Source organism: Drosophila albomicans, chromosome X (genome assembly GCF_009650485.2).
Source record: "Drosophila albomicans strain 15112-1751.03 chromosome X, ASM965048v2, whole genome shotgun sequence".
In the NCBI taxonomy this organism is placed as follows: Eukaryota; Metazoa; Arthropoda; class Insecta; order Diptera; family Drosophilidae; genus Drosophila; species Drosophila albomicans.
The window spans coordinates 32,901,509-33,478,224 of NC_047627.2; the positions used below are offsets into that span (position 1 = coordinate 32,901,509).

The 576,716-nt window shown below is 38.3% G+C and overlaps 40 protein-coding genes and 4 long non-coding RNA genes across 84 annotated transcripts; 22 read left to right on the forward strand and 22 right to left on the reverse strand.

The window, feature by feature from the left end:
• The first annotated feature begins 6,162 nt into the window (after positions 1–6,162).
• LOC117578219 (dihydropyrimidine dehydrogenase [NADP(+)]) lies at positions 6,163–12,923 on the forward strand. Its single transcript, XM_034263593.2, has 6 exons — positions 6,163–6,352; positions 8,726–8,843; positions 9,576–10,331; positions 10,393–12,450; positions 12,532–12,689; positions 12,757–12,923. The coding sequence occupies exons 2-6, from the start codon at positions 8,799–8,801 to the stop codon at positions 12,845–12,847; spliced, it is 3,108 nt and encodes a 1,035-aa protein (XP_034119484.1). The 5' UTR covers positions 6,163–6,352; positions 8,726–8,798; the 3' UTR covers positions 12,848–12,923.
• A 434-nt stretch (positions 12,924–13,357) lies between these two features.
• Positions 13,358–14,379, forward strand: LOC117578223 (COMM domain-containing protein 3). The gene is made up of 2 exons (XM_034263596.2): positions 13,358–13,639; positions 13,696–14,379. The coding sequence occupies exons 1-2, from the start codon at positions 13,462–13,464 to the stop codon at positions 14,157–14,159; spliced, it is 642 nt and encodes a 213-aa protein (XP_034119487.1). The 5' UTR covers positions 13,358–13,461; the 3' UTR covers positions 14,160–14,379.
• On the reverse strand, positions 14,263–15,848 carry LOC117578221 (cobalamin trafficking protein CblD). The gene is made up of 4 exons (XM_034263595.2): positions 15,621–15,848; positions 15,297–15,532; positions 14,907–15,235; positions 14,263–14,835 (listed from the first exon to the last, which is right to left on the reverse strand). Exons 2-4 carry the CDS (start codon positions 15,508–15,510, stop codon positions 14,518–14,520), a joined length of 861 nt encoding a protein of 286 aa, XP_034119486.1. The 5' UTR covers positions 15,511–15,532; positions 15,621–15,848; the 3' UTR covers positions 14,263–14,517.
• A 312-nt stretch (positions 15,849–16,160) lies between these two features.
• LOC117566850 (neuferricin homolog) lies at positions 16,161–17,127 on the reverse strand. The gene has a single exon (XM_034246445.2). The coding sequence runs from the start codon at positions 17,070–17,072 to the stop codon at positions 16,248–16,250; it is 825 nt and encodes a 274-aa protein (XP_034102336.1). The 5' UTR covers positions 17,073–17,127; the 3' UTR covers positions 16,161–16,247.
• Positions 17,128–17,385: 258 nt separating this feature from the next.
• On the forward strand, positions 17,386–18,393 carry LOC117576602 (RING finger protein vilya). Its single transcript, XM_034261502.2, has 3 exons — positions 17,386–17,887; positions 17,938–18,104; positions 18,185–18,393. The coding sequence occupies exons 1-3, from the start codon at positions 17,495–17,497 to the stop codon at positions 18,372–18,374; spliced, it is 750 nt and encodes a 249-aa protein (XP_034117393.1). The 5' UTR covers positions 17,386–17,494; the 3' UTR covers positions 18,375–18,393.
• Positions 18,394–18,688: 295 nt separating this feature from the next.
• On the forward strand, positions 18,689–21,061 carry LOC117576590 (zinc finger protein 436). Its single transcript, XM_034261480.2, has 2 exons — positions 18,689–19,830; positions 19,886–21,061. The coding sequence occupies exons 1-2, from the start codon at positions 18,946–18,948 to the stop codon at positions 20,903–20,905; spliced, it is 1,905 nt and encodes a 634-aa protein (XP_034117371.1). The 5' UTR covers positions 18,689–18,945; the 3' UTR covers positions 20,906–21,061.
• A 240-nt stretch (positions 21,062–21,301) lies between these two features.
• LOC117570309 (histone-lysine N-methyltransferase PRDM9) lies at positions 21,302–22,953 on the reverse strand. The gene is made up of 2 exons (XM_052003964.1): positions 22,260–22,953; positions 21,302–22,195 (listed from the first exon to the last, which is right to left on the reverse strand). Exons 1-2 carry the CDS (start codon positions 22,893–22,895, stop codon positions 21,755–21,757), a joined length of 1,077 nt encoding a protein of 358 aa, XP_051859924.1. The 5' UTR covers positions 22,896–22,953; the 3' UTR covers positions 21,302–21,754.
• A 1,238-nt stretch (positions 22,954–24,191) lies between these two features.
• LOC117577590 (mitochondrial import inner membrane translocase subunit TIM50-C) lies at positions 24,192–26,385 on the forward strand. Its single transcript, XM_034262436.2, has 5 exons — positions 24,192–24,566; positions 24,641–24,806; positions 24,872–25,400; positions 25,462–25,585; positions 25,655–26,385. Exons 1-5 carry the CDS (start codon positions 24,329–24,331, stop codon positions 25,843–25,845), a joined length of 1,248 nt encoding a protein of 415 aa, XP_034118327.1. The 5' UTR covers positions 24,192–24,328; the 3' UTR covers positions 25,846–26,385.
• A 183-nt stretch (positions 26,386–26,568) lies between these two features.
• LOC117570124 (uncharacterized) lies at positions 26,569–29,100 on the reverse strand. Its single transcript, XM_034251592.2, has 3 exons — positions 28,983–29,100; positions 28,321–28,921; positions 26,569–27,532 (listed from the first exon to the last, which is right to left on the reverse strand). The coding sequence occupies exons 2-3, from the start codon at positions 28,900–28,902 to the stop codon at positions 26,810–26,812; spliced, it is 1,305 nt and encodes a 434-aa protein (XP_034107483.1). The 5' UTR covers positions 28,903–28,921; positions 28,983–29,100; the 3' UTR covers positions 26,569–26,809.
• Positions 29,101–29,381: 281 nt separating this feature from the next.
• Positions 29,382–31,313, forward strand: LOC117570249 (BLOC-1-related complex subunit 5). The gene has a single exon (XM_034251762.2). The coding sequence runs from the start codon at positions 29,742–29,744 to the stop codon at positions 30,819–30,821; it is 1,080 nt and encodes a 359-aa protein (XP_034107653.1). The 5' UTR covers positions 29,382–29,741; the 3' UTR covers positions 30,822–31,313.
• A 1,515-nt stretch (positions 31,314–32,828) lies between these two features.
• LOC117570258 (AH receptor-interacting protein) lies at positions 32,829–34,478 on the reverse strand. The gene is made up of 3 exons (XM_034251773.2): positions 33,887–34,478; positions 33,591–33,767; positions 32,829–33,529 (listed from the first exon to the last, which is right to left on the reverse strand). Exons 1-3 carry the CDS (start codon positions 34,007–34,009, stop codon positions 32,837–32,839), a joined length of 993 nt encoding a protein of 330 aa, XP_034107664.1. The 5' UTR covers positions 34,010–34,478; the 3' UTR covers positions 32,829–32,836.
• Positions 34,479–35,511: 1,033 nt separating this feature from the next.
• Positions 35,512–79,367, forward strand: LOC117568070 (integrin alpha-PS2). Of its 5 annotated transcripts, none has more exons than XM_052008612.1 (13): positions 35,512–35,698; positions 39,146–39,555; positions 55,099–55,223; positions 58,580–58,677; positions 65,865–65,991; positions 70,515–70,576; positions 71,602–71,650; positions 73,561–73,635; positions 75,320–75,714; positions 76,036–76,919; positions 76,985–77,228; positions 77,297–78,949; positions 79,020–79,367. In XM_052008612.1, exons 2-13 carry the CDS (start codon positions 39,365–39,367, stop codon positions 79,107–79,109), a joined length of 3,993 nt encoding a protein of 1,330 aa, XP_051864572.1. In that variant the 5' UTR covers positions 35,512–35,698; positions 39,146–39,364; the 3' UTR covers positions 79,110–79,367. The 5 variants fall into 5 exon arrangements, with proteins under 5 accessions (XP_051864572.1, XP_051864568.1, XP_051864574.1 ...); XM_052008608.1 differs by having other exon boundaries at positions 35,512–35,691; XM_052008614.1 differs by lacking the exon at positions 73,561–73,635 and having other exon boundaries at positions 35,512–35,691.
• A 1,681-nt stretch (positions 79,368–81,048) lies between these two features.
• Positions 81,049–117,149, forward strand: LOC117571650 (protein gone early). Of its 2 annotated transcripts, XM_052005506.1 has the most exons (12): positions 81,114–81,128; positions 81,248–81,487; positions 90,192–90,605; positions 91,765–92,115; positions 92,188–92,352; positions 113,942–114,205; positions 114,263–114,414; positions 115,306–115,433; positions 115,493–116,062; positions 116,126–116,248; positions 116,311–116,814; positions 116,886–117,149. In XM_052005506.1, exons 3-12 carry the CDS (start codon positions 90,290–90,292, stop codon positions 116,971–116,973), a joined length of 2,661 nt encoding a protein of 886 aa, XP_051861466.1. In that variant the 5' UTR covers positions 81,114–81,128; positions 81,248–81,487; positions 90,192–90,289; the 3' UTR covers positions 116,974–117,149. The 2 variants fall into 2 exon arrangements, with proteins under 2 accessions (XP_034109794.1, XP_051861466.1); XM_034253903.2 differs by having other exon boundaries at positions 81,049–81,487; positions 91,780–92,115.
• Positions 93,280–94,700, reverse strand: LOC117564372 (secreted protein C). The gene is made up of 3 exons (XM_034243093.2): positions 94,643–94,700; positions 93,737–94,559; positions 93,280–93,665 (listed from the first exon to the last, which is right to left on the reverse strand). The coding sequence occupies exons 1-3, from the start codon at positions 94,655–94,657 to the stop codon at positions 93,364–93,366; spliced, it is 1,140 nt and encodes a 379-aa protein (XP_034098984.2). The 5' UTR covers positions 94,658–94,700; the 3' UTR covers positions 93,280–93,363.
• LOC117564362 (uncharacterized) lies at positions 99,691–100,338 on the reverse strand. The gene has a single exon (XM_034243080.1). It carries the CDS (start codon positions 100,336–100,338, stop codon positions 99,691–99,693), a length of 648 nt encoding a protein of 215 aa, XP_034098971.1.
• LOC117578075 (uncharacterized) lies at positions 103,569–104,336 on the reverse strand. The gene has a single exon (XM_034263220.1). The coding sequence runs from the start codon at positions 104,334–104,336 to the stop codon at positions 103,569–103,571; it is 768 nt and encodes a 255-aa protein (XP_034119111.1).
• Positions 110,561–112,210, reverse strand: LOC117571671 (uncharacterized). The gene is made up of 3 exons (XM_034253915.2): positions 112,099–112,210; positions 111,197–112,031; positions 110,561–111,128 (listed from the first exon to the last, which is right to left on the reverse strand). Exons 1-3 carry the CDS (start codon positions 112,111–112,113, stop codon positions 110,800–110,802), a joined length of 1,179 nt encoding a protein of 392 aa, XP_034109806.1. The 5' UTR covers positions 112,114–112,210; the 3' UTR covers positions 110,561–110,799.
• A 1,679-nt stretch (positions 117,150–118,828) lies between the features above and the next one.
• On the reverse strand, positions 118,829–126,229 carry LOC117577715 (putative mediator of RNA polymerase II transcription subunit 26). Its single transcript, XM_034262618.2, has 3 exons — positions 125,550–126,229; positions 119,230–119,850; positions 118,829–119,156 (listed from the first exon to the last, which is right to left on the reverse strand). Exons 1-3 carry the CDS (start codon positions 126,227–126,229, stop codon positions 119,030–119,032), a joined length of 1,428 nt encoding a protein of 475 aa, XP_034118509.1. The 3' UTR covers positions 118,829–119,029.
• Positions 126,230–126,332: 103 nt separating this feature from the next.
• On the forward strand, positions 126,333–139,221 carry LOC117577749 (transforming growth factor beta-1-induced transcript 1 protein). Of its 2 annotated transcripts, none has more exons than XM_052005575.1 (5): positions 126,333–126,380; positions 127,982–128,091; positions 134,856–135,080; positions 137,430–137,663; positions 138,461–139,221. In XM_052005575.1, exons 2-5 carry the CDS (start codon positions 128,089–128,091, stop codon positions 138,536–138,538), a joined length of 540 nt encoding a protein of 179 aa, XP_051861535.1. In that variant the 5' UTR covers positions 126,333–126,380; positions 127,982–128,088; the 3' UTR covers positions 138,539–139,221. The 2 variants fall into 2 exon arrangements, with proteins under 2 accessions (XP_051861535.1, XP_034118552.1); XM_034262661.2 differs by lacking the exon at positions 126,333–126,380 and adding an exon at positions 126,502–126,595.
• Positions 139,222–141,405: 2,184 nt separating this feature from the next.
• On the reverse strand, positions 141,406–144,451 carry LOC117577557 (uncharacterized). The gene is made up of 3 exons (XM_034262392.2): positions 144,435–144,451; positions 144,186–144,319; positions 141,406–144,112 (listed from the first exon to the last, which is right to left on the reverse strand). The coding sequence occupies exons 2-3, from the start codon at positions 144,234–144,236 to the stop codon at positions 141,575–141,577; spliced, it is 2,589 nt and encodes an 862-aa protein (XP_034118283.1). The 5' UTR covers positions 144,237–144,319; positions 144,435–144,451; the 3' UTR covers positions 141,406–141,574.
• A 2,067-nt stretch (positions 144,452–146,518) lies between these two features.
• On the forward strand, positions 146,519–148,399 carry LOC117571400 (tetratricopeptide repeat protein 17). The gene has a single exon (XM_034253530.2). It carries the CDS (start codon positions 146,637–146,639, stop codon positions 148,032–148,034), a length of 1,398 nt encoding a protein of 465 aa, XP_034109421.1. The 5' UTR covers positions 146,519–146,636; the 3' UTR covers positions 148,035–148,399.
• A 253-nt stretch (positions 148,400–148,652) lies between these two features.
• On the reverse strand, positions 148,653–149,659 carry LOC117571413 (rhythmically expressed gene 2 protein). Its single transcript, XM_034253554.2, has one exon. The coding sequence runs from the start codon at positions 149,532–149,534 to the stop codon at positions 148,761–148,763; it is 774 nt and encodes a 257-aa protein (XP_034109445.1). The 5' UTR covers positions 149,535–149,659; the 3' UTR covers positions 148,653–148,760.
• A 337-nt stretch (positions 149,660–149,996) lies between these two features.
• On the reverse strand, positions 149,997–150,809 carry LOC117571422 (uncharacterized). Its single transcript, XM_034253565.2, has one exon. The coding sequence runs from the start codon at positions 150,679–150,681 to the stop codon at positions 150,115–150,117; it is 567 nt and encodes a 188-aa protein (XP_034109456.1). The 5' UTR covers positions 150,682–150,809; the 3' UTR covers positions 149,997–150,114.
• A 105-nt stretch (positions 150,810–150,914) lies between these two features.
• Positions 150,915–152,205, forward strand: LOC117571405 (cell cycle negative regulator roughex). The gene is made up of 2 exons (XM_034253543.2): positions 150,915–151,070; positions 151,130–152,205. The coding sequence occupies exons 1-2, from the start codon at positions 151,040–151,042 to the stop codon at positions 151,948–151,950; spliced, it is 852 nt and encodes a 283-aa protein (XP_034109434.1). The 5' UTR covers positions 150,915–151,039; the 3' UTR covers positions 151,951–152,205.
• A 232-nt stretch (positions 152,206–152,437) lies between these two features.
• On the forward strand, positions 152,438–156,507 carry LOC117570351 (pleckstrin homology domain-containing family F member 1 homolog). 4 transcript variants are annotated; one of them, XM_052005529.1, is made up of 4 exons: positions 152,438–152,597; positions 152,655–153,121; positions 153,183–153,347; positions 156,290–156,507. In XM_052005529.1, the coding sequence occupies exons 1-4, from the start codon at positions 152,516–152,518 to the stop codon at positions 156,380–156,382; spliced, it is 807 nt and encodes a 268-aa protein (XP_051861489.1). In that variant the 5' UTR covers positions 152,438–152,515; the 3' UTR covers positions 156,383–156,507. The 4 variants fall into 4 exon arrangements, 3 of the variants coding, with proteins under 3 accessions (XP_051861489.1, XP_051861490.1, XP_034107804.1); XM_052005530.1 differs by having other exon boundaries at positions 152,446–152,597; positions 152,664–153,121; XR_007955033.1 differs by lacking the exons at positions 152,438–152,597; positions 152,655–153,121; positions 153,183–153,347 and adding an exon at positions 153,533–155,530 and having other exon boundaries at positions 156,290–156,462.
• Positions 156,508–157,915: 1,408 nt separating this feature from the next.
• Positions 157,916–159,451, reverse strand: LOC117574702 (40S ribosomal protein SA). The gene is made up of 3 exons (XM_034258618.2): positions 159,356–159,451; positions 158,843–159,085; positions 157,916–158,621 (listed from the first exon to the last, which is right to left on the reverse strand). Exons 2-3 carry the CDS (start codon positions 159,059–159,061, stop codon positions 158,025–158,027), a joined length of 816 nt encoding a protein of 271 aa, XP_034114509.1. The 5' UTR covers positions 159,062–159,085; positions 159,356–159,451; the 3' UTR covers positions 157,916–158,024.
• Positions 159,452–163,327: 3,876 nt separating this feature from the next.
• LOC117576494 (glutamate receptor ionotropic, NMDA 2B) lies at positions 163,328–200,469 on the reverse strand. 4 transcript variants are annotated; one of them, XM_052005502.1, is made up of 11 exons: positions 200,032–200,469; positions 193,360–194,639; positions 170,323–171,094; positions 169,595–169,745; positions 168,723–169,316; positions 168,266–168,555; positions 168,030–168,182; positions 167,794–167,945; positions 167,228–167,735; positions 167,056–167,160; positions 163,328–163,856 (listed from the first exon to the last, which is right to left on the reverse strand). In XM_052005502.1, the coding sequence occupies exons 2-11, from the start codon at positions 194,213–194,215 to the stop codon at positions 163,814–163,816; spliced, it is 3,624 nt and encodes a 1,207-aa protein (XP_051861462.1). In that variant the 5' UTR covers positions 194,216–194,639; positions 200,032–200,469; the 3' UTR covers positions 163,328–163,813. The 4 variants fall into 4 exon arrangements, with proteins under 4 accessions (XP_051861462.1, XP_034117174.1, XP_034117185.1 ...); XM_034261283.2 differs by having other exon boundaries at positions 193,360–194,816; XM_034261294.2 differs by having other exon boundaries at positions 167,059–167,160; positions 193,360–194,836.
• Positions 200,470–211,291: 10,822 nt separating this feature from the next.
• On the reverse strand, positions 211,292–213,522 carry LOC117572250 (uncharacterized). Its single transcript, XM_034254941.2, has 3 exons — positions 213,206–213,522; positions 212,918–213,133; positions 211,292–211,874 (listed from the first exon to the last, which is right to left on the reverse strand). Exons 1-3 carry the CDS (start codon positions 213,345–213,347, stop codon positions 211,834–211,836), a joined length of 399 nt encoding a protein of 132 aa, XP_034110832.1. The 5' UTR covers positions 213,348–213,522; the 3' UTR covers positions 211,292–211,833.
• Positions 213,523–214,284: 762 nt separating this feature from the next.
• On the forward strand, positions 214,285–284,025 carry LOC117566000 (BTB/POZ domain-containing protein KCTD5). 5 transcript variants are annotated; one of them, XR_007955037.1, is made up of 12 exons: positions 214,285–215,482; positions 218,508–218,693; positions 218,764–218,829; positions 218,893–219,083; positions 220,066–220,559; positions 230,954–231,016; positions 245,036–245,270; positions 246,092–246,122; positions 246,187–246,271; positions 259,466–259,542; positions 270,185–270,259; positions 283,793–284,025. XR_007955037.1 is itself a non-coding variant. In XM_034245425.2 (5 exons), the coding sequence occupies exons 1-5, from the start codon at positions 215,297–215,299 to the stop codon at positions 220,076–220,078; spliced, it is 642 nt and encodes a 213-aa protein (XP_034101316.1). In that variant the 5' UTR covers positions 214,285–215,296; the 3' UTR covers positions 220,079–223,068. The 5 variants fall into 5 exon arrangements, 1 of the variants encoding a protein (XP_034101316.1); XR_004571952.2 differs by having other exon boundaries at positions 245,213–245,270; XR_007955040.1 differs by lacking the exon at positions 270,185–270,259 and having other exon boundaries at positions 245,213–245,270.
• A 2,722-nt stretch (positions 284,026–286,747) lies between these two features.
• LOC117576619 (uncharacterized) lies at positions 286,748–377,895 on the reverse strand. Of its 5 annotated transcripts, XR_004572960.2 has the most exons (9): positions 377,349–377,890; positions 367,007–367,092; positions 356,521–356,549; positions 343,621–343,675; positions 327,622–327,693; positions 320,598–320,714; positions 314,873–315,020; positions 301,273–301,534; positions 286,748–286,873 (listed from the first exon to the last, which is right to left on the reverse strand). It is a non-coding gene; the product is annotated as an uncharacterized LOC117576619 (long non-coding RNA). The 5 variants fall into 5 exon arrangements; XR_004572970.2 differs by lacking the exon at positions 314,873–315,020 and having other exon boundaries at positions 377,349–377,895; XR_007954889.1 differs by lacking the exon at positions 301,273–301,534 and having other exon boundaries at positions 377,349–377,895.
• Positions 371,241–373,614, forward strand: LOC127565559 (uncharacterized). Of its 4 annotated transcripts, none has more exons than XR_007954892.1 (2): positions 371,241–372,174; positions 372,243–373,614. It is a non-coding gene; the product is annotated as an uncharacterized LOC127565559 (long non-coding RNA). The 4 variants fall into 4 exon arrangements; XR_007954891.1 differs by having other exon boundaries at positions 372,280–373,614; XR_007954890.1 differs by having other exon boundaries at positions 372,290–373,614.
• Positions 377,896–383,964: 6,069 nt separating the features above from the next.
• LOC117576610 (broad-complex core protein) lies at positions 383,965–426,972 on the forward strand. 4 transcript variants are annotated; one of them, XM_034261515.2, is made up of 8 exons: positions 383,965–384,478; positions 385,861–386,481; positions 393,344–393,532; positions 393,600–394,020; positions 394,100–394,430; positions 394,502–394,647; positions 395,266–395,316; positions 408,754–412,170. In XM_034261515.2, the coding sequence occupies exons 2-8, from the start codon at positions 386,296–386,298 to the stop codon at positions 410,223–410,225; spliced, it is 2,796 nt and encodes a 931-aa protein (XP_034117406.2). In that variant the 5' UTR covers positions 383,965–384,478; positions 385,861–386,295; the 3' UTR covers positions 410,226–412,170. The 4 variants fall into 4 exon arrangements, with proteins under 4 accessions (XP_034117406.2, XP_051860560.1, XP_051860557.1 ...); XM_052004600.1 differs by having other exon boundaries at positions 383,972–384,478; positions 402,661–408,836; XM_052004597.1 differs by lacking the exon at positions 408,754–412,170 and adding an exon at positions 423,869–426,972 and having other exon boundaries at positions 383,978–384,478.
• A 3,606-nt stretch (positions 426,973–430,578) lies between these two features.
• LOC117576617 (uncharacterized) lies at positions 430,579–432,594 on the forward strand. The gene is made up of 6 exons (XM_034261527.2): positions 430,579–431,019; positions 431,081–431,187; positions 431,248–431,405; positions 431,459–431,587; positions 431,646–431,977; positions 432,040–432,594. Exons 1-5 carry the CDS (start codon positions 430,814–430,816, stop codon positions 431,829–431,831), a joined length of 786 nt encoding a protein of 261 aa, XP_034117418.1. The 5' UTR covers positions 430,579–430,813; the 3' UTR covers positions 431,832–431,977; positions 432,040–432,594.
• A 567-nt stretch (positions 432,595–433,161) lies between these two features.
• Positions 433,162–436,588, forward strand: LOC117563376 (vacuolar protein sorting-associated protein 18 homolog). The gene is made up of 5 exons (XM_034241684.2): positions 433,162–433,577; positions 433,645–434,288; positions 434,369–435,779; positions 435,842–435,993; positions 436,060–436,588. The coding sequence occupies exons 1-5, from the start codon at positions 433,289–433,291 to the stop codon at positions 436,522–436,524; spliced, it is 2,961 nt and encodes a 986-aa protein (XP_034097575.1). The 5' UTR covers positions 433,162–433,288; the 3' UTR covers positions 436,525–436,588.
• On the reverse strand, positions 436,536–437,360 carry LOC117563386 (protein C19orf12 homolog). The gene is made up of 2 exons (XM_034241713.2): positions 436,987–437,360; positions 436,536–436,893 (listed from the first exon to the last, which is right to left on the reverse strand). The coding sequence occupies exons 1-2, from the start codon at positions 437,186–437,188 to the stop codon at positions 436,673–436,675; spliced, it is 423 nt and encodes a 140-aa protein (XP_034097604.1). The 5' UTR covers positions 437,189–437,360; the 3' UTR covers positions 436,536–436,672.
• A 156-nt stretch (positions 437,361–437,516) lies between these two features.
• On the forward strand, positions 437,517–440,798 carry LOC117563383 (protein halfway). The gene is made up of 4 exons (XM_034241698.2): positions 437,517–437,863; positions 438,684–439,603; positions 439,664–440,159; positions 440,223–440,798. The coding sequence occupies exons 1-4, from the start codon at positions 437,846–437,848 to the stop codon at positions 440,610–440,612; spliced, it is 1,824 nt and encodes a 607-aa protein (XP_034097589.1). The 5' UTR covers positions 437,517–437,845; the 3' UTR covers positions 440,613–440,798.
• A 6,133-nt stretch (positions 440,799–446,931) lies between these two features.
• On the reverse strand, positions 446,932–447,435 carry LOC117574072 (uncharacterized). Its single transcript, XM_034257706.2, has 2 exons — positions 447,195–447,435; positions 446,932–447,141 (listed from the first exon to the last, which is right to left on the reverse strand). Exons 1-2 carry the CDS (start codon positions 447,381–447,383, stop codon positions 447,028–447,030), a joined length of 303 nt encoding a protein of 100 aa, XP_034113597.2. The 5' UTR covers positions 447,384–447,435; the 3' UTR covers positions 446,932–447,027.
• A 1,229-nt stretch (positions 447,436–448,664) lies between these two features.
• On the reverse strand, positions 448,665–449,329 carry LOC127565557 (uncharacterized). The gene is made up of 2 exons (XM_052004612.1): positions 448,931–449,329; positions 448,665–448,871 (listed from the first exon to the last, which is right to left on the reverse strand). The coding sequence occupies exons 1-2, from the start codon at positions 449,264–449,266 to the stop codon at positions 448,761–448,763; spliced, it is 447 nt and encodes a 148-aa protein (XP_051860572.1). The 5' UTR covers positions 449,267–449,329; the 3' UTR covers positions 448,665–448,760.
• A 19,136-nt stretch (positions 449,330–468,465) lies between these two features.
• Positions 468,466–471,117, forward strand: LOC117575606 (uncharacterized). The gene is made up of 3 exons (XR_004572888.2): positions 468,466–469,199; positions 469,268–469,349; positions 469,418–471,117. It is a non-coding gene; the product is annotated as an uncharacterized LOC117575606 (long non-coding RNA).
• A 30,357-nt stretch (positions 471,118–501,474) lies between these two features.
• LOC117577094 (double-stranded RNA-specific editase Adar) lies at positions 501,475–515,257 on the forward strand. Of its 14 annotated transcripts, none has more exons than XM_052003953.1 (12): positions 501,475–501,597; positions 503,778–503,895; positions 507,052–507,139; positions 507,265–507,413; positions 508,286–508,583; positions 509,061–509,243; positions 509,300–509,580; positions 509,635–509,785; positions 510,772–510,937; positions 511,963–512,062; positions 512,126–512,605; positions 512,669–515,203. In XM_052003953.1, the coding sequence occupies exons 2-12, from the start codon at positions 503,860–503,862 to the stop codon at positions 512,765–512,767; spliced, it is 2,031 nt and encodes a 676-aa protein (XP_051859913.1). In that variant the 5' UTR covers positions 501,475–501,597; positions 503,778–503,859; the 3' UTR covers positions 512,768–515,203. The 14 variants fall into 14 exon arrangements, with proteins under 14 accessions (XP_051859913.1, XP_051860060.1, XP_051860105.1 ...); XM_052003938.1 differs by lacking the exon at positions 501,475–501,597 and adding an exon at positions 502,010–502,340; XM_052004162.1 differs by lacking the exon at positions 501,475–501,597 and adding an exon at positions 502,012–502,340 and having other exon boundaries at positions 508,286–508,454.
• A 3,219-nt stretch (positions 515,258–518,476) lies between these two features.
• On the reverse strand, positions 518,477–523,543 carry LOC117577099 (proton channel OtopLc). 2 transcript variants are annotated; one of them, XM_034262202.2, is made up of 6 exons: positions 522,834–523,104; positions 520,875–521,330; positions 520,616–520,768; positions 520,334–520,551; positions 519,127–520,101; positions 518,477–519,064 (listed from the first exon to the last, which is right to left on the reverse strand). In XM_034262202.2, the coding sequence occupies exons 1-6, from the start codon at positions 522,941–522,943 to the stop codon at positions 518,547–518,549; spliced, it is 2,430 nt and encodes an 809-aa protein (XP_034118093.1). In that variant the 5' UTR covers positions 522,944–523,104; the 3' UTR covers positions 518,477–518,546. The 2 variants fall into 2 exon arrangements, with proteins under 2 accessions (XP_034118093.1, XP_034118094.1); XM_034262203.2 differs by lacking the exons at positions 520,875–521,330; positions 522,834–523,104 and adding an exon at positions 523,422–523,543.
• Positions 523,544–524,862: 1,319 nt separating this feature from the next.
• LOC127565222 (uncharacterized) lies at positions 524,863–525,809 on the forward strand. Its single transcript, XR_007954603.1, has 2 exons — positions 524,863–524,986; positions 525,047–525,809. It is a non-coding gene; the product is annotated as an uncharacterized LOC127565222 (long non-coding RNA).
• A 19,237-nt stretch (positions 525,810–545,046) lies between these two features.
• On the reverse strand, positions 545,047–546,805 carry LOC117577090 (uncharacterized). Its single transcript, XM_034262191.2, has 4 exons — positions 546,221–546,805; positions 545,891–546,166; positions 545,649–545,834; positions 545,047–545,527 (listed from the first exon to the last, which is right to left on the reverse strand). Exons 1-4 carry the CDS (start codon positions 546,680–546,682, stop codon positions 545,171–545,173), a joined length of 1,281 nt encoding a protein of 426 aa, XP_034118082.1. The 5' UTR covers positions 546,683–546,805; the 3' UTR covers positions 545,047–545,170.
• A 17,009-nt stretch (positions 546,806–563,814) lies between these two features.
• LOC117577100 (delta-sarcoglycan) lies at positions 563,815–574,737 on the forward strand. The gene is made up of 6 exons (XM_034262205.2): positions 563,815–564,288; positions 568,320–569,066; positions 569,126–569,246; positions 570,212–570,473; positions 572,216–572,339; positions 572,514–574,737. The coding sequence occupies exons 2-6, from the start codon at positions 568,593–568,595 to the stop codon at positions 572,700–572,702; spliced, it is 1,170 nt and encodes a 389-aa protein (XP_034118096.2). The 5' UTR covers positions 563,815–564,288; positions 568,320–568,592; the 3' UTR covers positions 572,703–574,737.
• Positions 574,738–576,716: the final 1,979 nt, after the last annotated feature.

The window sequence follows — 576,716 nt, forward strand, 5'->3', positions numbered from 1 at the left end:
CTATGGAAAACTCATTTTAAGTAAATGTACAAGAATATTAAAAATGGTGGCACTAAATTGTATTACAAGTTAAATCCGTACTATCGATTAATACTATCGATATTTTCTAAGATTTGTAATTGGTGCTACTATGGAAAACTTATTAAAAATGGTGGCACTACATTGTATCACAAGTTAAAGTCGTACTATCGATTAATACTATCGATATTTTCTAAGAGTTGTAATTGGTTTTATTGAATGGAAAATTTAGTTTGTGTGTTTATATAGAAGTAATTTAAAAACGGTGGAAACAGGAACTAAATTGTAACGATCATATGTTTAAAAATCCTGCTATCGATGAATACTTTCGATATTTTGGAAAAGTCAATATGAAAAGAGTATAAATCATAGGTTGTGTAAAAGTAAATTAAAGACTGAAAACGCTCAATTGAACAAGAGTAAGGTTTAAAATCATACTATCATTATTTTGGAAAAGTCAGTTTAAATAAATATATAAATCGTAGCAATGTTTAAATTATTAGTTGTTTTGTATATTTGTTGTTTACCGATGAAAATAGCGTTATTTCTTGAGTCAGTAAATGCTTTCGACTTCCACTTCAGTATTCAGATTTCAAAATATTTGTCATTTCTGAATATCAAGTGCTTTCGTTTTGTTCTACATAAAATATAATGATAATCTCATGTGACTAAACATATCAATTGCAGGGCATTTCCTCGTCGATAGTTTGTGAAATCGCGAAAAAAATGAGAAATTTTCAAGTTTTCAGAAATTCATTTCTCGCATTTAGATTTTCATTTGATTTGTTAACATTTGTTTTATTTGCCATAAAAAGTTGCAGGCCGTTAAAAAGTTGGCGGCCGCATCTATTTTCGGGTCGCCAACGACGACGACGACGGCCCCCGTTTATAATGCGGTATACTGTACTACTATACTATATTTATACCTCTGTGCATCATACACAATCTGCGGCTAAGCCAACCGACAACAACAACACACACACGCACACCCACACAAAATATTACAAACACACACACACACACAGAGTACACTTTGGTTGCAACGTGTAATAAATATTTGCTACGCTGGCTTAAATATTATTTTTGTTTTTAGTTCATCTTGCTCGACTAAATTGCCCATTAAAATGAAATTTCTTTTTGGCGAGAATTAAAATATGGGAATTACACGATTATTTTATGCTAAATCTGGCAGCTTTATGGCTAAATTAATTCGTAATCACATTAAGATCACACACAATATCCTTGCAGCAGATGCAATGATCAAAAGTTCAATAATGGAATGAAATTTCTGAAACAATTAAGATTCATCTTGAAGCAGTTAGTTGTAATACATTTATGTACTACACCAAACAAGCAAAATATATAATTAAATACTTTCGTATTTTAGTTTTATAAGTTCTTCTTTAGATCAGAATATGTGGAGCCGAACTTCTTAACTTTAAAGTCGATAACAGTTCGAATCGATATTTATATATTAAATGCTTATTACATAAAGGAATTTCCAAAATTAAGATTAGGCAATAAATCGAGTAATAAATTTAAATATAATGAAGAATGGAATTTATACTAATAATAAAATTCCTTATTCACAGAGCTACTAAGAATATTGAATCGACGATTGATTGCAATTTTAAATGATGTTTAAGAAGAAAACTCGAAATGTTTAATTGTCTACAATATTGAATTGCAAAAACATTCGAAAGATAAGAGGTAGATAGTACATAAAACACACTATCACACATATATGTAGAAGCGATTATATTTATAGCTCTGCCTTGTTGAACACGACTATTTACAGCCCATTGTAATAGATTTCGCCCTACATTACGCAGTGATAAAATGATAATGTTCGTACTTGAGCTGTCATATCAAAGCTCGTTGTGGATTAGTCTTGGTAAAGCGATGGCTTCTCATTAATCAACTGCCCGAAGAGCAATGTGAACCAATTTGCTCGGCCTTCCCCCTCAACACATTTGCTGTTTAGGCTAAAAGCAATTTGTGATTAGGCAGCATGTGCGACAATGTTCTGGAGGAGACGCGCAGGCGGGCAGAAGATGGAGAACAGAGGACAGTGGACAGTGGACAGACATGCCTTAGAAGATGACGATGATGATCAGAATGTTGGTTGATGATCAAAAAGATTGGCGCGATGCGTGTACACACAGGTTGATAGATATTGTATCTATGAAGAGATCTAAATACATATAGTAATATAGATAGATAGATACACGCACACAATTCTAGATTGTGCAGATCGTCATTCTATATGTGGCATAATTTATTGCAATTTTTATTATAGTTTTATTTACGATTTCGAAGCTCTCAAATTTGTTTGGCGGCTGCTCTGATTTTCGTCCTGTTGTTGTTGATGTTATTGCTTTTGTTATAGCAAATATTTATGGCAGTTTATTGTTTTTTGGTGCCTGCGCAGATTTTGATGTGATTATAAGGCATACGAGTATATCTCTTCGCATATTTTAATTGCCCACGGCAATATATTATAGTACTTCAAGAACTGTTGACACAATCTTTTCGTTTTTTTCTTCACGTTTTTTTTTTATGCATATTTGAGTCGCCTTTTTATGTGCTCGACTCATCGGCAATCGTATTTTGATTTTCAGCATGTATTTATTTATAAATATACCTACAGATTATAAAGGAACATTCCAATCCCCATCTCGAGACTAATGAAGCACCACAAATTTAGCACAAATATTACAAATTGCGATGCCACTTTTTGTAAAAAAAAAAAGCTGAGAAGTCTCTAAATTTGTTTACCCGCTACTCATTGGGTAGAAGGGTATTATAACTTTGTGCCACCATGAAACAGGCAGAGGGAGGTATCTCCTATATATATAATATATTCTTGATCAGCGTCCGTCTGACCGTCTGTCTGTCCGTATGAACAACCAGATCTCAGAGACTATAAAAGATAGAGCTATAATTTTTGTTGACAGCACTTTTTATGTTTGCTGGTAGATCTAGTTTGTTTCATACTTCGCCACGCCCACTTTCGCTTGAGCACATCGATAAAAATCGAGTACAAATTGTAGAAGTTAGTTAAGAAATACGCCTACTTACTACGGACTTTATTGTGGTATATTATGCTATTCTACGATACTATATTTTGAATGTAACAGTATGTCAATATACCAAATATAATACATGATATATTTTAAGTATGTTTGCAGTATACTCAACTCTGGTATACTTTCCACGTCATGGTATACTTGAATGTTACACTATATCAAAACACCAAATATAACTAATGGTATATTTTTAGTATTTTTGTGTTTTGCTTTAATCAAAATGAGCAGCGGGTATGTCACAGTCGAGCACACTCAATTTTACCTTTCTTACCAGGTAATTTAAATAAACTTAGGTAGGTATATTCTGCACTCTATAATATATTTTGAATGTAACAGTATGTCAATATACCAAATATAGTACATGATATATTTTAAGTATGTTTGCGGTATATTTTGCACGTCATGGTATACTATATATCAAAACACCAAATATAACTAATGGTATATTTTTAGTATTTTTGTGTTTTGCTTTAATCAAAATGAGCAGCGGGTATGTCACAGTCGAGCACACTCAATTTTACCTTTGTTACCATGTAATTTCAATAAACTTAGGTAGGTATATTCTGCACTCTATAATATATTTTGAATGTAACAGTATGTCAATATACCAAATATAGTACATGATATATTTTAAGTATGTTTGCGGTATATTTTGCACGTCATGGTATACTATATATCAAAACACCAAATATAACTAATGGTATATTTTTAGTATTTTTGTGTTTTGCTTTAATCAAAATGAGCAGCGGGTATGTCACAGTCGAGCACACTCAATTTTACCTTTGTTACCATGTAATTTCAATAAACTTAGGTAGGTATATTCTGCACTCTATAATATATTTTGAATGCAACACTATGTCAATATACCAAATATAATGCATGATATATTTTAAGTATGTTTGCAGTATACTCAACTCTGGTATATTTCGCACTTGAATGTCACACTATATCAAAACACCAAATATAACTAATGGTATATTTTTAGTTTTACCTTTCTTACCAGGTAATTTAAATAAACTTAGGTTTTTGAAAAATGAATTTGCACGTCTTCAATCGGTAAACTTAACTGCCGACTACAATTTGAATTTAATAATAATAAATAGCTTGCTTATTTGGACAACGCCTTCCTCCAAAGTAAAGTAGCCAAAAGTAATGGCATACTTTGACCACTAATAACGAGAAACAGATGGCGCCACTGAGCACTGAGCAGGTTATATGCTTTATTTAATTATGTGCTAAGCCATTAAAGCACAAATGATAATTAATGTGATGGTCTGCATTGTATAGTTGCTGTGACATAGGATCGACGTTCGGATCGATCGATCGACCGGCAAAAGGGAAACGGAAATCATTGTTGAAATATTCATGAAGCGAAACATTTTGTTTATTATTGTTTGAATTTCTGTTGTAATTTATTTTCGACACGGTTGCATGCTAACTAATCGCAAGCGTTAAGTACGCGTAGTATGTACATACATACATATGTACAATATACATACATAATAATGAAATGCGCATTTTACGGTTTGATTTACTTCTCATGGCCGAACCGCATGTAATTTATGCCTTCTTAATGAACATGGCCAATACCAATACCACCGAGAAAGTGCCCATAAATTTTTGGCATTAGCTGTTGCTGTTGCTGCTGTTGCCGGTGGGTGGGCCACAATTTCACATTCCAGTGCAGTGTACTTAAAAACTGCAACGATCTCTGCATGATCTACATTAAATACTATATGTATGTGTGCATACACATACTAACATATATGATACATACATTGTTTGTCCTCTAAATTGACATTTGAAATGGGCAATTTTTCACATTAAGCTTTCAGTAGTGCTTCCTTCCGCTGACATTCGAATTTTGGGTAATTCCGTAAATTATATTGCAAGTACAATTTGATTTTGAAAACGTATCAATAATCGGATTTATCTCAGCCACATTGTAAATGTAATAAAAGCAAACTGTTCTTAGAATTTTGTCAAATGCATCATTTTCTTTTTCGTAAAAATTATTTTCTTGTGAAACAAAGTTGTTATGGCTACAATTTCTATCAATTCACATATACACAATAGTTTTATAACATATCACTCTCTACTCTGCGATTCTCCAATTGTTCATTTGACGAATTCAATTGAAATTTACTTCTTCTTTTTTTTTGCTCGTTATGAGCTTTTCCTAGATAAGATATAAGACAAGCTATATAGTATTCATCACTATCAATCGTAAAATATCTGTATTCGAACAAGAAATATAAAACTTTAACTTCAACTTCAACTTTATCTTTAAATTTAACTTTAACTGAAATATTTAAATTAACTAGTGCATATGCAACTCCTTCTCAGAGATTCTCAAATTGTAAAAGTAATAAATGACAGATAATTATGGCTGCTGCATTTCATAGTAACAAATGCACATGATATAAGATTTTAATCCAATGCCGCCAGTGCTTTAGTAATAGTGTTAGTGTTAATTTTAGGAATAGTTAATCTTTGTAAATAAATATGATTTTTATTGAAAATATAACTTAAAAATATAAATAAATTGCGACCGTGAATCAAATTAAATTTTGATTTGAATTAAAGTTTCAACGAAAAACAATGTAAATTTAACAGTCTGGTCACACTACTTTTGCAATTAAGCGTTAAGCGCTACCGGACCAGCAGAAAATTTCTTCGTTGAATAGAAAAAACTTGACGAATCTTTTCAAAATGATCTCTACGCTATTTGAACGAAAGATTGGCGCGCATTGCAAGCTTAAGCAAATGCATAGCAAAAGCTTTGAAGCATTGCAAAGCTTTGCAGCATTATCGATATTGCGATCATTTACGATCACAAATACAAATACAAATACTAAGACCAGAGCAAATATTTTGCTCCATATTTGTTTGTCTAGGGCTGTATGTGTATCTAATGTATGTGTGTGTGTGCGTAGATAACCGTATATTGAATGCCGACGTCGACGTTGACGTCGACGTTGACGGCGACGCCCAATCAACATCAACGTTTCCATAGTTTTCAACAAAGCGTTTCTAACGCAAAAATCATTTGGAATTGTGCGTTTCCAGTGTGAAGACCGATTTCTGTTTTCCGTTTGAATTCGTGCAAAATAATCGTAATCAAAACAACGACACAAAACTAGTTTTTTTCTGTTACAACTACTTTGGACTTTTTTTTTTTTTGATTTTCCGAGTGCACAAGTGCAAAGAATCGCTAAAAAGAAAAAATCGAATCTAGCATAAAGGTTTGTTCTTTCAACTAATCAATTAAAATTGACCGCAACCCAGAAAAATTAAACGAAATTGTTCAATCAATTAACATGAATCTATTTTATGTTCGTTAAGTGTTAGACCAGAATTGTTGAACATTTTTCAACCGGTGGCCGCAAAACATAAAAATAAAATGAATATGAATATGAATTTTGAATTCATAATCGTATTATTATCATATTAGCATACTAGTTCTGTGATACTTTGTGTGAGGTACGAGAGACTCTCGATGTCGCAACACAACAATCGCATCGCATCGCAATCGAGAACTAGCAACGAAATCGAAAATGAAACTTGAAATTCGAATATTGATAGAGCTGATGCTGATAATGGGCGTCTTTGCTAAAAGTTTAAATGTTCAGCTGATGTTGATAATGATGCTGCTGCTGCTGGCTGTTGTTTTCAAATACAGTGAAGCATCGCAAAAGAGTACACGAAGCTTAAAGCTTTCATAATTTAGTGTCAAAAGCTTTATTCTAAATTAATCCTATCGAAGCTTTCGCGATGTTGCCAATCTTCATTGTGTATCAGTTATCTATTTATTATATTAAATCTAGTATTGAATACTAAATTTAATAGAAAAGAGAGTACTGGCTGCTGGGGCCTTCGACTCAATTATGTATCAGTTGCTGTTAATAGCTCTTCCAAATTAATCCTATTGAAACTTTCGCAATGTTGCCACTCTTCACTGTAGTTAGTGATGTGAAATGACGTCGCACTATAGCGCACCTCCTCAATCCCCTTTAATCTATCTATCTAGTCGTAACAAACAATAATATGTTTTGATTCATGAGCTGCTAAGTCTCTTAATTTATTTATTTTTTTTTTATTTATGGGGGCTGCACGTGGAGCATTACGATTACAAAATCAACAATGAAAGCAAGCAAGTGTCTGTTAACATTCTGATGTGATAATATTCCTGGTACTTGCATTATACACTTCAAATTGCATTCTACTTAAATGGAAAGGTATTGCACACAAGTCGTCTATCCATACACTTAGTGTGTCTTATCAATTGAGGAAGTTTTGCTTTTCATGACCTATCCAAAAAAAGAGCACCCATCATATAAAGAAAACAAAGAAAATTCTAAAAAAAAAAATAATAAATGATTCATGCAAACATAAGCAACATTTAGGGGTAAACATCATTAATTGATCTTTATAGAAAGCGAGTTATCTATATTCGACACTAGATTAAAAAGAGTTTGCAAAACAGTTCTCAGAATAAGAAAGTAATTAAAGATAAGCGCAAATATTTAAATTTTGATAAAGTGTATCACAATAGCATATAAATTGCTAATGCAATTTAGTCCAATGAAATGCTACACACAAATTGAACAATCTTAAATAAAGATCAAGATAAGATATTTAGTTTGGAATAGAGAAAACCAATAACAAGTTAAGAGATGCATATTTGAAGATGTTTGATTGAAAATAAAAAAGGAAAAAACTGAGTTAGAAATAAATTAAATTAGCAAAACAATAGGATTAAAAGAAATGAAGTAAAGTAGAACAAATAATAAGAATAAAAGCAATAAAGTAAAGTAGTAAAATAATAAGAATAGAATAAATTAAGTAAACTAATAAAGCAATAAGAATTAAAGAACTAAAGTAAAGCAGCAAAACAATAAGAATAAAAGAAAGTAAATAAGCAAAACAATAGGAATACAAAAAATACTATAAATTAACAATGAAAGTATTCGCGATAAGAGAAGAGTATTCGCAGTTCGTTGCGAAGGCAATTGCAGGTGGCGCTATTATTTATGGGGGGTTTGGTGGACACACACACACAGTAGAAGGAGGCATAAAAAGTTTATTAAAAGACGTGGCACACACACACACACACACACACACACACAGACAGAAAACACACAATCTTTATTAACCTTGACAGTTAAATGATAAGACGACGCTTCAAAAACATATGGGCACAGCTAACATATGCGTATGCCTTACCCTCAACCCAAAAAAATGAGAAAAAAAAACAAACTATATACGCAATAAATACATACACACATATTTAGTCTCGTAAACTTATATGTATTAAGTATTTGTGGTGTCTATATATGCACATAGATACAACAAATAATTGGTTGGCAAGCGCCGCCACAGGGCGAACTCTAGAAACGCGTTAATCTTTCAAGTGTTCCGAGCATCGGACCACGCCAGTTCGATGATAACACAACTGAATACATACTGTACTATAAGACCCCTGGCCGCGATTAGATCTGCTCCATATACACATTATATACTACATCGCACATCAGCAACTGTGAAACTGTGACGACCAACCAACTATCAGTCGCATTTAATAATCGAAATCTCTTAATACTCGTACTCGTCAACAGATCGCATTCAAGAAAATAAAATAAGGAAGCCAAGTCCAGTCAATCACCCCAAACATCCCAAAACAGCCTGAAGATGAGTCCACCGGCCTTGCTGAGCAAAGACACGCCCGACATTGAGGTAGGTCCAATTGCCATTAACTACACTGCGCAAAATGAATGCTCTACAAGTACAGACAACATTTTCAAATAAATATAAGAACCGAACTAAACTGACAGAAGAGAATGAAAGCTTATTGAATGTTGTAAATAACTTTAAAGTGGAAACTTTGCTATAGTAGCTGATAATACTATTTGATTATTATCCAAATACCAAATACCAATTGCCATTAACTACACTGTGCAAAATTATTGTCATTTTAACATAAATAAAAGAAGTGAACTAAACTGACAAAAGAGAAAGAAAGATTATTGAAAGTGGCAAACAACATACAATAAATGAAAGTGAAAAAAAAGTAAAGAAAAGTGCTATGATAATACTCTTTGATTACTATGAAAACCCAAACTATATCTAAATATTTACACAGATGTTTAGATATTAATACCTCTATAATTATGAAATACAAGTAATTAGCAGCTGTTTAAACGATCAACTTTTCATGTAATGAATTCTATAAACATGGAAAGAGTTTCTTACAAACTTAATTTCCGATTTGCGAATTTCTATGGAATATAGTAAACCGATCTTACTAGAATTCACATATATATTAGCTGTAGTAAAATGCAACATCGGCTTAAAGTTTTGTAAATTTAGCTTTAATATTGAGGAAATAATTACAAACGCAATAAGCGGACAGACGGAACGACGGAATTAATTGAATGCAAATTTACCTTTTCGTCTTTCCTTGTGCAGGATCTGTTGGCACTGAATCCTCGCGTGAAGACGCATTGCAGTGTGGTGCCCACGAAGCAGACGAAGGAGAACAAGAAGCACTGGAAGCGCAATGCGGATCATATGGCTGCGCCCTGCACCACGTTGGCCAACAACTTTGAGGACATTAAGCACACAACGTTGTCGGAACGCGGCGCTCTCGAGGAGGCGTCCCGTTGCCTCAAGTGCGCGGACGCACCGTGCCAGAAATCGTGTCCCACTCAGCTGGACATTAAGCACTTCATTTCGTGCATTGCCAACAAGAATTTCTATGGCGCCGCCAAGGCCATCTTCTCGGACAATCCGCTCGGTTTGACCTGCGGTATGGTTTGTCCCACCTCCGATCTGTGCGTGGGCGGCTGCAATTTGCAGGCATCCGAGGCGGGACCGATTAATATCGGAGGACTGCAGCAATTTGCCACCGATGTGTTCAAGCAGATGGGCGTCCATCAACGGCGGTCGCCTCATCAGCCAAAGCTCGCGCAGCCCAACAAGAAGATCGCCCTGCTGGGCGGCGGACCGGCATCGTTGTCCTGCGCCACATTCCTGGCGCGTTTGGGCTACGAGGACATCACGATCTATGAGCGACGCAGCTATTTGGGTGGCCTCAGCGCCGCTGAGATTCCGCAGTATCGTCTGCCCATCGATGTGGTCAACTTTGAGATTGATCTCGTCAAGGATTTGGGTGTGAAGTTCGAACTGAATCGTGCACTCAGCACCAAGGATTTGACCATCAATGTGAGTGATAATATTGCGAATCCTTCTCTTGCAATCAATCATATTCCATTCTTTTGTTTAGGGTTTGCTGTCGTCGGGACATGATGCTGTCTATGTGGGCATTGGTCTGCCCGAACCCAAGCTGGAACCGATGTTCAATGGTCTGGACATTGCCGCGGGCTTCTACAGCTCCAAGAACTTTTTGCCGCTGGTCTCCGATGGCTCAAAGCCTGGACTTTGCGCCTGCAAATCCGGCCAGGCTCTGCCCAAGTTCTATGGCAATGTGATTGTCCTCGGCGCCGGTGACACCGCCTTCGATTGCGCCACCTCGGCGCTGCGTTGCGGCGCTCGACGTGTCTTTGTCGTCTTCCGCAAGGGCACAACGGGTGTGCGTGCCGTGCCCGAGGAGGTGGATTTGGCACGCGAAGAACGCTGCGAATTGATGCCTTACTTGAGTCCGCGCAAGGTGATTGTCAAGGATGGACAGATAACGGCCATGGAGTTCTGTCGCACCGAGCAGAACGATCAGGACGAATGGGTGGAGGATGAGGAGCAAACGGTGCGTTTGAAGGCTAACTTTGTCATCTCTGCCTTCGGTTCGGGACTGCAGGATGTCGAGGTGCGTGATGCCTTGGCTCCTTTGCAATTCCGTTCCGGTTTGCCGGTGGTCGATCGCCAGACCATGCAGAGCAGTGTGCCACAAGTGTTCCTGGGCGGCGATTTGGCTGGCGTGGCCAACACGACCGTCGAGTCGGTCAACGATGGCAAGGTGGCTGCCTGGAGCATTCACTGTCAGCTGCAGGGTTTGCCCCTCGATACGCCAGCGGCTTTGCCCCTGTTCTACACCGACATTGATGCCGTCGATATATCTGTGGAGATGTGCGGCCTGAAATTCGAGAATCCCTTCGGCTTGGCCTCTGCACCGCCCACCACAAGTGCGGCTATGATTAGACGCGCCTTCGAGCAGGGCTGGGGATTTGTGGTCACCAAGACATTTGGTCTCGACAAGGATCTGGTGACGAATGTCTCGCCGCGTATTGTGCGCGGCACCACGTCCGGTTATCGTTATGGGCCACAGCAGGGCTGCTTCCTCAACATTGAGCTGATTTCGGAGAAACGTGCTGAGTACTGGTTGCGCTCCATTGGCGAGCTGAAGCGCGACTTTCCCGAGAAGATCATCATTGCCAGCATCATGTGCAGCTACAACGAGGCTGACTGGACGGAGCTGGCCACCGCAGCGGAGAAATCCGGTGCCGATGCGCTCGAGCTGAATTTATCGTGTCCCCATGGCATGGGTGAGAGTGGCATGGGATTGGCTTGCGGCCAGGAGCCGAAGCTTGTCGAGGACATTTCGCGCTGGGTGCGCCGTGCCGTCAAGGTGCCGTTCTTCATCAAACTAACGCCCAACATCACAGACATCACCTCGATTGCGGCGGCCGCTCAGCGCGGTGGTGCCGATGGCGGTTCCGCCATCAATACGGTGCAGGGTCTGATGAGTCTGAAGGCGGATGCCACCGCTTGGCCAGCCATCGGCAAGGAGCAACGTACCACATATGGCGGCGTCTCGGGCAATGCCACGCGTCCCATTGGTTTGCGTGCCGTCTCCGAGATCGCGCGCAAGTTGCCAGGATTCGCTATTCTGGGCATTGGCGGCATCGATTCCGGTGAGGTGGCATTGCAATTTTTGCAGGCGGGCGCCACAGTGTTGCAGATCTGTTCGTCGGTGCAGAATCAAGATTTCACCGTCATCGATGACTATTGCAGCAGCCTGCGGGCGCTGCTCTACCTTAAGGCGAATCCGGCACCAGTGAATGGCGCCTTCTGGGATGGCCAATCGCCGCCAACGCCAGTGCATCAGAAGGGCAAGCCGGTGGTGCATTTGACGGGCGAGGGCAGCAACAAAACATTGGGCTTCTTTGGTCCATATCAAAAGCAGCGCGACATCAAATTGTCGGACTTGCGCAAAAAGCAGGGCGCCTTCTGGGATGCCGAGCAGGCAGCTCAAACAAATGGCGACATCGCTGACAAGCCCAGCAAGGCGGCGCCCAAGGTGGCGGACGTTGTGGGCGCTGCACTGCCACGCATTGGCGCCTATAAGAGTTTGGACAATAAGCAACAGAAGGTGGCGCTCATTAATGACGTGAGTAGTTGTTGTCTCTTTCTTGTACTTACTCTTTTAATTCGTGCAACTGTTGTTGTTCTCTTCTTCGTTCATATGCAGGACATGTGCATCAACTGCGGCAAGTGCTATATGACGTGCGCTGATTCCGGCTATCAAGCCATTGAGTTCGACAAGGACACACACTTGCCACACGTCAACGACGACTGCACCGGCTGCACACTGTGCGTCTCTGTCTGTCCCATCATCGATTGCATACGGTAAAGCAACTTGAAATTGTACCGTTACGATTTGTTAATGAAAAAAAAAAAACTTTTTTTCTTGTAGTATGGAGCCCAAGCAAATTCCTCATGTCATCAAGCGCGGATTGGAGCAGAAGACAACATACTACACACATGCCCTTAGCCCAAGTCAATAGATATTGTTGTTTGTACACGTAAAAGCACTCCGAGGTTAATAACTAATAAACAATTTTAGAAGCATTACAAAATACATATGTATATGCCGTTCTTTCTTTCTTCCGTTGTTGTTTTTTAAATCACTTCAAATGTCCTCGATTTGTTATACGAGGAAAATCAATATTTTTGCAGGCAAGTAATGAATTTATGCAATTTAAACTACAAATTAATGAATCACTTTTTTCTTTAACGCGTTTTTTTTCCGAAAGAACTTTTTCGAACTAACTGTTTTTTCTAGCCGGGTGTGACCAAAAACGCTTTATCGCCGATAATATATACTAGCCCTATTGTATGCTGAAATCTAGATCTCATTTAAAACATTTTTTTGCCATATTCAACTATTATGCTCCCATTGATTAAACTTCCATGAAAAACTAAAAAATTGCGATATTTTACCCCATAACTATGTTGAGCTGATTATGATTTTCAAACTATATTTGCCGATAACTTATCGAATCGCACTACTCTGTTGATGTGCTAGCGTGCAGTGCGAATGACAAATAATCAGCTGTTTGTTATTATTATTTGGAATATTTTCATTTACCGCGGCTGCAAAATTTTGTAATTTGTTCATATGGCCACCGCAACGCAGTCTTCCACATCTAACGCAAACTCAGAAGATGCCAACAACAGTGGCCTGCTCTCCGCCACAGTTGTGGCCGGTCTACAGAATCTGGGCACCACACTAAACGCAGCCATCAGCAAAACACTTATTGCCAATTCAATGAAATTGACGCTCCATCCAGATGCAAGTAAGCAACATACACACCCACTCTGAAACAATGATTGTAATATCTGCTGCTCGTAGTTATTGCACCAGTGCCAGAAATATACGCAACGAATGCTGCCAGCGCCAAACAGAGTGAATATGCTGTAGTCACGCTCTATGCGGTAGCCACCAAACATGGATGGGACAGTGGAACGCTGCGCCAGCAGCTTGAAGCTCATGGGCTACATGCCAGCGCACTGGATGAGCTGACACGCGTCTATGAGGACAATCGCAAGGAGCTGGTGCTGCGTCAACTGCAGTTGGGTCACAATTTTCCACACATCACCGATGTGCAGTGGCGCATCGTTTGCGATGTGAAATCCTCGACTTCCGGCAGTAGCAGTGGTGCCCCGCATTTCCACATCAATCTGGGGCAGTATCGCCAGAGTAGCGGCGAGCGTGTCACCATTGTGGAGTTCATGTGCAATGCCGAGGAGCTACATTCGCTGATTAATCGGCTAAAGGACATTGAAAGACACTGCAATCAGGTGGCCATCACTTAAATCTCAAATTGACTTGAATAGATCACAAAATTGCATGTTTATATATACAATATTATACATACATACATATATATAGTACTACTGTTTACTAGATTAGATCATGTATTATGCGTACGCAAAATGTCTCAATTTTAATGTTGTGTGTACACAGTCCAAAAGAAAACAAATAACTTGACAATTAACACAGTTGTCAATCACTAAACGGCTACGGCTACGTCAACGTCTTCGTCTTTCAATTAGTTTATCGTCTCTTGCTGCTCATGCTGCTGTTGATTGATGATAATTCTCACTAGGTGTGTTGAATTTGAAATTATACTACTAAAAACTATGTAGTCGCCTTGCTTGTTGCAGTGTTGTGTCATTCGGGATCGGGTGCCACGCGCATTTGAAACTCTGTGGGCGCTAGCAGCTCCACCAGCATGGGATAATTGTTGGGCGCTGTGCAAAAGATGGTGCCCGAGAAACATGTCTTGTCATTCTCCTCGGGCGCAATAAGGACGCAGTCATTATAATTAGATAATCGCATATTGACGCCACGAAAGCGTGAGTCTTGTTTGTACAATATGGAGGCATCTCGTGGCAGAAAATATGGTCGTCCGCTGAACGGATTCAAAAAGTCCGACCAGTAGCCCAATGACATTAAGCGATCACTTATTTCTCTAGCGGCCAGCACAAACTGTTAAAACATTAAGAAAGAGGCGTTAATGAGCGTGATAAATAAGTGGGTAAAGATAGTTTGAAATTTGCCTTGGCTGCGCCTTGTTCAATGTCGCCCTCGTAGCTGAGTGTGAGCAGTGTGATGGCATAATCGCGCTGTCCAATTGCACGCACTGGAAACAGCTCAAAGATTGAGTCGCGTATCAATGTTGGACACTGACAGCACGAAAACTCTAGGCGTGATCGATCCACATTGTCGTCCTTGAAAAAATTGACTAGTTGGGCTAGTGGCTCCATCAAACCGACGGTCGATGTGTCGCCCTGCCAGGCGGGTCCAATGGCATTTGGTAAATAAAAGCGATTGTGACGCTTCGATGTCAGCTCCCAATTAGGTTCGCCCTCCAAGATGTTCGTGTCATCTGCATGCCAAATTTGTCAGTATATTACGTCTAACATATATGTAGATACTTGATTGCCTACCATTATCGACTCTGCGCGACTTGGTCACAGTTTTAAATGACTCGCCCGCGTCGGACGGCGGACCGTTGCGCTTTGAGTAGAAGACGATGGAGGAGCAGGCGATTTGTATTGGCTTAACGCTGAGCACGGTGCGCATCGTGTTATCCTGCAGGGGCTTCGCATGTGCATTGCTTATTAAACAGCGTCCAAATAAACGACTCAGTGTACGCGACATTATATCACACAAGGCTTCTCTTCTGTTGGGTAAACGCGCAATAATTTGCATTAGATTGACCTCGGCGCTCTCTGGTCACACTTCGTACGTCGTATGTTATCAATACTTACTGTTATTGTTATTGTTGGTTGTTTGTTTTTGGTGCTGGCATCCAAATCAGTCGAATTGTGAGCAGAAGAAGAGAAGAGCGAAAATCTGTATATTACTATAATTTTACGTTCAATTTTGTTTGCTTGATTTGAAATTCCTTTTGGTTAAGTGTCGAAAATTAAATAATTTGTTTTTGTTTTTGCTCTCGCTCTAGCCTTCAGTCTTTATTGTCGTGTATTTGTTGTTGTTCTGTTAATTGCCAGCGTGACCACAGGTGCGAGTTTTAAATATGTCGAAAAATGTGACAAATATACTACTTTCAAATTAATTGCCTGATAATATATTTATTTAGCAATTTTTATGTTTTTTTTTTTAACGAATTCTACAATTAAATTTTCATCTAAAAATGAGAATTTGTTTTTAAAATAAATTTGCTATTAAGAAGAAAAAGCACTTCTTATCATCATTCCCAGTATTAATATACCAATAAGCTTATTTTCGATTTTAAGTTAGTTAACGTTGCCAGATATCTCAATCACTATTTAAAGCCAAAATAGAAATGAATGAGATATTTTTAACTTAATTTTATTGGTCATCATTTACAAAAAAAACCTACACTACTACCTTACAATTATTAAGTTAAGGCATTACACACGATAAAAACATTCGTCAGCACTTGGATCACAGTTGTCGTACGATTTGAACATGGGGTCATCTAACTCCGCTTCGGGGACGCAAGCGCAGTGGAAATTCTTATTGTCGCGGTTATATAGTTTCCTTGGGAATCCGCTCCACTCCCTTGGCTTGCCATCGCCACTCGTTGGTGTGCACCAGACGCGGGTGCCCTTCGCTTCCGACCATTCGATATTACAGCCAGGATATTTGTTGCGCAGCTCATCGATTTCGGCCTTTGCCCGTTCAGCTTGATCCAAGAGTGCCAGATACTTTTGATGATATGTTGTTTCCTTGCCATTCTTGTCATAGAAACGTCCAATCAGCTTGCCCTTGTACTCATAGTCCTTTTCATAGAACTGCTGCCATTTTGCCAGCTCAAGAAGACTGCTTCCCTTCAAGCTGAGCACATCATCCGCCGTTTCGGGATCATAATTCTCGAATTCGCCAGTTACAAACGATACGGATGCATCGCGACCTACGAAGAAATTATAGCTACAGCCGGGTCCATAGTGCTTAATGCCGCGTGACACATCAAATACGGCGCCGAGCAGTGCCAAATAGATGGGACGACCTTGCTCCCCGTTATACGTGGCCAACTCTTCGGGTGTTAGGAGGAGAACGGAGCCGCGTGTTTCTGTAAACTCAACTGCGACACTTTCGCCATCCTTTGTGGTGGCGTAGTCTAAATACCGCGCAGCTGCAATTTCAAATATCTCGACAATTTGTCGCTGGTAAACTTTCGCCAGCACAGCCACAATTATTAATATTAAAGCTAATCGATAACTTAAACCAAACATTTTACTGCAAAATGCTATTTACTAATGTATACGTCTCTAATACATACTTTACGAACATTAACTGTGCCAAGGCTAGTACGCTGTTCATTTAATGAGCAAGCACACACACATTTTTTTGTGTTAAGCAATTTAAGTTAAATATTGTAAATATATATTTGGTCATTTATTGTGGTTAACTTTTTAAGTTTGTAATTAGATTTAAATAAACCTATTTGCTGACTTAATATATGAACAGCATACCAAAATAAAACTATTTTATGGGGTTTTAGGTTGCCACACCGCGTAAAATCGGAAATTTGTTTGTTGTGACAGACAAACCAGCTGTTGTGCAGCAATCGCGGTTACCTTATATCAAAATTGTGAATGACACTTACGAACCGTTATGAAGATGGCGGATCTTGGAAAAAGATGTTTGTAAACTGATGAAATTGGAAAGCATAAATGTTAATATGGAAAAGGATAAGGAAAATAAACCGGTTGATATGGATAGGGCAATGCGCATGTGGATACACTGCAATTGTTGTTTTGTGCACTTCGTGGATCGCGAGAATACATTATTGTTATTGGCTTGCAATCATTTCATCTGTAATAAATGTGTAACCGCGAAATTGGGACGCACTCCCGCAGATGCTGCTACATACACTTGCCCCATCTGCAAAAGATTGGTGCGAGCACGCGTGGTGAACAATGCGTTGCCTAGAAATATCAAGGACTTATTGCATCCTTCACCATGGAACGATGGTTTGCAGCATGAACAAATTGATAATTTTCAGAAAGCACATCAAAAAAGTCTCGAACAGCAAATAGTGAGAAAGGTAAAGAAAATATGTGGATCTGTATCGTTATTACAACAACCTTTTTGCAGGAAAGGGAAGTTATTAAATTGGATAAGGATTTGGAGTTGGCGCAGAAAATCATTCGTAAGCATTACTTTGATCACCAGCAGCTGCGTATGGAACGCAAGCAGCTCGAGTTCCAGGTACAAAAAGTGCAACGTCAGGCTCAACTTCGCAAAGAGGAGGCAAAGCAGCGGTTAGTTTATTGCCCACATTAATCGATATTTATATATGTACATACATATATGATGAAAATAAATGCTCTTTCTTTTTTAGCATAATACGTCAAAGAACGACTTCGCCAAATGATAGGTTGGCGGCATCCAGAAGAACAACAACAAGAACAAACAACAGTATGCAGCAAATAAAGAGAAAACGATCAGAATCCGTTGAGCCGGAAAAGCATCAAGAATCAAACGGCATTACCAGTTTTGTACATTATAATGATCATTCATTTGAATTGTAATTCTTAATAATACCAATACATTGTAATTGAGTGTTTGTTAATTTATGTGGCTTACATTCGAAAATGTTTCTGTTTTGCAGCACTGTTATTTGGTGCTGCTGTTTCTGTTTCTTGGACTCCGCCAAGCGAATCTAAAAAGTTTACTGCTCCCATAATTATTTTTAATTACTTTCAATTTTTATTTACAATACTCCAATTGTAAATACAGTATAATTTGGAAAGTATTATTTTTGCGTGGGTCACATTTAAAAATATTGCGGTTATGCAGCACTGTTTGTCATGTGCTGTTGCGGCTGCTGCTTCTTCTTCGTTTGGTCACTTGCCACGCCATTTTGAAGCGAACGCTAGCGACGAGTGTGTGTGACTGACTGTTTTAATACTGCAATACAATTTTGGTGTGTGTGTTTTCAATTTACTCACACAGCACACGTGAATGGCAAATAGCAAAGAAGTTGCGCATTAAAATCGGCGCTTTGGCACAAATTGCACTAGTTATTGTTTGTAAACAAACTTCAAAACCCAAACGTCATTTCGCAATAAGTACGCAACATATACAACATATGCAATCAAGATGAGCGGCAACAAAGCGGGCGTGGTGTTAAATTGCCGCACATGCACCCGGGCATGTAAACAATTCAAATCGCTGCAGGATGAATTCGAGATTGGGCCCGAGGGCAGCACAACGCTGGCGAATATGCTCAACTATTGCTCCAGCTTATCGTTTGAGCCGGAAGATGGCGCCGCAATGCCACAGCACATTTGCATGCATTGTTTGCAATTGTTGGAGCAAGCTTTCAATTTCAAGCGCATGGTCATCGATTCTGACGAACTTTTGCGTTTGGGCCTCGAAGAGATGGACAACAACAATGCCAATAGCAGCCACAACAACAATAACAGCAACAGTGCTGCCGCTGCCGCCGCCAATCAGGAATATGTTGTGATCGAGCTGCTGGGCGGCAACGGCGCCAATGAGGCTGAAGCAGTGGCCTCAGCGAAAGGCAGCAACTCGGGCCCACATCATGTGACCGCTCTTGTGGAGGCATACAACCAACAGCCGGAGCCGGGACAGAAATACTTGGTCGAGGAGGTCACCGAGACGGAGGTGGATGAGTTGGACACAGAAACTGATGATGCCATCGAATCATTGGGAGACTTTCAACCTGCTGACATTGAGTATGTGACCATTAAAAGTGAATACGATTCCCAGGTGGAGGAGGAGGAGATTGAGGCCGAGGCCGAACCCGAGGAAGAGGAGCTACTGGAGGCCGAGGAGGACATTGAGGATGACATTGAGGTAATGGATGAGACGCCACAACTAGAAATGGTCAGCGAGCAAATGCAGCTGCAGATGCTCGACGATCAGATGGTCATCATATCGGGCGAAGAGCAAATCGATGAGGTAATTGGAGAAGTTGATGCCGATGACATCCTGGACATTGAGCGCGAGGAGCACTTGGTAAGTAAGAACTACAGCCCGCCAATTGAAATTGCTAATAGGTTGCGCTTTTTAGTTGACTGGCGATAGCGAGGAGGGTGAAGATTACCTTGACGATTCGATGGATGAAACGTCCGGCAATATCGTTGTCTCCGCCTCCCAGCAGCAGCAGCAGGCAACCACTGGCAATGCTGGCGGTGAAGTACTGCCCCATGTGTGTCATGTGTGCAACAAAGCGTTCCGCCAACAGTGTCGCCTCAATCAGCATCTGCGCTCCCACGTCGACGAGAAGCTCTACACGTGCGAAGTGTGCGGCAAGAAGCTGAAGCATCTGCGCAACTATAAGGAGCACATGATGACGCATACGAATGTGAAGCCCCATCAGTGCAACATCTGTGAACGCTTCTATAGGACCACCTCTAGCCTGGCGGCACACATGCGCACCCATGCCGAGGACAAGCCGTATAAATGCGATCAATGCGGACGCAGCTATGCGGCCTTCGATCATCTGCGTCGCCACAAACTGACGCACACCGGGGAGCGGCCGTATGCGTGTGATTTGTGCGACAAGGCGTACTATGATTCATCCTCGTTGCGGCAACATAAGATCAGTCATACGGGCGAGAAGGCGTTCACCTGTGAGATTTGCGGCGTTGGCCTATCCCAGAAGTCTGGCTACAAGAAGCACATGCTTGTGCATTCCGGCGAAAAGCCGCACAAATGTCCGATCTGTGGACGCGCCTTTACCTTCACCAGCAATCTGAATGCCCATGTGCGATTGCATTCGGGCGAAAAGCCCTTCAAGTGCGACAAATGCATGAAGGCATTCCCAACGAAGAAGCGCCTCAATAGCCACATGCGTGTCCACAATAAGGAGGCGCCCGTCACTGCCACCATCAGCAGCAGCGTCGGAGGCGGCGGCTGCGGCACAACCACCAGCTCAGCACAGTCCCAAGCGCAATTGTCGCCGTCGCAGCAACAGCAGTCGGAACGTTTAACAACGGTCGCTGGACGTCGCACCGTGATGAGCGCAAGTGCAATGCCCGATGTAAGCGATCAGCAGGTGTCCACATCCAAGGTTGTTGTAGTGCTCTAAACACACTCACACACACACACACAACACACTCTCCTAGTCACTAAGCTTAGTTTTAGAATAAAAAAAAACAGACAACAGAAGCGCACACATAACAACATTCAAGGTTTTAATTAAATTTGAAATCATACAAATTACTGCTGACCAATTTCATTTTTTTTTAATTTTCACTTGTAATATTGATATTAAAACGGCAATATGCAAGTAAATAGTTTTTTGCTTTTGTTTTTTGTGTGTTTCACATTTTAGTATGTATAATTAAACAAAATCAAAGGGCTGTAATTAGTTGTACAATGTAAAAACGCAATAAAAACAACATGTGAAATTCAATGGGAATATTTCAATTAAATGTTAAAGTATTTGGGGTAAAAGTAGAAATAAATTTCAATAGCTTACATAAACATTTGAATTTAAATGTAGCGGAAATATGTAAAATTCTAAAGAGACTTCAATCAAAAAAGTATAAATTGAAATATTCATAGAATAATTAACAAGATTTATATTAGTAGCAAATGTCAATTAAAGTACAACTCTTTCAAAATTAAAAGATAAAATAATTTCAACAATAATAAGTGAAATTACAAGGAAAACTTTCGCTGTCAAATCTTTCGAATTTCTACATTTAAAAAATATTAAAATGTACCTTACTTATTCTATGTTAATATTAAATTTGCCGCAGGGCATGAATATCCAAAATGGAAAATGCGGTGCCAGCCGAATTCTAATCTTAATCACTTGTACATAAGGTTTTCATAAGGTGGAAGAGTTTTGGCTTCGTGGTGGCTTCTTCTACTATATATATATATATATATATATATATATATATATATATATATAGTCGTATATATAGCATTATTCGAGCTGCTCCTTTTGTTGATCGACGGCACCAACTTTGCGGGAATGCGAACGTTTGTGGGCAATCAAATTGCTGGAGTAGCGGAAGCTGCGTCCACAGCTGTCGCAGGTGTGCGGCTTTTCGCCCGTGTGCGTCAGCATGTGCTTCTTGTAGCCGGACTTCTGTGTTAAACCCTTTCCGCATATGTCGCAGGTGAAGGGCTTGACACCGGTGTGGCTCAACAGATGGGAGCGCAGCGAAGAGGCCTGACGATACGTTTTGCCGCATGTGCGACATTTGTTGGGATTGTTGGGATTGTGGAGCGTTGCATGGCCATCGTATGCGTTGCGTGTCTTGAATGAATCGCCGCAAATGTTGCACACATAGGGACGATCCTCGCCATGCAATTGCATGTGATATTTAAAGGAGTTACTCGTGCTCAGCTGCTTGCTGCACATCTACAAATAAAACAAAATTTGAGTTAGATATACATACATATAAAAGTTGAGCTTAAAGTCTAACCGGGCATTGTAGAGCGGGATTATAGGATTTGCGTCGATGCTGGGAGCGTTGTTTGATATTGCTTTCCTCTGTCTTCACTGTTGCTATTGAAGTTTCTTCCTCCTCTTGTTCGTGCTGTTCCTCTACATACTTCTCTTCGGGCTCAAAGTCAACCTCAAACAGTTCCACTTTGGGCGACGAGCTATCGAGACGCTGCTCGGACACTATGCTGTCGACGGTCTCCTCCAGCACATACACATATTCATCCGCAGTAGCAGCCACATCCTCCTCTATTTGCTGCTCTGTCAAACCCTTGGACAACTGCGGCGCATTCACTTTTCTCTGGGTATGCGCATGACGTTTGCGTAGCTTGAAATCTGTGCGCAATACCATGCGTTGGAAGTCGCAGAACTGCAGTAGCAGCTCCACACATTGCTCGCACATGTGCCTGGGCAGAAAGCGCTCCGATTGTAAAATCTCCAAGTTGGCGCAGTTGCTCAGCAGCGCTGCCAGCGTTGTCAGTTCGCCGGCATGGGTGTAGGGCTCGTATAGCGATAAGTAGCGGGTGGTTAATACATTGCAGGTTCGACAATTGCGTGGATCCGGTTCGTCGTCATTCATAATGTCCTGATGTGACAAAGTTGTTGTTGTTGACATTGTTTGCAGCAAACCAAATTTTGTCTTGTGTTTACAGACACAGCTCTAAGTGGCAGCGTTGCCATCAGTGCTGCCAGATTCTCCGGAGTAAAAGTTGCTAGATTTAAGAAAAAAATGCTAAAAATTGCTAAAAATTATAAAAAAAATTGTCAAAAAAATTGCTAAATCTTTTAAATGTTCTTTTTCAAATAGTATGTACATTTTTAAATAATTTGACAATAAAAAATTGAAATTAAAAATAAAAAAATTTAAATAAACAGGATTTAATATCTTCTTTTGTTAACATTACAAAATACTTAGAATTTCGTCCAATTCTTCTGCTTCCTTACAATCCGTGTACTTTACGTTTCGTGAAATTTTAACTAAGTACTCGTAGGGAAGTACATAATTATGGCAATATTTGTCATGCCTATGTAGTCCAATACACATATAAATTTTTTTTTTTAATTATTTTTTTTTTTTTCATATAACTAGCTTCTTTATTAAGTATCGAACCAGTACAGCAGGAAGAAAATAGTACTATAACAACACAGGTAAAAAATGTATTTTTTTGAACCAAACCTCATATTAGTTTAAGGAGATTATGTGAAGTTTACGATTGGGTTAACGTTTTGGCGAAACCTTGACGCTTCAATCGCCTCAACGGTCTAGCTGTTAGGAGTCTCCTAGCGAGACTAGCAACCTGCCGCTATATCGGCTCGTATTTTCAATTGTTTAAACTCAAAACTAACCTTATAAGCAATATCGCATTAAATGTTATAAGGCTCATACAGTTACGTAATTTATGTTTTGCTATATTCATTTGTGAGAATATACGCTCAACTTCAGTTGCTAGATTTGTAGCTAATAGCATTTTCAAAAAAAAAATTGCAAACTTTTTGAAAAGTTGCTAGATCTAGCAACTAAATTGCTAAGCTGGCAGCACTGGTTGCCATACGATGGCTTTGTTAGCGTTGGTCAGCTGACAGCTGATTTGCGATAGCGTTGCCTGACCGCTACACTTGACAGTTGAGATTGTTATTGGCAATGTAGACAGCCATAAAGCATTTATTTATTTATTTATTAAAGGCATAGACTATAAATGAATTTATAAGCTAGCGTAAATTTACTAGCGCTGGCTGCTTTGGCCTTTGGCTAGGACATAAAGCATTTAGCGTTTATAAAAACATCAATTGCACAAGTTTACTAGCTTTGGTCAGCTGCTATGTGATAGTGCTGCCAGACCTCTCAATAAAAGCTTGGGTCAGCTGATGATAATTGCAGGGCAGACAGTGTGACCATATTGTCCCGTAGGCATATTCACAGAATTTTCGCTGCCATGCCGGTTGGATGTTCTTCGAACTGGCAAAGAAAATAGGACGTTTTTTTTTGTTGGAGATTGTTGTGTTTTTTTTCAGTGAAAAAGCAAAGGAATTTGTGCAACGGCCGCAAAGATGAGCATGGCACCAGCAAAGCCAGTGATACAGCTAATGCGTTTAAATGCTCCACGTGCTTCCCTTCACACATTCGCCAACCGCTTTCGGCGCACATTCGCATTGAATAATCAGTCGTCGTCGTCGCCGTTGCCTTCGCCGTTGTTGTTGTCGCAGTCAACGTCTGGCGCAACACACACATACAAGGCGAAGCAGTCCAACAGCTGGTTGAACAGCAGCCGTGCCTACAGCAAGGCAAGTAAGTATAAACACCTCACTCAACTCCTCACTTAACCCCAATTCGATTACTCAACACACTTTTCGCTTACGCAGAGGATCAAGCTGCAACACCAGAGACTGCAGCAGCGGCACCATTGCTCTCGAAGCTTTTCCCACAAACGGCACCCGATGCAGACGGGGGTGCAGAGCAGGAGCGCAAGAAGCGCGAGGAGGATGAGGCTAAGGAAAATGAACGTGCCTGGAAGCGCATGAAATTGGGGTAAAATTGTGAAACTTCAACAACTCCCGTTATTATTATTATCAGTCTCTCGCTTTTATTTGTAGTTTTGCCATTTTTGGTGGCGGCGGCTTTGCGGCCGCCCTGTGGGGCATCTATGAGTTTGGCAAGCCGGAGGTGGATGCCGAGGGCCAGACAATTGAGGATGAGTTCACAAATAAGCCGCTGGTGCAGCAATATTTGCAGCGTATGTGGAAATCATTGCATTACTATCAGAAGATGATACAGGAGCCGTCGCGTGAAAAGCTCTTGCCCGATCCCCTCAAGCATCCGTATGTGCAGCCACGCTACACATTGGTGCTGGAGATGAAGGATGTGCTGGTGCATCCGGATTGGACATATCAGACTGGCTGGCGTTTCAAGAAGCGTCCGGGCGTTGATCACTTTTTGCAGGAGTGTGCCAAAGATTTTGAAATTGTTGTCTTTACCGCCGAGCAGGGCATGACCGTGTTTCCCATATTGGATGCCCTCGATCCCAATGGTTTCATCATGTATCGTCTGGTGCGAGATGCTACGCATTTCGTTGATGGACATCACGTCAAGAATTTGGACAATTTGAATCGTGATTTGCGTCGTGTAAGTGCAAAATTTCGATTTTATTTTCTGCTACAAATTTAATCATTTCTTTTTCGAAAAGGTTATTGTTGTGGATTGGGATAACAATGCCACCAAGATGCATCCGGATAACACATTCGGCATTGCACGCTGGCATGGCAATGACGACGATGCCCAGCTGCTCGACTTGATTGCCTTCTTAAAGAGTGAGTTTGCATTTTGATGAATGAATTTGTGCGACATACTTGAATAATTGCTGACTTAATGTGTTGCAGTCATTGCCCAAAACGATGTGGATGATGTGCGTGAGGTGTTGCACTATTATCGCCAGTTTGAGGATCCCATCAGTCAGTTCCGGGAGAATCAACGCAAGCTCGCCGAGCAAATGCAGGAGGCTGAGCGCATCGAGCAGACGAAAACCAAGCCGATGGTTAAACAATGGTCACGCAACATCATGGGACGCTAACCCCACACACACACACACACACACACACAAAAGCCATAGTCTTATAATTATATTATATATACACACACACACATGCATATATCGACAGTAGTCGTCGTAGCCAGTTGTAAACTGCAAAATGCGAAAACTGTCACCTCGTTCCCTCCTCCGATAAGCATTTCATTTAGGAGGACAAAATGCGTTACGCATCAAAAGGAAAATCAAATACAAAATTCATTCAACTCCGCCACGTACAAAAAATGATATAACTGATGATAAAAATGATGTAATGAGAATGATTATGATAATGAAATGTTGTTGTGCAAGTACTTGGAAGCAAAGCACGCTTTTCTTTTCTTTTCCTCCTGTTTCTTTTTTTTTTTTTTAAATAGAAGACAATAGACTACGCTTTTCGCAAGCACTTTTCTTTTTGTTTTTCTACACTTTTCTCAAAAGCCAGTTTTGCTTGTTTGTTTCTATCTTCTTTTTTCTTGTATCTTGGAAATGTAATTATTCTAACGCTTATTGATTAAATAAAAACAAATCAAAACCAAAACAATATTTGCTGTCTGCATATTTATTTATTTTTGAAGAAAAATACAAAATGTTATAAAAAATGTTTCTTTTTTAGTTTTTCATATTTTTGGAAAAAAAAAATACAAAATGTTATCAAAAATGTTTTTTCTTCTATCAATAAGAGATGCTTCTTTTTTTTAGTTTCTCAGTTTATGTTTTTTTTTTCTTTGTATTTGGTTTCTCATTTTATCAAAAACTTTTGTATACAAGTTAATCACACATTGTCTTTCAACAATGTTTAATTGTATACAACATGTATAACGATTTTCAGGAGAGGATTATATTGAAGTATAGTATTGTTTGGCCTTTTTTTATGTTTGATTTTCGTGTTTTGGGTTTCTGCCTTTCTGATCTTGGTTTGGGTTTTCTCTCTTTTTGAAGCTGTATAGTTTTATATAGAAGCTTTAGTTTAAGTTGACTTCATATTCCCTTCTGAACGATTCGGGATGAAGAGCAGCGGCCACTCGCCTTGCTTCTCCTCCGGCAGTCCATTGTTCGGATTGACCTCAGCAGCAGCAGCTGGCAGCATCTTCTCGTCGACTGGCTTGGCATCGAACAAGGACATCACATCGTTGACAGCCTGCATGTTGTTGTTGTTGCTGCGATTGCCCGAGATGTCGGGTAAGACGGGCGCCACAATGCCAAAGGATTGGGTTAGGCCACGGCAGCGATTGCGTCTTTGGCGACGTGAACGTGCCGCAGCAGCATTGTTGCCTCCTGGAAACTGCATTGCTTCGAATGCGGCTGTTGTCGCATCCAGCTCCAGTTGATCCAGTTGTTGACGCTTCGCCTCTTCCTGCTGCATGCGCTCTCCATCGATCTCCAATAGATTGGTGTGCCATTGCTCTCCCTCTGACCCGGTCCGGTCCCGGGGAGTCATCGAGGGACCATGACCATTGACATCGTTGGCATTGGTCAAGCGATGCAGCGATGCCAGCTGCGAGTGCGAGTGCGAGTGAGATGGCGATGGCGAAGGGAAGTGCGGCAATCCTTTGGCCAGTGCTGCCGGTGGCTTGGTGTACGGCACCGGGTTCGGACGATGTTGGCGATGGTGTCTCGGTTTCTCCGGTGCCTTGGGTTGAGTGCTATAGAACGGATTGAGGAAACACACTCCCTCGATTGGTGGAGTCGTCTGTTATTGGCGGGATTCGAGCAAAGAAATTGATTTCAATTCAGAAATTAGAAATTTGATTATCCAACAGCATTTTTAGCATTTCAAATATTTATACATATTTAAGAAAAATCAATTCTATATACAAAATAATAATAAACATGTCTAAAAGTTTCTACATTTTTCAGTTTTAAAATATGTATACTTAATGAAAATGTTTACATACATAAAAAAAATATTCATATTAATTTTTTTATAAAATATATAAAATTTTAATTTCGAAAAAAAAACTCTAAGCATAAGTTAAGGTTTCTAAAGAGTTTTTTACTTTTAAGAAAAATGAATAAAAAATAAAATAAAATAAATATATCTAAAAGTTTCTGAAGCTTTTTTTTATAGTTTTAAATTACTTATATTAATGAAAAATAATAACAAAAAAAATAAAATATCAAAATTTACATAAAAAAAAAAATTGTTTAACACAAAATAATGAATTAAAACTTTACATTACTACTTTGTATACTTTTTATATATGTATATTTACTATATCAACTACTATATAATAATAATAAATTTTGAATTATTTTAGTATCAAGATTTGAAATATGTATTTCGCAATTTTTTAAGTAGAAAGAAAACTTATTGAATAGTAAAAATATTAACCGATTTGAAATTTACGTAATAAATTGCAGTAAGAAGTTTAAAATATTTCGATATCAATCTTAAAAAAAAGTTCAGCGATTATTTGACGTAATTTGAAATAAAACTAAGATTGCTTTATAAGTTTGCTTTGCTGTCAATTTACTTACGTCTCGCATATGATCATAATCATCATACCAGATGCCTGCCATCAGGTAATTGTTGGCCTCCAATTGTGCAGCGTCCAGGAAATCGGGATCATAAAGCAAACCCTCGACGGGCTTATTTTTCGGTACCACACAATTCGCAGTTAGCTCCAAGAGCAACTTTCGCTTTGCCTTTGGCGTCGGCATCGGCATCGGCTCTGGCTTTTTCGGTTCCGGCTTCATCTTTGGCATTGACTGCTCTGGAGGCGACGTGATTGTCTCGTTCTGAAGTTGGAAGTTCATCTGAGCAGCGCTTGTGGCATGAACATGATTGCCGTTGTTGTTGTTGTATGGCAACGGATAGTGGGGCATGTTTTGCATTGCTGCTGGTGGCAGTGGCACCATCACATGTGGCACCGGTACAGGTTGTGGGGCCATGAGAACGGGCATATTGGCTGGGAACGGCATGGCCAGCGGTTGGATGTATTGTGGATACGGTTGTGGATGCATATTTGCCGGTTGCATCGGTTGATACATATTATACCCGGGATTGAATCCCATTTGCTGTTGCCCATGCGGTGGCATTGGTTGCTGTTCATAACTCATCTTTTTTTTTTAGACTGGCCTAGATTGTGCAAACTTATTAAGAATAGTGTGTGATATTTGCCTAAACTTTACCACTTTACCTTTCTTTTCAATATGCAATAAGTATGTTTTTACATGAAAGAAAATGTTCAACTGCGTTTTGACACAAGCAACGTGCAAGACTTAAAAGAATAAAAGAAAACAATATGTCTGTAATGTAACGATTCTTAGCTGTATGACGTTAGTGAATTTTTGAATCGAAAAGTAATCGATATCAATGCAACACTGCAATAAATTGCATTAAAAATACTAATATTTTATTATATTGAACATTTCAATCAAATAAAGGTCTATGTAATAACTAAAATCCATAATACGAGTTGACATATATTGTAAACTAAGAATTTTACAATTACAAAGTGATCACAAAAACAAAAAATACTTTAAAATTAACAGCCATTTTGGAAAGCTTAGCGTATAAAATACTAGTTTTCGTTTACAAGCGAATGACACATGCAGTGACGAGAGACCAATTGAAAAATACCAGCTACTTAGCGTTGCCAGTTTTTATGCGCAGGAACAGTTTTTGTGGCAGCCCCGTTTTTTATCGGTCTATCGATTTAACTGCTATCGTTGAAGAAATATCAAAACAAGAATAACAAAAAAAATAACAAAAACCAGCAGAAAAGCCTAAATTACAGCGAAACAAGAAAGGAAGTGTCGATAAATATACAAGTTAATAGCAACATCCAGCCAAAGAGGCAGCGAAGACGCAGCGCTGCCGCTGTAGCAGCAGCAGCAACAGCAGCAGTAGCAGAAACGGCTGCTGTTGGCACAAACAAATTAATCAATAATTAATAATGGGCGCCGAGCATTCGCAGCAACGCATCGAGGCCGATGGCCATGAGATCTTCGAGCGTCGTGATGGCGCGCTCGGCGGAGGCGGCAGCAGCGCATCGCAAGCAACTGGGATGCGTCTCAGCGATGGCAGCGCCATGGCACTAACAGCAGCTGCCGCAGCGGCCACAAACAAACGTCGTGGCGGTGGCATGCAACATCAGCAGCAGCAGCAGCTGCAGCGACAACAACAGCAACAGCTGGCCAACGGACCCGCCAGCATTGTGATTGCCAGCAAACAAATCATCTCGGAGACAGCATCGCCCACCAGCTCCGAACTAAGTCGCCCCCCATCGCCGCCTTTGAGTGTTTGCTCCGATCTTCCGTATGTTTCCTACACGGATCGCCCGATTGGGGATTCACCGAAAATACGCAATCGTCCCGCACATATGCTGCAACAGAGCAGCGCCAGTCGTGCAGCAGCACGTAAATCGCACCCAGGCGGCATAACCACAACGATCAAGCCAAAGCGTCCCCAATCGACGGCCTCCAGTCACAACATTGTGATCGTTAAGCCTGGGGCACGGGATACACACGACGATATCGATCCGGATTTGGCCCGTCTGCGAAATATACCACAATTTCTGCCCGTGCTGAGGGAATCGATCAGTTCGGCGACCTATACGCGAGATGCCGAGATCTTGGAGCGTCTGCATTCGCAGCACTTGCTCAACATTTGCGGACGCATGCAGACGCATTTGAATCTGTGCGCCAATCATGTGGCCAGCGAACAGAATCATTTGGTGGAGCGCACCAAGGTTGTGAGCAATTCGATAACAACGCTCTTTGCCAAGTTCGTCGACATGCAGAAGACGTATGCTTCGTATGCGGAGCAATTTGCAAAGATTCGCAGTGTTTCACAGCAGCTGAGTCGCTGCAATTCGCTGTTGCATGAGAACATCGCCAGCTTGGAGGCGATCAACAACTTTCTGGACGACGAGGATCGCCTGGAGCCCTTCGTTTGGCGCACCGATGACAATAAGCTGCGTGGCGAGGCTGAGGGAGCTGCTGGTGGCAATAGCAATCGCTTGTGGCGCCTCTAATGCTGTTAAATCATTCTAATTATTGTATTTATTGTGTATATTAACTTATATCTTCTTATCTATATATATATATATACGTATCTGTATAATAATCTTAGCTCAATTGAGTGTTAAAATTCTGCTGAATGTTGTAGCTAGGAATTGTCCGAGTGATTTCGTTTAATGAATATTTAATGGCTAAGCAGGAATTTGCTATTTGTTAAGTCTCTAGCAGAGATGGCAAATATTTGCATAATATTTCTAAGCATCAACTTTAATAACCCTCAGTATTAATGCTTGCAAAGACTTTTGCCATTGAGTTATACAGAAATCTCATTTAACGGCCTCAACTGGTTACCAAATTAAAGGTCATTACGCAAAATTAAATATTCGCAAAGTTGGTGGCAATTCACACGCATATTCCACTTAGCGACCGTCAAATCGTATGCTTGGAAACCCAATTAGTTACAACCAAATCTCACTTAACGGCCACAGCTGACATTTACATTAAGCAAAATTCAAGCAAATTATCATGTTTTCTATTTTATTTTTTGCAAGCTACTCGAGGACAAAATATGCCGTTAAGTGAATCTTAGTATTAATGTGCAAAATACACTGGTGCCATTAAGTGCAAATTAAGAAAAAGCAGCGACTGTTAAGTGAAAAGCAAGTGCGGCGCATTTTCGATACGATTTTCAACCCTTTTGTAAGCTACAGCGAAATCTCACTTAGCGGCCTCAGCTGACATTATGCAAAAATCAACCAAATCATCAAGCAAATAGATTAAAATTTGCCGTTAAGTGAATCTTAGAATCAATAAGCTAAATACCCTGGCCAAAAGTGTTTTTGAACCCTGTTATACTCGAATTTTCAACAAATACACAACTAATGCCATGTTAATCTTAACTGCAACAACACACTTAAGATATTCTAAATGTTTCATTAAGATTGGTTAATAAATAGATATGATAAACAAGGTTAAGCTATCGACTTTGTTGCGACTATTTTCAGTTTCTATAGGTGACATTTTAATGCTGCCTTGAATCCAATTTAATTGCCAAAATGATGCAACTGAATAATGAAAAATACTCGTTGGATTTGTTTGTTGCAATATTAATACCATTTTAATGAACAATTTGCAATGACCCAGATAATTAATATGCTATTAACAGAGAGTTAAATCATATAGTATATGCCACAATGTGAGTATAATCTATAATAGATGTTCCAGTTTTTTCTTTTTATTGATTATTGTGTGAATGTTCTTAGCATTATTTCAGCAAATTTTGTTTTGTTTGTTGACGACTGAAGAGTTTTGCGACAATAAAACAAAGCACATTAATGCTGGACACAATTCGCTAGAGTCTTACGATTCTACATGCTATATATCTCGATAAATATATATCATCTGTATAGGTAGGTATATGTTGTATATATATATATAGTACACTTTGACAAAAACTTTTACGATCGATTAATGGAGGAGCTACAAATTGATTACATCTAATATACACATATCTATATAGTATACTATATAAAGGGTGGGAATATACATACATACATTTATCGGACTACACAAAGAAAGAGAGGGGAGTGGAAACCGTGAGTGAGAGAGAGAAAGAGATAGGTAGAGGGAGGCTCTTGCTCTAATGCTGTTTTCTTTTGCGCCATGTGGCACGTACTCTGCTCCTGCCACGCTGTTGTGGTTGCTGATGATGCTGGTGCTGCTGCTGATGATGTTGCTGACGATGATGCTGCTGCTGCTGATGTCGCTGCCTCTGGCGTTGCGTCTCAATGATGTGGATGAGCAGACGCTGGCGTTTCGCCACCAACAGCGTCTTGTAGAGCGTCCAGCAGCAGAGGACCTGATTCAGGAGCAAACAGATCATTATGAACACCTTGGAACAGTGGGTGGCCATCGAATAGGCGACGTTATCCTTCAGCCAATAGAGCAGAGCGTTGGTTAACTGCTAACGCTGCGCATAGCTGGTCCAATAGACCAGCAGCATGAGCAACACGTTCGCACAACTTATGTTCTAGAACAGCTTCTGCATGTGGATGCGATCCTGCACGTTGCGCTCATGTTGCTGCTCCTCGATCGCCTTCAATTCCCTGGCCACGGTCGCCCGCAATGTGCTGTCCAAGCCGAGGGCTTCAATGAAATCGCGTCGTGCCTGTGCCGGATTCCAGGCGCCAGCATGCGCCCGAGCACGTCTAAAGAGCGCCTTCACATTGCATGGATCGAGGGTGAGCACTTCGCTGCAATGCTCAATGACCGCATAATAATCGCCAGCAATCAAACGGCACTGGGCATAGTTCAGCAGCAGCGGTGCCTTCACGTTCGCCAGCTCCTGCCACTCGGGATCGTGGGGTTTCTCCTTCAGCATTAGCTGCTCAATCATGCCAACTGCTTCGCGATAGCAAACCTCCGCCTGATCGTACTCCTGGGCCTTGTAATGACGATTGCCACGTTCGCGTAACGTATGCGTGGCCAGCATTTTCTCATCGTCGCTCATTTGCCAGCGCTCCTTTTCGTACTGCTCGGGCAGCTCGATGGAGATCAGCTCAATGATGAACTCCAGATCGAGCGGATGTTGGAGCAGCTCATCAAGATCCTCGTAGCCCATGCCTTCGTTCTGTAGCGTCATGCCGCAGCAGTGGCGACGTTCCTCGGGTTTTTTGCCAATGTCGCGCAGTGTCTTCGATATGAACGGATATTGTGCGCAAAGCTGGCGAGGATTTGGCATTAATATTGTATAAATTATGGATATACTTCGTAATAACTCTTACCGATTTGTGCACCGTGAATTTGGCGACCTCGTTGAGCGACATTTGCTGCACAATCAGCTCCCAGACCTCCAGTTTGAATTTCTTGCCCAGCACCAGTTCCATGGGCTTATCCATTTTCCTGCTGTCGTCCACAATTCGCACATCGTTGGCGCGTCGCGTTTGGAAATGGAATTTCACCTACACACCCACACACACACACACAGACATACATCAATATTGTCCTTGGCCTAGTTTAGTTTTAGGGGCAACAGCAGCTGCACAACTGTTGCCCACTATTATATCGCATTTCAACTTACTCTGGTGCCTGGCTTGAGCTCAATATATTTGTTGCCCGGATTGAGAATCTCTTTGCGTATTGGTTTCACATTATTATCTGCTGTTGCTTCTGCTGCTGCTGCTGCTGCTATTTGTTCCATCATGTGTGTGTATGTTGTGTTTTTTCTTTATTTGTTTGCTCGCTGCACGAAAAGGACTACAAAATGAATGTATGTGCGTTTATCTATGTGTTTATGAGTACTTTAAACAAACGTCTTGGAACAACTGACTATCGCAAACAGCTGAGTGCTGAATAACACTCACACACACACACACACACACACCGACGACAATTAACAGTCTGTTAAAGACAAGAACATTTCTTCTGCTGGAAATGCCTAGAACTTTTTGATAATTTTAAGTTCAACGCACAATTCAATTTTGGTACTTTTTCCTTATTTATTTTGTGTTATCTTAATTTTGTGCAGTATGAACTCGACACTTGATGATAGCGGAAAATCCAACTGGATTCGAATTCGAATTGTACAGCGGCTAGCGTTTAACAGCACCAAACGAGCTTAACAGCATGCGCGAACTGAATCACAACGAACACGAACAGCAGTGGCGCATGTGTTAATGAAAATTTAAATTAAAACACATATTCAAAAAACGATGTTTTTGTCATAAGCAACTAGCACTAGATTTTGTAAGACAAACATTGATATGTTTTCGAAGCTAAATAATAATTCTAAATTCATTAAATTATATTTTAATATTTTTATATGTACATAACTCAAAATCGCATTTAAAAAAATAACTTTCTTGAAGTTGCGTTTTGTCGCTGTGTGTGACCATAATTAAAGTTTCTAGTGAAAAGTATTTTTGCGCCGATGGAATATACCAAAATACAAAAAGTCCAAGGATTGCAATCTGGTTACACTTGCATAAAAGTTGCACAAATTTGTGAAAACGTGAGTAGCGTCTTCCGCGGTTTTTACTCAGCTTGTTATTATTATCGTGTTTTAAGCAAATGTGAAGTGGTGTTAAGCATTTGTTTCATATCGATGAAGTGACCTCCGCGCATTGGTTAAAAGGTTTTCGTCAAAAACATTTTACATTAAAAATGCGCTGTGGACAAAAAGAAGTAACGGCGCTTTTTGCTCAAACGAATGGAGGAAAAGCAAAGATTGGTAAGTGGTAGCATTTTTATGTTTGAAAAATACCAAAAAGCCCATTTTGAGGCATTTTACATCAAAAGTATATTCATAAATAGCTGTAATATTTAAATTGTTTTATTTGTATATAACACTACCATGAAATTAATTCCGTTGATTGCTGGTCCGTTATCAAATGGGCAAGTGTGGCAACGCTTGGGCTAACAGCTACCTGCTAGGCTATCGATAGTTGCATATTTTAAAGTACTTAGTTTTCGAGATATTGAAAAATATAAAAAGTGATATGGAATAATATTAATGACAAAATTTACTGGAAAAATCTAATTTGTATATGCATGTAGTCTTATCGATTATTTGCTCTAAGTGGCAACGGAGCTTGTGGTGCTGCCAGACCAGTAGATTGTATTGGTGCTGCCGTATGTACGGAATGCAGTGAAATGACAAGCCTGCCAGCTGACCGCGCCAACTATGAACTCAGTCACTTCAGTCAGTTGCCCCTTATTCGGTCGCGTCAAGCGAAACCTAACAGTTGTGTGCGCGCGCTCTGGTTGTTTTTTGTTTGTGCTGCGGCGACCGTTCAGCTTCCATTTAACCACATTGACCGTTACGAACAGTTTTTCAAGTTATTTTTGAAAAATTCGAAAAGTGGTTTTTGCACAATTGTTTAAATTGTTAGTGGTAATGAAAAAGAAGAAGAAAAGCAAATATATACGAGTATTGTTTTATTTTTTGTTCAGTGTGCGTGTTATGTGTGAAGAATATTATTGATGTTGATAATAAATAACAACAGCGAAGGAATAGTGCATCTAAATTACAATCTCAACGACCGCATTACAATCAATTACACATTACATGCAACAGCTGCCGCAAATTTTCATATATTTATATTATTTTTGCTTCGCAAATTGAACTGTCCAGCGCGAGCGCGTTTGTAGTTAATAAAGATCGCCGATCCAGCCGATTATGCACACTAAAAACATATCGCATTCCTACGCTCCGCTTCGTTGTGCTATCTCTTTCTCTCTGACTGTCTCTCGCTCTCGCTCTCGATGTCTATGTAAACTATTTGCGAGTGTTTAGAATTGAAGCTGAAGAAGAAGCTGATCGTGATCGTTCGAATACATTTGAGAGCTGCACAACGCGGCGTATGCATAATATTTCAAATTGTTCAATGTAAACTGAACTTGAAATAGAATTCTCAACGATTTCACCTGAGAAACTGCCTCTCGTTCAACGCTCAACGCTCAACGTCGTGGGCGTTGTTTGCTCTGCTCTATATACACAGAATATATATAGAGCTTATATAGGTTGATTCTGCATAATTTTCGACAGCTATGACACATCAAGCAAAGCTAAAGGAAATCAAAACTTTTGCTAACGTAAATTACATACAAATATGTTGGCTGCCTACTCACAGCAACAAACTTATACGATATGCAACCCACACAGATCAAAACCAAAACACAAAATCTAACGAAACGAGCAGAAACAACAACAACAACAACAGCAACAACAATCTACCAATCGGCTAGTTAATAAAATTTTGGCTCTTGCTATCAATGCTGTTGTGCTTTCAATACCCGACCTAAATGGCCTTAAGAGGGTAACATGGTTGAAAGGTATTTTATATACCATATTTGTGCTTCATTTTAGCACTTTACAATGCTCAAAATGTATATATTTACATATTTGTTTTATTTATGCAATTTTCGCATACAAATTCTTCCGTCTTTCTGTCCGTCCGTCTATTCAAGCACATAGATCTCAAAGACTATCAATGCTAGAGTTATGAAATTCGCTAAACACTCTTCTCGGTGCTAAATATATGTTGAAAAATTGTTAGAACTTGGCCAAGTCTGCTTTTGCACCATCAAAATGCAATAATTAAATTGAATAATTAAAAGCAAATTTCATAGTTGATGCTGCAATTGTCTAACGGGTATCTTCAAGTCAAGCACAGTTCGATTGCAGCTTTGCTGCTTGTGTTTTTTCTTCTATCTGTGTTGTGTTTAATTTTGTTTTTTTTTTCGAGATCGTTTGCTCTCTCAGCGTTTTGTGAGTAGGCGACTACGACGACGACTACGACGCTGGCAGCGTGAGCGTTCTACAGGTACGAAGTACGGCAAAAAGAAAACTACAGCATTGGCAATAGCTAGAGATACATAACATCGATAGAGAGATACAGATACATTGAGACGTATCTAATAGATACAATACGATTCGTACTCAAGTTTTCGTGTGCCAAATGAATAACAAATAAAAAAAGAAAAAAAAGCAAATAAATCAAAATATTAAAAACTATTATTTATAAAAAAAAAACTAAATTAAACGCAAAACGCGGCGCGCAACATTTTAATTTTTTCTTTTTTTTTTACGTAACTGCTCTCATTATAGTTTTTTGTATTATTATTTTCAATTTAATGAAAATAAAAAAAAAATTGAACAATTTGTGTTTTTCGGTAGTGTGGCAAAAAAGTGACGTAAAAAATTGCATGAGCAGCAAAAATTGATGAATTGAACAATAAAACATTGACTGGAAATAAAGTTGCTGTCAAGCTTTAACCTTCACACACGCACACACACACATACACACACATACATGTAGAGCTGTTAATTATGAGCACGTCGTTGTTGTCTCAGCTGTTTGTTTTGTTGTTGGCAGCATTTTGGGGGCTGCAATTTTTCTTGCGATGGCAGCCCAAAGGAAGATGCTGTTTTTTTTTTGTTTTAGTATTTTTTGTCTACTTTTATTTGATGTGTGTGTGTGTGTGTGTGTGTTTTAAAATAGTATCGCTGACTAATGCATACACACATACAGAGTGATTTGTATATCTATGGAATATCTTTGGGATCAGCGCGCTTCTAGCATCTGGCATCGACACGAGAGCATACATATGCATGTATTGCACATACTTGTATGTGTGTATGTGTGTGTGTGCTCTCTCGCAGTCACATTTATTTTTAGACAAACGATCGCGTGTATTAACTCTCTCTCCCTACACATGTGTGTGTGTTTGTGTGTGTGCTTGTCTACTCTGACTGCTGCACAGTCTTCTTCGTTCAGTTTTCGGCAAAAAGAAAGAACAAGAAGAAGAAGAAAAAGCAAAGCAGCAGCAGCAGCAGCAGAGGGCAGAATGTACTTGCAATTCTAGCACAGTCGCCAAACCTTCTTCGCATATTAATGTCGCCCACACAAACACACACACATATATATTAACATGCTCAATTGTATATCGTTTGGCCATATGGCGCATTCACCGCAATTTAATTTTGTTTTTTATTTCACAAAAACTTGTCGCTATTATGACTGTGCACCACACTCAATGAATGGCAGCCATCAATGAGCTCGTATTTGTAGCGCCCACACACACACACATACATACATACACGCATGCAAAATGTGCATGCTGCCCACTTGTCAAATGTTACCTGCACGTAAAACTTAAAAGTCAGCGTCAGCAGCGACATCGACGTAGGCGTCGACGCCTACAATCAATAAGCATGCAATTTCGATCTGCAGCTTTGACGGTTGTTGTCTCGGCTAAAGGGCGCGCACATGTCAAAAATTTTTGATTTCGATTTTGGCAACCTGTTTGTGTGTGTGTGTGTGTTGACGTTACGTCAGCACGAAAGAATCGAAATAAAAACGTACAAAAAAGAAATCAACAAAATGCTAAGCACAGAAATAAACAAGAAAACAGCGACAACCAACAAAATGCCAAAACAAAAAAAAAACAAATGTCCAAAAAAAAAAAAACTTGATTTTCATATCTCGCGAGAGTGTTCGTCATGCGTATGTGTGTGTGTGTGTGTGTGTGCGCATTAGTTCTTGGCGGCTGCTGCTGGTGCTTTTTAATTTCGCTTAGCTGAGCGGTTTTCTCAAAAAATGTGTTGTTGCTTTTTTCGTTTCGTCGTTTCATTTGTTTTGAAGTCATTTCGGCCAAGGTTGCAGACAGCGACAACTTGAGATCATAAAATAAATAAAAACTTGCCTATTGTGTGTACATGTGAATACGAGCGAGTGTGTGTGTGTGTGGGTGTGCGTAAATGTATGTGTGTGTGGGTGTCTACTATATTGACCATATGCGAGATTTGCAACGTTTAATCCTCAATCAATTGCAACAGTTTTAATCAAATTCAACGCCAACAATCATAACATCAACGAAAATGCAATAAAAGTGCCAAAGAAACGAAAAAGAACCGCAGCAAACAAAATCAAAAGCGAGCAACAACAACAACATTAACAGTTAAACGGCTGTAAAAGAAGCAGCAGCACCAGCAATAACAACAATAACAACAACAACGAGAGGAAAAGTGACAGCAACAATAACAACAACAACAACAATGAACAGCAGATGGCGCTTTGCGCCACTGGCGCTGCTCCTGACTGCGCTGCTACTGATGCTGCTGCAGGTCACGCACGCCTACAACATCGATCTGCCGAGCTACGTGCGCCATCGTCACCCGAGCAACTCGATGTTCGGCTTCAGCATTGCACTGCATACGCAACGAGGCAGCTACGCCAACTTCAATTCGTAAGTTCACCACCCACTTACATACATATGTATATACTTACACACATTACACACATATGTACATAACCCACCCCATAAACTTCACCTTAGCTCACTTCGTGTGAGCACACACACACTCACACAATCGAAGGTGGCTACTTATCTACATACATACATGTTTGTCTATGCGCACTGAGCTTACACTTTAACAGTTGCTATGTAGTACAGTCAGACTTGGCTATAGCGCCAATGATTACTTATTTTATTGTAAATTCTTTTAATTCTCTTTTTTTGTATACAACTTTTTTTGTCTTATCAAGTTTTCTTTTTTTTTTCTGTATGCTATTTTTATATGCCTGCATTTTATTTAATTCTGTTTCATTCATAAATATGTCATTTATCTCAGTTTTGTGCCAATCGTAATATTTCATTCTTATTTTCATCATTTACAAAATGTTTCCTTAAGTTTAATTGCTATTCCTTTTATTTATGTAATTCGTTTATTTGCTGAATATTGTTTTGTTCATTCGCTAATATTATTTTGACAACCCAGAATGTTACTTATTTTGTTCTTACAATTTTCTATACTGCTTTATATTTCTTGCGAAACATTTGTTTCCTTAATAGAAATCGTCAAATATGAACTTTAATCACAGTTTTGCATTTCCCAAGGGTCCTCGAAGAATTCGTCCATTAAAAATGTGCGAATTTCGCGCATTACCAACGAAAGTCTTATCACCTTTGTTTTCGAATTTTAAAACTTCTTGAATTTGAGTTATTTTTGTGAGAAAGCGATAGCAAAATTCTTGGGTTGCCAGCAGCCAGTTATCACTGTAGAAAGGCGAAAAAAAAAGAAAAGAAAAAAGAAACGAAACGAAACAAAAGTACTTATGTAAATGAAGCGAACGACCTTCTGACACCCGATACAGACAGCGCCAACAGCGACAGACAGTGACATATGCACACCGACACACACACACACACACATATGTATATGTAATGTAGGTATGTCTCAAAGGCAAGTTTCAATGCCACAGTGCGCATGCGCGCCGGAAACAATGAGCCATGAAATAAAAAACTATCTTCAAGATGCAGTGAACAAGAACATTTCGAAACCATTTTCCTTCAATATTTTTTTGGGCTACGCTAAAGAGAGCAAGCGATTGTGGGAGAGAGAGGGAGAGGGAGGTAGAGAGAAAAGAGTCTGCGCCTTGTGATAACACTGCAGATGAGTGCTTAAGCGACTTTGTGTTTTTATCATTGACTGAGCTAATGATGTGCTGCAAGTGTGGCAGTAATAAAACACACACTCAAACACACACTCACACACAGAAGCTCAGCCGAATCTTGCACTGATAACTGGACTCTCAAGTTGAATATGGGTTCATGGAGATGGAAAAATAAAGAGCTGCAGGCTTAAGTGCATGCCATAAGTTGATATATATGAATATATGTTATTATAACTAAATACCAACAATCAGCACAACATTCGTTTCAAATGTTTATATCAAGAGGGGAATTTGGATGACAACTTCAACGTTAATTTTGTTTATACGATGATTAATATGATTGTTAATGTCATTAAAAATTCGGCAGAAACTTACATTTCAGAACAGTCATAGGATATGAATAACGAAATTAAAGCAGAAAGATGATAATATGTAAAAATACATTTATTAATAGAATGTATTATAAGCTTCAACATATAATGATATAAATGAAATTCACTTAAGAAATTCATTATTAATATAATGTATAATACGCTTTATCATATAATTTTGAGAAGCAATGGAATAATAATTTCAATTAAATTCACTTAAATTCAAATCATATAAGAAAAATGATTTTTTGGTTCATAACCAAATTCAAATTTTAAATACAGGGAATTCCTTTTTTTTAAGAAACAAGAACCAAATTATTTTCTCTTTTTAAGATCGAAAAAATCTTCAATCTCAAATAAAACATTCTTGACTTAAGATTTTAATCTTATTTTAAGATGATTAATCGCAAATTTAGCATTATAATCTTGATTTAAGATTGTTTCAATCTAAAATTATTGTTTCTAGATTGGTTTTTTTAAGATCGAACAAATCTTAAATGAGAAATTGCAATCTACTTTTTGATTTAAATTTATTTCTTTCTAAAGAAGTTCTTTTGTCAGTAATTTGATATTTTTTATCATGAAAACTTGTATTTCATTCAGTATTTATATTGAGTGTTGAGTATATTTGAATAGTTTAGGATAATCTTTATATAAATGCAAGTTATCCAAGCGTATATAATTTGTTCAACTCTTAACTTTCTGCTCGATAATATTTTTGTTAAGGCATCGATATAAAAATATATATACCATACGATCAAATATAATTATAAAGTGTTCTAAAGGCGCAACCCTAACAAAGTGATCTAGTTTTACGATTAGAATGCAGTCCGTCCCCCTGTTTTGTACTATATCTATATCTTTGTGTATTTGTATGGACTTGTGTGTGAATGAATGCGATGTTGTTCCATTTAAAGCCATAACTGTCTGGTGTCTTGTGTCAACACCATAAAAACTCCTAAATGCCATTAATTTCAATCAGAGCAGCGACCAATTTCGATTTCCAAGGCAAAAGCAAAACAGAAGACACAAGACACAATATAGAAGAGAGAAGAGATCGACTGAGAGACTGAGATCGAATGCGAATGCGAGGTGAGGCGAGTGGGGCAGATGCAAAGCCCAATCAAAATTTATGGTCGACAGCGTGTCCTATTGCACTAAATGAACATAAATATGTGTGCATATGAATACACTGAGAGAAAAGAAGGCTTGAATATAGAAGATCCATTGTGAAATGCGTAAATTTATAATATTGCATTTTAGGGGATCTATAAATGTAATTCTAAATAATTACAGAAAAATAGGAAAAGATGAAATAAAATAATTGAAAATTTAGTAATATAAAATAATAAAATAAAATACAAAATATAATATAATAACCGAAATAACATAAAATAAAATATACCATCAAATAAAATATTATGAAATTAAATAAAACAAAATAATATAACAAAAAAATAATTAAAATAAAAGCAACGGTCAATATGAAATATTAAATTTATAGAAACAATAAAATAAAATATAAATGACATAAAATAAATTCAAAATAAAAAAATTAAAAAGAATATAAAATTATATAACAGATAATAATAAAGAAATGAGATAAAAGAAACAAACAATTAAAATAAAAAACAAAACTAACTTTCAGACAATATGATATGCTAAAATTAAAGAAATAACACTGAATATATTATAGCTGAAAATAAAATAAAATAAAATAAAAGTAAAACCTCGAGACAATATGAAATATTAAATCTAAAGAAATAACACTTTTTAAATGGAATTTGTGTATTTATAAAAAGTGAGAAAATAAGTGAAGTTCTGTGTTTTATGTTGACACATTAAACTAAAATCCAGTTTAACGATTTAAAGTTGTCGCTTGTTTTTTAATGATCTCAACTACAAATTGTAAATGTATTTTTTTCGCTCAGTGTTTTTGCATTTGCTCAATGTGGCGTTGTGTTAAATGTTCCATTTCGAGATTGAACCGCAACCATTATTAGCCGAATGCAGTTGACCCATGGCAAATGGGTTCTGAGATTGAAGACTCCCTCTCCCTCTCTCCCACTCTTTCTCCACGTTAGCCCTCTCTCTCTCTCTCTCACTGTCTCTGTTTAGCGTAGTTTCGCTACGTTTCCTCTACAAAATTCGCATGCTTCATGCATGTGGCCGATAGCCTATTGAACTTTGAAAGTTCGTCAACGGGAACCATTCGCTTGGACTGAGCGTGTTAATCAGCCACACACTCACACACAGACATACACAGTCATACACTCGAGAGTGTTCATAGTTGCATGCAGCATCCAGATGGTAAGATGACTATGCCAGACATTTGACTTTTCGCACGTTCACTTGCCGAAGAATGAAGACCGAGAAAGAGAGATACGAACCATTGATAGAATTGCCGGAGAAGCGTGAGAGAAAATGGGAAAGAGTGTGTGTGAAAAAGATAGAGAAAGACAAGAGAGAGAGAGAGAGAGAGAGAGCGTGTTAGTAGATAGACAGACATTGAGATTGGTAAAGCTGGAGTTATCATCACATTGAACGTGTCTGTGTCTTAAGTCAAGTTTTCTTTATATACCCTATAAACCAGTGAAAGAGAGAGGGAGTTTTAAATGCTTGTCAAGTTTTCTTTATATACCCTATAAACCAGAGAAAGAGAGAGAGAGACAGTATTAAATCAGAGTTTTTATTTCCTTTTATACCCTATAAACCAGAGAAAGAAAGAGAGACGAAGAGTTTTAAATGCTCAGTTTTCCGTTTTAACGAGCATTTACTGTAGCCAAATCATTTCCACACCTATGCCTCATTTGCTGCTTTTTTATATTTTTTATGACGTCAGCCTTGAGTCTAAAAATAAAACAAATCGAATTGAAAGCTCGCGATGTTCACCCACAAAAGAGCAAAAAAAAAAAAAAATGAAAAAACCAAAATCCCAAGTAAACAATTTTAAAACATTTCTGTTATCGTCTGAAATGTTGACCCCAAAATTGTATTTTGAGAAAGTTTGCAAATGAAATAATGCTTTTGTTTTGGGAGGTTTCATTTGCTAAAGTTTTCTTCTTTGTTTTAGTTTCTTTAAGTATTATAAATGTTTGATTTATTGCAATCTTAAAATATAATTTCATTATAAAAGTTTATAAAAGTGTTTTATGTGCGTGTCGAAAGACTTCATTATAAATCACTGGGTATCTATGGATGAGCTTAAGTTTACTTTACGATGTTTGTGGCTCATTTTATGCTCGTAATTCATGTGCATTTTAGCCGATCGTCTGTGACTTTAAAGTGCACTTAAATGCTACCAATGCTTTCACACCAACAACAACAGCATCAACAACAACATCAACAACAACATCGAGAAGAGGAGCATTATTTAAATGCAGCGTTAAAATGTTTACAATTCAATAAACAGACGCTGATAAACAGAGAGCACAAAATGCGCATTGCGTGCGTGAACTGCCGAGACCTCCAAGACTTAAGATGCAGATGCAGATACGGCTACAACAGATACAGATACAATAGTATCTGAGTATCTCGAATCACTGGCCAGAATATACCCTGTAAAGTTACAACCAGTTACAACCTTTGATTCCAATGACGAACTGCGGTTTCACATTGAAATATCGCGATTATAACTTTCCTCAACTCCTTCGCTTCATTATGAGCTTTGTTAGAAATTAATCAGTTTTTTGTTATTATTTATATATTTGCTTCAAGGTTAATTTATATAAATAATGCTGGTTCACAACATTGTAAACACATTTAGCTGTAACAGATTTTTTAAATAATATTTTTCTTGCCTTAAAGAGAGCATTCTTCCGCAGTTTCTATGAAAACAAACCATTACGGTATTATTCTTAAAATATACTGAAATACCATGTGCTATATTTTGTATATATGTATATGCAATAGAAATGCATTCTGCCATATTTATGTATGTTTGATTCAAGTTTGAATCATATCATCTCGGTATAAAATATACTGAAAAAAAAACACTAAAATATACCAAGAGCTATATTTGCTTTCTACCCTATTTATATATGTTTCTTCCGTGGCTATAAATATTCTTCACACATTTAACATTAATTGATTTAAATAATTATTCTTAAAATATACTAAAATATACCATGAGCTATATTTGGTATATCGATAAGTAATAGAAATGCCTTCTACCCTAAATATTCTTCACACATTTAATATTAATTCATTTAAATAATTATTCTTAAAATATACTAAAATATACCATGAGCTATATTTGGTATATCGATGTATAATAGAAATGCATTCTACCCTATTTATATATGTTTGTTTAGTGGCTATAAATATTCTACGCACATTTAAATAATTATTCATAAAATATACTAAAATAAACCATGGTATATATTTGGTATATCGATGTATAATAGAAATGCATTCTACCCTATGGACAGCGAGTAGAAAAAAACAGAAACTATAACAAGAATTGTTCTCTCTAGGCTTTTGGGTTTGTCTTCTAATTAACACATACATACTATATGTGTTTGCTTGAGCTTAAGTCTCGGTTTGTTGAGTGATATTCCCCACTTGTGTGCGAGTTTGCTGCCCCCGCAGCAGGCGGCATTAAAGGCAACGACTAAATGCCTGAAAATTACCTGTGCTGGATGCTGCTAAAGACGACTGCGAAGTGAGCAAGAAGTAGTGAGGCGGCATCTTGTGGTTATTGTCTGTGTAACTAGTTGTGGTTATTGTCAATACTCGTAAGGCAAGCAAGCCATTGACCAATGTGGTTTGCCCTGAAGCAATTAATACCGATACAAATGTGTATCTGTATCTGTAGCTCCACAAGTATCTGCGCTGTGACATAGTTAATGCTCCGACTTCAATTGCGACTCCGATTACGACTCCGATTGCGATTGCTGGCGTGTGCTATTTACGGTCAAGTGTTTGGCACAAGGTTGGTCCGCTTCACCCAATTGGCCAAATAAGTCATGAAGCCCGTTAGAAGCCCGCTGAATTGCTGCTGCAGGTGGCTACCAGACAGTCAGGCAGTCAGACTCTCTGACCGATCATCAAACTGCTTCAGGTTTCCTTATAGAAGACGCAGCATCAGGTTGATCGTCTGCTCATTAGCCTGGCCTCGTTCACATTGCGGCGCCAAATCTGGGTTATGCTCGCCATGCATATAGGGTCGATCATCCACAATCCACAATCCACACGGATCACGAATCACAGATCCGTTTTCTCTGAGAAGTGCTTTTAACAGTGATTTGCTTTTCACAGTTAAGTTGCAGTCAATTGTAAATATTGAAAAGTGAAACTTTAATAGCATTTAACACTTGGAATTAAACTCTTTTCAAATGTATTTCCAAAGGGAAACAAGTACTTAGTTTTAATAAAAGAAAAACAGTGTGGTATTAATCTTTAAATACTAAATATACCAAGTACTAAATATACCTAAAAATATGAAAATATACCATTTGGTAAATATACCATTTTAATTAAAAGCAAAACAGTGCGGAATTATTCTTAAAATACGAAATATACTAAAGATTAAATATTCCACACAAATACTGAAAATATTATAAACACCACATTCGAAATAACAATAAAATTTCAAAATAAATAAATAAATAACATTCACTTGATATATTCAGCTATTTCTCTTTTGTTTGAAAGTGTTATTTGACATTCAAATTCAAACATAACTTTTTGCAATTCATATTTCATGTATATTTTTTGTTTTAAATTAAAATTCACTTTATATATTCAGTTATTTCTCTGTTTTCAATTATTTCAATTATTGTCTAAATAGATTGAAAGTGTTATTTTGACATTAAAATTCAAACAGAACTTTTTGCAGTCCATAAAATGTTAATGATACTTTGGCAAACAGAATTTAAAATGCTTTCAATAGACGGAGTTGATTTGGCAATCAATTTTGAAGTGGGTCAGTTATGCGAGTGGCATACAAAAACGTTTTGATCACTTGAGGAACTGCACAAATTTCCTATCCGCCTGCCCGTCTGTCCGTCCGTCCGTCTGTCCGTCCGTCTGCCCATTAACCTCATTCTCCACGTTGGGCTGTCTGTCCTATAAATGGATGCCCGGTTCCAGCTGCTGGCAAATGATCAATCGATCTCTTCGGTCGGTCGTTTGTCTTTGTTGTGGTTATGAAATTGCAAACAGCAGCAGCAGCAGCCGAAGTCGCAGTCGCAGTTGTTGTAGACAATGAAATGTAATTGATTTCAAATATTTACTGTACTTTTCTATACACTTTGGCATTTGGCTGGCTGGCAACTAAAACCTCCCCAGTCTCTCTCTCTCTTCGCTTTATTTAATTGCCGCTTGATTGCGGAGTCGAGTGGCGGCGATAAAGATAAAGATCGCTTGGGATCAGGCTTAGACGATCAGATGTGGGCAGGAGAGAGTATTTAATGTTGTTGCTACTTCTACGACTCGACCGCATATCCTGTCTACGGAAGTGTCAATGTGTAAAAAAGGTGTTGGAAAAACACACACACACACACACACACAAATATCTTTCTTTTTTTGAGTAAATGACTCAATGAATGGTCGAAAGAAACAATAAAGCCCACGGGGCACGTTGCATGTGGCACGGTGAGCGCCGGCGCAGCGCATCGTCACGTGTGAACAGTTAGTTTTTGTTTCCCAGACCCGACTCGAAGTTAGAGGCGCACTCACACACACACACACACACACACACACACACACACACACACACACACACACACACACACACACACACACATGTTTAGCGCCCCGAAAAACGCCCTCGACAGCAGGGATAAACCCACTGTGCCTCATTCCACAAATAAGCGAAGGCAAACACTATGGACCCTCGAGTAATGACTTTGCGATTTCATTGCTACACAATAATACCCCTTTTACAGTGCGTGCTAAAAGTCTAGCTAGATAAACAGCAGATGCTGTTTGATAAGCAGATTGCGTGACATTTGTGTATTGCCACATCTTCGTATCTATCTAAAGACAAAGCGATATCTTAACGTTACGTTATTCCACTTACAATCTACTGAAAATTTTAAGAATTTATGCTACTGATGAATTATGGCTTTAGATAACTAAAAAATGTAAATATTTAATGAACTACTAAACTATAACTTGCACTTAAATATGCAATGTATTTATTACTAATTGTTTAATTTGATGAAATGAAAAGTTTGCTACGTAATGAGATTACACTGACAAAAAAAACTCGAAAATTAGTAATCTTTAATCTTAATGTTGATTGTTGTTGAAGTGGGAAAACAAATCTTGATTTCAAGAAAATTTCGTATAAGACCAAGCTTTTATTAATATGAGAAAAAATCGTATATAGTTCATTAAAGAGCACAAATCTTTCTATTAGACTAAAAACTAATTAATTAGAGAAAAAACAAATCGTTTTTATTTGAGTTGCAAATATAAGATTAAGAAATATGAATTTATAAGCAAATTTTAATTCAACAATTTATTATCTTAAATCTACTATTTTGGATCTTACTTTAAGAACATGACATATATGTATATAATTATAAGATTGTTCCAACCTTTTTTATTGCATTTTTTTCTTTTTATTGTAACACTAAGAATAAACTAAGTTAAGTTCATAAATTTGACAGTTTCTCTTTAAATGAAATTTTCTATACAATTCCCATCGAGTGTCTCCAATCAATTTCCTAAGTACTTCCTTTGAATTTATAGTGTTCTATAAAAGATATTGCATTTCTCGAGTCCTTAGAGATCAACAGATGGTGACTTTATTTTTAAATTTCTTCATCATTTCTCTCACTCTCTCACTTTCTCTGTATTTATCTCACTTTTAAGTCAATTTCGATTGACAGCTGGTTTGACTGTGGTGTGAGCATACATTTCGTACCCACTGTGCACGTGGTTTTCATTCACAGTTGCATTTGCATGACAAGCAGACGAAATGCCTGACTGACTGACTGACTGTTTGGCTGACTGAGGGCAAAGAGTCAGGCAGGCAGGAAGCATGCGCAGCTTCACACACGCACACACATGCACCCACATAACAACACACACACACACACACATAGAGAGAGACCCGTGCTATCCTGCGAAACGGATGTTGTGCATGTGTTGCGCACAGTCAAAGGTACAAACAGCGAGAGGAAAGACACAGAAAGAGAGATAGAAAGAGAGAGAGAGACGACAACAACAACTTGGTTTATTTTTAACATAATTTTTATTGCGGCTGCTGCACGCGACGCACAACAACAACAACAACAACTTCGATTTGGAATTCAATGCGCGATGCGGCAAAAAGAAAAAAAAAAGGTACGAGGAGCGTATTGAGAAGTCGTTGTCTTCTGTTTTCGGTCTTCGGTCTCCTTTTGCCCAATTCCAGTTAAATTGCTTTTCCTTATGGCTTCGCCTTAAATACTTTTCCCCCTCACCCCACAAAAAGAATTCTTCAATTTGAAATGCATTGCGGGTTTCGCTTTTCACTTGCGACGGCCTTGCTGAGCATTTTTTTCATTCGTGTTGCTTTTTGTTTTTTTTTTTTTTGTGTGCTGGCCATTTGTTAATGTAATTGAGACATTGCCCAAAACGTACAATTGAAACAATTTTCCAATTTCCAATTTTCACGGCGCGCCAGACACGCGCATCTTTCCATCTCTCTCACACCTCTCTTACTGTCTCCTTCTCTAGCTGTCTCTAGTTTTTTGTTATTTGGCGCCTTTCATGATGTTCCGCTATTCATCACGTTGCTTTATTCTAATCAATGCTCGGTGCACATTACAGGGTATCTAACAGCATTTATTAGATAAGAAACTAACTATTTGCTATCTCTGAATATTTTCATCTAACTTCGAAAACAGTTGAAGATGAGTTTAAACATAAATTCTAAAAACACTTAGAGCTAAGTTCGTTTTGCAAAGTTTTTCATATATATATATATATATATATATGCATTCCACACTTTTTATCAATAATATTTTATCACTGCTTAGAAATTAGTTTCGTATTAGTCCTTTTTTTAATTCCGAAAATCACAAATTTGTAAAAATTTCTTTTGTAATTATCCCAAAAATGTTTTTTGGACTTTTCACTTTGTAGATATTGTATTTTCATAAGGTTTTAAATATTTGTTTCAATATTTATTTTTGTATTTTATAATATTTTCGATTATTACACTTATTACACATTTTTATTTTAAATATGTATTTCAATATTTATTTTGTATTTCATAATATTTTCGATAAGAATATTGCAGAATATTTATTTTGCAATTATCCCAAATATGTTTTTTTTTGCATTTTTTTGGTTAGTAGATTTTTTGTTTTGATATTATATTTTAAATATTCGTTTCAATACTTATTTTTGTATTTAATAATATTTTCGATTTTATCTATTATTAGGTAAAAATCAGTTTAGATCGGAGCTTTTTTACCTACTTACATTACAGGGTATTTTGAATGCATTCACTATGAAATGGAGCTCAAGTTTGTTTTTCTCTTCTTTTGTTTATGTTTCGTGTGTTGCCCATTTTTAATTGAAGCGCATTGATTTTGATTGCTTGTTGTGCATTCAGCTCTATAATGCTCATTGTGCGTGAGCGTGTGTGTGTGTGTGAGTCTGTGTTCTTGTTGTTGTGTCTCTGGTTCAGTGCACACACACACACATACACACAAACACATACACAACTGACGCGTGCTGCTTTATTTGAAAATTACGCCAGCCTCAGGCGATCTTGTGGCCCCCTAGACGATCTCATTGAAAGTGTTTAACGAGTGCCGAGAATTAAACGAACTGCAATTTTTAGCAACAATTTTGTGCGCTTGTTTAACAAACTATTTAAATATTCTCAGAGCAGTTTGTTGTTAAACGAATCTGAGTAAATCAACAAGATCAGTTTGAGAATGTGTGAACAAAGCTTGTTATTTCTATTCCAACAAAACTGTTTCATTTTTCCTTCAATATAGTATTTTGAATATATTTATTTTCTTAAAAGTTATTTACAACTCATTTCGCAACTGTAAAAATAGGTTTTTAAAAGCAGCCAATATTCCAGATGGTCTTTTGTAATACTTTTTGGGGGAATTATTCATAAATTTTGTGTATTCAGTTCGCTGCTGTGTGTTATTGATCACATATTAACGGAATGCCAAAATGATTTGCATGATTAATAAATCAATTGAATCAACTTTCTTTGCAAGTCAAGTGACGCATGCTTTGTTTTTATTTTTTGACACGATAAATTGTCGAATATATATGTATATATAGAGTACGATCTATAGAATATATAGATTATATAGAAAGAGATCTGTCTCGCTCTCTCGCCTCATCTCGATGATATGCAAATGAGTTTCGAAATCTGCTTGAGGCATGCAATTGTATTTGTGCTTGTTTCGATCTCAAATTTGAAGGAAAGAGAGTGAGAGAGTGAGGAAAAGATGATGGAACTGGGAAGGGAGAAGAGAAGTAGTTGAATGGGTGTTGCTTTGGGGTGGGGGAACCTGTTGCGTTCTCTCTGCTGCTGCTGCTCTGTGTATTTACAAATTGCTATTAATTATATTCGGCGAGAATGATCAAATGGTGATTCAATGGTTTGCCATGATGTCAGCAATAGATCGAAGAGCAAACGAGAGCGACAGAGAGGGAATTATAGAACGAGAGAGAGAAAGAGAGAGAGAGAGAGAGAGATAAAACAGATACTTGCGTGATAAGAGCTTGTTTTTGTATAATAATTAACCAACAATTTGTTGAGGCTAGCATTGAAAATTTGAACTGGTTTTCCTTACAGTTTGTATTACTTAACAAGCTGCCAAAGCGAGAAACATGAAAAAGGGTTTTCAACTCTGAAATTTGGCTAATTTCAAAAAAGTTTACACAGTTGTTGAGCAAAGTTGTAAATATACTTCAGATGATATCATTCAGAGAGGGGAATAAAAGAAACATTTTAAATGTCAATTCTTTTGGACAACACTGTATTAAATATGGAGATGAATATTCACAAAGTATTACAAATACTTTGAAATGAAATGTAGTGGAATCAAAAATTAATTATTTTAGAAATACTTTACTATGTTATTTGTCAGTTGGAATAGTTATTCATTATATTAATATTATTATTATATATGAATGGTTTTTATAAATAATTAGTAGAGCTTTTTTCAATGAAAGCAAAATCGTATGAATGCCACAAAACCACAAAATACTCAACTATACCAAAATCTTTACTTCGTATATTAAAAACTATACTTTGAATATAAACTTTTATCAATTAAAGCAAGACTTAAGTTATTATTATGTCTTTTCGAGAGTATGTAAGATTGATCTATTAAATTCTAGTTACATTTTTGAAGCAGAAATTGAGATCTTTTATATTATATGGAGAGGCCAACTGAAGCGTAGTAAAAGGTGCCTTGAAATATTGTTGATTGTTTTGAAGGGTTTAATAATATACAAATCTTCTTTCGAAATTAAGTGTTACCTTTAAAATATACCACAAAATATGAAAATAAACCAAACGTTATATACTAAGTATTACGTTTGGTTTATTTTCATATTTTGTGGTATATTTTAAAGTAAATATCTAAAATGTTATTATGTCAATCTGAGAGAATGAAAATTGTTCTACTCAATTTGAGTTACATTTCTGAACTGATTGATTATTTTGAAGGGTTTAATAATATACAAATCTTCTTTCGAAATTAAGTGTTACCTTTAAAATATACCACAAATAATACTTAGTATATTTGTACATAAATTTAAACACTTAAAGCAAATACCTAAGATGTTATTATGTCATTCTGAGAGAATGAAAATTGTTCCACTCACTTTGAGTTACATTTCTAAAGTGGAAATTGAGCTCTTTAATATTATATTATGGAGAGGCCAGCTGAAGCGTAGCAAAAGGTGCCTTGAATTATAGTTTATTGTTTTCAAGGGCTTAATTCAATTTTGAAAAGTGAAGAGTGATCCTTTTACGACTCTGTGGCTTCTTAATATATGCTGGCAGCAGACATGAAGGTGGTTGCCATGGACAATAGAAGCACCGTCGACTATCCAGAGGGGGAGAGAAGGAGAGGAGGAGGGAGAAAGATCTGCCCGTAAGTTGTGAGTACCGAATACCGAAGACCGAGTACCGAATACCGAATAGTAGTACATCATGGCACGCACATTGACAGCTGTCATTAGCATTCATTGCGGAAGCGCGGCAAAAACTCATTGAAGGGCCGCTGCCTGGACGGAGACTGCGATAGAGGTTGAGACTGTGACTGAGACTGGGGTGCAGTAAATGGGCCTTCATTAAAATTGAAAATAATAAAACTCAACTCTCTCTAAATAAATATACGACGCGAGTTGAGTTGAGTTGAGTTGGCAACGGCAAATCAAACACTTGAGAGTTGATTAAAAACGGCCCTCGGCAAAAAGGGTCTGCCCCCGATGCTTGCCACACACTGCCGCATGCCGCATGCTGCATGCCACATAGCCCACATGCAACAATTTGACGTTTGACTAAAGCGCAGAAAGCATAAGAGAGCGTGAAAAGAGATGAGCCAAAATCCGCACAGATGCGTGCAACAAGCATCAAAACGCTTGGGCACAAAAGTATTCAATTTCTAAGCGCACATGAATGAATGAATGAATGAAAGAATGATGTTGCACTCAATCAAAGTGAATGCGGAGTGAATAAAGTCTTGTTAATGGGCATCGAATGGGTCAGCATTTAGTGACTTGGGTTACAAAAGCATTTAGCAATCGATTGTTGTATTTTCAACTAAGGTTTAGAAAACTTTACTTAAAGAGGTTGAGGTAGAAAGGAAGAATATATTGATATTATATTTTAATATTTTTGCTATGAAGCTGTATTTCTATGCTTACAAATTTGCTACTATTTTATCTCCATTTTTCACTTTACTTATATTTGCATAACTTAGTATTAAAATGTTTAAGAATACTGAATTTCCTTCACATATTTCTGTTTGCAACAGCATCTAGATATATTCTAAAGTGTCCTTAACTATTGAGACAGTCAGAATAAATTGATTACTGCAATTAATTTAAATAAACTATTGTTTCACTGAACATTTAAACAATTCAGTATATTTTTTATACTAAATCTAATATTTTTTATGTTATATTTTCTATTTTTCATGATTACTTCAATTAACTAAAATAGAATATTGTTGAATTTAACATTTAAACAATTCAGTATATTTTAAATACTAAATCTAATATTTTTTATGTTATATTTTCTATATTTCATGATTACGACAATTAACTAAAATACAATATTGTTAAATTTAACATTTAAGCAATTCAGTATATTTTTAATACTAAATCTAATATTTTTTATGTTATATTTTCTATATTTCATGATTACGACAATTAACTAAAATACAATATTGTTAAATTTAACATTTAAGCAATTCAGTATATTTTTAATACTAAATCTAATATTTTTTATGTTATATTTTCTATATTTCATGATTACTGCCATTAACTAAAATAGAATATTGTTGAATTTAACATTTAAACAATTCAGTATATTTTAAATACTAAATCTAATATTTTTTATGTTATATTTTCTATATTTATAAAATAGAATATTGTTGAATTTAACAATTAAACAATTCAGTATATATTATACATTTGTTTAATGTTGTATTTACTTCATTTGTTTTATGTTTGTCATAATAATTCTGCTTTTGAAACTTCATAAAATACTCAAATTTCAAAATGAAGGATTTGCATTACGAGCTGCATATATTTAGCACATAATTATGTTATTTCAATTTAGTATTTCATTCAATTCTTTAATTCTACATTTTTAATTTCGAGTATTTTGTTGACACACAATTGTAGAAATACTCTTGTTTTATTTGGTATTTCATTTGCTTTCTATGCTTTACATATAGTAGTTATATCAATCATATATTTTTATCGACATTCGGACATGTATCTAATGCATTTCTTCATTTGTATCTTTGCAGCTTGATTGTGGGTGCACCCAAGTACGATACATCGACGTATCAGGAGAATGTGAAGGAGGCTGGCGCCGTCTTCAAGTGCACGATGCAGGACGATGATTGTCAGCTGGTCGCATTCGATTCGAAAGGTGCGTATTTACTTTTGTTTCGTAATGACTGCGAACTAAGAGAATGTTGAAGAAGAAGAACGGGGAGGAGGGAAGGGAGGGGAAACTGGCGCCAGTTTAGGGCGAGTTCTCAATGAACTTTTGCGCTTCAGTCGACGGCGGCTTTCGCTTTTGGCGCCAGTGACAACAGCAGCGTAAAATGCAATTAGTTATTTATGGCTCACACGCATGCGCAGCGATTTTGTTTTTAGTATGCAAAATGCGAAAATGCAAAATAGCATTAAGGAAACAGAGTGCGAAAAATAAAGAGATGCAGTGAGGAAGGGAGAGGGGAAGGGGAGTTGTTGTGCTTGGCTGCCGTTTATGAGTATTATTTTTATTATTTTTAGACGTAGTGTTGCATATTGCTGTTGCATTTCTTTGGCATCGCAACTTCCTTAAGCGCAAACGGAAATGATAAACAGGCGGCCTCGAAAATAAACAGACGCCCATTTTCAAGGTTCACCCGTCTGGCACCTTCATTAACAAACTCTTCTCGCGTCGCCTTGCCACCAACTTTTTCCATCCTTTACTTCCTCTCTCTTTCTCTTTAATATGCTGCCTCCCGCTCACTCTCCTTTGTACACTTCCTCTTTCGCTCCTCCTCTCGACAATTTGCTGCAACGGATGCGCAAATAAAAATTATTCGCTTTGTCGACAATGACGATGACGATGACGATGATGTTGATGGCGTTGCAGAGTGCAGAGAGTGCTGTGGCATGCTACATTCTGCGCTGTGGCGTGTGCTGTGCTCCACTGCATTTCCACTTACAATGCCAGAGACTGTGATACCCAGCAAAAAGTTGTGCAACAAACTTAGCTTGCATTATGTGACTTCACTTGAATTGATTTCTTCTGCATTTCTAGAAATTATTCTATATTTCCATCTATGAAAAATTAAAATATAGTTAGGTAAAGCTAATCCTTACTTTTTCTAAAAAAAATTTAATATTCTTCAATTTTAATTTCGATAGAGACAATATATTCTCGAATACTTTCAATTTTGTTACCATTTCAATAAAGTTCTATTATAATAAATTCTGTAATACTCTTAAAAATAGTTTTCACGATAGAAGAAAGTTTTTGAAATTATTGTATATTTCGATCTTTGAAAAATGAAAACATTTTTATCAATCATTATTCTTATATTTTTAATACATTTTTAAATACTCTTCAGAGAAAAGTTATTCTAATAAATTTTCTAATATGCTTCAAATTTCCATATAGAATAGTTATTATAATATTTTCTCCAATACTTTAAATATACTTTTCCTTTGATTTTCCATATAGGAAAGTAAACTTTTTATCTATTCACAATTGTGTTGCCCAACTCTCTCTTAGCATATTATCGTAATATTCTCAGAGTTTCATGAATATTATTGCTACAATATAATAGTTGACCATTAGATGAGCTCGTTCTTCTCTCAAACTATATGAATGCTTGAAAGATTATTCAATTCAGCTTTTGACTTTTTCATTACACTCCCTAAAAATAGTTGTATACTATCCATAATTCCATTTCTTTGCCATGCTAGTCATAAAATTCTCCCTTTCTTTATGCTATGCTAGTGACTTTTTTCATTCTTCATTTAAAATTGCATTTTACAAGCTTTAATCTTGCTGCTTTGCTCAGCTCGAGTTGAAGCTGTAAATTTGATATTCTGAATATTTCAAGAGCCAGCATTTAAAGGGTATCTAGTAAGTCGAACAACGATCAACGATTATTGTGTAGGGCGCCTTTTTTGCATATGGTTGACTGGCTTGTAACCTGCATCTGAACCAGTCATAAATATGCAATTTCATTTTGTGGCTGCTGCTGTTGTTGCTGTTGCTGTTGCTGTGACTGGCGGCTGAGGCTGCCAACACCTCAAAAACTCAAATTGCTGACGCGTGCCGAATGCGGGGTTAGCTGGGGCGAAAGAGGCAGGACAATGATGATGATGATGGTGATGACGACGATGGTGATGGGGGCAAGCCCAAAGTGAGATGCATAAATTGTGATCGGGGTTCTAAGTGTTCGCTTAGTAATATTACCTTTTAAGCCTTCTCTTTCTCTTATCAACAATCAAATGTTTCTATCGTATGCTTGCTAAAAACACCACACTAAAATCTTACAACATATATCACACACAAAAAGGAGTCAACAGGTGCTTCATTCAGCTCGCAGGTTGGTTCATCAATCAAGAAAAGATACACTAATCGTTGTGCTAGAATTAGTCAAGCGTATATGCAAATGATCTCAGCACTGATTCATCGCAAATGTATTGATTACTCATGCGCATTTTTATATATGAGTGTATTCATCTATTCATTCACATTCACATTCACAAATGCACAACTTGAACTCTCACCCACAAGCAACAAAAAAAAAATAAACATCATTCATTCATGAATTCGCTTGAATTCAGTCTTTAATCATTTTGCAGATTTGCAACTCATTCAATCGCAAGATATCTTTTGCAAGTTCTCGGGAATTATTTATCAATCTGGAGAAGTTTAGTAACTTTTTCTCGGTATTATATTTGCTACAAATCATTTCAATTTGATATTATCTTTATTACATCTCAAATGGTTTCATAATTGTTGGCAAATTAAGCATTATTTTTATTTTTAAAATGTGATAAAATTTAAGCAGCAATCGTTGTTTAATTATTGCTGTCAGTCAGCTTTCAATCAATGTCAATCAAAGTATTCAATTAGTGTTTCGTCTGCTTTGCAAATTGTTTTCGCATTTAAAAACCTATTCATAAATTTTCATCTCTAAGTACTCTTCAGTTATTGCAATTCGTTTCATAATATTTTTCTCATATTCATCATATCTCATTAAAAACTCATTTCATCATCCCTTAATCTTACGCGACATTCAATCAAATGCTGTAAGCACTTCAATCAACACCTCACCCTGTACATAGGCAAGTCCACTTATAGCACAGCACTACCCCTAGCATATATATAGCTGTATATGGCATATATAGTCCCGTCATAAATCATTGCCAAACATGAACGGAAGTGGCCATTATGCCATTATTTGCCCAAGTGCCTTGTTTCTCGACCAACTTAATTAGTTTGCTTTTTATTATTTTTCACATATTATTTTCTTCGCTCTTCGCTTCGTTTGTGGTTTTTTCTTAGACCCCTCTCTTGGTTTTGACCTCTCCTCCACTTTAGAATAACATATTAATTTCAGCAAAATTTTCATTTCCGTCCAATTTCGTGTTCGTTACTTTGCGTGCAACATTTCGTTTATATGTGTGCTTCTCTTATTTTTTGTCTTCTGTCGTTTGATAAATGTCATTTGAATTTCTTATACTAATTGCTATGCTTTCCTCTTCCCATAGGCAACAATCGCAATAACAAACACGAAATCATCGATCGCAAGTCGTATCAATGGCTTGGCGCAACAGTTGCTACAGGCAGACACAGTGATTTGGTTGTGGTAAGTATTCCAATTATAACTAGCTTTCAAAATGTAGCTTTAATGATACAAAATACTACTACTACTGTTATAGATATAATAATAGTTGAGCTGGTTTCAAAAAGTCCATCATTATATTCATAACATTACTTTTATTGAAGAGTTTAAGTAAAACTCAGAGCTTAGATCAGGTTTTGTTTTACATTTCTTTAAAAATCTTAGAAGTTAGTCAGAAACAATATTGTTGGGCATATTTTGGTATTTTGTAAATGTGGTAATAATTCAATATACCAAATGTACATTTCAGTATATTCAATATTTGTTTGGTATATAAATTTGGTATATTTGAACGACAATACAGATATATGGCAATAAAAATCTGCTGCTTTGACTGCGAAATCGGTATATTTTTAATATAGAAGTATATCAATATACTAAATATACATAAATATATATAGAGTATTTTTCGATATATTGTTTTGATATATTTTAGAAATAATAATGATATATGACAAGAAAAATCTACTGCTTTGGTTGAGAATTCAGTAAATTTTGAGTGTAGGAATATATTATTATACGAAATATAAACTTTAGTATATTAGTATTTTTTCGGTACATAAAAAGCTACTGATTTGGCCGAGAACTTGGTATATTTTTCATGTAGTAATATATCAATATACCAAATATACATTTCGGTATATTATTTTGATATATTTTCACAATACACACTGAAAATATTTTTTTGTGATATTGTTCTACTTTTTACATAATTGACCCAGTTTATAGCTCTAATATATACTATACCTATAACAAGCCAGCGGGCAGACAAATTAACACATCAATAACTGCTTAGATAAATCGCTATAGCTTTAGTTCAACACCTACAAGAATTATTTAAAATACCTCAAGATAAGATGTGCCCGCTTTAAGCATGCTAAGTAATACGCTCTCTCTTTCCCTCACTCTGTCTATCTCTATCTATCTGTAGTTAGTCTAGTTTGTTGTGGCGTGTCGTTTAGCTTTGAACTAGTTGCGCAGCATACATTGTTAGGAAATTACGACCACAAAGGCAAAAGCCGCAGAATATCCAATTGAATGGTTACTTTATCGCTGTCCATGTTAATGTGATACCATAATGAGACTCTCGCTTTCAACGACCGCCCAGTCAGCTGACCCACTGACTGACTGACTGACTGCACCTCCTTTACCTACAGTTTTGTCCAGGCTGATTGTTTGATTTTTAATGCGCATTCGATGGCATCATCGAAGAACGCAACGATAGCAGCGCTCGTTAAATGACATCGTCTGAGGTTCTCTTTCGCGCTCCCCTGGGATTGAAAGTGCAAGCAGCCAGACAACAGATTGGGAGAGCTGTGTGGGGCAACTGTGAAATGAGAGATGGGAAATGGGGAAATGGAGCTCACAATACCAAACAGGTGGGCGATGGCGCATAAAAGCTGAAACTGAAAATGAAACTTGGAAAAGAAACACAAATCCGAAATGACATTTTGTTTTTTTTTTTTTATGACAATGTCGTACGCAAGTTTTAGTCTTTTTTCTTCTTCTACTGCTCGGTTTTTTTTCTTATTTTTTGTGTCAGCTGCGGTGGGTGTGCAATGCCGTTACATGTGTCTGTGCATGTCGAGCTACACGTTGATACCCTGTAATGGAATATAACAAGAAACAGTTGTTATGAATTTAATGCTTTTTAATATACGAACTCTTTAGACAATTTTAGTAAACCTCTCAAAAAATGCAATTCTAATGTTAAAGCTTTACAACTTGTTTTAAATGTATATTATAATTTTTCTTAAATATTCTGAAAATTTTAACACTATATCAACACTCTAGCTAGTTTTTCTAAAGCTCTTAAAAAATGCAATTCGGTCGCTAAAGTTTTACAACTTGGCTTACTTAAAGATAACAAATTTAAATAAATATTCTGAAAATTTCAGCAGCTTCCATAGCAAAGAATATAAGTTTTAATGGTTCATAGTTAATTTGCAGCTCTTTCAGGTTTCTAGGGTATTTGGTAGTCACACTTGTTGCTCTCACGCAGTGTTCAGCTGTGTTTTGTTGCTGTCTTAGGTTGATTTGTTGTTTGGTGCTGGGCGACAGTGAAATATTCTGAATGCGTTTTGATTTTGTTGTCATCTTTTGTGGTCGCATTAAACGTGGTCGTTTCTTTCGATTGCGTCAAGTAAACCACACACACACACACACATCGAGTGTATGTGTGTGTGCTCTGTTTAAGGTGCGCCACAGTCGCAACTTTGGTTAATTGCGTTGGCGTCGTTGGCCAAGCCAAAAGCCACAAACCATCCACCCACAGAGAGCGAAAGAGAGAGCGAGAGAGAGAGTGAGAGGAGCATTTGATTTTCACTTTAGTTCTCAATTAACTTTGATTTGGCCCATTTGATTTGGCAAAAGCACATAGCAAAACCGTTAACATTGATGGCCTAAACAACAACAGCAACGTCCTTTTGTTGTTACCTTCCTTCATTTCTACTTTTTTTTTTTGTTGCTTTGTTGCTTTGTTGACCATCGATGTCCAGGTCACTTCCGCCACGTGCGGCACCCACTGCTGACCTGATCCGCTTCGCTCCGTTCCACTCTGGTCTAGTCTCTTCTCGCTTGGCCTTCAAATGCCCATTAAGAGGCCATCGATTTATGTGTGCACCAAGTGCGCCCAATTGCCGACTCGAACTCGAACTACATCATCCACAGCTAACAATGGCAACACAACCTGAGCAGTTTTCACAATTATGAAATGGTAGTTAAAGCTACACATGCTTATGCTTGTGCTGATATAAAATATGATATGATAGGATCTATTTTGTTACGTTCTCAAACTTTTATTTTTAAAAAGTAGCCAACTTCTAGCTTAATTCATAAATGAACTACTTCGAAAACAGTTTATCTAATAGACATTTTCTTTAAATTGGAAAACAATTTCTCATCAACTTAATGTATAGTAAAACTTTAGATTCAATTATAAAATATATATGTAGTATATACACAGAATGAAATACGTGCTAAAATCTAGAAAAAAAAGTGTTGAATCAAGGTTGTTTGATGCGAAAATGAAAGCAAGAAGGTTTATTTTTAAATCAATATCAAAATTCCACAAATAACTAGATTGTCCAATCTTCCCAATTATAATCTTGTTTTAAGAATAGAAAAATCTAAAAATTGAACCAAGAAGGCAATATCTGAAATCAAATTAATCGACAATGATTTACGGCATCTCAACTTACTGAGCAACAACACCAGAAATTCTGTAATTCTAATTTGAAAGGAATTCAAACATTTTAATAATCAAGATATTTTTTTTTTAAGATCGAAAAGTTTTGAAATCTAGAATTGCAATATTATTTTTATTCCATCACTTTTCAATCTAATAAGATATCTACTATTTAAATACAATTTTTATTTGTATATTTGTTTTATTATTTAGTTACGTAGCTATTTAGAGATCAGCATCAATAAGATGAACAATCTATAGCAATTCAGCAAAGTCTTCATGCTCTCTTCGAAAGGGAATGCTGGCAAAGTAGATTAATTTATTAGATTTTTCTTTAAATGGAAACCATGCGAATGATGAACAAATTAACAGCATTTTTGTTGTTGCTGTTCTGTATTTGTTGCGAACTGAACTAAATGTGAACTGCGATGCCAAGGTGACATCACTTTGAACCCGAGATCGACAATTGCCGATTGTCGGTTTGGTTTGGTGATTGGATTGGATTGTGGTTGGTGGTTGCTGGTTGGTGCTATTGCTATTCTTATTGCTATTGGTATTGGTATTGGTATTGGTATTGGGAGTGGTGCATTCGGACGTTGCCTTGGGCAGCCGTGTTGCAGCTTTGCTGTTGGGGCATGTGCCGCATGTCGTGCGGTCTCGTTTCGCGTTTTGTTTGTTGTTGTTGTTGCTTTTTGCTGCGATTGCGACATGATCATCGACACGATCTCTGTAAAATTGCCAAAGCGCTATTGAACTCAAATATGGACAGGCAGCAACACAACAAAAAACAAAAAATAAAAGGCGGAGGGTCCGTTCGCATCCTTGCGCAGAACTTTTAACTTTGCATTCGCAATGGTAACGTCTGCATGTCGGCCATGTCAAGCGTGTTGACTTTTGACTTTTTGCCAGTTTGTTGTTGCTGCAGCTCAACAACAACAGCACTACGTTCTCCCCGAAAGTGCAGTTTAATGTCTCAAAAATTTATCGCTGGCATTTCGGTATGCACTCTGCTTGCCCAACATGGGCAATAAACCAACAAACCGCAGAACCAACGAAAAAAAGATACTCATACAAAAAATAGGGGGAAAAAATGAAAACCGATTGAAAATATGTTTGCAAGCACCGTTAATGCCCCTTTGAGAGATCAAACAATCCAAGTAATAGGCTTTCAAATTGCAGCTTAGCGCATTAATTGAGTGAGTTTCGCTTCAAGGCGCCCAACGTAGGGCGACCTTACGGCAAAGCTTCAAAGCACAATTTTATTTACATGCACATGTAAGCTAACAAGATGACTTGCGGGTGGCGTAAGCTATGAGTTATGAGTTCATCTATTAGAATTGTGGCGCACACACAAAGAGAGCATTATGTAAATGCGGTAAAGCCAAGCTCTGCGTATTCAATGTTGATCTAACCCAGTCTCTAATGAAGATGAAGTTATGGCATGATCTTCACTAACTGGAGTAGCTAATCCAAGCATACAAACACACATATGCAGTTATGGCTGAAGTTATGAGGAACTGGAAATGGCCAAATGGCGCTCAACGTGAGGCAGCTGGGCACTTCACGGCGACTGCCTGGCCATTTGCATATCTAACTATCTTTACCGCGAACAGCGAGGCAAAAGCAAACAACTTGCAGTCTTTTGGGCTCTCTACACTCCTCGGACTGATAATAAAGTTTTTAATAGGAAAATGCTATTAACTTATTGGCCGCGCTCGGTGGGCCAAGACCAAGCTGCTGCTGCTGCTGCTGCGGGTCGTTGCTGGACTTGGACCAAATAAAGATACGACGCTGAAGTCGCATTATGAATTCAATTGAATTGTTCAATGGGTCCCAAACGTGAAGAGACTGGAGACCAGAGACCGGAGACTGCAGACTAAGGACTTCTTTGCCTGCGGCGAACTGATTGTCTTTATTTTGATTTTATGGGTGCATTGAGTGCACCTGAGACGACAGCGATATGAATGCAGACTATGCAGATCTTCAGGCCAGCAGCCAGGGCTGCAATAAATATTTAACAGTCAACAGCGATGAGCAATTGGATTGCCTCACTCCCTGGTCGTTGCTGTGATTTGGCAGCGACTTGCCTTGCATAATGCGACTGCATAGATTCATGCCTGATTCAGTGGGGGCAGCATTTGAATGAGCTGGGCGTAGCCCAGAGAGAACAACAGAAAGAGAGATAGAGAGAGAGAGAGAGAGACATCGTCTTGGCAATGTGATGTGATCAGCATGCATTTTTGGCGATAGCGCGTCATTTTGGAGTTTATGTCAGCGACACAGTCGCAACACAGGTAGAGGCGGTAAAGCTGGAGAGGCTCAAGATTGCTGGCAAGTCAATAGAGCTGCTGCTGCTGTTGGGCTGGCTTTGCAATCCTGCCACTGGCGAATGCCATAAATGGCACAATATGTATAAATTTGTAAAAGTAATTGCAGGCATATGTGCCACAGAGCGGGCATCAAACAATGCCACTACGATTCCGATCCGCAGCCGGACCGAAGCTGCGAGCTTCGAGCTGTAGCTGTAGCTGCATGCCAGCCATATTTGGCATGGGCCATAGGCCCAAGTATTGCGCCCGTCGTTGTCGCTGAGCGTGCGTGTTTTATGTCCAACTGCCAGCCATTTATACATTATAAAACTATATATATATAACATATGTATGTATATACACACAAGCGGTAGAGACCGGGAGGCTGAGGGACAAACGGTCAGACGCAACGACAGCTAGGCAGACAGCGAGACAGACAGAAGAACAGAGAGACAGGCAAACAGAGAGTCAGTCAGACAGACAGGCGAGCGAACAAGACAGACAAGGCACAGTTGTAGCTGAAGCTGAAGCTTGGAGTTGAAGATGGAGATGGAGGCTCCAGGGTCGCCTCGCCTCGCCTTGCAACGTAGCGTAGCGTACCATAACGTACCTCAGCTTACCTCATCGCACACAGCTCGGCTTACCTCATCTCAACTCAACTCAACTCGACTTAATTCACCTCCTCCTCCTCCTCCTCCTCTCTGTCTGCTCTTCTTGCCTCGCTTCGTGTCGACTCGGTCCTCATCTTGTAATTCGCCTTGGCCATTTTAGGCTTTGCAGCATTTTCATGATCTGTTTGATGCTATTGTTTCACATTTTCACAACTTCACAACGTGGCATTTGCTGACCGCAAAGCTAAATAATTCTCATGTTGTTTATGTATACCCTGTAAGCTATATGACAATTGGGTATAAGCGAAGATCATGAAATATGTTTGAATTAAACTTATGATGATACGAACACTATTTGTGTTGAAGTTATGCAAATTGGATGGATTAGAGGCTCTACGTAATACATTAATGATTCAGTAGAGCTACTTATAATGAAAAGCCTCATTATGTACTAAATATTGATAAATACCGTATAATTATATTCATATTTTAAACAAGAGTGAAACCTAAATTAGAATTTTATTATACATATTTAATCTTAATGAAAATTCTCTTAAATTCAATATAAATCAATAAACTATAAATATATTCATATTTTGAGGAAAAAGTGGGACCTAAACTACAATCTGCTTATTTAATTTTAAGGAGTTCGGTTACTGTTTGAGCTAAAGCTATACAATTTGGTGTGTGTCAAGTATGCCACATAATCATAATAATTATTGCTAGATCATATTTGGAGTTATAAACAATTTTGTTTATCCTTTAAGGGCTGTTCCCAGATGAACGAAATCGTCATTTCCGTGCTAAATTTAGGCACATAAAGGTGGACAAAAACGGTCACTCTAAAATTTGTGGAACTTGCGAAAGCTTTTCGCAGGTCTTTCGTTCATCTGGGAACAGCACTTTAACTCTAAAACTTTACCAAACCAACAAATAATATGCCGACAAATCAAGAAAATATCACGCTTACTGCAGAGTATCTTTGCTACCAGTTTTCACAGATGTTTTCATTTATGAACTGTATTTGTATTTGTTTTTTTGCAGGCCTGCGCACCGCGCTATGTCTTCCACACGATGACGCCATCGAGGGCGCTGCGCTATGATCCGGTCGGCACCTGCTTCACCTCGCACAACTTCAAGCAGTTTAATGAGATATCGCCGTGTCGCACAAGTAAGTAGGTCGCCCCGAATTAGATCCACGCACCACTCGAAATCAAAGACAGACAGACAGAAGATACGCAGACTGCATAAACCAAAACGAAACGAAAGGAACGAAAAACGAAACATATTCAACTGCAACTCATGTGATTTGCACTCTATACGTAATTTGAGCTCAGTGCGAGCAGGGAATCCCTTTAAACGCAAATTACACAACCAGCCAGCAGCTAAAAAAAAAACACTTCTTTAAAAATATCCGAGGGAAGCGCAAAAATTGTATTATAAAGCCAAGGCCAGGACTTGAGGCGGAGGTGTCGAATGACCATAAAAGAGAACCACAGTCAGAAAGAACCACAGTCAGTCACAGGCCGTGTGAACTTCAAGTATCAAGTGTCTGTAAGCCATAAGCTGCGGCTAATATTTGGCAATAATCGATGGTACTGTACAATTTGAGAGCCATTTCACTGTTTATTAGTGGGTGTGGTTGCTTAGCCTGTGTTTATCGATAGTAGTGTAGTAGTAAATGAATAATTCACAATTATATTTTGACGGCTTTCAACATGTTATTTACCCTCCTATCTAAACTTGGGTTTATTGATTTTAGAATGAATGAAAATGTGGTCCATTCTTTTTGGTTTTAAAAAGAGCAAATGGTGAATCATTAATAATATTTTGTGGGGCTTCGATTGTAAAATCTTACTTTTATTAACCCTCTTTTCATAAGTTGCCTTTATCGATAGTATCGATAGTATTGATTTTTTGAGACAATAAATTGTTGTCTACTCTCCTTAGTTATATAAAGAGTAAATAATCATTTGTAATTGAATGTTTTATGGCTTCGATTCTATAATCGCACTTTTATTCAGTCTCCTTTCAAACGTTGCCTTTATCGATAGTATTGATCGATATTTTAATCAATTTTCGAAGAGTTTAAATATTTAATCTTACTTTTCTGCGACTCAGTAATATAGGAGTTGGAGGGAAGAATAATTAGCTGTTAGTCGATTTATTTGTTTGTTAGAAAACTTGCATGAATTTAAGACGAGTAATTTATTACTAACGATAGTAACGCTCGATCAATCGAAACGCTGCTCAGCTTTGTTATTCTCCAGCATTTTGTAATATGCCTGACAGTTCCTTTTGCTTCCGAAGATAGATTTATAGCACTCAACGGACCGTGACTTGCGACAAATATGCTATACACACATACGTATATGTATACTAGATGCTCTACTAATGTTGTTTCGTGTCGTGAAAGTAGCAACATAAAATAATATTCTATATAGATATCAGAGAGATATCATTTTGTGCTGCATTAGGGATGATATTTTTGGTTAATGCCCAACTCACTGCCAATTTGTTTGCTTAGTCATCACATTAGATGTGGCTGCTATATACGCATGTTGTATATACAAACATATATTTATATATATATGTGTATATATAGTAGCTATATCTCTGTATGTGCTGGACATGAAGACACACATGTGGCACGGTCGCTGGCGTTGTTGCTGCTCTTGATTATTTTTAGCATCGACAGCAGATGCAGAGCATATAGAGACACACATCGTCTTGATTATACACACGATTACGCGTATATATGTACAATATAGTATCTATGCACCTAGCGTCTACTCTCTCCACTTTCCACTCTTCATTTCTAATCTGCCAACCGCTTTATCAGCTGACTTTATTTTATAATTTGCAAGATGATCTCCTCATTTAGTGAACCATTTCTTCTTGACACTGAAAAAGATAATCCCAATTGAAAGTGATTTGGAATTTGGCATTGAGCAGGGACGACAGTTTTTTTATTTTTAAGTTTAAATTTTATTGAGCAATTGGAATTATTGTACTCGTGGATGTTATTTATGAATTTTGTTGTATGGCAAAATAGTACTCTATGGAATATTTTTAATGTAGTATAATAGTAATATACCAAATATAGGTATTGGTATATTTTAGTATATTAATTCGGTATATTTTTAGAGTAATACTGCACTGTTTTGCTCTGTACTCTATGGAATATTTTGAATGTAGTATAATAGCAATATACCAAATATAGGCATTTGTATATTTTAGTATATTAATTCGGTATATTTTTTGAGTAATACTGCACTGTTTTGCTCTTATTCAAAAAAGGCCTGTAGCTTCTTTACTTGTTTTACTTATTTATATCAATTCCTTAATTCCTTAAATCTCCAATCGAATATTTGCTTATTTAAATATGTATTTAACACTGAAAAAAAGCAATCAAAATTCGCAGAACTAGTTTAACACTCGCGCAGCGATTGCTCAATTGACTGCAATCGAAGCCCAATTCGAATTCCCATTCTTCGATTGAGGGCCAATTTAATGATTCTAAACGCATTTTCCTGACGCTGCTCGACTCAATGTCCACAATACTCAATACCCAGTGGTGTTGTTGCGTTATTAATGTTGTCGTGTTGTCGCTGTCGATGTTGATGTTGTTGTTGTGAAATGATTAGCAGCGACAACAGCAGCAACAACAGCAGCAACAGCAGCTACTCATCACATGACAGTTGGGCCAGCACATTCCGACATTACTGAAAGCAATAAATACCAACTTAACGCACAAAATACCAAACTAATAGTTAAGGCGAATAACATACACAAAAAAAAAACAACAATATAAATAAAATGAAAAGAGCAGAAATCAGAATTAAAGAATGGAGAAAAAAGGGTTAAGAAGAGGGAGCAACAAAAAAAATCAAGTAAGAAAGCGACAGTCGAGTGTGCTTGACTGTGAGATACCCGCTACCCATTATAAAAAATATACCAAATATACCATAAAAATACTAAAATGTCACATTTGGTATACAGATGAACTAAATTCAAAATATACCATAGAGGCCAAAATATACCAGATCGTCTTATAATACTAAAATATACCAAAGGCCATATTTAGTATATCGTTGAAGTGGCACATTGCCATAATAAGTGAGGTTTTCTATTAAAAAAATATACCAAATTATATATTGCAATATACTAAAATATGCTGAAGTCCATATTTGGTATATCGTTGAAGTATTACATTTGAAATATACCATAGAGGGTCAAATATACCAGATTGTCATACACCGCAAAAATACTAAAATACACCAAAGGTCATATAATATACCATATAGATCAATCAACTTCTTCTAGCTTGTGAGATCTACGAACGTATACGGACAGACAGGCAGACGGATGGATAGACATGGTTATGTGGTCTCGGCTGATCAAGAACATATGTACTTTATACAAAGTTAAAATACCCTTTTACCCTTTGAGTAGCGGGTATAAAAAGAAGAAAGCAACAACAACAAAAAAACTGCCCAAGAGAGCGACAATCGTTGAGAAGGAACCGCCGCCAAGTGGCGCGTCGCTTTAGAGTCTTCTTCTTCAGTCTTGTGGAGTCTCTTCAGTCTTCTTCAGTTCAAGTCCGATTCCGCAGTTGTCCAACTGCTGTTGCTGTTGCTGCCCTTGCTAAGACTAATTGTAATTCAAGACGGGGGCGATTTTATTATGGGAATTACTACAACTGCACACACACAACGCACAATGCGTTGTTGTCCGGTGTGTGAGAGAGAGACTCAATGCTGTTGTTGTTGTTGTTGCTGTTGTTGTTGCTGTTGTGTCTCAACTGTGTGCCTTAAAAGTTGACTTATGGCGAGAAGGCAGCCAGCAACATGTTGTTGTTGCTGTTGCAGTTGTTGAACGTTCAAATTGAAACACTTCGGAGACAAATTGTTATCGTTTAATTTGATCAAACGCACGATCTGCCTGTTGATTTTCTGCCCGAGGCAAAAAGCTGGAAAAAAAAAGCGCGACATGTTGCTGCTGCCAGTGGTTGCTGCTGCCGCAAGCATTGCGTGATTTTTATTTGGTAGCAAAGGCAAACAGCAGGCACAAAAAGGCACAGCGACAAAAGGATGTGGAGGCTTGCTTTTGTGGTCAACAGTTTTGGATGCGGACGCCAACTCAATGAATGTGGTTGCTGCTGTTGCTGTTGTTGTTGCTGTTGCTGTTGCTGTTTGTTGGCCTTTGGGGCTGGGCCTGTCTGCAGCCTTTTGTTCTGGCAATCTGCCGCTGTAGTTTATTGTATTTTCATTTCAATGTCCATTCTCTGGCTGTTCGCAGTTCGCAGTTCTGTTCAATGTTGCTGTTGTGCCCATTGTTGTTGCCTTGAGGATCATACTCTCAGACGCGCTCTCTAATCCTTTTATGTTGTTCGTGTGGCTGTCCTATTTTTTTTTGTTCTTTGCCTGACAAATCACTGGCTCAATTTATTGCATTGCTCTGGTAATTATTTGCAATTTATTGCCGCTTTCCCTTCGCTTCGTCTTTTAACAACTGCATTTGCTCTTGACGAAATTACAATACAAAAGTAAACAGACACAGAGAAGATAATAAGCATTTGCTGTAATCTCAATTCTGAAATTGTAACTGACATCCTATCTTCATCGTTTCCTCTTCTCTCTTCTCTCTTTATCATCATTCTCTCTTCTTTTTTTTTTTTTGTTTTTTTTGCAGACCTCTGGGGATATCATCGACAGGGCTCGTGTCAAGCTGGCTTCAGTGCGGCTGTCAACAGTGTAAGTACACATTATGAGCAGGCGGGTCCATCAGCTATGAGTGTCACTTTGGCATTATTTAGAAATATAGAAATTATTTCAAATTATTTCGAGCTATTTGCATATAGTATTTTGTCATTTCTCATTAATAGTGATTTGATACTTCAAAACAGTACTAGAAAATATACAAAAATGGGTTGAAGATATTTTATCACTATAAGTGAAGTTCTAGAAAATTATTGAGTGAGCTTAAATTATTGAAAAGAATTTACAGTATTTCATTTCACTAAAAGGAAGTTCTAAAAAACTATTGAGTCTAGAGAAATTTGTTGATGTACGACATATAATAGACACTTCAAATTACAATTACGAGAAGTAATAAAATATATACAAATATTTAAATTAAAATGTTCAAATACATTTAAATTTTTTTATATTATTATATATTTGGTATATGCGGTATATTAATTTTGTATATTTTAAAATACACCAAGCTAATATGTTGTATTTTAATTTAGAATTTTTATCAAGTGTGGTATAAATGTTTAAATATACCGAATTAATATACCCACAAATACTAAGAATATACCAAATGCTATTTTAGGTATATTGATATAGTACTGCATTCGAAATATGGATAGCGTGCTTAAAAAAAATAATAGTTATCCACCAAAAATGTAGAGTATTTATCAGTCTGGCATGCCGTGCATTTCGTTGGCTTCTTTGAATACTTTCCAGTTATTATGTGCATGCCATTGCCATTGGGGATAGGTTTTGGGCTTGAATTCTTTGGGTTTGGGGAGTTTCTTTGATTTTTTTTTTTTTTTTTTTTTTTTGGGGATTGGTTGCAAGTGTGTTGCATTAGGTGTAAAGCGTGAGGCGTGAGGCATGCGGCATGTGGCGTGGGCACGTTTAGTTGGCACCTTGTTGCAATCGTGGCATAGCATTTGCATAAGCAATCACAATCGCAATCGAAATCAGCATCGAAAACTGCAAAAGATTTACAAGAGATTCTCTTATACGTTGCATCTTTTTTTTTTTTGCAGAATGGTTCACGTTTGTTCATTGGCGCACCCGGCAGTTGGTACTGGCAAGGTAAGTGCACGACATGCTAAATACCCGATAGTTACGCTCAAGTATGAATTAAGCCTAGCGAAAAAGTAAAGAAGCAGCTGTCAAGTTGAATATAAATCAAGATTACCTTTGTACTTTGTATGTATTTTGTAATATTTGATATTCGATACTTTCGATATTTGTTGTATTTGTACTATCGTATCGGTACCTTCTAAGTACAACGGCTACTGTATCCATTGTATCTAGTTATAGTTTTTTTTCTAGAACTTTAAGCATCATTACCAACTCAATCCCCCCAACCCAAGCCCAGCTACGAAACCTTTTTGAGCCCCTTTCCTATAAAACAAACAAACACAAACACACAAATAAACACAGACAAAGTGCCGTAGTCCCGTAGTTTCTGGTTTGATATACACATTTTTATACTTTCCCCCTTTAAAAGGAAAAACTTTCTTTAATTTGTCTTGTTATTTTTGCATTCGAACTTTATGTCCTATGTCCCTCAATTGTCCACTGATTTCCAAGTTAAATTTACGTTTTTTGAACTTTGTGTTAATTTTAGTTTTCAGTTGTGTTTAATTTTTTGAACCCCCAGCATCTTTAGAATTTAGAACGTCCCTAACCTCACAAACAAACACACAATACACACTGGGATAATTGCAATTGTTAATGATGAAACTATCGAGTCGACCTATCGATTACCCGATGTATGTCTCTAACCTAAAACTTTAGATTTAGTTTCCTATTTTCCCAAATATAATATTTCCCTCACACACATTTCGAATAGTGTAAGATGCCCATTTTTAGTTTAGTTTGTAGTCCTAATTGCGATGCGTTGTCTCGTGCATGTTTGGCTAGAGGAACACAACCTTGGCCAGCTGGACGATAGTATCGTTACTATCGTTTACTATCGCCTGACTGCCACTTAAGTTTGTCATAATGAGTTTTTAAGTGTTGTCGAGTGTTGTTGTCGTCATCCAAAGTTCATTACACAATTGGGCTTAATGTGCGTTCAATGTCGTCGCCGCCGCTAAAAAAAAAAAAAAAAAACAGTACAAAGAAATGAAACCTATTCGAAAAAAGCAATAAGAAACGCAGATTAAATAAGCAAAAACCACATTCATAATGCATTTGTGCAGCTCGACAACGCTCGACGCGCCGAGGAACTAACCACATATTAAGTTTATCGTGTAGTCAGCTCCATAAAATTAATGATAATTTGTTAAATTGATTTATTGACTATTGTAATTGTATCGTAACTTAACCCCAAATCGAGTTATAGCTGCATTTCCTTTGACAATGTATACATCTCTCAATCGCTCTCGACTATAATATATATATACTGTATATCGATATTATCGTAAATTGTAATCGTATTTTGTAATCGTAATTGTAAACTGTAATCGTAACTTTATAACTTTATAACGATAACTGTAATTGTACGCGTCATGTTTTCTCCTAATTGATGACGTTTTTTTACCTTGTTTTTTTTTTGTCTCCATTTGATTAATATTGTATTATGTATTCTCTCTTTTTCTCTCTCTCTCTCTCCTCTCTATTTATATTTCTGTATTTGCTCCTCTATTCACACTCTGTCTGCCTGTCGGCGCAAAATGCATGCACTACAACAACAAAATTTTTCAAATGTTTCGATCAAACCCAAATACGAAATTGAAATGAACTGAAAAATGCGATCATCCTCTCCTAATCGACCAAATCGATCTAATCGTATGCATTCTGTACCGAACGCCATGACCTGTGTCTGTTGTTCAACCCAACCAACCAAAAAACAAAAAACCAAACAACCAATCACCAAACAAAAATAAACCAAAAACCGTATCAAAACTTCTGCTATATTAAAACCAAATAAATCCAACAATATAAAACCTTAAATCTATCAAATATTAAACCACGAAAACAAACAAAAAAAGGACAAACCTACTCAATACCGCCCGATGCCGAGTTTCCATTTAAGCCGCCTTTTTATCAGCCCTTCGGCACTGGAGGTAATAATAAATAATAAACGCAAATTACGCTTCTCTCACCGCAAAAAGAAATACCTTATGTAGAACATTTATTATTGATCGATCAACATTAACCACACCACACTATGAAATCGATAAAGTGCCTAAAAATAAACCAAAACCAAACAAACAATTTAAATAATTCAAATTGTAAAAAAGAAAATATATAAATAATAATTGACGAATGGCCTTAAACCCTTTGCCCGCTTCCCTGCTCCTTCCCTCCCCCTACTACCCCCACATAAACAATGGTGTGTGATAATATTATAATCAAATTCGAATTCGAACTCGAATTCGAACTCGAACTCATCATCTATCTCTGCGAGGGGCTGTCAAGTCGGTGCAGAAAACTATCGTTACGAGTGGTCATTCCCCTGTCCACGATTTGACAGCGATCGCTAAATTCGCCTACGCCACGCCCCCACGCTCCACGCCCACTCATCGAACGCTTCGCTAACCCACCAATGAAACGAGTGCGGCAAAGCTCGATAAAGCATCCAAGCACCACACGAGGAATACGCAAAAAAACGCGCCAAAATGTCATGTCTGCCTGTCTCTCGTCTCGTCTCGTCTCGTCTAGGTGCACATCAACTGCAGCTCTGGTTGTTGTCTCCACTAAGCATCGCTCACACATACATATTTAGTACACATACACACATCCATACGTATTACGTATACGTATCATATCATTTAGTATATAATATCAGAGTCTTAATCTGCGCACGCCGCTCAAGCTAGATTTAAGGGCTGCCCACTTGCTACTCTGGTGCTGCCACTTAGCAAGGTATCGAAATTCCTTACAACCTCTTGTGTTCATGTTAACTTTCAGCGTAACTGATAAAATATGTTTTTTAAATTGTAAAAACTTGAATAATCAAAAAAAAAATATTGAATTTAAGAAGAGTTTCTGAGATTAAGCATTAACGTAGAATCTAGTAAGTCTCAATTTGGCACTTAGTGCTGCCCACTTGCCAAGAAATTGTCAACTTTTATTGAATATAATGTTGCCACGCGAATTTGACATTACAACGCAAAAATAAAGCCTCAATTAACGTGATAGTTGACATGAACATGAACCTAATTTGTCTACAATTAAACTATTTAATTGAGAGCGAGCAATATTCGCACTCTCTCGCTTGAGCCGCGTACGTCATTAAGTATACTAAGAAAATAAGTTGTAAGCGAACTTTAAGCTCCTTTAAGCTGTGCGCATGAGCTTTCGTTATGGGTTCGGGTCTTGGCTATTAAGTTGTGTTACTAACCGCGGTCGAGGATCGCAGCGTAGTGTGATCCTCAGGGTGTTTTGTTGCATGTATCACCTAGCGCATGCCTCATTTTGGGTCTAAAGACTAATAATATCTTCAATTCGTAGTACAACAAATCGTAGCTCGTAGTTTGTATCGTAGAACTTGTAGTACAATTATTTAGAACTATTGATTGACTTGTTTACAATTACAATTGTTGCTGTTCTTGTTGTTGTTATTGTTATTGTTGTCGTTGATATTGTTGATGTTGTTGTTATCATCCAGCATGCCGCAATAATCGTAGCTAAACACAATGGAAACACAAACACATCTCACACCAATAAAAACAATCAAAAACAACAATGTGAATAAATCGCACAACATTTTGGAGCCACTTAATCATTGTACCACAATATTCACAGGTACAGCGATTTCACAGGATGTGACCAAGCCGGAGAATCAAGTATTCTCCACCGCTGAGTCCACATCGGCTAACGATGATTCATATTTGGGTTACTCGATGATCACCGGTGATTTTGATGCCGATCGCAGCGAAGATGTTGCTATTGGCATGCCGCGTGGTGCCAATTTGTTGGGCAAGATCGTTGTCAATCGCTGGAACATGGCTAACATCTTCAACATCACCGGTCGCCAGATTGGCGAGTACTTTGGTTATGCCTTGGCCACCAGCGATGTGGATGGCGATGGTCTCGACGATCTGATCATTGGTGCACCGATGTATACCGAACCGGGCAAAGTTGAGGGCGAGTACGATGTGGGACGTGTCTATATTCTGCTGCAAGGCGGCAACACACCGGTAAGTCCTGCGGAGTTATGTAATTTAATTTGAAGTTCTTCAAAGTTTAAGGAACTTCCTTGTCGTTCTGAAGATATTCCTTAATTACTCCTGAGGTACTGAAGAGGATCATTACTTCTTCTAAAGTCATTTTTCCAAAAGTCCTCTTTTCCTTGAAACGTACCTTTACTTTCGCTTATGGTAAATCTTTATGTGCTTTCTAAATTATTTTTAAGTCCTAGAAGCTGTTTGCCCGCTTTAAGTGCTTCCTAAGTTATTTTCCCTAAAGCTCGGGGTTCTCTTAATATCCCTAAATTTATTTAACCGCTTTACACCTGGCAGGCCGAACACTGGACTAGGGAACACATACGCGATGGCTTCCATACCAAGGGTCGCTTCGGTCTGGCGCTCTCCACGTTGGGTGACGTGAATGGCGATGGCTACGGTGACTTTGCTGTGGGCGCACCCTATGACGGTCCCGAGGGTCGCGGTGTCGTGTACATCTATCATGGTTCAGAGACGGGTCCGCTGGCGAAACCTTCGCAAATCATCCGGGCCGAACAGCTGGTGGAGTCCGCTCCCTATCCGCACACATTTGGCTTTTCGCTGTCCGGCGGCGTTGACATGGACAACAACACATATCCCGATCTTGCTGTTGGCGCTTATGCCTCCGATCAGGTTTATATCTTCAGGTCGCGTCCCGTGGCCGCTGTCAATGCTGAGACGTTGTTCTCGAGTACCTCGAAATTGATCAGTTTGGATGAGCGCACGTGTCAATTGCAACGCGATCACAAGTGGGTGCCCTGCATGCCGCTCAGCACCTGCTGGAGTTATACCGGACGTTATCTGCCCATGCAATTGGACTTTGATGTGTCCTGGCTGCTCGATGCGAAGAAGACACGCAATCCCCGCATGTTCTTCCTCCGTGACGAGGGCAAAAACATACGTAACCAGACCATTCGCCTCAACTATGGCCAGCGGTATTGCCTCAATGAAACCGTCTATCTCATGGATGGCGTGCAGGACAAACTGACGCCGTTGGAAGTCGAAGCGCGCTACAATCTGCGCAGCAATCGACCCGCTGAATCGTTAGTGCGACGTCGTCGCGATGTTCTGGAGCCGGTCATCGATCAGAATCGTGAGATTGTGCTACGCGATGCGATCAACATTCAGAAGAATTGCGGAGACGACAACATTTGTGAGCCCGATCTGCATGTGGATGTCAAGTGAGTGCCAGAGATGTCAACTATAGTGTCAAATGCTAATTTGTGTTCCTCTCTAACCTTAATAGAACAATCGACAAATACTACTTTGGCTCACCGGAGCCTTTGACCCTGGAGGTCTTGATTAAAAACAAGTACGAGGATGCCTTCGAGGCGGCCTTTTACATGATGACGCCACGTGATTTGCAGTTCACCAAGCTGCAACAGTTGGGCGACAAAATCGACATGCCCATCACCTGTTCGGCTCCCGATGGCAACAACAACTTTACCATCAAATGCGACATCGGAAATCCGCTGGAACGCAACCAAGTGGTAAGTGCTTGCATTGTATTTTCCCTATTTTTATTCAGTTCTAAACTTATTGCTTGCACTTTGCACAGACACACTTTGCCATCAGCTTTGTGCCCGCCGAGAAACACACGAAGGCCAACAGCTACAACTTCTACTGGGAGGCGAACTCCACGAATCCCGACAGGGCAAACTCCAAGCTGGATAACTATGGCAGCAAGAGCATTGTGATCGATGTGAGGACCGATCTAACCATCAAGGGCACATCGTTGCCCGACTATCAGGTGTACAAGGCCGCTGACTACAAGACACCGGAGAATGCCACCACCGAGGAGGAGCTTGGGCCGCAAGTTGTGCACATCTATGAGCTGCGCAACAATCAGAGTTCGTTCATCAAAGGCGCCGTTGTTGAAATTTATTACCCATACAAGACGCTCGCCGGCGATCATCTAATGTACGTACTCGATCAGCCCGAAACGGGGGGCAAAATCCGTTGCGACCGCATCGAGGCCAACGAACTGAACCTCAAGCTCAACGAGAAACAACGCAGCAAATCGTATCTGCATGCCCAAGGTGCCATCAGCAATTCGGTGACGCAGGAGAGCGAAACGAGCGGAGGGCATCTGGAGATCTCGGATGGCAGCAATGTGGGCGTCGCCGTGAGCAGGAATATACAGCTCAATATCACCGAAAGACAGAAGGAGGTGCTGGAGCGTGAGGATGCCCAGGATGCGGCTGGCGATGCTTCGTATGTGCACTTGGATCGCGCCAATCAAGCGGACGTCAAACAGGAGGCAAGCAACAACATTAATCGCACAAGTGCCACCTTCACCCACACAAGCTTCGGTGGTGGTGCACCCAGCGCAGAGTTGATGGGACACAGCACACACGGACACATTCAGATGGCTTCGCCACAAGTCTACACCAGCTCTAGCTCTAGCAGTTCCAGCTCCAACTACCAGATGCCTTCACAGCAGCAGCAGCAACAGCAGCAGCAGAAGATCTACTTGGCTGGCGGTGGCGGAGGTTATGGCGGTGCGTTGGACAAGTCCATTTATGGCGGACGCAATGGCAACTTCCGTACAGGCGGACTCGATATGGGCATCAATCGGGGCAACGTGGACAACGAGCTGCACAACAGCCACAACGTGCAGTACGCTCAACAGCAGCAACAGCAACAACAGCCGGTGGTGCATCATCGTGTCACCTACAGCTCGAGTGGCAACAGACCGTATTTCGGACGTGAGAACGAGGGCATTTACGATGGTAACAATCAACAGCAGAATGCTCAGGACTGGAGCACGAGCTCAAGCTCGAGTTCGAGCTCGTCGCATCGCTTTAGACGCGAACTTCCAACGCCGGAGGAGCTGCGTCTGGATGAATCGAACAATACGGCACCGTGTCAGGGCATCAATTGTCGTGTACTGCGTTGTTATGTGGAGAATCTCGGTTATGAGGATGCGGATGCTGCTTTTGTGGCCATTCGCGCTCGTATGGTGGCCAAGACCATGGAGAAGGTGGCCTTCAATGCGCCACTGAATGTATCTACACAGGCCATTGCCAAGGTCACGCAATTGCCGTTCATCGGTCAGCCCAAGCTGGAGATAAAGAAGTCCCACGAGATCTTCTACAAGGCGCAACCGGAACCGTTGCAGGTGCCGGATGTGGTGCCACTTTGGGCTGTCGTATTGTCCGCCTGTGCGGGTGCACTCATCTTCCTGCTGCTCGTGCTGCTACTCTACAAAGTGAGTTAAGCTTTGGCATATCACAAAGTGCTCTGAATTAACATTTTCATTTAACATTTTGTGTTTTCAGTGCGGCTTCTTCAAGCGCAATCGGCCCACGGATCATTCGCAGGAGCGTCAACCGTTGCGCAACGGTTACCATGGCGATGAGCATCTGTAAAGCGCTTACGTTACGTAACGGCTGAGATGCCCGAGTTACGTAGCGGCTAACATGAACACCCGCCTAACATGAATACGAACAATTCTAACATCGCACTAAAAACAATGTACTAAAAAACATGAAACGGTTCTAAAACAATTTCACCTACTAAACAAATCCAATCAACCAACGAACGCTTAGCCAAGTTTCAAACCCATGCGCGCGCGCCTTTTCAAAAAGCGCGCTACGACAAGCTAAACAAAGAATTATTTGAATGAATGAATGAAAAAAAGAGAAATCAAAAACAATAGGAATCGATGTTGCGATGAGTTTTTTAGTTTTTTTTTTTTTTTTAACAAAGAAAGAAAAAACACGTAAAACTTGCCTAGTCACGAAATTAAGAACTTTCGAAAGCGAAAAGGTTTATTTCATTTTTGTTTATGTTCTTTTATATAATTATGATTACAATTTTTGTTCGATGGAACTTGCAAATTTGATTGAGCAGTTACAAGTGCTATATTAATCTGTACTAAAGAAGTTAACTATGCTAAGTTGTTGTGAATGCGAGTGCAAATGAGTGTGTGCGAATGATTGAATGCATGAATCGAATGCCTGTTTGTGTGTTAGTTAATATACATATATAATTGAAAACGAGAGACCACAAAACAAAAACAAACATAATAATGATGAAATGAAATGATGATAATAATAGAAATCAATTATTATTTTTAAACACGAATCTATGCTGCCCGCAGAGAAGCTTTCAATGGAGGTGTCGTCTTTACTGCCACGCCCATGGGCGCCAGCGGCCCAAAGGTAGCATACAAATATATAGCATAAAGCAAATAATAGGTGCTACTTTAGGATGTTTTTTTTTTCTATATCATTAATAACTTACCTAATTATTATGATTATTGAGAATGTTCGATTTTTTTTCTTTTTAATTTTGTTTATTATTTTTGATTTCTTTGAAATTGTTTGACAAACTCAAAGTTTGCCAAGTTGCAACGCCAAAATGTGTTAATGCAAAACTATTAATTAAATCAATGTGTAATTTTTTTTCGTAATTGTAAAACTATTTGTGTATATACTAAAAAACAAACCAACCAACAAACAAAAAAAAAAACATATATAAAAACATTTAAGGCGTTTATTACAATTAATATGCATTTATTTCCAAACTACACCGCAAGAAGCGCAGACCGACTTCTTTTGGTGTACTCTCGAAATAAATTATGGGTAGAAAATGTAGCCATGAACCCATTGTCGTCTCTACCTATTATTTAAACACAACTCGCTATTGTTTAATTTATTAACTGTACTTATAAATGCGTGTGTTTTACTTTTTCGCTAATTTTGTATTAAATTTAATTTTCTTATTATAAAAACTACAAATAAAATGACGGTCGAATTGTAAAAAATAAACGAAGCATACTTTCCTTATTAAAATTCAAGCAGTTGACGCTGCAAGCAGTGCATCGACAATGCGCTTACAGCGGTTCGTGTACTGACTAGCAGTGTGACCAACAATATTTCGATTTTCCACTGCACATGTAAATTGCAAGGGGATTCGAAAGGGCTCTGGTGTATTTGGTATATACTTCTATATTAAATAGTATTTTTTGGAAATTCCATATGCGGTCACACACTCTTGAGTGCGCGCGCCCACAAGCAAACAACAACAACGACAATTTGTAATTCGAAAGTTGTTTTAATTGTTATTTCCATGGTTAAATCGGTGTTTTTAAACTGCTAAACTAATTGTAAAGTTGACGGTAACATTTTCGGTGTACCCACGCACACATTGGTCGCCTGTGGGCGACGTCAGCAGCGCGTAAACTGCATTCGAAACTGGAATACGACGGCAACGGCGACAACGACGTCACACATAGAACGGTAATTGTCGCGTTCAGTTGAGTTGTTGTGTTCTACTTTTCTCTTTCTTTCTCGTTTAGTAGTCATTGAGAAAGCAACGTTGCGCGACGTCGACGATGCCAACGTGTGTTGCGTAGTTTTCATTCGGACGGCGTTTTTGTTATTGTGCGCGTAAAACTGCATTTGTTCTTTTTGTTTGTTTGAAACAAACATATATTAAAATTGAAAAAAATTTGTAATTAATTATTTATTTTTTTTGCTGTGAGTGTGTTTTTGTTTCATAGAAAGTGCATGAGCCGCAAGTGAGGCTAAAGAGCGAAGAGCTCAGATACAAAAAAAAGGTGTGCGAAAATTTAACGACGCAACAATAAAAACGAATTTTTAGCGTGTATTTAAGTGCGTCGTCGCGTTAATATGTTAATTAAATGTTGCTAAGTGATCGCTGATATCTTTTTTATAACAATAAACACGATTAAGCAGAGTGCGAGGGAGAGAGAGCAGCAACCAACAACCACGGCAAATAGGTAAAAATCAAACATTTGTTTAAGCTGCGCTTTCAGGTGCCCGCTTGTGTGTGTGTGTGTTATGTATAATGCGAGTGAGACTGTGTGTGTAATGGAATGCAAGACAGACAGCAAGAGCAAGAGATCTCTAAATGTGGAGCGAGTTGAGTACATTGGGAGAGCGAGCGCACTTTAAAGCCGTAGTTAAAAAACTTAAAAGTGTCGCAGTATGTGTGTGTGTGTGATTTTTTGTGAGAAATGCCGGCACAACCGGTTCGGCAAGTCACCAAACCAAGACAAGCAACAACAAAAAGCAGGAGAGGGCGATGGAGAAGTGGAAGAAGAAGCAACAGCAGAGTAAGCGAGAGCCAATGTCAATGCTATGCTGCGCTGCTCTGTTGTTAGGGCAGCAACGTTGTTTTTTTTTTATTACTTTGCAGAGGATGCTGTGATTTCTGTATTACGCTTTTTCTTCCTTCATTATCGTTCTGTTTTGTTGTTATTCACACCCACAACCACATTTAGTGCACACACATGTGTGTTGTTTCCGAAAAAGAAATTCCCATAATTAATGCACTGCGTCGCAGCTGGCAGCGATGCCAGCGATCAGGGATGAACAATAACCATAAAATTGATATGTGCGCACACACATTCAAAGAACAGCTATGCGTGCGCGTGTTTGTGTGTGTGTGTGTGAGTGCTTTGCACGACATCATCAGTTAGTTTGGCGCATCTCTAACAACGTTTTTGTTTCTTTCGCTCTGCTGCTGGGGCTGCTTGCTGCCTTTTGCTTTTGAGCATGTGCAAGTGCTGTTTTGCCTTTTTTGCTTTTTTGCTTTTGCTGTTGTTCTTGTCTTTTCCGCCTTGCTTTTACTTTTGCATTTGCAATTGCGCATTGTGGCGCTCACGCACGACTTGAACTCGCCGACTCCACGTTTCCCCCTCTTTAGACTTCTCCACCCCCTTCCCTATCTCTTTCAATGCGGACACTGTTACCGAGCACTCAGCAACATTTTATTGCCTTACCTTTTTGCCCGCATCATCGCATCGCATCGCATCACATTGCATTGCATCCTCCGTCCGCTATCGAACTATGTCTCTTTTTTTTTGTCGTACGCGTATCGATACTTACAAAGGAATTGATGGAAGGGTATAACAAATTTAGTGGCAGGGGAAGTGTCTCATATTTTAGCTTTTTTATGTCTTTGTTAGATCTCCGTGGCTAGCAAAGATTAGATTTCCAAATTTACATAATCGGTTTGAAGAACTTAGACAATATGTCTAAGAAAATGTAATAATATTAAGACTAAACATGGAAGTAAAAGACCAAATAAATATGTATATAGAGCATTTCGTTGTCGAGTTGCCTTTTCGACTTTAGCATTTTTCATGTTATATTTTTTGCCATTGTTCTAAAACGAGCTTCATACGGGGATTAATGCCAGTGTGTGCACACACCCATCAACAACACAAATAAGTGTGTACACACGTGTAAAAGCATTATTATACAAGGTAACCGCACCTTTTCCGTTAAACGCTTGAACTTCTGATTTACGCTTGAGCTAACAGCGAAAACGCTGTCAACACTGAGCTGAGAGTCGCAGCTTACCAAATATGTATGTGTGTGAGTGTATATATGGCTAAATTGATTTTGCAGATCAAGAACTTTTATTGAACTTCGGAAATTGACACAGAATTGGCATAATGCGAATCCAGCTGAAGCGGTTCATTGGCTGCTTAAATTGGGGGAAATGCAATGCGCAATTTGTAAAGAAAGAAGATCAATTTACAAGAGTTTACGTGAGGCAGTTACATTTTGAGGTTTGTTGAGTAAAGAAAAAAAGATATTGGCTTTCTCAAAAGAATGAAAAAACAGTTGAAATTAGTGTAAGTAAAGAAAAATTTTGTATTTTGAATAGAGTTGCATATTGTCTGGTTCATCAGAGGCGACACGCACTGTAGTTTATTTCTAAGCAGTGTTCAAATTGTGTTTTAAAACAATTTTCATTGCGCTTCCATTCTTATCACTTTGTGCCGATCAAACATTATTTGCATTGCCTTGTGCACAGCTGAGCGTAAACAGCGCCGCCGTCGCTGTCGCAGTCGCAGTTGACGTCGCTGCTTAGTAACTACAACTAGGCTGACAAATTGTTGACACATTTATTTCAACAACTGCAACAACAACAACAATGTTTGCTGCTATTGTTGTTAGTGTTTTGGGTTGTGCAAGCACAAGCACCTAGTTGAGACAAGGTTATCAGAGAGAGAGAGAGAGAGAGAGAGCGAGAGAGCTGCCCAACACGATCGATGATACCCTGTAAGCAGTCGATCGCAGTGATCGAAGTTCAGAGTCAAAGCGAATTGTAACAAGGTTAAGGTAAAGGACAAATCTTGTATACAAAATACTTATGAGATGTGCCAACAAATATATACTATATACTATATATACTTTACATTATTAATGAATTTTACTTTTTATCATTATTTGTTGACAGTATTTATTATGTTTGCACACAGATCAAATTTGTTTTAAATTGTTGCCCACTTGCAAATCGACAAACGTCGAATAACTAGCGTAATAATAATCGCTGACAATCTGGTATATTTGGCACTCTATGGTATATTTAGAATGTAGTGCTAAAAATAGTATTTGGTATATTTTAGTATTTTACGGTATATTATCAATATATAACACTAAAAATATTATTTGGTATATTTTTAGTATTTGCGGTATATTAATTCAGTATATCTTAAAATTAAAACCGCACTTTTTTGCTTTTCTTTCAAATAGCTAGCAAATATAGTATCTCAAAGTTGAGCACACTCGACTCTTAACTGTTTTTATATACCCTGTAATCAGTTCAACATATTATTTATGTAGTCATTAATCTAGATGATTTGTCTTTGCAACTATTGTTGATATTATCATTGAGTGCAAGTGTAGGGTATCTAGTTATCGTCTACTTTTGTTGTCGCAATTTCAGTGCCTGATGCTTGAAGTATCTGGCGACAATTTCTGATAATGGACGACGATGTTTTGGTGCGCCACTAAAGCAAATTAAAAGTCAATAGTACAACACCAACAATAACAATTAGCGGAACAAGCTAATAGTGGAGCAACAAACTGAAATTTATATGAAAAAAAAAGCGGAAAATAAAATGTGAGCTCGTCAATTTGTCAATTTGTCAATTCGACAGCAGTTTGACAGGTGCGCAAATCCAACAGTTAATTACGCATGCCGTCAAATTGAATTTCCATGCGTTAAATTATTTGAATGTTTACTTTTGAAATTGTTGTTAATCAATGCGTAGGCAGCAGTATTATTAACTTTAATGTGTGTCAAATTTGGCGTCTCTTTTGACGGTTTATTTTCATTTTTACGATTGTTATGGTGTTTCTCCGTTTTTTTTTCTCTCTTTGTTTTTTATTGTTGTATTTCATTTTGGTAGTTTGACATAATTAAACGAATTGTGCTCGGTTGCGTATACGTCGTAATCCCATTTTTGGTCTGCGAAAGCAAATGCCGCTCGCCTGAGTTCTTCACGAATGTGCGTGAGTCGACGCCATGAAGAAGGTGTTGAAGTTTTGCCGGGAAATCATATCTAATATTCAGCATGATTAACAAATAAACACGTTCTCTTTAGTCGGTAAAATTGCGTCAGGCCATGAAAAGCTTAAATATGTCGTGATTATGATTATTATTTGGTAAACTAACGTTGAATAATTCTTTACTTTATCTAAAAAATACAAGATTAAAAATGCCAATATACTATTCCATTTATTTTATTTGGTTTTTTACTTATTTCATTTAATTTAATTTATTAATTTATAGAAATGTTGAAAAAATTCTCTATATAAACACATAATTACTTTTTGCACTGAGAAAAAGTTCTAAAATTAAGATTTTGTTCTTAGTTCTAAGAATTTTTGTTTAAAAAGTGTGTCAAAAACATGAAAATCTTGATGTTAGAAAACGCATCTTGATTTCAAGAACAGTTGATGTAAGAGCCAAAGTTTTAGAAAGTGGAACAAATCTAAAATCTCAAACCTAGATACAAACTTTAAAGGAATTTCGATGGGTTAGTAGTAGTAGTTGTTTTTGGTCTTATTTTGAGAATTCGGCGTTTCAGATTAATGTTTTTAGTTTTAAGAATTTGTTCTTAAGTGGTCTTATTTTAAGAACACAAATTTTAAGACGAATGTTCTAGATTTGAAGAATCAGTCTTCCTATCAGTTTACTTTATGTAAAGAGTAAAAAATGATAAACTATTTTTATGAAATTACAACTTATTTTGTCAAAAAAAATTCAAGAATATTCTCAATTGATATGTGCCAAACAAAGGTATAAGTATCGCTTTTTATACCCTCTACCCATAGGGTAGAATGGTATTATAACTTTGTGCCGACAGGAAATGTATGTAGGGTAGGTAGAAGGAGGCATCTCCGACCCTATAAAGTATATATATTCTTGATCAGCGTAAACAGCCGAGACGATATAGCCATGTCCGTCTGTCCGTCTGTGTGTCTGTCCGTCTGTCCGTATGAAACACTGGATCTCAGAGACTATAAGAGATAGAGCTATAATTGTTTTTCGACAGCATTTGTTATATTTGCACGCAGATCGAGTTTTGTTTCAAATTGTTGCCACGCCCACTTCCGCCCCCGCAAATCAAAAAAATCGAATAAGAAGCCTAATTTTAAAGCTAGAGTTGCGAATTTTTGTATATACAATAATTACTATAGTAGTTATGATTCCTGAAAATTTGGTTGCGATCAGAAATTGTCGAAGTTATTAAAGAAATACTTTTGTACTAGGGGTCTGAGTTGCTTTGGCCGACAGTCTGGTATATTGTGCTGTCTATGGTATATTTTGAATGCGGTACTATATCGATATTCCACATATACCATTTGTTATTTTTTTAGTATATTTGCAGTATATTCGGTATATTTTGAGAATAATACCGCAAAATATATTGCTTTTAATCAAATTGGGTAGTGGGTATCTCACAGTCGAGTACACTCCACTGTAGCTTTCTTACTTGTTTCTCATCGGATAGGAATCAATAAATAAGAAATGCCTAATCATGTTTATTATATTGCAGCCTCAAGTCAAACAAACAAAATAGAATCGCTGTAAACAACGTAATTTTTGCTGCATTCAAAAAATCTCTCAACTCAAATTGCGTCTTACAGCAATATTTGTTGTTGTGGCAAGTGTCATCATCATCATCTCATTCCACTAATCTCAGTTCCACCCTCGTGCAATATGCGCAGCAGCAGCTGAGCTGAAAGTGTGGCAAGTGTGGCCATAAGCGTAACAGGAAAGTCGTCTTCGTCTTCGTCTTCGTTGTTGCCCCCTCCCAGTTCCTACGACTATTCCAAATTGGGGGTCTAACCCGTTTGCATAATGCGAATTAAGCGTTTTTGATGAAATGCTTTTTGGTCAGTTTATCATTCCGAGACTTCGATACAAGCCATAAACAATAATGCAGCGGCTTCTTCTCTATTTCCTCATAAACACATGTGCACATATGCATGTGTGTGTGTGTGTATTTGTTGTGCGTGTGTGCACTCGTATTGGAGCGTGTGCTCATTTTGAAAAGTGCCGCCGCGGCACAAAGGCTTTGATGAACGACACCGCGTCTCATCGTCATCGTCATCGTGATCGCCGAGCGACCTATTAAAAATCATCTGACATTTGCATTTTTCTTCTTTTATTTTCATTCCATTTCATTTCATTTATATACATTTTTTTCGGTCATACAATAAATGCAAATTTTTTGCGGAAATTTTTGCAGTATTTCAAATGAGTTATGATAATTTGTCAGTGATTTGTCAGGCGAGAAGAATTGTAATTAGAAATGATTTATGCAGCGTTGTTTTGTATACAATTGGCTGCAGTTTTATAGCACATTACTTTTGTGGGTCAGCTGATAAATTATTGCGAATGCGAATACAGAATATAGTTGATAAATATAGACAAACAAATGGTGTTAAAGATTTGTGTTTGCTTCAAGCTGAATTTATGTGAAATGAATCAATAACTTTATTAGCTATCATAATCTATAGCGAATATGCTGATCAAGTTGATTTATGGCATTCAGCTACAATATGCACAGTTTCATAGCAAGCATCTGTACTTCGTAGCAAGCAGCTGAGTGTCGTAGCAAGCAACTGCGTTTCGTAGCAGGCAGCTGGAAATCTCAACGTCTCACACTGACTGATAACAAGTGACACATGAGGAAGATCTAACAGACGGCGAAGATGATGATCTCATATCCAAAAGGCGAATGTGTGTCTGTGATTTATCTCCATACAGATATAGACATGTGTGTGTGTGTGTGTGTGCGTGTTTTTGATATGCATATTTACTTTAGACTTTTGACTCGAAACTCGAGTTATCTGATTATTGCTCAAGTGCCTCGCGTCGTCTTTCAGGCCAGGGCTCTTGAAGTGGCCCTTGGATCGAGAAATACAGATTGTCAGGGTAGTTTCTGTTTGTTGTCTTTATTGTACTAAATGAATTGCTGAAAAATCGTACGTATGCAATATTTTTAATTAAATAAATACAATAGGCTTAGAAATACCAACTACAAATTTAGCAATCGACTTCTTGTTGTGCACGGTTTAAAGAATTTGTTTTTTTTTTTCATTTATTTGGCTAGTCCCAAAAACAAAAAGCAAAGAAGTTATCTCAAATTGTTGGCACACACACATCATATACAATGCTGAGATAGGAGACATTCTTTATTGCTTAGTGCCAATGACTAAAAAGTGGACGTGAATAAGGCAATAATCGCGCTATGCCGATAAGATACGACGACGAGGCAGCGTTTAAAGCGTTTCCCTTAGGTTATCATTTAAGTAACCTGGGCTAAATTGCCTGTCCCCGTTGCTTGCTTGCCTTCTTGTCTTCTTGCCTTCTGCATCGCTGGCCAGTCCGTAATCTGGCCAAACTGACCAACGCATATCATAATCCCGCAGGCTTTCGATGATGTTTTTCTTTTTAATACTGCGATAAATCATCCGAGTCAGTGACAGTCCCAAAGTCATATACAGTCATAGGTCATTTGTAGTCTAAATAGATATGTCCGGCAAGTGAAACTATATTGTCAGGGGCGTAGGTAGAGCTCTTCAGATGGGGAATAATGCTGAATATTGTTTTATAGTTTTTAATAGAGGAAAAAGTAATCGAGTCTTTAAATTGCACTCTTATCTTTATAAGCACTAGCTTTAGTTTTTTTTTCTAAAGCTTCGTTGTCTGTATTTCGGTATATTTCAGTATATTTTATATTCATTATATTTATATTCATTTGATATATTTAAATGACGATATTTTTTTTTAGCAGTATTTCAGTATATTTCAATATTTTTTCGGTATATTCATTTAGTAAATTTAAATGGCGTTAGTTTTTTCTAAAACTTTGTTGTCGGTATATTATATTTTTGGTATATTAATTTGGTATATCTAAATGACGATAAACTTTTTTCGAAAGCTTTGATTATTGTATTTTCGGTGTATTAATTTTGTTATTTAAATAGAAATCGATTTTTTCCTAAAGCTTTATTTTTAGTATTTCGGTATATTTAAATATATTTTCGGTATATTAATTTGAAATATTTAAGTGCTACCGCACTATTTTCTTCTATTGAGAAAGGGTATTCCATAGTCGAGTACTCTTGAGTGTAACTTTCTTATGTCTATGTTTATGGAACTCTTTCTAGCTGCAAACTATGCAGTTAATGAACTTTTATGGTCTTTTCCACTTAATTAACCAAATCCTTAGAGCTGCTTAAGATTTTTTCTGCTTATCTGGAAGATTATAAGAATATGTGAAGCTGGAAATAAACTTGCTAATTGCAAAGGCAACGCAACGATGCGTAATGCAGGAACATGAAGTTGATTAGACGTTTGATCAATCAATCAAGCCATCACGAAAGATAGATGAACAAATAATGGAGTCAATCGACTTTGTCGCCAGAGTTGCGTGCACTTTTAATTAGTTGCACTTTAGCATTATCTTTGGCTAATTTCGTCAATTAAAATTTATGCACAATTTGCCAATTTGCCACCGAATCGGCGATAGATCTTCGGCTCTACATACAGAACATCAGAACATAAGAACTGTATACAGACAAACAGCAAGCATATCAAAATGCAGTTGATATGAGAGAGAGACATTTTTTGCGAGTGGGAATCTCGTCGTGAGTTGGCTTCGCAAATTGGCAGCAATTGTTGTCAATTTAAAATTGAAAAGAAGTCAAATGTTGACAGGAATGCACACACGCTACAGCTACTGTACAAGTTATATATATGTATATATTTTTAGTGTACATCTTTATAGCTCATACATTGTGTATACATATATAGGAGAGCTATCGTTGTGGTGCGTTATCTCGACGCGATTTCAACTTATCTGTGATGCTCCATATACCAAGAAGAGTCTATTGCGCAAGTGTTGTGTTGTGCTGTGTTGTGTGTGACGACTGACTGTGGGTGACTGTGTCTCAATCGTATATCATGTCTCAAGGTAATCTTTTGTGATAATCAGCACGTTACGTTAAAGCTTCCCACCCTGATAGCGGGCAACTCATGACTATCAATTGCCTTGTAGTATTCACCCAAGACATTCATGAATTGGCCAGTTTGGCCAATTGACATGCCCGGCTGTGATTTTAAATGATTTATTACCCCGAACTTGCCTTTTTTTCACTTTTTTGCAGTTACGCGACTTAAAATGCGCTTAAATTAGCACACAATTAAGAGCAACATACACAAACACCGTCTCAGGCGAGATCTTTTGATTTAGACAGCAGCAAGCATGGCCCTGAATCAGGGCAAATATAAGCCAACAATTTGTGCCATCGATGAGGTGGACGATCGCAGCTATAAACTGCACACGGGCCAGGATGATGAGCGCATTGGTCATGTGAATAGCAAGCAACAGATCGAGGGAAGCGAAACGGCGCCGTTGACCACGAATCAACAGAAGTTGCACATCGATGATGCGGGTCTCACGCCCAAGGAGTTGGAGGCTGCTCGCAAGGAGGCGCTTAGCGAGGCTCGAGCTGTGGGCGGGGTGACGCCCACTGCAAATACGCCCAACTCGACGCATGCCTCTGCAAATGGACTGAGAGGTAAGAAGGAGGAGAAGGAGGAGGCAGAGAAGTCATTTCGTTATCACTTCAGCCCATATTCATAAAATACTATAGTTAGCTACCAACTTGATAGATTATCGTAAAGTATTTTGAGTGTGTATTTCTGCGATAAGTTTAGTTGAGACACAAACCATTGATTGTGTATTTCAACTGGTGCATAGCGAAGACACTAACCAATTTTAAGCAGAAACCATAAATAATAGCAAATTACACTTTGATTTCATTTTAGAATATTTAATTTCTTAAAATTAAAATTTCATTCGTAGCTCCAAAATAAGCTGCTAATCGGTTTTTACTAAATGTAATTTCTTTGAAAAGTTTAGTTCTAATACTTAGCCAAGACACTAAGTTTATTTAATTTCATGCGCATAATTTCGTTAAAGTTTAAATTTCATTCGTTATTCTAATACAAGCAAGCATTGAGTTTAGTTAGTTGCCAATTTTATTTTCATTCAATCTAATTTCTTTGATAATTTTAGTTGAAATGCAAACCTTAGCTTGTATTTCAACCAATGCTTAGCGAGGACACTAACTAATTCCACTTTTTAAGCAACTATAGAAAATTGCACATCAATTTAATTTCCGAATATTTATTATTATTAAATAAATTCATAACTTAACATAAATGTATCATACTAACGCTAGCTGCTTTGGCCTTTGGCTAAATTCTGAATATTTAATTGTATGCACTTAATTGTGGCTAAATATTAAACTAATAAATATTAAACCACGATAACTTATAAAGTGATAATAGAACCATTGAATTCACAGTCATAAAGTTTAATTAGTCGGCAACTTGAGCGAACTTGAAGTGTGCACTCCTACGATAAGTTTAATTGAGATATAAAGCAGAGCTTGTATTTCAACCAGTGCTTAGCGAAGACATTAACCAATTTAAGCGACTATCACTTATTGAGCGATTAAAGCATATTTCTACTTTGATTTGATGTCGTTTATTATTAAATTGAATTGATATTATTATGCAACACTAAACTGTGATAATTGATGAATAGGTAGTTGATAGTTTTGATTTGTAGTTGTAATATTAAGAGAATCCATTATCTCATAATCACGCTTTCATTTCATGTTCATCTGTTCATTTCTTGTGATTGTTGCCGTGCTTTGCTGTGTGCTATAGCCTTGCTGCTTCCAGGACGTCGCTCGTTCGATGCTTTAATGAGTCTGTCGCGTAAGCGTCGCATCCTCTATGTGGCCACCGCCTGCTTGTGCGCCGTGCTGTTGGTGATCATCATCCTGCTGCTGGCCTTTTGGCCCGAGGTGCCCTTCTACATGCGTGCCCCGCTCTGCCTGGAACGCGAGTGCGTCGAGAGCAGTCGTCAACTGCTGCTGTGGGCCAACACATCGAAGAGTCCGTGCAAGGAGACTTACGAGTGGGCGTGCGGCAAGTTTGCTCGCGAATATGCCGAAGGCGATTACTTTGTGATCAAGCGCGGCGAATGGAACTACAAGACTTACAATGAGTATCAGGGTAAGTTTATTGAGTGACTTTACTCATTTGCTTGGCATTTACTAATATTCATTAATAAATTATTGCTTGCAGAGCTCAATGAACTGAATCGCTTCATATCCATGCTGCCCAATTCCGCCGAAGGCTCGTTTCCCGTTGAGTCCACAATAAGCAGTCTTTATCGCAATTGCCGCGACATCGATGCGCTCGACAAAAGCCAATCGGATTTGTTACTCAGGCAGGCCATCAAACCCGTGGGTAAGTGAGCCATTCAAGGCATGTTTATGTTAATGTTCAATATATTATTGCTGGGATAGTTCAGTTTAATGCAAGAGCGATTTTCATAGTTTAGTTGAGATATAAACCATAGTGTGTACTTCAACCAGTGCTTAGTGAAGACACTAACCACGTCTCAAGCATCAATTATAGCTTATTTCCGATTCGTTTTGATGTCCCTTCATATTAAATAGAATTGATCTTATTATTCAACACTAAATGGTGATAAATGTTGTTGTAAAAATTGTATTTTTAGCAAATAAGGTTACACATTTCAGCTGGCATAGTTCAGTTTAATGCAAGAGCGATTTTCATAGTTTAGTTGAGATATAAACCATAGTGTGTACTTCAACCAGTGCTTAGTGAAGACACTAACCACGTCTCAAGCATCAACCACTTATTGATCGAATACGGCTTATTTCCGATTCGTTTTGATGTCGCTTCACATTAAATAGAATTGATCTTATTATTCAACACTAAATAGTGATAACTGTTGTTGTAAAAATTGTATTTTTAGCAAATAAGGCTGCACATTCCAGCTTTCAATATTTTGTCTCATTGAACAATTGTTTTCAATTTGTTTTAATGTTTTTCTTTTAAATGAAAGTATACCTGTATGTCATTTAACAAATTGTAGCATATGTATTTAGCATATGTCTTTTAACAAATTTGCATTTTAAAAGCGACTACAGACTTCTCTCCGCTCGAGATTTTTTAGTTGCAACTTTCATTCTTCACTGTACAATGTTTTCTCACTTTAACTTTAACAAAAACTGAAAAAAAATTGTCGAATTTCATTTGTATTTCTGCATTTTACAACACTTGTTTCACACTTTTTGTGGCTTAAGTAAGAACAGCATTGTTATATTCGATTTTTAATCATTTTATTGGGGAGCAATTTGAGTTAGAGCACACAAAAAAAAAATTGGGGATATTGGAGAAAAAAGGTTGTTGTTTGGTTAGTTTGGCTACTGCTGCTGGAGTGCGGCGCATTTACTTGCTGGGAGGCAAGTAAGTGGCGCTCTGAGCAGCGCTGTGGGTGCCACCGGAGCTGCTGATGATGTGGCTGCCCGAGCTGCCGCTGCTGCCACCGCTAACGATGCTGCCACCGATGCTGCCACCTGAGCTGCTGATGATGCCGCTGCCAGTGCTGGCCGAGCTGATGATGCCGCCAGCAGAGCCGCTGCTGCCGCTGCTGCTGCTGTGACCAGCATCCAGAATGCCAACAACAGACTGAGCAGGTGCAACACCGCCATCGGTGTGCTCTGAGGTGCCCTCAATGCGATCGTATTCAGCTGAAGAAAGAAGAGTGAGAGAGAGAAAGGATTTGAGAATGGTTTGATTGCTTTTCACTGGCTGGACTCACCCTGAATCTGCTGCTGGGCGTGGCTGGCCTCCGCATCGGTCTTGTACTTGATGAAGAAGACCTCGGGCTTGCTGGGAATGGTTGGTGCGGGCGTTGCAATATCGTTGACCTCCAGCGACGAATCCTTCTTGCTGAGCACATAGATGACGGTCTTCTCCTCCTTGGGGGCATACTCAGCGGACAGCTTGACGTTGGCGCTGCTCGACGATGGCGCCTTGATGAACACCACGCGGTAGTTCTTCTGCGGACGTCCAATCACCAAATGCTTCACACGCTCCAGATTCTCATGCTCATCGGGTGCGGCCACCGTGAAGAATTGCTTGTGCACAATCGCTGACTCGAAGGCGGCGCGTTGCTCCTCCTGCTGCTGTTGCTGATAGGTGGGTGCCTGATAGCCGGCGAGACCGCCGAAGCCAATGTTGGGCGAGGGACCGAATCCGGCGAAGCCAGAGCTGCCTGAGTTGCCAAAGTTGCTGCTCGAAGAGGAACCGCTGCTGTAGCTTGGAGCGCTGCTGTAGCTGGGTCCGCTGTTGTAGGTGCTGCCACCGCCTTGGGTGTAGGTGCTGCCTCCTCCCTGAGTGTAGGTGCTGCCACCATGTCCAGAGCCGGAACCGGATCCCGAACCAGAGCTCAGCAGCGAGCCAACGCTGGCACCTTGGAAGGCTCCGAGTGGGCCATAGGTGGCCACGCCCTGGGAGTTGCTTGGCGCAGCAATGAAGGAGGAGCTGCTGCCGCCGCCGCCAGTCAAGGTGCCCGAGACACCGCTGCCGTAGTTGTAGCCTTGTGGCTTGGCTTGGGCCAAGACCAGAAGTGAGCACAGAGTCTGTGTGAGAGAATTGCAATTGAGAGTTGAAGCTGTACTCGTATAATCCTTGTTGTTAATCCTTTGGATCCATTGATTCTTACCACAAAGAGACGCATGTTTGATAGGATTTAGGGAAGTGGAGTTGATTTCAGTTGCCGTTGAACTGTTGCTGCTCCTCGATTGGGTTTGGGCTTTTATAGTCGGATATTTAGGCCCCAGAGCGATCCGGCGATCCATCCTCACAAAAATATTCACTCAATATTCATATTTGTTTTTTCTCTTCTATAATGTCGTGTTTAATTAATTGCTCAATTATTTGGCTACGCGAAACCTCTGACATTTGACTCGATCGTCATCTCTCTCTCTCTCCCTCTCACTCGCACTCGCAGTCTCGCCCTCTCTTGATCACTTTCGATCTCTGTCTGTCTCTCGTGTCGAACTCGTAATTCGTATGTTTGGATTTCCTTTTAATGTGACCTGTTGTTTGATTGCTGTTGGCCATAAATCATGCCTTCAAGTGATCACTTTGCAAGTCTTCACCGCTCAGCGATCAACGGTCAAGCGATCAACAGTCAGCGATCAGCATTGACAACGCATGCCGGCAAATCAACAGCGGCAGCGGCATTCATTCAATATCAATAACTATTCGATTAGTTTCCGTTGCAACTTCTGAGTTCATTATTCGGCGTTGGCTAATTTGCATTTTTGCAGTTAAATGCAAATACCTTGAGACCGCCAAAAGTGATCGATTGATCAATTAATTTATCTACAAATCGCCGCACTCCAAAGCTGCTGTCGATTCTCGCACAAAAGCGGTGACAATGCTATTAAGGAATGCCACAAAAGAATCGCATTTTTCACACCATTCTGTCAGCTGTCGCGAAGTATCTGCATTTTAAGACTTCGCTATTAAGTGTAACTGTTATTGTCATGGAATAAAAAAAAAATATAAATTGAAATTTACCTTTTAATGTTTTTGGTCCTGAAAATGTTGCGATCAAATAAAAATTCTAGAAAGTTTTTGAGTAATAATTCATAGAGGGTTCCTAATTGCTATTTTTCTGGTATATTTTGCGTTCTGCAGTGGTATATTGCTATACCAAAAATTGCCGTCAGTATATTTTTGAATTTTTTAGGCATATTAATTGAGCACATTTTTAGAATATTAAAACACTATTTTGCACTTATTGAAAGTGGGCAGCGGGTATCGCACAGTCGAGCACACTCCACAAGTAGCTTTCTCGCTTGTTTTCTGGTATATTTTAAACATTTTACATTACATTTTGTACTCTATAGTATATTTTGAATATAATAGTATATCAATATACCAAATTGGTTGAACCTTAATTTTTTGAAGTTTTCTAGATTTGACTTCTGTTTGATTTTTTTCAAAAATAAAAATTTTTTGTATTTAGAATGAAGTTCTTTCTTTAGACAACTGTTAGTTAATTATGCGATCGAGTCTTGTGTTTTATTTTACATCATTAATAATCAAAAATTCGTCTCTCATTTTTATTTTCATCATTACAAGATTAAGCATCACAAAATTCGGCTCTCTTGATTTTTTCTTAGTTCCATATTTTCACACTCTTTACGAAATATTCCTGCTCTTGATCGTTCCCAACTCTCTTTGGAGATTATTTTCTTAAAATATTCATTTGTTGAATTCTTGTTTTCTAATGGATTTTTATTAATGTACTCAATTTGTCTGCTGTCTGGCTGCGCTATCAACTTTATCTTTGGATCGCCTCCTCCTGAAAACGTTTCTTGATACTTCCGCAATGGGATTTTTGTTTGACGTATTCTATTGCCATTATTGAATTATGTGTGTGTAAGCCAACGAACGAGAGTTTAACTAATTCTTTTTTGGGATTGCTTTTAGCTTGTTTCTTGCCTGTTGGCGCCAAAAATACAATTTTAATGACAATGCCAAGCTCTGATGTAGATAAAGTTGAAATGACTTGACTGGTAGTTAGAAGCATGCGATTTATTGGTTAACTAGCAGAGAATTTATTTATTAGAAATTAAGGGTCTAAATTGAGAAGACTGCTGAAAATGTTGAGAAATAATGTTATATGACAAAACCAAATGCTGCTACATATATATTTATATTTTTTGTAGTATTTCTTCGGTATAAAAATATACACACATGTTTAATGTTTAATAAATTAAGCAATTTTCGTATTTTTTCGGTATATAAATTTGACATTATTAGTTGTATATTTTATATTTATGAAATTCATCATTTTTTAGTATTTTTTCGGTATACAAATTAAGTATATTTTAACAATAATGTTGTATTATTTGGTATATTTTAAGAGGAGAGCGGTATTACTTATAAAGTATACCAAATGATACCACACTATTCATAAAGTATACCAATTTTGTAAAGCGGTAGTGCGATATTATTTGGTATATTTTAAGAATAGTGCGGTACTATTTTTAGACTGTACTGAAATAAAATATTAATACTACTATTACAATACATCAAATTAATATACCGAAAATTGTAAAAAGCTGCATTTATTAAGCATGTGTGTAAATTAATATACCAAAAATGATTGACCTATTAAACGTGGATTGTGGTTAGCTCACTTTCATTGGCTAAAAGAAATGCTTGGCAAAGCCTAAATTGCTCTTGTAATAAATGACAAAATAATTAACAAAATAAAATCTTGTCAAAGAATCAGTTCACCTTACTTCTTCCACATTTATAGTAAAAGATAACTCTTAAGAGAATTCTTTGCACAAGAAACATGTATTCCAATTGTGTCTAGTCCACAGATTAAGTGTCAACTTGTGAGTTACCTCACTGCAAACACTTGTCGCCGGACTTAAGTCGGATATTTCCAAATTCCGCAGGTGGCAACAATTCATAGGCTCTTCTCTCTGATTGTCTTGTCTGTCTATAAATTAAAGCATTTCCATTTGATAAGCGAGATGGTCTGAGTTAAAGTCTGAGTCTCAGACCTAGACTCAGTCTCAGTCGGCATCTAAACAAAAAGATGACTCGATTATGTTGTGTCATTTGTATTTTTGGATAGCGGCTAAAAGCAAAAATTCCACGCCGTGTTGTTTTCTTAATATTTATTTTGTATTTATTTATTTGATATTGTGTGTATTTGAAAAATTTCATTATAATTGGCATAATTTGAATGCGCTTTGGGGCGAGCTTTGTCGGTGGTTCAATTTGTGTGTGGTGTAGGCAGCAGCCGCAGTTAGGTTAAGGTTCAGCCTCCGTTTCGATTTCAGTTTCAGTTTTAGTTTTAGTTTCAGTTTCGGGCCTCTCTTAAGACCACATTTTATTTGGCCGAAAATGTTATGATTTATGCGCACCTTGAAATAAGCCGATTGTAGATTGAAAACCAAACCAAAAAAATATAAAAAAAATGTATGTATATAAAAAAAAATACTTTGGGAAGTCAGTTCGTAATTTAAATACTTGCTCGAATCGTATCAATCGAATATCGTTGTGGGTCAAGTGCAGGTGCGAACGAATGACTTAGAACACAAACTTGATTGCATCTTTTTGCTAGCCTTGTATTTAGCATCGCGCTTGCATAACTTCTTTTCCTCTTTTGTGTTTTGCGTTTTTTTCGTTTTTTTCGATTTGGTTTTTGCTTATTGCGAAGATTAATAGCTGCCAAATTGTGTGGTTTGGCTGCCAATCACAAAAAGGTCGCCCAGTTGATATGTCCAGATATGGCTGCTGCTGCTTCCAAATCCCATTAATTAAATGCAAATGCAAATAAATCTACACGAGCTCAAGCCAACAATATATATAAATATATATATATATACTATAACACTAACAAACATTGGCAAAACAAGATGCATTGCCGTCGCGTTTTGGTTTTCTTTTAGTTGTTTTATTTTTTTTTTTTTGTCAATCTTCATCTTTCTGTGTTTTAACTATTTGCAAAATTTATGTAAATTAAACTAAAATCGTTTTCGCACAAATCATAGACGAATTGCAAAGCCTCTGAAAATTCAGGTTGGCAAAATTTGTTGAATATTTTTTTTTACTTTCGGCTGATTTTAAGAATACAAATTTTTAAATTTTGAAATTCGTGCTCAATTTTCAAAATAAATTTGTACAATCGATTTAAAACAAAACAAAAATTTTCATCATGAAACTTAAAAATACTATTTAGTTTATAACATAGTATTTAAAAGTGTAAATTTTTGCTTAATTTTTGCTGTCCAAAGTTTGCATTCATATTGTAAAAGTTGTAGAACTTTTGTTCTTAATTTGATATTATTACTGAAAGCATTATAAAATTTCATTTTATAACAAAAATGGGAATTTATTAAGTAAATAAAGCTTGACAAAATTTAACACTTAATTGATGAAGGAATAGTTCTTGATAATTTCTTTAAGCTTTACAAATGTTCAAAACAAAATAGTTATGTTTTATTCAGTTGTAAGAATAATAGGAATTTATTTAATTAAAAACAAATTAAATTTGACAAATCTTAATACTTAAATGATGATAAAATAATGAAGGAATAGCTTGCGAAAGTTTCTTCTTTAAATGATTTCATTTTTATCTGAATATTGTATACTTTTTCTATGCTAAATTATAATATTTTCATTCAGCTAATGTTGCAGTTATTTGCTAATCTAGTGCAAAGCTTACTTCTTATCCTTTGCTCTCTTGATTGCGAATATGCTCGCCGTGTTTAGTTGTGTCGTAGTTAATCCGCCTCTCGTTTGGCACAGGGTCAAAGCACTTTGCAAAAAAAAGGCAGCAACAACATTTTGTTAAATAATAAAAATTGAAATAAAATACATAAAACACAAAACTTTGCAATAAGAAAAAAAATACAAAAAAAATAATGATGAGGAGAAAAAAAAAACACTGCGCGACGAACTTTTTTATTTACGCGTTCGCTATCTTTTATGACGACGACGATATTGTTGTTACTCTGCTTGCTGTGGATGATGATCATGTTGATGATGATCGTTGGGGGTTTTTATTTTCTACTTTTTTTTTTTGTTTATCTACTTGCGTTATCTATATTGTATTCTTCTTGAACGCTTATCAGTTTGTATGCAAATACAGCTACCCGGCAATATTAATTAGCTGAATGCGCGTGGGTCGAAGATCGTCGATCGTCAATCGTCGATCGTTAAATTGACACACCATTAAAAAGGGCGTGCCAACGGTCGTTGATAATCGTAACCCTCATTCGCTGGCAACGGAGGCGGAGGCGGCATCAATGGCTGCCCCGATGGTGTTGCATCGAGGGCGCCCACCACCGATTGCACGGGTGCCACAAAGGGTGCCGCATGCTCGGTGTTGCCACCAAGCTCGTCGTATTGCGTCTGAATCTCACGCTGTGCAGCCGCCGCCTCTTCGTTCGTTTTGTAGCGTATGAAGAAGATCTCGGGCTTTGCCGATTGCTGTGATTGCTGCTTCGCTGGCTGTATGTCCTCTGCCTGCAACTCCTGCGGCTTGCGACTCAGCACATAGATAACGGTGCGTTCCTCCTGTGGCGCCAATTCGGCGGTGTATTTGATCGCATCGCTTTGGGCACTCGGTGCACGAATGAAGATCACTCGATAGTTTCGCGTGGCGCGGCCAATCAGCAAATGTTTGCTGCGTGGCTGTGCGTCCTGTGCATCCTCCGCTGCTGACACGCTGAAGAATTGCTTGGTGATAAGTGGAGGAGGGGGCGCGATGCTTTCTTCGCTTGCCACCGGTGGCAAATAGTAACGCGACGGCGACGAGGCAAACTGAGCCTGAGCTGAACCAAGGAGAGCGAAAAGTGCGACAGCGACTAAGTTCAACATGTTGTGGATGCCACCGATTGAGTGATGCAGCTACGAATTTGTTTTCCCTTTTTTATATCAACTTTCGAGTGAGAACAGCTCTCTTTTGCACACCCAATTAGTGTGCAAAAACAAAAGACTTAGGCAACGAACTTGCCACAAATTAATTGTGCGTTTAAACGGAAACGCAAAACACAACGCAACTTAGTTACAACATCGCCTTATCACATCGCAGATCTTAAAGATTAAACATTTTTGTGTCATCGGCGAAATTAGCGATAAAGCACTTTAATTATTGTTTGTTATACTCGCTAGCAGAAGGAATTTAGTAAAATTTCGACAGAAGGAATTTAGAATTTCGATATACCAAGCGTAGGCTATGGTATATTATTTCAGTAGTATATTATAAGTATATTTTTAGTATTTAGTTTTATTGCAAATGGGTCTGTACTCTATAGTAAATTTTGTACAATATCAATATACCAAATATAAGCTTTAGTAAATTTTTGGTATGTTATTAGAATATATTTAGTTTGTACTCTATATGGTATATTTTGAATTTAGTACAATATAGATATATCAAGTGTATGCTGTGGTATATTTTAGTATTTTTATAGTATATTTTTGGTATGTTATTAGAATATATTTAGTTTGTACTCTATGTGGTATATTTTGAATTTAGTACAATATCGATATATCAAGTGTATACTTTGGTATATTTTAGTATTTTTACAGTATATTTTTGGTATGTTGCTAGAATACGGTTAGGTAGCTCACAGTCGAATGTTCTCGACTTGTTTTTGATATGAGCCATGTCAAAGAAACACATTCTTCTTCTCATATTTTGATAGATTTGTTGCTTCATTAATTACGCATTACTTTTGCAACTTTTTTCTATATTTGCTGTAATTTTATAGCTGCATTTTATTATGCATCAAATCTCATTAGCTGCGCCACAGAACGAACACCATTATTCGCATTCGTTAATTAGATCTCGTTATGGGCTGAGGCTCATTTTAGTAGGCTCATTTATCATTTATCGCCGTCGTCCACATCTTTTGTCTACATCATTCAACGCCCGCGCTTGGTTTTTAGTATATTTGTTTCTTATTGTTTGCTTCTCTGCTCTTTTTTTTCCTCTTTTTTTTTTTGACTAATGAGTTGCGCTTAACTCTGATCTAATCTGCGCCTTTTGCATTGAATAATGTTTTTTTTTTTGGCTCTTCAACTTCCATTGTGGCTGGGAGTTGCGTTGCGCAGCCTCGTGGCTGATTAGTAGATTAATTCGTTTGGCTTGGCTTGGCTGCTGCGATGTTGTCAACAAGTCGGCAGACAATTAAAATATCAAGCTCAAGCCAACCGATAACTATTTTTTTTTTTCTTCGTTTTTTTGTTGAGAATTCAACAGCATCAACATCAGCTTGACATCAATTTTGATTTGGATTTAGATTTGGATTTGGATTTGGATTTCAGGTCGATTCAGGTCTCGCATGCGCGCATCGATTAGCATAAATTGACGCGTAATTCCCACACTTTCATGTCGCATTTGCTCAAAATGGTGCAGCTAATTTGATTTATGTTCACTTTTATTAAGAAAAATTGCTTCCATCGATTGTGCCCTATGAAGATGTTCGCTCGCTCTGCGAAGGTTGCTCGACGTCCGATTTCAGTTGCAGAGTTCACTTCTTTTTTTTTTGTTGTATATTTTGCTCTACATAACTTTTTTTATTTTTATTATGTAATTTACCCTTAGGCTGCTTTTTTAGTTTTATTATTTTGGTATTAATTTCAATTCTTTCCTTTTGCAAATAATTTATATTTTACTCCTATATTATAATTTTATTTTTCTTTATTCTTCATTTTTCGTTAATTTAAATTCTAGCTATTTCGTTTTTATTATTATTTATTTTTTCGTATTTTATTTTTAATATTATTTTCAATTAATTATTTAAAAATTTAAAATTTTAATTTAAAATTAATTATTTAAAATTTCTAAATTTTTTTTATTCTTTTTAAATTTATCTTTGCTTCTCAAATAATTCGAATTCATCAAATAATTAAAATTTTTCGTTCTTATTACTATTTATTTTTTTAATTTTTATATTATTTTAAGTTATTTTTATTCTTTTCAATTCGCTGTTTTATATTATTATTTAAAATTTGCGTATTCTTTTTATTTTTTAAATTTTAATTTGTTTCCCAAATTTTTTAAATAATTTATATTAATTATTTGTATTGTATAAAATTGTTGTTTATTTTCTTTAGATGTTTTATTTATTTTTTTTTTTAAATTTAAATTTTGCTCTTTAAATAATTGATATTTTACCGTTTGTTATTATTATTTTGTTGTGTACTTTTAATTTTTTAATATTATAAATTTTTACTCAACATTTTATTTTCATCTTTTAGTTCCTTAAAAACAACCTCCTCAGATTTTTCTCTTCAAATTAATTTTGTATTGAAACCTTAAATTTTGTAGTATTTTTAGTAAAGTCTTAAATCTTGTATTTGAATTCATTATTTATCAACGCTAATGAATTTCCCAAATCATCTCAATAAATACATAATTATGTATCTCTTCTCTCTATGTGTGTGTGTTTTTTTATGGTTCCTCCTTTTTGGCTCTTGGTTTTTTGGCATCTCTCTCTCTCTCTCTCTCGCTCTCTCGCACTTTGGTTCATATTTTGTCATGCAGCGTCAGTTTAACGATCGGCCGAAGAAAAGATGCGCTGTTTGATTCAATTATAATTAAATTTGATGAGCTTATTTTGATTTCTCACTTCATTTAAGCTAATTTTGAGCTATTTCAGGCGCCGGACGCTTTGTTGAGTGTCGAATTTTTGGACACATTTGAATTGATTTGAATTTCGGTATAAGGTTTCTTCTTCGTATGTGTGTAGACCTTTTTTTAGTTTGAGTAGTTTGAGTTTTGCTCGCTCTTCTTTATTGGGTTTTCGCTTGATTTGAGCAACATTTCAATTTATTTATGGCATTTTTATTAATTTTTTAAATGGCATTTTATGGCGCGGAAACTACGCGACCTTATAGCCAGAGCCAGAGCCAGAGCCCCCCCCAAAAAAGACGTTGCGTACTTTTTAAATATACAATTTATTTATTAACACAAACAAAAAAAAAAAATTCCAAAAAATATATACTTAAAACTAAACAACACAACAAAGTGGGGGAGAGGAAGGGAATGGATTGGTATGGACTGGTATGCAGGAGTTGAAGAGGGAGACTTGGAAGGATTTCTAATGCTTGAGTCCACTGGGCAGATACTGAGCACTGGGATGTCCGTTATTGCCAGGACGATTGATCTGACGATAGTTGTAGCTGCCATCGGGATTGAGGCCATCGAGACTGCCAATGACCGAAGTGATGGGCGCATTGTTATCCTCCTGATACTCATTTGTGCCACCGAGCTTATCGTATTGTCCCTGGATCTCCTTCTGTGCCTGATTCGCCTCATCGTCAGTCTTGTACTTGATGAAGAAGACCTCCGGCTTGCTGGGCTGTGTGGGCGCTGGCGTCGCAATATCACCGGCATCGAGATCGTTATCCTTCTTGCTCAGCACATAGATCACGGTCTTCTCCTCTTGCGGGGCAAATTCAGCCGAATACTTCACATTGGCATTATCGCCAGCTGGGGCCTTGATGAAGACGACACGATAGTTCTTCTGCGGTCTGCCCAACACCAGATGCTTCACTTTGCCATCGTTGCTGTGATCCTCGGGTGCCGAGACCAAATAGAATTTCTTATTGATGATCGGTGCCTGAGTGGTGCTTGCTGGGGGCAGATATTTATCGCCACCGCGATGTGACGACGACAACGATGACGAGGGCAAAAACTGTAGACCACCGGGATTGCCGCCGCCGCCGCCGCCGCCGAGTCCAACGCCTCCGAGCAGCAAATCGCTGGCCTGAGGCTGCTCGTAGCCGTATTGAGGACGTGCCTGGATCATCGTGACCAGCAGCACAGAAGCCATGACGATGGCGAGCAAAAACTGTTGACACTTCATCACGATGTTTATGTTGTACTATATTTTTGTGTTATCCTGAATGCCGATACGAATGTTGCTGCGTCGCGTTTGTCGTTTGTCGTTTGTCGAGTGAAGTTGGATTGAATCGCTTTGGGGTAATGGTTGCATTTCTTGTCGCTCCACTTGACTTATATGCGAGATGTTTCCCTCACGGGGCGCAGTCGACGTCGCAGTTGCCACTCGATTTGTTGTTGTAACTTTATGTAAATCGCATCTGCGAACTCTCAGCTATATTTAAAGCTCTTCTCTTCTCTTCGCGTCGCGTCGCGCTCTTCTTCAACTTTGGACCAACAAAACAAAATCAAACCAAACCAAAAAAGCATTCAACTTTCAAAGATTCAAGATGTTTGAACATTCATGAATCAACACATTCGAGACACAAAGATTCATAGGCGCGCGAGTTCGTCGCGGAGCGCTCAATGTGACCTAAAATTTATTCAAATCTTCGAATGCACAAATGTATCTCGATGCTGCGATGCGTCAACTGATGGGCACTGGACTGCTTTGCATACCCTATAACAAAATTGGGTGAAAGGGTATAATGAGCTGGTGAGAATTGAGAACATGTAGGAAAGCTATATTTTCAATAAAGGCACAAAATGTACCAAATTAATATAACAAAAATACTAAAAATATACCGACGACTATATTTGGTATATTGATATACTACTACACTCGAAATATACCATATATTAAAAAGCATAGAGTGCACCAAACTGATATACCAAAAAATACTAAATATACTAATGCATTGAAAATATACCATAGTGTACAAAATATACCAAGCAAACCAAAGAACAAGTAGGAAAGCCATATTTTTAATAAAGGCGACAAAGTGCTGTATTATTATTAAAATGTACCAAATTAATATACCAACAAAATACTAAAAATATACCGACGACTATATTTGGTATATTGATATACTACTACACTCGAAATATACCATATATTACAAAGCATAGAATGCACCAAACTGATATACCAAAAAATACTAAATATACTAATGCATTGAAAATATACCATAGTGTACAAAATATACTAAACAAACCGTTCTTTCTCATATAAAATCAATATCTGCTGATGTAGTCGCGACGCTTTGGTTGGTTTGGTATATTTTCATACCATAGTGTAGAATGTAATACTATATCGATATACCAAATATCGACATATTTTAGAATTTTTCAGCCGAGTCCTAGTTGCTTTGGTTGATCTGGTACACTATGTACACTATGTTGTATTTTTAGTATATCGATATACCAAATATAGTCTTTAGCATGTGTATTTGTTGGAAAATTAATTCGTTATATTTTAAAAATAATACTGCACTGTTTTATTATTGACAATGTGGAGCGGATATCACCTCTCTACTGGAGTAGAAAAGTAAGAGTTAAAGATAAACAAATCATTTTTTTTTTCTGGCTGTACTTCCATTCCAATTAAACAGGTATCTAAAAGTCGAGCAGATTCAACTGCAGTTAATGTGCTTGTTGCTTTTTCACTTTAGCTTTAGAGTCGGGGCGTGGTTCAGTTCTTGAGTGTTGTGTAGCCATGGTTTACATTTCAACAAAAGCCGCTTATCTCTTTTGCCCTCCTGCCTCTTCTCCCTTTTGCCCTCCTGCCTCTTCTCCCTCCCCCTGGCACCTTACCTCTCTGCTTGATGTCATGTATCTCACAATCGCTTCTTTTGGCAGCTTTGGCATTGAACTTGACTGTTGCTTTGGCCTCAGCAAACCAGCAAAAACCAAACACATTATAAATAGATATTCATCGAGCATATCTGCTGTCGCTAATATACTAAAAAAAAAAATTGGCAACGTTTTTTTTTTTTCATTTTTTTTTTTTTTTGTAGGCTTGTTGACGGCTCCGCTGTGCATCTCATTAAACGGCACCTTTTTTCCAGTCTCCGAAACAAGTTTGATTTGGGTTTTTCATATGCTGCTTCTGTTGCCTCTCTGATCAAATTTGATCAAAAACTGTTCAAGTTGATCGATTAACTTGCAAATTTGCAAACAGTTAAAAGATGATTTCATACAGCGTCCCCTATATGAATGACAAGATCTCTGATTGAATGCGAATCAAATGTTGACTTACATAAAGCCAAAAGTGTTTATGCTTCTTCATATGCAAAAGAAGTATTTGAGCCTCGAAAATTTGATTGATGCTTAGAATGCATAATAACGGATTGTTCAAAGTTATTAAATTCGTAAAGAAAAACTGAGTGATTTATTATTTTCATATTTTTCATTGTTCTTTTATTGGAGGAAACTTCCTTAAGCCATTCATGTATGTGCAGCTGTGAACTTTGAAATAGCATACATAACGAATTATTGGCATTTTCCTTTTTGGTTTGTCGATACCTGTATGTATACTATATGTGATTTTATGGTATAGCTTTATGGAAAATAAACAATTTTAGGGACAGGAAGCATTTTCATAAATTCAATTAGCACAATTTATTTTACAAATATTTTACGAAAAACTGTAATTTCAATTCAGTCTAATTGCTTCTTTGTTTATTCAATTACTCTTTGATATGTGAGGAGCAATTGTTATTTAATAACTTTAACTACAGTTATATTGTTTTTCTTCAGCATTTTCATTAGCTTCAGCAATTCTTTGACAATCCGGTGAGTTTATTTATTGAGTTCTCAATGAAATCAGTTTATGAGAAAATTGATTTAAGATCTTGGATAGATTTTATTGTTCATTTCAATTAAAAAAAAAAAAAACAGTTTAAAGGATTTAAGGATCAATTCTATATCTATCAAATATTATTACTAATAACTTAAAAAGTACATAAACTAAGTAAATTTTATGAGGAAACATATTCAAATAATAATTACTTAAAAATTATACTAAACAAATTTAATGGGTTTCTAATTCGAAGAAAAGAACATCAGATAGTTTATGCAAAAATGTGTTTTTTTTTTGCTGCTGACATCTTCCGCATGCCAAAATTTCGTAATACAAATATGATTATAATATTTGTAAACTGTGTTTCCCATGCCAAAGACAATGGCTTCATGAGGTGGCCTCCTAAACCACTCAGCATCAGCAGCAGTAGCAATAAATATATCACTAAAGCTGATGATGAGTCAGTTTTGTGGTCTTAGCGAATGCACAAACCCAAACCCAAGCGACAAATTGAATTGAGACTGCGACACATTCACCTGAAGATGAGGCGCTTTGGAGTTGAGTTGGAGGTCGCCACAAAAGAGCGCCATATAAACTCATAAAACATAATTTGACCAAATGTGGAAGCAGTTTTGTATCTATAGATAGATATAGATAGTATATGTGTTATGAATATATATGGTTATAGATTAGCATATGGTGCTGTCATCGGGTGAATCGATTTATGAGCTTACTCATTCAATCCGATCGTTCGTTCGATCGATAGTTTATAATTCCACATGATTCCATTTCGCTGGCTGATTGAATACTTTTATGTAATTGCAGAAATAGTATTTTATTATAGCGTATGCAAAAAAATAGGATATACTGAGAATAGTATATATATTCTCCCACAAAATACTAAATATTCAATATTCGAATTTATAAATTATAAATGTTCGTCATTAACACATTTAAAGTTTATCTTCGATTTATTCAATTTTATTACTTTTTGAATTTTATTCTAGCGTATAAAGAAATTCCGATATACTGAAAATATACATACTCATTCAAAAAATACTAAATGTTAAATATGATAATTTTAGTTAGATTTATTCAATTCCATAACTTTCAGTATTTTATTTTGTGCGAAAGATGAAATTAGGAAGACTAAATATATTCTCTCATAAAATACTAAATATTCAAATTAGTAAATTTGAAATGTTTTTCATCACATTCAAAGTTGTAAGCTCGATCCTCGATTAATGACAGCTTTACAAATTGAAACAAGCAAACGTTTAGTTGAACAAGCAAAACATTTCACAGATGGAATCAATCATTTATCATTTTATTTTTATTACTTTTGTTAACAAATTTATACTAACAACGGTGTAGATCAAAATTCATCATTCTATATCGATCATTATGCATATAATTGATTTGTCAATTTGGTGATCGACTATTTAATACAATAATTAAATCAAATCGATCGTCGCCTAATAATTCCCCCCACCCAATGCGTTGATGGTAGTGAGGATCGTTTAACAAAACAGCTGATTGAAAAAAGAAAAAAAAAACGAAAAAAAAGAAACAGCTGATCGCGACTAATTCAGTTATTAGCAGCTCGCTGCTGAATTGAATTGAAAGCGAACAAAACGATAATTATCAATTAGGCATTCCATATCGTATATCCAAATGCATATCTATATCCATATCAATAATTTTCATGTTCCCCTCGAACCCTCCTCCCACAAATCACTGAGCAAGAAACCACACACAATATGAAAATTTATGGAAGTTTTTATGAACGTTGACAGTAAAAACCGAGGGACAAATGTTTTTTTCTTTTTTTTTTGCTTTTCTTGTTGCTTTTTGGGTATCAATTGGATCGATCGACTGAAGCCACACAGAGATCAGAGATCGTATCATTTATTTAGTAGGTGTGATTATCTTTATGCAAAGATCGACAAAAACCATTAATATGCAGATGCAAGAGATACGATATCATCATCATCATCATCGTTATTATCATCCTCAGCAGCAGCAGCGAAAAATACCAAAAAAATAAATACCAAATTGAGGTATCTAAATAATATATTTGTATCTATCGGACACAGCAAAATAGTAATGCATAAATTTGTCGTGCTGCGGGGCGTGGCAACTTGGGCCAGATTTACCCCATCAGATATCAGCTATACAATATAAATATATGTAGTATATGTGTGTTTATTTCTCTATATTTCTCTCTTAATACTTTCTGGTATTTTAATGAGTTGCATTGGCGCGAATTGACCTTGCAGCTAGTGAGCTCGCTCTCTGTCTGGTTGTCTGGCTCTCCGATTTGATTTTGATTTTGATTCCAGTTGGTTTTTGGCTTTTGTTTTTCTACTCTCGACTGCCTTTGCTTGCTTTTTATATGTATTTCTTCTTGTCGTTGTCTTTTATTTTTAAGACGCTAATTTATTTGCCAACGTTTTTCGGTGATCGCGCTTCAATTGTTGTTGCCGCTTCAACAATTATGAAGAGCTTGCCAAATACTTGGCTTGGCCAGGCAGAAGATCAACCAGTTGGAGGAGGTGGAGGTGGAGGTGCAGGGCGAGGGCTAGATATCTGCTTGTGCAAGGCACCATTTGAAACTTTCCATTTAAATTTCTTTTCGATCTACTATTATACTATATATGATCGTATTTCAGTCTTGTCTTCATACATCTTTTATAAACAATGCCAATCATTTAATTCACAATTGCATTATAGAAATTATCAAGTTGTTTTCTGATTTGATGTCAATTTAGAATTTTAAATAAAAGTACAGTGATATATTGCATTTTGTATGCACTTCACTTATGATTTCAGTCATCATTTGATTTTTCAATTCTTTTTGAAATTCTCTTCTATTTATCTATAGGGTAGAAACACTTTATAACTTCAAATAATAAGCCCAATTTTTATTCTAGAGTCAGATAAATATTGTAGATTTTTAGGAAAAAACAAAAAACGCCTACTGTAATCGGGTCTTAGTTGCTTTGACCTAAACTATGGTGTATTTCGGTATATTTATGGTATATTTTGAATGTAGTACTATGACAATATACCAAATATAGTCTTTGGTTTATTTTAGTATTTTTGCGGCATATTAATTTGTTATATTTTAATAATAATACCACGCTGTTGTGCTCTCTATCTCACAGTCAAGCACGCTCGACTCAATATTCCATATATAGACTTTTTTTATTTTTGCGGTATATTAATTTGGTATATTTTAAGATTAATACCGAACTATTTTGCTGTCTGTCGACCACACACAACTGCAGCTTTCTTCTTTTTATCTTCACTTATGAAAAAAACATTTTAATATGAAGCTTCGTACAAGTTTTTAAAAATAGTCGATTTTATTATTTAGTTTTGCATTTGGCTTGCTTTGTCTTGTCTTCCAATTTGTTGTCTTAAAATTCTTGTGTAATTTTATTGAAATTTGTTATGCAAACTGTTGCTTAAGTGTAATCTTTCATCTATTTTGAAGCCCTTGCATATGATATGTGATTTAATTGAAAACATATTTCATCAATCATCAATCCCATTTGAAACACCTGTTTTGTATTATTTTTTGAATGCCTTAAGAGTTGCTTAATTTTTATTAAAAAAAAATAGTTGAAAAAAAAATGATTTAAGAAATATATCGCAAAAGTTACATGAACAAATTCTAGAAGAACGATTCTTCGCGATCATTCAGTTAGAAGCAATCGAGTCGAGCACGTAGTTGGTGGTTGGCAGGGATAAAGGGCTGGTTAAAGGACAAGGACAAGGAAGTGTTGTGTGTTGTCTCTCGCGTTTAGTACTTGACCGAACGGATGGGCTTGGCGGGCAGATAGGTGGTCTGGATGACATTGTTGCCCACCAGCGAGCCGCTGCTAACGCCTCCGCCGATCTGTGTGGCCGATGACTGAGTGTTGCTGCTGCTGCCGGTGACATCGAGCTGCAGATTGCTGGCACCGGACTCCACGACTGGAACACCGCCAGTGCCGACAATGTTGACGGCGCCATTGGCATCGGAGAGCACACCGGAGGCGCCGTTGTCGCCCAGGCTGTTGATGACTGAGGAGACGGGCACAATACCCTCATCGCTGGTCTGAGAGCTGCCGCCAAGAGCATCATAGTTGGCTACGATCATCATCATCAGAAGAGAAAAAGGTTAAACCATGAAACCAGTAATCGCTTCTAAAACTTACCCTGAATGGTCTGCTGAGCGTGAGCAGCCTCCTCGGGTGTCTTGTACTTGATGAAGTAGACCTCGGGCTTGTTGTTGACGGGACGCTGTGTGACCACCTCGGCGCTGACATCGAGAGCATTCGATTTCTTGGACAGCACGTAGACGGCGGTCTTCTCCTCGACGGGCGCAATGTTGGCAATGATCTTGGCCTTGCTGGTGGTCGATGCGGGCGCATTGATGAACACCACACGATAGTTCTTCTGGGGCCTGCCCACATTCACGTAGCGGACAATTTGCTGCTCATCATGATCCTCGGGTGCGGTGTGCAGATAGAAGTGCTTTGTCACCTGCGCTGGCTGGAAGTTGGCCAAGTGGCTGATGTACGCCTCCTGTTCCTTGTAGTTGATCTCGGGTCCCGGGTGAATGCCAGTCAGACCGATCACATCGTTGACAACGCCGCCAGTGGAGTAGCTGCCAAAGTTCGAGCTGCCGCCGGTGGTGTAGGAAACGCCAGCGCCGTTGTTGCTGCCACCCGAGGTGTAAGAGACGCCGCCACCGTTGTTGCTGCCACCCGTAGTATAGGAAACACCGCCACCGCCACCGCTGTTGCTGCCACCCGAGGTGTAGGCAATGCCATCGGAGCTGCCACCCGAGCTGTAGAAGACGCCGTTGCTGCCGCCGCCGCCGCTGCTCAATTGTCCGACCGTTGGGCCCGAACTGCTGAAGTAGGTGGTGCCCGAGGCGGTGGGTTGATAGGAAGTGGTCACCACATTATCGTTTTGTCCGACTTCATAGCGATACGCCTGACGACTGAGATCAGGACGTGCCGCAGCCACAGCCAGGCAGGCCAAAAACTAAGGAAAAGAAACAAAGGGAATATCAAAAGATGATTCTCTCAAGAGAAGATCATAATCCTCTTACCACAAGTTTGTTCATACTGAGAACGTGGACGTGGGGAATGCGACAAAGATGATGCTTTGCTCGGGGAGCTGCTGCACTGGATTGATGCGTCGCTTGGTGGCCGCGTTCAGTTTTTATACCTGGCTCGAAATACCTGGCAGATGCTTTTAATTGAAGTTAATTAAAGTGCTCCGCATTGATTTGCAATAAATTGTTAAAATTGTTCAAATAAAATATAACTATAACACAACACGGCGAACACTAAATCCGGCTAGCTGCCTAGTTTTTTTTTTCTTCTCTTTCTCGATTCGCAGGCGCTAATTGTTATCGCAAACACAGCTGACACAATCAATATTCCCCCAAAAAAGTTGTACCCATATGTGTCGCCCATCAGCTTGCGGATAACACTTGGCTCCAGTTCACATTCAGTTTCAGTTTCCCCAAAATACCAAAATACCAAAATACCCCAGAAACACACACTCTTAACTTTATCACGATGTCAAAGTCATCTTCCACTTGGCTGCGATTCGATTTTTAGGGCCATGCAAAGTGCTTCAATTGGGATACTAATGCTTTAGCTGCTATAAAAACTGAACTAAGCATTTCTTAATTGCATCAAACAATGCGCAAGACCTTGCTGTGAAGTTGGGGTTAAGCAGAGTGCTGTAAACATCAATAGCTCTTGATTTCTCCCACTATCAGGACCTACTCTTAAGTGCTTCTTATAGATATGATGACTACTATTGCGACATTATTTGTTTTTCTTTTAATGGTTCACATTTTCTCAGATTTTCTTAAGCATTTTCTATGAAGTGATAGGTTTATAATCATTTTAAAAACAGTGATGCAATAATTTTCTTTTATTTATTCTATTTATTCATTATATTTTATATCAACTACAATTCTACTAAGTTCCTGCTCAACATACACAATTTTTTGTTTATCGAATGTGGAATATGCTTCAGATTGATTTATGTAAAGTTTTCTAAGCAATTTTAAAAACTATGAAACAATTATATTCTTAAATTGTATTTTATTGTTTTGTATATTTCATCTTTATTTGAAATCTCTACAACATTGTTGTTCATTTGTTGGTTACATAATTCTGTTCAGTTCTTTCTCATATTACACAATTTTTTGTTTATCGATTCTGATTAACTTTCTAAGCAATTTTAAATCCTGTGATACAATAATTGTCTTAATATTTATATTATTAAATCTTTGAAATTTCAACAACATTTTGGTTGGTTAAATTCTTTTGTTAAGTTCTTTTAGTAATCATTAATGATTATGCTTCCGATTATATTTGTTAATGATTTTCTGAGCAATTTGGGTTAAAGTTATTTTAGAGCATTCACAGTGCGGTGCGATTAGATTACGATGCTTTTCTTTTCTTGTTTTTTTCTTTTTCATTTTTGGCTTTGTTTATGGCTGCAATACGGTTGTCGCTCCGAAATTTCCGAAGACATTGCAGGCAAACATTTTAGCGCTTTTAATTGGTATAACATAAAATCGGGAGATAGCAAAAAAAAAAAAAAAAAAAAAAATAGACAAAAGCAGCGACATAGACATAGAGAGACATTTATAGATTTATAGTATATGCAGCTCTACTATCTGGTTTTTTTTTTACTATATTTGCCAAAAACAATAATAATAATCATAATAATTTCTCATGCCTTTGCTCTTCTGGGGAATTTGATTAGCGCCGCCCGATATTGCGGCTACTAACGAACTGATCCAACTGATCGCCAGTGTCTGGGTCTGCTGGGTCATTCCCCGGCAATCCGGAATATTAGATTACCGCATGATATTTGATTAAGATTTGTTGTTGATTACTTAACCGAATCTCCTTTCTCTCACTCAGGTGACTGGCAGGCAGTTTCGGCCTCGAATCGTTTACAGAATTGGGATTACAAGAATGCGCTGAAATTATTGCATGCCAAATACGGCATCTTTCCCTATTATCGTGTCAGCGTGGAGAACAGCTATACGATACCCTATGACTACATCATTACCCTCGACGAAGGCGAATTGGGTCTCCCCGACAAGTATTTCTATGGCCCCGATGCGGACATCGACGTTGTCAATGGCTACAAATTGCTCTTACGTGATTTTGCCATCAACATGGGTAAGTCGATGGAATAACTATCAATAAAATCGATTTAAAGAATCTCCTTTATTGCAGGAATGGTTGCGCGAGAGGCGAATCTATTTGCCGATGACATTTTCCACTACGAGCAACGCATTGTCAATCACATTGAGTCCGCCAAGGCAACGGGAGAACGTCAGCTAAACAAATTGCTGCGTCTGGCGGAGCTCAAAAGTATTGCGCCATCGGTAAGCAAATACGAAACTAAGCTCCAGCGAATGCAGTTAGTGATTGAGAATCCCTGTGAGAACGAGTTGGTAATCAAGCTTGGCAGTCAAATTATCTCCAAATCGAAATACCAACTCGTTTCTAATCACTTGCATATGTGAAAGTCCGCTCTGAATCAGACCGTAAAAGAAAAAGCTGAAGGACAGTTGATGAAAAAAGGGGTTTTAGATTTAATGTGTTTGAGATCAGAAATAGTTACGACAAAAATCGATGTAATGCAATTAGAGATTCAAATTGTTACTTGAAAACTATAAATTGAGCTGTACAAAGGATAGACTGAAACTAAGAAAAAGCTTAAGGGCAGATCGAAGAAAGCTAAAGAAGGAGAAGTTCAGATTTAATGCGATTGAAAGACTGCTTGGCTTTATTCAAATATTCAAATTGATTTGTTGCAATTAGACGAAAACAAGAGAAGTTGTTTTAGAAAGCTTTAAATTTAATTTAAAATCATAAACAAAAGCTATACAGAAATAGAAATTTTGTTTAGCACTTTCATCAACATTGCAAGACATTGTTCAGTATTCAATTTAAGGCAGCAACTAAATACGATTACGAAACAGAAGATTATAAAACAAAAAAGTGTTTAGCACTTTAGAAATCAATTCAAGGCAGCAACTAAATACGATTACGAAACAGTAAAATATTAAAAAAAAAAACACATTTTTCAACTTTGCAAGACAACGTTAAGAACTCAATTTGTTTATTTATTTAAAAAGGTTCGATTTAATTAAAATTACACCTAAATTATTTCTAAAGCACTGGCTGCAAAGTCCATTGGTTAGAACTCAATTTGAAACATCAACAACCAACAACCAATAACTTCTTTCAACTTCTTCGATTACACTTTATAGCTGCCCATTTTGGAGTCACTGAAGGCGATCTTTCCCAACACACACATTACCGAGGACACCGAAGTCCTGGTGCGCAATGTCGAAGTCTTTCACGAGCTGTCCACGCTAATCTCCACATCGGACAAGAAGTAAGTTTCAGTCATCCACAATCTTTTGAAAATGTATTAACAATCCATTTACGTTGCAGACCAATTCACAACTTTATCGTGTGGTCGCTGGTGCGTCAAATGCTGCCTCATTTGTCCAAGGAATATCGCACGCTGGCCGAGAACTTTGATCATGGCATCTACGGACGCACGGCGAGCTATCCGCGTTGGCTCTTCTGCAGCAAAGTGGTGCGCGATTGGCTGCCCTTTGCCGTTGATGCACTCCAGCAGAAGCCACCGAAGCAGCAATTCGAGGCAGCTGACAATCGCGTGCGCAACGGCATCGATCCGCATGCTCTAAACAAGACGCTGGGCAATGAAAAGTTCTTGCAATTGATGTTCTACAGTCTGCGAAATCAACTGCAGGAGTCACTTAGTCAAGCGAGTTGGTTGGAGCCAACGGCACGACAATTTCTGCACAAGAAACTAAACGAGATGCGTTTGCAGTTTGGCATACCGGGTGAGGTGCTGGATCAGCCGCAATATATTAGCGACTACTACAACGAGCTGTTGCTCAGCAATTTGAATTTCGTGGAGCACCTCGAGTCGATTTGGACATTCCGCCGAGCTCGCATGGAGGATAAATTGAAGACTCTCAATATGCTGGATGTGTGAGTAGTAAAAATAAGTTTACTTGTGATCAGTTTAATCATTTAATTCACTTTACTTGGCAGCATTGTGTCCGAGATGTATACAAGGGATCATCCGCAGCCCATTGCGTACTCCAACAAGCTGAACATGCTGCTCATTTCGCGTGTGCTCGTCAACAACAACTACTACGACTATCGCTACCCGGTGTAAGCTGAAATTGTTTCTATTTATGTTAAACTCCCTAATTAATAATCCTTCTTCCCTTTAGTGCCATCAATTTTGCTCGAATTGGCACCGACATCCTCGAGACCTTGATCAACAATTTGTCCGTCTTTCTGCTGCAATTCAATGCCCAGGGAACGGACATCAGCGATGCGGTGCCAGAAATCGAATACGCTCAGCCCGATGTGAACTGTTTGGCCGCCGGACAGCCGCCGCATTTGGCCTGGGAGCTGCGTCAAATGTCACAGGAGGCGCTGAAGAGTTTCCATGTCACGCTGAGTGCTGCACGCACTGCGGCACGTGCTCTGAGCAGCTTTGTCTCGGCCATCGATGCAGGCAATGCCATCCAAGGAGCGGGCATCGATCAGGTGGTCACCTACGATGCACTCGGACTAACACAGCGATTGCGTGTGCCCGGACTGCGTTCGTACAATGAGAACGAGCTCTTCACGCTCGCCTACATGCAACAGCATTGCAGCACCTCGATTGCGGACAAGGATTATGCACGCATCAAGCCGCACGTTGAGCGTCAGCTGGCCGAACGCTATCTGTGAGTCGGAGTCAACTTTCTCTTTACACCAAACTAACCTCTATCTTTCTGTCTCTTTCGTTGCGGTGCAGCTTCAATGCCACCTGGCAGCATATACAGTTCCTGCCACGCTCAACGGATTGCGCCGCCTCCGAGGTCAGCTGCTCCAACTTGCTGTGAGGAGGAAGTGGACGAGGAGGAGGAGGAGGAGGAGGCGAATGGACATGCAACAATTGTACAATTCCTTAGTTCGGCCACACATATTTATTGTACTTTTTTTTAACATCCAAGCACACACACACACAAACTCACAGATACTGATGGAGATATGGAGATATGCCAGACACAACACACAACAGACAACACACACAAAACAAATCGCGCTAATAAATCTAGTTTGTAAGACTTAAGCTATAATAATTAGTATATGTTGAATAATTTAGCTGTAGTTCTCTGACCACGAATTGCAACAAATTAACAAAACGAAGCCACTGTTGACATCACACACACAATTTTACGATCTTTTGCGACAATTTTGAATGCATTTGTCGAAAATGTACAAGTATCGTAATTAATTAACATGCTTAAGTAGAATGCCTGAAATGACCACATAATAATTCCATAGTTCTATAGTGCGTAGTAATCTATAATCTTAGGTAGCTGCTAAGTTCCTGTATAAATTGAATTTACTGTATCGATGATGCGTTCGTTCTTCACGGCGTAAAATCACCCATTAAAAAGAGAAGACGAATTTTTTTTCACCAGAAACACAGATTACAAAACGTGTACACTGTTTTTTTTTTGCTGTAACTTGGTCATGTGCTAAAGGATATGTCTTTTTGTAATAAGAAACAGCTTAGTCATCGAATTGCATTCAAGAATTTCGAGATTTTCAACAAAAATTTTTTTCAAAAATTTTACAAGGGGGGAGCATGCAAAAATTGTGTAAAAACCCAAAAATCCGCTGTATCTCGGCTATTTGAAGGACTACAGGGATGTCCTTTGGTACGTAGATAGTCCTTAGTGGGTAATGTCTGAAATTGCAAAGAAAAGGACGAAAGTCCTTTAAAATGTCGAGTTACAAGGACTTTTTTGTTAACCGAAAATACTCAATAACTCAGCTATATCCTGATGGATCCTGACAAATCCTGTGTCAACCAATTTGTATTAGTGAGATCTAGCAACTGGCCAAAGGACATGCAAATCGTCCTTGTAGTTTCCGAGATATCCTGGATTTTGCGGTTTCGACCAATTTTTTGCAGGCCTTGAACTGCAATTTTTCAAGTGTTGGATTCCTAGATGACCCCCCAATTTTTTGATGCCGATCGATAGAACTCATCCTTACGAGTTGATTGCACATAGTCCGGACGAAATGTGACAGGATATGGCCAAGTTATGAGCCTTTTTCCATGAAGATAATTCTCTTGCAGGCCCATAAAAGTATGCAATGTTTCAGTAATTTTCGCGTACTTGGCTCATCCTAAAAGTATGCAACATAAATATTACCTATCAAATATGCAGCTTTATTTGACTGACCCTGAAAGTATGCAACATAATTTTTATGTAGCAGGTGACTTTTTGTGTTTCTGCTTGCTGCTGATTTCTGTTCGCCTGGTATTTCACCTGCTGATTTGACAATTTTTAGCTGTTCGCGATTCGAGTGGCCAACGACAAAGCCACCCACCAACAACTGCTGAACTAATCCAACTACAACAACAGCAACAACAACATCGTGTACAACAACAACCACTTGATTTTGTAGCATACTTTTGGTGCATGCAAAATATTTTTTCAGGAAAAATGAGAAAATAGAGTATAACTGGAAAACTAAAAGGACGATTCGAATGATTTTTGGCATGCAGATAGTGCGCATTGAGACAAGTTAAATTAGGTTTTTTTCCCAATTTGAGAATTTGTTTTCAATGTACATATGTGAACCGTTAAATGTTATTCATATGTATATTATATAGACTTATAAGATTGTGAGAGAGATTTTCCTTGTCTGTTCCCAATGTAATTCTCATGTCTGCTTATTTCAAACATTTCGCTTTTTATTAAATTCCGTTTTAAAATTTGTGCTAAGGTCATATCGAAATGAATGTACATTGAATTTGTTCGTACGCTGCATAATAATTTGATGTGCCCTTTGCGGACAGAGGAAGACAAACGTTTAAGGGACAGTCCAAAAAAGAATTGAGAAAGATTCAAATCACGGGAATGGATTGAGATTCCAAGCTTAACCTTCGCTTTGATTGCCAAAACGCGCTTCGGTTGCCACGAAATCCTTGAGGTAATTTGCAATGCTGCGATGCAGTTCATCATCGGCTTGCGACGTCAGCTGAGCGCTCAGATTGCTGGCAACGCTGTGTGGCAGAAGAACGAAGAAAAAGAAGAGGCTAGTAAGGAAGAATAGATAAGGAAAGGTGCATAGAATACTTGACAAAGAGTTTCCAGGGCGCTGCGCAATTGGGATTGTTGTAGAGATTGCTCTGTTGACACTGCTGCTGGAACTGTTGGCGTTGCAGATACAGTTGCTTAAGCTCCTCCGGCATAGCCAATTGTCCAGCTGAGGGACGTGGCGTCTCCTCTCCATCCAGGTGCACCTCCTCCGGAATAACTTGCAGTTGCCGTTGAACTGGTTTCTCACGCATTTGCTTGGCCAACAACTTATTGGCCTCGATCTTAGCCCTCTTCAGCTCGTGTTGCTGATGACGTCGACGCCACTCGCTCACCTGTTGCTTTTGCCGATCGAGCTCGGCACGTTCGTCCAGCGCCTGCTGTTGCCTCTCCCGCTGCTCGGGAGTCAACGCTTTTTGTTGACTTTGATACAATTGCGAGTCAATAAAATCCAGCACCTGCTTCTCGTCTTTCAACTCTTCCTCAAGCGTCTGCGAGAGAAAGAATTTGCCGTTGGAGGATCGCAAGATTTTCACCTCTTTGTAGCGCATATCGTTCGGCTCGAGTTGTTGATGCAGCTTCTGGCGTTCCTTGAGATACCGATGACCTGCCCAGAAGCGTTTGCAATACGGTGAGTTTCCGGGCTTTAGCGCCAGCGGACTGCAATGAGAGAGATAGAGAAGGAGAGAGAAAGAAGAAGAGAATGGTTACGTGAGGTTACTTTGGGATAAACATCAAAATTGGCGCTAATAAATCAAAAGCAAAATGTTCCAAGTCGAAGTTGCTGTTTGCCATTTGGATGATTAGCACACACACACACACAGAGAAAGAGAGAGAGAGAGAGAGAGAGAGAGGGAGAGAGAGAGAGAGAAGTCAGGCCGGCTAATTGCATCAGCCTCGCACGCCGATAGCGTCATAGTATCGCATGGCCGCTCCACCCAACCGCCCCCTTGAGAGTCCCGAAGCGTGTCTCCATTTTGGGGTTTCATATGGCCTGTCGACACGCAATTCCCCACAGTGGAAAACGGAGAGAGAGGGAGAGGAAGGGAGGAGAGAGTAAGAGAGAATGCTCATCAAAACAAAGCGAGGAGAAAAGGCACAAAAGGTGCAAAGGCGTCTCAAGGCCAATGTCAAAAATAGCTAACTGTTTGTATACCCTGCAAATTCGAGTGAGGTCAGTTCACTTGCCAGCCGAGAAGCATTTCATTAGCTTCAATTTGCAGTGCAATTAATTAATTTGCCACAGTCTCAACTGACTTTAAAGTACAAAATGTAAACTGATAAACAAGCAAATTTTAGTGAGATAGTGACTTTCGATAAATTGTTAAATCTGTTTTAGATATTCAGAAGACAATCGATAAATTGTTAATCTTACAGTATTGGTAAGTCTATTTGGATATTCATCTGGCAATTGACAAATTGTCGAGTCTATTTTGGATATTCAGTTGGCAAACGATAAATTGTTGATTCTAACAGCTTTCAGCTGGCAATCGATCAATTGTTAAATCTCTTTTGGATACTCATCGATAAATTTTTATTTCCTACAGATCTCATCTAGTAGTCGATAAATTTTTAAATCTTACAGAACTTATTAATTGATAATTTTTTAAATCTAATGAAGATATTTAGCTATCAATCGATAAATTGTTAAACTTTGCATCTCTCATCTAGTTATCGATCATTTTTTTTATTCTTACAGCTTTCATCTAGCATTCGATCAATCGTTAAATCTATTTTGGATATTCAGCTTACAATCAGTAAATTATTATATCTTTGAACTATTTTCTAGTATTCAATAAATAGTTAAGTTCACAGTGATCGATAACTCGTCAAATCTATTTTGGATATTTAGCTAGCAAACGTTAACTAAGCTACTTTAGATATTTCTAAAGTCCAATCTGGAATTATCAATACTAATTGTCAAATTGCTGCAGCGAAGTTCGACTGTAAACTGCGGATAAGATATAAACTTGGCACATTCTTCAGTTTCTCGGTTAATGCAGTCAAAAGTTCGATATTTTGTGTACATTCTTTGTCTGAAATGTTGCAAACTTTCTGTAAGTTAGCGTATTGTTGTCTCTACGTCTCGGGTTCGGGTTGGGGTTCGGGTCTGGGTCATCAGGGTTAAGGTTGCTATGTTAATCGTCATCTATGGACGTCTCTATCCCTTTTGCCCTTTCGCGGGTTTTTCGCACTCCAGTTCTTTTTGCAGCTGAGCAAATAATATGACACAATCAAAGTGGGCAAAATGGAAATGGCAAACGCTAAAGACAAAAAACCAACACAAAAAAAAACAAAAAAGGTGAATGGAGAGAGGAGAACATTGAAATAGCAGTTTCATTAATAAACCGCACCGCGATGAGGCAAGCTCTGACATATCCAACGATTCTTACATAGCTTAGCAGAGGGGTGGGGGGGAGGTGAACGTAGGAGGGGGGAACGCGCAAATTTATTGATCAAACAAATAAAGCGCAGCAAATAGCAACAACAAAAACAATAAGTGGAAGGAGCGCTCGATTGAAATATGACAAAGAGCAAAATAGAGTTTAGTCATCGAGACCTCGTTTCTAGCATTTTAAGCTCAAGTTGATTGCGAAAGGAGAGGGAAGAAGAGAGAGAGGGACAGAGAGAGAGAGAAAGAGCTGTCCCTTTACCCCTCCCTCCTCGGCACAACTATTTTTCACAGAATGTGCAAATTTTATCTCAAAAGTCAGCGCGAATTTCAATTGCAAACAGTTGTCGATTATTTGGCTTTTGCTCGTAGTATTTGATTACGAGAATTCCTCATATCAGCGGAGCGCAAAAAAAAAAACTGCAAAAAAAAACATAACGAAACAACACAGTTGCCAAATAGCTCTGCTTCAGGTGCTACCGCTGAGAGAGGGAAAAATTAAAGAGAATATAACGCGGGGTATTCTACATATCTATCTCTCTCTCTCTCTCTAGCTTTCCTCTCTCTCTCACTTGCTTTCAAGTACAAACTAAGTACGAATTTTTTGGAAATACGTAAACTCGTCAGCATAATATCATTTGTATGCATATAAATAGTGAGTCTTCCTATAGACGAGAAGAGTTGAAGCATTGTTCCAGGCGATAAGGGGAATTAGGGGCTGACGGGTTAAATAACAAGATCTGAATGAGAGAATGTATTCTAAAATAGAGTTCACTTAAAGAATTGATAACATTAATCATAGATCTTTTTGCTAGTTTCTGTAACGTAATAAATAGATGATTTAAAAATATTATAATACTCATATTATGGTAAATAATCTTAATAATAAGCATCTAGGTTACTCTTTCAGCATCGAATTAAGAAATCTATGAATCTTGATATGTGTGATAAAACTAAAATTATTATGATATTAAATATAATTCTAATACTATACTACAAACCTTTGTCTATGCTAAAATGCAGGTTCACTAAACTACAAAAAACAAGTAAAACAGCTACTGTCGAGTGTGCTAGACTATGAGATACCCACTACCCATTTTGGGTAAGAGTAGAACAATTCGGTATTATTCTTAAAATATACCAAATTAATATACCACAAAAATACTACATAGCGTACAAAATATTCCAGATTGTCAGCCAAAGCAACTAACACCCGTTGTAAGAAGGAAAGAACTTATTAAATTACTTATACAATTTGTATCCGATCGCAACGACATCGGATACGGATACGCTCCCTTCTACTTATTACTATGGAGGCACAAAATTATACCTTATGTAGAACGAAAAACAAATAATTATAAGATATCAAAAAATATAATAGCGACTTGGTTTTTGTGTTGTAACTACAATTTTGCCTTTAATCAACTTTGGTGCCAAAAAGGGTTAAGTTTTACCCCGCATAAAAATTCCCTAAAAGGAATATGCCATAAAAAATAAAACTATAAAATCATTCTGAAAGAATCTCTACAATCACTTAAGTTGCCAATTCAGACATGAAATGAGCTTAAACGAAAATGATATTAAAGAATCATAGATCCATATATCATAAGAAAACTATGAAAAATTCGAAATTTTGGTAAAAGAACCAACTTTAACGAAGCCATATATGTATAATAATAGATCAAGATTTATTTAAATATAACAAAATTTATAAAGAAACTTTACAATAAGAAACATTTTAAGCTCTTCATAATGCTGAATTTATCTATAAATAAATGTTCATTTCAATAACAAACAAACAGCATCAACATCAACACTAATGTAAGCAAATTGATCTACAAAGCAAGTCAAATATTGAAAACAAACTTGGTCTTCATTCAGTAACTGTTGAAAATAGAAACATGAAGAAAAGATCTGTGAATAACACGAACAACACGAATTCCAAGTGGAAAACGATGACTTAAAAGTTGCTAATAAATGCTTAAGCATAATTTAAATGACAAGTGGAACGAATGTTTGTAACTTGTCACAATGTTAATGTGACAGGCTGAGAAGTGTTAACATTGCGATGTTAACACGCCAAGAGCTGTAATTAAAATGTAATGTGAACTGAAACTGAAACTGAAGCTTGACCGACTAGCAGATGCCCTAGACTATGGTATACATAACTCAACATTATTTGTGGGATCGTTGCTTATCAATTCATTACTCATTTCCTAATGTCTGCCCTGCTGTCCGTCGTCTAGTTAACGTTGAACTAGCAAAATGTATGTAAAGCCCATGTTGATGATGATTGATAGCGGAGTATAGATAGCGACGAGACATCAATTGTGATTATGAAGTCAACTAGTTTTGAACTAGGAAATGGCATAAGTATCATAATAACAATAGTCGCGAGTTGCGTCTCTTTAGCGGGTCAAGTTCAACTTTAAGGTTCGACACCGAATGATGACGCTTGTCAATGGGCGCTGTTGATAAGCCAGGTGAACAGCAGCACCAAATATGTGTGCTCTATTATGTATGTGTGTGTGTGTGTGTGTGTAGAGGTAGCAGTCGGTAGTAAATATTTCTAATCACAACGCTGCGCGACAAACAAAAACGAAAATACAACACGTCAACACAATAAACTGTTAATGCACAACTATGAGATACCCTTTAAAAAAAAAAAAACTCTTTTGGAATATCGACAATTCAAAAATGTTGTTGAAGATTCGAGATTAAGAAGAATTGCAAACCAAATAAAGTAATGTTTAAAATTTGCCATATTTTTTAATCCCTTAAAATTATAGTAGAATCTTTATTCCGTCAAGCAAACATTTCGTATAAAAGGGAAAGATTCGCATATTTTTCATTTTTTATTTCTTTTAGCAAAAGTATTTTTAATTTTGTATTCCTTTCGTTAAAAATTACGGACATAAAGGAAAGATTCCTTTGTTTTTAATTTTCTAATTCTTCAAGCAAAATTTACAGACAAAAGGGAAAGATTCCCACATTTTTAATATTAATATGTTATAGGTGACGTTGGTTCCGAAAGACTTTAAAGAACAGTGTAAAATCAGATGTCATATTTAAAAGCCCAAGTTTTCATAGAGTCAGAGATATGCGTTCTAACATAGGCCAGACAAACGTGGCAAAAAATACAAAGAATTTAAACAAAAAGGAAATGAACTATATTGCAAATTTAAGTATTTAGCTCTCATAGACTTTTGATATTTATATACGAATAGACTTGTTGCTTGTAATAATTTGATTTTGAAATATGAGGTACCAAATTTTAACACTTTAGCTATAATAGCTGCAGTCTTTTTTTGTATTATTACATATATTAAATATAGTATGAAATACTGAATTCAATTATCGAGTAAAGCAAGTACTTGTTGCTGTAGTCTTCGACAAGAGCCGAGCTAAGAGGCTTAGGCTTAGGATGTTTAGATAGGCAGCAGCAACTTGCAAATGTTGTTCACAGCACCAGCATTCCTCATTTTATCACCCTTACTAAAAGGGGTATAGCAACAACAACAGCAACTACAACAAGAGGAGCCGAAAACTTTGGCACTGTTGTTGTTGTTGTTGTTGTTGCTGCTTTATTTGCAAACGTTCGCGCGGAACATTGAAGTCGACTTCGCTGCTCTTGGGTGAGTAACTCCACCAAAGCAGCGACGTCGTCGTCGATGGCGTCAGCTGCGCAAAGCGTATGTGTGCGTGTGTGTGTGTGTGTGTGTAAGCACACTGGCAAAATCAAAGAGAGCGAGAGAGTGTGGAGAGAGAGGCGCGTTCGCTGCTTCGCGTTGCTCTCTACGAAGGCGAATGGTGGAGACCGATGACATCATTTGCGAACACACGAAATGAACACCGACGCCAGCTGCGACTGCGAGACGTCGACAGCGCAGCAGAATTTGTTATTGTTATTGTTATTGGGGGGCGCAGATTAATATTTAGCATACATATTGTTCAATTGTGTACTTACAGCATCTGCAGCGTGAGGCGCATGGCATTGCGCGATGGATCCCCGGCAACATCACCATTAGCGTCGACATCGACGTCGACGTCGACGTCGCCATGGCCATGGCCAGTCGTCAGCATATGGACGATGTGCTGGTCATGCGGCTGCTCCGTATGCGACAGCAGCTCGAGCAGCGCACGCCGCTGTGCCGGCAACAGCAGCTGCGGATTGTGGGCGAGCGGCACCACTTGTTGTTGTTGTTGTTGTTGCTCTTGCTGTTGTTGTTGACTGCACTCTGATGGCTGCAGCTCCTTCTGCTTGTAACGGGCGCTGCTCAGCGGCGTTGCATTTGGCACCGGTGGCGGAAGCGCCATCTGGCGGCGCACGGCACGCGCTGGCGGCTTGTTCCCACGACGTCGCTGTCCCAGCTGACTGGTGTCGTCGCTGCCGCGTTCAATGCGCGTGAGCAGCAGCTCGAGCTGTTCGTGCGCCGCCGCCAAAGGTTTGCCCATTGGCCTGGGCGTGTCCAGATGTGGGCGTGAGCAAGTGTGTCCTGGGGCGACATTGTTGTTGCGACTTTGCCGACTCGTCACTGTTACGCACCTTTGCCTAATGCTGCTAGCGCCACCTGGCGTTCGTGGTGCTGTTGCGCTGCTGCGGCGCCTGCGCGCGTTGCCTTCTGTCAGCAATTTGCTGGCGTCCATCGCTGCTGCTGCCGCGCTGCTTACAGCTGCTGCTGCTGCTGTCGCTGCTTGCTGCTTCGTCGGCGTCGGCGTTTTCGGTTTCGGTTTCAGTTTCTTGGTCGACGCTCGCCGGTTCGGTTCGGTTTACGGTTTCTGCGATTTGCAAACACGAGTAAAAACGGTTTTCGTTTGTTATTCTTTTTTAGTTGTTGTTGTTGTTGTTGTTTTCGTTTTTGGCTTAACGGTTTCTTCCTGCTGTCCTGCTCTCTTTCCGTTATTTTTTCGAATTCGATTTCTTCTTGTTGATTTCCAGTCAATTTATCGTTTTCCTCACTTTTTTTGTGTTTGTTGTTGTTGCTGCCCGAAGGAAAATCTCAACTGAAATTTGTACGAAATTTTGTATTTTTTGATGTTTATTAATTTCATATGAATTTATTTTTCCCCCATTTATTGTTGTTATTCTCATTTCTGCCTATTTCGTTGCGCGACTGTCTGTGTGTGTGTGTGTTTGTGTGTGTGTATTTTGTTTTGACTTTGACTTTTGAGCTGCCGCCTCATTTGTTGTCATTGCTGACTGTCTGTCAACCTCTTCACTACACACTTCACTCCCCACCAACCCCCCACGGTGTCAACAGATTGCGCCTAACTAGGTTGCCCTCCAATGCATCGTCGTTCTCATTGTTATGTTGAAAAAAAAAAAGAAAAAAAAAAAGCAGTAGCTCAACTGAACAACTCAGCGAGGGCTGCTAGAACAATAATTAACTCTGTGATGAATACATTTATTTATATATTTATAATCCCAAGACATGCCAATACTATTCAATACTATCACAAGATCGTAGCTGAATAAATGTTGAGCTTAACTCAGCGAGGGCTGCCAGAACAATAATTAACTCTGTGATGATCACATTTATATCGAAATATATTAATATTTATAATCCCAAGACTTGCCAATACTATTCAATAATATCGCAAGATCGTAGCTGTATAAATGTTGAGCTTAACTCAGCGAGGGCTGCTAAAACAATAATTGACTCTGTGATGAATCCATTTATATATCAAGATATATTTATATTTATAATCCCAAGACTTGCTATTCAATACTATCACAAGATCGTAGCTGTATAAATGTTGAGCTTTATTTGATCGCCAATTTATGGCAGTACTTTTGCTTTAATGAACAATCAGATTAAGAAATTGTCATTCATCCCTCAGTCAACCTATTATTAAAGTTTTCATTGTTTGCAGTGAAATCTTCAGAAAGATCAGTGTCATAAAAAAGTAGAATTCTCTCTACAAATGATCATGTTATTATAGTTATTATAGTTGAAGTGCGATTTTTAATATCTTGCACTTGGATTTATAAAATTCATGAATTTGAACAATCTACTTAGTTCTTAGAAATTACAATTTAAAATCTTGATTTCATTAAATGCTGTTTCACTACTAAATTCATTTGATGCCCCTTTCCAACCTAATGAGATTCAATTATACTCATATAAATCAATAATATTTTAGGTTTGCTGTAGCGAAGCTTCACTGCTTTGTCTCATGGCAACAGCGTTGATTTTTTATTTATTTCTCTCACTATTTTTGCTTTCATTGTTGTTTTTTATTTATTTAATTTTTGTTTTTTTTTTGTTTTTTTTTTATCATTTAGAGTTAATTTTTGTTCGTTTCACTCGTTGCGTCAAGCGTCGTCTAATTGTCAATACATTAAATAAACCAAGTTAATTACTTGTATTTTTTTTTTTTTTGTTGTTGTTGTTAAAGTTTTACACTCGCTGGTGCAAAAAAAAAAGAGCGCAAAAAAAATAATAAAACAAATTGAAAGTCAAGCGGCTAAAAGCGAAAAACAAAACGAAGAAGAAGCAACAAAAATGGTGAGTAAAAAACTGAAATAAATCTATGCAAATCCCTTTGGGACAATCATAAATAACGCATCAGTCAAAACAAATCATCTAACGAAGGAGATGGAGATGGAGAAGGGGCAGGGGAAGGGGAAGGAGACGGGGAAGGGGAATGCGATCGATGGCGAGTCTCGATGATAATCTTTCGACTCGAATCGTTTGTCATCTGTTTCTCGTTGTTTTCGTTGTTGTTGTTGCCCCAACCACATGCAACACACACACACACACTTGGAGAGTTTGGAGATCTCCATTCATAGAGTCTGTGTGTCTGTGTGTGTTTGTGGCACGTGGGCGGTCGCTCGCTTCACTTGGCTTGCAAACAGGTTGCCGCATTACGTATACGCCACACATGCCACGTCCGTTTACTGCTGCTGCTGCTTTGAAGTGTCTGTGTCTGTGTCTGTGTCTATCTATGTGTGTGTGTCGCTCGACGCCAAAGTTGGTGTAAGATTCATAGCGTGTGGAATTTTCGAGTGTTACAAACTAAAAAACAGAAAACAAACTCAAAACTGTCGTTTTCTTGAGCTTTTTACGAGCTGCCTACCCAAAAAGCACGCACACAAACAACAGTACCTCCTCCTCCTCCTCCCCTCTTCCTCTGCTCTTCCTCTGCTTCGTCTCTTCATTTGGCCCCGACTTTGCCATATTAGTATTTATGTTAATTATCAATACTAAACGTAAGAAAAGAGCCACAGCATACAAATAAAAGACGCACACCACACACCATTGAAAAACAATTCCAAAAAAACAAAAAAAAAAAACAATTTCCAATAGTTGAAGTTTTGGGCCTGGGCCACCTTCAGTGGGCGAACACGAAAACTTTCCCAAACAAAAATGAAATACAATAAAATAAAATAAATAATAATGTTTTGCAAGTGTCGACAACAAACACTTGAGCTAACGTCCCACGTCCGCCAGCTGGGAAAGCCAAAAAGTGACACTCCAAAGAAAAAACAAAAAAAAAATGAAAACAGTTCCAAGTCGAATTCGAATTCGAATTCGAGTCGAATTGAGTTGAACTAAGAGATCACAGATCCAGATCTAACGATGATCGCATAGAACTCGATAATCGAATTGTTTTTGTTATTTCGTTTTCTTTTTCTTTTTTGGAGCTCTGCTCTCTGACATCATTTAGCTGTCTTCTTCTTTTTCTTACATTCCAATACTTAATTTGGCAATCAATCGATCTGAATGATTCATTTTCACTTTCCTTAACAAAAACCGAAATGAGTTTGCTTTAAATATCATATTGATTAATTTCTCCATTAAGTACGCTCAGTTTCAGGTTCGGTTTCCAAGTAAATCTTTAAATACTTTAATTAACTTGTTTCGGTAATGTCTCTATAATAAATTTTTACAATTTATTTATTAAACCAGTATCATAAAATTGTAAAATATTTGAATTTTTGAAAACGAGAACCATAAAATGCTACACCCAAAAACTTTGCTTCCTTTCGAATGTTTTTTGTTTTTTGCATCATTAAAGTAAAAGTTTTGAACGCAGTTTTAAATCTTACTTTTTATATTTCTGAATATAAAATTGGATTAATTAAGCAAAAAATTGAAGAAAGTTTTCTTTACTGTCATAATCCTATTTGAAGCTGTAATTTTTTGTGCTCTCAAATTGAAAAGATTTGTGATAGTCATTTTATGCGATCTTAATACAAAGTGAATAGATTATTACTATTATTGTTTTCGAGTAGTAAAAATACCATAAAATACACTAAAGAGTAGCAAATATATTTAAAAAATAATATTTCATATCAGTTCTGGAGTTTTCAATTTGCTTCCTTTCGAATGTTGCATTTTATATTTCTGAATATCAAATTGTATCATTACATTAAAAGTTGTGACAAAGCTTTCTCAACTATCATAATCTTATGTAAAACTGGAATTGTTTGAATAGATTTGTGAAAGTCATTTTGTGCAAACTTAATACTAAGTAAATATACTATTATTATTATTTTCAATGCACTGTAAAAGTGCTATAAAAATAAAAATAAATATTGTAATCGTTGAGCTATTAAAATACACTTAAGAGCACAACATACATACAAAATAAACTTTTAATATCAGTTTTAAAGACTTCAATTTGCAATCGATTGACTTTGCATTCAGTTGAAAAAATAATTGCTGATCGATCTGCAATCTATTCATAGATTTCGCCCTATCAAATTTCAGCAGTGAAATAAATGAATTATCTATCGATCGATATTGATTCTATGTACAATATGCTGCCTGATTTTCCTACGCTTTCCATCCAATTTTCTTTCTTCTGTTGTATGCCAAATGTTAAGTGATCTTTTTTATGTTTTGGCCAATCCGTTGATTGACAGCTCTGATTGATGGCACTACAACAATTGCCTTTGTTTTTGTTTTTGTTTTTTGTTTTTTATGCCCAACACCTACACATAGATAGATAGACATAGATTCTGCTTTGAGTATGATTCATTTGTGCAATATTTTAATTATCGCATTTGAATAAGCAACAAATACAAATCGAAATGAATTGTTTTGACTTATTATTGCGGTTTCCTCGCAGCGCCTCATTATGGTTGTTAGTGTTTGCCTGCTTCGTTCGATTGTTGTTGTTGTTGTTCGATTTTGAAGGGGAAAACTATGCCGGCATAAATTGTTTACGCTTATTATTAATTGCTGTTGTTGTTGTTGTTCTGTTTGTTGTTGTTGCCGCTTCACTTGGCAACTTGGCAACAGCGCCGTCGGCTCTCTGATTGTTGCAATTAACTGATAACAGCTCGCAGAATTCTATGAAAATATGAAAATGAACTGCACTTCAGGTGCGTTGAGAAACTTTTCCTCCAAACAAATTTCTGATTCAACTTTTTCGAAATTATTTCAATTGCTTTTCTTTGCTATTATTAAATGTTGTTTAGTTTTGTAATATTCCAAATGTGCATTTAGTTTCGGTTTATTTATAATTCACGTATCCTGCTTCTTAGCATTTGTTTTTATATTCGGGTAAAAGGGCTGACAATCTGGTATATTTTAGTATTTTTATGTATATTATTTGGTTGACAAGCTGGCATATTTCGACCCTTTGGTATATTTTAGTATTTTTTAGGTATATTCTTCGGTTGACAATCTGGCATATTTCGACCCTTTGGTACATTTTAGTATTTTTAGGTTTATTATTTGGTTGACAATCTGGTATATTTCGACCACGATATACCAAATATGGCATTCTGTATATTTTAGTATGTTTCTGGTATATTATTCGGTTGACAATCTGGCATATTTCGACCATTTGGTATATTTTAGTATTTTTTAGGTATATTCTTCGGTTGACAATGTGGCATATTTCGACCCTTTGGTACATTTTAGTATTTTTAGGTTTATTATTTGGTTGACAATCTGGTATATTTCGACCACGATATACCAAATATGGCATTCTGTATATTTTAGTATGTTTCTGGTATATTATTCGGTTGACAATCTGGCATATTTCGACCCTTTGGTATATTTTAGTATTTTTAGGTATATTATTTGGTTGACAATCTGGTATATTTCGACCATGATATACCAAATATGGCATTGTGTATATTTTAGTATGTTTGTGGCATATTCCGACCCTTTAGTATATTTTAGTATTTTTAGGCATATTATTCGGTTGACAATCTGGTACATTTTGATGTTGATATACCAATTATGACTTTCGGTATGTTTTAGTAATTTTGTGGTATACTATTTGGTATATTTTAAGAATAATACCGCACTGTTTAGCTTTTATTTTAAATGAGTAGCGGGTATCTCAAAGTCGAGCAGATTTCTTGTTATATTTAATTTGCTATACAGAACGGCGTTCAGTAAACTTGCAAGTTTTAAGAGAGAAATGATGACGACATTCACATTTAACATTATCAAATGTTATGAACACTTCTAATTAATTTAAAAATAATATTCGCATCAAAAAAAAAACCTGACAGGGTAATTTCACGTCGCCTACGCTCGCTTTGTGAGGCATCGTGCTGAGTAAATGGTTCTTAGAATCATTAGAAGAGTTTATTGCCTTTGTTAATGAATTAGCTTAGCAGGTGAAATCCCGCGAGTTAAACAAATTGAAAACCACTAAAGCATTAAACAAATAAATAGGAAAACTAAAAACAAAAGCTAAGAATGTGAGCAATAATAAAATTAAATGGTTTTTTCTTGTACAATAAAATAAGTGTGACCAATGTACAGTCAAATTGGAGCTGTCAACTCTGCGTGAAATTGGAGATGCCAACTCTTTGCGAAAATTGAAAGCAAAAGCTAAATAATACTTTAGAGAGTGAGCAATAATAAAATTAAAGTGTGACCAATACGCTTGCAAATTGGAGCGGCCAACTCTGCGAGGAATTGGAGCTGCCAACTCAGATGTTTTCCATTGTTCTTTGTCTAAGCAGCGTATTTGCACTTCGGTGTGTAAAGGTTCAATGTACGTTTATCGTTTGTTGTTTATTCATGTCTTTAGCTTCTTGTTTTTATTGTGTTCTTTTTTTTTTTTGTGTGTGTTTTGTTTGCTCGTTTTTAAGCGCCAAATTGTTCATTAAATTTAACGCTGTCGTTTAGCTGCCTCTTGCCTTTTGTTGTTGTTGTGTAGGGCAAACTTCGCTCTCTTACTCGCAATTTGCGGCTCTCTTGGCTGCTGCTGTTTCAGTGTTTGAGTGTTTCATTTGTTTAATTCAATTCTAACTCTAGCGATGATCTAAGTGAGACGTCGTCGTCGTCGTCGTCGTCTTTGCCTTTTCTATGCAAAATGTTGATGTTGTTGCTGCTACACATCTGGCATAAAACAACAACTATAGCGAGTGCGCTGCCCACAATTTGCCAGTCGAGAAATTAATGTGCGTTTAATTCGTGCAAATTAAATTTGGAGAACACACACACACACTCATTGAATTACCCCGACAAAAGTGCAGTCGACGGGGCAATTGCCTTTAATTTACGAGCTGCTACGATTTTTCATTTTAATATTCGAAATTGTGCATTTTGATTTCAAATTGCGTTATCACATCCAAACGGAGAACTCAACAAATTCGCACTGTTTGTTGCAACATTGACACCATTTGCCATTTGCCTTAAATCGCCGTCGTGGGTGGCCCGAAAGAAAAAATAAATGGCAGACATTGCGACTTGCGACTTGCGACTTGTAAGGCTTTGGCCACGGACAAAAAAAAAAAGAAAAAAACACCTCAACTCAATTGAATTCACCTCCATTGTGATGGATCGGCATTGCCAAAATTGTTTATTATTGCCGCTGTTAATGTTTATTGCCTTCTAACTGTAATAACAATAATTCATTCACTTCAACTTTTAAGACTTGGCGAACACACTAAAGAAAAAAAACAAAAAAACAAAAACGATTAAACTTATCGCTGCATATCGATTAACTCGCGTTTCTGGAATTGGGAATGCCCCCCAAATTTGGCATAGGCACAACATTTATTATTGCAATTCAACTGCTGCTGCACTTTTTGGGCCGTAATTCATTTTAATATTTATGAATGTTTTCTTTGCACTTAATTGCTGCGAATTTGCAATTTTTCTTTAATTTCGCCATAAATTAACGTTGCCTACTTTTTGGCGTTGCAAACTTAACTCTGCCGATTAAAGTTGTTTTATGCTTTCTTCTCATTTTTGTTTTTGGAGAAAGGAATTCAAAATGATTCACAAATGATATAATCATCCCATTTCGATGACACATGGTCATCAGGTTAATGTTGGAAAACTCGTCAGCGTTTTAATCACCCAACTTTAATCTTTAACATAAATTTACACGTTTAATTCTTGCAAATAGGAACTCAATTAGATTTGATTTATCATTAGAACAGGTAGGAGAGCTACAGTCGAGATTTTGAAGCGCTGTTAATTTTAAAATATACCAAATAAATATTCCGCAAAAATGCAAAAGTTATACCAAAGGCATTATTTGGTATATTGTATAGTTCCACATTCAAATTACAAATCCACATTACATACCATTAAGTTAAAAATATACAAAGAAGTTGACGCTGATCAAGTATATATATATTCAAAAATATACCAAATGAATATACCAGACCAAAGTTATAATACCATTCTACTCTATGAGAAGCGGGTATACTAAATACATATACAAATAATGAGTTACTTGCGCTGCTTATACAACAACGATTTCCAGATTAATTGCTAGAAAACACACCTCAAAAACAAATACGAAATCAGGCAAGTTCATCGTATAAACGCGCTGGCAATCTTTTGATATGAACCCCGGACAACAACAACACACACATTACTTTATAATGTGCAATAAAAATGATTTAATGCTGATGCTCATCATTTTAGTATTAAATACATATTATATATTATTATTATTATTATTGTTCTTTGTGTTGCGGTCTGAGTTATGAGCTTTCGAGGGGTCTAGGGGTCTAGGGGAATCCACATTGGGGTCTCTCGACTCTGGAATTTGCATTGAGTTACGCAAATCTTTCTGTGTTGTTGCGGTTTATGAACTCAAGGCATGCCAATAACTGTGTGAGTGTGTGTACGTCGAGTCTTTAGATCAGACAAAAAAAAAATAAAAACAGTACTCCCAACATTCACTCACATTCAGGGGGCATTCATTCAGTCATTTAGTTATTCATTTAAGAAGCATTATGAAATATTTGAACGCCTTTCCCACGTGATTTTCATATTAATTACTCCATTTTCAATTCAATGTTTGTTTCCCTCTTTCTCTCTTCCCAAAATCTCAGTCGGAGCCGGCATCGATTTGTCACAAGTGCAATGAGGTCATACAGCAACGCATCATTACGGCCCTGGGCAAGACCTGGCATCCGGAGCACTTTGCCTGCAAGGACTGCAATCGCCCCATCACCGAGGCCACCTTCCACATACAGAGCGATGAGCCCGTCTGCTCCGATTGCTTTGTGAGCAACTATTCGGGCACTTGCTTTGGCTGCAAGCAGCCCATCTTGGAGGTGAGTTCTATACACTAGTCTATTGGTATTCAACACAGCGCAGCTTTTGTCCAGATATTCTGTAATCACTGTGAAATCTTTGCACCAGCCCACTCTACACTTAAGGGCTACAACCTTACACAACTCAACATTATCACACTCTTCAGTAGCCTACTTTCCAACTCTACTTTCCCTACTCTACTCTTCACTGCTCCTACTTTGCACTTGCAAACTCTCCACTCCACTAATACTCCAATGTCCAAATTCTCCACTACTCAACTATCCATTGACCAATACTCCGCTAATCCACTCTCCACTACCCTCCACCACTCAACTCTCCACTATCAATGATCTTCACTATCCAACTCTTCATTGTCGAACTCTCCACTACCAAACTATCTACTGCACGACTCTCCACTACCCAAATTCTGTACACTGCTCCGCTCCCCAACTCTCCATTAACGCTTACTCTTCCCTTTTCTACTATCCTCTCTCTTTGTCACCACACATATGCTCTCCACTGCCAGTTTATATTGCTGAATTCTCCACTACCCGAATCTCCAAAAGACTGTTATTTATTGCCCTTACCCCCACCACCATTCTCTACTACCTTGAATTCAATATAACCAAACTCTCCACTATCCAAATTCTTCACTATTCAACTATCCACTAATCAAATCTCCACTACCTCTGCGTTACCGAACTACCATTACCAAACTCTCCACTACCTATTTATGCTACTATGCGAATTCTTGGCTATTGAAATTATCCACCATTCAACTAGACTGCTCTCCATTACCCTCGACTTCTTCACTACCCAAATCTCCACTAGACTGCTCTTACATCCAATACTATCTCTACTACCTTTAATTCTATATAACCAAACTCTCCGCTATTCTATATTTATTTACCCTACATCGATATACTTAACAACCACATAACTTCACCGCAAATCACTCTGTGAAATCGTTTCTATTAAACACTAGCTCTCCAACAGTGTAAAGTCTACACCAGCCCAAGCTCAAACTGCATGGCAGACTTCTCTGCCCTCTCCGGATCGAAATACGCAATTGCATGGGGCACAGTCATCAAGATCAACATTGATGACATCGTCTGTCAAGGCGTCGTCTGTTTGCCATAAACTTTGGCGTTTTATGAACAGCAATTGTTATATGGTCAAATTGTCAACATTTCCTCATATGCTTCATCTGCTTCTTCTCTGTGTACGAGTATATACACCCAATAAACTTGTAATGCATAGCGTATATGAGAACAGCAAATGATATTATAATAATATCTATTTATATGATGACTCGCACAGCTTGTTTATCCAGCTACAAGCTAGTCAAGCAATCAGTTCTCTATCTCTATCTCTATCTGAATTTATCTAACTCTCTATCGCTATCTCTATCGCAATAACTGATACAATCAGTTTATTCATTGGGCAATTAGTGAACAGCTGTACATGATTCTAAATTTGTTCGTCGTCTCATGCTGAGCAAAAATTGTACAAGCAAAAATTAATGATGCTCATTTTATCATGTGAATTATTTTGGGTTAGGTCAGGATTGAACTTGAAGCGTGTGCAATATGATTCACAGATTAAATCTACCTATCTACATTTATATAATTTAACTGCATCTGCTTGCGATCAATGTCAAATAAGTCAAGTTTTCACATTGCGTATTATTATGCTAATCAATGATCATATATCAATTCAAATTATTGTTTTATAACTCAATTATAAATCCTACTTCAATATTATCTTAATGATAAAGCAGCAAATTGTTTTCCATTTCAAAGAAATTCATTAATCTATTCTATTGTGACTGCATTTATTGCTTCTTATAAAAGAATCATACAAGATGACGACTGAACACAATTGCCAGGGCTGCAGCAATGACAGGGAGTCAATAAATGAAAATTCAATTCTTGCATTGGTCGAATAAAAATGGAAAATGTTTATATATCAATTGAAATTATTGTTTTATAACTCAATTATAAATGATACTTCAATGTTATCAAAATGATAATGCAAAAATACATTCATTCATCTATTCTATTATGGATTCTTATAAAAGAGTTATACAAGATGTCGACAGAATATAATTGCCAGGGCTGCAGCAATCTCAGGGAGTCAATAAATAAATATAAATAGAATAGAGCATTCATAGTGCGATTATCACAACCTAAACATTGACTTGACGCCCACACACAATTCTATATATAAATATATATGCCACAAGGTCGTCGGCTGATTGGATGTGATGGGTGTGTCTGAGTGTGTATGTTCGATTGATTGGCTCTGATTAAACGCTTATCGAAAACTGATCAACAAATAATGTTCGATATATATTTTAATCTTTTCAGCGCACGATCAAGGCGATGGAACAGACGTGGCACGAGGAGTGCTTCGTCTGTGGCGGACCATGCAAGAAGCCTTTGGTGGGCACCTCGTTCTATGAGCGCGAGGGTCGTCCCTACTGTCGCATCGACTTTGAGCAACTGTTTGCGGCACGATGCGCCGGCTGCAGTCAGCCCATCACGGAGAATGCCATTGTTGCATTGAATGCCAAATGGCATCGCGATTGCTTCAAGTGCAAGGTGAGCAAAATCAACACAGAGAATGAGAGAAACGTTGAAGAGCTTATACTTTAAATAACTGATTCGTGTATATCGATCACCAATTGTCCGAATTTATGAGCCGACAATATAGAGATATATTTCAGAATCGAATATTAATATAATGCTTATACTATGCAACAATATTGGAAATGTTAAATTGCAGTTGACTAAATTAAAGAAAAATCAAGTAAGAAAGCTACAGAGAAGAGAGCTCGACGTTGAGATATAATCAATATATACAAAAAAAAAAATAATTAAAATATACCAAATAAATATACCGTAAATATATTAGAAATATACTAAATGCTATATTTGGTATTTGGCTAGAGTACTACATTAGAAATATACCATAGAGTGAAAAATATACCAGATTGTCAGCTAAAACTTGTCAGATAAAACTAAAAACCGTATTCAAAAGTATTTCCTAAAGAACTTCTACAATATTTATCCGATCGCAACCAAAATTTCAGCAATCACAAATACTGTAGTTATTATAGTCTGACCCAAAAATAAAACTTTAAAATTACACTTACTTATTATTTGATTTTTATCGGTTTGGGCACGCAGTCGAAATTTTTATCAATCAGCCTAGAAGTAGATTCTGTTCTTTAACTATCGCACAGCAATGAATAATGAAGCGTCTTGTGTTTAATATAAATTTAAAATGAAATTTGTTTGCTCAAACTTAAATAGTAACCTTGAAATGCTTTTCTCTCTGTGTAAATAATAGAATCTCAAACAATTTCTAATATCTTGCTTTCTAATTTCTGTTGCAGAAATGCGCCTCGCCCATTACGGCGAGCACGTTTGCCGTGGAGGATAATTTGCCGCTGTGCACGGCTTGCTCTGGCTAAGGAATGCTCTTACCTCCCACACACACACAAACACACACACACAAAGAAATACACCCACAAACAAACACGCACACAAGCACACACACACATCGATGTATATTATAGATGTTTATGGTATTTTGTAGAATTCGCAAATTGTTGAACAAACTTTAAAAACATAACACAAAATGAAATGAAATGAAATGAAAAGAAATGAACGGAAAGGTCAGGCAAGAATATAGATATATGGTATTCCCTCCTTTCTCTTGCTCTCTCTTTCACTCTCTCCCCTCTCCGTCTGGCAGACCACGCACTAAGCTATATACATATATAATATAATTTATGAAATGCAACAATTTGTACACGAGAAATGCATTTACTGAAGACACCTGCCACACAGAAAACTGTCAGAGTAGAAGAGTAAAAGAGAGGTGGGATAAAGAGACACAGAGAGGGGGAAGGAGGAAAGAGAGGAGGCCGCCTGTGCATTATTCAAATATTAAACTATATAATTGTATTTAGTTGTTATACACGCATGAACAAGAAACCTTTGACTAGCTCATCACGCCTTTCTTTCTCTTTTCTTACTCTCGATATATCTGTCTCGCTCGATCATGTTATCTCTTTCTAAATCGCATTGTTATTCTCAAAACAATCTTATTAAAATATAATACAAAATATATATTTGACAAATTAATCAATAATGATCACCGAGTCTTATTTCATTTTAAATGTGAGATCAGTGCTCTGTTGCTTTCTCGCTCTAGTTCGCAGCAATGCTATTGCGCTCTCTTTTTAAAGTGTGTAGAAAAAAGCATTCAAACGATCTAAACATACATCGATTATAGGAATTAATCACCCGATTGTTCAAATCTCAGATGGTATCAAAAGTAGTTATGTATTCTGAATTTTCACTAAGCATTTTGATAGGTCGAGAACGAAGTTAAGTTGTAGCAACATTCCATTACCCTACTCTCCACTATCCTACTCTCTAGTATCCTACTCTCCACTATCCTACTTTCCATCTTCACACTCTCCTTTTTTAGCCTCCACTTTCCTACTCTGCACCATTCTACTCTCCACTTTCCTGCTAAGGATTCTACGCTACACTTTCCTCCTCACCATTCTTCTACTCTCCACAATTCTACTCTTCATATCCCTACTCTCCACTATCCTACTTTCCATCTTCACACTCTCCTTTTTTAGCCTCCACTTTCCTGTTAAGGATTCTACGCTACACTTTCCTACTCACCATTCTTCTACTCTTCACTTCCCTACTCTCCACTATCCTACTCTCCACTATCCTACTCTCCACTATCCTACTCTTCACTATCCTACTCTCTAGTATCCTACTCTGCACTACCCCACTCTCTAGTATCCTACTCTCCGCTCTCCTACTTTCCATCTTCACACTCAACTTTTTTAGCCTCCACTTTCCTACTCTGCACCATTATACTCTTCACTTTCCTGCTAAGGATTCTACGCTACACTTTCCTCCTCACCATTCTTCTACTCTCCACAATTCTATCACTTCACTTCCTTACTCTGCACTATCCTACTTTCTAGTATCCTACTCTCCACTATCCTACTCTCCACTATCCTACTCTCCACTATCCTACTCTCCACTATCCTACTCTTCACTATCTTACTTCCACCTTCATACCATCCTTTTTTAGCCTCCACTTTCCTACTCTACACTATTCTACTCTCCACTTTCCTGGTGAGGATTCTACGCTACACTTTCCTCCTCACCATTCTTCTACTTTCCACAATTCTACTCTTCACTTCCCTACTCTCCACTATCCTACTTTCTAGTATCCTACTCTCCACTATCCTACTCTCTAGTATCCTACTCTGCACTATCCCACTCTCTAGCATCCTACTCTCCACTATCCTACTTTCCATCTTCACACTCTCCTTTTTTAGCCTCCACTTTCCTACCTTGCACCATTCTACTCTCCACTTTCCTGCTGAGGATTCGACGCTACACTTTCCTCCTCACCATTCTTCTACTCTCCACAATTCTACTCTTCACTTCCCTACTCTCCACTATCCTACTTTCTAGTATCCTACTCTCCACTATCCTACTCTCCACTATCCTACTGTCCACTATCCTACTCTGCACTATCCTACTTTCTAGTATCCTACTCTCCACTATCCTACTCTCCAGTATCCTACTCTCCACTATCCTACTCTCTAGTATCCTACTCTCCACTATCCTACTCTCTAGTATCCTATTTTCCATCTTCACACTCTCCTTTTTTAGCCTCCACTTTCCTACTCTGCACCATTCTACTCTCCACTTTCCTGCTGAGGATTCTACGCTACACTTTCCTCCTCACCATTCTTCTACTCTCCACAATTCTACTCTTCACTTCCCTACTCTCCACTATCCTACTTTCTAGTATCCTACTCTCCACTATCCTACTCTCCACTATCCTACTCTCTCGTATCCTACTCTCCACTATCCTACTCTCTAGTATCCTACTCCCCACTATCCTACTTTCCATCTTCACACTCTCCTTTTTTAGCCTCCACTTTCCTACTCTGCACCATTCTACTCTCCACTTTCCTGCTGAGGATTCTACGCTACACTTTCCTCCTCACCATTCTTCTACTCTCCACAATTCTATCACTTCACTTCCCTACTCTGCACTATCCTACTCGTAACTCCCCTTTTCTCCACTTCCCCACTCATCTTCATCTTCATATTCTCCCTTATCTTAGCATCCACTCACCTACTCTGTACTATTTTACTCTACACTTTCGTGCACACCATTTTCCTACTCTCAACTTTTCTATTCTCTTTTTCTCTAATCTCTATTTCCTCACTCTCCGCTGTTGACAGCTTTCATAAACTTATATCGATTATAGGAGTTAATAATAGATTGTTGCTTAAACCGCGAATCAAAACAAACATAGTTGTTATATATTCAATAGTTTCACTAAACAATTTGGTGGGTCGAAAACAAAGTTGGCCAAATATTTGAGGATTGTATCAACGATTGGGAATGGGAATGGGAAATGGAATAGCCGTTGGTGGTGAAGCGTGCCTCACTAGTGATACTTCTTGTCAAGGATGGCGCCCAGGGAGCGTACAAGTGGATCGAGAACTTCGCGCACCTGCGACTTGGTCACATGCTCCATGGCCTGCAGCAGCTTCTGATGCAGTTCGTGCTTCTCGTAGTGCGGCTGTTGCAACAGCGCCAGAATGTTGGACAACTGCAGCTTTTGCTCCTCGCTGGGCTCATAGCAATCACTACTGGCATCACGACAATCACCGCAATGGACGCACTCAATATGCGTTGGCACCTCGACAACACCATCACGTTTCACCGATTGCTGCTGCTGTTCATGAGGGGAGTTCGCCTCATTCCCCGACTGAGCATTCGATTGAACTTGGCCATTGGCATGCGCCATGTGCTTGCAATGTCTCCGCAACCAACCGCGCGGACGTCGTTTCTCCGGGCTCTTCTCCTTGGGCACCAGACGGGGCTCATACAACTTGAGGTCGTTGAGGAACATCTTGAGATCGTAGCGTTCGTGCATGCCACTTCCACGTCCACCTGCTGACCGAACTCCAGCACGCTGATGCTTTTGCATGCGGCGATAGGTTTCGCGTGCCAGCTGAAAACGCTCCTGCTGCATGTCCTCGATGAAGGTAATGAAGCTGGTGCAACGCTGTTGCAAGCACTCCACCACCGGATCCTGACGATCGAGCACACCCTTATCCAAACAGACGTTCGTCAGCGTGTACATCATCTCGATGAGGGCGCTCAACTTTTGCGGCACCTTGTCGAGCAGAAAGTACCGCAACTTGCGCCTATAGCTGCGTATCGAGTTGTGCATCAGCGCATAGACACACACCACACGCTGGCTGGCCTCATTCGAGTTGGCACTGTGGAAACTCCCGACCGGAGTGCAACGCACATCCTCGATCAGGCCGCGCAACGGATACAGAAAGTTGCGAGAGAAGCGCACACAGAACTCGAATGCATTGCGTTCGCGTCGCTGTTTCTCCTGGTTGCTGCACGTCGGCATCTGCAACTGAAGCAGTTTCCCCTGCAACCGATCGAGCGCCGTGATGATGCGTTCCTGCATCAACGAGATGCGATTGTAGATGGCCATCTTCTGGTACTTGAGATTCTCCAGCGACCGAGTGCAGATCACATTGCGTTGCTTGCGTCGCTTCGGCTGCAGCTGCTGATGCTGTTGCGGTGGGATTTGCTGTGACAAGGCTGCTGTGCTCGGTAGGAGACTAATCGCTGCTGTTGTCGGTTTTTCACGACCACCAGGCTGACGTCGCACTGTCGTCTGCTGCTCCGTTGCTGGCTTGCGCTTCACCAATGGGCGACGCTTTGATGCCACACTCTTTCGTTCAGTTTTGGGAACTACTTTGGGTTGCGGTTGCGGAGGTTGCTCCTCCGGCACTTCGCACAACGTCAGCGTATCTGTGTCTGATCTCTGCGAAGTATAACGCATCGGTTTCAGACTGCGCTGCAAGCGTATCCAATGCGGATGTGGTTCGAGTTCCACAAAGCACGGCAACTTGTGCAAACTAGGCGCAGCACTAACATTGCTCGCATATGGCAAGCGTTCGATGTATCGCATATATCCCGGACGATCGGCGTACTCTTGCTCCAGATCACTGTCCTCCGCATAGGGCGGCATCTGTGGCGGCATCTGTGGCGGTGGCGGTGGTGGCTCCGTCATCCCAATGCCATGCTCCTGCATAAAGAGACACGCCAGCGATGGCGTCGTGTCCAATGCGCGACAAAAGTGCTCATTCATTGCATCCAACTGTGGGCCGTCGGGTATAATGTCCATCCATTGGGACATGGGTGCGGTGTAGTTTGCGTAGCAAACTTGTTGCACATGCTGTGGCGGTGGCGGTGGCGGTGGCGGGTGGTCATTGATGCTCAGCACTTGCTTAAGGCGTGCCATAATCTGCTCATGCTGCGCGTTCTCATCGAACTGTTCCACTTTTGGTAGCAGCTTAGGATGCAGCTTCGCTTTTTGCTGATACTGTTGTGGCTGTTTCTGTTGCTGTTGGGGTCGTTGCTTTTGGGGTGTCTGCTGTTGTGCTTGCTGTTTTCTATTGCCTCGTTGTTTTGCTTTGCTCCTCTTTTCGTTCAGCTTCATTGTGGAAGGCGCAATCGCCTCCAGCTCCGCGCAGAGTTCGCGATGCAGTCCTGCAATATGCGCTCCATACGCGTCATCGAACGTGGGCGACTTGCGACTTTGTTTCGGCTTGCGCGGCGAATTGCGGAGCTTCTTGGTGTTTGCCCTGCAACGTGGTGACTTCTCTGCACCGCCCGTTAAACGTTGCAAGTATGGCGGATCACAAGCCAAGTTGTTAGCACCGCAGCTAGAGCTGCTGCTGCAACTTTTGAGTTGCAGCGACATTTGGGTCTCCACATCGAGATCCCGGGACGTAACCATGCCGAGCACATCGTTTCCACTGCTGCGCATCTTACAGAAACGCATTTTGCTCAACTTGTGCGGCTCCTTGTCCTTTCTGCACTCCTCTCGCTCCGCTGCCCGCTGCATGTTGTAGCGTTTAACGGCATTCTTAATGGAGTCCGGATTCGAAAACTAATTCAAAGGGAAATGAAATCGTGGAATAGTGTGGGGAAAAGTGGAGAACGGAAGCGAGCCTCGCTCTTACCTGAAACTCGTGGGCAAATGTTTGGCCATAAAGATCGTGAATTTTCAACATTTTCGAAAATAATTGAGTTCAATTATTTTTTCTAATTGCTAATGGAATTGAGTGTAATGCAAGTAACTTGCAGTTTTTAGGGGCTATAAGACAGTGAGGATCAGATTAAATTTAGTTTTGTATAGAGTTCCAAAAAGAAAAAAGGAAATTCAGTTGAAATATTGTTTTTGCATAGGCAAGTAAATTCTGATCTCTTACCTACGACCTACTTTATAAGCAAAGCAAACAAAAAAACCGACACAAAGTTTACGTTCCTGATATATTATTTAAGTGCTTATATAGAAAAAGCTATTGACAATTGCATTTAAAATGGCTGCGAGGTGAAGATTCTGCAGGGTTGCATTGAAAACTGTGTGGCCAGATTTGAAAAAAATTAGATCTTTAAAATAGAATATATTAAATTTCAACTCATGTGGACCACTTGAATGTACTGTGTACATCAACGTCCAAGACCTACTTCAAATTTCGACCAGGACTTCACTTGAACTTATTATGTATATACATATATTTTTATATATTTTTCAATTATAGACAAATATTTCGAAAACAAAAATGTTATTTGTTTTTTTCATTCTTAATGGTATTGAGTTAAATTTCTTATATGTGTATGTATGTAAATGCAGAAGAGATGCAGTAATAATATAGCTCTTCAATTATGCTCTAATATACATACATATGTTCATGGTTTTATAATTATTCAAAATGATTGCCAGTGTTGCCACCAAGCTTCAAAAAGCGTGGCCCAACTTTCGGCCGTTACATGTGTTGCCACCATGGTAATATTAGTTTGGCAATAATCACTAATTTTTAATTTAAACGGCTTTACCGATTTGAATAAAACAAAAAGCAAAATATTTGTCTATTTGGCCTACAAGTTCTGAAAATATGAAGAATAATTTGATGATAGCGTTAACATAGTGTTTTGCCGCTAACAGTGGTCAAGTAAACTGCAAAATTACGATTTAAATCAGAATATAAAATTTCGTATTAATTAATTATAATAAATTAATATATATGTAAATAGAGCATTTAAATGTAATATTAAATTATAATTGTAGTTATTTATTTAGTTATTTTCTGCAAGTATTTAAAGTCCCGCCAAAGTCCAAAGGGTGTTATTTAACACTGAAGTCTTCCGATTTGAGTCGGCTCTGGCCGATTATTAATCGGCAACATTAATCGGCAACACTGATTTTTTGTGCTCATTTTGCATGGGGCTGCAGCCGAGGTTATTGTACTTTTCCCAAAATATCTCGAAAACGGCCTAAAATAATTTTATGATTTTTAGAGTGTATATTCATAAAACAATACTGTATAAGTTGTCATAAGCCGATTTGGCCGACAACTCGTCAAAGCCGAGATATTGGCAAAAATGTTGCTACCTCAATTTTTCATTCACGATTTTAATGCATAAATACTGCATGAAATTTGACGAACATGGATTTCATAGAAAGATAATTTCGTTTTCTAGAGTTTTGCATTTAAACTTTTTTAATTTAAGTTTAAATATCACGAGACGAAAATAAAAAGTTTTTTTATCCGATATTTTTTGCGGAGCTATCATAACGTACATTTAGGAAGAAAGGCATGCATATCGATGGTTATTGATGATATATTAATATAAATAATAAAATGATATAGAATTATTTACTATAAAATATATTAGATGTTTTTAAATATGCATGCCAAATTTCAAAAACTTTGCGTTACAATTTAATGATAATTAATGACTGCTGTTTGCTGTTAAAAAAACAAAATCAAGGTGACCATATACTGCAATATGAGAGATAATTATTTATTTACATTTTATTTTAAAAATATGAACATTGTAACATAATACAATAGATACATATAGGGCAGAATTAAATTCTGTCTTTATTTATATTAAGCATTTAATTTAGCTAATTTAATGTTCGCCTGCATTTTTAATATGGATTTTTACATGTTTTTGGGAACAATTAGGAAAAATAAACGTTGGAAATCTAGTATATTTGAGTTTGAATGTGGCATTTGGCATAATTTGCGCGCTCGAGTTGCGGTCACACTACAACTGCCGTCCCTTATTAATTTTATTTTAAAAATATGAACATTGTAACAAAATACAATTATTAAATAGAGGGCAGAATTAAATTTTGTCTTTATTTATATTAAGCATTTAATTTAGCTAATTTAATGTTCGCTTACATTTTTAATATGTATTTTTACATATTTTTGGGAAATCTAGTATATTTGAGTTTGAATGTGGCATTTGGCATAATTTGCGCGCTCGAGTTGCGGTCACACTGCAACTGCCGTCCCTGTTTATTTACATTGCACACACGAAATTGCAGTTGGATTGTTTTCGTTTGTTTACAATAAAAATAAAGCCGTGCGATAGGGTGAACTCCAGCCAAATGCACGATGCGACGAGTGTGGTGTCAGTTTGTAGTTGCCGTCTGTTGCTGCGTCCACGTGCTCATCGCCAGCAGCAATCATTGGGTGCTTAAGGACGAGCACATTGTGCAAAAGTTGGATTCGCCGTTTTTTATGCGCGAGCCGCACAATTTGATTGCATTCCTCGAGCAGATACGCTACAACGATTACGTGGAGCGTAGCTATCTGGAGCTGCTGCGCAAGCGCGAACAGATTGCCGAGCACCTGCGCTTCTCGATGCGCTTTGGCGAAGATCTGGCGGAGCAGGCAAAATGTGCCATGGACTTTTATGTGCTGGAGAAGAGCATGTCGTATCTGAAGATAACACCCGATCAATTCCGACGCATCAATTTGCCCGAGCATCGGGTGCTGCGACAGGCGACGCCGCTAAAAGCGCCGCCAACCGATGGCGATGTCGCTTTGGAGCCGATTTGTGGCGATTATCATGAGCTGGGCGTGGGTCCCGCCACCTACGATCATCTGGAGAGCTTCCAGCCCGAGGTGCTCGCCACGGCGTACGTGGACAGGGAGCACGACTCGAACATTGGCACCGCCAACGCGGAGCTAATGCGTCGCTTTGCCCTGGACGGACTGCAAAGGCAACCGGATTCGTGGAAGTTTCACACACTCAGCTCGTACTATTGGCGCATTCGTGGCAACGCCTTGCAGGCGCTGCCTTGTGCCCGGTTGGCCACTATGCTGGCGCCACCCGAGCACAAGGACATTCCACTCTTGAGCCTGGGCACAATTCTGTTTCGCATGGGACGCCTGGCGGATGCGGATCTGATATTGAGCGCTGCGGTGGAGCATGCACCGCAGGTAGCCGAGAATCATGTGGTGTTAGCCTCGGCGCTGGCATTGAAGCATGACTTTAATCGATCGCAGCAGCATTTCGATGAGGCCGAACGTTTGGATCCCAGCACTTTGCCGCACACGCAGCAGGTGAGGAATTTCATCAGCTGCCTGGAGAATCTGACTAAGAAGAGCTCCAAGATTGACAGCTATGTGAAGTACATGAAAAACGAGCTGAAGGAGTTCAAGCAGCTCAAATATCACATCTCGCAGCATCATGAGCGCTTGGTGCAACAACAGTTGCCACTTGGGGCACGGCGTTTTCTCGATTCACGTGCCAACAGCGAGGATCTGCATCGACGTGGACAATACTGCAGCACACGGACGCCAAGTGGCTCCGATGAGCCGATACTCTTCTGTGACTTTTACTCCGACATGCAGATGCGGCTCGAGAGCAAGGACATTGACATCGATGTCCTCGAAAGGGATTTGATGGCCAACACGGAGAGCGTGATACGCCAGGTCTCGACGGAGATACGCAAACAGTTCAATCTGGAGCAGCTCAAGGCGGCTAAGGCCACCAAGGCCACGTAGTCGTCGTCGAAGTTCACTCAATGCATTCCTCCCTTGGAAACCATTTTAGATTCGGGTCACAAATTAGATTTTAATTCTTTTGTAACATATAATTTAAGTGAGCGACTTTTGATGCCCGGTAGGAAACGGACTATACAGGAGATGCCAACTGCATGGGAATCGCGTCACAAATTTGCTTGTAGCTAGGAGTAAACATTTAGTGTAAGTTGTCTTTTGTACCCTGAAATTAAGATATCTGTCTGTCTGTCCGTCGTTGTATGTATTAACATTTAGTGTAAGCTGTGTTTAATACCCTGCAATTAGAGAATCTAAAGTATGTTTTCGAAATTCAAATGTAAACTACAAATAAGCTACCGGGTAGCAACGAGTCGAGCACACTCGACTGTCTTTCGTGTTGCTAATGTGTTAAATTTGTGTACAATAAGTTCTATTTGTTTAGCCTACTCGTAATCTATGCATTAACATTAACTATAAGCTTCTTTTTATACCCTGTAATCCTCATCTCGAGCATCTTCGTCATCCGACTAGCTGGAGCTTTAAGATTTATACTTCAAGTTCTTTCTTGGCTACCGGGTAGCTGCGAGTCGGATGCTCACGCTAATTCCGAGTACAGTATGGAATAAGTTTTTTTTTTTATTTAGTCGTTAACTATTACTCTGTGAGAATCCTCTAGAGAATTCATCATCCAATAAAATACAACAGCGTAAAAATAACACATGTCCGTGGTCACCAGCGTATCTCCTGTGTTTCCAGCGCCTCCAGCATCTCCGCCAGACTTCCAAATGTGTGATGCGCCGCTGCCTCGAGCTGAGCATCGAGATGGGGCTGGACCAGCAAACTGCTCCAGCCACTTTGACGTGCGCCCGCATAGTCCATGTCGTACTTGTTGCCAATATGCAGCGCCTGATTGGCCGATGAGATCTTCGCCTGCCGCAGTGCCAGCTGAAAGATGCCCGGATCTGGCTTCATGACGCCCGCTTCGTAGGAGCACAGAATGAAATCGAACTGCTGGCCAAAGCCCATTGCATCCAGCACCTGTACCACCGAGGGATCAAAGTTGGAGATAACCCCGACGCATTTGCCTGCCAAGCGCATGCGATGCACCAGTTCCTGGGCACCGGGAACTGGCGTCCAACATGCGCTAGTGCGGAATAGCGTCAGCAGCTCCTCGGCTATTATGGCCACCTTCTCGCTGGGTATTTGATTGTCGACACAGGCAAATGTGCGAGTGACCAATTGTCGCCACCAGTCTTGCCACTTTATGGAGGGACTGGATGATGAGCTGCAGCCGAAATTCGGATACGTTTTGCTCATCCATTTGAATTGCTGGCCGAAGCAGGCGGCCATTTTGGATTTGTCCAAGCCCACGACGCCACAGGCAGCAGCTGTTGCCACATATTGTCCAATAGGGTCGTTTAACTTAACCAGCGTATCCGTTACATCGAACGTAACCAGGCGAAACGATCGCAAATTGCGCACAAATTGTGCGGTCAACGACATTATGGCACACGAAGCGGTGTGGCCAGCTGCTGTGCGGCTGTGCTTCAGGCTTCCAAATATGCCATTGGGCTCAAAAGTCAATTTCCTTACTCCAATTATAGCATTACAATTTCGTGCTGAACAAAAGAATATTTTAACAAAGAACAACAATATATAATATATAGCATAGATAACTGTTGTACAAATGCTGGCTAGCAAATATACCAAAAGCCATAAAACAATATGCATCAATAACGGTCACACATGACTGCGGCTATTTGAATTGTTATCGATATCGACTCGCTACTCGACTAAACATTTTACTTATTATTGTATTTTTAATATTAATATAAATGAATAAAAATCGTTGTCGAAAAATCTATGTTTTGCTGCCCCTCCATTTCCCACAAACGTAATTGTCACTCCCTTTGGTGAGTGCTGCTGTATAACAGAATCGATCCGTTATATCGATAAAAAGGTCGCTTTAAATTTGACTGTTATATTTAAATTGCTTATGAAATGCGCGCATTTAATATTCGTCTCTATAATAATTAGTATTTAACAATCCACTCTTTAGCATCCTCCGGACTTCAAGCATGGATCACTTTCTTTCTTCTGTTGTTGTTGTAGATCCCTTCGAGAGCTGTTGGCCATTTGAAGACGACGACTTTGTGTTTTGCACTGCAGCGACTTGCTTATTGAATACAAAACTGTGATACTGACTCGCCAACTGGGCGCACTTCAGCGGCTCGCTGCCGTACTCCCGATAACAGGCTATCAATTGTCGCTCCATTCCCTCAATATCGTCGGAGCACTCATTGGCCTTAGCCCATTTGACGGGTTGCCCAAATAAATGATGCACTCGGTCCAACGTCTTGCTAAACTGTAATTCCTCAATTTCCGTTGAGCGTCGTGTCCACGATGAAGCGGCAGCGGTCATTGGCTGTGGAACCTGCGGTGTTTTCTCCGTCGTTGCTGTGCGGGCACACTTCTCACAGACAAGCTGACTTGCTGCAGTTGGCATCTCCGTCGGCTTGTGGGTGATTGCGTCTGAAGAGGAGGGTGGGGCGGAGGCCTTCTCAACGCGCTCCAAGACATCGCGGCTAATTTGAAATGGCGATGCATTGGACATTTGCACTGTTTGAGGCTTGCTGTTGCTGGCGCCCATATTCAAACCTATATAAGACACGTAGTAAATGTCGATCAGAATCGTGGGATTCGTATTTGTATATAATTTTTTGTTGGTTCATAAAAATGGAATATAGCCTGATAACTCAAATTTAATTCTGTGTGCCATACATCAATCAAACATCAAACAGTTGTATGTAGAATTTGGTAACTGGGCACACTATGTGGCAGTTTAAAAAAATACTGTCAATATATATATATTTTTTGGTATTTTCATGTGGCATTCCATTTGAATTGCATATTGCGGTCACGCTGATTATCATTTGTTTTAATTTATAACTCGGATCGTTTATAATTTTATTATTTTCTCGATATATTGTACAATACGAACATTCACAATGCAATGCAAAAATAGTGTTGAGCTATCAAGTAACTAAAATCGAACAAAAGTAAAACTTGTAATTATACATATACTTTTTAATTTGCAGAGACGCCAGCGGAGATACTGCATCAATACGTAGAATGCATCAACGATGGCGATGTGAAAAGAACTGTGACCGAAGACTGCATACTCAATTTATTTGCGCGCAGCGTGCAGGGCGGCGATGCTGTCGCCCGATTTCTGCGCATCCAGCTCTCTGGACGCTACAATCACACAGATTTCGGCATCCCCAGTTGCTGTGCGATATCGCAGCAGGAGCTGCTCACAGAACGCTACGCGCGTCGTTTTGAGCGACATTGGCGGCGGAAGCGAGCAGCGGAGGAGCCTCGAGTTGACAGCGATGATGATGTAGAGGATGCGAATGATGATCAGAGCCCAAACAAACGGCAAGTGACGCCACCGCGGTCCTCCAAAGTCACAACAAAATTGCAATATATCGAAGCCAATGGTGTTCTTAAGACACTGCGGGACAACGCTGACGACAGCGATGGCGGTCTAGATTTTGGTGACTGTCGTCAGGTGCGATTGGTGCTAGGATTTCGTCACACTTCGGCGCCTCAAGTCTGCCTGATTGTTTACGAGAAGCTGCAAGCGCGGTCATCCCGTCTGCCTATTGAACTGCAGCGTTCGCGGAACCATCGCAACGTTCATACCGATGACGAGGGAGAAACGCCTGCTCCGTTAAACGTGCGGCGCACTCTTTTTGGCTCAGGCAACGACGATGGCGACGAAGATCCGGTTATATTGGCAGTTGAGGTATCGCCCAAGCCTCGTCCTTTGAGCCGGAAGCGTCCACATGCTAGGGACGAGCAGCAACAGAAGGCAACCAAAAATCCCACTACTGTGTTCAACAGTATGCGTTTCTAGGATCATTTTGGTTACCTAAACTGTTCATGTTAGCACAATTTTCATTCATCCCACTAATATAATAGTTAAGATCATCATACACACACACACATACATATATAAATACATAGCGCGTATTTATGTGTTGGTGAGAAGACTGATTGATGTATTATTTAATCCCAGTTAAAATTTTATATTTGTACGAATCACAATTTGTATGGAACATATGTAATATTTGTACATAAGTGTTATAATAAAAAATTCTGAAACTTAAAACATGAGCATAATTCAAATAATCTATTAACTACTGTTTACAGTACCCAGGATATCGATAACTTATCGATGGCATTTCAAATAATAATAAGCACATGAATAAATAAATGAAATTGAAAATATAAAGCTAAATATTTCTAGCAGCATATTATAACTATGTCAATTTTATGTACATTTCCCACCGATTACTGCTGATCTAAATAAAAATCGATAAATATTGCAAGCAACCCTGTGTAAACTGGAAGCGTGTGGCTTTGTTTTCCCGTTTGAAATTTACAGCAGACGCAACATTAAAAACCAATTGAAAAGGATCATGGATGCTTTTATAAATGATAGTAATCTAATTAATTTCAATATGGACTGCGACGATTTACAAAGTGCCGCAGATGATTGTGGTAAGTATTGTGACAAGTATTTGAGCTGTGCGAAAGATACAAATTGCGCCATTTTAGCGACAACAGCAACAATAACATCAGCAAACGACGCAGACAAGGAGAACACAATAAGAACTCACATCCCATTGGATTGGAATAACTGCTCATCGCCAGTTGCTACAAGCATTAAAGCGGAGGAAGCTGCACAGGAGGAAGAATCCGTCCAACCCGTAAGGCCAAAACTTAAACTTAATTGGTCAACAGATTTTAAGGACCAAGATCGGTTCAATGACGGAGGCAACAATTTGGCGCCACCCCGCGCCTATGAGTACTTCGGGGTCTACCAGGGAAGAAAGGAAATGGCCATTAAACAGCGGGAGGATGAAGAGCGCAGAGCGCGACAGTTTCACAGTCGACCAGTGCCAAATTTTAAGGCATTACATAGAAAACTGGAGGACATTAGGGTGATACACCGGATTACGGTGCCCATTACGCCGGAGACAATGAAACATTCGCAAGCTTATAAAGAAAAGCACAAGGATCAGGTTTGTCAGCGAGATAAATGAAATCAACATCAAAGCATTTCTAAATCCTCACTTTATGCAGAACGGCGGGCAAATTGACAATATCGATTCACACCCAGATGTTAAAGAGGAGCGCAAACATCGTTTGGAGACGAAGCCCTTTAAATTGCATACAAATCAACGGGTACGTGAAAGACAGGAGTTCGACGCTGTTGTTAAGATAAATATGGCCCAAAAAAAGAATAAGGTAAATTGAAAGTTTGCCACAAAAATCAAATATTATTCGCCCCCTGTGTTGAGCCGCCCTGTGCTAGAGGCGTTGCATTGAGAGCAATCGATAGAGCGACTTACAGTTGCGTTGGCTATCGACTCGTATTTGCGTTTGTTATCGACTCGCATTTGCGTTTGTTATCGACTCGCATTTGCGTTAGCAGCTGCAATTTAGCAGATGGTTGAAATTACAAGTTGCGAGTGTTTAGACGGTTTGATTTTGTAATTGAAGCGGCACATTTCATTGCATAGCTGCAAATCAAATCCATCAATCAATTAATCAATTAAAAGTATAGCTGGCGTAGTAGGCTTGGCACAGTGAGTGAGCAGCAGCAGCAGCAGTTTGCAAGCAAATACACACGTAATAAATAAACACTACACATATCACATGCATATGCATATGTAGCGCTGTATGTGTTTTGTGTGTGTGCATGTGTGTGTGTGTATGCATACTTGTTGTTTGTGTGTGGTGTGAGTCATGACGTTTCGGTAAACGGGACGGCGTAGAAAAAAAACATATATTGCGTGTGTGCGGCGGTGTGTTGTTGTGAAACGAACGCGTGACTCGCCAAAAAAAAAATACACAGCAATTCGATAAATAAATTCGCAAAGAATCGCAGAACGCAGAAATTATCTCGGCAAGTACAAAGGATCTGTGTGTGTGTGTTGTGTGTCGAGGCAGCTGCTGCGCCCCTAACATACATTCATACAGGGGAACAAGCACGCACACAAGCGAATAAGCGCAGTAACAGAGTATTAACAGCGCTAGTGTGTGGGAGCACAACAGACAGTAGTGAGAAGCAGAAGCAAAGGAAGAGGAAGAGCAGTCACAAGCACAAGCGAGTACCGAGTGGGAGCAGCACAGCAACAGCAACAACAATAACAGTGCCACTGGGAGTAGCACTAGAAACAACAACAACAAAAACAGTTGTGAGAAGAGGAAGCAGAGAAGCAGCGCTGCCGCCGTTGCCGTCACAGTTGAAGTACGCTACGCTGTTTAGTGAAGCAACAGTCTCGCTGTCTATTTGAAACTTCTTCAACTGCGGCCGCAACTTTCGCTGCAGCCAAACAGCAGCAGCAACAACAACAACAACTGCGACAACGTCAACAGTAAACAAAATGGTCGATCGTCTTGTCAACTCGGAACTAAACACACGACGCATTGCGTCCGTGGAGAGCTGCTTTGGCAGCTCCGGCGTCCCCCTCGCCGTCCCCGGCCGCGTCCTCGTTGGCGAGGGCGTGCTCACGAAAATGTGCCGCAAGCGGCCAAAGTCGCGACAGTTCTTCCTGTTCAACGACATCCTTGTGTACGGGAACATTGTGATTGGGAAGAAGAAGTACAACAAGCAGCACATCATGCCGCTCGAGGAGGTCTCCCTGGAGTCGATTGACGACAATCAGCAGTATCACAATGGCTGGTACATTCGGACCACGACAAAGTCGTTTGTGGTGTACGCGGCGACGAGCACCGAGAAGCAGGAATGGATGGCGCACATCAACAAGTGTGTGGAGGATTTGCTGCGCAAGAGCGGCAAGAAGCCGGTGGAGAATCATGCCGCTGTCTGGGTACCGGATGCGGAGGCCAGCATTTGCATGCACTGCAAGAAGACGCAGTTCACGTTCGTGCAGCGTCGCCACCATTGTCGCAACTGTGGCGCCGTCGTCTGTGCCGGCTGCTCCGCCAAGAAGTTCCTCTTGCCCAAGCAGAGCACGAAGGCGCAACGTGTCTGCGACGCTTGCTACGATCGCTTGCGGCACACGCCGCCACACGCAGCCTCCTCGAGTGCTGGTGGTCCTGGTCTTGGCGGCAGCAGCGCTCACGATCCGGATGCCAGCGATCGCAGCGGCTCCAAATTGGCCAACGACAGTTCGAACGATGATGACACCGATGAGGAGACCAATTCACCGCCAGCCGAGGCCCACGACGAGCCACGTTTCTATGGCGACAACAGCGTGTTGTCCGCCCAGGACGAATCCATTGCATCCACAACATCGACGGGGATAGCTGCGATGTCGACACCTCTAGCTGCCAATCCGAATGCGAATATGAATCCCAATCCCAATCCGAATGCGACGCAGTCGCCGGTGGCCAACAACTGCTGAGCAAGGACCATCAGAGGTAGCTAACAGAGCGAGAGAGGAAGATCTACACATGTATATGTAAAGCCAGAGATTATATATATAGTTAGTAATTAGATTGTCACGACGACGAATTCTGTGCGAATTCTTTATGCTAATCTTATCAGCGTTTGCGCTCTTTTTGTTCTTTTTTTCTGCTGTTGTTGTTTTTTGATTAGCGTCAGTGTTTCCGCGCTTACGCATAGCATATAATATATATATATATGTAGATATCTGGCTCGATTTGTAGCGCAGCTGGCGTTAAGAAGAAAATTCGTAGAAAACAGATTGCGACGACGACTGCGACGCTATCAAAAATGATTGTTACAAATTGAATTATTGTTGTAATATAATATATAGTTGTGTATAAAGTCCAATGTCAAATCCACGCTTAATCACAACTATATTATATATAAGCAGTTATATATGCGATGACTCAGATGCTCAACTAAAGATTAGCCGAGAGAAGCGGCAGCTAAATTGCTTTCTGCTTTATGACTCCTTGATATTATTGTATATTCCATAAAATTGTTTGCTCTCTCGCTGAGTCATGCCAAATACTGTATATTTATAGTTTACATATTATATATACTCTATCTAAAATATATTTAATTTAAATAGTTGGCATACAGCTGCTTAATTAATTGACAGCTGTCGGCGAAAGCAAATAAATTCTTGGTTCTTCTCAAGTTAAGCGCTTAGACTAGGCTAGACCGGATATACAACAGTCGAGCATACTCCTCTTTATATTATGACCCTTAAATCTATTATGATCTGGACTAATTTCTCCTTCTTTTGCAGGAAGACGAACAACGCAAGCAACAAGAGCTGGAACAAAAAAAGGAATTACGCAAATTAACGGAATTTAAAGCGCGTCCAAACCCTTTTAAATAACATAATCAAATCTAATAATAATAATAATATAAAATACTTCACACACTCTCACAGTAACAAAAAAAAAAAAACAACAACAACATTGTACTGTCGTCCTTCCCAAAATATTTAATTTATCGAAAGTAGCTAAACTCTTTTTGTATTTATGTAAATCATGTAAATTCGCATTTCAAATTCGATTTGCCAGATTTGTATAGATCAAATTCTCTATATACACATATATATCTAGTTGAAGGATAAGTCCACAGCAAAACAATATTTGGGATCAATTGGTGATCGTGATCGTCGTGTATTTATTTTTTGTTTTTTTTTTTTTTCTTTGGTAATTTCGACGCGTGCGTTGGATCAATTAAAAAAATGGAGAGAGCGAGTCGTTCAACAAAATATTTTTGTAATTGTAAATGTTATTAATAAATTAAGCAGAAGCAGCGAAAGGCGTAAAAAGGATGAAACGAGAAGAAGGAGATACAACATTATATAAAGCGATATTTTTTACATTCATTCAATACGGGGTTACGGATCAGATCAGATATCAGATGTCATATGTACTGTTAATTAGACAAGCATACATACTCTATCTATATCATCATTATCAACTATTATTTTTCTATTTTTTTTCCTTTTGTTCTCTGTCTCTCAATAACATTGTGTCGAAAACTAACATATTATTTTTGTTCATTATATACGGTTATATTTTTTTTGTCTTTCGATTGAATGAAAGGTTTTAAGTATCTTTAAATCTAAGCAATAATTAACTGTTTTCTATTTGTATAAAGCGAAAATAAAAATCAATTTATTAATAATTAACTATTCAACTCGGAACTTAATTTTAAATCCAAGTTACGATACCACAAAAACCACTTTTAATAAGTCATTTATTAAAATATTTCATAAGTCATAGAAACGAAGTTACTCAAAGTGGGTTTAATCAGCACTAAATATAATATGATCCCGACATTTGCATTTCAGAATTTTACTTTCAAATGTCACTTTTTAGCAGGTAAAATACCAGGCGAACAGAATGCAATAGCAAGAGGATCCACAAAAGAGCAGAGCAAATGATCCTCTCAAAGCTTTTATTTGTGGATCCCAAGAGCGGCAGAAAAAGCTCTTTGTGTACTTCAGTCCAAAGCTTGCTTCTCACTTATGTTCGCCTGGTATTTGGCACTGCTGATTTAGCATTTTTTAGGCCATCGCATGGCCAACAGCCACAACAACAACTATTATGACACACAAATAGAAGAGAGCGAGAGAGAATGCTCTTTGTTTACTTTTCTAACTCGCTTTTGAATATTTGCGAGTCTGTGTTTATGTTGATACAAGTTGCAGATTTCAAATTTGCTATGCTTGAAAAAGAACGAGACAGCTGCTCATATAGCCGTCTCTATCGTTTTCAATGCAAAATCACAGTACTGAATTGGTAGCAATTCCTGATCAAGCGAACTGCAGCTAGCTGCACTGCTCTAACGTATGCTAACAGAGCTGCATGTCTGTCCCACTTGCACCCACAAGTAAACCATAGAAAACACGTGCTTTTTAAGTGAACATAAATGCTGAAGATGGTGTTTATTTATGTTGTACAGTCGCTGAAGCACCTTTTGGGCTGGCGTCTTCTTCTCAATGAAGGAGAGAGAGTTGTCACTTAGAACTGACCATCGCTACCCCAGGAGGTCTTGACGGTATCCTCGTTCCAGTCCTCAACACCGCCAACGGTCTCGGCAGCAACCTCATCGGCCCAGTTGGTGGTCTCCTCGACGGGATGGTCGACAGCCTCCTCGATCTTGGGTGGTGGCAGCAGCTCCTTGGCAGCTGCGGCCTCCTCCTTCTCAGCCTCCTCGGGATCGCGGTAGAAGAAGAGATCCACAACGACGGGCCACTCGGTGGTGCGCGAGATGGTGCCACGCAGACGGAGCACTTCACGGGCCAGCAGCCACCACATGAGACCGATGGAATGGGGCGACTTGTTGTTGCATGGGATGGCAATGTCGATGTAGCGCAGTGGCGAATCCGTGTTGGTGAAGGCAATCACGGGAATGTTCACATACGAGGCCTCCATGATGGGCTGGTGATCGGTGTTGGGATCGGTGACAACCAACAGACGTGGCTCACGGAAAGCGGGCTGAATCTGATTGGTGAACGCACCGGGAGTGAAGCGACCAGCAATGGGTGTGGTGTCGGTGTACTTGGCGAACTTCAGCACAGCACGCTGGCCAAGGGGACGCGACGAGATGACGAAGACCTTGTTTGTTGGAGGAAAGTTGTGGGTTAGAAGGCAAATTGAAATACCGAGGAGATTTAGTAATTGCATTCGCTTGTGTTGTTGTTGCGTGGCGTGTGATCAGCATTGGAATTGAAATCATTGCATTTCATACCCGAAAGATAATTTTAACTTCATCATGTGCGCGCGCCCATCGCAAAACAACAGAAAGAGATAGCAAGTGAAAGATAGAGGTAACTTACATCCGAGGCGTTCTCAATGGCAACGATGGCGCGGGCAGCGAGCACCAGCTTCTCCCAGGTCTTGCCCAGGTTGATGATGTTGACGCCGTCAGCGCGACGCTTGAACACGTACTGCTCCATCTGGAAGTTGACGTTCTCCGAGCCCAAATGGGTCGTGGCGATCAACATCTTGGTAATGTCATCCTCCTTGAGGGACAAGATATCTAAGCCTCCCGACATTTTAACGTGAAAGAGTTACGAAACCTGCATACAAAATCACAATTGTTAATTTGCTGCCGCAAAAATATTTACACTCATTTCACACATAACCTCAAACTTTGCCCAAGTGTACAAGAAAAAAAAATGTGCACGTGGAGCACACAGATTGAGCACACAAAATGCAGCAAATGTCAGACAGTTAAATGTGTAACACTGTTCTTTTGTAGTTAGACATTATGGCAATAATTTTGAAAAAGCATTTGCTGCATTTTATTTGTTATTTGTTGGTGAAATTAATTTTCAAAAAGCACTTACGTTCTGGATGCCGCTGGGAGCGTTGACAAAATGGACGAGTGGCAGGCATCATGCGTTCGAGCTGACATACGGTAAGTGTTGAAAAGCGTACGCATGTGCGTGCCTTGCTGCTGGCCAACACTGGCAGCAGCTGTTCGAGCGCAAGAAAGCTGATTGCTATGAGTGGCGTGCGCAAAGCTGCTTGCTATGAAGTGGCTCCCAGTATTTTGAATTTGAAATGCCGCCCATTCGAAGAGAGAATAAATCAATAGGTTTCTGTTTTTGTATACACATTTATTGCAAGTTTGTTTGTTTATATTCGTAATGTACGTGTGTATGTATGTTTCCTCGTCGTAACTACCACATCAATGCATATTCGATAATATTGATTCATTTGGCTGGTTTTCTTTTTTTTGTTTTTTGTTTTTGTGGTGTGATTTGAATTGGTTTTAGGTTTGATTCACTTGTAGTTGTTTTCTTGTTTTCTTGATGCCAATACATTTGATGTTGTTGTTAAAAAATTGTATTATGAATTTGAAATACGATTCGTTGACAACAATATTTCAATAAGTGTTAAGTGTGTGTGTGTGTGTGATATTTGTTGTTACAATTTGTTTTCGTTCTTTTGTTGTTCATGGAGTTTCATTTCGACACGTGCATTAGTTTAAAAGTAATTTAAGTATGTACATACTTTCGAGCGAGCTTTCACATAGTATGTATGTGTGTGTGAGTGTGTGTGTGTGTGAGTGTTTATTTAAATATTTAATTTATTTACTTGCCATGGATTAACATGATTAAATGTGGTTGACGCGTTTGCTTTATACATTTCGGTTTTTTGTTTTTTCGTTTCGATTCGTTTCGTTTTATTTGCTTTGATTTAATTTGTATATTTAGTAAACATTCAACAAAATGCCCTCATTTAATTTAATATCTATGTATGTGTGAGTGTGTGCAATGTAGCATGTATGTATGTGTGTGTGTGTGTGTGTGTGTGTGTGTGTTTTCGCTCTTGGCTCTTTTACGTACTCGTTCCGTAACTTAATAACATTAATAATAATAAAAAACAACATGTTCTATACATACACATATATATGTTAAATATATATATATATATATATATATATATACTGGTACATAAAACACATTTTGTGTATTCCACGAGACTTAGCTTAATTTCCTTTTTAGGGGGTTTTTAGTGTTAAATTACTAACTACTTATACAATGTAATGTTAACTTGTTTTACTTGTTTTAATTTGTCCGTAAATCTTTTCCACTCTTTCTCTTCCTCGTTCTCCTTCTTCTCCTCTCTGATCTGCTGCTTCGGATTTTTCATTTTCGTTTCCGTTTCCGCTTTACGCTTTCAATGTGAACAATTTGTCTTAAAAAATATATACGTAATAATTAACATTTCGCTATTATTCTTTTTTTTTGTGTTTTTACTTTTGCTTTTGCTTTTTCTCCGCTATTTCTCTCTTTCTCTTCCTCTTTCTCTTTCCACTTTCAACTTCACTTCGATTCTGTACTTAATTGTGTATAAAATATTTTTACTACAAAAAATCACTCTTTGCAAATAAAACTCAATGCATTTTGTTTTTTTATTTCTGTTAACATTTGTTTGCTTTCATCATTTTTTTTGTTTTTGTGTTTTGCTTGTTTTTTGTTTTGATTTGTTGAGATAACAAGCTTAAAGCGATTACATTCAGTAAATATAGATCAACAATCCAATTATAGTATGCGAGTGTGTGTGTGTATATGTGTGTGTCGCACACTCACACACACACACACACACACACACATATATTTAGAGTACACATGGATAGTCGCAGTGTGCAAATTGCTTGAATAAGTAGCTTTCCTTTTTTTTTCTTTTGCTTTATCCTTTACATGGACAGACATCGTGTATGTATGTGTGTGTGTGTGTGTGTGCGTGTGTTAATTTTCGTTCACTTCTTCCCGTATTTGTCTACCGATAAATGTATCGTCTTACCTCCATGTTTTTTTTGTGCGTACATGTGAGTGTCAGATCATTGTATATCGATAAATGTATCGTCCTACCTCCATGTTTGTGTGTGCGTGCGTGCGTGTGAGTGTGACTGTCAGATCATTTTCGATCACTTCTTCTCATTCTTGTATATCGATAAATGTATCGTCTTACCTTACGTGAGCCAATCGTTCAATTTGTTTAAAATATTATTATGTTTATTTTCCATTCGACACTCTAAACATTTAGAAGACACACAAACGAATACCAACACAAACATTTAATTATCAAATTCTTTTCGTTTTTCGTTTTTCTTTTTCCTTTTTTTTTTTGCTTAGTTAAATTTAAATTTTTTGTTTTTTGTTTTTTATTTTTGTTTAGCTTTGGTTTTGTTTAATTTAAAATAGTTTTTTTTAGGTTTTCGTTTTTATCATTTAAGCAAATTTCAGTTTTAGTTAGTTAGTTTTTATTTAGCTTTCTAAGGGTTTAATTTTATTCATTTTTTTTTAGGTTTTGCTTTTGCTTTTGCTTTTGTTTTGTGTCTATCCTGAACCCAGAGAGCGGGAGAGTTTGTGAGAAGCGTGTTCATAGCTAATGCCAAATGATACAGATATAACGGGTATATTCTAGTCGACTATTATATAGAATATAGAATCGAAATGCGGATAAACTCAATTTGCTGGGTGGCGTATACGTGATATGCTAAATTATATAAGTATATATATTCAAGAGTCGAGTATAATAATTGGAAATACAACTTCTACTTATTAACAGATAACAGCATATATTTTTTTTCTTTTAGTTTTTACTACTTTTGTGTCATTGTGAACTGCGGAGGACAAAAGAGAACTTAATGCGTAATCGAGGGCGTATACTTGATATTCTTAATGAAAAGGAAAGCATTAGCATTAGATTGCTGAGATTGGAGTAGTTATAGCTTTGGATTGAATTGTGAATTGAATTGAATTGAATTGAATCGATTAAGAATTTCTAGTTTATATTCTCATTGCACTTTTGTTGTTGGCTTGTTTGTTTGTTTGCTTGTTTGTTGCTTGTTGTTGTTTGAGTGGCACATAAGCACTTTGTTCCTCAAAATCAGGAGAAAAACGTATATATGTATGTATATATGTTTGTATGTATATGTATATGTATATATAAATATCAATAAATGTATATGTACGTGTATATGCAATAACATTCATATCGTAATCGTAATCGTAATCGTAATCATAATAATTAAGTAAATACATACAATATAAATATGTTAATGTGTATATCTTTAGCAATTATTCATTTAGTTTCAATTATCATCATCATTTTGCATTTCGCATTTCGCATTTTCATTTCTCGTTCATTTTGCGGGCAACTCTAGTTTCAGTTTCACTTTCAGATCATTTTCGTTCATTTCTTCTCGTGTTTGTATATCGATAAATTTATCGTCTTACCTCCATGGTTTGTGTGTGCGTGCGTGCGTGTGAGTGTGACTGTCAGATCATTTTCGATCATTCTCTCATATACGAGTATCGATAAATGTATCGTTCCACCTCCATGTTTTGTGTGTTTGCGTGCATGTGAGTGTCTCTGTGTTTGCGTTGGTGTAAATTCAACCATAAAATAAATTTGACTTATATCCTTGTGCTTCGTGTTGCGCACCTCAATCGCGTTAAATGCACAATTGATTTGCTTTGTTAACATTTTCAACTTAATTGCATAAATATTTATTTTGCGTTTCTTCCATCTCCATTTCCATTTTCACTTTCTGTTACTATTTTGCATAATTACGAGCTTGTATAAATGTTGTTTTGCTTCATTAAATCCTGAAATCTGAACTCCTAGTTTCTCTCTCTCTTTCTTTCTCTTTCTCTTTCTCTGTGTCTGTCTGCGTGTGTGTTTGTTTTTGTGTGAGGCGCTTTGGGCTTTGGTTTAATATTTTTATTCCATTTCGATTTCGTTTTTGTTTTAGGTTTAGTTTTAGTTTTTAAATTGTTCTTTAACTTTTAAAAAGCTTTCAGTTTACATTTATTTGAAACATTTCTTTATCTGCCATTTTGTGGGCATCATTTTGATTAAATATACACCTATATTTTGTATATATACGAAGAGTTTGGAGACGTTTTTTTTTTTTTTTTGGTTTTTCTTTTTTACATTTTTCTTAATGTTTGTGTTTTGTTTTTTTTTTTTTGTTTTTGTTAATCTTTTCTTTTTTATTGGTGTAAATTTGCAATTGCAGTCCGTTTAGTTTTTCTGCTTCGTCAATTTGTAATTGTAGCCTTAATCAAAAAAAAAAAAAAAAAAAAAAAAAACAAACAAGTGATCGATAACGGAACAACCGATAAAAACATTGCTCATTTGCTTGCTGATTAAAATGCATAATACTTGTTGTTGTTGTTGTTAATTTGCTGTTGATTGGGGCTTCAACTATTGGTAAGACTTAGATATTTAAGATTAGGATTAGTGGCAATGCCAACCATATGTGATTCACTCCAATCGAGAGCACTTCAGAGCACTGTCTCCATCTCGGCGATTTCCGTTTTGTAGGACCTTTTATTTGATATGCAAAGATATGGGAACAACTCCAAAATGTTAGTTCAATCGCAGTGCAGAGCAAAGTCTGCGTTTAATCATTGATTCAAAATCATGCACATTCACTATCAACATCAACATCAACATCAAGAGTAAAGGGATACAGATAGGGATAGGGTAGTTTCCTCTCTTCCTCTTCCCCTGCCCCACATTCCTCCCTACACTTGAGCGCATCTTCAGTTGCTCTGCAAATAATTTTAGTAAATATCCTCAGCACAAATCGAGGGCATTAGTCATTACAAGGAAGCATCCTTGCTGTGCAAGGATTCGGCTCGGATTCCGATTTCGATTTCGATTCGAGTAAGTAATTCGAGTAGCGGTCACTCGATGGACCACAGCATCATCCATCAATCAATCGTCTCTACTTCCCACTCTCTGCTCTCCCTCTCTCCTTTACTCTACCCACAAGGATTCCTTCGCATTGTGCGCGAAAAGAACCTCAAAAAAAAAACTTTAGACTGAAACTATTGTTGCATGACGTCATGTGTATAGATGTGTGTGTGTGTGGGTGGATGTGCGTATGGCTGTGTGTGTGTGTGAGTAAGTCCACAAGTTTAAGAAATTGGAAAATAAATCATTGCTTATGTATTTATGATATGCTGGGATTACAACAAGTCCGCAAACCTCTGTAAACCCGAACACATGTTCATAAACCAAAGTGCTTTGCAGAGCGTCAAGTGTCGTCGCGTCTGCTCGACTAAGCAATACCTCGCATTGCGAAATTAACAAATAAAATTTAGTATTTGCGATGGAAGCTTGAAATGAGGCGTTGTTTATTTTAATTTCAAATATAAATATATAATAATAAGTGAACAGAAATTACAAAACAAAGGTACTTAAATCATTAACAACATTACGTATACGTTATGTGCGAAAGAAAACTATGTTGATAATATACCGTCTAGGAATATACTTTAAAATATTAGAAATATAGAAAATACTAAATTAGCCTGAAGACCTTAGCCACTCTGGCTCATTTCATATTATTTCAATAAAATAATAATGAAAATATAAAATAATGTAGACATTAAGTATACGTAACTGCAGAAAAATGTTGTACTGAAAATGAGTGCGTAAATTTGAATACGAAAATAGCGAATTAAAAATATTATAAAAAATGAAAATTTAATTTTGTTCCTCTTTTCGATTTAAGTTGAGCATGACCGTTTTTCTCTTTGCAGCGTTTTGCTAATTTCCAGGGTATGCGGAAAGTGATGTTAACAAGAGCATATCCTACTTTTTATTATTTTTGGTGTCTAACCCTTTGGAGCACCTGTGTGGCTTTCTTTACCCCTCCACCCTCCCTCTCCCAAGCTCTCCCGTTCCCCCGTTCCCTTGCCCCTTAACTCTTCCCGCGTCGAAGTTCTAAAGTGTTTTTATTGTTTCACGTGGGATGAATGCAAATACGAGAGCTCAAAGTGAGTGTGTGTGTGGACACGAGTATACTCATACGAGTTTATTCATATTCATTCATATCTCTGCGTATTTTTTTGGGTATTTTGTTTTGTGTTGTATTTTGCTTCCCGGTTTTTTGCATATTTTGTTGTATCGAAAACTTTTTGGCGGTTTTATTCATGCGCTTAATTTGTACAATTTGTTGAAAAGTTTTGCACGGCTTTGGAGCGTGGAGCGTGGCGCGTGTGGCATGCTACGTGTTGTGCGCTGTGGCATGTTGTGTGGCAAGCACTTAGTTGCCTTGCCGCACACGTGAAATGAATGCGAGCGACCGAGTTTCAAATGCTAATCCGCAGCGTGTGATAGCCATGCAAACAGCATTTCAGCAGCCAAAAAGTGCCACAAAGAAATCATCAGACAGACGAAGAGAGAAAGGGAGAAAGGGAGAGAGCGGGAAGAGAGATCAAAGACCTGCTCTCAAGGGGCTGTCGTAACTGGAGTTGAGTGTGCTTACAATAGAGCTTTGTTGGTCAAGTCGGTTTGCTTGTCATTTGCAGTCAGTGCGATGATGATGACGATTCTCTTGTACTCGTATGCCTTTTCCTCAATAGTCATTAACTGCGTTAGTCAGTCAATCCTTTCTGCAGCTGTCTGTCAATCAAAGCAACATAGGGGGTTTAATCAGGTTCAGTGATTGACTGTTGAGGCAAACGAAAGTCCGAATGCTGGAGCTGAAGCTGATGCATGCTCAAATGGATTTGATTTGATTTCTTAATCGCAGAGTTGCTTACGCAATTCAGAGATGCGAGCGAGCAAGTAATTGTATGCAAATGTTCACCCACACAGACATTCCCATTCCCATTCCCATTCCCATCTCCAAAAGCGAGTCCGAGTCGAACCTAGCTCGGATGCAGAACAAACGCAAATGAATGACAACAGGAACTTGGTCGGAAATTGCGCTGCTGGGACTATGACAGGACTTTGACGTCGAGACTGAAGACTGGAGACTGAAGTCTGGCTGCCTGCTGCTGGCTGCCATCAAATCAGGAACCGAGATAAGCTAATTTAATAAAGTAATTTCCATATATTTTTATTAGAGCCAGCGCAACAGGAGTTGCGAACAAAGCCCTGCGGACTGCACATGGACAGAACCTGGCACCGAAATGTTATCCTAATCAATTGCCTAATTGAATTGAGAGGTGGAAGCTGGGAACTGGGACACATGCTGAACGACATGCGAGACACTAGAAGGAAAGAATGAAGGGAGAAAGGGAGGGAGGAATTGCGAGGTGGATGCTGCGAACTGGCACACAAGCTTAACGTCATGCGTGGAAAGGGGAGAAGGGAGGTAGGATGGAAGGGAGAGAGGTTGGTAGGGAGGAAGAGAGGAAAGGGGAGAAAGGGAGGAACGAAGGCAGGGGGAGAGGGAGGGTGTTAGGAAGGTAGGGAGGGAGAAAGGGAGGTAGGATGGGAGGGAGGGAGGTTGGTAGGGAGGAAGAGAGGAAAGGGGAAAAAGGGAGGAACGAAGGGAGGGAGGGTGTTAGGAAGGGAGGTAGGATGGGGGTAAGGAAAATTGGTAGAGAGGAAGAGAGGGAGGGGCACACATTAGTAGTAGCAAGCTTACCAAAAGGGAGGAACGAAGGGAGGGAGAGAGGGAGGGTGTTAGGAAGGTAGGGAGGGCGAAAGGGAGGTAGGATGGGAGGGAGGGAGGTTGGTAGGGAGGAAGAGAGGGAGGGGCACACATTAGTAGTAGCAAACTTACCACCTGTATAGATCTTGGGCGCTGGCTGCCAGGCTGAGATTTCCCAGCAACGGCGGACGTTCCTTGAGATGATGATGGTTCAGCAGATCGGACGATGAGGCCAGCCTGCAAGTAGTCGAGTCTGTGTTATCAACCTGTTGCTCCCAAAAGGGAATCGAGGACTCAGACTTACCTCAACTGTGGCGCCTTGATGCCGTGCTTGTCCATGACCTTCTCCAGCTGACGCACACGCAGTCGGGACATGTCCAGCTCGTGCTTCACCTTCCACAGATGCGTGTCGCAGATGGGATCATTGCAGCGATGCTTCTTTAAGATCTCCGTGGCCTCGTAGACGGCGCCGCGAAACGTCAGCGATTTGCCCATGGAGAGCGAGATGAGAGCACAGCAATGTCCGCCATCCTTTTTGGCCAATCGCTTGCGTATGTACTTGAAGTAGACGTGCTCCAGCAGCAGCAAGAGCGCGGCGAGCAGAATGCCAGCCATCAGGAGTAGAAAGGCGGACAAGAACTGCTCGAGGGCCAACGGATCCGAGGACTTGTGCTCCTGCTTCCCGGGCCGACAAGTGCCGGTCATCCAATAGCGACGCAATCGCTCCAAGTCCCCATTGGCGCGAAACTCGAGCAGACGCTTGTTGAACATCTGCACGTACTTGGAGTTGCGGCTAAAAGCGAGTCCATAGCCTGCAGAGAAGGGAATTAATGAGTTGACGAAGGAGAAGGAGATTTTAGAGCTGCTCACCTGTCATCGCGTACCAGCTGCCGACGGTCATGAGGCGACAGTCCTCGTCCTGGGCCACCAAATAGTCCAGCACGGTGCCGTCGTAGATGAAGGAGTCGAGGTTGCCATTCAGCACAGCGGCGACGCCGTCAGCGACACTTGTCTTATTGTATCTGCGGAGGAATGCGACATTAGACAGAGAAGGGGTAAAGAGAGGGATTTCTTTGCAGATGGAAGTCGAACATGGGATTACTTACTGCTTCATGTAGTAGTGCATGTCCTTAAAGTACTTGTGAATAGTCGAGTCCGTGTGGCTGTAGGGAATGGTGCCGAACTTGAACGATGGCTTGTGCGAATACGGATGGACCAAGCGGCTGTCGTTGAGGCCGCTGAACTCGTGGAATTCCTCTCTGCGAACGAATGTGCGATGAGTTCCGTTAGGATGGCCAGGATATTGGGAAGGCGGGGATTTGGGTGCGAGGACGATACTAACCTGGTTATCATGAAGGCCGCCAGGTTGGCAGTGTAGATGGCAAGGAAGACGACGGCGAACAGAGCCCAGACATTGGTCATGAAGCGCGAGGTGAAGCCGCGTGGCGAATCGACATGGACGGCGGCTTGAAAGAGCACCGCCCAGACGAGCCAATAGGTGCGGAACAGGGAGAAGCGATAGGGGGTGACATTGGTGTTCTGCAGATAGAGCTTCATGTCGTAGCCGCTGGGCGAGAGCCACTCGAACAGGAAGATCATGAAGGTGGCCGCTTGTATGGCGACGATACCCACCTTATTGTTGAAACGAAGGAGGAAGCGAACGAGCGAAGAGAGCGAAGAGAGTGTGGAAAAGAGGAGAAGAGAAAGCGTAAAGTAAGGAGAAGCGCACACTTACCGGAGGGAGGAAAGTGGAGTGGAGGATGTGGATGTGGCATTTGCGCATGGCGCAATTTACTTACCAGCATCCAGGAGGCCGTGTCAAAGGGCTCCAAGAACGCAGTGGGCGAGATGATGCCAGTCCGTTTGGCCACCACAATCGCAATGCCCGTCTCCATGAAGGGCTCACTAAAATCGACGACCGCCTCGCGCTCGGTGTTGATCATGAGAGACGTGAGTACCATGTCCGTCTTGCGGTTAACCAAGTCGGCAATTAAACCATTCCATTTACCATTCTCAAGTGTACCCCATTTACCATCTTCAACCCGAACCAGCTCGTAGGTGAAGCCCAGCTCCTCGGCAAATTTCTCGAGCAAATCAATGCAGAATCCGCTGCAGCATTGATAGAAGGACTCGTTGCGGTGTGCCTGGCCGACATCGATGTCGGCGGCCATTTCGTGATCGGCCGCAACGCGACACAGCACACCGCGGTCCATCAGGCATTTGCCACTCACTGGATCGGCGGGTGACAGATTGATATAGGGTGCCTCCTCGAGGAATGTGATCTTTAAATGGAATTTCTCGGGCACACCTTGCGGCGGAGCGTGCGAGTTACCTGGCCACGCGATGTCGCGTATGTCCAGCCTCTGAGTCTCCCACGACTTCCAGACCCCAATCTGATGCCCGATCCCGATCCCGATCGATTAACGTATATATATATATGTATTTATAATGTTTGCATGTATATATTGCGATTGTACAGAAGCGAGTGTTTTGCAGCGTTCAAAATGAATAATACAAAGTGAGAGTGAGATTGTGTTCGTGTTTTTGTGTGTGTTTGTGAACAGTGTGCCAGAGAAAGATACAATACAATAGAATAAGTAAGTGAGAGTAAGTAAGTGATTTAAATAAGTGAGAGAGAGTGAGAGCATGCAAAAGAGTCCAGCACACTTACCTCCTCCCAGACGAGATTTTTATTGTTGGCGCTGGGTCGCAGGTTCATGATCTTGAGCTCCGCCGACTTGAGGTCACCGTCCGCAGTGAACTCAATGTTCGGCTTGTTGAGGTCTCCCTCTATGGACACGTTGCGCAAATACTTGAAGAAGCTTTCAATTACAATAAGGAACAGATATAAATTGCGAGAATATACAGACGATGTCTAGGAAGGGTCACGAAGTCTACCCATTTATCTCTTTAACCAACTTTAGTTTTGAGAGGAATATTAAAATACCACACGTTGAAATAATACCATAAAAAATACTATAGTATAACGAAAACTATATTTGGTGTATTCTTCATTAGCTTTGAAAATAAAGGCGATAAACAAAATACAAAATACTACAATATACCAAAGACTTTGGTATATTTTATGTATAATTGTGGATTATGTACTTATGTTTTGACAGTCGAGCACAAATCAATATAAAGCAGTACAACAAAAATGCCACACGCTGAAATAATACCATAAAAATACCATATATACTGAAGACTATATTTGGTATATTTTATGTATAAGTTGTATGTAGAGTAAGAATTCCAGTTTTAACAGTCGAACAAAAACCAAAATATAATCGTAAAACCATAATACCGCATGTTGAAATAATACTATACAAAATACTACAATATACCAAAGACAATATTTGGTATATTCTGGTGTGAGGTATGAATAAAGTTCGTACTCACATTTCGCCATTGTCCCAGCGACCGCGTCCTTCGTCCTCACAGGACAACGACTGCGTGGTGAGCCTTCGATCCCGATTGGCGGGGTCCGTGAGATAAGCTTCGACACCATAGCTGTAGATCTTGATGGCATTGGAGATCTCGTTCATCAGGGCAGCGCTCGACGTGTCAAAGTGGACGCCCAACATGCCGACGGGGAACTGCGAGTGCGCGTCCTTCTTCTCGATGACCGACTGACTGACGACCCAGACATAGTTCTCACCGGTGAGCTTCATCTCATCGGCGGCACGCAGAATGGTGATGGCTTCCGTTTGGGTGGCATAGAGCAGCATGACGCGTGCCTCGCTGTTCACCAGCTCCATGAGGTCGCTGGTGCGCGTGACGACAATCGAGTTGAGTATGGTGAACTTGAAGTGTTCCTGCATCTCGGCCACACGCTCTCGCACCGCCTGCACGAAGTCATCGTGGCCGGCGATCTGTGAGGTGACCACCGAGAACTGATGCCACTTGTAGCGCTCCAGGATGCTCAGCATCGCGGCACTCTGATGCTCAATGCTCGGCGCCAGCTGCAGTTGCAGCGTCGATTGCGATGCCCGACGCTCCAGACCCGAGTTGTCAGCGTTCCACGAGATCACCGGGATGCCCAGATAACCGGCCAGCTGCAGAAAGTACTGGGCTGAGGCTGTGCTGTGTCCGAACTGCTCGTTGTTCATCATGTAGAGGATGGCGGAGACGTTGACGCGCAGGAACTCCTTACAGAGCGTGCTCAGAATGGCTGAGAAACGAAGAAAAAGAAGGAAGAAGTTCTATTAGCATCATGAAGAGTCTTTAGACCTTAGAAAAGAAAACTACACTAAAGTAATGACTGCCAAAGACCCTTTCACTATTTCCCTTAGTAACATATATGAGCTCATATTGTATTTTAACTCCTTGCAGAGCGTGCTCAGAATAGCTGAGAAACGAAGAAAAAGAAGGAAGAAGTTCTATTAGCATCATGAAGAGTCTTTAGACCTTAGAAAAGAAAACTACACTAAAGTACTGACTGCCAGACACCCTTTCACTATTTGCCTAAGTATATGAGTTCATATTGTATTTTATTTTTGGGAAAATGCACAATGAAATTGTAGGATTCACTTTCAGGAGTTTTAAATACTGACTCTTAGAGACCCGTTCACTGTAGTTTTGTAAAAGAAGGGATAAGTTCTATTAGCATCATGAAGAGTCTTTAGATTTACTTAGTCAAACAGTGTAAAGAAAGCCACAATAAAGTACTGACTGCCAAAGGCCCTTTCACTATTTCCCTAAGTATATGAGTTCATATTGTATTTTATTTTTGGGAAAATTCACAAAGAAGTTGTAGGATTCACTTTCACCCTATAGGTTAGAACAACTAACAAAAGGAGTGTTAAATACTGACTCTTAAAGACCAGTTTACTGTAGTTTTGTATTCTCAAAGAATTATTGACTGAGTTTAGGCAAAACGACTTATTTAGGCACTACAAATTCATACTTCTAGTTATTAGTTGTCAAATGTTGATTTTCAGAGACCCGTTCATTTTGATTTAATGAAATATGCAATATGGATGTCAGATGTTTCAAAAAGTATTTCACGAACTAAACCGAACCTTGGTTGGAAACGCTCGAGGTTTCGCAGCTATGATTAGCATACGGGTAATCAAGAGGCGCCACTCCACGCTCCACGCTCGGCTGTTGCCACAAGCCGCAATTTATCTGTGCGACGTGCTCTCATTTAGCATAAGCGCGAACAGCGCCCTCTGGCGGCGGTGGCGGATAATGTGGACAGTTGGCGGTGCACAGTGAAGAGTGGACAGCGAACAGTGAACAGTGAACATTGTGTGGACATTGTGTGTGGACTGTGACCGCTTTTGGTTACCCAATTGACCGGAACGCCCTAAGCAATGGCGTCCGCAGTCCCTAAATTCGAATTGTGTGTGTGTGTGTGTGCGTGCTTTGTATACAGATGTGTGGCAATTAATTACAGATTAGCCACCGTCTGAGCGTGTTAATGACGCTGCACCGAGTGCGGAGGCATTTTGTTTTATTAGGTTATCAAATATCGCGCCCGGAGTCGTATTTGGAATTAACAAAGAGCGAGATTTTGGGGGTGTGAACGGGACTCAATTGGTGGTAAACCAGTTGGCTCACAACCTCTTTTAAATACTTGATTTAGCCGAGCCAGCTTTACAGCTCTTACACATGCGAGGAGGGGTGGAGAAGTGGGTAAAGCGCGCCGGAAGCAGCTCCAGCTCCCAACTCCCCAACTGCCGACTTCCATTCCGTTCGCATAGGCTCGCTAATTGACCTATTTAAAGGTGACGACACACGAGCAGCAGGTGCTTCAAAACAGAGAGACGGGGAGAGAGAGTAGGAGAGAGAATGTGTGTGTGAACCGTCGAACCGAAAGGCATTTTTCATGATGAAGTGCAGCCACATTGTAATTAATTCATATGTATTCTCAATGGGGGTATCGTCTCCTTCTCCTCCTCCTTCTTTCGTACACGTCCGCTCCTCGGATTTTTGGCTTACCCTATTACCCAGCATTAGCAACAGCATCGACAACAGCGTCAATCTTATCGATTTGCAAAACGCTTGTGGGTCTCATTTTCAATCATGGCAGCTGGGCGCTGTCACTGCTCCCTGTCCTCACATGGGTTGCGGGGTTTCGGGGGCACCGCAAAGGATGCGGCTGTCGGGGCATTCACATTTTCATTACGTGGCGAGGACAAATATGGCTGCTTTGGTTTGCTTTTGCTGCTGTTTTACATAGCGTGCTTAATTTTTGAAAACAATGACCGGCGATAATTTAGAAAGTTTCGTTCGGTTCAAGAGCGGACCGCTTTAGGCATCGATGTCGATGTCGATGTGGATGTGGATGACATGTCAAAGTTGAGACTTGAAAGTCGAGAGTGTCGCCAACACTTGAACAAACATAACTTGGCCTCAGCCAAACAACGATGACAACGTCGACAGAGGACAGAGGACAGACTGAGGTCTGAGGACATGTCGAAGTTTTTGTCGAACGTGAAACCTGAATGCGGACTACAAAGTACCCTTGCTCCTCTAGCGTTCAACTTTGGGAATCGGGATTGGGGGTTGGAGGTTGCTCTCTCTCTGGCAACTTGGCCAACTTGTGGGGGGTGAGAGCAGCAAATGACAAAATCTGAGATCTAAAATCTCATCAAAAAGTTTAATTAACTTTTTCATCACTTTATTTCTGGTATTTGCATTTGGTTCGCTAGAGGAGCTGCTAATTTTCCCCAAACAGTTCTTATATGCACTGGCAACAGCCATGCATTCAATTACCATCACCTCTTGTCGTCAGTGAGTCAGTGAGTTAGAGAGTTAGAGAGTGAGACAGTCAGTCGGTTAGTCAGTCAGTCAGTCACTCAGTCACACAGTCACCTATCCAAAGAGGGACTCGAGTTGATAGATAGATAGATGGCAACATAGATAGATAGATGCAGGCGACAGCCGGAACAAAAGATAGATGGATAACGGCTTCGATTGATGGATGGATAGACCCTCAAAGGGAGCAACCCGAATGCGACCACTTAGTACACAAGAAAAGTACAACAATAGAGTTGCCGCAGCAGAAGGAAAGAGAGTGAGAAAAGTGTGAGTGTGTGGTTGTGTTGCTTAAATCGACTATAGAAAATCACTCAAGACTGCTTAGCAGAAAAATGAGTGTGAAATCGACTGTAGATTACCCGGTATTATCTTCATATTAAGAATGTTTTCTTGGGATAACTCAATAGCTCAATTGCTAAGATCTAGAAGATCGCTATTTGAACAAAATATTTAAATTCAACTACGACAACGCTTCAAAAACACATATTTTGTTGAGTATGGTAAATATGGAAAGAATGATAAGTATGATAAGTATGGTAAGTAAGTAGGTATGTGTGGTAGTCATCATAAAGAATAAATAGCTCACTCGGTAAGAGCTGAAAGGCTGCAATTTATTTCTAGAGTATCCGATAATATTCAATTGTTAATCGATTAATCGATCTATTGTTGACTATTTACATATGCATGTGTTGTTCAACGACATTTCCATGGGCACAAATCACAATACAATAAGTCAACAGGTAAGAGCTAGAAGCACCATATTTTAAGGTAAAAGTTTCTTAAATTTGGTATGATGAATAATGTTGAGTTTATTTAAATGGACTTTTGAAAAACTCTTTTTTATCAATGCGGTAGCTCAATAGCTCGCATGGTAAGACCTGGAAGGTTACAACGTATTAGTTTCCCACAATAATCAATTCTGAACCGCTTAAGGTATAACAACTATTGTTGAATATTTACATATGTACTTCTATTACCATGGGCACAAATCACAACACAATAGCTCAAACGGTAAAAGCTAGAAGGTGGCACCAAATTTCTGGTGTTTCCCAAAATATTTGCAAATAAAGCTTTCATGCCAAATATTGTTGAATATTTATATGTGAGCTTCTATTCAACAGCGTTGCAAGGTATAATCAAATTATGCCAGCACCAAAAAATGCTGGCCCCATTGCGGAGCGGAGGTAGCAAAGCATATTAAAGGCTTACAGTGAGTGAGTGAGAGAGAGAGAGAGAGAGAGAGGAAGGAGGAAAAGGGAGAGGGAAAGGGAAAGGGCAGTGCCTGAATGTTAGACATAGTCTAATGAAATTAGAGCACGCCCGCTTTCTCTTCTCCATCTCCAGCTGCATCTTTCTTTCTCTTTCTCACACTTTGCCACCTTTTCGGCTGGGCATATTTCGAGCATCCTTTTAGCCTATGGAATTTACAGTTGGCGAATTTAATTTTGGGCGGCTGAACGAAATTTGATTTAATTACCAAGCGAAAAATGTTTGATTTTTGGCAGCTTGTGCGTGTCTGTGTCTCTGTCTCTGTCTCTGTCCATGCCGCATGCCACATGCCGCATGCCGCATGCTGCATGCCCCACCCATGTTGCGCCCCCTCTTTGGCACTCGGCACTCGGCTGTCCATTAAAACTTTAATTGTATGTATTAAACATTTTTAATTGCTTTTCAAATGCGCTCGTTGGCGCTCCTGTCTCGGTTTCCTTTTCCTTTTTCCTTTTCCCTTTTGCCGTTTCCGTTTCTGTTTCAGTTTCTGTTTCCGTTTCCGCTTCCGTTTCAACTGCTTGTGCGGCTCGTAAAAACACACACACACACACATTCTATAGTCTATAGCATTGCCGCCTAGTTATCGGGTATGAAATTATTTTTACAACATTTCACAATGTCCATAAAGCGCGACGATGTCTGTAATCAAAGTAATTAAGTTTTCCCACTCTACCTCTCACTTTTGCTTTTCCCCTGTTTTGTCACGGTTTTTGCTGTTTATACCCTGTAATTCTATACTTCAGCAATGGGGTGTAATGGCAATTGTAGAAACGTGCTTACACAGCTGTTAAGTGCATCTGTTGCTAGTGATTTTATTTTCCAACATTTACTTTCTAACATATATCTCGCTTTACTGCCTGAATTCTAGGGTATTTAATGACCTAATAAGCCTGCTCAACCGACTACAAAGTACACTAAATTGTTATTTCTCTTTAGCATTACTTTTTGCTTGATTTAACTATGCAATTTCTTGGATATTATAATGCGATGCATTGATAACAACTATATCTCGCTTAATTGCCTCTGCTTCGTCTGTAAAAATATGTCGTTAAGAATTAAACAACAGAATTTATTTGAATGTTTTCTATGCTATTTACGTATCTAGTTTATTGGATATAAGGTTTCCTATTTCCTTTTATTATGATTTTTATAAAAAATTATATATGAAATTTGGCAATAAAGTGTGGCTATTAAGCGATATTGACATCAATCGACAGTGGCCGTTAAGTGAGTATTGGCTTTAGAATATTTACTACAACAATTGCCGGAAACACATTCTACTTTAGCCCGAGCCTGTCAGAAGACGTTTCAAGCTAAATCTTTAGCTAGTTCAGATCCGGGTAACATGTTTGAATAGCATCTTCAGCTGTTGTCTGGTTTTGTGTTGCATATTATTGACAGCTTAAATGAAGATTGAAATGTAAATTCACGCTCAAATTAAATGCTATGTCAGCCTGTCAAAGGGTCTGCTACAGCAGCTTTTCTCTCTCTCTCTCTCTCTTTTTACATCTGTTTCATTCTCTTGCGGTGGCGCCACAGATTAACCAAGAGGCAAAGTGCGTTAGTTGAACGTTTTGCGGAACGCGCGCCAATAATTCATTAGCGGATCCGCGAATGCCGCAACCTACGAAAAGTTCCAAGTTCCAAGTTGCAAGTTCCAAGCATTAAGCTACTGTCTCACAATCTCTTGCTCTGGTGACTACTGTCGCAAGTCTGAGGGAGGCAAAGAGGAACACAGGGAATACGACGAGGAGAAGCGGAAGTGCGCAACTGCATGCCACGCTCGGGAGTGGCGCCATCGGGTGTGGCAAGTAGCAAGAAGCAAGTGGCAAGTGGCAAGTGGCAAGTGGCAACTGCCAAGTCGCCAAGTGTCAGAAGAAGTTGAAGCAAAACTCAGAGTAAGCGACTGCGTAAAAGGAAGGAAGGAAGGCACGCAGGCAGGATGGCAGGTAGAGGGTGGAGGGTGGAGAATGGAGGGAGGAGGGTAGAGGGTAGAGGGAGGCAGTCGTCTCATTTATGTGCGCATAATAATGCGAAAATTGAATTTTGACACCGCTTCAGCGGCTGCTGTTGCCGATGTCCTTCTTGTTCATGGCATTGTCCTTGTCTTTGTCGCTGTTGCTGCTGTCACAATTTGGGCAACACTGTCAACGAGGGAGTCACTCATTCGCAGTGCAACAATCGGGGAGTTAGGCAGACAGTCAGTCAGTCAGTCAGTCAATCACTCTTTCAGTCCGTCATTAACAAAGCTCAGTTATTCCGGTAGCTATTCTGTCAGCTACTTGGGTAGATTGTCAAAGCAGTTACACAGTCAGTCAGTCTGTCTAGCAGTCAGTTCTATCAGTCAGTCATTCAATCAGTAAATCAATCAGTCAGGTATTGACTGACCTTTAAAGTCAGTTAGTTATTTAATCAGTTGTCTGATATTCGTTACTGGAATGAGTTTAGAAGCAGAGAGTTAGTCTATCACTGCTTCAATCAGTCAGTCAGTCATTCAATCAGTCACTCAATCAATCAGCCAGCCAATCACTTATGCAGTCAGACAGTCATTTAATTCAAGCAGTCGTATAGTTAGTTAAATACTCGAAACTGGAATGAAAATAAAGAGAACGTAGGTAGTCAGTCACTGAATCAATCAGTCAGTCAATCAGTCATTAACTCAGTTACTCAGTCATTTATTCTGAATACTATTCGGTCAGCTTGTTGGAGAGTCTAACAAAGCACTCAGTGAGTGTCTGCCTAGCTGGCAGTCAGGCATTCAGTCAGCCATTCAGTCAGTCAATCAATCAGTCACTCAATCAGACAGGTATTGTCTTACCTATAAAGTCCGACATTCATTTAATCAGCTTTCTGTGCAATAGTCTGTTCGAAAGTCACATATTCGTTGCTGCAATGAATCTAGTGACAGAGAGTTATTCTGTCATTGCTTCAATCAATCAGTCTGTAACTCAATCAGGCAGTCAGACAGTCATTTAATTAGTTGTCTGCCAAGCAGTCGTATAGTTAGTCAGATATTCGTAGCTGGAAAGCAGTCAGTCAGCTAGTCGCTCAGTTAGTCACTCAGTCAGGCTCTCAGTGAGTCACTCCTTCAGTCAGTCAATCAGTCAGTCAGCCAGTCAGTCAGCCAGTCAGTCAGTGGATGACTTCTACTACCCTAGTCACGCAGTGAGGCAGTCATGAAGTGACTATTATGATGCCTGTCAGCTCGTTGTTGTCAGCAACAACGTGAAGACGTCGTCTCAACTTGGCTGCCTTCCAACTGGCGCATGACAGCGACACAGCTGAGAGGTGAGACTGAGGAGAGAAAGCAAAAGAGTGAGGAAGAGGAGGGGCAGAGACAGAGGCAGGTGGAAGCTAAAAGGCTGCTGACTGTGATCTGATTTAACTGGCAAGTCTGTCAACTTATTATAACATCCATTAATTTCATTTAAGCATCATTCAATTGCTTTCATTTTGATGGCAAGTTATCAAGAGTTGTGCGTGTGTGTGTGTGTGCCACAAAGCCACAGGCAACACAAAGACGGAGAAGAAGAGAAGCTGCGTTTCAACTTTGGAGTTTCAAAGTGTTTGCCCCCGGCCGCGTTGTTGTCTTGCTGCGAAAAACTTTTTACATTATGCTTCACGTAGAAACCGAAAACAGAAGCAGCAGCAGTAGAAAGTAGAGAGTAGAGAGAAAAGCAGCGAAATGGCAACAGAAACATGCCACATGCCACATGCCACACGCCACATGCTAAGGGCTCTCTGGACTGGGCTCAACACACACAATTTTATATTCATCTTTGGCTCGCCACGAACATTTCGATTTGTGCCCAGCCCGCGTAGATCAAACACAGTAACAACTGTCTGTATATGTGTGTGTGTGTATGTGTTTACAACACAATTCGATGCTATTTGAAGTGCTAAAATGGCCGAAAAAGCCTGCAGCGACATAAAAGCACAATAATATTTTTATACACGCATTATGCCAGAACGTGGCCGACAACGAGAGCTACAACGAGAGCGAGGACGACAGCGAGGACATCGACTAGGACGAGGACGCGCACAAGGACGTGCCGAATTGTGTGCGAACAGACCAGAGCAGGACAACAGCAGGACAACAGGACGCAGGACGATAGTGTCAAGTGCCATAAAACACAATTAGTCAAGAGTCATTCATTGCTTATCGCGCCACGCTGTGTGTTTGTGTATGTGTCTGTGTGTGTGACGCATGCGATTGCAGTGTTAAAGTTGAAGTTACGCATACGCCGCGTATGCCGAAAAGAGCTCAACTTGCAATACTTTTGTTTTGGTTTTCGCTTTTGCATAGTGTCACACACAATTAATCAATATGATGATAATTCCAGGCCATTACACACACACACACACACACACACACAGACACACATACTACAGTGTAACCACTAATCCGTCGAAAAGAGCTGCCAACTGCGCCGCTGACGGCGCTGCCAACTTGGAAGACGAGTTGAGTTGCGTCGTTTTCAATATGCTTTCGTGACATACGAATATCGAGAGTGTGCAGCTTATAAATATAATCTAAGCACTCACCCACACACACACACTCTCGTGAGTGTGTGTGTGCGACAGGGCGTGGCATGTAAAAGGAACAAGTGAAAATAAAGAAAGAAAACTAACGTTAACTTTGCTTGGCGTCAAACTTGGCGCATATTTTAGAGCTTGATGTTGACGTCACACGGTCAGCTGTCTCACACACACACATGCATACACATACTCGCATACACACACACACACACACACAGACAGAGAGAGATATGCTCGCGTAGTGACAATGCCAACGACAGCAGCTATGCGATATGCGAACCACGAAGGCGATGACGACGCCCCATTCGACGTTGTCGCTGTCGCTGTCGTTGTTGCTTTCACTTTCGTTTTCCCCCTTCACCATCCCCTTCCCTTTCGACGTTCACTGGCTTTTCCTTCAGCTTCTGCTTAGCTTTAGGTTTTGCTTCAGCTCAGCTTTGGCTCAGCTTTGCCACCCGCCATCGCCTTATCGAATATCAAAGTGTTGTTAAGATGATTTTTCGGTTTTGCTCGTCTTTTCTTCATCTCATCTCTTCTCTTCTCTTATTTTTTATGCTCGACGAGTTTTACACGTGAAATGTTTTCGGGTGACAACATCAAACACACACACACATACTTCAGCTGAGACAAATGCAGTTTGAATGTCGTTAGCTACACAGAGCGATAAAAGCGAGTGAAATGCAATTCAACATTTAAAATGTGCGAATCTAAAATGCAATGTAAAATACACAAAACTATATTTTTCTAAATATATACTTAATACTAACTAATATATACTATATAAATACTAATTAATATATACTAAGTACTTTATACTAAATATATACCAAATACTAATACTATTCTAAGTACTGTATACTAAATATATACCAAATACTATATACTAAATATATTTGCACAGTATTTACTTCATTTCCACTGATATACTCCGAAAGTATATACTAAATATATACCAAATACTATATAGTAAATATATTTTGCACAGTATTTACTTCATTTCCACTGATATACTAAGAAAATATATACTAAATATATACAAAATACTATATTCTACAAATATATTAAATACTATATACTAAATATATACCAAATACTATATAGTAAATATATTTTGCACAGTATTTACTTCATTTCCACTGATATACTAAGAAAATATATATTAAATTTATACAAAATTCTATATTCTACAAATATATTAAATACTATATACTAAATATATACCAAATACTATATACTAAATATATTTTGCACAGTATTTACTTTATTTCCACTGATATACCCCGAAAATATATACTAAATATATACAAAATACTATATTCTACAAATATATTAAATACTGTATACTAAATATATACCAAATACTATATAGTAAATATATTTTGCACAGTACTTACTTCATTTCTACTGATATACTAAGAAAATATATACTAAATATATACAAAATACTATATACTAAATATATACTAACTGCTATATACGTTATAATATATACTAAATGTATACTAAATACTATATACTTCATATCCACTGATACTGTATACTAAATATATACCAAATACTATATAGTAAATAGATTTTGCACAGTATTTACTTTATTTCCACTGATATACTCCGAAAATATATACTAAATATATTTGCACAGTATTTACTTCACTTCCACTGATATACTCAGTTAATGTAAACTAAATATTTACTTAATACTATGAACTAAATATATTCTTAATACTATATACTAAATATATATACTAACTGCTATATACCTTATAATATATACTCAATGTATACTAAATACTATATACTTGATTTCCACTAATTTTGTTGCAGTGTTTATCAAATATACATAGCATATCGAGTGTATTGTATTATGACAAAAGTTTCCACGTGAAAGGAAACGCTCAAGTAAACTTTTTACTGAAATTTCAACTATCTTCCCTTTGCCAATCTCTTTCTCTTTCTCTCTCACTGTCTCTCTGTCTCAGTCTCTGTCACTTTATATTTGTCTCTTTGTTGACTCGAACTTGGACCCATTAATGTGTCCTTGCACAGAGCATTTTTGTGGAATGTGCGCTGAAAAGTAGGCAACACTTTTAGCTTCAATTCTGTTGCCCAAAAGTAGGCAACACTTTTAGCTTCAATTCTGTTGGCCACTTTTCAGCTGTGCAGCACTTTGCCTGACCATCTAAATCATGTTTTCGTCCTGACCGCAGCAACTTGCCGGCCTTAACTGCAACAGACACTAGGCCTAGTCCTCGTCCTGCTCCTCCCCCTTGGTCTCACCCCTTTGGCCATTAGCAACGGTTACCCGAGCTGAGAGCAGGAGAGAGGCAGATGGAGAGGGAGATGGAGAGGGAGATGGAGGTGAGAGGCGACCACAGCTTGAACATCCTGTTTGGACTGTTTAGACTCTCTGTGAACCGCAGCAGAGTCGAGGTCGAGGGTCGAGGGTCGAGAGTCGAATTGTCTGGCTAAGTGCAGAAGCATCAACAGCAGCAGCATCATTAGCAGTGCTTGGCCGATGTGTATTATTAAACCCCAGAATGTTCCCTTTGCGTTTTTGTTGGATCCAATGGCTGAAACAAAGAACAAGCGCGTTCTCGACTCTCAACTCAACTCAACTCAGTTCAAGTGCGGGAGTGTGTCAACAAACCAAAACCCAAAACCGAGAAACCAAACGCAAACGCAAACTCAAACTCAAGCGCTAAACGCAAAACTGAAGCCGAAGCCGAAGCCGAAACCCAAGCCAGACACTCAAGCCCAAGCCATAACCCGTAACCTAAAACCGACAAGCGACAGGAGACAGAAGACAGGACAGACAAGCGACAGCTTTGCAGTTCAGTTGGGCGCAAAGTGGGCGTGGCTCAACGCGCAACGCGGGATGAGGCCGAAGTAACCGCAATCCGAGGCAGCCCAACGCCTTCTTCGCTGCTCGATTCTGCTGTTTCTCGAATTGCAAGTGCCTCAGTCCCATTTCCATTCTAAGCAGAACTCAACTCGCAGCCGAAGCATAAATTCTGCAAATAACCAGATGAATATACGCAAAGCGAGGACTAGCAGATGCCCTCTAATCGAGTCGAACTATTAAGCATACAATTTACAATCTACATGTATTATAATATAGAAGAATTTATAATACTCATGAATTGTAGAGTATAATAGTGAAAGAAAAGCACAACTAGCAGATACTCTGTAGTTAGTAAGAGATCAGCAAGATTATTGTTTAAGCTGTGATACATTTCGAATTTCGAATTTATCATTATAACAAAGATATACCAAATATAAAAATATACCAAATTACTATACCCCAAAAAAATTTAAATATATACCAAAAGCTATATTTGATATATTGATATAATACTGCCCGCTACATTTTTAATGACAGCAAAACAGTGCGGTATTTTTCTTAAAATATACCAAACTAATATACCGCAAAAATACTTAAGTATTTGATAAATTGATATAGTACTACATTCAAAATATACAATAGAGCACTAAATGATACCAGATTATTATTATTATTACCGAAAAATATTAAAAGTATATCAAAAACCATATTTGGTATATGTAGTACTACACTCAAAATATACTGCACAAATACTAAAATATACCAAAGGCTATCCAAAATATACCAAAGAGTACAAAAATATTCCAGATTGCTAACCAAATCAATTAAGACACGTGTATTTTCTATTTGTGCATATATTTTAGAATTCCTTCAGCTGTCATTCCTATCGCGCATACCCCAGGCGATTGTTTTGCAGGGTATGAAAAGCCAACGCAATGTGCAAAGCAGTCCAAGTTCAAAAGTCTTGATGCGATGCCTGTTGTTGAGAGTGGGCAGATGGGAAGTGGGGAGTAGGGGAGAGGATGAGAGGGGAAGACGGGGAGCGAATGGACAGGGAGCAACATCAGTTGACCTGAAACTGACTGCGAGGCGTCCTTGTGGCCCAATTAGGTGGGTGGGAAGCTGCTTGCTCACTCAACGAGTATTTATGTGAGACGCACCGAAAGAAATCAACTTTGTTGCTCTCTCTCTATCTTGCCATCTATTGGCATCTCTCTCTCCCCTCCACCCTCATCCCTCTCTCTCTCTCTCTCTCTCTGGCTGTCTCTTTCTGTTTGCTGTCTTATTTAAGTGAATTGTGTGTAAGGTATTTCTGCGTTTTCTTGCTTCGCTTGGCTGCTGTGGATCCCTTGGCCATCCGTTTTCATTTGACTGGCTCTCTTTGGACTCCTTACACTTGCCTCCTCGACTTGTTTGCTGTTCTGGCCATTTGTTTTAGCCTCGTTGTAGTCTATTTCGGTGTGTCCTGAGGCCACCCGCTGACTGAGGCACCGCAAAACAAGGCGTAAGTTGAATGGATTCCATTGTCTGTCGACAGTCTGCAGTTGCAGGCTAACAATAAGCAGCAAGAGCACTAACACGAACACGAACACGAACATGAACATGAACATGAACAAGGGCAAGGACTAAGGACTAACGGGACTAACGACTGCGGGTCTATGGCAGATACACGTATTTGTACTCGCTTTCAGCATTCAGCATTCAATATTCGGCATTCGGCATTCACTTTCACTCGAATGAGTTTTGCTCCTTTAACTTGGATCAGCCTTGGGAACTTGTGGATTCGCAATCATAAAAATTGATGAGCAGGAAAATACACATGTACGATATGCATATAGAATATCTAACACTACTGAATACGCCACTCTCGATTCACTCCCATTTTCTTTAGCTAATGTGACGTGAACACGTCAATACTCCATTTCTGTCACAAGAATTTCGTTGTTTTCGTTATATCAAATTTGTGTTGTACTCATATGCTTGAAATGGTTTTGTTTATTCACAAATTTAATAAAAAACTACTATTAAATTTTCTATACATAATTATTATGTAGTTCAATTTGAGTGAGTTCCATTTGTTTCAAATATTCAAATTTTCCCTCGCATTCGATCAATTGCCTAAAGTAATTCATTTTTCCCTCTTTTTCAAATATCGAAATAAGTCCTTGCAGTAATTTCCCCTTTCAATCGAAATGCCGATCAATTCCCCTCAAAAAAAGTCCCGCCATCCTGTAGGCGTGAGAGTGGGAGTGAGAGCAGGAGTGAGAGCGGGAGTGAGCTGCACTCGCCAGTTGCCAATTGACTTTTAAATCGAACGCAGTGCAAAGGACGCGGCACTTAAAAACCGCGATTTATGCGCAAATTCGGTCGTAAAGTGTTAAATTTGTGTGTCTGCATGCGACAAATTATGTTTTATCGCCATTTGCATCGTTAAAATGCCGCGCAGCTAATTATTTTCATATTTTTTTTCGAGTGTTCTATGCAATGCAGCGATGTTTGCATATACATATGTATATATGTGTGTGTGTTTGTGTTTGTGCAATGTTTGCTCTGCTTTGCAATCGCTGAAGGCGAGCTTGTGGATAATTCGAATTATTAAAGTTTTGTAAAATGTGCGCTTTAATTAAATAAACTCGTGATGATGTGCATTCAAATTGTGGCTTTTATTAAGTGCAGCGCGTACAAATGCAATTAGTGGGGTTAGGGTGAATCGAAAATCAAATCGCGTGTTTTTGCATTACTCCCTCTTCTCTCGCATTCGCTCTCGGTCTCTGTCTGTCTCTCTCTCTCTCTCTCCCCGTGTGCCGCGTTTATCTTTTCGCGAAGTGAAAACGAATAAAAACAATGTGCAATTTGCATGCTCGTGAATTAAGCATTTAAATGTGTTAAATAATAAATTGAAATCAAATCTTGTGTGCAACAATGCGCAGCAAAAACAATATCCTAAATGACACATGCATAGTTAATGCGAAAATTCTACAGCTGAGGGATTACACTGCCTGCTGTCTGTTTGTCGCCTGCTGCCTGCTGCCTGCTACCCGCCGTTGCCTCTGCCGTAAGCGACAACACTTTGCATATTATTTTTGCATGACCTTGTTTCTTTTTTGTTTTTGACGTGCGAGTGAGCGCATAGTTTTAGTCAGTACTGTACATTGCAAATTCAGCAAGCGCTATGTTGGTTATTTTTTCCTATTTTGCTTTCTTTTTTGCTTGCTGTTGCTGCTGTTCGGTACGTTGATGATCATTAAGTGCGACGCTGACCGCAACGCATGCTTCGCGATAATGACGATTTAATACATGATTATAATTTTTTCTGCGTGTGTTCTCTTCCCCTTTCGGTTCTTTTTTTCTTGCTGCTGCTGTTCGGTCCGTTGATGATCATTAACCGCAGCGCATGCTTCACGATAATGACGATTTAATACATGATTATGATAGTTGCGAATATTGTAATTTGTTGCGTCCCTTTCGCTCTTTCCGTTGTTTGCATATGAACTCGTTTCGTTTAATGACCACTATTAAGTTTGCCTATGTACATATGTTAACCCATTAGTGACGTATTTAACACATGTGCAGTTCCACTTATGTATATTTGCTATGTATTTGCGTTTTCACTTAAACCGGAATTTTATTTTGTTTTAAATGACTATTGTGAATATTTCCTATGTTACGTACACACTTAACCCTTAGATGAACACTTTGCATTTGCTGCTTAGTTAGCATGCCTTAACCCATAGAAGGCGAATCAATCATTCATTTGCATCCAAATCTCAAATTCGCACTTAAAACGGAATTTTTGTTTTAAATTACTATTGTGAATATTTCCTAAGTTACATACGTACTTAACCCTTAGACGACACCTTTGCATTTGATGCTTAGTTAGCATGCCTTAACCCATAGAAGGCGACTCAATCATTCAATTGCAGCCAAAACTCAAATTCGCAAATTAACTGCATTTATTTTGTTAATGACTATTGTGAATATTTCCTATGTTACGTACACACTTAACCTTTAGACGACACCTTTGCATTTGCTGCTTAGTTAGCATGCCTTAACCCATAGAAGGCGAATCAATCATTCATTTGCAGCCGAAACTCAAATTCGCACTCGCTGGGGTCGAGGTCTTCACTGGGTGCTAAACACGCTCTCAAGTGGATGCTGAATGGACCCACATCGCATCCTCGTAAGTCTCACAAGTGCTCTTTTGAGGGTGAGTGAGAGAGAGAAAGAGAGAGAGAGAGAGAGAGAGAGAGAGAGAGAGAGAGAGAGAGGAGCAAGGGAGACTCAATCGGAAGCCTTAGCATCGATAAGAGGAATTGACACTCAGGTGCTGAAAGTGCTTGCCGCTTAACGACAGCAACATGCTTCGAACAGCATATTAATGTGCACCTTGTTGTTGTCGTTGTTGTTGTTGTTGTGGTCAAACGATGGGGCGTGTGTATGTATGTGTGTGTGTGTGTGTAAGTAAGAGAGGGGATCACTTTGTGTATTTGTAATACGGCTTGTAGACAATGTGTAAACAAGGCTAACATCGTTTCAGCTGTGTGATGTGATGAAAAGTAATTGGTATCTTGATAGCAGAGCGAAAGAGAGAGCAGAGAAAGAAAGAGAGAGAGGGCATGCAACGTCAACGTGTTGTTATACTGTGGGATAATCGCCGCAAATGATAACGAGGCGACTAATTATGTCGACACTGCAGCATGCAGCATGGGTGTGGCATGCAACATCATGTGGCAGGCACAGGTGTGTGGCACGTTGCTGTTTGCAGCCTCAGGCCACAGAAAAGTCGACGCTGGCTGGCTGACAAGAAAAATGACTTTTCGATGCCTGTTGGCAACATCAGCGCAGCGCAGTGAATGAATAAATGAATGAATGAATGTATCGGCCGCACTCGCAACATGGATAATGAAAAATGGAGCATAGAGAATAGGGCAATAGGGGAGTGGGGAGAGGGGAGAGGGGAGAGAGCACATAAAAAAGAAATGAAAAATCATTTCGCAAAGCGAAGGCTGCAAAAGTTTGAAGGGAGCGAAAGCGATTTGCGGTTCAGTCATTCAATCATTTATTGACAGCACCAATGAGGCAGTCATCAAATGCACACACACACACACCCGCACACACACACACACATAGATTTTTAGAGAGTCGCCATTGAGGCGCCGCATTTGCATAGTGCACAGTGAGGCAAACACAATTGAACTCTGACAAGAATTATGATTATTATTACGATTATTGTTTTTAGCTGCAAGCTGGGAATTGCAATTGTTATATTTCACTCGACATAATTGGCAAATATCGAGAGTGCATATATTACGCATACGCCATGCAGACAATGTTTACAATGAGCAAATAAGTTTGGAAGCCCTTGAGCCTGAGAGAGAGAGAGAGAGAGTTAAAGAGAAACAGAGATAGCGAGAGCGAGAGGTTATGCAATTACGAGTATGTACAACAAATGGAAATAGTTATAACCAGGTCAGCATGTTGATGCCTCTGGCCTCTGGCAAAACTTGTTGTCTGTCTCGTTTGTAGGCCACAAATGAACCTAACTCGATAATCAGGCCATTAAAGTTGATGGCGGCGAGCTGAGCTGAACTGAGCTGAGCTCCACAACAAGAGACATGAAAATGAACGAGCGTTAGAAAACTGAATGGCAAACAATAAACGTTTGCTTGAGCCTCCCCGAAAATAAGTTTGCGAGGTGAAAGTAATATAATTTTCTATTCAATTATATTGACACACAATCTAGGGTCGGGTTAACTCGACCCGCATCGCATCGCATTTTGTTTTCGAACTCGCAGTTCGCAGTTTCACAAGTGGATGGCCATCTGGCAAATTGCAAGCCAATCCTCGCTACGATGATGAAGCCAGATCGAAGCGAGTCAATTGTTTGACTAGGCCACAGTCTGTGCTTCTGTTTATACCTGCTACCCGTAGGGTAGAAGGGTATTATAACTTTGTGCCTGAAAGAAATGTATTTAACAGGCAGAATAAAGCTTTCGTAAAATATATGCTTATTTATATTCTTGGTCAACATGGTATTATTTGAATGTAGTACTGTATCAATATACCTTTGGTATATTTTTTCGTTTTTTCTCGTATATTAATTTGGTATATTTTATAATTAATTCCGTACAATTAGTTGCTTTGCCTAACAATCTGGTATGTTTTGACCTCTATGGTATATTTTAAACATATTGTTGTTGGTATATTGACCAACTATAGCCTTTGGTATATGTTAGTATGTGGTATAATTTGCACACTAAGGTATGTTTTAAATGTAGAACTATATCAGCATTACCAAATATAGAATTTGGTATATATTCAGTATTTGTTGCGGTATATTTATTTAGTGTAGCTTAAAAATAATACCGTACTATTAGTTGCTTTGGCTGGCAATCTGGCATATCTTGCACTTTATGGTACATTTTGAATGCATCAATATATCAATATACCAAGTATACCATTCGGTATATTTTCCAGTATGTTTGTGCGGTATATTTTTTTTTTGGTATATTTGGAAACATGGTATGTGTTAAATGTCGCACTATATCAGCATTACCAACTATAGAATTTGGTATATATTCAGTATTTTTTGCGGTATATTTATTTAGTGTACTTTAAAAATAATACCGCACCGCAATCTGGCATATCTTGCACTTTATGGTACATTTTGAATGCATCAATATATCAATATACCAAGTATACCATTCGGTATATTTTTCAGTATGTTTGTGCGGTATATTATTTTGGTATATTTGAAGAATAATGCCGCACTGTTTTGCTTTCTTCAAAAGGAGTAGCGGGTATCTCACAGTCGAGCACACTTGACTGTGGTTTTCTTACTTGTTCTGTTTCTGTTTCTGCCTTCGGCTGTTGCCTATTGATGATGCCTATTGACAGAGCCCAGACAGACAGACAGACAGCAGATAGCGACAGCAGTAACAGGGCGTTGGCTGCTGCGAAATTGAATTCAATTTCCATACAATTATTTCACAATTTCTTTTCAAATGAACCAAATGAAAATCGGCAAACTTTTGCCGCAAGCTCACTGAAAAATCTCTGGCCGAGTGCGAGATGAGAGCAGAGCAAAGAGGAGGTGGAGGAGGGGGAGGCATAGATTTCATTTGGGGTTCGAAAATGCGCATCTCTCAATTGGGATATGCGTGAGGGGGATTGGCATTCGAATAGGCATTGATATGGAGGAAGTAGAATGGAGATGGAGGGTGGAGGGAGAATGTAGAATGAAGATTGGAGGAGCTGCTGCCTTGAACAACAAACAAACACATGATATAAGCAATCAATGGGGAACCTAAACTAAGTGCCAGAGACTAAACAACAACAATGAAAGCAGCACTAGGAAGAGGAAGGGGAAAGGGCAAGGGAGAAGGGAAGAGGGAGAAGCGAAAGAGAGCGAGGACAACAACAAGGAGAAGGACTCGAAATACAAATCAAGCCAACACATATGCGTCTATTGTTAGAAATACAAATTGTGTGTGTGAGTATAGAAAACCATTATAAATTCCCAACTGGCATATATAGGCAGAGACAGTGACAGAGACAGAGACAGAGAAAGCGACAGCGACAGCTGCAGAGACAGAGAGAGCGAGAGAGAGAGAAAGCAGATATGTTTGGCAATCAGTCGTCAGACATTTGTTATGTGTTGTAATTTGCGTACCCACATTCCAGTCAAGTTTTCGCAAAGAGAGCGACGAAGAGAGAGAAAGAGAGAGAGAGAGAGAGAGAGGGGAGAACTGCGAGTAGGCCCAAGAACCGACAAACATTAAACATCATGTAAATTTGGTTTTGTTTGAATTTCTGCTTGTTGTGTTCTTCTCTGCTCGAAGCAGGCGAATGAGTTTTTCTTCTTTTTTTTATACCATATTTATCAATTTATTCAGGAACATTTTCTTTTTTAAGTAATCATTGGCCCTGGTCCTTTTGCTCTCGGCCAAAACTTGGCCTTAGATTGAGCGAAATTGCATAATGTGGAATAAAGTACAGAGCCAAACAGAAAAGATTGACTCAAAGAGACGGAGATACAGATAAAGAGTCGGCGACGCAGAGGGAGAGGGAGAGGGAGAGGGAGAGGGGCGGAGGGCAGCCAATCAGTCTTTATGCCTGTCAACGGACATAACAGGATTCATTTTTCAGAGAGATGAATACAACACACACACACACACACAAGAAGAATAAATGCATGTGTTGTGGATTAAAAATGAATATGAATGCAAGATAGTTTCCTAATCGTTAATTAAAGTTTTCAGTTCAGTTGAACTTTTAACTATGAATTAAAGTTGAAATCAGCTTTAGAATTGATGCGACTTGCTTTGGTTTATACACAGAGAGAATCAAGTATGATTTAAGATTGAATATCTTAAGATACTATTTTTAGGTTAAGGCAATCTTAAATCAAGATTTGTATGCTAAATTTGTATTTCAGGATTAAAATCTTGATTCAAGAATGTTTTATTCTAGATTGAAAAGTAGATTTCAAAACTCGATTTAAAATATTTCCTTCTTAAATCAATTTTAAGATTTTTTTATTCTTGAAACAAGATTATAATCTTGAATTTCAATCTAGATTTTTGGAAGATTTTCGATCTTAATTTAAGAATAAACCTTCTTGATTCAATTTTGATATTGATTCAAGTTTTTTTTTTGCTGTGTAGTTTTGGTTTATACTTATCTCCCTTAATACTGCACATATATGATATACATATGTATATATGTTATGTGATTGTTAATACATTCGCACTAGACACGCCTCCTTCGTCAGGGAAGCAAGTTACTTAGTTGGCAATTAAACACAAGTTGCATAATATTCTGCTAAGAGCATTGCGAGCAGAAGGCACGCCTCTCTCCTCTATTCTTTATCCTCTATCCTCTATTCTATATTCTGTGTTCTCTATCCTGTAAGTTGGTCTTCGTCTTAGCAGACAAAGTGATGGCAAGAACCTCGCTGTATTCATGTCCCTATCTGTTTTTCTTAACATATTTATAGGAGTATAAAAGTACTATTTCTTGCTGCTCGGTTTTATGTGACGGGCTTAAGAGCTCAACCTGCGAGTAACTCACTTAAACCTCGCCTCGCTGCCCAACTAGTTCAGGACGAGCGTTCATTAGAGTCCTGGCTGAGCTAACTACTTGTCAAGCAAGATAAATTTCCATACACTCTTGGGCATCTCATACAGAGTACTGCACTAGCTTTTGCCCGCCATTGTCCGCCCTTTTCAGGGTCATAACATTTGTGCATTAACCAGAAAGCAGCGAATTAATGAACGAATTGGATTTCATGGGCAAAATGACGCTTGGCAACAGCATTAAAGTAATGCCGCATTACAAAGGATTCTTTCGAAATATGTTGAACTATGTATTGAAGTAAATTCTTATTACTTAGCATGTATTTCACTTCATTTGATTACCTAGCATACAGTTAATAATTACATAAGTTCGTCATTCAAATAAATTGATTTGATTTCAATCATTCAATCAGTTTATCTAGATAGTTTTCATTAAAATAATGCATTCCTAAACATATCAGTGGAATAGAATAGTAGACAAATTGTAGGCATGCTTTTTTTTTAAGAAATACTATAGGAATCATGTCAATCATCCATCATATAACCAACCAGTAAATAACTCATTAAATACTCGTTCGTTAGCAACAAATTACAAACTTTCCAATATTATATCAATGACGTCAATCATTAAATCAAGTAACCAATCGATAAATAAGTTCACCAAATACTCGTTTATTATAAATTATGAAGTCAGTTTGTTTTATGTGCCAATTTTAAAGTAGATGTCATAGTGTCAATCATTCAATCAAGTAATCAATCGATAAATAAGTTAACTAAGAACTGCTTCGTTATATAGCTGTTTAGCTTATCAGGCATTCACTTAATACCAAATCAATCATTTATCGCGTCAATCAATCCAAACAGCATTTAGGTAATGTCAATCAATCAATCAGGAAATAGCTCATGAACTCGTGTGTTCATTCTGAATTATTAAGTGAATCATTTATTACCTTTTGCATTACTCAATCATTCAATCAAGTCATCAATCAATTAATAAGATAACTACAAACTCCTTCGTTATATAGGTAAGTGATTTAGCTAGTCAGCCAGGACGAGTATTGGGCCTTGTTTTAAATTACCAAGTCGGTCAATTACACAAGAATCTATCAATCAAGGCACCAATCAGTAAATATCTAAAAACTGATTTATTTATTCTGAATCATTTTATATGTCAATTAAATAGCTGTATTTCAATTTGCAAACATTTCATTGATCAATCAAGTCATCAATCAATAAATAAAATAACTAAGAACTGCTACGTTAGCTATTAAGTCATTCATTTAAAACCAAGTCAATCAGCTATCATGTCAATCAATCAATGAAGGCACCAATCAATAGATATCTCAGAAACTGATCTATTCATTCTGAATTATTAAGTGAGACATTTAATATTTCAATTTGCAAACATTTCATTGATCAATCAAGTCATCAATCAATAAATAAGATAACTAAGAACTGCTAAGTTAGCTATTAAGTCATTCACCTTAAACCAAGTCAATCATCTATCATGTCAATCAATCAATCAAGGCAGCAATCAGTAGATATCTCAGAAACTGATCTATTCATTCTGAATTATTAAGTGAGACATTTAATATTTCAATTTGCAAAAATTTCATTGATCAATCAAGTCATCAATCAATAAATAAGATAACTAAGAACTGCTAAGTTAGCTATTAAGTCATTCACCTTAACCCAAGTCAATCATCTATCATGTCAATCAATCAATCAAGGCACCAATCAGTAGATATATCAGAAACTGATCTATTCATTCTGAATTATTCAGTGAGACATTTAATATTTCAATTTGCAAACATTTCATTGATAAATCAAGTCATCAATCAATAAATAAGATAACTACAAACTTATTCGCTATATATGTTAAGTAAGTAATTTAGCTTGTTAGACAAGTCGAGTATTAGACAGTGAACAATTCTTATCACTTACCGGTCGGACTGGGTGTCAGCGACATCATGTCGAAGTGGATGTTCTTCTGCTCGAAGGAGTAGTCCTTGAGGAAGGTGAGCTTGTTGCCGCGTGCCTTGGACAAGGCGGCGACGGCATTGTTGATGCTCCGCAGATATTCGCGTTTGCCAAAGTTCGTGTGTGGTGCGATGAGGCCGATGTTGAGTTGTTCCTTGTTGGCACCGACGACTTTGCTGAGGCTGTTGCCGCCGTTGGTTAGACGCAATGCGGCGCCCGAGTCAGCGATGGACAGCAGCAGCAACAGCCACATCATTGGCAACAGCAGCAGCGACGATGATGATGATTTCATTTTGTTGTCGTTGATTGCTGTTGATGTTGCTGTCCATGTTGTCGCTGCTATTCTTCTGGTTGTTGCTGCTGTTCTTATATTGCTATTGTGATTCTTGTTGCTGTTGGCAGTGTTGCAGTTTCTGTCGATGTTGCTGTTGTTGTTGTTGTTGTTGTTAATGGTGGCTGCAATATCTACAGCGCAACTGTCATCGACAACACTGCAAGATGTCGCAGTTGTTGTCGCAGTTGCTGTTGCTGTTGTGCTCGTTGACATGGAATTGAAGAATATCAAATGCTTTTTGCTTCTGTCACTCGGTTTGGCAGCAACAGTTGCTGATGTTGTCGCTGATGTTGCTGCTGCTGCTGCTGTCGCGTGTTGTGTGCCACATTTCAGTTTCACTTTCTTTGTTTTGCTGCTTCCCCTCGTCAGCTTTCGCTTTGTCCAAATGCTTTGCGGTGTTTGTGCGTTGTTCTTGTTGTTGCTGCTGTTGCTTTCATGTTGCTGTGGATGTTGCTGTTGCACAGCATGGGCCATTAATTCGACCATTACCTATACACGCCTGTGTGTGTGTGTGTGTGTGTGTGTGTTTGTTTCGCTGTCCTTTTTCTCTCGCTGCCACACAATAATTATATTTGATTTAATTAAATTGAATATAATTTAATTATTTTCGCTGTCGTTGCTGTGTTGCCAATTGGATTGCTGTTGTTGCTGTTGCTGTTGTTGCTGCTGATGTTGCTCTCACACGTTCTCTTGGCTAATTCAATTGCTGCGCGGCAACTCGACTGCTTTCTGTCTCTTCGCAGCTCTGGCATTCATTTCGCATTCACTTGATTCATTATTCATTTAAGTACCTGATTATCTTGTTGTTTTTGTTCTTGTTCTTCTTCTTCTGGTTGCTGTTGCTGGTGTTGTTGCTGGTGTTGTTGTTGTCTCTTCTCTGCTCAGTTTGTTGTGCGATTTATGCGTTTAACTAGTTGTATTTAAATATTTCTCTTTAGCTTTATATTTATTCCTTAGATTTCTGTTGGTGGATGGATTGGGTTCAAAAGCAGTTTCATTTCTTGCTCGATTTCTTCTTCTTCTGCAGCAGTTGCTCTAGTATTTAGTACTCTAGTGTGTATTGTATTTCACTCCCTCGTCGTAGTCGCTGTTGAATTATTGAAATGGCTGCCATGAAACATGAAACGAGTGTAAGTTACTTCGCACACACACAGAGACGTTCGCTAGAGCTCATAATTTGTTGCATGCTACACAATGGGGCACTTGCTGCACTTGTTGTGCGTTAACTGATGCGAGTCAAAGGCCAAAAGCGACAGGGATTCAATGCAATATACGATATTCGATTTACAAAGGGGGCACTTTCAGAATGTTTACGATATTCAATTTACGATATTCGAGCACTTTATCTCAACGCATATTGGAGTATGGTAATTGAGTAGCTGCAGTTGAAATGTGGCAGCATCAAAAGAAAATGGGGCACAAACTCACCACACACACACACACACACACACTCACACTCACAGTCATCTGGTCACTTGGGTTTATAATTTGTTGCATGCTACACAATGGGGCAGCACTTGCTGCACTTCTTGTGTGTTAACTGATGCGAGCCAAAGACAAAGCGACTGGGATTCAATGCAATATACGATATTCGATTTACGATATTACATTTACGATATTCGAGCACTCTCTATCTTGATCGCATATTGCAGTCTGGTAATCGATACTCGATTTATGATATTCGATTTACGATATTCGATTTACGATGTTCGAGCACTCTCTATCTCAACGCATATTAGAGTTTCGCCATCGAGTGGCTGCAGTTGAAATGTGGCTGCACCAAAGGGGAAAGAGTTAGACACTCACACCCACGCACACACACACACATGCACACAAACAGAGAGAGCTGCAACAGCTGTTGTTGCTGCAGTCAAGTTGACAATGGGCAATTGTTGGTCAAGCGATGACAGTTAATACGCCGTCGTGATTATTGCCATTGATTGCTATTATTATGAGCTGCTATTATTATGTACTATTATTATTATTAGTACAATTATTGCTAATATCGGAGCGCAGACAAATCATGTTTATTATCGATAATATTCCGAGTTGTTTGTCTCGCTTTCAGTTTCGAGTTTTGTGAGTTGGGCGTCGCCTGTCAACGGCAGCAACAGCAGCAGCAGCAACACATCGAGTGTCGACTCTTGGCCTGGGGGCGTGGCAGATGGGAGGTGGGAGGTGGGTTGAAGAGAAGCGAAGCGAGAATGCCTTGGCAAAGCTTCTACGTCAGCACTTTTGCGCTCGACTCTCGACTCTCGGCTCGTTTTTAGCTTCGTCGAGCTCGTGCTGCTCGTGTTGCACGTTGAGATGGAGACTGAGATGGAGACCGAGATGGAGACCGAAACTGAGCTTAGGGCGTAGCTGGCAACCAGATCTGGTCGAGGGATTCAAGCTGCTTTTGGCTTACAATTTGTGCTTGGTTTTTTTTTTTGTGTGTTCTTTTTGAAGGCGTCTGCTGCTGCTGTTGCTGTTGCTGTCTCTTCAACTCAATATTTTGTCAATAAGCAGGCAAATTTCAACTCTCTACTGTGTGCGTGTGTGTGTGTTGTTTAGTGTAGTGTGCTTGTTGTTGACCCAAAGCCAAGGGGACAAAGCAGTGATTACTTTTGCGAGCTGACTTGCTTCGTTGCTTGTTGTTTGTTGGCTTGAGCCGTAACAACAACAACAAGAACAGCTGCATTACTTGCGGCAGCCAAAGCCAAAGACATGGAAGGTCACACACACACACACACACACATACACACATACACTAGCACACGCATACGAACAGAGTAAAAGCCATAAAATGTCTTGTGTTTTACTCTTCTGTGGTTGTTGTTGTTGCTGCTGTTGGCTATGTCTATGAATGTCTATGACCGTGTCTGAGCCTACACACACACATACACACACACATTCACACACACACAGAAGCAAAGAGACAACAGGCGAAGCATTTATGCTTCACTCGTTTTCAAACGCAGCGTATGCCAGCCTCTCAGAGTGTGTTGTGCGTGTGCGTGTGTGTGTGTACACGTACACGTACACACACACGCACACGGACACACACACACACACACGGAGACACGGACATGTACATGGCAAGACAGCAATAAATTTTATCTTATGAAAACCAAATAAAAGCCGGCACTAGTCCATGGCTGCTGTGCTGTGTGGTCCCCTCCCCTCCCCTCTTCCTCCTCCCCCTCACCCTCTCCTCTCACTCTGCACTGCTCGACAGCTGCCTGGCGTATTGCGTATACGCAGCGTTGTCTGCACACAAAGTTAACAGCCAGGCGGGCAGGTGTCTCCCTTTCCCTCCCCCTTCTCTATGCTGGACTCTCCACTCTGCACCCTCCAACCTCTGCCTGATTGTTGCCTTGTTTGCCTAGTTTACCGCGAGCTCTGCAAACGTTTTGCCACAACGTGAATTCCCTGTAAACAAAGCACAACACTTGATTGCGATCGATATTCGAAACTTGCTGATCGAAAAGCGAAATCAAACTCGCAATTTTCGACAAACTTACTTCGTTACGAAATTAGAGAAGTTGAGCAAATAAATAGGTACGACTATAATAAAGCATGAAATACTGAATAAAGTAAAGTAAATAAAATGTTGCTTATCAATATGTAAAGCTACGAATATCTTTTTATTTTTAATTAAATTAAAAAGCAGCTGAACTCAGTTGAAATTCTAGTAATTTATTTAAAAGTTACGAAGATGAATAAAATCACTAATTATCTCATATTTAAAGAACTAAACTAAATTATTATAATAAAATACCGAAAGCAAAAAATCATCAATTAGTCAATATTAAATGCAGAGAAATTGTTTTGGTTTTTTTTTGTTTTTTATGTACTTTAAAATGCAGCTGAACTCAAATGGAAATAGATGAACAAATCTTTAAAGTATTTCTTCAGGTAAAAACTAAACTCTAACTAATATTCAATATTTAAAGAAATTTTTTATGATGCTTTGATTCAAATAAAATGCAGATGAATTCAAAGTAGAGGAAAATATTTCAAAAGTTATGAATTACAAAACTAAATTATTATCATAGAATGCGGAATTAAAGGAATTATTATTATTCAATTATTTATTAAAGCAAGTGAATATGTTTTTTTTAGTTCATTTAAAGTTAAGCTGAACTTGCTAAACTGTTGCTCTAGTTCCTTCTAAAGGGTATCGCCTAGTTGCTTAAGCTGACCACATACCAGTATATTCTTTATCTTTATTTTGTTGTTGCCCTAATAGTGAGAGTTGTTGTTGTTGTTGGGATTGTTGCAATGGCATTATCATCAACTGTCCTTTGGCGTAGCTTTCGTTGCCACTTTTATGACTTTTAGTGCGGTCCCAGCATTAGAGCTTCCCCACGCCCCCCGCTCCCCCCTTGAAGAGTTTGTTACTTCACACACACATGTATAGTATGTATGTGTGTGTGTGATATTGGAAAAGGGGTTAGCAACATTTCCTTTTTTTTTCGGAAGGGATTTTTAGGCAACGTTTGGACGTGTGACAGTTTTTTCGTATTTGCCTGCCACGCCCACACACACACTAGGCACGCCCTTCTGCCCCTCTCTCACACACACACACACACACACACACACAACAAGGTCGCTGCAATGTTGTTCTCGATGTGTTTTTGTGCTGTTGCCGCGTGTCGTGGCTTCAACTTTTGCTTTCAATTTCAGCACCTAAACATCCTGCTGGCATACCCCCCTCCCCCCCTCCAACCTCTCCCTCCCCCTCGTTATTCAGTCGTGAATCGACAGTGCGTCGACCGCTGTCAGCGTTGCGTTTTGTTACGATTATTCGCCTTTTGTTACTGTTGCCTTTCTATTATTCTGATTGTTGCCCCGAAAAGAGCCAAAAGCAGGAGGCAGCTGCTTATTAGTTTTTTCTTTTTTTTTTTGGCCACTTTTGCTGTTGCCAGCTCAGCCTCCGCCTTCTGCATGAGACGTGTCAGCAGCCAGCAACGAGCAACCAGCAGCCAGCAACCAGCAACAAGGACGACAACAAGGAAAAAAGCAAAACAAAAACAAGAGGAAAAAAAAAAGTGGCAGCTGAGAAAAATGGGGCGTGTTATCTTTTTGACGTTGATGATGCGCGATTCGTTAGTGGCACAACAACAACAAGCTCAATCACAATAACAATATCAACAGCAGCAACACACACACACACACCATATATACACACACATACAAAGAAGGGAAACTGCCAAGATTCATCAACTGATTTAATGGAGCTTCATTTGATGCTCTTTTTCCATCTTGATCGCCTGCGACGAACTATCTGACTGTGTGTGTGTGTGGAAGTGTATGTGTGTGTGAGAGAGAGTCTTTTTACTGTTTCTCTGTATAGATCACTCAAGGAATGCGCTCTTAGCGCTCTTAGCTAATGAATGCAGACAAGTTTGCACTTTGATCTCGTGTTTTATCGCTTTCGTTTTTTCGCTTTTTGCATTATTTCATTTATCATTTGTCACATTGTTTGTCTCACTTTTGTTTCGCGTGCACTTTAAAAAAAATGTTGACAAAAAAAGAACGAAGCACAGACAACTCTGTTTTGCCCGTCAGCACAGTTGATAACCCTGGCATTGGCCTCCAAACGAACGCAAAAAAAATGTGTTGCCTACTTCAAGGCGCGCTCAATTAAAGTTGGGTGCGGACAAACAACAACAACAACAAGAAGAACAAGAACAGCAGCAAATAGGAAAGAAAGAGAAGAAACGATGGGGAATTGCACTTTTGATCGCATTGCAGCTGCAGCTGCCGCTGCTGTTGTTGTTGTTGTTGTTTTTAAATAATTTGCTTGGTTTTTTCGCGTGTTATTTTTTCCCTCTTTTTCGTATTTTGTTATTGCTTGCGAGATGAATGCGAGGATGAGGGAGCCAGCGGGCGAGGGGGGGTGGCAGGGTCTGGTAGCACATCGGGGAAGGAGAGAGAGAAGCGAAGACGAAGAAGAAGAAGAGAAAACACAGCAGCAGAAAATGAAACAAGAAACAAGTCCACACCCAAAAATTCAAAGACACGCACAACAGCGACGCTAACGATGCTGCCGACGCTGTCGTTGACGTCGGCGCACACACATACACACACACACACACACTCGCAGACACACACACAGACACAGTCACGCACGCACACAAACACGTTAATATGTATTTTTGCGAGCTGAATTTGTGGCCTGGATTTGCGCAAACTGTTTTTGGCCTTTGTCAACTGTTTTTTTCCTCTGCTTCCTTTGCTGTTGTACTTTCTATTTTTTAGCCTGACGTAGGGGAGGGAGAGGGAAAGGGAAAGGGCTATTGTATGTGCTTGCTTACGTTTCACTTATTTATGCTTTTGTGCTCTTAAAGCTACACTGCACGGCACGCTGTCATCGCAAGTTCGCTGTTCGCTGTTCGCGGTCCGCGGTCGAAAGCGTTTTCTTTTTTTGTGTTGTGTTTTTTTTTTTGTTTTTGGGGTCAGTTGGTCACTTGACCAGAAGCTGTCCACGAGCTGTCTGCCAACTCTGCTGCTGCTGGGTTCTAAGTCACGGTCCAAGTCAGAGTCAGAGTCGAAAGTCTGGTCTAGGTTTTTAGCCGCTGTTCGCTGCTGTCGTTGTCGTCGTTGTCGTCGCGCGTTGTGTTTTTTAGCCCCGCTGACGAGTTGCGACTTTGCGACGAGATGCGAAATGCGAGATGCGAGATGCCGTTGCCGATGCCGATGCGGAGTGAATGCGACGAGCAACGATGTGGCACTGCCAACCCGGGACAGAAGCACAACCGTTACTACCAGCAGCAGCAGCAGCAACGATGGCAACGACAGCAGCAGAGCAGCAGAGGAGTAGCAGAGGCAGCGACAAGTTCAAAGCAGAGAATGCTGGATGCTGATTACGAAATTTACAAAAGCTTCACACACACACTCACACACGCGCGTAGGGACACGCGCAGTTATTACAGTTATGTATATTTGTAGCTTTCGTTGTAGTTGTGCACTCCCCAACTCAACTCTGGCATTCCCCTCCGCTTCCCACCCCTCGACTACTCAGCTTCTTCGCTTCTGTCAATGTCAAAGGAGAACAGCAGCAGCAGGGCTTTATTTTGTTGTTTTTTTTTTTGTTGTTTTTGGTCTGCGCGCCAAAGTGTCGTAATATTAATATGCCAGGGCTCGTGCGCCACTCTCTTTGTCTCTCTCTCTCTCTTCATCTCGTGCCAAACCCATTTTTCTAACGCTCAGTAACTGACCCCACCCGTTGGCTTACAACAGTTGTCAGAGTTGCCAGGTGGCTGAATTAAAAGATATTACAAGTTTTGCAAATACTGACAAAGAATGCTTAAAGAAGAGTCTAGCAAATGTTTTGTTCATGCAAATTTCAGTGCAGCAAAATACGATCAAAACAATTCAATGAGCATCTGACAACTCTGCTTTGGTTGCCAACCGATTGAGAGAGAGCCGTCGTCAGAGAGCGCGAGAGAGTGTGAGAGAGAGACTGCGCCAGCATCCGAACGAAAGGAAACGAAACGAAACGAAGCAAACAAATCGAAACGAAACGAAGCAAACGAATCCAGCTGAGTTCAGCGCTCGGCTGATGCTGCGTGCGAAAACGAGCCGAAGCTGCTTCGGCTTCCTCGGCTGCCTTGACTTCGACTTCGGCTCGGTTCGATTTTTCGAGACGAGACACAAAAACCACGTGTTGATTTGTTTTGATTATGCGCATTTTGCCTTCGAAACTTTTTTAATTGAATCGCACGCTCTCTCCCAGTCTCAGTCTCAGTTTCAGATTCTGCTGCCACTGTTTGACAGCTAAGCAAAGAAAGAGAGAGAGAGAGCGAGAGCGAGAGAGTGAATGCCTGGTGGTTTGCTCTTGTCTTTGCTGCCTTTGCCTTTGCCCATGGGCAACATCGTCGTCATTGTCGAGGCTGTTTGGATTGTTGCTTTTGACTTCGGTTTTGCCAGTAGTCTTGTCTCCATCCCATTTTCCCCATTCCCCCCTGTTCACCGTTTCCATTTACGTTCCCCTCTCGCTTTGGTTTGAGTTCCATGCGTTCTCGGCGTGTAAACGTTTTGCGGCTTTGCCGTTGTCTCTAGCTCAGATGATGTTGCGAACTGAGAACTGAGAACAGGGAACTGAGAACTGGGAGCTGGCTGCCAAGTTGGTAAATTAATAAATTGCCTGTATAAACGTGGCCCCGAGTGCGTCCTTTGACGAAATTTGATCGAGCAGCGGCAGGGACAAGCGATTAGGCATGACTGTTGACATGTCTATGATAGATATGCTGCCGCCTTGCGACAACCGCACCGCAGCCGAGAGCAAGACTCGTCTCCAGCACTCTACACGGCCTGACAAGGTCACCAGTCACCACTCACCACTCACCCCTTACCCAGTCGCACCCCTTTCTGTGCTTTCTGTACTTTGTAGTTCGCTGTTGGAGCATTATTATAAATTTGAACATACGTATTTACATATGGAGCATAATATTAAACAGCATGCTCGTAATTACCATTTCGTTCTCTCTTTCGTTCGTTCTCTCACTTTTTACCCGGATCCCTGACACTTTCCTTTCACCGTTCGTTTAGCTTTTCTGTACCTCCCTTGGCAACTATGACTACCTACTATGAATGTGCGTGTGTGTGAGTGTTTTAGATTCTCTTTGTGCCTGTCGTATATTGGTTACAAGTGAAAAGGGGCAGCTTCTCGTACTCGCATCATTGCCAACGAAATATGCCCATATCTTCAAAGCGCACACACGCAGAAGGGCGACAACAGAGAGGAGCGCAATCATCATCATCATCATCATCATCAGCATTATCATCAGGAGCAACATCAGGAGCTTCATCCGCATAGTTCGAGGGCAAATTTGGAAGCGCTTTAAACACATTTTAGGGGCGTTGTACCAGCCAAAGCAGACCGACCATTTATTGTGGGCTTTTTGAGAAATTTACTTCAGCCTCAGCTTTAGCTTTCGAGCGAGCGAACGAGATAGATAGAAGCTTCGGCAAATCTCTAGCCACAAGTTTCCAATGGATGCGAACCTACTGCTAAGGATTTTTTTTTTGTGGTTTTTAGAGCGACCGAGCGGCGATTAAAGCAATTTTCCACATCATTGAATTGTGCTCAAGTCACAGGACGTGCGTCAATTAGGCCACTCTCTTTGTCTGCTTAGAGTAGACCTCTCCTAGACACCCACTTGACTCCTTGCCTCCCCGCCTCCCTGCTGCTCCCCACGAGGAGTTGTGCTCGATTGCCACTGGCAATTTGCATAATTATCTCTTGCATGGCAAAAGTTTCACCGCAATTGCCAATCAGCAATTGTCGCTATCGCCTGCAATGAGAAGATACCGCATACAAAACACTCGATTGATTCGAATAAATATCAAAACGGACTCTCAGATTGCCACTTGCGCTACAATACATATTCAAAGTTCGACTGTTAAATACAAAATTTGAATTTAAGCTTGTAAAAAGGCTGCGTTCAAATACACCGATATGTACATTTGGTATATTAATATACTACTACATCTCAAAATATAGCAAAGAGTACAAAATATACAAAATAGTCAACACAATAATACAAGTAGTAAATATTGAAATATATATTTAGTATATTAATATACTACTACATCTCAAAATATAGCATAGAGTACAAAATATACTAAATAGTCAACACAATAATACAAGTAGTAAATACCGTAATATATATTTGGTATATTAATATACTACTACATCTCAAAATATAGCATAGAGTACAAAATATACTAAATAGTCAACCCAATATTACAAGTAATGAATACCGAAATGTATATTTGGTATATTAATATACCACAACATCTCAAAATATACCGTAGAGTACAAAATATACTAAATAGTCAACGTAAAATTACAAATAATAATAGCCGAAATGTATATTTGATATATTAATATACCACTTTATTCAAAATATACCATAGAGTACAAAATATACTAAATAGTGAACACAATAATACAAGTAGTAAATACCGAAATGTATATTTGGTATATTAATATACCACAACATCTCAAAATATACCATAGAGTACAAAATATACCAAATAGTCAACCCAATATTACAAATAATAATAGCCGAAATGTATATTTGATATATTAATATACCACTACATTTGAAATATACCATAAAGTCCAAAATATACCAAATAGTCAACCCAATATTACAAATAATAATAGCCGAAATGTATATTTGATATATTAATATACTACTACATTTAAAATATACCATAAAGTACAAAATATACCAAATAGTCAACTCAATATTACAATTAATGAATTCATTATAGTACATTTTATTTACAAATCAAATATAAGAGTTCAGGTTCAAGTTTTAAATGCAAATTCGGGTTCAAAATCATATCTATTCAATGACCTAATTAAATTTAATTGTTTGCGATTACAAAATAAAAAGCAATTGGCACAAATTAGCGAACAAATTCAAGACTTTCTTTATTACTATTTGAAATGGTGCTGCAATCTTTTGCCTGGCAACTGGAAACAGGCAACTGACAGATGGCAGCTGGAGGCTCCAGGCTGAAGGCTGAAGGCTCGAGGCTGGCAGCCTTGATTCCTAAGTTAATTATTTCAATTAATTAGAGATGCCGAGGCACAACTAGCGCGTGTGCCAAGGTGAATGCAGCATCAGCAGCAGCAGCCTTTATTTGGCTTTGAAGCCACTTAAAGGGCGAGAAAAAGAGAAAGACAGAGCGAGACGGGAAGAGTAAGAGAAGGAGGCGAGATTTGTTGTGCAACCACATCACTCATACGCCTCGTTGTCGAGCGACGGTCGAGCGAAGACTCATTTGACTGCGCTGATAACAATTATTGCGCTGCGCCTTTTTCGTACTTTTTGTATTGCAATTGCAGAGCAGAGAGGAGAGTAGAGGGGGGAGAGAGAGAATTAAAAGACTGGAAAAGCGATTTAATAAAATAGACGTAATGATAAAAGCACTTTACACACATGACACGTCACAACTCGATGCGATGCGATGCGCTGCGCTGTGACTTGAAGCTGTGGCTCTGCAATCGATTGAAATTCAAGAACGTGGCGAGGGAGCAGAGCATAAATCATAATATGATACAGAGGCGCAGAGCACACACAAAATAATAAAGCAGACGAGTGTCGGGGCGGAATGGAGGGGGAGAGAGAGAGACAAGAAGAAGTACAGAGGGTGAAGAAGAAGAAGAGCTGGCGTGACAAGTCCAGAAATCCATTAATTTGCTTAGCTTTTACACCAGTTTCCCTCTTAGCATCAGGGCTGCACCCCTCGCGCGTCCTTTGACTGATGGGCACACTCAGATATCGCTTGTGGTTCCCCTGAGGGGGGAAGTAGAGGAAGAGGAAGAGGCTGGAGTCTGGAGAAACGTGCAAATGCATAATGCGCAGATCAAACATGCATTCAACTCTGTTCTCTTGCCCGATTCCCTCACAACAAACATGGAGTTGGGTTCAACCAACCAACCAACCAAACAACTTTGACCCCAATCTGTTATAGCCTATCTCCAAAGCGCAGATTATAGATTTATTCGAATACTTATAATATTAAATTATACTATATTAAAGAGTTGAAAGACCATTTTGTTTTGCAAGTTGCACAGATTTCAGATTGTTACTTATAGTATTAAAATATACTATATTATAAAAGCCACTTTAACCTCAATCTTTTATATCCTTTCTCCAAAGCGCAGAATACTTATATTATTAAATTATACTATATTAAAGAGTTTACACAAATTTCAGATTGTTACTTATAGTATTAAAATATACTATATTATAAAAGCCACTTTAACCTCAATCTGTTATATCCTTTCTCAAAAGCGCAAATTATAGATTTATTCGAATACTGGCAGTAATAAATTATACTACTATATATTAGAGCTTTGCTTTGCAAAGATTCAAATTGTTACTTATAGTATTCAATTATACTGTATTATAAAATTAAAATATACTATATTATAGAAGCCACTTTGACCTTAATCTGTTATATTTTTTCTCAAAAGCGCAAAGTTTAAATTATAGATTTAAACCTATACTTATAGTATTATAATATAGTATATTATAATACCCACTCTGTAGACTTTGACTCTGCTTTGCAAAGTTTCAAAGATTTCAGATTGTTAGTTATAGTATTGAAATATTCTATATCATAGTAACATTTTAAAATATACTACAATATGTAATAGAAGCCACTTTCACCTCAATCTGCTATTTCCTTCCTCTGAAAAATTAGAGATCACAACATTTCTCAAAGTTTGAAGTATGGATTTAAGATTGTTTAATATGATATACTTTTGGTATTAAAATATACTATATTATAGTATTATATGTAGTTACTTCTTTGCTTGACATAATTCTGATTTGCAATATTTCTCAGAGCAAAGTTTGAATAATAGATTTTAGATTGTTTAATATACTGTACATACGGTATTATTCTGTAATATACTATAATTTAGTATACTTATGGTAGTATAGTATATTTTTAACAATCTGAAATCAATTATTCAAATTTTTGCTTTACATTATTCTATTTCAGAAAAGAGCAAATATATTTGATTTATTTCTGATAAAAATCATTACTGAATGTTTAATTGAAATTTGTTGCACTTCTTATGTTAAATGAATTTTTCACTTGTGAAGCACTCGATTTGAGTGCTTGGCTTGCTTTTGGCTATGCTCACAAAGAGATTTATTTATAGCCCTGAATTCTCGAGTTGCAAATGCGAAAAGTCCTGAAATGGCATTAGCCCAGTAAATGAAATAAAAAAATACAAATGCGATGAGAAATGAGGGTATTGATCTGTAGAGATGATGGAAGAGATGGAGAATCCAATTACAACATAATTACACTTGGTTACACTTGGCACACACACACACACACACACACACACACAGAGACTCAGAGTCAGACTCAGACTCAAGCTCAGAGAGTACAAAATGTGTGAGGGATTTCGAATTTCAATTAAATACGTGCCTGCCTCGAGTTCCATCTCGAAGTTGAAAGCAGTCGAAGAGCGAGAGGGAGAGCGAGAGGGAGAGTGAGAGGAATGTATGTAAATCGAATTTATAGCAAATAGTTTGACTTTATGATGCACTCAAGACTCTTGCTGCCTAATCAACTGAGGGCAAAAGGGCAGCGGGGAAAGCCGAAGGGGGAAGTTGCAACAGTTGCCCAAGTTTAGCCATAACATCGAAGCAACTATTTAAATATTCGTTGCATACTTTTGGCGTGTGCGTGTGTGTGTGAAAGGATGTGATGTGTCTAAGATTTGCCTGAGGGGAAGAGAAGAACAATGAAGGAAGCCAAAGGAAGGCAAAGGCAACTTATGCGTGACAACGACATTGACAGCTCACCGATTTCAGTGCAACCAAGAAACTGAAATAGAGACAGAGACTAAAGAGACTACAGAGAGAGAGAGCGAGAGAGTGAGAAAGTGAAAGTTGGAGAGGACTTTAGAAAATGCAAAAACTTGCAAACAGAAATTGAAACGCAGCAAACTAGCAAAAGTTGAGCGAGAGCATCGACTGTGTGAGACCCTGTAAACAAAAAAATTGTTTCAACAATGCGAAATGTGAATTGCGAAACGAGAAATACTCAGAGATACCAGCTACAATTCAATAAGCGCACATAAGTATGGTATTATCGTTCAAATATACTACTACTATATTTGAAATATACCATACAAAATATACCAGATAGTCAATACAATATTACAATTCATAAATACATTATAATACACATCGAGCCAAACACAAACAAAACTTATCTTAAATAATAGATTAATTATATTTTATACACAAATAGAGGGATAGGGTAGAAGGTATATAATATTTGGTATATTTTCGGTATTTTTGCGGTATATTAATTTAGTGTAATTTAAATTTAATACTGCACTATTAGTTGCTTTGGCTGGCAATCTGGTATATTTAACTCGTAGTACTATACCATCATACCGAATATAATATTCGATATGTTTCTGGTATATTAATTTGGTATATTTTAAAATGAATACCGCATTAGTTGCTTTGGCTGGAAATCTGATACATTTTGCACTCTAAAGTATATTTTGAATGTGGTACTATATTAATATGTCAAATATAGCCTTCGGTATATTTTTAGTATTCTTGTGGTATATAATTGGTATATTATTTATACCGCACTTTATTAATACGTATTCTTGATTGCAGTATTTTTATAAGCAATTTAGAAATTTTTTACAGTAGTATTAAAATATACTGAATTTATTCATTTCAATTATGATAACAACATGTAAGCAACAAATCAATATGCATGCGTTGATTTATTTCTTCAACAATTAAATTACTATAAAAATGTATTCAGTATTGAGTTTGCTTATCCGGCGGATTGTATATACCCAAAATGCTGCAGCCACATAGGGTATGCAAGCTGCACAGCTGACAACTCTCGAGTGTCCAGACTTGACAACAAGGTGTAACATAGGCTAACGCCTTGGCTTCGTCTCTCAGGCAAAGAGGACGACATCAAGGTGTCCCTCTCTCTCTCTCTCTCTCTCTCTTTCTCTCCATCTCTCTCTTTGTATGTGCTTTAGCATCTTGTTTGGCTGACAAGGACTTCAGGGCTTTCAATTGAAATGCCCATACGCGTGTCAGACTAATGTTTGCCTAGCACGCACTTGCCAACTTGACAGCTTGATAACTTGCTAGCTTGATTATTTGCCAGCTTGCCAGCTAGCCAGCTTGCTGACTTTCTGGCTAGCTGCGACGATGAGCTCGAGCTTTGAGTGGTTGAAGTGAAGAGTGGTCGATTTGAATTGGTATTTATTTTCGATTTCGATTTCGATCTATCTGGCAACGCTGCCTAATGCGATGCCCTTGTTAAGTTGGCTGCACTTGAGCACTTGAGTTTGCCTTTGATCAGATTTCGCATTTCTCGCTTCTCGTTGAAGCTCTACATAAAATCAATCCACTTTTCGCTGTCGTGTGGAGAATGTGTTAAGTGTTAATGGATTTAATGGATTTATCGATGGGAACAATGCGTTGCCTCCCAAGTGTCTTAATGATAACTGCCTGTTTATTTATTTACGAGCGTGCTCTCTCTCTCTCTCTCTCTCTCTCTCTTCATCTAGTATATAGTATATAGAAATACACACATCGTAACAAGCTAACAATATCAATAATAAGAACAAGAACAATGACAACGACGACGACGACGACGTTGACAACAATGGCAACATACAATGTTGAGCCTGACGTGACGTTGTTCATTTTTTATGAACGTCATTTGTCGTCCTTTCGCTTTTCATTCATACTCGTACTTAACTTAACTTGTTTATGAAATTCCCTCGCCTTTTGTCCCAAAACATCTTTCTCACTTTGTTGCCCCATTTCTCTTTCGGCCATCGCTGCCGTTGCTGCTGCTGCTATTATTATTACTTTTATTATTATTATGCTTGCTGCTTTTGTTGCTGTGGTTGTCTTGTCTTTCCTGTCATTTCTCTTCTTTTTCCTGATGCCCTACAATTGCCTGCAGACGTCGGGCATTATTGACTGATTCGATATTTGTTTACGCTTCACATGAAACACTTTATTCGACTAACGATTTGTATAATAATTATTATTGGTAAATATTCATTTAACTGACACCAAGTTAAACAAATAAAATACACATGGAGAAAGCAAGTAAGAAAGTGTGCTCGACTGCGAGATACCCGCCACCCAATAGTGTAGTATTATTCTTAAAATATACTAAATTAATATACCACAAAAATACTAAAAAATATATCAAAGGCTATGCTTGGTTTATGGATAGAGTACTACATTCAAAATATATTAGTAAAACTAAAGCACATACGAATATACCGAATTAATATACCATAAAATACTAAAAAAATACTGTGTTTGGTTTATGGATAGAGTAATTTATTGAAAATATACCATAGTGTGCAAAATATACCACATTGTCAACTAAAGCACATACGAATATACCGAATTAATATACCATAAAATACTAAAAATATACTGTGTTTAGTTTATGGATAGAAAAACATAATATATTAAAAATATACTATAAAGTGCAAAATATACCACATTGTTAACTAACGCACATACGAATATACCAAATTAATATACCACAAAAATAAAACAAAAATATACCAAAGGCTATGTTTGGTATATGTACTACATTGAAAATATACCAACCTAAGCACATACGAATATACCACAAAAATACTAAAAATATACCAAAGGCTGTATTTAGTATATTTATATATTACCACATTTCCATATTTTTATAGGGTATCTGCAGGTCGAGCTTGTTGTGCTGCGTTGCAGCATTCTCACTTGTTTTCGTTTGATTTAATCATAATTCTGTCGGAGCACATCAAAATGCCTTGCAACCAAACCACATTGTTCCTAACCTAAGCTGTCCCCTTCCCCCTTCCCCTTCCACTTCCCCCCTTCCCCTTTCTCCCTTCGTCTCTCTCTCTCCACATGCCGCATTTCATCCTGGACACGGAACATGACAATCGAAATCGAGTCAACATTGAACAAGTGTTTTCCGGCACACACACACACACACACACAAAATACACACATACGCTTGTTGTCTAAACACACACGTGTGTATAATTGTGTGCGTGTGTGTGTGTTTTGTTTTAAATTGCATTGGATGACAGTTTGATTCGATTGAATTGTGGCCAACATGCTTTTCGTTTTTTCGTTGTTTTCGTTTTCGGCTCGCACAGGAAATATAATCTGCAACGGGGGCAAGGAGGCGTGGCAACAATTCCAATGACCATTATCGATCTACGAGTATTCGCTTAACTCATTTCAATTTCCCCCCCTTCCCTTTGTCCCCTCCCTTGGCCACACACCTCACGTTCCTCGTGTCTCGTGTGGCAGCTGGCAGATGATGGAATCAATAACAGTTAACAGCTAACAGCCAACAGCCAACAGGGCCACCCACGCTGCAATCTTTCGTCAGTTGCCAGATGACGATTGCCAGTTGGTATACCCGGTAGCCAAGTGGCAACAGGGTAGCTACGATAATTGTTACACGAACTGTAATCCAAATAAGTTACAAAAGCTACTGTCAATCAGTAAAACAAGGTGGTGGTATTATTCTTTAAATATACCAAATTAATACATGTACCACAAAAATACTAAAATATACCAACATCTATATTTAGTATATTGATACAGTATTACATTCAGTCGAGTGTGCTCGATCCCATTTTGAATGGTGTGATATTATTTTTAAGATATACCAAAATTAATATACCACAAAAATACCGAAATATATCAAAATCTATATTTGGTATATTGATGTAGTGCCACATTTAAAATATATAATGGAGTACTAAATATATCAAATTAAATATTATTCTTTAAATATACCGAATTAATGTACCTCAAAAATACCGAAATATACCAAAATCTATATTTGGTATATTGCAGTATTACATCCAGTCGAGAGTGCTCGATCCCATTTTGAATGGGAGCAGCACTTATTATCGTTTTGTAAAATTTTTTAATTTTATTGTAATATTAATTTTATTTTGATAATAATAAAAATGAAAATAAATTTACATAAATATTCAAGCAATAATTTTGTTTTGTCTTTTCAGCTCAAAAATAATAAATGTCGGGTGAGTACTAAACTGTGTTAGTAATGTGTTTGCATTTTTTTTATTTATTTTCAATTTGAATTTAACCAAAAATAATAAAAGCATAAAATGAACATTCTAAGACGAAATGCGTTAGCGCAATTCAGTTGCTATAGGTAACGGGTATCTGAGAGTCGAGCATACCCGATTGCGTGGCTGGCTTGTTAGTTGGCTGTTTGGAGTTGGCAATTGACAATTGCCAATTAGGCAAAAGCAAGTTAAAAAGGCCTTCGTTGGAAGTCTTTCGACTCGACTTGTTTTGCCTTGACTTGTTTTTAGTTTTGTTTTCTTTTTATTAGATTGATTCAGACTGTGTTTGTTGTTGTTGTTGTTATTGTTGTTGTTGCAGTGATATCATAGTCTCAACCAACACGAACGCCAACGCACAAAGTGTTTCAGTCTGGTCTGGCGTCTGGTTCCAGTTCCACTTCCAGTTCCAGTTCCAGTTCCAGTCTCAGTTCCAGTTCCAGCTGCACTAAACAGCCTTGACTTTGGCCGCCTGCTGTTGCGATTTGACTGCAAGTGCAATGAGAGAGAGAGACAGAGATAGAAAGAGAGGGACAGCAAGAAAGGGAGAGAGCGAGAGAAGTGGAAAGAGAGAGAGAAAGGGAAAGAGTGCGAGAGAGAGAGAGAGAGAGAAGCAGAAAGAGAGACATATAGAGAGAGAAAGAGACAGAGAGAGGGTGAGACAGAGAGATTAAGAGAGAGGGCGAGAGAAAGAGTGAGTTAGAGCGAGTGAGAAAGAATGAGCAAGAAGAGGAGAGAGATATCAAGAGAGTTAAGAGTGAGAGAGAAATACAGAAAGAGAGATAGAGTGAGTTAGAGAGAAAGAGAAGGAGAAACAGCGAAAGAGCGAGAGAGAAAGAGTAAGAGAGAGAGAGAGAGAAAGGGAGAAAACGAGAGAAATGAATAAGAGAGAAAGAGTGAATGAGAGATACAGTATGAGAAAGAGAGAGAGTAGGTTAGAGAGAAACAGATAAAGAGATCAAGAAAGAGAAAGAGAGAAAAGGAAAGAATGAGAAAAAGTGTAAGAGAGAGAGAGAGAGAGAGAGAGAGAGAGAAAGAAGGATAAAGAGTGTAAGGGAGAGAGATTGTGAGAGATAGAGAGACAGAAAGAGAAAAAGGTTGAGACAAAGAGAGAGAGAGAGAGAAAAAAGGAGAATGAGTGTAAGAGAGAGAGTGTGAAAGATAGAAAGAGAGTGTGAGAGACAGAAACAGAAGGAGGTGGAGACAGAGAGAGAGATTGAAAGAGAATGATAGATAAATAGAGAGAGAGAGAGAGAGAGAGATTAAGAGAGTAAGAGAGAAAAAGATTGAAAGAGAATGATAGATAAATAGATAGAGAGAGAGAGAGAGAGAAAGAGAGAGAGAGATAGTACGAGAGTTAGAAAGAGAATGATAGATAAATAGATAGAGAGAGAGAGAGAGAGAGAGAAAGAGAGAGAGAGAGAGAGAGATAGAAAGAGAGTTAGAAAGAGAATGATAGATAAATAGATAGAGAGAGAGAAAGAGAGAATGTGAGTTTGGCATACACACTTGTTGTGGGCAACTAAATTTACCTGTGATCAAGGTGTCTGCATCGCTTGGCGCTGGCAGCAGCTCTGAGACTTCGCCAGTGGCTAAAACGGACGCAGAGTTCGCTTCCTTTTGCTGGACTTGTTTACGCAGCTTGCGGAGATAGGCAGCCTTGTATTCATCGCTTGGCTTGCCGCCAAGTCCGTAGCTCACCTCGAGCACAGTCAACGGAATAACTGTCGACGAGACAGGCACCAGATCTGTGTGAGAGACAGAGAGAGATAGATAGATAGCGTCAGTCACTACAATAGGTAAATCCAAAAACAACTTACCAGCTTCGAATTTGTCTGCAGGATTCCGTTTATACAACATGGGCGAGGGCAAAGCGATGACGCAATCCAAAGTCAAGGCAATGACCACCAGGGTTACCACCAACTGCAGACTTTGCGAAGTTACTTTCATTTTTCCCTGCATAATTTGATTCGTTCGATTCTCATTCACGTCCACACCGGCGAAGACTTGTACTGCGACTAACTGCGGCTGCTTAAGCGAATTTCGAATATCGAATTTTGCGCAGACGTAACTTTACTGATAATTCCAGCAGATTACTCGCTTATCGCGTACAAGCGGAAATTTCTAATATACGCTTAACTTTCATTTTTTATTTCTATTCGTTTATTGTGCTATGTATTTTTTGAAACAAATAATTTCTATCATTGATCAATTTTACTTTAAATTACCATTTAAATTTCAAAATAATGGGTTTCATAGCACACAGCCTTGGCTGCATTACATTGGTATCACATTTTCATGCCAGTCAGCTTCGCAGCACAAACAGCTGTTGCCATCGTGCTCACGTAAATATCGATTGTTTTTTATAGTTGGACTCATCATAACATATGATAAATATCGACCAACCACCACAACATAATGAATTTGGTACTTTATTACTGGCCATTGCCATATACCAAAATCCAATTTTTACCAATGCAATTAGAAGTGTTAAATTTATAATTTTTTGATTTAAAAAAAATGCCAATGAATGTAAAAAACGTCCGCATGTTGATTGATAGTTTTTAATTAAGTTTAAAATATTAAAAATACCAATAGAGCTTTTTGACATTTTTAGAGCTTCAACTGATATCGCTACCATTTGATCTTCACCTCCTCTTTTTTATAAAAGTAGTGTACAATTTTTTTAATTTAATTTAATTTATTTTCAAAAATACTATTTTTGCCAAGTCTGTTAAGGGAAAGTATAAATATTGTGGAAATTTGATTCATATTCTACTGAAATGTGACCAGCTGGTAAATCTTAGTTGTCTTTTGGTAGATTCCATCAGTGTTTAGGGGTTTGTTTTGGAAACGTTGCCTACGGTCACACCGCGACAAATAAAACAGCTTTAAGAAAGCTTTTTTTTTTAAGAAACAAAAGTCTGAAAGAATAATTGTTCTTCAAAAATAAATGAATTTATTATAATTATTTGTTTGGCCGCAAAAAACTTCGATGTTTGCCATATAAAATCGATGCTTTAAGAAATTGTACAAAAAAACATCGATGCATCGATTTTGCCATCGATGTTTCTCCACCTCGTCGACAGTGTTTTGTTTTTTAATGCTCAATGAAAAAACTAATTTGGCATCATCCAATGCAAATGGAACGGTGACATAAATACGAAATAATAAAAACGTGGCCAAGTGACGAACGCATAGAGTAGAATAGTGGCAGGCGATTGCAACAATAATCAAGTACAAAGAAGAAGGTGCAACACAAAGAAGGAGCAAGAAGCATGAGCTGAAACTGGTCAAACAGAAACGTACAAATAAGAAAAAGATAATTTCAAGGCGAACGCAGCGCAGCGCAAGGGAAGGAAAGGGAAAGCAAGTTGAAGTAAGGTGACAAATAAGGCAACGCGACGCGACGCGACGAATCGAATTGTAATTGTATTGCTGCTCTCCTCTGGCTCTAGCTGGTCCGCGTGCTGATTGCTGCCAGCCAAAGAACACAAGAACACACATACACCTGACCACGTGTGTGTGTGTGAGTGTGTGTGTGTAAGTTTGCATGTTGGTGCGTTTGCGTATGCGTGTGTGTGTGCGTTGTATGCTAACTGGAACTTGCAGGCGGCCATCAATGCAACAACAATAACAGCAGCTGAAGAAGAAGAAGAAGAAGCAGCAGCAGCGCAGCAGTAGCAGCAGAAGTAAAAACAGAAGCAAAAGTGGAAGTGGAAGAAGAAGAGACGCGCGCACCACACGAATGCGAATGCGAATGTGAATGTGAATGCAATAGAGGAGCATTGAAATCAACATAACAGGAATAACAACGGCAAACAGCAGCAGAAGCAGAAGCAGCAGCAGAGCATTGTCATCTCCTTATCCATAATCTCTGCATCGACGCCAACAACAACAACAATCCCAATATGAGCACAGTGTTTATCAATTCGAGGAAAAGCCCGAATGTGCTGAAGAAACAAGGCACAGACCAATGGGTCAAGCTCAATGTGGGTGGCACCTACTTTCTAACCACGAAAACAACGCTTTCCCGTGACCCCAATTCGTTTCTCTCGCGTCTCATACAAGAAGACTGTGATTTGATATCAGATCGGGTGAGTAACAAAACAGCATTACTATAAACATAAATAAATAAATAAATACATGTATTAGTATATGTGTATTTGTTTGTTTGTTTGCATGCTGACATGCAAGTATTTATGGCGGCCATTGTGCTCATAGCTGGCAGCTTTAATAATTACAGCGGCCATTGCGCTCATAGCTGCTAGCTATATAATTATAGTCATAAACTCGAACACCCAAAATTGTAAGTCAATGTGTGCATACCCACACACCCACACACAAACACACCAACACACGCATGTAAATAAACACACGCGGATACAGATGTGAGCAAGCAATGCAGGTCATTCCGCAAACAATTACCATAGCAGAAGTAGCAGAAGAAGAAGCAGCAGCAGCAGCAGAGACTGCCAGGGTCGCCCCAAAGTGCATTTAGTGCCAACGTCGACGTCGACGTCGACAGCGGCATCGACAGTGCATTGCATTGTTAGTGGGGGGTGGTTTGTAGTATAGGCAGCAAGGCGCATTTGTATATTTGTGCATAAGCAAGACTGAATATACTAGACATACACACACACACACACACACACACTCTCACGTGTATTCGTAACCAAAACTAGTTTAGTGTCACATCGGGATGGGCTTTGCTTTTGTTTTGTTTTTTTTTCCTTTCGTTTCATTCGTTTTGCTGCTGCTGTCATTGTTGCTGTTGTTGTTGTTTTTCTTGTTGTCGTTGCTGAGTCCTTGACGCTCTGTTGTTGTTCTGTGGCAGCGGGTGGCGATTAACGTGGGCGAGGGGGATGGTGGAGGAGGGGAGAAGCTAACACAGCGCCTAGCGTCAACAAACATTAAACATTTTTGTATAACGCAATAAATTTATCCACAAATTCCACTAATAAATATCGCATGTGCCACACGTATGCCACACACACACACACACACACACACATATAGAAATAAGCGTGTGTTTATTTGCCATTTTCCATTGGCCGCTTTTATAAACACAAAAATTCGAGAGCGCGCAATTGAACAATCGAGTTCTTCCCTTTATTTTTGTTCCCATTGATGTTTTCGTTCTTCTTCTTCTTCTTTTTTGATAGTGTTTTGGGATTTCGCTGCGATGCACAAATAGTTTCATTAAAAAGATTGCATGTATTTTGCTTGGTGTCCACCCGCTTTTGTTATTGATTAAATTTTTCGTGCTGCCACCCACACAAATACTCACACACACACATGCACACACACACACACACAGATAGACAATCACCTCTGTTCGCCTCCGCTGCAAAGACAAAAGCAGCCCCCGAAATTTTGGTGGCCGCCAATTAAGGCGCACACAAATACCCAAATACACAAACACACAGACACAAACGACACACACACACACATACAAAGACGTATAGAGAGCGACACACGCACACACTCACAGGTGGCTAGATGAGCAATGGGAGTGTGAGGCGATGTGGATCGTGCGCTGCTTAAATTGTTTAAAAACCAAAAACCAAAAAAAAACAACAATGAGAAAATACTTGCGAGCAGCTAGACAAATAGTCAGATAGCTAAATAGTCAAGAAGACAGCCATCAGGGTGGTTAGTACCAACTGCCACATACCCTGTAATTGATTAAACCGAATATTCATATTTTATAATTTTCGTCATGATAAAATGATAACTACATTTGAGTTTGCTAAACAAATAGCTAAGAAGCCAGCTTTCAGGGTTGTCAGCATCTCTAACAATCAATAGTATAAACTTGTAGATACCCTGTAATTGATTGAATTGAATATTCATATTTTTTTATAATTTTCGTCATGATAAAATGATAACTACATTTGAGTTTGCTAAAGAAATAGCTAAGAAGCCAGCTTTCAGGGTTGTCAGCATCTCTGACAACTGTCAACTGTACAACTGTCAGATACCCTGTAATTGATTGAATTGAATATTCGCCAGCACACTCGACTCGAATTTGCTAAACAAATCAATATTTAATGTCGCACTGAAGCCTTTTTAGTTTCAGTTTTGGTGAGCAATAGTTGAATATTATTATTGATAGCTTGCTTTATAAAGAATGCAAATCTATAAAGAAAATTGTACAATATTCCATAAATATTTAGACATTGCAATATCAAAAACATTAAATATTAAATGAAAATAGAATAACAAATAATTATATGACTAGCTTACTATATAAAGAATAAAAATCTATAGTATCATGAAAATTGTACAGAATTTCATAAAGAATGCAAACCTATAAAGAAAACTTTTCAGAATTCCATAAATATTTCGACGATTGCAATATCAACAACATTAAATATTAAATGAAAATAGAATAACAAATAATTATATGACTAAATTGTTCAGAATTCCATAAATATTTTGACGATTACATTAAAATAGAATACAAATAATGATATGACTCACAAATATCCATCGAAGAATTGTGTATGGATTAATAGAGGTATAGCTATAGAAATATTAATTTCTGGTTGCCAGAAAGTTAGGAGCACAACAGTGAAGCCAAATTTTGTACGTTTATTTATTTAGTTGGGCGAAATGCAAATTGAAAGTAATATATATTATGCTGTTGTTTGAATTCATCAGTTGAGCATTGTAAATTGCTAATTTTGGGTCACATTATTATAATTTAAAGTAATATACGTAATGTTGTTGTATTTATAAATTGAAATTCATCAGCTGAGCATTGTAAATTGTTAATTTTGGGTCACATGCGAATTGGTTTATGTGCTGGCATCTATATTTGAACATAATACATGGGCCATCGAGCACAATATAAACACAAACACAAACATTAGTGGTTTTTCCTATTCCTCCTGGCTCTGCGCAATACAATATTCATTCAGCGATGTGGCAGACTGACAGGCGACAGGCGGGAGAAGTGGAAGGAGGGAGGCGCATTCATTGACACAATATGACAAACCCATTTACAGTAGAATCACAGATTGTGCAGAGAGTAGAGAGAACATTACGTATACGTAATGTGACATTGTCACTGCCATTGACTAATTGGTTTCCTTCTTCTTATTCTTCTTGTTGCAGGATGAGACTGGCGCATATCTAATTGACAGAGATCCCAAGTACTTTGCGCCCGTACTCAACTATTTGCGGCATGGCAAACTCGTCTTGGACGGCGTCTCCGAAGAAGGCGTTCTCGAGGAGGCTGAATTCTATAATGTGACACAGTTGATAGCGCTGCTCAAGGAGTGCATCAGTCACAGAGATCAAGTGAGTAACTGAACAGTATACAATATAGTGCACATTCTTAATTCTCCACTTCTCTTCTCTATTTAAACAGAGACCGTATGCGGACAAGAAGCGCGTCTATCGTGTGCTGCAATGCCGCGAACAAGAGCTGACACAGGTAATGTCCATTGTGTGCATTTCAAAAGTTGAAAGTATCTATATCTCTCTCTCTCTGTTTTAGATGATCTCAACTCTGTCGGATGGCTGGCGCTTCGAGCAGTTGATTACTGTGGGCATGCAATACTCCAACTACGGCCCCTTTGAGAACAATGAGTTCCTTTGTGTTGTGTCCAAAGAGTGCGGCTCGACAGCCGGACGTGAGCTGGAGCTTAATGATCGCGCCAAGGTTTTGCAGCAAAAGGGATCGCGCATGTAAGGCCAGTCAACCACAAGTTCATCGCCATCCTCATTCTCAGTCTGAATCATTATCCCCACTCTCTCTATAAGTTTGTCTGTCTGTCTCTTTTAATGCACTTGATGTGATGTGATTCAGTCGACGATATCGAAAAACTCAATACGGAATCAGGCCATTTAGCATGACATTGCCTAATTACCAAGTCATTAGCCAGCTGATAAGCACTCACGATAACTTTCATAAATTTGCTATCTGTGCTCGCTATTAAGTGTTTGTGTGGCCCACAAGCCATTAGATAATCAGTAAATATTCCATAATTAGATTCATGCACAATTGCATCGACCCTAAAACAAGTTGACTCATTTGAATAGATTCAAACAATCACATAAAGTAAATTTATGAAAAGTGATGAATGTAAAGAGCTGAAGATTTAGTTCATTGATCAAATTTAAACTCCTTTGCGACGCGTTTGTTGAAATGCTCTTTGATGGGCTGTAAATAATGTATTCATTGTGATTAAAGTACATCGAATGAGGCCATTAGATAATTAAGTTAACAAAATAATTCGATTCATGTTAGCCTAAATCGAGTTGACTCATTTAAATAGATTCAAACAATCACTTCAAGTAATCTTAAAACAAATGTGTGAATGTAAAGAGCTGAAGCTTTAGTTAGTTTTATTGTTAATTGATGAATTTTTATTTCTAAGCGACTCTTTGTTGAAATTCGCTTTGATTAGCAACTTAAACTGTTGTAAATAATACATTCATTGTGGTTAAAGTACTACTTATTACTATATTCAGAAGTTTAGCTTATTTCACACTCATCATTTACTTCCCTCTTTTATATGTTCATTTAGAACCTTTGATCAAAATCATTTGCTATTTCTGCACTTTGTGCTTTGTATTTCCGTCTCCATCTGTTTCATGTGTTTGCTTTGTAAAATTTGTGTTCTCTTTCGCTGTCTCACTCTTTGTTTCTTTCTTTGTCTAATTGCAGTCTTGGAATTTAAAAAGCTGTATTCTCCCCATCCAAGAAAGAAAGAAAAGTAAATCCCAAGTTGTAAAACGAATAACAACACTCCACAACCACAGCAACAACAACAGCCAAGCACCACAACAACAGCAACAACAACATTAAGAACTAATTGAAAATTAACAACAACAACAACATCAACAACAACCAGAAAGAACAACAACAATAATTAATACAAGCCTAACGTGATCTGAGCCTTATTTTATGACTATGCAGTTTTCAACGTAAAGTGGAAATTGTGCAAGCATTAAATTAAATACATTGTCAATCGGTCAGTCTGCCATCAATCATCAATCAATCAATCACAAACAATTATCAATTAAACATCAATAAGTCATCAAAATAATCAACAATGATTCATCAATCAAACATCAGTCAATCATCAGTCAACACTCAATCATCCATCAATCAAACACCACTCACCAACACAATCACACACGCATCATCCTTTATCTTAGGTATGTTTGCCTTTGATTTTTGATCATTTCGACAACAATTATTGCAATCATTCAATTCACAATGTCCGATTGTCTTTTTTTTATGTGTTAGCTTACATTTGCGAATGAGTGATAGAATGTTTTTTGTTGCTCTGTCTGTCTGCATCACACTTTCATAAACGCACAAGTAGAACGCACTGCGCTCTTCAAACGATCCACAATCAATCAATCAATATATTATATATGAGAATAGTTATATATATTATATATATAGTTGCTTAGTTATGCGGTAGAGGTTTTTCTTTTGTTTGGTTTTCTGACCGTGGAGAGAGAGAGCATATAAATATATTTTTGGCTTCCCTTTTGCCTTCCGCATTTGAAGAGTGCGTTATTACGCTTAATATGAACGATAAACGATGAACGATTAACGATTAACGAGTTGTTGATGACAAACAAAAATTGAGAAGATGTTTTCAAGAGTTTTAAGAAGGAGCACATGCAAATAGAATGCATTCAATGTGGGTCAAGCACAAACAAAAACACCGCCAACAACTTTGCTTAGGCTTAGGCTAAACAAAAATAGAAAAACAAATAGAGAAAGCAAAAGCAAAATACAAACAACAAACAAAAAACAACAATTAACTTTAATAACGTAATATTTATGTATATTGTACGTGTAACCGACATTATGCTAAGAAGACAGTTGTAGAAAGCACCTAGAGAAGATGCCTAGATGCTTAGACAAATACACAGACACAGAAACGTGAATTCTATACAAATACAAATACACATACACATACACATTCAAATGCAACTAAAGAACTAAGAAGCGAAGACAGTTGATGACTTTCTTGACTCGTCGTTTCGTGTGTTCTGCAATCGTCTGAAGAATGCTGAATATATCCAGATATATCTCTCTCGTCTAGCTGTTGTGTCATCTGGATCTTAAACGTTTGCATAGCCTACGAATCGAGTTGGAATCGGAGTTATCAACTGTCGAAGGATCAAACGTGAAACGTGATGCGATACGTTTATAATTGTACTTTTAGCTGTTTAGCTGTTTTTATTGTGCTTACAATAACAATAACAATAAGCAGGCGACGATGACGATGACGATAACGATAACGATGAGAAAAACGCTGATATTCAAACTCAAACAAACTCTCGACTCAGCAAAGCAAATAATAATAACAATAAGTAAACCTTGCATATAAATTCATCGCATAGAGATAGATACTTCTTTGAAATGCTTTTGTTTTTGTGCGAAAATCACTCATTAATAGGCTCAATATCAGGCATCATCGATACCGATTACCTTAGCAACAAAAGTAATGAGTTGGTGAAGCAATTCGGATTTGATCAAAGGATCAAATGATCCTCAATGGAACTAACTTTAATGATCTTATTATGAGAAAAGAGAAATTATGAGGGCAAATCAGTATCTCATCGTCCGTTGTCCGCTGTTGAATTACGAATTATGAACGTAGATTTATTACTGTTTTTTTTTTTCTTATGTTAGACACTTGAATTTCCGGAATATGTTGCTGACTTTCTATTGGTATTATGGTTTAGTGATTTTAGGGAATTCACCTGGTAAAAGCGTCATCCGATTACACACATTCACACACACACACACACACACATACATAATATATTTAGATCGAAAAGGTTAACACTCGAAATTCGATTCGATTCGATTCAAAGATTTGTCAAGCGCAATTCGGCAATTGGTGTTCAACTGTTTTGATTCTTAAAAAGCAACTTAATTTCACGGCATTAAGTTTCAGTTGCATTTATGTCTGATTATCAATAATAATAATAATTAAAATAATACTATAACACTTAACTAATAATTGTAATAATAATAAACCTAACTGTAATCGTAATAAGAGAAAATGCAAGAGAAAATTAAAATTAAATTAATATTTATGGCAAAATGCTGCCGCCTCGTTCTATTGCATTGTGCATTGTGTGTATTTAGCGCCCGGTTTGCATTACTACCTTGAGCTTTATTTAAATGAAAACTGAAAATGAAAACTGAAAATGAAAAACGAAAACGAAAAACTGATAAACTGAATGATGCGAAATTCAAAATGAAAAACAAGCAAAATGCAAATCAAAGAAAACCAAAACTGATAACGAAAATGAAGAAATATTTTAAATCACGACTGAATTTATGTGAAAAATTGCACTAGAAAACAAAGAAAACAAAAACAAGGCGAAGAGAAGGAAAGAAGATGACGATGAGGATGGAAATTAATATGGGAACGATCTGAAGATGGAGATTGAGATTGAAAATTGAAAAGCAAATAAAAATAAACTAAATGAAAGTGTTGAAAATAACAAATGCGTTGCAGTTTAAGCTAGAGTTACGCATTATTAATTATATATTTATGTATGTACATATATAATTTTAAAAGTAAACTAATTTATACACCAACCAAAAACAAAGTAAGAAAAACAAAAAGCGAAAAAAAGAAAAAAAAAAAAACAACAAAACAAAAGCAAATTGAATAACGAATCAAAATGTCGCCACCTAAGTACTCGTTACCCATTTTTGTATCCAATTTTGAATTATTTTATGTGCATCTAAGTGCAGGTTAGAATAATGCGCACAATTATTTCGATCGGGCAAGGATAAACCTAACTTTACATTAGCTTGTAATTATAACACACGCCCCCATCTCCCATCCCCCAAAATCGGAATCAAACTAACGCGAAAATCCCCTTTCAAATGCAACACGAGCTGAATGTCCTTCGAATGTCCTGCGGATCGCCACTCAGATGAGATGAAAACAATGCGAAATACTCGTAGAGAAAGAACATAGATTGATTGTTCATGTGTACATTCTCAACAATACAAAGTGCGGCTATACGCATGCAAATATACATACATATATATAGATATATATTACCTACCTGTAATACCCTGTAATTCTACACACACATAAACACATAAACCTGCTTGGATTAACTCGCATTGTAACCGATTCAAAAGTCTCTCGGAGAAACAATACTTCAAATTATAAATAAATACATTAAAGATCCCTTTTCTAAAAAAGAGAAATCTATCGACTTTAAATGTACCTATGTCTTTTTGTGTGTGTGTGTGTGTGTGAGTTCAAATCATTGATGTGTGTGTGTAATTGGAAGGATTAGCTTTTGTGAGAATTTCGTTAACCAACTTGAAACTCCGCTTATGTCTTAACATAGTTGCAGCTTTATTGGGTTGAATAAGCTTTAAAGCTTCGACGGCATGAGCTTTAAGTATACAACTTTTTGGACGACAAATTTGGTAAGCTCAGGACATTCAAAACTCATCAGCTTTGGCAAAAGTTCTTAAAAAGTTTTCCACGAAATAAGCTCTTGCCTAACAAATCATCGAAAGCTGTTCGAAGTGCCCTGATATTTATAGAATTTTTTGGGCAACATATTCGGTAAGCTCATTAGCTTTGGATAAAGCTCTTGAAGCTTTCCACGAAAAGCTCTTGTGTATAAAAAGTCCTTTCTAGAACAAATCCTCAAAAGCTACTTAAAGTGCCTCGATGCTTCTAGATCTCTCAAGTGAATACGAGCTTTTACCGCTGCGTTTGATTTAGAATTGCATTTTCCGATTGAGCAGCAAATAAAAATATTATGAATCAAGACAACTAGGCAGAATCAATCGTACATGTATCAATACACCATATTTGAATGGATTAAAGAGTGGTACATTAGAGATAAGGAAAATTGTTAAAAGACAAGTTAGCAAATCTGGTATATTTTGGACTCTATGGTATATTTAAAATGTGGTACTATATTTTGATTGTAGACTATATTCATAAACCAAATATTGCGTTTGGTATATTTTAGTATTTTGCAGTATATTTTCGGTATATTTGAAATGGTATCTACCACACTCGAGTGCAGTTTTTTTTTTGCTTGCTTACACTTTGGCGATGTAGATATAGGTTTAGGTAATTAGTTAGTTTAGCAAGAAATATGTTATTATGACTAGAAGTGAAGTTGAACAACTAAATGTATTGAATCAGGCTTTAGTAAGAAACTGACGCCCTTGCTTTTAGCTACTTAATATTTCATAATGCAAATAATCAAACAAATCTAGTAAAATAGGAAACAATTAAAACGATTCGGTTTTATATTGAATAATTGCATATAATATCAGAAAGATTGAGAAGATTCTTGTAATCATTATTTGCATTGAAGAAATTCGAAAGAAAGGCTTAATTTGATATTGTCTGTTTACTTTCCTTGAAGAGTTCCGATTACACACACAGAGGAGAAGATTATGGAATAGGGAATGAGTTTTTGAACACAAAAAATAAATCGATTGCTTTAAATAAAAAGGCGAATCGAATGTCACATCGATTGCAAAGTGTGAGTATGAATTTGAGTTTGAGTTCGATTTCGATTTCGTCCTTGAACTGAGTTCTCGTTTGCGTTTGCGTTTGCCTTCGACAGGATGTGGGAAATACTCGCTATTGATTAGAATTTGCGTCATTGCGAACTTATGCAAAGCACACAGAGAGAGTAAAGAAAAGCCCAGTTGCGTGAGTTCCTCGGCTCATGAGATATTCATAGGCAATGCACAGGCTTCCATCTCCAACTCCAACTCAATCTATTGCTGCTGCTCGGGTGCACAGAAAAAAAAGCAGTTCTAAAATCAAGATTTGATCTTAGAACTACGAATTTTGGTCCAAAAAGTGCGTCAAGAACATGAAAATCCTTATGTTAGAAATCACATCTTGATTCCAATAACATTTAATATAAGTCCCAAGTTCTTAATAATAAGAAGAAAAAAATAAAATAATTTTCAGACCTAAAATTTTATTATAAGATTAACAAAATATTACATTATATTCTGTTTCTTTGCTTATAATTTTATGATTGTTTTCTTATTAATAAGAAGATAAAAATCGTAAATGATAGGTAAATGATAGAAATTTAAAATATATTGTATTATATTTTATTGTTTTTTATTTTTTATTAATTACCTATTTATTTTACCATTTTGAATTTTAATTATCAGTTATTCAGCTCTATTTTAATTCCATTTTACTTTTGAAAAATTTATCATCGATTCGCGCAGTATTTGAACCCAGGACCTCTTAAGTTTGCTATTGGTTGCTATGAATGAAAATTCTCAAATCTCGATAAAAACTTCATAGGAATTTCGACGGATTACAGATTTCAGTAACCCAAAACTTTTGGTCAGATTTTTAAAATGTGGCATTGTTTAGACTAATGTTCTTAACTTTACGAATTTGTTTTTAAAGACTTTTGGTCAGATTTTTAAAATGTGGCATTGCTTAGACTAATGTTCTTAACTTTACGAATTTGTTTTTAAAGTCGAACACAAATGTGAAGTTTCTTGATTTTAGAAGTTGGTCTTTTTTCTCAGTGTAAGAGTGTGTGTTGGTGACAATTACAGCTGGCACCCAGAACACTTTTAGATTTGCAGCACAACTAAACACAGCCCCAAGTTTATCGCAACTGCAGCGACAGAGGCTGAGGCTGAGGCTGAGGCAGCACGTAGTATGCTGCTGGAAATGTTATGCCACACATACTCGTAGCATGTGGCAAGAGGTGGCAGATTCATGCACGCATATCGATATGGCAGCAACATTAAAATTTAACTGCTCGCAACAACAACCCCAGCGAATCCGCGTCCACTGTCCGCAATTTGCCTCCCTCTACTTGCGACTTGCCACCTCCCACTTGCCACTTGCCACACTCGCGGTCCCCATGCGAATCTATTGGCGCTGCGTATGATGCGTTCGTTGGTTCTTTCGTTCGTTCGTTTACCACCACTAAAACGCAGGCCATTGCCAAAACACGTGCACATTTATATTTTTATTCTAAACAAAGGAATAAAAAGTTGTGTCGCCCGCGCACATGAGACCTCAACTGCCTCTGCTGCTGCTGCTGCTGCTATTGTTGCTGCCACTGTCAGTGGCAGTGCCTCTTTCACTTCCTCCTCCTCCTTCACTTCTACTTCTCTACAAAGTTTTTTCGCCATACTCTTTGCCTAAAGCATGCTGACTTTCTCAAGTCATTTGACTTTCGTCAAACACAGATGTCTGCTTTTATATAAGTAGCAAATGTAATTCAATTTATTTACTATGTTGAAGATAAATTGATATTGAAAACAGAAACGTAGATTAAATCAACTATCAACCAATTAAACCTGATGATTTTGCTAAGCCAGAACAAATTTTAATTTTTTTATTTTCCAATTTTCTTTTTATACCCGCTACCCATAGGAAATGTATGTAACAGGTAGAAGGAGGCATCTCCGACCCTATAAAGTATATATATTCTTGATCAGCGTCAACAGCCGAGACGATATAGCCATGTCCGTCTGTCCGTCTGTCTGTCTGTCCGTATCAAACACTGGATCTCAGAGACTATAAGAGATAGAGCTCTAATTTCGACAGCATTTGTTATGTTTGCACGCAGATCAAGTTTATTTCAAATTTTTGCCACGCCCACTTCCGCCCCTGCAAATCAAAAAAATCAAATAACAAGCGTAATTTTAAAGCTAAAGTTGCGAATTTTGGTATATACATATTATAATTACTATAGTAGTTATGATTCCTGAAAATATGGTTGCGATCAGATAAAAATTGTCGAAGTTATTTTAGAAATACTTTTGTATGGGCAAAAACGCCTACTTACTAGGGGTCTTAGTTGCTTTGGCCGACAATCTGGTATATTGTGCCGTCTATGGTATATTTTGAATGCGGTGCTATATCGATATACCAAATATACCATTTGGTATATTTTCAGTATTTTTGCAGTATATTCGGTTAATTTTGAGAATAATACCGCAAAATATATTGCTTTAATTCAAAATGGGTAGCGGGTATCTCACAGTCGAGTACACTCGTCTGTAGCTTTCTGACTTGTTAATTGTGTTTTTATTCTGTGTTGGCTCTTAAAATGATCTAAAGTAATTATCTGTTTAAAATGATCTAAGCAGCCAAAATCTCTAGAGAGCTAATCAAGCTTTACTATTTTGATACCCGCTACCCATAGAGTAGAATGCTATTATAACTTTGTGCGTCCATTAAATGTATGTAACAGGCATAAGGAGGCATCTCCGACCGAATAAATTATATATATTCTTGATCAGCGTCAACAGCCGAGCCAATTAAGCCATGTCCGTCTGTCTGTCTGTCCGTCTGTCCTTTTGAATACCTAGATCTTAGAGACTGTAAGATATAGGGATATAAGTTTTTATGTTTGCACCCAGATCAAGATTAAATTTTGATTAGTTTGGTTCTTGTTAGTCCTAGTTACGATTTTTTTATTCAAACTTTTATATATTTCTTAATCTCTTGGTCTCAATATCTTTTGATTAATTCTGAAGATTATTATGATGATCTATTGTGATTTCATTGTGCAATGTAATTAGATTAGCAGCCTTTCTCTATTGTTGCTTTGGATCTTTGACATAATTCCTCTTTAAAAGTACTTGTATTAGGGTGGTACTATTATTATTATTATAAGGTATTATGTGACAGTTTGTAAACAAGTGTGGAATCATTTTTATTATATCTTTGTTAATGAAATTTGATTAGTTTTGTTCTAGTTAGTTCTACCTATGATCTTTCTATTTAATACTTTATATGTTTCTGTTATATAAAGTGTTAAGTGTTGTTATGATCTATTTTGTTCTTTCCCTTTTGTTGTTTTAGATCTGTGATCTATATCCTTTCTTAGAGTATTTGGTCTTCAGTTTGTCAGCGTTGTTTGTCGCACTTTTTATTTGTTACTTAAACAGCATTGGCGACAGCATCGACTTTGAGTTCGACCAATTTGAAGGCAGACCGTTAAGGAAGCGAAGGACATTAGTGCGCTTTTGGCTTTTATTTCAAGGTTTTACAGTGGCGCGCCTTGTGGCGGAGTCGCAGAGTCTGAGAAACCTTGGGGACTGCTGCTCGCTCGTAAAGCGCAGCACGCAGCGAGCCTAAGCGAAATTTCATTGGTTTTTATGGTAACGATGGCTTGGCTCCACGCCATTTCCATTTCCATTTCGATTTCCATCTGCAGCTCCTTCTTTTTCTCTTTCTGTGTCTCAGTCGCAGTCTCAGTCTGTGTTCCACCCACAACTTGTTTGGCAAGAGGCGCTTTCACTTTTCGCACCCACCGATGGGGTTGCAATTGGAGTGCCCCTTTTTTTTCAAGTGGGCCCGAGTTGAGCTTCAGCTTCAGCTTGAAGTCATCTTTGCACCTTTTGATTGTGCAGCAACGTTGACATTGGCATTGGCATCATTGTCGTTGTCGTTGTCGTTCTCGTTGTCGTGGCTGCATCATTTTTCCTTTCCACATGCGCAAAATTGCCAACCCCACTGAGACGGAGATGGAGGTGGAGATCGAGTCGGATACTGAGACGCCTCGCGTGCGTCCTTCAACCCCACAAGCGACCCCAAAAAGTGCAAGATGTGACATTGCACCACCAACGAACAAGCGAACGAACGAATGAACGAGTCTGCCTGCCACACTCCGTACCCCGGACTTCACTCCGTTCCACACTCCGTACCCCGGACTTCACTCCGTTCCACACTCCGTTCACTCCACGACCACTTTAACTTTGAATAGTGCAAAAAGTGCACTCAAGCAGCAGCTGCTCCTCAGTCTCCGACTTCAACTCTGCTTCAGTTCAGCAGACGCGGCTTCATCCACCGTTTCACTTTCGTTCGCCTTTGCACCTGCAGCCCAAGGGCGCCAAAGGGGAAGGGTGGCGGGGAGGGGAGGGGAGGCTGCAACTAAACCTGGGCCAGGCAGCAAGAATTCTATGTCAACACATGACATCGAAGTCGGCATTCTAATGCATAATGCCCCGGTGGGTGGTCGACTTGAAAGGGTTACAGCCCAGGGATGCAGTTGGGAAGGAGTAAGGGATGCAGTTGCCGCTGGGGTGTTGTTCTTGTTGTTGTTGCTGCATGTTAGACAAGCTCGCTTGTCTGGCTCCGTTGGCTCCGTTTTTGTCTCGTGTCTGTCTAGTGCATCTAACTGTGCAAATCGCTCGCTCCCTTTTCTATCTCCTCTTACCCTTACTCTCCACTCCCTCTCTCTATGTGTGAGTGTGTGCTAGTGTGTGCATGTATGAGTGGGCTTTTGTGCAACTCAAGTGCATGTCGCCATCGCCGTGTTAAGTGCGTCAAACAAAGCCACCTCTTCCTTTTCTCCCACTCCCACTCTCTCTTTCTCACTCGACTATTGGGGGCTGCTTTTCTCTCGGTGTATGTGTCTGCTGCGTGATTTCTGTGCAATTTAACCCCATTTTCAAGCAGAAGACTCCTTCTTCTCTTCCATCCTTGCACTTCCTTCCTCGAGCAAGATTTCACTTTTGCTGCAATCGATATGATGGCAGCTTGCATCAAGATTGGGGACACAACTAATACTCTAGCTCTCTCTCTCTCTTTTTGTACTCTGTTCTCTGTTCCACCCTCGTTTCTTTTGCATATCACATTTAATTGCAACTCATAAATGAAGAAATGCTTCTCCTTCTTCACTCTATCCCTTCATCATCATCGTCTCATGACTCATTCAAAAAACGGTTGCCAAACAAAAAGCAAAATTTATTATACGACTTGCACTTCACATCTGCATCTTTCTACGAAATGAAGATGCTTTGAAAAGCAAAGAAAAACTACCAGAAATATTATATTTCATACAACAAATTATTGTAAGAGACATTTCTGTTGTGAGAAATGCAGATTATTTAATTATTTACCATTGAAATAATTTCATTGAAAATCAATCTATATTATTTATATCCGCTACCCATAGGGTAGAAGGGTATTATAACCTTATGCCTTCAGAGAATATATGTAACAGGCTTGAGGAGGCATGTCTCGCACTATAAAGTATATATAAAGTATGTATTCTTGATCGTGATCAACTTTGGCTGAAAATCTAGTATATTTTGCACTCTATGGTATATTTTGAATGCAGTATTGTATGTAGGTACCTAAAATGTATGTTGGTATATTTTTAGTATTTTTACGGTATATTAATTTGGTATATTTTAAGATTAATATCGCACTATTAATTGCTTTGACTGACAATCTGGTGAGCTTTGTACTCTTTGGTATATTTTGAAGCCTTTTGTATATTTTTAGCGTTTTTGCGGTATATTCATTTGGTATATATTTAAATGAATATCGCACTGTTTTGAATATTATGTCAAATGTAATAAATATTGCATTTTTGAATTTTACTTTTAAGATTTCACATTTTTCGAATTTCAATTATATTATATAATATGTTACTCTTAATATGGCATAAATTGTTATTTTCTTATATTTGTGGATTTTGCCTCTTCTAAAATGTCAGCATACAAATTTAATTATTATAATCTTTAGTTGATAACCTAAATAATTATTATTTGTAATTATTTGTTGCAGGATGCCAATAAATTTGCAAAATTATCTGCATTCAATCGTTGAATATGACTAAACTATTAATCGGTAAGTGATCTCTTGAATCTTTCTATATATAAAAAAACTAGATAATCGGAAACTGTCTTAAAGATTTGCGATGAATTTTCGATACGTTAAATATTTTAGTGATGCAAAATAAGTTGTTAAGCTTTAGTAGATGTTGTATCGGATAAGATAGGAGAAGAGAGTTCCAAGTTTCGCTGATAGAGAACGTAAAGAATAATAAACTCTTTTGCTAAAAAAAAGGAGACGACGGAGAGACGTGCGGAGACAAAGCTAATGAATGCAAAGACACACATGGGAGACTGACAGAAAAAAACAGCAGGAATTATGCTTACATAACAGAAGCGAGGAGGTAAGGGCAAAGTGGGAAAGGAGATAGGGGGAATGCAAAGAAATATTTGTCAATGCAACGAAATGGAAAGTTTGAGGTGCTGCGTCTGCGATGCGCTATTGAAATCACGTTGCCCGTTGCCACAGCACACAAATGTCAACGAAGGAAACAAAACACAAACCGAGTAGTGTGAGGAAGGGTGAAGAGAAGAGGAGGGGAGGGGAGTGAATAGAAAAAAAAGCGAGGAAAAATACTGAAGCTGAAGTTGAAGTTGAGGTTGAGGCTGAAGTTGAGGTTGAGGCTGCAGCTCAATCTAAAAAGGAACTGCTTGGCGAATTGAGGATGTGCGTGCTGTAAGTTCTGAGAGTGAAATGAAGTGAGTGAAGTAGAGGAGAATGTAAGAAGGAGAGAGGGGAGTAGGGGGTGGTGGTACTAGCTGCAATAGAACGTTGACTACATCCTGCAGCAGCAGCAGCTGTAAAGCTCGCCTTTGTTCTGACCTTTTTTGTGTGTGCTCGCTTTACGTTTTCTTTTTTTTTTGTTTTTTGTACTTGTGCATGTGTCAAATTTGCACGACGAGGCCAAAAGGGGGTGGCAAGGGACTAGGGAAAGAGTGGGGAGGGGATGCTGCACTTGAACTACGCCAAATACAGCGAAGGAGACAAAGACGAAGACGACGACGACGAAGAAGAAATGAAAATGTAACCGATAGCCGACATCATGGCAAAAGCTAACATAAGTTGCTGCTGCACTTGAGAATGGACTCAAAGAGGGATGACGATGATGATGGGGAGTAGGAGGAGAAGGGGAGGGGGGAGGACTACGCTATTAAGGGATGCAATTGCAAGTGATTGCACTGCAAGTGTCGTTAGGGGTTTGCTTAGCAAATGCGAATGCAAAGCGGGGGAAAGAGGAGTCAGAGACGGCGACTAGAGCAGAGCTGAGATTGGGAAAGGGTTCGACATAAAGTGTGGGCCAGTAGCTCTAATGATGTGTCTGACTCCCCAGCTGCAGTCGGAGTTGGAGTCAGAGTTGGAATCGGAGTCGGAGTCGGAGTTGGAGCTGCTTAGGCAAACATAAACAGACTGAGGCTGAGTGAGCGACCATTAGCAAGAGTTTGTTGTTTTTGCGCCTCAAAGTATGCTATGCAACATTTACGTATTTCGTGCATATTCATATTCACATTCATATTCGCATTCACATTCTAGTGGAGCACACGGCAAGAAATCCTCGAGTGAATTCGCTTTCATGTTGTTGAAATTATAGTTTAATAGCAATTCAAATTAGTCACTTGATTACACTATTGTTCATCCTTTCAAATTCCTAATTTCAAAGTTGATTAATATGCACTTTAAACTGTGATGATATGTCACTATTTCACCACTTAAAAATCTTTTAGATCATCTTCATTAAATTCTGTTAGTTTCTGTTCATGAAGCTTAAGAGTCCAAACAATCAAATGAAAGTTTCCATCAAGTTAATTGGGGAAAAAAGGTGAAGATTGAGGATGCCATAGATACGTTTCATTTTGATAGAATTTAGTTTTGTATATAAATATATTTCGGCATTTAGGAGCTAACGTTTGAAATTTCTCGTTTATTTAATATCGTTTAATATTATAGATAAAGATTTATTGTAATCTTGAATCCGTACGAAAAAGTTAATACCCGAAAAATACTATATTTGTTATCTTGTTCATGAATACTTAATATAGTCAATTCCTGATTTTTATCAGTGTACAAGTGAATATGCTTATACTATATATATTATTATGTATATAGGTATATACTATTCACATAGGTCGGGTAGTTAGAAGGCTTAGCATGAGGAAACGAAAATAGGAATGGAAATAGGAATCAGAATGGAAATAGGAATCAGAAAGGGAACGGAGGCTAAACCTGGAGCGGGATCTCTGTAGCTGGAGTTGAAAGCTGGGATAGGAGTGGGAAATCGGAATAGATCCCTTGTGCTATGTGGTTCTTCTTGTCGTATATACTATTCACATAGGACGGTTAGTTAGAAGGCTTAGACTGAGGAATGAACAGAGGAAAAGTAAATGGAGCGGGATCTCTGTAGCTGAAGTTGGAAGCTGGGAATAGGAATGGGAATGGAAATGGAAACCCCATATAGATCCCTTGTGCTATGTGCTTCTTCTTGTCGCCATTGTTTAGCTGGTGGTATTAGTCGCATCCTCTTTTTGTTTTTTTTTTTTTTTTGGGGAGTTTTCATTAGAAACTTTTTTTGTTTTCGCCGTTTTTGGCAACGTCAAAGCTGAAAAAGGGTTCGCTCATGTATAGCACACATATGTGTGTGTAGAGCGTCCTTTTTTGCATACACACATACATACATAGTATAGAGATAAGCGTGAGCGGAGATTTAGATATTTTAGACATGCGTGTGCACTTCCATCCCGCCCCTCTTGCACCCCTCTTCCCCAGTGTTTAACACCCAAATGGGGTTCTGTTGCTGACATGTTTCGCTGTCTGTGCCGCTGACCAGCGCAAAGTCTCCAAGCTCTCCACACTCTCTCTCTCTCTCTCTCTCTCTCCACTCGCCTAACTAAACATGCTTAATTAGAAAGTAGCTGCGGTCGCTGCTGCCAACGGCGACTGCGGCAGCGACTGAGATGGGAATGGGAAAAAGGGGGGAGAATGGAGAATGGAGAGATGGAGACGCGCTTGGCTCATATTTCACTGACCAGCGCACCACTTGCTTCGCATATGCTGAGGCAGCAGTCACCCCCTCTCCCTTTCCCGCTCTCCCCCACTCCTCCCCTCTCCGCGTTCTCCGCGATGGCAACCCTTTGCCTAAGCATGACAGACTTTTCGGTTTAGCGTAGCATTGCGTTGCCTTGTCTCGCGTTTGCTCATTAGGCAACGGCGGGGGAGACATAAGGGAGGGGGGGGGATTGGTCGCGGGAGTTACTCTCGCGGCTTATTGACGGCGAGCGGTGAAGAGGGGGAGGGAGGGAGAGGGAAAGGGGGCTGCGTCACGCACATATGAATATGTTGAATTAATCACTTGGGTTTTGGGTTTACTTCGTTTTTTTTTGTTTGCGTTGTATGCTCTTCATTTTTTTTTTGTGTTGTTGTGTGTGTGTGTGTGTGTGTTGCGTTGGCATCAGCTTTGGGTTCCGTTTTAGCCGCGTCGAGAGCGAGAGACCAACAACAGACCAACATCGGGAGAACCAGCATCATTCACTCGACTCACTCCAAACTGAACACCACATTGACATGGGCATTGCTCTAGGCATATTTGGCTGACCCCCCAGTTCCCCCCCTCTGCTGCCCCTGTCCCACTCTCCATTCGTCAGCCTGCTTTTATATTATGCAGCAAATCGATAAAAACTTTGACCACCCCGCCCGACCAAATGTGAAATGTGTGAAATGCGCGCATTAAATAAAAAACGCCGAAAAAAATAAATGTAAAAGAGGGATAACCTCCCCCCCCCGTCACCCCCACCCCTCTGTTGCTCCCCTGACGACGCAGCTAGAGCCGAAAAAGGGTTCGCGTCGTGTTGGTTTTTTTTTATGTTTTATATTTTACTGTGTACTGCGTGCCCAAAGGTGTGGCCAGTTCCCCTTTCCCCCTCCCCCTCCCCCTTGGCAAATGTGCGCCTTTTCGCTCTGCGGCGGCGTGTTTTAGATAAGGTGAATAACTGCGATTGTTTGGAATTTTAATGCAAAAGTTTTTATGCTACATCCATGTCCAGCTTTGAATTCGCGCACTCCTAACGACTAATGGCAACCCCCTGCCCCCTGACCCCTGCCCCCTTTTTCACCACCCACTTCACTCATCCCTTTGTGGTTGCCAAAGTGACAGTTGTAAATACGAGAGCCAAAAGCGGCAGGCAGCAAATGAATTAATGGTCAGCGAAGGGCTAAACATTGATTTATACTATGTATCAGAACACATCAACGGAGAGAGAGAGGGACAGAGGGAGAGGGAAAGAGAGAGCTACAGAGGCCAGCTTGTAAAAAGTCTGCTTCTAATTTACAAATTCTACTTATTAGAAGATGCGATGTTTTATGTTATCACATTTAATGCAATACTCTTTACTGTTACTTCTAAGTAATGAAGTATGCAAAGAGGCAAGCTCGAAATTTTTCTTATTACACATTCATTAAATACTATTTTCTTTATCTGCATTGAGGATTTCAACAACTTAAGTACTAAATCTATAACTGCAGTCATTAAGCATAAGTTATGCAGTTAAATCAGATTATATTATTATCGAAATATTATTATAGATTTTCTAATCTGAAAGTAAAAAGTTGTTAATTGATTTTCAGATTACTTTAAATTGAAATGAAATGAAAGTAGAAAGTTTTTGTTCGCAATTTGATTTAATGTTTTGTAATAGAGCTTTTGGATTTCATTTGTGAATCTACCAACAATTCACCATTCTTAATATTTGTTTGAACTAATCTGAAATTCGATTTAGAAATTACAAATTAGAATTATATTTAGGGACTTTAGGGACTTTATTTAGGGACTAGTGTGCTTTTCTCTTTGAGACTATATTTTTATTCGCCACTTTTGTTTTGCTTATCGTTCCGTCTTTTATAACTATATCTTTGCTTTTCAAATCGTATCACATAATTGTCGTGTCCTTTATTATATTTTCCTTTCGATATTGATGCTTTAGTCAATGAACTAAAATTTTTTTTATGTTTGAGATTATATTTATATTTGCTACTTTTCGTTTTAGTTTGAATTAATTTGAAATTGGAAAGTTGTTTATCAAATGTGCTACTTAAAAAAACTATTTCGAAGACTTTTCTATAATATATTTTATAAAGATTTATCATTTATAATAGTTTTTCTAATGCTTACGCTTATATTATTATTGGCAACTATTTTTTTAGTTTTGAAGTAATATGAATCTTGAAATGTGAATTAAGAATCTATTTTGATGAAAGCAGAGTTTGATCTTGTTATATTCGACGCTAGAAATTGGTTTCAAATTGTAAAATTCAATGAATTGTATTTCTATTTTGAGAATCTAGTAACTAATTCTTATAATTTAAATTATATAATTCAAAATTATTCGATTTAACTTGAGCTTTTGAGATTGAGTTCCATTTAGCTTGATTTGAATGTTTATTAAGCGAGGAGAGTTCGTAACTAATTTATTTTTATAAATCAATTTATATTATAATTCACAACTATTAGTTTTGAGTACTAGAAAATGGTTTTCAAATTCGTAAAATGAAATGAATTTGAGAATTTAGTAACTAATTCTTATAAATGAATTTAGATTATTATTCAACATCGCTTTCTTAAATTGAGTTTGAGTTCCATTTCGCTTAGTGGAATAGATTTAATGCAGTTTGAATGAATGTTTAACTGTTTAACTAATTTTGTTTTTAATCATGTGCCGCAGTTGTTGTGCTGGAGGCTGCAGTCGGAGAAATAGCGACAGAGTAACATGAAACATGAAAGCAACAGCAACAACAACGCTGACTTAAATCAAAGGCACAATTTGTAGACTGTTCTTGTTATTGTTGTTGTTGTTGTTCTTTTTGTGGCTTCGTGTTTTTTAATATTTGAATGCAAGCTGCGAAAACAACAACAACAACAACAACAACAACAAAAGGCTGACTGACTTTGAGTGTACCGAAAAAAATGTAAAAGCAAACCGAGTTGAGTGTGTGTGAGTGTGTTTGAGTCTTTGAGCTCGTCGTATGTCAACTGCATAAGGATAATAAAAAGCATAAGCAACCACAAGCGCACTTGCAACACTCACTTGCAACACACACACACATACAAACCAATGAAGGCCTGCGGAAGTGCAGCAATTGCAGCGAGGCTCACAAAGCATTCTAACATGATTTTAATTACGATGACAACGACGCAGCCAAAGACAAAACGAAACGAAACGAAGAGGAAGGGGAAAGGGAAGGAGAGGGAGCGTTGCCTCGGCCCAAACTTGTGCCACAAAACAACTTCAATTCCGCATCCCCTTGCCACAGTTGCCACACTCAGAGCGCGCATTCGTGCCCCAAACAAACGCGAGTTGCAACAACAACAGAAACAGCCGCAACAATAACATCGAAGCACAAGCAGAAACAAAACGACAGAGATACAGAAAACACCAACACCAACCGAGTGGCAGCAACAAGAGGAAGAGGCAAGGGTAGGGGATGGGGAAGTGGAAGGGGAAGGGGAAGAGATGGAGGGAAACGTGTGAAGTCCTCAAATCGCTCGCAGCGAGATGCGAGGCTGACAAATGCTTCGCACTTTTTTGTCAGCCTCATTTCGCTTGGCCTTGTGGCGTGTCTCTTGCAGCACCACCAACCATCCTTCTGCTGCTGCTGTTGCTGCCACATTGTTGCTGCCACGTTTCCGTGTTGCACGCTGCATTGAAGTAGGCGACATTTAGCTAGCGTTGCATAGAACCTCGATTGATCTGCATTTGTCTATTGCAATCTGTTTGAACTTTTCCGCTTTTAAATCGCATCTAATTCATTTGAATAATCGTTTAGTATTTTCGATATACTATCATTGATTTATAGTATAATTTATCTAATTCGATCCTACTTAGTTAGTTCGAAGTTCGCATTTAGTATTTCTGCGAGCTTTTTATCTTTTATAACAAATCCTTTACTCACTTTGGATGACAATCTGGAATGTTCAGAACTCTATAGTATATTTCCAATGTGGTACTACATATACCAAATAAAGAATCGGTATATTTTATTATATTTTGCTGTGTATTGATTTGGTATATTTTCAAAGAGCACTTTTTAGCTTTCTTACTTGCTTAAAGTATTACTTTATTAATATACCAAATCCAGCCTTCGGTATATTTTCGGTATTTTTGCGGTATATTTATTTGGTATATTCCTCATATTCTTAAATTTAGTACTATGTATATCAATATAGCAAATATAGATTTTGGTATATTTTAGCACGTTTGTGGTATATTTTAAGTATATTTCTAGAATATGGTTTATTGGAGTTGGGTAGATAGGAACACTCTCAACCATAGCTTTCTCACTTAGTTTTACTTTGATTGATGTTTTCTTTTATATGCTAATATAATTGGTATACATAGATTGTATTTTTCTTTTAAAATTGCTATAAACCTATCGTTAGGTAATTTTACTTTTGTTTTCATTGTTCACAACTATTTCCTTGCTTTTCAACATATAAATTATTCACACAATTATTGTGTCTGTTATTTATATATTCTTTTCGATGCTAATAATTTAGTTAACGATCTAAAGTTCAACTTGCATCTACATTTGATTGGAATCTATGTATTTCAATACAAATCCATCTCGACTTTTCAATCTAATCATCTTTAATTGAAATCTGTTTAAAATTCTTTTTCTAACCGAACTAACGTACGAGCGTGAGGAATTAAATGTGTATACAATAGTTTCTTTCGAGTTGAACTATTTTAAATCCAATGATCAGAGTTTGCTCATTGCTTGAAATATTCCTAAAGTGAGCTTTACTTTTATTTGAATTTCAACTCGATTGTGATTGACACTTAATTTCAACTTTCGTTAAAGGCACTTAAAGCAAAGCTAATTACATTTTTCTAGAATCAAGGTTTTGTAGACAATTTTCTGTTATTTGAGATAATAATTTCCCTGTTGTTTTCTCATACATTTATTACCCTAAAATACGTTAGCATTGCAATTTTATTTAATTAACGTATCAATTTCACAATCATATCAAAAAATTGAAAGAGATATGTTTCATATTCGATCGTGAAAAATCTGCTTGCAGTTTTCCCGTATTTAAAATTTTGAATGGATTAATTTTTGGGATTTGTCTGAATACAAAAATTTTGCTGAGATGGTGCAGCTTTATTAAATTTATTGCATAGACTGAATCGTTGACTACATATCAAAGATATTGTATGAGCTGAGAACAATTTAATTCAACAATTACAATTTCCGATCACAATTTTGAGCATTTCTACTTTGAAGCTATTTTGCAGATAAAGCTCGTTAATCTCCAATAAGTCAGGAACACTTAGAAAGCAAAAGTATTTCATGTGAATCGATATAAAAATTCTTCTTTTTATATATCGATTCACATGAAATACTTTTGTTTCCTAACAGCTTTTGATTTATTTGAAATTAGCAAGTTAAAGATGAATTAATCTTGTGATTAGCATAAAATACAAGGTGAGAATGGAATTGATGAATTATGATCTCATAGATTGAAATACTAGTTTTCTCTATAAACATCAACGATGGCAATTAACATAGAGAGAGTTTTGTTTTGTTTTGTTTTTTTGGGGAATGCTAGCGATGAAATCTTTTGGAGTACAATGGAATATTTGGCATCGTTTCACTTGAAAGTGCTTATGCTTTAATAGGCCTTTTGCGGGCAGAGATATAGACAAAGAGAGAAAGAGAGTGGGTGGGGCATGAAGGTGTTCCAAGGGGAGAGGTAGGGAGGGAGGGAGAGGAATGTTGCGAGTAATGCGGGCTCTGCGTTATATTATTTTGACAATTTTTTTATTTCGCCGAAAAAAAAGGAGGGGAAAAAAACGAGCGAACGAGCGAGCGAGAGAGAAAGAGAGCGAGAGAGAGGGAGAGAGAGAGAGATGTGAGAGTATATAGAACTATGTGTGTGGGTGTTGGTTGGGGGGATTGTCGAAAATAAATGAAAAAGGCAACACATCATTGGTGGCATGTGCATAATCAAGCGACGGAATGGCCACGGCCGATAGGCAGCAACAGCAGAGGGAGCGTGGAGAGGGGAGAGGGGAAGGGGGAGAGGGTGACGCAGCATAGGCCCGAAATCGAAAGCCGACAACCGAAAACAGCAGCAGCAACAGCAACGCGAGTGGCAACTGCAACTGCAACTGCAGCAGAGAAGGAAATGAAGACAGAGATGGAGGAAGAAAGGAGATGGAGGAGACGGAGGGAGGAGAGAGAGAAGGCTGCGCAGCTAGCGCCAGCAAAAATAGTGTCCAAAGTGCGTTGCAAATGAGCAAAAAAAGGCCACGCCCCACGCTCTTGGCCAGCGCCCAGTTTGCGCCTACTCCCACTGGGTTGCAGTCCCCTCCCCCTCCCCCGTCTCCACTCTCCTCTCTGCTGTTGTCCTTTGCATCCTTGTGCATCTGCAGCAGTTTTGTATGTGCTTTTGCTGCTGCTGCTGCTGCAGTTGTTGTTGTTATTATTATTGTTGGGAGTCCGTGTTGCAACCTTCCTCCCCCTGCCTGCCACGTTTTTCCTCCTTTTTTACGTTGTCTTTTTTTTCCCCCGTTTCGTTGTTTTTTGGTAGGTTTTTTATTTTTTTGTGGTGGCGATTCTCGTTTTTTGGTTTCGTTTTTGTTTTTGGTTATATTTCCTGCACAATTTTAATGGATTTTTTCGTAGATGTGCATGCGTTATATATCCACCACACATCCCAAACATATATATATATAAATATACATTTATATATATGCACATATTGCGTGTGTGTGTGTGCGTGTGTGTGTATGCAGCTTGTTTTACTTTATGCACATGGGCTCGTTTTTCCTTTCCTTTTTTTTTTTGTTTCTCCGGGTGTTTTTTTTTTTTGTTTTTTGTTTTTTGTTGGCTAACGTCGCCATCGCATCGCCATCGCCATCGCCATCGCTGCTGCTCATCATGATGAGCATTTTTTTATTCAAGCAGATAATTACATTTAAATAAAATAAAAATTTCATGTAGCGCAAGGTGGAGTCAGTCGTTCAGCCCCATCCAACAGCGGGTGAGAACGGACGTAGGACGGAGGAGAATGGACGTAGGACCGGGGGAGAACGGACAAACAACCAGCATAGCTCCCAGTGAGCACCCGCACAGCTCTCGTCTAGCAAGAGAGCGAGGGGGCCCTCGACTGGGAAGTGGAACTGGGGCTAGGCTTCGTCCTCATCCTCATCCCCATCCCGGACTGAACTGAACTGGACTTGTAGCCAGCCGGTTGTTGGTTTTGTTGGCATGTTATTTTATAATTCATTTCGTTGCGTTGTTTGACTTACGCGGCATTGCACGCTACTGTCCCGCCACTGCACTCGGTAGCTCCTCATCTCCATTCCCTTTCCCATTCCCAGTCTCGTCCTCATTCATAGAGGAAGAGAGATGAAGAACGTGCAATCGCACACTGTGTGTTGTCACAGAGTGCCGCAAATTGCGCCGCATTTGTCTGCTCTTAGGCTGGTCTCTGGTCATCCTCTGGTCTCCTCTTTTTGCAGTCCTCAGTTGCCCAGTTGCACTTTGCTGTTGGGGTGTCCAATATACAAGTCATTCGCCTCGCCTCGCCTCGCTTCGCCCCTTCCCCCTAGCTTCTCCTTTAACCTCGCTTGTTTGTTTGCAAACTGCAGTCAAGTTGTTCTGTGTTCGGTGTTCTCTTCGCTCTTTTAATGCTAATTGCCAACCAGGTTTATATATAGGACTTGTTCTTCTTCTTCGAAGTTGCACTTAATGTCCGTCGAGGACTGCGCATCATCATCCTCATTTCCTCATTTCGCTGTCCGTCTTTGGGGTCATTTCGAATTCTAAAAGTGTCGCAGTCCAAAATCTCCTTTCTCTATTTTTCCTCTTTCTCTCTCCGACACTGCGGTAATCCCGGTAAGAGAGATAAACATATAATTACTACTTTACTTTATTTGTTTTGAAGACGTATTTTAGATAGCTTCATTTCTATTGTCGTGCGGTGTTGGAAGTCTGACTTTCAATACTAAATTAAATAAATATAATTAAGGTGAATTGAATAATATGTAAGATTAGTAAAGTGAATTTTTATACTTTGTAGTAAAGATTGTCAATAATTATTTCCAAGAGATTAAATTCTTAAAACTTAAATTCATTTCAAAATATTCCACTTTAATAATTATCAGAATTTATTAGTTTTCAATAATAATATATTAATAATAGTATAATAATTATATACAGATTATATATATGTATCTTATTTAGTAAATCAAATCAATATAACAAAAGATATTCTTTTAACAGTTCAATGAGAAACTTTAATCACCTAAATACATAATTTTATTTGACGAAATAATTAACTTTAGCCTTTAACATTTTAACTTTAACAAACGCTTTACTATTTTATGAAATAATTTGAATTTGTGAATTTTAATGACATTCTTATATTATTTGTAGCGAAAATTCCTGAGAATTCTTTTAATTGCTTATAAAATCCGAATATAATTCTAATTCGGTTAAAAATCGTTAGAAAGAAGATTTTCTAAGCAGAATTAGAAATGATTTGAGCTGATAAAGACATCTTCAATTTTTGTTTTGCTTCTATCAATTACAATACAAATATCATATATTTATTACAAATTGCAAAGTAACAAAAATTTCACTTTAATTTTCGATTCTTAAACTATATAGAACTATATAAAATGTTTACTTTTAAGCACTTTAAATGTATATGTTCATTTTGATTCTTGTGATTTTAAACATAACATATATCTCCTCTCAAGACATTCAGTGTAATAAACCCAACTGCAAATGATGTCTCACTAAGTTTAAATGCTAGTCAAAAGTCGTTACCAATAATGTGTTTTAACCTGAACTGAAATGTATGCGAATATTTGGGTGGACAAAAGGGATAAGTAGACTTGATCAGGCAAAAGAGCTTTACAAAGTGCATGTAGTACTCAACAGTTGCAGAACTGCTACGCAACAGTTGAAGAACTTTAAGTAACTAATTGCTAACTGCTTTTGGATAGCTAAAAATGTTAATGAATATGGAAAAAATGCATGCGAATGTTTAGAGCTAGTTTCCACTGAGAAGCGAGAGTGCGAGTTGAGGTTTGAAGTTGCAACAGAACGCAACAGGCTGCAGCTGCAGCTGCCACAGTCTCAGTCTCAGTCTCGGTGTCTGGGCTGAGAAGACGTGCGCGTGCCACACGAATTTATCTGTGACTTGCTTTTGTTTTAAGAAACGCAACAGCAGCAGTCACATGACACATTTTCATCGAATCAATACGGTTGCCAAATAAAAAGCAAGCACAGCGACGCAGAAGAGGGTGACTGAGGGTATGAGAGGGGTGGGGGTGGTTGACGGGGGGAGGGGGAGGGCGATGTCAGGTGGCAAAAGATGCAAAGTCGAGTCCAACAGGTTGTTCTCGATGGCGATGGCGATGGCGATGTTGTCGAGGAAACGTTGCCAGTTGGCAATCCCAGCGAAGACAACAATTGAGAAAGCAACAGTCGAGTGTGCTCGACTGAGAGATACCCGCTACTCATAGTGAATAGAAGCAAAAGAATGCGGTATTCATTTTAAAATATACCAAATTTATAGACCGCAAAAAATACTAAAAATATACTTAAGTTTATATTTGGTATATTTACATGGTACTACGCGCTACGCATTTTTAATGAAAGCAAAACAGTGCGGTACTATTGTTTTAAAAATATACCGAAAAAAATACTAAACATATGCCAAATTATATATTTGGTAATTTTGTGTAGTACTGCATTCACAATATACCAAATAATGCAAAATATACCGATTAATATACCGCAAAAATACTAAAAGTATACCAGAGGCAACATTTGGTATGTTGATCTAGCACTACATTCAAAAATACCATAGGGTGCATAATGTAACAGATCATTTTTAAAATATACCAAATTAGTATACCAAAAAAATACCGAAAAAGTGACACTAAAATATACCGAAAAAATACTAAACATATACCAAATGATATATTAGGTAATTTTGTGTAGTACTGCATTCACAATATAACAAATAGTGCAAAATATACCGATTTAATATACCGCTAAAATACTAAAAATATACCAATGCCAACATTTGGTATGTTAATCTAGTACTACATTCAAAAATACCATAGGGTGCCTAATTTAACAGATCATTTTTAAAATATACCAAATTTGTATACCGTAAAAATACCGAAAAAGTGACACTACAGTATTTTACTACATTCCGAATACACAAAATATACTAGATTGTCAGTCAAACAAGGCGATTTTCCCACATACATATAATTTGTATATATACATATATCTGTTACATACCTTCGTCGAATCACAAAGTTAGAATACCCTTCTACCCTTGTATAGGTAGCGGGTATAATAAGAACTCGCTGCGTAGGTTGCAAGTTGCTGTGGCTGTTGCTGTTGCTGTGGCTGTGTTGCCTCAAGTGGCAGCCAGGGACAAGGACAAACGCTGCTCTTTTGACTGATTGCTGCTAGCATTTGCTTGGCTTTGGCTTTAGCGTTAACGTTAACGTTAGCGATATCCTTGGCACTCATTGTCTGACGTCTCAATAATCGGCATTATTATATTTATGTCTTCACTCTCCTCTCCGCCTCTGTCTCCCCCCCTTTGGACTCGTCCTTGACCCTGACACACTTGACCCAATGTCTGAGACTGAGAGACATATCGGTTGCCATGCCATTGATTGGCTAACTCGCTTGGCAAAGCTTGGCAGCTGAGCCAACGTAGCGTATACTTAATGTGGCGTTTGCTAATGCGTTTGCAGACAATTCCCCCTTACTCAGTAATGCATTTGATGAAATTACGTAAATTGCATTGCGTTTCTATTCAAAACATGCATTCATGGCTTTTCTTTTAATTTCTTCTTCCTTTTTTTTTTTGTTTTTTTGTTTCCCGCATAATTGAAATGCGCTCTGAATGAAGCGCTTCTTCAATCTGCTTCTTAGTGAATTACTCTCGAGCAATTGCGGCTTTTGTTTAAGATTCCACGTTAATCACACGCTATTCTCTCTTGATAGGCCTCTAAAATGAATAGGGGTCCATTGTCAAGATACTCGTAGAGCCAGGCCGAAACAATCCGATCCGAGATAAAACTACATTCAACATTTATGGGGGCTATTGTTAGGACTCAAAAATAAAAGACTGTTTGAGTGAAAGCAGCTACAACCAGATACAACTTTTCTTTTGTCTTGCAGGTATATTAATCAATGACAAGTGGATTATATAAGTGACATATGAGAAGTTGAAATTGTGGTGAGTATATTTCATTTGAATTCAAACATATTTTAAAAGACATTTTTAACGTTGGCAAAAATAATGCAAGTTTCTATTTCAGCAGATTATTATATTTGATTTTAATTAAAGTTCATCTTAAGTAACATTTTAGAAGTGGGAAAAAGAGTTTGAGCTATTTTCAAGTATTCTATTTAAGCAAATTAGTTTAGATTTTTAGTTTATTACATTTTATTTGAATAAAAATACATTTTAAATAACATTTTATAAGTGAGGAAATGAGTAAGGGCTATTTTAAAGATTTGCCCTTAAGTATATTAGATTAGATTTTAAGATTATTTTATTTAAACATTTTAAAATATATTTTAGAAGAGGGGAAAACTGCTGTTCTACAGTTTTCTACTTAAGCACATTAATTTAGGTTTCTGGATTATTTATTTGATTTTAATTAGAACATTTTAAAAGACTTTAAAAGTGGGGAAAAAGGTACAAGCTTTTTTTTTTTAATTTTCCACTTAAGCACATTAGTTCAGGTTTTTAGATTATTATTTTGTTTTGTACAGTAAAAAGTATTAACAAAAATTTCAACTGAGTATGTTCGGTATGCAATTTCTATATTTACAATTAAGTTGTAGGAAAAAAGTCGTCTATTTCATCTAGTAGAATAAAATAAGTCTTAATTTTTTCCTAGTTAGCTAAGAAATAAATCAATATCTTCAATTTGATGTTAAATCTATATAAATCTAATATTTAACTTAGCTGTAGGTTACATCAAATATAACAATAAAAATAATCTAGTTCAAAATAATAAGTTTTATTCTAACTAATTTTTGCTTTTACAGGTGAAGTAAACAAGTGAATAAATAATAAGTGGTGAGCATGTTTCAATTATATTATTATATTATAACTTATCGAAACTTTTAATTTGTTTTTTCAGCTGCAAGTGCGTTAAAGTGAATAGTGAAGTGAATAATAGTAATAGTGAATAATATAAATATACTAAAGAAGAGAATAACATAATGGTGAGTGCATTTCAAAGTCAATAATATTATTATCTATCTGTTATGAACTATCTACTATCTATTATTATCTATCTTATTATCTTATCTTATTCTTAAATGACTATTGAAAGTCAATATTATTATTGTCTATTTGTCAACTGCTTTCTTGAATGCCTATCAATAACTTTTTCGAATATGAAAATGAATATGAATAAGTTCTTTAGTAGGATGTAGAAAAGGGTTCAAAGGGGATGGGAAGGGGAAGGGGGGGATAACATCAGTTTTAAGTAATTTGCAAGCTGAAAGAAGTAACATTTTTTCATATTATTTGGGATTCGACTAACTAAATTAATTAAAAATTGTCTGTGGGAAGAACTTGCGAACCGACAACGCATATGTGTGTGTGTGTTGTGGTTGTTGGTGAAGGCGTGAGGCGGGAGGGGGAACGGGGGTGGGAAAGAAGTGAGCAAGTTGGAAAAGAGGAACTAAGCTTGTTAGTAACTTGGTCGAATTGCTGACGAGAGGCGAATGTCTGAGGAGGTGAATGGGAAGGGGAAGGGAAAGGGAAAGGGGGAGGGGAGAGACGTTGCTCTCAGCTCAGATGTTGTTGGCAAGTTCTTTTGGGTGGCTTAGTTAGCAGTTGAAGGGTTGAAGGGAGGGGGGAAGGACGACGCCTTATTTCTCATATTATTATACATATTTTATTTGAACTTTTTTTTTCTACAGTTTTTGCGCATTTGCTGCGTAGTTGTTGTTGTTGTTGCTTGGGCTGTTGCTTCGTTGTTGTCTTCTTCTTCTTCTTCGTCTTTACTTTTTCAGTTTCTTCATTGTTTCTCTGTATGTGTGTGCGTGTGTGTGTGTGTGTGTGTGTGTGTGTTTCGGTTTTCTGCACTCATATGTGCTTGTAAAGTTTTTACTTCGTTAGCATAATGAGAAACCGCGTGTTCATATCTACACGCCTACACACACACACACTACCACACTGGCACACACACACATTGGCACACACTCACACACATAGTCGCAAGGATACAGCGTTTGCATTAGCCCAAGCCTCGCAAGTTGATTGCGCCTCGTTGCGTAAGTATTTTGTGTGCCAATCTCTCGCTCTCTCTTCCTCTCTCCCTCTCTTTGGGTATGTGCGAGTGTAGCACAGAGTAGGAGAGGGGCGGGGGGCGTGGGTACACAGAGCAACAGCAACAGCAAATTCTATTTAAATTGTGTACAACATTATTAGAAAGTTTTCCATTGCGCCGACCAACAACAACAACAACAAGAGGAGAAACAACAATTGCCGCGGCGAAAACCGAAAAAATAAGCACAAAGTACACAACCAGGCAGGCACACACACACACACACACACACTCTCGCACACTCCAGAGGGAGGGAGGGGAGAGGGGGGGGGGAAAGGAGCGCGTGCAAAAAGTTGCAAAGAACGCCAACATAAGCAAAAAGAAGAGAATATGTTGGGGAAAAAGTCGAGAAACAAAATTTTTAATTTGCCTCGCGGCAACACACACTTACCAACACACACACACACACACTCGCACACACACATGCACGTTAAACTGTCTTGACAACGAGAAACCCCCCCTCTCCCTCCCCCTCCCTCCACCCCCTTCGCATCCAGGCAAAGGCATCTCAGCGAGAATTGTTTTAAATTTCTTTCGGCTCAATTTTATTTAGTTGCGGCTTCTTCTAGCTGCCTCGCCCCGTGTCCTTTCTTAGTCCTTAGTTTGTCAGTCGCCCTCCACTTTTATTCACTAACTCACAACCAAGTCACATTCATTTCGAATCGGAGCATATACTATATTTAAAGTGGATTAGGAAGCCAACTAATCTAAATTGACCCCCTCTTAAGACTTTCTTGCAAGCCAAATTATTCTACAACTAATAACTACAGTTTTTATGATGACTGAAAATTTGGTTGCGATCAGATTAAAATTGTAATAGTTATTTATTATTTCGGTATATTTTGAACTCAATGGTATTTTTTTAATACTGTTTCAATACACCAAATATAGTCTTTGATATATTCGTTTGTATTTTGTGGTATTCTTTAGTATATTTGTTGAATATGGTACATTTTGTACTTTGAGTGTAGTATTCTAACAATATACCAAAAAAATGATTTAATTATATTTTAGTATTTTTGTGGTATATTTTAGCATAACTGTGAAATATGGTTTTATTGATAAATTTTAGTATTTTTGTGGTATATTTTTCGTATATGTGTTCAATAGGTCTCTCTTTGGTATATTTTGGTATATTTATATCATAATTTTTGAATAGGATTCTTTAGGTATTGCGGTATATTTGTAGTATATTTGTTAAATGTGGTTTTATTGATATATTTTTTTATTTTAGTGGTATATTTTTGTATTTTCTGGTATATTTATATCATCATTTCTGAATAGGGTCATAGTTGCTTTGGCTGACAATCAGGTATATTTTGTGCTCAATGGTATTTTTTTAATACTGTTTCAATACACAAAATATAGTCTTTGATATGTTTGTTTGTATTTTGCGGTATTTTTTTAGTATATTTGTTGAATATGGTATATTTTGTACCTTATGGTATATTTTGAGTGTAGTATTCTAACAATATACCAAAAAATGATTTAAATATATTTTAGTATTTTTGTAGTATATTTTGGCATAACTGTTAAATATGTTTTTATTGATATATTTTAGTATTTTAGTGGTATATTTTTAGTATATGTGTTCAATAGGTCTCTATAGGTAGTATGATATATTTTTTGAATATCTGCTGGTATATTTTAGTATTTTTGTGGCATATTTATAGTAGAATTTCTGAATAGGATTCTTTAGGTATTGCGGTATATTTGTATTATATTTGTTGGATTGTGGTTTTATTGATATATTTTAGTATTTTTGCGGTATATATGTAGTACATTTGTTGAATAGGGTTTTATTGGAGACATAAACAGTTAGTGGCAAACAAATATAATATTTGTATTTCATAAAATAGCTGTAGAAAATATATGAAGAGAAGTAGAATGCGAAATGGCGAACGTGGCGTATGAGCAATCGACTTTGCTGCTTCGTCTGCGCTCAGTTTTGAAGTTGAATTCCAATTGACAGTTGCCTGATTATACATAATAACATGAAAGTCTACGCACACACACACACACACACACTGAGTAGGTGATGGTAGAGGAGGGGAATGGGGACGGGGGCAAGCTTATGCGGGGAGGCGAAAAGTTGTTCTTATTCTTTTTCTGCTCGAACTGCTCGAAGTGCTTGGCTGCCCCCGTCAAAGGGCAGACTCTGCCCCTCCCCCCTTTCCTCTCTGTATATTGCTTGGCAAAAGCAGGCTGACTGTTAGAGGGTGAGGGGTGGCAGGGGAATGGGGCCAAGGACTTTGTTGAAGAATTAAAACCGCAAATGTTGCTGTGCATATTATGCAAAATTAGTAGCAGTACCTACACTTGCATGTGTGTGTGTGTGTGTGTGTGTGTGTGCGTGTGTGTGTGGGTGAGCGCACACAAAAAGAATTTTTAAGAAACTTTTCACATGTTTGTTTTGCTCTACTTCCCCCGAGCTAAGGAAAACCCTGTGGAAAGGGAGAGGAAAAGTCAGCAGTCGGTAGTCGGTAGGCGTTTCCATCATTATTTTCATTTGGCTCGACGGCAATTCTAGATTTTCCACATTTTCCGGACTTCTTCGAGTCCGGTTGACGTGGAAGGGTATTAACAATTCGGTTCTTTGGGCGTTTTGTGTTGCCGCAGGCCGTAAGAGAAGAGAGAAAGAGGGAGAGGGAGAGAACTTGCACTTCTTAAGCATATTTCATTACGCTCGCTGTGGAGCGAGTTGCCGAGTTGCCACCAGAATGCGATGGAGGCGTGTGGCGTGTGGCATGTGGCATGTGTGGCAAGTGTGGCAAGGGGTCGGACCGCATCTTCAGTTTCGGATGTCAAGAAAGATCGAAAGACCTTAAAAGCGGGCGGCAGCAACAGAGATGGCAACAGGCATAACGAACACGCCAAGAAGAAGAAGAAGCAGAAGAAGAAGAGCAAAACAAGGAGGGGAGGGATGGGAAAGGGGGGTAGAAGAGGAGCGTCGCCTTGGAAACATTAATCGCATCGTAAATGTGGCTGCCATTTGCAACTCTCGCAGCCAGCTAATTTAACCCTGAACCGTCTCAACACAAGCGAGCGCCTTCGCCTCCACACACACACATATGTACACACACACATATGTACACACACACATATGTACACACACACACATGCCACAGGCCTGCCACCTTGAGCCTTTGACTCTGCTCTTCGAAATTCTTCATCTGCGTTTTCCTCCTTTTGTCTAGATAAAAATATGTGTGTGTGTGTTTTCGTTTTTTTTTTTTTTTTTTTTTTTTTGCTGTTCTTTATTTTGAGGAAAAATTAAAAGCGCAAATGCTCGCGTCACTTGCCAAGCCACCCTCCCCCTCCGCCCCTTTGGCTGGTTAAACTCCCGCTGCTGATTATTTTGAAATTAATTTCAAAGCCCTTTTCTGTGGTTCCCCCCCGGCCCGAATTTCTCCTCCTTGGCGCACAAAAATGTCTTCAGCTTCAGCAGCGAGCTCAACTTCATTACTCATCATCTTTGCTCACATTTCACATTTCTTTGGCTTTGTATCCTGTATCCTGTATCCTGTATTCGGGATTCTGTATTCTGTCCTGTATCCAGGAGCCACACACACACAAACACATGTGGCTGAGTTGTTTGCTTTTGCTCTGCATTTACTCAATTCTCCTCTTTTGGCAGTCTTACAAACTATCTTTGAATGTTAAATTCATCATCGAAAACTATCGACCTGACTGCTGGTATGTTATCGATACTCGATATTCCCGAATTAACTTCGAACTTCGTTGTTTTTAAGCTATCTCTAAGAATGTGGATAGCTTTAATGAGGTTTCATACTCAGATTTTCGTTTTTGTAACTTAGAAAATTTTACTACATTTATTACTGAAAACTATCGACGTGACTGTTGATATTGTCAGCTATCGATAAGTTATCGATGCCGTGAAGAAACTTTCAGCAATTCTTTAGTTGTTATTTAATACTGAATTTTTCATAAATTGAAATTCGTGTTGTTAGCAAACTTAGTTCTTCGGAATTTAATCACTATTTTATTTGTTTTTTTGATTTTAATTAACTTGAATTTTTAGCTTAGATTGCATAGTTTGTGGCAGAAATGGATTCACTTTTCTAATCTTTTGCATGATAAATAATAATAAATGTAAATAGTGATTTGTTCCATTTCATTTCATAAAATTAGCTAGAATTCTTGGCATAGATTCAGTTCACTTCACTTTCTAATCTTCTACATGATAATTCAAACGCTAAAAGAGATTTGTACTTACAGAAAAGTTAGCTACATAATCAGTTAGGATGTTAAAAGTATTGTTGCTGTTGATGGATTGCATTAGAAAGTTTGTTTTTATGCATTAAATTACACTTTTCTGATATTCTTTTGTAATATGATTGAAATTCTAATAATACAGTTTTAGTAATTGGTTATACACATCAAAAACCAGTTAGAGTTGCGAATTATACTTTTCTAATATTGATTGCATAAAGTTGTTAATTAAGAATATGTATAGAATTGAAATTAAGTCAAATTATTAACTGGTAATTGATAGATAGTGCGTTTAAATAGTTGCGATTTGAACTTCTTTAATTTTTCTCTTTTTTCGAAATTTTTTATATAAATGATGAGCACACTATTGTAACTAATACTTAGTAATGTCGAAGGATAAACAAAATTTAATAAGGGAATTAGTTATTTGCTGATTGTACTGCAAAGAATTAAAGTGTATAAGATTAATTACGTGGTAATTAAAAGTGTATTAAGAGCAATGCCGAATGCGTATTAAAATTCTAACAGAGAGCAGCAAATTCTTTATAAATAATATTGATAACATTGAAACTGGTAGAAAGCGATGACAAATGCCTTTAATGAGTTGAGAAATAATCATTGCAATTTTTATAAATATTACATTCTCATTTAAAGTCATTAAGAAAGAAAATGTATAAGATTGAAATTAGGGTAGAATGTTTTACTGCTTTTTTGATAAGTTGCAGATTGAAGGGAGATGATGATTAGAAGACGATGACAAATTTTAATAAAGAGTTGTTCATAAATGTTTTTTTATGAATGATATCCAAAATAATGTCGATTATCAAGATTGTTTGCATATATGTGCATTATCAAGAACTATCTATAAGAATTGTATATTTACAATCCCAGATAGTTGGTTTGTAAATGTACAATTGGTTTGTAGAGTTATTTAAAAATTAATATAAATCTTTGTAGAATGTGTTACTGTTTTTTTAAAAGTCGTAGATTGAGAGGAGATGACGATTAAAAGATTATTGATTAGTGATTGCATTACCTAGTAGTTGATTAAAGATTGCTTAATAGATGGAAGATTGAGAAGGGATAATGATAAGAATTCTAATATAGAGTTGTAAATAAATAACATACTATGCATAATGTTGAAAGAAACAGAGTTATTGATAGCATGGTAATTGGATTGCAGATATAAAATTCGTATAAAGATGCATAAGATTGAAGTTAATACAAATTAGTGTTCAATATCTCTCTAATTATTACAAGAATTGAAGAGGGATGATTAGAAGATGATTAAAATACGAAATGCATAATGTTGAAATTAATACAGAGCAGTGTCGATTGTTTTAAATGAGTCTAGATAAAGTAATGATAGCATTACCTGGTAATACAATTCTTATAGAGAATTATTAAAAAAGTAAATGCTGTATCTGGTAATTAATTTTATAAATATAAAATGCATTACCTGGTAATTGGTTAACAAGTATATTAGATTCTTATATGTTACGAAATACAAAAAATGACAAGAATTGAAGTAAATAGGGAGAAGTATTTAATGTCTCGCTGTTGATTAATAGATTAAGTATTAAGGTGTAAGTCTAATTAGAAGATTGACCTTACGATATAGATTTGATGATAAATACTGTGGATAATATTGAAAGTAATGCAAGTCAGTGTCGATTGTCTTAAGTGATTGTAGAACTTATGACTGCATTACCTAGTAATTGGTTTCTAAATATAAAATTCTCTAAGAAATGCATAAGATTAAAGTTAACAGAAAACAGTGTTTCATATCTACTTAGGAAGTTAGTAGAAGGTTAAGTGATTAGTAATGGGTAATTTGTTGGTCGATGGTCAGTGGTTGGCAAGAGTTCGCATAGTTGGCATTGCGTGGTGCCTTGAATAAATACTGTGAAAATAATTCAAATCACTCTTAAGTGAGTCTAGAAGTAATGACTGCCTCTAATAAATGAGTAAGATTGAAGTAAACAGAAAGAAGTATTTAATGTCTCGATGTTTATTAATAGATAAAGCATTAAGGGGGAAGTCTAATTAGAAGAGGATTTACATTCTAATATAGAGTTGTTAGTAAATACTGTGAATAATATTGAAAGTAGTGTAAATCAGTCAGTCTATCACTGACTGCATCACTTAGTAATTGGTTTCCAAATACAAAATTGCCTAAGAAATGCATAAGATTAAAGTAAGTAGAAAGAAGTGAGTCGAAGATTGAGTGATTACTAATGGATTATTTGTTGTCAGTGGTTGGCAAGATCATTGGCCAGCAGAGTTCGCATAGTTGGCATAGTTGGCATTGAGTGGTGCAGTTGTTAGTTGTTAGTTGTCAGCAATCGGATGCGACTTCTGTGTTTGCTGTTTGCTATTTGCTGGCTGCCCAATGCGAGAGCTCAGAGCTGAGAGTTGAGAGAGCTTTCTAAGCGCGCCCCACCACAGGTCGAGGGCCGTATGCAAATTCAGCCCTCGGTCTCGCTCGGTGGTTAGCCTATCACGAAAACTAATACACACATGTGTCATGTGTGTGTGTGTGGCACCAACCACAGGCAAGGCTAGCGACTCGTTTTGCACTATTCGGAACCGACGAGGAGACCGAGACACGCATTTAGGTCAGGACACAACTCTATTGCGACTTGCGACTAAACATGTGCAATGCTCCCATTGGCTGTTGGCTGCCAAAGCAGCTAAAACACACACACACACATACAGTGTGGGAGGGAGGGAGGGGGCGGGGTGACGCGGCTCTCGTGCCCGGCCAAAAGCCAATCACACTATCGCAAATAATTTAAACAAATCTAGGACAACGGCTGCGTCCAGCCGCACCTCGTTGCGCACCCACGAGAGTGTGGAGCGAAGGGAGAGCGGTGAAAGGGGGGAAGTGCCTACGCCTGCATATAGACACACACACACACACACACATACGCATACGCATAGCTGAGAGCCGAAGCCGAACGAGCGACCAACGAACGAAACGAAGCAGAGAAGCAGCAAACAGCAAGAGAAGCCGATGTGCAAGTTCCCACCAACAACAACAACAACAAGAACAACTACGAAAGCGACAGCAACAACAACAAAGAGTTTTGTCGGCCTAGTGCTAGTGTGTGTGCATGTGATTGCGCTATGCATGTGTGCGTGCGTGTGTGTGTGTCTGTGCTTGGCAAATGCCGACGGAAGAGCACGACCAAGCACAGCTAAGCGAGTATGACAGAGCGAGCGAGAGAGAGCGAGAGACTGAGAGAGAGGCGCACACACACACACACACAGACACATACACGTGTTAGCAATAGCAAAAACAACTATGTGTGTGGGTGTAAAATAGAGAGCGAGCGAAATAGACGATGCGAATGATGATGAGTGAGCGTGAGTGCGAGCGAGATGGCAACAAGCAAGGACGATTTGCTAACCGAAGGCCAACGAAAGTTTCATTCCACATGCCTCGCCCCCCCGCTCCCTCTCTCTCTCTCTCCGCTATGCGACTGTGTGACTGCCTCTGATTAGAGGCTGGCCCCTAAAAAAGCAAGTCGCTAGCAAGCAAAACTTAGCAGCAAAAACACGAAACCGAAACCGAGCGCCGAATGCGTCCTCTCGATGCGATGCGATGCGATTCGATGTGATGACGATGACGATGACGAGAATGCGTTGCCCCAAAAACTGACGAAGAGGCAACCGAATGTGTGTGGATGCAACGATTTGAAAGGGCTTCTAAATCCTCATTGGCAACGGCGATTGGTGCACGAACAAATTCGTGGTTCGAGGGAGGGAGGGGGGGAGGCAAGTTTCTATGTTGTGTGCTTCTATCTTTCGTGTGGCCCGCAAACTAATTCGACTCACTTGCATTGCTCACACACACACACACACACACACTTGCATGGAGAGTGCCACATGTGGCATGTAGCAGTCAGCGAATAGCGAATAGAATACCAGAGTCTAACATTTGTGGTTGGTTCTTAGCCAATGTGGAGTTGGTTCTATATTCAACTATATTCATAGTTTCTTTGAACAAATTTCATGGAATAGTTATCTGAGTTAGCACATTGATAACAACATATATCAAGATCGATACACAACTTTATGTTCATTTCATTGTAATTGATAACTATTTTCTGAAATTTGTTCATTTATATTCAGCTAAAAACTGCATTTCCATTTTAAGAGTTTCTTTAGCATTGATCAATATATATTCAAGTGGCATAAATAACTGATGTAATTAATTAATAACTATTGCAAGTATCGCTTGATCTTCTAAAATGATTACCATTGCAAGCCTTTTTCTGATATTTCTTCAATATTTAACTAGCTACGATAACTAGTTAGCTTAAATAGTGAATTGATTAAAACCTCTTTAGATATTTTTAGTTAACAGCAACAACAACTATCAGAAGAGATTGTGTAGAACCTTTTTTTATAACTGAGGAATTTGCAATCATTCCACTAGAACCTCTAGACAATCTCTTTGGATAGTTGTAGATTCAGTTGACTATCTATCCAAAATTGTGAACTAATTTCGATGCTACCCATTTTCAATAAGAATAGTGAGATATTTAAATATTCCAAACAATATTTTTATGTATGGAAATGTGTATTTGATACATTGACATACACCGATATTCCAAATGTACCACATCGTGTAAAATATACCATATTGACTGTCAGCCAAAGCACAAATCTTGAAAATATACCAATTTTAACATACTAAAATGCATATTTGGTATATCGGTATATATAATTGAATATAAGAAAAATGCAAAAATATACCGAAATGTTTATTTGCTTTATTGATATACCAAATTTAATATACCAAAAAATACTAAAATATAACAAAATGTATATTTGGTATTTCGGTATATTACGACATTCAAAATATATACCATAAACTACAAAATATACCATATTGTCAGCCAAAGAAAACGTCTTTAAAATATACTAATTTTAATATAACATAATGTTTATTTGATATGTTGGTATACCAAATTTAATATACCAGCAAATACTAAAATATAACAAAATGTATATTTGGTATTTCGGTATATTACGACATTCAAAATATATACCATAAACTACAAAATATACCATAAAAACGTCTTTAAAATATACTAATTTTAATATAACAAAATGTTTATTTGATATGTTGGTATACCAAATTTAATATACCAGCAAATACTAAAATATAACGAAATGTATATTTGGTACATCGGTATAAATATTCAATTCAAAATTATTACTTATGCAGAGATTACAAATTTATTTCTAACCATGGGGAAATTGTCGTTAGTTTATTTTTCAAGTATTGAGCTTCGTGTTGAATATAGACTGAGTTATCTAAAAGTTCAAGAATTGTAAGTGCGTCTTCATTTTGGTTTTGGTGATGAAGCTTCTCGTTGTTTTATCAGTTGCAATTTGCTGTTGATGTCTTGTATTTTATATTTGATTGCTGGGCTGTGTCCTAGGCTCTTCTTCTTCTTCTTCTTCTTCTTTTTCTATTCGTGATGTCCTTGTGGGCATAAAGTCTTGGTGGAGGAGGAGCGAAGCATGCATGATGCAAGATAGACATAATATTAGCACTTAAACCAAGCAGCAAGCAGCCGCCATTCGTCCACTCGGCGCTTAAGCTCAAACAGATGAGACCCATCAGATACACAGAGGGACACACACACACACACACACCACACACACTGACAGACACTCACACACATGCAAAGACAACTGGCTCATAAAGGTCACGAGGCCCACGCGTTTAGCTTTGAATCGCAACTCCAACTCCAACTTTGACTCTGAGTTTGTATCTCGATCCGAGTGCGCTCTCTCTCTCTTTCACTCTCTCCCTCTATCGCTGTCTCTTTCTCTGTAATATGCGTAAAATGTATTTATGATAATGCTAAAAAGAATTACGTTAATGTTAATGCAAAACTGTTACGACAACAAGAACAATACGAGAAAATGATGACGGCGTAGAAAATGGCAAAAGGCTCTTCAGCCTTGCCCCCTTGCCCCCTTGCCCCGTTCTTTGCGCTGTGTTATCATAAAAGCTGATAAATTTACCCGAAAGACAAACTCGTAAAGGCAAAATGTTTCATTCTATTAAAAATTTTTATTGCAAATTTGTAATTTACAATTTGCATTTCGTGTGTTGCCTTTTTATGTGGCCTCGTTCGTTCCTCCCCCCTTCTGCTCTCCCTCTCTCTCCCCATTTTGCCACGCTCATATGCGCCGTGTAACATTCCTGGGTTATTTGACTTGCGACTGTTGCTGCCTCATGCCGCATGCCACACGCTCTTGCCTCTGCTTTTGCTTTTGTTTTGCCCGACCATTTTATAACCGTTATTCATAATAAAAAATGTTATAGAACATAATTTTGCAAACATAAAAATGCAACGCGACATGACAAGGGCATTCAACAGTAACAGCAACAACGTGGCATCCACATCAAGAGGCAGCAAGCAGATGTCGCAATTTCTTTCTAATAAGAAAGGATGTGGTCCGTGCATTCATGTGGGGCTTAGGCTCGAGATTGGGACATCGTCTCAGCGATGATGCTCCTCGTTGTTCACTAGAGCGGGGTGGCAACCCCTCTCCCCTCCCCTCCCCTCTCTCGCCTCTCCTGGTTTCACCTGGCGAACCCAGAGGCGATGGCGATGTCGATGCCGATGGCAATATCGATGGCGCAACCATTGCCAAAATTTTAATAACATGTCGTAAAATATTTGTTTGCCTATAGGGTCATAAAAAAGTCATTACACATACATACATGCTCCACACTCGTATTCATACTCACACTCACACACATACACTCACACTCATTCACATCGTATTCATACTCAACTGCGAGGTACAAACTCACTGACAATAGATTCGCTCTGGCGACTGATTTCGCTTGCAGCTCCTCCGCGAGCCTATTTATCTGTTCCTCCCTTGCCTCCCTCTTCCTCCCTCCCCTTCTCCTCCTTCGTCTCTACTCTATCAGCTAGCTGCGATTGCATCGGCTGTGACTTTACTCTCCCCGCTCGTCGCTTTCCAAAATGAAGATGCATAAAAATATTAATATCCAGTTGTCCATTCACCATGTCCAATGTCCAGGCAGAAGGTCCTTCCATCCTTTTACGATCGAGCCATAAATGAGGCATCTCGGACAATGTTTGTTCATCATTCAACTCTCCAGAAACCGAAACAGCATCGAGTCGCAGACCCAGTCAATTTCTTGTCTAAGCTTTCCATTTAAATGCAGACAAAGTTGCAATGTTTGAGATGAATTTCGAGAATCTTCACTCACACAATTTTCCACATTTTCTTCCTTTTCGCTTTTCCTAAGTTACTCTCTTCATTGGAAGTTACAAGTAAATGAAAGTCACTTAGTAAAACTATTGATAATACTATAAACAATTAGGTGGGAAACCAAAGAAAGAAGTTGGTTAAGATCATATTTAAATACCTGTTTTTGATTAGCTTAGAACTGACTGATAATGAGAAGAAAAGTCACAGATATAAAATTTATTCAGCATGTTTGATTTCAAGCTAATATATTTATGAATAGTAGACATTACAAAAATTAATTGCAGTAAGCTGTAATGCAAGTAACAAAAACTAGAGGGTATACATTATATTTCTAAATTTTATAAATTTTAAATTTAAGTTTGTTGGTTTGCTATCTTAAGCTAGCATATTGCTGGACAATGTCCGGTTGACTCACGAATAGCAATCGTTATTTTGAAGCTAGAGCGGCTTTTAGTACATACAATACAATAAGTATCTATAGTATTTAAGATTCTTGAAAATGTGATGCGATCAGATCAAAATTGATGTAAAATAGTGCAACTTATAACGCAACTTTTCTTTTCTTTTCCAGCTGCAAGTTGAAAGTGAAGTGAATAATAGGAATATAATGATAGTGAAAAATATATTAAACAGGAAAATGACATAAGGGTGAGTGAATTTCAAAGTCAATATTATTATTATCTATCTATTATGAATTATCTACTATCTATCTATTATCAATTATCTAGTTGACATCTGCCTTCTGCTTTTTAAAGTCAATGTTATTGTTATTTATTTGTCAACTGTTTCTTGAATGTCTATCAATAACTTACTCGAAAATGTTCTTAACTTGGATGTAGAAAAGGGTGAGAATGAGAGAGAGAGAGAGAGAAAGAGAGATATGGGGAGGGGTAAAGGGGATGACATTAAGTAATTTGCAAGCTAGAAAGAAGTAACATTGTATTAATTTGAAAATATGAGAAGTAATGAAATAGTATTTTAGCTTAACTACAATAATAGCAATTTAATTCTTATATTTTTTATTAGTTTGAGTTATTAGTAATAGTTTCAAATTTAAGACCCAATCGTTAGAATAGTATTAAATTCTAGAATTATATTGAAAGTTGATATGTTTAGCCTATTATTGAATACTATATTTTAATATCAAGTTGTCAGCCACAGAATTGAATTTTGTAGAACTTTCAATTTGATAAAGTATAATCCTTAATTGATATTAATCAATAATAATCGATAGTAATCGATAGATAAATGAGAGTTAAAATATACCAAAGTCAGTATATATTAGAAATATACCAAAGTCTACATTTAGTATATACTTTGAATATACAAAAATATATATTTGGTATATTGATATAGTAATATACCATAGAGTGTTAAATATACTAAAGAATACAAACTATACCATATAATCTAATAAAATATACCATTGAGCGTAAAATATACCATATATAGTAAATATACCATAGAGCGTAAAATATACCATAGAATGTAAAATCTACCATAGAGCGTAAAATATACCATAGAGCGTAAAATATACCATAGAGCGTAAAATATACCATAGAGCGTAAGATATACCATAGAGCGTAAAATATACCAGATTGTCAGCCAGCAACTAAGACCTAATAATGTAGGGGTTATGGAAGAGTCCTTAGAGAAGAGTCTATCAATATTTACAGAAACTTAGAGCTTGTTACTTAGTTCGAAGTTATTGAAATCGAATGGGGCAAGGGAAGCAGAAGGACGAGGATGGGAGAAAGGGGGAGGGGTGCGTGGTGTCGCGACGCTTCGAGTTGTGCCAACTGATTGCTTTTGACTTTGGCTTTTGGGTGTGAGTGTGGGTGAAAGCAAAGCAAACACACGCATGAGGACGTGAGCTTTGAAAATGGCGCAGTGTAAATTGGAAGACGATTTGGGTGCTAAACGCAAGTTGTGCGAAGGAGGGGTGGGGAGGGGAGTGAAGGAGTGAGCAGTGGGAAAAAGAAGGAAAGGAGAGGGAAATGTGAATTGTTGTTGAACTAAATTCTAGTTTAAAATCGGTTTCACATCGGAGCAGAGCAAAGGTGGCATTAGCTCCGACTCCAGCTCTCCATTTCTCATTCATTTCTCTCTCCCCCAGCGCCAAGAGAAGAGAAGTGAAGAGAAGGAGCAATCTTGCACATAACATTAAATATTATTCTCATTTTTATTTTTATGAGACTAGAGGACACATTTTAGGTACAATTGTGGCGCAGAGCGCGCTTATCGCGCATACGCGATGTGGGACGCAGCAACTAACAAGAAAGCATCTTCTAGGCGCTGCCAAAATCTTTGGCAATAAAATTCCTCTAAACACTCATAAAAATTTCAGGCATATTAAAAATTGTGTTTGTTCACGAAAAAACAGGGGTGTGGGTGGGGGGGAAAGCGACACAGAACAATCTCTCTCTCTCACTCTTACCCTTACTCTTACTCTCTCTCTTTCGCTCCCTTTCTAACTCGCGATGAGGAAATTTCGCTCATATGCGCTTTAAAACGCCCTCGAAAATGTCGCTACGCTGTGCCTCAGTTCTCCATCGCTTTGCTTTGCTCTGCTTTAGCGATGCCTTTCGCCTTCGTTTTCGTCTTCGCCTTTGTCCCCTCACCTCAGACCGTGGGGGGGGGGGCCCATAAAAATGTATGGATATTTGAATAGAATTTGCAATAAAAAATGCCGTTAAAAGGCAGCTGTATTTCGCGTGTGTGTGTGTGTGTGTGTGTGTGTGTGTGTGTGTGTGTGTGTGTGTGTGTGTGTGTGTGGGCGGAATGGCAATAACAACTTGTGCGTTATGAAAAACTAATTTCTCTAAACATATGCGCATCAAGGTTTAAGCGAAAAGAGCATGAAGAAGAAGCACAAGCAACAGGGGTTGGGGTCTTGTTTTTATGACAGCACCCCTCAGTCCTCAGTCCTCAGTTGCCTTGTACCCTTGCCCTTCGCCTCCCTTCATCCGCCACCCTCGCATTCTTGGTGCGCATGTTAACAGCCAAGCGAGGATTGCGGAGATGTGAAGAGGATTGCTCGACGGGATCGAGAGAGAGAGAGAGAGATGGGACGGAGATGGAGATGGAGATGACGATGACGATGGAGATGGAGATGGCGATGGAATCGTATACGGGAATATGGCGTGGGTTGGTTTTGTTGCTCGACTCGCAAAATTGCAAATTTACGAGTATTTATATTGATGTCATTTTACTTTGATTTTAATGCGCGCTCAAAATGCGTGCAGAGATTTTTAATATTTCTTCGCTTTCTCCGACTTTGTCTTTCCTTTCTCTCTCTCTTTCTCTGTCACTCTGTTTGCGACGTTGTCTTCGCTGCTAGCATCGTTATCATTATCATAGTCCGTGTCGTTTGTCCTTTGTCCCTGGTGATTTGACTTTAGCATCGTCAGCGCGCAATTTCGAAATTCGATCATCTGTCGACATTTTGTAGCTCGCTTCTCTCTCTCTCTCTCTATCAGCTGATCACACTTGTAAACCGCAGATGGAATTAATTCAAAGCAAATATAATTGCGAAAGAATCTTGTTCTTCCGATTTGAATTTTGGATATTGCTTACATTGATTTTGATTGATTGATTTTGTTGCATTGATTTCTAATAGGAATAGCGAAAAAAAAACTTGAGGGTGCTGCCAATAAAACAAATTTCTTAAAAATCAATCAAACAATCATCTAAATATAATATACCACAGGGTATAAAATATACCATGGCAATGTGTAGTTGACATATTGATATACTATACGGTTCAAAATATACCACAGGGTGTAAAATATACCATGACAATGTGTAGTTGATATATTGATATACTATACGGTTCAAAATATACCACATTGTTAGCCAAAGCAAAATACTTAAAAAATATACCAGCTGTAATATACCGAAATGTTTATATGTTATATCGGTATACCAAAAATACAAAAATATATCGAAATAAACATTTGGTATATCGGTATACTATTGCATTTCAAATATACCGTACACTGCAAAATAATGAAAAATTGGAAGCCCAAGCAATTATCCTAGAGTATATACCAAATTTAATACACCGAAATATTTATTTGGTATGTCGGTATACCGAAATTTAATATTCAAAAAAATACTGAAAAATGTATATTTGGAATATCGGTATGCCAAATTGAATATACTGTAAGCGTGCTGCATTCTATTGATATATCTAATTAAAACTGCAAAATATTCCAAATATAATATACCGAAATACATATTTGGTATACCATTATTTTTAGAATAGTTTATTAGTTTTACATCTCTGGTTATTATCGTAAGCACCTAAAATCTAGCTTTGAAATTCCGCTTGCTATTCGATTTTTGTTTGCTTTTGTTTTAAAAGAAAACAAGAAAACAAACATCAGAAATGCTGTCAATCAAAATGTTAGTATCTGAGACGAAGATAGACAGACAGACAAGGTTATTATACTATTCATCCCTATAAGAGTAGCGAGTATAAAAAATACTTGAGCAGCCGAAAAGTTACTTCGGAAATGAAACCTTGACAGGACTTCAACTTAGATGTATAACCATCAATGATAATGATTATTCATCATCTATTATCTAGAAAGCTTACCGATATAGTAGAATTCGTTTTCTAAGCTTGTCTAGTGATGTGTCTCATGAATGTAGTAGAAAGTACAACGCCCTGAATGAAACCTTGTCTTGACAGGACTTAAACGTTGTTGTAAGTGCATCAATGATAATGATTATTATCATCTAATATTTAGAAAACTTTACCGAAATACTAAAACTCTTCCTCTAACCTCGTCTAGCGAAGTTTCTTAAAAGGTATTTACAAACTGTGAAACATGAAAAGCTGGACCTTCGATTTGCTCAAGCTGAGATCGCTTTGGTCAAGGACGAGAGCAATTAAGCGTCGGCTAGAACAAAAAACTGGCTTTTGTTGTGCACTCGAAGTGCAGCCAAATGCTAAAAAATCGCATCGAGTTCGATTCGATTCGATATCGATATAAGTGCGAGCATTAGCCGAGCATTCAGCTTGAGGCAGGTGTTCAGTTAAGCTTAGTTAGAATACAACAATGGCTCCAACTCTCCACTCCCCACTCTCCACTCTCCACTCTGCTGGCCACTCGAATGCATGAATGAACGTGCTTTTGCAAGCATAGTTAGGCCTTAAGGGAAGGCAGCTCCTCCTCCTCCTCTCTGCTTTGATTCTGTTGTTGTTGTTATGCCAACCACTTGATAGTCAAAGCGTTAAAAAATTATGCACAAAAGCAACGAGTGCATCAAAAACAAAATCAAACAACAAATGCGCCAAACAAAAGAAGCCAAAGCAACACAACACAACAAAAAAAATGCAGTCGAAACAACAAATAACAAAAGTGGAGGAAAAATCGAATTCAAATTGCGAATGTTATCTGGGGAAAAGTGCGCGAATTAGTTGCACACACACAACTGAAAATGCCTCCGTTTGTGGCAAGTGTGGCAAAAGAATCAACAAGGTGTGGCATTGTCCAAAGCTAAATTGCAACAGCTGCAGTCGCATGTGGAATGTGTAGATAAACGTTAATCGACAACTTAAGAGTTAACCGCGATTGAAGGCGAGAGAAGGAGAGTTGCATTGAAATATCAGTAATTTTGTAATAAAACAACATTTATGTGGGCATAGGGAGAGAGGAGGAGGGGCGGGGAAGGCAGACAGACAGCCTGAAAAAAAAGCGAGAAGAGAGCGTGAAAAGCGTTCAAAATGCGGAAACAAAAGCAAAGAAAGCAGCAGCCGAAAAACAAGAAAAAAAAGAGAAATCAACGAGCTGCGCCCTTGCCTCCTGATGCACCAGGCGTTGGCCTAACCATGCCACATGCCACATGCAACTTCTCCCCCCCTCCACCCCGCTGCTGGGTCAATCGAACGAGGAGCGCAGGACGCGTGTGAAGCCAGCGATTATGCGACGCGCTTTCCAACAAAGAAGACAACCATCGACATCGCATCGGTGGCATGCAACAAAAACTGCGACCCACATTCGACCCACAACAAAAGCAAAGTATGAGCGTGATGGGCGGAGGGGCAGAGGGGGAGGCGCCGCGGCATGGGCAATTTTTAATGGCGGAAAATAAAAAATGTTTGCTCAAATTTGTGTACGAACGTGGAGAGCAACAAAAAATGTGCAGCCAGGATGCAGAATGCCGAATGCCGAATACTTCCCCTCCCCCTCTCCTGATGCCCTGCAGTCATCGCCCAGTTGAGTGGGCGCTGCACATCCTCCATCGAGAGCATCAACAGCAGCTCCAGCTCCATCGTCAGCTCCAGCGTCAGCATAATGCAAGCCTACACAAACATTTTATTTGCATTAAGCGCCGCAGCAGCAGCAACAAAAAGTTGTACAAAAAAATAAAATAAAAAAAGACTACAAAAAAAAAGACTCGACAAAAAAAAAACACACAAATAAAAATCCAAAACAACCAAAAAAAGAAAAAAAAAAAAAAGGAGGATGAAAAAAAAGTGCACAACGATAGCTAAAATAAAATACATGGCTTGTTTTTTGTGTGTGCGTTTACATAGAGAGAGCAAGAGCCTCCTCTCATATGTATGTGTGATGTCCTGTCCAGCGCGTACCTACTTAACTCACACACACACACACACACACAGTCACCTACACACACGCATACACTCACGCATCGCAACGCAACGCATCGCAAATGCAGCCAATAAAAATGCAGCGGCAAAAATTGCGTGCAACAGGAAAAAGAAAAAGCTGCCAACAAACTCAAACAAAAAGCCGCCCAAAAAAAAAAAGCGAAAAAAAAGGAAAAACGTAAAAATACGAAAAGCTGGAAAAAAAAAGAAATTAAAAATGAGGCGAAAAAATCAAACACATTTTGCCACATCAAATTTTGCCTGGGTGCGAGTGAAATAACAGCAGGTTGGTGTCCACGTTGCACTGCCTCAGTCGCTGCCTCTGCCGCAGTCACTGTCGCTGCCGCTGCAGTTGCTGTTGCAGTTGCAAGTGCAGTTGTTGCTGCCGCTGCTGCTGTGGCCAGTTACACACATGGGAGGACCATGTGGACCATCGCTTGGCCCTGAACAAAAAGCAACAACAGCAGCTGGAATAAAAATACAAACCAACAAAAAAAAAAGCTAGAACAAAATATATAAAAATTTAAAAAAAAAAAAAAACGAGGATTGAATGGGAAAAAAGAGGAAAATTGCAAATACAAAAAAAAATGGAAAAAAAGAAGAAAAATGCAATTACAAAAAAAAAGGAAAAAAAGTGGAATATAATAAAAAGGTTCGAATTGCGCCTCCTAAATTCAGGCGTTTGCCAGAGTGAAGCAGCGACACGACCTGGAATGGGCTACAGGCAGAGAGAGCGGGACAGACAGACAGAGAGAGAAAGAGACAGTGGCAGAACAAGAGCAAGAGAAAGAGAGATAGCAAAAAGAGCACGTGGGTAGCTGTTTTATTTTTCGGTTTTTTAACAGCTTTTTTTTTTTTGGTTTTGTTGTTTTGCTTCAACAAGAGAACTTTATTTCTTTCTATTTAGTTGTTTTGCCAGCGAATGCGTTTGCCAGGTGCGCATCGTTATCTAAGCTAGAGGTGCAGAACTATCGATATTTGGGCACTATCGAGCCACTATCGATAGCAGCAGACATTATCGATTGTGCCATTGATCGTAAAATCGTCAGCAATTCACGGAAAAAATAAACAGATATGGATTGCCTTTTAAAAATAGTTACGTTTAATGTATTATGCATAAGTTTGGTTCCTTATCTGAGCTAGAGGTGGAGAACATTCGATACTATCGACAGCAGCAGACACTATCGATGGTGACACCGATAACTGTTCTGTGTTCAATCGTCAGCAATTAAAAAACAAAAACAAATGCATATAGAGCGCTTTTTAAAAAAAATTGATGTTATAAAAAGTATTTTGATCTAAAACGTCGAATGTCCGTCAAGTCCGTCAAAAGCTGAACTCTGATTGCACCAACACGAACTTTTAAAAAAATTCTCTACCAGATAGGCGAAGTACTGCAAATAGAGAAAAGAATACAATATAAGCTGCAATACGTTACAATTTGTATGCCAGGCGATACTATCGGGAACAATCGATGGCTCAACATTTACTTATCGATAGTTTTATGCCTCTACTCTTTGTGATTTTAGTTTAACAAGCTTGTAATCGGATCAGAAAACGATCGATGGCTTACTTTCCAGATCCAAATAGTTCTTCACCTCTGCTGTATACCTCTTTGTGATTTTGGTATAACAAATTCGTATCAGTTTTTTGCTGTCATCTCTAATCCAAAGTTTCCTAATTGATGTGCAAATGTTCAGAATTATATTTGCAATGTCAAAATTATATACTGCGATTGCGAGTTTTTTTTTTTTAATTTTGATTGTGATTCGAAGCCTACATAAGCTAAACAAGTTTGGAGTAGTGCTCTTAGCGTTGCCCACGCTGCGTATGTGAGAGCCTGAAAGTAGGCAACAAAAAAGTGCGACGATCGAAAAGGATTTTGGGCCCAAGAATTAAACAGTTGAACAAACCCGCGCTGCGCTCCTGAACTCTGGCCAATGCATTTTGTCGATGCACTTTGGGGCGGCTGACTTTGGTGCGAGACAGAGAGCGAGCGATAGGGAGTGAGAGAGAGAGAGAGAGAGCAAACGCGGCGTCGCAGTGTGAGATGGCAAATGCATCAGGCGCCTCCTATGCATCGATGTCGCTGTCGATGTCGATGTCGTTGCTGTTGCTGTTGCTGTTGCATGTGCAACACGAGCCGATGGCTGCTGCTGCTGCTGCTGTTGCTGCAACACCCAATGCAACACTCACTCACACACACATTGACACAGACTGGACCAAATAGACCAAAAAAGTACAAAATAAAATAAAATAAAAATGCCCATAAATAAATAAAATTAAGCTGAAAGTGCAAAAAAAGCGCTGTGCAAAAGGAGGAGAAACGCAGTTGCAGTTGCAGTTGCAGTCGCTGCTGCTGCAGTTGCACTTTACACATACACACACACATGAACACGCACACACACACACACACATGAACACATACACACACGGATAGGCTGCAGTTTGGCAACTGTGCGACAAAAAAAAAAAAGGAAAAACAAAACACACAAAAATTGCATGCACAAAATAAAAATAAAAATGCAGGCAACAAAAAAAAAAAAAATGGGAAATATATTTAAATTTGTTACTTGTCTTGTTGCCATTGTTGTTGTTGTTTTACCGTTTTTTTTTGTATATTCCTTTTTTTTTTGTTGGTGTGTGTTGTGTGTGCGTGAAAGAGCAGCGTAATGTGAGTTGTTTCAGTTTTCTCGTTCGGACGCGCGGCGCAAAATAAAAATTGAAAAACTCCGCCCTAAAATGCGAACCAAAAAAACACAAAAAAAAAAAACCCAGAAAAAGAGAAACGCTGCATGAAAATAAATAAATGCCAAACTAATAAAACTAAAAAAAGAGAGCAGCCGAAAAAAAAAACGCGCGATGGTAGATGGATGGATCCACCATAGATCCAATATATATATATAAATATATATATAATACACATATATGCCTATATATATATATATAGAGATGTGTGTGTGTGCGTGTGAATGCACTAATTTAAAATGCAGCATTTTTTGAGGCCTGCAACTGCAGCTGGAAAGGGAAGTGCAAGGAAACAGAGAAGTGGGAAAGAGGATGTGGAAGTGGACAAAGTTGCCGCAGCTGCCACAGCAACAGCAGCAGCCCAAGCCTACGCCCTTTGCTATTACCATTTATGGGCAACAGAAATATTCGATTAAGCAGAGAAGAGACCCCAAAGCAAACCAAACCCCAAAGCACACATATTGACTCATCAGCGGCTCGCTTCAAAACCGACAAATTAAACATTAAATCATAGCATCATCATTTTCCTCCTTCTCTGCGAGTTCCTAACTTAACTTCACTCACAGAAAAACTCAGCATTTCGCATGCTAAATAGTTTACTTCAAGCAGAATCTTTGTCTTCTTCTCTGTGATATTAAGTTGGCTTCCTTAAGCGATCTTAATTGCTGTCTGTTTGTTGTCGTCCAATCTCCTTTTGTAATCAAATACTTTGGGAGCCAAATGTTTGTCTTAATTCGAGAATGTGGATTAAAAGCTTTCCTAAATATAATATAATATCTTTTCAAGTTTTTACCTACTTTTATATGGAGAAGTCACCAGAGAAAGCATAAAAACTGTTTTATTTAGTATCTCCTCTATAGCTATAATTTTAGATTTAGAGTGTATTGCTATATCAATATACATATCAATTATAGCCATTACCATACATTTAAGTATTTTTGCGGTATATTAATTGGTATATTATAAGAATATTACCGCACTGTTAAATATATTCTATAGCTACAATTTCATATTTTCATAGTTGTACTATATTAATATAGCAAATAATGTCTTCGGTATATATATTTTCAGTATTTTTGCGGTATATTATTTAGTATATTTTAAGAAAATACCACATCGTTAAGTATATTCTGTAACTATAATTTTCTATTTCGAATGTACCACTTTATCGATATACCAAAATATGACCTTTGGTATATTTTAGTATTTTTTGCAGTATATTATTTGTTATATGTTAAGAACAATACCACACTGTTTTCGCTTTATGGTATTCAAAATGGTCAGAATTAACTGCTGTTCTTCTGTGTCTTGCAATCTATTTTTTATCAAATATTTTGGAAACTTACAAGACAAACGTTCATCTTAAATCGGAATTAAAAGCAACCTATATGCACATATAAAATATAGAGAAATAATTTCGAATATATTACTTCGATATACCGGTAAATTAGTTGATATAATACCGCATATGGTAATCCATCGATATACCAAATATTGCCTTTGGTATATTTTAGTATTTTTTCGGGATATTATTTGGTATTAGCTAGCGGGCATTCTCGCATTTTTTTGCAAACCTAGAGATAAATATAATGAGTACTAGCAACTAATTAGGTTTTTAATTCAATTTATATAATTTGAACTTCTATTATTTGAATTCAAAATTTAGTTAATTACTTTTATGCTTTTTTCTTAATAAATTGAATATTGTAGTTAAATTGTCGGTGTATTGTGTGAGCTAGAGATTAGATTAGATTAGATTAGAGAAGTTAACATTTCCATATTTATGATGATCGCTGTTTTTTGACTTATTCTTGATAGTCAATGAAACATATCTGTTATTTACTTATATATATATATTTTTCCATATTTTGATATTAATCATTATAAACTAATGAGAGATTTGCAACACTTTCATTGCAGACTTAAAATACGGAACATGGAATTTTGCATTCTTCACGATAATTTACGCTTAAGAAAGGATAAAACAAGATTCCGGTGAGTGACAAGTTTTGCTTTTATTATCGATCGATCGCAACTAAAATATTCACTGAGCTGAGGGAAGACTAAGCCTCATGTTAGAATATTAGTGAATTGGTGATTCAGTCACTTGAGACTCGAGTAGCGAGAGACGAGCAACGAGAATTGAGAATCGAGAATGAAAACTTGCCAAGATGGAAAGTAAAGGAAGAGGAAAGGAAGGGGAAAGGAATGGAGAGTAAGGCTGACAGAATGCGTCGATAACTTTTTTATTTCGAAGCTCTAAAAATGAGACATTTCATATTACTTTTATGGCTACAGCAACTGCTGTGTCGAGTGAGTCCTGAGCTGAGTCCTGCGCTGAGTCCTGAGCTGTGCCTTGTGCCTGTTTTCCTGTTTCAGTTTCTGTTTCTTCAGTGGATTAAAAACAATTCGGCAAACTGAATAAGGATGAGAAGAGGGTGAGAGGAAGTTGCTGGCAAGTTTGAGGTTAGGTTACCGTTAACGGGTGCCCAAGCACACACACACACACATACATATATAGAAGTGTGTGTGTGTGTGTGTGTATACTTAACGGCACTCAACGCATACAAAATTTCAAAATCATCAAAAAGTAGAAAAATACGCGTTTCATGCACATTCGCGGCATTTATGAGCCCATCAACGTCGCTCATGGATGAAAGTAACGCGTTTTATGCGTCGTTTGGGTGCCTGCAAATGTATCTTTTTATGTGGTTGGCGATGGAGATGGCGATGGTTAGGCCTGGACAGGGGGAAGGTGGAAGGTGGAAGGGAGAAGCGACCACATGAGAACACATCGAAAGCGACCGTAAAAGGCGGCAGAAGAAGGAACAAGGAACAAGGAACAGAAACAGTAGCAGGAAAACCATCAAGTTCAAAGTTTGGCAACGTTTATGAGCCGTGCTGCTGTCGCCAGTAAAAATGAAGAGCCCGCTCCTCCTCCTCCCCCAGCCCCTTCTCTCTCTCTCTCTCTCTCTCTCTTTCGCTGGACACCACTGAGATCCAAAGTCAAAGTCGAAGTCTGTGACTGCAACTGTTTCTCTCAGCTCTCTTTCTTTTTTACCTGCGAAGAAAGCCGCATAGTTGCCCGCTTCTCCCCTCCCCTCCCCCAATGCATTGCCATCCCTTTGACTTGAGCTCCCCCGCTGCAAACTACCAAGTACTTTTACGCCCTATTAAAAATATACTTTTTATAAGCCATATAAAAAAGAGAGAGAAGGCGACGTCGACCAACAGTCGAAACAGACGAAAACGAAAAACTGGCCCAAGTAAATCGCATAAGCGAAATTTATTTGGAAATGTCTGAATGGGAAGTGGAAGTGGAAAGCGACTCCAGAGAGAGACGTTTTATGCGCCTACCTAAGTCATTTCCAACAATTTCGATTAAAAAACTCATCTAAACAATTTATGGCGGGGCGTAAAAATCAAATCAAAATACACGCGCAGCATCCAACGGGACAGTAAACAGTAAAACTGCAACATTCAGCATTCAGTCCGCCGGAGTATAGAGCACATTATACCAAAAATATATAATATAGCCAGCCACCCACCCTAAGCAGAGTGTAATCCATCGAGCAACAACAACCCCCTTGCCTCTGTATTCAGCCATTATTCACATTTTACAGTTTACAACTATGCGAAAAACCATAAATTTAGAAATTAGATGGCCTCGATGACTGCAACTCCAACTCTCCAACTCCAACTTCTGATTGAGATTGCCATTACGATTGTTCTCAAACCACTTGCAGAGATCGTAAGACACTTTGTCTCCCCTTTCCCATCCCCTTCCCTTCCCATTCTCGTCTCCCACACATTCGACACGTCCCCAGTGAAACATCTTCACTTCTCCTCGAAGTAATTAAACCGTGTGACCACCAAAAAGGACACTTCAATTGGGGTGTCTTCTATCGTTATATCCTTCTGTCTGGCTTTCTAAGAATCCGTATAGGAATTCCCCTCGCTCTTTTCGCTCACTTCGGTTCATCAAATTCTCGATTTAAAAGGATTGAGGTCTATCAGTAAAAATTTATTCTACCTCTCTTTTATTCTATATATCATTGACTGAATAGATACAACGACGTTTACGAAGTGTCTTCTAACATTCTATGAATCCATATAGGAATTCCCTTCACTCTTTCCATTCACTTTCACTTCAGTTTCACGATTAAAAACGATTATGTTCTATATTTATCAGTACAGATGTATTATCTCTCTCTTTTCATCTATATATCACTGACTGAATGGACTCAGGTGAAATGTCTTCTATCGTTCTATCCTTCTGTCTGGCATTCTATGAATCCATATAGGAATTCCCTTCACTCTTTCCATTCACTTTCACTTCAGTTTCGCGATTAGACAGGATTATGTTCTATATTTATCAGTACAGATGTATTATCTCTCTCTTTTCATCTATATATCACTGACTGAATGGACTCAGGTGAAATGTCTTCTATCGTTCTATCCTTCTGTCTGGCATTCTATGAATCCATATAGGAATTCCCCTCGCTCTTTTCGCTCACTTCGGTTCATCAAATGTTTGATTTAAAAGGATTGAGGTCTATCAGTAAAAATTGATTCTACCTCTCTTTTATTCTATATATCATTGACTGAATAGATACAACGACTTCCACGAAGTGTCTTCTAGCATTTTATGAATCCAAATAGGAGTTCCCTTCACTCTTTCCATTCACTTTCACTTCAGTTTCGCGATTAGACAGGATTATGTTATATATTTATCAGTACAGATGTATTATCTCTCTCTTTTCATCTATTTATCACTGACTGACTCAGGTGAAGTGTCTTCTATCGATCTATCCTTTTAGCATTCTATGAATCTGTACAGTAATTTCCTTTACTTCTTTTGCTCATCAATTTCTCGATTTAAAAAGGGCCATGTTCTATATTTATCAGTTCACATAGACTATGTCTCTTTTAATCTACATATTACTGACTGACGACTCAGGTGAATTCATTATTTCTATTTCTTAAAATCCTTAGTCTTGTATAACTCAAAAATTTTATATCTATAATTATCTAGTAGAGCAATGGTTATTATAGTTTCTCATAATTTATTATTTTCATAGTAAAGCGGAGCGAGTTGCGTTGTGTTTTGGGTTTCTTCTTTTTTACTTACGCTTACCAACACTCCATTTGTAAGGGTTTCTCTTTCTCTCCTTAACTCAATTTACCAACACTCCATTCGTTAAGTTTTCTCTTCATTCAATAGTCTAGTTTCGCTACGAATTCTTGATAATTTATGAGTGCTAAATTGGAAATACGAAATAGTTTTCCTTGTCACATTTGTTGAAATAAATCAGAAATGCAAATACATAGTTTTTTTTAATTACATTTTTCTCCCCTTAAAATAATGATCAGATACTGTACGATTTACCACTTTTCTAAATAGATATTTCTGAATAGCTGATAAAGTAAAAAACAAGCAACATTTTGCTATGAGATTAAGAGTAGCTCTTAATAGTTTAGACGACATAATCTATTTCTGTCCTAGTTTCTCTAAAAAATATTTGATATTTTATGGATGTCCTGAATTCTTTCTAAATTTATTTACATAAATCACAAATGCGAAATGTTGTTTTTTTTTATACATTTTCATCTATGTAATTATCAGTTCCGCACGATTTAACTCTTTTCTAAATAGATATTTCCGCTATCGTTTTATCACTTCTGAATAGATGATAAAGTAACGTGAAAGTAATTAAAAAGGCAACATTTTGCTATGAGATTAAGTGAAGCTCGTATGCATGAGGGAGAATTCATTTGAAAGTTTCTAAGCGTTGCGATTAAATGGGCGGCAAAAGTGAGCAGCTTCTGAGGACGACATTGACGTTGACACGAGGAGTAAAGACCAATAAGGTGTGGTTAGAGGGGGGCGGGGAAGGAAAGTTAAAACCGTGCGGGATATTAAAAAGTGCACGGGTAATGTTTCTTTTATGACTAAAGTGGCAACGGCTGAGCCAGTCAGCGGCGGAGGCATTGAGGAAAGTTGCCAAAGGTGGCAAGTGGAAAGAAGAGGGCAGAGGGGGCAGAGGTAGAACTAGAGCAGCCTCAAATGTCAGAGACAGGCGCGCATGAGCGCTGAGCGCAACGCAGAGGATTCTTCTTCTTCTTTCCTGCTTTCTTGGCTCTGTTTTCTCAGTTGGGTTCAGCGTCATTTCGTTTTTAATTTCCGTAATTCCGTCAGCAGAAAAATTTTTGCAATATAAAAAGTAAATATCGAAATTTATAGACCTGCAGATGTGCGTTGATAGAGGGGAGGGAGAGGGGTGATGGGGGGGAGTTGTAGGGTTGCCAAGCGGCGTTAGTGTGCGGCGGCCGAAGCGACATTAAAAATGTTAAATAAAAACAAGCAAACACAAACACAAACAAGCACACGCACTGACAAAGATACAGATACGACGTACTCATAGAAGCTCCCCGCCCCCCTCTGCACCGCTCTCACCACAGTAAGCGTTGCCACCCCCTTTGGGCAACTTACACGAGGAATTTAATGACAACACTAAAAAGTTTAAGCGTTATTATTTCTAGGGTTGCCAAACCCCACGACCCCCGCCCCCCGAAAAATCAGCTCACGGGATAAGAGCTTAGACTTCGGATGTGATGCGATGCGATGCGATGCGGTGGGGGAAGAGGGGAGAGCGAAGCACAAAAAAATACGAGGCTGTAAAATGGCAAATTCATGACCTGCAACTGCCGGCTGCCTCCCCCCTTCTCCCCTTTCCCCCCGCTTCTCTCCATCTCCAGAAATGTGTGTATTCTAACGGCAACTAAAAATGAGCAGCGCGATTGTAACGATTCAGTTATTACGGTTATATTGCCGAAACAACGCGCGCTGCTCCTCAACACTCGCCCGCTCCCCCTCTTCCCCTCTCCCGCTCCCGCTCCCGTTCTTCCAATACTCGACGTTCACTCGCCCGTGGCCGAAACAAAGTCGAAACGCACATAACTCAATCTTCGACGGCTATAACTCCCCCTTCCTCTCTCTCTCTCTGCGCCTTCCCCAACTGCTGAGCTTGCCCCCCTTTTTATTGCTAATGGCAGCACAAGAGAGTAATGGCCAAGGGGGGTGAGGGAGAGTGGGGGAAGAGCGGATGCTGGCGTTGCTGCAGTTTATGCGTCGCTGTAAAACTTACTGTAGTTTACCGCCTTCGCGTAGAGGCTCCGTTCCCTTCTCCACCTTCTCTCTAAGGGTAGTCTTAGGAGAGGGGGGAAGGGCAGCTGAGCGGCACCCGCGACGCTGCTTAAAAACGAAACAATTTTTACAACTTTGTTGTTTGCCTGCGGCAGCCTTTAGCCGTTTCTAGTTGCCCCCCGAAAGCAGCCACCGATCTCTCTCTCTCAGTCCCCTTACCCTACGTTCCCCTTTCACTCTTCCTCGCCCATTGTTAGGGCCAAGTCAGTAAAGTGAATGTAGTAATTTTTCAAAAATCTTTGTATTTAATGGACCATCAAGCAAGCCGTTGCCGTTGCTGTTGCTGCCTTAGTTTCAGCTTCAACTGAACTCCACCTGCGAGTTGCGACTTGCGACTTGGCTTTTGCGGACTTTGGCTAAAAGAAAGAAGGTTCAAAGAAGGAACGCAGACTGACTGACTGCGTGACTCTGTGCATCGCTAATATTGCTGCGCATCGTCGGTTCGGTTGTAAAAATGCGTTTTAATGCTTCAATAAAATAAAAAGTTTGCATTAAAATGCAAGCTCTGATGTTGCATGCCACACGCTGCACGCTGCACGCTGCACGCTACATGCTGCATGTTAGAAGCGAAGCAGCAGTGTCGTCACAAGAAACAATTAGCGTAAAAATACGCGTTGCATCAGCTTACAAATATTTGAGAGCAGCCTCCTCCTTCTTCTTCTTTTGCCTGCCTGGTAGTAAAGTGTCGGTCGGTTAATGCACAAGGCTTGTTACTTCTTGCTCCTTGCTCCCTGCTCCCTGCTCGGAGCTCCTTCTACTGCCTTGCTCCTAACTCCTTGTTTGGCATTTTTTTACTTTTGTTGAGCGCGCTTTGTTGCCGCCGACGAGCTTGTTGCCAAATAGTTTGCTGGCATTTTTATGCTAAAAAGTCGAGGGATGCAAATTTTAGTAGCATACTTTCCGGGGCACATGAGTGAGGCAAGTGTTTCCACTCGAGAGTTGAGAGTTGTGAGAGAAGAATGCGGCAGACTAAAGAGTCAAGAGTTCAGAGTTGCGAGAGAAGAATGAAACAGAGTGAAGAGAGAATGCTGAGTGAATGCAGCTCACTGAGCTGTGACTCTGGTTTCTAATTATTTGTGATCTTCGATCTATAGTGTGTACTTGCTCGACAAGTAGAGGGAATGAACCGAGTGAAACATCTTTATGCTATAAAGTCGAGGAAGGCAAATCTTAGCAGCATACTTTTTAGGGTATATGAGAGAGAAATTGGAATGCAGCAGACTAAGTAGTGAAGAGAGAAGAAGGAAGAATTGAGTTGAGTGAGAAGAATGCAACAGACTAAGGAGTGAAGAGTTAAGACTTGCGAGTTGCGAGAGAAGAATGCAGGACACGGAAGACTAAAGAGTGAAGAGATAAAAGTGATGAGGAGAGAGAAATTGAAATTCAGCTGACTGACTAAACAGTGAAGAAAGAAGAGTGAAGAGTTGAGAGTTGCGTGAGAAGAATGGAACAGACTAAAGAGTGACAAATGTCTGCTTCTGATCTGTAATCTTGTAGAGTGTAGTTGCTTGGGAATTGGAGGGTATGAACCGAATGAAACATCTTTATGCTAAAAGTCGAGGCACATAAGTGAGGCGAGTGTTTCCACTCGAGAGTTGAGAGCTGGAAGAGGGGAATACATCAGACTAAAGAGCGAAGAGTGAATGCTGAGTGATTGCGGTTCACTGAGCTGTGTTTGGTTTCTGCTCGTTTGTGATCTGTGATCCTGTAGTGAAGTATAAAGTGAATGAACCGAGTGTCCACTCGACCAGTCAACCACATCAGCAGCAACAGCAGCAGCACACACACTTTGCTTATGAATGAATGTTTAATCAGGCAAAGTTGCCCCCGTGATTCTCGATTCTCGACAGCTTTTGCATCTCATTCGAACTAGCAAAATTGCATCAGCGAAAAACAAAAATACATATTTGCCGTGGGGGGGAAAGAAGTGAAAGGAAGGATAATGCAAACAGCAAATTAAACACGAAATTCACGTATCGCAAAAGGAGCAAAGCAACGACCGACCGACCGACCATAGATGACTCGTTGTGGCAGGATCTGGTTGCATGTTGCACGTTGCATCTGATGCATCAGCTATGAAGCGGAGCCACTAATTGCAAGCTGTGTTTGTTGCCTTTGCGTTTTGCATTGGAATTGAAATCGGAATTGGAATCGGAATCGGAGCCAAAGGCAAATATTGAAATGCAGCAGAGCTTTTTGCATATTTAAAATCAATCAAGTCAATAAATAATAAGGACGACCTTAATGCAATTTAATATATCAGTGATGTTTGCAAATGCAACCGGACCAAAGCCAAACAAACTCTAGTAAAGAGTCTGAGTTCCATTTCCTTGCCCCTCCTCCTCCTCCTCCTCCTCCTCATCCTTCGGACTGCGACACGCTTCAAGGACTCTTGTGAGGCACACGCTTCAGTATTCCTCAGCTGGGCATTTAGGCGGTCAAATGGGATGCGAGGGAGCGCAACAAATCTGTGCACTCGACGATGAACTGGAATGGAGACGAATGGAGAACGGCAACGAGGTCTCTCTGTGCATGCAGCCAAACAGCGTGCAACATGCAGCAAGCCAAAGCAAAAGCAAAAGCAATTGCCAGAGCATTCACTCGGCCACGAAATCGGCCACAATGTTGACGCCATTGTCCACTTGAGCTCAAGCGAGACTCAAAAGCAACAACGAGGACACCAAGCGAGGCGGTTAATTCAATTGCCACACACCGAATGGTGCCAGGGGGGTAAGGGGGGGGGAGTGTAGCAACTTATGGAAATAGAATGACGAACAAAACGAGAAAGAGAAAAAAAGAAATGTGCAGCAACTTCTGTTTGCAAAACGAGAAATAGAATGACGAATAAAACAAAGCGAAAAAAAAGAGAAATGTTGCAGGCAAGAAGAAGCAACAAAACAATGCCGAAAAAGTCAATAAGTGAGTGTGTGTCCAGTCCACGTGGGGCACATGCAACTCGCATCTAACCATAAACAAAACAAGCCCCGCAAATGGTGGCAAATGCCGAAGATAAAACAAGAGCAGAGAAGAGAAGCAGCCAGAGAGACAAGAGGGGAAGGGCAACAGGAACAACAAGCTGAAACTGGAGCAACAACTGGCTGAAGCAACAGCAACATCCACATCAACAGCAACATCAACAGCAGGAATATGGCACAGAAAACGAGAAAACGAGCTGTGCAACAAAAGGAAGTTGAAAGGTGATGTTCGGCCCCCATTTGCCCGCCGCCGCAGCTCGCCAAAAAGTATGCAACAAAAGATGAAGCAGCCAAAAAGACAACGAAGAACAAGGCGCAAAAAAAGGCGCCACACACACACACATTCGCTCGCACTCGCATTCACATTCATATTCACACTCTCGCACTCACACTCATACTCGCACTCGCATCACAATCATTCATGCCGATAACCTCTCGAGTCTCAGTCTCCTGTCCGGGTTTCCTCCTCCGTTTTTGCCCAGTCTTCCGTCGGCCACTTTCTCCTTGCAATCCCAATCCCCGCTGCATGTGAGTGTGTGTATGTGTGTGTCTCTCTGTGTGTGTGTGTGTGTGTGTGTGTTTGGCGGCTGCATCTTTTTGCTTTCGTTTTAGAAAGCTGCGAGTCGCAGCAACTCGCCGTTCGCACGACATTCGCGCTGCCTCAAAAAGAAACTGCAACGAAGCAAGGACGAATTTTTTGGCAATTTTTTCGCATGTCCTTGCCTCCCGTGTATGTGTGTGTGTGTGTGTTTGTGTCTGCTTTTACTCTGCTTTATTGTTGTTGTTGTTGCTGCTGCTTTTTGCAAACATTTGTTCCTTTTTGATCACGGATTGCGGATTTCGAGTGGCAAATGGCGGCTGGCGGCAGATGAATGTTGTTGTTGTTGGAATGGAATGTTGGATGGCGGTTTACGGGTCGCATACTCGTTACGGTTACGGCTACGGCTACGGTGATTCTTTGCTACTTTTTGGGGGAAGCCGATGACGATGTCGATGCATCGATGGCTCGTTCTCTGGGGCGCCAAAAAGATGACAGCGCCACAGCAAAAGGACGCAAAAGAACTCGCTCGGCAGCACAATAAGAATTCGACTTGAAGCCAGCAAACAGGTGGCTGTTGTCGACGGCAGCAACCACAAAATAACATCAGCAACAACAACATGCAAATTACGATCAAACCGAGAGAGGAGGAGAAACTGACAAATTATAGAGTTGAGAGAAGATTGTGTTCTCTCTTTCTTTCTTTCCCTCTCTGTCTCTCTCTCTCTCTCTCTCTCTCCCACTCTCTCTATATATATCTTTCTCTCTCTCGCTCTTCCTCTCTCTCACTCTTCCTCTCTCTCTTTACGCATTAACATTGAGGACTCACAATGTTTCTTAATACGTGATAAAAATCAATGTGGCTAATAAACTACAGCCTCTTCCCTCCCTCTTCTACTCCCCCTCTCCTTATTTCTCTTTCGCTTCCAAATGCTCAACAGGCTGAAAATGTTGCTTTTGCTTGCCTTGTTGCTTCAGCTGGAGACGGAGATAGCGACAGAGAGAGAGAGAGACAGAGACAGAGCTGGGGCGTAGATTATATCGAAAGTAATAGTAATGCGGACTCAATGTTGCGGATTCGCTGGATTCTTCAAGTGTGTTCGAGGCTCATCGAATGGCTTAACAAACACAAACATAAACACACAAGCACAAGCATTCGCATTCACATAGAAAGTGACAAACTGGGTTAAAAGAAGGTGGGAAATGGGATGTGGGATATAGGATATAGGACTGAAAAGAAAACATGCCTCGACTCTAAGATATAAACACTTGTATTGTCATTTTTTATATTTTATTTAGTATTTATTATATTATTACATATTAATATAATAAATAATAAATAACTCATTCATATTTTAGTTCGATATTTATCAATTTTTCTATATATATATATATAGATGTCAATTCTTTTCTTAAAACTATCTATAGAATTATAATAGCACCATAAGTATTTATTTATTTTCTTAGTTGAGTTGGCATTTCTTTTTGTCTTGAATTCTTTTCTATATTCTATTTGCTGAAATTCATTTACATCATTAATGTCTACTATTGATATGTGCCTCGACTTTATACATTATTTTGTATTTTGAACTATATTTTATTTATATTTGAAAAATTTCCTGTTAATGTACCAAATCGTTAATTTATTAACATTAATAGTATACATTCATGAAGAAAGTAAAAATGTTTAGGCCAATATGAATAAAAGAAAAAGCTTAGTTAGCTCTTAATTTGTTCTATCAATATTATATTCCATATTAATATTAATATATTAAAATGGAATATTAATATTTGTATTACTTTATTATTATAGATTAATATTTTTATTACTACTTTTTATATTATTAATAGAACAAATTAAGAGCTAACTATGCTTTTTCTTTTTGTTTCTTTTCGACATTGATTGCGTTATATAGTTAGTGTCCTTAAACAAATGCAGCGCATTGTGTTGCCCGTTGCCAGTTGCTACTTGCCACATGTGCGTCGTGCGTCGTGCAGCAAGTGAAAGGCGGCGAGTGAGATAAGCGTGCTTCATGCAAACAGCAGAGATGCAGATGCTCAGACGCAACTGTCGAAAGTCGATGCTGATGCTGATGTTGATTTTGATGTTGTCCTTGCTCTGTGTTTTGTGTTTTGTGTTCTGTGCTCTGCTGTTGCTTCTCTCTCTCTTCAGAGTGTGGAGCAAGAAAAGAACAGAGAACAAAGGGCGCCAAAAAAGTCGAACAGACAAATCCCGGTTTGTAAGCCAATTTGCACTTAGGCTTATCTAATGTCATATCATTTGTATAATGTTGTGTTGTGTTGTGTTCGGCCTGATACTTGATACCAACTGTAGTATTGGCTCGAATTGCCCCCTTACCCTCGTTTCTACTCTTTTGCACTATGCATGAGTGTGCGTGTGTGTGTGTGGGAGTGTGTGTGTGTGCGGCCTTATCCTCCGGGGTTCATTTCTAAGCTCATTTATGTTTATCACAAATGCGTGCCAAAGTGTGTCGTTATTCTTCTTCATCTTCTTCGTCTTCGTCGCGAACAAAAACATTTCAAATATTCTCAAAAAAAAAAACAGCAAGAAAACCTTAACATCACATCTTTCCCTCCCCTCTCTCTTTCTCTCTCTCTCTCTCTCCTCCACCGAACACAGAGAAATGTGGCAATAACACAAAAGCACTTGCCACACTCGCGCCCCACGTATGGTAATGCATATATGGGGCATCTATAGAGTGTGCGTGCTTGTGGGCAGCGGGGTGAGAAGGGGGTGGCACAGCCAGAGAGGGGGAGGAGAACTGCGCTCAACTAGTCGGAGCATGTTCTGGCCGTAGAAATTCATCTAACGGCTGTAACAGGTAATTGAACTTGGGTTATATGGCGCACGGAATGACGACGCTTCGCACTCCGATTCCCCCCCCTACACACTTGCCTCCCCTTCCCTCCACTCAACTGCGGTGAACGGCAAATGGAATTGAATGACGCCCGCGTCGTCGCGATGTGTGCCAAATGTGACCTCCCCCAACACGGGACCATATCGTAGATAGCAAATGCGTGCGAACTACATAATGTGGACATAAAAAGGATTTGCCAAACGCCAACAGCAACAACAACAGCATACGCATGTGCGGTGTGTGGCAAGGAGCAACGCGGAGCGTAGTCAATTTCGAAGCAACATTCGCTGCTGAAAGTTGCAAATTGTATGCCATAGTTTCACACAAGAGAGTGTGAGTGTGAATGTGGATTTGGAATGGAAGTGGGAAAGGAAATGAAGGGTAGGGAAGGGAACGGAAGGACAGGGAAGGGAACCGAAAGGCAAGAAAATGGGAATGGGAATGGAAGTGTAGGAATGCGTATGCGTAATGCGTGGTAACTGTTGAATAATTCATGACCAACTGGAGATTTGTGCAGATGCTGCATGCAGATCCAGCTCTAGATCCACAGCTGCCCGAATGGTGCTCAGATGATGCTTGCTAAGCGCATTTGATGCCGATTTGTGGGCCACATAACTGTAAATCGCGTATGTAAACAACACACATAAGAGCACTCGCATATCCCTCTATACAAATGTGAATGTGAATGTGGAATGGAGAATCCGGACTCCGGAGTACGAACAGAATGCGCAAAATGTGGAGAATGGAGAATGGGAAATGTGGAATGGAATGCATATTTGAGCACATTGTGCGTACATTGGAATGCATTGTACTCACTTTTAGTGTCTTTATGCAGAAGTATTGCCAACTAAATTACAAACGAATGGTCAGTTTTATATGCGAGTAGATGAGAGTAGAAAAGCCAACCTGAATGTGATTTTCTCGTAACTAATCCAGTCACGAAAGCGTAGCTAACTATCTTTATGTGTCCATCTATTCCTCTGATGAAATGAGTTTAGCTAATCAGGCTGCGAAGGGCATTTGAACATCGACTTTCCTTCTTACACTAAACAACCTCACACACACACACACACCTTAACGAGTTGCGTTGCATCTGCTTTGGCTACTCTCTGCTGCTGCAAGCTGCGAGCCTGATACTCGTGTCTCCACAGCGTGTGCAGCAGTGCTTGTGAATGGATGGTGAAAGGTTGGATTGAGTTAGGGACACCAACTGAGGGGGTCTCCACGTTCAGCTACTCGCTTAACTGCAGGACGAGAGCGAGCCTTTTGGCTTGGTCTTGTTGTTTGTTGACATTGCAAATCTTGTTTCTTTTGTGCGCGGGAATGCAGCTGCAGTCAGTCCCACTTCCGATGCCTGTGCCATGGTCTCTGCCATGGTCATGACCAACAGGTGGCGCCCAAGCTTCAGCTTCAGCCAACCAACACAACCCACTCCAACCGAATGCAACGCGCACACAAACCAACACGACCCAAACAGACCCGACTCGACTCGACTCGTCTCATACCTCAACGCAGAAAACACTGTGAAGGACGTTCAGTTTCTTTCGTTTTGTAGTGTAACTTTTTCTGATGACTGCACATTTGGTCTGCTTCTTTTTGACAACGCCGCAATGCCGCACGTTTTCCTATTTTCTTTCTTTTGTTGGTTGGTCTCTTTCCTTTTTCCTCTCCAGCTCCACCTCCTCATCACAATTGATGGGGCGTGTATGTTTCATATGCCGGCTTCAAGTAAGGGTGCATTAATTCATTTTCGGTTTTTTGCATGACATTGAATTCACTTGTAGCTCACCTCCCTCCCTCTGGTCCTCTGGTGACCCATCTTTATTTTTGTTGTGAGCATAGAGCAAATACTATGAATATTTCTTATAAATAATTTACTCCGTATTTGCATCTGATTTTAATTATTGTTAAATGTTATTTTCTTTTCAGGATGATGGCAACTACCCCAACTACACGAATTTGATTTTCACCTGGTTTCTGGCTCTCGTTTCGCACAATTATTACAATATTCTAAGCAGTAGAAATGCTGTGATAACATGCAATTCACAAGGAAACTAATATAAGTCGGATCCCAAAATACTTTTTTATAAGTTATTAAATAAGTTCATCATAAATATAACCAACAATAAAAACAATGTCAATAATAGTACCTACAACCTTAACACGGACTTCATTTTTCAGGGTATTTCAATTTTGAAACTGGCGCCTAAAAAGAATTTAATTTTTTGTAGCATACTTTGAGGGTGCACGTGGGGGTCGTTTTTCGAAAACTAGCTATAACTCGGCCATATCCTGCCGCATTTTTCAAGGACTTGTTTTGCAAGGATCTCAAGGACCAACACCATCGATTGGCATCAACAAAATAGGGGGTCATCTAAGGATCCAACACTTGTAATTTTTCACTCCGAGGGCCATGGAAATCATCCGAAAATCACAAAGTACAGGATACCTGGAGAACCACAAGGACGATTGGAATGTCCTTTGGCATAAGGATAGCTCTCATCAAGAAACTTCGTTTGACATATGACCCGCAAGGATCTGACAGGATATGACCGAGATATACGCAATTTTCTGTATACAAAAAGGTCCTTTTATCTCGGGTCCTGTAAGGATATTCGTCCTTTTGAGTGCACCACTCAGATTCTCTTTAAAAGAGAAATCCTTGTGCCAAATGACATCACGATCGTCCTTCAAATGTCCGAGATACAGTGGATTTTTCAAATTTTGGCCATTTTTGTATACTTGACCCTTTGAAAAAATTTCAGAAGAATTTTATAGGCATATTTGTTTTTTGTCGGTTATTTTACAAAATTCAAATTTGAAATTAGCGCTTGACAGAAAAATTACATTTTTGTAGCATACTTTGAGGGTGCACGTAGTGGTCGTTTTTCGAAAACAAGCTATAACTCGCCCATATCCTCTCACATTTTCAAAGGACTTGTTTTGCAAGGATCACAAGGACCAACTCCATCGATTGGCATCAAAAAAGTATGGGGTCATCTAAGGATCCAACTCTTGTAATTTTTCAGTCCGGGGGCCGAAGAAAATCGCCCGAAATCACAAATTCCAGGATATCTAGAGAACCGCAAGGACGATTGGGATGAAATTTGGCAGGATAATAGTCCTTGCCAAGAAACTTCGATTGGCACTAGTCCGGCAAGGATCAGACAGGATATGGCCGAGATATGAGCTATTTTCTCTGAACAAAAAAGTCCTTGTAACTTTGTTGCTTACAGGACATTCGTCCTTTATGGTATGTCAATCGGTTTGTATTTAAAAGAGCTATCCTTCTGCCAAAGGACATCCCGATCATCCTTCAAATGGCCGAGATACAGTGGATTTTTCATATTTTGGCCATTTTTGTATACTTGACCCTTTGAAAAAATTTCAGAAGAATTTTATAGGCATATTCGTTTTTTGTCGGTTATTTTACAAAATTCAAATTTGAAATTTGCGCCTGACACAAAATAAAATTTTTGTAGCATACTTTGAGGGTGCACGTGGGGTCGTTTTTCGAAAACAAGCTATAACTCGGCCATATCCTGTCGCATTTTCAAGGGACTTGTTTTGCAAGGATCTCAAGGACCAACTCCATCGATTGGCATCAAAAAAATATGGGGTCATCTAAGGATCCAACACTTGTAATTTTTCGGTCCGAGGGCCAAAGAAAACATGCGAAAATAACAAAGTGCAGGATATCTGGAGAACCACAAGGACGATTGGAATGTCCTTTGGCATGGGGATAGCTCTCATCAAAGGACTTCGTTTGACATATGACCCGCAAGGATCAGACAGGATATGGCCGAGATATACACAATTTTCTGCATACAAAAAAGTCCTTTTTTCTCGGGTCCTGTAAGGATTTTCGTCCTTTTGAGTGAACCAATCAGTTTTTCTTCCAAAGGATAATACTTGTGCCAAAGGACATCACGATCGGCCTTCAAATGTCCGAGATACAGTGGATTCTTGGAATTCTTAGCCGTTTTTCTATACTTGACCCTTTGAAAAATTTCAGGTGAATTTTATTGGCATATCCTGAAATTTCTTGAGTGTCAACCTATAATTTAGTTATCCTGACAGGATCTTGTGTGTTTTCACCGAGATATGGCAAAAAAAAAAACACAAAAAAGGTAATTTTAACGGTTATTTTCAACAAATTTGAAATTAGCGCCCCACAAAAAAAAAAAAAAAATTGTAGCATACTTTGAGGGTGCACGTAGTGGTCGTTTTTCGAAAACAAGCTATAACTCGCCCATATCCTCTCACATTTTCAAAGGACTTGTTTTGCAAGGATCTCAAGGACCAACTCCATCGATTGGCATCAAAAAAATATGGGGTCATCTAAGGATCCAACTCTTGTAATTTTTCAGTCCGGGGGCCGAAGAAAATCGCCCGAAATCACAAATTCCAGGATATCTAGAGAACCGCAAGGACGATTGGAATGTCCTTTGACATGAGGATAGCTCTCAACAAAGGACTTCGTTTGACATTTGACCCGCAAGGATCAGACAGAATATGACCGAGATATACGCAATTTTCTCTATGCAAAAAGGTCCTTTTATCTCGGCTCCTGTAAGGATATTCGTCCTTTTGAGTGCACCACTCAGATTCTCTTTAAAAGAGAAATCCTTGTGCCAAAGGACATCACGATCGTCCTTCAAATGGCCGAGATACAGTGGATTTTTCAAATTTGCCATTTTTCTATACTTCCCTTTGAAAAATTTAGAATATTTATTTTCATGGATAATTAAAATCTTTGAATGCAAATCGATACCGATTCTTTACCTGGTTACTATAATATGTGTCCTTGCTAGATCCTTAAGACCGAGATATGGAAAGAAAACGAAATTGCTTTTCGAAACAAAGAATTTACACGGATTGAAATGGTTTTAAAAACATTTTATTGTACATTTGGAAATTAAGTGTAATGTATTTTATTTAACATTTTGAAAATTATACTGAATTTATTGGCAGCCTCACAAAAGTTATTCCTTTGGACATCATGTGTAACTGCAAATAATAGAGATAAAATGATTTTATGAAATAGTCTAATAAAAGAGACAATAGTTGCAAAAATGATATAGTTTTGTAGGTCAAATGTTTAAGTGCTAAAATGAAAAGTCCTTGATTGGGTTTAATTTATTTATTAAGTAACATCTATGATAGAAGGATCCTTGGGTGTATCTAGGGTAACAATCAGAATAATTGAAACTACAATACACTCGCAATGTACAGTTAACACATCAATTTGACCCGCTTGACGACGCGCACAAGAAGCAAAAATAGAAATCCAAACTCTAAACGGATTCACACAAAAGTGTCTATGTGTGAGTGTGTGTGTGTGTGTGGGTAGCACAAACTATTCACCTATAAATCAGATTGTGCCATTCGCACCCTCCACCAAAAAAGTAAGCGAAAGACAAGTGGCTCAGTGAATCGTGCTCTTAAGGTTAAGAGCACAAATATAGATAAAGAGTAATCTGCGTGGGTGACGCGAAAATCGTTCTCTTGAAACATAAAAAACGTTTGAAACTTGTTCACTAAGAGTAGTTCCAGGAGAGAAAATGGAAAAAACCAAGCGACTAAAATAACAGTAACTGCTGCGACGAAGGAGGAGGTGGAGGAGGAGGAGGCAGAGACAAGCAAAGCGTCTGCAGCCACCCAAAAGCAAAGGCAACGGCAAAGGCAGCGGCAATGGCAAAGAAAAAAGAAAGCTCGAAAGGGCAATACAAATATGAAGAATAAGAAGAACAAGAAGAAGAAAAAGAGGAGAACGAGACCAAATGAAAGAAACGTGAATGTTCGTGCGCAGTTCTGCTAGTGCTGACGTTGGCGTTGACGCTAGCGTTGACGTTGGCGTCGTCGCTGGCAGCACAGCTTCTGTGTATTGGTGTATTGGAGTGCCTCCTTTAACTGTGCCTCCTTTGGCGGCGACTCTGTCTGAGGCTCCTCGCTCCTCATGTGGGTAGACAAAACTTTCGCTTTTATTCCATCGACTTCGTTTTCACATCCAGCTCCTTTTGCCTTCGCGTCGCGTCGACGCCAACGCCAACGGTAACGCCAACGCAAGCGTCGGCTGCTGCTGCTGCTGCTGTTGATTTTTCTTTTTCTCGGCAATTTTTTTCGCTGTTACCACATGAACGGAACGAGAAAAGATTACAACAAGAGCAACAACAACAACAGCAACAGCTGCTCAGAAATCGTTTGGAAAAAGAGGCATGTGAAAATGTGGCAACAGATAAATTTCTACGTCAAAATGAACGAGCGACAACAAAAAAATATGTGAAAATTTCAAGGATACGCAACGGAAACAAATGAAAGGCGCCGTCTACAGGTAAAAAATGATAATAGTCAAACGTGCAGCACAAAAAAAAACGAAAAAACAAAAACAAAACAACAACAAAAATGTGGAAAGATGACAATGGAAATGGAAATGGATGTGTGGCAAGTCGACCTTGAGGCCGAATTTGCCAGCACAACACAACAACAGAACATTTTGGCATCACATGGAATTAACATGTTTCTTCTACTCTCCCTATAGCTGAACTATATAATACACAAAGTTTAGTCTACTATCTTGTTATTGACAACTAATTGGGGTCCTAACAAAGCCGCTTGTTCCTCTCCTAAGTCTTGTAGGCAACTGGCAACCACCTGTAAGCAGGGTTCCCACTTTTTCAGCTGCTCTTTGGCCAGAGGCCATCTCCTCGCATTATCCCTATGCTACACATGGGGCTAAGCAGGTCCAGGCTTCTATCTATGACTGAACGGCACAGAGAGAAACAAATAAGAAAGCTGCAGTCAAGTGTGCTCGACTGTGAGATACCCGCTACCCATTGTCAATAAAAGCTAAACTGTGCGGTATTCATTTTAAAATATAGCAAATTAATATACCGCAAAGATACCAAACTATACCAAAGGCTAATTTGGTATATCTATGACCAAATACATTCAAAATATACCATAGATTGCACTATATACTAGATTATCATCAAAAGCAGTCTAAAAATATATCAACATATTACCGCTAATATACTAAAATATACTAAAGGCTGCGTTTGGTATATCGATAAAGTACTACATTCAAAATATACTATAGAGTAATAATATATATATCACATTGTCAGCCAATGCAACCAATTATACATATTTCTATCCCTTATAGTCTCCGAGATCTAGGCGTTCATACAGACGGACAGATATGGCAGTCATGGCTACATCGTCTTGGCTGTTAATGCTGATCAAGAATATATATACTTTATAGGGTGGGAGATGACTCCTTCTGCCTGTTAGATACATTTTATAGAGGCACAAAGTTATAATAATACCCTTTTGCCCTATGGGTAGCGCGTCTAAAAACGGGTTTATCTATTATACTTCTAGATATAAGAATTTCGATCTCTTCGAAAATAGCAATCACTTTTTTCATTAATCGTTGCTCGCTCTCATGTAAAAGATTGTCATGTTGGAACTTATTCTTTCTTTAACCTTTGTCCACTCTTAAGTAAAAAATGAAAAGTTGGAACTGATTCTTTTCTCTCACTGTAGAGATAGACTAGGAAAGGGTCGTTAGTAGTCCAATCGATGCCCTACAAATGCTATTGTTGTTCTTGTTGTTGCCTGCGTTGACTTAACACAAACGCAAAGAAAAGATGCGAGGTAGAAAAAGAAAAAAGGATTTTCAAGCGCTTAGCTTTCTCTTTTGGCTTTCGCCAAGCTATGGATGATGTGCTTGCTTGTTGTGCTCTTAAAACTTTCTGCAACAGGTTGCAAGTTGGTCTGTTGCTTTGCTGTGCTGAATGAAGCCTTGACCAGGTCCCGGCAAACATGTTATACGACTGACGACTGTGTTAACTTGTGGGCGAGCCGAATAGAGCTCTCTCTCTCTTTCTCTCTCAATCTCAATTGCTGCAAATGGACCGAAATCCAATGCCCATTTGCCTCATGGCAGTCTTCTCTCCACTGTTCGCTGCCCGATGTCCGCTGTCCTCTGCTGGCTGATGGCTGACCTTGAGCACTAGCTAAACGCTGTCATGGCAGCAGCCATTCCTCCCCATCCGCCTCCCTCTCGGTCTCCCTCCCCCATCTGCGGTCAGGTCTGGGCCAGGCCCCTTGTTATCCAGCCTGTCAACTGTTCGAGTAGAGCAGAGAGCTGCCTTTGCTTACCCTCCCTGCCTCTTCACCACTGCTTGGTCTCGCTGACTGGATGGCCACGTGTTGCACACGCCACTAATCCTGGCAACGAGCTCACACATGTGTGACAGTGTGTGTGTGTCTCTGTGTGTGTGCGTGTGTGTGATTGTGCTCTAACGCTGTCGGGACTGTGCGAAATTCTCCTCGCTGTTGCTGTTGCTGTCGCCTTCCCCATTGCCAACGCCGATTAACTATTCGACGAACATGACGCATGAGAAACAGTAGAAATTGAGATACGATAAGCTTGCTTATGTGTTAGTGTGTGTGTGTGTGGGTATGTGTGGGTGTAGGGGGAATAAAGACAGGAGGAGTAGGGACAGCTGTCTCTCGCCCAAAAGTATTTCAGAATACGATTACATTTTAACGATGTGCCAAACATCGCAACTCCGAATCGAACCTAAAACTATTCGCCATCCTCTGCTGGATAACGTGGCACATGAGTAACAATAAATCATGGTTTAGGGTCATCTAAGTTTGATGAGTTAATCATGTGATGTGGCATGCCGCATTGCTAACTATAATGCAACGAAGAAGATGTGTGGCATTCACAAACCAGTTTCCATTCGACAAACTCGACAGTCGACAAACTGCTTATTACTTGCATTTTGTGCTCCGGCTGCATTTACTATGTCCCAAAAAAAAAACAAAAAACAAAAAAAGATTTGAAGCCGCGTTGCACTCAAATAAGCGATGCAGAAACTGGGCCCGAAAACGAAACCGAAACCGGACAATCAACGCAATGCATGCAACACATCGAAGAAAGAGGCAAGACAAGGCGAAGCGAACCGAAGCGAAGCACACATGAAATCCAAGTATTAAATTGCAACGACCTACATAGAAAGAAGTAGGCAGCATGACGAGGATGCGATCGATGGGCAGCAAGAGTTCTGCAATTCGGCATCTGCAACGTGTCTCCCGCCTCTGGCTCCTCTTCACTTATATCCCTTCTCCCATTGCTCAACAAAAGTCATAGCATAGAGAGAGAATAAGAGAGGGAGAGAGAGAGAACGAGGAGTAGCGAACAAGTCAAGATCAATTGGGAGCCGAGAAAGATCTGAGCTAACATACGATGTGAGTGTGTGATTTGTGCTCCCTTCTTTTCCCTCTCCCCTCTCTTCGCCCGTCTCTTCTCTTCTCCCTTCCTTTGTGCCCTCTCTTCTACCACCTTAAATTGTTTTTTTTTTTGTTGTTTTGTGGGGAATTGCCAAACGCTGGAGCTTCGTGATCAGCTTGACGCGGAACTAAGAAAACTAGTTTCTAAAGGCGTCTCCCGCTTGGCTTTCCACCGATTCCCACTTCCCTTTCTTCTTTCCCGTTTCGCCCTTGTCCCTCACTTTTGCCGCTTTCTTGAACTGAAACTGGTTATTTTTAAAGGCTGCTGCTGTCTGTGGCAAGCATTTGATTGAAGTTGTTAGCACAATTTCACTTGTAGCAAGTGGCTGCCTCTCACTGTCAGGAGATTGGGCCGATGGTCGATGGCCTGGCTATAATTTCGCAACTTAATCCACACTGCAGGCTACTCTGATGTTGCGGGGTTTTAGTAGTTGTTGGAGTCAAGCTCAGAATAAGTTTTGCTTCTTTTCTCGACTAATTGAACTATCGATGCGATGGCCACACATCGCGATTCTTGCTAGTTAAGAACAAATAATCTTCACAATTCACACCTTAAATTGTACTCTGAATTAATTTGGAACTTAATCCACAATGCAGTCTGTTCTGTTATTGCGGAGTTTTCTTTGTTTTAAAGTCAAGCTCAGAATAGATTCTACTTCTTTTCAAGACTAATTGAAACATCGCGATCGTTGCCAGTTTAGGATAATCTTCCCAATTCTCAATCTCACGCTCTAGCGTTAAGTGGGCGAGCTCAGAGTAAACTTCTTGGGGATTTGCGGTCGAGAAAAGGGACAAATGGATGCGTATATGAATGTGAGTGTGAATACCCTTTCGGATTGAAAAGCCCAAGCTCAAGACACTCGACGTGTCGACTGGTCTCTGACGTTAAGCCTGTGCGTGTTTAGTTTTCTCTTTGCACGCTCGTCTCTCCACTCTCTTCTTTACTTGTTTTGTTTTATTTTGTTTAGCACCCTTAAGTGTTTATCATGTAAAACAGCAAGGAAACATGTCAAACATGCCAAATATGTATGACCTACAAATTATGCGAATGCGACATCCGAGGAGGAAAGAGGAAGCGAGAGAGAAGACAGACTGTTGGGACGAGGACGAGGACGAGCGCAGACTTGCATATAAACACCAGCAAATCAGAGGATTACCGCCGGCAACAAGATGCCGGCAAGCAACTCCATCTCCAAGTACCTCTGACTTATCCCATTCCTGTCCCGAACCCAAACCCAAACCCAAGCCAAACAGCTATCGAATGTAAGTCAAATGCGACTAAGAAGAAGAAGACCTCCCGGTCACCCGCCCACTGCCACTCCCCCACAATGTATGCCTGCTGCCCCAATAAGCCGCATGAAAACAGCTCGTGGAGCCCCTTGACTCCTTGACCCTTGGCAGCCCAAAGCGATAGCGTGTGAAATACTTTTGTGGTCGAGTGTGTGGCCAGTCTCAATGTGTGTGTGAGGGTGTGAGGGGTCTAGCCATGGTAGACATGACTCAAGGCGTATTCAAATGAAGGCGGCCTAATCGTCGAGTTTATTAAATACCCCTGATTATCCCCTTCTTCTCGTTATTCCCCCGTTGCGACTTCAAGAAGAATGCGGAGGTCATAATTGCAAATTACACATATAATCATTATAAGCAGCAGCAGTAACATGATAAACATCCACACACGGACATGGCCATGGACAAGGACATGGACATCTTTTAGACTCGGACTTGAACTCGGTCACCCACACAAACTCCCGCAGCACACACACATTGTCTGAGACAGACTCGCATTTTCATTACATTTGCCAAGAGATAACAGGGAGTCTTCTTCAGAAATTTGGGTTGAACGACAGAGAAGCGAAAGGGGAATACTGAACGCCCCCTTTGGCTCAACTTCTCGCTATGAATTTATTAGAAATTCAAGAGTGAAATTCTCGGATTTGGGCACACGCAAAGCCCAGCACGTCGTCGATTGACTTGACCCACAAAATGTGTTTGGGAAAATGAGTGAGTGGGGGAGGGGTCGAGGTCGAGGAAGACGAGACAAGGGATGTCCTGTGTGAGTGTGGAGTGTGTGTATCTGAAGGAAAAGAGCTAGCTGACTGGCGACGTGTTGCGTCAAGCGATTTCACTCCTGGGTAAGCTTCTAAACGTAGCGCATGATAGCTCTTTCGAGGCATTGAGAGCTGGCCCACGTCTCGCAGGTATTATGTAAATGAATTACAGAGAAGAGAGAAAAGAAGTGAGGTAGAGATGGAGAAGCAAGCAAAGCAAAACAAGACTTAACCACTTGCATATCAATTCGTAGTCAAGGTATTTGACAAGTTGCCATCGAAGCTCGCATTTGGAGCAATCCCCGATACTCTTAGCATTTGCCTAATCACTATCGAGACCACAATTGCTCGTCCTTAAGCAATATCTATTGCCCGATCTCAGCTGGAAGCTGTCCTAACTACAACAATATCAATTCTCGTTGCCATTTAGTCCTGTCTTGGACTCTGAGGATGTCCCCCAGGTTGCAAGACGGAAGTCAACCCTAAAATTATTTCAACACTTTTATGATACTTTTGTTGCCGCTTCCTAGTGGGCGCCACAGCCACATGCCGCATGCCGCATGCCACATAGCAACGTCGCTCTTCCCCATGCCACATGGCTGAGCATAAGGCATACAACTTGTGCTTCAGCTTCTGCTTCTGCTTGGGCACATTTATTGATATGGGCAACTGGTCAACCCCTCCCCGCTTTCACAACCCTCACACTCCGGTCATGTTTTGTCCGTTGTGTGTTTAGTTTAGTTTATGGGGTGTCCGGTTGCTGTTACACACGACGAGGCGAAGAAACCGACCCGGGGTGAGTGCGAGGGGAAGAGAAAGAGCAACGAGCAACAGAAACAGGAACAGGGCAAGGACACGGGACACGAATCGGAAGCCGAGTCAAACGAAGGCGGCTGTCCGCAAATTAGCATGATGTGAGTGGTAGGGCGAGGATAGAAGAGTGAAGAGTGAGTGAGTTGTGGGCTACGTCCACGATTAGGCCCATCAAAGGATTAGGCAATGACGCCCATAAAATAGGCAGGCAGCAGGCAGCACGCCAGCCAAGTCAGGACAGTCCTGCCCAGTCCTTGCACAAAGGGTTGATGTTGTTTCCTTATTTCCTTGTTGTCGTTTTTGGTTGCTTACTTAGCTAGCTAGGTCAAAGGTTCAAAAGTTCTGACACGCAATTACTTGAGCACATGTGGGATAGTCCTGTCTGGGGAAAGCATTAGAGCAGAGTCGAGTTGGGTTGAGGACTGGGGCAAGGGCCAAGGCAAAGGGTGAGGCTAAGGGTTGTTAATATCATTTTAAGTGATTTTATGATGAATTTGTGCCCTAAAATTCCAACTCATTTGCACACACACACACACACACACTCGCACACACATGATGAACATCATCATGAAGTCGGGCGACGTTTTGTGGGTTTGGGTTGAAAGTTTAGGGCAAAAGTTTTAGTGTGAAATGCTCACAGTAATTTTATAGGCTCACTTAAGCGGTTTTGCCTCTTGGCGGCAATTCTAAGCCCGCCCATTGCCCCGCCCCCCTCAGACCGCAGTCGGTCTTTCTATTTAGCCTACACATGAGAGTGTGCGTGTGTGTGTGCGGAAGTGTTGATTTTGTGGCATTTCAGCCTTTTTGAACTTTGAACTTGTTGGTAGTTTTAAGGATTGTTTCGGTTGTTTCGCCACCGCCAGCAGGAATCCTGATTATGGCCCATCATAGGCTTATTCAGTCTCTTGTTGAGTGTGAATGGGTGTGAGTGCGTGTGTGAGTGTGAATATGAATGGTTATGCGAGTGAGTGTGTGCTTATGAGTGTGTGACAAATCATTTAATGCCTTAATCGTGTGTTCTTAATGTTCTTGTCGTCACACTTGTTTTGATGGCTTCCTAATTTGAGCGTGTTAAAACTATGCTTCTTGCTTCTTAATTGGGCTACGGAATGAGGGATGGGGACATGTAAATGACTGAATGACTGACTGATTTACACAAATTGCTCATTATGGAAGGTTACTGTTTAATCGACATCTGATTGATTTACTCAATTGGGTCTTCCGGAAGAATGGGTTGTTCCTGATTTCGTAAAATCTAACTATTTAACTGACTATATAAAGTAATAAGTAAACTCAGGATTTAATCAAATGAACCTTTTAAAAAGTTGAAAAGAGCAGAAAGCATTACTTAACTTTACATCTATTATACATCAGCATCTATTATAGAACAATTTACAAAAAGAAAACTAAGAACAAGGATTTAATAAAATGAGTCATTTCAAAGTATGGAAAGAGAGAGTTTACTTGAATCTATTATAGATCAACTGACTAGTCTGACGTTGCGCCCTAGTAGATTAGATAAGGAGCGACTTATTACTTTTTCGGAAATACGGAATGTTCAGAAACTAATGATTTCATCTATGAAGTGTCGATATTACAGAATACCAACTTAATGACTGTTGAAGAGATTGATTTGGGATCTACTACAAGTGTGATATGCCTTGAGTATTTAGGCTTTTAAATACAAGTACTCAGACTCAGACTCGGACTAGTTAGCCAACTTTATGATTGCAGCTGCCTTGAAAGCAGACAAATACTCGCTTGGGGAATATAATCCATTTGCTCATTTATTTGTATATCAATATCAAGCGAATGGAGCGATATGGCGAATCGTACTCGTAAAGTTAAAAGCCTACATTGTTGCTTCAAGAGGATCACCTTGAGCTTTGTTTGAGTTTTGCAACCCAAAAGGCCAAAACCCAATAAACGAAAAAAACCAGAGTCACTATGCAATATCCCTCTCTCTTTCTCTCTCATATCCTCCCTCTCTCTCTTTGTGTATTCACAGTTCAATATTGCGTCTAAATGATTTCTTCATCTCATTTTGAATTGGTTTTTGTTATCATTAATAAAGAAAATTGGATTATTTAAAAATAAAATTAAATAAACAAGCATCTTCAGGGTTCTACAATAGTTTTTGAAACATCAAAACATGGACAAAGATAAAGATAGAGATTGAGTACGAAAGAACGAGAGAGATGAGTAGAAGCCGGGTGCATTGATCCCGATCAACGATCCCCAAAATACACAAAATACAAAATACAAAACACCAAAACCAAAAACCACAGCGCAGCGCACAGAAAAGAGAAAAGCAAAAATGAATTTTGAAGACGACATCTACGAAGAACAAAAACATGCCAAATATGCTCTGCATGTGTGTGTGTGTGTGTGTGTGTGTTGCATCTCTGTCTCTCTGTGTGTGTGAGGACAAAATGTGAAAAGAGTAGAAAGCGCAGGCAAGCGCAAGAGCAACGCCAACACAAATATTATGTTCTCTACAGATTCGCATTCTCGAATTTTCCCTTCTCTTCTCAGCTCTCCCCCCTCCGCCCTTCACCATTCGCCATCCAATCCTTTTCTCTAATTGTTGCACTACTAACATCTCTAGAGTACAGTCAGATCAGTTGCTCAATATTTACTTAAATTTTCAATTCAAAAACGATTAATTTCAAATAGATAATTAATGTGAATATCTAATTTACATATGATATATGTTTCTCTATTTTGGACAACAATTAGCTTTCAATCAATTCAATACTCAAAAGTGCATTTGAAGTGCGAGTTGGAAAGGGACAAGAAATCAATGCTGGACACGAATAATAGACATAATGCACACAGAGGCAGAAGTAAGAGCGAGACAACAGAAACCTGCAAGCAACGAACAAGGAGACAAAACAGCAACGAGTTAAGTGTCGACCACTGCAGAGCAAAAGGGGAGAGGAGCACAGTGACAGAGGGGGGGACAAAGCAAAGTCACGCTGATGGAACAGCGGTCTTTGAACTACCAAAAAACACTGCTGCAGGGTATTTGAGTAGAAAGGAAGACGAGCGAGAAGCGAGGCGCGGGACGCGAGGCAGACAATGGCAATGGCAATGCCATCCGATCTATGTAATGCCGCCGTCGACGTCGCAGTCGCAGTCGCAGCCGGCGATGCAGTCCAGGGGGCATCTCTATAAGGGTGCGTGTGTATTGGTGAGCTTAACTGACGAACGTCAGTGTGGATCACGAAGAGAGAGAGCAAAGCAAAGAGCGAGAGTGCGAGCTTGCGAGAGCGCATCACTGGCTAACTAACTGAGTGAGTGAGAGCGAGAAGCAAGTTTTTGCCAAAAATACAAATTATTTTTGGCAAATGCGCTCAGAGTCTCTCTCTTGCTCTCCTTTCCCACTCACTCAGTCAGTCGTTGAGCGCGCTGCCTTTGTTACGGCTTGAGTGAGTGAGTGAGAGTGAGGGGAAGATCTCGTTGACAGTAGTTTGAAATATGCAAACACGCCTGCGCTCATACACTTGCATAGAGGTTGTCTGTATGCGTGTGCGTGTGCATGTGTGTGTGTGTGCAAAAGCACATCTCCTCCACTCCTCCTTCTCTCCACCTATTACGCTCTGTTCAGCGAGCAGTCGCACTTCCTAAATTCGCAGTGTGCCGTCGCTTGCAAGCTGTATATATGTGTGTGTGTATGTGTGTGTGTGCGTGTGTTGAGAAACCTAAAAAAGTTGCACTGAAGCCGTTAACCTCGGCTTCGCGTTCGTCGTCCGAGTTTGTTTTTGGAAATTATCAACGCAGCGGCGGGAGAGTGGAGAGCGGAGAGCAAAGTGGAGTGTTCGACGAAGCGATCTTAGTTTGCCAACAGAGAGCAAGCGAGAGAGAGAGAGAGAGAGAGAAGGGGAGAGCGGATCAGGCTACAACAACAACAAACTGCGACACTGATCAAAAGGGTGCTGAAGGAGATGGAACGAGAGGGGGAGGGGGATTGCGCTTAGCCGCCATAAAGTAAATAAGTGAAGTCATTTGCTAAAATGCACCACAGCAGCAGATGTGAGAGGCAATTAAGCCAAGACAGCAACAACAACAACAACAACAACAACAGCAGCAGCAACAATTTTAGTCACATGCGGTGTTTGCTTATGCTATGTACACACATACACACATGCACATACGCATATTCATATGCATGTGTGTATGTATGTAATATGTGCTCCTCTGCCTTCTTCCTTTCTCCCCCCTTCTTCTATACACTTCACACAGAAACTTTCGAGTGCTTCACCAAAATTATACAAAGAAATGAAAAATTGAAAAAATGAAGAAAAAAGCTCGCACACACACACACACACACACGCACACACACACAGAAACTTGTTGGATCTGTGAAGCTTTTGTAAAATAACAAGATTTGTGAGTTGCAAATATTTGGCACACACAAACGAGTTCCGGACATGCAACTACACAACACCCGTCTCCCCTCTCCCTTCCTCACTCCTTCTTCGTCACAGATCCAGTTGCAGTTTTGAGCACAGCTTTCTATGTTATGTGTGTGCTGAAAGGGCGCGCAGGCGCAATGGGAAAGCGAACAGTGGACAGCCAACGTGGAGTAAGCAGAAGAAGAAGAGAAACAAAGCAAACTCGCTAACTCAAGACACGGTCTCCAATTCCAATTCCATTCGTTCCTATTGTACTTTGATGTATTTAAGTAAATGTATTAAGACAGTTGATTGAATGTATTTCTAATACAACAAATGTGTATTAAGAAATACATATACATACACAAAAGGATTAATTTCTATGTCCAATTCCAATTTCGTTCGATCGATATTTTAATTTTATGTACATATACATATTTAAGGAAGTGCATTGAATATATTTCTAATACAACAAATGTACTATATATCAAGGAATATATTGGAATTAATGCCTATGTCCAATTCCAATTTCATTCGTTCCTATTGTACTTTGATACTTTGTACTTTACAACTATTTTCTATATCCAATTTCAATTCCATTTGTTCCCTTTGTACGTCGATGTATATGTATATGTAAATGTACTTAGGAAGTGGAATGAATATTGTAAAACAACAAATCTGCATAAGGGAATATGTTAGGATTATTTTCTATATCTAATTTCATTCGTTTCTATTGAACTTTGATGTATGTTTGAAAATGTATTTAGTAAGTGCAATAAATTTATTTGTAATGTGTATTGAGGAATATGTTAGAATTATTTTTTATATCAAATTTCAATTTCAAAAGTTCATATTGTAAACTTTGATGTACATATATGTGAAAATTGAATGTGTTTAGGAATATGTTAGGAATAATATCTGTATCCAATTCCATTTTCATCCGTTCCTATATATGTATATGCTTTGATGTATGTATGTACATATATAAAATGTATAAGAGGAATGAATGTATTTCTATAAATATGTATGTACATAAAGAATTTACATTGTTCTCATTAAAATATATGAAGATAAATTTATATACGGACATATTACAACCAGATCAGATCAGATCAGATCAGATCAGATCAGATATAACGCAACAAATCTTTTTCAGGAATATGCTAGAATTATTTGCCATATCTAAGTATGTATAAAGAATTCACATTTTCTCACAATGAAGAAAATATGTACATACGAACATATTTCGTATCAGATCACATCAAATCAGATCAGACCAGATTAGATCTTCTTTCTTAAAAATATGATGAAATCTGTTCATAAAGATCTATTAACAAGCCATAAATAATACGACACAATTTTATATAAATATAGTAAAAAGCCTTTGTAAGAAAAGTTGTATTATGCAGATCCCTAAGACGTTGCCTTTCGGATATTACATTGAGAACTCAAATTCGAAACTTTGTAATTTACTTTTTTATAATTGATTTTTATGTAATAAATTGTTTTGGGAAAAGTATTTCGCAGATCTCTAAGGAGTTTATAATTTCATTTTTGATACAAACTGTTCTATGAAAATGTTTTATGGAATGCACTTTACGTATAGAGTTTGAGCATGACTGAGAAATGGAGAGAAGAGAAAAAAGTTGATGGGGAGAAAGGAAGCTGTTGGGTAAACAATCGGGGATCGCTTTTTAGAGAGGGTTCGATTGGAGGCTGTCGAATTATGTACGTGCAGGTGCAACGCAGTGGAATCAATTATAAATGTTTATGCTAATTTTTTATCACGCATTTTCCATTAAAGTCCAAAGTAAACAGCATCGAACAAACACAATGCGAGGGCGTGGCAGAGTCTGACACAGCGTATGGGTTGCTTTGAAGCGCATTCACATCCACATCCACATCCACATCCACATCCATATCCACATTCACATGCATTTCCACCAGCAACATTCGCAGTCACATTCTCCCCTTTCGACCCATCGACCGTAAAGGCCTAGTAAGTATTACATTATATTACAAATATTTAAAAAATGGTCTCCTTTTTTTTTGTTTTTTTGGTTTTTTTTGGTTTTTGTGCACTATGCACACTGAGAAGCAGGTCGAGCGAGAGAAAGAGCGAGACAGCGAGTGGGAGTAAAGGAGAGAGAACGAAAGAGAGTGAGCGAGAGAGAGAGAGAGAGAGAGAGAGAGAGAGAGAGAGAGAGAAAGAGAGAGGATAGAGGCTGCAGGAGAGACTGGACGCTGTCAACACATACGACGAGCAAACGACGAATACTACGACTGCAGCATCCTTGTTGTTGCCCACATATGTCCACACACACACACACACATACGCATTCACACACACACATACGGCTGCAAATTAAATTGATAAATGTGCAAAAAGACAAAAGTGAAGCGACATTAAAACGAAAATAAAAATAAAAATAAAACACGCAAGTAAATAACACAACGCGTAGGCACAACACACAATTTGTTGTTTATATAAACGCCAAAAACAGCAAAGACAAAAAAAAAAGAGAGAAAAAGAAGGAGAATGGGAATGGGAAGAGTAGAGAAACAGACGCACATCAAAATGCATCAAATGCATAAGAAATACGATATTCGAGTAGATAATTTCGATAAAATAGTTGATCTATGCCTAATTCCTACTCGACACGTTCCCTTTTCAGCAGTCCGTCAGCCGCCTTTTCAGCTGCCCACGCTCTACTAGTACCAATGTCAGATCGCTTTCTATGTGCGTCTTGTCGCGGTCTCTTTTTGTCTCTAGTATCGGCAATGACCAAATTTAAATGAGGGAAAGAGAAAAGCGAACATAGAGAATAAAAATGGAAGTACGCACTTTGTTTTCCGCCTGCTGCTCATTCTCCGTTAGTCCGTTAGTCCATCTCTCCATCTCTCCATTTGTCCATTTGTCCATCTCTCCATTTGTCCATCGGCTGCAGCCGCCGTCTGTGTTTCTCTCTCGCTCTCTCGCAACACCCGAAAGCGAAGCAGGCGAACAGTGGAATGGGGCAGTGAGGAATGCGGAATACGGAATGCGGAACGTGGAACGCGGAAGGTGGAAGGTGGAAGGTGGAACTGACGCGCCACCCAAAAACGAGCTGAAAATAAACAAAACAAAAAGTGAAAACACAACGCAAAAATAAGGCGAAAAAAATGATGTCAGTAGAGAAAACGAGCAAAACAACAAACGGCAACAACAACAACGATAACAACAACAACAAGAGGCCGGCAGAATAAAAATGAACCAAATGGAAATGCGCCACAAAATGCAAAAGTGTGCGTGTGTGTGTGTGTATGTGCGTGTGCGTGCGGTTAACGAAAATGCAATGGCGGCCAGTACATCCGGAGCAGGACACTCCCTCCTTTCCCCCTCCCCCTCCCCATCCTTCTTTCACTCTTCTCTGTCGTTGCTGCATTTGCATTTTATTTTCGTGCGTGTAATGCAATCGGCTGGACAGACGACAGTTAGGCGGTGGACAGGGAAGGGGGGAAGGGGGCGAGCCGGGGTAATCTGCTCAGCCGTGGGCGTACGTATGTATGTATGGGTGTGTTAATATGCAAACACACACACACACACTCACACACAGAGTCGCAGGTTTATATACAAAGTTTTGGACATGTTTTTTTTTTTCGTGTTTCGTTTCGTTTTTTTTTGTTTTGTTTTGATTCTTTTTGCGCGTTTTATGCATTTTTTTGTAGGCCTTTCATTTTTACTCTTTTTCTTCGCGAATGCGTGTGTGTGCGTATGTGTGTATGTATGTACTTTTGTATGCGTATTTGTGTGTGTGTGTGTAAATGTAAATATTATTAAACATGCTTCGCTTTGTTGCAGTTGTTGTTGTTGTTGTTGATTTTAATGTTAATGTAATACTTGGCGACTTTCTATATATTCTTTTCTCTACATATATGTGTGTGTGTGTGTGTGTGTGTGAGTATATACACACACACACACGTAACACGCATGTGAGTAGATAACTTTTCTGCATTCGCATTTTGCTTTGTTCTCTGTATCTTGCATTTTGCAGTGCGGCTTTGCCCTAAAGTGTTCATGTTGCCCCTGCCACATGCCACATGCCACTTGCCCCTCTGCTCAGTCTCTAATGCAGGGTTAAAACCCGCACTTTGCAATCAAAAGTGCAGCATAGAAAATTCTTCTAGCGCCTGAAAGTATGCAACAAGTTTTCGCTTAACTTCTTTTTGGCTTCAGCATGAGAAATGAGAAATATTCTTTGAGTACTAAACTGTTGTATTTGCTTAGCTCAGCTCAGCTCGATATTTGCCATCGACTTGCATTTGAATTTGCGTATAAACTGTACTCTCGACTGCAGAGAATATATAGAATATATAGATATATATAATTCTGGTATAAATATATGACAGCTCAGCAGGCAGCAAAAAAAAAAATGGAAAAAATAAAGGGAAATATACATGTATATAGACAAAATATATTTTGTGGATGCAGCGGAAGGAGAATTATTACTGATGTATTGCGCAAAATTGCATTATGCACACACACGCACACACACGCACATACACACACGCACACACAGAGAGAGAAAATAATCACACATCGATTTGCGTTGCTTCGCAACAGCAGCAGCAAAAGCAACGCAGCTCTAGGCCTATTAAACAAACATATTACCAATACACATACACACATACTAACACACACACACACATAGATGCATGCTCACACCAATGGCGAGCAACAATCATCCGCCGTGTTGTCCGCTGCCCAAATTCAAAGCGACGCCCAAAAGCAGGCAACAAAAAACACTCCACACACACACACTCACATACATGCATGCGTGTGTGTGTGTGTGCGTGTGTTGTGCATGTGCGTGCACATTTTAGCGCATTTTTATATAATTTCCACTTTGTTGCCCCGCGTTAAATATATTTTTATTTTTTTGGTTGTTTTGTCCACGTTTTTGTTTTGCTCGTTTTTTATGTTTTGTTGCTGTTGTTGTTGTTGTTGTCGTTGTCGTTGTGTTGTTGCCACACGTTGCCGCGACCTTGCCGCACCACACCCGCTGGCTGCCAGCATTAACTTTGACTGCTGCATTTGCATACACGCAACGAAGGGGCAGCAACTGCTATTTTTTTGTTCGCTGCTTTGTTTTTCCATTTTTCCATTTTCATTTTTCGTTTTTCGTTTTGTTTTGCTTGTTTTTCTCGTTTTGTTTTGGTTTTGTTGCAGCTGTGTAAAAAAAACGCCCATCGACTGGCGATTCGATGCAACAGCAATGTGCAACACGAGGCAAGAGGCAAGAGGCGAGAGACGAGGATGGAAAAAAAAAGAAGGGAGACGAATCGAGTGGACCGAGCGACGGTCAGATAGAACTCGACTCGACGCGACTCGACTCCCCGATTGTGTTTTATTCGTAGACAATATACAAGTTTTCTTCCAGTCCCGTCATGTGTAGACACAAGATGCGAAAAGACTTACTCACTTCGTTTTGCCGTATATGCGGAACTGATTATCTACAAGACTCGTCGAGTATAAATTCTTGCCAAAGGGAAATTTAAATTTCCCTCGGCTGCGCTGGCGGAATTTGTACTCGACGTTTCTTGTAGAAAATATGCGGTGCAGCTCTTGCCGAAAATCTGTGCTTAGATTCTAGTGCGTAGTTCGGAATATGCAAAATAAAAATACGCTCAAAAATATATGCAGTAAATAAAATGTTTATTGTACTTCAAATTAAATGTATTTAAACTAAAACAATGAGTACTTAAAATTATATATTATCTAAACAGTTTTACTTATAACTAAATAAACTAATAGCTAAAAGAAAAAACTAATTTATTTCGCCGTTTTCTATATTCTTCGCCATGGACAATGCATTGTAGTTTCTATTTTTGTCATCCAACATAGCTCTTTCGTGGTCCTTAAAACTGTAAATATAAATACAAATATATTTCTTAATTTAAATCAGATTAGAATAGAAGTTTAAAAGTATTAACAACTTACCTCTTATTGTTTTATAAAAGACGCGCAGGAAAAAATCAACTTTCTTGTTCAGCACTCACAAAACAAATGACGCATGATACACAAAATTGCACATGTTCGAGAAAAGTAGGCGTTAGGGAAATTACGCGTTGCGCTAAGAGGGCGCGTACACCAGACTCAATGCAAGAAGCATTCTACAAGACGAGTCATCTAACGATCTGCAGAAAATTCTTGCACATGTTCGAGAAAAGTAGGCGTTAGGGAAATTACGCGTTGCGCTAAGAGGGCGCGTACACCAGACTCAATGCAAGAAGCATTCTACAAGACGATTCATCTAACGATCTACAGAAAATTCTTGCAGTCTCCGTCTTGGCATGACACGAAACACAATTGGGTCGCCTCGTGTGTTGCATGCGTGTGTTGCACATGCATTTTTGGGGGTTGTTTTGCACACACACACACGCACACGCACACTCGTTGCACGCACAAAAAAAGTGCAACAAAATTTTAAAAAATAGGGGAATACGAATTTGAGTTTTTGTTCGATTTCGATTTCGACTTGGCATATATTTTTTAACTTTTTTTTTTAGCCGTCGCCGTCGCCGTCGACTGCGCTGCAGCTGTGTGGCAAGTGTGAGAGAGCAGCGCATAGAGAGAGAAGCGATTGAGAGAAGCCGCCGCCCACACACACACATTTTGCTGTCCTCTTCCTCTTCCTAGCTTCGCGTTGCAGTTGCATTCAATGTCACTGCAACTGCAACTGCAACTGCTGCGTTGCCACTTGCCACTTGCCACTTGCCCCACAGCTTTACAGCGGCTTTGCTGCTGCCTATTTCCTTTTTTTTTCGGTTTTTTTTTGCAATTATTTTGCATTGCATTTTATTCTTTTTGGTCGTTTTTTGTGTTTTTTGTGGCAAGTTACTTTTGGTTGTTTTTTCGGGCATCCGCTTGCAACGTGCAACGTGCGTTGCATGCGTTGCGTGCGTCGTGTTGCATGCGTCAGAGCGAGCCGGCTGCAGTGCATCATTTGAATCATCTTTTTTTTTTGGTTTTTTGTGTGTGTGTTTTTTTTTTGTGCATTCGCCAGCTTTGTTTTATATTTCTCTTTCATTTAGGCGCAGGCTTTGGCTTTGGACAGTGCTTCGCCTTTTTGTTTTTTTGTGTCTTTCCTCCTCTTTTTTTTTCCTCGATTTCTCGCTTGTTTTTTTTTTGTGCACATTTGGGCGCTATTTATTATATGGCTCGCAACTTTTTGATAGGCCTACTCACGCGGCTCATTTTTTCGGGGGGATTTGAAAAGTTTGCGACTGTGTGTGTGTGTGTGTGTGAGAGAGAGTGGCGAGTAGAAGGACTCGGTGCGTATACTTAATTTCTGTTGCTGCCCCGTTCTCGTTCCCATTCTCTTGTGGCACGCAGCCTTCTATGTACATCCCTCCACATGTATGTGCTAATATCTACGTATCTGTGTATGTGTGTGTGTGTGTGTGTGTGTTGTCCTTAACTAAGTAAATATAATGAGTTGCACAGTGGAACGAAAACTTTAATCACATCCCAAAGATAACTCTCTGCTATTGACAATCGAAATAGTCGAAATCACTCAAATAAAACCAAAACAGTTTAAATACTGCAAAAATACTTTAAGGCAAAAATATACCAAATGATATATTTGGTATATTGATATAGTACTGAATTCAAATGATATCATACAGTACAAAATATCATATACCACATTATCAGTTAGAGCAACTAAGAATATACTGAATTAATATACCGCAAACATACTAAAATATATACCAAGGACAACATTTGGTATAATGTTATAGTACCACATTTCAAATATACCATAGAGTACACCACATTATCTTAAAACAAAAATATACCAAATGATATATTTGGTATATTGATATAGTACTGAATTCAAAAATATACCACATTATCAGTTAGAGCAACTAAGAATATACTGCATTAATATACCGCAAACATACTAAAATATACCAAAGACAATATTTGGTATAATGTTATAAAACGCAACTAAGAATATACTGCATTAATATACCGCAAAACATGCTAAAATATACCAAAGACAATATTTGGTATAATGTTATAGTACCACATTTCAAGTATACCATAGAGTACACCACATTATCTTAAAACAAAAATATACCAAATGATATATTTGGTATATTGATATAGTACTGAATTCAAAAATATACCTCACTATCAGTTAGAGCAACTAAGAATATACTGCATTAATACTATACATACATTACTAGAATATACCAAACACAATATTTGGTATAATGTTATAGTACCACATTTTAAATAAACCATAGAGTATATATTATTATCTTAAAACATAAATATACCAAATGATATATTTGGTATATTGATATAGTATTGAATTCAAAAATATACCACATTGGCAGTTGAAGCAACTAAAAATATACTCAATTAATGTATCGCAAATATATCGCATACTAAAATATACCAAAGACAATATTTGGTATAATGTTATAGTACCACATTTTAAATATACCATAGAGGATATATTATTATCTTAAAACATAAATATACCAGATGATATATTTGGTATATTGCTATAGTACTGAATTCAAAAATATACCACATTATCAGTTAGAGCAACTAAGAATATACTCAATTAATATATCGCAAATATATCACATACTAAAATATACCAAAGACAATATTTGGTATAATGTTATAGTACCACATTTCAAATATACCATACAGTACACCATATTATCAGCCAAAGCAACTAACACTCCTAATAAGAAGACGTTTTCCCCATACAAAAGAATTTCTTAAATTTGATAGCTACTAAATTTTCAGGAATCTTAAATACTATAGTTATTATTGTAATTGCATATGAGTAACTGCCATTTGAAACAATGTTGAAATATATCTTTCAATTGAATTGAAAATTTGTGGTGAGAACTTTAAACTCACTATTCACACACTCAAATTATTCAATGAAAAGCTGACTACTTTTTTGTAATAATAATAATAATAATTTTTGGTATTATTATATACATAATACCAAAAATTATTATTATTATCAGTTTGAGGTTTAGCGCAAATAAGTTTTTCCCCAAATGATTGCTGTACTGTTTCAATAAGTTGATAAATAAATTAAACCGAAAATGAAAAACAAAAAATGTTAGTATTAGAAGATTTTTAAAAATCATTTTCGAATAACTTTCGAATATCTTTCGAAATAGTTTGATTCGAATAAATTACGAAAATTATGAAAATGTAGAGCTTAGAGAGATTTGAGCCAAAGAAAAATGATAATTGCAATGCAGCATGTGGCACACTGCACTTGCCACACGCGAAGAGGCGAGGGAGCAAAAAGAGAGGAGAGAAGAGGTGCATAATTTTTAGCAAAGAAATGAAATACAAATGTACACAAAAAAGTGTTTTTCTTTTTCTCGATTTTGGGCATTTAAATAACGTTGTTGTTGTTGTTGTTTTGCTCCCCTGCAGCACTAGAAAAACGAAGCTGCGGCCGTTGACGTCACATCGTGCAACGCATGCAACGCACGCACGCACGCGCTTTGTTGTTGCAGTGTTGCAGTTGCAGTGTTGCAGTTGCAACTGGTGTTTGTGCATTATATTTAAATATATATGTATATATATATAAGTTATGCATATACACCATAGCTATAGCCATAGATATAGCCCGACTTCGACATCGACATCGACAGCGACTTCGTCGTCGTTTTATGTATAGCAAAATATAACAAAAAATAAAACAAAACGTCGACAGCGGCAGCAATAGTATCGACGACGACGTCGACAGCGACAGCAAAGAGTGGAGAGAGAGAAAGAGAAAGAGAGAGTGAGCGGAGAGAAGGGGCGAAGGGGGAGGCGCGTTAGCGTTTTCGCATAGGCCGAAAAAGGACGAGTTCGGCGCTCATTTGCCAGCGTTAAACTGCATGTGTGTGAGTGTGTAGACATGTTCATGCATGTCCATGCATGTCCATGTGTGTGCGTGTGCATCGAGGGACGAGGACAGAGGGGGGAGCTCATCACGCAGGTATTGTGCACACATATTTTTATAGGGCTTCTCTCATTGCATTTTTATTTCATTTACTTTTTTTTTCCTCTCTCCTTTTTTTGGGTTTTTTTTTCTCGCTTTTTTTTTGCCCCCAACATTTGGATTACGCTTTGTTGTATTTCGTTAAATGTGTGCATGTGTGTGTGTGTGAGTGTGTGTGTGTATATTTCATTTCAGTTTTGTTGCCTACCTCATTCCCTTCTTTTTTTGCGTTCTTTTTTGTTTTTAGCGATTTCTTTTTGCAGCATGTTTTGGGCAGATTTTTATTTTTCGGTGGCTGCGCGTCGTCCACGAAGGGAGAAGGCGGGGGGAAAGGGGGAGAAGAGCTGTTGCAGTCAGGCTGCAAGTGCAAGCGAGAGAGAGAGAGAATGAAGAAGGAGGAAGGAGAAGAAGGAGAAACGCGGGTCGAAGCAGAGATTGAGAGCTTTAAGTAGGGGTAGCCAAAAGTGTGTGTCCCTCTGTATGTGTGTGTGTGTGTGATGATGATGACCATCCCAATGATGATGATGATGACGATGATGACGATGATGATGAGGAGAGACGCGGCTCATTATGAAGTTTGCCTGCATATTATGTGCAAGCCCCGCAGCGGCTCAGAACATTGCCGGACTTTGCCGTTGGAGCATTGACAACTGCAAGTCGACGCACACACACACACACACACATACGGTCACACACACACACACTCACATATACGGTCACACACAGCAGGGACTAAAACCGACGCTGGCGTCAAATGCCGACGCAAGCAGCGACAGCGACAGCGACGTTAACGTCAACGTCAACGCTGATCCCAAAAAAGTTTCTGGGCAACATTATATTCGAATAGTTCAGATCCATTTAGATGAACATCAGTTAGCTATCGGATTGGACGTGCGTCGACCAAAGCAGCCAAGAAAGCAACCAACAAAGAAACCAACCTAACAGCCAAGTAATCAAGCATCTCAATAGAACTCTCAATAGAAAACACACAAAACCATAAAAAAAGATAACAAAAATCACAAACTAAACTCTAATTTGGAGCGGATTCAGTGCAATGCCATCTGTCGCATCGCCATCTAATCTTCTCCAGAATGAAAAGCTCATTGCAGCAGACTCTTCTCTTCATCCTCATCCTTGGACTCTAATCTAAGCCCCAAAAAAAAAAAAAAACAAGAGAAAAATCAAACGCGCTTCGATTCAAAAGTGTTGACAAACTTTTCACTTCTTTTTGTTCAAGTGCTGAGAAACGATTCTGTTCCGTTTTTTTTTCCTGTTTGTGTTATTGTGCGATTTGCAAGTGCAACTTTCAAGTGAACAAACAAACAAACAAACAACAACAACAAAAACAAAGCAAAAGAAAGTGACTTCTCAAATACATATATCTTTGGCTTCATGGACTATGCCATAAAAGAACTCTGATTCAAGTTGAACACACACACACACGTCGATCTTTGATCTTCAATCTTCGATCTCCGAACTCCGAGCTCGACCTGGATCCAAAGCAGGTAGGTCAATCTCAACCTCAACTTTAAACACATTCAAGTTCCGTTTTCAAGCACTTGCTATGTAAGTACACTTATCCCTCACATTCTTGGACAGCTTATGCTTAAAGTCCTCCACATTTGGCTCATAGAATCATCACAATCAACTCCCTAAACACATTTATCGAAACACATTCTTAACTCGATAACTAATCAGATGCTGTTTATCGACTTAGGAGACTTTTATCGAATCACTTTCACATTAAGCATAGTTCTTTGACTATTTATCGACTTAGGTGACATTTATCGAAACACATTCTTAACTCGATAACTAATCAGATGCTGTTTAGCGAATTATGAGACATTTATCGAAACACATTTTTAAATCGATAACTAATCAAATGTTGTTTATCGACCTAGGAGACTTTTATCGAATCACATTCTCAACTCGAAGCAAATCAGATGTTGTCTACTATTAAGCGCAGTCCTTTCGACTTTTAATCGACATAGGAGACTTTTAACTAACTAATCTTTCAACTGCTTATAGACTTGGGAGACATTTATCGAATCATATTCTTAACTCGGAAACTAATCCTTGCTCTGTTTATCGATTTAGGACACAGATTTCGCTTGTCCTCATTGTCCTCAAATGGCTCTCAAAGTATCTGAATTCGACACAAAACAACTAAAAAAAAACAATGTTTTGGTTTGTCAACTGAAAAAAAGTATAGCCTTGGATATAATTAGTGACTATCGAGTATCGCTATGGTTATCGACTCTTTAGTCGATTAGAGCACACATTGTTAATGTTGAATTCGACACAAAATGAAATGAAATACAACAAACTTGGATTTAATTTGCAACGTTCGAGTATCGCTATCGATATAGTTATCGATAACAATTACTTAAGTATGATAAAAGTTAACCAATCCCTTCGCAACCAATAACAACTGCATGTGAACTCAGAAATAGAAAATTTTAATTTTGGTTTCTTTTTATAAGTATTATCGAATATACTTCGATATCGATAGCGAATACTTAACAATTTTAAGATCTAAGTACAAAAAGTTGTGAAAACTTAATGCTCAAGTTTAACTTTTGTTTATTAACTCGGTAATAGCCTCAACCTCAGTTTATTTTGCTAATTTCGATAAACTTGAGTTTCTTTTGTAATTATCGAATATTGATATCCATAATATTGAAGAAGAATATTAAGAATTCGATTCGGATTAACGCACAATCTTCTATGAAACAACAACAAAAACAACAATAATAATAATAATAATAATAATATGATAATGAGCAAAAATTCCGCATTCATAATTTCCATACTCAAAGGGGCAACAACAAGAAGTAGAAGAAGAGAAAGGGGAAGAGGAAGAGGAAGCGAGGCGTCAGAAATGACAAAGTTATAAAAACAATAAGAACAACATTTGCTTTATCATTTTTCACACTCCGCGACTGCGAATGGTGCAAACACAAAACACAAAGCACAAAACACAAAAGAAAAAGAGTGCAACACAAATGTGCCACTTGCCCATCATCGTCTCGTGTTGATGCCACACATTCGTGCCACAAACACACACGTTGCATAGAAAACTACTAAAACGGCGTTTAAAACGCGGAAACGAAACGAAAACTTCCCTTTCCGAGAGTCGAGTCGAGAGTCGAGAGTTGAGTTGAGTTGAGTTGAGAGGATTCTCCTCTGCATATGCTGCGGTCGTCCCTTCCCCTTACCCCTTGGCAGCCATTCAGTCAGCGCCACGAGGCATAGGCGGCATGCAGCATGTGGCATGCGGCATGCGGCATTCAGCATAACAAGCACTCCAACTCCAGTTGCAACTCTAAAAAAATGCAAACATAGACAAAGTCAACAAAGTTGGACGAGGCGTCTAACTCTCTCTCAATGTGTTGTTGTTGTTGTTGCCCCTACCACTTGCCACTTGCCACAGTTGCACAGTTGCAACGTCAGAAAAGTCAATTGCGACACAATTGTGTGTGTTTTTGTTGCAACCTTCTCCAAGTGATGCACTCAATTTGTTGCGATTAACGGTGCCAACTCCAAAAAAAAAAAAAAAACCGAATATCCTTTGAGTTGCATACTTTTAGTGATACACAGAAAGAAAAAACGTGGTCAAATCCAGAACAAAATCTGGATTCAAGATTGTTTGTATGTCAAAATTTAATCAATAAGGTTTATTCTTAAATCTTAAAGCAAAAATCTACCAAGAATGGAAAGAATGGAAATCTTGAAATTGAATCAAGAAAATCTTCATATAAACCAAAAAAAAAAGAATAAATAGATTGCAATTTAGAAATTCAAGATTATAATCTTGCTTCATTCATCTTAAAGTTGAACCCAGAAAATCCTAAATCAAAATTAAATGTTCTACACTAATTCTAAATTGCATATAATTGATATCAGATTGCGAAGATGAAACAATCTTAATGCAAGATTAAAAGTCTTGTTTCAAGAATGGAAAAATCTTGAAATTTTATCAAGATTATCAAATCGTGAATCAATATCAAACAATTTTAAATTTAGATTGTTTCAAGCAAACCAAAATATATTTACTTTTTTTTAATATTTGTTTACAAACTAGAGTTTGAACCCAAGGCAAAGATTTGCATCTCTACTTAATGGGATAAACAGCAAAAAAAAACCCGAAGTTAGGTTCTCATTATAAAGAAAGGGAATTCCAATATTTTAAGAAACAAGAACAAAATTCGTTTTTTTTTTTTAAGATCGATAAGTTCTCTAAAATAAGATGTTTCTAATCTTAAAGTGTAAATCTAAATTCTCTAAGCTCAAAGTGTAAATTTAGCATAAAAATTAGTTCAAACCAAAAATTGTATTTTCAGATTGTTATTTTTAAGATCGAAAAGTTCTTGAATCAAGATTTGCAATTTACTTTTCAATCTGGAATAAATCTTAAAATGCAAATTTATCATTAAAATCTTAAGTTAATGTTCTTTCAATCTAAAAATCTGATCTTGAATCAAGATTCTTTCAATCCAAACATTTTTCTCTCTGTGCAGGGAAATGCAGAAAAAGGAGCTCAATTTAATGCGCTGATATTAGTATTTATGCAAGTTGCAAGCAACTCCTTGGCAGTTGCACAGTTGCACAGTTGCCTAGTTGCCTCGTTGTCTGGCTTTTCGTTTTGGTGTGCAACCGCTAATGTGCGCTATTTAATATCAATTTGCATTTGCGCTAAATCGTTGCTTATTAATTAATTGCAAATTGAATGAAATGCGAAGCCAGTACTCTCTGTGTGTGTGTGTGTGTGTGTAAATGAGAGTTAGAGAACCTGCAACACACACACACACACGAAACACACACATACGTATATATTTCACAAACCAAACCAGATCGTATTTAATTACGCAGCCTTTGTGCGTTTAATTGCCTGCAATCTAATTTAATGAATTCAACTTGCAACGTTGCACAGTCTTCTGCTTCTTCTACTCCTCACTCCTTCCTTCCTCTCTTTCCCTCTAGTGTTCTATTCGTAGTCAAATTACGCATACGACACGTAAGCCAATGAGTGACTCTTCTCCTTGCTAAACTTTCTACTTCCCACTTCAATCAAGATCGAGGCAATGAATAATTTAAGTAGCAAAAACTTTATCTACAATATTAGTATTATTCATAATCATTATAATTGAGTAAAATTTTTGGTACGTTTTAAACACATCGAAAACAAATTTCAAATTCTAAACTTCCATATTATAAATGATTCAGATGATTAGTTTAGCAAGAAATAAATTTTCATAAAAATTCGAATTTCAAGAAAAATGTATTCGAGGTTTAATTAAAAAGATTCCCCCAAAGAAAATATCAGTTGAATATACATATATATATAGAAATATTCTCCACACCCGAAATGGGGAAGAACAAGAAGAAGAAGACGAAGCAGAAGTAGAAGAAAGAAATGAGAGAGAAGAATCATCACAGAAGAAATTCCAGCCCCGAAAATTGTTCGCAGAGTAAATTGACTGCAATTTTTTGTTTTTAGGAAAGAACAGAGCACAAACTGAACTGAACTGAACTGAACTGAACTGAAATGTTGTGAGGAGTCGGTTCAATGACCTACAAAAAATACAAACTGAAGCCAAACAAAAGCCCCCCCAACCAAACAACAAAAAGCAAAAAGCAAAAGCAAAGCCAAAGCCAGAAACCAAAACAAGAGCAACGCAACAATGAACAGAGATCAGCAGCGAGATTTTTGCTGTTTCTATGTACACACACACACACACATGCAGGCAATGCAATGCACACGTAAAGACGCGATCTCGAGGCTGTTAGAGAAAGACACACACACAAAAGGCAAGAGCAGCCAGCGAAGCAGAGAGAGAGTGAACGAAAGGGAGAGAGCAGCGTGCAGTTTGCCCAAAATATCAAAAACCCGAAACTTGCACACACACACACACAAACAGACAGACAGACAGACACACATACAGTGAAAGAGGCGTGCATACAAAAATATCAAATAGCAAATTACTCATGCGCCAAACGACGAAGCTGCTGCTGATGATGAAGCACAAGAATACGATGAGGGGAAAGGAGAAGCAAAAATGCGGCCAGCGAGGATTGAGCCTGAGTCAGAGAGGGACAGAGAGAGCAAGCAAGAGAGCAGCAGCTGCAGTTCAACGACTAGCGAAAGCTCCAAAAGCGCAGCAAGAAAGGATCGCAACAACAACTTACAGAGAGAGCGAGAGAGGGTGAGGCACAAGAGTGCAGTATATGGGTAGTGAAGAGGAGGAGGGGGATGCTCTCGATGCTTTGCAATGGGGCCAACAGATGGCGCACACACCCGAAACAAAACGAAGCTGTCAAGGCGGCCATTAAAGTAATTGCCAAGTACTCGCATAATTTCTGACTGTGTATGTATGTATGTGTGTGAATTGATATTATCTTTGTATATAAATTGATAGAACTCACCTGGCCAATCAAAGCTAATTACTGTTTAACCCATTTAAGTAATATCCATTTAGTGTCAATTTCAAATGCAATTTCAGATGCACTTTTTCCTCCATTTGCATTTTGTGAAGTCAGCTGGAAAGCTTTTCTCATTAACTTCTTCGTCAAACTGCAAATGCGAAACGATAGAAATGTAATCGAAATTAATTCTAATTATTCAAATAGATTTATGTATACATATGTGTGTGTATGAATGTAAATATATACATATGTATTTGTGCAATAATATGACGCAACGCGTTTGCTCATTTTCATAAAGAAAACAGAGACAGCAAAAGGGCACAAATACATCACACACACACACACACACACATGTGTCCCATGAAAAGGTAACAGAAAAAAATACAAAAATGCAAAAAATATATAAAAACACAATGCAAAATAATGCAGCGAACCTTGTATCCGGTTAGACTAGAATTTCGGGTATTAAATGACAACAACAGCGGCAGCAGCAGCAGCAGCAACTACAATAATAACAACAACAACAGCAACAACAACAATTGCGATCAACAGCGAAGCCGTTCTAATCTTGCAAAACAGTTTTTATACTCGAAATACAATAAGCACAAATTTAGAGCAGTTCTATGGCCGCCACACAAACACACATACTTAGCACTTATACAGTCTTATACTTTTACTTCTACTTGCACACTATCTATTTGCACTGAAGAAACACACTTAGCACTTATACTGTCTCTGTCTTCTACTTATAATTTTGCACTGAACTATGCACAAACATATACACATTTATTCACTATGAGTCTTCTACTTATACCTTTGCGCTATTTACAATTCTACGCACAAACACACTTAGCACTTATACTGTCTCTGTCTTCTACTTATAACTTTGCACTGAACAGTTCTATGCACAAACATACTTAGCACTTATACTGTCTGTTTTCTACCTTTGCGCTGTTTACAACTACGCACACACACACACAGTTGTCACTTCTATTCTTACTTATACTGTCTTAAGCTTATGCTTATGCACTGCCTACTTGCATTGGACAGAGGACAGACAGAGAGACAGACAGTACAGTCAGCTCACTCAGCTATTGCGTGCGTTAAAAGAGTATCACAATATTCTGTACTACAACTGATTTGAAAACTAATATAATATAAGGGAATCGCAATATTCTGTACTGAAACTAATTGGAATTCAGTCATACAAAATAATAAATGTATATTTGAAATATACATACATACATAAGTGTGCTGCATTACCTTAGTTGAAGCGCTTGAAGTCCCTTCAAGTTTCCAGATTAATACATTATGTTAGTCATTAAGTCAAAGACATCACAAATGAATTAATGCAGCGATCTTCGTATAATAATAATCACAACACAACACAACACATCGTCATCCTCTATTCCTCTGTTCATGATCACACAAATATGTGTGTGTGCATACCATATAATATATGCATCGCGGAATGTATGTAGAATGTACATATTTTTTGCCAAGCGTCAGACGCCTACGAAAAAATGCGCAACTGCATAGGCGACAGCGCAGAAGAAGAAGAAGCAGCAGCAGCAAGGCGAGTGCAAGAGCGAGACGGGGAGACGCGAACGACGAGAACCAGAACAAGAACGACACTTGTATGCCGTTCACACACACACACACACACATACACATCCGCAGCTGCAGTGGCTTGTGTGTGTGTGTGTGTGTGTGTGACTATTCAGTTTTGGCGCTGTTGCCGAAAAGCCGAAAAATATTTTGTATGTTTTTTTGGCAGTCATTGACCCGCGATGCGATGCGATGCGGCCATGGCCAAGGCGAACGAACACGAACTAACGACATGAGTGTCGGGAGGGGGGCGAAGCCAAAGGAGCGGACAAACGAAACGATGTAGAAAGATAGCAAACAACTTAAGCACAGAGAGCGATAGTCTCAGCACACTCACACACACACACACACACACACATACTTGCCGGCTGTCTAAAAGCTCCTGACCTGACGGTGATCTCACTGCAGCTTTTGTTCTTTCTCTCTCTCTGACGCTCGCAGTCGCAGTCGCATTCGCAGTCGACGTTGCCGTTGCCGTCGCAGTCGCTCTCATTCTTATTCGCCACGCATTTGGCATTGAGTGTGGGCTGAGAGCTTTTTGATTTTTTTGGCAATGACTGCAGCAGAGTGCGAGCGCACATACATACGTATATATATGTGTGCGTGTGTGTGTAAACAGGGAGCTTAGAAGGCAGGCGCTGCACTGTGGATGGTGTGTGGATGGTGTGTGGATCGCTGTGTGGATCGTTGCATAGTCAGACAAATAACCGAAAATGATTCACGCGAGGCCCCCTACGAATTGCGTGGTGATAAGTGCAATGACTTCTCTCTCCCTCCTTCAGCTTCAGCTTCAGCTTCAGCTTTAGCTTTAGCGATTTGCGTGGCATTGACACACACACACACACTTGCATACATACATAAAGTTGTGTATGCTGATGTGATTATGAATACAAATACGAGTGCTAAATGTGAATGAGTGTGGCGACTGTTTTGAAGGCTTTGACCTCGCCACTGACTAATTGCATTTGTTGTTGTTGCTGTGTTGTTGTTGTGGTTGTTGTGGTTGTGATCTTAGCTTGCATCTCTTTTGCCAGTAGATCGATCATCGATCACTGCTCAGCTTAGTCGCCTTCTCTCTCGCACTCTTCCCCCTCTCTCTCTCTCTCTCTCTCTCTCTCTCTCTCTCTGCACTGTTCGTGTTCCCGTTTTCAGTTTTGTGTTTGGCCGATAAGACGAATCGCAGTTCGCAGTTCGTTGCACGCTACACAAAACAACTGCGAGAAAGAGCGAGGGAGCAAGAGCGAGAGCGAGACGGAGCGAGAGTCGACAAAATGTGTAACAACAATAAGTTAAAAATAAACATACGAAAAGCGAATTGCAAAACTCTGTGAATGCTGTTTATCAAATTCAAGTGAATACTTTTTGCAGCTAGTCGCAGCTGAGTCTGAATAATGACTAAGAGTAGTCACTTTCCTCCTCTTCTTCTTCTTCTTCTTACACTAGTCACACACTTTCAGAATTACTTTGAAATCCTTTTCATAAATAAATAATAACTGATAATTGCGCCACAATGTTTTCAATTGAATTTAAAATTCAGAACTACTTCAAAATTGAACTTTGATATTAAATTACTAATAAATTAAATATATATTATAACTCATAATGTTTCTAGTTGAATCGAATATTCATATTCACTTTTCAATTTCTGCTTTTTACTTTTAATAAAATACAAAAGTTGATAATCGTCATCAGCGTCGCTGCTTTAAATACATTTTGTCAACTTGAATCTTACTTGTCGTAAGTATGTCTGTGTGTGTGTGTGTGTGTGCGTGTCGTAGTTTGTAAGCTTTCAAAAGTTATCAATCATGCCCCGTTTTACGCCTTACACACCCCTCTATCGTTGTCTCTTTCGCACACACACGCACCATCAAATGACTATGAGCATTTTTAATGAAAAGCCTTGCGTTGCCTCCTTCACTTACCTTCGCCTCCCCCCCCCCTACTGTTCTTCTTCTTCTTCCTCCATCTCCAGCACTCACATATACATACATACATAGCTGTACACACACATGTGTACACATACTTGTACAGTTACATAGATTGCATGTTCTGAATCCGAACAATATTAAAAAGCGAACTAGAAGTTATTGCTGCTTTACTCGCGCCTCTCTCCTCCTTTCTATCATTCTCCCTATTCGAATATATATTCGTCTCCTCTTTCTTTTTCGACTGCCGCTCTCTAAGTCGTTCCTCCTCCCCTCCTCTTTCCCCCACCATTCTACTCTCACACAACACAAAACAACACAGCGAAGCATCGAAAGATGTTATAGAAATTTTTAAACATGTTTCAACTACGCAGGCCTCACCTCCCCCTCTCCCCCCACTTGCTCACACTCTCTCACTCACTCACACACACACTCACACTCACACTCCTAAAACTTATCCCATCGTGCTGCAGGCAGCGGCGTTGTATTTGAGTAACTCTATTCATCATTTTGCGCGCTTCCTTAGCCACCCTCCGCCTCCGCCTCCGTCCCCCCATCGTTGCTGTCTCCTCTCTCTCGCCCCCATCTACATCTTTGCCTTCATCTTCTTGCTGCCACCCCCCTCTTCTCCACTCTTCGTCCTCGGCTAACCAACAGAAGCAGAAGCAGAAGCAAAGTAAAAAAAAAAGCAGAAGCAAGTGAAAACAGCAACAACAAAGTGTCGACCCTAAAAGACCCGTTTCTTTTTTTCTTTCTTCTTCGAGCATGCAAAATTATTTGTGTGTGTTTGTGTGCTTCTAATCAACTTCTACTCAACTGTTACTGAACTGTTGTGCAGAACTTTATGGTTTTGGTAGCCAATCTTTTAATAAAAAAGAAAATAATTTGAATTATAATTTGAATAAGATAACTATGAGCACATGTATTATTTTTGCGACAAGTTTTAATACATCGCTTTTCTTATATTGTTTTAACTGTTGAACATTTCTATATGCATACAAATATAAACCAAAACGATCAATTAGCATTGTAAGTAGAACAATCTTTCAAGAAGAATAAGCGACATTAATTTTCTGTTTTCTCTAAAACGAGGCAAAAATGGAAGAGAGAAACAATAAACTTTTTTTTTTATCTTTTTTCAATTCCATACTGACGGATTTTTCAAACTAAAATGTTGGATTTTAATATTATTATTGCAAATATATATTTCATTTACGCATCAAATTTATAGGCATGTAGAAAATTTAACAGATATTATCTTAAATACTTCGATTAGCAATGTTTGATAATAAAGAGTTTTTGAAAGCTAGTAAAAATTCGAATTTGTAAGCAATTATTTAATTCTAAACAAAATATAAATTGCTAAAACCCAAAAAAGTAAACGTTTTTAAAAGTTAACAAATTTAACTAATATTATTATTTTATATACTTCAATTAGCAACGCTTGATTTTAAAAGGGTTTTTTCAAGTTTGTAAATTTGAGATTTGAAGCAACTATTTAGTTTTAGACAAAAATCATAAAAATAAAAATCTTTTGTTTAAATCATTATGGAATTTGAAAATATTAAAAAAAGATTATTATTTCTCACTTTGATTTTTGTAATAAAAAAGTTTATTAATTCTCTTTTCTATACTTTTCGAGTTTTAAACAGACAAAATAAAAGAATCCTTCAAAGATTTTTCTTCTGACGATGCAAATTGACCGTGTTTACTAAGAAAAAAAATCAGTCGGGTCTGAAAATCAGCCAGAAGTGAAAACTGCTTACAAGGATTTCTCTCTCAGCATCTAAAAAGCAGCTTCTTCTGCCTCCTCCATATTTATTCCCAACTCCCATCGCACTGCTTTTTTAATACTTACTAAAGAACACACACACACACAAACACACGTCTTTGTACATGTCTACATGTGTGTGCGTGTTTACTTCAAGCAACATTTGTGGTGAGCAGAGGAAGCGAAGGAGGAGAATATGGAGAGAGAGATGGAAATGGAGATGGAGATGCTTTGTATAAGTATGAAATTCTAAAAAGAAGTATTAATCCTTAGCTTAAACATTTGCCAACCGCAGCAACAGCAACAGTAGGCTTCACTTCCTTCGCACACACATACACACACACATATACACTCACACACACATACTCACAACAAGGCTGAGCCAAAACTGAACAATCTTGCGTACTTTTTTTTTGCTTACCGATTTCATTTGATGCGAATTCTGTTTTCCTTTTTTCACATTATTCTTGGAGTAAGATCCATTAAAATAGATTCATAATGCCACATTTGGTTTTAATTTTGATTGCCTTTAGCAAAACTAGAAGAAACAATGAAAAAAAGTATTGGATTGGTTAAAATTATTGAAGACATCATTTAATACTTTTCAATTAAGTTGAATTGTATGTTATTATTTCAGAATTTGAATGTGTAACCAAGCCGAATTATTTTCCTTTTTCGTTTCCAAAAATTATTAAAATAAAAAAGGGAAGCTTATACAATCGAAAATTCTTGAAGAATTATTCAATAGTTTTATTTGAGTTCCTATTTAGAGAAACTCATACACTAACAAGTAAGAAAGTTACAGCCAAGTGTGCTCGACTACATTCAAAATATAACATTGAGGTCAAAATATATTAGATTTTCACCCAAAGAACTAAGAACTAAAAACATTGCTGTAGGTATAATTGCCATACAATAGTATTTCTCAGATAACCAAATTTGTACGATTTAAAAATACTATAGTTATTAATTGCAGGATAAAAGTATTTGCGTGCAAATGTAACAAATGCTGTCGAAAAATATTATATCTATATCTTTTATAGTCTCTGAGATATAGGTGTTCATACAGACGGACAGACAGACAGACGGAAAGACAGACATGACTATATCGTCTTGGCAGTTGACGCTGATGAAGGGTCGGAGATGCCTCCTTTTACCTGTTACATATATTCAATGGAGACACAAACTTAGATATGTATATATCTATAAAGAGTGTTAGTTGTACATTGAGTGGCTGATTCTGCAAAATGCGAGTCCACAAATTTTCTATATCGAAATAGTCTCAAATCGGAGCGCTAAAAGTGTGCGATAAATTCCCATATTCGCTGAGCTTTCAACAGGCATTTAATTCAACTACACCAGGGGGGAAAGGGAACTAGCAGAGCGAGGGAAAGGGGAAGGGGAGCAGAAGTACAATTACTTTGCATTTTCTTCAGATTTCCACAAATAGCAGCAGCAACTTCTAATCCACCCAAAAATGAGGATCCCAAAAGTGGGCGAAAGCAGCGACTACAACAACAACAACAACAGCAGCAACTGCAGCCAGTGTTGTTAAGCAGAAGAAGGAGAAGAAGGCGAAAAAGAAGCAGAAGCAGAAGAAGAAGCAGCGACGCTGACTGCGTACTTACTTTTGGCTTCGTATCGCTTTTATTCAAATTCATAATCGCAAAATTTTTATATTCTACTTATGCTCAAAAGGCGCGTGTGTGTGTGTGTGTGCAAGTGTATGTGTGTAGTGGGTGGCAAGGACTATGTAGTGGATGGCTTTGTGCTGGGCCTACAATACACTCGATAGCAGCCAATAGCACCCGCTGCCTCCCTCTTCGTCCTCGCCTTCGCCTTCGTCTTCGTCTCTTTGCTACATCTTTAGTCCCGATGCCGTTACTTGGTCTCTGTCTCCCTCTCCCCCTCCGTTTCCTTGCTGCAACCCATGCCCCAATGCCTCATGCTGTAATCGGAAACTTTCCTCTTTCTTAACATTTTTCATCTTTCTTTTTTTTCGTTTTTTTTTTTTTGTTGTTGTATTTTGTGCTTTCATTTTGCTTGTGCCAAAAATACAAAAAGTACGCTCTGAGCAGGGGGAACGCCAGGGTGGAGGAGGAGGAGGAAGGGGGGAGCGGGAGGCCAAAAGCGCTGAGAATGGAATGAATGAATAATAAAAGCGAAGCACTCGATGGCGTAGAATTTGAATAGAAGCTTAGTTTTTCGCTTATACAACAAAAACTTTACTTTCTTTTTTTTTCGGGGTTGTTTCCAATTTTTTTCTACTTTGCCGACGCCGCGAACGCGGGCGGGGTGTGTGTGTGTGTGTGTGTGTGTGTGTGTGTCTGTAGTGTGAGTGTATTTAAGTTGCACAGTCAGAAAAGGGCAAGAAAAGCGTTTTTACAAAGCGACACACACAAGAGCGAAAGCGAGAGCGAGAGAGATAGAAGGGAACAAAACTGACTGTGTGAGTGTGTGAGAGAGAGAGAGAGATAGATGCTCGCATAGTAGACGCAGACGCAAGACGGCAGAAGAAAAACTGAAAAGTTTATAATTACTTATTTTTTGATGAATTGGGTAAATATTAAAAAAGGAAAAAAACGAAAAGCGACACAGAGAGAAGAAGAGGACGAAGGCAGAGGACGACGGTAACGGGAATAGAACGATAGAAACGATAACTGGGGGCGGGTCGGGTTCGCAGCCAACTAGAGGGGCGGGGAGCGGGGGCGGGGGAGAGCGGGAGGACAAAACTTGAAGCGGCAGCGTTATAGCCAAAAAGGTACAGAAAGCGCGCGCTTAAAAAGAAATACGACTACATTAAAAATTATCGATCGATTTTGTACTTTTTATTTTCTTTTTGATTATTCCTACTCGCAAGCAACAACGCTGCTTGCTGCTGCCAGAAAATCAGCACAAATGGAAAACTATGTTGCAGGGAAAATGTCAAAGAATGAACTCGCAATCGCAGTAGATAATTTTGATGATGAAAATATAATTCTGAGCATTTGCACATCGATTAGAAAGCTAACTAAAATAGTAAAGCTAGCAAAAAACTGATTAAATTTGTTACAAAAAGTTATTAAGTAGAGGTAAAGAACTATCGATAGTAAGCCATCGATAGTATCGATAGTACATACACATATGTTTTCTTAATTATATTAAGTCGCCAATAACTGAAAGTCATTAAAATAGTCAAATATCTATTAAAAATTAGTTTTAATAATAATAAATTTGAAAGTGTAAAAGTTTGGAACTAAATTCTAGGAATTCAACACTAAAATTGGTTATCATCACAAGTCATAAATAATTCCTCAATAACTATTGATGCTAAAAAGAATTCATATATAAGAAAAGGTGAAAATTGCACGACATATGGTATACTAAATGTACCACAGCATGAAATATACCGATTAATATACTCAAAATATACTAAAAATGTACCAAAGGTTATATTTGGAATATCGATGAACTTGTACTATGAAATATACAATGGCAAAATATACCAAATAATATACTTCGAACATACTAAAATAGACCAAAGGCAATATTTAGTATATCGATTAAATATATTCGAAATATACCATACTATACCATATATGTACCAAAATATACCAGATTTTCAACCATGGAATCTTACAAAGTTCTCTATTAACTATAAATAATATTAGGAAGTTGCTTAGTTAGCCATAGCGATTGCAGTCTTAAAGGATGAAATGAATTTCAGAAATCAAATACAAGTGAAAAATACTTGCATTTCAAGTTGAGGTCGTAAATAATTCTCCAACAAGTCAATAGATAAATAAGATGGCAAAGTTGCAGCTGCATTGAGTCGATGGAGTCAAAGTAATTAGGATGTCAAGTGCTCCTCGAAGCTAATCAGTGCACTCTAGGGGAAAAATTGGCTTGCCGAGAAGAGGGGAGGACCACGAGAGAGGAGGGGGGGGGGGGGGGGCAAAGAAGAAGGCGCCAGGTGTAGAAGATAGAAACTCAACTTCATTTGCCCAATTAATTTGTTAAATATGTAATTCAATTTCGCAAGGAAGCGGCAAAGACATCGACAACAACAACAACAGACCAAGAGAGGAGGGGGGAAGGGGGAAGAGGGGGGTGGCGGCAGGCAAAAGCAAAGACATCCTTATTAAGTTTAATTGAATTTGTCGTTTGTTTTCATTGCTCATGTTGCATGTTTTATGCTTTCCCCGACGCTTTTTGTTAATCAAATAAACTCTAAATAATCAAAAAGCGCAATGAAGTTTGCCAGTCAGCTGCAGAAGAGTCTCCGCCCCCTCCTCCCCTTCTCACAGCTACTCCTTCATAGCTGTCTGTGGGCGAGGAAACCAAAGTAAGCAGACGACAGAAGTGAGAGGAGACGGCAGATTGAGAACGCCAAAGGAAATGCGCTTTATGAATTTTATTAAAAATAAATTCAAAATTCCTTTGCGCTGTCTGTGTGAGTGTGTTTAAAAGTGTGTGTGTGTCCGTAAGAGTGTCTTTGACTAAAGAAAGAATAAGTAACAGGTGAAAATTGAAGCGATCTTTCATCAATCAATGATCAATCAGTGATGCCATCTGATGTTCTCTGTTGTATTCAACTATTCAACTATTGACAGTTAACTGTGTGTTTGGAGAGTGTGTGTATGGAGAGAATGTGTGGAGAGTACGTGTGGAGAGTGTGTGTGGAGAGTGTCAGTGGAGAGTGTCAGTGGAGAGTGTGTGTGGAGAGTATGTGTGGAGAGTGGTTGTGGAAAGTATGTGTGGAGAGTGTGAGTGGAAAGTATGTGTGGAGAGTGTGAGTGGAGAGTGTGTGTGGAGAGTATGTATGGAGAGTGTGAGTGGAGAGTGTGTGTGGAGAGTGTGAGTGGAAAGTATGTGTGGAGAGTGTGAGTGGAGAGTGTGTGCGGAGAGTGTGTGTGGAGAGTATGTATGGAGAGTATATGTGGATAGTGGTTATTGTGATTGTGAGTGGCGAGTGTGTGTGAGTAGAGAGGTCAGTGGAGAGTATGTGTGGAGAGGATGTGTGGAGAGTGTGTGTGGAGAGTGTGTCTTGAAGTAAAACTAGAGTAAGAAACAGGTGAAAATTGAGTCGACCTCTCATCAATCAATGATCAATCAGTGATGCCATCTGATGCTCTCTCTCCGATTCATCTATTGGCAGTTAACAGTCAGAGAAAGAGAGCGAATCTTGTGCATTATTCGCAGCTGTAATAGTCATAATCTGGGCCACAATCGCAGCCATCAAAGCAAAGTCGCCTCTAGTGCCCCATTCTTGCCACACTACGCGTAAACTTTCCTCAACTAACTCGCACACACACACACACAGACACACACACACTTACAACTATGATGGCCACCCACTAAGAATATTTTCAAATGCTGCCAAGGGGCGTCTCATCAGCCATTTCCACATTTTCCACAATTTCCACCATTGCCACATTTCTCGTTTCTCGCTCGCGTTTCGCGTTTCTCGTTGCCTTTGCCTTTGCCCGTTTGCCCGAAGCCTTCTTAGCGCCAGAAAATCTGCGGAATTTATAAAATTTTCATAGTTACAACTTTCTTTATGTTGACCGGGTGAGAGGAGGAGACGAGACGAGACGGGACGGGAGAGGATAGGAGAGGAGAGGAAAGCGAGCGCCGCGTTAACTTAATGTGCAGTACACTCCAGAGAGAGGGTGGGTGCCTGAAATCGCCAGTGCCTTGGGGGGAGGGGTGAAAGAGGAGAGGAGCCACACGCTGTCGTCTTGCTTCTATTTTGCAGTTTAGTTTCAAATACATTTTCCTTCTTCTTTTTTTTTGGCAATACATAAGACGCTCCATTATTATTATTATTATTATTCCTGCTGCTGTTTTTTTTTTTTCGTTCAGTGTAAATGGGATTAAGAGAGACGCGCGCGAGACAGAGACAGGCATAGAGAGTTAGAGAGAGAGAGGGAGGGAGCGTGAGGATAGCGTAATAAGATGCGGCTGTTTTGTTGCTGTTGCTGTTGTTACTATGAAGCAACTCGCAACTCTACGCCAAACCCAGCGAAACAGAAAACAGCAGCCTCCCCTCTCCCCCTCTCTCTTCCTATCCACCCACCTCTCAGTTCTTACAGCTGCTGCCGCTGCTCGGCAAACAGAGGCAAACTTTTCAGCGCTCTAACAGTTTCTCCTATACCTAAAATATACCGTCAGATGAGGGTTAGGCATCGGGGTATATCCCCAACCCTCCGTTCCGCGGAGAGGGGGGTGGGGCAGGGAGGGATAAAAAGGCAACCGAAGGCAGCGAGCAACGGCGAACTGGGAACCGAAAGGAAAGCCAAAGAAAATACGTACGCACGGCGCGAGAAATGTTAAAAAATATTTTTATAGCTACGCGAAACGTTAGAATAGTGTTTGCCTCTGTGTGTGTGTTGGTGTGTTGTTGTGTGTGTGTGTGTGTATTATGTATATAGAGAAATGCTGCTGCTGCTGCTTCGCAGTCTCTGTCTCTGTCTCAGTCGCTGCTGCTGCCAAAGTTTGAAGGTCGACGTCGTCGTCGTCTTCTTCTGCTTTTCCTTTTCTACTTACTGTTGTTGTTGCAGTTGTTAGTCAAATGGGGTGTTGATTGAACGGTTGGTTGCCCTTCCTCCCACCTCCCCCAGCCATCCAAGCCAATGTTCCTTTTTTCTTTTTTTCTGTGTGCTCCTTGTTTTGCGTTTAGACACAAATTTTACAGTCCACCCACATACAAAAAAAAGCAACCGAAAAAAGGAAAGAAATGCTGCAGCAGGTTCGGTGAAGTTGGCAAAAGTATTGGCTGAGCATGTATCGAAAGATTGGCAACTAACAGCAAATAGCGAAGGCGCAATCGGCAGACAGACAGACGGACGGACAGACGGACAGGCAGACAGACGGAGGGAGAACGGCTTCTGCACTTAGCGTTGGCTACGCAGTTAACTGCGCTGTCGATGCTCTGCACTAAATAAATTGTAATACAAAGTTTTCGCTGAATTATTATGTATTCAAATCGATATCAGGGCCGAGACAGAGAGGCGCATAAGCACGAGACGGAGAGGGAGAAAGGGAGAGAGATAGAGAGATTGCGTTGTAGTGAGATTTTCGCTGTCGCTGTACAGTTGTGCGTGCCACACTAAGAGGCAGCAACAGCAGCAGAGGCTGCTTAAATCTGGCAAAATAGAAAATCTCCACTTATTTGCACTTCATTCATACCCATTCTCTTTCTCTTTTTTTGCTTTTGGTTGTTTAGTTACTCTTCTTGTACGGTGCATCACGTATACGCAGAGTGTGCTGACAACCAAAAAGCAGTCAATGTTTGCACGGGGTCAAGGTTCAGCGATAACACTGCGGCAATCTCAGAGGTCGCCCCTCGTCGCAAAAACCTTCCCCCAAAACCAAAGCCAAAGCCAAAAGCCATTTCCATTATCATTATGCTAAAGCACTTCAGAGTCTCTATAAATTCAAGCTAATTAACCATGGACACTTACCTCAGCATTAAACACAGTTCTGCCTGCGCTTCCGCATTCCACATTCCGCACTTCATTCTCAAGCGCATCAAACTGCAATAAAGCAAGAGAAAGTCATCTTAGCTAAGTGCGACAAATGATGAGACAAAATAAAACTATTATCCTAAAATATGAGACGCTTCCCATTCACCCCATTCATTATGAAATCATAATGAAAATGTACAATTTTATACTGAAAACTTAACTTAATTTACGATAAGCTTAAATGTAGTATTAAATACTATATGTAATATAATAAACAAGTGTTCTACTGTGAGATATCCGCTACACATTTTGAATAATAGCAAAACAGTGTGATATTATTCTTTAAGTATACCAAATTAATAAACCACAAAAATACTAAAGGCTATATTTGGTATATTGATATAGTATTACATTGACAATATACCATACAGTAGTAAAATATACCAGACTGTCAGTTAAAGCAACTACGACTCCTAGTAAGTAGGCGGTTTTCCAATTAGAAAAGAGTTTCTTAAATAACTTATATATTCTTCTCTTTTTATCTGATCGTAACTAAATTTAGGAATAAGGAATCCTTAACTCTATAGTTATTGTTGTATGTTCCAAAAATCATCGCTTCACAAAAACGAATACTTGTGACTTGCTTTTATAAATGCAACTTCGAGACAAATTTGAGTTTTAACCGTGATTTCGAGTTCACAGCTATAAATAATATTGGATTTTAATAAAATTATACGCTCTGTGTTATCTTTTGAATTACTTTCTAAGACTCTTTATGTAATTCCTACTGTGTCAACGAAATTCTAGTACATTTATGATCTGCTATCGATCGATTCTAAATTTTATTTGAGAAGTTTCATAGTATTGAAGGAACATTGAGCTGAAGAACTGTTTGCAGAATATGCGTGAGAGGCCTTCATAACTTGGGATATGGGCATTACTGACTGTTGGGGCGTACACATGGCGTATACGTAATACGTAATAGGGACTAATAATACCTCGCGCCACATGAGTCGCAATTTATGTGCTGATTACAATTGCCGCTTTGCATTGCGGACCGTGTCTTACTTGTCTGCTTGCAAAAGTTAGAAAACTCATCCTTTGTCCTTAGCAGGCAACCGCTTCAAAGCGTTGAAAGTGAGAGAGAGAGAGAGAGGGGGGAAAGAGGAGTAAGAGGAGTGTCTGCTAAGCTCACACTTTGCGACTATCCGACTATTCGACTAGCTGACTAGTAGAGCAAACAAAGCAACAACAAGGATAACAACAACAAGGATAACAACAACAAGAAGAAGAGTTAGTCTGGCGGTCGTTCGTCCTGCAACTGCAAAATCTCATTTCGGTTTTTTTCCCTAACCGAAAATTTACAACATTTCTCTTCTCTGCTGCTGCTTCATCATTTTTTTGTCTTTCATAAAAATAATGTTGTTTTTTTTTTTTTTGTTGTTGTGTGTTTTCTACTTTGTTGCCTGCTGTAGACATAGTCATAGTTCTACACGAGAGAAACAGAGAGGGGAGAGGGAGGGAGAGAGAGAGGAAGATAGTCAGGCCGTCGGTGGCATTTTAAATATAATTATAATATAATTTGGCGCGGTATTTTTTCTCGTGTTTGCCACATTACGAGTGTGTGTGAGTGAGTGTGTGTGTGTGTGTGTGTGTTTGGTATTAGCAGCACTTTACTGATAAGGGGCAAAAGGAGGCGTGTCCAGAAGAGAGGAGAGGAGGGGGGATCACTGCATTGTTAATGCAATTTCGTTTCGCTGCCACGTTTTTGTTATGCTTTCGTATTAAAATAATTATACATTTTTTTGGCCCATTTATGCATTTGTAGAAAGACTTCTAGCCTCCACTGTTGTCTATTTTGTTGTTGCTGTTGCTGTTGCTGTGTTGCTGTGTTGTGTGTAAACTGTGAACTGTAAACTGTAAATTGTAAAATTGTAAAAGTCAGTTTTGATACTTTTTTGCCATTGTTTTTTGTTTCGTTCTTCCCCTTTCCCTTCTCTGCTGACTCTCATTATTTTTTTTTTTTTTTTTGTTCCTTTCACATTGCGCCGAATTGTAGCGTGTAGTTTCGTAGAAAGTTTAGTAAGTGCTATAAATAAATTCAAATGGAAAATGTGCAAATGCAAATGGCAAATGCAAATGCAACTGGAGTTGGGGCAATGAAAATATGCTGTTCACAGACACATTCCCATTCCCATTTTCATTCGCTATACCTCATCGCACTAATCCCAACCAACCAGCCAGGAGGCAGCAGCAGGACCTTCTCCCACTCGAACCTAGAGTACTCAATCGACGGGGCAATATCAATCCGTCTACTATCAAAGTTTTGCAATAAAAATTGCAAGCGCCGCACGGACAATTAATTTGATCGTGTGCAAATAGGATTCAGATTCCAATTCCGATTCAAATTCGCATTCGGAACTCTAGCAGCACTTTTGTAATGAGTATTTTTGCAACATTGCTGCTTCTTCATGGCTCACATGGCGTATGCGTAACGAGCACAATGACAAGACTGCCCAGGCACCCGGCACCCTCTACATCTTCCTCTAACTCTACGCTTCTCCCTCTCCTTCCTCCTCTCCCACTCTCCTTCTCCGTTTCCGCTCCCTCTCTATCTCCCTCTATCGCTTCTCCCTTTGCTGGTCGGCAACAGGTAGCTTGCTTGACTACTTGGGTTGTTGGGTGGTCGGGGAGGTCGAGACTTGTCTTGTGGATTTACCACGTCTCGCTTCGCCTCGCTGCGTCTGTCGCCGAGGCATCGAGGAAGCAGCATCGAGCAGCAGCAGCAGCAGGACAACCTAAAGCCGAGAGACTGAGACTGAGATTGAAGAGTGAGGAGTGAGAAGACGCGTTGGCTGGCAACCAACAATCTGCAGACGTCTGGCGTGACCTTCGTTTGGACAATGCGAAACTGTGCCACATGCCACGGCCACAGCCACAGCCACAGCGCGAGACGTGGGGTAGGCCAAGGCAGCAGTGTTGCAAGGAGCAAAGCAAAGCAAAGCAATTCACAGTTCACAATTCGCAGTTCGCAGTTCAGACTTTTTGCTACCGACAAGCCAAGGTCCATTGCGAAGGAGTTTGCAAACAAATAAAGAATCGAACACACTCACACTCCCTTTCACACACACACACACATACACACAGACACAGACAGCATTCACACCTACAGCAGGAAGGAAGCCAAAGGAAGAAGGCGTGCTTCGTTCCTCATTCGCTCTGTCTGTCTGTCTGTCTGTCTGTCCTTCTCACTGTCTGTGTGTGTGTGTGTGTGTCTGTCTGTCTGTGTGTGTTCCTCATTTTTGCCTGACTCAAAATTAAAATCCAGACTTCAGCCCATCTCCCTGTCCCGTCCCCTCCTCCCCATCAATTCAAGTGTTTTTGTGTCGCTTTTTCCGCCCTGGACTTTTGACTTCCGGCCTCGGTAGCTGCCTTTGCCCTCTCTCCCTCTCTTTCACTGTCTCTCTCTCTCACTCTGTGACTCTCGCTGTCCATGCTACCAGCTGATGTTGTTGTCTGCCCCGTCGTCGTCATCGTCGTCGTCGTCGACAGTCAACAACTGACTTGACCTTGCAGCTGCTTTCTGTCTTCTTGTGGCTCGGAATAGGAGAAGGCAAAACGAGAAGCAAAGCGCCTACCTGTCTGACAATCTTACGCGTGCCACTGCATGTGGGTGTCTGTGTCTGTTCCCCCTCTGTCTCACTCTCCCCCTCTTCTACTCCTTGTCTGTGTCCATGTCGTTGGCGGTGTCGGTGTCTGTTTGTAATGATAATCCGCATAAAATTACAAGCAAAGCGCAGACAACACATGCCCCAACCTAACCCAAACCAACTCTCACACACACACACACATATTCGAGCCGAAAGTAAGGCCAAGGTCATTCTCACCCACACACACACATACACACACACAGCCACACACACATGCCAATTGGGCAAGCCAAGCAAAGTCGTCGGCGCGTGTCTCACTTTCACTCGCATTCCCCCCGAAAAAAAACGAGAAAAGAAAAGAATGAAGAAAAAAGCAACACATACGATGAAGAAAAAAAGTCAAGCTACTCATCCTGCCACGCCTCTCCCTCCCCCTCCCCCGTCACCCACATCCCAGACAGGGAAAGGCAAAGGCAAAGGCAAGCCAAGGCAAGGCAAGGCAAGCAGCTAGCCAAACGAAAGTCCTGACGTCCTCATGTCATCATGTTGTGAGCCGCAACATATGTGTGTGTGTGTGTGCGTCTCAGTCTGGGTGTGTGGGTGAGGGTGTGAGGGGTGCGAGTGTGTGCGAGGGGTGCGAGTGTGTGTCAACCAGTCAAGAGCATATGTGGATTCGACGGCGGCGCCTGAAAACATTTCCTTCTCATGTCCTCCTTGTTGTAGCCTTGTGGCGACTATCTTGCTGCCACTGCAACTGTGTGAGTGTGTGTGTCTCTGTCTCCCTGTGTGTGTGTGTGTGTGTGTTCTTAAGTTTTTATGGCTTGCTGACTACTACTTCCGGTTGTGGGTCCGTGTCCGGGTCGCACTCGCAGTCAGAGTCAGTGTCGGAGTCAGAGTCAGAGTCAGAGTCTGGGCTGTGTCAAGCAAGGCAATGAATATATTAACACACTGCCACACTGCCACATGCCACATGCCACACACACACAAGCACATACTAAAGCTTGTCGCCCACAGCAGACAATGTCTTGTGTGTGCCAAAGTCCGAGAGCGAACGAGAACGCGAATGGGAACGGGAATAAGAATGAAAATGAGAATGAGAATGTCCGTGAATGTGTCTGTGTCTGTGTTTCTAGCTCTATGTCAGTCTCTCTGTGCGTCTGTTTGTGTGTGGCAACTTGTCTGGCCCAAGCTATTGCTATTGTTGTGCCTCGGGGCGACTCACGCAACAAGTTGACAGACCCACAGACACAGACACACACGCACACTCGCCCAAATCAACAAATTATCACACACTGACGTCGACGTCACTCCCTCTCGATGTCTTCATCTTGCTCATCTCGTTCTTGCCCCCGACCCGTCCCTGCCCCTGCCCCTTTCGGTGTTAGTGCCACGCCCTCCCACTCGACATTTGTCTGGCTTTGCGATGCGTGTGTGTGTGTGTGTTTAGTGCTAGTTAAGTTCGATAATATGGAAATTTTCTTCTATTTCTACCCCGAATTTGAATCTGCATGTCATTCATGTGTGAGTTTCTCACTTCCCCCGTCCCCTCCCCCTCTCTTTGCCATGATGTGTGTGTGGGCCAATAAGGAAAATCCCAGCGACAACTTACAGCCATTGTTGACAAACAGAAACAAAAACAAACAACAAGCGACGAACGATGAACGATGAACGACGAACGACAAATCAAGAAATGTAAGTGAAAATAAATGGAAAATGGAAAACAACCGTCAACTGCCCTCAACAGAACCCCTTGGTCCTTGCTCCTGTCCCGGACCTGTCCCGGACCTGCGCTCGCTCACATGTGTGTGGCCTAGTCTCGACTGTGCGTGAGCTTCACCACATACACAAACACACAAGCGAACCCTTGACCCCGGCCAGGACAATCACATGTCCTGCTCGACAAGGGGACAAGGGGACAAGGACAAGGGAGAAAGGAGTCGGAGTAAGACTCATGAACGATATCACTTACTTTATGTCAAGTCAGACAGGTTTTGTGACTGCCTGCTTACACATATGTGCGTGTGTTCGTGTGTGTGTGAAAGGGTTGCTGGGTTGGGTTGACGGGTTATCGGGTTTGTCGGGTTGTCGGATTGGCCGACGACTGTCCTGATGGCTGGAGATTCCGTTCGCGTCTGGGCCTTGTCTCGTTAAATGTTTTGCCAAAGATTTTTCGCCACACAAGTTTGGGGTTTGGCTTAGTGTGTGTGTATGAGAGTTAAACAGGGTTACGCACAGTATTAGGGATATGAGGGTTAAGGGTTAAGGGTCAGAGATAATGGGGCAAGGGGTTGAGGTTATTTACACGCCCGACTGCTGACTGCCGACTGGTCGATTGCTTCATTTGCATTTTGCCGGCAATGGGACATGCTTTTTAATCGATGCACACACGCTCGCATTCTCTGTCTCGACTTCGAGTTCGAGTTTGAGTTCGACTTCAGGTTCGGTGGTCAGGCGGAATTCCACCCCACTGAGGTGACGCAGATAATGCGTTGTAAATTGCCGCCTATTTTGAGGCATTTGAAGCGATCGCTTTTGGGACAAAAACAGCTCAATGTGGAATGTGATATGTGGAATGAGCAAGTGGAGTGAGTGCTGAAAGGTTAATGGTGAGGGGTGAGGGGTGTAAGGTCAAGGGGTTTGCTTAAGTGAATCTACGAGTGTGCGGTGTTTTGATTTCTGGCCTCTGTTTATTTGGCATTTGGTATTTGGTATTTTGTATTCGCAGCCAAAAGGGGTTTATTCTTTTGGTTACTTTTCATTTGATTTTGTGGGCTTTTGGGGTGGAGAGATGTCAGTGGAAGTCAATTAATTGCTCGTTGAACTCTGAACTAGTCCGGCACTGGTCAGGAAGAGGCCACTTGAGAGGGGAGTAATTATCACTCAACTTCAACAATTCGTAGAGTGCGCGCTGTCAGTCAAGGTGTTTCATAGTCGAGGGAATCAGCGAGCTGCTCGTTCCATGTTAATTAGTAGCGCCTTTTAAAATACTTTCCCTCAAGTACATTCGCATACGCGATGAGCAACTAAGGGTGGGGGATAGGGGACGGGGGACGGGGGTTAACTTGTTCCTCAATTTGCAAGGAAAAAGTTTTAAATTAATTATTAGAAAAAGCATCAGCTGCGGTATAGAGCAAAGTGAAGTGAAGCGAATCATGTGAAGGGGGTAATGGGGGGGGGGGTGAGTGTCTCCCCCGAGCACTCAGAGAGTCGAGCACATCATGTATGTGTATGTGTGGGTGGAGTGTGTGTGTGTGTGTGTCACCTCCCTAGGCAATTTCCGTTGCCAAATTGAAAAATTACGCTCGCGCAAAGTTTCGTTGCCTTGATTTGACTCGCAAGTTCCCCTTCCCCCTCTTCACTTCTCTTACACTGATGGGGGAGGTAGATGATACAGTTGAAAATGGAGGCTAAGAAGAAGAAAAACACACTACTTAAGCGGCAAAGAATTTTTACATTTCATACGCTTATTACATCATTTTAGGCAACTCGACTCAACTCAAACTTGGAGCTGGAACTGTAACTGGAAATGGAAACTGGAACCGTGGCTCGATTCTTGTTACTGTTTCTGTTTCTGTTTCGGTTTTGGGATTGCGATTGCGATTTCGGCAATGTCGGCAGGTGGGGAGATTGCGGGGGCGAGTTGCGAGCGGGGTTGGGGTTGGGGTTGAGGTTTGTGTATGGGAATTACGCATTTTTCGGTTTCCTCTCTTTCTATATAATAAATGTACACACAAATACACACGCAGATGTGTGTGTGTGTGAGTGTGTACACATCAAGCAAAAAAAGAAAACAAGTAAAAAAGAAAGACACACAAACTCACGCAACAAAAAACGAGTAAAACGCTAATGAAAATTAAAATGAAAAATTGCAAACGACGTGTGGTAGACGACGCAAGAGGCAAGACGCGATGAGGGGGAGGGAGGAGGGGTTGAGACGGTGCGGGGGGGTGTGTGGTATGCGGTGCTGCGTTGGAGCTGTGGTAGTTGTAGCGAAAAAGGGGCTTCACACACACACACGCACACACTGGAACACACACACGCATACGTATTAGATAATGTGTCTTGCTGTTGCTCCCCTCCCCTCCCCCCACCCACCCTTGGCAACACGAAAAAAGCAGCAGCTGAAAGTAGAAGAAGCAGCAGCAACAGCAACAGCAGCAAAGGCAAAAAAACAAATTTTACCATTTTTACATTGCGCGCTGGAAACTGCGAAGACAAGCCGACAGGGCAGAAGGGGGAGCGTGGGGGGAGGAGTGCGAGGTACATGGGTGCGGGTGCGGCTGCGAGTGAAGAGGAGAGAGGGGGAAGGGGGAGGGGATGGCAAGCAACGTCAAAGCCAATGCCAAGCGCGCGTCTGCCATTAGCATACACTACTCACATTTTATAATGCGTTTTTCTGTGCGGGTTTCTCGCTCTTTCTTTCCCCCATCCAAGTGTGTGTGTGTGTGTGTGTGCGAATGTGTGTGTGTGTGCTCATTTCATTACAACAAAAAGCGCGGCGTACTTGTAATTTATATATGCATGCGTATGTTTGTCTCTCTTTCTGTGTGTGTGTGTGTGAGTGTGTGTGTGTGTGACAGGCTAAACTACCCTTTTGCCTAATTTTTAATCTCAAACGTTCCCAGGGCAGCGCTGCCAGCAGCGACATCGACGGCGACTGAGAGCCGAGGGCCTCTATGCCTGCCTATTAAATGGTTAGATATTTAGTCAATGTACAGAACACTGCCGTAATGGGGGGGCAAGGGGCAGCGAAAGGGATGGAGAGGAGAGAGGAGGCGGTTTTTGGGCATTAGTTGAAGCCTCATAGATTTGGACCATGACCAAAGGTCGCCAAAGTTGGGTAAATGTTCTTGTTCTTGTTGTTGTTGTTACCCACTCAAACACACACACACACAGTCACAGACACACACACGCACACGGTCGCAGCACACACAATTAAAAATGTAAATCAGTCGCCATCGTTTCGCGTTGTCCTTGCGCCCTTTCATATTCTCTTCGCTCACGCTTTTTTCTTTCTCTTCGCCTTGTTGTTCTTGTTGTTGTTGTTGTATTCTGCTTCGTTCTTTCGCCGCTTTGCTTTGCTGCTGTGGTGGGGTAGTTGCCAGTTGTTGTGTGTAGACGCGAAAGGTTTTTTTTTTTAAACACGCCTACACGTCTGTACTCTCTATGTGTGCGTGTGTGTGTGTGTGTGAAAGTGAGCGTAAATACATTCTTGCCTGTGTATTTTGTACATACTCGCATTATTCCGTTATTCGTTATATGTATATTTATATTTATTCCGCAAGTTGGCTGAGTAATTTTTTTTCAAGACGCGGCAAAGCAACTACAACATAAAACAACAACAACAACTACAGCATCAACACGACGAGTGCCAAAGCAAGAGTGAGAGAGAGAGAGAGGGACAAATAGTCTACAGTCGATTTTCCGATCAGCTAGAAAGTACAAATCGTTGACAATTGTTTCCAATTGCAACCTTTATGAGACTAGAAGAGACTAAAGTTAATGATGATCAAGAACAACAACTCAAAAATAGTTTCTCAATCCTGTTTAGAATAGAATCTAGAATATTCCCTATAATGATATTTAAAACAACTCTTGAATAGTTTCTCAATCATATTCTAGAATATTCCCCATAAAAGGCTCTGACATAAGCTAATAAAAATGATATTTAGTATAAATATTATGCTAAACTGAATCCACATTTGTCATTTGTAATGAGTCTAATGAAAATGATATAGCAAAACAATATTATACAAAACTAATTCCATAATTGGAAGTACTAAATATCACAAAAAGTTGAACAATTACTTGATGACTTTTTTCCAGTTTTAATGTTTGTTTAAATTAATTTATTTACGTTTGAAATATACATTGAAGTAATAAAAGTCTGATATCAATTCTAGCATATTTGTTAAGTATTAAAATGCATTACAAATAAAGTGTTCTACATTAATTCCAATTCAAATTAGAGAACATAAGTAACTCTTGAAAAGTTGATCAATTATTTGATGGACTATTAATATCTTTATTGTTTGCTTAGCATATTTCTTTCGGTTCAACATAATAAAGTTCTATGAAACGTATTAAAATTCAACTGTTTTAATCAAACTCAAATTCAAATTGATATTATAGGCATTCTAATATTAGAAGAAACTAGATATAAAGCAATAAATTACTCTTGAAAAGTTGATTAATTATTTGACTGTTCATAATTTTAATGTGCATCATCATAAAGTGTTGCTACGAATTCTTTCACACTTGACGAATTTTGAAGTGCATTACCAATAAACTGTTTTCAATAATTTCCAATTCAATTTATAGGCACTCTGATAGTAGAGAGGAAAAGTATATAATAATAAGTTACTTCTTGAAAAGTTTATTATTAATAAGTTTAATGTACAATAATGTACAATTGTCAAATCCTGAAGTGCATTCAAAATAAACTGTTCGAAATAAATTCCAATTCCAATTTAAATTATAGACATTACAATAGTAGTAGTAGTAAAGAAATTAGGGATAAAACAATAAGTTACTATTTATAATTTTAAAGTACATCATCACAAAGATCAAATTCAAAATAAAGTGTTTTAAATAAATTCAAATAGACAGAATTTGTAGCTCTAAAGAGTTGCTGAAATGCACAAATAGTTGGTTAATAATTGAAGGATTCTGGCAATTTCTATTGTCCAGCGATAGAAAAAAAAAACTGAATAGGGAATGTAATATATTTGAGTACACACTAAATCAGGTGCTCATGTGTCTGTGTGTGTGTGTGTGTGTGTGTAGATATTGTTGCTGTTGTCTGCATTGGGCTGATCCCCGTCGACTAAGCAAGTGTGGAGAGTGGAGAGAGCGGAGAGAGTGGAGAGTAGGCAGTTCGTAGCTGGTAGCTGTCTGTACAGGCACTTAAACACAGTTTCAAACACACATTCGCACACACACAGACAGAGACAGAGCTTACAAGACACAAAGAGAAGCAGCAGAAAGAGAAAAAGAGAGAGAGAGGGGGAGAGTGAAGGAGCAGGGCCAACATAAATACATATTTATTGTTGGTACAAGCAATTTAGCGAAAAGAAATCCAAATTATATCATAACTTTGTGTAGTGCGCCATCTGGGGTTTAGTTGCCGTCGTCGTTGTTGTTGTTGTTGCTGTTGTTGTTGTTGCTGCCTACGCCTACAACAATGGGGAACAGGCTGTAAGAGAGAGGGGAGAGGGGGAGGAGGCGCGTTGTGGCAATAATTCTATGCTGCCTGCCACCGACATAGCCACGTTAAAGATGTTGCCACACATATTTTTGTGCCGTTTTCTGCTTTTGCTTCTCTGCTTCAGCTTCTGTTTCAGTTTCAGTTCTATGTTCGTTTCTGTTCGGTTCTGTTCTTTTCTTTGCTGCTCCGTTTATGTTTTGTTTTGTTTTGGTTTGGTATTTTTTTTTTGTGTTCCAGCTCGTGCCTCCTTTTGCCGTTTTTTTATATTTTCGCCCGTCCCCCCCTCGCCACGTTCTTCGTTGGCGTCCTCCTCGGGCGCTGCGCGTAACAATGAAAACAATTACAACAACAATTGCGAATAAGCATGCAAAACGCAAAGTAGAAGATGAAGTAGCAGAAGGCGAAGCGAGCGAGAGCAAGAGCATAGATAGATAGACAGAGGGACAAAGCGCAAGAGAGAGAATGTGTGCGAGATAGAGCGAGACAGAGAGAGCGAAGGCGAAGGCGAAAGACAGACGCAGACGGAGACGGAGACGAAGTCGGAGCCGCGGAGCTGAAGCTGAAACTGAAGCTGAAGTCGCAGTCAAAACCAGCTGCGGTGGGTGGCAAAACACACACACACACATACACACACACATACACAGAAAATGAGAATGAGAACGAGAATGAAATGTTTTCTAATAAATTTTGCTTTATGTGCGCGGAGCGGCGCGGCACAGAAAAAAAAGGAAGGGAGGCAAACGGTTGGGAGTAGAAAAGGGAATAAATAAAAATAAAGTTTTATATTCATGTACCGCACACACACACACACACACACACATGCCGCAAGGGCCGCAACACTTGCCACCCAATTGCCATTAATATGGCGGCTGACTAACATTCATCTGTGTGCGAGTGTGTGTGTGTGTTTGTGTGTGTGTGTGTGTGTGTGCGTCTCTAATGCCAACTTGCAATTTATTTTAACTTTGCCGCGAACTTTAGACCAACCACCTCCCCCCCCCACTCTTTATGCCTCACCTCCCAGCGAAGAAAAAAAAAATGAAAAGCACACGAAGAAGAAAACAAAGCAAGGAACAAACTTTTTTCGCCATTTTGTTTCGCTTTCTTTACTATTTCGGCTACATTTCAATTTTTTCGCTTTTTTCTGTTTTCTTATATTTTTTATTCACTTTTTGACTCGACTACTTTTTTTTTTCACTTCTCCTAAACTCTCTGCTATTCTCTTGTTCTTCTTCGGTTTTGTTGTGTCTCCATCTTCTTCTTGTCTCTCGTTCTATTCTCAGCTCAGCGCTGTTTTGTTAATTTTAAAACGCCACAACTGAAATCTTCCTTTCCCATTTCCATTAGAGTTTCACTTTCGCTCCAAGTCAAGGGAATTTCGCTAGGTACTCGGAGTTAGGCAGTCTAATGCCTATAAATAGCAAGTAGAGTGTAACTTATACTTATAAAGAAATTATCTTCTGGCTAATATATAAATAATGTTCTACTCTAATCCGACTAAAGTCTGAGGCAAACAGGCAAACAAAAAAAGTGCTTGGGTAATCTGTAAACTATTATTCATGGCCCGAGTCTGTCACGTCCATCACGAAATGTGGCTCATCTAAAATAAACCCATATATAACGGAGATGGGGATGAATGGATGAATGGATGGATAGATGGCCTCGTAAATGGAATAGAATCGTGCTCTGCTTTACGACCAGTTTCGGATGCAGCGCATTTCATAATTTTAATATTAGCAGCAATAAAAGGGGTTTCCCCTCTGCCTCTGCCTCTGCCTCTTCCTCTGTCTCAGGCTCAATAACTAAACTACAAGTAGCGAGTAGCGAGTGGCAAGTTGCGGGGGGTGGGAGGGGAGGTCCAACGGAAGATGAGACCACGACCACAAAGCAAAATAACAAAAATCGAAGCGCGTGCACAGGTCAATAAAGTGAACACACTCACACACACACACACACACACAGAGAGAGAAAAGGGGATGGATGGTGGGGGGGGGGTGGGGCAAGTTGAGCTGCTCTGTGTGCTCTGTGCATCTTCCTAATCAACCCTTTTACGAACCCTAAAAACGAAGAATAAAAATTGTAAAGGAACGAAACGAGAGCTGAGCTACAACAACTATAACCGAGCATAACAATAAAATGTAAAATTAGAAGCACAGCGCTCTTAGAGCTCTTAACTGTTAGGGGCAGGTTTCCCTTTGCCTTTGCCCGTGCCCTTTGCCCTGCATCCCCTTCTGATTCAGCGCTGTGCACCCTCTCTGTAAGCGGGCGAGAAGCGACTTCAATTACAACAACTACAACTACAGCTACAACTACAACGAAGCAAGTACGGAAGGAAAAAAGCAAAACCCGAACCGGGCAGAGCAAAGGCAGCGGAAAACGAAAACGAACCTGAACCTGAGCATCGATGAGGCGGAATCAGGCAAAAAACAATAACTGTAGCACAGCATTAGGCGGTGTGTGTGTGTGTGTGCGTGTATTTGTGAGACCTTAAAAAACTACTTTAGGCGCATGATCAGCGGTATTTTTGGCTGCGCCTTTGCCACCAACGTTGCAGCATTGCTTTGCCCGCCGCCGCTTTTAGACACACACACACACACACACACAAACACACAATCGACTACACACACACACACACACACACACAGAGCACAAGCCGCAGCGGGAGCAGCTTCCGCGGCATCATTAAGGGTAGTTTCCAGCATCGTAAAAATATAGAGAAATAAAATTGAAAAAAAAAAACAACAACAACAGCAGCAGCAAGATGAAACAGAAACAACAACAACAAGAGTAAGAAACATAACAAGGTCGGAAAAAGACGACGACGAAAGCGACGCACCAAAAATAAAGACGACTGCAAAACACACTTGAACAAAAACGAGCAACAAAAAAACAAAAAAAACAAAAAAAACGAAGAAGAAGGAAACATGAGCACAAATTAATAAATATAAATGTATCGAAACAAATGGAGAAAGCGAAATCGAAATTAGCATAACGATGAATTGAGAGACAAACTAGCTTCGCCACAATTCTGAGAAGCAAGCGGACACCCAATCTAAGCACTCACTCAGCTGACCTCCGTTCCCTTCCATTCCCTTCCCTTCCCTTCCTTTCCCTTCCGTTCCCTTCCCATTCCTTCTGTTCCCTTCCCTTCCTCTGTGCTCCCTTCGTGTCCTCCACTCTGGAAGCTGACCTCGCAGAACGCCTCCGCTCTCTACCTTCCCTTCCCTTTCCCTACGCTCCCTTCCTTTCCTCTAGTCAGGAGGTAAGCAACAGCCCCGAAATCAATGAGCAGCATTCGAACCGTGACTGCGACCGAGACGAAGACGAAGACTGAGACTCAATTCCAAGACAGCGAACGATACCATTAATAGTTGGACGAGTGCCTTTCCCCTGCAACCCCCCTGATTACCTCCCTCCGGGTTCGCGTAGTTTGGGGCATAGTTTGGCAGGGTTTGGGCAAATCGAAATGGGAATCAAAGGATGAATGTTGTTACTTCATTGCTGCCTTCGCTTCTTCCTCCTCCTAGTTGTAGTTAGAAAGCAGCCCCCAGCCTACGCAACGCAACGCTGTTTGGCACATCGTGTCGTCCTCGCCTCCTTCTTGGTGTCGCTCTAGTTGTGTCCCCCCTCTGCACCCCTCCCTGCCCCACCGTCTCGCTTATCCTTGTGCTTCTTTTCGGCGAATTTGACGTCGGCTTCTTCTATGCTGAGCATCTTCAACTTCATTCCCCAAACTTTATCCCCATCTATTTCTTTGCCTTTCCCTTTCTTCTCGCTGCTGCCCCCTCCCATGCCCCTTCCCCTGCCACCATTCACCATTCCTGCAAACAGCCATTAAGTTTTCTCGCTGTAATAAAAAATTTTCCTTTTTTGCCGCGTCGTTTATATGTATGTCTGTGTCTGTGTGTGTGTGTGTGTGTGTGTGTGCGCGCGCCTGGCTGTGTGTGTGTGTGTGTGTGCGTGTGTACCTTTGTGTATGTGTAGATACTAAATTTTCTAGTTCGCTTTTTTTATTTCCCTTTTACGCTACCGAGAGCTTTTGCTTTTGCCTCTGCCTCGCCTCTTGTTTGGCATTAGTGTTTATTTTTTTGAAAAGAAGATTTATGTAAAACGTTCGGGGAGTAACTGCGGCAGCGCAGTCAGCGCTGGCAGTGCGACTGCGACGTCGACGTCGACGCTGGCAGCAGAAAGCGGCTTCGGAAGACAGACGGAAAATAGTCGCAGATGCTGTTGCTGTAAGTTTTTAGAGAGTCCCAGAAACAAAACTGCCGAAAACTGTGAAACTGCCCACCCACCCACTCCCCTCCCCCTTATCGCCTACCTCAATGTTGCCTCCCCGCCTCCTTCTTCGAGTCTGCCACCACAAGATGGTGGCTGAGTTGCCTGCAAAGTCGCTGCGCTTGACTGCGACCGGCAATTGGAACAGGAATAAAGATGGCAAAAGGCATTTGCTTTGCCTCCTCACTTCCCCCCTCACCACACTCTCTCTCTATCTCTCTTTCTCTATCTGTCTCTGCTTAGATTCACAGCACAACAGATTTGCAGCCATAAAGTACATTAGTTTTACTGTTATTATCATTTAACACCCACACACAATTGAACAAATTCAATCTTCGCAACTCTCGACTCTTGACTTTAGATTCTTGATTCTTGATTCTGGATTCTTGATATATAACAAGTTGTGCATTAAATATCTGCTAATTGTACGTTTGTACAAAATGCGAAAATAGATTAGCTATTCTCCAAATCTTTCTAAAATTTAATACGAAAATAGATAAATAATTGATATATCTAAGTGAAATATAGAAGATACATCTATCTATCAAATCTTCCTAAATTTTCTTCAATAGTGTTAAGCAACAAATATAATTATAATTAAATACGAATATAGATAAGAAATTGTTAAAGCTACATAAAAATATGGAAAAACTTTTATTCTTCAAATCTATTCAAAAATTTCTTCAACATCTTAAATCAATAATGAACGAAATTGTAGATGAAAAACATGTGAATGGAATATAAATATGAGAATATGAAATAAAAACATCAGCTGCCGAATGATGATCAATATTTCGACGTAAAGAGAAAGTAATATATGAAGTTAAATAAATAATGATTTTTAAAGTATAGTTTTCCTACCTTATTGTTGATATTTTAGAATGCAGATATACCATCGCCACTTTAAAATGCATAACTGAAAATAAAGATGATAAAAGAATTATATTAACTTAAAATTTTATAGGGAATCTCATATAAGTATTAAACATATATAAAAAACAAAACTAGATTATTTATTATTAAATATTAGGGTAAAGGGAAGTATATGTTAAATGATATATTATAGGTTCCCTCTTTAATATAGATGATATTCATAGATATAGATTGATGACTTATTCATTTGAAACTATTTCGGAAACTAAATAAATTTAGCGAAATTTAAAGTCACAATTATTACTGCTGAAGTAAAGAAGCGAATTGCAGATCTATTTAAAAATTGTTCCCGATATTCTCTTTTGTTGCCCGTCCCTCAACCATTTCAATTTCGATCACTTAGTAACTCTATTTGTGTGTGTGTGTGTATGTGTGTGTGTTTGTTTGACATTGTGGTTTGCTGTGTGGCCTTGACTAGAAAGTTCATTGCACATTGCACATTTCATGCAGTTAACATTCAAAGCAGTTGTTGTTGTTGTTGTTGCTCTAGTTGTTTTTGTTGTTGTTGACAAACAATGTCGATTTACGCAAGTGTCAACAGTGTGTAGAGAGGCTATAGAAAAAGGTCTGTGCAAAGATGGTCGAAAATGGCGCAAAATAAAAAAAAACCCAAGAATAAGAAGAAGAAGAAGCAGAAGAAAGCCAACAACAGTGGCTGTGAGCACGAAGAAGAGGAAGAGAGAGCAAAGATAAGAGACTCCAGCACACATTCAATATTTGCACAACACAACAAGGCGAATACGAATGTGAATGTGAATGTGAGTGTGAATGTGGCTTTTGGCCTTTGTTTATGGCCATGTTTTAGATTGAACGCAAGACCGCTTAGGTTATTGGTTATTGGATCAGCTGGCAGCAGAGCAGAGGAGAGCAGAGAAGAAACAGAAACAGAAAAAGCGATCGTTGAATCGTGGCTGAACTGAACACCTTGCCACGTGCCACAGTTCAAAGAGGCGACACACACACAGCGCGAACAAATCGCAAAATCGAAATGAAGCACAAACTTTTATTTTCGCTACACACACACAGACATACACATAGACACATTGCTGCCGCATTTTGTGTGCCTCAACTATGTGCAACACTAATAACAGCAACAACAACAACAGCAACAGCAACAAACGACGCGAAGCAAAACGAAAAATGCCACAAAACGTGCTTCTAAGTTATTTTTCATTTGCCCCCGCAGAGACATACACTGAACAAAATAACCAAGTTCTTACAAATTTATGTTCTTTTAAGGAAAAGCACTTTAAGAACAAATTCTTAAAACTAAGAATATTCGATATTTATTTGAAATAAGAACAAAAACTCTAGATTTAGGCTACAAAATTATGTAATCCATCGAAATTCCTAGAAAGTTTCTATCTTGAAACATTCTCAAGATTAGTCTTAAATATTTCGTCAGTAAAGTGAATTAACATACAACTGATAATTAAATCATAAAATGGTAAAATAATAAATAGGTTGAAAAAAAAGCAATATAATATAATTTAATATTTTTTCGATCATCTAAAAAGATTGTTTATATCATTTACTTATTATATTTATATAGATAGATTGTAAAAGAAAAAAAAAAAGATTATTGAACCTGAAACTATGCGATTTTTGTCTTCATCTTAATAAGAAACAAATAATGAAATAATAAACAAAGAATATAAAATAAGATTTTTTTGTCTTAAACTTTTAAGATTTTTTGTTCTTATTAATAATGAACTTGGGTCTTGGGTCTTATATAAAATGAGTTTTCCAACATTCGGATTTTCACGTTCTTGTTGTACTTTTTAGACCAAAATTCTTAATATCAAAACCCAAATCATGATTTTAGAACTTTTTTTCTGTGTAGAGTAACAGAGAGTGAGAGAGAGAGGGGAGAGAGTGGAGAGGGAGGTAGAGAAGTCACTCTAGCAGTTTGCCTTAGTCTTAGTCGGTTGGCATTGTTGTTGTTGCTTTTGTTGCTGTTGCTGTTGCGAATCCCCCTCGAAACTCGCAGCCACCCAATTTTACCCTCACCTCACACACACAGCGAGAGAAAGCACAACAAAAGAACGGCGAGTAGTTGCGTAGAACAGTGGAGAGTGGAGAGTGGAGAGGGAACAAGGCAGACATTTTAAGATTTATGTCGGTGATTATTTCTAAGTTTTTGTGCGCTTAGCAATGCGCCGCAGTCGAAGCAGAAGCAGAAGCTGTGGCAAAAAAGGTAGCGTGATACTTATGTAATCATCTACTAGAAAGAGAGGGAGAGAGAGAGAGAGAGAGAGAGAATAGGCCTAGGCCAGAACGTGCCGCAGAGATTACGTATACGTCGTGTTGTCCATTGCCAGATCGAAGGGCTTTGATCAAGTCGAGTGCAATTTGCTAATTATGAGCCAATTTCGAGTAGAGAGAGGAGTAGAGAGGGAGAGCGGTCGCCAATCAAGCAATGCCAATGAAGAGACAGACAGACGGACAGACAGACAGACAGACGGAGGACTAAACGAGTCAGCTCAGCATAAAAAATGTATCTAATGCTTTCCTTTTGCTTTTCATCTTTCTTTTGCTTTGCTTTTCTTTTGCCTTGTGCCATTGTTGCTGTTCTCTCTGCTCTTTCTCACAGCTCTCTGTCTCTTTCTCTCGCTCATTCAATTCATTCGACGTCGTCGTCGTCGTCGTGTCGCCGTTTTTTCTAAGCACAATACTATTTTCTTATTTGCTCTTGCTGTTATTATTATTGCTGTTCTTCTTCTTCTTCATCTACTTCTTGCTGTTGTTGTTGTTACATTTAAAATGTTTTATTTGGCCATTTGTATGTTTTATGGGACTCGTCGTCGTTACCGTTACCTTCATCTGCTCCTCCTCCTCCTCCTCCTTCTGCTTCTACTTCTTCTTCTTCTTCTTCTACTACTGCTGCTGCCACACGGACCCACGCCTATGCCCCAAGCCTCAAGCCCCAATCCACAGTCCACAAAGTTTTCTTTTGCTTCTCTATAAATGGAACAGAACAGAGACTATGCTCAAATAAATATAATAACTATGCTCTCGACTCGAATACATTCTGATCGATAGTGGAAACACTGTCTAAACTCATTCGACTTGAATGTACAGATTAATCGGAACTACAGATTAATCTATTGATTAAGTTTTACTAATAATGCAATTCTATGCAATATTAAAGCACAATTGTGGCTCATTTTATAACAACTTCCTTTACTTAGAGTAGAAAGGCATTATAACTTTGTGGAGGGAGGAAATGTGTGTAACAGGCTGACCCTATAAACTATATATATTCTTGATCAGGGTAAAAACTGTGGCTGACAATCTGGTATATTTACTCTACTCTATGGTACATTTAGCTGTCTATGGTATATTTTATTTGTAGTAAAATACTATACCGTATCTGTACATAAAATAGCATATGGTATATTTTTTTAGTATGTTTGCGGTATATTAATTTTTAAAATGAATACCGCACTATTCGTTGCATTTGCTGACAATCAGGTATATTTTGTACTCTATGGTATAATACGAATGATGTACCATATTAATATACCAAATGTTGACATTGGTATATTTCAGTATCTGGTATATTTTTCACTCTATGGTAAATGTCGAATATTCTACAGTATCAATATACCTACAATAAGCTTTGGTATAATTTTTAGTATTTTGCGGTATATATTAAGAATAATACCGCACTCTTTTGCTTTAATTCACAATGGGTAGCGGGTATCTCACAGTCGGGCTCACTCGACTGTAGCTTTCTTATTTGTTTGAGATTACAAATCTGCAGTAAATATTCAACTCTCCTTTTTGAGTATAATAACTAAAGTTAAGCTCGCTTGGGCGCACCTGGCGTATGCGTAACTCGCCGTACTAAACTAATCGCAATTACTAAAGAGCAGGGCACACCACAAAAGCAAGCACAAACACACACACATGCTTATGCTGTGGGGGAATCGAAATTAAAAGTAATAATAAGTGTGTTATATATACATATATATATAGAGAGAGAGAGAGAGAGAAAGGCGGAGAGGAGAAGGGGGAGGAACTCAACCCCCAACTGCCGCGAACTTAGACATTGAAATGAGAATTTTTTAAATATAAAAGGATGCCACACACACACGCACGCACACACACACACACACACACTCCACCTGCCTCCCACTCTTCAATGGCAGGAACAAGCTCTAACAACAACAACAACAACAATAACAAGGGGAACATCAACTAATGCCGAAGCCTGTTGGTTGCGACGCGACGCAGACGTCGACGTCGACAGCGGCAGCGACGTCTGCGGCGGCAGCAGGCAATGCAAAAGAAATATTGCAACCCTCGTCGCAGGGTTGTGTGTGCGCTTTTTATTTTCTAAACTTACCGAAGCTGTTGTTCCCTCAGTTGTTGTTGTTTTTTCTTTCGTTTCCCTTTTTATATCGCTTGTAGTTGGCGTACCCCGTCACCCGTCTCCCTCCCTCTCACCATACACCGTACTCGTACTCGTACTTACACCCGTACTCACACTCACACACTCGCACCCATTCCTTTAGCCTTGGCCGTGCTTAGTTGCCGGTATGAGTTTCATCTACTTGTATTCAATTCGCAGAAACTCTCTCTTTGCACTCTGCACTCCAAGCTACACTGCGCGAAAAAAGCAGTCAACTTGTTTGTCAATTTTAAATAATTTCACTATTTTATAATAAATAATTGAAATTAAAACTTCTTCAAAAGGAAAGTACTTCAAATTTTACAAATTATTTACTACTTTATAATAAATAATTGAAAATTTAAATAAAAAATTGAAAATTTTTGAAATTTGTTATTAATAAAATTACACTCTGTACTCCAAACTACACTGCTCGAAAAGAGTTCAACTTTTTCAGTATTCATTTCATGAAAATAAGAGAAATATATTTTAAATAATATTCACTACTTAAGTTTGTTATTAATAATAAAATTTAAACTGAAAGACTCTTATCTTAAACTGCCAAAATTAGCTATTAAAATGTATTTTGAAATCCCTAATACAAATTTAAAGTAATGAAAAATAGTATATATTACTATAAAGTTTTAATAAATGAATTATTCGTTAAAAAATATTAATTTGTGCAAAAATCATTAAATTATATTTCAGTGTCTTAAAACATAAATCTAATTTTATATTTCGTATACTGAATTGCAGTCTATTTCATTTAAATAAATTTCTAATATAAAGTATCAATCTATTACAAATTCAATACTACACTAATGCCAAATTTCTCGCAGTGTAGCCTGTCTGTTTGCTTTGCTATGTGTTGCTTCTCTCGTCGTCGTTGTTGTCGTTGTCATTGCGTCTAAAAAGCACCTTTTTTCCACTACAATTCCGCTTATCCGCCCGTCTCTCGCTCCTTTCCTTTACAACACACCCACATACACACACATACACACACACACACACACAGAGCGATAGAGACAAGCAGCCAGCATAAAACATAATACGAGTATGTATGAGATTCTTTTTTAACTACGAACACGTAGTTAAAAACGAAAAACGACAGCGAAAACGAAAACGAAAAATTGAGACCTGCAAACGAAGATGAAGATTCTGGCAATGCTCCCAAAGGAGAGAAGAGTGGACGGGAGGGGAGGTGTGCTTCTGCTGCTGCTGCTGCTGCCTCTGTTACCTAGAAGAAGCGAACGCAACACACAACGAAGGCATCGTCATCGTCATCGACATCGACGCCACGCGACGCGCGACGTCAACGTAAGCACAAAAATTGAAAAAATACAACTACACAACGCACGACGTCTGCCTCAGCCTCAGCCTCAGCCTCTTCCCTCTTTTCTTCGTTTTCGTCTTCGCTTCAGTCACAGTCTCAGCTGCTACACACACACACACACACACAGTCCATAGACACGCACTGTCGCACACACACACACACCACCGACACACAGACATGCATGTAAACCACCCTTGAAAAAATTTCGCGCAGCAAAATCTAAAGCAAAATTACTAGAGGAAGCAATGGAGCCAGCGGAGGGAGAGGGGGGGAGAACAGGGAACGAAGTGAAAAGTATAGAAAGAAATGGTGAAATAAAAACCTTGTTTCCGCGCAAGTTACAACAGTCCCCCCTTTACCCCCTTTTTGCTCCTTTCTGTAGATGACTAAAAAGCTAAGCACACACACACACACACACACACACACTATTTATAGGTAGAGGGGGGGGAGGGGGAGGGGAAAGGAGGGACGAGGGGTTAAGGTGGCGTATCCACCTTGAAGAGAAAGTACGATATTTGCTAGCAATAAAAGTAGTAATCAGTCGCGGTGCCTCAGAAAGGGGAAAACTCCCACCTAAAAGCGGGACTCACACACACACACACAAACACACACACAGAGAACACACACACACACACACTTTCACACAGAGAGTCGCATACAATAGCATCCGAATTCGCCGAGCTTGTTCTCTGTCGACATTCCCGAGTTAGAAAGAGATGAGCATTAGAAGCAGCAAGCTTCAGCAAGAGGTAGGGAATGTCCCCCTCTCTCTATGTGTGTGTGTGTGTGTGTGTGTAAAGAGACGAACAAGGTGGTGAGCAGGGAGGGGGAGGGGGAGCAACAACTGCGCCGCGTAACGAGAACTTTTCATTTTATGTAATTTCAGTTCGTTTTTTTCCGCCGCTTCATCTTCTGCTTCTTCTTTTGCGCTGCTTCGCTTTTTTTGTGCTTTGCTCATTTTTCTATAACATTCGAATTTTTAAGTGAGTGTCGTCGTCGTCGCTGACGCTGGCGTCGACGCCGCAGTCGCAGTCGCGGTCGCGCATTCTGTTGAGTTTATACTTTTGCTTACCCCATTTTGTTCGCCCCTAGCGAGCTGCAATGCTTTTTGCCTAACTAAGACATTCAGCCAGCCATCCGTCCGTCCGTCCGTCTGTCCGTCTGTCTGTCCGCTGTTGCTGCCGCAGTCGCTGCTTCGGCAGTTTTTTTATGCGAGTGTGTGTGCGTGTGTTGAAATTACGAAAGCGACATTAATTTTTTAGAATTGCGCGTATGCGTGGAAAGCAGTTAGCTGACTGAGATGGCGGGAAGGAGGGAGGCGGTGTAGGCGGCGACAGAGGCAGCGCAGCTTGTCAAACTTTCACTACGGGTTACAGCCTCAAATGGGCAAAGGGGTGGGGGAGGGGGAGGGGGAGGCAGAGACAGAGGCAAGGCTGAGCTTGTAATGGGTAGTAAACGCGCATGTATGTAGTTATATTATTTTTTACGAGCGCGCGATACGTTGTGTAAAATAGCGTTTTGCGACCCTTCACCTCACTTTTTTTGCGCTCACCTCAGCATCAGCATATCTCGCTCTCGCTCTCTCTCTCTCTCATACTCTCTTCTTCTCTGTTTATCTTCATCTCCTTTTAAAAGTTGTCTATAGCTTTGTCAGGCAACTTTAAAGTATACTTTAGTTTAGTTATGATCTGTCTTTATAATCTCTGAGAGAGAATCCTATTAAATATAAAAACTAAAAGATAATAAATTCCTCGTTTGTGAGAGATATTCATTAATTATATATACAATTTAGGTATATTTTCAGATATATTATTATTTAGAAATATCTATGAGTTTTGCAAAACGTTTAAAATAACAAAAACTACAATAGCAAATGACAAAAACTTAATCGACATTTTCTACCAATAGATATTTTAGTTATTATTTTTCAAACTTACATTTAGTTAATAAATGAAATTATGTGAAAGATATTTATATTAATTTTAGAAAACATTTTAAATAAGAAATTTAATATGTGATGAATGAAGGCAATTCATCATTAAATTTCAATTATTTTTAAAGGCAATTAAAATACAAATTTTAATTTATTCGTTTTAAATATTATAATTTTTGAAGTCCTCAAAATTTGATCGTTGAATTTCTCGGTGTCGTATGATTAAAAAAATATTATATAGTTTGTTCCTTAGAAGGTTACGAGATAACTAATATTTTAGTTATTATTTTTAAAATTTAAATATAATTAATAAATTTCACAATAATAGATTTTTCCCTTAAAGAATCTGCTGCTCACTTGATGTAGTTTTAATGCCTGATAAGTTGACACTACAATTTAGATTATGATTGGGGGACAGAAGTTTTTGCTTTCACACAATTCAGTTAATTTATGTGTTCTTCCCATCAAGAGGGTTGGGGGGAGTTAAGAGGTGGAAAGATGGAGGCTGACTCTCCAAAACTCGATTGCGACAATCGACATAAATGGCATTTTTTGCGATTTTTTTATTTTTTGTTTTTTGTTATTTTGTGTTTGATAAATGAGAAACCTCATGAATAATACCGAAAAATATTTGACGTCACATGCTTTTCATATTGTAATTATAATGGCTACCTTTTTTCCACACACAGTCGCCAAATTTATATTTGTCTATGTAATGGTTTTTTATTGAAAAGAATGGACAGCAGCAAATGAAAAACGAAAAAAATAGAGAAAAGATGATTCAAAATATGAAAATGGGGGCCAGCAAAAAAAAAGGGAATTTATGTGTGCTTGCGATTCGATTGGGGATTCGCTTTTGGGGGGGTGGCAAATTTATTGATGAAGCGAAAAAACGCAGCCAAGTGAAATGTTAATTTTGCTCTGGCACACACACACACATACGCACATGTATGGACAATCTATCTGTGGCAGCTGACACTGCTAACAGCAAACAATGCAAATCAGAATGACTGACCGATCCCCTAGGCCTAGGCCTTCGTCCTGTTTCCTGCCTCCTGTTTGGTCCTTCCTCCTTCGTCCTTCGTCCTTTGCACACACCCAGCTTATCCAAAATGCATATCATGCCAGGGTTATAACATGACTCTCCATCAGAGCGTCGAAATATTTTATAATTCGAGTGTTTTCACAAACTTTGTTGCATACTTTTTGGCGTTGTGTCCGTCTAAGCCCCATAATAACATTCTCTATAATCGCGTGTGTGACTTTCAATATTGTGAAAGACAACAAACAAAGCTGCCATCTGCTCTCTGGGGGAATTCTATTTATTCTATTCAACTAAACTTCGATGAATATATGCGAACTCATCAACTCAAACATTATTTTAGTAGTTGTTGAAACTATTGCGATTAGAATTTAGTATTTAAAAAGTACAAAGCGAAATGAGAAATTAAATATTTTAATTTGATTTTAGTTTATGAAAAGAACAAAACGAAATGAGAAAGAGTGAATTCTGTTTATTATACGACCAAACTTTGATGAATATATGATCGAATTATCGTGATTAGAATTGAGTATTTAAAAAGTGTGAAACCAGATGAGAAAATGACGTTCAATACTGACATCTGCTCTGGCTTTTGTTTTGTGGGTTCACTCTACTCTATTCATTACTCTGATGAACATACCAACTTTAGTAGTTGTTCAAATAATTGTGATTTGAATTTAGTATTTGAAAACATCGACTCAACTTTGATGAATATACCAACTTATTATCCTATATCATTACTTTAGTATTCAACAAGTTAGAAACGAAATGAGAAAATGAGTTTTAAATAGTAAGATTATTCGATACTATATACCATTACTTTCCTAGTTAATCGAATAATATGTTATCAAAATTTAGTATGTAAAAAGTGAGAAACTGACTTTCAATAGTGTGAAAGACAACAAACAAATATGTCATCTGCTTTCGCTTTCGCTTTCGTTTCCACTTTGTGGTGGAGTTCTGTTTAATCTTCGATGAACATACTACGAACTCATTACTCTCGCATTACTTTAGTAGTTGATCGACTTGGTGTGATTAGAATTTAGTATATGAAAAGTGCGAAATGAAATGGCAATGGAAACAAAGTGAGAGCAGCACACGTGCTGTCCCCTATGCTTGTGTGTATCTAGATGTGCTCTCCACATACTATATATTTATATCGTATATATATTGTAGAGTGCGACAGAGACAGCTTCTCTCTCTCTATCTCTCTCTCTCTCTCTGTGTGTGCGACCCCAGCGACATGCTAAAAATTTGTATAGAAAATTAGTTAAAAAATTACTCCGCAGACACGCGCACACACACTTACACACTTACACACACACGTAAGCACAATTTACTTGGGCTCCATTTGCATGCTGCTGGGGGGTTTACATATGAGCACACACACACACACACACACAGACACACACACACACTGAGGCAGTTGGCATTAGTGGGCGGTGTTAGAAATGCGTGGGTCGCCTTTCCTCCCCCCTTTCTCCCTTTCTACCGAGGCAAACGCGACATTACCTCCACACTTACACACACACACAGAGACAGGGCTACTTCTACTTTTTTTAAGCACACACACACACACACACACACACACACACACACACACACACACACACACACACACATGTGTGTGTCGAGTCGAGTGGAGCGCGAGCTGAAAGTTTGTCATAAAGCACCCCATTAAAAAAGAGGCGCACAGCGCCAAAGTTATGCACTGGTGTGAGAGGGGGCGGGGTACATAGAGGTGGGGGGAGGGGGACTTCGACTGGGTTTCGGCTTTTTTCTGGGGTTACGAATTTCGGGCGACGCGAGAAAGAGAAAGAAAGAGCGCCAAATTAAACATAAATGCGAATTAGAAAAACTTTTCTTTCTCATGTGAATACATTCGAGTGTGTGTGTGTGTGTGCATGTGTGTGTGTGTGAATGTTGAGTGTGTGTTCGAGTGTGTGCGAGTGTGGAAAAGTAAAATGAAATGAAATGAATTGCCGCTGTCGCTACCGCAGTCGCAGTCGCTGTTAGCAGCGCTGCTTTGAGTCTGAGTTGTTTCCCTAAACAGAAAAAAAACTGAACTAAGGATTAACCGAAAGATCGTTTCTAGAGGCAATCACATACATATTTAGTGTATTGATCTTGAAGCCATATATTATGTAAAATCTATGTCTAGAATAATATTGCTCCAAATTTGTTTTAAGAATAAAAACATTCCATAATGAGATCTAGCAAAATTTTAATCAGGATTTGTTTATTTAGATTTAATATTATTTATCATATCTCAAGCAGGAAAAACTGAACTAAAGATTAGCAGACTGAAAGTAAAGATCTTTCTAGAATTAGATTGTTTCTATAAAATAAAAATAAAATAAAAAACAAACAAAAAACAAGAAATAAAAAATAAAAATAACATAGTTCGAAATTGTATACAAAATAAACATAAAATAGAAACAAAAAAAAAAAAAAATAAAATAAAATTGTTTTAAATTGAATCTAAGCATAAATATAAAATTGAGCTCTAGCAAATTGCGAATATTTAAGATCCATTCTAATCAGAATCTGTAAAAAAAAAAACAATAGGTAAACAAAAAATAAGAAATAAAAATAAAATAGTTCCAAATTGCATCTAAGAACAACAAAATTGAGATCTGGCAAATTTTCAAACTTAATTTTCTTTTATCAATCAGAAACTGTTTTTTTTTTTTAATATATGGTATTATATATCATTTCTAGGTCTATAGAATAATAAATAGATCAGAATCTGTTTTAGAGATTGAATATTCAATATTATTGCCAAACAGAAAAATTTGAAAAATTTGACGATAATAATTGCTGATTTAGTTTGCTTTATCCTTGAGAGGATCGTTGGCTATTTAATCTCTTATCTCTCTAGAGAGAGTACTCTCTTTCTCTCTTTCTCTGTCTGTCTACTACTCTCTTTCTGTCTCTCTCGCTCTTTCGTTCTTTGTTTTTCTCTGTCTCTCATTGTTATATTTGTTGCTTACATCTGGTGTGCAGTTGTTTTTGGCAATTAACCAAGAGTGGTGGCTGTTGTTGCTTTTCCTTTTGCTTTTGCTGCTGTCGACGTTGTCGACGCCAACGCACCCATCCCCCTCCCCCTCCCCCTCGCCCTACCCCTCTCCTTCCCTTTGGCATCCCCATTCCCATTCCCCTACTTGCCAAAAATGAAAAAACAAAAAAGCAAAAGCAACACAACGAACGAGAAAAAAAAAACAACAACAAGAAACAAAAATTACACATACGCACAGTTTTTTGTTGATGGGGAAATGGTGAGAGAATTTTTGGGGCTTGGTTCTCGCATAAGCGGGGGGCGGGGGGCGTGGTAGCTAACCGCCGTCAACTGCGTCGCACTCCACATTTTTAAATATTTTTAACTGCTGCGCATCGCTTCAGGTGGATAGAAGGGGGAGAGGAGGGGGAAGGCTTCTAGCGGGGAGTTAGGGTTGATATTCGTTTTTGGCGCTCTCCTCTGTTTGGTTAATATTTTGGCTCGTTTATGGCCTCTGTGCGTGTGCCTGCGTATACGTGTGTGTGTGTGTGTGTGTGTGTGTGTGGGCGTTGTGTGTGCGCTAGTGCTTCTGCTATGTGTGTGTGTCTGTGTGTGAGTTATGTACATGTTGCCAACACACACAGAGATAGGTGTAGGCTGTTCACTCACACTCTGCACTACACCCCCCTCCTCCTCCGACCCTCCCCCTTCCCCATCCCTTTCACATCCAGCGAAAACATGTGCGTAATATATTAACCGAAAACAACGCAATATAAAATAAAAAAGTAGGTGGAGCTGTGAAATGAACGCGCCAGCTTCTGTTAGTCTCCACTCTCCAAACTCTCCACTCTCCACTCCCCCCAAACTCTCCACTCTCCACTTGCTGTGAAATGAACGGGCCAGTTTCTGTCACTCTCCATTCTCCACACTCTTCACACTCTCCATAGTCTCTCCACTCTCCACACTCTCCACTTGCCACTGTCCAACTCCTAACTTCCCTTACTGCTTCGCTTTGTAAATGAATTTTCAATAGATTGAATTCGTCTGCACGACTTTTTTCGTCGCTTTTCGCTTGCCTCAATTTATCTCGATATTCATAATTAATAATAGGGCAGGCGACACTTACCAATTTCAATTCCAGCTCAGCAGCAACAACTGCAAAAAACAACAACAATACAAAAAGAGACATTAGCCGCATTTTTCGTAATGAACAAAAAACAAAAAGGGAAATGCAATTGCAAATATATTCAGCTTGCAAACTAATTAATTTTGTCGATCCAACATGAGATGAAGTTCCAAGCAGAGAGCAGAGATAGTTTGCAGTCACTCGATAAGTAATTAAATATGAAAATTATGATAAATAAATCAATGATGATGTATAAATAAATATTCATGACTTATTGCACAGTGAAATGGTTATATAAAAAACTGAAGAATCTTACTCTAGATCAGTCAGATAATCAGAGTAGAGTATGGTATTAACCATTTAGTTAAAGTAAAGAGATATTAAAATAATACTAAGTATTTGTTATGATTATATATTCAATATAAAACAGATAAACTCTTTCTTTATTGCACAGTGAAGTGCTTAGACAGATCTGAACAATTTAACACTAGCAAATGAGATATTTCAAATTGAACTCGTGCAAAGTGAAATCAATCAGAATTATAGAGCAGATCGGTCTTATATATAATAGAGTAGTGTGAGTCAGGATATTATTAATATGGTTAAAACTATTTGCTTATAAATAGTGATAAATACTTGCTAAATATAATTATTTATGTAAGAGTTGAAGTCATGCCTTATTGCAAATCAATAACATATTTCAAATATGTTAGATCAGTCACATATATTTAGACTCATGTTTATATTTGTATTAATCAATTGGTTAAAGTCGAATTCAAGCGAGTGAAAAACTATCGAAGAGAAAGAGAAGTGAATCAATTCGCTCGTCATTTTTATTTGGCAACATTTCTTAGTGGAGGAGCCTTCAATCTGAATGCCACACATGCCACACACACACACGCAGTGAGATAAGGGAGGAGGCAGGGGCATGTGGCATGTGGGACACACACACACACACACACCCCAAAGCTGAAACACGCCCTCAACTACATATGCAAAAGCTATTCCTATTGGCTAATTACTACGAGCTAAAAAATTATACACAGCGAATAATCTACATAAGATGTACATACATCAATGTTTTGCTTATGAGTATGCGCATGTGAATGTGACACACCGTCTGTGTGTGTGTGCGAGTGTGTGTGTGTGTGTACGAATGTGTGGGTGTGTAATTTAAAAAACACACTCGAGCTGCGCTGTCTAAGAAAATATGCTGAAAGTTTTCTCCCGCCATCCAAAGGAAGGGGCGAAGAAGAGGAAGATGGAGAGGGGGAGGGGGAGTGGGAGTGGAGGGAGCGTCAAAGTAAAACAAACTCAAAATCAAGGCGCTACCCCCCTCCTCACCCACCTCCCCAACCTTCTACCCTTGCTCCTCTTTTGCAGTCGCTAAGCGCAGACTTACAGCACACACACACACACACACACTGACACACACACACACACGCAGTTCTATATAGAAACGAGTAAATCAAAATTATGCGCACACACACTCCCACACACACACTCACACACACACACGCAACTACTGCTTGCGCCTCTTTCTTCACTAACAAACTTTAGACTGTGTGTGTGTGTGTGTGTGAGCATGTGTGTTTCTATGTGTGTGTGGCATAGCAAAGAATTCCAACTCGAACATTTTTTTTTATGCAGCCCACAATGAAGCTGGCTGGCAACAAGAGCAACAACTACACTGAACAAAAAAACAAACCTAGTTCTAAAATCTTTTTACAAAGTTAAGAACAAATTAAAGAATTAATTCTTAAGACTAAGCAAAAAAAAATTAAACATTTTTAAAATAAGACAAACAATTCTGGATTTAGGTTACAAAATTCTGTAATCTATCGAAATTCCTAAAAAGTTTTTATTTAGATTTGAGTTCTTTTCGATCATAGCTCGCGAAACATTCTTAATTGAAGACTTAAGAGGTCTCCAATTATTTCATAAGTAATATGAATTAACATTCAACTGAATAAACTGATAGTTAATATATAAAAGGTCACATAATAAATAAGTACACAGAGAGAAAAACAATTTAAGTAGAAAAATCTTGAAATAAGATTTTTATATATTTGTTTATCAAGATTTGTTTGCTAAATTTCCATCTTAGGATTAAAATCTTGATTCAAGCATGTTTTATTCTAGATTGAAAAGTAGATTGCAAATCTTGATTTAAGATTTTACTATCTTGGTTCCATTTTAACAATTTTCCATTCTTCAAACAAGATTATAATCTTTAATTTCAAGATTGGGAAATCTGGATTTTTATACCCGCTACCCATAGGGTAGAAGGGTATTATAACTTTGTTTTTTTTTTAGATATTCGATCTTAATTTAGGAATAAACCTTCTTGGTTCAATTTCGACTTACAAACAATTTAGATTCAAGATTTTATACTTGATTTAAGCACGTTTTTTCTGTCTGTGTAGTAAGAAAGAAAAGCTATAAAATATAATTCAATATTTTGTTGAATTATAATAAGATTTTTGGTCTTGAAAGAGAGAGAGATTTATTTCTTCTTGGGTTTAAGATTAAATGCGTTTTCTAACATTCGGATCTTGATTTTAGAACTTTATTTTTGTTCTGTGTACAACTATAACCACTAACTAACTACAAGTATTCGCAGCATCCTCAGCCTCACTTCACTCCCTCTCCCCCTCACCTTACCTTCCTCTTAGTTTGATCGGCGTGCAGCTAAAATAATTTGTCGCCTGCTTTCCTGTTGTCCTGCTGCCACCCGCCAGCTAGAATGTCCCCAGAGGGCAAAGCGAAACTACAACCAAGACGTTACTGTCTCTTGGCCTTGCTAACACACACGCAGACACACACACACACACACACACACACACGCATACGCAGACAGTGGGGCAAAAGCGCGTGCTCTTCGGGCAAAAAGGAAATAAAAAAAGCAACAAAGTTGGGCGCACTTGTTGGCATCTTCAAAGTTGCCGCAGCAGCATCTCGAAGAGCGAACACAAAACGGCGAAAGAGAGAGCGAAAGAGAGAGAGAGAGAGTGCGTAAGAGAGAGAGATAGACACAGGGAGAGCAGGAGAGGAGGAGAGGGAGACAGGGAGTGAGTGAGAGCACGCGCCGAGAAGAGACTTTTTTTTTTTCTTTTGCGCCTCGCTTCGTAGCATGCTTCAAGGCGAGCTGAGGCAACAACAGTGTGTGTGTGTGTGTGTGTGTGTGTGTGTGTGTGTGTGTGTGGCAGCAGCAGCAGCAGCAACAGCGAGCAAGCAAGCAAGCACAACTGGTGGGTACTTTACTTGATGATTATGGCGACGATAATGATGATTGGAATGGCTTTGATGGCGTTGAAAATGAAGATTGCGTGTAGTAGATTTCTTTGTGCTTCGCTCGCTCTGTGCGTAAGTCTGTGTGTGTGTTAGTGTGTGTGTGTGTGTCCTGCTTTTGTGCTATTTGTGTGTGTGCGTGTGGTTAGGTTAAGGTAATGCTTACAACTACACACTATCAGCATTTGATTTTATTACACTCATTTGTATGCACACACACACATGTAAACACACACTTATACATACACTTATACACATACACACACATAGATACTCTTACTCACACACACACAGTTAGATAAATTTGTGTCCAGCAAAACTAAACTCGAATAATAAGAATAGATTCAGCATCAAAAACTTAACTTGTAGGCGCCTTTCTGCCAGCAGCGCAGTCAGCGTCGCTGCTTAGCTCCTCTAGCCTCCTCTATTAGGTCTTTAGCTGTTCCCCTTCCCCTTCCTCTGCCCCCTTCCTCTGCCCCTTTCCTATTCCCATTGCCATTGCCATTGCCGTGGCAATGAAGGCCACACGGCGACTTTTGCCGGCTGGCTGGGTTCATTTTTTTTTTTTTTGTTCGCTTTCTTCTTCCAGACGATGGACGCTGGCATGAAGAGTGTGGGAGGAGTGAGGGGGAGAGGGGGAGGGAGACTGCGAGCAGGACTCTTGAGGCTGACTCGCCAGCTTCTTTGGCAGGCAGTTAGTAACTGTTAAGACGTCGTCGTCGTCGTTTCGTCCTCCGTCGTCATTCTCGCTTCATTCTGTGGGTTTTTTTTTTCGTTTTTCGTTTCTTCGACTTTCGTTTCGATTCGTTTTTCTCGCTCGCTTCTCGCTTTGCGCTTCTCTTCAGTTCTGTTTGTGTTTCGACGTTTTGCCGGCTCTCGCCTTTGGCCCCCTTTCGCTTGGCATTTGCCGGCAACAGGACAACAGCAGGACAGCAGGACAGAAGGACAGCACAACAAGGACAGCAAGGACAACAAGGCAACGAAGCAACGAAGCAATTGGGCAGCCAAATGGAGCCAACAACAGTTTGTTTGGCGGACAGCTGTCGAGGACCTTGGAGAACATGTTGCTTTCGCCTTTTGCCTTTTGCCTTGTTGCCTTGTTGCTGCTGCTTCTTCTTCTTCTTCTCGATTTGCCAATGCAAATATGCGTGCGAATATTGTGAATGTGAATTATTGTGAATATGAATTGTGAATGTGCATGCAATTGTGAATACGATTGTGAATAGTTTTGTGTCTGATTTCTTTTTGTCAATTTACTCCGCTGCTATTTTACTGTGTGCGCTATCTTTGCCATCATTGATTGCCCCGACATAATAAATATATCGCGACGTATAAAAATGAGCCGATTTCCCCTCTCCCCCCCACACCACCTTGCCACCACGCTACCTCTTTGCCCCTTCATGCAAACAATAACAACAAATTAAAATTGCAAAAAATGAGTACACACACACACACACACATACGTATCCCCACTCACCAACACACACACACGCAGCGTTTTTTTTTCGGCTTGGATATTTTTGTGCGTCGGCCCGTCGATGATTTCCCCTTTTCGACGCTGCCACACAAGAGTGGGTGGGCAGTGTTGCCACCCCCCCTCTCCCACCCCCTCTGCTCCATCAATTCATCTGCTGCTTCTGCTTCTTCTCCTTCGCATTTACTGCACATAGTTGTATTTTGGATTTTTTTGGCCTTTACAATTTGTTGTTGTTGTTGTTTTTTGTACTTTTTTAAACTTCGTCGCAACAGGGGTTGATTGTATGTGTATGTGTATGTGTGTGTGTGTGTGTGTGTGTGTGTGTGAGGCAGCGACGCTGACGTCGCAGCAGCGGGCACAGCATGCGGCGGGGTTGGTAACGGGATTCTGCTTTTTTTTTTCTTTCTTTTCTGCTGCTGCTCGCACACACATGCAAACACACACACACACACACACACACACACACACGCACACATGCGCGTTTACTCTTGTTTTTTTTCTGCTGCTGCTGCTGCTTTTGGTTTTAGTATTTTTCGTTTTCGTTTTTACTTTTTTGTTTTTTTTTTTTTTTGTTTTGTTTGCGATTTTCCTGCTGCTGCAGACGCCGCAGTCGACGTCGCCGTCGGCGTCGCAGTCGCATCCTTTTTTAATGCTGCACGCAAAACAAAAAAAAAACGCGTAAAGCGAAACAAAAAAAAAACACAAAAAATGAAAAATACAAATAAAAATAATGCTAGTTGTTGTTGTTGCTGTTGACGAAGGGGGTGAAGTGGGAGGGGAGGGGAGGGGGGCAGTGACTATTTGTAGGCCGGATTGGCGGGCACGAACGGGGTGTTGAATGTTGAATGTTGAGTGTGGCATAGATGATGTTGCAGCAGGGTGGCTGCCACCAAATGAGTAATGAGAGTGTTTAGTGCTCGTCGCAGTTGAACGTGTGATGCCAACGAGCAACGTCGCAGTCGGAGTCGCCAATCGACGTTTAGTTTAGTGCAACAAAAGCGGCGGCAAATTTGTCGTTGCAACACTTGCAACACACTTGCAACGCAGCAGCAGGCGCCTCAAAATCATAGCACAACATTTGGCGCACTCATTAGCGGCATCCAGACAGCGAACGTCGCTGCCAACGCTAACGCCAACGCCAACGTCGACGTCGACGCAGCTCCCCATTCCAAGCCATCGCAAGTGTATGCGTGTGTGTGTGTGTGTGTGTCTATGTGCGCATGTAATAGCTTCAATTGTGTGCTAAATTTTCTATTTCATTGTCGCGACGTCGACTGCGCACGCTGCCTTGGCCCCAGCAACAACAGTAATAACAGCAACAGCAACACGAACAACAACAACAAGAAGTAAACGAAGAAGAAGAAGAAGAAGAAGAAGCAGCAGCAGAGCCTCGCACAGCATCAGCGACAGCGACAGAGTCGCGTGGCTTCGTCTAACGACTTCGTGCTTGCTTCGTGTCTGCTTCGTGCGCTCGCCTCTTCCTTAACAATAGCAATAACAACACCGACAACGACAACGACAACGACGACAGCCGACAGCCGAAGGCTCGCTGCTGTCGCTGCCTCTGCCGCTGTCGCAGCCTCTGCCGCTGCTACAGCTACAGCTACAGCTACTGCCGGCTAGTCCTAGTTGCCTTTGCTGTGTTCTGTGTGCTGTGCTTTGGCGCTACTCTTGGCTCACTTCAATTGAGTTCCGCTTTTAAAAATAACGTTAGTTGCTGTTTGTTGCTCGTTACGTGCGCGTGTTGCGACGCGCGACTCAAAAACATACAAAAAACAAAAATACAACCAAAAATACCAAAAACCAAATTCAAAGCAAATCATCAAGAAACGCAAACAGAAACCTAGAACCAAAAACAGAAGCAGAAACTGAAACTGAAACTGACTAGTAAATAAATTCAACTAACGGAATTAATTCACACATCATTCAACAATAATTCAATCCTAATCATAATCCTAAACAAAAGTGCAAACAAGAAAACCAAAAAACAAAAAACAAAACATTTTGTTGCAAATCTTACCAAATGATAATAGATTTTTTTGCCGTTCATTGTATCTTTTTTTTCAAGTGTTTGCTAATGCGAAAATAAGTTAATCGTTAACAACCGAGAGAACCGCTAAAACGGAAAACGGAAAATCAAAAAGGCGAAAACATTCCGCAAAGATATCAACGACAACAACAACAACAATAACAAGAGGAAGAAGAAGAAGACGATGTTTGTTTCACACACTCGACGAATGTGCAATAATTAATAATCATAACATATAAAAATAATCACGTTTTTTTTTTTGCGAACCAACAACAAACAAACAAGAAGCGATAAATCCAAGTCGCAAGTCGCTGTGATTTTTCATTGCAAGTGTGAACAAACACAGAACAGAGTTCAAAAGCAAACGAAAGCAAAAGCGACAGCAGCTCAAGGAGCCAAGGACGAGGAGAACGACAACGAGAACGAGAAAGAGAACGAAAAGGGAGACGAGAAGGATCTCCGCATTGTGCAGGAGAAGTGTCTCCAAAGGATCATGTAAGTCAACAATTTTACTTTAAAACACATCTATTCAGTATCTAAATATACCAAAAGAGATCGTGCAAAATACTGTCAGTCAGTATTTTTATTAATCCAACTTTGAACTACTAATTGGCCATTGTAATAATCTGTACTGTATGTATTTTTATTACTAAAGAAAGAAAGCTGAACAGTTCAGTATCTTAATATACCAGAAAAAATCGTATCAGTATTTATATTGATCCCGAATTCTCAATTGTCAACTTTACTTAAATTGAATTTCTAAAAGCCCATTATAATAATGATTAGTGAATTTATTTTTAACATATTACTGAGGAAAGAAAGGGGACAACTTTTACTATTAAACACATCTATTCAGTATCTAAATATACCAAAACAGATCGTGCAAAATACTGTCAGTCAGTATTTTTATTAATCCAACTTTGAACTACTAATTGGCCATTGTAATAATCTGTACTGTATGTATTTTTATTACTAAAGGAAGAAATCAGAACAATTCAGTATCTTCATATACCAGAAAAGATCGTATCAGTATTTATATTGATACCAAATTGCAAGGAAATGTTTTAATTGTCAACTTTGCTTAAATTGAACCATAATAATGATTAGTGTATGTATTTTTATTACTGAGGAAAGAAAGGGGACAACTTTTACTATTAAACATAACAATTCAGTATCTAAATATAACAGAAAATATCGTACAAAATACTGTCGGTATTACAATAGATCTCGAATTGCGAGGAAATTGTTCATCAATTCAATTTTCAACTTTCTACGCTCTAAAAAGAACATTTACTTGAATTCAACACATCAACACATAATCATCATCAGTGTTTGTAGAAAATAGTTGACAAACTTTTGCCCTTAAACAAAACAATTCAGTATCTAAATTGGTATGTAAATATACTAGAGAAGCTCATACAAAATACTGCCAGTATTTTTATTGATCTCGAATAACGAGGATGTGTTTCGTCTGTTAAATTGTCAACATTTGTCAACACTTGAATTCAACTTCTAATTAATAATCATCAGTACATATTTATGTATTTTTATAACTAAGGAATGAATCGGAAAAAAGCTACGGTCTATGTTTTTATTGATCTAATTATCTAATTATTAATCTAAAATTTTGCTAATACTTTTGTTATTGCTAATCGCAATAAATCCGACTTGAACTCAATCAGTCAAAACAAATCGAATATATTTGAATGAAAGATTACACAACAACTAGATAATAAGAGTTTAGTGAAGATTTCAATTGATCTCACCCCTAGAAATGTGACTTCTATTCAACAGCAAATTTATTCAGTCAGTTTCTTCTTCTAAACTTATAATAAATTGTGCAAGTACTTGAATCATTATTGCTAAACACAATAATTTCGACAACTAAGCTGTAAAATGTAGAATCTTACCTATAAATGTAGTCTATAGTCTATAAATATTTCATTGATCTTAACTTTAAATACTCTCCAAATGTTTCTTTTAAGCCCTAGAAACTTTATTTAGAAAATTTCAGAGTGCAAGTATTTCATTAGGTTAAAGAAAAATTTCAAAAGTTCTCAAATTCTTTTTTGAAAGAATGAATAGGCTTACGAATTTTCGATTACGATTATCTAAAATAGATTAAAGTAAGATCGCTCATAGATTAGCTGTATTTATGTGGATCTGTGATCTCTTGCTTCTGTGCACTTGAGAGTTGATTCAATTTCAGTTTGAATCGCATGAATAATAGTTGTGAAATGTTTTCAGCCAGTTTTGTTATGCGATCAAACAAGTGAGAAGGGCTGGAGAGGAGGGGAGAGGAGAGGTGAGCGAATAATTCTCAGACATTGCAATTAGTCACGAGACAAATAGGCGCAATTGAATGCAAAGAGTGTGTCAGTGTGTGTGTGTGTGTGAGAGTTATTCGCAATATTCGAAGTTCGAACGTTCACATTTAGGAGGAACATAAACGAATGACGATGAATAATGTCGTTGAACTTTGCAATTTTTTGATTTCATTTTGTTGCTCAACAGCAAAACAGAAACACACAAAACAAATTCTCTAAAGATATGCGAGTTGTTCTCTCTCTCTCTCTCTCTCGGTCTCGGTCTCTCTCTTTTGCTCTGTCTGATTGCTGCGTTTCTCTCTTTGTCTCGCTCACTTTTTGCATCTCTCTAAGACGCCAACGATCGCTGTGAGAGACAAAGAAGCGCGGGCGACACAGAGAAAAAGAGACAGACAGAGAGAGAGAGAGAGAGCGTGAACTAGCGAGGTAGCTAAAAAAATATTACGTATACGCCACTTGGAGTGGCGGCGGCTTTTGTTGTGTGCGAGCGATTGCGGTCAATGGACGAGGCATTTATTAGGCCTTCACTGACTGAGTGTGCGAGTGTGTGTGTGTGTGAGTGTGTGTGTGTTGGTGTCGTTGAAGTCGCTAACCCAATGCAGCTCTCTACAACAATTAGAACAAACAGCAACAGCAAAAGCGATCATTGCGATCGCAATGCGATCATTACGTTTGTTGTCATCGTCATGTTTTGTTTTTGTTGTTGTCGTTGTTGTTGTTGTTGCTTTGTATACTTAAATCGAGGCCATGCAAAGGGTTAATGTCAATAGCAAATTGCAACGAACTAAATTCAGACTCAGTCTCTGTTAGAGAGGCGGAAAAGGGAAAGCGACGAATTTATCAGCGAACAAAATAAACATCTACAGATACAGATACATATATAGATAAAACCGTAGACGTCTCAGTTTTTCTGTTGTTTTCGTCAAAAAAAAAAATGTGTCGAGTGAATCGCCAGCAGATTTCTTTCAGCAAACACAAAAGGTCAAAACAACTGCCGAAAAGCCATGGCAAACAACAGCACCCAATAAAAAAAAGAAACCATCTTCCAAAAACAATCACTAAAAACAAAAAAATATGCGTATTCTGAAAAAATTGGCAACACAACTGCGAGACAAGCACAATTAAAAAATGTACTTAAAATCGCCACGCATTAAAGCAAACTAAAAAACCCAAACCCAAAAAAAAAAGTAAATAACACGAAAAAATTGAGTTCAGCAAACAGACGGAACGCAACCTAAGACGGGCCTCAGCCTCAGTCTCGACAGCGGCTCAAAGCCAATAAAAAAAAAAAAAAACAGAAAAAACAGAAAAAAAACGACAATCAGCAAAAATGCAAAAATGCAAGAAAAAATTGAAACTTACCAAAACAATTGCAAGTTCCTGGCGAGTTCAGGGCCGCCACAACAACAAAAAGAAGCTCTTGTGATGCATCCCTGGTTCAATTATTGCTGAAACGAGATTATAAGAAACATGTGAAATGTAAATGAATTGCATCCAATGATCGAAAAGTTTTATTAATCTATTAATTTCAACTATAAAGAAGACTAGAAATGTATTTTGAACTCTTTTTAATCTATTAAGTTCAACTAAGATGAAGAAGATCTTGCTTTGCATCCCTGGTTCTCTTTTATCCATAAACAAACATGTGAAATGTAAATGAATTGCATCCAATGATCGAAAAGTTTTATTAATCTATTAATTTCACCTATAAAGAAGACTAGAAATGTATTTTGAACTCTTTTTAATCTAATAATTTCAACTAAGATGAAGAAGATCTTGCTATGCATCCCTGGTTCCCTTTTATCCATTAAATATTACAACAAACATGCGAAATGTAAATTAATTGCATCAAATTATGAAAAAAATCTTTTTAATCTATTAATTTCAACTATAAAGAAGACTAAAAATGTGTTTTGAACTTTTTTAATCAATTGATTTAAAATAAGAAACCTTCAAGGAATTTTTATGTTCAGATAAGGAAGTAAAAACTTTTAAGCTATTTGGATATTTTATGCACATTCTATTTTATCCATCAAATATTTCTGAATAGAGATTTCAACAAATATGTGAAATGTGAAATGATCGACAACTTTTTTAATCTATTAATTTTAACTAAGACAAGAATATTTCAACTATAAAGAATTAATATTAAAACATTTATAATGGAAATGTTATTTTAATATATTAATTTCAACTAAAAATTTCTGATACGAAAGTAAAAACGTTTATACTATTCTCTTTTAACCATTAAATATTCCTGAAATAATTTTACAACAAACTTGTATTTTTAACAATTTGTAATCTATTCTATAAAGAATTCATAAGGAATAGAAATGTATTTTTAACTATTTGGAATCTATTAATATCAACTAAAAACTTCAATTATAAAGAATTAGGAATACTTTCTTTTATTCCTCAAAAGAGATTACAACAAACACGTGAAATGATCGAAAACTTTTTTTACACCCATAAATTCGAACTAAGAAAAGAAAATTTCAATTATAAGTCATTTCAATGCTCAGAATTAAGGAAGTAAGAAGGTTTATACTATATAGAAATATCGTATAAGTGTGTGAAGTGGAAAACAGGCCAAAGAATTTGTTGGCCTTTGTAAAATGCGACTCGTAATTTGGGCTACAACTTTCAATTGGCGACAACCTCAAAATAAAAATAAGAAAAAAAACGAAAAACGAGGAACAACAACAAAAAAGCGAAGCTGATAAACGCTTTGATATGAACGTTGATCGTTGTATTCTACATGCACATATATGTACTATATACATATGTACTTCAGTATATACATATAAATTCACATGCATTATATTCGTATAGCTATTTGGAGTTTATGGGGCGCTGCTTCAGTTGCTGTTGTTGTTGCTGTTGCACACACACTCGAGCAGTGAAAGTTGTGCCGCACTGCAAGTGTTGTTCACATTCTCATTGTTGTTGTTGTTGCTGCTGCTGCTGCGTCGGATCTGCAATGAACTCAATTCAGAGCAGAGCAAAAGCAAACATTTTTAGCAGCCGCGAATAATTGTCAACAACGCACAACAAATTTCTTCCTCTGTGTGTGTCTGTGTGCATGTGTGTGTGCTGCATTTCTTGGGCTCTGCCCTTCTTCTTCTTCTTCTTCTTATTCTTCTTCTTCTCTCTCTGTATGTGTGTGTGTGTGTGCGTTCGCAACATTGTCGACAACGACAGCGACAAGCAACGAAAGCAACGAAACGGCGACCGCTAATTTTGTTGTTGTTGTTGTTGTTGTTGTTGTTGCTTTTATTTGGCGAGCTGTCTTTACATTTTCCCCCTCGCTCCCTTTCCACCCTACCTCTGCATTCGGTGGGCCGAAAATGAATAAACAAAAGTTTTGAAAATACAAATTCATAAAAATATCGAGAGAGCGAAAAAAGAAGGCGGCGACAAAAGCTATTTTCGTTCGTTATTCTATTTTATTTAATTTTTATTTCATTTAATTTTTTATGCGACTCTTTTCGTTTTCATTTTTGTGTTTTCTGTCTTGCTGCTTATGTCAGAAATACAACAACAACACAACAACACAACAACAACAACAAAAAAAAGACGAGGGAAAAAAGAAGCACGAAAAATTGCCAAGCAAAAGAGCCGCATGCGCTTCCCCACCTCCCTCCCTTTTCCCCTTCCCCATCCCCTTCCACCGTTCGCTGCGCTGCTCGCAAATTTTTGGCGACTGCGCTGCCAGCTGCTGTAATGACGACGACTGCAGTCGCTGTCGCTGCCGACGTCGCTGTTGCTGTTGCTGATCGTGGCATCGTCGTGTTTCGGCTTCGGTTTCGGCGTCGCTGTCGACGTCGCTGCACTCCAATGGCAAATCGCAAGCCCAAAAAATGAAGGAAATATGTATGCATGTCTCTGTCCGTCTGTATGTGTGTGTGTGTGCGTGTGTGTAAAAAAGTTGTATTAAAAAAAAGAGCAAACACACACACACAATGCCAGGGAATTCTCTGATTCAATTGGGCAGCGCACACACACACACACACACACATGCGCTGACGCTTATATACACACTGACACACACACACACACAGAGAGACGAAAAAGAAGAAGAAGCAGCAGCACAGCAATATCAACACATTTAACTGCATTTTTTCGGAACTCAGTTGAGCTTTTTAATTCGATCGGTTCAGTTACTAAAGTTAGTTCAGACAATACGCACAATTTTCAATTTCAATTTCAAATTCAAACTCAAATTCAAATCGAAGCAAAAGTTCAACCTCCCACTTCACTTGACTTGTAATCACAATTGAGATCAGATGCGGATGCAAATGTGGATCAATCATACTAGATAGATAGACAACGTGCAACGTGCAACAAGTGCAACTAGGATCAAAAGCTCAGCTCCACACTGAGCTTTTGTCCTTCAATTCGAATCGTTTTTTTTTTTTTCTGTTCTGTTCTGTTCTGTTTTTTTGTTATTTTATTTGTTTGTTACCAACAACAATGCAACGCAACAAATGACAAAGTGCAGAAAGCTGAAGAAAGCTAATCAAAAAGAGAAACTCACAGCAAAAGGAGCAAAACTATGAACTGCTGAAAAAGACAGCGCCCAACAAAAATAAAATACAAATACAAATTATTGAATCAAACTTCTGTTGGATTTCTTGTGCAAAGTGAATACAAAAAAAAAAAAAACAAAAACGTTTCCAATATGTCGCGCCAAGTGCATAAACCTTCGATATCTATATAACTGAAGGGGTTCTCGAGACGTTCGCAGCTGCAGTTTTTCGCAGCTTTCGGCATTCAGCTTGCAGCTTTCCAGCTGAAGCTTGCAGCTTCCAGTTTGCAACTTCAGTTCCAGTTCAAGTTCCAGTTTCAGTTCCAGGTACGTTTTAATTCTAGTCCCCAACACAAGAGATAAATAGTTCCCAAATTTGCCAAAAAAACTAAAAAATGGGAAAGGGAAAAAGGGGGAAAGGCAACAGAGAAAAATGCAGAAAGAGCGTAGAAAGAGCAGAGACAAAAGAAAGATAAGCTGCATTCGTTGCACTCGCTCCCCATTCAAGGAAGTATTGCATTTCGCACACACACACACACACAGACACATGTGTCTGTATGTTCAACCTGCCCCCCGCCACCACTCCTCTCCGCTCCACCATCGTCATCGCCTTGGCCCTAACATGAAAAGAAGGACATTTGACTCACACAATCCGGGAGAGCAAGTTTGCCAAAGAGAGATAGACAGAGAGAGCGAGGCAGAGGCAATGCAAGTTGCAGTGGGCTAGAGCGGGACAAAGGATGCAATGCAATGCATTTGATCTGCCAGCGTCGCTGCCTTAATTTCAACTCAACGCAACGCAACGCAATTCAACTCGAATCCAACTCGACTCGACTTGAACTTCATTTTCAACGCTCTCTCTCTCTCTCACTCTCTGTGTCCGTGTGTGTGTGTGCCCTTCTCGTAACAGTAACAGTCTCGCTGTCGCAGTTAGCGTCGCAGTCGCTGTCACCGTCCCAGTTCCAGTTCAAGCTCTCGATCATTAGCACTTTGAGTCACCGTTGCCCTTCGCTGCCAACAACAACTGTATGTGTGTGTTGGTGTGTGTTTGAGTATGTATTATATTTAGTAGGAGAAACATTTCTCATGCTCACATTTTGGCAAAGGGATTGACATAGACAGAGAGAGAGAGAGAGAGAGAGAGGGGGGGAGCGGGCCGTTGAGCTGGCTGCGGCTGCAGGAAGTCGTTTCCATACAGTAGCCCAACACAACGGCAACAACTTCATCATCATCATCGCCATCGTCATCGTTAGCTTCATCATCGCTTCGCTTCGTTTCGTTTCGCTTCGTTTTGTCGTCGTTCGTTGCGTTCGTGTTTTGGCTGTCGTGTCGTGACGTTTTCGTGTTTTTGTTGCTCGTGTCGCCCGCTGCCTTTGTTGCCTTTGCCTTTGCCTTTGCTGTTGCTGTTGCGAGCAGGGGAGGATCTTTTTTTTCTGCTGTTTTTTTTTTTTTTTTTTTTTTGCGCTGTGCTTTGCAGTGAGAATGCGATCGAAGCTTTGGCTTTAGCTGCCGCCTGCAGTTTGGCATTCAGCGTCGCATCGAACGAACCGTCGTCGGCAGCATTCGTTGCATTGCATTCGATGCGTATTCGTATTCGCACTCACATCTACAAATTATTCACTTCTAATTCAAATTCCAATTCGAAAGGATATTCGCTGCGTTTTTCTTGTTTTTTTTTTGTAAATGTTTCAACGTGTTTTTTTCCTGTTTGTTCATTGTTGTTTTCTTTGTGTTTTATTTTGTGTTTTTATTGTTGTTGATCGCAAGTTGTGCGACAATTAAAAGTAGTATTTTGTTTCACCCTTTTCGCGTGATCCGTAAACACAACTCAGGAAATTTGTGAATATTCACTCCGATTCACACATTCAGTATTCAGTATTCGATGTTCGATGTACATTCGATGTACTTAGATATGCTCAGACGACCGCCAAACACCTCGGCCTAGCTCAAGGCCAATTCTAAACAGACTCAGGAACAAAGCACCTCAGAACACCTTCAACAGGTAAGCTTATCTCCATCAATAAAAGGCGTGCATACAAATGCACATTTATGCACATTCATCGGATGCAGTGGAAAGCAAAAGTGCTAGTAAACTTTCGCTTTCGAGATTCTCCTAGCAAATGCACTCAAAGAGGATGAGGAAATAAAGTCAAATGGTCGTCAACCGACAGGCAGAGAGGGAGAGAGAACGAGAGGAGGGAGAGCACGCACTGTACCGCAAAACTCCAACTCGGATGATAGTATTAAAAGACAGGGAGACGAAACGAGACGAAAGCTAGTCTAGTTTTTTTTTCTTTCTGTGCTGTTTAGTTGGACGACCGAGACCCTGAATGCAGCCAACAACAGACCGGTATCTGCTCACACACACACACATACGCACTCGCAGACATGCATACAAAATGCACATGCACAAAGATAGCGACATCAACTCACACACTAACACACACCAACACACACACACACATGGACGCAGAGGTGACGTAATGGCAACTACTCCACTAACACATTTTTCTACATTCCTCCAACCGCATCCGCCATCCACCATCCACCATTCGCTCTCCACACTCCATCCACAATCCTCCCATCCTCCTCCATTCCACCAATCCGCCATTCGTCGTCGCCTGACTATTCGCCCAACGTCGAGAGACGAGCAAAAACTGAATGAAAACTGCAGCGAAGCATGCCTAGCATAAAGAGGAACGCAAAACTAGGAGACAGCGGAACAGTGAGACAGTGGGACAGTGAGACAGTGGGACAACGGGCCACAGCAGACGACGACGACTCACACACACACACATGCACACGCAGACAGCGTTGTTGGGGCTCACTCTGCTTCTCTTCTCTTCTCCCTCTCTCACTCTCTCACGCTTTGCTCTGTGTGGATGCTAGGCAAATGGCTGCTGTTCCTTCTGGCACTGCGTAGAGGGCACTAGAAAGTGTGGACGCAGCACCAGACGATATGCACACACACACACACACATACACTGATATACAGAGAGTGTGAGAGAGACGTATGTGTGCGAGTGGCCGACATTCAAGGTTGACGGCGCGCACAACTTGTTTTCTTTCTTGTTGTTGTTGTTGTTGCTGTTATTGTTATGGTTTTTTTTCTGTCTATGCCTCCGTCTCTCCCCCTCTACCCCCTCTCTATCTGGCTCGCTCCACTGTCTACGCTTGGCGTAGTTTTAGTTACAAGAGGCAAAAGCAAACGCAAAAACAAAAGCAAACGCAATATGCACAGCAGCAGAAAGAGCAGAAAGAGGGCAAAGGCGATTTCCAGGAACACCGAACAAGAAGCAGAAGCACAAGCACAAGCAAACAGAAGATGTGGGCAACACAAAAAACACAAAAAAAAATGAACATATAACAGTAAAAGTGAAGCCGTCGCAGCAACGGAAACCTTCTTCGTAGGGCTTCTGCGTCGCAGCGCAGTCGCAGCGCAGCTGGCGAAATTGAGCTGTTTTATTTAGAGTTAATCAAAATGACAGAACTCGGTCGAAGTGCGAGTGTGAGTGCACTGTGAGTGTATTCGTGAATAATTAGAACTGCCCGCCCTTTTGGCACACACACAAAAAAAAAAAAAAAAAACAGTAAAACATAAAAACAGAAAAACAGAAAAAATGAAGACGCAGTCAACACACTTCCGCTGGCCTTGAGCGACAATAAACAATAATAAATAACAATAAACTAACATCAACTTCAATTGAAGGGGCAACCGGAGCAAGCAACAGACAGCAACAGAATTGGAGTTGCTTTTGAAGAACTGAACGGAACTTAACTTCCATATGGAATTATATGCATTTTTAGCCTTTTTTCGCAATGTCTAAAACAAAAAAAACCTTTTTTCGGATGTGAAAGTAAACTTTCATCTAGCTATAAAAATATTAAAAGTCAAAAATCACTTTATAATATATTTTTAAAATAACTTCCTTATCCAGAAGCATGAGAAAATATTTTGTAGTCTCAAAATAAAATTGGAACTTCAAATTTCAACAAATTGTAATTTCTGTGTCAAGAAAATGCTAATTTTGTGAGTCGTCTTTAAAAACTCCATCAATACTTTCAGCTAGCTATAAAAATATTAGAAAACAAGAATATATTTTAAATGTAAATTATCAACAAAGCTTGGACAATTATTTTGTATTCTCAGCTAAAATTACAATTTATAATTTTAACAAATTGTAATTTCTGTGTCAAGAAAAGGCTAACAAGATGTGCACTTTTAGCTATTTTTGCGAGTCTGCTTTAAGAAGTAGTGTCAACACTGCAAGCTACATGCCGATGACTCAGTCATAGCTCGATCGATGTGCAGTATGTGTGTGTAAGTGTGTGTGTGTGTCTACAGAAGAGTTCTGGCAAATTCTACGCACTTGTAAAAACACACACACAGACACATGAACAATCCAAGTGCATTGACGACGATGACGGGGAATTCAAACAGTTCCAAGGCCACTTTCGGCTGCCGGCGGAGAATTGCGGAGAATTCAACAAACGGAGACAAGTGCGTGGGTCTTCAAAGGAAGGAGAGGATGATGGTGGGGGGGAGGAACAGGAGGAGGTGGAGCACGAGACTTGAGCTTGTCGCGAGTTCAATTCTCGGAAACGCTTACGGCAAATGCAAGGCCACAGAGGAGGAGAGGGGGGTAAAGTGGAAGTTGCAAATAAATGCAGCAACAAACTAGAGGTACTTCCATTTCCATTGGCGAGATAAGCAGAGTGAACAGACCAAGATAACTCGACTCAACTTGATGAGAGAAAATCGAGAGAAGATTGCACTTGTGTTTCTTTTTTCCTCTTCTCTTCTTTATTTTCTTACCTCTTTTTGCGGTCTTCTTCTCATTATTATTATTATTCGCAGTCTTCGCTTCAGTCAGTCAGTCAGTCAGTTGGTCATCGGTGTCATGTGCATAGCTCACGCTGTGTTCCTCCCCCTACCCCTCTCTTTCTCTACGTCTTCCCCTTATTCTAGTCTGGGCCAAGTCTCTTCTCGCCTGTTTCTCAGCTTACATGGGGGGGGACTCTTCAATTCTTCCTCTTCGTTGAAGTTTTAATGTCTGCCTATCCAATCAGTAGCCAGTTGTGTCTGGTAATTTGATCTGAGTAACGGTAAACGAAGACCATGTGGCGTATACGTAATATATACGTTTACCTCACTAGGAAATGCAAATGAGTTGGAGTGAGTGAGTGAGTGCGAGAGAGAGAGAGAGAACAAGGGGCGGGCGGTGGCAAGAGGGGGGCAGTAGAAAGTACTAAAAATACCACGACGAGAACCAGAACGAGAACGAGAACGAGAAAGAAACATACACACAAAAAAGAATGCGCAAATCAAATGAGCATTGAACCCGATCGCCTCCACTCGACAATGCATTGACATTGCTAGCAGCGTTGTTATCGCAACCCCTTTTCCCCTCCTCTTGTGATTCTCCTTCTCCTCTTCTTCTTCTTCATCTCCACTCGCCGCTGCCGCCCACAGTGCAATGTTTTTGGAAATCAGCTTCAGAAACCAGCCCAAAAATCCAAAGAGTCGAGAGCTAATAATAAGTCACATGGCAGTTAACCTGAGCTACACACACACACACATGCATATGTATTTGCATACATATTAGCAATAGCAAAGCAAGGCAAAGCAGCGAGGGGAGGGGCGAAGCGAATGGGGGAGAGCGAGAACCGGTCATAGTAACAGTTGCGTTGCGTTCCATGCTCCCCTTCTCCCCCCTCTCTCAAACTACACCATAACTAGCACTAACACACATTGCACACACGAAGCCGATCGCCGAGCCGAAGTGCGTTCGTAACTCGCGAGCCGAACCGAGCCGAGTCGATTCATTTCAATTTCCCACTGCTGGAAGGGAGAGAAAGACAGAGAGAGCGGGAGAGCGAGTTGCGCTACGCTGTTCGCATATTTTTGCTCAACACATTTTTATCTAATAACCTTGTGCAATGTTATTAAACCCAAAAAGTTTCTTCACCTCGCCGGCAGCAGCAGCGACAGCAGAAGCGCAGCGCAGTGGCAGCGCAGCTGCGTCGAGCTGCTTCTGATGAGAAATGCTAATACACACACACTCGCATGCTCATGTCAATGTGAGTGTGTGCAAATAATCAACGACAACGACAACGCACAAAGCTCAAGCAACAACAACGAAAAAGGTTGCTCACCAACACAAATGCAGCTGCGAATGCACACGAGCAACAACAATGAGAATGCAGGAGCAAAGAGAGAAGTCTCCACCCCCCTTGCGCCCTCCCACGATCTACTTTCCAACTGTACACACACACACACATGTACATACATATATATGCAAGTGTCAAAAGTATTCGTATGTATGTGTGTCAATTGAACACAATCTTGCTGCAAAGTAGGAGTTTGCTTATTTGTGCATCGAGCAAACACAAATTAATATACATACATACATACAAATATATACATACATATATACAATATATGTATATGGACATCTTTCATACTTCACCCAATTGCAGTCCGCATGTCAATTGCATAGCAAACAAGCAAATGACATGTAATACGAATTAAAGCCTGCATGTGTGTACATACATACATACATATGTGCTTATAAAACTACATATAGAATTGTCAAGGCAGCCGCGCGCGCAAAACAGAAAGAGACAGAGCGACAGAGAGAGATATTGCAAACGTAATGCGCAGCTAACTTTTGTTTTAGCTTTTGCTCTCGTCCCATTGCACACACACAAACATACATACACATGCATGCGCGAGCGCAGCCAGAGAGGGAGAACTTTGCGTGGTTGTTGTTGTTGCTGCGCCGTTTACTTTCTGCAAAGCATTGCGTTGTAGGCTTTTGTTCATGCAAGCAATTTGTGTTTGCGTATTGTACGTATGTCTATAAGTGTGTGTGTGTGTGTGTACATGTGTAGCTGCTTTTTTTGCAATTTTATTTGTATGCAATTTGTGTTTTTTCGTCGACAAGAAATTTCGCCAGCTTTGCATTACTTTTGAAAGTTGCCTTCTTGCGTTTTTTCGTTAAATTAACTAAGGCCTAACTGCAAAAAAGAGTGTTGTTGCGCTGTGTCAGCGGATTAGCGTACAGTCCACGATCCACACAATCCACACAGTCCACACAATCCACACACTCTTCACTGTCCTTCATTTACCCAGAGCAACTCATGCAATTTAGTAGTAAAGTGAAGTTAGCTTACCTCTCCCTCTTGCTGTCCCATTCACACTTTCGCACGCTTGTGTAATTTGCAGTTCAATGCTCATTAGAGCTCCACACGGCGCGTCGGGCCAATAACTGATTGCCAAAGTCGCTTATCAGGCGGGAGCGGGACACAAGATAATAAGGCAGCATATTGTTGTTGCTGTTGTTGTTACACTTTTCAGTAGCACACATAGGGGCGGGGCGGGGCGGTGCGGTGTGTAGAGGGGTAGGCGTCTGATGCTTCGATGCGTCTGACGACAACGAGCCGTTGAACGGGTAGACCGAACGTCGCGAGTTCAAAGCCCTAACGACGTTGACGACGGCGACGATGACGACGACGACGACGACAGCGAAAATTACCGCGCACAAATCATACACTTCCACTTCCCATATTTAAATGCATTGTGTTACACACACACACACAACCATTAACACTAACACTAACACTCACAGACACTTACACTTACACACACGCACGCGTGAACATGCAAAAAATATTAATGCGAAACTATTCGAACAAAACTAACGACAACCAAAGCCAAACGCGTCGCACTCTCAACTAAAAACGACGCTGGAAAATGCGCGACTCGATCTATGAAGCTCTCTAGCACGAAAACTACAACTACGAAATTGCGCTCAAGAGACGAGACGAGAAGAGACATGGCGGCAACTCAACTCAAATGGCAAAACTTACATTGCTAGATAAGGCAGCCAAAGTCATAGCAAAAACGAAAGCACTCAAGTAGATACGAGCACAAACTACAAAAACTAGTTGAGCAGCCGCGAGAGAGTAGCATTAGAGCTTTTGAGCGAAAGTTCGCTCCAAACAGCTTGCAAGATGATCATTAGCCGCATGCAGTGCACTAACGATAGTGGGAGTTGATGATCATTAACTGCAGCACACTAGCAATAGTTGAATATTGTGCGATGATCATTAGCTTGAGTCAGACGATTGTGTGTGTATGGCAATGGTATGTTAGCAAAAGAGAGCAGATGTACGCTCTCTCAGCACAAACACATACACACACACACACAAATACAAAGAGAGAGGGGAGCAACTAACGATGAGCGCGTAGTGTGATTGAGTTCTTTTCGACTTTGGCACGCTATTGGCAATGGGAGAGGTAAACGACCGAATGTCCGACAGACGATGACTAGGTTAAGGTGAAGGTCAAATTAGCGAAAATACTGAAGAGACAACAGCAACAACAAGCACAAACGTGCATACGTACGTACGTATGTATGTGCATACATACATATGTATGTATGTATGCAAGTTGATGTCGACGGCGCAGTCGCAGCGCACCAACAATAGAAATCAACTTTGTCAGCGTTAAATGTGAGCGAGTGAGCGAAATAGCGACAACAATAACACAATAATCACAAATAAAGCAAAACAAAAGCAAAAACAAAACGACGACAAAGACACAGGCCTTAAAATAATAATCGTGAAGCAACAACAAGCTATACACAAAACCAAAAAAAAAGATAAGAAAAGAAATTGAAGCGTAGACAAAAAGTAAGCAGCAAGCGCAGGAAGAGGAAGACGAAGCGAAGGCGAAGGCGAAGTCGAAGTCTCGTCTCAGGAATAGACATGTGTCTGTGTGTGTGTGTGTGTGCTGGACAGACAGTTGCAGTTGTCTTTTATTTGCTGTGTCTCAAGAGTCCAGCACAACTCTCCCCTCCCCCCCATCACCATCCCACACCACACTCTCCAGTCTCCAAGCTCATAGAAGAACAGTCTGAGCTCATCCAGGCATCCAGTTGCCAATTCTAATTCTTTGCGTGGTGCTGTCTATACACACACACACACACACACACAGAGACAGACTGCCTGGCCGATAGACAACAAAAGACAACAAAAAAAAAAACAACGACAAACGTGCAGACGTTAGGGAACTTGCTCTGTCGCTCTGTCTGTGTTTGCGACGTCTGGGTCTGCGTCGACGTCTGCGCCTGCGCCTGCGCCTCGCGCTATTTCTGCGCTGCGCTGCTCTGCTCCGCTGCCTGTTTGAAAGTGTTTGTCGAACGCCACGCGCTCACACGCCATCGTTCTCTCGCTCTCTCACAACAATAGCGTGGCGAGCTTTTTCTTCAATCTAATGCGCATTGGACGTCTCTCCCTCTCTCTCTCTCTCTCTCTCTCACGCTCTTTCTTTGCGCGCTCAGACACACAAATACACATACACACTGGCTCTATGACTGCTACGATAACCAAGTAGTATGGGTAGCGGGGTGGGGGGGAGGTGAGAGAAGAAACAGAGACGGCAGACGTTGAACGCTGAGACCTTGAACTTGGACTCAGTTTACGAGTTGAAAAATTGGGTTTTGTTTTGAATTGTTTGCATGTCGTCGTCGACGTCGTCGTCGTTGTTGTTGTCGCTGTTGTTGTTGTTGCTGCTTTGGCTATCGGAGCGTCGCTTTCCCTCCCGCAACACACATTCGATGTGTGTGTGTGTGTGTGTGTGTGTGAGTTTGTAGATAGTTTGCGGCTTCTAATGGCAAGAGCGAGAAGGAGAATGAGAACGAGAGCCGACACTTAATTATATTTAATTAGTCTAATGGGCTAATTAACACTCTGATATGGTTCACACTCCCATGCCCACATTACACACAAACACACACACACACACACACACACACACACGTTACGCGCATAATTGTGTTTGCACGTGCAACAAGCGTCATGCCCCAAGTGGCAGTTGCAGCTGCAATTTCATGTTATGTGCTGGCCATGCTTATGCCTTCGCTTTCCCTCTCCCACTCGCATTCGCACATTTGCACTCTCCCCTTTTCCACTCAAACTCATGCCGGCATCTGTCTAGCTTTTGTCTAGCCCACACACACATACATATACACTCTCTTGCACTCGCAATTCGCACTAAACTAAACACACAAGCTTACATGTGTATGTATGTATGTATGTTTGCATGTTGCCCACTCCCCCTTTTCTGTTTTTGTTGTAATGGTCGGCGTCGTCGTCGTCGTAGTCGTCGTCATCATCGCCTCGTCATCGTCATCGTCGTCATCGCCATCATCGTCGTCGTTTGTACCGTTGTCGTAGTCGTAGTCGTCATCATCGCCATCGCCATCGTCGTCGTCGTCGTCGTCGTCTCTCGTTCTAGTTTTTACATAAAACTTTCGCTATCATTGCTGTGCCTGTGTGTGTGTGTGTGTGTGTGTGTGTGTTTGTGTGCGGACGTTAGATTTTACATTTGACCGGCATTATGTGAATGGGGCGTGTGTGTGTGTATGTGTGTGTGTGTAGAGGAGATGGTTGAATGTGTGTGAGCTGTAAGCTCCAGTGTGCAATGGTCTCTGTCTCTCTCTCTCGCTTTACTCCTAGGCAACAAGTGGCCATGTGTGAGTGGGTGGGACTGACCTTGTTCAATGAATGCTCTGTGCACACAAGTGTGGTCTGTCTCCCTCCCCTCTCTCACTCTCTCCCCTCTCCCTCTTTGCACTACTTATCTGCACGAAGTGAAATTGGCGTTGCTAAGCGCACCAACTGATAGAGAACTAAAAGAGACTTGCCGCTTTATTTGCACATGTGTGCGTATGTGTGTGTGTGAGTGTGTGTATAGCCAACTAACGCAGTTAAAGTTAACCTTGAAAATAGCAAACACATGGCGAGCAGGCGAAGCGAAGCAGCAGAAGAGGCAGCACACCAAAAAAACCAAAAAAAAAACAAAAAAAAACAGAAAAAAAGAGCAGATGGAATTGCAATGCTAGACGTAATAGCCGACTAACAGATACCCTAACCTCTTTATGCTATCTCGCTCTGATTCAACTTTCATTCACACATAAAAAATAAAAATATACATATGCATATTTCAATGGAAAAGAAACAAACAAAAAACAAAAGCACATAAATCGCAAACTACAAATATTTAAATGCGCATCTATGTGTGTGTGTGTGTGTGTGGAATAATCCCATGATGCCATTTCTGCTCAATCGAATGTTGTACAGTTATTCGCATTAAAATAAAAAGTAGTTTCGGTTTCCAACTGAACAAACTACTTGTCTATCTAATCTCTCACTTGTTGTTGTTCCTTTCTTTTTTCGCTATTCTTCTTGCCGTTGCTGTTGCTGTTGTTGTTATATTTAAGCAACAGCTCAGTCAACCAAATAATTGCTTTATTCGATTCTCACACACACACTCACACACACACATGCGTGCTGCAAACAAAATTGTGCAAAAAGAGGAAAAAAAACTGCAACGCCAAAAAGCGGCGCGCAGAGAAAACACTTTTTCTAGAACTATTTTAAAAGCTGCTCGCCAGAGCATCGACTGCGGGCAGCGACTGCGGGCAGCGGCAGCGACTGCGGCAGCGAAACAACGACAACAACAACAACGAGGACGGCAAAATAGCGGTGCTTGCTCTCTCTCTTCTTTGCAGTCTGATGGCGAAGGCGACGGTGCGGGAGTGGGAGCGGGAAAGAGAGAGAGAGTGCGGCGAAATGCGCCAAACAAAAATTTAATAATAATTCGACAACAACAACAACAGAAACAGCAACAAATACAGCGCAAAAAATGTAGTATTTAGCCTTGAAAGTTCGTAAACACTACGAATTGCGAATGCGAGCGAAGATCTTTTATTTCATTTGTTTTTTTGTGCACAACACAAAAAAAAAACAACAACAGCCACATCAGAAATCAGAAATCACACAAAAATGAAAATAAAGCAACAACAAAATACAAATACAAATCAAATACAAATTTCGAACCGAAATAAAACGAAATGGCAACAACAAGAATCAAACCAAACAAAATTCAAACTCAACGAAAGTAACGAAAGCACACACAAACACACACACACTCATATTCATTCATATAATAGATTCCACTTACTTGCTGTCCACACTGCCAAACTCCAATTCCAAATCCAATTCCAATGCGAATTCCAATTGGAATCTAGTTGGTGCAAAAGTGCTGAGTTGCAGTTAAGTTCACGTTGAAATCGTATATGGATATATATCATATTATGCCGATATTCTATAATTTCGCATGGCCAGCTGCTAGGCGTCAGTTCACACGGCTCCCCACACTCCCCACTCCCTCCACTCCCCACTCACCATTAGAAACTTGAGATTTTCCCACTGGGAGTCTCTTCAAATTCAAATGAATTTGCGGATGCAATTGCAAGGCGACACCTGTCGGCGGGTAGCGGCGGCGCTAGCTGCAGCTAGTTGGAACTTTTTCGTCATGTGGGGTAATTAGATGCGATCCACAAAAAATGGCAGCCAAGTGTGTGTGTGCTGTAAATTTAAGAAGATGAAAGTAAATGCATAAGAAACACACACACACACACAAATTACATATAACTATGAATTTCTGCTAATATTTTGTGTGTATTATTATTTGTTTTTTTTTAGTGTTTTTTTTTTTTGTATATGTATCGCTCTGTCTATCCATTTTGTCAGCGTCGTTATTAGTCAGCGTCAGTTTTGGCGACGCTGCCGCTAGTGACGTCGACGTCGACGTCAACATCGGCGTCGGCGTCGGTGTTAGCGTTAGCGCATTGGCTGCGTCGTCGACCGCAACGAAGTTTTGTTCTATGCACAAAAGTCAAAGCTACTTGGATGTTATAATATACGCAAGCGAGCGAGAGAGAGAGGGAGAAAGAGGGATGGAGGGAGAACGCAAACGCAAGAGGCAGTCAAAAAGAGAGCGAGAGATCGAGAGTCGCAAATTGAATTCTGGACTGGACTGAAACTTTATTTTGGCACTGTTTGTGTGAGTGCGTCGCTGCCTGCAGCTCTGCTCTCAGTGTGCGTATGTGTGTGTGTGTGTGTGTGTGTGAGAATTGAAAGCACACATTCTAATACTCGAGTTCAGGTTCAATTCACTGTGCTCCCACACACACACACACACACACATATGCATTCTTGCTGTCCTTGTCTGTCTACCTGATGATCCTAGGGATCGAGATAGCGAAGCAGAAGGAGAAGGAGATGGGGACAGCAACAGAGCGTGCGCACGCTTCTCTCGTTCGCTCTCTCACACACACACACACATACACATACGCAGGCTGTTGCCAAAATTTCGTTAAATAGTTTTGTGTGTTTTGTGTGTGCTTTCAACTGTCCCTCCCCTCTCTCACTTTCTGTCTCTCTCTCTCGCTCTCTCTGACGCTGCTGCCCAATGCGCTTTTTTGTGTGCTGTGCTATCGCTGCCTTCGCAGTCGCAGTCGCTGCCGCAGTCGCCGCTGCCGCTGCTGTTGCTGCTGTTGCTGCTGCCTTAGGCAGTCAAGCACTCTCTTCTTCTTTAGCACGAATTCAGTTGAGTTTCTACGCTTGCAATCATCAAACGCAACACAAAAATCCAACACGCTGCTTTGGCCGCAGATTGCTGCTGCTGCGTTCTAAACGACGTGCTCAACGTGCAAATACCCGGTACTCGCATCCAACGGATTAATCCTACGATCCACAAGCGTCGCAATGCATTAACATAGACAGTGAAACACATACAGACACAAATACAAATACAAATACAAATACAAATACACATATATATGTAGTCAAATAGTTTTAAGTGCATCTTCGGTCGGTCTTTCGGTTCGGTTCGCTTTGGTTCGGTTCGCTTCGGTTCGGTTCGGTAATTGATTAGTGTGCGTGCGTGTGTGTGTGTGTTCTTTTCTTTTTACTTTTTTTTGCATTATTTTGATTGTTTTCGTTGTGTGCCAATGTGATTTGCATTTAACATCTAAGCCAAGATCTCAAATCCCAAGCGAATAGAATTTCTTAAATTACCATATTACGTATACGCCAACCAATTTCTACCTCATCACTCAAAAGCCAAAAAGCAACAACAACCACGACACCTCAATAACAACAACAACAAATACAGCAATAATAATACAGCGGCGACAACATCAACAATAACAGAGAAGAAAGAAGAGAGAAGAAGAACGCGAAATGTTTATTCGACAATTGCAGACTGTGAATACTCATCATAATTAACAATAACAACAACAGAAAGAGAAAGAACCGTAATGAACTATTAGAGAGATTTACTCACACACACACTTGCATCGAAATGCTCATACGTGTGACGTATGCAAATAATTAGCAAGTAGAATGCTAAGCTAACCAACGAACGCATTGGGCACCCACACACCCTCAAGGTAAGCGTGTGTATGCATATAGTATGCAAATGTTTGTATGTATGTGTGTGCATAGACGCGATAGACGTTGCTTGGTTATTTTTATCACAGCCGCGACGCGACGCGCTGCGAGGCGAACACACAAAATGCAGCGTTCGCATTCGCACACACTTATCTGATAGTTTTCACTTTCAATGTCAACGCCAGCCAACTGAGCGAGACGCGCATACATGTGTGTGTGTGCTAGTATTGGTATTGTTAGTGTGCGCAAAGCTCTGATTGTGTTCGTCTATCGCGCACTCTCACGCAACGCAGCTAGAGAGCGAGAGTGAGTGTGATTGGGATTGGAATTGGGAGAGTGAGAAGTGAGAGCAAGAGCGAGTGTGTGCAAGCATTGCTTCGAGAAGCAGGACAATGGTTGCAGAGAGAGAGGGAGGGGGGGAAAGTTGCGAAGCTACGATCCAGCTGCATGCTCGTGTTTGCTCGGATCTGCGACCCGAAGACCAGCAACAGCAACAGCCACAGCCACAGACAGCAATTGCAAATGTTGACAAAGCACAGGCAAAGACAAAGCCAAAGCAAAGACAGCAAAGACATAGACAAAGACAATGCCAAGCATGGCAAAGCGCACAAACAAAGAAAGCTCCCCTTGCCACCCCTTCCTTCATAACCAACCATTCTCATAAGCACACATGCAAAAACAAAAAGCACAAGCGAAATTTGTGCACTACAAGTGTTTTATTTATTTGCGATGCGTTTGCTGTTTTCACTTTGCTTTTTGTTGCAATTCCCAATTCACAGTATGCGCTCGCTACAAAATGAATACAAAAAAAACATACAAATTAATTGTACTCGTTTCATTTTGCATTGTTTTCTGTTTTCTGTTTTCTGTTTTCTGTTTTATGCTCATTCCCATTCCCAATTCAACTTTAACTTCTACTTCTACTTCTAGTTCTAGCCTAGTGTGTGTGTGTGTGTGTGTGACATAGAAATTGTCGCCGTAGTTGACATTTTAAAGTGCATTTGTTAACAATTTTCGAACATTCTGCGATGTTTGCGATGTTGACGAACTTTGCGATTTTCAGCAAACGCAGCACAAAACATCGAATTCATTTACTGTGGGGGGAAGGGAGCGGGGAAAGCTACATCTGTACGAGTTCGTAAGCGTGCTTGAGGCAAGAGCAGGACGGCACTATTGCCGCTGAGCACTCCTGTGGTTATCGATAACTAATCGATTACTTAATTTATGAGCAATTCAAGTGCATTTGCTTAGCGATTGTAGTTATCGAAAATTAATCGATATATTAAAATATTACATAAATCAAAAATAAACTATATTTTGAGCAACTTCTCTTTTATCGATAATTTAATAAACATTTGAACATCCTTCCTTCTCATTGCAGTTAATTAATTAACAAAACATAGTCAAAACTGAACAGTCAATAAGCCAATAAGAAGAAGAATAAGCATAAGAAGAATAAGGGAAAAGGAGAAGACAAGCAGAGCGCGTGTCTTTGTGCGTGCACAAGCACAAAAGCAACAGAAGAAGAAGGAGAAGAAGGAGAAGAGGGAGAAGAAAGAGGAGGAAGAAGAGCGAGCTCAATTCTTCCTTTGGTGCAATAAAAGCCGCCAAAATACGCAAAAAGGTGACCACAAAGAAAGCCAGCGTTGTTTCGACGGTCGAGGACGACAACAACAACAACAACAACAACTACAGCAACAACTACATCCAGAGCTTCGACTACGACAACGCTAACAACGCTCGGCAGCAAACAACATCAGCAACAACAACAACATCAACTACAGAGAGACACGAAGAAGAAGAGGAACAAAGCAATATGGACGAGACACAACATTTCTGCTTGAGATGGAACAACTACCAGAGCAGCATCACCTCAGCATTCGAGAACCTTCGCGACGACGAGGACTTCGTCGATGTGACGCTCGCCTGCGAGGGGCGCAGCATAAAGGCCCATCGCGTGGTCCTCTCCGCCTGCAGTCCCTACTTCCGCGATCTGCTCAAGGTGAGTGCAATCTAAATCCCGATCCCGATCCCGATCCCGAAACTCGTTTCTCTGTGCAGAGAGGGGGAGGGAACTGCCTAGCCTAGAAACAGTGATGACATTTAAAGGCTGAAATATATTTTTGACAAACAAGCTAGAATACTTTTAAATTACTTTAAAATATGTATAACGTTATTATATTTCAGAAAAAGTGGAATATTTTTTAAATATTTTAACAATCATCAAAAAGCTGAAATATATTTCACTTTTTCTAAGCCATTTACACAATTTGGAAACAAGCTAAATATTTTTAAAATACTTCAGCTCATATATCATTATTATATTTATATTTCAGAAAAAATGGCATATTTTTTTAATAATTATACAATAATCATATTTCCATTATTATAGTTTATTATAGTATACATAGATTATATATAATAATGGAAAATTTTTACAAAATTTAAAAGTATTCAATCATTGTGAAAACATTAAAGAAATTTTCTAGCATTAAATGTTTAATGTTTTTACAATAATCGAATATTTTCAAATTCTATGGCACTTTTCCATTATTATTTTTGTTATTCAATCAAATTTCGAAAACTTTTAAGATGCTTTAGTTTCCCTCATTTGGATTTGTCAGCGTATAATTATAACATTTTCAGGATAACAAAATACTAAATTAAGTTTGTGTTAGAAGCTCACAAATTGATTGTTTAAAGTGATGTCATATCATTTCACATTGTGACGTCTGATTGAACAAAGAATATAATAGATTATCAGTGGAACACTTGAATTTCAAATTTGGCTAAAAAATAGCTAAACCGACAACACAGCAGCAATCCAATTTTAGTAATTTCTCTTTCTCTCTCTCTCTCTCAAAAATATAATAGATAGATAGTAAAACATTGGAATTTCAAATCTAGCGGAAAATAGCTAAACCGTCAGCACTACAATTCAATTTTAGCAGCTTCTCTCTCAAGAATATAATTGAATATCATTCAAATTTCAAATCTAGCGGAAAAGTAGCTAAACCGGCAGCACTGCATTTGCAGCAATCCAATTTTAGCAGCTTCTCTCCCTTTTCCTTCTCCTCTCCTCGCTCTTTCGATGTCTGACCTAGTTTAAAAGAGATCGACACATGTGCTTCAGCTGCACATTACGCATACGCAGCGTGGGTCTGGATTGTGACCCCATTCCACACACACACACACTCATACACACACATGGATCAAAGGACGAAGGCGAATACTGCTGTCAGGCACTGTTCGCTCGCTTTGCGGCACAAATTTAATGGCAGCCTAATTAATAAAATAAAATCTACATGCAATCGCAAAACACACTGCGAATGTTTCCAGTTGCAGAAAGTGGCAAGTTTTTTCTGTGACTGGCAAAACTTATTGTTATTGCAACTCTGGCAACTGGCAACTGGCAACTTGCAACAACATTGTGTTGTGTCTCGTGTCTTTCTTTCTCTCTCTCTCTTTCTCTTTCTGACTGTGGTGTAAACTGCTAAGGCAAAGTTTTTTGTAGCTGTTGTTGTTTTGGGGTAAATAGTAAATACTTATTTTTGTGCTTTTAGCTAAAATATTACAGCAGAAATGCGACAGGAGAAAAGGAGACGCAGAGGGGGGCAAACAGAGGGGAGAGGGGAGGGGGCTGCGATTGCGTTCTGTTTGCATTTTAATTTATTTAGTTGCGCACGATGGCAGCAAAACTCTGTGCCACACAATGAAGAAGAAGCAGACAGCACGCCAAATGTTGCAAGTGCCGCAAAAAAACAGAGAAAGAGAAAGAGAACGAAAAGAAGAAGAAGAACTTGCGCTAAATAAAATCAGGACTCAGACTCTGACTAACGTGTGATTAAATTGGCCTAATCGGCGACTGGACGCGGCCCAAATGTCATACCCCCTTCCCCTCTTCACCCTTCTTCAACTCCCTTCTCCTCATTCTTAGAGTTCAGTTTATGTACACAGAGAGAAAATCTTATATCAAAATTGCTCTTTTTAAGATTCTGGAAGTCTTGCAAGAAATTTTTTGTACTTAATGGTTTTTAATGTACTAATATATTAATATACCACAAATATAGACTTTGGTATATTTTAGTATATGTGTGGTATATTAATTTGGTATATTTTAGGGGAAATAGTATATACATATACCGAAAGCTATGTGTCAGTATTTCAGTACTTTAACAGTATACCACTTTGTGTATTTTTAGTATTTTGTTGTATATTGCTAAAATAACACCGCATTATTAGCTGACTTTACTGAAAATCTGGTCTATTTTGAATGTATTACTATATACCAAATATAGCCTTTGGTATATTTTTAGTATTTTTACGGTATTTAAATATGGTATATTTCAAAATTACTACCGCACTATTTTACTTCCACTTCACTTCACACTGAGTAGCGGGTATCTGGCAGTCGAGCACACTCGACTTGATTCGACTTGAAATTTCTTAGTTGTTTCTCTCAGTGTATAGCTCGTTGTGTTCTCTATTTGCACTGTTTATGCTAATTTCGTGAGCTGCTTTTAGTCAGGTGAAGTTGCCAAAGGGAACTTTAGCTAGTCGCGTCTTCGTTTTGATTTTATTTGTATATAGCAAATCGTTGTTGTTATTGTTGTTGTTGTAGTCTACTTGTTGTTGTTTTGCCTTTTTCTTTATTATGACATTAAAATTATGGGAGTCGTCGACGTCGTCGTCTGGCCGCCAAAACTTGTGACTGCATTGAAAATATTTGCACGCAATTGCGGTTTTTAGTTGCTCCGCTCCCCGCTCTGCACTTTCCCCTCGCTACCCCCCCCCCCTCTTTCCCCACTTTGCTCTCTGTGCTGCCAAAAACTTTGCCATTTGCATTGTTTGAGCTGTCATTGGCGTCACTGGCGACGACGAACGACGAACGAGGCTCGAGGATTGGGATTGGGATTGGGTTTGAGTTTGGTTAGCGGATTGATTAGTGGTTGGAGTTGAGGTTGAGGTTGAGGTGGTGGGAGAGGGGGGACTTCCCCTTTGGCCCTCTCTTTCCTTGGCTTTGCCATTGCAGCAGAAATTATATAAATTACAAACTTCTCAGTTTTATTTTCTCTCTCTCTGTGTGTGTGTTGTAAATATTTTTCTCGACGTGATTTGTTAACATGATAGAAAAGTTCGTTTGTTGTAAATTATAGACGCAAAACAGACAAACAGACACGGCAACACAAACTTAACTTAATGCATCAACTTTGCTTTGCGAGACACAAGAATGGGCCAACTTTGCGTTTCTTTTGGGCCATTTAGTGCCATCGTCGCTCCTAATGGTTGCCCCCATTGCGATTGTGCATTGCGTATACGCCCCGTACTCTGAGTTGCACCCACTTTACAAGCTGTCCAGCCAATAAATTGCACAACTTTTCAGGGGTGGAAGGGGAAGGGGGAGGGGGGGGATTCTATGATAATGAAGGCTCAACAAAATTGCGAACAACAGAAAGTCGGCATTTAATTTGTTAAAAAGGCCAACAGAATGCAAAGGCAACGACTGCAACTGCAACAATAAGACGGGCAGGCACAACAAACAGAACGGGAAACGGGGGGAGGCGGCATAAAAAATGCTAAAATAATTATATACCAAGAAATTAGTACGAGAAAGACAGAGAGAGAGAGAGAGAGAGCGAGTATACAAAACTTTGTTGGCAGATGCAACAATACAACAGTCAGCGCAGAAGTTTTGTGAATTCAATTTGAAATACATGCAACAACAACAACAACGACAAGGCAGTTGGACATGCAACCAAGTGTCCACTGTGTCTGCTCCCAATCCTCGCCTAGGTCGCGACACTTTGTCTACTCGCTTTTCGCTCTTCGCTTTTCTCTCTTCGCTTGATCTTGTTTCTGCCCCTTGTGCCTATGCATAAATATTTAATTAACTGCAGCGCATTATTTTAATTAGGTGTAAAACAGCAAAGTGTCCTCCACACACACACACACACACACACACACACACATACAGCAAGTGGCAAGTGGCAAGCAGCTAATGACCATTTTTGGGGCGGGGCTAAAGTGTTTTTCTTTTGGCCTCCATTCAACACAGATTTTGAATGCACTCGTAACTGGTAACCGGTAACTGTAACTGTTATTCTTCTTCTTCTGCTGACAACGCCTCCTTAACACTTTGCCAAAGTCTTTGCAATTTGCATTTCCAGAAATTCTCTGGCCAAATTGTCACGTGAACAAAACATATATCAAGAATGATTTTGGAGCAGTTCAGTATTAATTTAGAAATATACCAAAATAATATACCGCAAAAATACTAAAAACTATATTATGTATATAGTAATACATTATAAATGTACTATATAGTACAAAATATACCAAATTGTCAACCATGAAAGACAATAGTGCGGTATTAATTTGAACATACATATGTCAACTGCAATATTACTAAAAGTATACCAAATTATATACTTGGTATATAGATATAGTACAACATTCAAAATATACCATATAGTGCAAAATATACCAAATTGTCAACCATGAAAGACAATAGTGCGGTATTAATTTGAACATATGTCAACTTAATATACTGCAATATTACTAAAAGTATACCAAATTATATACTTGGTATATAGATATAGTACAACATTAAAAATATACCATATAGTGCAAAATATACCAAATTGTCAACCATGAAAGACAACATATGTCAACTTAATATACCGCAATATTACTAAAAATATAACAAATTATATACTTGGTGTATAGATATAGTACAACATTCAAAATATATCATAGAGTGCAAAATATACCAGATTGCCAGCCAAAGTAAAAGTAAAAAAGCAAACAAATTTCTTGAATAACTTTGACAATTTTTTTATGATCACATCATCTGATCGGGAATAATAAATACTGTAGTTAGTACTGAATGAATTTATATATTTTATCGTAAAATGAAGAAAGTTCCTCAGATGAATCTTAGCTAGAAATATAGTGCTATTCCGGAGCTAAATGAATACACTTTACGTATTTTTCAAATTTGTTTTAGTTTCAGTTCATGTTTTTTTTTACCATGAGAGAATTACGCATTTGCATTTTTCTTTTGCCAGAATCCGGCACAGAAGAGAAAGCTAACAACAGCAGACCCTTTTTTTTCATCTCCCTCCCTTTCGCTCTTCCTCTCGCTCTGCTGGAAATCAAGTTTCGTTGCTGCAGAGGCGATCACTTGATCACTGTCGTCTTGACCTCGATTTCACAATCTGCCGCACACACACACACACATAGAAGCAAATATATGACGCGATTACACAGAAAAAGCACACAGACATAAATGCATAAACGTAAATAAGGCAAAGGGAGACAAGCATGTCTCTTCGTCTCTCCGTCTCTCAGTCCGTCTCTGTCTGTCCGTCACATTCCACACGCATTCACAACGCCCTGGGGGATAAGTGAACTGAACTGAGCTGAACTGAAGTGAAGGGAACGAAACGGAATGGAACGAAACGAAACGGAGCGGAGGCTGTAATGTCTACAATCGAAACAATAATAAGAAACTGCAAAATACAAAAATAAATACAGCAAAAAGTAAAGTAAAGTAAGGAAAACAAAAAAACAAGGAAAAGAAAAAGAAAATCAGCGAGACTTGACCCAATTTTTAGGCAGCAGACAACGCGCCCTTTGTTGGCTTTGCCACTTGATAAATGATACACACACATACGCATACACATGTGTTGTACACACTTGCATACTATATATATTCACACATTCGGGCGATCAGAAAGAGGAAGAGGGAAAGAGAGAGAGAGACAGACTCGTTGCGAGGAAAAGGAAGCGAGACTGTTGATGCAGTTGGAGTTGGAGGTCAGCTGCAGAGCGACTCGAACTCGATAATAGAAGCTAAAGAAGCATGACTAAAGAGTGCATACTTGAACGAAGTGAATCAGAGTGTCGAAAATAAATGCAAACTGGCTTTCAATTGTAATTTATTTCAAGAAACACATTTCAAAGTACATCTAAAAGCACTGGTTCGTGTCTTCGCTAAGCAAGGATTGAAATAAATGCGATAGAAACACGATAATAGATGTGAGTTTCTACTACTTCGCACTTGAAGTTTAGTAATAGACAATAATAACAGTCTAGGTGACTATATTATACAAATAATTATAGGGGATTGGTTTGTTTCTTCGCTAAGCATGGGCTGAAAGCATTGGTCTGTGTCTTCGCTAACCATAAGATGAAATAAATGCGATAAAGCCTCGATAATATAAAAAATTTCACTTGAAAGAGAGAGGCCTGTATGATAATGCAGTCTAGGTGACATTACGAGTACAAATAATATTCTAGGCTTTATATGTATATGTATTTCACTGATCTGTGTCTTTGCTAAGCGTGGGTTCAAAGTATTAGTCTATGTCTTGGCTTAGCATAAGTTAAAATGAATGCAGAAGAGGTTGAATAATATAGGAAAATGACACTTAATAGATGATATGGCAATCTAGGTGAGGTTGGAGTGCAAATAATATTCGCTGCTTTATATGTAAGCCATTTTAATGGTCTGTGTCTTGGCTAAGCATAGGTTGAAAGCACTGGTCTGTCTCTTGGCTAAGCATAAGTGGAAATAAATGAAATGAATACTGGATGATATAAGAAAATGGTTAAGCTAGACACTTCAAAGCGAGAAAAGACTGAATAATATTGCATTTGAAGTGATTTTAGAATACAATTAATATTCGCTGCTTTATATGTAAGCCATTTTAATGGTCTGTGTCTTGGCTAAGCATAGGTTAAAAACCAGACTTAACTTTCTATTAAGAGAAGTTGGCAGTTCAATTGAACCCCTCTGTGTATTCTAACGTTATATTGAAGTACTCTCAAACTAATGTATTGTATACTTAATCATTTTGCAGAGCACACCCTGTAAACATCCCGTCATACTGCTGCAAGATGTGAATTTCATGGACCTGCACTCGCTGGTGGAGTTCATCTACCACGGCGAGGTGAATGTGCACCAGAAGTCGCTGCAGTCCTTCTTGAAGACCGCCGAGGTGCTGCGCGTCTCGGGACTGACACAGCAACAGGCCGAGGACACGCACAGCGTAAGTAGTCTCTTTCCTTCACCCTCACCTCTCTCTCGATTCCTAATTCCCTTTGCTTCCCCTGTAGCATTTGGCACAGATCCAGAACCTGGCCAATGCCGGAGTGCGCACTCCGTTAAATTCACATCCACATCCACATCATGGGGCGCTGCACGATGACGGAGGCGCCACGCTGTTCAGCAGCCGCCAGGGACAGGGCGGGGCCGGGTCACCGCCACCGCCGCCGCCACAGCTGCCGCAGCACATCAACAACCATCTGCTGAAGCGGATGGCGATGCTGCATCGCGGCAGCGTTTCGGGAGACGAGACATCGCAGGCTCTGAAGCGGTTGCGCAGCTCCGACAACGGTTTGCCCAGCAGCAACAACAACAGCCCGGACTTGCAGTTGCATGCCCCGCGCAGTGCATCGCCGCAGCTAACCCCCGCGGACTTTAGCACCATCAAGCACCACAACAACAACAACACACCGCCGCTCAAGGAGGAGAAACGTAAGTCAGAGATTGAAGACTTGGAATGTGATTCAATTTGATTCGATTTGATTTGATTCGATTCTTCTTCTATGTGTAGGCAATGGACCCACTGGCAATGGCAACTCGGGCAACTCTGGCAATGGCAACTCTGGTGGCAACAACAACAACAACAACAACAATAACAACAACGGAAACGGAAATGGAAACGGAAACTCGAACGGCATCTCGATCAGCGAGAAACTCGGCAGCCTAACACCTTCGCCTTTGGCCCGCGGCGTCGATGACGTCAAGTCGGAGCCAATGGAGCTCGTCTGCTCCAACAACAACGCCAACAATCCGAATGCCAACGACGAGCACAGCAACGATTCCACTGGCGAACACGACGCCAATCGCTCCAGCAGCGGCGACGGCGGCAAAGGCTCCTTGAGGTGACATATTTTTGCGATCCCTGATCCCTGATCATCGAAAATCAACTTGAACTTCTCTCTTCTTCTTGCAGCTCTGGCAACGATGATGAGATCGGTGACAATCTCACCTCCCACCATGCCCCACCGCCATTCATAATGTCGCCAGCTGACAACAAACTGTTTCCCGGTGCCGCATTCAACTTTCCCATAAGCAATCTCGATCACTCAGCCTTGCTTGGTGCGTATACACACAAAATAACTACAACTTAAACGTTCTTAAATCAATCTTGGTCTTAAAGAGAGTGAAAAACCAAAAGATTTTGGTCATAAAGATCCTAATAAAGAACATTTAATATAAGACCTTAGTTCTTATTAATAAGAAGAACAACATTATTTAGTTTCAAGATCAAAAATCTTATTATAAGATCGAAAATGTATCAAATCTTATTGTTTATGTCTTTACTACCTTTTTATTACTTTATCATTTAAAGCTGCAAAATTAACATAGTTCTAAAATCAAGATTTGGGTCTTAAAGTCAGTTTAGAACATGAAAATCCGAATGTTGGAAAACTCTTTTAATATAAGAAGAAACAAATCTTCTAGTTTCAAGACTCTTTCTTATTACAAGATCAACAAAAGATGAACTTGTTATTTACTTGCCAAATTTGGACAAATGGTCTTAATCTAAAGAAGTTATTTCTTAAAGTGATCTTCATTAAAAGAACGCAATTTGTAAGACGAGTCTTCGTGATTGTAGAACTTGATCTGTTTTTGTTGTCAGTATACTTAAGAGTTGGAAATATCACCAAAGTATTCTATATTCATATTCCTACTTCCTGCGCTTCCCTTTTCCAGGTCTCAACACACAATTGCAACAATCTGGCGAACTCGCTGTCTCTCCACAAGGTGAGTCCAAGCATTTCTATATTTTTACCTCTATTGTTTCGCTCTATTTGCGCTCAAAAGCTCATTATTACATTTTTTACATCAAATGCAATTACAAAAGAAAAAAAAAGAAAATATATTTATGCTCATACAGAGCAGAGAGTAAATTTCAAAAAGAAAAAGAGAAAACTTCCCCCTCAAAAAAGAAAAAAAAAAAGAAAAAAGAAAGAAATAAAAAAAATATAATAATAATAGAAGAAATTCCAAAAATATATATTTTGAACGTTGAAGAAATGTGTCTGTATCATTTGTTTTACTTGAGAACATACTTTACATATATGTAAATGCGTACATGCATATACAAATCGGCTATATATATGTGTGTTGATTACAATTTGATTTAACTTTTGATTTATTTTACCTACACGAATAAAAATAATAATAATACAAAACTCGTACCTCGTTCGTACCTCGTTCGTTACTCGTACCTCGTATTTTGATTACTTTTTTACCTATTTTTTTTTTTTTGCGCCACAATCGATTATTTCCGTCATACTGTTTGATTTGAAAAGTAACAAAAAGAAATGCCACGCAAAGTTCGCCCCGTCGAAACACATTCTAGATATATCTATAAATGGGAGATACTTTTTTTGGTATCTTAACTTTGGTATTAACTTATCCCGATCCAAGTTTGTGAGGCACTGGGCCATCTTTGTTGTGGACTCATTAGAATTGCAAAAATAATAAACACGTAAAAGTCAACAGACAACTAAACCCAAATATCTAATTTAATTGCTCATTATTTTGTCGGTTTTTTTTTTCTTCTTTCTCTTAATTTCAATTTTTAATCGTTGTCGTTCGTTTTTTTGTTTTTTTTTTCGTTCGTTCGTTCGTTTGCATCTTCTAATCTAACCGAAAGTGTACAAAAATTTCTTTCTTGTTTGATTGTTTCGATGGTAAATGTTTTCATTTATTTCCGTCACGCGAAAAGACGAAGAAGAAGAAGAAGAACTAGTTTAGGAAATAGCTGTTAGCAGAAAAACCGCCAAGCTGAGCATCAGCGATGCCAAAGATAACGAAGAAGTTGATGATAATGTTAAATTTGAAATCCAAGCAATTAATGCAAGCGCTAAACAACAAACACTGAACCCTCCTCGACCCTCCTCTTAACTTAAACCCTAGAGATAGAGAGCGTGTGTGTGTGTGTGTGTGTGTGTGTGTGTGTGTAACTAATGAACTCAGCACGAACTCTGACGAGTGACAAAAGTGTCAAGCTTTGCCGCAAAAGTGTTTAGCAAAATTCCTCCCCGCATCACGCTTTTTGGAATATGTGGCGTACATTTTAATTGAGGCTGTTATGCTGCGGTTAGGACGCAACAATTTGTTGCCACATGCCACATGCCACCTCCCCCCCCCCACTTGCCACTAGAAGTTCGCGCGCGCTTAAAAGTATGCAAAGAGTTTTGCATGTTGTACAACTAAAAACCAGTTCGTAAAAGCTTTGCGGCTTTTGTGGCATGCCACCCAACAACACTGAGGCATGCAACGCATAACGCACATGCGTGCCATAGATTAGCTCCACATAATTAGCTCGCTGCGAGCGGATAAACCAAATTATTAGACCAAAGTTGAGTTGAGTTGAGTTGAGTTCAGTGTTTGCTCCTTGGTGCTTGTCTTTTGCTTCTAAATGCGAGAAGAAGAAGAAGAAGAAGTGTGTTCCGTTAGTTAGATAGTTCTTCGAGAGTTCATTTGGCTTACTTCATGTCCTCCACACACGTTAAATCAGCATCAGAATCAGAATCAACGATCTATACTCTACTACGTCATAATGCCACATTCGATTCTCGCTCGCTCGCTCGCTCTCGCTCTCTCTATCTCTATCTCTGTCTCCCTCTATTGCTCTATCACTCACTCTCTCTCTATCCCACACACACACACACATTCACAGACATACAAATATTTCGCTTTCCCGCTCATACACAAAATCCTTAAATGATATACCAAAATAATACTAAACAAATACTAGACAATCCGAATCAGATTCGAAATAGAATCAGATACGAAATGTATAGCAAGTTTTCTATGAGAAAATAAAACCAAACAAATACTACAAAAATACCAGACAAGCTTTCTATGAGAAAATAGTACCAAAATAATACTGAAAAATACCAGACAATCAGAATCAGACACGAAATTAACAGCAAGCTTTCTATGAGAAAATAGTACCAAAAAAATACTTTTAAAAAATACCAGATTGGAAATGAACAGCAAGCTTTCTATGACAAAATAATACCAAAAAAATACTTAAAAATACCAGATTAGATGCGAAATTGTATCTACAACACTTCAGGAGGGAAATTTACATTTTCCGCATATTTCGTTTGTGTTTTATTTTTTTTTTTTTTTGTCATTTACCATTTCTCGTATTCGTATTCGCATTCGTTAGTTTTAGTTTTAGTTTTAGTTTCTTTGCGTTACGTTTCGTTCTATTTGTGTGCTAATTTTGTATTCGTATTTAATCCAAACAGCCAACTACACCTCACACACACACACACACACACATATGCACCACTTACACACACACACACTCATAGACAAATCGAATTGAAGTGCTTTCGATTTCTAGCATTAACATAATATGTGTTTATGTTTATGTTTTTGTGTTTTTGTTCCCATTAACTATTAATTAAGCTAATCTTATTGTTTGTTTGTTTGTTTATCGAATTGATTTCAAAGTGCAACTTGCCACTTACCTCAAGATGCTCCGAAATTTGTTTTCTTCATTTCTTGAGTTCATTTTTCGGTTTTGATCCATTTCACAACACTTGACAACAAACAACATCCAGCTACAATAACAAGAACAATAAGTACATTTTTGAATACCATCATTTGGTGTAATTTTTTTGTGTTTGTGTAAAATGCAACGCATTATAAGATCGATCGAATATATACTTATATACAAATTATGTATTGAATTTTTCATTTACTTTGTACGTCGTCGTGCTTGTGTCTAAAACTAAGTAACCAATTCTCCAAACCGACCCCCGCCCCCCCTTACCCTTACCCCTCCCCCTAATGAACCAAAAAAAAAAACAAAAAAGAAAAACATCCCCTAAAAATTATCATAACAGCAAAAGCAAAAGAAAAGCTTCACGTATATGTATTTGCATTGAAAACAAACTAATACTGAAATTATTCCCCCAAATCAAATCAAATCAAATTCAATCAAAAAAACCAAAAACAAAAATCAATTATCAATTTTAAAAAAAATAATTCAAATTGCAACAAATATGTTTTTTGTTTAATTGCTTCAAATTCGAATTTCTCTTTTTATGTTGTTGTCTTCAGTTTCGTCTTCTGTTTCCGTTTTGTCATTTTTTCGATTTCGTTTTCGTTTACCGTTTCTGCTTCCGCTTTCGTTTCTTAAACAATCGAACGGAATATGGCTTCAAGATTCAACGAGAACTGCGAAATCGCTTCTCAAATTAATCGGCAGCAACAACAACAACAACAAATAAACACACACACACACACACATACACAACTCTATTGTAAGCGTACGTCTAATATATACCTATATCTAATATAAGTATCCACCCCCCACCCTCTCTGACCTCTGACCTTGTTGACCCCCGACGTCGAAACACATATTTATGTGAGATTGAGATTTGAATTGAGATCACACACACACACACACACATGCAAATATTCGATCTTAGTATTGGCGAACTACGAATACAAATACAGCGCACACCAACCCCCACCCCCCTCAACCCACAACCCTTCTTCCACTGTCGAAAGCTGAAAGTCAAAGTCAAAGGGGAACAAAGCGAATATTGGAAATAGGAATAAAGGCATAACATTGGCATTTACATACATACATACATACATACGTACGTACATAGGTGTATGTATGTGTGTGCGTACACAATCGAATACTTACGAATACGAAACAAAGCGCACAACAAAAAGAACAACAAATTCGGCGATTTTCACTCGCCCCTTAACACACACACACATACACACTGCGAACAAACACACACACGTGAACTCACAGTCAAAAGAGAATTGCAAAAAAAAAGGGTTTCACTTTCTTCACTTCCTTTTCAAAGTGCAGGCAAAACAGAAACAGAAACAAAGTCGAAAAGAATGAGAAAGCTAAAAATTGAAATTGAAAGAAATTCGAGATCAGAGCTACTAATCCACATACATACATCCACACATACATACATACATACATACATGCCATACATACCCAGCTACCTACATACATATACATACATCACGCATACACACACACACACCTACATACACATACACACACATACACGCAATTACAATCTCTAAAAACCAAAAACTAACTTCAAATTGATGATAATGAAATAACTAACGCTTTACTACAACAACAACAACAAATGTATTTATACTTGCAAATTATACGTACTAACCCCACTGTGTTCTCGTATAGAACAACTCTCTCCACTGTCCACTCGAAGCCACGCTTCGACTGCCATACGAATTATTCCAATATGCAATATTATCGATAAGAAAACACACACAACAAAAACAAAAACAAAAAACAGAAAACAACATCAACTTGAGAAAGCAATTGTGAATTGTGCTTTGCCCAACACATCGGAGAAGACACGATATCATAGATAGATACATACATATATACAAAAACAAAACAAAAACAAAACAAAAAAACACAAACCAAGCTTCACACGTATGAGAAATCGCTTTAAATTACGCTCTCCCTATATGTAAAATTGTTGCTATTTTAAACACATGCGAAATACCGTTACATAACAAACCTATACAAATACAAATACACACACACACACACACACAAACAGCTTAGAATTTAGTTTAAAAACAACAACAACAAGGAAAATTGACTAATTTTAAGTTCATCAATTGGTGGAATATTGTGGACACACACACACACATACACAAACACACATTCTAGTTAAGTTTTAAGCACAAACATTATTATGATTATTATTATTATTATTACGATTATTGTTATTGGCAACTGCGACTGTACCTATTGATGATATACTATATCAAAGCAACTTGCACAGCAATTTTTGAAAAATGAAAAACCTAAATCCTAAAATTATTTCGATTTTCGAATATAGAAATTGCTATGCAGTTGTTGTAATAAGCGAAAATTTATTTGTATTATGCCTAAGTCGAAACTAATCTTATGCTATTAGGATACACCTAAATATAACAACAAAAAGTACCAAAAAAAAATACGAAATTTCCCTCCTGCACAACAACAGAAAAGAACAAAAAAAAAAGTCCCAAAACCTCGCAAGCAAAAAAATTAATTTGAAATGTAAAAAACTCTTTGCACAAAGTATTTAAACAAAACTAAAAATTGTTAAACGGAAAGTTGAGCATCGGAAGTTGTGATGAATGTGCTGAAACATTGATAATGATGATGATGAACAACATGATGATGATGATGATGATGATAATAATGATTATGATAAAAGGAAATTTGGAAATGGTTAATTTTTAGTCCTTTATTTAAGTGACACACGATATATCCCACACCCACACATATATACCACACCTACACACACACACACATACATATGAACATTCACACAAGCGCGAGACACAGCAACAACAACAACAACCACAACAACAAAAGTAAAATGATAAAGCAAAAACAACTCCAAAGATATGAAACAATAACAGCAACAACAACAACAACAACAACAAGAATGAATATATTATGGTGATGGTGTTTAACACACAGACACGCACACACACACACGCACACAAACAAACAAACAAATAAATACACTGAACAAAACAAAATGAAAAGAAACACACACACACAAAGTTTTACCCTATTTGATTCCCTATTCCTTCTCCCTCTCTCTCTCTCTGTATATTGCCAACACACACGCACACACACACACACACACACACACACACACACACACACTGTCCTCCGTTCCCCGCGGCAACGACTGCAACAACCAAAAACCAACAACAACAAAAACAACAACAACAACCACCACCACAACTACAACCACAAATACAACTACAACACCAAAAACAAAAAAAAAAAAAAAAATACAAAACAAAACAAAAAAAAAAAGAATAATAATAATACAAATACAATACAATATTAATCCCCCTCAAAAACAGTAACAAACAAGCGGTCAAAAGCGAATCCAAATTAAAACAAGCAAAAATAAAAGCACAGCAAAAGAAAATCAATAACCAATAAACATATGACGAGTAGTTTTCCGTATGAGTATCGATACTTTTTAGGGCTCCCTCAAAGTATGTTAACATATATGCAAGCATTTTAGTATATTTCTGGTATATATGTATATGTACTACACAATGTGACCGTGACTGTGACTGCGACTGCGAGACTTCATCGACTGCAATTCGAACTCGAACTCGAAATCGAACTCGAAACTCGCATTTACTTTACTTGCTTTTTGTATGTGTCTAAAGTAAATGCGTCAAATTGTAGTTGGCGAGCAAATCAAAGCAGATCAGCAGATTCATCAAGATCGTGTGTCGACGCCATGAACAATCAAAACGAAGCGAAGAAATTTATATGTCCACTTCTCACTTAAATATATATCTATATATATATATACTTGTATTTATCAGCGTGTCTGATCCTCAGTTCCTTTCTAGCGTGTTTACCAAATCGATCATCCAACAATAACAACAATAACTAAACTCAAATCACAATATTGTAGGCCAAAACAAACAAAAACATGTTGAATTGTAAATTACAATTACAATTACAATCTATGAAATAAATCCAAAGTTAAATTGCAAATTTGAAATCCGAAAAGCAACAAATGAAAATCAAATACAGAAGAGAAAAACAAATAATATATTCTAATAATATTTGATGCAAAAAATGCTTGCGAACTATTAAGTAATAATAATTTCCCGAAAACCCCATCACTAAAAACAAAATACTGATAAAAGATCAACAAAATTCGAAATTCGAAATTCAAAATCAAAAAAAAACCCTCAAAAAATAAAAAAACCTTAAACTCGTTGTCCTTGGGCTAATGCGACGTTTTCTGACTTTCTTCCCTACTTTGTCGTCAGGTCAACTGACGACAAATGCTACAACTTCTACAACAACAACAACAAACAACAACAACAACTACAACAACAAAAAATGCAACATGTTTATAAACAACAACAACAACTACTACAACAACTACCTGTCATACTCTGAACAAACAAACAAACCCAATAACTCAACAACCACAACAACAACATCAACATCACCAACAACAATAACATCAACAACAACAACCTCGAAATCAACCTTAACCTCAACATCAACATCAAATGAAACAGCCATAACAAACGCCTCTGGCATCTGTGGGCTTAATCTCTCGACATTCGCAGCCAACTGCAACAACAATGTCTCAGTGGGCACAGGCAACAACAACAACAGTGCCAGCAATGGAAACGGGAACGGGAATGGCACTGGAAATGGCAATGGAAATGGCAATGGAAGTGGCAATGGAATGACACCCACACACCCCGGAGGCGGAGTCTCTATACTTCCCCAACAACAACAACATCAGCTGAACAGCAACGGGAATCAGACATCGAATGGAATGCTAGGATGCAGTCCACCCACAGCGAATGCAACGGCAACAGCTCAGCAGCAGATGTTTGCTGCCGTTATGGCCAACATGGCGGCCACGGCGAATGCCTCGGTCTCGGCCTCGGCTTCGACCAGCGGCAGTGCGAACAGTTCGCTGAACAACTCGACGCTGAACACTTCGGGGGGCAGTCTGAATGCATCGAGTGGCGGCGACGATTTCCGGTGCAATCCGTGCAACAAGAACCTCAGCTCGCTGACCCGACTCAAGCGGCACATTCAGAACGTACACATGCGACCCACCAAGGAGCCGGTGTGCAACATCTGCAAGCGTGTCTACAGCTCGCTGAACAGTCTGCGCAATCACAAGAGCATATATCACCGCAATCTCAAGCAGCCCAAGCAGGAGCCGAATGCCCCGCAGGCCCCTAACAGTTATTACCATCCTCAGCAGCAGCAGCAGCAGCAGCTGAATCATCACTCCTCCTCATAGGGTTTCATGTACTTTGACTATCACCTGCCCCCGACGAATGCCAACTTTTGAGGTTATGGTGATGGTCGAACAATTAAGAAAAATCAAGAGAAAAAGCAAAGCATAGTAAATATTATGTAGAAGAAACCTCCTTTGTTAAGTTTGTCATATTAGATTTCTACACTTTTCTTCCTCGACAGTTAATCTTACACTCACATACACACACACACACACACTCACACACAACTATTTTATATGTAGTCTAGGCTAGGTGTTAAATACAACAACAACAACAAAATGGGAGAGAATGAGGACAAGAAATGGTGCTTCTTTCTGCATACCGAGACGAGACGAGACCGTACATCACACATGTGTATGTCGATGTCACCGTTGATGTACACACAGAGACAGATTGCAAGCAGCAGTACATACGTACATACATACATACATACATACATACATACATACATATATCTTATAATCTAGACTAAAATCACTTAGTTGCCTTTTCTAGTTCTAAGCGACAACAAAATGGAACCACAACAACAATTAGACGATAAAATCTCTTTTCAGTTTTCATACTATTTAGATCAGGCATGTCCAAGCCCATTGCATACGCGCCTCATTGATATTCGAAGAGCAGAGTCAAAAACAAGAACAATTTTGCGTGCTCTCCTCATTCTTTTCATTCGCTGCCTCTCTCGGCAAGCTAAGCAACAACACTTGCATTGGATTCACCGCAAGCATATGAGATGGCAATTACAAGAACAATTTTGCGTGCTCTCTTCATTCTCTTCATTCGATGCCTTGCTGCCTGGCAAGCCAAGCAACAAACCTTGCATAGGATTCACCTTAAGTTTATAGAAGGGCAATTACAAAAACAATTTTGCACGCTCTCCGCAATCTCTTCATTCGCTGCCTCTCTTGGCAAGCCAAGCAACAACACTTGCATAGGATTCACCTTAAGCAAATGAAATGGCAATTACAAGAACAATTTTGTGTGCTCTCTTCATTCTTTTCATTCGCTGCCTCTCTCGGCAAGCTAAGCAACAACACTTGCATTGGATTCACAACTAGCAGAGATATTCTGAATGCATTGCATTGTTGTCGTTCGTGTCTAACAAAATGGTTGACTGAATTTCTTCTTCAAAGAACATTTTCTCGCATCAATGCATTTATGGATTATTGCAGTTTTCTTAAGCATAGTTTGGACACACCTGATTTAGATATATAAATATATATATACATATACATATATAGTTAGCTAGCATTACTAAGACTTTTTGGCCCTCGTCACCGCCGCTTCGGGAGAAGCCGAACACCTGATGAGCGGGACCCATCCGATCGACGATCGATCGAATGATGTGAAAAAATGTACAACTTACAACTCAGTTTTCTTAATATACAATATTACATACATATATACATAATATATACATAAATCGTTTTTTTTTTTTTTTTTTTTTTGTATGGTTCTTATGATCTGAATATATAGTAGAGAGATAAAATTGCAAAGGTGCCGGTAGTGAATTCTTCAAATGGCTTTAATAAAATACAATTTAAAACAATATAACATAAGCCTAGGCGCAAATTAGCAAACTTGTGCAAGTTTTTTACCGAATTAAGAGAGACCAAGCTATCATGATGATGATGATGATGAAACGTTTTTTTTCTATTGGTACACACATGTACATACATACATACATAGCTAGTTGGTTAGTTAGATTGATAAGCAACAACAACAACACACATTTGATTATCCAATTAAAATTTATGATTAAAACATAATAAGAATATTATGAGGGGAGAGCGACCGACCGAATGACCGACCAATTGCGACATTAATTTAGATTAGGTAAGAAACCACACTCACACACACACACACACACACACACACACACGCACACGTATATATAAAGAGAATATTTTACGAGTAATTTAAGATTACAAAACATCATCGATTGATGACAAATTTGTTAACATCTAGATTAGAAATGTGTTTTTTTTTTTTGAGAGACTATCTTTAAGTGAAAAGATTTAATTTGTAGATACATACAATGCATACATATGGCATATGTTAACCGGATACTTTATGAGTGCACCTGTGTTCGTTAGTTTATAGTTCTTTATACAATACAATACAATATTATATACAATATACATATATATATGGATAAGAGCAACGCCTAAAGCAGATCATACTATGCATAAACACTGCACCAAGTACTATATACTATATACTACATACTATATATATACATATATATACGATGTTACATCCATTGAAATTATACGATGCGAAGCGATACATTTTTTGGTATATATAAATGCAAATGAAGGACTTGAATGTAACATAGCAATTGCAACAGTAACAGTAATTATTGAAGTACATTTCGATTATACATACTTACTGATTTAATTAACTAATTATTAATAATAAAAACCTACACATCAAACGCGAATATTTCATTTACCCAACTTACTGTCAACGATCACCGATCACCGATCACCGATCACTACTGCAAGTAAGCTCTAAACTCTTCTGTGATCGAGGCATTCGATAACTCTGACACACACACACACACACACTGCGACACACGCACACACAAACACACATACATACTAATGAGATAATTTAGGTCGATCGACGAAATTGAGCCATCCATTCCATCATCGTTCATCAATATCACAGATCATATGAAATTCCACTTTCTCCACTCTCTCCCCTCTCTCTCACTCTCTATGTGTATATCTCTCTCGCTCTCGCTCGTGTCTTCAACATACATAAAACCACAATACACACACACACACACGTATACAAGAATATCTTTAATGTGCCACACAAACATATGTATTAAATTTAATATACATCAACAAACAACAACAACAAGTCTGTAACAAAAACAAAAAGCAAATCTTGATTTATATGATGAAATATACGTTTTTTGTTTTGTCGTCGTTTTCGTTCTATATATGTATATCGATATATCGATATTCGAACATATCGATATATTTGTTTTGCTTTCATTTTATATAAATATCGATGCATCGATATATTTGTTTTGCTTTCATTTTATATACATATCGATATATCGATGTATATCGATATATTTGTTTTGTGTGCAGAAATTACAAGTTTTTCTTTATGCCGAGCTGAGCTGAGCTAAGCTCCTCTTTTAATAAGCTGGCTACAACAAGAACAACAACAACAACTATTATTCAACCACATAACAGCAATCGCGTATTACATAATATAACATGATTAACAATCGTCACAATCGGGGCGACCGAGAGTCGAATGTGCGATGCAAATTTATTTGTTACTTAAGTATCTGTCTCTCCCTATTTACCACAACAACAACAACAACAACAATTGAGCAACAATTACTAATACTTATACACTTATACTATGCAAAAATATCCTCCCCGTATTCCCCGAAATTCACCCCAACCTTAACCCCAAACAAACCAACAACAATAATGGGGCAGCAAAGCGTTAAGTATCAATCCATTCCACACTCGCACACTCATACATACATTCATGCACACACCCACACACACACACACACATAGAGATATATATTGCACATATATGTTATATATATACAGTCACAGAATCCTCCTCTTTTAATATTATCCCCCTCCCCTAACCCGTCATAATATGTTTGTATGACGGCGATGTGAACATCTATCTAATTGTGTACTCCTCCCCTCCACCCCCTGCCACGCCCCTACAACTACAAATTTGACCCGCCTTGAAATGCACGTTTTTCTAAAAAAAAAAAAAAAAAACAAAAACAAAAACAAAAATGGTACATTTTGGTTCTTTTTTTAACCATGACAACCAAATTAATCAACCAATGAAAACATTTGAACCAACCGCATCACACACAGAGGCAAAATGGTGCTGCGTTTGAGTTTGAAAAAAAGAGACACTAGTGACAATATAGAAAAAAAAGAAAACTATATATATACTATATATAGTAGTACTTGCAAATCAAGTAATCAAAAGAAAAAAATAATAACAAGTACAAAACAAAATCAAAAATTAAAAATCCGATAATGAACAAACAAAGAAAAATTAAAATAATAATCATACTAAAAACATTTAATATACAAAACAAATCAATCAGGCCAAACATGTTTCAAAATTTTGCTAAAAACAACAACAACAACAAAAAGAAAAACAAGAAAACAACAAAGAACAATTGGTATTAAAGCTATTCAAGAAAATTGAACACACAAATTCCAAGAAATTACCAATGATTGGTTCAATCGAAACTATATACGATATATATGTGTATATCTGCATGGATATATATAGATATATTTGTATGCATCGATCTATCACATATTTCAACAAAAGATCTAATATATCTTTTCGATCCTATTCACATTTCACGACTAAATGTTCGGTGAGTTTCTCAAATTTCGATTCCTAATTCGATTGCGATTCCAATTCCAATTTCGATTTCGATTCTTTTGCCGCCTTGTGGCATGCCACACAATGAATTTTTGGGCATCCACAAGTGCTTAAGAGCAACTGCGTCGTCAGCCACGTGAAAGCCAAGAAACCAAAAAAAAAAACAAAAAAAATCAACAACAACGAGAAATATACAAAAAGGGAAAAGGCTAAAAAGCTATTCACAAACTACACATATTTTTTGTCCAAAATCAATCCAAAAATTTGAACGAAACTTATGCGTCTTTAAAAAAAATTCCACAATTAGCCACAAAAACCAAAAAAAAAAAAAAAAAAAAACAGTTTTATTAATATTTTATTTACATATGTTTTTTCAAAATGCGACACAAAAAGAAAAAACGAAATAAAGAAAAGAGAGAGAAGAATAAGCGTCGAAAGCAATTGCAAAATTGCCAAATTGTTAAATTCCAAAATTCAAATTCAAAAATCAACCAAAGCAAAATCTTATCTTATTCCAAAAACCAAAAAAGAAATGCAAATGAAACAGAAACAGAAACAATTTCAAAAACAAAAAGAAAAAGAAAAAAGCAAAAAAATTGTTTTGAGCCTGGATTTGTTAGTGTAATAATGTAAAGTAAACAATACAAAATACGAAATGAAACGAACACAAAACAACACACGAAACCAGACCACAAGACAAAAACACACAAACTAACGGAACACGAAGAAACGAACGGACGGACCGACAGACAGAGACGAAGAGAGAGAGAGAGAGAGAGAATAACTGTGATGCTTGTCATGATCAGTTTAATCTCTCTATACAACAGACCGACAAATACAAAATACAATACAAAACAACAACAACAACAAACAACAAAACAAAGTCAAATATACAGAAAAGTCACTATTGTCTCTTTTTTTCTTCTCTTCCTATATGACATATAGGTGGCAGCACCAGCCTACTCAGCGGCGTCATAGTGCCCGGTGGTAGTGACAACCCTAGTAATAGTAGTAGCAACAACAACAACCTACAACAAGTAGAACAACAACAACAACAGCAAACATCACAACACCACCTCCAACTCCAACAACAACAACAACTACATCATTCCACAACACATAATCCACAACAAGAGCGCGAAAGAGAACGAGAACGCGACAGAGAGCGCGAACGTGAGCGAGAGCGAAGCAACAGCAGCAACAACAACAACAACAACAACAATGATCCACACAGCAGCAGCGAACGAAGCCTCTCGCGATCCTCGCAATGCGACGCAAAGCCGCTGCACAGCAACAGCTGCACGCCCTCCCCCTCGCCCACATACCTCAAGCGTGAGCGCGAACACGAGCGCGAAAGGGAACGCGAAAGGGAACGGGAACGAGAGCGCGAAAGGGAGCGCGAAAGGAAACGCGAAAGGGAACGCGACTTAGAGGCGTCAGAGGTAACGCAGGGAGGAGGAGGAGGAGGAGGAGGTTCACCACCGCCGCCGCCACCGCATCACGGACATCCGGCTCCTCCGCCGCACTTTGGCCAGCATCCGCTGTCAATGCTCCACCACCAGCAGCAGCAGCAGGCACAGCAACAGCAGCAGCAGCAGCATCCCCATCAGCATCCGCTGCACGGACATCACGAACTCTCCTCGGTGGCCGCCGTCCATCATGCGCATGCGTTGGCCCGCGCCTCCTCGCCCCTGGAGCGTCATCACCTGTTGCAGCAGCATCATCAGCACCATCGACGCGCCTCGCTCTCGCCCTCGTTGTCGGCCGCTGGCAGCAGCGGGGGACGAGGTGCGGGGGCAGCGGCTGCCGCAGCGAATGCAGCGAACAATCTGCTGTCCTCCGCTCGGGCCAGCGATGTGGCCCAGGCGAATCGATTGCTTCTGCCGCTGCCGCTGAACGCGTGTCATCGCTGCGACGTGTGCGGCAAGCTGCTGAGCACCAAGCTCACCCTGAAGCGCCACAAGGAGCAGCAGCATCTGCAGCCGCTGAACAATGCGGTGTGCAATCTGTGCCACAAGGTCTTTCGCACCCTCAACTCGCTGAACAACCACAAGAGCATCTACCATCGCCGGCAAAAGAATCACCACTCGTATTTCCATCACGGCGCCGGCGTCGGGGTCGGTGTCGGACAGGCGGGAAGTCCGGGGAGTCGGCTGCATCAGTCCCTCAGCTCTCTGACCGCTGCGGCGGCCGTCAACAACAGCGTCTCGGGTGGCGGCGGGGGCGGCAACTCGGCGGTGGCAGCGGCCGCTGCTGCTGCAGCCGCAGCTGCGGAGTTGCTGCTGTCGCCGATTGTCGGGGCCGCGGCGGTGGCGGGGGGGAATGCGAGCTCAACGCTTCAGCTGGCGGCGGCGCATCAGCAGCATCAGCAGCAGTCGTCGCCGAACATAGTGAAGCCCTGCATAGACTTCTTATAAGATCAGCATCAGCTATTGCAGCAGCTGTTCCACGTTGCGCTCAACAACTCGGCAGCAGCGGCAGCGGCTGCAACGGCAGCGGGCGGCTCCTCTGCTGTAGCTGGCGATTACGGTGGTGCGGGAATGGGAGCGGGAATGGGAGTGGGAGTGGGAGGAGGGAGCGGCACCCCAACGGTCGATCTCACGCAAATGGATCAGGGGAGCAGCGTTTACGGAGCTGCGGATGGCGTCGCCGAGCTACGAGCTTTGCACTTGCAACAGCAACAGCAACAACAGCAGCAGCAGCAGCATCACTTGTCGCATCTGACGGCGCATCAGCATCAGCACTCGCATCCACATTCCCATCCGCATCCGCATCATCATCCCTACGAACGTATGAATTTACTAGACCAATAAGCTCGAAAGTGTGCGCTGCGCTGAAAAGTATGCTACACAACAAATGTGACGATCTAGACCAATAAGCGCTGAAAAGTATGCTACACAAATGAGATGATCTCTTGCATCTTAAGTTAAGTCGCTACACACACACACACACACACACACGCACACGCACACTCGCGAAGGAGGAGGATGGAGGAGAAGAAACACGTTTTGGACAATTTGGAACCGGAGCGAAGGAAACGTTGAACATCGCATCGATCGGATAAACTAGCTGTATAGATATATAAACACACACACACACACACATACATACATATATACATACATATACTCGTATGCACTTTGGATCTCAACCTAGTGAAAACTGCAATAGCTATTTCGGCAAACACTGAGAAAACAAAAACTGAATAACGGAGAGACGAACACGAAGACGAAGACGAAGAGACGGAGAGAAACTGTTTAGGCAAATGAGAAGAAAAACTGTGATTTTTTTACAAACTTGAGTATAAAACAAAAACAAAAACAAAAAAGAAAAGAAAACTAAAAAAAGGGAATCTTTTATGAGAATGCTACACGTAGAACACATATACGAGTATATAGAGAGTAGGACACGCGGTGATTTGTTTTTTTTTTGTTTTTTTTTTTTACAAAAATCGGCAAAGCCAACTGCGGTAGCGTGTTAAATAAGCAAATTATAAGGGAGAAACTGAATCAAGGAAAGACCTGTGAAAATTTGACCCAACCGAGCGAAGCATAAAAGACTGTTACCCAAAAATAAAAACGAAACGAAATTAACAAAAAAAACAAAACACACACACACATTCATACTCTCCCACCCATAACACACTGAGTATTAGCCCGATTAAAAACGCATTAAAACTGAACCCAAATACCAAATAGACGGAAAAGCGACAGATATGCGAGAGAGTTATCGAACTGTAAAGATCCGATTACAATTTCATCGTCAATTTCAACCACATTCGCAGTCGCATAATATAACCACAGAGCAAGAAGAATTACTTGCTGAAGATAGGAAATAATAACAGATTGACAGATTGATCTTTCCACACACACACATATTTGACAATACTACTAGTTGAGGTGGAGAACTATCGATTTAGCCATCGATAGTGCCATCGATAGTCGCCAATAATATCGCCCAACATACACATCTTTTTTTCTGACCTGACTACAAACTTGTTAAACTGAAATCACAAAGAGTTCTAATGTTGAGGTGGAGATAGTGGACACCATCGATAGTCAATTTTAAGCCATCGATAGGATATCGATATGAGCATCGATTGCTCTCCATCTCTAACTGCTAGTTGACCGCATTCAGACAGAAAACATAAAGCAACATCAACTTGCATTCAATGTACAACAACCCAAAATACGATTGCTCGCATAATTTTTTTTAGGGTATTTTTAAAAAAAAATTAATGATAAACAGAGAGGAGAGAAAACTAATAACAATGCAATGTACGAGAGAAAGCGTTCATTGAAATGAGTAGCAGGGTCTATCTAATTATACAAGCAAAAAAAAAAAAACAAAACAAAACAAAAAGTATATATGAAAAAAGAAAAATACCACTCATAGAGCAGTGTAAAACATAAAGTTAAGAATACGCGTATGTGTGAGTCCGTTTTTTTTTTGAAGAAGAAGAAGATGAAGATGAAGAATAGATGTAATCGTAAACAAAATATAGATATGAGATATATGTGTATGTATATGTAAATGTACAATAAAACCAAACAATGTTAAGCTAAGCTATCCCCAATGCTATACATACAATGATGTACGTGTGGATGTACGTGTAAAATAGAAATACATATGTATTGCTTGTCGTACACAACTATGATGTAATCGTAAGGCGTAATAAGTATAAATCAATTTCAATTTCGATCAACTGAATTTAGTGCACAAATACTACTTACCCCAATACAAAAATCAATATGTGTATTAAGCATACTCTTGAGTGAAGTGCACACAGAAATCTGTAAAAGAAAAGAAAAGAATAATTTGTTAAAACTGTGTACATAGTTAAGGATATTTTCGTGAAGGTATAATTCATCCATACTATCAAATATACATACATATGTAGAGTACATCCTAATGATGGTCGTAATTCGTAATTCGTAATTCGCCATTCGCAATTTTCAAACTAATAATATTAATTCGAATAATGATAATAATAACAATAATTAACGACGGTGATGCGCATTAGCTTCAATTATTTTCATATTTTACACATTTTGAACCAAACGATTCGATTTTGTTAAAACAAAAACAAAAAGAAAACGAAAAATCAAGAAAAAACAAAAACACACAAAATAGCAAGGACAAGGACTGATAGTATTTAGGCACGGAAAATTTTAAATCTCGAAAAAAATACTTTTTATTATCTGTCTGACAGGCAAACATAAAATGAAGGCATTTTTACTACCTTTACCAGAACAAACAAAAAGCGAATTGTGTTTAACAAATTCATTTCATTGGACCGAGGGAAATATTATGAGAGACAGAGGAGAGAGGAGAAAATTGTTTGCCCTGGGTTATATTATTAGTTAATCCAATTCCTAATATATTTACCAATTGGCGTATATACGATATATATGTTTAGAAACTGAGGATTGGAATTTTTGTAACGAATAATCAAAATTTGAACTAAGCGCAGTATTTAAGATTTCATTTTGAATTACATTGATTTTCAAGACTGAACTTTTGAAAAGTATCTTAAAAGAAATACAACAAACAAAAAAAAACAAAAACAAAAACAAAACATAAACACTGAAGAAAACAACAAAAATGGTCAATTGAACGGCATTATTGTTAAGTGTGCAATTTCTAATTAGGCGATGAACAGAACGTATGAAACATCTCAATGGATAAACGATGTATGAGTGCGCTTCTGTAGCCCGAAAACTTACATTAAATGTATTTTTAGAGGCACTTTAAATACAGCCTTATGTTTGGGTGCATGTACATCAAACGTACATCACTACATATGAATGAATGAATGTACATTCGCGGTAGTGGAAAGTGGAATTCAAATATTTTTTTGGCACAACGAAAAGTCTGAAAAGCTATTTAATTTATGTATACGCATCCGATGTTTATACTTACTATTTATTAGGTTTATATATATATTTTTTTTTATTTTCTATACCAAATTACCAATTAACAGAGATGTGTTATTAAGGCCAATATGTATGCACATACTTTTACAATACATACAATACACTTTCATAGAGCGGAGAAAGCAACACACACACACACACACACACACATACAGACTCATTATCGTCTTAATTAAGTGGATATCCGATTGCAGAGCAATGTGGAAAACGCATAGTTAGATAGGGGAGAGAAGAAATAGGCGACGACTCTGACGATGATGATGATGACGATGACGATGGCATCAAACTAATTTAATTGAATATTTCATATTTAAAGCATTTCTCGATGCATTTGAATATTTAATCATTGGGTCGAACATACCAATTTGCATTAATGCATATAAAGTAATAACATACACTTACACACACATACATGTACATATGTACATACGTATGTATGTATAGTGCATTTCATTGTTTTTTTTTTGTCGTTTGTCGTTTTAATATGTTTTTTTTTTTCTTAGCAAATGCAATACGCACGCACACCCAAATAACACACACACACGCACACATCTGCAAACAAATATATTGTAAATATCTACACACATACACCTAAATATAAGTACATCACTCTACAGTTAATACACACATATGAAAACTTATACAAAAATGGAATAAAGCGCAAATAACTAGCAATTTTATTACAAACAATATAAGGAAAAATGCAAAGTACATATTATATATATATATACAACTCGATATATGTATATATAGATTTGTATGTGTGTACATTCGTCCTCAGATAGATATGTACATACACATATTTACACGACGCTCTCCACTTTAAATGTTGTTTTAATATATTTATAAAACAGATAAGTGAATGAATGAAAATATGAACAGCCAACTTGAATAATTCTTTATGTACGATTATGTTGAATTAACATAGAACAGCAAACAAACAACAGCAGATTTACAGCAGGTTACTCCCATAAATCGAATGCATTATTCAACTTGAGCAAGAGTATAGCAAAAGAAAAACCATAGCGCACCCAAAGCAGATAAATAAATAATCATATTAATTACTCAGCAATTAATGAATACCAGTAACAGTAACATCAACCATAATAGTAACAGTAACAGTAACAGTAACAGTTACCATAACAGAAACAGAAATAGTAACAGTAACAGTAACAATAACATGAACCGTAATAGTAACAGTAAACGTAAACGTAATAGGTAAAGCAACAAACAATAGAAATGTTCGCTATTTGAAATGTACTATGAGTATTTATGTTTTTGTTTTTTGACCTATGTAACGAAAAGGTAACTACTTCTAATGAAAACCATTTTCCAATGTCCTATTTAAATAAAACAATATAAGTACATATATTATTCAATGAAACATTAGCTCCAAGCCGCACTCTACCATATTGCTTACAATACTATAATTACAATATGATACACAACTCTCAACTACAGTAACAGTAACAGTAACAGTAATAGCAACAGTAACAGTAACAGTAAACATAACAGTAACAGTAACAGTAACAGTAACAGTAACAGTAGCATAACAACTTACATGAATGTGAGTTAACAGTAATAAGCCAAACCGAAAGATATCTAACTAATTATTTGTGTATATGCTTAAGTATACACACTTACCCAAGCACACACACACACACTAACAGACACACACACACATACATGCATACATACTCATTTGAAAACTCAAAACTCAGCAAATAACAACGAGAGTGAGCAACATCAGCATCGATTAAACGCAAAAAACCAAACTTCAAAATCTCAAAAATTTGTTTTTTTCGTACATTTTGTTTGATATCAATTTTGGCCTAGTATTACGATTATAACAAAAGCTTCCCCCCCATACAAAACCCAAGAAAAAGCTACGAAAAGAACAAAGTTCATTTAGATATTCTCACTCGATCGCTCGCTCAGTTGCTAAATCAAAGATTAATCATTACTTCAATATATATGTATGTATCACAAAGTTATATTTAATACATAAAGTAAACAGTATAAGCTATAAAGTTTCCGTATGAAACTTGAGAAACACTAGAAATCAGTTTTTACTTTTATCTCAAACTAGAACAACAACCAAAAGAACAACAACAAATTTTATGTTTGTGTTTTTTTTTTTTTTTTGGTCTTTTATAATTTGTCTAAATATAAAAATAAAGCAAAAATGAAAACGAAAATAACTAAAAAAAAAGAGTTTTTACACTTCTACTTGTATATATTAAGAGAAAACAAAATAATAAAAATACACTTTTATGATAAAGTCATTTAGTAAATGAGAACGGAATTTTTATTTCCAATAAGGAATATAACATTTCATGTAAATGTCAAATAGACAAACTTAAGCAACAAAAACAAACAAGCTAAATCCTGTATTTCATTAATTCAGATAAGTCGAGAAAAGCAAAAATGTTTATAATGTGGAGGAAAAAACACAAACACAGAAACTGAAACTGAAACAGAAACGAACGAACACACGAAGCATTCATCAATAATACAAAGGAAAATGAAATATTTTCATAAATAAAACAACAACAAACATTGTGTTATTATTTAAATAAAATGAATGTATATAAATGATGTTATTATGCGCGATATCAATTGACTTCATTTCTTTGTATTGCTTCCCCCCCAAAAAAAAAGTGGTTCAGCGGATCTCTTTCTACTTGAGGATATTTTTTAAGTCTCTCTCTCTCTCTCTCTCTGCCAATCATCCACATTCATTATTCATAAGTCTTTGGATGCGGATTGACAATGAGTTGTTATCGCCAGTCTAGATAAAATACGACAATATCTTTTGGACTAAATACTACAGACATCTCAGCTATATCTTATGGATAGGTGTGTGCATTGAATTCGTCTCAGTTCCCTTTTTGACTCCACTCCCCACTATTCTTGATAGGTAAAGTGTAAGCCATTACCTTTGGCTGATTTGTAAGTTGTTTGTGCGTCAAGTGAGTTGAATGAATCCCACTCCGACTCCTGTTCCCAGTTCCTCCCCTTTCCCTGTTTCAAGAACCCATTTCTTAATCGTTACGTAAATACTATATTTCATTTACACACATATTTACACACACACACACACGCACATTGGAGAAAATTGTTGTGAACAAAAAAAGTAGTGTTGGTGAAGCGTTATAGAGAAAAGAAAGTACGTTCATCGAATATCTAACCAAAGACATTAACACGTATGTTACTCAATTTGTTTTTGTCCATTCCTATATTCGCCATCTTCTTCTTGCCGATGTTGTCTCCGAATGAATTGTGGAAAGGGTTTCACATCAATCACCTTTGCTCTAACCCCCGTCTCGTCTCGTCTCGTCTCGTGTCGTGTCGATCCTAATCTACATATTATTCTTAATCGCTACTTGATAAATTACTCTTACTATATGCAAACACACACACAACATTCAACACACACTCACATTACGATACTAAGTATGCCACGCCCATGCCCATGCCCATGACCACGCCCACGACCACACACTGCGCGCCTACTAATCGAAAATCAAAAATCGAAAAAAGAACCGAAGGGTATCCAATGCAACTAAATGCAATTTGAGGTACAACTGCTGACTGCTGTTATACGTATTCTACTTACTTACTTATTTTTAATATTCTTATGTATTATCTGTACCATTTCGTTACAGTACTTTTATATATATATATATATACATTATCTATAATATATTTGAAGCCACAGGTTATTATTTTATTATACGATTCAAGCGATTCTCAGAAGGGATTTAAATGTCAAACATAAATGCATCACACACACTTCATACACACACTCGCAATCGCAATCGCACACACACATACACATACATAGCTATGTCCGTGTGTGAGTAAAGTCCCAATCACAGTCTCATGTACAACACACACACACACACATCTTCACACACTTGAGCCAGTCATATATATCTTTTAGTATGTCTAAGATAAAACCCTGATATATAGTAAAAAAAAAATATACCTAAATGAGTATAACGCAAATATCTAAATGAAATATCAAGCAAATACCAAATACCAACTACCTAATATGAATATACCAATATATACCAAAAATATATACCAACCCATGAAACTCCAAAACCAATTTACAGGAAATTCACCCAAGAAACTGTTCTCATGCCAACTGTGCGGTAAGCTTCTCTGCTCGAAAGCCTCACTTAAGCGACACATTGCCGACAAACATGCCGTACGCCAAGAGGAATATCGTTGTGCCATCTGCGAGCGAGTTTATTGCTCGCGTAATTCGCTAATGACGCATATTTATACCTATCACAAGTCCCGACCTGGCGAAATGGAGATGAGAGATATTAAGCTACTTAGTCAATTCAATTCGCCAATCTGAGATTTACACTCTGGATTGTCTGGATTAGGTCAAGTGGTTCATCCCACAGCCATTGGCCACAAGAAAGCCATGACAAAGAATCAAATGAAATACCATCAACATCAGCATCAACAACAACAGTATAAAAGCAATGCGAATCAATTTAAGAACAACAACAATTATAAAATGCACAATAATGATAACATCAAACTAAATGTTAATGAGTTAGTAGAGAAAGATTACTTGCCCCCCCACAACATACGCCTTGCACCAACATTGACGACAAACCTAACAGCTCACACTCCAGTAACTAACATTCCCACACCCACCCCCACGACCACGCCCACTCCCTCTTCCACGCCCACCCACAGTCAACATAAGCGACCGGCAACACCAATGCCAATGACGATGACAATGCCAATGGCAATGCACATGCCAATGCCAATGCCACAAATGATGCAAAATGAACAGTATCCACTATTAATACAAGAAAGACAAATTCTAACATTATACGATTATTATTTGCATCAGCGAAAGACGTCAAACACTAACACTAACACTAACAGCCTTAACACGACAAGCAACTAGCAACTAATGGTGGAGAACTATCGATAGTGGACGCCATCGATAATCGACGATAGTCAAGCCATCAATTGTCGCCGATAATTTCGTCGTATTGCCTTGTATTCTTGTATTCTTTGCCGTAGTCAAGGCATTTGGTTGCACCACTATCAGAAGTGTGTGCTACTATCGATAGTGGCATCGATAGTTCTCCAGCTCTACTAGCAACTAGCAACTAGACAACTAATTAGACGACTCGAAACTTAAACTAAACTTAAAGCAATGCCATTCTGTAGTGATACATACTTTTACACGTTAAAAAAAGAACTCTATACTTACAAACATATTTACCTACATATATACATACATACTCGTACATATACTTATTTAACAAAAGAAACAAAAAAAACAAAAAGACAAAAACTAAAAAAAGACATTAGCTGTAAGGTATGACATAACTCTAGACTTCTTTATATGATATGTATTGTATTTACAAGAAGACATCAATTTGGAAACGAAAAGTTGACCCAACGCTGACTTGCTGACAACATTTACAACCTTATCATGCTTATGGACCATTTACACACATACTTATATATAAGTACATATAACTGTACAATAACTGTACTGTGTATGCAACTGTTTATACTCTGTGGCCTTCTTTATACCTCATACAACGTACTCGGTAGTCAATTTACATTTTTTATTTATTTACATTTTCGTTTTTTTTTTTTCTCATAATGACGAATGCGCAAATGCAAACGTTGCACAAGTTGCCTTTCTAAACACTTACTAGTAATTTCTCAGATTGACTTTGACTATACACAACAAGTAAATACTTTCAAATAAAAAAAAAAAGAAAACTCTTAGATATAGATAATCACAATAATGATAAAAGATATATACATACTATAGTAGTATATAATAATATAAAAAGAATACAAATATAAATAACAAAAAACATATATATATCAATATAAAAATTGCCAATTGCCGGTCAACTTGTGTTTAGTGTTATAAGTATTGCCCTCAACAACGTATAACGATAACGACGTATAACAACAACAAGCAAGCAGCACATAATACACACAATTATCCCCGATTGGAGCAAGAGAAAGAAACACCCCCCAGAGTCTTACCCAAAAAACGGAGAGATCTGAGCTGAGTTCGCTTGACTTCACAGCCAAACAGCCACCAAAATCGTGACAGCTACAGCTACATCTTTAAATCGGTACTCAATATCCGCTAACCGGGTCCTCACAACCGATAATCGAATCGGAAACCCCGTTAGTCAATCAAAGTACAAGTTCACGCGCTTGCTAAAGGTTAGCACAATATCTTACAACTACATTGGTAGCAAACAAAATTATATATGAAAAAACACATTAAAACCAAAAAAAAAAAAAAAAAAATGAGAAGATACGTAGTTAGTTCATATACAACAACAAAGCTCTGTCTGTCATGAGCTCGCTTTTATGCAAACTCTCCTCCCTCCCACGCTCATAATCTCTGTCTCTCTCCCTCTCTCTCTGTCTATCTTTCACTCACTCGCTTTCTTTCTCTTACTCTTACTCTCTCTCTCTCATACTCTGTGTATATCTATATTTCTCTCTGTTTACAAATATTTCAGTCAGGCTCAGCCTATCGCCAAAGTCTTCACTGGCTTTTGAAAAGTACTTCAATCTGTCTCTCTCTCTCTCTCTGTCTTTCTCTCACCCCACTCTATATATATATATTTATATATATAAACGAAAATAATCTATCTATCCGTTGATTTAGTCACCTTACATACTCTTATGTAGAGAACATGCGTTCATCGAGCCATTTTAGTTCGATATCGGTAATGTAAAAAGTGTTTATATAATTAGTTAAAATGAATTCAACAAACACTTTGATACAGCGGCAAACACATCTAGTAAAAGTTTCGCTCACGCTCTTGCTTCTGTTCAATCTTCCTCTTTCTCTTACACTCTCTCTCTCTGTCTCTCTCTCTCTCTCAACATATCCATAAACACACACACACTCTATCTGCCTCTCTTTCATCTAATATACATGAATACGTACTCGTATGTATTATATACTTTGCTTGCTCACGCGCTACATACATCTCGCTCCTGCTTTAGCATTATAGACTACTCTTTCATGTATAAAGAACATAATAACTCGTATTGGATCTGTAAAGTATCTCACAAAAGGAAGTCTCTTCACACTTCTTACGCACTTTCTACATAGAACCTTCCTCTACTAGCTATATATATTATACATCACCGATCGGTATACGATCTTCAGATCTTATATGCTTATACCAATATAGTATATAGTCAAATATATACATATAACTATGTAGTTTGAGCCTCGATTCTGCTGGCACCAAATCTGTCGCTCATTTCATGGTTAACCTAGCTACATACTACGTACTTATAAGAATTGTACAAGTCTATCTGCTCAGTCCCTATATATATATATTAATCCCTATACAACCTTACTCTCTCTCTCACTCTCTCTCTCCTATATTAGTAATATTCATTATTACCGATCCTTTACACACATCTTTACACATATTAACAACGACAAAATGCTCCCTTCGGTCAACTTTTAGCTCAATTTACATGCTTATATACAACAACATTACATACTCAACACTCTCACTCATTGCTACATTGATACTACAGTAGTTTCGTGTAAAGCACAAATCAAAGAAACGCTAAATCTAGAGAGCATTTCCGTTTTACTCGCATATGATGAGTATGTACATATGTATATTTGATTCTCTCTCACTAACCATTTGTAAAACATCATACATATGCATACATACATCGTACATACATTCATCCGTACATAGACATACATACATTTACATATATGCACAACAAAGTACACAGTATCTAAAACATACCAAACAGCAAGTGCGACTTGCTCCCCGAATCTAGCTTAAGAATTTGCCTGTTAATTAACTATCCTCTGTAGGCCCAGGCGACAGCCCGAATAAAACTCTCTCTCTATAATTTCCACTATCTCACACACACTCTCTCTCTCTCTCTATGCCTTTTAGAATGTTTAAATGCAAAATAGCAGCAGTGTATTCTTTATACTGTCTAATGTACTGTATGAAATGCTGTATACCGTATAAATACTGTATCAAATACTGTATACTGTAAAATATGGTATATGCTGTATAATATATTATATACTGTATAATGTACTGCATACTGTATAATACACTAAGTATATTATACAGTATTTTAATATACTATACAGTATATAATATATATGTATACTGTATATGTACTGTATACTGTAGAATATACTATATACTGTATAATCTATAACTACTATAATCCACGTCTATACACACACACTTACTCGTACTCGTATTTCGCTAGTTTCTGTACGTTTTATCGTTGCTGTCTGCGCGTTGTTACCCAAACTTGGGCTCTTACTCTCCATCTCCTTTAACACACCCGTCCAATGTCTACTGCGTTCTACTGCGTTGATATCTTTTCAACTGCGTGTTTCAGTACTTTCGTTGTTTTTCTCCTCTCCTCTCCACTCAACCAACCAACAACCATCGCCTAAATGCTCCTGCTTTGAGTCAACTGTACAAATAAGTCTACTATACTACTTGTATAATAATTGTAATAATAGTAATAATAAACGATAAGAATACTCTAACTATTTAAAATAACTATAACTAAAACAAACAGCAAAACTCTTATAAACGATGAAAGTCTATATAACAAACTATTTAAGTGCTTGTATACTTCATTTTTCCTTTTTGGTAAGTTTGCGTCATTGAACTAAGATAACTGATAATAATACTCTCATAAATAAACACCATCAATATTCAATCTAGTTTCATGGCCAATCCCATGCAAAGCTGCTTAGCTAGCAGTATCTACAGAATATTTCCAGACTCTCACTCTACCTCTCTCTCTCTCTCTCTCTCGCTCTCTCTTTCTCTCGCATATATTAAGTACAAGAACTAAGTCTATTTTGTTGTCATTCAATCCACAACAGCTGATGGTTTTCAGTTCCATTTAGTTACAATCTATATTATATATATAAATATTCATTTTTCATTTTTCACATTTTCATTTCATTTAAATAACTAAACTCGATGCGAGATGTGAAATACACAATATATAAATAACGTTCATTGCTTTACTTTTGATACCTTGCTATTTGCTTTTGCTTAAGAAGGACTTTTGCTACCTCCTACCATCATTTGCCTTTCGTAGTTCGTAGTTGTACTTATATTACGTATACGCATGTGCACGATGCATTCCATTCTGTACATAAGCATGCCTTACACTTTTGGGTATGGTAATTAATATAAGAATGAACAATTTAGAGTATTAACTATTAAGACTTCTATTGCTTCCTCCTTCTTAGAATAGAACAATTCCTACCTTTAACTGTCAACTACCCAACACCAAAAAATACTGCATCATAACATAAAAGAAACGCATGCGAGATCTTAATCTGCACCTCGGTTAGCTTTTCATTTTCATTATAGTCTTCATTTTCATGATTTGGTTGAAAGCTGCAGCTTGTACTACTATTTGACCAACATTGAACAACATACTATATATATGTATAACTTTGTAATGTACGTATACATATTCCTTCCTAGTCAAAAATGCATATTCATTTATCTAACTCTTAACTCACTTATTCAAAGATATGCTAAAGAAAAGAAAAGAACATGAAGAATTTGCAAAATGTGGAACATTTTCTTAAGCATATGTTTGAAAGAAACCTCGTTCAAAACTTCAACTTTCGGTTTTCAGTATGTCAAACAAGTCTGAGCTGATACGTAATCACTTATTTAATTCTCTATAAATAGCAAAACTATATATATATATATAACGCTTTACCTACTTTCTGCTAGCAACCAATCAAACAATTGAACATAGGAGATAAACTCGTAAAATATAAAAGAAAATTATTATATTTTGAACATTTTTCTATCCCAAATGAAAACAAAAAAAAAAAAAACAAAATCAATCTCGTATTTTCTCCTTTTAACTTTGCACTTTTAGTTTCATTTTCTCAACAAACAACCGCAAAAAAGCAGAAAAAAAATATTCGCTTCAAAACAAAAAAAAAAAGAAGAACTCTATATATTAAATACACACTATTTCTCGAATTAAGACCTGAATCCAAACGTTTTGACTAATGAAAATCATTTCTCCCCCTCCTCCTTATAAAGGACCGCTCAAAATAATACGATCCGCAGCTACCTCGCCAACCAGTTCTACCTCATCGCCGCCGTCACCGCCGACAGCGTTGCCCTCGCCGACCAACTCGCTGAATGGAAGCTTGGCTGCTGCCGTCTACAACCTGCACACGTCACCTCCTCGTCCCGGGAGCGTGGGCAGCACCGGGGCAAGCAATCTCTGCTCGGCCGCCAATGGCGGAGGCATCAACAGCATCAACAGCAGCAACAACAACAACGCAAGTAATGCCAACAACAACAGTGGAAAAATGCAGACATCGATTGCCTCGGGATCGCCGCAGTCGCAGTCGGGGAATAGCATACCCGGAGTCGGAGTCGGAGTTGGGGTCGGAGTTGTGCCTGTGCCACAGCTGCCGCTGCGCATGCCACCGCCCACAAGTGGCGGGATCAACGAGCCACAGGAATGCCCCTACTGCCGACGCACCTTCTCCTGCTACTACTCACTCAAGCGACACTTCCAGGACAAGCACGAGCAGTCCGACACGCTGTACGTGTGCGAGTTCTGCCATCGCAGATACCGCACCAAGAACTCGCTGACAACGCACAAGAGTCTGCAGCATCGCGGATCGAGCGGCATGCTGAAGCGTCTGCTCAAGACCTCAGCCATCAAGCACGGCCTGGTGGGTCACCATGCCCATCCGCATCACCATCCGCTCTCGCACTCACGCACCAGCCTCTTCGACTTTACCAGCGAGCTGGGTCAGCCGCCACCGGGCATACAATAGGATCTACGTTGGAATGCAATTTTTTAGAGAATATCATCTTTTTGGCAAATGCCGTAGAAACCAGCTACAAATACTTTGCCCATATATATATGTTTTTTTTTTTCGCCATTGTGTAAGGTCCATAGTCCGGTCTCTCACAATTAGTTATTAGACACAATCTATATATATATATATTAATTTTTTTTTTTGTTTGATTTACGGCTTAAATTGTATGTTTAAATTAATGATGCGCTGCTCTCCATCTACTTAGTAGTTGAAGTAGTCGAAGATATCGCTGCTTCATGTGCAATACCTCAAGAAAATTTCATTTCTTTACAAGCGCATGCAATAATATTGTGTAAATAAGCTGGATAAGCATGCCTCGTAACAATTACAATTACAATTACAAAAAACTCTGCGTAGTTTCAATTATATATATATATATATACCATATATTTTGCAAAAAACACTTATTAGAATTAGTTCTTTACGTTAACCATTAAGAATAACGACAACAACAAAAAGGGAAGAGAGTGAAGGACTAAAGCCAACAGCTAACAGCTGGGCAAGCAAACCTCTTGGGCGTCAACAAAAAATATTGTAAAGCAGCCGAGATCGAGTGTGATCGAGATCGAGATCAAGATCGATAACGAAGCGAACAATTTGCAGTATATAATCGGCACATATCAAGGCGTATACGCAGTATTCTCCTAACAAAGTTTAGAGGAATCAAATTGAACCATACGAAAAAACATCAAATCAGAGAAAGTCTCTCGAACACACTCTGTACTCGGAAATGCTAAAGAATGAACAGTTTTAATTGCGCCCAAAGCTAGCCTATCATTTGCATTGGACAATTTCTCGTTGTTTTTTTTATTTAGCTTTTATTTAGTTATATCTTTGTCCTTAGGTTCCACACAATTCTCTAAAAGGTCATATTCCAAAAAAAAAAACAAAAAGAAAAGAAAAGAAAATATAAAACCAAGAACAAGCATATGGCGTCAAGCTGCATATAAATGCATTTTTTTTTTAAATAAACATATTTGAACATAGTTTTAAGGACAAAAAAGTAAATGTATTAAACCTAAATTAATCTACCACTAACACAGGAATGTTATAAATATAAACACGGAAACGGAAGTAGAGAGAAAATGATGCAACAAACAAACACAAAGTAAAACGTTATCAGGGATATAAATATCAAGTATGTAGTATTAAGTCCTTTTTTTTTTACACACATCTACATTTAAGGCAAATAATCAGAAATTGAATAAAATTTTTTTGTGAACACGTACGTGCATATTTACATACATATATGTACATACTTACATACACAAATATTGAAAGAAAGAAAGAAAAAGAAAGCAAAGCAAAGCAAAGCAAAGGCATATGTTTGTACTATATGACAGAAGCATCAAATAATACATATGTGATTTATATAAGCCGCAGACAGTTTTACAACATAACAACAACTGCAATTGAAACTGACTCTGAAAGTTAATATGAACATGAACATGAAAAACTAAAGCTAAAAAATCGAAACGAAAAGAAAAGAAAAGAAAAACGCAACAAACAAAAACCGCAAAGTAACTCAGTGATTTTCTACCAGTGAAGTACAAATATTCAGAAATTAAAATAAACACAAAGAATAATACAAATAATGCAACGTAAATTATAACGAAAAAAGTAAAGAAAACAAAACAAAATTATGAAAAATAGTTTATTTAAAATTGTAAAGCAAAGCCAACAAAAGCAACTAACAGCTGGGCGAAGTTTTTGTTTGATCGGCCGAAAAAATAACTTTGCGCAAAGGGTAAATGATGAATTTAAATCATAGTCTTGATTTGATAAACCTCATATACCATATACCATATACCTTATATCTATATATAATGTATGTACATATAAGTTTAATAAAAACGTAAATGAGAATAACACAACACACAAAACAAAACAAAAGGTGTAACAAGATTTTACATTTTACAACATACATACTAGTACATATGTATGTTCTAGTACATATATTTTACAAAAACACAAACGGACAAAAAAAGAAGCAAGGAAAGCTATGAAAAAAAGGCAAGTAGCCAGATAACAAACAAAAAACACACACACACACACAAACAAAATACAAAAAAAAACTCAAGAACTGCCTCATGCAAAATACAAAAGAAAAAAATGCAAAAATGTAATTGTCCAATTGTTATTTAAAAACATATCCGTAAAATGTCTCAGGAATTACTAACTTAAAAAAAAGCAAATTAGAAAACGAAAAAATTCTGTAAGTTCAAACATAAAAGTAGTGCGATAGTTCATCTTATGTGTATGCATACTTTGTATTTTAAATCAAAAAGAAAAAAACACAAACTAACATGCTATTTTACAACACAAAAATGTATTTAAAGCATAAAGCGGATACTCGAACTTGTACTCGAACTTGTGCTCGAACTTGTACTCGAACTTGTACACGAACTTGTACTCGAACTTGTCCATAACAGACACACATGCATACCTATACATTTTTGTATGGCTATGCGGTCTTCGTTTTATAGCAATCCAATAAAAATAATTGCGTTCGATTTGCTGTTAATATACAAAAATATGTTAATTATTCAGCCAAAAAACGAAAATATACCAGAGCACTTTAATCTGTCCGACAATATACAATTCATTATGTAAAATGCAATTCGCAACTGTCTCAGAGATCCAAAACCTGTGCAATGTGTGAGTCACAGAGTCTGCGAAAGTCAACCAACTAAATCTTTCATATATTTTACTCAATGCAAAATTGGTTTGCACCAACACAAAGCTGCATTTAAAGAATATTCCATCCATATTGATACCCGAGAAGTATCGATAGAAAAGATCCATGCAGACTCAATCATATGTTGCACACAAATAAAAATCTAAATAGTTATATTACAACGCAATTAATCTGTGTTGAGCCTTAGACTATCGTGTTCACATGGCAAATTACACAACAATATTCTACCTCTGGTGTGAGCGGTTTTATAATTTTAATTAATTTATTATAACATTTTGAAAAGCAACCATTAATCTTCATATATATGAACATATATCTCTCTGCCTCTATATCTCTGAACTTATTGCTTAAATCAATTTTTAATTATTTTCAAGCATTTTTTTTTAATTTCGTGCATTATAACTTTATTTATTTTTAAATTTTCATTCATATCCCATTTTGCTTAACAAAAAAAAAAAGAATCGAAAAATAATGCAAATGAAGAAGAAAAAAAAAACAAACTGTGATCTACAAAAAAGTGAACATTTTTTGTTTTCTTTGTACAAAATTATATTTTTTGGATATTTTATTTAATTTATATATTTACTATGCAAAATTTTTGTTTAGGTACTTTTAATAACTGTGAATGCAAAGAAACCAACTTTTGTATTATTTTTTGTGAATTTTTTCTGTTTACCTATGTATACCTAAATATACATGAATAAATTGTTTATATTTAATTAAATTTATTCAAAATTATACTGTTTGGAATATGTTAAAATAAAATATTCTTAAAATAAAGAAAACACACCCATAGTTGTTTTAAATATAACAAATTTGCTAATCCGATCTTCCCATCTTTGAATATACTATAATTAATATTATTTCATCGCAATAGACTTGACCGCTCAATACCTAAAAACAGACATGCCAAGTTCAAGCATTTCTCACACTGATTGATTGATGAGAAAACCTCAAATAAAAGAGAAACATATACAGAACATAAACCCGAAAAGAAATACAATATAAAACGGTTTATAAGTAACATACTTATGAAATGTTAATCATTTTACATAATATCTATGTAGCTGTTAGTTTAAACTTTATACTCGTATATATTTAAGTGTATGTATAAATGCATCAAGTACGAACACAGATATGATGAATATACATTGTATGCGGATATAATTGCGCACATTTTACCCTTAGATTAAAAATACATATGTGCATATGTAATCATCGTATTTACATACATACATATTTATTCAAGGCATAGCCCCCATATCATAAGGGCTTAAGTTGGGGCCATAAATAAATACTGAATACACTTAGTCAACGATAACCTTTTCAACAAATACCACTCAACAATATACTTATATACTAAAAACTCATCTAATAAGCCAACGCCCAGAAAACCAGAAGACACCAAAACTCTTTTGAAAGTTACTGAGGAAAGCCCCCGTTCTTAACATCTGTACATTTTATGAGAATATTTTTTTTTTCAATTCACCAAAAATCGCAAAATTAATGTTGAAAATGCAACGCATATCAAGCTCAAAAACAAAAAAAACAAAGAAAACAAAAAGAGTTAATCTAACAGTAATAAGACAACATTTAGATAATTGAAAATTATTAGTCAAAATTATATATATTTATTATATACAAAAACAAAAATAAAAAAAAAAAGAAAAGAAACAAATAAATTTTAAACTGTGCTGTTCGATGATTTAAATTTAACTTTTCGGTATTTAAAAACAAAAATCTGTGATTACCTACAAAATTTAAATTAAACAAAATTTAATGTATAGCACAAAAATGTTTATACTTAATAGCTACAAAAGTAATACAAATTATAATCAAATCTGTCACGAACTCTTTTGGATTTTACTTAATAAATAATTTTAATGGCATAAGAAAATCGAAAAAACGAAAATTATATATGGACAGCATACCAAAATTATTCAGGTTGAATTACAAATGTATGTCTATAGACATATTGATATTTATTGATATGCTGTTAAATGTTAATATCATGCAGTTGCATTTTCCAAGACTTTGGCTTCATTAAAAATACACTTTTCTATAGCGAAACTGAGACATACCCCATGTATGTATTTTTAATAATCCTAACATTTCAGCGCATGTCCCGCAATATATTCTACTGCAGAAATAGTATTAAAAACAAATCGATATATATGTATATGAATATATATGTATATAAATATATAACATACACATATAATTTTTTTTAGATTTTACTAGGATAATTAAACTGTAATTTCGAACACTTTGAAAGTCCGAATTTATAGAAAAGAAATATATAACAAAAATGCATTACCAACAATTAGCAAATAAATTGCACACACATACTAACAAAAAAAAAGAAAGAAAGAATTTCGTATACATATATGCGTTTGTATACGTATTAACAAAATAATTTGTAATTTTTTTATTATCAATATATGTAATGAGAAAAAGAAAACGAATTGGAAAAGAAAACAAGGCATGACGCTCTCCCAAAAAGATATGGATCATGAAACGGTATGAATCTAACCGAAGTCGAAATCAAAACTGTGACGAATATGTACATATGTAAGTATGTAGTACTTACTACTACATGCAAATAAACTACGAACATGCAGTTAAAATTGAAAAGTACGAATATGTTGTGTTGAACATAAAGAAGACCAGAAATTATGTATGTTGCAGTAATATTAATCACATTTGAATTATTGGAACAACAATGGATATACATAAAATATACATATACATAGGTATGTATATACATGTGTGCAAACTGCATGTATGTGTATATATATTCATCTATAATATTATTACAATTACATGTATACAAAGAAACACACAAATTATAAATAAAAGTTAAAAAAAATCTCAAAACATCACTCATGTCTTTTTGTCTTTAGAACGGTGGATCGGAAGCTAAATCTTTATTTTCAGTTTTCAGTGACTCCAATCATCTCGTCCTGTTATTTAATCTTTTTTCAGAAAAAATATATCGAGGGAAATAAGCCACATAAATAGCCAACACTAATCAGTCGAAATATTTAAAAACGATAAGTTGAAACGAAATACATTTATCGAATATATTTATCGAAATATATCGATAGCCATGGCATTGCCCACAAAAAGTCAGACGATATTTTTGCGTCGTTTTATCGAAATACATATATGAATGAATCTCAGAAGTATTTTCGCGCATGCTAAGAAGAAGACAAGTAAATACATTTTATAGCAAGCACCAATCCTACATCGATGGCTAATTAAATTAAATAAAATCTATTGTTTTTAGTATAAAATACTAGAGCTGTTTGTAGTATATTTCAGAAATGTTGCTATGGTCACACATTCATTCAAGAAACAAAAAGTCTAAGTCCACTCATAAGAATAGATCTCTTAACTTAAATAAGTGCATTTATTATATTATTTAACTTCAAAAATATAAGTATAGCCATGTTTAAAAATATTAAAATGCTGGAATATTGTCACAAACATTGTCAAGACATAAAGGCAATGGAAACATCGGACAGTTTATTTAATTTAAGACAAAATATTAAAACGGACGTACAAGAGCTTGATGAATATTTAGGCGGTGGTATCGCAATAGGCAGAGTTACTGAATTTGTTGGTTTGTCGGGAACCGGAAAAACGCAAATGTGGTAAGTAATGAAAAACATATGTGGGTAAATAACAATTACTCATTACTGATCTCTGTATTAGTTTGCAGCTCAGCTTAAACGTTCAAATACCGAAACAATTTAGCGGCTTGGAAGGCAAAGCATTATATATAGACACTAGGGGGGATTTCAATCCCGCCAGACTGCAAGGTATGTCTATATTCAAATAAAAATATAGCATTTTAAAATAAACACAATGCATCAATGAAGAACTGGCAATAGATCTGGAGAAACGCTTTCTTCATAAAGCCCTAGGCTTTAAATCAAGCACCATGATGCAAAACGTATATTACCAAAATTGTCCCAGCAGTGCTGAGTTATTTGCTTGCATAGTCAACTTGAATAGATACCTGAACAGCAATCCCAGTGTAAGTATTGATATATTCAATAAAACTTATCTCACTAACAATCCGTCTTTTAGATCAAACTAATCCTGGTTGATTCATTAGCTTTCTCAATACGGATGCTGGAAAACGTGAGGGATCGAACCAACCTACTCATGGAACTGCACGCTTTAATCCATCAGGTTCTCTGCCATCATAATGTGGCTGTGAGTAACTATTGTCTGTGTATAGGGCATCTTAATTGACATATTTACAATTTTGTAGGTTGTGCTCACTAATGAACTGGGCTTCTATCGAAGCAGGCGAAAATGGAAACTGCGCAGCACTTTAGGTGAAAAGCACACGCATTTGATAAATGAGCGTATTTGGCTGACTGAAAATGGAAATTACGTTGGGAAAACACTAAAATTTCGAAAATTGGTTACTAGCATTAACGCCAATTGTGGATAATATATAACGATAACATTTATCATGTGCTTATTTAAAATTTCTTGGCGATTTTGTCATAGTGGAGGTGGTATCGCAATAGAAAAAGCACTGCCCAGCTATTTGTTTGGACCATTAATTCAAGAAGATACCTGAACAGCTATCCCAGCGTAAGTATTGATATTTATAGAATTCAATAAATCATTTAGCTTACCGGCAAGCCGTGTTTTAGATCAAGCTGATCCTGGTGGATTCGTTCGCTTTTTCAATACGGATGCTGGAAGACGCATGGGATCATGGGATCAGCCGCATGGTTTAATCCAGCAGGATTAATGGCATCATCTGCCATTGTAATGTGGCTATGAGTAACTATTGCATGTGGTCAGCGCGTTTTAATGTACATATTAAAAATTCTATGTTGTGGTCACTAATAAGCTGAGCTATCGAAGCTGGTGAAAATGGAGACTGCGCAGCCTCTTGGCCGAAAGACACGCATTTCATAAATGAGCGCATTTTGATGAAGGAAAATTGATATTACGTAGGAAACACACTGAAATGCCGAAAATTGTTTGCCAGCATTAAAGCCAAGTGTGAATAATATATAAAACGATAATATTTACCATATGTATATAACATCGCTCATTTTACAGAAAATTTTCTGCCGCTCAATTTTTGCATTCTGCCGCGAAAAAGTTTTGTGTGGCTGTAAAAATAAAAGTTCAAAAATACCGAATACTTTTAGCATTTGTACTAACATTAACTGTCAACGTCGTCACACCGAGCGGTTAATAAAGAAAAAAAATACATGTCTGCCAAAACAAGCAGGCTGACCAATGTTTAAACAAATACGTAAATAAGTTAATAATATTTCTTAATAAGAAATAAGAAATTCTTATAGCCGTTTTTTCATTTTTTCATGCAGCAAACCGCCAAAAAAGTTGTGCAGCTACACAAATGCATTACAAAAATACTAAACTCAAATAGGTTTGGCGAAACAAGCAGATTGAAAATGAAAATTACACAGGCAAAAACACCAATGTTTAAACAAATACATAAGTTAATAATATTCCTTATAGCCGTTTGGAATTTTTTCATGCAGCAAGCCGCCAAAAAAGTTGTGCAGCTACACAAATGCATTACAAAAATACTAAACTCAAATAGGTGAAAAGGAAACATGTTTGGCGAAACAAACAGATTGAATATGAAAATTACACAGGCAAAAACCCCAATGTTTAATCAAATACATAAATAAGTTAATAATAATCCTTAAAGCCGTTTGGAATTTTTTCATGCAGTTGTGCAGCTAGACAAATGCACTACAAAAATACCAAACTAAAAATATATTTTACGGCGTTTGGTCTTTTAGACTATTATTGTAGCAGCCGCAACATGGTCACTCTGCATGGGGCGTACACTATTAGTCAATAAATGAAAAGAAAACAGTTTCGCAAACAAATATTTATTAGTGCAATAAACGCAATATGGCTCAAGCAAAGCCAACGACACAACCAAAGTTCTTGCCCCGCATAGATGGCACATCTACGTCCACAAACACGCATGTTGCCACGGCCAGCGGCAATCCCTTCGAGTCAGAGGAGGAGCAGGAAATCTTTAGTAAACGGAGGTTGCCATTAAAAATGCCGAGCAACTACAGCGGCGACCTACAGCACTTGAACGTTTCCAACAACTGGCTCGTCTGCATGCTGTCGACGCCCCAAGGACGCTGCAATCTGCTACGAATATTTCTGCCGCGAGCTATTCCCCCAGGCGGTAAGTTGATTGTGTTGTTGCTGTTGCACTAAATCTAAATCTAATGTCAGTTTTTTGTTGTTTATAGAGACCGCGCTGGATAAGTATTTAGCTGGCTATAAGATAACAAACATCTTTCAGGACAATACGGGGCATCATCTGATCATTGTGCTGGTGCCCAAGCATCCAGGCGTCTCCTCCGATTTCCTCTACATCCAGTGCTCCGAAACACCAGAGAAGCAACAGCTAAAGGAGCGTCGCATTGAGAAGTTTAAAGACCATGAAATCACATCAGTGGCCTTCAATAGGTACCATGGCAAAGAGCTGACTACAGGCTCCATCTTGTTGGGCACGAGTCGAGGCCTCATCTTTGAGACGGAGCTGGGATCTGTCAACGATAGCACGCAGCGTAAGCAGCTCTACGATCTTGGTTTGGGCCTTAACAAGTACCCAATAAATGGGCTCGAGGTGCTGAAGGTGCCCAACAGCAATCGTTGGATAGTTGTGGCCGTCACACCTGATGCGATTTATTCATTTGAGGACACACTGCGGCCAGAGGAGCGTTCGCTGCAGCCCATTTTCAGTAGCTATGTGAATGGTGAGCGGGAGCCGCAGTGCGAGAAACAAAAGACAGATCTCACCTACTCGATGCTTCGCTTCTTTGCTCCACCCAGTAGTCAATACCCAAAGCAATGGGCTTGGTTATGTGGTGCTGGTATCCGGATTGGAGAGGTAAGCGAGAATTCTTTGCATTTGCATTTACAGTTGTCGTTTGGCAGACAGTTAATATGAATCTTCTGCATCCTACACAGCTGTCAATAGATGCGAGCAGCAATGCAACGCTACTGGGCGACACGCTAATCAACTTGGACTTTGTAAAAGTCAAGCACTTGTCCTACGAAGAGCGACGCACCATTGTGCCAAAGTCATTTGTGCTTACCGAGTATCATGCCGTGCTGCTCTACGCCGATCACATTAAGGCAGTCTGTCTGCTGAACCAGGAACTCGTCTACCACGAAGTCTTCGAAGAAGCACGCGTTGGAAAACTTATAAGCATCGAAAGGGACATGGGCACTGGTGCCATCTATGTGTACACGAATAAGATGACGTTTACGCTTAAGATATGTCGCGAAGAGCGCAACATATGGCGCATATATCTGAACAAAGGGCAGTACGAACTGGCCACAGCGCATGCCGCCGAAGTGCCAGAGCATCTGCAGCTGGTCTTGATGCAGCGGGCGGAGGCAGCGTACAAGGAGGGAGCCTACGAGGCAGCTGCCAACTACTATGCTGAAACGGAAGAAACGTTCGAAACGGTGTGTCTCAAGTTCACTATCTTACAAGACAAGCGTCCCATTATCAGTTACGTTAAGAAGCGTCTGTCACGCCTAACCATGAGCGATGATGGCGACAAGCAAGCTGATGCTCTAAAGGCATTGATCATTTGGCTAATTGATTTGTATCTCACACAAATCAATTTGCCAGGCAAGGAGAAGGCATGGCGCGACGATTGGCAGGCGGAGTACGACGAGTTTATGCGTGAGACGCCAGTCTTGGCCTGCACAAGTCTGCATCGCACTGCGGTGCAGCAGCTGATTGGGGAGCATGCAGACCCGCATAATTTGGCACAATTTGCCATCTCGATAAGCGACTACGAGGAGGTGATTGGACAACAACTAAAAGCCGAACGCTATGCCGAAGCACTGCAGACGCTAAGCAAGCAGAGCGATCTCTCGCTGTACTACAAGTATGCGCCCCAATTAATGGAACATCTGCCGAAACAGACAATCGATGCCCTCATAGCACAAGGCTCCAAGCTGGACATTGACAAGGTGGTGCCCACGCTGATTGTGATTGATACCCAGGTGCAGCGCGAGCAGGTAACACGCTATCTGGAATTTGCCGTCTACGATCTGAATACAACCAACGATGCCATACACAATTTCCTGCTGCATCTGTATGCCAAGCATCAGCCGAAGCTGTTAATGGACTACCTGGAGATTCAAGGTCGCGATGAGACATTAATCCACTACGACATTCACTTTGCGCTCAAGGTCTGCACAGATCTGGGTGTGAAGAAGGCATGTGTGTTCCTCCAGTGCTTGCTGTGCATGTGGACAACCGCAGTGGACTTGGCGCTAGAATTCGACATGGGTCTGGCAAAAGAAACAGCATCAAAGCCACAAGACAACGAGACACGACGCAAGCTATGGCTGCGAATTGGTAAATATTGCTAGTGCATGTGGAGTAGCTAAAGATACATTTGAAATTGTTTGTTATTGCAGCGTATCATGAAATTAAGGGCACCGACGATGTTAAGAAGGCCCTAAGTCTGCTCAAGGAATGTGATTTACTGCGAATTGAGGATCTCTTGCCATTCTTTTCCGACTTTGAGAAGATTGACAACTTCAAGGAGGCCATCTGTGATGCTCTAAGAGTAAGATACAGCACAATATAATATATAGAATATACAATTATTAATGCTTTTACGAATTGCGAACAGGATTACAACCAGCGAATACAGGAGCTGCAAAGGGAAATGGCCGAATCGAAGGAACAGTCGACACGTGTGTGCAAAGAACTCGGGCAGTTGCGAGCCCACAGCATCACCATGAAGGCGCAGGATGCGTGTGATATATGTGATCGGATACTATTAGTTAAGCCATTCTTCGTCTTCATTTGCGGCCACAAGTTCCACAGCGACTGCCTGGAGAAGCAGGTTCTGCCGATATTAAGCAAGGAGCACAATCGTCGACTCGGTATGCTAAAGCAGGAAATGGAGGCGCTTATGGCTCAAACAGTTACACAAGCTAATCATACACCGGAGCAACAAAAGAAACGGGCCGATCTCAAAGCGGAAATCGAGGAGATATTGGCTGCCGATTGCCTTTATTGTGGCCTGTTGATTGAGACAATCGATCAGCCGTTAGTTGACGATTGGGATCAGGTGAATGTTGAGTGGGAATAGCAGAGAGCAAGTTCATATGTACATCTAGAGAGCATTTATTAATAAATCTGCATATTTATAGTAATCACAATATTGTTACTGCACTCCTGCTGACTTGTCTCCCAATCCATGTTGATCGAACATTTCTGGCACGGCACTTCTTCAGGTACTAATCGACGATCTGCATTCGCAGCTCGTTTGTGACAAAGGACATGATTGTGTTAAGCACAGTCTGTTGAATCGTTGCGTTTTGTGCTATCAAGGGCAGCAGCATGACCACGTCAGTGGGATGAATGTCGGCGACAGCTTTGGACACGTGCTGCACCAGCTGTTCCCGCTGTCTATCCGTCAAATCGTTCAATATCACCTCTCCCAGCGGCCTGAATGTTCCTATTATGATAACACCACAAACAAAGGCAAAATGATTCATCATCAGATTAGACTGCATTGCATCAACATTAGAAATAACTGCACTCTACTCACCACTTGTCATCTTGTAAGCAGCGATTCCGCCAGCAGCGCCGCCAACTGCTAATCCAACGGGTCCCATCAAAAGGCCACCAGCAAAGCAGCAGGCAGCACAAATGGCGGTTCCTTTGCCCGACTGTTTGACGGCCACTCGAACGTTCTGTTCATCGGCCACAATGGCAATCGCCTCCATTAGCTCGCGGGTATCGATGGGCATTTTTTCGTGTTCACTTTGATGTTTAAATAACGTATTTGCCTGCGGCGTATGAGGCGTTGTCACGTCAGGGTACAAAGCACATCTAATAATGTCTCAAGAATTTCAAGAAAGAGACCGACATATACGTCATAATGCGTGATAACTGTCTTCAGCTAACAACAAGATCTACATAAACAGAGTGACCGCAGCGCAGCTGACTAGCTTTGCAATATACCAAAAAGTATTTGTAGTTCAACAGATGCGGTCACCCTATTCAGAAGTATTTAGTACATTTCTGTGCCATGCCTTGTACATTTTTAGGTGATTTTATACTTAGGTGCTTTTTTTTAAATCGCATTGCCATCCATTGTTGCCTTTCATTGTTGTCGATAACGAATAATTTTGCTGTTTTTATTTGACTTGTAATTGTAATTGTTTTATTAAATTGCATACTAGCGCATGTGTATTTATAGTCGTATATACGTGTTATTATATAAATCATCATTAGTTGCAACCCAATTCTGTTGTGTGGATTGTAAATGTTTTAATGCGCAGCCCCAAGTAAATAAATAAATATATGGAAAATGATTAAAATGTGATCCTGTGCTGGTGCTCTTCTTGAACGCAGCGGTATCGCAAATTACCCTGGTTACACGCTAGTGTCGTCTTCGAAATGCAATGATCGCCTCTAAACAAGTAAGTTAAATGCGCATACGCACTTTCAAGCAAACATACATATAGATTTAAATAGGTGATATGTATGTAGTTGTGCGTGCTATACATATGTATGTAGCTAAACATTTAAATGTGTTTGGGTGTATATAACGCTTTATAAAATGTTTATTGCACGCCTCATTCAAAAGGCTAACACAGCTTTTAAAGTTTATTTATATTGATGTACATACATACAAACATACTTGAATACGTACGTAAATTGATTTGCGATTATTTAGCATACAATAACAAGCTTTTTATCAAAATTAGCAGTGCTAATAATCCACAATTGAGGCAATTTCGGTCTAATTAATTGTTAAATTAACACTCCGATACTATAGTTTATGTGTTTGTGTATGTACATACATGTTCACACACGTATACTGGTATTTTTGTGTGCGTATTATGTATGTGAGCGCCTCAACAAGTTAGTGTTTTGAGGAGCGGCCAGTTAGTGAGTATATGTATCTCTTATTTGCATAGGTGCACACATACATACATATGTATATCCATGGAAAAAGGCTTACATGCGTATATTAGCTATTCCGTTACACTGTGTTTGCGAAGGAAGGGAAGAAGGAGAAGAGGAACACAACCGCAGCACTAAGCCATGCCGTGCCTTTTGCTATCGCATTACAGACGCTAATTAATTGTGTAAACAGAATGCGCACATCCCAAGGGTCAATTTGAGTCACTCGTTCTTGCTGTCGCTGTCGTTGTTTCTGTTGTCGTTGTCGGTGTCGTTATCAGTAAACAATATCAATAAAAAAATGACCCCCTTTTCCCCGACTCTTCATTACAGTTCTCGCTACTGCTGCTGTTGCTTGCTCACGCATGCGCACGACCTGATGAATTGCCTGCCAAGCTGCTGACGGAAAGAGTTTCAGAGGCATCGGCATCTGCAGCTGCTTCACCATCTCCTTCACCTCCCCAACCAACAGTCACACAATCAATTGAGTCGCCTATTGCTACAACGATAGCAACGACGCCAGCCGAGAGGTCTGTGGAGTCGGAGAAACTAGAGACTCCAGCGGCGCCCACAACGACGGCTGCATCACCATTACCCGAAAGCTCCACAAGCACGGAAGTGCCCGAGTATTTAAAGAACTGCTTCTATGCGGAGGAGAAATTGTGCCTTAATTGGCTAGCCACTGGCAATGATCCAAATGCAGCCGAACGTAACGATGCGGGCAATGCTGGTGGACAGCAGGAATCTGGTGACAGTGTCGCCGCTCCCACTGCTACTGCAGGTTCCGCTGCCGGCGATCCATCGGAGAACCTAACCATGAACAGTGGGCAGGTCGGCAGTCATGATCGCGACATTAATAGCTGCCAGTGTCGTGAGCATCCGACGCGACCCGGCTCTTGGTATTGCTGCAACCTCTCACACATCAATATGATCTCAAGTTGCGGCAACATATCGAAATGGACGAATCTACATGTGCGAAACCTCACCGTGCCAGCCTTGGATCTCTCGAACTCTATGTTTCGATCGCTGCAGTCGCTCGCCATCACTGACGGTAACATCACGCAGTTGACGAATGCATTCCCCAAGTTTTCGTCGGTTCTGCGATGCCTTGATTTTTCCAACAACAAAATTGTGGAGATCGCGCCGCGCGCTGTTAAGGATGTGCCCCATCTGGAGTTTTTTGGCATAGCGAACAACCTTTTATCACGCGTACCGAATCGTAATCAGAACAAGAACATGCCCCTAGATATTAGGTGAGTACTATACCGACTAATAATGATAATCTCTTTGATATGATATATTTCATATTTCAGTGGCAATATGCGAATGCTTTGCGAACCGCTCAACGATCTCATCTATACGGACTCATTCATCTTTGTTAATCCGGATCGTTCATTCTGTTTGTACAATGCCACACACAAGTGGTTTAACTCGACGGATTTGGTGTCCGTCAAGCAACTGGAGAGCATCAAAAAGTGTGGCACTAAATGCCCAACCAACTGTGTCTGCAATATATACAACATAATGATAATACAGAACGATCAGTCAAAGACCGTATGCAATGTGGATTGTTCAAATCTAGGCTTGGTTGAGCTGCCGCAACAGCTACCGGATAACACATTTACCCTGAACATTAGCAATAACAGGATAAGCAGTCTGGGCGATCACTTTCATACGAATCCCACATACTATAATATTGTGAAGCTAGTGGCCGATAACAATCAAATATCCTCAATTTACGAATTTGAAGGGACCAAGTTCATTGAGCATTTCCAACGCCTTTACATGCGTAACAATTCTCTGAGTAAGGTATGGACTTGACACTGAATTCTATTTAGATATATTTGTATACTTTATTTAACAATGTTTTAGATTCCCGAATACTTTTTAAACAACGCTTTAATGGATACGGATGGACGTCGCATTTATCTAGCGGAAAACCGATTGCAGTGTGATTGCAATTCGGCAAAAACACTTCAAAACTGGCTGAAGGAACGCAGCACCGATATACCCGACTATATGGATATTAGATGCCGCAATTTACCTCAGAGCGTCATCGAGCTGCAGGAGAGTAAACTGTGTCAATCGCCACCCGACTGGACCGACTACATATACTACTTGATAGCAGCTGAAGTAATTCTACTACTCGCACTCATCACCAAGGTTTCCTACGACTATTGGGTATTCAAAACATCGGGTTACTTGCCATGGCCAGCCAGCAAAATGCCAAAGTTGCCCTGTGACTGGCTGTGTGAATCGTAATTCACACGACAGTGTTGTGTGCTGAATTATCATATTTAGAACATATCCAATGTGTTTACAACATGAACATGACAAAGTACTTTGTTATATACCGATTTCAATCAATGTGCCTTCTCTACACATATGTAATTATGAACTGTTTTAAATGTTGATATATCAATAAAAAGAGTGAGTAGTATATTCTTATGCCTCTCTTTCACTCATACCATGTACAAATGCGTCATCGAATTGCGTATTCTCGAACCCACTTAGATAATATTACTAATCAAATGGCTGAGCTTATGTACAATACTACAATTAACATGAGAGAATTCGCCATAAGTAGATTTCAAGTTTGACCATCACGACAGCATCCAGTGTTGTTGGTATTACTTATTTGTTGTTACAAAAACCAAAAAAAAATAATTAAAAATTTTAACGGGTTTTACTTTTGTGCATTGGTTGCTTTATGATTCAAATTGGCGCGTTTTTTAGGGTTTTGTAGTATCCAATGACTAGGTGTATCTCTGCTTGCTGCTGATTTATGTTCGCCTAGTATTTCACCTACTGATTTGGAAATTTTTGACATTACAACATTGAGTGGCCAACAACAACAACCATATTGGCAATTATTGTTGTTGTAATTGCTTATTTGCTGTTGTTGTCGCAATATCCGAAAAAAATAATTTTAAATTTTAACGGATTTGACTTTTATGCATCGGTTGCTTTTTAAATTCAAATTGGCGCGCGATTCAAGTTTTTGTAGTACCGGAAACGGACTGATGGCGCCACATTCATTCATTTTGGCCGTTAAATTTCAAGTTCGAATCAACAAGTGGGAACGCTGCCTTCCTCGGCGATTCTCAAGTGGTGTACCTAAGTATCTACTTGTGTGAAGTGAAGAATTTTTTGTTGGGGGTTTGCGATTTTTGTCAACGCCCTTCTCATCGATTCTCAAGTTGTGTACCTAAGCATCTTATTCTGGCAAAACATTTTTTTTTTTTCAAATGGGCTTTTGGTTTTCTGTCATTAGATTTAAAATTTGAACTCATCTGTAAGCTACGTATGTTTTTGTTTAACACTTGCTTCACTTGAGTTTTGGATCCGTCTGTGTATATGAATATATAGTTGGGTAGACGTTTTAAAAGATTATGTCGTTGGTAACAGGTAGAAGGAGGCATCTCCGACCCTATAAAGTATACATATTATTGATGAGCGTCAACAGCCGAGACTATCTAGCCATGTCCGTCTGTCCATCCTCTTGTGTGGGCAAAAACACCTACTTACTAGGGGTCTGAGTTGCTTTGGCCGATAATCTGGTATATTATGCCGTCTATGGTATATTTTGAATGTGAAACTATACTGATATACCAAATATAAAATTTGGTATATTTTTAGTATTTTTCGTATATTTTGAAAAATACCGCAATATTTTGCATTTATTCGAAATGGGTAGCGGGTATCTCACAGTCGAGCACACTCGACTGTAGCTTTCTAACTTGTTTTATTTATATTTTCATATCTTGACACACCAAATTTTTTTGGTGCAATGGAAACAGCGATTTTGTCCGTTAAATTTGAAATTCGAATTAACAAGTTGGGAACATTGCCTTCCTCGGCGATTCTCAAGTGGTGTACCTAAGCATCTACTTGTGTCAAATGAAGATTTTTTTGGGGGTTTGTGATTTTTGGCAGTTAAGTTTCAAATTTGAATTTAATTGAAGATTGTCAACGCCCTTCTTATCGATTCGGACAGATTGAGAAAAAAAACAGGAAAAATAGGTATCTTGACATTTTTTTTTTTTTTTTTATTCTTCATTTATTTACAATCTATCTATCTAAAGATAATAAGTAAATTATATAACAAATAGAATGACAGAAAACTTTTAATTTTTGACGAGTATTTACGAGATTATTTACAAAACTTTATTTACTACCACTCTTTGGGTGGTCTAAAGGGGAGATCAAGGGGGTGGTGCCTTTTCAGCCGTCGGCGATGTTGGCTATTGTCAAGCAGGTTAATGGCCAGCGGGTTACAATGTTGCTCCAATCTCTCCTGATACTTCAAAGCGTACCTTTTAACTTCTTCAGATACACTCGGAGTCTCAAGGTCCTTGTGGATGACCTGGTTTCTAACATAGTAAGGTGCTTTGGCTATTCTTCGCAGAGTAATGCTTTGAAAACGTTGCAGCACTTCGATGTTTGAAGTTGAGGCTGTGCCCCAAAGCTGAATCCCGTACGTCCATATAGGCTTTAATATCACTTTGTACAGCAAGACTTTATTTCTGAGGCTCAGTTGGGATCTGTAGCCCAGCAGCCACTTCATTTGTCGAAGTTTAAGACTCAGCTGTTTTCTTTTATTTTTGATGTGATCTGCCCAGGTTAGTCTTCTGTCAAGTGTTAGGCCGAGATATTTCACTTTTTTGACTACAGGCAGTGTAGTACCATTCAGTTGGACTTCTGGGCAGCTTTTAGGGCGGGTGGCGAATGTTATGTGTGCTGATTTATTTTCGTTGACGACAACGTTCCATCTTAGCAGCCACGGTTCCAATTTTGTCAGTTGTAGTTGTAGGATTGCTGATGCTTCTACATTGTCCGTTGAGGTGGCTAAAAATGCTGTGTCGTCGGCGTATGTAGCAATAACGAGATCATCTCTTTCAAGCACTGGAATATCTGCAGTGAAGAGGGTATACAAAATAGGTCCTAACACGCTTCCCTGGGGTACACCTGCTTTTATTTCAAAAATTTCGGACTCAGCCCACTCGCATCTAACAAAGAATAGGCGCCTATGCAGGTAAGATTTCAGCAGCAGGAAGAATGGAGCTGGTAGCATAGACTTGAGCTTGTAAAGCAAGCCTAAATGCCAGACTCGATCGAACGCCTGTTTTACGTCTAGAAACGCTGCGGAACAGTACTTCCTGTCTTCAAATGAACTTACAATCGTTTGTGAGACTCTGTGACATTGCTCAGGGGTTCCATGTTGACTCCTAAAACCAAATTGGTGCTCTGGGATTAGGTTGCCGTCTTCCAGCACCGGCAATAGCCTGGCCAAAAATATTCTTTCGAATATTTTGGACAGAATAGCCAGTAAGCTGATGGGACGGTAGGAGGCAGGATCCTGTTCAGGCTTCCCAGGTTTTGGTATCATTATGATCTCCGCGCACTTCCATTGTGAGGGGAAGTGATGGAGCCTAATGATGCCATTATAGATCACCGTAAGAAACGCAATTGCAGATAAAGGTAGACATTTTAAAGTTGCAGCATCGATAGCATCGTAACCGGGACTTTTAGTTGTTTTTAAGCTGGACACTATGCTTATAACTTCATCTTCCTGAATTGCTCGAATCGGAAGATCCATTTGACAAGGCGACTCTATGAATGCTTGTGTGTTGATGACATCCGTGGCAGAGCATAAGTTGAAGGACGTGAATGTTTTCTGCAGATGAAGAGCAAAAGTCTCTGCTTTTTCTTCGTTAGAGCGACACCAAGAGCCGGTTGAACTTAGAATAGCTGGAATCCGTTTGGTTGGTCTCTTGAGATATTTGGTGTTGTTCCAGAGATTGTGCTCCAACCCATTAGGCTCAGCGTGTCGAAGGTATTCTGCTAGAGCTTCATTTCGCAGTTCATAGATGAGGGATTTCAAGTCTTTGCTTGCACGGTTAAGAGCAGCCTTGTCTCTTGGATTTCGACTTAGCTGCCAAACTCTTCGTAAACGACGTTTTACACTTAGTTGCTCTGTGATTTCTTCAGAGTGCAGGTGTCTGTCTCCTCTTGGTCTCTGTGGATGCGCTGAGCTAATGTGATGCGGAGCAGTGCAGAGGTTTGCTGCATCATGGATGCTGCGCGTGAATGTTTCCACAGCTTCTTCAATGTCTTCACCCGAATTCAGTACGAGATTGGGATTCAGCCTTTCCTCTAAAGTTTCTTTGAAGATTTCAACGTTCGAGCTAATTCTTAGCAGCCTAGTTGTTCGATTCTGCTTCAGTATGGGTACGTTCATTTTCAGTAGTACAGCACAGTGATCGGAAAGCAGGTCTGGATCGTTCTCAATATGTACTAGATTTCTGTTTACTCCGCAAGTCACTGCAAAATCTAAAACGTCAGGCACTTTGTTTGGGTCCGTTGGCCAGTAGGTGGGATTTCCAGACGAAAGTGTATTGAGGTGCATTGAATGAATGCAGGATAGAAGTGCATTTCCTTTCGGATTACATAGTCTAGATCCCCACCATGTGTGTTTTGCATTGAAATCCCCTCCAATTATGAACCTGCGTCCCATTTGTGTGAAAATTTGGGTAAACATATCTGTCGTTATGTTATGCCTTGGTGGTGCGTAGGCTGCTGCCAATACCAGACTTCCAGTTGGAGTGTCGATCGACATCACGGCTGCTTGAAACCAGTGCTCAAGAATGGGGGCACGCTCTGAGTATTTGATGTTACATTTAATGAGTACTGCTGCACCACCTCTCGCGTTGCCACTGGGATGGTTGGCGTGAATTGTGTTATAACCGTTGATTTTAAAGTAAGATCTGTCAGTGAAGTGAGTTTCTGAGACTAGTAATACATCAATATTGTTTCTTTTTATATACATTTCAACTTCAGGCCTACTCTTACATAGGCCGTTAGCATTCCAGAGTACCAGCTTAAGACCTATTTGCATAGAGAAGCAAGAATCGCGCTCATCATTTGCGTCATCTGCGCTTGCATAAGTTGCATCATTGACTGTATCTGGGCAATTAATGATTGATCTGACTCATTTGAAGCGTGCTTTGATTTGTTACCATGCCCACCTGCTATATTAGCGTAGCTGTAGGATTCATTATTGGTTTGTGTGTTAGTGTTCGTATATGTCATGCCTGAAGGAGCAGGCCGAGCGTCGTAATTACGTACTGTTTGCCTAGGTTTTCCCTGTTCTCGCATTTGTACAGCAGCTTTGTAAATCCTGCAACCTCTATAGGAGGCGGTATGGTTGTCTCCGCAGTGGAAACATTTAGCTGGATCTTCGCGAGATTTCGTGCAGTCAGAGGTTTTGTGGTTGCTACCACATTTGACGCAACGGTATGACTTGCGGCAATAGCTTTGAGTGTGGCCGAACTCTTGACACCTGTGGCATTGTATGATGTCGTTGAACTTCTTTGGGGGTTCAATGCTGACAATTGCGTTGCACAGTCTTTTGACATCGAATATAGATTTGTTGTTGGTGGCGGGTTCCAAATCGACGAAGAACATAGCAATCGGGGCCTTGGTGATGTGATTTTTGGCGTTGGTTATGTGGCGGACAGAGTGGCCAATTTTACTCAGTGCGTGTTTGATGTGATCAAGTGGTATGCTGTGATGGAGGTTTCTTATGACTGCTCTATAAGCTCTTTCTTGCTTGAGCTGATAAGTGTGAAACTCCACATTCTTTAGCGTAAGCATTCTGACTATGCTTCTATAGTTTGCTTCACTGTTAGCCATTATGCGGACTTGACCGTCCCGACCAGCTTTGTAGATATAGCCATCGCTACTAATAAGATTGGTTATGCTATTTTGCATATCAGTTATGTTGGCAACAGCTGGTATAAATATTGGTGGCGGCTTGGGTATTGGCGGAACGACTGGCGCTTGATTTGATGGAGAGGCAGCTTGATCCGGGCCGATGTCCTCAGTAGCCAGCATAGCAAAGCTATTGGATGAATTCATCTGAGAAGAGACCGTCTTACCGGCCAGGGATAGCTTGGCTTTTGAGCGAGTGGGTGCAGATAATATATCGTCACTGTCCGTTATCGAGATCGTTGATGAGCGGCTTCTATTACGTCTGGCTAGTTTTCTTCTTTCGTGAATCGATGGGCTTCTTTCTTTCCGTTTGGATGAAACTACTTGCCATGACACTGGGCTTGTGTCAGAGACACACGCCACGCCTTCGTCACACATCTCACCCGGTGGTGAGACACCGAAAGGTGCTTTAATAAAAGCCACTTGTTTTTGCGCATGCGCACCAGAACAGTTATTTAGTTGCTTGCGCAGAATCACGCGATTTTATTAACCAATAGCAGCAGCGCGCTGCTGATAAGAAAAGTTGTTGTTGTATCCGAAAAGACTTTGAACAGAAGACAATGCTTGAGTAGGCACGTCTGCACTCAGCAAGAGGTCGATCGCGAATGTGTTATCACAACTATCTACGCTTTTAGTTAGTTTTGGCACCAACAAGGTAAATCGTATATAAAATAATGCTCAATAGATTTGCTCGTGCATCAAATGTAGTCATAATAAAGAAGACTAGGATAGTGGAAATTTATGTTAAAGTATGAATATATTCTATATATATTCTAATTCATTTTTGTTTCCTTTGGAAATATGTTGCATTTATTATGCGATTTATAAAATTGCACATCTTATCACAAATGTTTCAACAGTCGAAACAAAAGCCTTAAAAAGTTGTCACATATGTATTTGACTCTTAGGATGGCAGCAAAGGCTTAAAATGCATTTGTATCAGGCTCATTTCGACGTCATGCGGTTTTAAAGGCACAAAAGAGAGCTTCAATCGTGGATGCTTGAAGAGCTGGCGGATCTGCAAGAATAAATGAATAAATACTTATAACAATCCATCTCCACTTCACTCACCAGCTTCTCGTTTTCACCTATGTTGTGGCAATTCAATGTTAAATCCTGAGAGCGATTGCTCAATGTCTTCTCCATGACACATCGATTACGATCGCAAAAATCCTTTTTCAAATACATGTTTGATATATTCAGGATCTTTAGCGATGGGCAGCAGTCAACAGTTTGCCACAGCGCTGCCTCATTCAACATCCTTCCACAATTGATGAGATCCAATTGCTCCAGCTCTTTGAAATTCGCAATCATCTCGATTAGTTTTTCGCAAGGAAATGTCTTTTCTTCCAGCAATGTCAATTGGCGTAAGTTCTTCAATTTATGCAAAGTAGGCATGCTGAACTTATAGATGCAACGGTTAAAGGTTATCTTATGGACATCTAATCCACGTTTCCTTAGGAGTGAAGCTAAAATGTCATTTCGATAATACAGGTGAAAGGAAACTGTATGCATCTTGGGCATCGCCATGAGATTTTCACATATATCAGTATAATACACAAAATTATCAACTATCAACTCTTCTATCAAAGGACACTTGGTTAACTCATAGATACAACGACGGGGCCTACGAACCGGTACCCATTGGGTCAAATCTAGCTTACGCAACTGCGTCCATTTCACCAGAGTGCTGCAATCGAATTCACGCTACGGTTTCACACTCTGTAATTCAGGAAATATTTTTGTCATAATTGTTAACGCTTCATCGGTGTCAGCCTCAGCAATATATGGCAATTCTTGATTCAATATGTACTCCAGCGTTTTTACGCTGGGAAATGTGTAGTTTTCCCAGAGTTTGATGAACTCCACTTTAACCCAGTGAAATTGCATTTCCTATGTGGTTTTAATGCTGGACAAAAATATGTTCAACAATTCAGGCATCTCTTCAAACTTCGCATAGCAATCAGGATCAAGGAAGAAGCTGTGTTGATGTTCCCAGGCAAGGGCCACGTCATACATCATGTTACTTGAAATGCCTTTAAATGCTTCATACAGCGCGATTTGATCCTTTAAGATCAAGTACTTGTTTAACTCCAACCAGCAATCGCTGTTAAGTGTTTCCAACATTCTTGCACATTAAATTTATAAATTTAACTGTTAACTGTTAAAAATGTCAATAGAGCGGCTGATGAAATTAAACTGCTATAGAAATCGATAGCTTTCTGATGGAATTTATCGATTGCCATCAGCTGTTCGTTTATGATAGTCAATACCAGGGTTGGAGGCGAGTTGACGAGCTATGCGCGTTTAATTTGAATTTCCCAAATTACTGAGAGAAGTTATCACAACTAACTACGCTTTTAGTTAGTTTTGGCACCAACAAGGTAAATCATATATAAAATAATGCTCAATAGATTTGCTCGTGCATCAAATGTAGTCATAATAAAGAAGACTAGAGTAGTGGAAATTTATGTTCAAGTATGAATATATTCTATATATGTATATTCTAATTCATTTTTATTTCCTTTGGAAATATGTTGCATTTATTATGCGATTTACAAAATTGCACATCTTATCACAAATGTTTCAACAGTCGAAACAAAAGTCTTAAAAAGTTGTCACATATATATTTGACTCTTATGATGGCAGCAAAGGCTCAAAATGCACTTTTATCCTGGTACCATCGATGTCATGCGGTAAAGGCACAAAAGAGAGCTTCAATCGAGGATGCTTGAAGAGCTGGCGGATCTGCAAGAATAAATGAATAAATATCTATAACAATTGGACACAATTTCCACTTCACTCACCAGCTTCTCAATTTCACGTGTTGTGTGGCAATTCAATGTTAAATCATGAGAGCGATTGCTCAATGTCTTCTCCATGACACATCGATTACCATCGAAAAAATCCTCTTTCAAATGCATGTTATATATATTCAGGATCCTTAGCGATGGGCAGCAGTCAACAGTTTGCCACAGCGCTGCCTCATTCAACATCCTTCCACAATTGATGAGATCCAATTGCTCCAGCTCTTTGAAATTCGCAATCATCTCGATTAGTTTTTCGCAAGGAAAACTGATTTCGTGCTGCAATGTCAATTGGCGTAAGTTCTTCAATTTATGCAAATTAAGCATTCTGAACATATAGATACAATGGCTAAAGGTTATCTTATGGACATCTAATAAACGTTTCCTTAGGATTGAAGCTAAAATGTCATCTGGGTAATACATGTAAAAGGAAACTGTATGCATCTTGGGCATCGCCATGAGAGCTTCATACATATCAGTAAAATGTTCATAATATTTTAGTCTTAACTCTTCTATCAAAGGACACTTGGTTAACTCATAGATACAATGATAGGGCGTAGAATCCGGCATCCATTCGGTCAAATCTAGCTTACGCAACTGCGTCAATTTCACCAAAGTGCTGCAATCGAAATCACCAGTCGGTATCACACTCTGTAATCCAGGAAATATTTTTGTCATAATTGTTAGAGCTTCATCGGAGACATCGGCGTCTGGAAAATCCTCATACAATATGTACACCAGTGTTTTCATGCTGGGAAATGTGTAGTTTTCCCAAAGTCTGAGGAACTCCAGATTAAGCCTGTAAAATATTATTTCCTGTGTGGCTTTAATGCTGGACAAAAATATGTCCAACAATTCAGGCATCTCTTTAAACTTCGCATAGCAATCAGGATCAAGCGAAAAGCAGCGTTGATGTTCCCAGGCAAAGACCACAAGTTTCAAGTTACTTGAAATTCCTTTAAATGCTTCATACAGCGCGATTTGGTCTTTTAGGCTTAAATATTTCTTTATTTCCAACCAGCAATCGTTGTTGAGTGTTTCCAACATTTTAGCACATTAAATATATAAATTTAACTGTTAACTGTCAAAAATGTCAATAGAGCGGCTGATGAAATTAAACTGCTATAGAAATCGATAGCTCTCTGATGGAATTTATCGATTGCCATCAGCTGTTCGTTTATGATACTCAATACCAGGGTTGAAGGCGAGTTGACGAGCTATGCGTGTTTCATTTGAATTTCCCAAATTACTGAGAGAAGTTATCACAACTAACTACGCTTTTAGTTAGTTTTGACACCAACATGGTAAATCATATATAAAATAATGCTCAATAGATTTGCTCGTGCATCAAATGTAGCCATTAAATTCAAAGTCATAATAAAGAAGACTTGAGTAGTGGGAATATATAGTCGTAAAACTTAGTGAATGAGATCATATAATTTATGTTCAAGTATGAATATATTCTATATATATTCTAATTCATTTTTATTTCCTTTGGAAATATGTTGCATTTTTTATGCGATTTATAAAATTGCACATCTTATCACAAATGTTTCAACAGTCAAAACAAAAGCCTTAAAAAGTTGTCACATACATATATGTAAGCATGCCACCGTATGATTGGTGCAAATCACAATATATTCTCATTTGTATGTTCTCTTTTTGTAGTACTGGCTGGTAGTGAGGCTGCCGATGTTTGCTGGCCACGCAACGAGTGCGCTCGACCTTACAACATTGAGTGGCCAACAACAACAACCATATTGGCAATTATTCTTGTTGTAATTGCTTATTGTCCGAAAAAAATAATTTTAAATTTTAACGGATTTGACTTTTATGCATCGGTTGCTTTATAAATTTAAATTGGCGCGCGATTCAAGTTTTTGTAGTACCGGAAACGGACTGATGGCGCCACATTCATTCATTTTGGCCGTTAAATTTCAAGTTCGAATTAACAAGTGGGAACATTGCCTTCCTCGGCGATTCTCAAGTGGTGTACCTAAGCATCTACTTGTGTCAAATGAAGATTTTTTTGGGGGTTTGTGATTTTTGGCAGTTAAGTTTCAAATTTGAATTTAATTGAAGATTGTCAACGCCCTTCTCATCGATTCGGACAGATTGAGAAAAAAAAAAACAGGAAAAATAGGTATCTTGACATGATTGGCTCAAGACCAATCAATGGCATTTATTTACTTATATTTATTGTTTGCTTAGCTTCCGTCGTCGACGACTGTTTGACAATTGTTGTGACCGTCATGTGACGTCTGTAAATCGCACAGAGCATTTCGTATTCATCACGAAAGTTCTCCTTGCGATACGGTTTTGGAAATGCGGCCGCAAAGCGTTGCATTAGCTGCTTTGCCTTGTTTCGCACTATCTCCACAACCATTTGATTTTTCGACTCAGGCTTGACAAAGCGACACAACTTCCCAATGGCCTCCACAGCCTCGGGATTGCGTACGAGCATCAGCTGACTTTGGGGCATCTCGAGTAACTCCGCAAACGCCTGCAATGCCATATTATAGTTTTGACTTGTCTTTGTGAGAGAGCTGCGCAGTTTGTTGATCTCATCAATGAATTGCGGCTCCACCGACAAAGTGTCGCGTTGCTGTAGTATTTGGTGCAGCAAACACAGATCGTCATAGATGGGGAAAGTGTTGAGCAGAAGTTCGGTGTAATAAATCGCTTTTGCGAATGCTTCATAGCTCAGATTTTCTTTGGTGATAAACTGTTTTTGTTCGCATCGTTATACAGCCAAATATTCTTGTAAAGCACATCACATTTATTCTCTGTGAGAATGTATTCGACGCGTGCCACGGTTTTGTTGACACTGCCGATCAGTTTGGCGGGCCAGGCTACATGACCACGTGACTTGGCAAACACAATGTCACCCACTTTGAGTTCATCTAATTTTGTTATCGATATTTGGATATTTATGCTGCCTTCATAATGTTTCTATATAAATACTAGTCGACCCGGCGAACTTTGTTCCACCCTTATGAAGTTGTTTTTTTTTTTTTATTATTATTTCATTCATTATTATTGCCGATTTTTATATTTTTTCAATTCCAAAAATTTTCCAACTTTACAATTTTTTCCATTTCCAAAATTTTGCCGATTTTTACCTTTTTTTTAATTTTCAAAATTTTGCTCGCTCACTCAACCATTTATTATTTTATTTATTTATTTTTTGGTGAAACTTTAGACTTTCTTTTATATATTATCTATATATGGGCATTTCCAAAATCGCGCACGGGACATTCGTACACGTTCAATTCAAAAACACGGGGTTTATTTTCGTTGATGGTATGATTCAAGACAGTTGGAAGACCCAAAGCTTTTTTTTAACAATTTGAGGCGATTTTATGGAGATTTCTGGTTGAGTTATCTCTGAGTATGAGGTGATTGTATTTGTGGCGTCGTTTAATGGCAAGTAGATTTTGAATTCGTCGGTTTGGGGTGTATCTTATTCGGAATCTACTGTTCGGAGGAAGGTGTGAGAAAGAGTCCGAGACAAATGCAGAAGCTTGGTGAATATTACGGGTAGCCAAAGACGGAATTTTTCACCAGAAGCGTTTTTATGTAAAAGATGTGTTTTAATTGGTATTACTAAAGGTGTTTTTCGTAGGAGGAAGGTGGTCGGAGCATAGGTGAAGAGTGGATTGGATTTGAAGGCAACCATGTGGGATTCCACTGTAAATATAATACGAAATTAATACTAAACTCTTTTTTTTTTTGTTTGTTTCTTTGTTTTGAGTAACCCAAATCAAAATAAATCAATCAATTAAATTACTAATTCAAATCAAACTTAAATGCAAACATAATACGAACTAATACAAAATTCTTTTTTTTTTTTTTTTTTATTTTTTTTTTTGTTTTTTGTTTTAAGTAATCTAAATTAAGTTAAGTCAAATCAATTAAATTATTAATTCAAATCAATTTCAAATATAAATACGAACTAATACAGAACTCTTTGTTTCATTGTTTAAAGCAACCCAAATCAAGTTAAATCAAATCAATTAAATTATTATTTCAAATCAAATATAATACGAAACTAGTACAAAACTCTTTTTTGTTTGTTTCTTTGTTTTGAGTAACTCAAATTAAGATTAAATCAATTATGTTTGGTGACCAAGGTTTGAATTTCTGTCAGAGCATCCTTTTGTTTATTGGCCATCTGCCTTCGGGATGCTAATTTGTAAAAATGGCAACCGCGGTAGGTTGCCACGTGATTTCCTCCGCAATTCACACACAGGCCGTCTACATCTCGGGGCTTTGAGCATGCGTGTGAGGGGTGCTTACCAGCACATTTAAAGCATGTAAACTCCTTAGCCTGGCAATCCCTCATTACATGTTCAAAGCTTTGGCACTTGTGGCATTGGTAGGCTCTTCTTCTGGTGTTTGGGAGCTCAACTGTGACTTTGTACGGTCCAAGTGTTTTTATATTTAGTACGTTTTTGTTGTTTTTTTTTTTTTTTGGTTTACTAGGTCTGCTTTAAAGGCGTTTGTTGGTTGACCTGAGAAACCTCCCTTTATATTTGTAATGTAGCAGGGTGTATGTCCGTTCTTTTTTAGCTGTTCCGAGATCCAGTTGATGTCGGTTGCAGCGTGGAGTCCTTTTATGATTATTCTATACCTTTGTAGGTCGCTGCTGTTTGGTATTTTGTATTTAAGTTTTTCATCGAAGCAAAGCTTCTGGAGTCCAACATGAGTGACAGAGTCTGAGTCTTGGATTTCAAGACCAAGTCCCGTATTTGCTCTGACCTGGAACCCACTTCCAAACAGCTGTGCAGCCTTGTTTAAAAGAGCATCCGCGTCGGTTTGTTTTCATCGTTGTTGTCGTTGCTTGTTTCTGGTTGGAGTCCCAGAACGGCGGGGGCTTCATGCACCGTTGTCCACGTTGACTACCGCAGTCATCCTCCCCCTCGCTGATGCTCTCGATGTCCACAATATGCTCAATAGGATTATTATTCTTGATTGGCTCTTGCTGTTTTTTGGGGATTCTTGGAATTTTTGGGAGTTTTGGGTGTAGGATGGGAGAGACAGATCTCTTTCCGAGAAAAGAGGCCCTCTCAGCGCCACGCCTCTTGGTCATCCCGGTCTTGACTTCCTCCGCGTCCCCGTCACTATTGGCATTTTCATTGCTTATATTGCTTTGGGATTCCAGAGCGACGGTGGCTTTGTTTTCCTTTGCCCACTTAGTCTCCTGTTGAGTATTGCAGTCATCCTCCCCCTCGCTGACGCTCTCAATGTTCACAATATACACTTTAGGACTATTATTCTTGGTTGGCCTTTGCTGTTTTTTGGGGATTTTTGGAATTTATAGAAGTTTTGGAAGTAGGATGGGAGAGATGAATCTCTTTTTGAGAAAAGAGGCTCTCTCAGCGCTACGCTTCTTGGTCATCCCGGTCTTGACTTCCTCCGCGTCCCCGTCACTATTGGCATTTTCATTGCTTATATTGCTTTGGGATTCCAGAGCGACGGTGGCTTTGTTTTCCTTTGCCCACTTAGTCTCCTGTTGAGTATTGCAGTCATCCTCCCCCTCGCTGACGCTCTCAATGTTCACAATATACACTTTAGGACTATTATTTTTTGCTGTTTTTTGGGGATTTTTGGAGGTGGGTTGGGAGAGATGGATCTCTTTCTGAGAGTAGAGGCTCTCTCAGTGCTACGCTTCTTGATCATTCCAGCCTTGACTCCCTCCATGTCACTATTAGTCTTGTCTGATTCGGTTTTCATTTCCTTTAATTCCAGTTTATTGGCCAGGAACTTCCTGGCTTGTTCCTTAACTTCTTGGAGGACTTCATCAGGATTTGGTTTTTTTGTCGTTTATTGGCGCGCTCAGGCGACTTGGCTGTTGTTTGCGGTGCGGCGCCGGCGGGGGCTAGTTGTCGTTCGGGGGCGGAGGCGCTGAACAGAGTTTTAACTAAGTATGGGCTAAGTTAATTTTATTTTCACAGTAGTGGCAGCGCAGCAACACGTCCGCTCGGCTCGACGACTCGACACTCTCTCTCGTCTCTATCGCCACAGTGCAAAACTACACGTTAAAAACTAACAATTCATTTTTTCTTATAATCTTTATTTTTCTTCAAACATAGGTGAATATTTACATACGTGTTTTGCCTTTGATGTCAAAACAGTCGACGTATCGATGTCACTCGATGTTGAAATTTGCAGGCCAACATCGATGTATCGATGTTGACTCCGATGTTTTAGAATACAAGCTTATTTGTTTGTATGTATGTTATGGGTGTGTAAGCGGCATACGCGTACACATGTGGACGAATTGGCAGGCAACACAACAACAACGTCTATTGTCTGTTGGTAATTTTCTTTATTTGCGGCCTAGCAAAAGCTTCTGCACACCGCCAACATAAATTAATTGCGTTTCTAACGGCAGCTCAGTTTATGCACACATACACAGGTACTTTGACCGCACTACAACTACAACTGCAGTTAGCAAAATAAAATAAAAATTGAAAAGGAGAGAAAAAACTTTACGCACCGTTTCCTTAAGCACTTGAGCAATAACAGTAAAATTTGCAGCACACGCGCCGGTCTTTCTTATTTGTAGTTGCAGTTTTTAGAAACTTATAATATTTACACCAATATTACACTCTCTTTTTATTTTTATATTACAACGCAAAGAAAAGGAGATTTAGCGAGACATAACACAACACGCGCTTAACCCTCTAGTGCCCAAATTTTCTTTTCCAAAAAAAAAAATTATTTTGCTCGGATCGAGTTTTATATGACTATAACCTTGGACCGCCTAGAGGCGGCTTTAGGAAGCTCGAGTGTGCTCGACTGTGAGATACCCGCTACCCATTTTTAATAAGGGCAAAATATTGCGGTATTATTTTCAAAATATACCGAAAATACTAAAAATATACCAAATGGTATGTTTGGTATATCGACACAGCACACCATTCAAAATATACCATAGACGGCACACTGTACCAGATTGTCGGCCAAAGCAACAAAGAGCCATAGTAAGTAGGCGCTTTTGCCCATACAAAAGTATTTCTTTAATAACTTCCACAATTTTTATCTGATCGCAACCAAATTTTCAGGAATCATAACTACTATAGTAATTATAGTATATACCAAAATGAACTGACCACTTCAAAGTTCGGTTTTGTTGTGAAAAATTCGCGATGCGCGCAAGCTGTGCTGTGCAAATGACTAAATGTTCGCAACTTCAATTCTGTTTTTAGAAAGAACCGTTAGATATCCAGAAAAATCTAGTTTGCCATGAAAAAGGTTGGACAATTTAGAAACGATTTGTTTACTTTTTGTACATTTTCGTTGTTATGACTTTTTTTATTTTTGGCCTATGGACGCAACCACTGTGCACTGGCCACCTGCCATTGTTATACACGTCGTACCTCGTCCCCTTTGGCATCCCCTCTTTCAACCCTGCTGCATTTTAATTTGTCATAATTTTGCTCGTTCGCTGGCTAATTAGCTAGTCAGCAGAGCCTTTTTGACTCTCTCTCTCTCTCTTTCGCATCATTCACTCCATTTACCAGCTGGCGTCGCTTGGGCCATTTGGGATGCTTTTCACAATTCACTCGATGCTCGTCCTTCGATCAGCTACTGAGATTAAATGTTGAGCAGAACTTGTTTCGGTATCGTCTTCTTAATCCAAATGCGATCAACTGCAATGTTATGGAAATTTAATACAATTCTCAACAGTCTTAATGTTTATGTCACAGCATCGAATTACGTTTGTTTACTTGGCGTCAAGCTATCAATATGACAAATTGAATTTTTGTTGTCGTTGCTTGCAGACAAGCGATATGCTTACTTTTCTCTTATTGTAGTGATCAAAACAAGTGATTCTTTAATAAACGTCTTCTTCTTTGATTATTTAAAAAGATTATTTTTACAACCCATACAATTTAAGTGGAGCTCAATTAGTTAAGCAATGCTTAATTGTAATTTACAACCAAATGGCTCCAATTAATCGTTACTTACGAATGTCACAACTTTGTATCGATAAAATAGTGATGACATATTTTGCAAAGATAATTATGCCTACTGAGCTTCCGAAAAAATATTAATTTGGTAGTAGGGCTGATGGAAAATATGTTACAATAGATTTTATCGATTGTAATCATTTTTATGGGGAAATGGTCGTTTCCAAGATAATCACAAAAATCGAAATTATTTATGTACATGCGACACAAGCAAAAGTAGTTTTCATGACAAAGCATCTAAACGCAGAGAAACCCAAAAATTATTTTAATCCGAAAAATTTTCCACTTTTATAGAATTTTCTTTTGTACAAAAGTTTATAGAAGATGATGCAGGGGAATAAATCTCCTAACAAAAGATTTCGTACAAAAGTTTAAGGAAGGCGATATAGAGGAATATATCCCTTAAGAAAAGGTTCCGCTTTGTCTAACACGTTTTTTTTGAAATTCGCATATCTAAGTGTTGAATTTCAATGCTTACAAGTAAAACGATGCATGCAATATTTAAAATTTTTGACTTCATTTCAAAGCAGAAACTTCCGAGTGAATCTTTTTTTTAACAAAGTACTTTTTTTTATTGTCATCTTATTTTTATTGTTATCTTATCATGTAAAATATTAAAATTGTTGGCAAGAAAACAACAAAAGCTAGGCCTTAAATGAATGAAAATGAGCTGCTGAATTAATATGGCAATCTGCCCGAAACTCAATAAATTTTAGCTTTAAAACTATTCCAAATGAAAACTTCTGCATTGCAATACTTTGAAAGGAAGCAAAAAATAAATCGAATTCTAGTGCAGTATTATTGTTTATACTACTCATTTTCGCTGGTTGGCTGCAAGCAGTTGTCCATACGATGGGGTGCAGAGTGGGCTGCGGTGTTGTAGGACAGCAAGCAGTGGTCGACAAATCCACAGTTGTCCGCTAAGCTGTCCGAATTGGGATTCGTCTGCATCTTCGTATGATACGTTTGCTTGCTTGTATTGGTGCTATTTGGCAGCTTGTTATACACATGCAGCTGTGTGTGTGTAGCTTTGTATGTGTAGTGTATTGGCATGCATATGCAAAACAGTGCAAAGCTCGATTGAGAGAACGTAAACAAACGAGCTTTTGCTCACTGGAGAGCTTTTTCATTCAGCGCAAGGCATTGCCATGCGTGAGAAGTGGCAGTAGCTAGCTATTGAGCCAGTCGCCCAATATAATTAAATAATAGCGCGACACTAGCCTAGCATAATTCTCCATATTGCAGCGTGTCGTTCAAATCCAGTGCATCAACAGTGTGACGCGACGGTGGAATTGACGCTGCTGGATGTGTGAGCCGGCCGCGCTGGATAGCGCGAAACCATAGCCTAGCATCTAGTCCAGTGTGGCAGCACGTGTCCTAATTCCAGTTGTCGGCAACAATTGGCGCGTCTCCAGGTACAGTGCAGCAAGTACCATCCAGTTGGAATCACCTTGTAGTGCGTGTACATGCATATGCATATACGTTGATAATGAGACGTCGTCTCCGTGTATTGGCTGGTGATTCGTCCCTGGTGTCTGCCGCTCCATGTCCGTGTGTCGCGTCAGTGTTTCCGAATGTCGGAACCATGCGGCCGGATGTGCATGCCGCAAAAATTGTATGCGGCACAAGCCTAGCATGGATACCAGGTGTATCCAGTCCAGTGCATGTGTGTGTCGGAGACCGCTGTCTCCGCCGCCCCATGGCGCCGCCCGAACGTGTTTAATGGCGTGTTGAGTAATGGCATCAAGGTTACTCCATGTAGTGGCGATGATTCCTATGCAAGTGTCTGCCGTAAGCAATGTCCGCTCGTCGTAATCCAAGGTGTGTGCAGTTGCCGTTGTACGTCGATGTCAATGCCGCCTGGGTGTATTTGCTGGCCACGCAAACGATTGCGCTTGAAGCGTATTGGCAGAGAACTATATGTAAGCATGCCACCGTATGATTGGTGCAAATCACAATATGTTCTCATTTGTAGTACTGGCTGGTAGTGAGGCTGCCGATGTTTGCTGGCCACGCAACGAGTGCGCTCGACCTTACAACATTGAGTGGCCAACAACAACAACCATATTGGCAATTATTGTTGTTGTAATTGCTTGTTTGCAATATCCGAAAAAAATAATTTTAAATTTTAACGGATTTGACTTTTATGCATCGGTTGCTTTTTAAATTCAAATTGGCGCGCGATTCAAGTTTTTGTAGTACCGGAAACGAACTGATGGCGCCACATTCATTCATTTTGGCCGTTAAATTTCAAGTTCGAATTAACAAGTGGGAACACTGCCTTCCTCGGCGATTCTCAAGTGGTGTACCTAAGCATCTACTTGTGTCAAATGAAGATTTTTTTTGAGGGTTTGTGATTTTTGGCAGTTAAGTTTCGAATTTGAATTTAATTGAAGATTGTCAACGCCCTTCTCATCGATTCTCAAGTTATGTACCTAAGCATCTTATTCAAGCAAAAATATTTTTTTTTTTCTAATGGGCTTTTGGTTTTCTGTCATTAGATTCAAAATTGCAACTCATCTGTAAGCTACTATGTTTTTGTTTAACACTTGCTTGACTTGAGTTTTGGGTCCGTCTGCGTATATGAATGTATGGTTGAGTAGACTTGCGTTGATATTGACAAAGTGTTAAAAAGATTATGTCGTTGGTTTTTTGGGTTGGAAAGTGAGAGTACCGGAAACGGGTGACTGATGGCGACCCTATAAAGTATACATATTATTGATCAGCGTCAACAGCCGAGAGGATCTAGCAATGTCCGTCCTCTTGTGTTGGCAAAAACACCTACTTACTAGGGGTCTGAGTTGCTTTGGCTGGCAATCTGGTATATTATGCCGTCTATGGTATATTTTTAGTATTTATGGTATATTTTGAAAAAATACCGCAATATTTTGCATTTATTTAAAATGGGTAGCGGGTATCTCACAGTCGAGCACACTCGACTGTAGCTTTCTAACTTGTTTTATTTATATTTTCATATCTTGGCGCATCTAATTTATTTGGTGCGGTGGAATCAGCCATTTTGGCCGTTAAATTTCAAATTCGAATAAACAAGTTGGGAACATTGCCTTCCTCGGCGATTCTCAAGTGGTGTACCTAAGCATCTACTTGTGTTAAATGCATTTTTCTTTGCCAATGGTTTTTTGGCAGTTAAGTTCCTAATTTAAATTTAATTGAAGATTGCCAACGCCCTTCTCATCGATTCTCAAGTTGTGTCCAGTCACCTGCCACTAGGAAGCGGTGCCCAAAGATACTAAGCATTGTACTAAAGGCTTCGCAGGTAAGTCCTTTGAGTCGGGGGTAGTAAATGGCTGCGATGTATAGATTGGATTAGTTCTTTCTTCAGGGTAATGATGATGATGATGAATGGGCATTGTGCTGTGGTCTATATTTTTGTTTATTATAATCATTGTACCGCCTCGTTTATGATTTGATGGGTGGGTAGCATGGTAGGTTAAATATCCATTGATTTGAATGGGGTTATCTGACGTTGTGAGATGGCTTTCAGAGAAGCGAAGCGACCAAGTCCTCGTGCATACGCATGTACATACACATGTACATATGCATATATGCAACGAAGACACTCAATAGAGTCACATACACATATATATGTGTATATATGGGAGAGAGGGCAGCAGTAGGAATGAGATGGCAAGCGTATGATCGGCACGCGACCGTTAAGAGAAGGATAAGGATAGCAGTAGTAGCAAGCAGCAATGTATGTATATTAGAATGTAAGCAAGCAAGCAACGGCGCCAACAATATTTTACTATTGGTGACAATTAACAAACAGCGATAGCGATTATGTATCGCAATCAAATGAAAATATATTTGTAACATATAATATAATATAATATAATTTGGCCGGAATTGCGGCAGTGAAAAATTTTTGGCCGACAATTGCGGCAGTTAATATTATTTAATTTTGATTTCTAGGTGAAGAGCTTTTATTTTGTCAGTCGACGGCACGACCTTCGCTATATTGTTGTTGTCGTTGTTGCTGCTGCTGCTCTGGGCGACTGCGACCAGCCACTTTCAGCCACTTTCCGTGGCACTGGAGTTTTTGTCCTTACTAAATCGACAGGGCTCTAAAATAAATTTTGAAATTTAAATAAAATTCTGATGATCGTAGTTTAATATGCTGCTTACCTCAATTAATGGTGATATTCGGCCGCTTCTTTCCAACAATAATCTGAAGGGCCGATATTCTGAGCAAAGCAAAGTCTGCCCACTGCCCACTGAATTTCTGTTAGAGCATCCTTTTGTTTAGTGGTCATCTGCCTACGGGATGCTAATTTGTAAAAATGGCAACCGCGGTAGGTTGCCACGTGATTTCCTCCGCAATTCACACACAAGCCGTCTACATTTCGGGGCTTTGAGCATGCGTGTGAGGGGTGCTTTCCAGCACATTTAAAGCATGTAAACTCCCTTGGCTGGCAGTCCCTCATCACATGTTCAAAGCTTTGGCACTTGTGGCATTGATAGGCTCTTCTTCTGGTGTTTGGGAGCTCAACTGTGACTTTGTAAGATCCAAGTGTTTTTATATTCAGTACATTTTTGTTGTTTATTTGGTTGACTAGGTCTGCTTTAAAGGCGTTTGTTGGTTGACCTGAGAAACCTCCCTTTATATTTATGATGTAGCAGGGTGTATGTCCGTTCTTTTTTAGCTGTTCCGAAATCCAGTTAATGTCGGTTGCAGCGTGGAGTCCTTTTATAATTACTCTATACCTTTGTAGGTCGTTGCTGTTTGGTATTTTGTACTTAATTTTTTCATCAAAGCAAAGTTTCTGGAATGCAACATGAGTGACAGAGTCTGAGGCTTGGATCTCAAGACCAAGTCCCGTATTTGCTCTGATTTGGAACTTATTTCCAAACAGCTGTGCGGCCTTGTTTATAAGAGCATCCGCGTCGGTTTGTTTTCATCATTGTTGTCGTTGCTTATTTCTGGTTGGAGTCCCAGAACGGCGGGGGCTTCATGCACCGTTGTCCACGTTGACTACCGCAGTCATCCTCCCCCCTCGCTGATGCTCTCAATGTCCACAATATGCTCAATAGGATTGTTATTCTTGGTTGGCCTTTGCTGTTTTTTGGAGATTTTTGGAGGTGGGTTAGGATAGATGGATTTCATTTTTAGAGTAGTGGGTCTCTCAATGCTACGCTTCTTGATCATTCCAGCCTTGACTCCCTCCATGTCACTATTAGTCTTGTCTGATTCGGTTTTCATTTCCTTTAATTCCAGTTTATTGGCCAGGAACTTCCTGGCTTGTTCCTTAACTTCTTGGAGGACTTCATCAGGATTTGGTTTTTTTGTCGTTTATTGGCGCGCTCAGGCGACTTGGCTGTTGTTTGCGGTTAGGCGCCGGCGGGGGCTAGTTGTCGTTCGGGGGCGGAGGCGCTGAACAGAGTTTTAACTAAGTATGGGCTAAGTTAATTTTATTTTCACAGTAGTGGCAGCGCAGCAACACGACCGCTCGGCTCGACGACTCGACACTCTCTCTCGTCTCTATCGCCACAGTGCAAAACTACACGTTAAAAACTAACAATTCATTTTTTCTTATAATCTTTATTTTTCTTCAAACATAGGTGAATATTTACATACGTGTTTTGCCTTTGATGTCAAAACAGTCGACGTATCGATGTCACTCGATGTTGAAATTTGCAGGCCAACATCGATGTATCGATGTTGACTCCGATGTTTTAGAATACAAGCTTATTTGTTTGTATGTATGTTATGGGTGTGTAAGCGGCATACGCGTACACATGTGGACGAATTGGCAGGCAACACAACAACAACGTCTATTGTCTGTTGGTAATTTTCTTTATTTGCGGCCTAGCAAAAGCTTCTGCACACCGCCAACATAAATTAATTGCGTTTCTAACGGCAGCTCAGTTTATGCACACATACACAGGTACTTTGACCGCACTACAACTACAACTGCAGTTAGCAAAATAAAATAAAAATTGAAAAGGAGAGAAAAAACTTTACGCACCGTTTCCTTAAGCACTTGAGCAATAACAGTAAAATTTGCAGCACACGCGCCGGTCTTTCTTATTTGTAGTTGCAGTTTTTAGAAACTTATAATATTTACACCAATATTACACTCTCTTTTTATTTTTATATTACAACGCAAAGAAAAGGAGATTTAGCGAGACATAACACAACACGCGCTTAACCCTCTAGTGCCCAAATTTTCTTTTCCAAAAAAAAAAATTATTTTTGCTCGGATCGAGTTTTATATGACTATAACCTTGGACCGCCTAGAGGCGGCTTTAGGAAGCTCGAGTGTGCTCGACTGTGAGATACCCGCTACCCATTTTTAATAAGGGCAAAATATTGCGGTATTATTTTCAAAATATACCGAAAATACTAAAAAATACTAAAAATATACCAAATGGTATGTTTGGTATATCGACACAGCACACCATTCAAAATATACCATAGACGGCACACTGTACCAGATTGTCGGCCAAAGCAACAAAGAGCCCTAGTAAGTAGGCGCTTTTGCCCATACAAAAGTATTTCTTTAATAACTTCCACAATTTTTATCTGATCGCAACCAAATTTTCAGGAATCATAACTACTATAGTAATTATAGTATATACCAAAATGAACTGACCACTTCAAAGTTCGGTTTTGTTGTGAAAAATTCGCGATGCGCGCAAGCTGTGCTGTGCAAATTACTAAATGTTCGCAACTTCAATTCTGTTTTTAGAAAGAACCGTTAGATATCCAGAAAAATCTAGTTTGCCATGAAAAAGGTTGGACAATTTAGAAACGATTTGTTTACTTTTCGTACATTTTCGTTGTTATGACTTTTTTTATTTTTGGCCTATGGACGCAACCACTGTGCACTGGCCACCTGCCATTGTTATACACGTCGTACCTCGTCCCCTTTGGCATCCCCTCTTTCAACCCTGCTGCATTTTAATTTGTCATAATTTTGCTCGTTCGCTGGCTAATTAGCTAGTCAGCAGAGCCTTTTTGACTCTCTCTCTCTCTCTTTCGCATCTTTCACTCCATTTACCAGCTGGCGTCGCTTTGGCCATTTGGAATGCTTTTCACAATTCACTCGATGCTCGTCGTTCGATCAGCTACTGCGATTAAATGTTGAGCAGAACTTGTTTCGGTATCGTCTTCTTAATCCAAATGCGATCAACTGCAATGTTATGGAAATTTAATACAATTCTCAACAGTCTAAATGTTTATGTCACAGCATCGAATTACGTTTGTTTACTTGGCGTCAAGCTATCAATATGACAAATTGAATTTTTGTTGTCGTTGCTTGCAGACAAGCGATATGCTTACTTTTCTCTTATTGTAGTGATCAAAACAAGTGATTCTTTAATAAACGTCTTCTTCTTTGATTATTTAAAAAGATTATTTTTACAACCCATACAATTTAAGTGGAGCTCAATTAGTTAAGCAATGCTGAATTGTAATTTACAACCAAATGGCTCCAATTAATCGTTACTTACGAATGTCACAACTTTGTATCGATAAAATAGTGATGACATATTTTGCAAAGATAATTATGCCTACTGAGTTTCCGAAAAAATATTAATTTGGTAGTAGGGCTGATGGAAAATATGTTACAATAGATTTTATCGATTGTAATCATTTTTATGGGGAAATGGTCGTTTCCAAGATAATCACAAAAATCGAAATTATTTATGTACATGCGACACAAGCAAAAGTAGTTTTCATGACAAAGCATCTAAACGCAGAGAAATCCAAAAATTATTTTAATCCGAAAAATTTTCCACTTTTATAGAATTTTCTTGTGTACAAAAGTTTATAGAAAATGATGCAGGGGAATAAATCTCCTAACAAAAGATTTCGTACAAAAATTTAAGGAAGGCGATATAGAGGAATATATCCCCTAAGAAAAGGTTCCGCTTTGTCTAACACGCTTTTTTTGAAATTCGCATATCTAAGTGTTGAATTTCAATGCTTACAAGTAAAACGATGCATGCAATATTTAAAATTTTTGTGACTTCATTTCAAAGCAGAAACTTCCGAGTGAATCTTTTTTTTAACAAAGTACTTTTTTTATTGTCATCTTATTTTTATTGTTATCTTATCATGTAAAATATTAAAATTGTTGGCAAGAAAACAACAAAAGTTAGGCCTTAAATGAATGAAAATGAGCTGCTGAATTAATATGGCAATCTGCCCGAAACTCAATAAATTTTAGCTTTAAAACTATTCCAAATGAAAACTTCTGCATTGCAATACTTTGAAAGGAAGCAAAAAATAAATCGAATTCTAATGCAGTATTATTGTTTATACTACTCATTTTCGCTGGTTGGCTGCAAGCAGTTGTCCATACGATGGGGTGCAGAGTGGGCTGCGGTGTTGTAGGACAGCAAGCAGTGGTCGACAAATCCACAGTTGTCCGCTAAGCTGTCCGAATTGGGATTCGTCTGCATCTTCGTATGAGACGTTTGCTTGCTTGTATTGGTGCTATTTGGCAGCTTGTTATACACATGCAGCTGTGTGTGTGTAGCTTTGCGACTTTTTTTTGTATTTTATTGGCGCGCGCAGCTTGGTGGCTGGTTGTTGCGGCGGCGCCGGTGGGCTGTGGTTCGGGCGGGGCTGGCAGGCCTTACAGTATTACAATATAATTAATGTATTTGATTTTAATTTCGCGCGTTGGCAGAAGACCGGCAAACACGTCCGCTCGCCTCGAACTCTCGACACACTCTTCTCGTCCCTGTCATGAGTGGCCATTGTACAGTGGGCCTAACTGTACAAAGCATAGGGATACAGCTACTTAAGCTACCTTAATGCTAGGGGTGACATATAAGGGAGTGAGAGAGATATCGTAAACAGATCCATCGCCTTTTGATGACTTTTCGCTAATTCCTGTATATCACGTATCCGCCCCAAAGGGCGGCCGCGTTGCGAGCGACTCGCAAAGGACATGCTGCGAATGGTAGTGTCAGGGCTTTGCAGGTAAATTGCTCAAGGAAGTGACTTTATACTTAATAGTCGCGAACTGCGACAGTCTGGCATCTGGCCATAGGACCAGTATGCCAAGTCGCCGCAGTCGCGAACTATATGTGTAGTGGCATGGCAAATACAAAAAATTAATTATAATCAATATTTTTTTTTTTTTGAGGACTTTGCTTTTATTTATTGAATCTTCTCTAGATTTTGAGACTAACAATAAGTTTACGAATCTTAACATTAAAATTTAGCTAACAGTGTGTTAAAACTGCATTCTGGTTGCGCGTCCCTCAGGTCGGTCGCTGGGTAGGCAAGTCATTACGACGAAGACGTGATTGGTTGCTCAACCTTGTTAGACCTCTCGCCAGGTGGTTAGGGTGCAACAGTAGCTTGGTAAAGTGCTTTTCCTTCTGTACTGCGATCACTTCTTTGACTGGTGGGATGTTTAAGTCGCGTTGTATGTTTTCGTTGCGAACGTACCACGGTGCCCCGGTGATGGTTCTCAAGATCTTCGACTGAGCTCGCTGGACTATGTCAATATTACTATTGCTGGCACTCCCCCATAATTGGGAGCCGTACATCCATATAGGTTTTAGTACCGAGTTATACAGCAGGACTTTATATTCAAGGCTAAGGGGAGACCGAGCGTTGATAAGCCAATGAAGGCTACTGGCTTTTAGCTTTAGGTGTGTTCTTTTGGCTTCAATGTGCCGGCGCCATGTGAGTCTTCTGTCGAGGTGTACTCCTAGATATGTCACTTCGTTTGCTTGCGGGAGTAGAGTGTTGTTTAACGTTAGCGGCGGGCAGTTTTGTCTGTTCAGGGTGAATGTAACGTGCTTGCATTTTTGTTCGTTCACTCTAATTCGCCAATCTGATAGCCATTTTTCAACATCGACCATATGAAGAGCTAGCTGCGCAGTTGCTTGCCTCGGGCATTTTGAGCGGCTAAGAATAGCTGTATCATCAGCAAACGTAGATGTTGTTATTCGTGTGCTTGTCGGGATGTCTGCTGTGTAGGGGACGTATGTATAGTGTTGGCCCTAGCACACTACCTTGAGGAACTCCAGCTCCAACAGTGAAAACATCAGATATAGCAGAGTTGCATCTCACAACAAATTTTCTGTCGTAAAGGTAAGACTCTAAAAGCTTATGGGTGTTGCTGGGGAGCATTGTCTTGATCTTGTACATTAGACCTTCTAGCCAGACTCTGTCAAATGCTTGAGAGACATCTAAAAATATGGCAGTACAGTACTCTCGTTTTTCGAACGCGTTCCGAATTTCTGATGTTATCCGGTTGACCTGCTCAATTGTTCCGTGCTTTTCACGAAACCCAAATTGATGTGACGGGATTCCTTCCTGGAGTCTTAGGTACGTGTTTATCCGAATCAAAACGCATTTTTCAAAGAGTTTAGATAAGCATGAAAGTAGGCTTATAGGTCTATACGACGTGGGGACTGTGTGGTCTTTTCCCGGCTTTGCTATCATTATTATAATTGACTTCTTCCATCTCACTGGATAGTAGCCAAGTTTTGCGATGGTGTTGAAAAGCTGGGTGATAGTACAAACGGCGCAATATGGGAGCTCGATGATCATTTTGGGAGTTATGAGGTCGCATCCCGGGGATTTTTTCGGATTCAGTTGATTTTTGATGATGCTAACGATTTCATTTGGGCGAAATTCGATTGGCTCACGTTGAAGCTGAGGCTCGTTTGATAAAGTCGGCAGAGTAAACGCACTCGTGGCAGGATTTGGTTGGAATACATTTTTAAGGTGGATGGCAAACGTGCTGGCTCTGTCTGCATCGCTACGCGCCCAGCCTCCTGTGGGATTTCTTATAGGCATCACGGTTTCTTTCGGTGAGCTCAGAGTAGGGTGAGCTCTCCATAGTGAGTTTTTCGTACTAGAAGTACACAATTGCTCTATGTATAATATGTATATATATATATATTATGTATATAATCAATATAATAAAAAAAAAATATGCCATTTAGTAGGTGTTGTGCGTGCGCCGGGTGGCGCTTAGCTGGAGATTGACGCATGATCCATCCTAGGCCAGGGGTGGTTACGTCAATGTGTTTGGTCCGAGTTGGTGTGTGTGTTGTCGTCTGGGTTGGACCGTATTGGCTGCTGATGGGGGGTGCGGGGGCCACGGTGCAAGTCTACACGCCTGCGTGCAGGAGTAGAGTGGCAGCGCATAATCTCCATCGGCGTTGCATTTCCAGTTAGGAGTATTGGCTGCAAGCAGTTGACCATACGATGGGGTGCAGAGTGGGCTGCGGTGTTGTAGGACAGCAAGCAGTGGTCGACAAATCCACAGTTGTCCGCTAAGCTGTCCGAATTGGGATTCGTCTGCATCTTCGTATGATACGTTTGCTTGCTTGTATTGGTGCTATTTGGCAGCTTGTTATACACATGCAGCTGTGTGTGTGTAGCTTCATATGTGTAGTGTATTGGCATGCATATGCAAAACAGTGCAAAGCTCGATTGAGAGAACGTAAACAAACGAGCTTTTGCTCACTGGAGAGCTTTTTCATTCAGCGCAAGGCATTGCCATGCGTGAGAAGTGGCAGTAGCTAGCTATTGAGCCAGTCGCGCAATATAATTAAATAATAGCGCGACACTAGCCTAGCATAATTCTCCATATTGCAGCGTGTCGTTCAAATCCAGTGCATCAACAGTGTGACGCGACGGTGGAATTGACGCTGCTGGATGTGTGAGCCGGCCGCGCTGGATAGCGCGAAACCATAGCCTAGCATCTAGTCCAGTGTGGCAGCACGTGTCCTAATTCCAGTTGTCGGCAACAATTGGCGCGTCTCCAGGTACAGTGCAGCAAGTACCATCCAGTTGGAATCACCTTGTAGTGCGTGTACATGCATATGCATATACGTTGATAATGAGACGTCGTCTCCGTGTATTGGCTGGTGATTCGTCCCTGGTGTCTGCCGCTCCGTGTCCGTGTGTCGCGTCAGTGTTTCCGAATGTCAGAACCATGCGGCCGGATGTGCATGCCGCAAAAATTGTATGCGGCACAAGCCTAGCATGGATACCAGGTGTATCCAGTCCACTGCATGTGTGTGTCGGAGACCGCTGTCTCCAACAACCACATGCATCGGCCGCCCCATGGCGCCGCCCGCACGTGTTTAATGGTGTGTTGAGTAATGGCATCAAGGTTACTCCATGTAGTGGCGATGATTCCTATGCAAGTGTCTGCCGTAAGCAATTTCCACTCGTCGTAATCCAAGGTGTGTGCAGTTGCCGTTGTACGTCGATGTCAATGCCGCCTGGGTGTATTTGCTGGCCACGCAAACGATTGCGCTTGAAGCGTATTGGCAGAGAACTATATGTAAGCATGCCACCGTATGATTGGTGCAAATCACAATATATTCTCATCTGTATGTTCTCTTTTTGTAGTACTGGCTGCTGATTGAGTAGTACCGATGTATGCTGGCCACGCAAACGATTGCGCTTGAAGCGTATTGGCAGAGAACTATGTGTAAGTATGCCACCGTATGATTGGTGCAAATCACAATATGTTCTCATTTGTATGTTCTCTTTTTGTAGTACTGGCTGGTAGTGAGGCTGCCGATGTTTGCTGACCACGCAACGAGTGCGCTCGACCTTACAACATTGAGTGGCCAACAACAACAACCATATTGGCAATTATTCTTGTTGTAATTGCTTATTTGTTGTTGTTGTCGCAATATCCGAAAAAAATAATTTTAAATTTTAACGGATTTGACTTTTATGCATCGGTTGCTTTTTAAATTCAAATTGGCGCGCGATTCAAGTTTTTGTAGTACCGGAAACGGACTGATGGCGCCACATTCATTCATTTTGGCCGTTAAATTTGAAATTCGAATTAACAAGTTGGGAACATTGCCTTCCTCGGCGATTCTCAAGTGGTGTACCTAAGCATCTACTTGTGTCAAATGAAGATTTTTTTTGAGGGTTTGTGATTTTTGGCAGTTAAGTTTCGAATTTGAATTTAATTGAAGATTGTCAACGCCCTTCTCATCGATTCTCAAGTTATGTACCTAAGCATCTTATTCAAGCAAAAATATTTTTTTTTCTAATGGGCTTTTGGTTTTCTGTCATTAGATTCAAAATTGCAACTCATCTGTAAGCTACTTATGTTTTTGTTTAACACTTGCTTGACTTGAGTTTTGGGTCCGTCTGTGTATTAGAGGTGGAGAACTATCGATAGTCGGCGCCATCGATAGCGAGCGATTTTTTCTCTTAAACCATCGATAGTGTCGATAATGCCATCGATAGTGTCATGCTTTTTAATTGTTAAATGTAAAAAAAGCTATATGAAATTTAAACAAAACTTTATTACATTCTTAACTCTTAAAAATAAAAAATACATTTCATTTGTTGCTTTTGTGTTATACAAATTAATAAATCATTTCATTTATTTAATAAACATTTTCATTTAGCTTCTTGGTAGAGCCATTTGTTCTTATTGAGGAACAATAACATGTTAATGTTTTCCTCCTTCAGTCGAGTCGGCGATCGGAGACTATTTGTCCGGCCTTGCTAAACATGCGCTCGGACTCCACTGATGTGGCGGGTACGCACAAAAATTTAAACATTACGGTTTTTATAAGTTCCAGATCCGTTTCGTTCATCTGAAATTATAAACAAAAAACTGAATTTACTGAATTTCACTTAATACAAATACACTTGCACTTACCTTTTTCGACAATTGTTAGGAACTTCTCCATGCTATAACTTATTTTTACTCTTCACTTTCAACAATATTTTGGTTTTCCACTATATTTTTGCTTTGCGCTTTATTTTTGATGTTCACTTTCAGCTATATTTTTTCTTTGTGATGTGAGACGCCGAGTGTAAAACTATCGATAGTGCAGGGTTGCCATCGATGGCGGTGCGATAGCTCCAAACCATCGATAGCGTCGATAGTGCCATCGACCTCTATTGTGATTTTTGGCAGTTAAGTTTCAAATTTAAATTTAATTGAAGATTGTCAACGCCCTTCTCATCGATTCTCAAGTTATGTACCTAAGCATCTTATTCAAGCAAAAATATATATTTTTTTTCTAATGGGCTTTTGATGTTATGGTCACACAGTGAGCAATTTCCATCGTATTCTACATATGCGGACTTGATTTAATTAAATAAAATAAAATCATAGCTATCAATTTCAAATTATGGTGTTTTGAATCATTTATTGTAATTATAATATTTGTAAATTTCATTAATGAAAAGTATCACATTATGGAATCCAGGATGGGTCCAACGGTTTCAAATGCAGTCGCAGGAGAAATAGGTATCTTGACATGATTGGCTCAAGACCAATCCATGGCATTTATTTGCTTATATTTATTGTTTGCTTAGCTTCCGTCGTCGACGACTGTTTGACAATTGTTGTGACCGTCATGTGACGTCTGTAAATCGCACAGAGCATTTCGTATTCATCACGAAAGTTTTCCTTGCGATACGGTTTTGGAAATGCGGCCGCAAAGCGTTGCATTAGCTGCTTTGCGTTGTTTCGCACTATCTCCACAACCATTTGATTTTTCGACTCAGGCTTGACAAAGCGACACAACTTCCCAATGGCCTCCACAGCCTCGGGATTGCGTACGAGCATCAGCTGACTTTGGGGCATCTCGAGTAACTCCGCAAACGCCTGCAATGCCATATTATAGTTTTGACTTGTCTTTGTGAGAGAGCTGCGCAGTTTGTTGATCTCATCAATGAATTGCGGCTCCACCGACAAAGTGTCGCGTTGCTGTAGTATTTGGTGCAGCAAACACAGATCGTCATAGATGGGGAAAGTGTTGAGCAGAAGTTCGGTGTAATAAATCGCTTTTGCGAATGCTTCATAGCTCAGATTTTCTTTGGTGATAAACTGTTTTTGTTCGCATCGTTATACAGCCAAATATTCTTGTAAAGCACATCACATTTATTCTCTGTGAGAATGTATTCGACGCGTTTTGCCTTGTTTCGCACTATCTCCACAACCATTTGATTTTTCGACTCAGGCTTGACAAAGCAACACAACTTCCCAATGGCCTCCTGAGAACGATTCTTCAGTGTCGCCTCCACGAGACACCGGCTAAATTCAAAGAATTCATTGTGCAGCTTTATGCCTGATATATTCAGGATCTTTAGCGATGGACAGCTGGCTACTACTTGCCACAGCTTTGCCTCATTCAACATCACCCGATGGCCGATAATATCCAGTCGCTGCAAGTGTCTTAAATCCGTAATCAGTTTGTGTAGTTTATCGGCTGTGAAACAATTTTCTTCCAACAATGTCAATTGGTGCAAGTGGCTCAGTTTGCATAAGGTGGTCATGCGGTATTGCCATATGCGATCGTGAAATGTAATCTTATGTATGTCGCTGCCACGCTTCTCCAGCAGCATGCGCAAAATGTCATCGCGAAAATCCGCATAATAAGAATAGGACGCCCACTGGCAGTGAGCTCGCAGCTCGACTGTAACTCACCACTATTCGGCGTTTTCTGCTCTGGAGTGACACTGTCACAAGTTTTTTGTTGTCGTGTGCTGCAGCCACCATTCTGATTTATATTAGGCTCCAAAGTGCTGAAACCCAATTGAGGCGTCTAAATAAATTTTGAAATTTAAATAAAATTCTGATGACCGTAGTTTAATATGCTGCTTACCCGAACGCAGGGACTCATTGCCTGATCGTCGTCATTGCATGACTCGTCTTTGTCGATGGTCAATTTGATGCTGCAGTTCAATTCCTGCGACTGTTTGCCGGAGTTTAGTGCAGGTGGTGGTGTGCACGCCTGCGCATTTAATGCACTTGTGTGTCCGTAGGCTTGGCAACAGTGGCACTGTGCAGGGTCGCGGGGCTTACAATGCTTCTCGACCACTACTGCTTGGTTTCCCAGTTCTTTAATCTTTAGGATTTGCTCATGGCTGCCGTCCGCATTGGTGTCAATCTCCACCTTAAACATGTTTAGTGGATTTTGCGATATACGGTGTTTGATTACTCGTATATATCGAGTATTGAAGTCAGCCTCTAGAAGCTTGGTTGTCAGCCAGTCACACGGAGTGCTCTGGTGTAGTTGCCGAATGATAATACGGAACCCCCTTTCGCTGCGCAATTGGTGCGTATGGTGTTGTATACCGTCTTCGTCAAGTATATTTAGTGCAGCTTTATATGTTGATATATCTTTGCAGATAATGCGGAGTCCGCTATCTGCAGTTGATCTTTTTTTTTAAATTACCTATTCGTATTTTTTGAAATTTGTCTAGCAGGGGCATGATTGCTGGGACAAATGGTAATATCAGTGGTTGGAATTTTATGATCTATTTGTTGCTGAACTGGAAAAGCGTTGAGCTGTTGTTGTTGTTGTTTCTCGTCACATTGTGTTTGTTGCGTGTACAGCTCAATGTCATGTTGCGAAATTGCTTTTAAGGATTGGTGTTTTAATTTGTGGGAAATCCATCCACTCGACTGTAGCTTTCTAACTTGTTTTATTTATATTTTCATATCTTGGCGCACCTAATTTTTTTGGTGCAGTGGAATCAGCCATTTTGGCCGTTAAATTTCAAATTCGAATAAACAAGTTGGGAACACTGCCTTCCTCGGCGATTCTCAAGTGGTGTACCTAAGTATCTACTTGTGTCAAGTGAAGATTTTTTTTGGGGGTTTGTGATTTTTGGCAGTTAAGTTTCAAATTTGAATTTAATTGAAGATTGGCAACGCCCTTCTCATCGATTCTAAAGTTATGTACCTAAGCATCTTATAAAAAATATATTTTTTTTTTCTAATGGGCTTTTGGTTTTCTGTCAAATTTGCATCTTATTTATGTTTTTGTTTAACACTTGCTTCACTTGAGTTTTGGGTCCGTCTGCGTATATGAATGTATGGTTGAGTAGACGGGCGTTGATATTGACAAAGTGTTAAAAAGATTATGTCGTTGGTTTTTTGGGTTGGAAAGTGAGAGTACCGGAAACGGGCGACTGATGGCGACCCTATAAAGTATACATATTATTGATCAGCGTCAACAGCCGAGAGGATCTAGCAATGTCCGTCCTCTTGTGTTGGCAAAAACACCTACTTACTAGGGGTCTGAGTTGCTTTGGCCGGCAATCTGGTATATTATGCCGTCTATGGTATTGAATGTGGTACTATATCGAAATATATAATTTGGTATATTTTTAGTATTTTTGGTATATTTTGAAAAAATACCGACTGTAGCTTTCTTACTTGTTTTATTTATATTTTCATATCTTGGCGCACCTAATTTATTTGGTGCGGTGGAATCAGCCATTTTGGCCGTTAAATTTCAAATTCGAATAAACAAGTTGGGAACATTGCCTTCCTCGGCGATTCTCAAGTGGTTTACCTAAGCATCTACTTGTGTTAAATGCATTTTTCTTTGCCAATGGTTTTTTGGCAGTTAAGTTCCTAATTTAAATTTAATTGAAGATTGCCAACGCCCTTCTCATCGATTCTCTAGTTGTGTACCTAAGCATATTATTCTTATTAGATTTAAAATTTAAAGTCATCTGTAAGTTACTTATGAGGTGTTTTAATTGGTATAACTGAAGGTATTTTTTGTAGGTTAATGAGTAGAGGAAGGTGGTCGGAGCCTAGGTGAAGAGTGGATTGGATTTGAAGGCAACCATGTGGGATTCCACTGTAAATGCCAAAATCAATGGCTGAGGGTATTTTTCGTTGATCATAGGGGAAATGTGTGGGGGGAGCCAGTAGAAAGAATATTATAGTTATTATTTCTAATACAGTTAAGCAGTTGGTTGCCTCTAGGGCAGGCACGGGAATTACCCCACCATTGGTGTTTAGCATTCCAGTCACCTGCCACTAGGAAGCGGTGCCCAAAGATACTAAGCATTGTACTGAAGGCTTCGCAGGTAAGTCCTTTGAGTGGGGGGGCAGTAAATGGCTGCGATGTATAGATTGGGTTAGTTCTTTCTTCATTGGCATTGTGCTGTGTGATCTATATTTTTGTTTATTATAATCATTGTACCGCCTCGTTTATGAATTGATGGGTGGGTAGCATGGTAGGTTAAATATCCATTGATTTGAATGGGGTTATCTGAGGTTGTGAGATGGCTTTCAGAGAAGCGAAGCGACCAAGTCCTCGTGCATTCGCATGTACATATGCATATATGCAACGAAGACACTCAATAGAGACACATACACATATATATGTGTATATATGGGAGAGAGGGCAGCAGTAGGAATGAGATGGCAAGCGTATGATCGGCACGCGACCGTTAAGAGAAGGATAAGGATAGCAGTAGTAGCAAGCAGCAATGTATGTATATTAGAATGTAAGCAAGCAAGCAACGGCGCTAACAATATTTTACTATTGGTGACAATTAACAAACAGCGATAGCGATTATGTATCGCAGTCAAATGAAAATATATTTGTAACATATAATATAATATAATGTGGCCGGAATTGCGGCAGTGAAAAATTTTTGGTCGACAATTGCTGCAGTTAATATTATTTAATTTTGATTTCTAGGTGAAGAGCTTTTATTTTGTCAGTCGACGGCACGACCTCCGCTATATTGTTGTTGTCGTTGTTGCTGCTGCTGCTCTGGGCGACTGCGACCAGCCACTTTCAGCCACTTTCCGCGGCACTGGAGTTTTTGTCCTTACTAAATCGACAGGGCTCTAAAATAAATTTTGAAATTTAAATAAAATTCTGATGATCGTAGTTTAATATGCTGCTTACCGTAACGCAGGGACTGTTTGTCTCAGTTAATGTGTTACTAAGCGACGACTTCCGCGTGGTGGTGTTGTTGGGACGCTTCTTTCTAACAATGTGCTAGAATGTTGAAGTTATGAGGAAAGTCTGTGCGATTTTGTGCTTCGATTATTTTCTAATGGTGGTTGTGATTGCGATTGCGACTATGGCTTTTGAGGTTGATTGAGGTTGATTGAAAAATGCATATTTAATTTGAGAGATTCATAAAAATTCCGTATACCAATTGATAAACGTGTTTTGTCGACACCACTATCCAAACTGAGATATTCATACAAATTCTCTGTAGCAAATTTTAACTTATAATCATTACATTGAGTCTCAGCTAAACGGTTTTCATTCGCTTCCATCAATTTCCTTTTAAGGGGCTGTCTGTATTACGTAATCACGTTTTCTGCGATTTTTGACCCCCTTCCCCCTTTGGTAATCAAAAGTAATCATTTGATGAATACCCTCCCCCCCCCCTTCCCCCTAACAATGATTACGTAATCACAAAAAAAGAAAAATATGAAAATTTGTTCTTTTAATGTTCAAAAAGAGATTCCAGCCAATCTTTAATATTTTTTATTATTGGAAGTTGGCTTGTCAAAATCTCTTTACCGCAGGTAGCATCTTTGTCTTTGTCGTCTACATAGTCCTCGTCAAGCCATTCGAGGTCTTCACATCCTTCGTATGACTGAATTACTAGGCATTCTCCCTCTCGCCGTCCAGCCACACGGTAAAGGGGTTTCTTTGATTTACAATCGAAGCTTACAGCTACATTTTTATGAATTATTGCATTCGGTACTTATCGACGGAGTAATCGGCGCTAAACCAATTTTTGAATAAATTCTTTTAACAACAAAATTTTTATAAAATGATTACGTAATCATTGTCCAAGACCCCTCCCTCCCCATGTAATCAAACATAATCATTTCCTTGACCCCCTCCCACCCCCTAAGTGATTACGTAATATATGGACAGCCCCTAAGTAAAATCTCTGATTCTTGTAATTCATGTATAAGTAATTTCTGATATTGCACTTTAGCAGTTAAATTCCTAGTATTCTCTTTGTACTCCTCCATTTCAATAATTGAGTGCATGCAAAGTCAAAAAATATGTGTTTTTTTCAGTGTGTAAAGAGTTTCTTGACTACTGTATGTACAATAAAATATATGTATGTATAATTCAAAGAAAACAAATATAATATAATATAATAACTACGACAAAAGGGTGAAAATTGGGTGTATATCTATATATAAGTAAGTAATGTTGGTATGTAAATACCTTTTTTGGCAGACGAATTATTTATTAATTAAAGCACACACGACGACACACACGACAAAGTCAGAGATTTTTGATTTTGTTTCTGCTTTTCTGAGCACTTGCGCTATGATCGGCGAATTAAACACGACTGTGAAGGGTGTGAGTGTGTGAGACGAAGAGAAGAGAAGTGAAGCGACCAAGTCCTAGTTGGAGGGAGTTTATGCTGGGTTTTGTGGGCGTAGTTTGGCATCCTGCAGAATTGGCTGCTGTTTTTGCTGTGTGTTGCCTCCATTTGACGTCAATTTTTGCCGTGCTTCCTTATAGGCTGGGCATCCTTTATAGCTGCTGATATGTGCTCCATCACAATGGACGCATTTTGGGGCTGTTTGCCGGAATTTAGTGCAGGCTGTGGTGGCGTGCACGCCTGCGCATTTCATGCACTTGAATGGGCGTCGGCAGTAGTTCTTCGTATGTCCGAAGGCTTGGCAGTGGTGGCACTGAGCAGGATCGCGGGGCTTACAATACTTCTCGACCACTACTGCCTGGTTTCCCAGTTCTTTAATGTTTAGGATTTGCTCGTGGCTGCCGTCCACAGCAGTGTCGATCTCTACCTCGAACATATTTAACGGGTTTTACGATATTACTCGTATATATCGAGTAATGAAGCCCGCCTCTAGTAGTTTGGTTTTCAACCAATCGCTTGGAGTACTGTGATGTAGCTGCCGTATAATTATTCGGAACCCACGTTCGCTGCGCAACTGGTGCGTGTGATGCGGGATGCCGCTACCTGCAGTTGATTTTGTTTTGAAAGTACCGATTTGTCTTTTTGAAAATGTTTCCAGTAAGGGCATAATGGCTGGAACAAAAGGTAGTAGCAGTGGTGGAATTTTTTCATTTATTTGTTGCTGGATATTCTGTTGGTTGACTTGCGCCGTAGTTGCTTCTTGTATTCTTATTGCAAAATTGCTCTTAAAAACTGGTATTTTAAATTGCGGGAGTTCCGAGATATCATCAGAGTCGTATTCCATGTCAGTGTTTTTTCTCTTATAAGGAGATTGTTGACCATTGGCTGGGTTAATTCCAATTTTGACTGGGACTGGCAGCTCGTGTGGGAGCAGAGGGGGACGCTGGAGAGCCAATCCTTTACAATCTTCGTGTTGTGGGGGTTGCGTTTCGCAGGTGACGGGGTCAGATTGATGGTTGCAATCGAAGGGAGGCGGGGCATAGCATTATTTTCCAGCGTAGTGGCAGACTCAGGAGAACTGATTGTCATAGCTTCGTTGCTGTTGTCTAGCTGATTTGTGCGTTGCTGCTTGGCAGCATTGCATTCGTCAAAGTCGTCTGCGCATGTATTAGTGTGTATAGCATTTCTCTCTGCTATAGCCGCTTTCTCTTTGCATACTGTAGCGAGTGACAGAGACAGCGAGCGCTTTCTGTCCTTGCTGTCATTCGGCATTGCAGTTGTTGTATTGGCTGCTTCGTTAACGGCGAGAGGGGAAATTTTTCTTTGCGTGTGTGAGTGTTTGTGTTTGTCTGCTGCTGGTCAGTTCTCAATAGTGTGTGTGTATTCTGTTTGTCTGTATTCGTTTTTGCTTTTATTGCAGCTGCAGTCTTGCTGCGAGGGAGTGGCGGGGAAATATGCACTGTTAGGTTTTCTTTCCTTACATATTCCCTGATTTTTGGTGCTTTAAGGTTTATAGAAGTTGTTGCTGCTGTTGCTAAGCCAGAGAATTGGGCATTTTTCGTGCTGGCGATCATTTTATGGGCATGCGCTGAGGAAAGGGGCAACGCAGGCTTGTCTCCTTTTGGAGCAGATGTCTTAGTTGGTATATTTGGGATTACCTTGTTGGCCGTCGTCCGTGTTTTAGCTGAATTGGAGTTTGCTTGGAGGAGGGTGTGTCTTGCGGCAATCCATGATTTTGGAGCTTCATCATCCCTAGACTTGGTAGTGTCTTCTTGCAGTGGAGTCATCTTGTTGTTGGCGGGGCGTGGCTCAGGTGGCAGAAGCTGGTTATTGGCTTCATTGTCTGTAGTGTTTGATTCGTCGTCGCTTGGCAAGATGTAGCACTGGTCACGGCCGTGTTCGGATCCAGTCGAAAGAGGAGATCCATAAAAGGATATGGCCGAGAAATAGCTTGTTTTCGAAATAGGACATTCGTTTTTTAGCCAAAGCTCTGCCAAATCCTTAAGGATCTAGCAAGGATGCACATTTTGGCATTCAAAGATTTTAAAAATAATACCAAAAAATTCACTTGAGATTTTTTCAAGGGGTAGGTGTAGAAAAATTGGCAAAACTTCAGAAAATCCGCCGTATCTCGGCCATTTGAAGGACGATCGGGATGTCCTTGGGCAGAAGGATAGTCCTTTTAAATACAAACCGATTGACATACCAAAAACGACGAATGTCCTGTAAGCAACAAAGTTACAAGGACTTTTTTGTTCAGAGAAAATAGCTTATATCTCGGCCATATCCTGTCCGATCCTTGCCGGACTAGTGTCAATCGAAGTTTCTTGGCAAGGACTATTATCCTACCAAATTTCATCCCAATCGTCCTTGCGGTTCTCTAGATATCCTGGAATTTGTGATTTCGGGCGATTTTCTTCGGCCCACGGACTGAAAATTACAAGTGTTGGATCGTTAGATGACCCCATACTTTTTTGATGCCGATCGATAGAGTTCGTCCTTGCGATCCTGGCAATATATGTCCTTTGAAAATGCGCAAGGTTATGGCCGAGATATAGCTTGATTTCGAAAAAGGACATTTGTTTTTTAGCCATAGCTCTGCAAAATCCTTAAGGATCTAGCAAGGATGCACATTTTTGTAATCACAACAAACAGGACTATCGATTGGCATTCAAAGATTTAAAGGATAATACCAAAAAATGCACTTGAAATTTTTTCAAGGGGTAGGTGTAGAAAAATTGGCAAAATTTCAGAAAATCCGCCGTATCTCGGCCATTTGAAGGACGATCGGGATGTCCTTGGGCAGAAGGATAGCTCTTTTAAATACAAACCGATTGACATACCAAAAACGACGAATGTCCTGTAAGCAACAAAGTTACAAGGACTTTTTTGTTCAGAGAAAATAGCTTATATCTCGGCCATATCCTGTCCGATCCTTGCCGGACTAGTGTCAATCGAAGTTTCTTGGCAAGGACTATTATCCTACCAAATTTCATCCCAATCGTCCTTGCGGTTCTCTAGATATCCTGGAATTTGTGATTTCGGGCGATTTTCTTCGGCCCCCGGACTGAAAATTACAAGTGTTGGATCGTTAGATGACCCCATACTTTTTTGATGCCGATCGATAGAGTTCGTCCTTGCGATCCTGGCAATATATGTCCTTTGAAAATGCGCAAGGTTATGGCCGAGATATAGCTTGATTTCGAAAAAGGACATTTGTTTTTTAGCCATAGCTCTGCAAAATCCTTAAGGATCTAGCAAGGATGCACATTTTTGTAATCACAACAAACAGGACTATCGATTGGCATTCAAAGATTTTAAGGATAATACCAAAAAATGCACTTGAAATTTTTTCAAGGGGTAGGTGTAGAAAAATTGGCAAAATTTCAGAAAATCCGCCGTATCTCGGCCATTTGAAGGACGATCGGGATGTCCTTGGGCAGAAGAATAGCTCTTTTAAATACAAACCGATTGACATACCAAAAAGGACGAATGTCCTGTAAGCAACAAAGTTACAAGGACTTTTTTGTTCAGAGAAAATAGCTTATATCTCGGCCATATCCTGTCCGATCCTTGCCGGACTAGTGTCAATCGAAGTTTCTTGGCAAGGACTATTATCCTGCCAAATTTCATCCCAATCGTCCTTGCGGTTCTCTAGATATCCTGGAATTTGTGATTTCGGGCGATTTTCTTCGGCCCCCGGACTGAAAATTACAAGTGTTGGATCGTTAGATGACCCCATACTTTTTTGATGCCGATCGATAGAGTTCGTCCTTGCGATCCTGGCAATATATGTCCTTTGAAAATGCGCAAGGATATGGCCGAGATATAGCTTGTTTTCGAAAAAGGACATTTGTTTTTTAGCCATAGCTCTGCAAAATCCTTAAGGATCTAGCAAGGATGCACATTTTTGTAATCACAACAAACAGGACTATCGATTGGCATTCAAAGATTTTAAGGATAATACCAAAAAATGCACTTGAAATTTTTTCAAGGGGTAGGTGTAGAAAAATTGGCAAAACTTCAGAAAATCCGCCGTATCTCGGCCATTTGAAGGACGATCGGGATGTCCTTGGGCAGAAGGATAGTCCTTTTAAATACAAACCGATTGACATACCAAAAAGGACGAATGTCCTGTAAGCAACAAAGTTACAAGGACTTTTTTGTTCAGAGAAAATAGCTTATATCTCGGCCATATCCTGTCCGATCCTTGCCGGACTAGTGTCAATCGAAGTTTCTTGGCAAGGACTATTATCCTGCCAAATTTCATCCCAATCGTCCTTGCGGTTCTCTAGATATCCTGGAATTTGTGATTTCGGGCGATTTTCTTCGGCCCCCGGACTGAAAATTACAAGTGTTGGATCGTTAGATGACCCCATACTTTTTTGATGCCGATCGATAGAGTTCGTCCTTGCGATCCTGGCAATATATGTCCTTTGAAAATGCGCAAGGATATGGCCGAGATATAGCTTGTTTTCGAAAAAGGACATTTGTTTTTTAGCCATAGCTCTGCAAAATCCTTAAGGATCTAGCAAGGATGCACATTTTTGTAATCACAACAAACAGGACTATCGATTGGCATTCAAAGATTTTAAGGATAATACCAAAAAATGCACTTGAAATTTTTTCAAGGGGTAGGTGTAGAAAAATTGGCAAAACTTCAGAAAATCCGCCGTATCTCGGCCATTTGAAGGACGATCGGGATGTTCTTGGGCAGAAGGATAGTCCTTTTAAATACAAACCGATTGACATACCAAAAAGGACGAATGTCCTGTAAGCAACAAAGTTACAAGGACTTTTTTGTTCAGAGAAAATAGCTTATATCTCGGCCATATCCTGTCCGATCCTTGCCGGACTAGTGTCAATCGAAGTTTCTTGGCAAGGACTATTATCCTGCCAAATTTCATCCCAATCGTCCTTGCGGTTCTCTAGATATCCTGGAATTTGTGATTTCGGGCGATTTTCTTCGGCCCCCGGACTGAAAATTACAAGTGTTGGATCCTTAGATGACCCCATACTTTTTTGATGCCGATTGATAGAGTTCGTCCTTGCGATCCTGGCAATATATGTCCTTTGAAAATGCGCAAGGATATGGCCGAGATATAGCTTGTTTTCGAAAAAGGACATTTGTTTTTTAGCCATAGCTCTGCAAAATCCTTAAGGATCTAGCAAGGATGCACATTTTTGTAATCACAACAAACAGGACTATCGATTGGCATTCAAAGATTTTAAGGATAATACCAAAAAATGCACTTGAAATTTTTTCAAGGGGTAGGTGTAGAAAAATTGGCAAAACTTCAGAAAATCCGCCGTATCTCGGCCATTTGAAGGACGATCGGGATGTTCTTGGGCAGAAGGATAGCTCTTTTAAATACAAACCGATTGACATACCAAAAAGGACGAATGTCCTGTAAGCAACAAAGTTACAAGGACTTTTTTGTTCAGAGAAAATAGCTTATATCTCGGCCATATCCTGTCCGATCCTTGCCGGACTAGTGTCAATCGAAGTTTCTTGGCAAGGACTATTATCCTGCCAAATTTCATCCCAATCGTCCTTGCGGTTCTCTAGATATCCTGGAATTTGTGATTTCGGGCGATTTTCTTCGGCCCCCGGACTGAAAATTACAAGTGTTGGATCCTTAGATGACCCCATACTTTTTTGATGCCGATTGATAGAGTTCGTCCTTGCGATCCTGGCAATATATGTCCTTTGAAAATGCGCAAGGATATGGCCGAGATATAGCTTGTTTTCGAAAAAGGACATTTGTTTTTTAGCCATAGCTCTGCAAAATCCTTAAGGATCTAGCAAGGATGCACATTTTTGTAATCACAACAAACAGGACTATCGATTGGCATTCAAAGATTTTAAGGATAATACCAAAAAATGCACTTGAAATTTTTTCAAGGGGTAGGTGTAGAAAAATTGGCAAAACTTCAGAAAATCCGCCGTATCTCGGCCATTTGAAGGACGATCGGGATGTTCTTGGGCAGAAGGATAGTCCTTTTAAATACAAACCGATTGACATACCAAAAAGGACGAATGTCCTGTAAGCAACAAAGTTACAAGGACTTTTTTGTTCAGAGAAAATAGCTTATATCTCGGCCATATCCTGTCCGATCCTTGCCGGACTAGTGTCAATCGAAGTTTCTTGGCAAGGACTATTATCCTGCCAAATTTCATCCCAATCGTCCTTGCGGTTCTCTAGATATCCTGGAATTTGTGATTTCGGGCGATTTTCTTCGGCCCCCGGACTGAAAATTACAAGTGTTGGATCCTTAGATGACCCCATACTTTTTTGATGCCGATTGATAGAGTTCGTCCTTGCGATCCTGGCAATATATGTCCTTTGAAAATGCGCAAGGATATGGCCGAGATATAGCTTGTTTTCGAAAAAGGACATTTGTTTTTTAGCCATAGCTCTGCAAAATCCTTAAGGATCTAGCAAGGATGCACATTTTTGTAATCACAACAAACAGGACTATCGATTGGCATTCAAAGATTTTAAGGATAATACCAAAAAATGCACTTGAAATTTTTTCAAGGGGTAGGTGTAGAAAAATTGGCAAAACTTCAGAAAATCCGCCGTATCTCGGCCATTTGAAGGACGATCGGGATGTTCTTGGGCAGAAGGATAGTCCTTTTAAATACAAACCGATTGACATACCAAAAAGGACGAATGTCCTGTAAGCAACAAAGTTACAAGGACTTTTTTGTTCAGAGAAAATAGCTTATATCTCGGCCATATCCTGTCCGATCCTTGCCGGACTAGTGTCAATCGAAGTTTCTTGGCAAGGACTATTATCCTGCCAAATTTCATCCCAATCGTCCTTGCGGTTCTCTAGATATCCTGGAATTTGTGATTTCGGGCGATTTTCTTCGGCCCCCGGACTGAAAATTACAAGTGTTGGATCCTTAGATGACCCCATACTTTTTTGATGCCGATTGATAGAGTTCGTCCTTGCGATCCTGGCAATATATGTCCTTTGAAAATGCGCAAGGATATGGCCGAGATATAGCTTGTTTTCGAAAAAGGACATTCGTTTTTTAGCCATAGCTCTGCAAAATCCTTAAGGATCTAGCAAGGATGCACATTTTTGTAATCACAACAAACAGGACTATCGATTGGCATTCAAAGATTTTAAGGATAATACCAAAAAATGCACTTGAAATTTTTTCAAGGGGTAGGTGTAGAAAAATTGGCAAAACTTCAGAAAATCCGCCGTATCTCGGCCATTTGAAGGACGATCGGGATGTTCTTGGGCAGAAGGATAGTCCTTTTAAATACAAACCGATTGACATACCAAAAAGGACGAATGTCCTGTAAGCAACAAAGTTACAAGGACTTTTTTGTTCAGAGAAAATAGCTTATATCTCGGCCATATCCTGTCCGATCCTTGCCGGACTAGTGTCAATCGAAGTTTCTTGGCAAGGACTATTATCCTGCCAAATTTCATCCCAATCGTCCTTGCGGTTCTCTAGATATCCTGGAATTTGTGATTTCGGGCGATTTTCTTCGGCCCCCGGACTGAAAATTACAAGTGTTGGATCCTTAGATGACCCCATACTTTTTTGATGCCGATTGATAGAGTTCGTCCTTGCGATCCTGGCAATATATGTCCTTTGAAAATGCGCAAGGATATGGCCGAGATATAGCTTGTTTTCGAAAAAGGACATTTGTTTTTTAGCCATAGCTCTGCAAAATCCTTAAGGATCTAGCAAGGATGCACATTTTTGTAATCACAACAAACAGGACTATCGATTGGCATTCAAAGATTTTAAGGATAATACCAAAAAATGCACTTGAAATTTTTTCAAGGGGTAGGTGTAGAAAAATTGGCAAAACTTCAGAAAATCCGCCGTATCTCGGCCATTTGAAGGACGATCGGGATGTTCTTGGGCAGAAGGATAGTCCTTTTAAATACAAACCGATTGACATACCAAAAAGGACGAATGTCCTGTAAGCAACAAAGTTACAAGGACTTTTTTGTTCAGAGAAAATAGCTTATATCTCGGCCATATCCTGTCCGATCCTTGCCGGACTAGTGTCAATCGAAGTTTCTTGGCAAGGACTATTATCCTGCCAAATTTCATCCCAATCGTCCTTGCGGTTCTCTAGATATCCTGGAATTTGTGATTTCGGGCGATTTTCTTCGGCCCCCGGACTGAAAATTACAAGTGTTGGATCCTTAGATGACCCCATACTTTTTTGATGCCGATTGATAGAGTTCGTCCTTGCGATCCTGGCAATATATGTCCTTTGAAAATGCGCAAGGATATGGCCGAGATATAGCTTGTTTTCGAAAAAGGACATTCGTTTTTTAGCCATAGCTCTGCAAAATCCTTAAGGATCTAGCAAGGATGCACATTTTTGTAATCACAACAAACAGGACTATCGATTGGCATTCAAAGATTTTAAGGATAATACCAAAAAATGCACTTGAAATTTTTTCAAGGGGTAGGTGTAGAAAAATTGGCAAAACTTCAGAAAATCCGCCGTATCTCGGCCATTTGAAGGACGATCGGGATGTTCTTGGGCAGAAGGATAGTCCTTTTAAATACAAACCGATTGACATACCAAAAAGGACGAATGTCCTGTAAGCAACAAAGTTACAAGGACTTTTTTGTTCAGAGAAAATAGCTTATATCTCGGCCATATCCTGTCCGATCCTTGCCGGACTAGTGTCAATCGAAGTTTCTTGGCAAGGACTATTATCCTGCCAAATTTCATCCCAATCGTCCTTGCGGTTCTCTAGATATCCTGGAATTTGTGATTTCGGGCGATTTTCTTCGGCCCCCGGACTGAAAATTACAAGTGTTGGATCCTTAGATGACCCCATACTTTTTTGATGCCGATTGATAGAGTTCGTCCTTGCGATCCTGGCAATATATGTCCTTTGAAAATGCGCAAGGATATGGCCGAGATATAGCTTGTTTTCGAAAAAGGACATTTGTTTTTTAGCCATAGCTCTGCAAAATCCTTAAGGATCTAGCAAGGATGCACATTTTTGTAATCACAACAAACAGGACTATCGATTGGCATTCAAAGATTTTAAGGATAATACCAAAAAATGCACTTGAAATTTTTTCAAGGGGTAGGTGTAGAAAAATTGGCAAAACTTCAGAAAATCCGCCGTATCTCGGCCATTTGAAGGACGATCGGGATGTTCTTGGGCAGAAGGATAGTCCTTTTAAATACAAACCGATTGACATACCAAAAAGGACGAATGTCCTGTAAGCAACAAAGTTACAAGGACTTTTTTGTTCAGAGAAAATAGCTTATATCTCGGCCATATCCTGTCCGATCCTTGCCGGACTAGTGTCAATCGAAGTTTCTTGGCAAGGACTATTATCCTGCCAAATTTCATCCCAATCGTCCTTGCGGTTCTCTAGATATCCTGGAATTTGTGATTTCGGGCGATTTTCTTCGGCCCCCGGACTGAAAATTACAAGTGTTGGATCCTTAGATGACCCCATACTTTTTTGATGCCGATTGATAGAGTTCGTCCTTGCGATCCTGGCAATATATGTCCTTTGAAAATGCGCAAGGATATGGCCGAGATATAGCTTGTTTTCGAAAAAGGACATTCGTTTTTTAGCCATAGCTCTGCAAAATCCTTAAGGATCTAGCAAGGATGCACATTTTTGTAATCACAACAAACAGGACTATCGATTGGCATTCAAAGATTTTAAGGATAATACCAAAAAATGCACTTGAAATTTTTTCAAGGGGTAGGTGTAGAAAAATTGGCAAAACTTCAGAAAATCCGCCGTATCTCGGCCATTTGAAGGACGATCGGGATGTTCTTGGGCAGAAGGATAGTCCTTTTAAATACAAACCGATTGACATACCAAAAAGGACGAATGTCCTGTAAGCAACAAAGTTACAAGGACTTTTTTGTTCAGAGAAAATAGCTTATATCTCGGCCATATCCTGTCCGATCCTTGCCGGACTAGTGTCAATCGAAGTTTCTTGGCAAGGACTATTATCCTGCCAAATTTCATCCCAATCGTCCTTGCGGTTCTCTAGATATCCTGGAATTTGTGATTTCGGGCGATTTTCTTCGGCCCCCGGACTGAAAATTACAAGTGTTGGATCCTTAGATGACCCCATACTTTTTTGATGCCGATTGATAGAGTTCGTCCTTGCGATCCTGGCAATATATGTCCTTTGAAAATGCGCAAGGATATGGCCGAGATATAGCTTGTTTTCGAAAAAGGACATTCGTTTTTTAGCCATAGCTCTGCAAAATCCTTAAGGATCTAGCAAGGATGCACATTTTTGTAATCACAACAAACAGGACTATCGATTGGCATTCAAAGATTTTAAGGATAATACCAAAAAATGCACTTGAAATTTTTTCAAGGGGTAGGTGTAGAAAAATTGGCAAAACTTCAGAAAATCCGCCGTATCTCGGCCATTTGAAGGACGATCGGGATGTTCTTGGGCAGAAGGATAGTCCTTTTAAATACAAACCGATTGACATACCAAAAAGGACGAATGTCCTGTAAGCAACAAAGTTACAAGGACTTTTTTGTTCAGAGAAAATAGCTTATATCTCGGCCATATCCTGTCCGATCCTTGCCGGACTAGTGTCAATCGAAGTTTCTTGGCAAGGACTATTATCCTGCCAAATTTCATCCCAATCGTCCTTGCGGTTCTCTAGATATCCTGGAATTTGTGATTTCGGGCGATTTTCTTCGGCCCCCGGACTGAAAATTACAAGTGTTGGATCCTTAGATGACCCCATACTTTTTTGATGCCGATTGATAGAGTTCGTCCTTGCGATCCTGGCAATATATGTCCTTTGAAAATGCGCAAGGATATGGCCGAGATATAGCTTGTTTTCGAAAAAGGACATTCGTTTTTTAGCCATAGCTCTGCAAAATCCTTAAGGATCTAGCAAGGATGCACATTTTTGTAATCACAACAAACAGGACTATCGATTGGCATTCAAAGATTTTAAGGATAATACCAAAAAATGCACTTGAAATTTTTTCAAGGGGTAGGTGTAGAAAAATTGGCAAAACTTCAGAAAATCCGCCGTATCTCGGCCATTTGAAGGACGATCGGGATGTTCTTGGGCAGAAGGATAGTCCTTTTAAATACAAACCGATTGACATACCAAAAAGGACGAATGTCCTGTAAGCAACAAAGTTACAAGGACTTTTTTGTTCAGAGAAAATAGCTTATATCTCGGCCATATCCTGTCCGATCCTTGCCGGACTAGTGTCAATCGAAGTTTCTTGGCAAGGACTATTATCCTGCCAAATTTCATCCCAATCGTCCTTGCGGTTCTCTAGATATCCTGGAATTTGTGATTTCGGGCGATTTTCTTCGGCCCCCGGACTGAAAATTACAAGTGTTGGATCCTTAGATGACCCCATACTTTTTTGATGCCGATTGATAGAGTTCGTCCTTGCGATCCTGGCAATATATGTCCTTTGAAAATGCGCAAGGATATGGCCGAGATATAGCTTGTTTTCGAAAAAGGACATTCGTTTTTTAGCCATAGCTCTGCAAAATCCTTAAGGATCTAGCAAGGATGCACATTTTTGTAATCACAACAAACAGGACTATCGATTGGCATTCAAAGATTTTAAGGATAATACCAAAAAATGCACTTGAAATTTTTTCAAGGGGTAGGTGTAGAAAAATTGGCAAAACTTCAGAAAATCCGCCGTATCTCGGCCATTTGAAGGACGATCGGGATGTTCTTGGGCAGAAGGATAGTCCTTTTAAATACAAACCGATTGACATACCAAAAAGGACGAATGTCCTGTAAGCAACAAAGTTACAAGGACTTTTTTGTTCAGAGAAAATAGCTTATATCTCGGCCATATCCTGTCCGATCCTTGCCGGACTAGTGTCAATCGAAGTTTCTTGGCAAGGACTATTATCCTGCCAAATTTCATCCCAATCGTCCTTGCGGTTCTCTAGATATCCTGGAATTTGTGATTTCGGGCGATTTTCTTCGGCCCCCGGACTGAAAATTACAAGTGTTGGATCCTTAGATGACCCCATACTTTTTTGATGCCGATTGATAGAGTTCGTCCTTGCGATCCTGGCAATATATGTCCTTTGAAAATGCGCAAGGATATGGCCGAGATATAGCTTGTTTTCGAAAAAGGACATTCGTTTTTTAGCCATAGCTCTGCAAAATCCTTAAGGATCTAGCAAGGATGCACATTTTTGTAATCACAACAAACAGGACTATCGATTGGCATTCAAAGATTTTAAGGATAATACCAAAAAATGCACTTGAAATTTTTTCAAGGGGTAGGTGTAGAAAAATTGGCAAAACTTCAGAAAATCCGCCGTATCTCGGCCATTTGAAGGACGATCGGGATGTTCTTGGGCAGAAGGATAGTCCTTTTAAATACAAACCGATTGACATACCAAAAAGGACGAATGTCCTGTAAGCAACAAAGTTACAAGGACTTTTTTGTTCAGAGAAAATAGCTTATATCTCGGCCATATCCTGTCCGATCCTTGCCGGACTAGTGTCAATCGAAGTTTCTTGGCAAGGACTATTATCCTGCCAAATTTCATCCCAATCGTCCTTGCGGTTCTCTAGATATCCTGGAATTTGTGATTTCGGGCGATTTTCTTCGGCCCCCGGACTGAAAATTACAAGTGTTGGATCCTTAGATGACCCCATACTTTTTTGATGCCGATTGATAGAGTTCGTCCTTGCGATCCTGGCAATATATGTCCTTTGAAAATGCGCAAGGATATGGCCGAGATATAGCTTGTTTTCGAAAAAGGACATTCGTTTTTTAGCCATAGCTCTGCAAAATCCTTAAGGATCTAGCAAGGATGCACATTTTTGTAATCACAACAAACAGGACTATCGATTGGCATTCAAAGATTTTAAGGATAATACCAAAAAATGCACTTGAAATTTTTTCAAGGGGTAGGTGTAGAAAAATTGGCAAAACTTCAGAAAATCCGCCGTATCTCGGCCATTTGAAGGACGATCGGGATGTTCTTGGGCAGAAGGATAGTCCTTTTAAATACAAACCGATTGACATACCAAAAAGGACGAATGTCCTGTAAGCAACAAAGTTACAAGGACTTTTTTGTTCAGAGAAAATAGCTTATATCTCGGCCATATCCTGTCCGATCCTTGCCGGACTAGTGTCAATCGAAGTTTCTTGGCAAGGACTATTATCCTGCCAAATTTCATCCCAATCGTCCTTGCGGTTCTCTAGATATCCTGGAATTTGTGATTTCGGGCGATTTTCTTCGGCCCCCGGACTGAAAATTACAAGTGTTGGATCCTTAGATGACCCCATACTTTTTTGATGCCGATTGATAGAGTTCGTCCTTGCGATCCTGGCAATATATGTCCTTTGAAAATGCGCAAGGATATGGCCGAGATATAGCTTGTTTTCGAAAAAGGACATTTGTTTTTTAGCCATAGCTCTGCAAAATCCTTAAGGATCTAGCAAGGATGCACATTTTTGTAATCACAACAAACAGGACTATCGATTGGCATTCAAAGATTTTAAGGATAATACCAAAAAATGCACTTGAAATTTTTTCAAGGGGTAGGTGTAGAAAAATTGGCAAAACTTCAGAAAATCCGCCGTATCTCGGCCATTTGAAGGACGATCGGGATGTTCTTGGGCAGAAGGATAGTCCTTTTAAATACAAACCGATTGACATACCAAAAAGGACGAATGTCCTGTAAGCAACAAAGTTACAAGGACTTTTTTGTTCAGAGAAAATAGCTTATATCTCGGCCATATCCTGTCCGATCCTTGCCGGACTAGTGTCAATCGAAGTTTCTTGGCAAGGACTATTATCCTGCCAAATTTCATCCCAATCGTCCTTGCGGTTCTCTAGATATCCTGGAATTTGTGATTTCGGGCGATTTTCTTCGGCCCCCGGACTGAAAATTACAAGTGTTGGATCCTTAGATGACCCCATACTTTTTTGATGCCGATTGATAGAGTTCGTCCTTGCGATCCTGGCAATATATGTCCTTTGAAAATGCGCAAGGATATGGCCGAGATATAGCTTGTTTTCGAAAAAGGACATTCGTTTTTTAGCCATAGCTCTGCAAAATCCTTAAGGATCTAGCAAGGATGCACATTTTTGTAATCACAACAAACAGGACTATCGATTGGCATTCAAAGATTTTAAGGATAATACCAAAAAATGCACTTGAAATTTTTTCAAGGGGTAGGTGTAGAAAAATTGGCAAAACTTCAGAAAATCCGCCGTATCTCGGCCATTTGAAGGACGATCGGGATGTTCTTGGGCAGAAGGATAGTCCTTTTAAATACAAACCGATTGACATACCAAAAAGGACGAATGTCCTGTAAGCATCAAAGTTACAAGGACTTTTTTGTTCAGAGAAAATAGCTTATATCTCGGCCATATCCTGTCCGATCCTTACCGGACTAGTGTCAATCGAAGTTTCTTGGCAAGGACTATTATCCTACCAAATTTCATCCCAATCGTCCTTGCGGTTCTCTAGATATCCTGGAATTTGTGATTTCGGGCGATTTTCTTCGGCCCCCGGACTGAAAATTACAAGTGTTGGATCCTTAGATGACCCCATACTTTTTTGATGCCGATTGATAGAGTTCGTCCTTGCGATCCTGGCAATGCATGTCCTTTGAAAATGCGCAAGGATATGGCCGAGATATAGCTTGTTTTCGAAAAAGGACATTCGTTTTTTAGCCATAGCTCTGCAAAATCCTTAAGGATCTAGCAAGGATGCACATTTTTGTAATCACAACAAACAGGACTATCGATTGGCATTCAAAGATTTTAAGGATAATACCAAAAAATGCACTTGAAATTTTTTCAAGGGGTAGGTGTAGAAAAATTGGCAAAACTTCAGAAAATCCGCCGTATCTCGGCCATTTGAAGGACGATCGGAATGTCCTTGGGCAGAAGGATAGTCCTTTTAAATACAAACCGATTGACATACCAAAAAGGACGAATGTCCTGTAAGCAACAAAGTTACAAGGACTTTTTTGTTCAGAGAAAATAGCTTATATCTCGGCCATATCCTGTCCGATCCTTGCCGGACTAGTGTCAATCGAAGTTTCTTGGCAAGGACTATTATCCTGCCAAATTTCATCCCAATCGTCCTTGCGGTTCTCTAGATATCCTGGAATTTGTGATTTCGGGCGATTTTCTTCGGCCCCCGGACTGAAAATTACAAGTGTTGGATCCTTAGATGACCCCATACTTTTTTGATGCCGATTGATAGAGTTCGTCCTTGCGATCCTGGCAATATATGTCCTTTGAAAATGCGCAAGGATATGGCCGAGATATAGCTTGTTTTCGAAAAAGGACATTCGTTTTTTAGCCATAGCTCTGCAAAATCCTTAAGGATCTAGCAAGGATGCACATTTTTGTAATCACAACAAACAGGACTATCGATTGGCATTCAAAGATTTTAAGGATAATACCAAAAAATGCACTTGAAATTTTTTCAAGGGGTAGGTGTAGAAAAATTGGCAAAACTTCAGAAAATCCGCCGTATCTCGGCCATTTGAAGGACGATCGGAATGTCCTTGGGCAGAAGGATAGTCCTTTTAAATACAAACCGATTGACATACCAAAAAGGACGAATGTCCTGTAAGCAACAAAGTTACAAGGACTTTTTTGTTCAGAGAAAATAGCTTATATCTCGGCCATATCCTGTCCGATCCTTGCCGGACTAGTGTCAATCGAAGTTTCTTGGCAAGGACTATTATCCTGCCAAATTTCATCCCAATCGTCCTTGCGGTTCTCTAGATATCCTGGAATTTGTGATTTCGGGCGATTTTCTTCGGCCCCCGGACTGAAAATTACAAGTGTTGGATCCTTAGATGACCCCATACTTTTTTGATGCCGATTGATAGAGTTCGTCCTTGCGATCCTGGCAATATATGTCCTTTGAAAATGCGCAAGGATATGGCCGAGATATAGCTTGTTTTCGAAAAAGGACATTCGTTTTTTAGCCATAGCTCTGCAAAATCCTTAAGGATCTAGCAAGGATGCACATTTTTGTAATCACAACAAACAGGACTATCGATTGGCATTCAAAGATTTTAAGGATAATACCAAAAAATGCACTTGAAATTTTTTCAAGGGGTAGGTGTAGAAAAATTGGCAAAACTTCAGAAAATCCGCCGTATCTCGGCCATTTGAAGGACGATCGGAATGTCCTTGGGCAGAAGGATAGTCCTTTTAAATACAAACCGATTGACATACCAAAAAGGACGAATGTCCTGTAAGCAACAAAGTTACAAGGACTTTTTTGTTCAGAGAAAATAGCTTATATCTCGGCCATATCCTGTCCGATCCTTGCCGGACTAGTGTCAATCGAAGTTTCTTGGCAAGGACTATTATCCTGCCAAATTTCATCCCAATCGTCCTTGCGGTTCTCTAGATATCCTGGAATTTGTGATTTCGGGCGATTTTCTTCGGCCCCCGGACTGAAAATTACAAGTGTTGGATCCTTAGATGACCCCATACTTTTTTGATGCCGATTGATAGAGTTCGTCCTTGCGATCCTGGCAATATATGTCCTTTGAAAATGCGCAAGGATATGGCCGAGATATAGCTTGTTTTCGAAAAAGGACATTCGTTTTTTAGCCATAGCTCTGCAAAATCCTTAAGGATCTAGCAAGGATGCACATTTTTGTAATCACAACAAACAGGACTATCGATTGGCATTCAAAGATTTTAAGGATAATACCAAAAAATGCACTTGAAATTTTTTCAAGGGGTAGGTGTAGAAAAATTGGCAAAACTTCAGAAAATCCGCCGTATCTCGGCCATTTGAAGGACGATCGGAATGTCCTTGGGCAGAAGGATAGTCCTTTTAAATACAAACCGATTGACATACCAAAAAGGACGAATGTCCTGTAAGCAACAAAGTTACAAGGACTTTTTTGTTCAGAGAAAATAGCTTATATCTCGGCCATATCCTGTCCGATCCTTACCGGCCTAGTGTCAATCGAAGTTTCTTGGCAAGGACTATTATCCTGCCAAATTTCATCCCAATCGTCCTTGCGGTTCTCTAGATATCCTGGAATTTGTGATTTCGGGCGATTTTCTTCGGCCCCCGGACTGAAAATTACAAGTGTTGGATCCTTAGATGACCCCATACTTTTTTGATGCCGATTGATAGAGTTCGTCCTTGCGATCCTGGCAATATATGTCCTTTGAAAATGCGCAAGGATATGGCCGAGATATAGCTTGTTTTCGAAAAAGGACATTCGTTTTTTAGCCATAGCTCTGCAAAATCCTTAAGGATCTAGCAAGGATGCACATTTTTGTAATCACAACAAACAGGACTATCGATTGGCATTCAAAGATTTTAAGGATAATACCAAAAAATGCACTTGAAATTTTTTCAAGGGGTAGGTGTAGAAAAATTGGCCAAACTTCAGAAAATCCGCCGTATCTCGGCCATTTGAAGGACGATCGGAATGTCCTTGGGCAGAAGGATAGTCCTTTTAAATACAAACCGATTGACATACCAAAAAGGACGAATGTCCTGTAAGCAACAAAGTTACAAGGACTTTTTTGTTCAGAGAAAATAGCTTATATCTCGGCCATATCCTGTCCGATCCTTACCGGCCTAGTGTCAATCGAAGTTTCTTGGCAAGGACTATTATCCTGCCAAATTTCATCCCAATCGTCCTTGCGGTTCTCTAGATATCCTGGAATTTGTGATTTCGGGCGATTTTCTTCGGCCCCCGGACTGAAAATTACAAGTGTTGGATCCTTAGATGACCCCATACTTTTTTGATGCCGATTGATAGAGTTCGTCCTTGCGATCCTGGCAATATATGTCCTTTGAAAATGCGCAAGGATATGGCCGAGATATAGCTTGTTTTCGAAAAAGGACATTCGTTTTTTAGCCATAGCTCTGCAAAATCCTTAAGGATCTAGCAAGGATGCACATTTTTGTAATCACAACAAACAGGACTATCGATTGGCATTCAAAGATTTTAAGGATAATACCAAAAAATGCACTTGAAATTTTTTCAAGGGGTAGGTGTAGAAAAATTGGCAAAACTTCAGAAAATCCGCCGTATCTCGGCCATTTGAAGGACGATCGGAATGTCCTTGGGCAGAAGGATAGTCCTTTTAAATACAAACCGATTGACATACCAAAAAGGACGAATGTCCTGTAAGCAACAAAGTTACAAGGACTTTTTTGTTCAGAGAAAATAGCTTATATCTCGGCCATATCCTGTCCGATCCTTACCGGCCTAGTGTCAATCGAAGTTTCTTGGCAAGGACTATTATCCTGCCAAATTTCATCCCAATCGTCCTTGCGGTTCTCTAGATATCCTGGAATTTGTGATTTCGGGCGATTTTCTTCGGCCCCCGGACTGAAAATTACAAGTGTTGGATCCTTAGATGACCCCATACTTTTTTGATGCCGATTGATAGAGTTCGTCCTTGCGATCCTGGCAATATATGTCCTTTGAAAATGCGCAAGGATATGGCCGAGATATAGCTTGTTTTCGAAAAATGACATTCGTTTTTAGCCATAGCTCTGCAAAATCCTTAAGGATCTAGCAAGGATGCACATTTTTGTAATCACAACAAACAGGACTATCGATTGGCATTCAAAGATTTTAAGGATAATACCAAAAAATGCACTTGAAATTTTTTCAAGGGGTAGGTGTAGAAAAATTGTCAAAACTTCAGAAAATCCGCCGTATCTCGGCCATTTGAAGGACGATCGGGATGTCCTTGGGCAGAAGGATAGTCCTTTTAAATACAAACCGATTGACATACCAAAAAGGACGAATGTCCTGTAAGCAACAAAGTTACAAGGACTTTTTTGTTCAGAGAAAATAGCTTATATCTCGGCCATATCCTGTCCGATCCTTACCGGCCTAGTGTCAATCGAAGTTTCTTGGCAAGGACTATTATCCTGCCAAATTTCATCCCAATCGTCCTTGCGGTTCTCTAGATATCCTGGAATTTGTGATTTCGGGCGATTTTCTTCGGCCCCCGGACTGAAAATTACAAGTGTTGGATCCTTAGATGACCCCATACTTTTTTGATGCCGATTGATAGAGTTCGTCCTTGCGATCCTGGCAATATATGTCCTTTGAAAATGCGCAAGGATATGGCCGAGATATAGCTTGTTTTCGAAAAAGGACATTTGTTTTTTAGCCATAGCTCTGCAAAATCCTTAAGGATCTAGCAAGGATGCACATTTTTGTAATCACAACAAACAGGACTATCGATTGGCATTCAAAGATTTTAAGGATAATACCAAAAAATGCACTTGAAATTTTTTCAAGGGGAAGGTTTAGAAAAATTGGCCAAACTTCAGAAAATCCGCCGTATCTCGGACATTTGAAGGACGATCGGGATGTTCTTGGGCAGAAGGATAGCCCTTTTAAATACAAACCGATTGACATACCAAAAAGGACGAATGTCCTGTAAGCAACAAAGTTACAAGGACTTTTTTGTTCAGAGAAAATAGCTTATATCTCGGCCATATCCTGTCCGATCCTTACCGGACTAGTGTCAATCGAAGTTTCTTGGCAAGGACTATTATCCTGCCAAATTTCATCCCAATCGTCCTTGCGGTTCTCTAGATATCCTGGAATTTGTGATTTCGGGCGATTTTCTTCGGCCCCCGGACTGAAAATTACAAGTGTTGGATCCTTAGATGACCCCATACTTTTTTGATGCCGATTGATAGAGTTCGTCCTTGCGATCCTGGCAATATATGTCCTTTGAAAATGCGCAAGGTTATGGCCGAGATATAGCTTGATTTCGAAAAAGGACATTTGTTTTTTAGCCATAGCTCTGCAAAATCCTTAAGGATCTAGCAAGGATGCACATTTTTGTAATCACAACAAACAGGACTATCGATTGGCATTCAAAGATTTTAAGGATAATACCAAAAAATGCACTTGAAATTTTTTCAAGGGGAAGGTTTAGAAAAATTGGCCAAACTTCAGAAAATCCGCCGTATCTCGGCTATTTGAAGGACGATCGGGATGTTCTTGGGCAGAAGGATAGCCCTTTTAAATACAAACCGATTGACATACCAAAAAGGACGAATGTCCTGTAAGCAACAAAGTTACAAGGACTTTTTTGTTCAGAGAAAATAGCTTATATCTCGGCCATATCCTGTCCGATCCTTACCGGCCTAGTTTCAATCGAAGTTTCTTGGCAAGGACTAATGTCCTGCCAAATTTCATCCCAATCGTCCTTGCGGTTCTCTAGATATCCTGGAATTTGTGATTTCGGGCGATTTTCTTCGGCCCCCGGACTGAAAATTACAAGTGTTGGATCCTTAGATGACCCCATACTTTTTTGATGCCGATTGATAGAGTTCGTCCGATTGACATACCAAAAAGGACGAATGTCCTGTAAGCAACAAAGTTACAAGGACTTTTTTGTTCAGAGAAAATAGCTTATATCTCGGCCATATCCTGTCCGATCCTTTGTAATACAAATGTTTTCGGTTCGTAGTCAAGTTAAATAATGGCAGCACGTCAGTGTTGATCTGTTGTCAAATTGTGAATATTATTTTATTCAAATAATTCGGTTGGCTTAGCCTAAGTAGTACATAATGGTGGAATGCCACTGCGTAGAAGAGCAGCTACATATACTATATATCTTATAAACTATGTTCTAGAGAGAGAGTCTTATGGGATTATATATATTGTAAGCGGTCAGCATGGGAATGCTGACTTAGCTTGAATGCTGTCTTAGCGTGCAGCAGAAGTGGGGATCGTATTTCACGACCACTTGAGTTTGTTTATTTATGCAATACAACTCAGTGTTGCTGTTTAGTTATTGGTACAGTGTACTCTCGATATATGCACATACTACACGTAATCGAAACAAAATATATGCAATTTTGCACGTGTTAGGACGTGCCAGGTAACGGAAAGCAGGGATTTACTTTCATAATGGCAAATTGTATATTAAAAGTTGCGCATTGAAAATATCTACCTACTAACCAAATTTCATTAACATAGTCCTTATAGTTCTTCTGCAATCGTAAAAACCGTAATCGAAACAAGATATTTGGAAATTTGCATGCACATACACACTCCCACATGCGCTTCTAAAATGTGCAACCTTCATGAAGCTATTCTGCTTGACCATGCCCACTTATCCCTTTCGCCCACTCTAATATCTTAGTGCGCCGCCTAGTCAAGTGGGTATACACAATTTGGCACACTCACTAAAATTTTTGGCAAGCCAATTTTTGCCTTCAAATTGTGCTGTTAAGTAGCAATTGATTAGATTAGCTAAGCAATCTTTGTGAAGCTCGCCTGCCTGACCACGCCCACTTATCAGGTCCACGTTAAGTGATATCTTGGTCCGCCGCCTAGTCAAGCACACACACGCGCATTTCACACACATTCATCAACATTTTTGGCATCGACTTTTTCGCTTTCGCACACATACATACAGTATGTCAAGAAACTCTTTACACACTGAAAAAAACACATATTTTTTGACTTTGCATGCAAAAATAACGCCTTTAGTTATTATTTTTCAATATTTTTTTAATGCAGATCTATTATTTAGTAAATTTCAAATTAGTATGTACAAAAATAAAAACAATACAACGAAAGGGAAAATTTTAAATCAACAAAATATGAGTTTACACATTTTTGACACTGTCAAGAAAGTGTTTACACACTTTAGTTTTCGATTCTGTTTTGTTCTATTTTTCGAAAAAACTGTACTTTATTGTTATCTATGCTTCTTCACTATTCGCTATTTTTGCATTCCTTTTCATTCAATTGCAAAATCTGGCTACGCACTTGTCAAAAAGCTGATTTTTAAATTATTTGACATCCCTGGAGCTGGTTTGACTTTTGACGTTACCCAATTGACTTATTATAGTCACCAAATTAGAAAATCTGTAGCTTAGCTAGTGGAGCTGATTAGGGTATCGCGAAAAATAATTTATAATGCTCCAAATCGAGCCGAAAATGAAGAGAAACTGCAAGCAAAGTGTGGAAATGGTCGAAAAATGGATATTGACGAGCGGGCAGACCGCCTTATTATGGGCAAGGTCCGTCAAAACCCCCAAATTTTGATCAGAACCCATGCCAAGGAGTTGGAAGAAGAGTGTGGCACGGTCGATTCGCATGAAACCATCCGCCAACTAATTCTGTGGAGCAAATACTCTTCAACCGTTGCAACGGTTGCGCGTAAGAAGTCGCTGCTTTCGAAAGAAAATGTTGAAAACGCTTAAATTTTGGCTTTTAACATGAGAATCACGCCGGACAACTATTGGGATGACGTCGTATTCTATGTCCAAACCAAAAAAAATGCTATACTACAATGATGGACCAACTAGAGTATGGTACAAGCCGTTAACAGCCTTACATCAGCGCAACATCATTCTGACAGTAAAATTGGGAAAATAGTATTTGCTCCACAGAATTAGTTGGCGGATGGTTTCATGCGAATCGACCGTGCCACACTCTTCTTCCAACTCCTTGGCATGGGTTCTGATCAAAATTTGGGGGTTTTGACGGACCTTGCCCATAATAAGGCGGTCTGCCCGCTCGTCAATATCCATTTTTCGACCATTTCCACACTTTGCTTGCAGTTTCTCTTCATTTTCGGCTCGATTTGGAGCATTATAAATTATTTTTCGCGATACCCTAATCAGCTCCACTAGCTAAGCTACAGATTTTCTAATTTGGTGACTATAATAAGTCAATTGGGTAACGTCAAAAGTCAAACCAGCTCCAGGGATGTCAAATAATTTAAAAATCAGCTTTTTGACAAGTGCGTAGCCAGATTTTGCAATTGAATGAAAAGGAATGCAAAAATAGCGAATAGTGAAGAAGCATAGATAACAATAAAGTACAGTTTTTTCGAAAAATAGAACAAAACAGAATCGAAAACTAAAGTGTGTAAACACTTTCTTGACAGTGTCAAAAATGTGTAAACTCATATTTTGTTGATTTAAAATTTTCCCTTTCGTTGTATTGTTTTTATTTTTGTACATACTAATTTGAAATTTACTAAATAATAGATCTGCATTAAAAAAATATTGAAAAATAATAACTAAAGGCGTTATTTTTGCATGCAAAGTCAAAAAATATGTGTTTTTTTCAGTGTGTAAAGAGTTTCTTGACATACTGTACATACATACATATGTATGTAGATTACTGGCAATGGCTGGAGGTTCTGTACAACTGTTAAGTAAGAAATGCGTATATATATGTATATAATTACATATATATTGATTGATTATAATTAATAAATATACGCAATTTTATATTCTTATTTAAATCGTAATTTTGCAGATTACTTGACCACTGTTAGCGGCAAAACACTATGTTAACGCTATCATCAAATTATTTTTCATATTTGCAGAACTTGTCGGCCATGTCGCGCTATTTTCATTCATTTCATTCGAATCAAATAGACAAACATTTTGCTTTTTGTTTTATTCAAATCGGTAGATCTGTTTTCGAGAAAATTCAATTTTTGTGATTATTGCGAAAATTACAAATTGAAATTGAATTTGACATGATGGCGGACTTTAGTGTTAAATAACACACTTTGGACTTTGGCGGGACTTTAGTGTTAAATAACACACTTTGGACTTTGGCGGGACTTTAAATACTTGCAGAAAATATCTAAATGAAACAACTATAACTATAATTTAATATTACATTTAAATATTCTATTTCTACATATATATTGATTGATTATAATTAATAAATGAACGCAATTTTATATTCTTATTTAAATCGAAATTTTGCAGATTACTTGACCACTGTTAGCGGTAAAATGATTTTTTGAGGGTATATTCGTAAAACAATACTCTATAGCTTGCCATAAGCCTATTTGACCGATATTGACAAAAATATTGCTACCCCAATTTTTCATTCACGATTTTAGTACATATATACTGCATGCAATTTGACGAACATGTATTTAATAGAAAGATAATTTTGTTTTCTATTATTTTGCATTTAAATTTCTTTTAATTTAAGATTAAATATCACGTAAAAAGACGAAAATAAAAAGTTTTTTATCCGATATTTTTGTATCGATATCTAACGCTAAAGTTGCGGCGCTATCTTGAGTACATTCCGTCGGTGAATTATTTTCGGTATATTTTTTAGTGTAAACACTTTTTTTTGGTATAATATACTGAAAAATACGTGAAGCCCTTATTTTTTCTTATGAATTTTTAGAACCGTCAATCTGTATTGTTTCACCCTTATTTATTTGTAAGAAAATGTTTTTCCCCTTACACAAATTGAACAATGCGAGGCGAAAAATCGAAGAGTGGAAGAAATGTAAACGGAGTCTAAAATTTTTGTAAGCAAGACTTGTGAGCATTACGCAATATAAATAATATTAACATTATTAATTACTTATATTCGACCACTGTCATAACATCGCTGTAAATAATATACTATCGATATGATATCGTCATTCCTAATAATGTCCACCTCTAGTTTGCATTCGAGAGTGCGTGTATGGAAAGTGAAAGCAAAAATTAATACGGAGGAAGTGATACAAAGTTTTTAATATGTATTAAAAAATCGTCTGAATATCTTAAATCAGAAATTAATATATTACTAGGTACTAAAATTTAAATATCAAACGTTTGCAAGAAAAGGAAAATCGCATTTTTCTGTATGTGTTATCAATTGATTAAAGAGAGGGAGAGGCAATCGTGCAGAGCGAGTGTTATTTTTACAGTATAAGAGTGCACCAAAGGTAGACGGTAAAGCATTACTTAAATCAGTATTTGTGTATTTATGAATTGACGCTGAGCACATGCGTATCCATATTTGACAGTAGCATATACCTTCGGAAACATCAAATATTTTAAAATTGTACTTAATAAAATCCTACAGTGAATTATAATATTGTAAAATTACGAAGGTATTTAAATTTTTCAAAGTTAAACAATTTAGTATTATGAATAGTTATGATGTACAGAAGATGTTAAATTAAGAAAGCCAAATAACATAAATTCAGCACGATGCTAGCAATTTATATAAACAAGCATAATGCATACAAACGTATGGCAAGTAACACGTTAACATGAACACTCAGGTTAATTACATAAAATATCGTCAAAAAGTCCAATTCGATTCCGAATAACATTAATCGATACATTTTTCCACCATCCCTGAGTTTGTGTCATCTCGTATTTAAAAGTGCAATAAAAATCAAGAGATTAGCTCATGTTGGTCAGACTTATGCCTTTGACATTGTAACGTAAATACAACATATTGTTGAATCAATGGAATTAAATATTTTGTGAGCGAAAACAACAAAAGATTTTAACTAATTTTGTGTGTGCGTCTTTGGCCCGTGTGAGTTTTTGTAGTTTATTTGTAGTGTTGCTAAGAATACAAGAAAGCAAAACAGAAAACAGAAACGCGATGCAAAAATCAATAATTAGTGCTTGTTCAAAGTTCCGAGTAAGGTAGGCAGCAGCAACATAACATGAAAACCAACATTAAATTAAAATATTCGTATTTAATCAATTTTATTCATACTTACATATGTACATTCTATGTGTACATATAGTGTATTTACATATATTTGTATGTATGTATGTACATAAAGAGATGCTAATTCCAATATATAAATTTTGAAGTGCATTAGAGCACACATTTAGATAAATAGATAATTGCATTGAAGGAAAATTATTTACATGTACTTAATTTATAAGTATACATTTTATATGCTTAAAATGAGACCTAAATCAACTTCTGTTTAACAATAACTATTGACCTATGTATGTATGTATATGTAGTAACTCGAGCACATTTTGTGCTATGAAGCGCTTCCATTTTGAATCCTTCAGTTTAGTACTACTTACCTAACAAGTATTATAAAGTTATGTGAGTGTTATGTGGACATGGTATCTAACATACATACATATCTACATATTGTTAACTTCTCGAATATAGGAGTTTTGGTAACAATGTTTATATAATTGGAAGTTTTTCTAATACGCTATTAATGATAATGCATAGTATATATATACCCATATATACTGTTGCATATAAAATATACATATGTAATTTCAATTTACCTGCTTGCATGGTTTCCCTGCACTAAAGTAGTTAAACCTTATAAAATGGATGATGTTGGCAGGGCGTCACTCTTCGTTTGAAAGGCGAAAGGCAATGACTTTTTCATGCTACACTTACCATTTTAAATTAATATTTGGTTGTGAATGGCAATATATGATTGTGAGTTTTCTGGGTTTAGGTGGACGATGTACATACATAATATAGAAATTACTGACTTCCACATTATTACTAATAATCCAAGATTTTCGGCACATTTATTTCCGAATTTCTAACAACCTTTTTTAAGTCCTTATTAGCGAACACATACACACAGATACAGATATGTTCATGTATACATACATCTTATATTTGAGAAGCTTTTAAATAAGTGTATAACATGTGCCTTAGCATACATTCAAACTTACTTATTCTTAATTTTTTTAGAAGTTAATATGCATACCTTCTTCAGCCGTATCCACCTACTATCAAACATTGATGCAACATTAAAAAAAATTCATGAAAAATTAGTTATAGAAATGCATTTTGCCTTTTTAAGAAGTACTTCGTCTTTTAATTTGTACTTTGCCTTATTTTAACTTTTGTATATTATTTAACGTCAGTAGATTTTTATAGTTGAAACGTTAGACAACATGGCACACATGTGTATGTGTATTTCGTACATGTAAACAATAAACTCAAGAGTGGGCTCTTTCCTCTCTTAAATTACAGTATATAAACTACTTTAACCTTAAAGTCATAACAAATTATAAAAAAAACGGTAGAAGTACGAGAAATTTCAATTGGAAAAATCATGCTAAACAGCGCCAATAACAATTTTGTGCAGCATGTAAGTAGACACGAAACGTCATTGGACGTATTATATTTTTGTAAAAATCACTCATTATTACTGCGTTTATGCTTGTGGCTTCTAAAAATAAATGTATATTACATACACTTGTATATGGGTACCCATGTTGTTACATAATACATACAATTAAACGTAATACAAGCTTATGTTAATGTTAATTGTCAGTTTCGTAGAAAGTAGGTAAATTGAGCGATAAGCTGTAGGTTCTTGAGTTTCCAGCATAATCGTAGCTAAAGTTTATATGTATGTATGTATGAAGTAAGTTTTCGTAAGATTATGCTAGTTACTGCATGATAACTTTACATATATTGGTAAATATTTATTATGTAAATAGTCTTTTTATTACCTTGAATAATATAAAAATTTTCTCTAATATACATTTTCGTTCACTTGAAAAAATTATGAGTTCTACAATAAAATGAAATTAATATTTTTTTACTTAATTAGGAGTAATATGTTTTTAAATTGTAATGGAACAAAGTTTTTTTTTTTTTTGATAATTTGAAAATATTGTCAAACTGTAATTTTAGAAATATTTCATGTTTTGAAAATATAATTCATTAAAAAATTATCAATGTTTAAGTAATTGTTTTTATTTTAAGTATGGTTTGGATCTGTGTTTTATATAAAACAATAATTCCATCTTCCACAAGTAAATCGTTACAACAAAATAGGGTACAGTAAACTCAATCATTTCAAACATATATATATATTTATATGTATATATATATCATAATAGAAATAATAGTTAATATTGAAAGTTAAGTCCATGCTGAAGAAATATGGGGCACTAAACGTAAATTTGATACAGTAGGAATTGAAATAGATATAATATTGAATAACATGTAGCAGGTGATAATTAAAACTTTTCAGATCGTTAAATAATAATTAAAAATGCAAATTTACACAAAAGTACATTATTGAGTAATGAGGAAATTCATAAAATTGTTATATTATATATGTATGTATGTAAATACATATATATGAAAAACAAGTAGAGCGAGAAGTGTTATCAATTTTGAAGGTAAAATTAATAATTCTGAAGTGTTTTATAAATGTATTGTGATTAATATTTTAATTTAAATATATGCTACAAATAAAGAGTTTATAAATAATTGTCAGATTACTTACTTTACTTTACTTTACTACAAGTTGCGAAACTGTTTTTTAAATAATAATTCTTGCTGTTTTGGTAATTGATGTATATACATTTCTGTCTAATGCATTTTATTGTGAGGGTTGTCATAATTAAGTCAAGATTCTCAGAATATTTTGCCAAGTGATCTTTGAAAAGATGTGAACAACAGGTGCAGTTGATTTTTGTCTAATTTAGTATAAGCTTATTGTAAAGTCATTTCTCGGTTGGCAGCTGACACTTTAGGTACAGGTGCACCGATATGCAGTTGAAAACATCACACAATAACGATTTCATGCGAATGTATTGTTGCTTTTGCCTATTTAAACAGGGCCCTTTGCAATGTTTCTACCAATTGTACATTTCAATTGTCTACTTTTAGCATGATTGCTATGCACACGTTTTAATTAGTAGTCCGAATTTGTATCCATTAAAAACATTGTATACCAGGCGTAATGAGACACCCGGAAGTTAAAGAGTATGTATCAGTATGTGTCATTATCAATAGCGTAAGGCGTCAGTCCTGTTCATTTATGAGTTCGTCGATTTAAGTGTCTATAAATAAAAATATCCATAAAGTGACGCGGCTTCAGTACTTTCTGCAATGATGGAATCAATTTTAATATATACATGCATATTATTTACTTTCTAGATTGGTTAGCGACGGGCACAGAGTATTTTGTATTCGTTAATCTTTTTTTCTACCATGTCACCAATGCAAAATAAAACCTAAGAACATTTTTGTGAAGGCATGAACGACGCAGTATAAAAATAAGTTCGTAAATACTCCTTTCTGTTCGACATCGGTCTAAAAATCTTGTAGACTTTAATTTGAGTATCATGCTCCATAGACGATGAAGACGCGATACACATCTTGAGTACATAACTCGATAAATAAATTTAATATATCTGAAATGCTTATACATTTTTTAAAGATATATATAATCTATAAATTCTTAATTTATATTTGTTCAGTAAATACAATAATTGTCATAAAATAACATAAATTTCACATTCTATTAACATTTACTGCAATACATAGAATTCAATATAATCCCTTTTTCAAGGTATACGATTTGTGCAGACCCAAAATACCAATAATGTTTAAATTTTTATTTTCGCACTTTCAATGCTTTATCAACATAAAAGAATCAGCATGCGATGGGACTGCGGATTTGTGAACATCGCACTGCGAAAATTTTGAATACCCGAGAATATGTACATGCACATGTGTATAAGTATATACTTCATAAATATTTGTTTGTGCTTTAATGGGATAGTGCATTTTGATTTAATTGTCGTCAGTTCAATTCTTGCCGTCCGCCGGAGATCACGTGCTAATTTTATCAGCACTACAGTAAAATTTCCAAATATTAATACTAATTGTGTGTTGTATTCTTCATAATATAATGGTGCCCACGTATTGTGTTGGAGGACACTCCAGATATAGACCATTTTTTCATCCTATGAGTCGTGTTAAATCTGTATATTTTTATCATCGACAACAAAAGTACATTAATTCGTACTCTCAAGCTAAGAAACAATGTACTTTTAATAAAAGTCATGCGCTGCTACCACTGTCCCAATATAATGTGAGTGCAATCATGTGAATAATTTGGTATATGGTAACCACAAAAAAAAAATTGTTTGTTAAATAATATGAATATGCATGCAACTCAAACTAGCAGAAAAAATCCAAAATATCGAAACCAAATAAAAGTTATATCGATATCTGTCTGATATTATGCTCATGGAAACTTTGATCTTTGGGAGTTGGAAGAGTAGATATGTAAATGTATTTAGGAAAATCCCTCCGAATCACATTTATTCGTCAGAGACGTTTCTTGCTGTGTATTTACATATTATTTGTAATAATCCATATTTATGTATTAATGTCTGGATGTCTATGTTGTATTGTAATGCTTTGTGTTAATAGTATAATTTAATTTTGCTTTATACATTTTTATACTCATAAATAATTTTCTAATTATCATATACAGACTGTGACTGTATCAACGGAGGGAAACATGAACGGATATAATCGAAAATCGCCCCAAAAACGGCGTTATGATATGCCAAAATATGCCGGTAAGAATAAAGAATGTGCTTTATATAGATTCAGTTTTATATGAAGATATGAACTTTAAATTGTATTCTATGACTATTGGAAAAGAAAAATATTTATATACATTTGAAATCTTTTCCAACAAAAGTGCCACCGAAGAAGAAAGCTGGAAAAGAACGTGTACCACAACCAAAAAATACCGTTGCGATGCTAAATGAATTGCGTCATGGACTGATATACAAATTAGAGTCACAGACTGGTCCGGTGCACGCACCGTTATTTACGATCTCAGTGGAGGTAAGTCGTGTAGAACTATATATATATTATTATTATTATTATATATATTAAGCAATTAAATGTATTTAAAGGAGAATTGGCAGACAAAGAAACCTTTCTTAGTATACAATTTGATATATGTATGTATGTATGTTGAAAGGTTTTCAAATAATTGAAATGTTTATAGTTTCTCTATTCAATTTTCTTACGTCGACACGATGATTGTTTGTTTAATTTCGATCACATAAATTCAGAAGTATTTTCATATAAATTAACTTTGAATGTTTTGAAAATACAATCGATTGTGTATTGATACAACCGCCATGACACAACTGTCCTCATTTATAACCGCAGTTAGTTAAAAGCACAAACAGTTGTGTACAGCACGCGAAGCCAAAAGCGTTGTCATTTAGAGGCTATTACAATACAATATCGTGATAGATATATATTAAGCTGGTAAATATAATATACAAAAACAATTTGAAACGAAAATCGAGTACCATAAAATATGCATATTTATGTTGCTAACTGTATATTACCTACGCACATCGAACACTAAATACAGCAAAGTGGATGACAACATAAAATATTTTTGTAAATCAGATACAAATATAATAAAAGCCAGGCTTAACATCAATTTATTAAGGGCCACCATTGGCCATAGACCATAATAAAGTTTCAACATAGCCAATGTAATTAAAATGCATATTCCCACATCAAAAATAACGCTCTTGCAAACTATAAAAAATACGAACGTTGTTTGTTTAAATTTACTTTTTTAATGTAATTTATATATATATATTTATATATATATGGTTAGTAGCAGTGTAAAGTTGAATATAACCTATATACGAGCTAACAGATTAATATAGGATGTATCTTTATCGTTTTAGGTGGATGGACAAAAGTATATGGGCCAAGGGCGAAGTAAAAAGGTGGCTCGTATTGAAGCAGCAGCTACAGCGTTACGAAGCTTCATACAGTTTAAAGACGGAGCAGTCTTGTCGCCCCTGAAGCCTGCAGGCAACTTGGACTTTACGAGTGACGAACATCTTGAAAATGGTATTGAAAACGTGTCCATTGAACAATTAGTTGAACTGATTCAGACGTTGATGTTGCCTGAAATGAATTCCAACCTTACCTCGCTTGAACAACCCACGTTGCGCCCACAAATCTTTTGCATGAGCCACAGCAAGTATTAGTGTTTTATGTTTTTTTTTTTGTTTTTATTTATTTATTTTTTTTTCTTTACTTAATTTACATTTATTTTGTAGTTCAAAATTTATCTTGTGTCGATTTGTATCTAAGACTCAGCCATAGTGGCCACTATTATATTCATATGTTTATGTGCTCAGTTATGTATTTTATTTAATAATATTAAAGGAATTTAAGACTCTAAGAACCATTAAAACCATTAAATCAATTATTTTTTTGAAGTTATAATTAAGGACTCACATGAATTTTGTTGGTAAAAAATGGCTGTTGTAAAATATTTGTTAATTAAGATTAGCAAATCCAGTTACATAAAAGACCTATCTTCTATTCGTTTTCGAATCATTGGTGAATTAATAAAGATTTTTTAAAGTATGAATACCAAATATAAATGATTTATAATTTTAAAAGTAGTATACTAAATAAAAAATATTATTTTCTTTATTAAATTGATAGATGCTAATAAAAATACCATTGCCGTGGATGGGCAGAAGAAAGTACCAGATAAAGGACCTGTTATGCTGCTGTATGAACTTTTTAACGATGTTAATTTTGAATGCATGAATATAGACGGTGCTCAAAATAACTGTAGATTTAAAATGACTGTCACTATCAATGACAAAAAATTTGATGGCACAGGTTGGTATTGCTACATGATTATACTAGATCAAAAAACCATTAAACAACATATTTAGGCCCATCCAAAAAGCTGGCAAAAAATGCGGCAGCTAAGGCCGCTCTTGCATCATTGTGTAACATCTCCTATAGCCCAATGATGGCACCACAAAAGAATGCACCTTTGCCAATAGATGACAAATCGTCTTCAATGGAATTGCCGCAAATACACGCAGATACCATTGGACGGTTGGTACTGGAAAAATTTATGGAGGTTATTAAAGGGCAAGAAGCGTACTCACGCAGAAAGGTTCTAGCTGGAATAGTTATGACAGAGAATATGAATTTTTGCGAAGCCAAGGTTCGTATAATATTTACATTTTTTGATATATTCATTGATTTTTTGTATTTAAAGGTTATTTCAGTTTCGACGGGTACAAAATGTGTAAGCGGTGAGCATATGAGCGTAAATGGGGCTGTTCTAAATGACTCGCATGCTGAAATAGTATCCAGGCGTTGCCTCCTAAAGTATTTGTATGCTCAACTTGATCTACAGTGTAATCAGGGTATGGTATATTAATTATGTTTTAATCAAACAATCATTACAATAGACACATTTGTGATCAATCGAACATTTTTCATTTGTTCTCAAATTTAGTTATCTCTAATAATCCTAATGACTATGTTTGAAGTGAAACCCTTTTTTTTCAGACAAAGTTAATTATTAATTTCGAGATTTTGCCGTGCTTGCAAGCATACTTTAAATACTTTTAAACCGTTTTTGTGAATCAGTGTTGTTTTCTGTATTAATTTTATAATATATTTATTTCATATTTTGTTTTTTGTTATAATTAATTTTAATCCCCAAGTATAACAATTATAATGGCAAAAGTGCATATCAGTTTTAAAATTGAAATATTAGACGTTATTATTACACATCCCTTTCGTAGATCAACAACTTTTCTACCATCGACAATGCCGGTGATTGAACTCAATTTGTTGATATTGTTATCTGCTATCATTTCTTTGCAAAATGTTTATTTGTTAATGACTATATGAGTAATATGTCAAAATTCATCCGATAATACAGAAATATGGCTTATTTTAAGGAACTTATGTACCTCACCCGATTTATGTAGCGTTTTAAAAATCTTACGAATTTCTTCAATTTTAATATTACTTTATACGTCACCATTGACTTAAGTAAAGTATATTGAAACCTTGCTTACTGATTCTTGGTGTTCATTAACAAATTTGAGACAGAAGGCGCCTATATTTAAACTCCTAACAGTTAAAGTAAAATTTTTTACTATAGATTAAGTAAAGACTACTTATATTATATGTACATATATATAAATATAGAACACTTTGATTTTTATATATATCTACATATATATTACTTTTATATCAGAAATTTTGAAGTTTAACTGAATACAATAATTGAAAACAATACAACTTCAAAAACAAAGAAACAACAATCTGAATCAACACAAACCCAAATCCTAACTTTTATTTACATATATTTACTTGTTTACTTTTTTCTGAATTATAGCAACAGCATATCAGTCGATTTTCGTGAGGAATACAGACGGGCAATACCCCTATAAACTAAAATCCGGGGTACATTTCCATTTGTATATAAATACAGCACCATGTGGGGATGCACGGATATTTAGTCCTCACGAAAACGACACTGGTGTTGATAAGCATCCAAATAGGTTGGTACAACAAATTTCTAAATACTATTATTAAAAATATAGAAAACTATGGGAGATAAAATTAAATGCAAAGCAATTACAAATAGCTTTTTGTTAGTTGAAAACAACGTTTTTCTGCTAATAAATTGAAAGTTCTTATTACGAATGTGTTAAAAAGTGAAGAAAGTGTTATGTATAGCAGAATGTATATTGTGATAAAATATTAATCCCAAACGGAAATATTATCAAAATATATTTTGCTTATATTTGTGCATCAATGTAGAGAAGCAATTCCACCTTATCGTGGTCGGATGGGAGTTAAATGTGCCACTTGACAATTTTAACATACATATTTTAACTCACTCTATAGTGACTGCTGTTACTTTTTAATGTAATTTTTTATAGTACATAATATTAGAAGCATCATGAATTTGATGTTTTCTTTTGTCATAAAAGACTGCAAACATCAAAATAAATAGGACAGAAAGAGAGAGAAAGAGGAAAATGCAAGTGTAAGAGCAAAGAAGTAGAATAAATGAAATAGAGTGAGATAGAACTAGAAAAGGTAAATGAAAACGAGAAGGAACGAAAATAGTTTTGCTGAGGTAAGATGGGGAGCGCAATAGTAAACTACATTCAAGTTGTGTAATTAATTAATCAGTTGCAGTCAATAACGAAAGAGTTTTTGACTTAACGCTATCATTGCGATTAAAAATTATATTAAATATGCACTCTATCGCAATTATTTGTCTTGACTTATGCAACTTCAACGTTTTATGGTCAAACTAACATATTAGACGGTCTTTATATTGAAGTTTTTTTTTATAAATATATTTGGGGGTGTCATGTAATATTCAGATCATCAGGTTCACTTTATAATTATAATTTATCCTTTTGTCATTTCTCGGCTTACCAATAAATACATGCAACTAACTGCTTTTGGATTTTCACATAAACGTTGTACATGTTTCTATACTGATTTTTTTGGCTCCAATGGTTTATTCCATTAACTTCGGAAATAAAATTTAATCAATACTAACGAATAGAAAAGCACGTGGACAACTTCGTACAAAAATTGAATCGGGTGAAGGCACCATACCAGTTAAGAGCAGCGATGGCATACAAACATGGGACGGTGTATTACAAGTAAGTTACTTACACTTATACCTTCGTCAATGTATCAACTTAAATCAATGTCAATTTATATAGGGTCAACGTTTGCTTACAATGTCGTGCTCGGATAAAATCGCACGTTGGAATATTGTGGGTATCCAAGGATCGCTTCTGTCTTCCATTATTGAACCTGTATACCTGCATTCCATCGTATTGGGTAGTCTTCTGCATCCAGAGCATATGTACAGAGCTGTTTGTGGACGTATTGAAAAATCCATACAGGGACTTCCACCACCTTACCACTTAAACAAGCCACGTCTCGCATTAGTAACTTCTGCCGAACCTCGAAATCAAGCTAAAGCACCGAACTTCGGTATTAATTGGACAATTGGTGATACTGAATTAGAGGTGGTTAATTCACTGACTGGCCGAACAATCGGTGGCCAAGTGTCAAGAATTACAAAACAAGCTTTTTTTGAGAAATTTGGCTTTTTAATGAAAAATTTGCCAGGTATGCCTACTCGAAAAGTTAACAAAGATTATGGAGAGACAAAGGCAGATGTAAAGGACTACCAGGTTTGTAATGGTCATAAATGTTAATTCTGCTCTATACATATAACATTCCGTATTCTTTTGCAGACAGCGAAGCAAGAGCTCTTTTCTGCGTTTAAACGAGAGGATCTTGGCAGCTGGCTAAAAAAACCAATTGAGCAAGACCAATTTGGGCTTGTCGAATGACTGCATTCAGCGATACCGTCAGCCGGATATATATGTAACAGAGTAATTTTTTTTTAAAAGACAGCAAAAACGGCAAGCAATTAATAGATTTAGATACTATAGCTTATATGAATTCTTGCTATGTAGACTGCAATTATATTTTGGTCCAATCAGAATAAAACCGATTGAATTCGATAGATAATCCGGTTATATATCGGGACAACAACGACAAACGTTTTGGTTTAAATATTGGAGTAATGAGATTTTTTAGTAGAATATTTTTAGAATAGAGTGTAGTTCTATGTATGCTGGAGCTAAGTAAATAAGTATTATGGCATCTTACTTAAACGAAATTAATTTATAGTTTATGAAACCTATACCTTTAACAACTTCTAATAATTAATTTATTTATCTTAAAATTAGTGATTTTGTTACTTCCCTCCACCATATTTTGTGAGAAAATGTGTTTCAAAATATTTGTATTATTTTATTAATTACTGTATGTATATTTATATTTAAACATCCATATATACAGTTGGCTTTAGTGAGCATATAGTACAGCATATTTAAAATGTAACTAGCATAACTGAGTACAATATACATATGTACACGTGGGAAAATATATACGTACTAATATTTCATAACTCTCTTATTTATTAAAAAATAATAGATAATATTATAAAAAAAAAACCGTTCCAAAGATTGTTACCAATTAAGTTTTTATTTTTAATTAAACTTTTTTTTTATTATTTATATTTAGGTTTATGTTTATATTTAAGAAAATATTATATATTTAAAAACTAGATTACCTTAATGGCGTCTGCATTGTTACAGATAAAAATTATTGATAAACGTGTAGCAATTTTGAACAAATGATTTTGAAACTATTTAAATTATCTTAATAGTTATCTCTCTTCTATAGGACAACTTGACTTCATTCAACTCTTCCTAATATAATTTATCATGCTATTGATAATTTTTCAAATGCTTAGGGAACACTAGAGTTATAACAAGAAGATATTTTAAATATGCGTAGCTCACTCTGGACTTGCTTTGATTGTCAATCAGCCAACACAAACAATTCTATGTATATAGATTGTAGATTGTGATATGATGACTTTATTGTTATCAAGAATTAGTATGATTTGAGAATTAACACGTCTGCGGCCACTTGAATTCTTAATAATCAACACATTGGTTTCAGATTCAAATTTAAACAATAAATTTAACACCACCCCACATAAGCTAACAACTAGGTTAAAATCTTCCGATTTTGTGCCATCTCGTTCCAACATAAACTTATCATTATGAGTTAGACGAATGATGAATTTAATATCTTCCATAATATCAGAAAATATTCGCTTATCAGCGAGAATAATATGCATGTACAAAAATCTTATTTACAGAAGTGCCTTTATGGCTCATTTATCTATTAATTTTAGCGGATAATTAAATACGTGGGCCTTAATCAACAAGAACGTTCAAGACTTAAAAGCTAACTCTATTAATAACTACTTTGAGTAATTAATTATTTATCGACAAGTCTTATTATGTTTATAATTTTCGTGGCCGAAATTGAAGCTATTAATTGTTTTTATCCAAAATTTAATATTAAAATTACCACTTGAATATGAAAATTGATTAAGTCAAAGGTAGAAGTTGTTCATTTATTCGGTTCATTCATATAGTAGTCTTTCAATAGAATTGAAAATATATTTTCAATACATTAGCATGACGTATTATCACTCGACGTTTACATATTCGTAATATAATATTTAGTACTCCAGTCAAAAACTCCGTTACATCATCACATTAAAAAATAAATTTTTTTTTACCCGAATATGTTTAAAAAAACAATTTGGAATTGTACTTTCGAATTATATACTTTCTTATCCATAACATTTTAGTAAATAAACCAAAAAATTAAATACCATGGACAAGTTAATAAGTTTACTACGGGAAATAAAAAGTAATTTCCACTGTCTTCGCAGCTTTTAGTAAACGAAAAATCAATCTAAATTGAGATGTATATGTAATTTTACATTCAAAACAATAGAATATTTGTTACTCAATAATAAATTACAAACTACAACTTAAAAACCAACCTTCTCTATTTTTTTCTTTATTTGGATTCGTATGTTTGGTTTAAATTTAATTTGATAAAATTAAATTTATTTTCTGGGGTGCCAAACGATTATTGCTTTGATTAGTTAACGACTTTTTAGTCGCGAAACTAATTTTAATATTAATGGAGATTTGCACATGCGTACATGCGGGTAACATTCCTTTCCTTTCCTTCCATATTCCTTTAATCTTTAAAATATTTCTTGGGAATCATAAGAATAATTTTAAAATTGGGTTATCAAAACTATACAGTAGTCGAACTTTACTCTTAACCATTTATTTATAATAATGTAAATAAAGTAAACAAAATAATTTTGAAATTTAATTTAATTAGAAAAAATCACTAGACAGATGAAATCTCAAAATTAGTAAGATTGTCAATTGATTGCCGTTTGCTCCTATTTTTTAGACGTTAAATAAATTAATAAAATACCGTCAATACTCCAAAAACAGAAACTAAATTCTGAAAGCTTTTATTTTTAAACATTTTGCTTATGTAGCTTTTTAGATTTATATCGAAAGCAATACAAACACTTACATCTTAACTTAATTCTATATATGTATGTAAAATGTAGTTTCCTTTGTTATTGAATTTTCATTATTTGTAATTCATTATTTTTTATGTCGACAATATATTTATTATTCAATACTATTTAGTATTTGCTTTACATTTTTATTATTTAAATTCTTCGTGTCTGAAATATATTATTTCTCAGGACTCAAGTAACGACAAGTTATAGTTTTACATATGTAACATATATGTATGTGTTATTTCATTTCATTTCATTCATATCAGTGCGAAAATGAAAGGTTATTTGACAGTTTCAATTTATTATTTATTTATTTGATAATAATATAGGAAAAATTGGGACTGGTTTATTGAAAATGTTGCTACGCAATACCTTAATTATTATGTGTACCATGAAATTATAAGTATCATAATCAAGTAGCCCTACGCTACACAGATTTAAAACGCATTCTATCGTAGTTAATAAACATAAATGGTCTTACAATAAATCCATATTTTCGTTGACTTCATATTGGCAAACAACTGTATATCTATATCTAATTATAATATACTATTCCTTAATAATAAATAGAGATTTAGTAGTGCATAATAATAAAGATACATATAATCCAAAATTTGACCTTAAATAATAAAATACTGTGATACTATATTTTACTAGTACTTCCAGCATAGCTGCATTTTATCCATTCTAAAATATTCTAAGCTAAACAATGCTCACACAAAAACAGTAAATTATATGTAGTATATTAAACAGTCAGCAAAGAAAAAAATTTATGTATGAGAGATATATGTAAAATATAGTTATTGTTTTGATATGAGATTCTTACTAAAACTAATCAAATAGACCATGCGCCGCGAAAAATTTAACTATTCAAATAAGTCGGAAATTTGAATACATCCAATTATCTTACACATAGAGATTTTTATACTGCATATAATTATAGTCTACTTATTTGTTTGCGCAACAATTGCTACAATCGAATTGGATGTTGAAACATAAAATGGTGATTTATTTTGACAAAAAAATGTTCTCCAATAATACAACCATATGTGATGAATATATTGTTGCAAGTTACGTAAATGCACTTTATAAAGTAAATAAAAAAAACAGTAACTGTCATTTTAAAGATAAAGTTTATATTCTATTGACATTAAAATCACTACAACTTTTAATAATTTTGGACTTACAATAAATCTATATCATGCATGTACAAGCAAATGAAGCGCGTAGGTCGAAAAAAGCAAATGCATGGCAATTAAGACAAATTAGTTATTTAAATCTTTTCACTGTTCACTAGCAAATTGATAATTTAAATTAAAAAAAAATATTGAAAAGAATAACAAATCTGTGAGTATCCGAAAATGACAAAATCCTCCAAAAGTATATATTGTTCAACTTCGATTGTTAGACGTATCATAGAGAGCATTTCAGTCTGTTCGCATATATACTTAGATATTGCGTTGTTGAGTTCCATGCAAAGCAATTGTTTTAGAATTCGCCACAATTCTATCCGGCCTTTATAAACAGACAATTCATATGTTAGCATATAAAGTCCCAAAGTTTTGAAATATAATAAACTTTAAAAGATTAAGAAATCAATTAAATAAAACAAAATCACCAGATAAATCAATTTAGTTTTAAAATCGTTAAAAAACTGAGTATCAACTATTCTAAATCAATATTCAGTAGCGTCAATGAAATTTGAGGCGGGGCTACTAATATTATTGAATACATAACTATTTGATCAATTTGAATTATTTTCATCCAATACAACAAATGCAATATATAAATAAATCGAATCGATTTCATTGAGATATATACTTATATATAACCAAATATATTTTAATATTTTATTTTTTCGGCTTTGCTGTTTTTTATTGATAAATATTAATTAACTTACTAATTTCGTTAGCATTATTTTATTATAAATTATGTTTAATTTACTCAGTCGTCGGGTAACCAAGCCATGTGCGTTGAAGTGTCTAGACTGGCATTCTTATTATTTTTATATATTATAGCGATACAAACATACAGATTTTTACAAAAATTAAATATTCACCAATTATACAATTGTAATGAATTTAATAATCAAAAATCAAATATTTCAAAAGTATAAAATTAAAAAGTAATATAGAAAACGCAATTTAATATACAATTGCTTTTAGGTGAACATATACGAAAATAACTTAATATCCTTTTTCAAAATGTTATGAACAAAAACATACATATACGAGTATAAATAGTTACAGAAATGTATACAACTTGTTGCAATCTATTAAATTAGTTTGCGGTATCTATTTATATTTTATGAAATCCAAAATGCTCCTATTATATAGGGAAGTTTTTGAAAAAATTCATTTATATATAACCGAAAGTATAACAATTTAGCATACATAACGTCTTAAAATATTTAAACATGCAAATCTAAACTTACTTATTTGTAGCAATATAGATTCTTCAATAAATATGCTTTAAAGTAAGCAATATTAAACGAGATAACAGTTTGCTTCTTACCAAAATAACTACAAACCAAATGTCTGATATTGAGTTTCCCATAATCATTTTATTGCAATAAACACTCACAACGTAAATAAAATTGAACAAATAAATAATAGTAAAGATGCCTCCTGTTCTATAAATAGGCGTGACTACGTCAAATCACTTTGATTAATGGTCTTTTCGTTCAGAACTTACTTATATGGAGTTTTAACACCAAAATATGTTTAATTTACTTCAAACATTGTATGCGTTGCTCCGCTGGATTACTATTTAAAGTCCTATAAAATGACGAATATATTATTTATGATAGAATTTCTATCATATAAAAAAGGTAATTTTATTGCAATTATATAAAAACAAACAAACAAAAACGCACAATAGTAAATCCAAAAAAAAACTTTATTTCTGTGTATATTGCGAAGGAATACTGTAGTCGCAACAAAAGATTATAACATAAATGATTTAGCCTTAAGCTAAACATCGGAATCATATTTTTAGATAATACAAACTTCGAATTATTTCATATTGTTATTTTTTAATTTAAAGAAAATATTATTAGGATGTACATTATTATTATTAGGATGTACATTAGGCTAAACTCTTAATTTGCATAAAAAGAAAATTGAATTATACATTTATCAAGTTTACTAATGTGCTTTGGCTTTGTAAGTAATTTTCCACACTTCAAACAGACATATAGTAGAGTGGAAGCGATAAAAAATTGCCAAAGGCATAGATATATGTGTTATAATCGTCCAGCCCCAAATGCCAAAGAATTCTAGATGCGTCTCACGAAAAACAGCTCTACCTTTGATTAAAGTGTTGACAAACCATATGGCAATGTTTGCGACCAAAAGAAATGTAATTATCTCTCGTCCCGGCTTTCGACGCACCTGTTTGGAGCCTTTACAGCGACGGTGGCTGGCATGGAGAATGAACATAGTTTGCAATGAGGTTTGTACAACACCAAATACCTCAGCAATAATGCCCTCAATTCGATCGGGTACTGTATCCCATTTGGCAAAGTAACTGCCAAGTATGCTAAACATGCCATACAAATATACGCCGGTCTGGGCAACAACTAGTAACAGGTTATCCAGGTCCATGGAGTGATGTTCGTCGCTAGTATCCTTTATGTATCTCAGATCTCGCATTAGAATCATGCCTATCACCAGGAAGAAAATGAGTAAATTAAAATGTTGTTTGATATTGTTCCAAATTAATTACCGGTTATTATTGCGGAAGCGCACATAAAGTACATGAACGTTTCCCAAAGCGTAACTTCCTGAGTCGCGATCAGCTCAAAGCCAGGTTGAGTGTATAGCACAAAATACATAATCATTGAAATAATAGTCATGACAATTATCAATATACCAAAAAATAGGCCCTTGTGCGATTGAGAGCAGTCAACTGAAAAGTGGTGGGCTGGCTTCTGAGTCACAGGTTTTACTGAGTTCTTGCGAGTCTTATCGATGTCTGGAATAGATTTTACGGTTTTCCACATCTCAAAAAGAATAACTGCACATATGAGTGAGTATTCGATTGTACATGGAAAAAGAAATGGTGATAATTGTTGAACTAGTGCACCCATTATAGTTGTGCGTGAGCAGCCATTAAATGATGGTGTGGGCACCACCATCGAGCTATTGCTATTAATGGACGTTGAAATGTTCGTTAATAAATGGTGTGCCACTTCTTCTGCGGTATGATTCACATTTATGAATCCATGGTGAATTGATCCGTTTGTGTGCAAAGACTCGTTTACAGCAGACCAGTTAGGTCCACCATATGGTCCATTGTGTAATACAGGATCCAGGTCCGGATCAATGTCGTGATGACTTATATGAAATATCTCATGCTTTGTCTCTTCGACAAGTACATACAACCACTCACACAAGTTTGTGGCCACCATATGCATGAGACCAAACCGAGATGTTACTTTATGGCGCGCCATGTCCATGTATGTGGTGTTAAGGAATATAAACTGTACTTGTGCAATGCATAGAACCATACGACAAATTGGAGTAATGGCTACAAAGACATCATGACATCCTGCCTGACCATTTAGTTCAAAGAATTGACCGAATTCCAATCCCGAGTATACCATTGTACCTATGGCAAAAGCAATGGCACCAACGCGCAAGTAAAAACTTCCAAAATGAGTGACTTTGTGCTTTAAATGAACATTGCTGTTCTTTTCGTCTGAAACAAATAAAAGTTGTGTTAAGAAATTAGTAACTTATTGACAATATTATTTAATCATATGGTAATTAGCCTTACGCTAAAATAATAAAATTACTTCACCATACAAATATTGTACGAGTATAGAGTATTTTAACATGTGTGTCAGGCGTCTCAGAGACGAGCACACTCGACTGCAGCTGTCACATAATTTTGTATTTTTACTGAGATAACATTCATATATAAAACTTACGAAAATCCTTAAGTGCATTGAATAACGACCGGTTACGAAATGCACTTATGTATACAAATATCACGAACAGTATGCTACCAGCATAAAGGTAAATATAGAAGCCCTGATATACATATGTAGGTATTTGATCTGATATGACTTCCGTGATAGGAAGACACACACCCAAGAGCACCAATAGCTTGCAATATGTCGCAGACAAAGCAGAACTAACTGCATCGCTATAAAAAGAAGAGAAACATTTAAGTTCCATATAATGTAATGTATTTATAAATATGCTCTTACTTGCCCGTTCGCCGATTCTTTTCTTTTTGTTGTTTGGCTTGAAAACTTTTTGCACCGCTGTCGTAATAAGCATTGGATCCATTCCGAGCACTGCCTGACCCGCTTTGGAAATTTATGGTTGCCGTACTTCCCGTGACAGTTCCATTAAGATTTCTAAGTCAAAGGCCAGACGTCAAAAAATCAGATTAAAATTGCTCATTGTGTATTACTATATTCATGCGCATTAAGAGGAATATAATATTATTAACACCAGTTATACCCTGCATTCCTGGAGTTCCTTGGATGTAATAAACTTGGATCCTTACGTCCTAGACCTTGCGGCCGCTGTGTGAGTATCTCTTGCAGTAGTATGGATGGACGTCGTGAAACCTGAATTGTGCAGGCTGAGTCGTCGCGGTGAATTCCAATGATTGGTAATGGTAAAAGAGCCTGACGCTGGCTATTTTGTTCTACTAGGTCCAAATTGGTTTGAGATTTTGCCAGCGGAGATATGGGGTGTGACATTATCGGTATATTATGATGGCCGCAATGATCGCATGCAGTCCGGGCGTATCGTATCACAGAATTAGAAGTAGCGGCAATGGATTTATTAACACAGCTTGAGAGCTGGGTGTCCGATGGTGGCGTTTTTGCAGGTGTTAGACGGGAAAATGATATCGATTTTTTTGGTTGCCTTATGGTAATATATTCGCAACTGTCGGTAAATACTTGGTTCCTGGCGCAAAATTTCGAATTAATTATGTAACAATATTAATTGTAATATTGTTTTGCATATCGTTGCACACATATGTATGTCCCTATGTATATTATGTAGACAGACAAACTTATGAACAAGGAATAGGTTCACAAAATCTAATCAAATTGAAAGACCTCTGGTCAATTTCAAATTGTCGAATCAACTGACATTACTATATGAAATTGTCTCATGTTGGTTGACTGCATGTTGACGAGTTCACCAAATGGATATCATTCGGTGTTGTCGGTCGATGGATTTTTGATTGATTTTTATGAGCCTTAAACACTTTCATAACAGACCTGTGGTCTTAAGAAGCTTGGAAGCACCCATAATTAACAAATATAACACCGGCACTGAAGGCTAACTTTACAGAGCTATTGCTGATTGATAACAAACCACAAATAATAGCCCATAATCAATCAATACATTTTTTAGATAGGTTTTGTTGTTCTTCAAATGTGAATTTTGCTTTATCAATGATTCAAATTATTTTACCCTCTATTCATATAAAAAGATAGAAAATAGAATAAGATTAATATCAAGATCCGAATGAAAGCCAAAGTTAAAGTGCACTTGTGTACTCTTTTTTGAGGTGGTTGTTTATTCATTCGCAACTCAGACAACATTGTTTATTTTGGGAATGTGAAAAAATGCAAAATGTCACTTTCTTACTTCTGGTATTGTATAACATATATGTTATGTTATTTGAAATTATTTACTACAAATATTGTAGATATTTTCTAACTATTCATATATTATTTATCTATTTTAAGGCAACTTCCGATGTATTCTTTTGGTATCTTCAAATACGATCAATACAACGAAATTGTCATTGATAGCTTACTATTACTTTGGATTAATATTTAAGGCAGCTGTAAAATAAGTGTATGTGCCTAGAAGTAAAATCACGATCTTGAAAATGGCAAATCTGCAGCAGAGCAGAGATTTTACGTCATTCAAGTTTAAGACTGTCTTTGAAACCTATGTTGCTATTCCGTATTTTAAACAGTCAACTACTATATTTACTTTACTTCAAATTTTTTTATATCAATTGAGTTCGACAATTTTGTCACAATTTTCTAATTTATTGGTCAAATACAAATTGGGTTATTTATGGTACTATACCTATGTACGTATGTATAGCTGACTTCGAATGTGCCTTATATATAGAGCATGTGCTAATTCAACTACAATTCTCGTAGTATGTCATTAACGGAGATCAGCTAACTATAAAAGTAAATACATATATCAAGCGCGAAAAATAACATTGTTTTTTTTAATGTGAAAGTGAATCATACTTGCTTGTAACTTCAACTTTTATTACTCCATTTTTGTTTTGAATTAATTCTTATTTGTGTATTACTGATGTTACTTCATATTTCATATATTTAAAAAGTTTAGCATAAATAAAATAATTCATTTTCTTTATATACATATGTGTGCAACTTTGCAAGCATTTATGGTAAATCTGTAAAAACGCACTTTTTGGTTTGCGCCGCAACGTCATCTCTGTAGTGAACACGCTGTTTTGTTTTCCACAACGTTATCGGTTCTTCGTAAAAGTTGTTTGTATTTATATTATTTAGCGACATGTTAAATTAACTTGGGCCTTGTCTTCAAAACAACTTTTCAATGCTATCCATTTGATAAAAAATTACTGAGATAGGCGAGATAGGCTGGGCGAAAGCTAGGCGTGTACAATTATTTCTTAGTCACCCCAATATTTAAAAACTCCGTGCGCTCATTTGATCGACTATACACCACTATGTTGGCTGTAAAACTGAAACTTGCAACATCTTAGCAATAAGCTCCAGTAACTCGCTACGTGAGCGCTAATGTTTATGTTAATCATTAGCAATTATTAGCTCTTCTTCGTGTCGCTGCTTTCACACTCTTGATATAATATTCGCATTTAGTACGTATACAAATGACACAAAAATACATGTATATTACAAATTTAAATATGCTTATATTTGATATAGGTGAGCAATATACTTTTTTAATTTAATTTACAAAGTAAATATATTTAATTTCGTAACTATTGTGAAGAGTTTTTAGTTATGTTCTCACCTAAACGTTACTGACGGCATTCGTTCGTAATTTATTGTTAAATTTGGCTCCAGCATTAATTATTTAACATTAACTTTACCTATATATTTTAAGTAATTTGTTTGTAATAATTAATAAGGCAGAATGCGCTGTGTTAGTGTTTGTGCTAGCACTGATGTAAGAAAACTAAAACATGAATGTGTATTGAAATGTATACTTATCATTTCTCCTAGATAATGCTCGAAGTTAGTAGTAGTAGTTGAAGTACGCGTCATCATTGGATATTTTTATAAGGAACGCTTTTAATCGACAATGTGTAATTTGTTTCGAACTTAATGCTTAGGTATTAAATTGCTAGCGATATTCACGAGTTTTACCGGTGACAAACGAGTGTAAAGATAACATTTTGTTTGAGTTTTTTGTTTTTATGAGTGAAATTACAATAAAAAAAGAGATTTAAGTAATAATGAGTAATAATAAAAAATTAGAAAACAACTGGTTAACACACATAAATATTAATATGTATATACATACATATATATTGTGTGTAAATAAATTTATAGTATTATATATGATTTTATCAAAGTTTTTTGTAGTGTACTACTTACTGTTTGCGCTGTTTGGAATTAAAAGCATTAAAATATATCGTTTTAATCTAGGAATTGGAGTTGCAACCCAGATTAATACTACTATAGATTATGAAACAATTTACCATGATTACAATTCAAATTCTTTTGAGAAAACTGAAACTGGAAAACTGCAGAAATTCAAGTTAAGATATAATACCTATTTATATGGAATACACACACATATGGCTGTATTTTGTATAATGATGTACTAGTCGGGTTTCCACACAGTATGCAGGTTTCGTCGACAACGAACTTGTTTGTTTTTTGTGCTTACAGCCCGCTGCTGACGAAACCTGAGTTCAATGTGAATATTTTACGAAGCGTTGTTCACCAAATTTTAACAAATTTTAATCTAATTTGAACATTATTTAAAAACGTAACTATTTCTATAATAAATAAATATATATATAACTATATGGTTACAATTCTTGTGCACTGCTGCTGATGCTTCGTAAGGAGCAGACAGTAAAACATAGGGAAACATATGAAACCTATGTTTAAAAACGAAGTACGTCATATATACATAAATGACTGTCAAATTTAATGGGCTATTACGCGCAGAATATACCATGGAGCTCAATATATACTTGATCTGTGATCTTGATCAGTGTTGTCGAAAAGTATGTATCTCTATCCCCTAGGTGCTTATACGGATAGACTCGACTCGGCTATTGTCGCGAATATATACACTATATGGGATCGGAGAAGACTCCTCCTGCTTGTTAAATTATATTATCTATAGGTACAACACTATATTAGCCTTTAGTTAGCGCGTATAAAAATTATAACTATGATTACAAAGACAAATCAGAAATTTGTTGAGAAATAAAAAACAAAGTTGCTACTCCTATACACTTTGACATAATCGTCTACAAATAAAAAATTGTTTCTTTGGCATGTATAAAAACGTTCTTAGAATTTAGTGTGCATATTTGGAAAAATAATGTGGATATTTAGGTAAGTATTTGGAGATATTTTTTAAAATCTTTATTTAATCTAATTTTGTGTTGACAACAGAGGCAGTCGCATATTTATCGCAGGCATTATATCAAGGACAGAAGAAAAATTGCCGACTAATAATGCTTTAATAACATGGAATCATAAAAATTACCACTTTAAATCAATCGATGCGGTGCATATGATATATGGCCCTCGATTTCGTCAAATGTACCTGTATGGCTGCCCTGTATTTCATAGTTCTATTTCGACAAGTGCAGAAATCAAGAACAGTGCGAAATCTGAGGCAAACGATGTTTTTAATAGTCGAACTAACTGCAATGGTTATATAAACCAAACATCCATATTTGAATACAACAATCCACATAATTCGCCAGCAGTATCTTCATTACTTACATGCAGCGAGCTTGAATTATTATGTATTCCGCACAAACACGATAATTTGGATTATATGAATAATATAAACTCTTTAAACCTGACAAATGCAAGTTCATTAGTGATTGATCAAAAAGGATGTAGATGCATCTTGTGTATTGACAGACGAAAATTAATTGATTCCAGTGTCTTGAAAGCTAAGCGCTTTATTGATGATGCTGTACACTATTCTTGCGTATCTGTCTGCGGACAAAACGGCGCGTACTCATTTAAAAACAAAACTAAATTGTATCTATATCATCTAGTGCACTTGGTCTTAGCGATAGCTTGCTTTCGTGGAATTTTATAGCTTTTTGTTTTAAAATTATTCTCAGAAAATCTCTTAATTTATAAGTAGTATATAAACAAATCGATTGATATTGAACAATAAAAAAAATTTTGGTTGCTATCTATTTTGTACTCAGCGGCTGTTATCTTGCTATCTGTATTGAGTTAGTACCGCATTCGCAAGTCGTAATACATTACAGTTAAGCTAAATCGCTGCTTAGTATGCGGTGCAGTAGAGCATATCCGAAAAAACTAATATTGTAATTAATAAAGGTACGAAAATAAGTCAAGTGCAGTGCGTGGTTATAAATATTGAGTTGAATCTATATTCCCCATATAGAAATAAAACAAGTAAGAAAGTTACATTCGAGTGTGCTCGAGCAAATGGTATATTTGGTATATCGATATAGAACCACATTCAGAATATACCATAGACGGCAAAATATACCTGATTGTTAGCCAAGGCATATAAGACTCCAAGTAAGTAGGCGTCTTTCCTATACATACGTATTTATTTAATAACTTCGACAATTTTTATCTGATCGCAACCAAATTTTCAGGAATCTCAATTACTATAGGTATTATTGTATATATTCGCGACTCTAGCTTTAAAATTGTGCTTGTTATTCGATTTTTGTTGATTTGCGGGACTAGAAGGGGCAAAAATTTGAAACAAACTTGATCTGCGTGCGTCATTAAAAAATTATATCTCTATCTTTTATAGTCTGTGAGATCCAGTGTTTTATATGGACAGTCGGAAATGACTAGATCGACTAGATCGTCGTTACATACATTTCCTGCCGGCACAAAGTTATAATACCCTTCTACCCTATGGGTAGCAGGTATAACAACCCGGCGCCATGTAAATTATTATGAAATGTTTGAACAGTCTTCAATATTATTGCCTAAATGCGTATTCTGAAAGAAACAACCGATTGAGATACAAATTTAATAAGTCCGATTCTGAATACTGTCTAGGTAGACGAGTTTCCCTTTCAAGCGTCTAACTAATATAGCTAAATGGCAGCCGGACTGGTTAACATCAATGTTTGGTGAAGAAACCTAGCTAACAGCTATTTAAGCCAGACTAAGAGGGTACGTGTTTACACGGACACAAAATTATCTTTTCATTTTCTTAAGAACCATTTACATGGGTGTGAAATTACTTTCCGTACACCAAACTATAACTCTTGGACAATAGTTTGTTTAGTCACACGTGTTTGCATGTACGTGAGTAGAGTTGATCTTAGATTAGCACGAGCAAATGACGGTTTAAAAATTGTCTATGTCGCCATATATCCAGTGAAAACTTTTTTTTGACAGTTTTCTATAACGCTTGTTTTGTAGGGTTTTCATAGCAATTTTGTTTCGAAAAGGAAATTATCTTTATCACATAAAATTCATAGACTTGCCGTCATATCGATGAAACATTTTCATTTATTTTTTGAGAATAAGCAGTAAAACGATTATAAGCTGGAATCAGTCAATTATGTAGCTTCATTGTTTCTATAATCGTTTTATTAAGTAACTATGAGGCTCTTTCTAAATGTACATATACATTATATTTATGATTTAAATATTATGAAATATTTCTGCGATTCATCAAACAATTTTTGACCACACTGTATTGATGCAACAGTTTACTGACTAACAAATTACCATACATAAGCAATCATTGTGATTGCTTGTGAGCGACGAAATTCAGCTGACATTTATATAGCTTTCTCAAATTCACACATTACTGTTTAATTATAATATAGATAGCAACATGTGAGAGCTGGTTAACGTAGGCATTTTAATGGATGTTGAATTATTAACTAAAGTCTCGGGACAAAGAACAAAGTGCATTTTACAACTCATGCCAAATAATAAAGTTTGCTACTAGCCAATTTAAAACTAATACGTTTAAAACATGGGTGGTTTCTGCCTGTCATTGATTGAGTTGACTGTGTATGGTTAAAAGCCCAGCGTAAATTAAATTATACTTTGATGCATCAAAAAGTCAGAACTGTTCTACTGCTCAATAGTATACTTTGATACCTTGCCATCCTACATCCCATTTTTCTCTGTCCTAGAAAATGCTTAAAAATAGAACTGTTGAAAGGCGTGACTATGCTTATATACTATATGTAGATGTATGAATGTATTTAACATATGCGTTTAGATTTAAAAATATGTATGTTAGTTTATCAACTTGATTAACTTCTAAAAGCCTGCACAAGAATGTAGACAAATATGTTTAACAATATTTTAATATGAAATGGAATAAGTTTATAGTATTACTACATGTCAATTGGTACACACGACATAAACGCAACTAGGAAACCCTTGCAAAGCTCACTAAAAGCACATTTTCAATAAATACATACATAAGATTGTCTATGTCATATAAAATTCATTTAAGCGGAAGTTGGCAAGCTCAACACTCAACAGCCACTAGTTGAGTCACACAGATTTTCCCAGTGTGTGTGTGTGTGTGTGTGTGCGTGTGTTCTTGTGGGCAAGTGTGAGCCTCTGTATTTATTGTAACTCACACATTTCCGTTGGCTCTGATGTCTGCCTCATATAGTACTTTTATCAGTTGTATCAATGGCCAAGTTTGACGTTGTGTTGACAGTCGAATATGCCACCAACAACTTTTGTTTATGTGCTACTTTTATCTCTGCTTTCTTCGACATCGGTCATGTTCTCAACTGATTCAGTCAATGCACGAGATACTTTAGAGCCTACCCAGCGAAAAATTATATTACCCAAATATACATTTTACTATACCAAAAAGGAAAACATATGTTAATGGTGATTAATTAAGTAAAACTGGTATACTAGAAGCAAATATTTAAATAAATGATTTTTTTAGGCTTTGTAAGCTTTAGTGTTGAGGACAATTGAACTCGTAGTTCTAGGATGTACAATTATATAATATGGTTTTTACGCTGCATTTGATCAAATCAGATATAAATCGTATCATTCACTATATACAAGTTAGATATTATATGTTGACCGGCGCATACCTATGGTAAAAAGCTTTGAAATTTAAATTCACTTGAAGTGAATTTGGTTGGCAATAGACCATGACAGTGCATAAAGATTCTGTTTTGTTCGGATGCCGGATGGCAGCCTACCCGGCAGTCTGTCTGGTTGGCTGGCCAAATGCGGTTTAATTGTGCATCAATAAACAGAAAGAATGAGTACACAAAAGCCAAGTGAGGTAACATTAAAAACATGCGAGTTCGATGGTTGTGCAACAAAGCCTCGGCTGACTGACTTGTTGAGTGACTGAGTGATTTTGGGCTGTTGTTACTGCGCTTCGCCGGATGAACGACATTGATTTCCTCCAATATATATGTATATATTGACGCAACTTGTAGTCAATTGTGCTTTATAGAGTATTATTAGTAATACGAATTTATTAAAGCGTTGTGAATAAATTAAAATGAAAATGATAGTAGATTTTTTCAACTAAGAGGTATCAAATAATAAGTGATAGTATTTTCAAAATCACACTTTTGATTCGGCTGAATTTTTTGAGTTTAAAAATTGAGCAATCAACACCTGTCAGGATCTGCAGTATTGTCTTGATATTATGTTATGTTGGCGAATAATATTAATATAATTTGCTAAATCTTACTCACATTCAACTCCACGAATAACATTAGTGTGTGTTTTAAAGTTATTTCTACTAGGTACAGTTTTTTTTTTTTAATTTGAGGGGGTGTATGTAAATGGGTGCATACAGATATGCACAGTCGTTGACACTTTAATTTTAAAATTTGAAAACTATATTAGGAAGAATTTCGAATCAGTTTAAATCAACAGTTTGCACTATTTTCCTTTGTAAGCACTTAAACAAAAATGGTGTGTTATGTTTTGTTTGACACGGACACGACATTCAAACCGACATTGAAAACAAAAACTGAACTAAATAAAGACTCAAGCCATCCGCTGCTAAGCATTTGGCATGTACTTCCGCCTTGAACGTTTCGAATCGAATGAACCAACAACTGATTTTCATTTATAATGAAAACTCTTTACTGGGCATCATGACGGCGAGCCTAACGGCAATGACGCTTTTCCAACCCCCAACACGAGTGTGCTATCCGAATCGGCACGAGCAAGGGCGAGTCGCGTAAGCTGTGGGTGTTACTGCGTGTCTGTTTGTGTGCATAAATTTATATGTGTGAGAACAGGAGAAGTCCCTAGCGCATCGTAGCCGCATTTGCCTTGTTTGGTTTTTCAGGTTCTGGCTCTGACTCTGGTTCTGGCTCTGGCTCTGGCTCTGGCACTGTCCCTCTCCCTCTCCCTCTCCCGCCTCCGCTCTCTTCATTTTTTCTTTCTACCAACCTATCTCTCGCTCTACCACCACAAGCAGCACTCGTTATTGCTCGGCTAAATCAGTGGCACGAGCCGCACCTCGTGTTGGCGGGGAAACTATGCACTGACACTGTCTACCTTCGCCCATTGCACTGGGGCATGACGATGACGTCGACAACGCTGCTTGCGCAGCTGTTTTGCCGCTCACCTTTTCAACTGTTGCTGCTGCTGCTGCTGTTGCTGCTGCTGTCAGAGCCATTGACTGGACAGAACGGAAGCCAGCAAGGCAAGGGCACCAAGACTTCACGAAGCGTGAAAGTATGGAAATTCATCATTTTTACATTTTTTGTTTTTTGAGTATTTTACAGACAAACTGCCTCCCAAACGAATATATACACTACTATACACCAGCGGGAGAAGAACAGTGCGCAGACGGCATAAATCTCTGCTCACTGTAACCTTTATTCAATATGTGAATATTTGCGTGTATCTTAGCTTTACCACAGATAGGTAGCGGTCGATAAGATTTGTGCTTTGATGTGTGTACGTCGTTACTAAGCAAACTTAAAAAAAAAAAACAAAAATATCAAATTCAAGATATGTACACTATATATTAAAAACCACAAAACACCACAAAACAAAATTGCATTTATGGGTTAAGAATCGCGTCGCACGATTGGTTATTGTTTGAGCGAAAGTTAACACCCAATTTTAATTGACTATACCAATGTAAAATAAAAAAAAAACCTGCTTTGGATCATATCCACGATTGGGATTAATATTTTCAAACCTTAACGCTCTCCATCTGCCTATTAGGGAATATGGTGTCATGTTAGTTACCCATATTATATCCCAAGTAAAAATAATACATTACTCGTAAAATATACTTAATGAGTTGGAAAATGCTAGGTATTTTCAAACAAATTTTAAACATGTCCCCGCGCATAAATCGGAAACAGAGACTAGTTTACTTTGGGTTTCTGGGATTATGCGAGTAACTCGTAACATGGCAGAAAATGAGCTGCTACCACTTCACCCGTTAAGTGCGCACTCACACACATGAATTGTTTTACGTTTAGGGTGGGTTTTGACAGAAAGGCTGCGTCTGGTTGTCTAGCGTACTGGCCTGGCCCTTTCCCTTTCCAGTGCGCTTTTTCAAAGCTTGTTTACTAAATTAGTTCCAGTTTATCGCGCTTGCTTATTACGCTCCTGGATGCGTTCGACCAAAGCTAAACGATTTGCATAAAATTAACAAATAGACATATATACGTAAATACTATGTATGAATATGTACATATGTATATGTATGTCTGTATGCAAACATACACCTTAAAACCTAAAAACCTTATTTTTTACGTAACAAATTTATTTCTTTCGCTTGATGACCAATGCTACAAATATACAAATGTTATATACATCCAAATAAACATATTAATGTATTATGAACAAAATATGTCATATTAGCTATCGATGTAATCTAAGACCCTTTCCTGCTGGATTAAAACCTAACGGTTTCATCATTAAACACCACAGGTGTAGTCAGCAGTTAACCAAGTCAAGACATCCTTAGGCAAGTTGCTTAAAAGTAAGAGATCCTAGCGTAGAGAAAACTAAAAAAACGTCATGCCAACGGGCAGAGATTCCATTTTAACATCTCATTAACTTAAGCAGACGACACTTCTGGGAGCACGAAGGCAACTGAATCTGATGCTATAAGCTGCAATAATTTAACAATTCCGCGCGCTTAATTACCTGTCACATTTCATTTTAGTAACAAGATCGACACGATGGCGCCTAACTATAATTTAAACTCACATTAAAATTTCGCAAATCTTGCAAGAAACCGTATATTCTAATTTTTGTGATTTTTGCGATCCTTTGACCAATGTAAACAGAAATACGGTGAGCTCATTGCGATAACGATGCTTCAAATATCTTTCACGAAAAAATAAATAAAAAATCAACAATCAAAACGGCAAATTTTTGTTTTTATTATTGATTAAAGCAGCAAGCAGCTTAAAAGTGTTCAGACATGCTTTACGAATATGTTGAGGTGATTAAAAAGTTTTTGAAACGTGGTCTATAAAAACGCGATTAATATGATGCCACTAATACACAGAGCAGCGCCGTAAAGACAGCAAAATATGAACACTATTATAATTTTTTAATTGAATTTCATAATATAAATTTAAAATAAATTATTCAGAACCTCTGGAGTTCTACTCCAAGCCTACTCCAAACGCTTTTTAGTTGCTTTGGCTGACATCCAGTTTCCCTTTGCACACTTCTATACATTTTGAATATAGTACTATCTCGATGTACCAAACATAGCCTTCGGTACATTTTATTATTTTGTAGTATATTAATTTGAATAGTGACTAGTGAATAGCGGTTATCTCACACTTGAACATACTCGATTCTAGCTTTGTTACTTGTTTGGAATTATTATTTTGTTCTATACAAAATTTGTCTGCTTTGCTTAAGTTTAGGATCGATCAAATTATGAATTGAAATTGCTGCTTACGCCCTACTAAACTCCTTGACTGGAGTAATCAAGGTGGTCAAATCACAAAATTTTTTTTATAGATTGAATTTAATTTAATTAAGTCAGAGCAACTGAGTAAGACGCTTCAACTGGCAATAAATTTAAATTCGTTGTTGTTGAGGAGAACTATTAAACTGTAGAATATTTTAGTAGTTTAATGAATAATAGACGCGCTTCTTGTAAATATTTATGTGTATATAACATATACATACATATTGATATGCATATGAATAAACCCAATCATTTGATGTACTTTGAGTGTGGGAGACACTACGTTACTAATTTCCCTTAGTCACAGTGTAACTCCGCATATCCTCACAGACAACCCTTGAAGGCAAATTCGCAAACGGATATGAATTGTAAACGCGGAAAATGAACTGAAATTAAGTAACTTCCGTTGCTGTCTGGCCCAAAGTGCGATTTGCCGATGCCGATGACATAAAAAGTGAATGGGATTTTATGTACTTTAGGGTAAATAGTGTCAGTTATTATTGTCGAAATCTTGCCAGAATACAAGAGTGAATGATCATACATCTACACTCTCTTTTATTATTTATATTTTAATGAGCAAAAAAAAAAAAATTAAATCAGTCGCCGAATTAAAATGCAACCAAGTTATTAATTTTAACTTGACCAATGTTCTTTCGTAGACAAAGAGGAAAAGTTGTGAGTGTAATTTTAATTTAATTTCATTTGCCCAACCAAATGATTTGTGTAGATTTTTGGGTTTTTCTTAGCTTATTGCTACGGTCCGACACATTCGTCTCGTCTTAAATCAGTGTCCTTTATTAAATCCTCTTCTTCTTGTGGTCTATGAGGTTAAGTGCACATGTGATAGACTTTTGAATTGCCATAGCCGATAAGTCTGTCACGTTTAATACCAAAGTCTGCTTGGTCAGCTTGGTCAAATCAAATAATCTTCTTCTTGCTGCCAGTTATTTAAGCTTAAATGTAAATTTCCCATCACAATCAACATTCTACTCAAGTTAATTATTATTTTGAAAATTCTATAATATGTTTTTCATACGAACTTCCTTTTCGGATAGATACACAAAATGCCCAACAGTTGTGCACAACTTAAAAGCTTTGCAGGTTTTTTGTTGTGTGAGAAATTTGTCTGCATACCTACAAAATGAATGCGTAGGTCTTTTACTAGAAATCAGATCAAAATTTTAGAGAAGTTCAACCTGATTGGTGGGCGTGATCAAGCAGCAAAGCTTTACATACATGGTCCAGTTTAGTTGTGCATGTGAGAGTGAGTAAGTATGTGTATTAGTGCCTACTAAACAGATATCCAGAAATGCAAGGAAATCACAGAGTGCGTTCCTACTAATCGATTAGATCATAAGTGTGATGAATGCCAAAAATTAGACTGAATGTGGCCCAAATTAAGTGTGTGTGCTTTACTGGGCGGCTGACCGAGATATTAGATGGGCAGACTTGCTAAGTGGGCGTCAAGAAGTTTAACCAGTTTAGATATGCATATGTGATTGTGTATGTGCATTCCTCTAATGAATTGCTACTCAACAGTTCAGCTTCTACTCAACTATTACTTAACAGTTGTACCTATATTGAAGGCATTGCAATTGACCGAGCGTAAAAATGGCATGCCAAAAATTTTAATGCATGCCTGCCAAATTGTGTGTGCCTACTTGACTAGGCGGCGGACGAAGATATTAGTGTGGGCGGGCCTGATAAGTGGGTGTGGTCAGGCAGGCGAGCTTCACAAAGATTTTCTAGCTAATCTAAACAATTGCTTCTCAACAGTTCAGCTTTTACTCAACTATTACTCAACAGTTGTGCACAATTTGAAGGCATTGCAAATCATCTTCACAGGCAAAAATTGTCTTGCCAAAAATTTAGGTGTATGTCTGCCAAATTGTGTGTGTGTGCTTGACTAGGCGGCGGACCGAGATATTGGTGTAGGTGAAAGGGATAAGTGGGCGTGGTCAAGCAGAATGGCTACATGAAGGTTTCATATTTTAGAAGTGAATGTGTGAGTGTGTGTGTGTGCATGCTTCTATTGAATTGCTGCTAAACAGTTCAGCTTCTACTCAACTATTACTCAACAGTTGCGCCACTTTGAAGGCATTACAACTGATCGAGTGAAAAAATGGCATGCCAAAAATTTTAATGTATGTGTGCCAAATTGTGTGTGTGTGCTTGACTAGGCGGCGGACCAAGATATTAGTGTGGGCGGACCTGATAAGTGGGCGTGGTCAGGCAGGAGGGCCTCACAAAGAATTCGGAGCTTGCTAGTTCAATAGTTAAGCATCTCTTACTCAACAGTTGTGCAGAACTTCAAGGCATTGCAGGTAATCTGCTGTGTGGGTGTTTGAGTAGACGAAGGACCGATATATTCGTTTGGACGGAAGGGATAAGTAAGCGTGGTCAGGCAGCAAGACTCCACAAAAGTTGTTCGAACGAATAGCAACTCAACAGTTTAGCTTCTACTCAACTATTACTCAACAGTTGAGAATTTTTTGAAGACATTACAACTGATCGAGTGTAAAAATGGCATGCCAAAAATTTAAGTGTATATCTGCCAAGTTATGTGTGCCGGTTTGACTTGTGGCGGACCAAGATATTAGAGAATGCGGCTCTGATAAGTGGGCGTGGTAAGGCGGGAGATCTTAAGAAAGATTGCCTGGCATATAAGTGCATTTGTGAGTATGTGCGTCTTATCAATTGCGACTAAAAAGATATACAGAACTGTGAGGAATTAACAGAGTAAAGTGCTGCTAATCGATTCCATTGAATTTGTCCTTATACAGCTGTTATCGTCAATGTGGATGGATAATTAAAATTGGAAGCATCAATTTGTTTGCAACTAACCTATTACAGACAACATAAACACTATTAGAGAAGATTGTCTGGTTAAGAAATGTTGTTGTATTAAAAAATCCAAATCAAAGGTCGAGGGAAAAGTGAGTTGTGCCCAGATAAGAGACATGTTCTTTAAGGAAATTGATGTAGTATACTTATTTCAATAAACTGTAGCTGTGCGTAAAAATAAGATATAACAATTTGAAAACACAAATGGTGTTTTATAGCATTTATTCATATTTTACTTAGCACAGTATCTTCCGAGCGTTTGCTAGTCATTCTCAGTGAGTGGGTTTTAAGCAAAAACTAATTAAAAGTTGTAAGACATTGTTTTCTCCTTTTTTTTGTTTTGTTTATATAATACCACCTGCTGTACGACGTGTAGAGACACCGAGCATGGTGGAATAAATACAAATAAAAATTGCAATGCACACCCCGAACACCATTGCATATTTTTTACTATTTACAGTTTTACTCTGACACTTTCACAGTTGTAGTATGAATGATGTGGGCTCTGTTGTAGCAGTTGAAAAGATACGCTTCACTTTTATCAGCAGCCCGACACTATCCGTTAGCTTAATCTACAAAAGTTTGTCGTTATTGTAGTAAAGTTACTTAGAAGCACGATAGCCTTAAGGTCGTGAAGTAACTGAACCTTGTGTTTTAAATGAAAACAGTCCACTGCGTAAAATGTTCTTTTAATTTAATTTTTATTTCATTATTATATTATAATTTTATTTTAATTTTATTATATACATAAATAATATATTTTGATAATAATTATGTTATTTTGCTAACTCTTATAACTCTTATATAAAATCGTATTTCACTCGGCTATTCATTCGATTTTGATTCAAGTATTTGTTCTATTTTGGGGATTCTAAAGTAAATAAATAAGTAAACAAAAACCTTTCAAAATTCAATAGAGTTTTTTAATTGAGATGTAGGAAAATGTTGAAGCAAAGAAAAAGGTGAAATTTCGCAAACACTTTAATATAGACATATTGTGCTGTGGCAATTGAATAAATTCAGCAATGGGGCAATGCGTAGGTATTACTAGAACGATGACGATGGCAAAGACTTTGGCTATGCCACAGACAACCCAAAAGGCAATGGAATCTATACATTTTTGCTCGCTATTTGTTAGTGTTCTTGTAGTCCACATGGTATGACAATGGCCACAATGCGAGTCACATATACATCTAAATAGATTTACATTTTGCAGCTAACAAAAAGACAAATAAGCAATACAATACGATAAGACAAGCAAGAAGCAAATATTGTTGGAACAAAAAAACAAACGCTAAATCTTCGGTGGAGTAAATGCCGAGCGACGAACGCAGCTTGCCAGCCTCGCATACTATATAATTGCATTGAACGCGGTCAGTGGGGAGAGTAGTTACTCAACGACTCAACGTACAAAACCGGAGCAGGGGCAGACCGCTCTGTATTGTTAACAGCAGGAGGTCGGCGCACAGCGTCATATGGTGCGAATGATCGCTGCCATATTGTGCAAATGGCTGGTTGGCCAGCTAACCCATACGCAAACTGCCGCCTTTGACATTTACTAGCCGCTTGGTTATCGTTGCTTTCTCGGCTGGACCCTTTGATACTGTCCAGTTTATGTAGCTAAGTACGTACATTGAGGTGCATGCAGCCATAGAGCCATGTACGCATGTATTCATATGTATGTACATATACATGCATATGTATGTAGTACATGTACTTCAACGAGTATACGCTTATGTATGAATACATATGTATGTACATACATACATTCATATATGTATGTAACTACTTGTTTGCGTGTTTGTGTTCGTGTCGCGTCGCATCGCATCGCATCGCGACGCGGCGTTAAAAGGAAATTGTGATTGCTGCATAAAATGCTTTTAGAATTGTTGCCAATCGATTTCGGCACGGATTGCTAATAGCAGCCGAGGCTGTGGATGCTGTCTCCACTGGGAACCATAAGCGACTGGACCTGCGTCTATATCGATACAACATGCGATTTAAAATTCATTGTGGAGCATTTGTACAGGATTGTGATTCGTATTTGTACCGTTTGCCACAGCTTTCACAAGGTTCGCTTGACCGGTTGCCAAGCCAAAATAGACAATGTACAGGCAAAACCTAAATTGTGGGGTATCGTAATGTAATACTAAAATTGAGTAAATAGATTTAGCAGCAAGACAAAGTGAGTTATTGAAGGTGAATATTTAAAATCGATCAGAATAAATAATCAAAAACAATAATAGAAGCCATGTGCAATTTTCAAGGTAAATGTAGTTATTATTGTTTTAATAGGATTTATTTTTAATTATTCGTTAAGATACAAAGATCTGAAAATATTGCTATTGACAACTAATTAGAAAGGCTGTTAGTTGTATATGTACTTTGAAATTCCTTAAAATTATACAGGATTTAAAAATCCAAATATATGTTACTTTATGAGGGATTTTCGACTCCAACATGAAATTGTTTATATTTATATTAACATTAATATCCTAGTCGATATTGCTATGTCAGTCAGTTTGCCAGCAATTTCAGCTTACCAAGTTACCAAGGCATATATTTATATGTACTGAACCGCCTTTTTGAACTGATTACGAGTTACATTTAAATAAGTAATTAACGAACCAATTAACATCAAAAATGTTCACATCATGACTATTTATAAACATAACAAGAACATTAATTTCAAAGTTAGATAAGTATTTACGAAATTTAAGTTTAGATAAGTATTTATTTTACTGGTCGATAATGTATTTTTTGTGCATAACAATTATATATTTACCTGTAGTTTTGGAAAACTCACTTCGAATTTGTATTCGACCTTTTAGTAATTAATAATGTGTATGTAATGCACTTCACAATAAAAAACACAACAAAATTGAAAAGGAAAATGTAGACTTATAGTTTATAAATGAATTTTTCACGGGTATTTATTTAAACTAAGTGTGTTTAGTGTTTAGCTCAATAATGTTTATATATCTATATACAATATATATCTATATATATCTATTAAACATTATTCATTATGAGAAACAATATATAATATATATTATCTTTCTGATACATATAATATATATTTTGTGTATGGCTGTTCGCATACAAGTTTTAGTTGTTGTGCAACTTGTTTTGTGTTCTGCCTATTATAAAGCGGTCGTCTTTGTACTTTGTTACAAGCGCGCTAAACTGCCTTAGGACGCGGCAGTCAAACGACTGAGCCGTGCATCCTGCAACTTTAGATACGCAGACTCATCGCAGTCACCCGCGTTGCTCGGTTCCTATGTTGAATTTAATATATGTGTATGTCTTAGTAGGAGTATGTATATATTAGCAGCCATGTCGAGCTGTGCTAGGCACGAAGCAACAGGCAGAAGCAGTGTCGACAGGAAACTCGGAGCCGTAGTCACAGGCGCTTTTATACGACACATGAACCCAAAACGCCAATACTGTAAGCACTGCATCGCTCCAAGTGGAAGTGTCGTATAAGTGCAAGGACAAAATAAAACCAAAATCTTTTAAAAATGAGAACAAATAGAAAGACTTTGAAAAATGCACGACGAGGCAACGATTTTATATACTGCCAATTATACTCGCCGATATTTGGAACTATGCCGATTCGTATGTTTATGCATATTTTTATCAATGCAATGTCCGGAAAATTAAACTTTATTTAAATTTACTTATCTTTAAAAACCCAACTATTTACTTTCATATATAAATATGTGTATAATTGTACATATGTATATGTATCAAACGGCTTGTCTATATGCATTTGTATGTACGGCAAATTTGTGTAACTATTATTCGCGGCCGACGTGTTGCATTGAAACACGAAGGCCCAGCCTGTTGCGTCGTATTGCCTATGTCGTCTATATTCAACAGGCAGAATAGTACATACATACCTTCAGACATACACGAAAGTAACCATACATGTAGATATACATATATGCATACATTCGTTTACTTAAATGTATGTGTAAGCACTGACATATCCGCTTCCGCAATAAGCGGTCTTTATTTTGTGTGAATCCATTCTAAAATGGAAAGGTAAAAACCCTTCATCATTTATCATCTATAGAATGCAATTGCTGTAAGCCTCATGCAAATTAATGGAAATCATAATACCTACTTGAAGAAAAGTTATGTACAAATTGTTTTATTTAATATTTATTTACTAACGATATGAACTGATTGCATATTGAACTTTTGATACTACGCTTGGGTCAATGTTATGAACAAGTGCAAGCTTGATATATTTAAACTATTTAATAATATACATATAGGATATATGTATAATAAGTAGACTTATTCGCTGCATATATTGCTTAAGAGCGCCGTTATACAAAGATTATATATTTATATTCAGAATAAGTTTTTGGTCTTAATGCGCCTTCGGCTTTGCGCTTACATTAGGAGAAGCGACAATCGATTATGAAGCAGACAGCAAAAAAACTCAAAAGCCTTTACGGTGGTGATAATGTTATTAAAAAATGTTTTCTATTTCTTAAAACAAATTTTCAGTATGTTTATGTGCGATGAATAGTTTTTGTATCATTCTCTAATTAAAATTAATGTTAAATTTATCTAAAAATTCGTATATCTATTTACTTTATAACTAAATTTTGCAAAATCTGTCTAATGTCCATGTCCATTGTAGCCTGTTGCTGCAGTTCCTTAGATTGTAGGAGAAGTCACTGCGCAACTCACCACATGGGTACACATCGTTCATCTCTAATCTGTTGCTCACTCTTTAGCAACAGGTACTGCGACAAGCAAACCCGAAGAGCTTGCTTATAGCGCAACAAAATTCACGAGCAATAACAGTCATGCGCACTTGCGACAACAGCATACAGAAAAGGAAAGCGCAGTATTAGTCACTGGGGTTCACTCGGCACTTGCATCCCTATCGGCAATTCCCCAGTTGCACGATGAAGTGCAATACAGCCAAATATCCCCACATAGATCATGGATATGACTTGAAAGGGGAATCGTATATTGTGGGAGTTGAACTTTACCGAGGTACGCCACTGCTTCAAGCAACAGTTCCTTCTCATGAAGGTGAATGTGTTATTACAGCAGTGTCATTACACGCGGTCGTGCGAAAAAATTCTATCCCAGCGTTTACAGACGAAACTATGCTCTTAACTAATCAATAAAAATACCTTTTAAAAAACATAAAACAAATACATATACATATACATATACATATACATATACATATACATATACATATACATATACATATACATATACATATACATATACATATACATATACATATACATATACATATACATATACATATACATATACATATACATATACATATACATATACATATACATATACATATACATATACATATACATATACATATACATATACATATACATATACATATACATATACATATACATATACATATACATATACATATACATATACATATACATATACATATACATATACATATACATATACATATACATATACATATACATATACATATACATATACATATACATATACATATACATATACATATACATATACATATACATATACATATACATATACATATACATATACATATACATATACATATACATATACATATACATATACATATACATATACATATACATATACATATACATATACATATACATATACATATACATATACATATACATATACATATACATATACATATACATATACATATACATATACATATACATATACATATACATATACATATACATATACATATACATATACATATACATATACATATACATATACATATACATATACATATACATATACATATACATATACATATACATATACATATACATATACATATACATATACATATACATATACATATACATATACATATACATATACATATACATATACATATACATATACATATACATATACATATACATATACATATACATATACATATACATATACATATACATATACATATACATATACATATACATATACATATACATATACATATACATATACATATACATATACATATACATATACATATACATATACATATACATATACATATACATATACATATACATATACATATACATATACATATACATATACATATACATATACATATACATATACATATACATATACATATACATATACATATACATATACATATACATATACATATACATATACATATACATATACATATACATATACATATACATATACATATACATATACATATACATATACATATACATATACATATACATATACATATACATATACATATACATATACATATACATATACATATACATATACATATACATATACATATACATATACATATACATATACATATACATATACATATACATATACATATACATATACATATACATATACATATACATATACATATACATATACATATACATATACATATACATATACATATACATATACATATACATATACATCTTAATTAGACCATTATCTGTAAACAAACAAATATAGGGCCTATTAAGACTCTAAATTTTTCTAACGCTTTCTTAGTGATGTGATTGCTTCTTCTGACGCTACACACAGATATCATTAAAGGTGGGTACAACACTGTAGGCTCAAGGGAAGGTACAACACAACACAGTAGGCTCACTGAATCTGTTGATATTCAAGCCTTGGCCCGGCTTGGGGCAAAGCTCCTGGGAACTGCTTCTAGCTGGAACTGGAGCCACAGCGACTACTATGCTGCTTTAACAACATAACGGACACGAACAAACACAGCGCGTTTGTCGAAAGTTGCATAAATTAACGTTAAAAGCCATGGCCTTGGTTGTGACTGGTGTTGTTACTTTGTTAGCGGCGCAACCCAGCAGCAGTAACATGCAATAAAGCCATCAAATGATGCCTTTATTGATGTAGCTACCTTCCTGTTCTTTTACAAAAACAAACTCAAAGTGCATCATTGGCTTTGTTGCACATATTTAACTGTATGGACTTTTTGTGACTTTGAGTCTGGAATCTGTAGAAAGCAACACTTAGAGTTGGTTCATATGAACACATGCTGTAAGTACGTAAGTGAATGTTAGTGGATTGTAAGTATAGTTATACATGTGTAATATATATATCAACAAAATAGTTAAATAATGTTTTGTAAATAAAATGAGGCAATAAAATATAGACAATGCCAATTATTACTCTTCCAATTTTATAACAGTGCTTATATAAATCAACCCTTACCTAAGGGCTAAGCTGTAGAGTCTACCCCAAATTTTCACATATGAGCGTCACCCGCTGTGCCTTTGTGGATAAGCACGGTCAAAAACGTGTGCACAAATCTAAATATAGGAATTAATGAATTATGAGTAAATGGATTTGCTTCGTTGCCGTGCATCCAAGCGGCGATTTCAGTGAAGGTTTGTGCACTTGAGTGTAAGGCTACATAAATAGCAGCCGTTCCTTTCCTTGCAACACCTACAAATACGATAATATTGATGTGTGCATCCTAAACTGCTTTGATGTCTATCTTACCACTGAGTAATTAATTAAGTGAAAACTTTATTGAAATTTTTCACCTAATATGAGTATGTGCTCAATTAATGGTGCATAACAAAATCTTTGTTAACATCTAATGAGTTTCTTAAAAACGTCGTCACGTTTCAAAATACAGAAGCTCTCAAAGTTGTGGACTACAATTTTCAATTTTTTAACTTATATTCTTCAGACGATAATTGAATGCTAGACCTTACAAAATGCTCAGTCTTTAACTGAAGACAAGAGGTTTTCATTAATAGACCATCGTCAACGTCACATATATTTGACATAGAAAGTCCAAGCTATTTTGTAGAGATGTGCTCAGCTCTTATTGGCTCCATTGGAGCTATGTAGCTGTTGGCACACTGCTCGTCAATGCCACAGACAACAATGGGAGACACCTATGTTATCAGAGCATTTCATTGAGGGTGTTGTTTAATTAAATTTCTGAAATTAAAATGTTTTGTTTATATAAATTGAAAAATGTGCACACCAACTACAACTCAATGCGACAAAAGAACAAACATAAAACCACGCAAAAGCAAACGCATAAAAATTATATCGGCGACAGAATGCCCTTACTTAATACATACACAAATGCGCATACTATGTATATACATATTTATTATGAATTTATAATGAAAATGCAATTTAAAAATAATACATTTACACTTAAAACCTACATACATGTATGTATATATATAATATAATTAAAATGCAATTCGAAATTATTAATTTTACTCTTTTTATTTAGTTTTAAAAAATGGATATTTAGTTGGAAGGAAGTCTTTCATTTTATTTTATTATGTTCATTTTGATTTTACACGTATGTAGCTGGATTCTATTTGGAGGTATGTTCATACTATATATGACAGCCGTCATGACTCTTGCTAGACGGCAGACTACATGCCAGTTAGGGCTATTGTGTGCACCTCAAATCGGTGCTGGTGCGAAACATACAACTGAAAGCAGTTTTCTCCGCTTAACAGGCTACAAGTCAGTCATTCAATGATTGAGCGTCATCAATGTTTTCAGCCTTTGGCAGACATATATCTGCCATATGCATATGTGTTTGTATATAAATGTGTTGCTGGCTTTTCAATTCTGATTCCTTTCATTTCAATTTCTGTTGCCTTTGTGTGGGCAAAGCGGCAAAAGCAGCAATGCCATAGTAATTAATTGAAGTCCAGTTGAGTCGAAAAACTGAAAATTCATGCTAAGTTGCAAAATAAATTCTCTAGTGGAAAAGCAAGGAAAACTACAGTTGACTATGCTCGACGGTAAGATAATAGTGATTGAAGTGACACACCACGAAATCAACCAAGTAGGTGGAGCTGCAACTGATTTATGCTGATTTATGCCAATAATAAGTTGAATAACATAAGTTACAAATTACTTATTCGATTCGAATTTTGTTATTAGCGTTTTTAGATTTTTCCTTTTAAAATCAAGATGCAAGTATTAAAAACACATTCCTTTTTTGGGCTCGATTGAAATTTCATTGATTAAATAATTGTGAAAATAAATAAATTGCATTGACAGTAGTAAAATACAAGTACATATTTCATATTTCTATTTAACCCTTTATCATTCATACATTTCATCCTTAGTATTTAAAAGGTTGAACGAATGATAGAGGGTTTTAATCTTCCTTTATTAACCACGTTTCCACCCTAATAAATGAATAAGATTGTGTATCCTTCTCATGACAACAAGACAATCTTTTCCTCCCATCCTAAATTGACATGAGCAAAGTAGTTTCACTTTGTTGATTACTGTCATGTTGAAATTCATTTTGTTGTGTGCACAACCTCTTCATCATTCTGTAAAGAAGGTTGAATGAAATGTTCAATTGGGAGGAAACTCATTGATTCCCATCGTATTGCTATCCAAATAGATATGCAAAAAAAAAAAAAAAAATAGTGCGAACTCATACGAATATACATGAATGTGAATTAAAGTAAAGTAGTAACTCGTAGATGTTAACTAGTTTCTTAGACTAAATAAATTTGAGATTCCGAAGTAATTGTGGTAATAAAATTGGCGAGTTAAGAGATATCGTCAATATATATAGTCGTTTTCGATTTGAATTCAATTGATATGTTATCTTTCAACATGGCTTTAATAAGAGCAGATTAAACTGATAATTTATGTGACTAATATTTTAACATTGCTCCAAATAAAAATAGGCTAAAGTATTAATAAATGTTGAATAACTCGAATTAATAACGTAAGCCCAAATATTCATAGAGCGGAACTTCTACGACGGATTCACTTGTGCTCATTTCTTGGAAGTCTCCTCCTTGCAGCAAATATAAAGGTCGCGCTAATTTTGGATTGTTTAAATAAAAATCAATCAACGCCGTAGTGCTTCGTAGATGAGTGATGCCTTTAAATATTTTCTCACGCGTAAGAAGATCGTTGGGGTAGACGGTCTCGATGACTTTATCACCGGAACGTTTCACCCATGGTCGTTCTTTAAGTGGCACTGTTCGACCAAAAGCGCTAAGTAACGGTTTCTCAGATATGCGCATTGCATGGTCATTGATGTGTTTTTCGTACTTCAGTTCAATTGCCATCTGTCCAAGACAAATAGTTAAAAATTATGCATAAATACAACCACAATCAAAAAGGAGATACAGAGAAAACAGAAGATTTTAGATAATTACGTGTACGCTCGAACATGTACTGAGAACTTACATGAGGCTTGTTCCATTTATCAGCCACGGTTTGCGCTATGGCATTAACCTCTTTTGGATCAGTTTTGACTGAGGCAAGAAGTGTACGATCGCCTTTAATGGAGAACAAATTTTTTACTTTCTCTGGTGTCATTGATGTATCCATAGTACCGATGGAGTTAAGCCAATGAATAAATCGTTCAGCTGACTGCAGAGGGGTAACTTATCATAATCGCTGACTGACTTATGGAATCACTAACAAACCGCATCCATTAAATTCTCTGCCTGCTCATCCAAAGTGTACACGGCGCTTCCTGGCTTGGACCGTTCCACCTTAGAGTCCCAGGAAACGCGTTCGTCCCGCGTAGCACATAGAAACTTGGCGTACCAACTAGTCTTGTCAAGGGTTCGATGCGTATGGCCCACTGGCTCATCCAGCCTAAGGTCGAACTTTTCAAACTCATGATCCATACGCACTATGTCGGAGTGCTGGCTTTCATTGAATTGTTCTTCCAATTTTTTTCGCCCATGGTCCGTTACCTACGTATAAATCACACGCAACTATTGAATGAAATAAACTACATGGTCACTTACTAGTGGAGCTCCATCCTGCCCATCTTCTCTACTGTCTTGCTCACTAGCAATCTGATAGTCATGTGGACGTTCCTCGCGCATTTCGTCCCGAATAAAAACAACATCGTCTGAACTCGAGAAGTCATAAGACTGTATCTGCTTAACACGTTCCCGAAGACGAGGCGGTAGCACTAGCGAGTAGTCAATTACAGGCAAACGTGGTTGTGAAACGCAGTGCACTGCAAACTCCACCTCATCGATTACATCGCGCCAATATGCTTTTCCACGTAGACCTCCCCTAGGTCGAAGATGTGCGAATTTGCTTATTATACTGCTTGAGGATTTTTGATTAATCATTGAGTTTTCTTCCTGCTGCCGACCGCTAACAGTTTCTGGTGTTCCTTTACTGATACGACTTTCATTACTACTTCGACTGGCATAATTATTGGAACTCCTTTGAAATCCCTTTTTCGATACAGACATTATAGCTTCTCAGGACACGAGGTTCGGGTATTATAATATTGTAGTTTTACAAAAACTGTTGCTATAGCTTAATATAAGTTTGTTTATTCAATAGACAGAATTGTTGCCTTGTCAATTTAACTTCAAAAGCCTACGATGCTTGAAAAAGCCTTCGGTTTAAGCACCAAATATTTAAGCAAGCATCAAAGCTTCAGCAACTGTCAATAAAACGTTAGTAGTTCGGGTCCAAATAAAAGCTTGTCATTTAAAAAAAAGCATTTGTGCAAGTTTATTAAATAAAAAGCCATTGAGATAAAAGCATTTGGTTTTAACATCAAATATTGCAATGTACACGAAAGCTTTATAAGCTTGAAATAAAGCGTTATTTGGTGTATGACCCAAATAACATATGTTAAAAGCTTGACTGTATGATAATAGGGAAAGACTCGTTGGATGGCTTTTGTAAGCTTAAAGCTTCATAAGTTTCATAAGGCATGCGCTTAGCATGCAAACTTCTCTTGACGGCATTGATGGAGAAACTTTGAAAGAACCCTTAAGACACCAAAAAAATTGTTTTCGTAAAAAATGACCACCAGAGGCTATGATGAATTGAAAGAAAATTTTATTATTTTAATCAGGCAAATAAAGCCATACAAATAATCGGCTTCTACAACTTTGTTGATCTTCTATTGAAAGCCATGTACATAAATAAAAAGTACACAGATTACTTATTCTTTCCTTTAATATTGAGCGATTGATTGCTATAAATTTTGATAAAAAGTATCGATATTAGCAGTGACAATCAATCATAAGAAAAGAGTATCCAGGAGTCGACCCTCAAAGTAATTTTTTATACTTTTTCTGGATTTTTTAGAATAGCCTGCATGCCCGTAACGAAAAATTGTGTCAACTTTAGCTACAATGTGCAGTAAACTGTTCCGAAGAATTCAATAGCTCGGAATCTGCGAACCCGTGATACGCCTGTGCACAAAAGCAAGAAAGGATAACCAAGTATATAAGTGACAGAGACAACTTTGAAAAATTCTGCGCATATTAAAATTCTTGAGAACAGCTTTTGACATAAATTAAAACTTTTTGTCAACGAACGCAACGCTGAACACACATACATACATATATAAAATACGAAGCAAAGCGCCGCTCTACATATAAAGAGATATATTTACTTATCCACCATATCCTTACATGAGAATTGACAACATAATTTTATTAGTTCATATTAGTTTATTTAATAATGAATAAATTTTTTGTGTGGAAATTATATGTAAATTTGCTGATAATTGACGCCTATAAAACAATTTTCCAAAAATTTCGTCAAATTAATTGTTACACAAAAAAGTAGCTTATAACTTTTTATTAGTTATATGACATTACTTATAAATGAATGCCAAGAAACACCGCCTTCATCGAACAAAACGTCAATTCAAGTCTTTTGTATAGCAAGCTGACATATTCGAAGGCTGATTAAAAACTTTTTTAATTAATTCCCATGGCAAAATAACTTGCAGATCAACCCGCCCCCCTCACGAGATGCTAAATGTATAACGTTACGAGCGGCAAGGCTCCGGCTCAGAGTCACCGTCAAATCAATTGAACGAAAAGTTTGGCGATGCTGTATGCATAAGAGTATGTACATAAATATATATGTCTGTATGTTTAGGCTAGTACTGACTTACAAGAATAAATTAATATGTACAGCATGAGAATCGACCCTATTATAAGGTGCGAGATAGTAAAAATATATCTGGAAGCATCGATGTAGTATCAACATATCAAGCAGACCATGATTCCCTTCCTGAGCGCGTGAAAAATTAATTTTACTTCATTGCTGTGCGCTTGTGGTTCACTGTCTAATTTGTCGATGGAAATTATTTATGAGCTAACTGCGCGTATCATGAGGTTGAGCCTTGAAAATGTCACCTACGTGATTGTTGCTATGAGCGCGTGATTTTTCTGCCATTGTCAAAACTTTTTCAATAATATATAAATCAAAACGTCATAAAGTCACGGTCACACGTTGCAAAATTGCTTCACTCCAGTCTTCTCTTGAGCGACACATTTTATTTGCTTTTATTCAAGTAACAATTCGAGGCGGCAGAGGTTTTTTTTAAGACAATTTAAGTTTCTGTTACTTTACACTGATGTGCATTTGATATATATTGGTATATTAATATATATATATATATATATATATATATGTATATATATATAGATATATATATCTTTTGTGTATATGCGTGAGTGTCTAGCTACTATAGTACAAGCAGACAGACAAATAAGAAATGCCATACCTCTCCAGCTGTTACCTGTCTGAAGTCTTCTTCGTGTTTGCCAGAATCGCAACTTCCTTGCCTTTCAACTTATTTTTACATTCATGAAAATATGTCACAAAATTTATTGCAAAATAATTTAACTGTTTTGGGTGTGGTTCTTGTCTAATGTCCATAACGTTGCCCAAGCGAACGACAAAACTCAACCGTCACTTTGGATACTTAAGAGAAATCTTACTGGCAGTTTCGTGCTTGTGTGTTGTGTTTTTTGCACATTAAAATATTAAAAATTCCTTTAGAATCTAAAGAATGTCTCTGTTACCGAAATCGTCTCCAAAATTGCTGTGTTGTCTGTAAATATTTTATCTTCGCTTGCCGCAAAACGTTTAAGTCAATCAAAAATTGTCTTTGATCTTACCACTTGGAAATTTTAGGTTTATTCATATGCAAAAGCACATACATACATACATACACTGAATACATATGTATATAAAGTTGATATAATATATATATAGTTAATATAAAAACTTTGGTTTTCGTAATAAAAAAAAAAATTATAATTAGCGTAACTAGGGTCGTTTATTTTTATACGCTGTGGAAGGTTGAAGCGGGGAATGCAGCGGGAGATTAAAATTTGAAAAACTTCATTAGTTCAAAGAACAATTTATTATAATTTTTATTTATTTATTAATTTGTACGCCGGCCAAGCTGCTGCTGTGTTGCACCATAAAGTGTTATAAAGTTCACTTAATTGATGTGTATCAATAGGACAACAAATAAATAGAATATATTATATTGACATGCGTGGATGAACTCTGTTTTTTTTTTTTTTTTGAGTTTAGCACGTCGAAACGAAGATTATGTGTGGTTGCCTCCGACTTGACTCACCCAATTGCATTTTAGCGCTTTACTATCCATTGCAATTTTCGATTGGAAAAACAGTGGTGCATGGGTTTCACTGGCAACAAAATTAAATGAAAAGAGTACAGAGAAAGTACACAAATGTTTGTTTTTGTGCGTTTCAATCAGTTTGAATGCGAAATATTTTTAACAAATATTTTCAAAAATGCGCTCAAAAGCGGTCCAATTTATTCGTCTGGGCATGTACATAAAGAGAAAGGGTTCGGGATCTGTATGATCTCTGTATGTATTTAAACAGCAATTTCGCAATGTAAATCGACAAATGTACACGTTCAGACAGTTTAAGGGTCTACGACCGTCGATGGTGGGAGATGAGGCTGTTATGGCTTTGCTATATCAAACGAACCAAACAACACCATGACAGCCTCTGTGTGTGAATTTCCGCCCCTCTTTACCGCAACTTTTATTTGTAAATTATTTTTAATTGAAATCGATTGATATACGCATATATTAAAACAAGTTAAATTCTTGCAATCGTGGTGATGAACTGTGATATACCGCATAAATAGCTCGAGGTTTCCCAAAATGTATTTGTAAGCCAATAAACTTGTATCTACTTAAATGTGAATTTTTTATTTACTTTATATCAGTAAGGTAAATTCTGTAAATCTTAATTTTATGGAAATATATTACTGATGAAAACCCTTAACATTCATAGTTATCATAGTTTGGGTCGCCAATATGTTGTGATGTACGTATTTTATGATTTATTAGGGAATGTGTTAGCTATATTATTTACAGGTGGAGTATGCCCATTATATTACTACGTAGACTAGTCGGGTTTCAGAAGAGAGAGACAGAGAGAGCTTAGAGGTCATCAACAGCAGTAGCCTGGACGACTCAGTAGGCACGCCTCCAAGAGACAGAAAAGCGGAACATTGAACTTTCACTGCAACAATCGCCCCAGCTGCAACAACAATGCACAAGTTTGTAAACTTCAAGAAATTTACACCATCAGCGAATAAGAGGAGCATGTTATTGCTGTTGCCAGATGAGCGCCTGTAGTAGGCTTTTGGGGGGCAGGAAGTTTAAACAGCTAAAGAAAATTTGCTAGCCTCGGCAGTTTTTCCGTTGCCGGTGCCGTTGTGTTTGCTACAAACAATCTGTTCCCGAGTATCAAATATGGTAGCAAAATTGAAACACAATGAAGAGCGCTAGTCAACTTGAACAGCAGCACATTATTTATGAGGAGTATTGGAAGGTATTGTCGGTTGATTCTGCAGTACTAGCAACTTTAACTTGTAACAGCGGCATGTATTATATTTAGACAGAGGAAAGACACAAAAATAAACTTATATAGACAAGGCATAATAAAAATGAAGCCAGATACGCAGTAGAACATAAACCATGTTTGGCAATTGAGCGGCAGTTGAAAGGTCTTTCGAGCCAACATCAGATGAATTATGGGTAAAGTTATTGGCTTTTGTTTCGTTTTTGTCTGTGTGAATTTGAACTGCAATGTGAAGGAACTTCTAGTTCAACGTTCAGCCAAAGTAAATTGCATGGTAGATACTGATAATGTAAAATACGGTGCTGTCCACTGAGTTTGTAATCCGGATCTGCGCAGCTAGCAAAAAAACAAGTTGTAAAAGTGGCAACAAGTAAATGAGAAGCAAAAGAAAAATACTAATACAACCTAAAACAGTTGAAGTAAACGAATTGAAGTCATGGATTTCATATTCAACGTCTTCCTTTTTATGGATTTTATATGTTATATGAGTTTGTAGGTATCTATAGTCTTACACTATATACGTTCGCACATTGTGTTTAAAAATAGTATTCAAAGTCATACGCTGACTAAACGATTGACTTCTTCAATAAGTAGTACATACAAAAAATGCAACTTGCAAATTTTAGCTTGAAATCCATTCTTGGCAACAGAGTAAAGCGCAACGGTAGCGTAACAGAGATGGGAAATTGTACTAGGAAATTTGCCGGAAATTAAAACTTGTGCAAAATAAATCGCCAATCCTCTAACTTACACATTCACATAGGCACAGAACGGCGAGTAGATTCATTGAAAGATCGAAGTACTCAGTCACTCACGCGCACATACATACATACATATATATATGCATATACAGACACACATACGCTAAAGTATACGTACACTCTAACTAAACACACTTGCATACATAAGAGTGCGAAAGCAGATGGGCTTTCGGCATAAATAGCGAGCAGGCCAAAGCACTGCTTGTACATAATACTCAAAACCTCAGGTCCCACTGGAAATTTAAAACTGCTGCCGCTACCTCGACTGACTTCAAGCAGGAAATGGTTGTTGCTACCACTTGTCCTACATACCGCCCACGTTCATATATCTCGTACACACAGCCAGCTCTTCTGCCCGTATCAAACAAGTGCCATGGCGCTTGTTCATTCTATCGGATTTGGCGCTAATGGAGTGACAGTTGGCAAAGAATTATTAGATTTCCTCATGCATAGCGCATTCTAAATGCAGTGCGTCGTCGACACAGACACAGACACAGGCACAGGCACAGCCGACGACCAATGCAAGATGTGATTGCCCAAAAAACGCAAAGCAAACAACAACTGAATCGACACTGCGTCAGACCTGATTTCCTGGAATGACCAACAATTACATGATGCTTAGTCGACGTTGGCTAATGAAGCTGACAACACTGTTAGGATGGTAGATGTATAGTAGGATGGAAGAAAGGACGGCTTGGCTAAATTAACTGCGGTAGGAATGACCCACCCAACTTGATCTGGTCAACATTCATGAAATTAAAAAATTGTTGATCATTTGTGGGAATGAATCTCTTAAGGCTAGTTATAATACCTTATACAAATCAAACGAATTAAATGTGCTCATCTAAGGTTTCCGGCAACTTAGTGAAACGATACAACGAAGTAAAATGACAACGTATTATGAAAATAGTTTAGTTGTGAATTCCTGGCTAATATTAAATTGCGTTGAAAAACTAAACACAATTAGGTTTTGCTTCCTTAGATGTATAATTGACGTGAGTTGTAGTGGAAATTTTAACGTGTAATCCAAACGAAGCTGGGAGGCTATTATTGTAGATAAGATTTCATAGTTTGAATTCAACGAAGCTGCTGATTAAATTGCTCAAATTTGCAAACAAACTTACAATTTTAATATTTCAAAATTACCAGGACAACATCAATACACATAGTTCTCGCTAGTATCTTTTATTATTCGTTAAAAAATTGCGAAAGCTTTTGTAGGATTTCTACCGAAAATTATATTTTCATCTCAGATACTGACGAAAAAATGTGCTTAAAATAAAAAAATTCCCCAAATATTCTCTTTTATTTCTCTGTTTTTTGCTTAGTCGTTTTGCGGACAATTGTCGATTTAAAAATACATTAAGAATCTTAAATTTTCGTTTATGCGACATTATATTAGGTTATCAACGGCTCAAGATATACGAAATTACACTTTCGAAAATGGTATTGAATATTTAGTGAAGTAAATAATCCTTGTTGAAATGAGCGTGAAAGCCCAAAGCCAAGAATAAGTAAGGGTGTATCGGACTTTTCTTTTCCTTCAGTTTCCCATTCGTTTCGACTGGCAGACTCGCTAAATGCGACCAAATTATACGCAATCATTTGAAGCTTAACTAAAGTGCGGCATGTCTGCGGCCAAGATGGAAAATGAGTGCTGTGCTGACTTTTTCAAAACATCAGTTGCGTAGTTCATGAAAATTTATTTAAGAGTACGGTCTATGGGGACATTTAATATATACGGAGATGTAATTCACATATTTTCAATTGCAATTTCTTAAAAGCACGAATTGCGTATACATTTGAAGTAAAATACTTTTTATCAGCATTTCGTGTGGACAATTCGGTTTTTTTTTTTTTTTTTTTTTTTACTTTTTTGTAGTCTTACCAAAGTTGACTGTATTTGACCATTGATAAATTAAATATTTATTTTAGCTAGAAGCTTTTATTGTTGTCTAAGCAATACATTACTCATAATAACATCAACAAGTAAGTATAAAGCGTAGACAATTTGATGCTGTTACTGTGTATCTTGCCAAGTCAACAATTGCAATAAAAACTGTTGTATGACAATACCTAATTCTTCTAATTATTATTATAATTTAATGTATTCACTACTCACAATATATAAATGTAACATACATATCAACTTATGCATGGTTTGGCGGCATGGCTAGGTTATTTTTGAGACTTTGAATGCTCATAGATATGAAAGTACTAACAAATACCGCTCAATTTGCTGTACAAATAAAAAAAATTAAATGAGAGCAAAGCTATAAAAACGTTGTAGGGATGATGTAAAAGCATGGCTCAACCGGGAGGTAACAGAAAGGACCATCGCCTGCCGCGCGCGTTGACAACAGTGGGTGATGGTGACGAACGTGTATGCAATGTGAGTACAGCGGGAGTGGCTAAGTGTCGTCAGCTGCAGTAGCGGTAGTACAATTTATGACAACTTAATTGATTTACTTTTCGTACGTGACCAGAAAAATGAAAATTGCATTACGCTGGGATTTTCTTTGGAGTTTTTTTTCTCTACAACCGGAAATTCTATTTCAATTCGAGCACCATTTTTGTCATAGTCAACAGCCCATGATGTTGGTGTACTTCCTAATGCGCGCTATTAACAACACTCTACTGTATTCTCCAACCCTCTACTTACAGGGAGCTTATTTAAATTACGTATTGTTAAATTTTGGTTTTATTATATCCGAACTGTGGAAAAATGTATACAAAATATTTAATAAATGGAGCAAATTAAGAAAATAGTGGATCTGCGAAATCAAATCATTTTAAACAAGATCTGTTTTTTTAAAACAAAGAAAAAATATTTTTCTGCCACTAATATTTTAGACTAAGCCAAAGAATTTGTTAACAAGTATCTTCGAGTTTGTCTATGAGAAGATAGTAATATTCCATCGATTGTGATATTACATTAATTTATAATAATTTAGTGGGAGTTTTCTTTCACTTATGGATAATAGATATATACGAGTACATATGTAATATATACATATATATAGTAATATATTTATATATATTTAATACATTGTCTGACAAAATTTAAACTAAGTCATGCGACCCTAAACTTTTGGCCGACAGTCTGGTAACAGCTGCTGAAAACATAATCGCTCAACGACATCTTTGTCGTAGACACAAACAAATACCCGATTCGAGTGTTGCTTGGTGTCGACTTTTGCAACTTCATCTTGAACTTGCTTCCATTTCCATGGAAAAGGAAACACCAGACTTTAAGCGAATGCCATTTGAGTTACTTAAGCACGCCGGTTTATCCCATCTAAGTTCTTTTGACCTTTTGCTTGCTCTTTTTTCACTGATTTTTTGTGCAGCAACTTTGCATGGGTCGCGGCGGTAACTGTCTTAACTTTCTTATTATTTGCTTCGTGCGATTTAGCTTGCAAATTGCGTCGGCCCACAGGCTCATGGATGTACTCGTACTACCCATACCCATACCCACACCCAGCACCCACAAAAGTTTTCGAAAAGCGCTTCATCAATTCACTTTGACTGGTTCTGTTGGCCCGCCCATCTCCCTTTACTTGGCCTAGTTCTGTTAACTGCATGCAAGGAAACACACTCATATAAAGACACATATACGTTCACTCGGTTTTCCCTTACGGCTACTTTGGCTTATGCGCATATTAGCGGCAAGTTCTTTCTATACTTAAGAAACCACTTAAGAAGTCGTTAAATAATCAATGAAAAAGATTTTTTCTCCATCTTTTTTCCAGAGTTTCTTCTTTAATAAATTCATCCTGTCAGCGAACATTTTTACAGACATATAGTAGCCTGTGAATACCTTTTCCTTCAACAAAATTATATCATTGGTATAAGTTGAATAACTATGAGCATTAGGTTTCAAACTAGTAAAAAGATGAAAATCAACCAAATCCCTTCAATATTTCTGTCAAGTTGAACTGCTCACATCTCTTTAATTTCATATTTGACAATAATTAAGAAGGACGACTTTTGTTCGTTTACTCAATTTATGAAATTTTGCATATTTCTTTTCACATTCCAATCATCATTGTAGCAGCTCGTCCTAAGCAAATAAACAAGCGACAACTACTTGTACAATTGTGCAAACTTAGTTTTGAATCCCCATCAACTACAGGTAATGGACTGGAAACTTGAATCGATTTTATAATTTACACACAGACTTATTTACAAACCCACTAACAGACACATATGCATGAGAAGACCAGCAAAATAAAAGATATTTGAGAGAATGCAATTGGCGTTTGTGATTAAAATGCAGAGTTGAACATAGAGAATAGAAATCAGACACAACGATGCTTCTCGTCCTGCTAATAAAAAAAAGAAGGTGCCTAGACATGGAAAATAAAAAAAAAATAGAACTGTTACGCTTTGAGATGTATGGTGGATTGGATTTCGTCGGAGAGCAAACTTATCAACACCTTGGTGACAGTAATCGCAAATAACGAAAATTCAAGGTTAGAAGCGATGACGTTGATGTTGTTTCTGAATTTTTTAAATAGAGCTTTATTACTAGTGTAATATTTTAAGTATAATTATGTTTATTGGAATTGGGGCTTTGGCAATGTTAATGTTCACGTAACATTTTGTATAGATGATTTCCCGAGTTACTTGAAATATATCTGATTACTTCTTTATATTTTTTTTGCTTTTTCAAGGACTTTTATTGCATTTGATTGCTGTTTTTTCCTGCTATAAGTCATTGACTTTGATTTTACTTTTGGAATTGGTTTTGTGGTGCTTGAATGGCGCTTCAGCAACTTTCGGCTGCCAAACAAAAAACCACCCGGCCAAACACAGAGCTCTACAGTCATTTGTATTTTCACGGAATGTTCTTTCAGGCAGTTTGACGTGAGCAAGTGCCTTTGTTTGAGGATTTCATACAAATGGCTTGGAAGAATTGCTTTAAGTAATTGTTTTCCTATCCCTACTCCGAGCATTTTGTGATATTTTTCGTTTGTCCTTCATTCTCTAAAACAGTTTGTGCGCGGCATTGGTGTAACTTTTGTTTTTGTTTTTGTGGCATGCATAGGTCAGTCAATTTTTTTGTATCTTTATTATGGTTTAACCTTGGTTATCATTGGAAAATTGATTTAATACCCATAAAGCCATTTAATATCTGTTTAGATTACTCAACTACTGGTATATGCTATATAAGTTTATTTGCATTTAATTTATTTATTTAATGAATACAATATGGAAAGACATTCACAAATGGGATTAGTCCAATGGTCTGGCGTAAAGACATAAGTTCGGTGATCAATTTTGACATTTTCCACCATTGTACGCATTTCCACAATATCAGTAATATTTGCATTACAAGAAAATTGATGACGTAATTCTAATCATGCAATATTTTATGCGCCAGCCTTATATCTAATTCTGAAGTAACAGAATTAGTAATACAAAAAAGGTGCATTATTTAAAAGTCGAATGAATTTTGTAGTACAATTTAAATGAATATATTTAAGCTTTATTTTGAGGAAAAATGTTATAATATACGATGAAAATTCGGAAAAACAAAGTTTGGCAATGACAGACGAGGGCACGTATGGCAACTTTAATCAGACTCTGTCAGACATAGCCTTCAGTCGATGCCCTTGTGGCAACTACGGAGAGGAGGCCGATTTAACGCTTTCGAGCCCATTGCTATTTTTTCCATTTTACATATTGCCCTCGGAGTTGTATACTTTTTGCTTTTGTATTTTGCCAGCTTCCTCACCTGCCAGGCCCTCGATGTTGCTCTTAGAGCGTGTCTGCCGGCCTACCGGTTGCCTATCTGTTTGCGCAAACTGCCTGCATTCCTCTCTATTTTGCACCTTTTGTACGTTTTTAATTTTCCTGTTTTATTTCCGGTTTTACGATTCCGATCTCAAATCTAGATTGCAATGGCATCACTGTTGACGTTGGTCCGACGACGACGACTGGCAGGTCACACCACCGACTCCCAACTAACTTAGCTCGTAAGCAAAGCATATTTTCTACTTTAATATGATGTCCCTTTAAAATGGCTTTATAAAGCTCAGTTCCACCTAACCACTTAGGCATTTATGTAAGAGTTTTGGGTTGAAACTCCGTGTGGCACTCCCCCACTTGCCGACCGAACAGCCGTTGCTCCACGATAAGCAACATTGCGTATGTTGCATAGCTATAATAGTCTGAAGGGTACGATGAGCATTTATGTATGTGCCCCGTTACCCTTACAAAAAAATATTTGCATAAAAAGGTCAGTAGCACCTTTGAAATACAACAAGTGGCCATACTGAATATGTCTGGAATGAATGTGCATATGGGGTTATGTATAAAAGCAAATGTGTCATTAAGTAAAGTCTATGCCTGCTGTTATTGGCACCAAGTATCTTTCCCATGTTTGTGGAACATGAGTTCATATAAATTAACATTTTTGCGATTGATTGTTTTAAAATACATCAATGATAGTTAATACATCAATGATTAGTTAATATTATGATGCTTAAGTGATAGTCATGAAAAGAAAGCGCATCGCAGCAACTAGTCAAGTTGCTGACGAGTGCTTTCGATTATCTAGCTAAGTATTCAACGGAACAACTAATAGACAAAAAACCGGCAGCCAAGTAAATTTAGCTGTGCATTTTTACCTGTATTAAATTTCTGTAAATTCCTGAAACAGTTTTCCTAAAATAAAGTATGCCGGATATTTAGCCATACAAGAACTTATCAACCGCTTAAGTAAACTTACACATTAGATAATACAAATAAAAAAAAAACATTGCCACCAATTAAGCCACATTAAGAAGCATACCTACATCTACAACCATTAGCCATATATGTATATAGTACGTATGTATGTATAGTACACTATTTACGTTTGGTAAACTGCAGAAACGAACTGATGCTTGATAGACATTTCACAACTTGGTCTAGCTTGGAGAAATATAAGTAGTGCAACAAGCATACAACGAGAAAGCCATGATGGGTTGAAGTATGCGACTAGACACAGAGTTATAACAAAGCGAATATAAGCCATTGTTAGAAAGAGTAGAATACCGTTTGCTGAGTGTTTTAACTCTTGTTCGACTCAACTCAAAGCCGGCTGCTGGCCTCAAGCTGCCAAAACAAATAAGTTTTTTGCCGACGATGCTCCAGCTCTGAACTACACGATTACCCGCTTACTGTAGCCCATGCCTGGCAGATTTGTTGATAAAAAGATTGACAGCGTTGATAGCCGAAATAATTAATTGAATGAAAACGCTACAACAAATGCCTTTAATTAGTGTCGGATTTCGCTACTGCTTGGTCAGGGCGCTGTCTCAAATTAAGGGTGCCATGTCTGTCTGGAGAAATGTTGGGTTTTTGTTCTTGTTTTCGCCCTGCAGAAGCAAAGGACTAAATGGTAACAATATTCGTAAATACTTGGAAAAAATTGATTATATGTGTTAAAATGATAAATAATAATAAAAATAAAAATAATAATAATAATAATAATAATAATAATAATAATAATAATAATAATAATAATAATAATAATAATAATAATAATAATAATAATAATAATAATAATAATAATAATAATAATAATAATAATAATAATAATAATAATAATAATAATAATAATAATAATAATAATAATAATAATAATAATAATAATAATAATAATAATAATAATAATAATAATATTGATAATAATATTTTGTGGTAAATCTGGTTAAAACTGGATTAAAATTGTTAAAATGATAAATGTAATATTGTTTAAATAACATTGGCAATTGAAATAATCAAAGCTAAAATTTTGGTAGAAAAAAAATTGTGTTGAGTTTCAAAATATTTCTCATTATCTTAAGAATAAAAAGATCTCTTCAGTTGTATAGTATACACAAATAAATATACGCATATTATGTTATAGACAAAGCTCTCAACACTGAGTCAAATACTCATAACTTTAATTCTTGATGTTACCATTTACTATTCACGTGAAATGATACATCGGGTGGACTTAAAAGTGCAAAACATTGAAGCCAGCCGACATCCTGGAAGCTTACTCGACAGTGTTTCATACTGTAAGATTAGCTGCGTAGAGGGAGAAGCCGACAGGTGTGTTACCATAAACGTTGCTGTGCGAGCTCGTGTCACGATTTCCATGGAAATTATTCAAGCTGAAGGATATATGATAATTTCCGTCGGAAGTGTAATCAAAAATCGCTTAGACTGAACGCAAAAGTGTTTGGCTTGCAGTGACGACGTGTGAGAAGTAAAAGAAATTGTAACCTGATAAGGAATTTGCTTATGTATGTTCTTTTCATGCATTAACATATTTCAGTGTAACTACGTATGTATGTATGTACATATGTATACCAAATATGTATGCCTTAATATACAAAAATGCGAAATGCTGATCCACGAAACTTGAAAGACGAGTAAGCGCTATAGTTCCTATGTATATTGTTTTCAGCTAGCTTCAACTCAACTGTATGTACATATATAGTAGTTACTTCATACTCGTATGTAAAAGCCTCTATACATTTAGTTTGTTAACAGCTCACTAACTAAAAATTTGTGCAACATCTGCCAATCTTGGATTTTGAATTCCTTTTTGAAAGAGTCCGAGGAAACTTCCTGTCCACCTGGCTGCTCGCCAATCGCGCATGTTAACGGTTGACTTAACTACATACATACGTTCCTCTTTCATAGTCCGAGAACGTGCGGGAAGAGTCGATTTTTTTCAATTATCCACACTTTCACTGCCTTTTGATCCTAGTCCGTTTTTGTGAATATTTACACCAACAATACATACGCATATGTGCTAGAATGTTGATATGCAAATTGATGTTGATGTTGTTGTTTTTGTTGACTTTATTGCGTTTAATTTTTTATTGAAACTACACGTATATCACCAAACGATTTAATGTTATAAATTCATATTTCAATCAATTAATTTACAAATGGATATATGTGGTCACTAGATTTGTCCTGGATTTTAACAGAATAATTGATGAAATTTGGCACATAAGTTTATTTATGTGCAACGTTTAACAAAAGGAATAGGTAAGTACTTTGGGTTTGGTCAATGGTTTAACTAAGTATTACATCGAATGAAAGGGGCTCGAGAGTTATTGTTGCGTTGATCAATAAGTTAATAACGCATATTTGTAGTATTAAGGAATAAGCAGATAGTAGAGTACAAACGATGACCTCATCGCAATGCCAAAAAGGCAAAAGGGTAAAAGAGCAAACGTTATCAAAGCCAATTGCTGTCGTCTGTCATTGACGCTGTCACCGTGATGTATGCAACGCAAAAAATGAAATATACAAAGTGGAATTGAAGTGGAATTATTCATGGGATTTCTGTACACTCGTGCTTGGGCCTGTGACTGAACTTGAACCCGTTCGGCAGTATACACCATCCCCACACTGCATCCCCACAGCTCTGAGCTCTGAGCTCTGAGCTTGGGGGTGTCTCTCGCACCGCTTGCTGATCGTTAGTTGGTTGGTTTTTGGTGCTTCTCGGCAGTTGCTGCCAGTGCAGCAGGCACAGGAAGTAAAGACCAACGCTGTGCATGATGACGACGTTGATGCCATTTCAGCTGCTTCTCCTCTTCTCACTTTTTAACGTTTTGTTACTGCTGATGGCCTGACGATGCCATCAGCAAAAAACAACATCTATTCCCACTCACGTTGCAACAATTGATGGACTGACTGACTGACTTGCTCATCGGCAACTGCAATGTCTGTCTATCTCTCAATATCTCTACTTGCTTTATGACGTGCAATTCGGTGTATTGACATTTGGTGTTTGCTGTTGACAGCTCAAAGTTAGATGCGGCAAGCATTTATTGACTAGTCTAGTATTGCGGTAAGTCTTGTTGTGCCTAACTTGTTCCAAAAGAATTATTTTGAGTATTCCATGTTTGTTGGTCATTGTTAGAATTATATTCAGTGCAATCAATTAACAATTATCAGCATTGCACGCAATGCCCGAAAAAAGTCTAGCTCAATTTTCCCTTATACGTAATTCCAATAAAGGATGCTACAAGTAAAAAGTACTATTTCGAATTTTAATAGTCATATTTATTACTTGTTGTAATTAAACCAACCAACACGCAGCACGATAGTCGAAAGGCCATTAATGGGGCTGTTGCCTTTTACGAGTACAGTGTAGCTAGAGCAATATGATAAACTATCACAATTTAGTATATTAGCCCACATTTATTTCGAATGCCTGCGAGCGCATAGATTTTCTTCATATTCTGTTAATTCGTATACAATGGCTGCGTAATTTAATAAATACAAAAATAACGGTTTATTTGAATCATTTAAATTATTTTAAATAAAATTTGCTCATTTTTCGAAGAGTTAAATGTCGAATAATATTTGCATTGCCAATTCATGAAACTAACCTTCGTTACTTTATGTATTACGAGATATCACTTTACATAGTGCACGCAACAAGCATCAAATGTGAATAATTAAGCATTTCAATTCTTTGTAGAAGGGATAAGTAAATTTAAAATGTATGTGTATGTGACTCTATAATAATGTATGTATGTACTTACAGATTAATTAAATATGTAGTGATTGCATATCCAATATTTCGTAGTCGAACACCTGAAATATTGTTTAATTAATTGTATATTAAAAATGAAGATTTTAAGCGTATACATATATAATATTTTATTCAGAACTGTTCAAAATCTAGTAATAAGCTGAATAACAGCTGCGATAAATGTATGTTTAAATTGAAAATGTCAGTTTTATATAAATCCAATATCGACAAAAACAACTGTGTCCTAAAAACTGACTTGTAAGGGCTCATTGAGTTGAACTATGAATAAAATGTAAAGTGCAATCGGAAAGTACAATTGGAAGGACGTTGGGTTGATATGTAGTTCCGCTTTGCCTCTGGGTAGACAATCAATACTCGAATCTAAAAGGATGCCTGGCCTAAAACTGGTCGCAGCTTTTAACAATAGGCAAATTAGTAGCGGAACGGGTGCTCACATCTTTTTGAGCACATCCAACATATGCGCAACTACATTAAACAAGGGAGGACTGTCCCTTGACCGTATAAAAGATCTTTGCTTCATTAGTTGGAACCGGAACCCGGTTTGCTACATATGCCGCACCTCCAAGCGCGTGGAGCGCCACAACTCTTGAGCAGATGTTGCTAGGAACAATTAAAACGACGCATGTGGGGACAACCCTATTAGAGCACTCTTAACGATAGACAGAAAAGTTATTAGCTTCAGCCAAAGTTGAAAACAGTTTTAATTCGCAAGCATTCTGAGAAATTAGGCATTCGTCTGCTTTACAAAAGGTCACATCATCTTCTTATTATTCTATTGTCCCAACATGTCAAGCACTCACATACTATGTTAGGCTCATCTCAAAAGAACTCTACAATGTTGGTGATTAGTGAATTGCTTGTGTGATTAAATACCTATCATATTCTTAAATAGTATTTATGTTTTAATCCACTTTGCTTCTATACTTGCATTAACCGCTCACACGCAAAAACATTTGTACATTTAAATGAATATATTAGTTTTTTTCATTAAGCTCTAATATATTGCGAAATAACAATGGAAATGGAAAAAATCTCGATTAAGAACAGATTATCAAACACGTTAGAATAGAATAAAATGGGCAATTTTCTGCCTGATATGAGGAGGTAAACAATACTGAAGTGGCAGCAACCACGTGTTGCATGTGCTCAAACGTAAACAATCCAGCGAGGCTCTTACCGAGCACAGCCGATGGCCCGACTCACTATTCGCACCCGACCTACCAGTGTGAACGTGCGCCCGACATGTGTTTGAGTGAAACTTTTGGCCAGCATTCGGCAAAAGCTTTATAGACACGATGCTTTAGTAGCTGCTAGTATCAGCCAGTGCCAATTTCCACTGGCTGCCGCCGCAGCGGCCACGGAAGTGTTGATGTTGCGCCAAAGTGAATGTGCCTTCAGTTGTTTTTCAAACGTTCCCGACATCAGAACACGGAAGCGGCAGTGCAGGTCAAGCACTATCAAGTAATTGTTAACTTATCAAAGCTCGTGTATCCCGCTATCGACAAATTTTATTTTTTTTATAAATATATATTTTTTTTCAACAAACTTGTGATCCATTATCGAAAGTGTGCGAATGTTTAAACCGGTGTGTTTTTTAAGCGAACTCAAAGTTAATTTCTCAAATTAGAATTATACGTTCTGTGGTCGTCTTATAACAATTACAATTACAAATTGAATTGTGAATATTTCTAACAAAATAATAAATTGTTAATACCTCCTTGCGCCGTAATAATAAAAGTATGTGGAAACGTCTATGCATAATCAAAGCTTGGATTTGTTAAAATCCAATTACGACTCTGAATCAATTGCCGGCGTATTCAGGAAACCGCGTGTGTTAACATTAAAGTTTATAATTAAATAACAAATCCGTAAGTATGACTTTTTGGCACAAAAAATATTTCATCCTTACATGGGTAATCTGCTAACAATAATTCTTAAAATCGAGAGAATATAATGTTCACCTATAAAGTTGTTGTGATTTGTAGAAAATAATATTTCACCATAATCCATTCTGATAATTGGTAATAAGAAATAATCTTAATATAAAAATTTAAACATGTATCTATAAAGTGCTCATTAAAGATCAGCCCATTGCTGTCAATATAGCATCACTTGCTTTGCAATTTGGTGTGTCAAAATATTAAAAGTTGTCTTATATTTCCATTTCATTTTTAATAGCATATTAAATATTAGAAATATCAAACATGAAATATTAATATGTTAAATTTGGTTAGTTAAAATATCAGTAATATAACTTGCTTTGCGAAGATATAAAAAGCAATTTGGTGTGTCAAAATAATAAAAGTTATCTTATATTTCCATTTCAATTTTAATATCATATTTAATATTAGAAATATCAAATAAGAAATATGAACATGTTAAATTTGGTTAGTTGAAATATCAGTTTTATTAATTTTGCTTAATTTAAAGGAGAAATAAACGAATATTTTAAACAAATTCATATCAATTTTGTATGGAAATGTTTTACTACGACAAGCTCAATAGCAACCAGAAGTTCGCTGTTGTCGCAATATACGGACACTATACAATTAAGCAACTACAACTCCTTAGAAGGTCGTATTAGGAACTTTCAACAATATATGAAATTTCCGCTCAGAACTCGAGAAGCTAACGGACTTATACAATACAGGGACAATATAGACACCGCAACAATTATGTGCCGGACCCTCATGAACTTTTGCGAACATGTGTGTTTGCTGTTGTTGATAACTTAATAGCAGGACAATGCAATACTTTCCATTTACGAATAAATGGCCAACTGCCGGGTGCTTTGCCTATGGGCCGGGCGCCTCCTTCTTGAATTTGGCCTTAGTATGCGTGTTTCGTGTCTAGTTATTGCTGAAAATAAGCCCACTTCGCTTAACATTACCCATTGTCAAGGACTTTTGAACAACTTCGCATAAGTTTCCTTTTCTAAAAGTGTGTATACCTCCATAAACATTTTAACGCACACAATCACTGTACCAAAACGAATGCAAATAAGTTGTTGTACTTGTTTTTACGAGTACCATATATCCCATGTATGGAAATATGTATGTATATGACGACAGAAAGGCAGTATGTTGCATTTTTAAAGTACTTCAAATACCCGTTAAATGCTTCCTCTAAAAAAAATGCAATCTTTTTTTAGTGATCAAATAATAAATAGACATAGATATGTAAATAAGATACAGGTAAAAATTATTTTCAAAATCTTTGATCACGTTCAAAGCACTATAATTGGCAAATAATAGTCAAATAAACAATTCAATCATGTTCAGAAAATTTTCCAATTTTGATCGCAATCAAAGCATGATATTTGGCAAATAATATTCAAATAAATTAATCAATGAAGCTTGGCAAAATTTTCAAAAATACTTGTACAAAGCATGTCGAAATGCAGAAAACAGAAAACCGATAAGTTCCAACCATGAACTAAGTACAAAAATGAGAACGTATGTTATGTTCCTACATATGTATGTTATGCGACTGTGTACTCAGTTTTAGAAGTAATTTTCTTTGACTATCGCAACCCAACATCACCTACAACTGCTGGCCGAAAAATTTGCAACATTTGCTGCAAATGTTTCATATGTGGCAATAAAAACGTGTGACAACAACAACAATAACAGCAGCAGCAACAACAACAACAATGGAGACGTGCGACATTAACTAAGCGGCAACTATATCTCTTAACTAAAACTGAGTGTACGTGCTAGTTGTCATCTGTTTTTGCAGCCACTGCAGCTAATAGTTACAGTCCTTATTTCCGCCCTGTAAACCTTCTGCCCGCCATTCAAGAGCGTCTAATAACCGGTTGTCTGTAGATACTAAATCAAGTCTCAGAGTATTTGCATTGCACTACAAGCTTTCCGTTCACAAAGCACGTTCCCCGGCCACCATTACTCTAGTCGGACCGAACTGCTTGTCCAAGTTCTCCTTTTAGATTATGTGCATGCACTTCTAATGTGCAACTCTGTGCACTCCCGATGTCATATTATGGACTTACTAACTATAAAGAAAAGTTTGTTTTTTATTTTTATTTAATTGATTCGCACTTCAGTCGGAACTTCGTATTCCAAGTAATGTTATTCTATCTTTTAAGAAGCTTTGAGCCCTCTTCAACTAAATTAGTGATAATCAAATTTTCAAAATTAAAAGTTGCTCATTACTTAATATTAACAAATTTGTTGCTATACATACAAAATTCGCTATTCTGACTTGCTGTCAAACTTTAGCTCCATGGTAGCTTCTGTACAATAATTCAGAGTAAATTCCGATTTTTCGTACTTTCAAATCGCATGCACACAAAAAACAGTTCACTTATAATACAAAAATATGTGGGTCGGTGTATTGAGTATCCGATCATAAGTAATAAATCTGGGCATAGCTTTATAAACACACTCCCGTCTGACCAGCCACCATCCCAAAGCAATTAGCCAGCCCAACCTTTCCAATATCTTGGTCTGTCATTCAGTCATTTGGCCAAATTTTCGCAATCCCTTTCTACACAGAATTCATTTGTAAGCTATCAATTGCAATGCCTTCAAGTTCTCCATAGCTGATTAGAGGCAACTGATTTCAAGCAGTTGTCGTATGTAGACATATTGCAATCTTTGTCAAGCTCTTCTGCTTAATCACGCTCATTTGGCAGGTCAAATAGACTCACATACATTAACATTTTTGGCATGCCATTTTTAAACTGTTAAACAATAGTCGAGTCGAAGCCGAACTGTTGAGTAGCAATTCATAAGAAGCAAGCGCATTTACACTCACTAAGCTGGGCAGTCTTTGTGAAGATCTTCTATCTGACCACGCCCACTTAGCAGGTCCGCCCTCTGAAATATCTTAGTCCGTCACCTAGTCTAATACCCACGCATACATTTTGCAGACATACAGTCAAATTTTTGGCATTCAGTTTTTTACACATTTGCACGAATTAAATAACCACTTCCTGTGTGAATGCATTGGGCAGTGCACTTAAATATTTTTCTAGACTCGCTTGCTGACTTAAGTATCAACATTAGGCAATAAGAGATCTAGGAAGACAGTAAAATATTATAGGTTCTACCACCAATCTTAAATTCCTGGGTATACTTTGATTTTCAAAATCACCAATGAGTAAACAAACAAAATAATCAGATACAAATTATCTCCAATTGCTTGAATTCACTTTAATTACCCCAAATACATAAACACAGCAGTTCTTTCTTCTCAGTTCTAGGATTGCTGGTAAATTCAACAAAAACAAGAAGCTTTACGAACTATATTCTCTATTCGTATAATTATTATGACCATGAATTAAGAGTAAAGCGAGTATTTTGGCTTGTGATTGTGATTGTATATAATAGTAAATCCTAAAGTACATATGTATGAGAAAAATAAAAATAAGTCTTTTAAATAAAAATATCTGCACTTTAGTTGTACACTTTATGGCGCGGACGAAAATATATTTCATCACTGTACTCACGATGACCATGAAAACCACACGAAAAAATACACACACAATTTTCTAATTATAGATGGTTTTCTCTTCGAAATAGTTTTTTTTTTTTCTTGAGTGGTCTAGGTATTGAGAAAACGTGAAACGTAAAAATATGACCTTCACGGAGCAAAGATTATATTTTTCTGCACATATATGTACTATGTGTGTACATATAATTAATTAACACACTAAGCGAAATTCAACGGGAATTTCCCAAGCAATATTAAGTATTGCTTTATTCAACAAATCTATGCAATATTATATATGGTATATGTTACATTATAAAAGATACACATGCATAAACGTGGAACAGTTGAATTTATGTGATGCACTCCGTTAAAAAAATGTTTTTATTCACATCAAAAATGAATAGTTATTATTTAAATGGCAAATATTTACAATTTATGATTTTAGATACCTCCTTAACATTTGGTAAAACAGAACATTCAACTTCAGAGGCTATGCAATGAGGAACAGAAGTATTTAGCACCTTTCAGTGCACTGCTGGACCAGAAGCAAGTGCCTTTTGCGAACCTAAACCATCATTATTCATACTCGCGATTGGAAATTAGTTTAAGCTCAACTGACGATGTGCACACGCTAGGTTACATACCTGCAGATACCGAGTAATACTACGACTATCACGAAAATACTTATTAGCCGGAAGGATTACAACTATTAAGAGCGATGCTCTCTGGAAGCAGAGCAGAAAGTGAAATCTGTAGAGCAACTACAACGACATTACCTGTAGTGTCCGGGCAACAACAACAATATCAGGGAACAACACCTAAACAGATGCGTAAGAGTAAAACCAATCCAACGAGCGTTATGGCACGCAACAACAATGGTGGTGGCGGTGGCGGTGGCGGTGGCGGTATGAGTGGCAGTGTTGTTACATCTTCGAAGACGCCAACCATAATGACGAACAAGGCCAACGTTGACAGAGGTATTCGAAGTGTTATAGCCAGCGGCAAAGGATCAGCCACAACTACGAACGGACACGAAGGTGCGGCTGGATTCGTTGATGGCATCGAGATATATTTGGGTCTAATCGGCTGGCGGAAAAAGTGTCTTTACACATTACTACTGCTATTGATGCTTTTAATTATTACGAATTTGGTACTGACTTTATGGATTCTCAAGGTTATGCAATTCTCGACGGTAAGCACATCATCATTGTGTCATCACATTAAGCCATTGATTTTTAAAATTCATATCAGGAGGGCATGGGCCAACTAAAGATATTACCTGGAGGCATTCAACTCTCAGGGCAGGCGGTAATTATGGACATGCTGCGCGCATCTTCAATACGTTCTCGGCATGGACAGCCCATCTCCATAGGTAAGCTTGAGGCTTGAGTTAATTACTCTGGCTTTGAAGAATGTTAAATGTGAAGTCGCAATCACATATTCAACGTGACCAATTGTGACCACCATATAAGAAAGTCAAGTGCAGTACGAATATCTATTGTATTCTTACGTTCGTAACGTAAGGTAAGAAAACTACAATCCGAAAGTCTGCATTGTCCGTTTACACAACTCCTCATTCAATCTTGAAATTCAAACATCAACCTTGCATTTGAACCTTTTTTTAACGTTCACGTTGAATCTGGACACGACAAATGTGTTCTGGTGTGACTAAAGTCATAAATCAATAGATACGCACACAGACCGTGAACAAAAGCTTACTTGCACCCAAGCTGAGCATTTCAAGATACATTCATATCTGCATATGTATCTGTTAGCTGTGCATGTATGTACAGGTGAAATGGAAGTGACACTTTATCAAATAAGATCGGAGGTGTTGACTGTGTCTGCAAAAGATGCCCAATAACAGATTAACCAAATCAGATCAACTGCTTGGACGTAGAAGACAGATGAGGACATTCGGGTGTTCCGGCAATATTTAAAATAACAAATAGAACCTTTTGACGGCACCTAGAAAGCATCAGATAAATATGTAGAAGCTGCTGGCTATGTGTTAGCGTGTGAAAGGCTGTCAAGTTCCGATAAGCATATGCTCCCATATGCATATAACTACTATACGTGGTGTGAATCAAACTCCTTTTGTATTTCTCTTTGTTTAACGGAACATTATTCATGAATTTTGAATATGAGTTATTAACTGAATGAAAATTGTGAATCGCTTTTAAATAACGTGTTTACAGATATACATTTGGTATTTGTGAGGTGATTTAAATATTTCTCTAGTTTCTTAACGTTTCTATTTCTATTTTTGTTTTTTATTTTCTTTTTTTTTTTATCAATTTTATCTCATTTCAACCAACTTGGGACCATTCCATGAAGAATCGTCACGTAATTTTTCAATAAATACACGTGACCCAAACGGCGTACTCGAGAATCATTTATTCTTGGGTCATGATAAGTTCGAATGCCTGTCAGCGGGATTTCGCGTCAACGACACAACCGGTCGAAATTTATTTTCCGTAAATCGAAATGAAGTCACAATTGGAGCACACGCTTTGCGGATCGAAGGCGAGGGAGGGGCCATCTTTCGAGAATCCATTCAAACCCCGCATGTGCGTGCCGAGCCAGGCCGTGAACTAAGGTAAATGTCATCTTATGCAATTTTGTGTAATCACTAAATTTAGTTTCGTCCAACGATTTCTATTATAACATACATTCATACGTTTAGCATATAGAGTAAATCTAACATATCTAAGGCAGTTTTGTTTGAGGCGATTAGTAAGCTGTCATGTTGTTGTCATTAAAGTAACTCAAATAAAAAACGAACGAATTTTGTGGAATCCCACAACAAAATTGTCCGCAGTGTTGAAATTCGACAAGAGTAATAAATTTCGCGGAATTCATATCACACGTTTCATACAAAAATACTCGTATGTATGAATGAAAATGCATACAAATGTGTGTGCAGGCATTTATGTATGTATGTGTACGAGTATGTGTGTACGTATGTATGTACGAGTATGCCCACACCAAACACATTAGCCGGGTATGGAAAAATCTCCGAAATAAAAAATTAAAAACAAACACTTTCCGAGCGCCCGTGCCGCTGCTGTTGCTGTTGTTGTTGCTGTTCAACGGTGTATGTCAACGTCACCATCACCTTTGCGTCGACAGCAACAGCAACAGTAACAACAACAACAGCAACAGCAGCAACAACAGCAACAATCCAAACACAAAACACTGCCACTCGTGAGGTGTTGGCTTATATATTTGTCCGTTTGTATATGCACACACACACACACACATACATACATACATACATACATACATATGTACGTATGCATGCATGTGCGTACGCAGCTCGTTGGAGAGTGAAAATATTTGCACATGCTCGTACTCATATACATACATACATATGTACATACACATATATACTTATACTATGCATGCATGCAAGTACGTTTATTTGTATGAACACACACACGCATGAACGCATGTGTGTGTGTGTGCGTGTATGTGTGTGGGGATCGCCATCGTCACATCATTGAAATCGGCATCAGTTGCGATGAGTGAGTTGAAAAGCGCTTTGGGGCAGTGATTTTTTTTTTTTTTTTTTTTTTTTTTTTTGCTGTATGCGAAAATCGTTGGCTTTACATTGGGACATTTGTGGTGATAACTCGCCTTATTCAATGACAGGGTGTACTGACTCTGTTTGTCAATGTCCACTATACGAGTATGGTAGAGGTTTGAGGCTGTATCTGTGTATACGGACCATTAACAGCACTGCAATGCTTGTAATAACGTTTATATTGACAAATTTGCTGATGGCCGGTTTGTTTTTCCATGAAAATTAACAAATTGTACTGTACGTTATGTCGATGTCGATGTCGATGTCGATGTGTGGACAGGATTTGACAAATAAGCTATAGCATACTCGTAAAAAGCAAATGAACTGTTTTATACTTTAACCAAAAATATTCACATAATTGTCAATATATTGTTAGGTTGTGCCAATATTTATTATATGAGTACGAACCAATTCGCTGGTAGTCACTGCGCTACAATCAATTAAGCAATACAAAATACCTCCGTTTGATATGAAGAATGTATCTTGTTTACCAACGCAGTTGTTTATTTAAATTGCAATGCGATCGTGGCGAAATTAAACCACAAAATTATTCTATTGACTGTTAAACTGGAATTGGCTATTATTAGTTTTGATTTCTAGAGTTAGACTTAAAATGTTTCCACTTTTGAATGATGAGTTTAAATAATGATTTAATATTTTTGAAATAAATGCTTTGGATCAAGCCCTCGCTACCTAACCAATGATTCATCTATGAATGTTACTTACATATAAATGCATTTTGTTTAACTTTTCAGATTAGAGTCCCCCACACGTCAATTAGATCTAACTGCAGCCAAAGACATTAACTTGCAATCTCGAGCCGGCGGCATTGAACTGCTAGCTTTGGAAGATGTTAAGCTTCGGGCCCTAGACGGCAGTGTATGTACTTGATTTTATTCACAATAATCTTAATACCCCTTGTTTGTGTCCGCTGTAATCCGCTGTACATAATCCATATACTAAGACGGAGTACTAGCTCTTAATAATAATTAACATATATCATATGACGAACAAAAACCCTTCTCTACTTTGTTTCTTATCTTTTGGAAATAGTTACGTTTGGAGTCATCGAAAATTCTAATGCCCAATCTGCGCACAGCGCAACCACCAATTCTAGGATCTGCGCAGAGTCGCGATCACATGCACCGAGTCTTCCAATTGTGTGCCTGCTTTAATGGCAAACTCTTTCTGGCGGCACCTCATTCAATATGCGCCGGAGATGATTCCACAGTTTGCAGATGATTGGTTAAGCTGTCAATGCGATCGTGGAAGTAGAAAATGTCACAGTTTTCAATGAATCAAAATGAATGAATGAATTGCAATATAGCAATACGAGTAATACTTATAATTGTACGTATTATTTAGCCATAAACAGACATTCACGCATCAATACATTCATACAATGCTGGCATATGTTATATACATATAAAATATACTATTTATATCAATTATGGTATGCATACATATATTATGCAACATTAAATATGCATACTCGTATAATATTATATATAGCACATACTCGAACCTATAGCGAAGTACATTATGAATTTGTGTCCGCATGATCGCTGTAATGAGTAATATGATAAACATGTGGCATATGAATAGAAAATGTTTATAAATGTTTGTGTATAAAGATATAAGATGATGATACTTGGATATAAATATCTACGAGTATGTGGCATATGAAGTTTCCAAGCTTGCCAAGCAAACTAACCTATGAGAATTACATTACATTAAATACTACGCATTGATTTGTCCGCATAAAATTATATTAAATGAGAGGCCTATACAAATTATATACGTTAAGAGTAGAAATAATCACAATACATATTTATATGTTAGGTATCTCATAAGTTAGTCCGTATATCCTCAAATATATCAATTCATATTCAACACTTTAAATTTTCAAATAGTTATGCATGCCAATTACAGTTTACCCGATTAATTAGTTCATTATTGGCTGACTTCAGATTGCGCCGAGTATGTGATGCCCAAAAGGCTTCCACGGAAAGGTTTCTAAACTAACATCCTTAATTCTTCTTAGTTCTCTTATATTCATGTTTAAGGAATTGCCTTGTGAACCTTGCCAAAATGCAAATCCGCATTACAGAGTTAACTTGAATGAACGCACTTTGACATGAATATAGGAATACAGTCATACATCTAGTGCTAATGTAATACATTTTTCTGAATAGAGTCTAGTGTACGATTCAGATATTTTTTCCAAACGAATCGATACCATTTACAAAAGAATGACAAAATACCGAACTCGAGAACAAAATCAAGAGCTTCTAAGACACTGGCATGTTACATATACAAGTAATTATGTATATGAGAACTCTGCAAAATAAGAGATCCCTAAGTAAATACTACCGTTAAGAATAAACTATATAGTTCTAGCAAAGAGATGAGGAAAAACGTTTATAATAATAGTGATAATAATTTGTAATAAGTTTGAGTAATTATAAATACATAATTATTACATTATTATTTTCATTTCAACATACATCTATTAAACAAATGGACCACACTAGGTTTATTGACACTCCATAATAATTCAGCTAATTCCCATCGTTTGATAACATAGGAAAATTTATCTCAGTTTAAGATATTCAGGGTAATGAAAAAATAGGAAATATAATATGTAGGGTCAAATCTTCAACCCAAGTGTCATTCAATAAAAATGTTTTGTTTAATATGTTTATTCTTTACATTTTAGTTATGTATAGAAAATGCAAAGTATTTTGTGTGTGTGTTTTTTTTAAATAATTTTACAAACAATATTGTGTGTGTACATAATTCTACAATAAACAAAAAAATAACACTAGTCAAACAGCTAAAGAATCATAAAATTAATAATAATTCTATATAAATTGCATATAAAATAGCAAACAATTATGAAAACAACTATGTAATCACAATACGAAGACAATGAAATATCATCCAATGAATTATAAGAGCTATTTACATATGTAGAAACTATGAATATGGATAGGATGTTGAAATATTACCGTTAAATATATACATATACATTTGTATGTATGCCATTAGAATACTGAAAATATTGTAAACAAACAATGAAATGCTTTTAAATGGGAATTTACGAGTATATGTAATATTTGTTAATACAATAGATGCTCTTTTTTTTTGCACGATAAGTTTATATAAGTACATAAGTACAATATATATAGTATATATACATATATACATATGGAAACCATATCAGCAATATACATTTATATATACATACAATACATACATAGATACATGATATGTATGAAAAATAAATGCGTATGAATAAAACAAATAAAACATATACATATATACATACATAAATATATATATATATATGTATATATATATATATATATATATATATATATAAATTAGAAAAAGCAAATAAACAAAGAAAACAAAAATCTCACTGTTGGCTCTTGCAATTGGCTGGATGAACAGTTTTTTTATTCGACGATAAGGATTTTGCGCACTTTTTACAGCAAAGCACTCAAACACAACGGCAAGAGGCAAGCGGCATGTGGCAAGCGGCAAGCACCGACCGAAGCCATGGCTCAAGCTGCAAGCTGAGCGTTCGTTGGTTAACGCCTTCTAGCACCACTTCAATTGAATTGAATGGCATTTGAAGTGCTTTGTGGGTGCGTCTAAGCGAAAGCAGCAACGAGGACACTCTACGCTCGACGCTCGACGCTCAGAGAAGCAGCGCCTCGTGGTCGTCGTGCGGAAAATAATTTGTGGGAGTTGCCGACGAGGATCCCGAAGGCAAACATAGCGTGCACGACTTTCGTCGCCTGTTCGTTTTAGAGGTTCGTGTACGTTACGTAAATTGAGTTATTTTTTGAGCCAATTTTCTGCCGAGTCACAAAGTAAGCTTGGGAGTTGTCTGTTACAAAAAGCTCTACGAAGCCATTCAAATAGTAGACGTTAAAGCAAAAATGAGTATTCTGAGTCACTGTTATGTTCATCACTTTTCACTTATAGTGATTGAAATGCTCCGCAATTAACAATTAACATCTCATTCAACATTAATAAGTTAAACCGAAACATCGAACAATTAAAATTGCGCCTCTAAGATCACACCAGTCAATGTAGGGAAGCAAAGCTTTGAAGTAGTTGTGCTTAAGAACATTTGAAATAGTTCGTTAGACTCATCATCTATCTGCTAGTTACTCTAAATAGTACATATAGTTGTAGACCAAGTCAAGAGACTGATTATGGAATTCTGTTTCACAATTCTATTTAATGCTTAAACTATACTTTCCCCACTTTCTTGCATTTCCGTTCATTCACAGACTCACACACTAATTTGAATACGTGTGTAGATGCGTGTGTTAGTATCCGTGTATGTGTGTGAGTGTGTGTTGGGCAGATTGCTCGTTACACAAGAATGTATTTAGTATTCCATTAATATTCTAAAAGCCGCTTTTGTACTTTACTTCGCATCATTGGCGCAGTTGCATGCTGTACCTTTTTTATCCACACGGCGGCATTCGGTGTGTTTGAGTATGCTGCCTAAAATGTTAAACAAGCAAGTAGTAATCGCATAAAATTTTCTAATTACCCAACCAACACACACACACACACACATTCACTCGTGAATGTGGCACTGAGTCATAGAGAGTTATATATTCATATATATGTACACATATACGAAAACTTGCCACAGTGACGCCTTTTGCGTTTCCTCACGACGATAGGCTAAAAGTTTAGGGCTGACATTGTGACTACCAACACATAGACAGATGTCTGTGTCTGTGTCTACTTGGCACTATGCGAACAAGAATATCAAGCCAGTAGTTAAAATTTCAATGCATAACTCAGCTGTAAGTGGCGCTTGTCTTAAAATTTAAATGAATACACCTCGGCAACAACATATGCAAACAGGCATAAATTTTTTAGGCAACCCCAGCATCATCGCTACGAGCAGTTAACAACGAAAGTCAGTTCGTCCTTGCCAGCATCGTTAATGGTGAGTGTGTGTGTGTGTGTGTGGGGCATCTGTGTATAATTGTGTGTGTGTGGTGTGTGGGTGGTGGCGCAACAGTTAGCTAACGGGTTGCAGAATATATGTACATAGGTGTAAACTTGCACCAAGCTGACAAATGAAGTATGCATGAAAGTGGCTGGGACCGCGACACCGCGACCGTTGCTGCAACTAATAGGATTGGGCTGGAGCCATGGAATCAAATTAATTGTTTCATTTACTATATACACTACGTGCAACATACAGTCAAGTCATTG

Coding starts and splice junctions, on each gene's coding strand:
- LOC117566000 (XM_034245425.2), top strand. CDS start 215,297: ATGAGCACAGTGTTTATCAATTCGAGGAAAAGCCCGAATGTGCTGAAG. Junction 215,483..218,507: donor GTGATTTGATATCAGATCGG/GTGAGTAACAAA, acceptor TTCTTGTTGCAG/GATGAGACTGGCGCATATCT. Junction 218,830..218,892: donor GCGAACAAGAGCTGACACAG/GTAATGTCCATT, acceptor TCTCTGTTTTAG/ATGATCTCAACTCTGTCGGA.
- LOC117571671 (XM_034253915.2), bottom strand. Junction 111,129..111,196: donor CGCTCAGCAGACCATTCAGG/GTAAGTTTTAGA, acceptor TGATGATCGTAG/CCAACTATGATGCTCTTGGC.
- LOC117570258 (XM_034251773.2), bottom strand. CDS start 34,009: ATGATGGAACAAATAGCAGCAGCAGCAGCAGCAGAAGCAACAGCAGAT. Junction 33,768..33,886: donor AGCTCAAGCCAGGCACCAGA/GTAAGTTGAAAT, acceptor GTGGGTGTGTAG/GTGAAATTCCATTTCCAAAC. Junction 33,530..33,590: donor AATTCACGGTGCACAAATCG/GTAAGAGTTATT, acceptor AATCCTCGCCAG/CTTTGCGCACAATATCCGTT.
- LOC117571405 (XM_034253543.2), top strand. CDS start 151,040: ATGCAATGCAAAAATAGTGTTGAGCTATCAA. Junction 151,071..151,129: donor AAATAGTGTTGAGCTATCAA/GTAACTAAAATC, acceptor TTTAATTTGCAG/AGACGCCAGCGGAGATACTG.
- LOC117570309 (XM_052003964.1), bottom strand. CDS start 22,895: ATGTCAACAACAACAACTTTGTCACATCAGGACATTATGAATGACGAC. Junction 22,196..22,259: donor ATCCCGCTCTACAATGCCCG/GTTAGACTTTAA, acceptor TTTTATTTGTAG/ATGTGCAGCAAGCAGCTGAG.
- LOC117572250 (XM_034254941.2), bottom strand. CDS start 213,347: ATGCAGGGAAAAATGAAAGTAACTTCGCAAAGTCTGCAGTTGGTGGTA. Junction 213,134..213,205: donor TGCAGACAAATTCGAAGCTG/GTAAGTTGTTTT, acceptor TCTCTCACACAG/ATCTGGTGCCTGTCTCGTCG. Junction 211,875..212,917: donor TGCAGACACCTTGATCACAG/GTAAATTTAGTT, acceptor TTGCACTTGCAG/TCAAATCGCAACAGCAGGCG.
- LOC117577099 (XM_034262202.2), bottom strand. CDS start 522,943: ATGTCGCTAAATAATATAAATACAAACAACTTTTACGAAGAACCGATA. Junction 521,331..522,833: donor GTTGCGGCGCAAACCAAAAA/GTGCGTTTTTAC, acceptor ATTTTGCGCCAG/GAACCAAGTATTTACCGACA. Junction 520,102..520,333: donor CAATGCACTTAAGGATTTTC/GTAAGTTTTATA, acceptor TATTTGTTTCAG/ACGAAAAGAACAGCAATGTT.
- LOC117564362 (XM_034243080.1), bottom strand. CDS start 100,338: ATGTTGAACTTAGTCGCTGTCGCACTTTTCGCTCTCCTTGGTTCAGCT.
- LOC117577590 (XM_034262436.2), top strand. CDS start 24,329: ATGAGCATGGCACCAGCAAAGCCAGTGATACAGCTAATGCGTTTAAAT. Junction 24,567..24,640: donor CCGTGCCTACAGCAAGGCAA/GTAAGTATAAAC, acceptor TCGCTTACGCAG/AGGATCAAGCTGCAACACCA. Junction 25,401..25,461: donor TGAATCGTGATTTGCGTCGT/GTAAGTGCAAAA, acceptor TTTTTCGAAAAG/GTTATTGTTGTGGATTGGGA.
- LOC117577090 (XM_034262191.2), bottom strand. CDS start 546,682: ATGTCTGTATCGAAAAAGGGATTTCAAAGGAGTTCCAATAATTATGCC. Junction 545,835..545,890: donor CAGAGAATTTAATGGATGCG/GTTTGTTAGTGA, acceptor ACCCCTCTGCAG/TCAGCTGAACGATTTATTCA. Junction 545,528..545,648: donor ATAAATGGAACAAGCCTCAT/GTAAGTTCTCAG, acceptor TGTCTTGGACAG/ATGGCAATTGAACTGAAGTA.
- LOC117563383 (XM_034241698.2), top strand. Junction 439,604..439,663: donor AACATGCCCCTAGATATTAG/GTGAGTACTATA, acceptor TTCATATTTCAG/TGGCAATATGCGAATGCTTT. Junction 440,160..440,222: donor GTAACAATTCTCTGAGTAAG/GTATGGACTTGA, acceptor ACAATGTTTTAG/ATTCCCGAATACTTTTTAAA.
- LOC127565557 (XM_052004612.1), bottom strand. CDS start 449,266: ATGTTCAGAATGCTTAATTTGCATAAATTGAAGAACTTACGCCAATTG. Junction 448,872..448,930: donor CACGTGAAATTGAGAAGCTG/GTGAGTGAAGTG, acceptor TTATTCTTGCAG/ATCCGCCAGCTCTTCAAGCA.
- LOC117576602 (XM_034261502.2), top strand. CDS start 17,495: ATGAAATTGGAAAGCATAAATGTTAATATGGAAAAGGATAAGGAAAAT. Junction 17,888..17,937: donor AACAGCAAATAGTGAGAAAG/GTAAAGAAAATA, acceptor ACCTTTTTGCAG/GAAAGGGAAGTTATTAAATT. Junction 18,105..18,184: donor AAAGAGGAGGCAAAGCAGCG/GTTAGTTTATTG, acceptor TTTCTTTTTTAG/CATAATACGTCAAAGAACGA.
- LOC117576610 (XM_034261515.2), top strand. CDS start 386,296: ATGGACGAGACACAACATTTCTGCTTGAGATGGAACAACTACCAGAGC. Junction 394,648..395,265: donor CGATCACTCAGCCTTGCTTG/GTGCGTATACAC, acceptor TCCCTTTTCCAG/GTCTCAACACACAATTGCAA. Junction 395,317..408,753: donor ACTCGCTGTCTCTCCACAAG/GTGAGTCCAAGC, acceptor TATGACATATAG/GTGGCAGCACCAGCCTACTC.
- LOC117576590 (XM_034261480.2), top strand. CDS start 18,946: ATGAGCGGCAACAAAGCGGGCGTGGTGTTAAATTGCCGCACATGCACC. Junction 19,831..19,885: donor TTGAGCGCGAGGAGCACTTG/GTAAGTAAGAAC, acceptor TGCGCTTTTTAG/TTGACTGGCGATAGCGAGGA.
- LOC117578221 (XM_034263595.2), bottom strand. CDS start 15,510: ATGTCGCGTACACTGAGTCGTTTATTTGGACGCTGTTTAATAAGCAAT. Junction 15,236..15,296: donor GTCGCGCAGAGTCGATAATG/GTAGGCAATCAA, acceptor TTTGGCATGCAG/ATGACACGAACATCTTGGAG. Junction 14,836..14,906: donor TTGAACAAGGCGCAGCCAAG/GCAAATTTCAAA, acceptor ATGTTTTAACAG/TTTGTGCTGGCCGCTAGAGA.
- LOC117576617 (XM_034261527.2), top strand. CDS start 430,814: ATGTTTAAAAATATTAAAATGCTGGAATATTGTCACAAACATTGTCAA. Junction 431,188..431,247: donor CAATCCCGCCAGACTGCAAG/GTATGTCTATAT, acceptor GCATCAATGAAG/AACTGGCAATAGATCTGGAG. Junction 431,406..431,458: donor ACCTGAACAGCAATCCCAGT/GTAAGTATTGAT, acceptor TCCGTCTTTTAG/ATCAAACTAATCCTGGTTGA.
- LOC117577749 (XM_052005575.1), top strand. Junction 135,081..137,429: donor GCAAGCAGCCCATCTTGGAG/GTGAGTTCTATA, acceptor TAATCTTTTCAG/CGCACGATCAAGGCGATGGA. Junction 137,664..138,460: donor GCGATTGCTTCAAGTGCAAG/GTGAGCAAAATC, acceptor TTTCTGTTGCAG/AAATGCGCCTCGCCCATTAC.
- LOC117568070 (XM_052008612.1), top strand. CDS start 39,365: ATGAACAGCAGATGGCGCTTTGCGCCACTGGCGCTGCTCCTGACTGCG. Junction 39,556..55,098: donor AGCTACGCCAACTTCAATTC/GTAAGTTCACCA, acceptor GTATCTTTGCAG/CTTGATTGTGGGTGCACCCA. Junction 78,950..79,019: donor TCGTGCTGCTACTCTACAAA/GTGAGTTAAGCT, acceptor TTGTGTTTTCAG/TGCGGCTTCTTCAAGCGCAA.
- LOC117564372 (XM_034243093.2), bottom strand. Junction 93,666..93,736: donor CGCCCAGCAGCAGATTCAGG/GTGAGTCCAGCC, acceptor TTCTTTCTTCAG/CTGAATACGATCGCATTGAG.
- LOC117577715 (XM_034262618.2), bottom strand. CDS start 126,229: ATGGACGCCAGCAAATTGCTGACAGAAGGCAACGCGCGCAGGCGCCGC. Junction 119,851..125,549: donor CGCCTCACGCTGCAGATGCT/GTAAGTACACAA, acceptor CTCTCATTGCAG/TCCGCTGGCGCTAAAGCCCG. Junction 119,157..119,229: donor CCCTGGAAACTCTTTGTCAA/GTATTCTATGCA, acceptor TCTGCCACACAG/CGTTGCCAGCAATCTGAGCG.
- LOC117571413 (XM_034253554.2), bottom strand. CDS start 149,534: ATGTCGTTGACCGCACAATTTGTGCGCAATTTGCGATCGTTTCGCCTG.
- LOC117577557 (XM_034262392.2), bottom strand. CDS start 144,236: ATGTTGAAAATTCACGATCTTTATGGCCAAACATTTGCCCACGAGTTT. Junction 144,113..144,185: donor CATTTGCCCACGAGTTTCAG/GTAAGAGCGAGG, acceptor CCTTTGAATTAG/TTTTCGAATCCGGACTCCAT.
- LOC117571400 (XM_034253530.2), top strand. CDS start 146,637: ATGCGACGAGTGTGGTGTCAGTTTGTAGTTGCCGTCTGTTGCTGCGTC.
- LOC117571650 (XM_052005506.1), top strand. CDS start 90,290: ATGGCCCTGAATCAGGGCAAATATAAGCCAACAATTTGTGCCATCGAT. Junction 114,415..115,305: donor TCAAAAGTATTGCGCCATCG/GTAAGCAAATAC, acceptor TACACTTTATAG/CTGCCCATTTTGGAGTCACT. Junction 115,434..115,492: donor ATCTCCACATCGGACAAGAA/GTAAGTTTCAGT, acceptor TTTACGTTGCAG/ACCAATTCACAACTTTATCG.
- LOC117570351 (XM_034251913.2), top strand. CDS start 154,490: ATGGTCGATCGTCTTGTCAACTCGGAACTAAACACACGACGCATTGCG.
- LOC117578075 (XM_034263220.1), bottom strand. CDS start 104,336: ATGAAGTGTCAACAGTTTTTGCTCGCCATCGTCATGGCTTCTGTGCTG.
- LOC117570249 (XM_034251762.2), top strand. CDS start 29,742: ATGGGCGCCGAGCATTCGCAGCAACGCATCGAGGCCGATGGCCATGAG.
- LOC117577100 (XM_034262205.2), top strand. CDS start 568,593: ATGCTCTCTGGAAGCAGAGCAGAAAGTGAAATCTGTAGAGCAACTACA. Junction 569,067..569,125: donor AGGTTATGCAATTCTCGACG/GTAAGCACATCA, acceptor AATTCATATCAG/GAGGGCATGGGCCAACTAAA. Junction 569,247..570,211: donor TGGACAGCCCATCTCCATAG/GTAAGCTTGAGG, acceptor CATTCCATGAAG/AATCGTCACGTAATTTTTCA.
- LOC117563376 (XM_034241684.2), top strand. CDS start 433,289: ATGGCTCAAGCAAAGCCAACGACACAACCAAAGTTCTTGCCCCGCATA. Junction 435,780..435,841: donor CAAGCTATGGCTGCGAATTG/GTAAATATTGCT, acceptor TTGTTATTGCAG/CGTATCATGAAATTAAGGGC. Junction 435,994..436,059: donor CCATCTGTGATGCTCTAAGA/GTAAGATACAGC, acceptor AATTGCGAACAG/GATTACAACCAGCGAATACA.
- LOC117563386 (XM_034241713.2), bottom strand. CDS start 437,188: ATGCCCATCGATACCCGCGAGCTAATGGAGGCGATTGCCATTGTGGCC. Junction 436,894..436,986: donor TGCTTACAAGATGACAAGTG/GTGAGTAGAGTG, acceptor TTATCATAATAG/GAACATTCAGGCCGCTGGGA.
- LOC117574702 (XM_034258618.2), bottom strand. CDS start 159,061: ATGTCGGGAGGCTTAGATATCTTGTCCCTCAAGGAGGATGACATTACC. Junction 158,622..158,842: donor CCATTGAGAACGCCTCGGAT/GTAAGTTACCTC, acceptor CCAACAAACAAG/GTCTTCGTCATCTCGTCGCG.
- LOC117576494 (XM_052005502.1), bottom strand. CDS start 194,215: ATGGTCGAATTAATGGCCCATGCTGTGCAACAGCAACATCCACAGCAA. Junction 167,946..168,029: donor ATGCACTACTACATGAAGCA/GTAAGTAATCCC, acceptor ATTCCTCCGCAG/ATACAATAAGACAAGTGTCG. Junction 163,857..167,055: donor GCCCAAGATCTATACAGGTG/GTAAGTTTGCTA, acceptor ATCAAATAAAAG/GTCCTACAAAACGGAAATCG.
- LOC117570124 (XM_034251592.2), bottom strand. CDS start 28,902: ATGAGTTATGAACAGCAACCAATGCCACCGCATGGGCAACAGCAAATG. Junction 27,533..28,320: donor ATTATGATCATATGCGAGAC/GTAAGTAAATTG, acceptor CGCCAATAACAG/ACGACTCCACCAATCGAGGG.
- LOC117578219 (XM_034263593.2), top strand. CDS start 8,799: ATGAGTCCACCGGCCTTGCTGAGCAAAGACACGCCCGACATTGAG. Junction 12,451..12,531: donor AGGTGGCGCTCATTAATGAC/GTGAGTAGTTGT, acceptor GTTCATATGCAG/GACATGTGCATCAACTGCGG. Junction 12,690..12,756: donor CCCATCATCGATTGCATACG/GTAAAGCAACTT, acceptor TTTTTCTTGTAG/TATGGAGCCCAAGCAAATTC.
- LOC117574072 (XM_034257706.2), bottom strand. CDS start 447,383: ATGTTGAATGAGGCAGCGCTGTGGCAAACTGTTGACTGCTGCCCATCG. Junction 447,142..447,194: donor TAGGTGAAAACGAGAAGCTG/GTGAGTGAAGTG, acceptor TTATTCTTGCAG/ATCCGCCAGCTCTTCAAGCA.
- LOC117577094 (XM_052003953.1), top strand. CDS start 503,860: ATGCTAAACAGCGCCAATAACAATTTTGTGCAGCAT. Junction 507,414..508,285: donor TATTTACGATCTCAGTGGAG/GTAAGTCGTGTA, acceptor TTATCGTTTTAG/GTGGATGGACAAAAGTATAT. Junction 512,063..512,125: donor CATGGGACGGTGTATTACAA/GTAAGTTACTTA, acceptor CAATTTATATAG/GGTCAACGTTTGCTTACAAT.
- LOC117578223 (XM_034263596.2), top strand. CDS start 13,462: ATGGCCACCGCAACGCAGTCTTCCACATCTAACGCAAACTCAGAAGAT. Junction 13,640..13,695: donor GACGCTCCATCCAGATGCAA/GTAAGCAACATA, acceptor TGCTGCTCGTAG/TTATTGCACCAGTGCCAGAA.
- LOC117571422 (XM_034253565.2), bottom strand. CDS start 150,681: ATGGGCGCCAGCAACAGCAAGCCTCAAACAGTGCAAATGTCCAATGCA.
- LOC117566850 (XM_034246445.2), bottom strand. CDS start 17,072: ATGTTTGGTTTAAGTTATCGATTAGCTTTAATATTAATAATTGTGGCT.